This window comes from Podarcis pityusensis (assembly GCF_964106645.2).
Source record: "Podarcis pityusensis genome assembly, chromosome: 1".
Classification (NCBI taxonomy): domain Eukaryota; kingdom Metazoa; phylum Chordata; class Lepidosauria; order Squamata; family Lacertidae; genus Podarcis; species Podarcis pityusensis.
In genome coordinates this window covers 117,862,115-118,337,412 of record NC_138028.1, presented here as the reverse complement: position 1 = coordinate 118,337,412, position 475,298 = coordinate 117,862,115, and the positions used below count along the sequence as shown (strand labels likewise).

The 475,298-nt window shown below is 42.4% G+C and overlaps 4 protein-coding genes and 8 long non-coding RNA genes across 20 annotated transcripts; 7 read left to right on the top strand and 5 right to left on the bottom strand.

Annotated features, from left to right (window-relative positions):
• Positions 1–11,232: 11,232 nt before the first annotated feature.
• CDCA7 (cell division cycle associated 7) lies at positions 11,233–27,959 on the top strand. Of its 2 annotated transcripts, XM_080971746.1 has the most exons (10): positions 11,233–11,568; positions 15,717–15,827; positions 16,263–16,373; positions 17,703–17,954; positions 18,805–18,882; positions 21,473–21,664; positions 22,457–22,591; positions 23,720–23,869; positions 25,065–25,201; positions 26,212–27,959. In XM_080971746.1, the coding sequence occupies exons 1-10, from the start codon at positions 11,368–11,370 to the stop codon at positions 26,240–26,242; spliced, it is 1,398 nt and encodes a 465-aa protein (XP_080827872.1). In that variant the 5' UTR covers positions 11,233–11,367; the 3' UTR covers positions 26,243–27,959. The 2 variants fall into 2 exon arrangements, with proteins under 2 accessions (XP_080827872.1, XP_080827873.1); XM_080971747.1 differs by lacking the exon at positions 16,263–16,373.
• Positions 27,960–28,390: 431 nt separating this feature from the next.
• LOC308458304 (dynein axonemal heavy chain 11-like) lies at positions 28,391–257,386 on the bottom strand. Its single transcript, XM_080973289.1, has 73 exons — positions 256,954–257,386; positions 256,496–256,620; positions 256,190–256,382; positions 253,478–253,582; positions 250,757–251,149; positions 249,359–249,691; positions 246,837–247,091; positions 246,544–246,713; positions 244,687–244,906; positions 238,309–238,425; positions 237,677–237,763; positions 235,462–235,620; positions 230,973–231,056; positions 229,147–229,305; positions 228,925–229,047; positions 228,649–228,771; positions 224,106–224,330; positions 222,297–222,388; positions 221,636–221,762; positions 221,385–221,534; positions 219,542–219,775; positions 216,779–216,910; positions 212,932–213,092; positions 204,940–205,096; positions 200,487–200,632; positions 200,258–200,374; positions 199,246–199,384; positions 193,474–193,566; positions 190,875–191,069; positions 186,611–186,688; positions 185,885–186,017; positions 185,648–185,775; positions 181,901–182,049; positions 180,033–180,183; positions 176,823–176,954; positions 174,098–174,271; positions 159,512–159,716; positions 158,065–158,230; positions 156,886–156,988; positions 154,929–155,168; positions 151,441–151,602; positions 149,042–149,235; positions 144,948–145,110; positions 140,895–141,018; positions 134,866–135,008; positions 128,554–128,715; positions 115,947–116,180; positions 110,850–110,996; positions 109,657–109,770; positions 107,794–107,937; positions 106,056–106,238; positions 94,583–94,684; positions 77,931–78,065; positions 75,307–75,480; positions 73,196–73,431; positions 72,743–72,865; positions 70,753–70,957; positions 69,443–69,607; positions 67,162–67,302; positions 66,893–67,063; positions 61,190–61,312; positions 60,887–61,080; positions 60,561–60,709; positions 57,197–57,324; positions 56,353–56,580; positions 54,974–55,165; positions 54,477–54,596; positions 47,280–47,522; positions 42,374–42,556; positions 39,435–39,550; positions 32,824–32,936; positions 30,356–30,496; positions 28,391–29,034 (listed from the first exon to the last, which is right to left on the bottom strand). The coding sequence occupies exons 1-73, from the start codon at positions 256,984–256,986 to the stop codon at positions 28,787–28,789; spliced, it is 11,706 nt and encodes a 3,901-aa protein (XP_080829415.1). The 5' UTR covers positions 256,987–257,386; the 3' UTR covers positions 28,391–28,786.
• LOC308458880 lies at positions 46,372–50,753 on the top strand. The gene is made up of 3 exons (XR_013977748.1): positions 46,372–47,009; positions 47,717–47,751; positions 50,559–50,753. It is a non-coding gene; the product is annotated as an uncharacterized lncRNA (long non-coding RNA).
• LOC308458918 lies at positions 63,284–64,890 on the top strand. The gene is made up of 2 exons (XR_013977778.1): positions 63,284–63,546; positions 64,245–64,890. It is a non-coding gene; the product is annotated as an uncharacterized lncRNA (long non-coding RNA).
• On the top strand, positions 65,904–73,287 carry LOC308458729. 2 transcript variants are annotated; one of them, XR_013977632.1, is made up of 3 exons: positions 65,904–66,302; positions 69,485–69,621; positions 73,172–73,287. It is a non-coding gene; the product is annotated as an uncharacterized lncRNA (long non-coding RNA). The 2 variants fall into 2 exon arrangements; XR_013977633.1 differs by having other exon boundaries at positions 73,175–73,272.
• A 440-nt stretch (positions 257,387–257,826) lies between the features above and the next one.
• On the top strand, positions 257,827–259,448 carry LOC308458695. Its single transcript, XR_013977623.1, has 3 exons — positions 257,827–257,970; positions 258,925–259,060; positions 259,365–259,448. It is a non-coding gene; the product is annotated as an uncharacterized lncRNA (long non-coding RNA).
• A 46,581-nt stretch (positions 259,449–306,029) lies between these two features.
• On the bottom strand, positions 306,030–331,575 carry SP3 (Sp3 transcription factor; the record flags this gene model as incomplete). 2 transcript variants are annotated; one of them, XM_081023923.1, is made up of 7 exons in its annotated part: positions 306,030–307,760; positions 308,636–308,832; positions 309,161–309,353; positions 318,449–319,802; positions 330,112–330,216; positions 330,449–330,627; positions 331,138–331,575. In XM_081023923.1, 7 exons carry the CDS (start codon positions 331,142–331,144, stop codon positions 307,444–307,446), a joined length of 2,352 nt encoding a protein of 783 aa, XP_080880049.1. In that variant the 3' UTR covers positions 306,030–307,443. The 2 variants fall into 2 exon arrangements, with proteins under 2 accessions (XP_080880049.1, XP_080880048.1); XM_081023922.1 differs by lacking the exon at positions 331,138–331,575 and having other exon boundaries at positions 330,449–330,637.
• Positions 330,649–338,579, top strand: LOC308458474. Its single transcript, XR_013977455.1, has 2 exons — positions 330,649–331,129; positions 337,269–338,579. It is a non-coding gene; the product is annotated as an uncharacterized lncRNA (long non-coding RNA).
• Positions 338,580–338,728: 149 nt separating this feature from the next.
• On the top strand, positions 338,729–339,028 carry LOC308458868. The gene is made up of 2 exons (XR_013977740.1): positions 338,729–338,759; positions 338,831–339,028. It is a non-coding gene; the product is annotated as an uncharacterized lncRNA (long non-coding RNA).
• A 34,329-nt stretch (positions 339,029–373,357) lies between these two features.
• OLA1 (Obg like ATPase 1) lies at positions 373,358–462,893 on the bottom strand. 6 transcript variants are annotated; one of them, XM_080972070.1, is made up of 11 exons: positions 462,737–462,893; positions 461,542–461,642; positions 459,461–459,604; positions 454,692–454,819; positions 424,743–424,918; positions 415,283–415,363; positions 414,906–415,003; positions 381,873–382,013; positions 381,088–381,184; positions 379,056–379,178; positions 373,358–373,889 (listed from the first exon to the last, which is right to left on the bottom strand). In XM_080972070.1, the coding sequence occupies exons 2-11, from the start codon at positions 461,640–461,642 to the stop codon at positions 373,788–373,790; spliced, it is 1,191 nt and encodes a 396-aa protein (XP_080828196.1). In that variant the 5' UTR covers positions 462,737–462,893; the 3' UTR covers positions 373,358–373,787. The 6 variants fall into 6 exon arrangements, with proteins under 6 accessions (XP_080828196.1, XP_080828197.1, XP_080828195.1 ...); XM_080972071.1 differs by lacking the exon at positions 462,737–462,893 and adding an exon at positions 462,506–462,705; XM_080972069.1 differs by lacking the exon at positions 462,737–462,893 and adding an exon at positions 461,771–461,923.
• Positions 400,424–406,174, bottom strand: LOC308458848. Its single transcript, XR_013977732.1, has 2 exons — positions 403,305–406,174; positions 400,424–401,648 (listed from the first exon to the last, which is right to left on the bottom strand). It is a non-coding gene; the product is annotated as an uncharacterized lncRNA (long non-coding RNA).
• A 528-nt stretch (positions 462,894–463,421) lies between the features above and the next one.
• LOC308458619 lies at positions 463,422–468,886 on the bottom strand. Its single transcript, XR_013977597.1, has 3 exons — positions 467,605–468,886; positions 465,464–467,408; positions 463,422–464,710 (listed from the first exon to the last, which is right to left on the bottom strand). It is a non-coding gene; the product is annotated as an uncharacterized lncRNA (long non-coding RNA).
• Between the last annotated feature and the right edge of the window lie 6,412 nt (positions 468,887–475,298).

Sequence of the window (475,298 nt, the reverse complement as noted above, 5' to 3'; positions counted from 1 at the left end):
CTCCACAGCAGTTCTCTCAGATTGGCAATAAGGAACTAAAAACTTGCAGCCCTTTATAAGATAGAAAACGTCAGCAGAACAAGGAATTTGCAGCTCTGTGGAAATCCGTAAGTTGCTTTAAAACTTTAAGGGAAACCTCAGTCCTGACCTTGTCCTTAAGGGTTTAGGGCTTTACAAATAGGAGACAACAGGCATCATCCAAACTGTTCTGAGCTAATGAGCTAGGTGCCTGCAGTGGGCCTGCTCCCTGCTTCTCCCACTGAGCATGTACAGCCTTGTTAAGGCAATGTACGGCAGTGGGTTACACATACTCGGCAGGGGTTGCCAGAGATAGCTGCTTTCTGTAACAGATGGCTGCTACTTAGAGGGCAAGGAGAAAAGCAAAGGTTAAGCCAACACTTCAAGCCACTAACCTACCTTTTGGGATTGTTACAGGAGAGGGGAGGACTTTAGGATTCTGCATGGTCAGCTTCCCATGAAAGCAGCTTTATCATGCGGCTAAACTTTTATTTGAAACTTAGGGAAATGGAGGCCTAGGCTGCGTACACATGGCGTTTTGTTCTACCCTCAGTGGAGGCCAAGTACAGTGGTACCTCGGGTTACATACGCTTCAGGTTACATACGCTTCAGGTTACAGACTCCGCTAACCCAGAAATAGTACCTCGGGTTAAGAACTTTGCTTCAGGATGAGAACAGAAATCGTGCTCCGGCAGTGCGCCAGCAGCAGGAGGCCCCATTAGCTAAAGTCGTGCTTCAGGTTAAGAACAGTTTCAGGTTCTCCGGATCTCCGGAGCGAATTAAGTACTTAACCTGAGGTACCACTGTACAGTGGCACCTTGTTCTTGAACTTAATCCGTTCCGGGAGTCTGTTCAAATCCCGAAACGGCTCTAAAACCAAGGCGCGGTTTCTGGTCGGCTGCAGGAGCTTCTTGCACTCAGTTGGAAGCTGCGGGACGTTCGGATTCTGAAAAATGTTCGCAAACCAGAACGCTTCCGGGTTTGTGGTGTTCGGGAGCCAAGCCGTTTGAGTACCAAGGTAGCGCTGTACTTGTTTTTCCAGTGTAGCCCCCACGCTCTAGACTAGACATTGCTTCTTTTTTTGCCCCTGAAAAGTACTTCTTGAGGAAGTGGTTTTTCCAAAAATATAAGCTCGTTGCTGCTGGATTCTGTGTTAGCTCACAGTGTGTCAGTTTGAAAGCCAGTGGAGTGGCTGTACCTACATCTGCCCAATGACAATGCAGACGGGTTTATACCAGGATCATAATTCACCTGGGGCAGGTGAGGGGAGAAAAAGGTGTAGATTACCTAACCAAGGGGAGAGTTTTCAAATGTGTATCAAGTAACCATACCCACACTTGTGGGTGATGGGAACTAAAGCCAATCTAGATTGGAAACAATGTGTTTGGAATGAGAACGAATGCTTCTGGATTGAGGAAAGCTATATTTTTGCGTGCTACAAATCAGCTAGTGTGTACCCAGCCTTAGCCTATACGTGAAGCAAAATAAGAGAAGAATCCCAAATTGGTAGAGTGAACTATGCCATTTCAAATTATTTTTCCAAATTATTACAAATCAAACGAAATTAATTTAATTCAATTTCTTAAAATCAGGTTTCCTGCTCCAGTTCCAAGCATACGGTCATCCTCATTTCCTCACATAGCCGCATCATTTCTTATTTACAGTCCACTTGGCATCCTTCACTTGTCGTTAGACCATTCTTCCAGCTAGCCACTTTTATCCACCTTACAAACAGCTGAACTATGCCATTTCAAACTACCTAAGGGGATACAAGTTTTGAATGTTTCCCCCCACATTTAAAATAAAAAATTGTAAGGCCTAGTGCGGGGGACGTTGACCCAAAACGTTCTAGCTCAGCTCTTTCGCTTCAAATTTTTCAGATTATTTATGCCGTTTATGTATTCTGAAGCGCTACAGACAAATCTGCCTACTGTCGCGACTGGAAATGCATTTCCCACTGTTAAAACATTCTTGAAAGCAGGGTTGTCCTCTCTGGACTTGCTGGGGCAGGGCTGGTGGAAGGAACAGCTGTATATCAGAGGTGTCCATGTCCTTTGTCACCCCATTAGAAGAGGCCAGGCTAATACACTTAATTCTGCTGGGTTCGCTGCTGTTCCGCTCAGGCCTTTCTCACCTTGGAACCTGCCAAGCCAAGTTAACAGGTGCCATGAAAAATAGGTTCCTAGGGGTTCCATATAAATTTGCATCAAAACATGTATAATTATGAATGTTTTGCATATTTTGATATTGAATGTGTGAGGGTTGGGTTTGCTTGGTTTGGGTTTTTTTAGCAGCGGTCCTGAGGCTTCACCAGCTTGCTGCAGTTGGTTATTAAGAATGTCCAAATGGATTCCTTTGCTGTTTGTAAGCAATTTAATTCTGTGCCTAATTTTAATCTACACTCTACTGTGTGTCCACATCTGCTCTCTTAAAGCATTCATTAGCATTTAAAGGCGAAAGCTGATGGTATTGATCACACTTATTAAAACTGAACAATCGCACAGCAGTGATTGGCTGGAAATCACCATCCTCTGTTGGAATCACTGTTAAAACAAGAAGAAAACTGAGCAAAAGGGAGAAAAACAAATTGTGAGGGCTGAGGGGGAAAATGCTTTAAAACAACTCCAGCATAGTAAAAGGAGAGATAATAAAGTGGGAAGTGATCATATTTTCATGAGACAATACATTTTTTTGAAAAATATTTTGAATAAAACCCCGGTTAAGAACTTGTTTTAATTAGTGGATTCACATTAAGTAGCTTGAAAGCCCTTGAGGCCCTGAAAACATATGAAGGAAATATGTTATTACAGTACATTTATAATACATTTAGCAAGGTTTAAATGTGGGATGGCCAGAAACAAAGAAGGATGGGGTCTTGTGACTCTAATAATTATGCAGAAGAGGAAATTCAGAAGCTGCCATTTGCCATGATTACAAGATGAGAAATCTGTGACTCTCCAGACATTTTTGGACAACAACAACAATAATCTCCCACCATTCCCACTTAGCATGGCCAATGGTCAGTGTTGATAGGAGCTGTCATTCAATAACATCTGGAATACCAAAGGCTCCCCATTCGTTGTAAAAGTCAGAAATGTTGCATGCAGTAAATCCCCTTTACTGTATTTAAGGCACAGTAGCTCAGTTCTCCTTCGCTTTTGGTCACTCCCAGCTGTGTGTAGTTCCCATTAGTGTGGGAAACCTGTGTCACAGGTCACATCCATCCCATACATTTAAGTCATATTTAAAGCACATGACTCTACTCCAAGAATCATGGGAACTGTAGTTTGTTAAGGGTGCTAGAAAGTGTAGCTCTGTATGGTTAAACTACAGTTCCCATGATTTTTAGGGGGGGGAGCCATATTTTAAATGTTTGGTGTGGGTGTGCCAGTGCTTTCTTGCCATGTGAATCTTCCAATGTTACTGGGTGGGAGAATGTTTTGGGTTTTTGTTGGGTTGTTTTTATTTTGATTATATATTGTGTGGTTTTCGGTTTTGTTCTGTGGACCGCCCTGAGACCTCTGGGTATAGGGCGATATATAACTAATAATAGTAATAATAATAATAATAATAATAATAATAATGATGATGATGATGTTTTGTAGTGTTCCTATGAACCGCCCTGAGACCTCTGGATATAGGGCGGTATATATCAACTAATAATAGTAATAATAATAATAATAATAATAATGATGATGATGATGTTTTGTAGTGTTCCTATGAACCGCCCTGAGACCTCTGGATATAGGGCGGTATATATCAACTAATAATGTTTTGTAGTGTTCCTAGTTAGTGAACATACACATACATAGGTAATATTCTGTTGCTTTCACTCAGTCAACAATTGAAATTTGAAAGAGATACCAGAAAGATTAGTTACCTGGTTTTGTTGCTAATGTGATGCTCTTACAGCTGTACATTGGAACCTTGGTTTCAAATGTAATCCGTTCCGGAAGACCGTTCGACTTCCGAAATGTTCAAAAACTGAAAGCGGAAGCCTCAATTCAATAGGGAAACACAAAATGGAAGCCGCTTAGCATGTTTGGCTTTCAAAAATCGTTTGAAAACCTAAGCAGTTACTTCCGGGTTTTCGGCGTTCGGGTTCCGAAACGTTCGTCAACAGAGACGTTCGAGAACCAAGGTTCCACTGTACCACCATGCTGCCAAAATGGCTTGTTTTCAATAGGTCGGTGGCAATGGGAAGCAGAAGCAGAGCTTGATCCTAGAAGCTGGAATGCTGTTATAGGATTGGTGGGATAGTCTGGATCCCCTCCAAGTATATGGATTTATATCTTTAAGACAGAATTCTGAAGCAAGAGGAACTGCTGAAGTGATCCAGTCAGTCTCTTTATTAAGCTAATGGCCCTAGCCATCGTTTATCTGTCTAGATAGATGGCCAAGTACAGGTGCACAGAAACATACTAGTAGAAACTACTAGTGATGCTTCCAGAAGAAGGGAACAGGTCTTTCTCCTCACCTGCTTGAGCTGATGTCACCCTGAATGTAGGACAATAGGTCAGGGACCAGTCTTGTCTAGGTTCATGTGGTGTTGGCACCGGGACACACAGAAACTTGCATTTCTCTCTGTGCTGAATCTACAGCTATGGATCCCTTCACCCCAAAACCTAACGGGGGAGCAAGATCTGTTGGGGTGTTCGTGCTGTGAACACTTCCATCTTAAGTGTGGCCTGTGCACATATGTGGGTAAATAAAACTGCATGTCCCAAAGACCCCACTGTTTTCAGTCACCTAGATTCCAAGGAAACCAAACTCTGAAATCTCTTACTGCTCGGAGATTGGGGCGCACGCAATATAATAATATGACTGAACTCTGATGTGCTATTAAAAATAACAGCAGTCTGTATAAAAATGCTACGAACTACTGAATTTCAGTGCCAATGCATTGCTGCTGCTTGTTTTGGTGAAATAATATTAGAATAACTAACGCCTGTAAACCTGGGGTTACCAAGAAGCAATAAAAACACAATTAAAAGCCATACGTACAGCATGCAGCACAGCGCATTACAATTGCTGCAACAGGCAGGGGAAAAAAATCATTAAGTGGTCTGCCAAAGACCCTCAGCAATTTTCAAGTGGTCAGGGGGCAGAAATTTAGATACTACAGATATAAACCATTTTAGTTTCTAACAAACTAACCAGATATGCTGGCGCCCTTACATTTTCTAAAGAAAACCACCATGCCCTTAATTTTAATGCTTTCCCCTTAGTTGAATGATACTAACCTCAAATGTTCACTATTCTTTCTTTTTTTCTGTTTCCAAACTACTGCTTTTACTTATATACAACTGTGTGCAAATCAGGTCAATTAGTCTGCTACTATAATTAATGAACATGGATTTCTTCAGCTGAGCAACAGCCCTGGTCACCCTATAAAACCCAAACTATGACCTGAGTTTTTCTAACTATTCTCTCCCACTATTCTGTCTGTCTGTCTGTCTGTCTGTCTGTCTGTCTGTCTCTCTCTCTCTCTCTCTCTCTCTCTGTGATTCATAGTCGGCATATTATGTCCATCACTCCTTCCTGCCCACAGGAAAGTGAATTGCTTTAATTTTATCTCCTCGTGACCCATTCCTAGTGCCTCTCTCTAGTACAACCCACCATGTATGACAATCACTGGCAGCAGTGCTAGTAGGTACTCAATGTGGGCAGACATCAAAACCACCATCCACTGACCATTATCCAGCAACTTGCTGAGCTGATTTAATGAGGTGAAGTTGCTCAAACATACTTTGTTCTTCCCTTTCCTCCTGTGAGAAATCCCTCAAAACAATGACCTCTGTATGTTGCTCTGCTTAGAACAATTCCCCTTTCTAACTCCATTGATGCTTGGGAGAATGAAACCTCAGCCTTCGAACATCGTGCTTTCAAGAACATTGAGTTTGGGCTTCAAAAGACAGGCATTTTAATATCTTTTTAAAAGTCTACTTGTGATTATCTTTACCCTAATTGTTACACTTTTTCAGGTAAGCAAGCAACCTTTTCTTCTTTACCTGCGCCGGGGGGGCGGGGAGCAGTGGTTTAAAAACCTCTTAAGTCTTTAGATATTTTTCACAAGTAAAACACAGCATAATAAAGATGTCTCCAGAAATCTAAAATAGTTTTGTATGTTTAAGGTCTGCATCTTTCCATTTTCTGAGTGAACAGCTCAAAACAAATTGTCAAGCCACCCCAGAGTGGTGCAGGACTTATTTATGGCAGGAAAACAAATAAAGAACAGTAAAGTAAAAAATATTTCAAAACTGACATACAACCTCTCTAATTCAAGGGGACTGGAATGCATAACATATAGCTGGAGATTCTCATAACTGGATGGGTTATTTGGCGCAGCTTTTCAAGAAATTACTTGTGGGGATGGACTAGTATATAACTGCAGGGAAGTGTGTGGTGCTGTGGTCTAAACCACTGAGCCTCTTGGGATTGCTGATCAGAAGGTCAGCGGTTCAAATCCTCACGACAGAGTGAGCTCCCGTTGTTCTGTCCCAGCTTCTGCCAACTTAGCAGTTTGAAAGCATACCAGTGCAAGTAGATAAATAGGTACCACTGTGGTGTGAAGGTAAACGGTGTTTCCGTGCGCTCTGGCTTCTGTCCCGGTGTCCTGTTGCTCCAGAAGTGGTTTAGTCATGCTGCGCACATGACCCAGAAAGCTGTCTGTAGACAAACACTGGCTCCCTCGGCCAGAAAAGCGAGATGAATGCTGCACCCCATAGTCGCCTTTGACTGGACTTAACCGTTCAGAGGTCCTTTACCTTTACCTTAGTATATAACTTGTGTAACTAACCAGAATACCATATCCATAAAGGCACAGAATGGAATGGGTAAATGTCTTCTGCAGCCTAAGAGGTACTGAACTGTAATGTGTTCTTTTAATGCTCCAAAAATGTTAGCCCTCATCCTACTAAATTATATTTTGAATTGCTAATAATATATTTCACAACAATCATGTTCCACTAGTGCATCTTTAACGTCAATGCAGCTTCATGTAAGAAAGTACAAAGTGATGCACACGGCAGGGACGGACCCTAATTTCACATATAATTTCACCTGACTTGATGGTGACCGACCAGGAATGAGACATTGAATAGCTTTATCAAGATGCTGACTCAGTGCAAAAGGTAAACGCCATGCCTGGGATTATTAGGAAACAGATAGAAAGAAAAAGTGCCAATAACACAATGTTGTTTAGTCGTTTAGTCGTGTCCGACTCTTCGTGACCCCATGGACCAGAGCACGCCAGGCACTCCTGTCTTCCACTGGTCAAACTCATGTTCGTAGCTTCGAGAACACTGTCCAACCATCTCGTCCTCTGTCGTCCCCTTCTCCTTGTGCCCTCAATCTTTCCCAACATCAGGGTCTTTTCCAGGGAGTCTTCTCTTCTCATGAGGTGGCCAAAGTATTGGAGCCTCAGCTTCAGGATCTGTCCTTCCAGTGAGCACTCAGGACTGATTTCCTTAAGAATGGATCGGTTTGATCTTCTTGCAGTCCATGGGACTCTCAAGAGTCTCCTCCAGCACCAGAATTCAAAAGCATCAATTCTTTGGCGACCAGCCTTCTTTATGGTCCAGCTCTCACTTCCATACATCACTACTGGGAAAACCATAGCTTTAACTATACGGACCTTTGTTGGCAAGGTAATGTCTCTGCTTTTTAAGATGCTATCTAGGTTTGTCATTGCTTTTCTTCCAAGAAGCAGGCGTCTTTTAATTTCGTGACTGCTGTTACCATGCAATAACACAATGCAGTTATACAAATCTGTGGCAAAACTATACTGTGTATAGTTCTGATTGCCTCACCTTAAAAAGGATACTGTAGAGCTGGAAAAGCTTCACAAAAGGGCAACCAAAATGATCAAGGTGCTGGAACAACTTCCCAATTTTAGAAAGGTTACAATATTTGGGGGGGGGGGGGTTTAGTTTAGAAAATAGTGAGTAAAGGGATAACATGACAGAGGTGTACAAAATTAAGTTACGCATGGTGTGAAGAAAGTAGATCCTGGGATAGCTCAGTTGGTAAGAGCATGAGACTCTTGATCTTGAAGTCGTGGGTTCGAGCCCCACACTGGGCAAAAGTTTCCTGCACTGCAGGAGATTGGACTTAGATGACCCCTGTGGTCCCTTCCAACTCTACAATTCTATGGTTCCCTTTCTTACAGGTATGAGAGAACTGGCGTCATCCAATGAAGCTGAAGAATGGAGCATTTGGGGCAGACAAAAGAAAGCGCTCCCACAACGTATAGTGATGGCAGCCAACTTAGAACTGTAGAAGTGTTGAGATGGAAGGGACCATGAGGGCCGTTCAGTCCAACCCCCTGCAATGCAAGAATCTTGGATGGCATTAAGAGGATTAGAGAACTTCATGGGGAATAAGGCTATCAGTGACTACTAGCTATGAAGGCTATGTTCTACCTCCACGGTCAGAGGTTGCATTTCTCTGAATACTAGTTGTAAGAGAATACAGTGGTGCCTTGGTTCTCAGACGCCTTGGTACTAAACGCCTTGGTTCCCAAACACCGAAAACCTGGAAGTAAGTCTTCTGGTTTTTGAACGTTTTTTTGGAAGCTGAATGTCCGATGCAACTGTCGGCTATTGCTTCCGGGGCACCTGCACCAATCAGAAGCTGCGCCTTGGTTTTTGAACATTTTGGAAGTCAAACAGACTTCCGGAACAGATTAAGTTTGGCGCTTTTGTTTTTGCTATTTATTTTGCGTTTTTTGTTTTTGAGGCTTTTTCAGTTAATTTGTTTTTGTGATTGTGTGGAACCCAGTTTAGCTACTGATTGATTGTATGAGTGCCGAAATGGATAAAAGCCCCCATCCAAACAATTACTATCACCAGTAAGAACAAATTTTAATTTTTATCATCTACAATCCTTTCTTATTTATTTTATAGTACAGTACATTGATTATTGCTTTCATTTTATGGATCAATGGTCTCGTTAGATAGTAAAATTCATGTTAAATTGTTGTTTTAGGGGTTGTTTTTAAAAGTCTGGAACGGATTAATCTGTTTTGCATTACAGTGGTTAGATACACTTCAGGTTACATACGCTTCAGGTTACAGACTCCGCTAACCCAGAAATTGTGCTTCAGGTTAAGAACTTTGCTTCAGGATGAGAACAGAAACCGTGCTCTAGCGGCGCAGTGGCAGCAGGAGGCCCCATTAGCTAAAGTGGTGCTTCAGGTTAAGAACAGTTTCAGGTTAAGAACGGATCTCCGGAACGAATTAAGTACTTAACCTGAGGTATCACTGTACTTTCTATGGGAAAGTGTGCCTTGATTTTGGAGCGCTTTGGTTTTGGAACGTACTTTTGGAACGGATTAAGTTTGAGAACTAAGGTACCACTATAAAGGACCAAAATAGGTCTCTGCCAGATTCGATAGGGCTCATCCTATGGCCTTATAAAAAACAAACACCTTATTGGCTTTTATATCTGTACTTCGCAGGCTACCGCGGAGTAAATGCAATTAACTAGCCTTTGACGGTGTAGTTAGTTTAACAGTGGAGGAGACAGGGCTGTAAAGTGTAACTTTGGAAGGAGAAATGGAGTCTTACAAACAAAGCATGTCACTGTTTTCACTTGGAAAAAGCTGTAGGATATACACGTGTGTTTGGGTGCCTTACCTTGCAACTAGGATGTGAGGGGAACAGCTCTAAAGAACCTATTGCAGCTGATAAACATAAACACTGTACTAAAACAGGGCCTGAGCTGAAGATCTTCACAGGCACTGGAGTTTATGAACAAAATCCAGCCAGCACTTAAAATGTCAATCTTGCTTAACCTAAAATTTATTATCTTGGCTGCATGATTATCACAGTATTTCCAATAGCTGGTTGAAATACAATTCTTATCTGTCCCTTCCACTTTACAAACATTTTTTTTTTTTTTTAGCTTTCCAAAAAGCGGAAACAATCACTTTTCTTCAGTATCTGAAAAGCATTTGTGAGCTAAAGTGGATTTGTTAGAATGAAGTGCGGTCTAGTCTCTAGAGAGCTCTTTTCAGTTCATTTGCTTTTGCCTGCACTTTGAGAAGCCAATGGTGCAGGTAAGTATGTAATTAAGGGCTTATTTAAAATGTTGATTCTTTTACATGTCAGCTTGCTGCATCATGCCCACAAGGAATAATAACCCACAGAGAGTTTACATACTCCTGGTTTTCTATTGTGATTTGGGCTGTGTAAGATTTCTGTTTTCTGGATCACGCCTGGTTCGTGTTACAGATTATGTGGCTTGTGTGCGTGCCACACACATCGCCACACACGCGCAGCGAGGCCTGAGTTTGCTCAACTCCAAATGTGTGTGAGCCCTTAAGATCATGTTCTAGAAAAGCAAGGGTGAAAATGAAAGACAGAAAAGTGTACCTTTCTGCAGTTGTCCCTGAAGCCACTTACAGTATAATGAACTATTAGCTACACTTCTGAAGTGTGTAGACTTTCAGCATTACACTTTTACCATTGCAAATGAAATGCATAACTTTTTGCTGTAAGCTAGGGCAACCAGCATATTTCTTTGCACATCTACTCAGGAGTAAGCCTCACTTAAGTCAACAGGACTTAATAGGCTACAGAATTGCAGCCCAGAGGTATTCAAATGTTAATTGCATGCCTTTTTAAAAAATAAAATATAATCACATAGGTGGAGCAAGTCACACCACCACCGCTGGAGTCTGATATTATGTTTGTATAAAATTATGTGCAAAAGATAAGTTTGAAGGAACGCATATTGCGTATGCCTATGGAACAACATTTTAGCCCTACTTTCGTTATGTTTTTGCGCGGCTGTTTTTTCTTGTTTTTTAAAGTGGGACTCCATTTTAGCTAATTGTTTTAGACTGCATCACTATAAAATGAACTAGCGACGGTGCAGCAATCAGCTTTTCCTGGAACTAATTAACTACAGCATGGCGAATTAAGGTAAAGACCCCCCATAGTTTTGAGGGATTGCCCGCAATCCTGCGACGGTGCAAACAACTTTTATACACCAGAAGAGCTGCAGAACAGCTCACTACAGCAAGCACACCTCAAGTTCTGACTCTTGGCTTCCGCTTGCCAACAGAACCTCCTCTAAACTTGCAGAGAGCAATTTCCTCCCGGGGCGAGCATGCGGCTCGGCCTCCCCCTCCCCTCCCCTTTCCTTCTATGCAAATACTTCATGGCTTATTTCGCGCCACTGAGCTAGGTCCTTGCAGCACCACAAAAACGCCAGAGGGAAAAAAATTTAAAGTGGGGAAAGGTAGTTTCTGCAGTCAAGCGCAGTTTATCCGCGTTTGGGCTCCGGGCTTTGCAAGGGGAATGAAGACCTTGCTGGCGCCTGAGCTCCGTGGCAAAGAGCAGGATGCGGCAAGACCTCTTTCTGGACCTTCCAGGACTCCAGCAGTTGGCGGGGAAAACTGCGCGTAATCCCCGCCCTCGAGCAGCTTTGGCGCGAGTCGGCGGAGCGTTTGGTCTTTGCTCCTGCGTCCCGCGGAAAGAGGCCGCGCTGCGCCTTTCGAGTGGCAATTCCGCCGTCGGCAGCATGGACCCCTTCGGCCTGCAGGTAGGGGCGTCGGGGTGAGAATTAAGACTTGGGGGCCACGAAGTTCCGCTGGAATCACTGGAATTGGCTTGCGAGTAAAAATGCATAGGATGGGGGGCTGCGCGGATGAAGAGAACAGGCGCAGCTTCCCGAGACCCTTTTCAGCCACAGCAATTTTTTATTAATTTTTTTATATAGTTTGCTCTTCACCGGGCATTTTAAATCCCTAAGTTGGAAAAGGTCCCACAAGCTGCTTTAAAAGAAGCGATGAACTATGAAACGTGGGGTGTTCTGGATTTTTATAAAATGCAAACATAGCCGGGGTTGTTAGTTTTGTTGTTTATTTGCTCTTGTTTTTTAATGGCATGAAAGCGTGCTTTTGGATCGCGGCCATGCCAGCTGCGAGCGTTCCTCATGCATCAGGATCGCGCCTTTCACGCTGCAATCCTGCGTACGTTTAGTAGGAACTGAAGAGCGAATAATAATAATAAGTAAAAATAAATAAATCATGCGCTAGAAATATACCCAGAGAGTGTCTCTTTTGGTTCTAGCAACTAACAAGTTTGTGGAGCAGTCCTGAGATTTCTGGATCTGTCGAAATAGGTGGAGGAAGGCGGCTGGCTTTTAGGGCAAGCTGCGACTCGTTTTGGTTTAACCCCGGTGTCTTATTCTCCGGGCCCCTACCAAGGAGAAGGGAGCGTGTTTGATGGTCTTCCATAAGGTCTTCCATAATGTTTTTAAGCATTGCATCCCCCGGAATCCCCTGCAGTTTTGAATGGGGGGAGAGCGCGCGCAGCCCCGTGGAACTCATTGGGGTTCACTTTGGAGTAAGCCAAAAGCAACGCTGTGCATTTTTGGTGCGCTTTTTAAATAGGGAGCCGTGCTTCCGCCAGCCTGACCAAACCTTTTATAGCAAAACGTCTCTCCCCCCCCCCCCCCGGGTGTTACTTCCCCTCTTGTTCCGGGATATTTTTCCAACTGCAAGCTTTCTTGGGGAGAAAAATGGAACCAGGAAAACCACTGCCAATTCAGGGGGCAGTCTCGTTCGTATACTGTACTCCACTTCTCTCATGCAAAAGATGGAGGAGGGCCTCTTATCCCTCCCTTCCCCGCAAGGCAGCGGAGGGGGGCGAGCCCCTCTTTTCCCGCTCTTTAGCGCGCTCCCCCATAGCGCTTTTATCTTCTCTCCGCCCGCCCACCAGCCACGTGAGCCGCCTGGGACTTTAGGATTCACCCCTTTATGTCTCCTTATGGCCGCTGCCAGCCCGGGCTGTGGGGACCCAGGAGGCAGCTATGGGGCTGGCGAAGGGGGATACAATTCTGTAAAGTTCCATCTTTCCGCAAAAGTGTGTGTGTGGGGGGGGGGGTCTACGTAGCTGCTTTGAGGTAGAACCCGCAGCGCAAGCAGCTGAAACGGCCGTTGGAGCAAATGGGGAGTCGGGGAGAGATTCCTTGAGTCCTCATTTGTACTTACTCAACTTGTGAATAATCTTTGCCTTCTTGCAGCATTTAACTCATGAGCAGGCTCTGGCCTGCCTGGGAGGCTTGTTTTCAGGCCTAAAAGCGGCTCCCCCCCCCCCCCATAAATACCTTAATCCCAGATTTATGACTCTTGCATGTGTAATTATGGTTACAGTAACTCATTGGAAAGGAAAGTCACTAGTCTAGTCGTCCCAGGCAAGGTTTTGCTAATTTATTGGTTCTTTGTGCTTCATGATGGAGCTCAGGAATTGGAAGAACAGATTTCAAAGGAAATATGTGGCTCAGAACATGCCTTGTTTCCCAAACTTGGGTCTCCAGATGTTTTTTTGAACTACAATTCCCATCATCCCTAGATAGCAGGACTAGTGGTCAGGGATGATGGGAATTGTAGTCCAAAAACAGCTGGAAAGCCAAGTTTTGGGAAACATGGGTCTGGCTTGGAATTCCTTCAAGGCCTGACAGTGTTACTTGCATGTTTTTCAGAGCACCTAATACAGTGCAGATACTAGAATTAACTTCTTAATTACTGAGTGGTTCACTTATGCTGACCACTTGGATTTTTTTTTTAAACTGCCCTATCTCCAAGGACCTAAGGACCCTGTATATGGTGTTTCACTTCCACATGTTTAGCCTCACATTGACCCTGGGAGGTAGGTAGGTTGGACTGAGATATGTGAGTGGCTTATATGAAAAGTTCACTCGTGAGTTTCATAGCTGGTCTCCCAAGTCCTATCCCTGTACTCTAACCACTATACCACACTTGCTTTCTAATAGTCCAGTTATCCTAAAAGTTGACACCTTCACCCTGTACCACACCAGCTGTTTTCTTTATTTGCCTCCTGCCTCCTAATTTTAAACTTAGCTGCTGACAGTTAAGCTCCATTGAATTGAATGGGGAACACATCTGAGGAAGAGTCTTTAGAGTGATAAACGTTATACTAAAGTCTATGCTTTGGATGTGTTCCTCTCAAGTTTTAGAAATCCTATACATTTTTTTAAAAGGCCTGCATGAAGTGGGAATTACTTTTGCACTTTCCAAACTATATGATATTAGTAGGGATATGAGAAAACTATTACTAGGGCTGCTATCTTTTGCCCATTTGCCCGCAACTGTTGTCCACTCAGAAATAAGCTTCATTGAGTTCATCTGGTAGACTATATAAGGATCCTGTGCTTCATATTTACAATTAATTTTATTGTCACTTATCTGTGTGTTTTTGTTTTGTGCTGGTGTGCTTGGTTTGGACAGTTTTCTGACATAGTTGATGTTGAACATCCTGGATCATTTGCAGGAGCTTTGCAAAAAGTGTTTTGGCTCCATGCACTTTGAATACAAAATATCTGATGGTGTTTGTCTTAATTTTTAAAAAATGCAATTATTGTGAACAACCACATTTATGTAGGAGTAAGATGCACTGAATTTCCTGGGACTTGCGGTGTTAGCCAAGTGTGTAGCCCAAACCCTTTCTTCAGTTAGACCGCAGAATGTTATCATGTATGGCTACATAAAATAGTTAAGTAATTGTGAAGACAGTCTGATAAGGATGGAGTGATATTTGAGGAAATCTTGAAAGGCTTCGGTGCATAAGTGATAATGTACAGAGGTAAACTTAAATGGGCAAAAAAGGGTTTCATATAATAGTTCGTCTTCGTTTCCAAAAAATGTTCATGCCTTTAGAAAAATGTCGATATTTTTGAAGTTTGCATATCCAGCCATTATGTGTGGAACACACCTCTGAACTCCAAAGTTGGATTAGTAACTCACATAATGGCTCATTTACCTGGTGGACAGGTAAACTTGTAACCTGCAATAAGAGCCGCTTCACCTATAACTCTTCAGCTACACCAAGCTGCGCAGCCACAGACTGAATTTGCCACGCTACTGCCAAATCTGGGTTACTTAAAATTTGTGGCAGTGGAGTCACATGAATGGCTGGCCATAAGCTGAAGTGGTTGGGAGTGTTAAAGAGTAGGTTGGATGAGAAAGCACAGCTGCCATTGGCTGAAACAGTCAAATGAATAAGGTTGGCAAACTTAGCAAGGAAAAGGCGCATTTCCTATTTTTTGCCATGCTATTGCTTTAATAACTGGAACTGATAGATACGTTTTACATTTTAGAAATGTAAGACACAGCTGAAATCTTTGTTTTAGACTGGATGATTGAATTACCCCCCCAAAACACACACACACACACACACACACACACACCCCTACCTTACAATGACTGTTGACAAGACACTTGAAGATTATGGGAGGAATTCAATTTAGCACTATGGCAATCATTCAGCCTGTGGTAGTTTTTCATTTCGCCAGACTAAGCAATCCCCCCCTCTTCTGATGCACTTGTTTTTGGGGTTCTCCTGACCTCCCTTTTATGGTATGCACAGGGGGAAGGGGAGGGGGAGTCCTGATATGCAAGGCTTCTGATAGCAGGACTTGAATTCTGCCCCCAAATTTCCTATGAAAATATATATGGTGAAAATGCCCCCTCTGCCTAATAAATAAAATGCCCAATTTTGACTCCTGGATGTAGTGCAAAATATGGTGAAAATGTTAGCTTTGTGATGCAGTCTAATATGTAACAGCTCTTCGCTATCTAGTGTGATCAAGTTTAAGCATTGTGAGATTGCTCTAGAGAACTAATCTTATTATAGAAACCTAATTGAACTACCATCTTCATTTTGTAGGGAAGGAAGAAGCCCACAGCATTCCGCAATACAAAACTGATCCCCATGGAAACCTCTTCATCCTCTGATGACAGTTGTGACAGTTTTGGCTCTGATAATTTTGCAAACACGGTAAGTAAAAAGTGCGAGAATAAACAGAATCGAATGCGCGGTGCGGAAAAATGCCCCATCCGTGATTAAAATGCTTTGCTTACATTTCTATACAGCAGTTATGAATATACAGTATGTACTGTAATTTCATTTCGCTTTCCCCCTTGTGCTTCTAGGTAGTAATTGTTGGAGGTAGATTAGCCACTTATTCTATCCTTTTGAAATGTCGCCTAACCTAACATGCCTGATGATTTGCTGTAACAGCTCTGAAACCATTTGTAAACCCCCTGAAACATTTTTCTTTGTTACAAAAGCTATTCTCTTGTAGTGCACTTGTAAAATGTGATTTGCTCTCTGAACAGTTTATGGAAAATAGGTTCTCTTGAAAAAAAAGAGAGAGAGAGAGAGCAAGAAAGAAAAATAGAAACACCTAGTGTACTTTATTCTTTTTTAAAGAAACGGAGCTTCAAGCCAGAAGTTGCAGAGGAGATAGCAAAAATATTTTATGAGGATTCGGATGATGAATCATTCTGTGGTTTTTCAGAAAGTGAGATTCAGGATGTGCTGGTGAGTTGTACAGTTTAACTTGCTAATTGCATTCACACTGCATGTGCATGCTGATGCCAAAATAATACTCTGCAAGCTAATGCATGATGATTGACTAAAGCTACAATCCTGATCTCACTTACCTGGGAACAAACCCCATTGAATTCAGTAGGACTTAGTTCTGAGTAGACATGGTTAGGATTGTGCTGTAAGTCTGGGAATCGAGAGCCAGCAATTGATTGCACACGGAAGCAGTCTGCTCCCTTGTTCAGCTTAAATCAAATAATATTGGCATTTGTAGCAAACTGCTTTGGGCAGCCAATCCCAGTGAGACTAGCTGTCCTGCGCTGATCAGCTGATTGGTGCTCACAGAAAGCCTCCCTTGGCCAAAAAGTAATCAGATGTGCTCTTTATGGCTCTCACTTGTCCTTTTGCAGCCATGTCTTTTCCGGCCCACACCTGACTTCACATTTAATTATCGTTTATTGAATTTGTCAGTCGCTTTATCTTGCCCAGGGCAACCTAAAGCAGTTTACGACGAAATAGACAGACAGACAAAAACAACAATAACCACCCATATAGATAAGTTAAAACCTAGAGGGAAAGAAATATATTAGAACACCCCCAACCACTTTTCCAAGGCCACAGGCTTGGTTATAGAAGAAAGATTTTGCCTGGCGCTTAAATATATATATATATAATGATGGCATCCGGAGAGCCTCACTGGGGAGAGCATTCTACAAATGAAGCCACCGCAGAACAGGCTTGTTCTTCTGTTGCCCCACCCTCCAGGCTTCTCATGGAGGTGGTACACAAAGAAGGGCTTCAGGGTGAGTGTGAGGCTTGCCAACTGGTAGAAAGAAGCATTTCTCTGCCACATGCAGTCCTGTGTTGGACATGAGGCTGCTCCTTACTAAAGAAAAATGGTTTTAGAAATACTGATATCCCATGGGGGCTGGTAGTTGTTCTTGTGGAGACCTGCACTATTACTAATAATAATGATAATGATAATGATAATAATGTGATTTGATCGCTCTGTTGTGGTTATATGCTGCTTTGCAGTTCCCCTGTTTTTCTCTTTTGGGTCTTCCAAAATAGAAGTTTTGGCTTTGGACCTTTTAAAAAAAAATAGCAAAGTCAATCTGAAGGGAGAATGAGGCGGCTTCCTCAAAACCAGGTTTATGTACAGTGAGACAACTTGTGCTTTCTGCAAGCTAACCTTGGTTGTTGATGTAAATGCACTTGAATTTGGAATGGTTCTGAGAAGCCATAATTGAGATGGTGGATCCTGTTGCAACCGTAACTAACTCTTGATTTCACAACTCCCATTTTTTTTAAAACCCTGAATAGAAACTGGATACAGACTCGGAGGAAAATATGAGCGACGGAGATAAATTTTCATGTAAGAGGCCACGGAAGTGCTCTGTTCCTCTTAAAGTTGCTATGAAGTTTCCACTTCGAAGATCTAAGAGGGGGAAGAGCGAAATAATTTTAGCCCCAGAACCTCCCTCCGAACTGGAATTGGACTCTGATTCCGATGAAGAAAGAGGCCCAAAATTCTTAGAGAAAAGGGCTTTAAATATAAAGGAGAATAAGGCCATGGTAGGTACAAAGAAATGTCCTCATGCATGTTGAATTGTTGCTGTTTTTCTTGACCAAGTTGTAACATAATGAGCTAGAGTTCCATTGCATTAATAAAAACATGTGCCGCTTCTTAATATTCCATTTGCACATGGTATTCTACATGCCACTCCATTCAAAATATTTTTACCCAGTTTTATTTGTTACCATTCTTAGAACATTTCTGAAATTGCAGTCAAGTGACTTGATTTGAAATAGGATTTATCCAACCACATACCTAGTGCTGTCCATCTTCCTGGTTTAAAGAACCTCTTAAATAGCCCTTGTACACTTTCTGAATGATTAGTCTCAGGCTGGACTCCCATCAGGAACCAGTTCCAAAAGGCTTCAGTGAAGAAGGGCTGGCTCTGAGTCACACATACACACAACATAATTGAACACCTCTCACTCCCCACCCCATTCAGAAAAGCCCTTCCACTGGTGAACTTAGAGTCTGCCACTTGTAAATACAGTGGTACCTCGGGTTAAGAACTTAATTCATTCTGGAGGTCCGTTCTCAACCTGAAACTGTTCTTAACCTGAGGTACCACTTTAGCTAATGGGGCCTGCCGCCAGCACGCGATTTCTGTTCTCATCCTGAAGCAAAGTTCTTAATCCGAGGTACTATTTCTGGGTTAGCGGAGTCTGTAACCTGAAGCTTCTGTAACCTGAGGTACCACTGTAGATACAGGCGGGCCACCACCCTGGTGCCTGCTAGCACTGGCTTGGCCATCCTTGGTGAGATGTTTCTGAATTAACATCCCGTCAAAATCCCATAGTAGCATAAACTTCCTGACACGAAACCACTTACATTCTATGTTACCTTTTACAGCTTGCAAAACTAATGGCAGAATTAAAAAACGTGCCTGGAATTTTTACAAGGAAAGGTCCCCTGGCAACTCCAACTTTGGTAAGTCGCAATCATTTACTTCTTGTTGTTTTTAAAAAGTCATTTACAGTTTACAGTGGTACCTTTGGTTACAAACTTAATTTGTTCCGGAGGTCCATTCTTAACCTGAAAATGTTCTTAACCTGAGGTACCGCTTTAGCTAATGGGGCCTCACACTGCCGGCGCACAATTTCTGTTCTCATCCTGAGGTAAAGTTCTTAACCCGAGGTACTAATTCCAGGTTAGCGGAGTCTGTAACCCAAAGTGTTTGTAACCTGAGGTACCACTGTAACTTGATAAGCCAAATGCAGTGAATTCCAGTTCCTTAGAACTTAACTGTGTGATAAAAAAATGCCGCCACCTGCTATTACTAGTTGTTGTTTTTTTTATTGGTCACTCCCTAATATTTCAGTTCAGTTAAAAGCACCTGCAAGTCTTTATATCTAAAACAAACAAAGCAAAGTCCTGCTCAGTTGCATATTTTACCTACGCGCTTGCGTAGAAATAAAAATGAGTCTAAAGTTCAAATAATTGATCTCCTGACTTTCCCTGCATGCAAACAGTATTTGGATGATAGACAACGGTCACTGAGGTCTGCTTTGTATGCTTAAGCCCATTGATTTTGATGGTGTGGTGGTTGGGGTTTGCAGTACAGTGGTACCTCAGGTTAAGTACTTAATTCGTTCTGGAGGTCCATTCTTAACCTGAAACTGTTCTTAACCTGAAGCACCACTTTAGCTAATGGGACCTGCTGCTGCTGCGCTGCCAGAGCCCGATTTCTAATCTTATCCTGAAGCAAAGTTATTAACCTGAAGCACTATTTCTGGGTTAGCAGAGTGTGTAACCCTGAAGCGTATGTAACCTGAGGTACCACTGTACACCAGTAAAGCCAATGCAGTGTTACTACCTATGCCACTGCCCTGACCTTGCCACTGCCTTTCCCTTCACTGTTCTGGTAAGTGGCAGCGATGCTGCTGTTGGGAGACTATTGCCTTTGCCCTGCCCCACTGAGAAAGCCGCTGGGAAGCTGGAAGTCTGTATTCCATTCTGAGGCCTCATGGGAATACTTGTAGTGGACGGACTTCTCTTCTGTGCATGAGTTTGTGAGGCAGAGAAGGAAGACCTATATGGTTTTCTCACTTCTGCCAAAACTCAACCGTACACCATTGTTCCTTGGTTTCCCCTTGCTTCCTCCAGCTTGGTTTGTCTCATATTCCACTGATTGTGAATTGAGCCCATTTAGTACCGCATGGGATGCGGGTGGCGCTGTGGTCTAAACCACTGAGCCTTGGGCTTGCCGATCGGAAGGTCAACGGTTTGAATCCCCGTGACGGGATGAGCGCCGCAACCCCAGAGTCGTCCATGACTGGACCTAACGGTCAGGGGTTCCTTTACCTTTTAGTACAGCATAGTAATCCATGGTTAAAGAAGCCTAACCATGGTTCAGTGTGGTATCTAGTTAATGTCTTCAGAGGTTGCCCTGCTCCAGAGGGGAAGCTGCATCAGAGAAGCAAGAATGTTGAGTGGCTGGAAAGTGGAAGTGGATAAAGCACTCCAAACCATGGTTGCCACTATTTTTATTTGGAGGCAGGCATGGTTTGGGTTCTGAAGTACAGCCAGCACAAACCATAGTGTCTGGTTCCTTACACTTTTAACTTGATCACTGAGATCTTCCAATGAGGGCACTTAACCCATGCTCCTAAGGTTTGGTCGGCCTTTCCAAGGAGCCAGCCCTTAGTGTGGAATGCCCTGCCAGTAGGAGTTGGGAAGGAATCATCCCTTGTTTCTTTTAGATAGGGGTGGTCCAACTTTTCATACCAACTTGGCTGCAAGAGTACTTCAACATGGAAGCCGCGGGCCGCACACGGGCTTGTTGCCCAGGGGTGGAAGGAGCAGGGCCAAAATTTGACACCCCACCAAGCCCTTGTGCTGCCTTCCCAAAGCCGGCCAAGTGAGGTCTCGGGCTTTGAGAAGGGGGCACAGGGCTCTGGCAGGGTCCTAGAGCCCTCCCAGCTCCCTCCTAAAGTTGGAAAAGTGCTAACTCTCCTTTGGGAAGGTAGAGGGAGGATTCTAGGACCCTGTCAGAGCTCTCACACCTGAATCCTAAAGCTCAGTGCCTCACTTAAGTCTTTGGGAAGGCAGCACGAGGACTTGGGGGGGTGTCAAATATTGCTGAGGGCCGCCAAAAAAGGCACTGGGGGCCATGTGTTGGACCAATTGTTTTAGATGTCTTTTAAAACTGGTCCCGTTTAGACAGGCCTTCAAAATGTGTTTCTCCCCCCACCAACCAGTCATTATTATTATTTATTTTACTGTACTAGTATGTTTTTATGTTAACTGCCTTGTTATGTGTTTTTTTTCTTACGCCTTTTCTTACGTTTTTATCCCAAACATGCAATTTTTAGATATTTAAGTAAATGATGCCTGAATTGAGGTTTAGGCTGCAGTGTTGTGCACACTTACCTGGGAGTAAACTTCATTGAACATGGCGCATTAAAATTGTGCCTAGAAATGCACTGTTAGTTAGAGCTGTAGCTAAGAGATGGAAAAACAATGAAAATTTTATTTCTGTATGGTGTGCTTTGATGATTTTTTTGGTCCTTTATTACAGAAACCGCAGCGATCTCCAAGGAAATCATTTCCCAGGCGTTCTTTAAGGAGGAATCCAGAAAGAAATGCCAGGCCTCACACAAGATCCAGGTCCCTGATCGAAGGTCCTCCAAGCCCTGTTTCGGAGAAGGCGGATGAGGAGGAGGATCCGTACTACTTAGTGAGAAGGAAAATGTCTGATGAATACTCTGAGGTCTGAGTTGTTGATTTTATTCTAATTTAGAGCGCATGAAGTGGTAGAAACCTCTAAAATATAAACTTCACCTGGGTGGTTCAAACGCAAATTAAAGTTCAGTTTTAATTACGGTGGAACCTTTGTTCTCGAATGCCTTGGTACTCAAACATTTCGGCTCCCAAATGCTGAAAAACCAGAAGTAAGTGTTCCGGTTTTCGAATGTTTTTCGTAAGCTGAACGTCCAATTCTGCTGTCGGCTATTGTTTCCGGGGCGCCTGCGCCAATCGGAAGTCACACCTTGGTTTTTGAACATTTCGGAAGTCAAAGAGACATACGGAATGGATTACGTTCAAGAACCAAGGTACCACTGTATAAGCATTGAAGAATACATAACTAATTAAGCAATGAAGACCACAATGAGCCTAACAAGTGAGACAAAAGATTTCCTTCATCTGTTGAGAGGGGCATACATGCCCAGAGTTGGACGTGATTGGGTTGGTTCTCATACATAGCACTGTTGACAACATTTCGGGAAAACAAAAGTCCTTGGAGGAAGCGCATAGCAATGATTCCTTCTTTTGCGTCATCCTGCTGTCATTAATGTGGGCGCTCGACTTCTGTGGAGAGGGTGTGTTAGTGCAAGTTCCTCTGCTGCTTCTCCATGCAGACAAGAACAAGTTGAAGGATGGATGTATCGGAAACTCATTGAAACCACTCCATATGTGTTACTGGCGAGGGGTTTTTTTTGTGCGTGTGTGTGTGGCTTAACTTGAGAAATATTTAATTTGATATGTTTGGGCTTTTCTACAGGATGAATCGGATGGTCCCAGAAGAAAAAGTTCTATGACTCTCCCCCATGTTATCCGCCCAGTGGAAGAAATCAGTGAGGAAGAGTTGAATGGTATCTGTGAGAGCGCAAGAGATAAAGTGTATAATCGTGTGACGGTAAGAACGCCAGTGTTGTGCCAGCATATTCATTTGCTCTGCCCAGATAAAATGAAGTTTAAATGTTCTGTGTGAGTAGGCAGTAGCCCCTTACACTTAGAAGTTTCCCCGCTCCTTATTCCAAAACCAAGAAGCTCTTTCTGGCAGGACTGCGGAACTTGCTGCTAGGCTCCAAACCATCAGCTCCAGCTACAATGTGCAGTGGTCTGGACTGATGGGAGTTGAGGCCCAACAGTGTCCAGTGGGCCACAGGTTTCCCTGTCTTATGGGAGAGTCACTGACCCTTTGCAGATGATCAGTAAGATTAACGGGGCAACTTGGAGCTGTAGGAAGGGGAGAAGGAGACATATAGCTCTGCTTTCTTTGCTTTATGTTGGACAAAGGTGGGGAATGTCTGGCCCACCCAGGGGCCAGGTTTGGCCTGCCTAGCCACACCCCCTGCTCTACACCTGATGATATTACATTGGAGGGGGGCAGTACAGTGTTACCTCTGGTTAAGAACTTAAATTCGTTTCTGAGGTCCTTTCTTAACCTGAAACTGTTATTAACCTGAGGTACCACTTTAGCTAATGGGGCCTCCCACTGCCGCCGCTGTGCGATTTCTGTTCTCACCCTGAGGTAAATTTCTTAACCCGAGGTACTACTTCCGGGTTAGCGGAGTCTGTAACCTGAAGCATCTGTAACCCGAAGTGTTTGTAACCCGAGGTACCACTGTACAAGTTTGGCCAAAAAGGGTTTCTCAGGCATTGCCCATCATTAGTCCCTGTAACCACCCACAACACTGTTGTACAGCATTTGGGCAGCACCCCACCTTGAGAAGTATCAATCACCTGATGTTAGATAGTTGACCTAAGAGGATCTGTGAATATGTAGCACCTCTGGATTTGAGGCCAGTAGTGTCCTTAATGAATAGAACATGTTGCTCAGATATAATGCCATACCATGTTTTGGAAACTCTTATGAATCATGAATCATCCCTGTTCTTCAGTTCCCACCTGAATTTCCATTTTAGTAGCTGAATTGTATGTAACCTGTGACTTGCTACTGAGTCAGACAGTGAGGTAGGGAAATGGGGAAGAAGAAGAAGGAAGAGTCCAGTTTCATTTGCCCTTGTCGTTCTTTTCGCAGGGTTCCACTTGCCATCAGTGTCGGCAGAAGACTATAGACACCAAGACAAACTGTCGCAATCCAGAATGTTTGGGAGTGCGCGGACAGTTCTGTGGGCCTTGCCTACGCAACCGCTATGGAGAAGAAGTCAGGACTGCTTTGCTGGATCCGGTAAGATAAAACTTACCGTATTTTTCGCTCCATAAGACCCACTTTTTTCCTCCTAAAAAGTAAGGGGAAATATCTGCGTCTTATGGAGCGAATGTGTGGTCGATCACTGGCTCCCTTTCCGGCTCCGCCCCCTTGCCCAGGCCTCCATTGTTGAATGTTCTGCAGACAGAGGCTGTTTGTTTCCCCAGCGACATGTGATTGATCAGATTATCTGTCTGGAAACTGTAGAAACTGCTCCCTCCTTTTCCTAAAGAAGCTGCAGAACTGTGAGTTGAACCCCATAAAAATGGGATTTTTTCCCTTTGCAAAGTAAGCTCAACAACTTTGAGCAGATCCTCAAAAAACGGGGCTTTTCCCCTTTGCAAAAGAAGCTGCACAACTGTGAGCTGATCCCCCCCCCCCCCAAAACAGAACTTTCCTCCTCTAAAAGCTAGGTGCATCTTATGGTCAGGTGCGTCTTATGGAGCAGAAATACGGTAATTTTTTTACTCGTTTTGACGATGTGGCAGTGTCAGGGACTGGCTGAATGAGGAAGAGCGATGGGAGCTGCCCACCCAAGAACCCACCTCATGGATGGGTTCTTAGATGACGTCTTAGACCCCAGATCCTGGTGGTGGGACACTTGAGGAGCAGTCTGGGGAAGAGATGAGCTGGGAGGTGCTAGAAGCAAGGGTGGGCGGCCAGGAAAAGGAGGCCCTTCTAGGTCAGGCTTAGAGGCTGAGAGTCACAGTGTGAGGACAGAGAGGAGGCAGAGGTTGCCTTTGCTATCCAGCGGCAGGACCCTCCCAGTCCTGCTGACACACGGATCGAGCAACAGGCCAGACAGGTGTACAGGAGGAGCCCACCTGCTTGATGCAGCCTTCTTCCACTTGGGGGAGGGATCCCGAGTGAGAAGCTAGGGAAGGGCGTGTGGCCAGTGGCCAGTTTCAGCAGCGTCTCCAGTTGGATTAAGATGAGCCAGGGGACTGTACTGTGATGTTATTTTCCATTAATAAAAATTGCATTCCATGCCTCCTGTTCCCGCTGGTGAATGACCTTGGGCTTGCTTGACAGGGTAGGGTTCACAAAGAAATCATTTGAGCTCCTGTGTTTTGTTTAATAGATGGGTGCTTTAATGTTACAATCCAAAGCAGCGAGTCATTCCAGAATTACTATAAACACATTCCTTCTCCTCTCTCCCTTCTCCCTCTTTTAGGATTGGCATTGCCCACCTTGCCGTGGCATCTGCAACTGCAGCTTCTGCAGGCAGCGGGAAGGACGATGTGCTACAGGTGTGCTTGTTTACCTGGCCAAGTACCATGGCTATGACAACGTCCATGCTTACTTGAAAAGGTAACTTTGGGCTTCTCTCCTTTCCACCCAATTCTCCTGTCTTTTGTCGGAGTTTTCATTTATTTATTTATTGACTAAAAAAGGTTCTTTGAGCAATTTACGACTAAGAAGTTGAACCCACAGGTACCGTATTTTTCGCTCCGTAAGACACACTTTTTCCCTCCTGAAAAGTAAGGGGAAATGTGTGTGCATCTTATGGAGCGAATGCAGGAGGGAGGCTCTGCTCAGTACTCCCTTTAAAGAGCCGCGCGGAGTGTGTCAGTCCCTTCTTCCTCCTGGGGAAAAGCCCCCAAGAGCCGCAAACGTGCTCCATGCAGCTCTTTAAAGGGAGCGCCAAGCAGAGCCTATATGCGTCCCAGGCTCTGCTCAGCGCTCCCTTTAAATAATTTTTTTTTTCTGGCATTCCCCCTCTAAAAACTAGATGCATCTTATGGAGCGAAAAATACGGTTAAAAAATAAAACATAAGGAGTGGAATAAAGAAGCCAGAGAATATATAGAGAATAAAGCCCAGAGTAAAATGCACAGCAAAAAATAACATCAGTACAAAATACCTTGAAAGGTTTTTAGGATGGTGAAGATGGGGAAAGGTTTTCACCTTTGCCAGGCGTACCTGTCTGAGGAAGGCCATTTTATTACTTGTGCCACCACTGAAAAGGTCCCATCTTCCTCATAACCACCTTTTGCACTCGGGGCACCTAGAGAATGGCCTCGGAGGGTTATCGTTAGGGCTGCGTGCATGATCTGCTGGCTGTAAAATTTAGTCTATTAGTCTGGTTTCCTTTGCTTTCGTTATGCATATGTCAGTCTGTTCGGAGGGCGCAAACAGATTGGTGAATGGTGTGGATGATTTGCAGAAGGCCCCAGTTTCAGCCCACCATCTACGAATGAGAGCCATGAAAAACAAAGAGCTGGAAGGATGGGTTTTTCACTAAATGCTGGGTTAGATTATTGGTGATCTTTGTTTTTGTTTATAAATAATAATTCCGCCCTTTTTAAATCAAATTTACAGCCTGAAACAAGAACTTGAAATGCAAGAATGAAATTGGACGTGGTTCTATGGTCATCGGCAAAACTGGCGTTAAGGTTGTTTGTTTGTTTTGAAGGTGTTGGTTGCTGTTTTTTAACACAGCATTCATTTCCCCCCAAGTTTTAAGAACAAAACCCTTTGTGGCATTTGGCTGAAGTTCCACATTACGGGGTGTGAATTTCTAATTCCGTTAGGTAGCAGTTTTCCTTTCGTGCTGGATGCAATTAGTTGTTACGTGTGTTAAGCCACAGTGTGGCTTCACACAAGGGTTGAAACTTGCAGAAAGAGATACCTACAGTTGATTTTTCCTGAATCTCACTAAGCCAAGCAGCAGGTGGGGTGAATCTCCACACAACTTAAGGGATTTACATGGTTAAGTGTTTCTATATCTTGCAGTCTAGAGCTGCTGTCATCACAACATTGGTTCATCCTTTAGGGGTTTCTCATCCTGATATATCACCCTTTTTTAGATTTAGCAACAAACCAGAGAAATCGGGAATCTGACTGGAAATACTGTTAGTCTTAACGGATGTTGCAGGAGAAGATGACAGTGACAAAGGTGACATTTCCTAAACTGAAAGTTTTGGTGGGGGTTGAGCCGCTTTGAATCCAGAGCTATAAAGGTACAGTTTATCCTTCATGCTCAAGAAAGCAGTTAGTTGTTTTTATCCATCATAAAGTATTGAATAGATTAATAAATGTTATACAGTGCTCCAAATAGTAGATTTAAAAAAGGATGAACAAACTTAGCTGCTGATAACGTCTTAAAAGTTCTTAAAGCCGCTGTGTTGCTGCGGGCTTGATCTGAAATACTCGATGGAAAACCATGTACGTCTTAAATTTTGGGGTGATTCATGCAGGAGCAAGTCCTTTTAACCCATCACATGCATAGGGCATAATGTCTAACATGGAGCTATTGTGTGTGGGATCTTGCACGTTGCATGAACAGGGGGTATAGTTATATACGCTTAAGCCTTGCATTGTACTTTATGCTGGCTGGGTGATAAGCCAGCAGCTTGCTCTCATGCTCATGGTATGTATATATAGCTCATCCACGCAAGGGACCAGGTTGATGAGTGTAGACTGATCTAGAAGCTGATAGTCCTGTATGTTTCAAAGTGCATTTAGTTAATAGGCCACAGGACTTACACTTCAAACAGTTAATAATGGCTACAAAATTTCACACTGATACGGACTCTTGTACAACAGGCGGGAATTGTGTTCCAAAACCTTAAAAGTTGCTTGAGAACGTAAAAGGTGTCCTTTCGGTAGGACAAAAGCAATTTACCACTTAGTTGTTGCTTGTAATGCTGTCCGCAGTTCTCTACATGTGTGACACTGTATACTAAAAATGGTTGCTGAAAACCTTATTCCTTGTGTGGATGGGATATGGGGGAAGGGTTGCTATCCAATCATACATTTTTGGAAGGTAAAAATCTGCTATTTTGCATCTTTTTTTTTTTTGACATGGATATAAAATTCTCACATGCGTTCTGCTTTTTCAACCTTTTGTAGAAGTTCCCTTATCATACAAGAAAAACCTAGTTCAAAACCTGTTCAAAGATGCTGTTGTATATATGCTAGATCCTATGCAATGTCTGCTCTCTGGTTTTCTTCAAGCATAGCAAAAGACTACTGTTAGTTATGCATACTGTAAATGGATCCTGTGATCTACAGAGCTCTTATGTACAAAGTGTAGTTTTGATAATAAAAACCTTGCCTAGAAATAATTACCATTCTCTTTTTTTAAAACGTTTCTGCACATGGTGATTTGTGTCACTAGCATTGCGCTGTATTGTCTAATGCACATGTGCTTCTGTGTTGTGTGTGTGTCAAGGTCTCAGTTCATTTTAGCAAAAGACACTAAATGTTCTGTTTGTTCACAAAAGCAATTCTAGGTCCACAGATGTTTTGGGGCTATAACCCCCCAGGAGTCAAGAGATTATGTGAGCTGTAGTTGAGCAGCATCTGTGGACCAAAGCTCAGGAAGGCTGACAAAGGAATGTACAGCTTCCTTCCCCAAGAGAGAAGCCTTGCAAATAGAGGAGCTCTTGTCTACATCTGCATAATCAAGGCATTAAGGAGACTGTTAGCAGAAGCTAGTGGTTGGAATTGGAACAGTTGTGCATTTATTTGCTCTTCCAGTTCAGTTGTTTGAAAAACAGCGCAGGCGACACCATTTTAAATGTGTTGCACAAGCGGGGAGGATTATTGTTCTTTCACTAATTATGTATTTTTTCCCCTATTCTAATTTATGTTGTGAACCGCCTGAGATCTACGGGAAGAGGGCGGTAAACCAATTTTATAATAATAACAGCAGCAGCATTGGTGTTTAACTGATTCTTAACAGGCAAGAAGTGAAAGCCCCACATTCTTAACAATACTTGAGAATGTACAGATACAGCAACACAATGTTCGCAGCCTTAAAAAAAACAACACAAAAATACACCCCCAAATCATGCTGTTGTGCGTGCACACAGAGGCACTACAGGGAGGGAGCAAGCAGGGGATGGAACGAAAATGCCGAAGAGTTTTGGGAAATTAAACTCAAGCAACATCACACACTTAAAAGCAAAGCAACACCAGCAAGAATCCATTTAGCTGGCCTTTCCCTTGATTTCAAATGGAAAGTGCACACGTAAGTGGAGCCCCTTAGTTTTGTCTTATATACTGGGCATTCGTAAATATTCCTTGTCTCTTGCCTGTCGTTGGGGATGGCTCTTACAAACACAACAGGCATAGCCGCTGTCGGTGCTTTCAGGCAAGCTTCAGCTATGTGACCCCCCTGAACATCCCAGCAAGCACCTGTCAATAATTAAAATTGAGAGAGAGGGGATTTAGCCATCAATATTTTCCAAATGCAGTTTTATAAATAAAACCCCTTAATTCCTTTATTGGTCTCTTTCAGAGCATATTCATCTCTATTTAGTAATGTGTGCCCCTTTGCCACCCAACACCTGATAACGAATAGGGTTGTATAATGCATTCAGACAGGATTCATTTCCACTGGAAGGTAGCCAGCACTCCTAGAATCATGGGTAGGCAAACTAAGGCCCGGGGGCCGGATCCGGCCCAATTGCCTTCTCAGTCTGGCTCATGGACGGTCCAGGAATCTGTGTTTTTACATGAGTAGAATTGTGTCCTTTTATTCAAAATGCACCTCTGGGTTATTTGTGGGGCATAGAAATTGGTTCACCCCCCCCCCCCCAAGATATATATAGTCCGGCCCCCCACAAGGTCTGAGGGACAGTGGACTGGCCCCCTCTGAAAAAGTTTGCTGACCCCCTGCCTAGAATGAATGCCAGCCTTGTAGTGTGTCTTGTGGAAAATTCCTACTAGGAGCTGACCAAATAAAACAGCCCCATGGTGTAGGAATAAAAGCTAAAATAATCTCTGGATAAACCCTGTGTAGAAGCAGAACACAAGGGGGAGGAGTCACCAACCTGCTGGGGTAGTTTCTTCATCTCCCCATTCATTTTCCTGTTGGACCCTAGCTCTGGCCCCAGAAGAGGAGGGCTTTGTATTTCATGGACCCAAAGCTTCCCCACCCCACTGTGGGCAGCCACAGAAGTTTCCATCATATTTACATACCTCTTGCATGTGAAAAATGGCTTCTAAGCGGTTTACAAGGAAAGAATTATACCCACACCACTAAAATAAAAACGCATTAAAACAATTGAGTCGAAACATTTTTACTACTATTCTCCATGAGTAGATACATCTGCAAAAATCTGTGGCCCTAGAATACTCTCAAGGACAATAGGATTGCACCCTTAAAAAGCCTGGGAACGAGCCCATAAAAGTTACTACCGTACTAAAAAAAGCTTATGAGCCTGCTGGCAGAAGTGGGGCTGAAAGCTGTGTCCTGTGCTTTGATGCTAGAGGAGTCCCCTATGGCTAACAGGCTAGTGCTTCAACACAAAGTTGCATTATGAAAGGTGAGAAATGTGGCCATGAAAGGAAAAAGTGAAGGAGCAGCTGAGAACTCCTAATTCTTACTTGAAGGCAATAGGGAGGTGGCTCTATTTTTAAAAATAATGCCTTAACAGAAGCTTTTCAGATAAACATCCTGTAGCTTATAATGCCGCCATTTTTAAGCAGCTGCAAATCCTTGCAAGTCACTTACCTTCCAAGTACAAGCCGTGTATGTAAGCCCCTTCTCTAGCAGGCTGCGTAAACTCCTCTTTGTATTTTTTGGTGACGTCCACCGTTATGTGCATCTTATCCAAAGGCCATTCGTTTTTATGGGCGAGACTCTGCATGACAGCTGAAATAAAAGCGCGGAGACACCAGATGAGCTGAGCAAGTAAAATGAGGAAGAACGTGTGCTCCGCATGCAAGATGTTGCCTAGGTTCATTCCTGGCATGTCAAGGTAAAAGTAAATCATGTGGAGCAGGGGGAAGGACCGGAAAAGGTATTGCGGCCTGAGAACCAGGACTCCAGTCATAGACACCACTGCAGTAGGTTAGGGAGGGGAGACCTGCAGCCTTCTAGATGTTGGGCCTCCCTGCTCCCTTCAGCCCCAGTCATTGCAGCCCAGGGGTGATGGGGATTCTAGCATGTCAATATCTGGAGGCCTACAAGTTCCGCATTGTTGCCCTAGGTGGACCATTGACTTGATACATAAAGTAGCTTCATAAGATTAATGGAACCTGAAATCATTCCTTTTCGTCTGGCGTGGACAGGTTTAGACCAGCTTTCTTACAAAGTTCAGTGAAAAGAAAGGCACAGAGCTGGAAAGCGCTTCAGAAGCACCACAAAAAGGTTTCCTTGCCGCCATTTTCTTTTTAGCCTAACATCAAACATACCAAAACTGCAGAGAAATGGTATCAGGCAATGGTGGGGCAGTGACAGATTGGATGTTGCCCTTGGCATGGCGACAGCCAGTTGACAAAGATGGCAGAATTTGTGCCACACGGCATGTTTGAATTGTACATCCCCCACAAGAAACTGCCACACTGAAAGCTCTGCTCTGATATGGCTTTCCATAGGCTGGTTCAGGACTAAAGTCCAGGGGCCAACCACATGTCAATGGGACCAGAGTCAACCAGCACACTTGGGATTCCTTGCAACGGGTAGCCAGAGGCAAGCAATGGCTGCTGAACAGAGCCATTTCTAATGTAAGGGAGCATTTGACAATCTTACATGCAGTGATGGGACAAGTTGGGCAAGGATTACTGTATTTTTCCATGTGTAAGACAACCCCTATTTTTTTTTTAACCCATAATTAAGAAATCTGCATTTTAAACATCAAACAGAACTACTTTGATATTATCTTAAATATTCAACGCACTGGTATATTTATTACCATATATTTAAACATCAGTGGCAGTCAGGGAAAATGACCAAAGTTGTTGAGGTTTTTTGGGTGACTGCACACAAAGCTGTTGAGCTTTTTTTCACCGACCACAAGCTTGCCCACCCACCCACCACCACCGATCCTTGGCTGCCCATGCCAGAACCTGAACCCGAGCCCAGGCCACCCACACCAGAGTCCGAGCCCAAACCCCTGTGCATTCACCATCCGTGTATAAGACAACTTTTGACTAATTTTTTAAAGCAAAAAACCATTGTCTTACACACAGACAAATACGGTATTATCATGCCATGTTTCTGAACTTGATGCTTGGGTCTCAGTGCTAAAAGAAAAGCAGCTGACATTTCCATTACGAGGTAGGTCTTTTACCATGAAATCTGGGCTTACATTGCAATAATTTATGGATCAAACACTAAATACAGATTTGTGGGTGCCAGGGATTGCACCAGCCCACAGTGTGCTGAGAGCTGCTTGCACAGGAAATTAAGCTCCAGCCGCCACAACTATCAGAATTAATGCCTATGCTGATTTCAAAATAAAACATTGCTTTGTCCCACAGAGTCTTGAATTAAGCAGCTATGTCTCGATGCTGGAATACAGCAAAATGGATTATTTGTACCTAAATGACAAAAAAAGAGATTTTAAACTTGCTTTGGGTAGCGTCTCTTGAAAGTGGCACCCCCTCCCTTTAAAATACGAAAGCCCCCGAAACAGCTTATGCTATGTGACATGGAAGTGTGCTATTCAGAGGATGGCAAAAGGTTAAAATAATAAATTTTCTGGCCCAGCCTAAGACCTTGTGCAAAGTAGCTTTTCGGATGCCAACCTCTAAATACACACACACACATATCGACACACCATTTTTCTCACACCATATTTTACACACACACACACACACACACACACACACACACACACACCTCTATTATATTTACTAACAGTATTTTAGCTTCTTTGCCATTGCTATTTCCTTTATTTCTCTTTCAATGGCATGTCCTTTTGACAACTTCGCGTTCAGCCATTATTGAGTGCCCCCTGATACAAATACAGTAAACCCTTCGTGAAATAATAATAATAAAAAAATCAATATAGTCACCGACATACTGTGTATTGAGGGAAATAATTGTTTATGGCACACAGCTTAAGCTGTGCTGGTAATCACGTTGAAAATACAATATTTATTCATTAGATCAAATTTAATGAAGCCTCCTGGCAGTAATTATAAAAATTACTGTAGCAGTAAATTACTAATGAGTTGTGTGATGTGCTTTCCTACCTGTGAGGAAGGACTGGGGGTTGAAAAAGCCTGATATCCAGACGACACTGGGGAGGGTGAGATCCTGCGCCCAGGAATCAAGCTCACGGCAGCGCAGAAGGAGATCGTTGTACCTTAGCAGCATCGAAAAAGAAACAAAGATGGAGGCATAGGAATTGGTGGCTTGCAATGGCAATGATAGAATAAGCGGTGTACTGCCATAAACATGCTGGAGCCTACGGTAAATACATTTGTACCACACACTTGATACTCATAGCAGGGCTTCTTAGATGGAAGATCTGATGGTTCCTACTCCCAGTTCTAAAGTCAGTAAAGGGGGAGTGATTTGTATTAGCTCCATCTACCTGTGGAATGGCTTTGCGGGGAAAGGGAAGAGAGGGAGGGTCAACTCCACACCAAATGTTCCCTCCATGCCGTTGTAACATATATTGTTTCATAAGCTAGAGGCAGATCCAGAGAAATGGCCTGCCTTGTGACAACTGATGCTGCAGATGGTGAAGATCAAAGCATCAGCCACTTGCACCCCAGCTAACATACTCCCCCCCCCCCCAAAAAAATCTGGTCATAATGCTTGACAATTATGGCACGCGATGGAGGTGCTGTGCTGTGACAGGAACAGGCGTACCTTGGACTCCGCTTTTATTTGAAAGCACAGCATATAGGCAACTGGGAAACTAAGTCTAGTCCAACCCCCTACAATGCACAATAAAAAAAAACTACTACTCAATAAAAAAAAGTCAAAGGTGCTCAGAAAATACTCAACCACATTTTTTTAAAAAAAATAATTAGATTTTCCACAATTATAACAAAAACCACAGAGCAGAATGACACACAAAAACAGAAAAAAAAGAAAAATACATCAATGCACGAAAGAAGAAAAAAGGAACAATAAACAGATAAACAATAACAACAAACTAAATTCTTAACAAATCCAACCTTTTAAACATCTTGGTTGACTTTCTCTAGTCCCTTCTGAGTTTCCTTGTAGTTAAAAGTAACAGCTTTTAAATATAAATTACTTACAGATACCACATTTTTGCATAGCTCAAAATAACATCTGTAGCATTCTTGCAGCTGTTCAGCTCTATAACACATGCATACCCAAATATATTTTTTGGTGGCTAGAAACATATTTTAGCCATAATTTAAGTTGCAGGATTCCTAATTTATCCATACTTGAGCGCAAAGACTTTGATGCTGAGATTACTTGGGCATATTTTAAAAATTGACGGGCACATGTTTTCATTCTTAGAGGTATAATTTCCTAAAGGTGGTATTATAGCAAATAAACCAAATGTGCCCTTCATTTTATTCAAATTCAAAATATCATTTGTCCAGAGGTTCCTGTTTTCTGCAAAACGTGCCTAATAAGATTTGCCAATATATGTTTCTTCGGGGCGATGAGTAAAAAAATAATAAAAATCACCACCCATCTGCTGTATGTGTGAATTATAGAGCAGAACCACATCAAATACCAGAGAGTTTCCTCACTTATCCTGCCTCTGAGACACATACAAAGGTTTGCTGCATTCATTTGGCGTAGGTGGACCTGGTGTCTAATATATTCCTTGAACATATTTATAAAGGATTAACCTGTGCATGGTATTTCTGAAAACTGATTTACCTAAAACACACATTTTATGCCACTTTTCTCCACTTCAACTATCCTTCCTATTTAACTTCAATATTTGTCATTTTTTTACTGAGAGATAATGTGCCTTGCACATTATCAGTATTCCGTCTATGACCTGTGCTTTCCCCCCACAAGCCAATACTTTTCTGCAGATTACTTGCTCTGTCTGAGAATACCTGCCTACACTGAAAGCATTCGCAAATGGTTTGCGCGCCATTGCTAAGCAAATGCCTAGATAACCTATTTTACTCAGACAGAAGTGTCATTTTCAAAGTATAACGGAATGGTGTTTTGTGGGATCTTTCATGATGCACCGGAATCCTTGCGAGAAGGTTAGACAACATGTCATCAAGCAAATGTTACCCTACATTGTCCAGTGCATTGTCCCCATCACTTTCCTAACTGCAAGGAGTCCAATTTTGTAGATGGCTTTGGTGTGCAAGCTGAATTTGCTGGTATGTGATTGAACCCCACCTGAAAATAAGCCCTCTACTTCTCACCCAGTTTTCTGGTTTCTCTCTCTTCAACCATTGGACAATATTGCATGACCACGGAATATTCCTAGCTCGCATATTATTGTTGTTATTTGTTCTCTCTGTATTTATTTATATCTCGCCCTCTTTCCAGACCAGGACTCAAGGCCACTTACAGACAAAATAGAAAAAGCTACAGACTTCGAAAACATAGCCACTAAAAATTAAACACTAATAGAATTAAGATAATATAAAATATCTAAAAATACAGATAATAACAAGAACAAAACAAAACAGTAGCACTATTATCTATTTTTCATTCTCCCAGTTACGCTGTGTATTTTCACACACATCCTCGTTTTTGTCAACTGCTAAGTAATGAATTGTTAACATTTCTAAGATGTCCTCTCAAGGGATCCTCACTACATGCAGTTTTCTGGTATTCAAAATCTATTTACGTAAGTTCTGGGCTTGTTTTTCTCCACTGCCTCCAACCCATCACCATGGGCATGTATCAGCGGATTTTCACTGCAGCATCTTCAGCCTCCTTTTCTGTGTAGCACTACTGGGGAGGTGAGGTAATGGTTCTGCTATGGATGTCATCCTTCCACGTGGCTGAGATGGCACCCTAATAAAGACTCACATCTTAGGTTGGGCTTCTAAGGTTGAAGGAGGGTACTTGGTCTAAGTCTGGTTTAAAGACAATGAGCCATGAGAAGGGAGAGTGGCAGGCGCCTGGATCATGCCCATCGGGAGTCAAAACTTGGACTGCAACCCAAACAGGTGCACAGAGGTCACCTGGCTACAGCCTTACCCACTAATGGCGAAACAAATTGCAGCGATTATGTCTCAGTTTGCATCTACACATATAAATTAGCACATGCAATTCTCATGGTTAAAAAAAGTAGAGACATCACCTTGCCAACAAAGGTCCGTATAGTAAAAGCTATGGTTTTCCCAATAGTGATGTATGGAAGTGAAAGCTGGAACATAAAGAAGGCTGATTGCCAAAGAACTGATGATTTTGAATTATGGTGCTGGAGGAGACTCTTGAGAGTCCCATGGACTGCAAGAAGATCAAACCTCTCCATTCTGAAGGAAATCAGCCCCAAGTGCTCACTGGAAGGACAGATCCTGAAGCTGAGGCTCCAATACTTTGGCCACCTCATAAGAAGAGAAGACTCCCTGGAAAAGCCCCTGATGCTGGGAAAGATGGAGGGCACAAGGAGAAGGGGATGACAGAGGACGAGGTGGTTGGACAGTGTTCTCGAAGCTACCAACATGAGTTTGACCAAACTGCGGGAGGCAGTGGAAGACAGAAGTGCCTGGCGTGCTCTGGTCCATGGGGTCACGAAGAGTCAGACACGACTAAATGACTAAGCAACAACAATTCTCATGCAAAACCTCCTTTGGCCTCTTACTTGGTGATGCACAAGTGGCCACTCCATTTACAGGCAGAAGGTTCTTCTTGTAGCTAAGTATAATACAAATTAAAAAGTCAAGGAACCAGTCAACTGAGGAAGTTTTGTTGTGTTGTGCACAGCCCACTTGTTTGACTGGGGCTAGCTCAAGAGATGTTCTCAGTGGATTGTTTTCCCAGACCATCTTAGCATACTGAAATTCCATCCTAGTAGGCTAGTCTCATTCCATCTTCTATTTTAAAGAACATTTTTCTGGGTTCCTGCAGGTTCGCTGAATTCAGTCTCTGGTGCCTTCGCAGAATCAAGAATCAAATCCCTCCTGTATTTCTCCCCCTCGTGAAGCTTAATGCTACTTAAGTAAGTCACTATCTTTTCGACAGGATGCTTCCCCAAGGGGGAATCATCTAAGTGGATGACCATTCAGTATCATAAGACTTCCCGGGGGGAAACGAATGCCATCTCTCGGAACAGACCACAGCTGGGTTAGTTAAAACAGAGACCACTGAGCAATGCTATAATGAGCTTCAGAGGCAAATCAGGTGTGGAAATCTTCCCAGGATGCTCTTGTATTGCTTCCTGGGATCCTGTTTTCCAATAAACACATGATAGAAAGGCATGACTTGTGGCTATATTCGCATTCCCCAAGGCCTGCTAGTCCTTCCAGCCATCTGCAGAACATGCATTTTGTGCAGTCTCTCATTAAACCCGAAAACATTGCTTTATGTCAGGGGATTGAGAGAGAACACACCACAGTTGGTTGCTGCAAAACTTGCTCCAGCTAACAATTCATCGTGCCAGATCGGTAGGTCAGTTGCTACTCAACGACTGCAATAATTCTTACAGCCTATCGTAGTGATGCATTTGCTGTCCTTACGAAGCTCAACATAGGAATTTATCCAGATCCCCCTGCTTCTTGCTGGTCCAACCCTCTTTGAAATATTGATTAAATGCCAGAGATTTCCTCTGTAGTGGGAAATATAATAAAGCAGATTGGACGGGGTGGGTGGGGATGGGGAGATAACAGATTGCCAGTGAAGCATAATGCTTTATGGTTGCGCATTAAATAGGCACCAGCAAGTAGCTATATGGAAGACATGTCTGTCTGCAACGGAGAATTGGCAGCTTCAGCATTTCAGTCCCAAACTGAACTTCGGAAGACGTTTCCTTCAAAAGCAGGTAAAGTGTAGTACTGACTCTGGATCGTGTAGGCAGAGAACCCCCCCTTTTGAGTTGGCGGCATTCCTGTTCTGCCGTGCAATTGTCTATGAATCACCAAAGGCCCAAACCCAGGACAAGTGGTGGTAGGTTTAGTTTTTGTTGTTTTTTTTTTTGAGAAGCAAAGCAGCTGGTAAGCCTGATCTTTATTAAAGCTGTTGCAACAGGGTGCTCCCCCACACACACAGGAGGGGGGGAGGGACCCCAAACCATGTGCGCAAGCCCTTATATAGACATTTTAAATTGCCCGCCCTAGAGTCCAAGACCACCCCCAGAAACATCATACATACATCACAGAAGGGGTGTGGCCCAAGACCAGGGTGGTAGGTTTAGTTGCAATGAATGAGCACTCATGCTTGAAATACTGTGTGTGAGAGAGACAGGGAGGGGTGTTTGTGCGAGTCTGTTTTGAAGATTCCTGATGACAAAATTTGTGTCTCCTCTCATACTACTAGAACAATACAGTAGGAGAAGCGTGATTTGGCTAAAGTCTGAGGCGGTGTCCCCGACCTTTATTAATTTAATTAATTTAGTAAAAAAAAAATTATAGATCACTTAATGAGAAAACTATGATATTTGGTGCACACAGAATCATTGAGTGGTGTTCAATGCTATTCCTACTCAGCGTAGACCCATTGAAATCAACGGACATGACTAACTTAGGTTCATTAATTTCAGTGGGTTTACTCCTATTAGGACTTAGCTGAACGCAGCCCATTATTAATAAAACACAAAACATATTGAACTTAAAAAACCACCACCTATAATTAAATTATATGACTAGACAGGCTTGCTGAAATAAAAAAGTTTTCAAGGGTGTCTAAAACAATATACAGTGGTATCTCGGTTTTCGAGTGTCTCAGAAGCTGAACATTTCAGTTTTCGAATGCCGAAATAAGTAAGGAATATCTTTCCCTGCATAATTATTTGAGCCATGATGAGCGCACCTGAGGCCTAAGGAAAACCTCTCTTTGTATTATGTGGGCCCTAGTCTCACTGTATCACTGAATTATATCAAGGGCTTGGATAAGGATGGAGTGTGGTGTACATGTTTGGAGTTGTAACGATAATCAGCTGCAGACCAGGTATTTTCATGGATCAGTCGGCTCCCCAAGATTTTTTCATCATTCATTTCAACTACTTGTATGCCACTTAATGATAATAGTCTCTAAGCAGTGTACAAATAAGTTGATACTTTAGAACTCTCACTCACCACTCTTCTGACACCACCATACCTAGTGTACCTCTCGAGATAAACTTGTATATGGCGGCGCTGTGGTCTAAACCACTCTTGGGCTTGCCGATCAGAAAGTCGGCAGTTCGAATCCCAACGACAGGGTGAGCTTTCATTGCTCTGTCCAGCTCCTGCCAACCTAGCAGTTTGAAAGCACACCAGTGCAAGTAGATAAATAGGTACTGCTGCAGAGGGATGGTGTCTTATTGCACCAGAAGTGGTTTAGTCATGCTGGCTACATGGCCCGGAAAGCTGTCTGTGGACAAATGCCGGCTCCCTCGGCCTGAAAGCGAGATGAGCATGACTAAACCGCTGGTGTGCTTTCAAACTGCTAGGTTGGCAGGAGCTGGGACAGAGCAACGGGAGCTCACCCCGTCGTGCAGATTTAAACTGCCAACCTGATCACAAACCCAGGAGCCTCAGTGGTTTAGACCACAACACCACCGTGTCCATATATATAACTGATGATATATGTAAGGTAAGACTGTAGTCTTTTTTAAAGGATGGGTGCGACACTACTACGCAGCACTACAGTATTTATAAGCAAAAATATTGCCGAGTTTCTTCCTCCCGTCCCCCCACTTTTAGCTGCCCATGACAAAGAATCTACCCTGATCTGTTGGCATGAGACTCACCACTGAGCTAGGCTGTAGGTTGATGGATAAGCCAGTTTCATCCAAGTGTCAGGAAGATTATCAAAAAAGAGAGCTGTCTGTAGTTGCTCCATCTCAGCAGAGATTGCCAACTCACCCTAACAAAAGAAAACATTAGCGTGCTATTTGCGTCGCACAAAGAGACTGTGATAAGATGACATGATAAATGATAGAGGGCTTTCTTCCCCCCTACAGTAAAAACACATAAGGTAGCTGAATTGTCAAATGTAAAGAATATCTTGGCTCTTAAAATTGGGGTGAGTTATTTATTAAAAAGAGGTGAAACGATCATGCAAACACAAGCGGCGGTTCCTGTCTCCTCTTCGTTTCTTAAATATAATTGTGAATATCTGAAGAAAATTATGCACAACAAACTATGGGTTGGAATCCAGAGGGCTCTCTGCAAATGGAAGGACACCTTCTGTTCACAGAAGCAGACTGAGATCCCGTGGAAAACTCTCTTTTGAGGAAGGAGGGCATTTTCACTTACCTCCTTTTAAAAAGTATTAACATATCATATATATATATATATATATATATATATATATATATATATATGGCAGCATCGGTGGTGTATAGTAATAAAACGCCATTAGAAACAGTACAAAGCAATCATTAAAATGACTGGCCAGCTCTCCTCTGCAACCCCTGGCATGACCTCTACACTGCTCCAGAGTTCTCAACTCACCACAGCAGCTTTTTAGTAGACAGTGGGGGCTGTAGGAGGGAGGAGTCATCTTCTCTTGGTCCTACCACCCTCACAGACATGCTTGCTAGGGACACGGGAGAGGGCCTTTTCGGTGGCTGCTGCCAGATTTTGGAACTCTCTCCCCAGAAAAGCCAGACTGGCTCCCCTCCTCGCTGCCCTTCGACTTCCTTATTCCAACAGGCTTGGGGGAACTTACTGCTTTTAATTAAAGGGCTGGTGCTGTTTTACTGTGATTATTTGCATGGTTTTAATAGATTTTATACCTGTACGCAGTTTTAGTTCTATCAATGTTTAATTGTTTTGTAATGATTTTTCCTATGTTTTTAGCAGTTCTTGTTTTTATCAGCAAGCTGCCTTGAACCCTGTCACGGGAAAAGGTGGGTGGTAATAATAATACTATTAATTATAAGTGTAATAATAGACAATTGCCACTGCCATCCTTTCTCCAGCAGGAGCATCATGCAAGCAGAGTTTCGCTCACTGGATATTTGGATCCAACCGGTATAGAATAAAATACTCAAAAGGCCAGATCATGTAAAATGTAAGCCCTTAAATATAAATATTAATAACAATGAGCTTGAACTGTTGGCCATTTGAATGCTCCAAATTTAACAACCACCCAGGCAACAACAAAATGCATGGTACATAGGTTACCTGTCTCAGAAACCAAGCTTTTTACTTGTGGGAAGGCTTTTGAGGAGGAGGAGGAGGAAGGTTGGCAGCAGAAAACTCCTGCAAGCTTTGTTCCATGTACACGAGCAGGTAAGAAACTTGTGGAAGGGAACTGAATTATATCCACAGCATTTATATATTGCTTTAGCCACTCATACAAGGGGGAGAGAGAAGAGGGATAAAAAACACACACCCTGATTTTCCTTTTCCTCCTGCAACCCCTTGAACCCACAAAAATCGGGGCCCCTCAGCAGCCTGATGCCCTGATCCCTGTCTCCCCCCAGCTTGGTTTTTAGCTGCCATTAAGGCTTTTAATGTTTTGTGTCACTCTGCTTTTGAGTGCTGCTTGTTTAAGGCTGCCATGCTGCTAGCCAGTGTGGTGTAGTGGTTAAGAGCGGTGGACTCGTAAACTGGGGAACCGGGTTCGCTTCCCCACTCCTCCACATGCAGCTGCTGGGTGACCTTGGGCTAGTCACACTTCTCTGAAGTCTCTCAGCCCCACTCCCTCACAGAGTGTTTGTTGTGGAGGAGGAAGGGAAAGGAGAACGTTAGCTGCTTTGAGACTCCTTCGGGTAGTGATAAAGCGGGATATCAAATCCAATCCAAACTCTTCTAGCACTCTGTGGGGCTTAGGGTGAGAGAGTTGGTTTGTACCTCCAAGTTTCACAAGTCTTCCAGGGCCTTGTGCCTCAGTGACATTGCCTTTTCTGACAAAGGCTTGTCTGTGAAACGGCATAGATCAAAGATGGATCAGAGGGGTGCGGGTCGGGGGAAGGCCGTATAGTTAAATTACCACATTGTTACGTTGCTGAACTTTGCCTTGTTCAATCCTTGGCAGGTGGTGTTTGCTTCCTTGGAGTCATGGAATCATAAAAATGTAGAGTTGGAAGGGACCATAAGAGTCATCTAGTCTACCCCCTGAAATGCAGGAATCTTTTTACCCAATGTGGGACTCGAACCCACAACCTTGAGATTAAGAGGCTCATGTCTATTGACCGAGCTATCACCACTTCCTGGGTCATTATTGCAACATGAAGACCAGGCTCCGGGTTCAAAGAGATCAGTGTATTAAGTAGCTATACGACATATCCCCAATAGAACATGCAAATTCCTTCAGGTTTACCAGCTACCAAAAATACGGAACTTAATTCACTTTGCTGGGATTTTCTGTCTTCCAATGACTTTGAAAGAGACCTGCGGCCCCTACATCAGCCAAGCCTACGAGGAAATTGAATTTCAAATCCTCATTTGGATGGAAATCACCTTTGCTTTCTTTTGAAGGGAACCCAAAAATGATGGCAGCTGGTAACCTTTCTCTATAACGTTGGAATCTATCATAGCCATAATAATAAAATTGCTCCAATTGTCCTAGCCATAATAATAAAATTGCTCCAATTGTGTCATGACGGAGACAAACTAAATGATGGAACGGATGCCACTAATCCCAGGAAGAGACAATTTGTTTTCAGTGTTTTCATCCACACATCCATTTTATTTATATCTAGAGCTCTAACAAAACAATAAAGCAAAGTACACACACCTTAAGACCGAGATCAAGCTCTTTAAGGGAACGTCTTATCTCATGTAAGAGTATATTCATCCGTTCACATTCTTGAAAGCAAACCAGGATATATGGAGAACGTTCAGCTGTTTTTGAGGTAATGTCAGACATGTTATATCCTTCCGGAAGCTTCTCTTGTATGTCATCTAATATGGCCTTTACCTGCAAGCAGGGATAGATGAATCTGTCAGTTTCATTTTCTCTCAGTTTCTCAGTCTTAAATTCAGTTCTACACATTTCCACAGTAAACTGAAGTGCGATTTTTAAAAACCTTCATGAAAACTCATCAGTGTTTTAGTGTGAATTTCTCTTAATAAACATATTTTTATATGCAGTCAATATACACATTTGCAATATATACATTTTTCATTATAATATAATATAATATAATATAATATAATATAATAATATTATATTATAATATAATATATTTTTGTATTTTTTTCACTAATACATGCATCACTAATACAATGGTTGGGGAATTACAATGGCAGAATTCATAGAAATCTGAATTTTGAACGATAGCTGTGTTTTGCTTTTCATACTGATTTCTGTGGATTCTCATTAAAAATGCACATAAAAATTGAATCCCAGCCTGCAATGGATAATAACATTCCTAGCAGAAGTTTAACTGGGATCCAGCTCTGTGGATATCAGCTTTAGAGGTGCTATTTCCTTGCTTCCAATGACCCTAGCATACTTCAGCTGCTATTTGACAAAGATTACGCACAAGTCTGTCTGCTTCAATAAACTCAATAGAACCTGCAGTTTTAAGCAAGCTTACTAATGAGTAAACACAGAGGCCTAGTTTGTATGACATGATAAACTGAACTATGCCTTACTGGGATGGCGGCTTAGGGGATAGATGAATCTGTCAGTTTCATTTTCTGTAAGGTTTGATGAGGCCCTAAGCTACTGAAGGTAATGGGGCCCTTTCTATGTCCAGCTGTCCTTTGTCAACAACAAATTGTCGCTGTTTTTGTGTTGAATATATGCTATATGGTAATTTATGGACCTAATAGGTATCTAAAGCCATTTGCACATTACAAAGTATGTATTTTATCAAAGTAATTGTTGAACTGAAATACAATTAAGTATATTAATAGTGAAATAATTATTAAGCTCTAACTGTATGTAGGTTTTATTTTATTTGTTTTTTATCTTATATTTTGGAAATGTACATCCATTTCCCCCCCTTTAAATTTTTTTTGGGTCCCCAAGAGAGTGGGGCCCTAAGCTATAGCTTGTTTAGCTTATACATAAAGCCAGCAATGGCGGTGCTTGTAACCTCCTTTACTAGCCCTTTTAGCTCAGCTAAATATGGCAGCGAAACAAAGGTTTGGGCTTAGTGTGCCCCCCAAATCCAGGCTCAAGGTTGAGCTTTCTCATCAATAAACATCATCTGAAGCCAAAAGGCAAACTTTGGCTACAGCTTGCAGTTAAGGATATTGACCAGCTGGAATGTGTGAAGAGGACGACCAAGATGATCAAGGGTCTGGAAGAAGAAGAAGAGGAGGAGGAGGAGTTTGGATTTGATATCCCGCTTTATCACTCCCCTTAAGGAGTCTCAAAGCGGCTAACATTCTCCTTTCCCTTCCTCCCCCACAACAAACACTCTGTGAGGTGAGTGAGGCTGAGAGACTTCAGAGAAGTGTGACTAGCCCAAGGTCACCCAGCAGCTGCATGTGGAGGAGCGGAGACGCGAACCCGGTTCCCCAGATTACGAGTCCACCACTCTGAAGAAGAAGAAGAAGAAGAAGAGTTTGGATTGGATATCCCTCCTTTCACTCCCCTTCAGGAGTCTCAAAGCGGCTAACATTCTCCTTTCCCTTCCTCCCCCACAACAAACACTCTGTGAGGTGAGTGGGGCTGAGAGACTTCAGAGAAGTGTGACTGGCCCAAGGTCACCCAGCAGCTGCATGTGGAGGAGCGGAGATGCGAACCCGGTTCCCCAGATTACGAGTCCACCACTCTGAACCACTACACCACACTGGCTCTCAAATGATTGCTCTCCCCATCAACCGGAGGGCGCCCTTTGCATGGCCGCACGCAGCACCCCCGATCCTCCGATCCTCTTGGCAGAATGCTCCTGGTCCACCCCCCCCCACGTCACAGCCCTTGAGGTTTCCGCCAAACCTCAGTTCAGAATGAACCAATCGTGATGGGCGGAGGCAGAGCCAGGAGTGCGGACCAAAAAGGGCTAGTCTTCACTCCGGTCCACTCTTTGTGTATGTAAGGGGCGGAGCCTAATTGGGAGCCCACAGATGATCAAGGGTCTGGAAACCAAGCCTTACGAGGAATAGCTGAGGGAGCTGGGTATGTTTAGCATGAAAAGAGGAGACTGAGAGGAGATATGATAGCCATCTTCAAATATCTCAAGGCCTGTCACATGGAAGATGGAGCAAGCTTGATTTCTCTAGCTGTGGAAGGTAGGACCCAAACCAATGGCTTCAAGTTACAAGAAAGGAGATTCCGACTAAACACCAAGAAGAACTTTTTGAGAGCAAGAGCTGTTTGACAGTGGAACAGACTCCTTCAATAGAGGCTTTTAAGCAGAAGGCGCATGGCCGTCTATCATGGATGCTTTAGTTGAGATTCTTGCATTGCAGAGGGTTGGACTAGATGACTCTCGGGGTCCCTCCTAACTGTATTATTCCAAGGAAGTGAGAACTTAACCATGAGCTGCCACGCTGTGGACTGTGTGCCACCAAGCCGAGTTCTAGTTCAGCTGCTGCAAAGAGCTGAAGAAATTGGAGAGGAGCAAAAGGGCAAAACTAGGCTTTATTTCAGCCTGGTCAAAGGCCCAGTTTGGCACACACAAACCCATTTGCGCCCGCGCAAACACACACACACACACACACACACACACACAGGCTGCAAGGCGCCCAGGGCAAAACACCTGGCCAGCCTTTCTCCACCCCCACCCCCCATAGCTACAGCTCTGGAAAGCTGCTGTGATTTCCTCCCTGGAAGCCTGCACAATGGCAAATGTGGCCATTGCGTCTTATTTCTGAGCAAACATGTATAAGATTCTGCTATGTCATACGTTAAAAGCCCCAAGGCTCTAAAGTAGGGGTAGGCAACCTAAGGTCCGTGGGCTGGATCTGGCCCAATCGCCTTCTCAATCCGGCCCACGGACGGTCCAGTAATCAGTGTCTTTTTACATGAGTAGAATGTGTCCTTTTATTCAAAATGCACCTCTAGGTTATTGGTGGGGCCGGCCTGGTGTTTTTACATGAGTAGAATGTGTGCTTTTATTTAAAATGCATCTCTGGGTTATTTGTGAGGCATAGAAATTTGTTCATTTCCACACACACACCCAAAAATTATAGTCCGGCCCACCACATGGTCTGAGGGACAGTGGACCGGCCCAAGGCTGAAAAAGTTTGCTGACCCCTGCTCTAAAGGATGAATGAGCTAAAGACAAATGGGAGTAACTCTTTCTGTCTGGGAGAGTGCTTTGCCAGGATGTTGCCAGGGATGCATTGCTTACAATACACAAGAAGGTGACTGAAGCATAGTTGCAAAAATGTTCAGAAAGCATTTGGAGCTATGACCAGCTGGTTGTTATTCCACATTGCAGAACTCTGTCAATGGCTGTTGAGACCAAACTAATACTTGTGGGGGCTGGATCCAGACTACATTAATTGAATTAATTAAGTCCTATCAATTTCAATTGATGGGACTTAAGTCATGACTAACTTAATCCCACCAATTATTTTTTTTTAGGAAACTGGGTGGTTTTGGTTTTGTTTACAGATTAATACTATAATTATACAGAACAATAGCCTGTCCTCTATTTCAGGTAATCATACCAGGTGGGCCATAAACAGAAGCTGGTCTCTTCAGGAATTTTTCTAGGGCTTAAAATGCATACATTTGGAGGGGGGTGTAATTTATAGATCCCCATTCACTTCAGTGGCAGAATTCTGCTTTAGGCGTAGTCTCCAAAGCAGGCAGGGCAGAGGAGAGAGGGAAGCATAGCTGTCAACTTACAGATTTGAAAATAAGGGACCAGCAGCCTTGAAAATAAGGGACCAGCAGCCAAAATAAGGGACCTGCAGCCTCACCTGTTCCAGGCACTCCAGTCTTCCTGTCCTCCAACAGTCTAGTCAAACTCATGCTGGTAGCTCTGAGAACACTGTCCAACCAACTTTGTAACCAGAGGTTCAACTGAATAGAATCTGAATCACATGCACCACAAGGCCTATGCAGGCTCAACTTAAGATGGTTCCCCGGCCTGGCTTTGCACTGCAAAGTTTGCAGCAGCACGTGCAACAAAATGGCGTCCAGCATTCAAAAAACCCCTCAGCTTGCATTAACTAGCCACACACAAGGCATGCAAGCTCCACCCCCCAGTTGTTCTTAGACTTCTTATTGGGTGAGCAACACAGTCAAGCAACACAGTTGGAGCCTCCCTCCTCCCTGGCCGGCAGGGAGGGAGGGAGAGGAGCTGCTTCCTTTGAAATTTAAGGGACATCATTTAAGGGACATTTAAGGGACATCCATCAATAAGGGACAGCAGCGGGATATGGCGCTGGAATAAGGGACTGTCCCTTCAAATAAGGGACACTTGACAGCTATGGAGGGAAGAGCCTGCAATGAGCTTGTGGAGGTGCTCTGAGCTTTTGCACAACACTGGTTGTGCTGGGAAGTTCCATGCTTTTGCTGCAATGGCATCACGATGAATTATCACAAGGGCCGCTGCTGCAAAAATCTAACTTGCTCAAGGCCTGTTTTGTGATATGATTGTGAGCAGCAGCTCCAGCCCCCCCCCCCCACCTTCCCGGCCCTCATATCATTCCCTCTCCAGGCATTTTTATATATCTGTCCTGGTTTTTTACTTTTTCCAGGGGTGTGTGGGCGGTGTTGCTTAAAAACTCACCTTTTCTTCCACGGTCTGTGATGCTCCTTCCCCAGTGATGGAGTCTTGGGATTGTAGCTCAAGCAGAGAATGGAACAGGTTGTCCGAAGTCACTGTCAAGAACTCGATCTCTGTGTTGGGATGGAGGCCATAATGGACCGGGCTTTCGGGGGGAAGCATTTCATCAATATATTTGTGGTAACCTTGGTAATCCAGGTTCGAAGGCACTACAAAGCCAGGAGCAAGGGCCAGTTTCCGATCAAACTATCAAAAAAATCCCAAACACACATTAATCACGCCCTGCTATCAAGTATAAGGAGCTTGCCTAGGTATAAATCAAATTGTTCTGTTTATGGAGTCATTGCGGAGAATGACAAGACTTTTATAACATTTTAGAAGATTGCTGAATACTGATCTCATTTGCTCGATATTTTAATTAGCTCTTTTATATCTCACAGGTGCTGACATTCCAGTGCATTTTGCTGAAACACAGGTTAGTCTTCTGTGAGCAAATAAGAGAAAGGAAAATTTCATTTAGAACTAAAGAGATGAGGGTTTTTCCCCCCAAAAAAGCAAAGAAAAAAAGAAAAAGAAAAATGTTATTTCTTCCAAATTACAAAGTGCCGCTCTCTGTTGTAACATTATTATTCCACGTGGCAATTTTACTAAATGAAGCAATTTACAGGAGCATTTTAGAAAATGCCATCTTTTATTGAAATGAAAGCGTGTAATGGCATAAGGATTTTTAAAATAAAACAGGCAAGATTTCGTCTTTTAGACTATTACCAAAATACATGCATTGTCTATTTGACAAATCAATCTGCTCCCATAAAATAAAATAGAATTGCTGTTTCATAATAATGATTTCTGTTTCAAATGGCTTGCCGTGAGCCAAACAAGGTCTTTTATGGAACAGTATGACAATTGTTTAATGCACTGCCGAAGGTTCATGGGTTCTGCTTCAGCTGCATCTCAAAATCCACTAAGCAAATATTTAGCACAAGCTCAAGTTTAAAAACAACAGGCACGTGGGAGGATATTTATTTATTTGTGCCGGGTTGTATTGACTTGACATTCACAATGCTATTTGATGCTTTCGAAACGTTGCTGTGGGATGCTAAATTACGGCAGAGTCCCCCCAGTTGTAAAATAATTATCAACCTGCCAAAATAAGGCAGCAATGTGGGCAACAGCAGCAGCAGCAGCAATGATAACAAGAAGGATAATGATAACGGGAAATGCTGGAACCTCAAAATAATGTGGGGTTCGTTGCTCAAAGATAATTTTCTCTAACCTTCCTTTCTATGGTTCAGCATTTCAAATGGAAACAACCTGAAATCTTGAAAAATGAGACAGCATCAGGTTTGTGTGGGTTGAGAATAATTTTGGTGGCTTTCAGATGGAGGGTTAAATTCTAATGCCAGGCATGCTCATTAGGCATTCCTGACCTCTGCAAGATATGCTTGGTGCGAGTCGATACAAATACTGAAAGTTGCTTGCTTAAACAAGAGAGAGGGGTCTGTTGCAGGAGCAGCACAGATGACACAGTTCAAAGCAAGAACTGCAGTACCATCATGGAAGGTGACAACTGGTCCTCTTCCAGTTTGAATCCCAAATCAGCTGTAGAGCAACCTAGGGGCCGTCCACACTTACCATTTGCACCACACTTTCTAAGCATAGGTCCGCTGCTCTTCCCAGGAAAACCAGCTCTTTAACGCAGATTTGGAACAAATGGCAGTTCAGGTTTTGTGCCAGAGAAGTGCCAGAGGCAAACAAAAAAAGGGATTCAGACAAAGAACTTTAAAGTGTGGACCTGTGTCTTGAAACGTGGCACAAAAGGAAGTATGGATGAGCCCATAGATGCACAAATTACAGAGGGTGGGGTGGGGACAGAGCAGAGCCGTCTTTTCCATAGGGTTTAGTGGTGCGTTGCGCCAGGGCGCCAGCCTCTCAGGGGTGCCCCAGCAAGTGGGGGAGCTGCGTGGCTTTGCCGGTGGCCTCCCCTTTCCCTGCACGCCCACCAGTTGCACCCTGGCAACCATATGGCTGGCTGGCCCGCAGCTTCCCTCCCAAGCCTCTGCGGGGATCGCTCTCCTCCCGAGGAGGCTTGAGAGAGGCACAGCGGCATGGGGGAGAGTTGCGCCCCCCCGGATGGCTGGCAGTGCGCAGCTACGGCCACCCCAACACTATCCGTGGTAATTTGGGGGCGCTGGGCGGATATTTGCACCCCGGCGCCACATCTGCTAAAGACGGCCCTGGGACAGAGAGTATGTCAGAACTGGTTCAGCTGCAGGTCAGCAGGTGAGCAGTAAAGTTTACTCTTTATTCAAGGAACAAAAACAGAGAAACTGTAAAGCAGCTGCCAGAACTGACCATCTGCGCCTCTCACTTCCCCCTAAGTCTCCTCCCTGTCTGGCTGTTTCCCCAGCAATCTTAAACTCCGTTGGGGAGGGCCCCCCTGCGCTCTCTGCTTTGCTACATGCCCTTGAAGACAAGGGAGGAGGCAAGCTGGATACAGTAGGACCAGCAAGCTCCTTTGAACCCGTTGCATCCTTGGCCACCCACCACACCTCAGCTGCCTATCCTCCGTCTGCAGTGCTTTCTGCCTCTTCTTCCTCTCTCTCACTCAAGCCTGTTGCTTGTTCAGCCTCCAACTGTTCTCCTGCTGCCTCCATCCTCTGATGTGTCTTCTGTGTCCCACCACCACATTCCTGGCTCAGAGCCTTCCTCTTCTGAGATTTTCCTAGAGGAAACCTAGAAGAACCTGGCACCACTCCCCCACATCCAGACAGTCGCAGACAGGGTATGGGTTAGGGCGTTGTATACTTATTGTGACAGTCCCATTAACTATTGCTTTTAGAAGGCTATGGGAGGACCATGATTTGTGGGGAGCCGGGGGCGTGGCTTTTGGATTTTATTAAGTCCCCTCACTTAAGGCTGAACCACGCTTCCTCTTGTCCTGCTGCTTTCGCCCCTGGGGAAAACAGCTTATTGGTGGCTCAATTGGTGCAAACAGCATTCAGGTATTTTGCAGATAATTTAGAGTTAAAGAGTGGATTTTCCCTGGGGAAAAGGGGAAAGGGCAAGGGGGAAAGCCTAGAAAGTGTGGGTCATGTGGAAAATGCTGGGACCTGAGCTTCCTAGGTCGAGCTAGGACCTCCCTTTAGCTGCGACGAGAAAACATTATTATGTGGTGGACGTGCAAGATAACTAAAGCATTCTGGGAAATGATTTACAATGAGTTGAAAAAAAATGTTTAAAATTACATTTGTGGAAAAAACCAGAGGCCTTTTTTGTTAGGCATTTTAGGTACAGAGATTCTGAGGTTGCAGAAACGACTATTCATGTACGCGACGACAGCAGCGAGGATATTACTGGCCCAGAGATGGAAAGAAAGTTCCAACCAGAGAGGAATGGCTGATGAAGATGATGGACTATGCTGAAATGGGGAAACTGGCAGGGAAAATCAGAAACCAGGAAGAGAAAAATTTTAAGAAGGAATGGGGAAAAGTATAATGTACTTAAGAGAACACTGTAAACAACTAAAAACTTTGGCAGGATTCGAGTAATGCTTATAATGTACGAAAAACTATGGGGAAATGGATTACCGTTTTTTGTTTTTTTTTTAACAAATCAGAGAAAATAAGATAAGCAGATGGGGAAAAAAAGATTGATAATGGACACCATGGAAAGGTGGAGAGAAGTCAAGGGATTCAGAGAATCCTAAATGAGGAGGTGAACAATGTGTTTGAATTTAAATTTGTTATGTAAAGCTTAAAATTTTTTTTTTTAAAAGAGAAAACATTATTAACAAGCACCTGCCCAAATGTAGGACTTCTATTAAAGGGTTGTGCATTTTGGTTTTCATTCAAGTGTTTAAACTTCTCCGTTTCTTAAAAAAACACTTATTTTTTAAAAAGGATGAAATTAAAACAAAGTGTGTTAAAATCCCAAACCCATTGCTTCCAACTTTCATTCTGGCAGCTGATGCTTTTGGGAAAACTCTCAGGTTTATACTGTAACTTAGGCATATCTGCCACTGAAAGTGTTCTAACACATGAATGTCTTTCTTAAACAACCCGGCTTTAGGAAGGTGGCAGCATATGAATAATAAAGAACGTTCGGTAAATCTTAAGGATTATAATGGATATCGCATAAAGAAGCAGGTATATTGTGAAAGCAGGACTCCAATACACAAGGAAAGGTGATAGCTGATACAATGCCCTACTCGTTAGCCGCTTGTGGCCCATGGGCCTTAGGTTGCCGACCCCTGAATTAGTCTATACAGTGGTACCTCAGGTTAAGAACGTAATTCGCTCTGGAGGTCTGTTCTTAACCTGAAACTGCTCTTAACCTGAAGCACCACTTTAGCTAATGGGGCCTCCTGCTGCCGCTGCACCGCTGCTGCAAGATTTCTGTTCTCATCCTGAAGCAAAGTTCTTAACCTGAGGTAATATTTCTGCGTTAGTGGAGTCTGTAACCTGAAGCGTATGTAACCTGAGGTACTACTGTATATCACCAGCAACAGATTGGTTGCTCCCTTGGATGTTTAGAAGAATGTGGTTTCTTCTTTTTTACCCAGAGTTCTAGTGATTCTGGAGTGGAAAATGGCAGCACTGCTAAGCTTGCCTTGAGAACCCAAACAGACGTAGGGTGTCCAGGTGTCCTGCTTGCCCCATATTTGAAAGTGTTGTCTATTTGAAATAGAAATAGAAATTAGCATGTGCAAATTTCATGCAAATTTTGTCCCTTTCGGTGATGCAGTCCTTCATTTTTGGCAATGTGTAACTGGGCACTCTAATTAGGCACAGCATCCAAGATGAAGGCACACGTCCATCTCCCCCCACCTCCAGCCCCAACCAAGAGGAATGTGTGCTTATTTGAATCAGAGTCACAGAAAAGATAAAAAGGGGTTGCAATATTTTTCAAAAATCCACCATTTGGTGTTTTTAGAAAAAGTAACCATTTTATGAATAATTTTGAGGGGAAGCCAACATTGCATGAGTGGTCTTCCACGCAGTCAGTGGGATTCCTCCCCCCCCCCCCGGGGCAGCACATTTGAGGGGCACCTGGGGGGTTGCAAGTGGGAGGAGAGGAAGAGGAAATAAATTAATAATAATAATAATAATAATAATAATAATAATAATTTATACCCCACCATCTGGCTGGGTCCCCCCAGCCAACAAAACACTAAAATACAATAACCTATTAAACATTAAAAGCTTCCCTAAACAGGGCTGCCTTCAGATGTCTTCTAAAAGTTTGGTAGTTATTTTTCTCTTTGACATCTGGTGGGAGGGCGTTCCGCAGGGCGGGCGCCACTACCGAGAAGGCCCTCTGCCTGGTTCCCTGTAACTTGGCTGCTCGCAGCTAGGGAACCACCAGAAAGCCCTCGGCGCTGGACCTCAGTGTCCAGGCAGAACGATGGAGGTGGAGACGCTCCTTCAGGTATACTGGACCGAGGCCTACTACTATTGCATAAGCAGAATAGGCACTATTGGGCTCTCTCTCTCTCTCTCTCTCTCTCTCTCTCTCTCTCTCTCTTTCTCTCTCTGACACTTGCAGGGCATAATTCTCAGAGTGATTTAACAATCAATGCCTCTTTCCAGGGACCTCTGTGAGCTGTGGGGGTGGGGTGGGAATAGAGACATCTTAATAACTCCCAGCGACCTCCACATACTGCGGTTCCCAGGATTCTTTGGGAGAAACCATGACTATACGAAGTGATGTGAGACTGCACATATACTGTGGCTAGAACATGTTTTGCTTTCATCACAGGTATTCTTTCTTTTCTTTTCTTATGGCCAGAAACAAAAACAAGGGGCTAAGAATGATTTTTTTTCCACATCATTTTACAATAAGTAAATGATCCAAATTATACATTTTCTTCTTCCCAGCAATGCCATGTAGACAATACATTGGATCGGAACCTTAGGGCCACGAGGCCAAGAAATGCAATTAGAGCACAAATTGTTCTAGATTAAAATAACAAAACAGAAGATTTTGATGCAATATTATCGAATTAAATTAACTGCCCCCATCTTTGCAAGATTTGATCAAGAGATCGGGACTTTTTCTACCATGAAAAAAAATTACCTGTCACCTTATCTGAGGTTGTGAAGGGGGTGGCAATGTTTCTCCAAAATTTAAATCGAAGTCTGTTAATCCTCAGTGCTTGAAAGCAAAAGAAACTACAGTACAGAAATGAATCACCCCATCATAAGGTAGGTAAAAAAAGATAGAGTGCACCAATTTGAAGAGAAACCTGACTCCTAGACCTTGGTGCAAAAGCACAAAGTGATTCCATTTTTGAGGTTCAGAACTGTGATGCTTTGATTACTAGTCTCCAGCAAAGCTGAAACCTAAGAACTGGTCAGTTGAGATGATAATTAATAATGACAATATCCCTTTATATGCTTGCTTCCATATAATAATGTAATTATGTCTCTGTGATCACAACGGAGCAATCAGCTGATCCTTGCAGTTTGGAATTACGTGAACAGGGAAGAGCTAGGCATTCCTGTTTCATGTCCTGAGATATTATCTAGGTTGGGGGGGACGGGACACCAATGTTTAATTAATGGACAGCTCATAAAATGACCAGTCTAAAATACAGGGTTATTTCAGATGTTAGCATGAGTGCTACAATATATAGGTGAACGTTATGCTACAGTAGGAAAAGCTATTCTTTCACTACACAGTAAAATAAATGAATGGTAAACAAACATTACAAAATAAAAAAATCCTTCCAGTAGCACCTTTAAGACCAACTAAGTTAGTTCTTGGTATGAGCTTTCGTGTGCAAGCACACTTCTTCAGATACACAGATGTGTATTTTGCACACGAAAGCTCATACCAAGAACTAACTTAGTTGGTCTTAAAGGTGCTACTGGAAGGATTTTTTTATTTTGACTATGGCAGACCAACACGGCTACCTATCTGTAACTGAAACATTACAAAGTAACTTTGCTTTCAGCGCCGGTATAAAATTACAAAGCAGATTTGTGTCAGATACTGCGAGGAACCTAAATTTGCACATTATCACCCTTGTTTGTCTACCGTCAGAAATAAGGATGAGGAGGAAGATATTCTTTGATCAATGCAGTGATTAGCAAAGAGTATACATACTTTGGGGAGGGGGGAAAAAAAGCATCTGCTTCCAGTAGGGGGAGCTCTAACTCAGGAAACGCATTGTGCAATCGCTAAAGCTCTTATTACCTGATAGGGTTGCATATATTCTTCCAGGTAAGTACAGCACAGCCGCCTATCCCAATCGTCTGTAATATGACCGCCATACATAATCTCTCCAAACAAGTAACGTAGATCTTCCCAGGGTACCTGAGGACCAATAAGGTGGGGATTTTTTTCTTTTCTTTAAACATACTCAAGATGTTAAAGCGAGGAATCAAGAAGGCACACAAACCAAACTGCGAAGGCAGAAAGCAGACTTGAGTTAGTGTCACAACTGCCTTCCTCAGCGAAGACCAAATCCGTCTCAGTCACCAGATTCAGAGCAATATGTCACGAAACTGCCAGCATTCTGTTTGCCACGCTCATGGAAGGCATACGATGTGCTAATTGTCCTTAAAAACCACATTGCAACATAGACAATAACCACCTGAGCACTGCATATGTGCAGGGGGGACAAGAGTTCAAGCACAGTGCGTTAACCAAAGGGATGATTCTTAAGTGGGTTTGATTAAATGCTACCCTACCTGCGAGTTCCCTTCTAGGTAATTGTACAGAACGTGGACCGAAATTGTAAGGTCCCCGTTGTTGAAAGGGTATTTCCTGTTCCAACCCTGAGGTCCAAATTTCCGCCGCTCAGCCACGCAGGCATGGAAGTAGCAGAGTGGAAAGAGAATCGCCTTAAATTCCTGCTCACGGGTACACTGGTCAAGAATGTTCTGCACAAAAGAAAGGAGATAGATGAATGTTTCTTCTTCCCCGCCTCTTCTGAAAGAGACCCTGTGTCAAGGCATAGACAACACATTTCTGACAGCTGAAAGAACAGACCTGAATGACTTAACTGACGGAAGACAGGGACAAAATATTTGCTCTTTTAGTTTATAGATCATGGCATTTTCTCTCTCACACACACTCAGCAACTATTTCACTCTTTCTCAAAAAGCCTACTTAAATGTTAACATGGGAGCACAAAATATATCTAAGGAAATCTCTTCAACCCTGAAAACCCTTAAAAAGAAGAATAGCCATTTCAGAAAAATAAATTCAGCAATTGGTACAGTTATAACAAAATCTATAGGTCAACTATCCTGGTCTAACATCTCGAAGGAAATGCCAGTTAGCTGATGGTGGTGAATCAAGTGTGCATTGCGTTGTTTGGCTTGTCTATACGTTGATATTTTAATGCCAAAAGAAAATAATAATAACAATAATAATAAATTTTATTTATACCCCACCCTCCCCAGCAAAGACCGGGCTCAGGTGGCTAACACCAGATATAAAACAATTGATTGAAATACAACTTAAAAAACAAGATTAAAATACAACATTAAAATGCAGCCTCATTTCAGCAGAAACTCAAAAACTTTTCTGGGGATGAAAACGTCAAGTCTTCACCAAGGCTAACTATCTAGACTGGTCCTGCGTGGGCCAGAAAAAAGCCAGGGAAGTTCCCAAGAAGGAAAAAGAACCATATATATATACAGCCCAAGCTTTATTTCTTCATATAGTTTTCATGGTCGGATATTTTCTGTCAAGGTCTCTACTGTGAATTCAAATAAACTATGTCAAGCTGCTGCTACAGTCTCAGCAACAGAGTACCAGTAATTTACAAAACATTACACAAATAGTATAGCCCACCTTGCAAAGAATAATTTTTCAAAAGCAGCTTAGACCAATGGCAGTACTTAGCTGCACACAGTAGGTATATGCATGCATTTATGCCAGAGAACTATTTTTGTAAATAAATTTGTCAATCTAGGTTTTCCAGCACTATTGAGGAGAGTGAGGGTATACTCCATTTTATAATCTGCAGCAGCTCTCTTCAACAATCATGTGGTTTCAAAATAATATGTTTAATAATCTAATTTTTGTGTGGCTGATCCATTCAAGTGATATTTTTACTTGCCTGGTCAAAATTATCCAATGCAGCGTGAAGATTAGCCAGCATCCCGGTTGGTGGCTCATTGGTTATTTTAATAGAGTTTTCCAAGATTCCCTGTGGAATTACATGCTCTTTGGGGGTGGGGGCAGGTTCAACACTCATATAAACACGATAGGCTGAGTGACTTCCTTCACTGTGCTTCTCCAGTAATTCCTCTAATGTGTCAAGCCACTTTGCAACAAGATGAATATTCTACAGGGAAGAGGAAAAGAGGCTTCCCAGTGAGCTATTGATTTGAAATATGAAACATTTTATTGATAACGAGCCAAACAAAGCAGTTTGCCGAAGCACAATATTTTGAGGGTGCTAAAAAAATAATGAAAGAAACCCACCCCACCACAAGACCTCAAATCCGTCTATTTAGCACAATAATGACCGCAATCTTCTCTGTTTGTATCTATTCATCCGATTATAAAGAGTAACAATACATTCTTCTACACATATATTAACTAAGGGAGTGTATATATATATATATATATATATATATATATATATATATGAGAAGATAATAAATTAGTAAATCAGATAGGGAATGTTAGAGAAAGTACCGTATCTTGATAACTCTCCCTGCCACACAAAGCAGTTGCTGCAGTTGCTCGTATTTTAATACTGAAATTAATGCTACTATAGGCTATGCAAATATACACACCTAAAGGTTAAGTGATAAGTTCCCTCCCCACCCATGCGCCCTTGTTTGGAGAAGAGCCTTAAGAGGAAGCTGCTACAATCTGAGCTGTGCATACATTATTTTTAAACCAACGGACAGCACTATATTGCAAAATTGGTGCAATGAAGGGATTAGACTTACTTGGAGGATAACCCAGTGGCCTTCTTTCGATGCCTTTTCCAGAGCCATCTCAGCTATGGCTTCCTGCCCTTGACCCAGAGACACGTTCTGAAGCTTCCCCGAATCAATGGTAAAGCCAAGCTTGCTCCCTAAACAGAACAATGCAGCCCCAGGAAATGCGAGAGAGCATGTGCTTTTTGGAAAAAAATATTATGTTGCACAGAGAATGTAACTAACCCCCCACCCCTTATTCTAAGACGCTCTCTGTGTGCGCGTGCACACACAGGTCTGTGGCAATCCATGTTTCCCACAACCCACAGGAGTGTTTCTGATCGAGTTCAATTGGTGGCAGATTGCATCCTCTCTCGCTTCTTCTATGTTAGCGCCACAATTTTCTAATTTCTAAACGTCAGAAGGCTCAGCCTTTTGCTTGTTGCTGGACACAGTAACATGATGACAAGATTATACGGATGTATTATTATTATTATTATTATTATTATTATTATTATGCTGCCCATCTGACTGGGTGGCTCCCAACAAAATATTAAAAAACACAATAAAACATCAACCATTAAAAACTTCCCTGAACTGATGGCTGCCTTCAGATGTCTTCTAAAAGTCAAATAGTTGTTTATCGGCTGGACATCTGATGGGAGGGCGTTCCACAGGGCGGGCACCACTACCGTGAAGGCCCTCTGCCTGGTTCCCTGTAACCTCACTTCTCGCAGTGAGGGAACTGCCAGAAGGCCCTCGGAGCTGGACCTCAGTGTCCGGACTGAAAGATGGGGATGGAGACACTCCTTCAGATATCACTTTGAGCAAGAGCAGGGTCCATAGTTCAGTGATTTACATGCAAAAGGTCTGAGGTTCAGTCCCTGGTTCCTCTCAGGCTGGGAAAGGCCCTCTTGCCTGAGACTGTAGAGGGTTGTGGCCTGAGTAAACCTCATGATGCCCTTCAGAGACCATTGGAATACAACTCCCCATTATGCTTGATCACTGGCCATGGTGGCTGAAGCCCAGAAATCTCTGAAGTAGATAATACTTCAACAGACCAATGGCCTGCCTTAGTATAAGGCAACTCCTTAGGCTTCATAAGGATTTTAAAAAGTACATATGTGTTGCCTTCTCCAACACACTGAACTGAGGGCATGCGCCTATGGATAGAAGATCACTGTGTGCACAGTGCAAACCATGGAAATAAATGGTGTTAATGTACAAGACCACACTTATACCTTCTGCATGGCAAATTTAAATATCGACGTCTATCTAACATTGCAAATCTATACATGCCTCCTTAGAAGTAAGCCGCATTGTGGTCACTGGTACACTAAGGTAAGTGCCTAAATTATGCAAAAATCAAGGAAGGTATCCTGTCTGTACAAAACTGCATTATAGGTAAAGGAAAGCAAATTTAGTGCAAACATAAAATATTTTAATGTGCTTTTTTAAAAAAAAAACCAAAAACCAAATAAATGTTAAAATATAAACTATAAACACTACCCACAACAAATACAGCATTTGCATTCTGTAGGTGATTGGCATAAAGACATAACTTGTGCACCTTTGAAAGTGCAAACCGGCACTGACAAGACATCAGGTTTATGCGGGTACAAATCTCTGCTATGCTACTGCATCCTTCCAGAACGAGTCATGAGCAGATGGTGGCCTATTACCATCAGCACCAGCATTTCTAAAAGATATAAATGGAAACCATGTAGCTTCAAATGCAGCCAGTGTCAGGTGACAAAGGTAAGGCTGCCCGCTTTACAAAGACAGCTTTTAGGGTGCCTTCCAGCTGCAGGATATCTTCATGCTGGCTGCCAGTTCGGATTATCATCAATTTCTGCTGCAATACCTTGACATCCATATGGGTGGATAAGAAGGGTGTTTTTTTTCAGAACTATGCTTAAAAAAAAAAGATCAGGTCTCAAAATTTCATTACATAGGAGCAATGCTGTCACCCTTATTCAGGCACAGGCAAACTCAGCCCTCCAGATGTTTTGGGACTACAATTCCTATCATCCCTGACCACTGGTCCTGTTAGCTAGGGATGATGGGAGTTGTAGTCCCAAAACATCTGGAGGGCCGAGTTTGCCTATGCCTGCCCTTATTGATGCTGATAGCTCCTTGAAAGATGCTCCCCTCCATATCCCCCTCCAGTCTGAATCTGACACTTCACACCCAAATCAGCTTTCCATCGAGATGGGAGAATCTGACCATTTCGGTTTCTCTCATTTCTCCAATATTCAGTTCTTTACATTCCCAACCCAGGCTGGCAACATTTTTTTTTTAGTCCTCAAGTGCCGTTTAGCGCACATTTATCCTTACATACATGTCTGGATGCAATTTCGCCTAACAACACACAGGTTATTGCAAAGCAATTTCCCCCAAATATTATTATTTATTTTATTTATCAATTACATTGATATGCCACCTTAGCTTCCAAGAAGCTTAGGTTGGTGCACAGGGTGCCATGGGGGGGGATTTCAAGGTGTGGGCTGGGTGCCATCTGGGGGTCAAGGGTCCCCCAAATTTTCAAGGAGGGGGCCGGGCCTTCTCAATATTCTGTGGCAATGTGAGCACAGCATGTGCGCACACTGCAGAACCTGTTCACATAAATTGTGCGGCACCGGCTCCGTCAATGGCAGAGGCAAGGCGACATGCCTGGTGGAGCAACATGGTTCTCCTCACAATTTCGGATTTGATATCCTGCTTTATCACTACCCGAAGGAGTCTCAAAGCGGCTAACATTCTCCTTTCCCTTCCTCCCCCACAACAAACACTCTGTGAGGTGAGTGAGGCTGAGAGACTTCAGAGAAGTGTGACTAGCCCAAGGTCACCCAGCAGCTGCATGTGGAGGAGCGGGGAAGCGAACCCGGTTCACCAGATTACGAGTCTACCGCTCTTAACCACCACACCACACTGGCTAGGTGTGGCTAAGGTAGGTTAGGCTAAGAGATGGTGCCTGGGCCAAGGTCACCCAGTGAGCTTCATGGACAAGTGGGGATTCGAGATCCCAGAGAGCTGGGACTGGCCATAGCTCTGTCCTAGGAAATATATCCCCCACTCCATAAAGCCATTGCAGGAGTGGTGGAGGCAGCAGTAGTGGCGCATAGCTAGTGTTGGGGTAAATGCAGAAAGTCTCAGTTTGGTACCCGCCGTCTCTAGGTAAGGCTAGGAAACAGTTCCTGCTTGAAGCCCTGGAGTGCTAGCCAACGAGGACAATGCTGAGCTAGATGGACTCAGCGGTCGGACAACTTCCTATGTTCCTACACTGTTACGGAAGTTTGCTTTTCTGTGGTGGTGCTGTAACAGAGCCAGTAGTCCCAAGTTCTCATGCAGTAATAAAGATGTTTGCTTAACAAATGAAAATAAACAGCCTTACCTAAAGATTCCACATCTTTCAGTGGGTCAACTCCGGGAGATAAAATGAAAATTATTGGCAAAGCAGGCCCGCTCTCTTGAAACAATTTTGCAAAGTCAGTCTTACGTCCCTCTGCATATTTGCTTCCAAGTTTCTCCTCAACGAAGTTCCTGCAATGAGGAGTTGCAGCTAATCATGCCTCGGGGGAAAATAGCATTTCTAAGCTATAAAGAAAGACATTCTCTCAACAGCACAGCATTTCATCATGTCTTGCTTTTGCTCGAAATCAAGCCCAGCCCACAGATCTGCTCCTAATGCATTCTAACAGTTAGTATACATAATCTAACCTGACAGCGTAAGTCATCCGATCTGGCCTCAAGGCTCTCATCATAATCAGTTTCTGGAGGGAACTTTTGGTCTTCCATTCTTGTGGAAACTTCTCTTTCTCGGGACATTCTGACTCCACTACTTTTTTCCATCGTTTTGGAGATCCTTCTATGTCTTTATCCAAGCCACGAAATTCATCCATGAAGCTCATTGTCTAAATGAGAGCCAAAAGCACTGAGTGTTTTTGTAAAAACACTTCGGATGGCAAAGCTCCCCCACCCTTCAAAATATGTAAAATATTTTGAGTTGCATGCATACTGCACCTTTATTGCGCTCCAGGTGGAATTGGAGAGGAAATCCAGAGGGCTGTTATAACTGTGGTCAATATTAAATCTCAGAAGGAAATCTAGGTCGCGGGCATCAATCTCCTTGTTCATAAGCAAGAGCTAAAAACAAATAATGAGGTTTTTTTTTTAATGTCAGAGAAAAAGTCGGGGAAGGGGGGGAGGCCAGTTTAAAATGGCCGTGAAGCTTCTCAAGTATCTCCAAACATCTCAGAAGTGTGCTACGTACTATATTTTATCTATGTTGCTTAATTGTTTCCATGCTGGGAAAAGTACCATATAAAATTGGCCTCAGATACAACATTATTCACATCTTTAGCCCTTGTGTGGCTGATTTTTTTTTTTTAATGAATAGCTGATGTACAATGGTAAGGCTAGCATGGAGGAGGGTAAAGAGTATTAATCCTTTGTCCCTGCTGTGGTCCCAATGGGAATCTGCCCAAGCCTATGGGAACTTCCCTTCCACTACAAGTAACAGGAACTTGCCGCAGGGGGATTCCAATTCTGCCACAGTGGGAACAAAGGGTTAAAGGTACTACCCCACCCCACCCCATGGACTCAGTCTGTGAAATATACTTGGAGTCAAGAGTGGATTTCATGCTCTTTATTCAGCTCATAGTGGTGAGGAGGAATGGAAGTTCCCCCAGAATGTCTGCCTTATATACATTATTTACACAATGGGCCCCATGTGATTGGCTAATTCTGGGATTCTCCTGTAGGCCAATCAGGTTGCGGATTCCCTTCCACCTGGAGCTGGATTGGGTAGCTCCTGTGGACCAATCAGACTGCTGCATTCTGAATCCTATTGTTCTAGGACCAATCAGACTGCTGCATTCTGAATCCTATTGTTCTAGGACCAATCAGACTGCTGCCTTTTGGCTCCTATTCAACTCAGTACATAACACCTTGGTTTTTCCCCACCCTTGGTCATTTATTTTTAAAAATACCAGTCTTGCAAGAGCTAAAGACGTGACTGATTCCTAGCATGATCCTCAGAGGATGGAACAGAAAACAGAGGTAAAGCAGGATTGTATTATCGTTCGGGCAAAGGGTTATTTTAAAGATCAGGTGATGTAAGGAATTTATGAGAAGATAGGTGAGGGGATAGTGTTGACTCATAAGCCTGTGGGTTAAGAATTTAAAAAGAACTCTGCAGGATCAGGCCAAGGTTAATCTAGTCCAGCCTACTGTTTTCACAGTGGCTAGCCAGATGTCAATGGGAAGCCCATAAAAAGCAGGACATACCGTATTTTTCGCTCTATAAGACACACCAGACCACAAGACGCACCTAGTTTTTGGAGGAGGAAAACAGGAAAAAAATATTCTGAATCTCAGATGCCAGAACAGCAAGAGGAATCGCTGCGCAGTGAAAGCAGCAATCCCTCTTGCTGTTCTGGCTTCTGGGATAGCTGTGCAGCCTGCATTCGCTCCATACGACGCACACACATTTCCCCTTACTTTTTAGGAGGGAAAAAGTGAGTCTTATAGAGCAAAAAATACGGTAATTAGCACCCAGCACTCTCCCCACTTGTACTACCCATTATTACCACATCCCTACATCTTGTGGGAGTGAACACCATAGTCTAACTATGCATTGGGTGAAGAAACACCTCCTTTCATCCATCCGCAATCTCCCAACATTCAGATTCGTTGGATAATCCTGAGTTCTAGTATCACGAGAAAAAGCAGGAGAAAAACATCCTTTTGCCTACTTTCTCTACATAATGCATAATTTTACAAATCAACATCCTTTGGTTGTCTTTTTTTTTCTTTTCTAAATTGGAAAGTCCCACTTGTTCCGAGCCTTCCTCACAGGGGAGTTGTTCCAGACCCGTAATAATTTTGCTTGCATTTTCCCATTCGGCAATATCATCCTTGTGATACAGTGAGAGAAGCAGAACCCAGTCTTCCAAGTGTGGCCACATTATAGACCAGGCATAGGCAAACTCGGCCCTACAGATGTTTTGGGACTACAATTCCCATCATCCCTAGCTAACAGGACCAGTGGTCAGGGGTGATGGGAATTGTAGTCTCAAAACATCTGGAGGGACGAGTTTGCCTATGCCGGATGTCAGGGAGAGGCAAACGGGAAAAGATGAAAGGACAGAAACCAGCAGTTATAGAGAGCCTAAAGAGATTATCAGCAGCTTGTCGTCTGACAGTCAGTCTGACGTAGAGGGGGAGGAGGATGAGCCTGGGACAAGTCAGGCTGTACACAGAGGAAGTAAGGGGAGGAGTTTTCGCAGAATTGCATGCTGGGTGCGGAAAAGGAGGAAGTAAGATTAGAGGGAGCAACTGCGCACAAGGGGAAGGAGGCTAATGGAAACGCTGGAGATGTACGTTTGAACTTTGTCAAATAAATCAATTGTTTGGAACTGGCTGGGAGCCCAGAGTCTTATCTATGGCCAACTGGACAGCACTAAGCCTCTGACACCTGTTATAGACTGATGCATTGTATTGAGAGTATAGAAGAAGGGATGACGGAGCATCCTTGTAAATATGCTGGAATGTAGATAAGGCATCTGTCAAGAAAAGAGCCTTTCTTATTGGACCTCACTGGCTAAAGCCAATGTGACGCTTTGGGGTACTATAAAAAGGACAGAAAGACAGGTTGTACAATGACAATAAAGGTATTATTATAGCTCAGCAAAGCTCTAGGTGTGGAGAATATTATTCATTAGGCCCAATATATTTCAAATAAAATCTTCTTCAGTGTTACCACAAAATATATTTTGTGCCCTACACCATCTAAATCTTCTTTTGCAATGTGATTTGAGAGTATCTCGGGAGCTACAGAGCATGGAGTGTTTTGTCTTTACATTGCCAAGGATGATCCAATTTGAAAATAATAATAATAATAATAATAATAATAATAATAATAATAATGACATCATGCATCTAGAGGTCTCCAATGCTCTCTAATCATTTAGAGGTTTCTTCTAAGTTTGCATTGGTGCTTTCTCGCTTTATCTTCTGTATTTATAGCTCAGATCCAGTCATGTTCAAGAACTTTCTTTTCTTTTTCTGACTGCAGCATTTTGAAGAATTATTCAAAGCAAGCAAAAGTTTCTGGTGGCAACTCTCCATTATTACAAAGCAAGACCAACCTCCTAAATGCTCTTCGGTGGACTGTTCATTTTCAAAAAGTGCTCCAGGAAAGGGCAACATCATTTCTGCATCAACATTTGCAACGTACTTTTGGAACATGTTGAGGAGAGTCAAAGTAGCTGCACAAATGCCAGCAATCAAAATGGAAAATGAACGGAATGTGATGATTGGCTGCTGAGTGCAGCTGCCCTTTGAAACAAATGGAATGGGGACATGGAAGGGGCACAGGGGCATTTATGATGAATTTTATTGTTCCCGGGAAAAGCGAGCAAGACTTCCGCAGCTACTTCTGAATAGGAGATGCTTCGCTTTTGAAATGCACCAGATTACACACTGCTTCAAAAAGGAAAAAGAAGAGGAGGAAGAAAAACAGTCGCAGGGAGGAGGATCCTCTTGGGAATGACTTACAAGAGCTTTATTTTCTTCAAACAAATTAGACTATTCAGAGTCTAGATTAGATTTCATCTCCGTCTTCAAATCTATCATGACACAAGCCATTTGCAGGAAGGGCTGTGGTGGTTGGTACAGAAGGTGTATACTGAGCATGGGTGAGGGAAATGCTGTTTCTTTAATACAGCAACAACAGTTGTTTCCTTTAAAATGTTTTGAGGGGAGAGGGAAAGCTGGAGAGAAAGAATGAAACATAAACAGCAAATATTTTGTGAGCAGTAAACACTGATTATTTGAGTGGCCTTGAAGGAATTTCAGCAAAAGCTCCTTTCTAGCGTTAATCTCAGGGTTCTAAAGGGACTCTCTCGAGACAGCTTTATTATCCCAGGCACACAGATAAGCGTGTTTAAATTATTATTATTTTTAAAGGAAGGCACCCTTGTCATTATAGGACTGCAGTTAAATCTATCTGAGGAAGTGGGGAGCACTTCTTAGATTGTGATACCTTGCCGGCATTTTCTAATACTTCCTGCTGTTTTGTTGGGATGCAAAGAAACCCTGCTAAAACCCAGCAAAGGATTTTAAGGGCAGCATGTTTTTCTTCAGCTTGTAACATCTCTTCTATAACAATACAGAGTTGCAGCTAAGTGTAATAACAAGAGGGTGACACAATAGATCCTGGTAAGCTAAAAAGGGAAGTTTTTTTAAGATTCCCCACCAACTTTCCCGCTCTTTCACCCTCATTTCTTCTTCGTGTAACAGAAGTGCCATCTGTTCCTAACCTTAACACGGCATGTGTTTGATTTATATTCAGTATTAGATAATAGAAGGGGAAAAGATTATAGAACGATCTAAGGCATCTAGGAGCATTAGCTAGCTCTCTGGTCCAAAGATAAATAATATGCAATAAAAGGGTTGGGATCAGCTGCCTCCGTGAGACAGAAAAATATATATGGAAAGGAGGCCCAAATTTATTCAGTGCACAACAATAGCAGATGCAGCACGGCCAAAAAGAAGGAGGCATTATACTTGCTAACTTGCAAAAGTTCTCTGTGTTGCATAACTCTGATTCTTCGAGCCCCATGGCGGTGAGGTATAGCTGTGCTGATGTGGGCCTAAATCTCATAAATGTGTTTGTTTACTGTTAGTGAGCTCAGGGGGGGGGGGATGATGACTCTGCATGCATGGTGAAGGTGATCACCCCAAAAGCTGTGGAATAAAACTTTGGTCAAGACTCCAGGGCCCATGATAGAAATAAGCCTGAATAGCAGCCTTGAGCACAAAAAGATTTTACTGTCCAAAGTGTGTGAGAAACAGAAATGCTGACAGGTACCTTAGTTAAGGTAAGAATTGTTTGGATTTGATATCCCGCTTTATCACTACCCTGAGGAGTCTCAAAGCGGCTAACATTCTCCTTTCCCTTCCTCCCCCACAACAAACACTCTGTGAGGGGAGTGGGGCTGAGAGACTTCAGAGAAGTGTGACTGGCCCAAGGTCACCCAGCAGCTGATTGTGGAGGAGCGGAGACGCGAACCCGGTTCACCAGATTACGAGTCCACCGCTCTTAACCACTACACCACACTGGCTCAATGAGGTAAGTCATTGATAGAAGATTTGTCGCCCTGTATGGCTAGCAGTGCTGGGTAACCTTCACAAGACACCCTACACTATGGGTAGGCAACCTAAGGCCCAGGGGCTGGCCGATCGCCTTCTCAATCCGGCCCATGGACAGTCCGGGAATCAGCATGTTTTTACATGTGTAGAATGTGTGCTTTTATTTAAAATGTATCTCTGGGTTATTTGTGGGGCATAGGAATTTGTTCATCCGCCTCCCCCCCAAATAGTCCGGCCCACCACATGGTCTGAGGGACGGTGGACCGGCCCATGGCTGAAAAAGGCTGCTGACCCCTGCCCTTCACTCTTAAAAGGCTTGGGATCAGGTTGACACCTGAAACATTGAAATACATTCCAAAATAGCCATGTGCACCAGGGATGGGGAAATGGGGCCCTTCAGAAGCAGCTGGACTACAAATCCCATGACCACCATCCATGCTAGCTGGGTTGATGGGACTTGGAGGCCAACAACATTTAGAGGACCACAGATCCATCCCTTCATCTCAGCATGGACGACAGTGGCTCTAACTTCTTCTATTGTCTGCACGCTGCCTAAGAAAACCAGCCTACCTGGAAAGCTACTTGGGCCGTGACAGTAAGCTTGTCTCTCTCAAATAGCCCGCGACTGATATAAATAAAAGTAGAGTAGGTTACACAGTCGATCAGGTTGTTGACCCTCTCTTTCACATTGTTGGAAGGTTCTGCTCGTTGCACCGCTTTGTGAAATACGACATTAAATGCCTGTGAGGGGAGACAGACAAGCTTGTAAGCCAATAGTGATGCTAGATTAAAACAGCGGCACAAAAAAACAACATATTGATTTCTTCCTGAATAGTAACCTTGAGTGAGAACTGATACATTGGATTGATTTTTTTCAGCTCATCCATGAGGAAGTAGAGAAGCGAGGCTCTTGCTGCTACTGGGCGGTAATGCTCACGGGCCTCGTTGATCTTGACTTCATTGATGTTGGCTTCCATAACCTGGAACATACAACCAGTTGGTTGTAATTAAAAAAACACACCCACCCCAAAACCCTACAAATCATCAGATAGTTAATACGATGAATCTCAGAACTCGCCGGTACTGAGTAGGGGACAAGTATGAAGGCAAGGGGTGTAGCTGGCACCCCAGAATTCAGAACAATGAGTGATATTATTTTCTACTGCACTCCTTTGAATCTATAGGTTACAAACAACTGACTGGGTGGCGTTTAGAAGACAAGAGAAATAGAGTACCATTTTTCAGAGTACTGTCCAAGGTAGAAGAGAACATAGTGGAAGTAAAGGATTTTGGTATGAGCAAAGAATTAATGCAGTTATTTGAGAGAGCAACACATGTGGAGAAACGTGTCTAGAGAACCTCTGTATGAGAATCTGTTGGGAAGGAAGAAGACAGGGAAGGGGAAGGGAGGGGAATGGAGGGAGCTAGTAGTAAGTCTGACTAGGTTAGACTCTCCAAGTATCCCAATTTTCCAGCTACAGTCCCGGATTTAGAGAAGCCATCCCAGTTTCTGATTTTGTCTCGGAATAGCCCGCTTTTCCTTAAGACAGCCTTTCTCAACCTGTGGGTCCCCAGATGTTGTTGGACTACAACTCCCATCACCCCTAGCTAGCAAGGCCAGAGCTCAGGGATGATGGGAGTTGTAGTCCAACAACGTCTGGGGACCCACAGGATGAGAACCGCTGCTTTAGGACGTTCCTATTTTGATCAGATAAATGTTGGAAGATATGGTAGGACGTCCCTATTTTCATCAGAAAAATTATGGTGGGTATGAAGTTATGCGACTGCCCCAAGCCAAGGAGATAAGTAACTATACAAATTTTAGAAGACATCTAAAGGCAGCCTTGTATAGGGAAGTTTTTTAAAGTTTAATGTTTTATTAGGTTTCTGTATATGTTGGAAGCAACCCAATTTCCAATTTAGACCAGCTGATACTATGTCCTTAGAGGTGATAGGGAAGTACAAGGTTGGACTTATAATATTTATTTTGCTCACATAATTACATAAAAGCAAATTGCTTGGGCACGCAGGGGGCTGCAGAGGGGAGCAGCCATATCTTGTTACACAAGCACCCAACCCTAACAAAAGCCGTAAATAGGACATTCCATTTCTAGATATAACACACTGCCACTTTTATGTCAAATTTATTATTGATAATTGCTTGTAAACGGCAATTGCATGACATTGGTAGAAAGAGATGTGATTCAAAGTGGTTGCCAACTTTTTAAAAAATGCAGTGGTTTCTTAACCATGTTGCTATTCTTACGTTTTCTGACAGCACCAAATATTCACTGATGTGCATCAGAATGACTGAAATTAATTTCAAGTCATAGTACTAGAATCACACTTTTATTGCTTTCATGTTCACCTGCAGCCCCTCGTTTTGTAGTGTCTTCCCTGCCCTTGTTGGCACACGATCGCTGTTGGTGTTGACAGTTTTAATGAGAGCCAGAAACTGAAGACATTCTCTTCACCTGCATTTGGTTCCAATAATCTTTTATTCCCCCCCCCCACCTCTTGTGTTTTTACTTAGTATGCCAAGTTTATTGTCTAGCAACAGCAAACATTATTATTATTATTATTATTATTATTATTATTATTATTATTTGTAATGCATGGTCTCAGTTTAACTGTAGCTTGGAGAAAAAAAAACTCTTTTTTTAGCTCTTGAGAAATAGTGCTAACAGGTAATATTTCTGATAAACAAAGGAACCCAAAGTACATTTGATTTCCAACTGAAAGTTATAAATGCAGTGTAAAAAAAGAATGGAAAGAGTCGACACTTCGCCTAAATCCCCTTTGTTTTATAGCTTTTGTTTAGAATGCAGTAAAATATTTCCCTCTGACTAAAGCTTACTCATTTGTAAGTGATCACTGTATAATTTGCACAGGAATTTTACAACACAGTGGTATATACATTCTGTGCTATAGATTATATAAATGTAATTACGGCAGATTACAACTTTCATTAAATCCCAAAAGAAAGCATTAAGAGTTGCGTAAGTAGGTTGAGGGGGGAAATGTTATAATGACTTTACAGATATATTTTAAAGTTGCTTTTGCGTTGTTCCGTGACTATGGTTGTTGTAGGCTGTGATTACTTCATATTGATCATTTTACCTTAATTTCTATTTCTGCCGCTGTGTGTTTTGTTGTTTCTAGTCTCTCTACCAAAAGGGTATCCCCAAGGAAATTACTCTCGGCTGCTGAAAGGCGTGTCAGTAATTCATCTTCAAGCATTTTCAACTCAATTTTAAAATAATTCTGCTGCTTTGTGAGTTCAGACTGAAATGAAAATGGTAAGGTTGCAAACCTATAATTCAAGCACCATTAATATAGGAAGTATGCATCACTGAACTTCAAAACTTGCTGATTTCCCAAGACTTTATTATATCCCCCATTTAAAGGGTTTAATAATTGAGCAATGGGTTGATACAAAAAAGTGAAATGTGTAAAAGTGTAACCTTTATTCTGAATATTATTATGCAGACTTAAAACAAGACAAAAATTAGTAAAATAGCAGGTCTAAACTTTACCATATCCACCCCAATAAATATGAGCTGGGCATCCACATTTATGTCTTGCTGTTAAGAATAATTACTTCTACGACTGCTGTGGTGTCAGTGGTACAGCGGTACCTTGGTTTACGAACTTAATCCGTTCCGGAAGTCCGTTCTTAAACCAAAGCGTTCTTAAACCAAGGAGTGCTTTCTCATAGCAGCAGGGGACTCAATTTACAAATGGAACACACTCAACATGTTCTGATTGCAAGGCAAAGTTCACAAGCCAAAACACCTCCTTCCAGGTTTGCAGCGTTCTTAATCCAAGTTGTTCATAAACTAAGCTGTTCTTAAACCAAGGTACCACTGTATAAGAAAATTCTGCATGAATGGGAGAAGGAAGTTGATAAACCCTTTTTTAATTTCACAAAGAAAATTTCATTGCCTGGTAGGGGAAATGTTTCAAGTGTGATCCAAGCAAGCAATTGATGCAAATCAATACAGCAATCATTTTTTTAAAAAAATGCAATGAAAGCTGACTGAAAAGAAGCACTTTTTATATTGGAACACCTAGCTACCTGAACACTCATTGAAAAAACAATGCAACTGTGAGTATGGACAGGAAGATAGGCACACTGGCAAATAAACCAAGATATATTACATGACCTATCATCTGAGACAGTAGGAAGCTATGGCTAACATCTTCAGAACAAGCCAGGTTATTAAGCCAGCTTCAAATCATAGGTTTATATACTGGACTACTCCAGAACTGCTAACCATAGTTTCTTGGTTTCGATGAATCATAAACTATAGCTAACAGAAGACTTCTCTGTTTGTTTGTTTGCTCACTCAAATGAAAGGAGGATCATATCTTGGCTTGTTCGTATCTTGGTCCATTCAAACGACACACGATCATCTAAATATACAAACCTTAAAGTGTTCCAGATCAGGTCTTTCCACGTTGACAACATCTGCCAACAGTTGATCTTCTAAACCATCTCGTGTGACAGTAAAGTTGATTAATGTGGTCTGAGCCTGGATTTCTGGTTTGTAATGGGGATTGGCAAGTTTGGTGTGGAGGATGAGCCGGAATTTAGGGTGAAATTTACACTCCTTATCTCCTACTCTAATATACCTGCAAAAGGAAAAACATGCTAGAAAAATGCTCCGATTTTGCAAACAGTAATGAGGGGTAGGCCTTTCACACTGGCAACCTTGGGAAGCACCGCAAGTTATAGCTGTATTTCTGAGAAAATAAAAAAAACATGCAGGAGAAGAAATGGAAAAATTAAGGCAAGGAAAAACCTGTAGCATTTGCTCCAGTTGAAACCATAAAGATTTTAGCATTCATTCAAATTCAGAATTGCAACCACAATGCAGTAGGTCTCAACAGGCCACAGACTCCCACACTGAAATCAAATGCTCCCAGGGCAGCAAGAAATTAAAGATAGCTTTTTTCATTTCAAGTCTGACTTAACAGTAGATCAATAGTCAGCATAAAGAGGGTTCAGCTAGTGTGAAGATGCTATTCAGACAAGATAGACCCAGCAGGCAACCAAACCCACAAACAAGATTTGGACGTAGGTGGGAAATTAAGGCTACAAAGTGAAAAAGGTTGGAAGCATTATCGTCTGGGATTGTGGACAACCAGACTCGGATAAACCTTGTTTCTTGGTTTAGCCGCCCAGTAGAGATATTCACAGCTGCAGTAATTGGAGCTAACTTTTAGGGCTAGGAATATCAGTATTATTTATGGCTGCAAATTCTTTCCCAAAATTTAATTTGTGCAATTAAAGTGGATTAAAATGCTCTGTCACCCAAGTACAACAAATCCACTTTAAGAAAGAAAGAAAATTGTTGTGGACAGGAAAGTGAGGAGGAAATGTACTGAAAAGTGTGGAATCAATGAGTGATAAATGAGAAGGTGTATAAACATGCAAATCAGGATGAATGCTCAATAAACAAGGTTGATTGCAGTGGGAACTAAGTGCAACTAAGTTTGGATCCATTCTTTACAGGAACAGAAGGAAAATTTCTTTCAGTATATACATTTCTGTTTGCAGTTTTGTCTAATATACATATTTTTGCAAAGCAACTTCTCCCCTTAATGCATTTCTGCATGTTCATTCTGAGGAGATTTCACCCCTCCCATACACAAGAATCTCCTGATCATCTCCTGATGGTCTCTGCTGACTCTCCAGAGAGAATGAGGCGTGTCCTGCCTATCTACTTATTCTGCCCAGCAACATATCTGTGTGTGTGTGTGAGAGAGAGTCAGTCAGTCAGTGTATCGGAGAGAGTGAGAGTGTTGGAGATCCTAGAGATAAGATTGCTGTTAGAGCAGCTGCAGACTCTCAGTGTAGCATTGATTTATGCTTAGAATATTCAGCTCTGTATATAGTTTTGTATCATAGTTGTAGTTATAGAATAAAGGAAGATAGTTTACAGAGCTGCTCTCCGAGTGGTTTATACTCTGCAAGACTCTGCAAAACTCTGCTGCGCAACGACTGTATTATTGAGACAGTGAATCTGGTGCTCTCAGCTCTGAGCTGTGAGTCCACAGCACTGTGACCGTTTCCTGTGAGAAGGAGGTCTCTGGCGGTGCTACCCAGCTCGCCTAGCCCAGTCGGGGTTGAGGTGCAAGAGTCCAGTTGGTGCACTGGCTCTAGGGCGATGCTGACACATTCCACTAGGTACATGCACTTATATGCACACTTTAACAATTCATATGCATTTCCTTCCCACATTAGTTTGCTAGAGAACGAAGTCACAAAATCTGGAAGAGTGCGAATTTTAAAGTATGGCTGGGTTTCAATCTGTTCCAGAAAGTGCAGATTAGGAAATCTGCCTTTAAATGCAAACAATCAAATTTCCATTGCATCCCAAGTTAAATCGCATGCATAAACACACACATCTTCACCTTCCTTTTTTGAGCATGTGTCTCCCAAGCAGAGGGTCAAGCACAGGATCAATGGTCTCCTCCAGGTTTTCTATTAAAACAGGGTCTCCAGCAACAATAGCTTCTTCTATCAGATCGACATACCTGCAATAGAGAGAGAGAGAGAGAGAGAGAGAGAGAGAGAGAGATTTAGGGAGAGCAAAGGGACTATCTGCAGGAGAAGATACAAGGAAGAGCATTAAGAGAGTTAAGGGATTTTCACCAGTTATTTAGATCAAACTCTGGTTCTTTGAGTGTGTGTGTGTATGTATGTGTGTATTTGTAGTCAGTTGATATATTTATACCTCTGTATCTTTGCAGCAAGCATGGATTAAAACAAGCAAAACAAGCAAGTGCATTGCATCAACAGTCATACTATACCAAACCTAATGTTTTTGTTCCTCTTAATAGCAGCAGCTGCCAATGAGCGCTTACCCTTTCTGACTCAAATGGATGACTTTCAAATCCGAGCCATATCTGCTTTTTATCCATTTGATCCCCTGGTGCTGGGGGTCAATCAATAGAGGCCAGCGTTCGCAGTTTGTAAGAATAGTGGCGTTTTGCGTGGACATGGTATCACTAGGCAAGCCTTCATTGTTCCATTTAGCAATTGTTGCATCATCCGTCAGCATGGAGATCGGATCAAGACCTTCAGTCATTGGAATGGGAACCTAAAATAATAAAGGTTAACTTAAAAATGCCTAGTTTCAGTGACTTGTCCCTGTGACAATACATCACACTGCTCATGTCTGTAGCATGGAGAAAGTGAGGGAGGGAAGGGAGGAGCATAGCAGGGTCGCCAAGAGGGAAAAGAACGCTGCAGTTCTTAATTCCCATTGCAGATGTTACAAACATAGATGGGTGCTATTGCAATGTTACATATCAGGAAACAAAACAAAATAAAGGAGTTAATTTATATTATTGTTTTATCTTTATGTAAACTGCTTTGAGGGTCGTTGGGTTTTTTAAACCATCAAGCGGTGTATATATTTTATGAAAATATTTTATAAAACAAAAAGAATGAAATCAAAATGTATCATATATTGAACGCCAGTTCGTTCTTTGTATGATATTTATCAAGATCGCTCTGCTTATCTATCTATCTATCTATCTATCTATCTATCTATCTATCATCTATCTATCTATCTATCATTTTATACACTGCATTTCCTTCACAGGAAAACCTAAGGTGCGTTGCAGCAGTATGCATGCCTGAATAACCAGTGCTTTTTTCTGGGGGTACACAGGGGTACGCATACCCCTAAACATTTTGTTAATCTAACTCTAGCACAGTGAATCATCAGTTCTGTTGCTACCCCCGATGGCGGCCTCATTTCCTGTCACGATGTTTCCTGAGTCTCAGACGGAAGCGAGCGTTTAATGTGTGAAGTAGGAGTTGGAATCTAGCACGGTGATTGGTCAGTTTCTTTGTTCTTTGCATGCATGTTCTTTGTACTTTTGTCCATGTAGTGTATCTATTTCCCCCGATTTGAACTATAAAATGGTGATTCTCTTGAGTCAAAATGAGAGTACCCTGAAACAATTTTAAGAAAGAAAGCACTGTGTATGACAATGCCATTAAAAAGAAAAAAGAAAAACAAAACCCTCTCCCCTATGAACCAACCCTGATCCTGTGTTTGTCATCTGAGGCCCTTCTCTGTGTCTCCCATCCCAGAGAGGTTTGGAGGGCAGCAACAAGAGAAAAGGCCTTTTCTGTGGTGGCTCCCCAGTTGTGGAATGCTCTCCCCACAGAGGCTCACCTGGTGCCATCATTACATGTCTTTAGGCGCCAGGCAAAAATGTTCCTCTTTAACCAGGCCTAAATAATCTGTGGTCTGTGAAAGTGTGAGGGAGAGGACTGTTATTATGATGACTTTTTATTATTAGGCTGCCTCTGCCAGTATGTTTTTAATGTTGTACATCATCTTGGGATCTTTTGATAAAGGGCAGTTTATAAATTGAAATAATAATAATAATAATAATAATAATAATGTAGCAAAATGTCAGACTGTCCCTAAAGGTATCGTGGATTATGCCATTTTGATCTGTGTTAGCAACTGAATTACTACTGAACTACAGTGGTACCTCAGGTTACATACGCTTCAGGTTACAGACTCCACTAACCCAGAAATATTACCTCGGGTTAAGAACTTTACCTCAGGATGAGAACAGAAATCGTGCTCCGGCGTCGCAGCAGCAGCGGGAGGCCCCGTTAGCTAAAGTGGTGCTTCAGGTTAAGAACAGTTTCAGGTTAAGAACGGACCTCCGGAACAAATTAAGTACTTAACCTGAGGTACCACTGTATTTTGAATAGGGAGCAAAAATCCAATTCTATTACTACAATTAAGAACAGTGAAATATTTTGCTCATGTAAAATGTGTTTTCATGCACTTTTAATATGTACCCCCTCCTTATCTAATGAAGGATTGTAAGAATTTTTTTGATTTTTTTTTTTTTTTTGCTGGCAACACAGAAGCATAATGTATAGTTTTCAAAAATTATTCCCCCAAAACATTTCAACTAAAGACATCTTTATTGCATACTACCTTTTGGGTTCTCAAGAAGGGCAGCCACAGATTCTGAACTAGCTCATGCCGATACGGTTTGGCAAATGGCCCAGCGTACGAAATGAATGCCGCTGTTAGAAGCACATCTCCACACAGTGTCTTCTCTTGCTCATGATACTGAGCTACAGACTGAGCCCACCTCACATTCTCTGACTGAAATAAAAGGGCCATAGGTTAATTTATAGCAGCTTAAGGCAACTACAAAGTTGTCTATAACTATAAGGAAGGAACCTTGGGTTTAGGTCCTTGGATATTTTCATCATGAGGCAAACAGGCTGGTTAAAAGCTCAGTGGAATGGAGCAGGGAGTCTCCATCTGTTTCAAAAAGGAGACAGGAGGGCTTCCCAAGGGAGGGCCTTATTAAAATGGAGGCCTAACACAGATGACAATCTAGCATGGGGGTCCCTTGAGCTGGGCTTCATGGACTGATCTTAAGTTGAGGAATTTAGCTTTCCTCACAATATCCAGGACTTGGGCCACTTAGGACTTTAAAGGTCAGTGCCGCAACTTTAAACTGGGTATGGAAACAAAGTTGAACTGAACAAAGCGGGCTTAAAAAAAAAAGACATAATATGCTGGTGCTGCCTTAAATCTGTCAACAGTTGGGCAGCTGCATTCACAACCAGTTGAAGCTTCCAGATCATCTTTAGGGACTGTACTGTTGTACAGTCAAACCACTTCTTACGTCCCCCTCCGCTTGTGTCCATTTCACCCAACGTCCGTGGCAAACCCGGAAGTAACCGGCGGGTTTGCCGCCGGCCGCGCATGTGCAGGAGCGGTGATCGCTGTTTGCGCATGCGCGGAAGCGGCGATCGCCATCTGCACATGCGCAGAAGTGGCGATTGCTGCCCGCGCCCAACACCGCCTCTCCCAGCTACCTGTTTCGACCTCCGGACGGACCTCCGGAACGGATTACGGTTGCAGGTAGAGGTTCCACTGACATAGACTTCGCCCAGACATGAATGGTAGTAAACTCCTCTCCCAGAGCAAATCATATTGTACTCTAGAGTCTAAGATAATTGAGCTTACACCTTCCATCAGACCTTATCACCAGCCATGCTGGTCGGGGATGACGGCAGTTGGAGTCCAACAACATCTGGAGATTTTCTTCACAGATTCCTCACTCCTGGTTTAAGCTAAGCCATGTTGGATTGTGTGTTGCCATGTGTAAAGCCCTCAGGTAAATAGTCAGCATTATACAGGGCGCAAAAGCACTGAAATGTTAGCTTTGTTTGTTTATCATTGACCTGGGGAGGGGGAAGCCAGCTAAACATAAATGAAACATGCGGTATGTCACCTTTGGCTTGGACAACTGCATCAGCATCTGATGAATTCTAGGTATGTAGGTATTCCCAGTCCAGCAAAGGATATGCATATGAAAGCAAGCTTCTGTGCACAGATCAATCACTTCATGGATCAGAAACTGAGAGTGAAAATCAGGTGAACGTGCTAATTTTGCATCCAAATGCATATGTTGCATCGCTTTCTGTGGGATGCTCATTGGAAGGCACAGTTTACCTTTTACACTATGGTGCAACCAGATACACACAGATACTGTATTTTTTGCTCTATAAGACTCACTTTCCCCCTCCTAAACAGTAAGGGGAAATGTGTGTGCATCTTACGGAGCGAATGCAGGCTGCACAGCTATCGCAGAAGCCAGAACAGCAAGAGGGATTGCTGCTTTCACTGCGCAGCAATCCCTCTTGCTGTTCTGGCTTCTGAGATTCAGAATATTTTTTGTCTTGTTTTCCTCCTCCAAAAACTAGGTGCGTCTTGTGGTCTGGTGTGTCTTACAGAGCGAAAAATACAGTAGATAGTATTTTTAAGCGTGTCTAGGCCTAGGTGGGATGGAGGAGTTTTAGGGTGGGATTCAAAAAAAGTTTTACTCACAGTGAATTGAAATTGACGGACCTAACTCTGGCTATGTACATATTACCAGCTTAAAACACAGCTAGGTAGTTCTTTTTCTCAATCTGGCTCAAAGCTGTGGGGATGCATAAAAATGCAGTCTTTTATAGGAAACTACAGGACAGAAATGGATTTGTGGCTCATGTTGCATGTATGCCGCTTCCCCAATCAGTGGTGGCAGCACACTGGGTGCAGAGTAAACAGGAGTGCGCACACAGCCTTAGTTGTGTTCATTAATTTAGACTGGTCTACTCTGAGTAAAGCTCGAGTCTGAATAGCCAAGTATCATATTCCTTAAATAACTAGGACATATTGTATTGGGTATTTTGCTGTAATCCTAAGAAATATTCAGGTGTGATCTCAGAGCATCTCAGACTTGGAACATCTTTTTTTTAAAAAGTCTGTTAGCACTGCCAAAGAGTTGCCATTCCTGCCTTTTTCTAAACGTTCATCGACATGTTAGTTAGTAGGTAATCTTGCAGTTAATATATACGGCAGCGAGGCAAATTGTAAGAAAACGTAAAGGTCAAAAACATGTTTCCTTTATGGGGGAAAATGAATGATAATGACATAATTTTTTTTCAGCTCATCAGGTTCTTTGCTAAGTGCCTCTGTTATTGTCAGATCACTAGTGTATAACAAAGGCATGCTTTCTGTAGGCTGCTTCATTAGCCTGCCCTGTAGGACCTCACCTCGAGACCTTTCACTAATCTGTTGGCCAGCTCAATAGTCTTATTAGTTCTATTCACTTCTTCCTGGCAGCGGATTTTCTCAGCTGTCGCCCTCTCAAAGGCAGTGGTGAAGGCAGCCAGGTTTGTGTCTAGTTCCTTTAAATAATAATAATAAAAAAACCAGTAAGAAACAAGACTAGACATTGTAGGGACAAGCAACAAAAAAAATGTCACCGCACGGTCATATGTTTTTTTTCTACTGCGGAAGATAGAAACACAGGGAGCAGTCTCACACTGAGTCCTACCATTAAGCCCATCTCACTGAAGAATCCCTGGCAGAAACTCTCCAGAGTTTCAGACAGGGGACACCTCCAGCTCCACCTCGGTTAACCTGGGGCATTTTGCAAGCCAGACAGGTGTCTTGCTGCTGAGCTAAGGAGCTGCTATATCACACAGCCAGGAAAAATACAATTGCTCTTAGAAACATTTAGATGTTTGGTACACACAACCAGAAAACATTGCAAAAATGCTTCAGTAGGGGTAGCGTTTGCTTTCTTTGCCAACATGCCAGCAACTTTTCATGGACAAAGCTTAGTGCAACCCAATTTGCGCTTGTTTTCAAAGCAGGTCTATTCCCCTGCCTCCGTTTACCTTATTTGAATTGGGTGAAACAGTTGTCTAAGCTGGAGAAAAGTCAACTATCTTGCCAATGGCTCATCAGCAAATCAGTGCTCGTATGTGGCAAACTGCTTCAATGACTGGCTCCCTACCCAATAATTCCAACTGAACTGGTAGAAAAATGACCAACCTATTGTGAAATCAAAGTCCAGCAATGCTTTGTGCAGACTATCCTTTACGGTGACATGCTGTCAACAATTGTATTAAGCACAATAAGGCGGTTCAGGTTAGAATTCAGCAACCATTCTCCACTTCAAATTCTGTAGTTAAAACAAAAGGAGCTCAAAGAGAGGTTTTGCTCACTAGGACAAGCATATTGGGCTCCTCCTTGTCCACCTCTTTGTGGAACATCGGCAAACTCCTGACAAACATCCCCGGGTATTTAGCAATACAGGAAAAGCAAACAAACCAAGAGACTGCTTTGAGCATCCTTTGGGAGCAAGCAATATTGCACCGAAGTTCTTTTATAGATGGTAGAACGTTCCACTATTTTCACAAGTAGTTTGTTTCCCTTTTGATTCACCCATCCAGATAGAAAAACAAAGTAGCAACATACTTAGCAATAATTTTTTTTATATAAACCTTGAAAACGAGCAGAAGTGTTTGCCTGAAAGAATTTGACACGGTCAGTGTCTGTCACCAGTCCTTAGTAGAGATAAGAATAATTAGGAGTGGTGCTTCTATTTCTAGCAATGATATATTCCAGAACAGGTAATCTGGGTATAATTTTATACTTTCCACTCTGTAACTTTGGCCTCATGCAACTGTAAAGTGTAAAAAAAAAAAAAAAAAAAAGGAAAGAGGAAAAGTTGTAGAAAACCCTACCAGCTATTAATGAATGGAAGGCAGACTATGAGTTCATCTAAGTAATATATATATAAATATATGACCTATGGAATCCTGCCAGGATCTGCAGAAGCCTCTGGTGGATTGATGAGAAAGAGCTGTTTAGGGACCGGGAATTTGCCTGGGGGCTTACCTAAGCAATTTTCTAAAGATTTCATAGTATGAAATATGGACAAAGAAAATGTATGCAACTCTCGAAGGCTGCTTATCCTCTTCCTCCTTAAGGTTTCTTTGAAATACCTGCTCTACCTGACATCTCTACTGTTATGTACTGAAGTTCTCACCCTGGGCCAGCAGGGGGATACTGTAGATAGTTATGCAAATGAAGGATCGAAAGTGACGTTCAGTGATTGGATAGTTTGTATGCAAATGAAGGATCGAAACTGACGTTCAGTGATTGGCTAGTTACAGAAAATGGTTACTGTTGCATTCTAGTGGAATATAAGCAGGCTGACTGAGCTCCTCAGTTCAGTTCTGTTCCAGCTTACAAATAAAGAGCTGCTTTGGAAGAATCGCTGTGTCGTCTGATATGTTCGCCCACAACTTAACATCTACAAAATGGGTTAAGTTGGGCAGGGTGCACACTTGAGATGGAGGAGAGAATACACTGTGTGGTTGAAGTCAGAAAGCTGCACATGGCAGAGACTCTGTTTACTCCAAAAGAAGCCAGGGTTACAATCGGGGCGGAGGAAGGGGGTGCGAGGTCCGACCCGGGTGTCAACACTGAGGGGGGTGACAAAATGCCGGGTGGCACTCACCACGGGGCCTGCAGCGCGCCCGAGCCACGCCTCTCTCCTGGGAGTGACGTTGTGGCGTTTGCCCTCCTAGGTGGGTCATAAGGAAAGGGTTAAATGAGTGTGAAGTGATTGGCCAGTGGGAACCCAAGGGGAGGAGATAGAGTTAGAGTTGGAGTTGTTGGGAAGTCAATTGGGAGTTGGAGAAGGAAGGGGGAGGATAAGTCTGTGGGTTGGTCTAGTTTTGATGTGAGAGAGTGAGAGGAACTGTTAGGAGGAGCCAGATAGACAGTTGGGATAATCAGTCAGAAGTTATTAGGAAGCTATAGGCGAGTAAAGAAACTAAGATTAAGAAACTGACAAGAAAAATTATCTGAAACCATAAAGCTTATAAAATAAACTTGCTTATTTGATTTAATGTTAACAACTGTCTGGACTCTGTACCTGAGAGAAACGGGTTGGTGGCAGCAGGGAAGCAATCACAGTGGTGGCACAGGGATCAATAGACCGTCAAACGTCCGGGGACCCTGTGTGATCGCCACAGACGTGGTGGCTTGGGCGCTTGCAGGCTCCGCGCTGCCCCAAACAGTCTGCCCACCGCCTCCCCCTCAGCCGTAGGGCGGCTGAGTGAGAGGAGGCAGGCAGACTCCTCGGAGGCCCCACGGAGCGGCCTGCCCCGGCTGGCCCTGCCCCGTGGGTGGCTGGCTCTGCCCCCACGGGCAGCTGGCCCCACCCCTGGATGCAGGGCACGCACGCCGCCCCAGGCGCCCAATCAGCTTGCTCTGCCACTGGTTACAATACTACAAGGAGCACATGTGTGTCAATGTCACACAGTACCCTTTTCCTCCATACTGAACATGTGCATGCTGCTCCACTGACCCTTGTGTGACTCCGTTGTTGACTCATTTCGACAAATCCCTTTAATTCCTGGTAAACCCAAAGTCAAAGTTTCCAACCAACCCTGTTAAAAAGGTAAAGGGACCCCTGGCCATTAGGTCCAGTCGTGGCTGACTCTGGGGTTGCAGCGCTCATCTCGCTTTACTGGCCGAGGGAGCCGGCGTACAGCTTCCAGGCCATGTGGCCAGCATGACCAAGCTGCTTCTGGCGAACCAGAGCAGCGCACAGAAATGCCATTTACCTTCCCGCAGTACCTATTTATCTACTTGCACTTTGACGTGTTTTCGAACTTCTAGGTTGGCAAGAGCAGGGACCGAGCAACGGGAGCTCATCCCGTCACGGGGATTCAAACCACTGACCTTCTAATCGGCAAGTCCACAGCGCCACCAACCCTGTTACAATTCCCAAATTACACCTGCTACATCCATTCCTCTGCTGAGGGACTTGGGGTCATTTGTTCTCCCGGCTCGCCCAGTATGGAATATTCTGCAGGAAGTGAGACCACTAGAACAATCTATTGTTTTTCTACCTGGCGAAATCAAATTAGATTTACATAATTTTACATATGCAAATGAATTAAATGTTTGTGTTTTGAGAAATACACCACTTATTTGAGCTACCTACATTTTTGACACTACCTAAGTATTGTAGTAACAAACGGCTGCAGGCTTCTACCCCGCTTACCTGGGAGCAAGCCCTATTGAACTTAATAGGACTTATTTCCGAGTAGATGTGTAAAGGAGTGCACTGTTAGCTTATTGCACCATCTCCTCCCCTTCCCTTTTCTGGAATTACCAATAAGACATGCCCCTACCCTTACAGTTTGTGCATATCAATGTGATTATTTTTTTTTTAAGTGCCAAAATCTCTCTCTCTCTCTTTTAAAGCAGTGCCCTTTTCAAAACAAGGGGAAATTCAGTGTAGTTTCAGTGCCACAGTGATCAAACAGTGTCACATCACTATGGCAATTGGTGCCCAGGCCAGGAATACAGATCAGCTTTAATTGTGCAACGCCTTATTGCTGGTGCGTGTCAATCAGAACCTATGAATTGAGAAAAATTTGCTCTGTTCATTCTGTTAAATGATGTATCCAATTAAACCTGTTAGAATTCATGATCTTCAGTCAAGGTTAAATGAAAGTAGTTACTCCTGTCAGCTAGGTGATTAAATGCTGCCTACATCAGGCACATTTATGTGCAAAATTAAAATTTTGGTATAAAGCATGAATCTTTATGCATGCCAGTTAATTATCTTGCAGTTCCTTCCACTTATTAAATGCCCATTGCATTTCTTCTTAATCATTAGCTTCCTTTCAAAACTTGTTTCATACTCTACATTATACCAAATTTCAATGTTTAAATGAAATGCTGTATAAATGAAAACTTCCTCTTTTCAAGGATTTGGCTGTTGCTATGTTACTGAAAGATAACCGTTATTAACAGTTTCCCTCCCCACCCCCCAGTCATTATGCAAAAGATCTGTTTGTGTTGTGCTACAGGGTTCTGAGCCACTGTGATAGGAATCCCTTGTGTTCTTGCTGCCTGCTGGTCATTTCTGCTTTCTTTAAACCTACCTGGGACTTCTCCTGTTCACTAGCCAAGCACTGAGGTAGTGGCATGCAACGCTACAACATAACAATCAGCCTAGCAATAATAAGGGAAAACGCTCCAGACCAATCCCTCCCTGAAAACACAACAGTCGAAAGCCTTAAAATATACCGGCACGGTTTTAATTTGCCAGAGGAGGGAAAGGGGGAAAGCTCTGTTGCCGTTGCTGTTTTTTAAATGCCACAGTCCCTTATGTGGAATGAGGTGGTGTTGAGGATCAGAGATGGCTAACTTGTGAGGTGCTGCTGAACTCCAGCTCCCATCAGCCTCAAGCAGCATGGCCAATGGTCAAGTATGAGGGGAGTTGTAGTTCACCCATCGGGAGGGTACAGCTTTCTCATCTCTGATTTGTAGCAGCACTCCATTTCACGTAAAGGACAGTGTGTGTCGTTTGACAGCTAAGGGAGGCTTGTTCTCTACAGACTCCTATCTTACTCTGTCCATCAAGATTTGCAACCTTCCCCTGTCTTCACAGAGTTCTTTGGGGTTTGTTTCTCAATGAATCTAGTGTTTAGAAATGGGTTAAGGCAGCAGTTCTCAACCTGTGGGTCCCCAGAAGTTGTTGGACTACAACTCCCATCACCCCTGAGTTCTGGCCTTGCTAGCTAGGGGAGATGGGAGTTGTAGTTCAACAACATCTGGGGACCCACAGGTTGAGAAAGGCTGGGTTAAGGCATGGGTAGGCAAACTAAGGCCCGGGGGCAGGATCCGGCCCAATCGCCTTCTCAATCCAGCCCGCGGATGGTCTGGGAATCAGTGTGTTTTTACATGAGTAGAATGTGTCCTTTTATTTAAAATGCATCTCTGGGTTATTTGTGGGGCATAGGAATTCGTTCATTCCCCCCTCCCCCCAAATATATATATATTTTTATATAATATTTATTGGAGTTTACAATAAGAATACATGTAACAGACAATATAGCAAATATCTTAACATAGTTTCACATTTTTTTTTTGGACTTCCTCACATCTCCCGCTCCCACTTTCATTGTTATAACTTTTTAGCAGCAATTTGTTATCTTATTTGCATTCTTATATCCCTTCTATATTTCATAGTCTTCTAGTTCTCAAAAAAAAAAAAAAAGAGTTATATTTTCTCAATCTCTCTTATTTTCTTAAATCATCTAAGTTAGTGGTGCTCAATTATTTATGATCTAGCATCCTGCTTAGCATTCACTCAAGTTGCAATGTTTTTGTAAATAGTTCTTAAATTTCTTCCAATCCTCCTCCATCCTCTCTTCTCCCAGGTCACGGATTCTGCCAGTCATCTCAGCTAGTTCCATATAGTCTATCAGTTGCATCTGCCATTCTTCCAGTGTGGGTAGATCTTGAGTTTTCCAGTGCTTTGCGAGAAGTATCCTTGCTGCTGTTGTTGCATACATAAAAAATGTCCAATCCTTCTTTACCACCCCTTGGCCGACAATACCCAAAAGAAAGGCCTCTGGTTTCTTAGTGAAGGTATACTTAAATACCTTTTTCAGTTCATTATAAATCATTTCCCAGAACGCCTTCACTTTAGGGCAAGTCCACCAGAGGTGAAAGAATGTTCCTTCGCTCTCTTTACATTTCCAACACTTATTATCAGACAGGTGGTAAATTTTTGCAAGTTTGACTGGGGTCATGTACCATCTATATATCATTTTCATTACATTTTCTTTCAAAGCATTACATGCAGTAAATTTCAATCCAGTACTCCACAACCTTTCCCAGTCCTCAAACATAATATTATACCCAATGTCCTGTGCCCACCTTATCATAGCCGATTTGACCATTTCATCTTGTGTATTCCATTTTAACAGCAAGTTATACATCCTTGAAAGTACCTTAGCCTTTGGTTCTAACAATTCTGTTTCTAGTTTCGATTTCTCCACCTGGAACCCTAATTTCTTGTCGTGTTTAAAAACTTCTTTAATCTGAGCGTAATGTAACCAGTCTCGCACTTTATCCTTCATTTTCTCCAAACTCTGCAATTTCCAATTGTCTCCATCTTTTTCTAATATTTCCCAATATTTAGGCCATTTAGCCTCCATATTGGGTCTTTTTCGGGCCTTAGCTTCCAAAGGTGAAAGCCACCTTGGAGTTTTATTTTCCAGCAAGTCTTTATATTTTGTCCAGACATTAAACAGTGATTTTCTGACAATATGGTTCTTAAAGGCCTTATTTGCTTTAACCTTGTCATACCATAAGTATGCATGCCATCCAAAAGCATTGTTAAACCCTTCCAAATCCAACACGTCAGTGTCTTCAAGAAGTAGCCAGTCTTTTAGCCAGCAGAACGCTGCGGCCTCATAATACAGCTTTAGATCTGGCAGAGCAAAGCCCCCTCTTTCTTTCGCATCAGTTAATATCTTAAACTTAATTCTGGGCTTTTTGCCCTGCCAGACAAACTTAGAAATATCTCTCTGCCACTTCTGAAAGCACTCCGTCTTGTCCAAAACTTGAAGTGTTTGAAACAAAAACAACATCTTTGGCAATACATTCATCTTAATAGCAGCAATTCGGCCTAACAAAGAAAGTTTCAATTTTGACCAACTATCTAAGTCTCTCTTGATTTCTGCCCAGCATTTTTCGTAATTATCCTTAAATAGACTTAGATTTTTTGATGTTATGTTTACCCCTAGGTATTTTACTTTTTTAACCACATTAAGTTCTGTCTCTTTCTGAAACCGTTCTGACTCTGTATCTGTTAAGTTTTTCCCCAAAACTTTAGTTTTCTGTTTATTTAATTTAAATCCAGCCACCCGACCAAAGTCATTAATCAGACCTCCCCCCAAATATAGTCTGCCCCCCCACAAGGTCTGAGGGACAGTGGACTGGCCCCCCTGTTGAAAAAGTTTGCTGAACCCTGGGTTAAGGTTACTGAGCTTCCAAACAGGTGTAGCACATAATAATATCAAATTATACTGAGGATAGTATGCAAAAAATAAATAATTGTCAGCATTTGTAATGCCAGAAAGCAAGCTGGTTGTCTCAGATGATGTTTGTTTGTTTGGGTTATGGTCCAATAATGATTTACTGAGAAATCCCAGTGGTGTGCAGTATTATGTCATTTCAGGAACCATGAGAATTCCCTCTAAGTTGCTCCTTAGGTAATCGGATTCAGCCATTAAACTAGGGGCACTTCCAGGTTCCCTGTATGTTAAACATTCATCTGGATTTGTTTGTGGTAAGGCTAGATGATCGTGCACCAAGCAGTGTTATCCCACTGTAGGGATGGGAGATAAGTTCAATTTGCTTCCCATTTAAAGGCAAATTTGCCTAATTAACATTATTTGGAACCATGTGTGAACTGAAACATAGTTATTCCTTCGAAATTTGCACTTCCTCAAATTTTGCCTTGCAATTCTCCAGCCAAGTAATGTGTGCAGAATTGCATATACTAGGCTAAAGTGTGCATAGAAATACATGCATCAATGAAAATAATATAAAAATGCATTATACTGGGGAAAACGCTTTGTAAAAACGAGTATATTAAGCAAAAATGCCGGAGAAATTTGCACAAAAATGCTGGTGAATTTTCATGAGGACATTGGAAAAATAAAAATAAAACACAAATTGATGTGGAAATGTAGAGAACAGTACTTAAAACTGGTAAAATGAGAAATGGAGAGAAATCAAAAGTGACACATTTGCCCATCCCTATCCCACACCTTCTATTATATTTTCCCATCTCTTTTGTTATTGCAAAAGTCTGGTCTTTGGGGAAGCAGATTTCCTATGCAAATGTCACTGCCCAACCTGGATTTGGTGGCATGTGAGGAGGCTGTTGTACTTGAGGTTGGTTCCCTGTGGGATTCGAACTCTGATGTTCTAGGTTTATTCTAAATCACATAGGGAAGCTGCTCAATTAGAAACTGTTGCCTGCTACAGAAACGCAGTGGAAGGGTGGGCAATTAGGAATGGCGTTGTGGAAATGTGGGAGGGGTGGGCCTGGTGGCCCAGTGGGGTCATCCCTGTTCCCTCTCTTAAAGGTAAAGGTACCCCTGACCATTAGGACCAGTCGTGGCCGACTCTGGGGTTGCGGCGCTCATCTTGTTTTACTGGCCGAGGGAGCTGGCGTACAGCTTCTGGGTCATGTGGCCAGCATGACTAAGCCGCTTCTGGTGAACCAGAGCATCGCACGGAAATGCCATTTACCTTCCCGCTGGAGCGGTACCTATTTATCTACTTGCACTTTGACATGCTTTTGAACTGCTAGGTTGGCAGGAGCAGGGACCAAGCAACGGGAGCTCACCCTGTCGCAGGGATTCAAACCACCGACCTTCTGATCAGCAAGTCCTTTTTTTTTTTATAAAAAAAAGGTATTTATTGAAGTTTTCAAAATATTACAAAAAAAGAAAGTAATGACAAAAAAGAAAATACAATGAGTAAAAAAATAATTAACAGAGTAAGAAGAAAAAAAAAGAGAGAAAAAACAGACCCCTTCCCACCATGTAAAAAAGAAGAAAAAAGAGAATTCCAAATAAAAGACAAAAAAATGACAAAATTACAAAAATCCCAAGGTTTTTTAAAAAAAACATTTAAAAACAAGTTCATTATTTTCAGACCCTTAACTGTCATTGCCTTCTTTCTTAGACCTCCTCCCCCTCCCTCCCTTTGTATCCTAGTTATTAATTATCCCAGCAAATCCTTTCCTTTCCATGTTTCATAAAATTCTATCATTACATTACCCTAGACTATTTTAATCCTATCTTTCTGTAATAAAATAAACCTTAAAGTTTAAAACTTAAGTCTTAACCTTACCATCTTCTTATAATCATAATATTCTTTCATAATTCTTTAAGCATCTTTACTAAAGCCAGGTAATTTCTTCCAACATTTTTCTATCATTCATCAACTTTATAAAACATTCTAATAATAAAAAGAGAGAAAAAAAGATATAAACAAATCCAATCTTTATCCAACGTCCCTTCCTCCTGGTTCCGGGATTTGTCAGTCCTTATTCCCATCAGTCTAACCCGGTAACCTTATGTCCGAGGCCCTCAGATCACTTCCATGGCCCTTCCGCGGCTCTTCTTCATATTTATAACTGTAATTTCCCTTATCTCCTACTCGTGGTAACTCCAGCTTGACAATGTCTCTTGCTCGTGGTAGCTCCAACTTGATAATGTTTTTAACCCTTCTCGACAGATCAGACCCTTTTCCATATTCATCGCTGCATTCCATGTAGTACTTAAAAGCATGTTTCAAGGGCCCTCCAAAATTGAGAGCCCCCACAGTCCCAGACATTTCACAGCCCATTACCATGTTTAAAAAGTCCAGACATCCCAACATAGGGGGGTCAATCCAGCCCCCCATTTCCAAACCACACCAAACTTTTCCTTTCCAGATCTGGCTTTTTCCAAATTCATTTGTCCAGTCCGAAGGATCATACTCCTGTTGGGTCTGTTCTGTCAAAACACCCTCCTGATTTGATACCATAAACTTCTGTTCTATCAAAACACGCTCCTGGTTTAAATCCTGAGTGGGCTCCACATGTTTTCCCACAGTCTAGTCAAGTCATTCCACCGCCTGTTTAAGATTTCTAGTCGAAATGACCATCCAGTTCACCTTATCGTGTAATTCTTCCAGTAAAGCATTTGTTTTGTAAAAAACAGACACCAAGGCTTCTGAGTACATTGTCCTGCAAAGTCAAATACTTTCCCATGGTTATTTTGTAACAGCTGTCAATTCACTGGAGTTAGTTACAGTTTCACAAGCTCCCTCTAGGGGGAAGACTTATGTTTATTCTTGTTACAAAGTTTCCTTTTTTCCCAAAATACTTAAGATACTTTGTCCATATATATTCCTTTAAAATGCGAAAGGGAACAGTGGAATCACAAAGTTTCTCTTCTTTTAGCTGTCTGTCAAAAAGCGGTTATCTTGGTAAACTCACGTCAGTCCTGACACCCCGCTCCAGGATCAGGACGGAGGAAAATTACTTCCTTTTAAAGTTACTTCAAATAGTCCAAAAAAAAGATTCCCAATTTAAAAATGTTGAAATCCACTTTTTAAAGACAATTTTCTGAGCTCTAGTGTAAATTGCCTTTGCTTTATTCTGTTTACAAAAGAATGGGAGGGTGACTTCCTGTTTAGCCCTTCCCGCTCCGTACCAAATCAATAAACTTTTTTTTTTTATAGTCCGATTCTGTCCTTCTCACAAAACTTTGTTTGATATCCAATTGTTCAAATTCTAAGTACTCACGGGTGCTTGTTTTAGAGTCCAAATTGTCCCAGGAAAAAAGGCAGCGCTCTCCGGCAACAGCTATGCGGCTTCGCTCCACGGAAATAGCGATTGACTCACAGCACCGCGCCACTTCCCCCTCCTCACTTCGGAGCCCGTTAGTGGGTTCCTTAGCGGATTGGGGGGGCGCTAAAGGTGCCCGCCGAGTCCCACAGTCACAGGCTTCATCCGCCTGTGATTTTGAATGGGTCCCCGCTTCGCCGTAGCGGAGTAGACCCTGTTTACCGCGGAGCCAGTCCCTCCAGTTCAGAGGGAGTCCGCCATTGCCGGTGGCGCCACCCCGGAAGTCCTCGGATCGGCAAGTCCTAGGCTCTGTGGTTTAACCCACAGTGCCACCCACATCCTGTTCCCTCTCTTACATAATGATATTCGAATTTGTGTGGGGACAATGACTGAATATGGAATCTCATTAAGATCTATTATTAGGTCCTCCAAGAATTAGTCTAATCCCTTACAAAATTATCTCCACTAGTAGCAGCAATCACATAATGAATCCACAAGTTTACTACAAACTGTATGAAGAATATTTCCTTTGCTTCATCCTGAACCTACAGCCAATCAGTCTTATGACCCTGTGTTGTATTGTGTTGATTGAGGGATAATCGTTTCACCCTATTTTCTTGGCACTATGTGTATCATAATTTTATAAAACTTGTGACACATTTTCCTTCGCTGTTTTCCCCCAAACCAAAAGACCCTAATCCCTTCAGCTTTTCCTTGCGGAAAAGAAACTTCGTAACACATGATAATTTTGATTGCCCTTTTCTGTACCTCCTCTGGCTTTTTATTATCATTTTTTGAGAGCTACTGTGCAGCGTATTCTAAATGTGACTCCAACAATGACTGATATAACATCATCATCTTCAATGCCTTTCTTAGTAACTCCTAACGCTGGACACAAAAACAATGTTAAGTCCCACTGATTCCTACGAGAGAATTAAGGACTTGAGTAGGATGCTTAGAAAACAAGTAGACAGCAGTTTCTTCACTGCTGGTGTGTGTTCTCTCTGTAGTGTACCTTATAATTGCCTAATAGTAACAACAGGATTATTTTTTCTTTTCATCTTCAGTATTCGGCCCGGCCAAATTACACAGCGAAGAAATAAAAGGAGTTGCAAGGATAGGACCCAGAAAGGGGTATGACAACCGTGTTGAAACCAATTAGTTCTGGACCTGGCCTGCGTCTGGATGGGGGAAGAGACCCCCACTCCCAAAACCTTGTGTGCTTTCCTTAGCTATTTGGAAGGAAGGCAAGGCATATATTAATTAATAAGGCTAAACTACTGCAAAACTGAGAAAGTTTGTTCTACTATTTTGTTTGCAACAGGATCATTCCTTACATATTCACACACTTCTAAATAGTAGATAGATGGATGATAGATAGATAGATGATAGATAGATAGATGATAGATAGATAGATAGATAGATAGATAGATAGATGATAGATAGATAGATAGATGATAGATAGATAGATAGATAGATAGATAGTTGCGCGTCAAGCCCCCAAACCCCCGCCCATGAAAATGAAGACACCAAGGAGACAGAATTTAGTTTAAAGGTTAATGGGCAAATTTAGGCCACAGCTTTATTGAGTAAACAAGTGTGACTGGTATTGGCTTAGGCATTGGTATCTAATGACTATAACTGGCTCCTGCCCACCCAGCAGGGAGCCTGCAAAGGGTAAACTACCAGCAGAGGGAGCTCCAACAATGGCTATTGACTGGTGCTCACCCCTGGGGTTCCCGGGGGTCCTGGCATGGCCCTAGCCCCTCCCCGAGCTTTGGACAAGATCCAGACCCCCGGATTCCTTTAACGGAATGCCCTATCAAATGGAGGGGCAGGTGATGGCTGCACCTCCCCTCCCCACATTCCCCTAAACCAATGCCTAACCGCCAAACCTTACAAAGTTGTGACGATTGCTGAGAGGTAGGCAAAAACCAAGTGGCCACTGCCCATTTGCCACATTGGACAAAATTCCTGTCTGGCCCCTGGCCCAAAACAGGCTACCAACCGAAGTCCAAAGCAAGGCCAGACACCATCCTAACAGCAGGGAGGGCAGGTGGGTGTTTGGCAGTGTGAAGCAAGAGGGGTTCCCCACGTCATGCTGCCGCTTAAAAACAAAGCCCCAAATCACGCCACCAAGCCGATTGGCCAAGAAGCAGTGGCGCAATTATAATACCACCAGCCCGGGTCGGGGCAAAGCCCCGCCTCCAGGCCTGTGGGGGGAAGTCCCAGTAAGTCTGTGAGGAGGATCCAACATAGATAGACAGATAGATAGACAGAAGGTAGATAGATTGCACTTCCTTTGAAATACTATTTCTCAAAATTACAAAAGAATTCAGATCTGTATCATCTAATTTTGGATTTACTCTTAAAAGGTTGCATGCATCCAGTTTGGGCTTGACATCTAAGCACCGTGACAGTTTTGACATTAATACACTATCTTCAACATATTTTTTTAAAGCCTATGTAATGTTGAACACTTCTTCTTAAAATAGACTTATTACGGCCCCATTTGATGTCACAACATGACGGCACTTACAGATTTTTGAAACACTATAGAAGGGTCGAGAGCAGAAAGCCTAGAAGTTTATAAAATAAAGTGAAAAGTAAAATGTGAAAGAAATAAAAAGGGTTGTTTTCACAATGGATAGAAGGGTAGAGAGATTTGTGTCCAAGGATCTATATTGAGTTGCTGCTATTTAATTTGTTCATAAATGATCACGAGTTAGTGATATAAGAACTCTTGGTAAATAAAACAAACTATTCAATTTTCTAAAAATGGAACACTGTTTGATTTTGCCTATGTGCAACTGAGACTACTAAGTCATTGTTTGTTTGCTTGTTTTTGCTTGTCATTGTTTGTTTTGCTTGTCATTGATTGTTTGCAAACAATCAATTTGAGGCAGAAGAAATCAGAGAATTGCAACCTGGCGATTGCACTCTAGCAGGCAATGTGGCACCCACTCCTTAACTGCAGACCAGACATTATACCTCTCTCTCTTTTGCCAACTTCTATAAAAGCCCTGACACGGGTGGCACTGTGGGTTAAACCACAGAGCCTAGGACTTGCCTATCAGAAAGTCGGCGGTTCGAATCCCCAACGGGTGAGCTCCCGTTGCTTGGTCCCTGCTCCTGCCAACCTAGCAGTTCGAAAGCATGCTAAGTGCAAGTAGATAAATAGGTACCACTCTGGCAGGAAGGTAAACGGCTTTTCCGTGTGCTGCTCTGGTTCGCCAGAAGTGGTTTAGTCATGCTGGCCACATGACCCGGAAGCTGCATGCCGGCTCCCTTGGCCAATAAAGCGAGATGAGCGCCGCAACCCCAGAGTCGGTCACTACTGGACCTAATGGTCAGGGGTCCCTTTACCTTTACCTATAAAAGCCCTGCTCCTGTTCCTTTAACATCTAAAAAAATATTGCTTGCTATTTTTTGTGTGTATCCAGTGGTGCACCGGAAATTTTTTGAAATGTTGAGCGGAGAGTTAGCAATGGGGAGGCAATGCTCTGAACAGAGATATGGGAAGCAGGGGCTGTATCTGCGAGAGAATGTGTACCTGTTTGCACAGGTGTGCGTTGGTTTGTGTGAAGCTGCCATGAATCATGACTTATGAGATTGTATGTATGGAATGAGATCATGATACATTTGTAGGAGGCAACCCATGTTGCAAGTGAGCATTGGGCTCCAAAAAACACCCAGGTGTCTTTGCACACATGGTGGATCCCTTTCAGAAATGATCAAACTGAAAAACAGCAGCAAAAGTGAGTTAAAAGTCCTTGAATTAAATGTAGCTACTAAATGTAACTAGCATTCCAGTTGAATGACCAGACCCATTTTTGTTGGTTATTGGACAAATGCAAGAAAATCAATATCTCTGCTGAGAAACCAGAGTTTAGAATTAAGGGGAAAACCCCCTCCAGAACATTCTGAGTTCAAATGTTCATCATTCCCTAGTATTATTTGAAATTCTTGTTTGGAGTTAAATGGTCAAGTCATAAATAGAATAAATTCTTCACCTACTGGTGAATTTTACAACTTGTTTTTACAACTAGCTTTGAAACTTGGGAAAAGTCACAAAGGTTAACAACAGCTTTATACTTTGTTATTCCTTATCAGTTGAAATAGGCCTGAGAGTTTGTTGGTTTGCTCCATGCTCTACAGTTTCACATTTAATACTATGTCGTGATTTAGTAATTCACCAAACATAATATCAACTGAAGAGGAACTGCACACCTGTATAAAAACAAATGTAATTTTTAGAACTGCTGAGTTTAAAATCAGTATTACTGAAGTCACACATCAAACAAACTATGCACGTTGATTGCAAACACCATTTGTTTGCTGAATTACTGGGCACATTGACTTGAATTCCCTTTGAGTTTACTGGGATTCCTTTTCATGTAATAATGCTTAAATGTAAAGGTAAAGGACCCCTGACAGTTAAGTCCAGTCGTGAACGACTATGGGGTTGCGGCGGTCATATCGCTTTATTGGCCAAGGGAGCTGGCGTTTGTCCGCAGACAATTTTCTGGGTCATGTGGCCAGCATGACTAAGCCGCTTCTGGCGAATCCAGAGCAGCACACAGAAACGCCCTTTACCTTCCTGCTGGAACAGTACCTATTTATTTACTTGGACATTGACATGCTTTCAAACTGCTAGGTTGGCAGGAGCTGCGAGTGAGCAATGGGAGCTCACCCCATCGCGGCGATTCGAACCGCCGACCTTCCAATCGGCAAGCCCTAGGCTCAAGGCTACACTAATGATTCCTACTGTGTTAAAGCAAACTTTTTCCATTTTAATTCATCTTCTTTGTTCATTTAACAGCACAATCCTAAGCATATTTAGACACTGCATATGGTTTGCTGGCAACAGTTTTCAAATATTATTTATTGCATTTTTCTTGAAAAAAGATAAATCCAGCTGAAATCAGAATGTCGACAATACGGGGTGGCATTTTTATGTCAATGTCTTGTGGATGCTGCAAAATCAAACAAACTTGTGTACCTTAGAAGCACAATAAACACCCATCTGGAAACACCTTTACTCCTAGGTAAGTAGTGGAAGGAAACTAGAATACATTTATTTGCTGCTGCATAGCACCTCTATCAGGTGGATCAAGAAGGTGTAGTCTCCCCCAAATTAAGAGGAAGAAATTCTTTTTCCTTTTATGATGGATACTTCTTGCAACTGAAAGCTTAAGCCAGCCTAAATAGAGTGTTCCCTGACTTGCAACTGAAAGCTAAATGGAAACTTGGCCATTTATATCAAGGAACAGCATTTATCTGAGAAATAGGCTAGGCTATAGCCAAAAATGACTGCCACTTCAGTTGGTCGCCCCCCCCCCCCTTTATAGCCAGCAAAGGTAAACTAATATTGAATGCATGTCACTCAAATATCAAGAGAAAACCCACCTACAGATCCTTTTTTAAAAAGCTCCTAATCAGTGGGTAAATAGGCAATTGGGGTCATAGGAGACAATAACAATAATACTTTGTTCTATTATTTTGGACGAGTGCTTCAAGCCAAACAAAACACAACAAATGATTATCCAGGCTAGAAACCCTTTCATTGCCTCCAAGAACAATAATGGAATTTTAAAATTTGACATATAAAGAGGAATGGTGCCCAATGTTTGATATGTAGGAGATAGGAAGAGGCCTACATAAACTGAAGACAATAACACTTACATTGAGCTTCTTCCTTATTGACTCAAGTTTTTCCGCTGCAACGACCAAGTCTGCGTTGGCTTGTGCCAGGGCTTGCCGTTTTTGGTCTACTTCGCAGTAAACCTAAAAGGTTAGAGCAGGATACATGTTTAAACTGTGCACCGCACATCACAGAAATTTACCACAGAAAGTGGTAAGTTGATAGAGGCCTGAATTCAGATAGCAGTCCGGAAAGCTCCAAAAGGGTTAGAATCATAGAATCGTTTGAAAAACTTATAACAGTTTGAAAGTGGACACTGTCTAATGAGGACTCAGTTCAGTGATTCTAAGCTTGGAGCTTGAAGTTCATTGATCTTCAACTGGCCAGTTTCTCAATACAGTGGTACCTCAGTTTACGAACTTAATCTGTTCCTGAAGTCAGTTCTTAAACTGAATCCGTTCTTAAACTGAGGCGTGCTTTACCTAATGAGGCCTTCTGCTGCTGGTGCCCTTCCACTGTTCGGATTCCGTTCGTAGACCAAGGTAAAGTTCGCTAACCAGGACACTACTTTCAGTTTTGCGGAGTTCATAAACCAAATAGTTTTTATACAGGACTGTTTGTAAACCAAGGTACCACTGTACCCATTATTTCGTCACAGCCTGACCTGAGATGTGTCCCCAAACAGCAGCAATTTAGAAAAAGAGAGTGTTCACAGTTAATTACATCACAACAATGATACATTTACTTAGGGTTTTGGTGGGAACCGAGATATGTTAGGTGAGGAGTCAGGGTTAGTGGGTACATACATGCTTACTTTCCCCTCTGTTCCATTTTATGTAACTTTTTCCATTACCTTTTCTTGCAGGATCCCTGTGCTGATCATCATTTATGGACCTTAAGGTCCATAAATAGCAACACCCTAGAGGTCCCAGGCCCTAAGGAAGTCAGATTAGCTTCAACCAGAGCCAGGGCCTTTTCAACTCTGGCTCCGGCCTGGTGGAACGCTCTGCCTCATGAGACCAGGGCCCTGCAGGATCTGATTTCTTTCCGCAGGGCCTGTAAGTCAGAGTTGTTCCGCCTGGCCTTTGGCTTGGAATCAACTTGATCCCCTTCCCCTCTATCCTTTTTCCTTTCTCCTTCTGTGATGGAACTCCTATTTGGGGACTTCCTTGGCTTTTTTTCCTGGCCCACCTAGGACCAGTCTGGATAGTTGGCCTTGGTGAAGATTTGACGTTTTCATCCCCAAAAAGTTTTTGTTTTGAGTTTCTACTCAAATGAGGCTGCATTTTAATGTTGTATTTTAATCTTGTTTTTAAGTTGTATTTTAATCAATTGTTTTGTACTTGGTGTGAGCCGCCCTGAGCCCAGTCTTGGCTGGGGAGGGCGGGGTATAAATAAAAATTACTATTATTATTATTATTATTATTGAGGGTTCGACATTAAAATGCAACTTATTAGCAGGGAAAGTACATTATGTCATATGAACATCTGATATAAGATGGGATCAAACCACCAGCAGAATTGATCTTTCACACCTGTTTTATGGGTTCAACTGATCAATGTTAAACATATAATAATTAAGGGGGGAATGTTCATATAATCGGTATGAACACGCCTTAAGTTTGTACAAACGCTATGGGCTATAACATTCAGAAAAATAAATTGCCAACTTTTAAAACACACACACACACACACACACACACCTAAAAGTACCACACTTACATATATCTTTTGGACATGTCCACGCAAAAGGAAAGCAGATTGATAAAGGATAGAAGAAATGTTAAATATGCATCATGACAAACAGTGAAAAATTAAGTATTGCAACCTACATTAATTACATTCTAGTAAGATGAATAGGCTGTTCATCATTAATGAGAACATACACCTTTGTCTAAGTTTTATATCTACCTGTGATAAATGTGCTAATGGCGATAAAATACATCATAGTAGCATTTGAATTAACAGCTCACTAATAGATTGACATATGAGTACGAATAAAGTGTTTAATCATAAACATGGCGCCACACCTAACAGCAAGCCCTCCTCTGTGCATATATCAAAGAAACAGAACCCAATGTAAACATTACAACCTTGCTTTAGTTAGTACATACTAAAACAACGTTATGTCATTGTTTGTAACCATGTTGTGCTAAGAATTATAGTTAGAGCCATACAAATTGTAGTGTGGTTTATGGACCTTTTAATTAAAACACTGATGACAATTTTTGAATGGGAAGGGTGTATGTTGGCTCTGTGCAAAATACACATTGACTCCTACTCAAGTGACAGCAGTCAGATAGTCAAACGCTCCTTCTGTGGAGCTTGATCCACAGTGAGCATAAATTTTAACAGTTTGAAGGGGAGTTGATAGACAACTGCTGAGTGAAAGAGTGCAGAGTTCACATCCAGAAAGGTAAAGTTCCATTCATAAGACGTGGAGGGTAATATCATTTCTACAATACCACTAAGAAACGCCCGTACAAAATAAAATACAAATTTAACGTTACCAGGCATCTATACTATATTAGGGCCCTCCAAACGAAACTTTCCTTTTTTTTTTTAATAAGATATTTATTAAGATTTTCAATGTTTTACAAAACACACACAAAAAAAAGAAAAAAAAGCAAGAAAGCATACAAAGTAAAAATATTTAAAAACAATTCTTTCCTTCCATTACTTGACCTTCATTTGCTTATTTCCAGGACCTCCTCACACCTTCCTTTTTTGTATTCCAGTTCAGTTATTTTGTTCAGCAAATCCCTCCCCTCTTTTAGTATCCTAGTCATTAGTCATAAAAATATTGTAATTTTAGATTTTTACATGTTACATAATAAACTCTTTTTTCATTTTCCCTTGTAACCTTTCAGCTAAAGACCACTTAGTTTCTATCCAACATCATTCTAACATTCATTAATTTTACAATATTTCTGTAGATAATCTTTAAACTTTTTCCAATCTTCTTCCATCGACTCTTCTCCCTGGTCTCGGAACTTTCCATGTACATTCAGAGCAATTTGTGCTCTTGACAGTGGTTGTGTCTGTTCTCACATTCCAGTCAATTTGCACCTTCAAAATTTTCTGGATAGTCACACGGCACCTTTAGCAATCCATACACAGTCAGAAGCTTTTTGCTGGAAAACCATAGCTTTTCATGCCACAAATGTTTCAATTTTTTGGATACTGCTTTGGTCGCACTATAGCACTATGGTGCCCTGCCAGTGTGCCAAACTACGGTAACTTTGCTTCTTTGTGATATACTTCCTGGATACTGGCATTCTTGTAGTTGGAAACAGGCAAAGGTTTAGCACATAAAAACACTTTAAAAGCATCGCTACCAGAGAGGAACGGCAAACTAAACTGTTGGACTATGCCGAAATGGCAAAACTGACAGGAAGGCTCAGGAACCAAGAAGACCAAAACTTCAATAATGAATGGGAAAAAATTATAGTTTATCTTCTAGGAGACCACTGTAAGCAGATGAAAACGTTAGCAGGATTTTAACAACACTTGTAATGTACTGAGTATCATGGACAATATGGAAAGAGACACAAAATGGATTATGAAATAATATGCAGCTGAGAGGGTTTACAATGGAGGGGAAGGTGGGAAGTCCAGAGATTTGGAGAAATCTCAAAATATGGATATGTATTTTGGATTGTTATAAACTAATATTTGTAAAACCAAATAAAAAATATTTAAAAGTGTGACATTGGGGTCATGGTTTCATAGATTAAATATTAGATAAAATTAGTATACTCTGCTTTTTTAAGATTAGTTTTTATTTAATTTTTTTATTGTGTTACAAAACAAACAAACAAACAAACAAACAGGGGAAAGTACACCTATCATGTCCACTTTAAATCCGTAGTTTCTTTTTCACAGTTTGTTTACATTCACTGAGAGACACTTTTGTCACAGACATCTTGTGATTGGGGGGAAGAGAGGGGAAAGAGGGAGGGAGAGAGAGGGAGATGTGGTGTATTATTCTTTCATTCTGTTGCATAGTGTTAGTGTAGGGCAGGCATGGCCAAACTTGGCTCTCCAGCTGTTTTGGGACTACAATTCCCATCACCCCTGACCACTGGTCCTGTTAGCTAGGGATGATGGGAGTTGTAGTCCCAAAACAGCTGGAGGGCCAAGTTTGGCCATGCCTGGTATAGGGATTTGTGTCAGCATCACATGGGTAGGTCCTTTCTTTATTTATTAAAATAATACTTAAAGCAGCTTAAATGAAGGTGAAAAACCAATATGAAAATACCCAAACAGCACGTTCAGTATAATAATAACAAGGTCAACAATAATATATTGCAGATGTTCCTCCTCTTGCTGTCTTCAGAAGAACAGAATTCCTGGGGCTGTGATTCACATCCCCCAAAGGCTCACCCCAAAATATTCCTTTCCTTTTGACAGCCACCTGAAAGCAGCCACTCTCCTTCAAACTTGTTTTATGGGAGTGTGCTTTGGACACCAGTGACAGCAGTCTAGATCAGTGTTCCCCAACCTTGGGCCTCCAGCTGTTTTTGGACTACAACTCCCATCATCCCTTGCTAGCAAGACCAGTGGTCAAGGATGATGGGAATTGTAGTCCAAAAACAGCTGGAGGCCCAAGGTTGGGGAACACTGGTCTAGATGATAGCTCTAATTGCTGGCTGGCTAGCTGAAGCTTTCCATAAGTGATAAGCCTGAGAGACTTCCTGGCAACGAAATACTTTTATTTGTTTTGTTATTTCATTTGCCACAATAACGAGCAAAACATTTAGCCGGCCAAATTTCTAGTAGCTCTGGAACATTTAAAGATGAGCCAGCCTTTTCTGTCTTTAGGTCTTTTTAAAAAACATAATAATCATCTTTCTAATACCTAAAACCAGGGCTGTTTTCCAGCTGGAACTGACTGGAACCCCAGTTCCGGCACCTCTCAGGTGGGTGCCATTGCCATTCTAAGAGAAGAAGGTGTGCATCGGCACCTCTTTTCCTAGAAAAATAGCACTGCTTAAAATGTCATACATTTACTTCACGTCAAGATCCACATAACTGTCAAACACAAATAGTTTCAAAGGTAAAGGGACCCCTGACCATTAGGTCCAGTCATGGCCGACTCTGGGGTTGTGGCGCTCATCTCGCTTTACTGGCCGAGGAAGCCGGCATACAGCTTCTGGGTCATGTGGCCAGCTTGACTAAGCCGCTTCTGGCGAACCAGAGCAGCGCACGGAAACACTGTTTATCTTCCCGCCGGAGCGGTATCTATTTATCATCATCATCACCATTTTTATTCGACCGTCAGTCAGAAAAAAGTACATTTTGTCAATACACAGTTAAAAACATCCAGGAAGATTTTAAAACTTAGCCAACACTAAAATGGGCTAAACAGATAGCCCCATATCAATACAGTCAATTATAGTCTTGCGACGCTTAAAAGCTAAGAAGAGAAATTTGGCCACCAATTTGGCTCTAGTGGTGTTATTCAGCAAGTGTAAAACCTGGTTTTCTCCGGGTAGGAAGCTGAATTGACATAAGAGTGGGTCTATAAAATTTTGTCTAAGCTCTGCATAGGAAGGGCAAGTCAAGAGAATGTGTTCGGTGGACTCAACCACACCCATGGCACAATGACAGGTTCTCTGGGTGTATGGTACTCCCCTGTACCTTCCCCACAATATCGCAGAGTCAAGGACATTTAATCTAGCCGCTGTAAGAAGTCTACGGTATTCCACATAGTGGATTTCTGCAAGGTAGGGGGCTGGTATGGTCCGATAAATCTGGTACCCTAGGAACATCCCTGGTTTTTGTTTTTGTTTTTATAAATATTTTATTGAAATTTTTAAGTTGCAATATAATAATCAAACAAAATTATAACAAAACGTAACATACTTTCTTATCTTCTTGTGACCTCCTCACATCTCCTGCCCCTACCTTCCATGTTGAAAAAATTTAATCCAGCAAATTATCACCTTACTTCCATCCTCACTGTCTAATTATCAATTAAATTTATCCAACTGTTTGTCCAAAATAAAAATTGTTTTTTCTTACATTTTCTTATCTTCCTACTTCTCTTCATCTATTTTGATGGTGCCAAATTGTTTATGATCAAGCATCCTGCTTAGCATTCATACAGTTTACAATGTTTTTGCAAATAAATCTTAAATTTTTTCCAATCTTCTTCTACCGTCTCCTCTCCCAGATCTCGGATTCTGCCGGTCATTTCAGCCAATTGCATATAGTCCATCAGTTGCATCTGCCATTCTTCCAGTGTGGGTAGATCTTGTGTTTTCCAGTGCTTCGCGAGAAGTATCCTTGCTGCTGTTGTGGCATACATAAAGAATATTCGATCCTTCTTTACCACCCCTTGGCCCACCATACCCAGAAGAAAGGCCTCTGGTTTCTTAGAGAAGGTATACTTAAATACCTTTTTCAGTTCATTATATATCATTTCCCAGAAAGCCTTCACTTTAGGGCAGGTCCACCAGAGGTGAAAGAATGTTCCTTCCTTTTCTTTACATTTCCAACACTTATTATCAGACAAGTGGTATATTTTTGCAAGTTTGACTGGGGTCATATACCATCTATATATCATTTTCATTACATTTTCTTTCAAAGCGTTGCAAGCAGTGAAATTCAACCCAGTAGTCCACAACCTTTCCCAGTCCTCAAACATGATATTATACCCAATGTCCTGTGCCCACTTTATCATGGCTAATTTTACCGTTTCATCTTGTGTGTTCCATTTTAACAGCAAGTTATACATTCTTGAAAGTACCTTAGTCTTAGGCTCTAACAATTCCGTTTCCAACTTCGATTTCTCCACCTGGAACCCTAACTTTTTGTCAAGTTTAAAAACTTCCTTAATCTGAGCGTAATGTAACCAATCTCGCACTTTATCTCTCATTTTCTCCATACTCTGCAGTTTCCAATTATCTCCATCCTTTTCTAGTATTTCCCAATACTTTGGCCAATTGGCCTCCATGTTGGGTCTTTTTCGGGCCTTAGCTTCCAATGGTGAAAGCCACCTTGGTGTTTTATTTTCCAGTAAGTCTTTATATTTTGTCCAGACATTAAACACTGCTTTTCTGACAATATGATTCTTGAAAACCTTGTTAATCTTAACCTTGTCATACCATAAATATGCATGCCAACCAAAAGCATTGTTAAAACCTTCCAAATCCAGCACATCAGTGTCCTCGAGAAGTAGCCAGTCTTTTAACCAGCAGAAAGCTGCTGATTCATAATAGAGCCTTAGGTCTGGCAGGGCAAAGCCCCCTCTTTCTTTCGCATCTGTTAGTATCTTAAACTTAATTCTGGGCTTTTTGCCCTGCCAGACAAATTTAGAAATATCTCTCTGCCACTTCCGAAAGCACTCTGTCTTATCCACAATCTGTAATGTTTGGAACAGAAACAACATCCTTGGCAATACATTCATCTTGATAGCAGCAATTCGGCCTAACAAGGAAAGTTTCAGTCTTGACCAGCTGTCTAAATCTCTCTTAATTTCTGACCAACATTTCTCATAGTTATCCTTAAATAAACTCAGATTTTTTGCTGTTATGTTTACCCCTAGGTATTTAACTTTCTTAACCACATTTAACTCTGTCTCTCTCTGAAACCGTTCTGACTCTGCATCTGTCAGGTTTTTTCCCACTACCTTAGTTTTCTGCTTGTTTAATTTAAATCCCGCCACCCGACCAAAGTCTTGAATTATTTGCAATGCTCTTTTCGTACTAGATTCTGGCTCCTGCAGGGTCAAAACTAGGTCATCTGCAAAAGCTTTGAGTTTATATTGTTTCACTCCGACCTGTATTCCTTCCACCAACCGGTCTCCTCTAATCATATTCAAGAGCACCTCCAGAACTGAGATAAATAACAATGGGGAAATAGGGCAACCTTGTCGTGTTCCTTTTTCAATTTTAAACTCTTCTGTAACCACATTGTTAACTATCAATTTGGCCTTTTGTTCTGAATAAATTGCGTCAATCCCATTTTCAAAACCCCGTCCCACTCCCATCCCTTCTAAGTTCCCTTTCATAAATTTCCAAGAGATGTTGTCAAAGGCCTTCTCCGCATCTATAAAAATTAGCACTGCTTTTATGTTGACATCTGTTTGCAAGAGTTCCAAAATATCGATAATGTTCCTTGTGTTAGCAAACAAATGTCTACCTGGGAGAAAGCCTGCCTGATCTTTATGGATTACTTCATTTAGAACTTTTTTAAATCTACTTGCTAAAATGTCTGCAAATATTTTGTAATCCACATTTAAGAGGGAGATGGGACGGTAGTTCTTGAGTTGTGTCTTTTCAGCTTCCGATTTTGGTATCAATGTGATAAAGGCTTCTTTCCACGATTCCGGCGCCTTCTTCCCCTCCATAATTTCATTGCTGACCTCCATCAGTGGTTGTATCAGATAGTCCTTCAATATCTTGTAGTACTTGGAGGTCAGCCCATCTGGCCCTGGAGATTTGCCCAATTTCATGTTCTGAATGGCAAGCTCAATCTCTTGTGGTGTTATTTTACAATTCAGGATTGATCTATTTTCTTGTGACAATTTTGGTAGTCCATTCTTTTCCAAAAATTGTTTAATCTCAGCCTCATCTTGCGGCCCTTGTGTATATAGTTTTTTAAAGTATTTCTGGAAGCATTTTCTAATATCCACGGGGTTCTGAATGTTTCTTCCTTCAATCTCTAAATTAGTAACTGTGTTTAGTTTTTGTCTTTTCTTCAACTGCCAAGCTAGCAGTTTCCCACATTTATTTGCAGATTCAAATGTTTTTTGTTTCATTAGTTTAACTTTCCACTCTATTTCCTGGTTTATCAGTTTAGAATATTGTGCTTGGTATAGTTTAATTTCTCTCAGAATCGGCTGTGACTTCGGTTTAGATCTTAACTTCTTCTCTAGTTCTTTAATTTTCTCCAAGATCTTGTCTTTTTTCTCATTTTGTGTCCTTTTCTTTACAGCGTTCTGTTGTATCAAGAACCCCCTCATCACGGCCTTACTTGCGTCCCAGATAATTCTTTTTTCCACCGAAGTGTTCAAATTTATCTCAAAATAATCCTTCAAAGCTTTTTGGGCCTTCTTAATGATTCCCTGATCTCTAAACAAGTTGTCATTCATTTTCCATCTAAAGGAGCCGGTTGGTAATAGTGTCATATCCATCTTTACCGCATTATGGTCAGAGCAGGTCTTTGGGCAGATTTCCACCTTTCTGGTCTTAGGTGCCAGACCTCTAGATATCCATATTTGGTCGATTCTTGTCCATGTCAGTTGGGCTTCCGAGAAGAATGTTCCTTCTCTTCCCAAGGGGTTCTTTATCCTCCAAATGTCAATCAAGTCCATATTGTCAGTCAGTTCAAAAAAAGTCTTAGGTAGTTTGCCATCTTTTGTCACATTTTGATTTTGAGACTTATCCATATTGGTTGAAACCACGCCATTCATATCTCCCATCATAATGATGTTGTCATAGTCCAGATAGTCCAGGACACTCTCATGCAACTTCTTATAAAATTCTGATTTCCCCTCATTTGGTGCATAAATTCCTAATATCAAAAACTTCTCTCCTTGGTGTTGTATCTCAATTGCCAAAATTCTTCCATGTTCATCTTTAAAAAGGAATTTAGGTGACAGGCTCTCTTTTGCATAGATCACCACTCCTCTCTTCTTCACTCGGTCCGAGGATATAAATTCTTGGCCTAATCTTTTATTTATTAGCACTTTTCTGTGTAGCCTAGTCACATGTGTTTCTTGCAAACAAATAATGTCCAATTGTTCTTTTTTCAAAATATGGAATATTTTTTTCCTTTTCTCCGGAATGTTAGCGCCATTTATGTTCCAGCTCAGAAGTTGCAGAGACATCCTGAATAAATCTGTTATTTTTCAAGGGGTGGTTCCTTTTTCTCTGAATCTTCAGTGTCCAAGGGTGTAGGTACAGCAGATGCTCCAGGCCCAAATGGTGTTTCAATTCCTTTCTGTAGGTCCTCTCCGTAAGCAGTCAAAAATTTATCTCTGTCTTCCAATGTTTTGATTTTAACCTTCTTCCCTCTAAAGGTAAAAGATAATCCCTGAGGAAATTCCCACCTAAAGCTGATTGCGTTGCTCCTCAACAATCTAGCCAATTCGGAGTATTCAGATCTCAGGTCCAGCAGTTGTCTCGGGATATCTTTATAAATTTCAATTCTTCTGCCCAAAATGTCCAGTGACTTTCCGTAGTGCAAGCCCAAAATCTTATCCCTTTCCTCCTTCGATCGCAAGGTTATCAAACAGTCTCTGGGGGAACATCCCTGGTTTTACCTGGGCTATGTCCTCTTGTCTGGCAATGCCACTCAGTCTCCGGGAGATCACAGCTCTAGCTTGATTGTACGTCATGAACTCAAAGTAAAGGAGAGACAATCCGCAGGATTGAACCTCATTAATGACCTCCCTTTCCCACGATGATTGGAAATCGTCCCTCAATATCAAGGGGGCAATACCCACTGGTTTAAAACAAAGCTTGAGCCATAGCCAGAGCTTCGTCTTCAAGGCCACATACCGTAGAGCTTGCCAGCCGACCTCTAATCTCATAACCGCACCCGCTACCGAGGGGGGAATCCTAAGGATGGCTCTAAGGAATCGCGTTTGGATAGAATCCAGTTTCAAAAAATCCCTACGGGAGCCTAAAGAGATGCCCACCAAAAGAAGGGGGAGGACTTTCATTTGAATGAGTCTCAAAGCTATCTTGATTGATTGAGCCTGATTCTTAGCATATAGAGATCTAATCTGGATGGCTGCTTTAGATGCGTTAGTTGTTATATAGTCTCTATGGGCCAGAAAAGACCTATTTGACCGTATTACTTGTCCCAGATATTTAAAGCAGTTAACCCGCTCTAGGGGGATCCCATTCATCGACCATCGATGGAGTCTCGGTCGGGCAGAGAAGACCATGATCTTGGTCTTAGCATAGTTGGGTTGGAGCTCATGCTGATCACAGTATTCATGTAGAGCTTGCAACATTCTCCTCAGTCCAATAGGGGATCTGGCAAGAAGTGCGGGTATCTATTTATCTACTTGCACTTTGACATGCTTTCGAACTGCTAGGTTGTAAGGAGAGGGGACCGAACAATGGGAGCTCACCCCGTCGCGGGGATTCGAACCGCTGTCCTTCTGATCGGCAAGCCCTAGGCTCTGTGGTTTAGACCACAGCACCACCCATGTCTCTACAAATAGCTTAAGGCTGTCCAAAGCGTGTGTCCATTTTCCTGAAGGAATACTATGATGACACAATGACGAGAGTGACTGGTAGAGTAGAGCTGTGGAATCAAATTTCCACTCAGCCATGAAGTTTATGGGTTGTCCTTGGGCCAGCCAACATCTTCAACCTCACCTACCTCACACAGTTCTTGTGAGGACAAAACAGGTGGAGGTAGAGCCTTGTACACTACCTTGAACTCTTTGGAGGTAAAGCAGGGTTAGAACTGTAATAAATAAATATGATTACGATTTCTTAAGCAATTAGAAAATAAAGTAGAGCTAAGGTAAATATTATTAATTCCTACCTCGTGGAATTTAATGATATTAATAACCCATGCACAAAGACCAGCAGCTGCTGAAGATTTTGTCCGTACAAACTCTGGGCTGAACTCTGGATCACTCAGATAATCTTCTTTTACAGCTTTAACAGTGGCTTCAGGGATATGTTCTTTATCAAAATTGATGAGACTTTGGAGGAATTCATCTACCTAAAGAGCAAAGAGAAGGAGGCCACCCCAAATCATAGAATCTTGGAAGTTGGAAAGGGCCCTAAGGTTCATCTAGTCCAACCACATGCAATGCAGGAATCTCAACTGAAGCATCCATGACAGATGGCCATCCAACCTCTGCTTAAAAACCTCCAAGGAAGGAGAGTCCACAACCTCCTGAGGGAGTCTCTTCCACTGCTGAACAGCTCTTACTGTCAGAAAGTTTTTCTGACTGTTTAAGTCAGAATCTCCTTTCTTGTGAACTTGAAGCCATTGCCTCGAGTCCTACCCTCCAGAGCAGGAGAAAACACACAATTAACTACCGTATTTTTCGCTCTATAAGACGCACCAGACCACAAGACGCACCTAGTTTTTGGAGGAGGAAAACAAGAAAAAAAAATATTCTGAATCTCAGAAGCCAGAACAGGAAGAGGGATCGCTGCGCAGTGAAAGCAGCAATCCCTCTTGCTGTTCTGGCTTCTGGGATAGCTGCACAGTCTGCATTCGCTCCATAAGACACACACACATTTCCCCTTACTTTTTAGGAGGGAAAAAGTGAGTCTTATAGAGCAAAAAATACGGTAAATTGTGTGAAGCTAGTATGACCCCCTGACAAAATATCTGATCAGAGTTTATTCTTTAATGTTTTGAAAGTTTTAAAAGAGGCCTTTTGGCCATGTTTTGGGATAATCAGTACCTTCAAAATACAATGGTACCTTGGTTTAAGAACAGCTTAGTTTATGAACAACTTGGATTAAGATTGCTGCAAACCCGGAAGTAGCTGTTTTGGTTTGTGAACTTTGCCTTGGAAGCAGAACATGTTTCGCTTCCTGATGTGTGTGTTCCATTTGTAAATTGAGTCTCCCACTGCTATGGGAAAGCATGCCTTGGTTTAAGAGCGCTTTGGTTTAAGAATGGACTTCCGGAACGGATTAAGTTCGTAAACCAAGGTACCACTGTAAAGTCAAAGAAACTAATTGAAAAAGTTGCCCCCGCAATAGCTGTTAGCGCTTTTTAAAAATTCCTGTGATTTCCTTTTGTGACAGCTTCTAACCACTTCACAAGATGCACATATTTTTGGCACCTTAATAGTAGTAGTAGTAGCAGCAGCAATAATAATAATATTAATAATAATAATAATAATAGCTACTACTTCTACTAAAAATACTGTTGAGGAGTTATGAGCAGCATAAATTATACAGAAAATGTTGCCGCCTCTTTGGCAGTACACAGACTTTTCTTACATCCCATCCTTCACAGAAGAGGTTTTATATTTATAAGAAACTGTGCTGACATTTAATAAGTATGATTTGGGGAAATGTGTGGCGCAAAGTCATGACATTCCCCTCCCCCGCCCTTTGACAGAATGTCAAAGGTGTCTAATTACTTTCCTTCCTTTCCTGAAGTTCTTTGACAAACTCCTGCCATGCCCATTATCTTTGGCATTTCCCTCCTATGTGTAACTAGTAGATCAAGGCACGCCAGAGATTAAGAAATGTTTACGAAGACTTTTGCGTTAATCTCTGTGTCCCCTGACAGACCACCTCCTGCTTACCTTGCTCATATACATCTTGGCGGTTTTCCAGCTCCTGTCCTTTGGAATCTTGCCGCCTGGAGACGAGAGAACCAGGACTGCAGCCGTCACATTTGTTACGATAGCAGGTGGGTTTGGGAAAGTTCTTAGCTCAGTTAGGTTCAGCTGAAATAGAACAGGAAAAACATCCATATTAACAGACCAATTATATTTCCAAAGGAAAACCTTGGCATTATTTAAAAGAGGACTGTAACATCCAATTAAGGTGAGAACACGTCACACTTTACAGAGGGCAGTCTTTTATAGTGTGTGGCGCTGTGGTCTAAACCACTGAGCCTCTTGGGCTTGCTGATCAGAAGGTTGGTGGTTCAAATCCCCGCGATGGGGTGAGCTCCCATTGCTCTGTCCCAGCTCCTGCCAACCTCGCAGTTCAAAAGCACACCAGTGCAAATAAATAGGTACCGCTGCAGCGGGAAGGTAAACGGTGTTTCCGTGCGCTCAGGTTTCCATCATGGTGTTCCATTGTGCCAGAAGCGGTTTAGTCATGCTGGCCCCATGACCTGGAAAGTTGTCTGTGGACAAACACCAGCTTCCTCAGCCTGAAAGCTATATGAGTGCCTCAACCCCATAGTCTCCTTTGACCTCCCATCCAGGGGTCCTTTACCTTTACCTGGTTCAAAGTCCAGTTCAAATATAAGGAATTTTAAGAGGGGAGGGCAACAGGAGCCATGAAGACGCCCATCAGCTGTTAACACCTTGACAGCAGACTGAGCAGGCACACAGCTGACCTGGTCACAGTCTTTCGCATTATGGTGAGATGCATTGTAAAGGTAAAGGTAAAGGGACCCCTGACCATTAGGTCCAGTCATGGCCGACTCTGGGGTTGCGGTGCTCATCTTGCTTTATTGGCTGAGGGAGCCGGCGTACAGCTTCCGGGTCATGTGGCCAGCATGACTAAGCCGCTTCTGGCGAACCAGAACAGTGCACGGAAACGCCGTTTACCTTCCTGCCGGAGCGGTACCTATTTATCTACTTGCACTTTGACGTGCTTTCGAACTGCTAGGTTGGCAGGAGCAGGGACTGAGCAACGGGAGCTCACCCCGTCGCAGGGATTTGAACTGCCCACCTTCTGATCGGCAAGTCCTAGGCTCTGTGGTTTAACCCACAGCGCCACCCGCGTCCCTGAGATGCATTGTATTTCTCTCTAAATTATGGTAATTGTGAGGAATTCAACATGATGCTAAGTTGATCCATTTCCACTTCCCAGATGGAACAATCCTTCTTCTCCAGCCCACAAATGAGGTTCCGGGGTCTCTCTCAACACCCCCTAAGCCAATTGGGTGTGTGTATGGAAAACCCCATTGCACAAGTGGGAGTCCTTGCACAGGGCTTGTGCTGACAGGACGCATTAGCAGAACCCTGCCCATTACCTCTTAAATTTGCATATGTGCATATAAATCACCACATGCAATTTTTAAAATGTAAATCCACTCTCTCTTTTGTCCTTTTCAGTGATGCACTGTTTTTATTTTTTTACTCCAGAAGCAGCTGAAGGGCTTCGGATATGATCTAGCGATGACTGGCAAATTCCACTCAACAACATCCTATTCCATGCTGAACATCTAATACAGGGTTTCCCAAGCTTGGGTCTCCAGCAGCTTTTGGACTACAATCCCCATCATCCTTGACAACTGGGTCCTGCTAGCTGGGGATAATGGGAGTTGTAGTCCAAAACCAGCTGAAGACCAAAGTTTGGGAAACCCTGGTCTAGTAACTGATGACTAATGGCAGCAGTGATGTGATGAAGCTGTCTTGAAAAAGAACTAAATAACGAGGCAGCGTGGAACCCTTTCAGACAAATAAAAACAAAAGAAGTGGTGTTACCCTATTCAGTGTGTTCAGGGCAGCGTTTGCAGCATTTAGAGCTGGCTCGGCTTTGGCAAGGTCATTTTCAGATTCTTTCTGCTGCTTTGTTACTTCTGCTTGAATGGCCGCCACCTAGAAAGTATTGCACGATAACTGTCACGCCACTTACAACCCTCTTGGAAGGCACCCAATTTTTGGGTGTCATCATGATAGGGCAATATATATGCAAATACAGTGGTACCTTGGGTTACATACGCTTCAGGTTACATACGCTTCAGGTTACAGACTCCGCTAACCCAAAAATAGTGCTTCAGGTTAAGAACTTTGCTTCAGGATAAGAACAGAACTCGGGCTCTGGTGGCACAGCAGCAAGAGGAGGCCCCATTAACTAAAGTGGTGCTTCAGGTTAAGAACAGTTTCAGGTTAAGAACAGACCTCCGGAACGAATTAAGTACTTAACCTGAGGTACCACTGTACTGATGAACCACCTTTTAGGACAGATTCCACCCAATACAGTGCAGAACAATATAAACATAGAATTAGAATAATAACAGATCACTTTTAAAAAGTTGAAATACAATATTCATTTTATAAATAAATAAATAAATAAATAAATAAATAAATAAATAAAATTCAGGCCAATCTAAAAACAATTTCCAAAGCCACAGCAATAAAATGGCAATACAAACAAGTATGATAAAAACTCTCTTCTCTTTGGACAACAGAAGACTGTGCAGCTTCTCTCTATGTCAAAGAAAAACTGTGGCATGTTCTGACACAATCACAGAAAAAAAGCACTGGGAACGCCCTATTCATCATCATCATCATCATCATCATCACCCTGCCCATCTGACTGCGTTGCCCTAGCCACTCGGAGGCTTCCAACGTACATAAAAACATAATAAAACATTAAACATTAAACCACTTCCCTCTACAGTGTTGCCTTCAGGAATCTTCTAAAGGTTGTATAGTTATTTATCTCCTTGGCTCAGGGCTTGCACATAACTCCATATCCTCCAACAATTCTCTGATGGAAAGTGGGACATTCCGGGATCAAATCAGAAACCAGGATGGCTTCTGTAAATCCAGGACTGTCCCTGGAAAATAGGGACACTTGGAGCGCTCTTCCCTTCAGTAAGAGGGTTTAGGACCATGGTCTAAGTCTATATGCGTGTGTGACTCAGTTGTGTCTGTCATTCATATCTCTATACCTTCTGCTCCTCCTCATCTGCGGTGGCTTTTTCTTGACTTAGTTTTTCTGTCTGTTGGCCAATTTTGTCAATAAGAGCCTCAGTGTCTTTGTTTCTCTGATGAAGTTCTATCTCTTGAACGGCAAGCTTAGACTTCAGATCTTCCACCTAAAATGTAGCAAGCATAATTGGGTAATTAAGTTTTAACAAGATTTAAATGATATTCAAAACAACCGGTTAAAAGGAGTCATTGCCTTGGGCTTTGTTGTACACTTGTATAATTATTTCCAGCCCTCTAGAGGATGCATAATTACATTTCTGTATTTATAAAAAAAGATTGCCTTGCAGGCACCAGTATGATTTTACAGTCTATTGACCAGCATATTGATGTGGGGGGTCAAAATGTCCCCTAATAAAGAAATATTCCCAACAATTTTCAAACTATCCAGAGCAGGTTGTGTCAGTGCTTATTTGGATTTTGCTGTTTTTGAACAAATGTGAAGTCTTGCTGCTTAAGAAAAAGTAGGACGAGATCATTACACCTTATATAAACAGAAGGGGAAACATGAAAATAACGAGGAATAACAAGCTTCTTTAATGTCCAATGCAGCCATTTTTCATTGTTCCACAAGAATATCAGAATGGCTTTGCTGGACCAGACAAGTGGCCCATGTGGTCCAGCAACCTGTTCTCATTCTACAGCCAACCTGGTGCCCATGGGAAGCCTTTACACAAAATCCCCTAAAATAAATGAACTGACATTATGAGAATCAAGAACAACCCCAAATTTGGTCAAAGGCCAGCTAAGGCGCTATAGGATAACATCTCTCCATTGGCAGAGATGAGCCTTGCCTGCAATAGTAATAATAATAATAGCAATACTTTATTATTTATACCCCGCCCATCTGGCTGGGCCTCCCCAGCCACTCTGGGCGGCTTCCAACAAAATATTAAAATACTGTAATACATCAAACATTACAAGCTTCCCTAAACAGGGCTGCCTTCAGATGTCTTCTAAAAGTCTGGTAGTTGTTGTTCTCTTTGACATCTGGTGGGAGGGTGTTCCACAGGGAGGGCGCCACTACCAAGAAGGCCCTCTGTCTGGTTCCCTGTAACTTGGCTTCTCGCATTGAGGGAACCGCCAGAAGGCCCTCCACACTGGACCTCAGTGTCCGGGTAGAATGATGGGGGTGTAGACGCTCCTTCAGGTATACTGGACCGAGGCCATTTAGGGCTTTAAAGGTCAGCACCAACACTTTGAATTGTGCTCGGGAACGTACTGGGAGCCAATGTAGGTCTTTCAAGACCGGTGTTATATGGTCTCGGCGGCCGCTCCCAGTCACCAGTCTAGCTGCCGCATTCTGGATTAGTTGTAGTTTCCGGGTCACCTTCAAAGGCAGCCCCACGTAGAGTGCATTGCAGTAGTCCAAGTGAGGTGGCTATTACACCCACAGTGGAAACCTCATTATGTGGGCATAGATGTATTACTGATGGTGCATCACACCAGTGGTAGGTCTCAAAAGGGGGTAAAGCAAAATGATATTATAGCCCCCCTGAAAAAAGCCACATCCCCTCTGGTTGAAACAAGCCAGTTTGGCTTAGGAAGTGGTGGTTCCTCCACCACAGAATCTCACAACCACCACCAATTTAGGATTGTTCTGTTATTCTTCATTACTAGAACCACCAGGAAAAAGTTCCTGAGTTCCGTTTGCTCATCTGGAAGCGTGCGCAGGATTGAAACCTGTGTCTCAAGGCACTTGCAACAACAAGAAGCTGAGCACGTTTGAATGTAGCTCCATCACCGCTAGTTATTTGCAAATTGGCAGCTTCAACGTGTAGAAGAATTTTCTACCAAAAACATCTCTCTGACTTTTCTTGTGTCAAGTGGAAATAAATCATGTTCTTGACACCAGAGGGGGGAAAGCTCTGAACTGACACGCTATTTACTTAATTAAAGAGTATCGTACATATTCCTGGGTTTTGTCTCATTGTCATACTCTATTGTGACAAGAAATCCAGGACAAGCTAGTAGATGGGAGCAGTTGCCAATGTGTTCTGAGGGAGCAAGGTAACAAGTTGTGATATAGAACAAAGTTAAACGTGGCAAAATCTAGCCCCTGCTTAAAGCAGAAGGGGCAGATTAGGCAACCTTGATTGGTTATCTGATTACACCTCTCTTTCTTTCTCTCATATAAACCAAAAGCTCCCACTATCTTCTTCCTGTTTTAATTTCCAAGACGACTGAAGCAGGGAGTGAATTATAGTATATTTAATCCTCAACCCAACAGAGTTATTTGTGCATCCCTGTATATTTTTCCCATCTAAGTGAACATCTGCTTTTAACCCTTTTAGGAAAAATGCATATAATTCTACTAGGAGACACCAACAGTGCGCAAGTGTGTCGCCTTGACCCCGCAACTGAGGGGACCGGTGCTGTGCGACATGCACAAATGACATCAGTGTGTGAGTGGACTATTCTGGTTTAATTTGAATTGGAGGGGAGTAGATAAACAGCTGAGTAATGTTCAAATGTGGACACGCCCTTAAACTGTTTCCCAGCTCCCAGAAAGATGCAACGGCCCAGATGCGTACAAGTGGAACATTCTGAATTACTTTTGTTTAAAAATTTCAAGCAACAGCAATGAGAGAACTATAATAAGTGGATCCAAATCATGAGTGATGGAAGTTTAGAACCTGTCAGTCATGAAAAGCTAACCAGTTGCAAATCCCGCCCCCACAAGGAGATATTGCTAAAGTAAGATGATAAAATTATGTGCGTACAATATGCTATTAGTAGAGAAAGTCAATTTTATGCAAAATGATGAATGTCAGTTGAGACTGCCCCTAGGGCAATGCTTGTTAGTTCATAAATGAGCTGATTGTATGTTCACAGCTACAATTTTCATGAAGTCTCATTCAAAGAAATATTAATGGCCATTATTTAGCTACAGTATGGAGAGAACATATAACTGACAGTCTTCTTGCCAAAGCATTTCTTGAAATGTCATTTGAAAAGCAGAATTATCTTTTAAAGCAAACCCAACAGGACAGAGATTCACATGTTTGCTTTATATATATACCAATAAAGATACAACTAAATTTCTTACTACAGTCCCAAAGCATCTATCATTTGTACTTAAGATTTTTGACTACTCCAGAGTAACAAGTGCTGTGTGCCTTAAAGGAGGAAGGAGTTCAAGAAGGTTCAATATTATACCAAAAACTAAATTCAAAAGGGATTCCCAACTATACTGAAAAATACATAGCTTGTTAATACTATAGAATGGCAGAAGAACTATAAGCTCACAGTGTACGGTTTGGCCTCTTCACTCTCATCCTTAACTCTCTCTATCCTGCTAAACATTAGCTCTCCACTTAGCTCCTCTCTCGAAAGCAAAACTCTTATTCTGAACACAGTAAGTAGGACCAGCCCAATACAATTTGACACCTGAGGTAAACCACAAAATGGCACCCTCCCCTTCCTGCTAGGGAAGAAGGGGTGAGTGAGGAACTACATCAGGAATAAGGATGAAATAAATATCTACATCAGGATCTGCTGCCACTGTAGATCCTGCCGCCTGAGGCGGTTGCCCCACCTTGCCAGCCCTGGTACTATCAATGGTTATGCCCTAGAAAATAGGCCGGAACTCTCTTTCTTCTTAGAGTTGGTTTAAAACAAGTCTTCTTTTGCTTGATCATTGTTGAGGGGTGGAAAGTTCTGGAATAAATACCCTAGCATGACGTGAGAATGTCACTGTGCAGCCCATTGGAGGATGTGTAGTGCCATAGCACAATCCTGGATTTGCATGAAGTCAGGGGAGCAAAAGGGAAGGAAGGTTGCATAAGTCCGCTCACCCTCTTGGTGCGTTGGCGTTGCGGGTGGGCAGAGGCTTCACTGGGGCCCCTAGGAGGGAACTGGAACTTCAGTGCCCCTTCCTGGTAGAGAGACGACAATGGCACAATACGGACCCAGTGGGCATCAACCGGGCTCAGAAAAAGGCTAACGTGCAGTGAGGTGGTTGGGTGGTTAATAATAATAATAATAATAATAATTTATGATTTATACCCTGCCCATCTGGCTGAGTTTCCCCAGCCACTCTGGTGGTTTACCACTCCAAGATCACATTCTCAGGCGAGACACTGTTTCGGCCGGAAGGCGAGCATCTTTCCCTATCAGGAAATGATATTTGGTTGTTCGATATGATTGGAGGCATTAAGGGATAGATGCAGATGCGAGTGGTTTGGTGGCAAGCATTGCTCGATTGGCAGTTGGGCATTTGGGCAATCCTGTGTTTCGGATGGAGGCGAGGTTGTAGTCTCCGCCTGCCCCTCCAAATGCTGGCATATCCCTTTAAAGGGATCTGGGGGGAGTGGCCATGTCCACGGGACCAGGTGGGGCCAGGGCCAAAGGCACTCCCCCAGGTGGCGGTCCCTACGGGGGTCACCCCAAGCCAAACCCTCTTTCATTTGTATTCAATAAAGTTGTGTTCTGTTTTAACCCAAAATCAGTCTTATTTTTCTCTTATTTATATGGGTTGGGGTATGGGGAGCCCGATGCCTGGTCCTGCAAGAACGATGGCCGTAGCATGGAAGTAAGAAGGGAGAGACGCTGAAAGGGTGGAAAAGGTGATTTAAAGATAAAGAACCATAAAAAAGGAAAGCAAGGGCCTTGAAGTTGTCAATCAATGGCATATGGGCAGCAGATGGAACACAAGTCACCTGGCCACCGTCGTCTTTTCTTCGGTCAGATATACTGTATTTATGTTATAGTCTTTCCCCCCTAAATTTGCCTATATACAGATAAATTGGCATATATATGCAAGTTCCGTGCAAGTTTCTGCCCTTTTTTGGAAGTGCACATGCGGCCATTAGGGGTATCAAAGAATTTTGATCCGCCACAGTTTTTAAATCTGTTGCAGGGAGAAATAACTTCCAGGTCAGAGGTCATTCACCTGCTCCTGCTCAAGACTATGGTAGTGTGGTGCCTCTTCTTTAACTCTGCAGTGCACACTTCCTCTACCCAGAAGCAGAGAATGCTACAGCTGAGGCAATGTCTGTTGCTGCTGAGACTTTGGAGATTTCGGTATTTCTTTCCCAGAAAAACATTTCATAACCTACCTGTGAAGCTGTAGTCTGCAGCTTTTGTAGCCCATTTTCCAATCTTTCCATTTTTTGAACCAACTCTTTTCTCTTCTTCGCTAGCAGATTCTGGTAGAGTTTAATTAGTTCCAGGAAACTCTTTGGTGTCGTGTAGTTATAACGCTTCTCATTCTGCTGGTATTTGACGCTAACTTCATTAACGCTTGTGTGTGCAAAAGCTATGAAGTGGCTGATTGAAGGCTTCACGTGAGGCTGAAAAACAAATCCATAGCGATACTTCACAATATGTCAGGCTTCACTGTAGAACTGATAAAGTTGTACAGGAAATAACATTTAGCATTTATTTTTCAGCACAGTCCTATGTCTGTTTACTCAAAAGAAAGTACCATTATGTCCAATGCGTCTCACTTCTTAGTGTGTTTAAGATAGTTGTTCATTTCAAGACTGACAACGAAATCTTATACATGTCTTCCAACATCAATGTGACTTACTCCCAGGTAAGCATGTATGAGCCTGGTGTCCCAAAACTACTTCTAAATGTGTTTCATTGTATTTTAGCTATTGTTTCTAACTAGTTTGCCTTTATTACTTTGTATTTTATACTTGCATTTTTAAAATGTTGCATACCACCTTGAAGCCAACTTGGGAGAAAGGTAAGACATAAATAAATTGAATAATAATAATTGAATAATTGAGGTTGCACCTACTTGGGGTTGCACCTAGAAGAAGAAGAAGAATTCTTATTCTAGGTACAACCCCAAGTAGTTTGCTTAAAGAACCGCCCAAGGTTCAAGAGCATATGTTAAGCTCATGTCTGTACAGGCAATTATTACATTTATACCCTAATTTCCTTCCCTCTGATGTAGGTGTGAGACAGAGAGGGTCACTGGCTCAAGGTCGCCCATAGAATCATAGAGCCATTACATTTGGTAATGCCATAGAATTGTAGAGTTTGAAGGCACCGCCAGAGTTATCTAGTCCAACCCCTGCAATGCTCGAACCCACGGCAATGAGATTAAGAGCCTCATGCCCCACTAGCTGAACTATATCCAAGTGAGCTACATGAACCTGGTATCTCATGTTCCAGTCCAACACCCTAACCACTAAACCATGCTGATAATCAAATTGCTAACGAGAACAAACTTCATCTTGCCTCTCATTATATCAGTGTGGCGATGTATTTTTAAACTGAGCTAGTTGTTTTACGGCCTTCTCTTGCGGCTGATTTAATTATGGAATTGACATATAATATAATGTACTATTGTAGTTGCGTATTTTCTGTTGCAAACATTAAAGCAGCCTGGAAAGGGAGGGGGGGGCAAAAAGTGGGGTAAAAAGTTTCCAAAATAAAACGCAGTCGATGAATCTTAAAGAGTTCTCTCTCTTCTGACTTTTGTCGTTTGGTGTAACTGCATTGCAGGAATGCCTAAGGAAAAAAACAGCTGGTTCAGTCTCTCAATCCTTGGAGTCAAGCAACTGCTGACTATGGTGATGTATTGCATGAACACTTCAGTCTATCATTGTAATACATCAAAGCAAGGTACTTGTTTGAAGGTGGAATTACTCAAAAAGTGTTGTCATTTAGCAGACCTGTCCGGGAACAAGGGATCAGTTCAGTCATAGAGCAGAAGACACAGTATACTGCTAGGAGGAAGGAGGTTTTTCTCCCCCTTTAGCTTCAAAATATTAGTGCATTAATGAAATACAATTTGCATTCATACAGATTGCAGCACAGGGGAAGGTCACAATGTGACCGTAATTACTCAGAATCAAATGCTATTCCAACAGAAATAGGTTACTCTAGCTATGTTGCTGCGGTTGTTTCCACACTAGTAATTTCCCCTCGAATAGTCATCCTACATATTTGCAGAGAATCCAAAGGGCAGTATCAAACTGTTGCAAGTCCAGTGTTTCCGTATAGCCTTCCTGTCTATTTCCAAGCCTGATTTGTGATTTATTTTTTATTATTTGCACTATAATTGTACTGCAAAGCAGACAGGGAGAATGCTATTGAGCCTTTTCAGGGCTCCTGCACATCTAATAAAATAATTCCTGCTTGTAAGTTCTGCCTCTTTTGAGTGCCCCCTGTTGCTCATGGCTGGAGGATGGGTAACAAATAGACAATTGCCTCCCGATCAGCGCTATTTTGTATAAAAATGTATAGTAAATATAATGCAAGGATTCCATCAATGAAAGTCTTACCCCTGACCAGACAGCAATATTGGGCCAATTGAGAAAAAGTATTCAAGGTATAAGGGACGTGGGTGGCGCTGTGGGTTAAACCACAGAGCCTAGGACTTGCCGATCAGAAGGTCGGTGGTTCGAATCCCCGCAACGGGGTGAGTTCCCATTGCTCGGTCCCTGCGCCTGCCAACCTAGCAGTTCGAAAGCACGTCAAAGTGCAAGTAGATAAATACCTTCCAGCGGGAAGGTAAATGGTGTTTCTGTGTGCTGCTCTGGTTCGCCAGAAGTGGCTTAGTCATGCTGGCCACATGACCCGGAAGCTGTACGCTGGCTCCCTCGGCCAATAAAGCGAGATGAGCACCGCTACCCCAGAGTTGGCCACAACTGGACCTCATGGTCAGGGGTCCCTTTACCTTTTATTCAAGGTACACTCAAATAGCTACCTACCACCAATTCCCCAGCCACAACCCAACAGAAATCAATAAAAGGGAACAGAAATGCAAACAGGAAGCTTTGACATTCAAAAAAACTTTTGCTAACGGTACTTAAGTGAACGTCACATTTGATATAGCTCAGTCAGTAGAGCATAAGACTCTTAATCTCAGCGTTGTGGGTTCAAGCCTCACCACAGGGGTCTAGAACAGAAGCAATTTGAATTTTGTACAACCACTTCATAAAACAGGCCAAAGACCACTTTTATTCAGGATCTTCCAAAAGGGCGAAATTTTGTGAATATTATCCACGCAGTCTTATAGGAAAAGTAAATTAACTGAAAATATACATGAGGCTTCCTATGAAATGTCACTTATTGAAAATTGGCCACCCATTTTGTACGCCCGGGGAAGTGATTAGATAGGTACAAGGGAGGCATAAACATTTTCTTATTTTCCAGTAGAATTTAGTGCAGCAGTGTAGGTGGGGCACTTCTGTTGTCCCAGTTTTCAAACACAGTGGGTCACTGGCACTTACTGGGGTGGGATGGGGCAAAGCACAGGGAGCTTGCTGCTGTGAGGTGTAGTGGAGCCAATCTTGCCACTCTTCCCATCACATGCCAGAACTGCACTGAGCTCCCTATGCCTCCGCTCTAGTAAGTGGCAGCAACATGCTGCGTTTGGGAGCCTGTGCGGCAGAACCAGCCACTACTGTTGCTGTTACAGTGGTACCTCTGGTTATGTACTTAATTCATTCCGGAGGTCCATTCTTAACCTGAAACTGTTCTTAACCTGAAGCACCACTTTAGCTAATGGGGCCTCCTGCTGCTGCCACACCGCCGCCGCGCGATTTCTGTTCTCATCTTGAAGCAAAGTTCTTAACCCGAGGTACTATTTCTGGGTTAGCGGAGTCTGTAACCTAAAGTGTATGTAACCTGAAGCGTATGTAACCCGAGGTACCACTGTATTGGGCAATACATGATTCTAAATAATGTTAGCAAATGTAAATACAGAACTGGAACACACACACACACACACACACACACACACACAGAAAGAGAGATGTTATTTCGGAGGAATTAATCACAGTTAAAAGCACGGGATTTTGCAAACATGGTCCCCGTATCCTCAATACTGCTACAACATTCAGCATGGCTGGGGATGCTACGCGGATTCCATCTCAGTCCTAGTTGCAGTGGCCTAGACTGCACGGGCGATGTGTTTGCCCTGAAAGGGTTAAGTAATTTTCATGCAGCCCAAGCCAACATGTACAAATCCCAAGACTCAAGGGTCTTGGGAAGTACCTGTTTGGCTGACACGTCCATTGCCTCTGTGAAGGGCTATTGCAAAATATACGCGTTTGGCATGCATAAGGTCCAAAATTCATTGCCCAAGATAGGGCTGTGAAGGCTCCTATGTGAAACCCTGCGCAACCCCTTCCTCCCTGTTAGTGTAGAAGCTGCTGAGCTAGATGAACCAGCTTTCCATGTGCTTTACCAAAGCTGAAAAAAGTACCCTAGGGCAGGCAGAGAGGAAAATAAAGAGCTGGCATTGGCTGTAAATGTCCTCAGTCCCCAGCAGAGTTTCTTTTCCTGCTGTGAACTGGGATTGTCAGACCCTGAATTCCTGGGAGGAGTGGGAAGTGCGGTGGGAGAATCTACAGGCACAACTGTTTCTATTTACTCCTGCCAAGGAAAAGTTTCTTGACCTTCAGGCAGCAGAAGGGAGAGACAGAGGCAGTTGCCAGGAATATAGCCATGACATACCACCCAACATTTCTCCAATGAAAATAGGGATGTCCTATTCCATGATGGTGAGGATGATGATGACGATATACAGTCGTACCTCAGAAGTTGAACGGAATCTGTTCCGGAAGTCTTTTTGACTTTCAAAATGTTTCGAAACCAAGGCATGGCTTCCGATTGGCTGCAGGAAGCTCCTGCAGCCAATCAGAAGCCGCATCAGCCACATCGGACGTTTGGGTTCCAACATTCGCAAACCGGCTACAAAAAGGGAGGTGTGAGGAGGTCAATGAAACAAGCAAATGGAAGTTAAAGATATGTAATTTGGGATTTGTGGGTTTTTTCTCTCCTTTTTTATCTTTTTGCTGTATTGCTGTATTGGTTTTTGCATTTTTCCTTCTTTTTATGCATTGTAGTGTTGTTTTTTATTTTCTTCTCTTTCTTTCTTCTATAATTCTGAAACTACTAATAAATATTATTTTTTTAAAAAAAAACAACAACATTCGCAAACTGGAACACTCACTTCTGGGTCTGTGGCATTCGGGAGCCAAAATGTGGGAGTCACAAGGCATTCATCAACCAAGTTACGACTGTAATGGTAATAATTTTACAGTCATACCTTTTGTTGAAATAGCTTCAGGTTAAGCATTTTTAAAGACAGGAGTGCCTGGCGTGCTCTGGTCCATGGGGTCACGAAGAGTCGGACATGACTAAACGACTAAACAACAACAACAAGCATTTTTGGGTTGCGCTTTGCGGCGACCCGGAAGTAATGGAGTGCGTTACTTCTGGGTTTCACCGCTCGCGCATGCGCAGACGCTCAAAATGATGTCGTTCATGCACGAAAGTGGCAAAATGCGACCCGCGCACACGCAGTCGCGTGTTACGTTCTACTCAGGATGCGAACAGGGCTCCGGAACGGATCCTGTTCGCATCCAGACGTACCGCTGTACTATTTATACCCTGCCCATCTGACTGGCTTGCCCCAGCTACTCTGGACAGCTTTCCACATATACAAAACATAATAAAACATAAAACATTTAAAAAAAACCACCTTCCTATACAGGGCTGCCTCCAGAAGGCTCAGGGGTCGCATAACTCCATACCCTCCAACATTTCTCTAATGAAAATAGGGATGCCCTAAGGAAAAGCAGGACATTTCACGATCAAATCAGAAACTGGGAGACTTCTGTAAATCCGGGACTGTCCCTGGAAAATAGGGACACTTGGAGGGTCTGCCATGAGAATGGTTGCTTATGAGCATTTGATCATTGGTGTTCAGATGTGAGCACATCTCCTCGAATTCTCATCATGACATCTGTATACACGATTGCAAAAGCGAGATTCCTCCAGAGGTTGTCAGACGTGCTTATTCCAAATTGCTGTTTCTATTTGTATCAATTACTGAGCTGACTACACAAATCTCATCCACTTTATTTTAATCTTTGGGATGATGTGCTTTTAATGCACATCATCCAAAAGATTATTAGCAACTTATTGTTGTTACCTTTTAAAATCTACTTTTGAATAGCGAGATTTCTTAGTAGCAATTGTCAGCCTGTTAAGTGCTGTTCAGACCTCTGAATGTAATCTTCTACCCAGTATCTATGGCACCCGGTATATTTTCTACTATGTTAATTATTTCAAGGCGGGAAGATGAAATACCAAAAAAGGCTTTGTTGTCTACTCAAATTAGCATAACCAAAAGAGAAATAAATTTCCTACAACAAAGGCAGGCAATACAATAACTCAAAAGAGTGGAGTTTTTTTTCATTAGTGTATCAAACTGCAAGACAGAAACATGTAATTTTAAAAAAAAAAAAAAGCTCATAAGTAAAAATGGAAACACAGCTGATGCTGCAACATTAGAATGTAGGTTTCAGATATGAGGATTCTGGAGCTATCTTGAATTCAGTTTAAATGCCTTATATCAAAGGTTTTAAGGAATGGTGCAGCCTTCAGCCCTGGGAAATTACTCCCACTGGTTTCAGTGGGACTGGCTTGCACTAAAAAGAAATGTTCTTTTTTGCATTGAATTGTCTTTCCTTATGGTAGACTACCGTATTCTTTGCTCTATAAGACTCACTTTTTCCCTACTAAAAAGTAAGGGGAAATGTGTGTGCGTCTTATGGAGTGAATGCAGGCTGCGCAGCTATCCCAGAAGCCAGAACAGCAAGAGGGATTGCTGCTTTCACTGCACAGCGATCCCTCTTGCTGTTCTGGCTTCTGAGATTCAGAATATTTTTCTCCTTCTTTTCCTCCTCCAAAAACTAGGTGCGTCTTGTGGTCTGGTGCGTCTTATAGAGCGAAAAATACGGTACTTCTTTTTTAAAAAACAAAACCACCCACCCCTCTAACCTTAGTACAGTGGTACTTCAGGTTACAGATGCTTCAGGTTACATACGCTTCAGGTTACAGACTCCGCTAACCTAGAAATGGTACCTCTGGTTAAGAACGTTGCTTTAGGATGAGAACAGAAATCGTGCTCCGGCGGCAGCAGGAGGCCCCATTAGCTAAAGTGGTGCTTCAGGTTAAGAACAGTTTCAGGTTAAGAACGGACCTCCAGGATAATTAAGTACTTAACCCGAGGTATCACTGTAACTGGAAAAGTTTTAAATGTGCGTCGGCAACATGAGTGACCTTACAACTGCACTGCAACAACATTTCTATGAACAGAGTAGAGTTTCAAGTTGTAGGATCAGAGACTGGGAAATCACATGCCAAAAACCCAAGTAGTACACGCTATAGAGGGTTGTTGAGAGAAAAAAACACCATGTGCCCACATTCTAAAGGAAGGCAGGGATACTGTGTGCATATTAGAGGCAAGATAAACCCTTGCTAGCTGCATTTTCAAACCCTTAATCTCACGCAAATGTTATTTTGATGTGCTCACGTGCATTCCGCCTGTTGGTTGTTGAAACCCAGGGACACATTTCCCCTGACGCCTCCTGCGAGTTTACAAGCATTCCGTGCACATTCCCTGCTTTGCATGGAAAATGTATTTGCACAGTTGTCAGCATGATGGACAGGGGGAGAATGATACGAAAGTGCAGAGATCTTTTACTTGTTACTACATACAATAGCCCAGTAGGACTCACGGTGTGTTGGTGAGACAAACTGTGCCCTATTCTGGAACATATTAAGTTTGTCTCCAGGACACACATGACTTCACGAGGGTGTCTAACCTCATTCATAATAGATGCTAATCTTTTCAGGGCTGACTGATGACAGCATTTCCTGCCCTTCACGGAATTAGAGCTGGGTTTTATCAAAGGACTCAAACTGCCTGCTAATTAGACTAATTCCCTTCATCATGAATTATTTATTTCCATTGGTAACCGATCACTGTGACATTAATGGGTTCTGCTCAACTTAGTTTCCTACTAATATACACTATAAGTTAAACGCTTAAAAAACTCCCCATACTTTTAACTGCAAGTTAAATGTAACCTCTAAGTCAAATTCCTGACATCATTTGCAAAGAAAGGGGGGGGGGTCTGCTGATGTCAAGTGATCTAAAACCTGCTTAAATTCTGACGTTTTAAGTTAATATTTCCTGAGTTAAGTCAGAAATTTCGGCTTAAAATCCATGGGACTGGATCACCAATATGATTATTGAGTTTGAGAGGCGTTGACAAGAATGTTCCCCCTCAGTGTTGGGTCTTGCAGACAAGGGCAGCTTTTGAGAATGCAACATAATCATGAAAGGGAAGGAAACACTGAAATTGTAGGAAAGGTCTGTTCCAGTTAAATTATTGTAGTCATCTCATTTCAAAGCTTGTAGTTGTGTAACGTCATTGAAACACACACACACACACACACACACACACACACACACACACACAGAGTAATTTTTAATCTCACCCAAAATGAGGTCACAATACTAAGCCTTTATCTGGATGGGGCTACTTCAAATTGTGGTAGGGGTTCACAAGACTCCTATATATGCAAGAAACTTTCCTGCACCTAGAGAACATGGCAGAAGGAAATAATATCTACTGCTTCTAAGCTCAATTGTTAACCAGCTGGTCCCCTACTGGAGGATCACTGGCTTCCTAGAACAGAAGTGATCCTAGCAATTCCACTATTTCTCCTAAATGGTCACAAAAAAACCAAAATACCCCCAAAACCCTTCTTCTTTTTTTTGCTTTGGAATAAAACATTTTCCATTCATTTAACGTTTCAGCAGGGCAAATTATATATTAAAAAAAAATGCACGGAGAAATGGATTGCCTTGTGGCAGTACCCATAATGGGGAACTGTGGTTTAATGGAAGCCAGGATGTCTGACTCAAAACCAGTAAGCAATGGGAAAAGGAGAGACGTAAGCAGAGGAACACATAGCCATGGTGCTTCTCCACCACTTCATAAACCATGGCTTATGAAGTCATGAATTAACATTGAAATGTAGCCACCATATATCAGTTCCCAACCTTTTCAAACTTTCCCCCTCGTATTCACATTTTCTTATTAATTCACTGTTTCAAACATCTCTATCACACCTTTCTATGCAAAGGCTCCAAGCAAAATACTGTATTTTTCGCTCTAAAAGACGCACCAGACCATAAGACGCACCTAGTTTTTGGAGGAGGGAAACAAGAAAAAAAATATTATGAATCTCAGAAGCCAGAACAACAAGAGGGATCGCTGCGCAGCGAAAGCAGCGATCCCTCTTGCTGTTCTGGCTTCTGGGCTCCATAAGATGCACACACATTTCCCCTTACTTTTTAGGAGGGAAAAAGTGAGTCTTATAGAGCAAAAAATACGGTACTTACTCTTTGTGCACACAAAATTTCAGCACTTTCGCTGGCCTAGAAGTACCCTAAAGATCCTGGAATACATATGAAAGCTTTGTCTTCCAAGAGAGATGTATAAATGTCCAGTTTTCAGATGCTCCCAAAAACCATGGTGTTCTTGGCTAACTCACTTACAGAATATCCTGCAAGAAAGTCACTTTGATGTACCCTTCTGTTTTTTATATAAGAAAGTCAGTAAGTTTGCATATAACAACCACAGAATCATAGAATTGTACAGTCGGAAGGGAACACAAGGGTCATCTAGTCCAGCCCCCTGCAATGCAGGAAACTTGAACCCACGACCCTGAGATTAAGCTTCTCATACTCTACCGACTGAGCTATAAATAACAACAGCTCCTACTACAATAATAAAAAAAAAAATAGTATTAGCGGAATTGGAGGAATCACATGCAAAAGAAGAGGCTGACATAACTGCTAATTATATTATTGTTTGTCATGGTTTGCACTGGATTAATTTGCAGATAGGGAAGTCTGCTCTAAATAAGAAAAAAAAAATCTTTTGAAGGATTATGTGCTACTTGCGTACGATCTCTCTGCACAAAATACAGCATGAAGACTATTACTTAATTTAGCTGAAATGGTAGCTTGTTGACAAAAGAAACCTTGCTGAGGTTGAAACGCTTTTACGAAGCAAAAAAAATAAATAAATTATTGCAGTAGCATGCAACAATACCATTTTCTTTATAACGGTGACACAATATTTAGCTCTGTAATTTAAAGGTAATTGCTCTACTTTCACGATGTTAATGCTACTGAAAAATATGGTACGAGAAATAAGTAAACTTTTCCCTTAGGATAGGAAATTGCTTTTAATGGAGGAAACTGCCATTCATTTTTGCTTTTATGTTAGCAGCAAATTCATCAGGTTAGACCTAGATAGAATGAAAGATTTTTGTAGCTTAATACTGTCATTAAGCAGCAGTCTGGCTTAGACTTACTTACAAAGTAAGAACAATTTGATTCAGCTTGAGATCACGCTGTGCCTGGGAATGCTCACAGGCCCTAGAGGACTGGGTTATTGTTTTCTGTGTAATTGGTCCAAATGGTGATATTCTACTACCGTATCCCAGAGAATCCTATTACTTCTTCTTCTTTTTTTAATGGTTTATTTTCTTTTTCAGATAATACCCTATTACTCCTCATTATTGCTGACAGCCCCAGAACTCCATTCTGGTTCCATTTTATTTGGCCGGCACATAACTGAATAGCCGAAAGCAGCCGCAACCCAACCATTAGATAGAGGGAGGCAAACACCTCAGAGGACCACAGCATTCCCCAGTCATTCCTCTCTGTTGCCACATGAGTCTTCTAATCTGGCCTGCTGCCTCCGGAGTGATGGAGGATGCTAGGGTGTAAACAAAATAAATGTCCCAATCACCAATGTTGAAGTAAGATTCAGCAGCCAGTTGAGTTGGTTTCTGTATGTGGAACTAGCCGGGGTGCCATCTTGCCCCTTCACCTCAGGCAGCCTGATAATAATAATAATAATAATAATAATAATTTATTTATACCCCGCCCATCTGCCTGGGCCTCCCCAGCCACTCTGGGCGGCTTCCAACAAAATATTAAAATACCAATTGAGTGTTAAAAACAATAAAGTGGTACCTCGGGTTACATACGCTTCAGGTTACATACGCTTCAGGTTACACACTCCGCTAACCCAGAAATAGTGCTTAAGAACAGAAATCGGGCTCTGGCGGCGTGGCAGCAGCAGGAGGCTCCATTAGCTAAACTGGTGCTTCAGGTTAAGAACAGTTTCAGGTTAAGAACGGACCTCCGGAACGAATTAAGTACTTAACCTGAGATACCACTGTACAGCATTAAATATTAAAAACTTCCCTAAACAGGGCTGCCTTCAGATGTCTTTTAAAGATAAGATAGCTGCTTATTTCCTTCACATCTGAAGGGAGGGTGTTCCACAGGGTGGGCGCCACTACCGAGAAGGCCCCCTGTCTGGTTCCCTGTAACCTCACTTCACGCAATGAGGGAACCGCCAGAAGGCCCTCGGCGCTGGATCTCAGTCTTGGGCCTGCCCTAGCTGAAAGGAAAATTAGATTGACCTCTCTTGCATCCCACAAGGTTATTCCCGCTACATCATACTATGCCTTTGGCATACATGGTGCTTTGCAGAGGACCCTAAATAATAATGAAAAAGACTGCTTATTGTCCCAAGGTGTTTGCAGTCAACACTTTGACTGTGTGGAAGCAACGAATGAAAGTGAGGAGGAAGACAGAGAAAGAGAGAGAAAGGTAAAAGGTAAAGGACCCCTGGACGGTTAAGTCCAGTCAGGCGACTATGGGGTGCGGCGCTCATCTCGCTTTCAGTCCGAGGGAGCCGGCGTTTGTCCATAGATAGCTTTCTGGGTCATGTGGCCAGCGGGACTAAACCGCTTCTGGTGCAACGCAACACAGTGATGGAAGCCAGAGCGCACGGAAACGCCGTTTACCTTCCCGCCACAGTGGTACCTATTTATCTACTTGCGCTGGTGTGTTTTCGAACTGCTAGGTTGGCAGGAGCTGGGACAGAGCAATGGGAGCTCACCCCGTCGTGGGGATTCAAACCGCCATCCTTTTCATTGGCAAGCCCAAGAAGCTCAGTGGTTTAGACCACAGTGCCACCCACATCCCCCATAGAGAGAAAGAGAGGCAAGGGGAACAATGGATGAAGGTGAGCAGATGCACTCCACCAGGTGATTGCAGTTATCAGGCTACAATAGAAGAGCTCAGCTGGTTGGTCCTGAAGTTTCCTGGACCCAAGTCAATCAGAACTTTGCATATTAGCACAAGACCTTGCACCTGGTCAGGTAGGATGTGGGTAGCCAGTGTACTTGTTTTAGCAGAGTTGTCAGCCATGTTCCCCCAGCAGCAGTCCAGCCATTGCATTCTGCGTGGACTAGATGGCCCTTTGCAACGCTACAATTATATGATTCTACCTGGACCAGGCACAACAGCAACCCCACCTAAAACACATTGCAGTAATCCAGTTACCAATGCATGGACTACAATGGCCAGGTTATCCCAATCCAGTTACAGCTGTAGCTATGCAATGAAGTACTTCTTTTTGTTGTCCTGAATCTCCTGCTATTTCTCCTGGCAATTCTATTTGTTATGCTACTTTTATCATTTTATCTTGATTTTTAATACATTTTTAAAAATTGATTATCTGGAGATCCTGTGGAGATATAGTTCATTAGACAAATATGTATTTGTCTATTGAACTATACTGTATCTCATGCTTTCTGTTCCAGTCACAGGATCTCCAGATAACTACAGTAATATCCAAACCAATAACTAATATCCGATTCCCCCAGTGAAGCGCGATTTTGAAGAGGCAATAGTAAACAGTTGTGGGAGAGAACCTGACCAGTAGTGCTTCCGTGGCTAGATTTGCAAAATGGAGCATGTCAGAAGTCATGCACAAAACCCACGGCAGCAAAATAAGCTGTACTTACATCAAGTAAATCCATCCTGTCAATGAAGCTGGTGCTAACGGACTGGAGAGCGACCAGGGGCCAAGCATGGAACCAGTCAATGGCAGTGCAATTGACGAGGGCTGGAAATTTCCTTGCTCTTGCTCTCAGGGTGAAACCCACCGGGGAGAAGCATAACACAACCTGGGAAGCAAAGAACGTTCCCATGAGAGAGTCTTCAGTAATTAACCAGGCTTTAAATTAATGTCGGAAGACTAATGGTACCATTCAGATAATTAATTAGTTGGACACACCAAGTAAAACCTCAAAATGTGCTTCCCTAAATCAGTCAGCTCAACACATTCCCATTCCCAGCTGTGCACTTACAATCCATTCAGGATTCTCGGTCTATGGTAGCCAGCAGAACTCTCTGTGACCTTATAGACAGAGCTGCTCAATAATACTAAGGACACAATCCAGCCAAAGTTAAGCCCTTTTAAGTTCCACTGGGTTCAGCAGCTGCATCTAGAGAGCTGGAGTGCCACAGTGGCTAAAAAGACTAAGCTACAAAGCAGACTGCGCCATGGACTCACGAGATCAGTGGTGTCCAAACTTTTTTCAAAGAGGGCCAGATTTGATGAAGTGAAGGGCCGACCAAAGGGCCGACCAGAGTTGTTGACCTTTACCTTTTTTTAGGATTGAAGTTGCTGAGGGTTTTTTAGGATTTTACCCCAGGAAATAAAACTGCCACAGGAGCTGGATGAAACAGACCGGTGGACCGGATTAGGCCCCTGAAATGGACTTTGGACATGGCTGCGCTAATAGTCTTAGGCAAGTCACTCTCAGCCCCCCAACTCGTAACACACATGCACACCTGGAATATGGGGATAATAATGTCGATTTATATAGCATCCCTATAAAGTACAGCTAGATAATGCATTTTATACAGTGATTTGAAACCATGAAATTATATAAATGTTAAGGTGATGGGGATGGTTTTCTTAAATCTATGAGAACTGAAGTGCTTGACTTTGGCTAGACCATGCCCTAGTCACTTTGAAGCTAGCAATGGTGAGTGGTTTAAATATGCATGTATCGAATAATGAAATATCAATGTACCCACACAGTTTTAAACTGGTGATGCCTTCTCAGGTGGGGCAGAAGGTTAGCACCATGTTCCTCCTGCCTTAGCTTTGTCTATACACCCAAGTGTTTTATCACAATGGATGAAAGATAAGAGGCCTTTCATGAAATCCACAGGCCTCATTTCTAATTTCCTTTAAGTATATTATCCACCACCCACCCCAAGTCTTATGTTGGGTCAAATTAGACATGATGTTAAATGCATTTAACACACATGTGTTTTTTAAAAACAAAAACAAAATAGCAGCTGCTGTGTGGTGTGTGTGTGTGTGTGTGTGTGTGTGTGGTGATTATTGGGATCACACCAGAAAGAGAGAGGGGGCATTTAACCCTTTCCTACCTCCTGCTGAAGTGCTGAAGCAAATTGCTGCTCTGAAGCCATTTAGATTTAACATCACATAGGGGCTGCTTCCCTATAATATCACCTTTGTCACCCCACACTTCCCAATGCTACAAAAGTGACAGTACAGAACTCCGCTTTTGGTTGTGAAAAATAATTACTTGGTACTTGGTAACTTGGTTTACGAACTTAATCTGTTCCGGAAGTCCGTTCTTAAACCAAAGCGTTCTTAAATCAAGGCATGCTTTCCCATAGCAGCGGGGAACTCAATTTACGAATGGAACACACTCAACAGGAAGCAGAACATGTTCTTATTCCAAGGCAAAGTTCACAAACCAAAACATCGACTTCCGGGTTTGCAGCATTCTTAATAGAAGTTGTTCATAAACTAAGCTGTTCTTAAACCAAGGTACCACTGTATTACATTCTCCTTGCTTTTCGGATAGTAGATATCACTGACAATAGTAACTTAACACGCATTAATTAAAACAGTGGTAATCCGGCAAGAGCAATAGAAATATTTCATAAGAAAAAGTGGTGCATACTATTTCCTTGTGCACACAAACTTTCCTAAGGGCTTATGAGAATCAGTATAACCCACCTGATGGAATCATGGATATTGACTGGAACGGAATATTCTTACTAAACATCAAGAAGAACATTCTGACAGTAAGAGCTGCTCCCCAGTGGAACAGACTCCCATGAGATGTAGTGGGCTCTCATTCCTTGGAGGTCTTTAAGCAGAGGTTGGATGGCCATCTGTCATGTATGATCTAATTGAGATTCCTGCATTGCAGGGGGTTGGACTAGATGACCCTCGGGGCCCCTTCCAACTCTACAATTCTGATTCTATGAAAGAAGATTATTTTTTTCTAAAAAAAAAAAACTTGTCAAGCATGGTTTGAGAACCAGAGGCTATAAAACCTGCTGATTCTATGTACAGTGGTACCTCAGGTTAAGTACTTAATTTGTTCTGGAGGTCCGTTCTTAACCTGAAACTGTTCTTAACCTGAAGCACCACTTTAGCTAATGGGGCCTCCTGCTGCCACCGCGCTGCCTGAGCACAATTTCTGTTCTTATCCTGAAGCAAAGTTCTTAACCTGAAGCACTATTTCTGGGTTAGCGGAGTCTGTAACCTGAAGCATATGTAACCTGAAGCGTATGTAACCTGAGGTACCACTGTACAGTGTATGCTTTGCAATTTTGAAATACTGAAGATAGGTTAAACAAGCAAGCATTTGCTTTAGGCGGTCCTTATTTCTTTTTTTAAAAAGGAAGTTTCCCAGAATTGCCAATGAGGAATCCAAACCTGAAGGTCACCATGAAGGATTTGATAGAAGGCCAATAAAGATTAAAGAGTTACCAAAGCTATCCATCATCTGAAGAATGGAAGGAGCAAGCAGGTATTGATCAGACCTCTAGTAGGAAGTGGCAAGGTCACACGTGGGGAACGCAAGAACTGTGCAAGAGAGTGAGCTGGATGGAGCTCAACAGGCAAGAAATTAATGCTCTTAGTTATAAACAGCACACCCAAAGATGTTGTGACGCACAGACCTTAGGTGCTGAAATATCTGCTTATTTGGAAGATGTATACCGCTCCCTTCTGTTGCAGTCACAACACTCAGGGGAGCTTACAACAGCTTAGAAAAATCCACCAGAAAACTGCATTAAATTTCCATACTGCCCTTCATCCAAGGATCACAGGGCAGTTTCCAGTATCAACTGCATTTTACTCAAAAGTAGCCCCATTGAAATCAATGACGCTTAGGGCTCCATCCACACTTCTGGAGAGTGGGGGGGGGGGGAGAGACAACTCTTTAGTACTCAGTCGTCTTAAGTGGCAATTCGGGTATTCACTGGCTGGATATTTCCTCCAATTTAACGCTAAAGAGAGGATATTCCCTGGGAAAGGAGTGGGGAAAGGGTGGAACCGCTTGGACCTCTGTTTTCTAGGACTAGCTGAAGTGTGCATGAGTCCTTAGTCACCAGGGAATTTTTTAAAAAAAGCCCTCAGACACAGACCTGGAAAACCTATGCCTCTGCCTAGAAATGCAAAGCAAAGCTACATGTGTAGGAGCCATTATCTGAATACTGTCAGAAGCTCGGCCTACACTCAAGTAGGACCCTGGTAGAGACACATGCCCGACTGGCATGTTCCCTCCCTCCTGGTCGATTGTTCGGGAGCTTCATAAGCTTTCTTCAGCCCAAACATCACAGTGACCAATGCCAACTGACACCGGCACACTTAGGGATCCGCAGAGTTTGCGCAGTTGCATAACAGACCTCAGCAACTCAGCATTTTGGCTAATCTACTTTATTTACATATAAACACACACGGAGCACTGCAACATGGCTCCCTCTCTCTCTAGCATTAGACAGCAAAGAGAAAAAGAACAAAGGACAATAGTCCCACTTCACGGAACACAATAACACAAACATCCTGTCTCTGTCATTTCCCACGCTGTGGAGTCAAAACATATACCGTCATGTGAAAGACAATAATCCCATGACTGCAATCATGGAGCAGGAATTCTAACAGAGATGGGGGCATGTCAGGGACTGGACTTATGAGGGTGAGACAGATGAGGAGGGGTGGAGATCACACATCCCCTTCTCCTGATACTGTAGGAGAAGAAGAATGCAGCACTGATTTACAGCAGGGGTTTGAGGGGGTTGAGGAAGATCACAGCTCAGAGAGATACAAACAAAATAGTTGGGAAATGTTAGAAGAAATAGGGGGCGGGGATTTGTGAGAGGGCAGTCAGCTGGCACGTTGTCACTGGAGAGCATTTCTGATCCCCCTTCTCCCAGAACTCAGCGTTCATTAAGGGTGCAGGAACAATGGAATCAAGAGACATTTGGCCACAAGCAGCCACCGTAAAGGGAGATGCTGTAGCTAGGGAGGAGGGAGGAGGAGCCCACTTTGGAGCAACGCCGTTGTTGAGGCTTGTTGTGTTCTTTGGTCTCTCACTATTAGGACTGAATGAAACTCATTAAAAAGGACCCTCCTTATTTTCTCGGCTCTTGCTGCAACCGGGGGAGGAATAGCTTTCTGGAAGCCTTGGCAGAGCCTTGACAGAGCAGTAGTCTCATGCTCTACTTTTTGTATTGCATTGGTAGTTGACTCCCCCTCATTTCAGAACATTATATACAACTCCCAGTTGGGAATAATCCTTCAGACATCCAATGGAATGGACTCTAGTCCATGAACGTTTATGCCATGCAGTAGCATTGGGTAGGGGGAGGCTGGGTGGGGGGGTCATGGCCCTGGGTTCATTTTTTGAGACGGTGCGACCGGGCGCCTCCACGACAGACCGCCTCATTGAAGTCGGAGCCGTGGGGAGGGAAACTGCGCCCAGGTTGGACCTTCAGGGCCTGGCACAGGTGTGCGAGGGAGTCATGGGGGCAGCTTTCTCACGCAACAACCCAATGTTGCCAGCCAGCTGGCCGCAACTCCACTCCCAGACAGTCAGCATGGTGTAGTGGTTAAGAGCGGTAGATTCGTAATTTGGGGAACCGGGTTTGCGTCTCCGTTCCTCCACATGCAGCTGCTGGGTGACCTTGGGCTAGTTACACTTCTCTGAAGTCTCTCAGCCCCACTCACCTCACAGAGTGTTTGTTGTGGGGGAGGAAGGGGAAGGAGAATGTTAGCCGCTTTGAGACTCCTTAGGGTAGTGATAAAGCGGGATATCAAATCCAAACTCCTCCTCCTCCCCCTCCTCCTCCTCTTCTTCTTCTCCTTCTTCCAAATCAAGCCTGACCTGGAAGCAGAGAGGCAACGGCAGCATTGCCACCCCTCTCCTCTGCTGGGCTCCAGAATAAGCGGTCAGGACGGGGGGGGCAGACCGCCCCAGGTGCCCTCACTGAGGGGGGTGACATTTGGCATGCCACTTGCCTGTGACTCCCAAGCCTACCCTGAGTCGTTGGGGTAAGGGGGGAGCTGCACCCCTTTGCCAGTGGTATTCCCCCCTTCATTTTGACAGCTTGGGGGAGGCTTGTGAGTCGCAGGTGGGCAGTGTGCCGAATGTCCACCATGGGCAGCTCGCTCCGACCCCGTGAGTGGCTCATTCCGCCCCCGGCTGCAGGGCACGCACACACGGCGCTCTGGGCATCTGAGAGACTACCCCGTGCCTGGGAGGGCACCCTCCGCACCACGCCCCCCCCGGAGCACGCCCGCCCTGGGCAGCACGGGCATATACTCCACCGCTGCATGCGGTGACGCCTAATGCAGCCACAGCGGGCTCCCTCCATGTCCCCCCCCACCCCAGGAAGGTATGCTCTGCTACTGATGCCATGATAAATAGTAGACTTTAAGGTGCTACAAGATCCTTTGATGGTTTTCCTGCAACTGACTAACACAGTTACCCCTCTGGAAGTTTTTTGTCCTGTAAGTGATCTAGAATAATAATTCAGTGAATTATTTGTATATGAAAAATTACTGATACACGTTTGATTCTACTTGCCTAGTTATTGCCTCTGCATCTATCCTACAATATTTATAACTGTAGAAGATACTAAATTTTCCTTTTTAAAAAAATCAATGGTAATTATCATTTTGCCTTCTCAGTGATGCTCCTCTTCTTTTTCAGTGGGGAAAAAAGGATGCAACACTACGATCCCAATTGAGCTTCCATAATTCACTCTGGTTTTGCACTTAATGTGTACAGATTAAAAGGTTAGGATATTCTTTAGGCATCCAATAACTTGATTTGGTACATTAAAACAAAATCCATCTATCGATTTCTCCCCTCACTAACAAAGATAATCTGCCACAAATACGGTGTTTATTATGAGGATTCATTCTGCATGCATCGCCTTGCAGCAGTTACATGTTGAACGTTTCCCCCCTCATATTCATTTTCCTTGTTTACCTTGAGTTGCCGACGAATTCGGTCAATAAAAAATTGCCAGCAGTTCTCTTTTGAATCAGCCTGGCCTAGCCCCCGCAGTTCCAGCCTTGTAGAAGATACTATGCTATCCACTTCATCTTCGTTAAATAAATCAGGGATATCACCTTCAAAAAAGAAAAATCTATATGTAGAATTTCGTATCTGAAGTTGAGATTACATTTTTTTTTATTCTTGATACACGTTTTTTTCATCATGATTATTATGTTTCCAAACTGAAGAGCTGCAAGTAGACTATATAGGGGTCCACCTCCCGCCCCACACATCCCCATTTTATCTCTATAACAACCCCATGAGGTAGGTCATGCTGAGAGAGACTGACTGGCCCAAGGTCACCCAGTGAAGGCCAAACCACACATTACATTAAGTGTGTTATTGAATTTTACGTGATTTGGTTTTTAAAAACAAAAGTAGCTGCTACTGTGATAGCCTCCCTCAACCAGCATTTTGCACAGATAACTGAACCAAATGTTGCAGGACTGAATGTTGCCTCAACTTTAAAAAAAATAAAATAAACTCAGTATCGGTTGTTCATAGACAATGAGGCTCTGTTATCTTGATGCTAAACTTAAACCATTCTCATAATTAAAGAGCTATATGCATGCAAAAGCACGTGCAGCTATTTCTCCCTCTCTCTTTTGTCTAAAAAACCACAATTCTCTGTTTAGTTCTTTTTCAATTCCCTGTTTTTCTGGAGCGATTCCAAGATTGGGTTAGTTATTATTTAAACCTTTTCACTATATGTTGGTGTGTTGCTTTTTTGTGTGCTGTGCTTCACATGACTTATGCGTTATTGCACTCTCAATAAAATATTTCCTATATCCATTCTCAGCAATTATTCATTTCTACATGCCACAAATATAATAATCAATCTAATCAATCACTGCAGCTACGCCTTAAAATCAAACCCTCCTTTCTCTATTTTGTCACGCAAATTAGCCAAATGAATGTTTTCTAAAAGTTGGTGATACTGTGAGGTCCTTTGGCTCCCAGCCTGCCTTTTTCCTCAATCTAACACCCCTACTATTTATTCTTTTTATTTGCAAACTGTTCCCAATTAGGGGTGCCAATTAGTTAGGGTTTTCCCCAACAGCCTACATGTTTCTCTCCACTCTGCTTGGGTTAGCAGCATTTTTGTTGATGAAGCCAGAGTTTCAAATAGAGGTCTCCCCATTTTTGGGGGTGGTGGGGAATATAAATCTCCCAGCCTTTATCTATGCTTTTTCAATTTCTGGGACTGGACTATATGATGCACACTGCATGCTGCCCTGTGGGGAAAAACTCCTGCTCACCTTGATGGATAAGGGAGAGAGCAGCACATTCAGCCAGTTCTGCTAAAATGTGCTCCTGAGCCAAATTCAAGGTTCTCATCAATGAGTTCTGTAAAGCCCTTAACAGTGTGGGATCTAAGGGCATAAGCCAATGGCAGAAATTTGCATATGCATATGTCTAGATGGAAATTTATACTGACTTCTGTGGGACGTTACTGAGACAGATGGGCACACGAAGAAGCTGAGGCTCACAGACTTTCCTGTAAAATTGGCTAGAGAGAACTCTGTGAGATCACTTCCTTTCTCCGGCCCTGGCAGGAAGCTGTAGCATTACATCCTTCCTTCCTTCATGGGCATCTCTCCTCTTTTCTTCATCGTGCTTCCAAGCTGACTACACATGACCTCAGACATCATTTTTGAACTTACATTTTGTACTTTTGTATCTTAGATAGTAGTTATAAACCTGCTTTCATTTTGCTACTGTAATTGTGGCTTCAAGACCTATGTAAGTAAATGATACTTTTACTTCTTCACAAAACAATATGTGTGATTATCGTTTTAAAGGGAGAGAAAAGGGGTAATACCAGGAAAATCCAGTTTGCCTTAAAGCATCTTGGATTATTATTTATAGAAGGTTAAATCAACCTTGTCTTACCTTCCTAGTTTAAACGGCAAAAGATGGAACTCTGCTGATCTCACTAGAGTGAGCAAGGAAAGGTAATAACTAAACAATATATCTTCTCCTTGTGCCCAAACCCATTCCTACAACTTTCAGAGGGAAATTTGTCCTCTAAGCAAAGTAAAAACACACACACACACACGCACACACAAACTCAACTTATTTTTTTAAAGGCTGAAAGAGCAAGAGATTCGGGGTCTGGTGCAAAAGACCTGGAGCTTGAGGCTAATCCAAAACAAAATTCCTTCTGGGATTCAATTACATTAAAAACTGCCTCTGCCTTTAAGAGCTCCTGAAGGAATTGCATTCTGCAGAAAATCCTTTTTCTTTCAGGAGGCATCAACAGAGCCTTTACTGGAGTTGCCCCAGGACTCTGAGTTACTGCCACCAACCGCCACCTGAGGTGCTGTGAAGAGTTGCTCTTTCCTCCTTTCTTGACATATTGAGAATGTAAAACATTATTGATTATGCAGGTCTTTGGCTGCTAATCATTTCTTGCCACTGTCATTCTTGTGGGTTGCTTCCGTTTCTGCTGAGCTGCACTATCTGAACGATACTCTTTTTATGTCACTATACTTTAACCTGATGAATGCAGGACAGCAATATTTTTAGCAGCCAAGTTACAGTAAACGGAGGTAGATTTTCATTTAATAAAGCCAGTTGCACAAACCTGGCCTCAAGAAAGACTCTCCTCCCTGGAAGAGAGGGGAGTGGTTGTGGGCGGGAGCCCGAGCACCGCCCCTAGCAGGGGGCGGTTGCCCCCTGCCTCCACCTCACCTGGCTGGCGCCCACGCCCCCTCTGCAGGCATCCAACCAGGTGCCTCGGAGGGGGCGTGTTCAGCAGCCTTATGCTGCGGTGCCAGCCTCTCTGATCCAGGGCATTTTTATGTCCAAGACATGCACAACTTCTCAGACGGACCGCATCATAAATCACAGGTATCACCAGCATTCTTACTCTAAACTTATTGAAAGCAACACAGGATTTTGGACAATTTGAATGCTTTTTTCAGCAGGTTTCACACAGGCCATCCCTTCTTCTAAATGTGTGCAAATAACTCTCTCTTTCCAATGATAATGATAGAATGTTTATTTTATGTACACTTCGCCACAGACGGCAGAACCTCATCTATTATCCTGGGGAAATCTCCTTTTTCTGACAAGATCACACTATTGTCCTAAAATAGTAAATGGTTGAAAAGACTCTAGATCTTTCTTCTGTGCTACTGTGTTGCAATTAGTGAAGAAACACAGTCAGCAGAGATTATTTTAATGGGTGTACAGTACTACTTTAAATGAAGTCTTCGCCATCTGTTCATCTCAATTATAAGCACAAAACCAACATATCTTACAATAGATTCAGAGAATACAAAGATAGTCTACTGCTATACTTGGACTGTCCCCCCCCCCCCCATATCTCTTCCCCTCTTCCAGATCTAACTGGATAAATAATAAAGAGAATGATACTCAATATAGTATCCTTTGCTTTGTGACAACACTACTTAGTGGAAAGAATAATAAAATAAAATGCTAACAACACATTAATGCTGATATGCAATTTCTATACGTGTTCTGTTTCCACTTTGACTGCTTATTCCTATACTGCAAGTTGAACGTTGTGCAATCACTTTGTTCATATAGTGCTCTCTAGAGTGAGGAGTAAACAGAATTCCTTATTATGCAGAACATGCCTTCCTTCTGCATGTGTCCCGTCGCCTCTGCATTTTGAAACTCTGGCTGCTAAAAGCCAAGATCAGGGGTCAGCAAACTTATTCAGCAGGGGGCCGGTCCACTGTCCCTCAGACCTTGTGGGGGGCCGGACTATATTTTTTTTTGGGTGGTGGGGAATGAACGAATCCCTGTGCCCCACAAATAACCCAGAGATGCATTTTAAATAAAAGCACACATTCTACCGTATGTTCTGGCGCACAAGACGACTTTTTATCCCTGGAAAATCACCCCAAAAGTCAGGGGTCGTCTTATATGCCAGGTATACACGTTGGGAAGGAGGAGAGGGAGCCGGTGAGCAGAGACACCCCTTCTGCCATCGCTCCTCCTCCCTCCCCACAGAAGGGGACGCGAAAAGTCCTTTCCGAGCGCGGCGCTCACCCGTTCACCCACCCGCCAAACACCTTGCCTCGGGCTGCTGCTGCTGCGACAGCAGAGGCAGCGGAAGGGTGCGTGCTCTGCCCTTGGCGGCGCTCAAACTCTATAACTCTAAAACTCTAAAATTGAACAGCAAAAGTTGGGGGTCGTCTTATACGCCCAGTCGCCTAAGACGCCGGAACCTACGGTACTCATGTAAAAACACCAGGCAGGCCCCACAAATAACCCAGAGATGCCTTTTAAATAAAAGGACACAATCTACTCATGTAAAAACACACTGATTCCTGGACTGTCCGGATTTAGAAGGCGATTGGGCTGGATTCGGGCCCCGGGGCCTTAGTTTGCCTACCCATGGCCAAGAATGGATAGCTTACCAAACCCCAAATTAATCTGAACAATCAAAAAACCCCGCAAAAAAACAACTTAATGGAGATCTTCAAGCAGAGGTTGGTGATCCATCTTATCTGAGACACTCTAGTTCTGGCTTGTCTGCCTCAGGAAGGGGGTTGACCTAGATAGCCTACAAAACCCTGTTTTTTAAAAAAATTGTTTCTTCTGCAGTTAGATTCACAAAACCTTTAGGGGTATGTGTACCCCTGCCTACCCCCAGGAAAAAAGCACTGGTTTTACGATGATTTTTATCTTATTCTTTGTACAGTTTTTTTTTAAAAAATAAATAATAAATCTGCAATTTTATTTGCACTGCTTCGAACTATTAATGATTAAGTTGTATAGCAATGCCATAAACAAAATGAACAAATAAATCAAAATATTTGACAAACTCATTCTTTGCCAATTCTGTTATGAACTCACTTGATCTGCATCTCCTGGCCTAATGTACGTACCAGAATGCAGTTACCCTTTCCATTTCATATTTCTCCTTATTTGTGATGTTGTTCTTGGCGTCAACAAGTGTACCAAAAAAAGCAAAGTTTGTTTTAGGGAAAATTATATTCAGATGTGCTTGCTCGGTGAGGAAATATATTGAGAAATGCATATTTTGCAGGGCAATGTGTATTTAAATATTAATTTTCATGCAGACTTTTCTTTCAAAAAAGAATCACCATGCAGAAATGGGATGGGAGGGAATTAAGGCTGAACAAATGCGAAACTAACATGGACTGGAAATAGACTACTTTGTCCACCCCTATTTCTCTCTCTCTCTCTCTCTCTCTCTCTCTCTCTCTCTCACACACACACACACACACACACATATTTAGAGATAAATATACTTAATCAGAAAATGCAGCTGCAGGATTAATTTCACGGACCTGACATTGCTAAAAAGGCACACATATATCAGTATAGGTGATATAAAAGGGGGAAAGAGTGAAGGGCTCTCGTAAGAAATTTTGGACACCTTTGCACCAGCAGTGTCTGCAACTGCAATTTCAGGAGCAGGAATCACCCCGCTCCTATTCCCAACCATTTGGAACGTAATCCCTCTTCAATTTTTTTGTTATTCTAAAACGTGCACCACAAATCAATTAATGCAGTCGGCTTATACTGGTGAAATGTGTGTGGACTTACGCTGTGCCATTTTCTATAACAATATCAAATATTAAAATAGTTGAAGCATTTTATAATAAACAGCGTTTCCCCCCCCCCCTTGATTGCAGTTGATTATGTTATGCAGCTTATTCTGCTCGTGTCACAAAGGTGACTTAATAGCTCCTATAACTCATCTCAACAGCTGACCTTTTTCCCTCGCTGATGAAGCCTATTCAAAACCTAGTGGCCTTTTGCTCATTTCAGGATCTTCTATTTTTCAACTGTTTTGATCATGAATATATTTACCGAAGGGTTTTTCTGTTTCTTAAAAAAAAAAACCACCAACCCCTCCACGAATACTTCAATGGTCTCTTTAAAAGATGTTATTTAAATAAAGTACAAAAGAAACAGTCTCTCTCTTTTTTTCGCATTTATGAGTTTTTGCTTACCTGATGCCAGCATGTCGTTAATTAATACGAGAAAACGCTCATCAGGGATCTGAGCATCTGCGTGAAGAAACACGGTGCCGATGTTCTTCACGCCAACTTTAAAGTAAAGTGTCGCAATATCACTCTGTAGAAGAAAGGGAGGTTTAGATCATTACGGAAATATGCATACTGAACAATATTGTCAAGCAAAGCAACCTCATGAAAGGGGAAGCTTAAAGACCCAACTTTTAAAATTCAAATTACCTGAAGGGGAAATTACATATTTTTACAATATAGCAACCAAAGTGCTTCCCCTGGTCTGTTAAGGATCATGTTCTTATGTGCTGTCTTTACCTGAAGAAGCGTCTCCACCCGCATCGTTCAAGCGGACACTGAGGTCCAGCTCCGAGGGCCTTCTGGCGGTTCCCTCACTGCGAGAAGCCAAGTTACAGGGAACCAGGCAGAGGGCCTTCTCGGTAGTGGCACCCGCCCTGTGGAACGCCCTCCCACCAGATGTCAAGGAAATAAACAATTATCTGACTTTTAGAAGACATCTGAAGGCAGCCCTATTTAGGGAGGTTTTTAATGTTTGATGTTTTATTGTGTTTTAAGTATTCTGTTGGGAGCCTCCCAGAGTGGCTGTGGAGGCCTGGCCAGATGGGCGGCGTATAAGTAATAAGTAATAATAATAATAATAATAATATTCCTGGGCAGCAGTGAGAAACTTCGCCTTCTATGCGTTGCTGCCCAGCCAGCCAGCCAGCCAGCAAGAAACTCCCCCAATCTGGGCCTCTGATTGGCCAATTTGGACCTGGTTTTGTTGGGTGGGACGTTATGCCCATGGCTATGATGGCTGGGGGGTATTCCCCATCAGCTGGCGACCATGTGCGTCTGGGTGTCAGGGAAGGAGATGCGGAGCGAAGGTCCACAACCAACGCCCACCAGGGAAAGCAGCGAGTGTCCATTCTTGGACAGTAGTCAGAAGCTTCGAGGGCAGTGTGTTTACCTGGGTTAAGTTCCCTTCAGAAGGAGAGATTACTGAAAACTTGAGGTGTTTTTAAACGTTAAAAAGGTAAAGGGACCCCTGACCATTAGGTCCAGTCATGGCCGACTCTGGGGTTGCGGCGCTCATCTCGCTTTACTGGCCGAGGGAGCCAGCATACAGCTTCCGGTTCATGTGGCCAGCATGACTAAGCCACTTCTGGCGAACCAGAGCAGCACACGGAAACACCGTTTACCTTCCCGCCGGAGCGGTACCTATTTATCTATTTGCACTTTGATGTGCTTTTGAACTGCTAGGTTGGCAGGAGCAGGGACTGAGCAACAGGAGCTCACCCCGTTGCGGGGATTTGAACCACCGACCTTCTGATCGGCAAGTCCTAGGCTCTGATGTTTAACCCACAGCGCCACCCACATCCCTTTTAAACGTTACAAATAAACAAATTGAGCAGAGATGAATTAAAACGGCACAGCACTCCTGAAAGCAGCAAATCCTCTGTTGGTCATCAGATTCCCAGACAAGAGATCAAAATGTGTCTTCCAGAGCTCAGGCTTGCTCACTTTTTCTCCACCCATCTCCAACTGCAGTTTCGGTCTCTTGCAGTCTCCAAACCTGCTTTTGTTTCTTGCACTGACAGATGTAGATTACATCAATGCAGTTGGGTGAGAAGGTGGAGGTATGCCACCTATATGTACTCCCTAGGAAGATAAATCAATTGCCAGCTGTTTCAAAAACACTGTGGTCCATTGTTAGCACTATTTCCCTGCTCCCCCGACAAAGGCAAGCCCTGGTAGCAAACATTTCCAGGTAGGGCTCCCCCTGTTTATTCAGCATTAATCCTGATTTGCTTGCACAAATGTTACACAGTAGTTAGATTATATCCTGCTTTTATAGGACATTCATTCCGATTTGTCTACGGATGGCTTTACAATGCACATTAATCCTGATTTGCTTGCAGTGTGTTTACACGGCTTCCTGTTAAATCATTTGTCAATCCCACTTTTCAATCTGACTTGTTCCTTTTGAAAGTGGATTTGTTGCGCCAGAGAATTTTAATCCACTTCAGTTGTGCAGGCTTGAAGCAGTTTAGTTTAGATTTCTCTGAATAGACGCATTTTTATATACAGTTTTGACTAACAAACACTCGTTTTACAAAACAATTCCCCTAATGTTATGCATTATGTGTGTAAATATATACTTACTAATATATGCATTTATATGCACACTTTGATCTTGTATATGCAGTTTTGTGCACCATATTTGGCTGGGAAATTGCACTGCAAAATTTGGAGAAGTGCAACTTTTGAAGGATAGCTGTGCTTTGGTTCACATTTTGTTTTGGATAGTGTAAATTAAGTAAGTTCACCCTTAAATGCAAACTGAATTGAATGTCTCCCCTAGCTCTAACTTATGTTAGAATTCCTGATCTATGATTGCAGTCCCAGGATTGTTGTCTTTCACATGATGGTATATGTTTTGACTCCACAGAGTGGGATGTGACAGAGACAGGATGTTTGTGCTACTGTGTTCCATGAAGTGGGACTATTGTCCTTTGTTCTTTTTCTCTTTGCTGTCTGATGCTAGAGAGGGAGCCATGTTGCAGTGCTCCGTGTGTGTTTATATGTAAATAAAGTAGATTAGCCAACATCCTGAGTTGCTCAAGCTCTGCGGATCCTTAAGTGTGCCGGTGTCGGTTGGCACCCGATGTTCGTCAGAAGAAAGCTTATGAAGCCCCTGAACAATCGACCAGGAGGGAGAGAACATGCCAGTCGGGCATGTGTCTCTGCCAGGGTCCTATTTGAGTGTAGGCTGAACTCCTGACAACTTAGTGATAGGACGCATGCATTGTATGTAGAAGGTCTCAGGTTCAACTCATGGCATCTCCATGGAGAGGTGAGACCATGGGAGAGCCAATAAAATTTAAGGTAAAGGACCCCTGACAGTTACGTCCAGTCGCAAACGACTCTGGGGTTGCAGTGCTCATCTCGCTCTATAGGCCGAGAGAGCCGGCATTTGTCCGCAGACAGTTTTTCCGAGTCATGTGGGCAGCATGACTAAGCCGCTTCTGGCGAAACCAGAGCAGCACATGGAAACACCGTTTACCTTCCTGCCAGAGCGGTACCTATTTATCTACTTGTGCTTTGAAGTGCTTTCTGAACTTCCGTTGCCTATCAGTGTAGACCATATCACGGTAGGTGGATCCAATGGTCTGTCTCGGTGCAAGGCATGTCCCTATGTTCCATTTTATAAACCCGTAGCGAAAGTTAACAAGCCGCAGACCTGCGTAACGTGAGTTGCTTATCTCCACCCAGCATCAATGGCATGCAGAAATCAAAAAGTAAGATCTAGACTCTGGTTTATTAGATTTCTGTTATGCCACTGTGCAGTTTTTGGAGTCACAAGACTCTGTTTACATTCCAGACTGTTGGAAGTCTCACAGCAGATGGGAGACGGATGTTGATGTTACTGGTTTCCTGTTTCTTTGTCCCTGTTGTTCACTGACTCTCACAGAGAGCAGATGCATATTATTTTCTGTCCTGCGTAGTTAGAAATAAACGTAGCAATGTAGCACACATTGCTCGGCTCCTTCTGCTACTGTTTGGGTACTCTGCGGAATGGGAGTGTACCTGAAGCCTCATTAAAGGCTTAGGTTGTTAATCACCGTCGAAGGAGAAGAGCCTTCTGCCACCGCGCCGCTGCCACGTGATTTCTGTTCTCATCCTGAAGCAAAGTTCTTAACCCGAGGTACTATTTCTGGGTTAATGGAGTCTGTAACCTGAAGTGTATGTAACCTGAAGCGTATGTAACCCGAGGTACCACTGTATTGCAGCGGGGTCCCTTCCAACTCTATGATTCTTTGATACAGTCGTACCTCGGTAGTCGAACAGAATCTGTTCCGGAAGTTCGTTCGACTTCCAAAATGTTTGGAAACCAAGGCGCGGTTCGCAAACCAGAACACTCACTTTCGGGTTTGCCGGGTTTAGGAGCCAAAACGTTCGACTCGCAAGGCGCTCAACTTCCGAGGTGCGACTGTATCTGAATGCAGAATCTTACAAGTGCACTATGAGACCTACCCTGAGATCATGGATCCCGTAGCTTTTGCGTAGGGTGATTTGGAAGACTTCCAGTGAGCTGAGAAAAGCAGCCAAGCGGCACAGACTTTGCTTTCCACTTCCTCCGACTCCAATCAAAAGTGCATTTCCATAGGGAGCTTCAAGAATGCGGTTGATGCGGCAGCTACAGGGCAGGAACAGATTTGCAAAGATTGATCTTTTAAAGACAATCAGCTTTCTATCCAATATATTTATGGTTGTAAACTAACAGTGCAATGCTAACCATTTCTACCCACAAGTAAGTCCTGCTGAACTCGATGGGAGTTCTCTCCCAGGTAAACACGATTAGGATTACAGCCTAGAGTGTGATTAAGATTACAGCCTAAATTAGGATTATACACCAGGCTTTACTTCCAATTAAGCATGCATAATTATGCCACAATCCTATCAACCTCCCAAAGTTATTTAGTCCGTAATGACTGAGGTTATATTTCTAAAATATATTTAGAAATCAATAAAGGTGTTTTCTCAAAGGTACTGAAGGAAGGGCATTTCTCTTATTTCCAATATTGCAGAGCTTTTATTTCAAATTGTAGGATAGAAAGATCACTATATGTGGCATAAGGAGAAGAAAACCTAAGCATCTGTGCAGTCTGCAAATAAATTTGCCCTTCAACGACCCTCCATCAATTAATAGGGGGAAATAACTAAGCTGCTATTAATGTGTTCACTAATTAATCTCCCTATTAAATTATTTAAAAGTTGATAGCCCTACGATCAACCTTTTTAATAACCATGTACTTGGGAGGGGGACTTGAACTTAAGAACTTATTCAAGTTTGAATTTCCTGCAACTTTGAACTTAACAGTTAAAGCTTGCGTAATACTCCTCTCCTTCAAAGGTAAATTGTAAACGCAGTTTACAACCGAATGGCGGTACATTTGAGATAGTGCTATGTAAGAAAACATAACAGTAACTCTGAATCAAAGGTCTTGCTACCATCTAATATACAGTCACTGTTTCCGTTGTTACTGCTGTAGTCAGAGTGTGGGACAGTTTGCTCAACTATTTAAGAAATAGTTAAATAGACCAGTGATCACACATTTATGTCCCAGGGCACTGTAAACTGATCTTGGAAACTTCTGCTACATTTGCCTCTTGGAAGCGTCTTCATTGTTCAAATGTTTTCTAGACTATATGATGAGCTGTGACCCTGGTACACATTCACATGGGTCATAATGAGAAAATCTTGTGGCAACACCATTAAGGCCATAGGATGCTTGAGAATTTCACTTGGTCTGAATTTTTAAGCACCTGACGTTCACTTCCTTGACATACACGCAGATCAGAAAGCAGTTCTTTTTGGTTTTTCAAACTTTCCCAAATCTGCAGTACAGTTCTCTGCTCATTAAAAAAATGTGTATTTTAGGGTAAAATGCATTTAAAAATGTGTAGCAAACATGTATTCCCCTCCCCCATCCCAGAAGCACAGCAGATCCTTGTGGGGAAAAATGGCCCCAATCCATTGCATCCAGGTTACCTGCCCCCCAGCCAAAAGGGGACCGAGGGAAGGGTGTGTGGCTGCTGCCACCAATAGCAAATGTAAATAAAAAACCCCACTCACATCAATAACAATCAAGGTGTTTTGTTTTGTTTTTTTAAGGGCAAAGTGGAAGAAGATCAGCGTAGATGGGGGTGGATTCCTTAAGAAGGCATCTTGTTCATCAAGAAAAACATTCTGACAGTAACAGTTGTTCAACATTGGAGCAATCTCCCTCAGGTGGTTGTGGACTCTGCTTCCATGGAAGTTTTTAAGCTGAGGTCGGATGGCCACCTGTCATGGATGCTTTAGCCAAGATTCCTGCATTGCAGGGGGTTGGAATAGATGACCCCAGGGGTCTCTTCCAACTCCAAGATTCTATGATCATGAGAATTGGAAACTTGCTTTTTCTTTTAAATGAAAGTTGATAACTAAAGGCGGCTGAGCAACAAAGGCCCATATAGTTAAAGTTATGGTTTTCCCAGTAGTGACGTATGGAAGTGAGAGCTAGACCATAAAGAAGTCTGATTGCCGAAGAATTGATGCTTTTGAATTATGGTGCTGGAGGAGACTCTTGAGAGTCCCATGGACTGCATGCAAGAAGATCAAACCTCTCCATTCTAAAGGAAATCAGCCCTGAGTGTTCACTGGAAGGACAGATCCAATACTTTGGCCACCTCATGAAAAGAGAAGACTCCCTGGAAAAGACCCTGATGTTGCAAAAGATTGAGGGCACAAGGAGAAGGGGACAACAGAGGACGAGATGGTTGGACAGTGTTCTCGAAGCTACCAACATGAGTCTGACCAAACTGCGGGAGGCAGTGGAAGACAGGAGTGCCTGGCGTGCTCTGGTCCATGGGGTCACAAAGAGTCGGACACGATTAAACGACTAAACAACAACAAAGGAGGCTGAAGAATGAACCCGATTCTGAATTGGAAGCTATATTACAGACAAGCTTATTGAAACAGCTATGATTCTATGATTTAGGCTCCCTCAAGACAGGCAGCACCACTGCCTTTCTTCTCTCTAACACACAAAAGATGCTGGCCACTACAGTCGTACCTTGGATCCCAAACGCCTTCGTACTCGGACGCTTTGGCTCCCAAACGCCGCAAACATGGAAGTGAGTGTTCCGGTTTGCGAACATTCTTTGGAACCCGAATGTCTGACGTGGCTTCTGGAGCTTCCTACAGCCAATAAGAAGCTGCGCTTTGGTTTCCGAACGTTTTGGAAGTTGAACGGACTTCCGGAACGGATTCTGTTAAACTTCCAAGGTTTGACTGTATTGCCATTTGCTTGGTGTTGTTGGAAGTGTTGGTTGAGCAGTTGTAGATCAATTATTTTAGCTAGCCATACACATTACACAACTGCTCAAGTAGACCAGGTTCTCTGGATCGAAGCCTTTATCAAACAAACTCTTTCTTACCACTTCACCATCAGCATGCAGGATGGCGAGATGATGACAAATCTTTGTTAGTGCTGGGTTTAATAGGTTTCTTAAACAAGGACTGTGAGTAGAATAAGTTTTTTTATTTTATTGATTAGATCAATCTCTGCTGGGACTGAAGCTTTCTCAAGAACTCATCCTACCTCAGACTCGCTGACATCTGGCCTCAGGCTGAGCTCAGCCTCTACATGCATGACTTCCTGCCAGAGTAATTAAGTGTGTTTTTCTTGATTAACCAAAAAACAAAACAAGAGGGAAAAATTAATTTGCTTTCTGTTGCAGATCCTGGTGGAAGAGCCTTTCAGAAACTCTTTGGGAAACGATTCCATCATTGCCGCGCTGATGAGGCATCCTCAAATTGGGCCACAATATAGATGAATGTAGTGCCAGTCTTCAAAACTGATACAATACAGTGTAGACACACATACATATATATGAATGATACCTTCTATGGATTCCACTGTTTAAAAACCCCACCATTCAAAGCTACCATACGAACAGCATATGGAGTAGGATGAGAGTGTGACAGAATGAAGATGTAAGTTGGGAAATTTAGAACATTGAAATGCACCTCATAATTATTTCCTCCCAGTCCTTATTATACATTGATATCTTCACTGAAATGAGCAAGCTGCTAGAAAGAAATGCCATAGGACCCGAGAAAGGGGAACTGATGTTTTTCATTTCACCCAGGGATCTCTAGAATAATTTTAAAGCATCAGGGGTTTCTTTCATGACACACACCTGGAATTGTAAAATATTTGAAAGCAATGTAATATTCTATCAACCGAATCTTAAAATATCCTTGCAGGTCATGTCTCTATCTGCCCCTGAGCTTTACTGTGGATTTGACTTCAGCAGCAGAGTACCTGTTGGTCACACACTGAGCAACAGCCAATGGGTTACAATAGATCCTGGCTCCTTGAGACCTTTTAAAAAAATTGCAGATGCATTTCTATAGTCAGCCTGTGCTAAAAGTCTCGCTTAGATCCGGCCACTTTACAAGCACCCCTTACCCTTTTCTAAAACTTTCCAGGAGGGCATTTTCAAATACTTTGTAAATACGCCAGTGTATTGTTTGCATCGAAGCGGCACCTCTCACACACGCCGAGACTCAAATAACTTACACGTGTTGTATGGCATCCTCAAAGAGAACAAGGTTCATTGCTGCATGCAGTTCGTTGTAGTGCTCTAACGCCTCTGTTAAAATTCTGGTCAGCTTCTTCCAATCAGATACTGGAAAGTAACGAGGTTCTCCAACACCATGGGCAAAGTGGCAGTAAATTAGTGGCTTATAGATAAATACGTGCTCATCAACACCCTGGTGGCAACAACACAGAGATACAAACAAGTGTTCATCCTGCACGTTAACCCTTTCACTATATTGATTCTCCTAATTTTAACTTGGTATCAAATAGAGGATGCTGAAATTATAGCCACAGAAGCTGAATTAAAATTTAGGAACATAGGAAGCTGCCATATACCAGTGGTTCTCCTAAGCTCAGTATTGTCTACCCAGCCTAGAAGTGGCTCTCCAGGGTTCCAAGACTTGGGGACACTCCCAGTTTCTCCAGGAGATGCTGGCGGTCCAACATAGGCAAAGCAAAAGCTCTGCTATAGAGATACGGCCACTCTCAAATCCCTCTGGCAAGACAAGGCGAAATACTTGACTCGTAGCCAGAGCCTTTGCACATTTACTCAGAAACATCCCCATGTGCTCAGTAGGACTTGCTTCAAAGTAAATGCACACAGGACTGTAGTCTGAGTCACCAGATACAACTGCCCGAGAGCAGATAAATTTCCATTCCAGAGAACTAAAAGGTCACAATCCAGCTCAGACTGAGAACATGAAAACTAAAGCTGGCGTTCTTTTCCTTTTCCTGTTTTGTATGAAAATGTGAAACCAGACTCGTATTGACCTGAAAGTGAGCACCAGAGCACAGTTATTGAAGGAAAAAAGGTAAAGGTAAAGGACCCCTGGACAGTTAAGTCCAGTCAAAGGCGACTATGGGGTTGCGGCGCTCATCTCACTTTCAGGTCAAGGGAGCTGGCGTTCGTCCGCAGACAGCTTTCCAGGTCGTGTGGCCAGCATGACTAAACTGCTTCTGGTGCAAGAGAACACTGTGACAGAAAAAAGGAGCACACAGAAACGTCGTTTACCTTCCCATCACAGTGGTACCTATTTATCTACTTGCACTGGTGTGCTTTCTAACTGCTAGGTTGGCAGGAGCTGGGACAGAGCAATGGGAGCTCACCTCGTTGTGGGGATTTGAACGGCTGTCCTTTTGATTGGCAAGCCCAAGAGGCTCAGTGGTTTAGACCACAGCACCACCTGCGTCCCTTAAGTTATTGAAGTACCACATGGCAGTACAGAGTGTCCAACAAAGATGTGCTCTCCCAAGCCCACATTCCCAACATGTTCACAATCCTGTCTCAGTGACATCTACGTTGACTTGTTCATGCCCGCAGAATGGCTAGATGACCAGGTTCAAGCTGCATGACCACTGGCAGAACAACTCTGCATCATAAAGATGTCTGCAAATGTGACAAGATCAACCCTGCTCCGTGGGAATCACTTGCAGATGACCACAGTGCCTGGAGACAGGCAGACAGGTCATGTATCCATAGCAGTGAGCAGAGGAGGAATGACCTCTGGGAGGAGCACAGGGAGAAGAAACGCCAGCAGCACAACCCGACGCCTTCATCTGCCCCGGCTGCAACAAAACATGTCGCTCCCATATCGGTCTCTACAGCAACAGCAAAGCGCTGCAAACTTCCAACAGTTTGACTTCACCCCCGAAGGTGCACTCCTTCATTGTCTCTCGAGACAGACGGATGCCAGCAATTTACTTGAAACGCTTGCTTCTATTGCACCTCCCTAGAAGTTCAAGGCAGCTTGACAGCAAACATGGTACCTTAGCCTCAAGCAGTTCTCATATATTTTATAGAATAATAACAATAATAATAATAATAATAATAATTTATTTGTACCCCGCCCATCTGGCTAGGTCTCCCCAGCCACTCTGGGCAGCTTCCAACAAAGATTAAAAATACATTAAAACGTCACACATTAAAAACTTCCCTGAACAGGGCTGTTTTAGAAATGTTTCAGCAACTTATTGACAGGGATATAGTGAAAGGGGTGGCTATAAACTTACGTTGTGGGCATGTGACAAGGCACCTGTGTTCTGGGATCAAGTTTTTAGTCCCAGACTTGGGATCCACTTTTAACACAAACATGCATGTGTATGCTGGTTATGCCTATGGTGAGCCCCAGTTGTGGATCCCAAATCTTCAACTAAAAACCAATGGTGAGTTGATGCTTTACATTTTTAATCTGTCATGACAGAGTCCTTCATGTGTCACACAATCAAGCCTGTGTCACGCAATCACAATCTTCAGCAGAATCAATTAGACCTGTCCAACCTGCTTTTCTAGCTTCAATCAATGCATTTCATTAACGATTAGATGAAAAACACGCCTCAGATAGGAATGTTTCATGGTCAAAGTCACACTCAAGACATACCTCAAAATGCCTTTTGGCTGTATCAATAAGCACTTTGTTATAATGTTCAATATCATTTTCCTCCATAAGTTTATCTGAGTAGACTCGGGAAGATTCATGAAACCATAAATGGACCAAGTCAATAGGAGACCGCACACAGTCCGGGGTTGCGAAGAGCATACCCTACAAAACAGTTTGAAGTGTTTATTTGCACATTATCTTTCTTGAGCATCAGTTTATGACTAGTACCTAAATATGCCATTCAATAAACTATACTCCTCCGGCACACACAAAAACATGTGGCTTTGCTATTCACAATATGTGCATATATTTGATAGGCAATTAATGGCTTGCAGCTAAAAGCAATGTGTTGTTTATAATGAGGCACTATGGTTGCCTTGTGAACATCAATTCCTTTTCCTCCCACCCTTACTATCTATAATTTACATTTGAGTGAAAATCATGCTATTATTATTTGCCTCGAGAACGGCCTCACTCTATTTACAGCATTCCGTTCTCAGACTATGGCTGTGTGTACATTACCTATTTCCTCTGGCTCCAATGTGCTCCCACCACTGGCTTTTAAATCTGGGCAAACACATTATCCATGATGCAGAGCTATCCCGTCGATTCTTGAGAAGTAATACTGTTTCATGTATTTCCCCTCAAACTGGCTTCAATCCGAAATGAAAACTCAAACCACATCCACTTCGAAGTTAAGCTGAGGTATATACATGTGAGACAGTCACTGCACTGTAAATGACAGCTTCATGAGGACTTGGGGGTTTCAGGGGAGCAGTTGAAGATGCACAGCTGGTTGAGACATCCCTGCTCCCCTTTGGTGTGTACAACAGCATGCAAATGTGACTTGAAACCCAGCGAGGGAGAAATTACCTCACTGTTTTTTTAAGCTGTTAAAGTGTACCAGTGGTGTATCGTGGGTTGCCAGTGCCAGGGGCCGCATGGAGGGGTGAATGGGAGGGAGACAGACGGATGGAGTGCACATGCGCATTTAACTGCCTAATGGCACACACATCACCTAGGAGATTGCAGCCACAGAGATAAGAAGAGTCATTCTGTTGTTTGGAGGGTTCACTTCCTGTTACACACGGAGAAGCCGTTTTCAACAGAGCCCAGAGTCAGAAGTGTGCAGTTGTATTGAGGCAGCACTGGGTGCTGAAATTTTGTGCCCCCTACCAATTTTGTGCCCGCTCCAACTGCCCCTGTGCCCCCCCATGCTGTGCCACAGATATGTCCATAGCTGTCACCCTTCCCTTTTTTGCAGGAAGGGTTTCCCGTTTCCCGCTGCTTCCTGCTGCTATCCTGGATTGTTAGATATCCCGTAGACTATCCCCGGGACAGGTGAGGCTGCTGATTCCCTTATTTTCAAATCTGAAAGTTGACAGCTATGGATATGTCCATAGAATTATTTTCCAACCCCCAACCCCACCCCAGACTAAAACTTTTCTAAGGCTAGAATTCCATGCAAATAAATATTATTTATGAACATAGATCCATCACTGATCCTGCTTTTTACTGTGCAGACCAGCCATTTCCTCCTGTAAGACTACTGCAGGGCTGCCTCGCTCACCAGGCAGATCTGGGTCCAAGGAGTGTGCTGCTCACTGCCTCTGCCTCCTATGTGATCATGGTATCTCCCCTGCCAGGTAAGTATGCCTCTGCCTCCTATGTGGCTGTGCCTCCTCCACCTTATGTGCGCCATGTCACTTCTGTGTCCCACTGCTGCCTACTCCTTTGTGGGTGTGACCTGCTGCGGTGGCCAATGTGGCAGCCAGACTGGTGACTGGGATCGGCCGCCGAGACCATATAACACCGGTCTTGAAAGACCTACATTGGCTCCCAGTACGTTTCCGAGCACAATTCAAAGTGTTGGTGCTGACCTTTAAAGCCCTTAATGGCCTTGGTCCTGTATACCTGAAGGAGCGTCTCCACCCCCATCATTCTACCTGGACACTGAGGTCCAGCGCCGAGGGCCTTCTGACGGTTCCCTCACTGCGAGAAGCCAAGTTACTGGGAACCAGGCAGAGGGCCTTCTCAGTAGTGGCACCCGCCCTGTGGAACGCCCTCCCATCAGATGTCAAAGAGAACAACAACTACCAGACTTTTAGAAGACATCTGAAGGCAGCCCTGTTTAGGGAAGCTTTTAATGTTTGATGTATTACAGTATTTTTAATCTTTGTTGGAAGCTGACCAAAGTGGCTGAGGAGACCCAGCCAGATGGGCAGGGTATAAATAATAAATAAATAAATAAATAATAATAATAATAATAATAATTAATAATAATAATAATAATAATAATAATAATAATTGCAGCAGGGCAGACCATGCACACAGCAGAGCAAGGGGCAAGGGGCATTTATAGAGGCAGCAGTAGCTGGGGGGGGGCAGAGCAGCAGAGGGGCACTTCCAAGGAGGCAGAGGCAGGGAACAGCAGTGGGTTTTTGCCCCAAGTGGCAAAACGTCCTAGGCTGGCTGTGGTCCACTGTATGCGGGTTATATAACAACTCCGACCATGGTTATGAAGCAATGGGAGTTCTTAAATGATTATTTACAAAACCAGGGCTAGACTATAAAAATCTGGTTGTGTTTAGAATAATCTTGTGCATAATATAAAAAACACAAAGTGAGACATTAAGGAAATCCAAAGGGAAAATATGAAGAACAGACGATTTGACGAACGGATTATTAAAAACGCGTGAGGCAAACAGTGGAAGTCTTTTTAAAAACAACAACACTTTTTAAGGTGGATAAGGACAAGATGAAATTATACAATTGAATATAAATACAGATGGGAAGCGGCTATGTATAGTGAATACTTAAAGGTAAAGGTAAAGGTACCCCTGCCCGTGCGGGCCAGTCTTGCCAGACTTTAGGGTTGTGCGCTCATCTCACTCTATAGGCCGGGAGCCAGCGCTGTCCGCAGACACTTCCGGGTCACGTGGCCAGCGTGACAAGCTGCATCTGGCGAGCCAGCGCAGCACACGGAACGCCGTTTACCTTCCCGCTGGTAAGCGGTCCCTATTTATTTACTTGCACCCGGGGGTGCTTTTGAACTGCTAGGTTGGCAGGCACTGGGACCGAGCGACGGGAGCGCACCCCGCTGCGGGGATTCGAACCGCCAACCTTTCGATCGGCAAGTCCTAGGCACTGAGGCTTTTACCCACAGCGCCACCCGCGTCTACTTTTAAACATTTTCACCTATGATCCTTTTCTTTTACTTCTTTATTTTTTATTTCTTCTGATATCTTATCTTTCATTTCACTCCTTTATTGTGAATAGCATTTTATAGAGGTATAAATAACTGTAAATATGAAAAGAGGCAAAGTATTCTCTAATTTTTTTCCTTGGTTATATGTATTTTCTTTTTCCTTTGTATTTTCTTTTATTGTAAATTTGTATGTTTTCTAATTTGTACTTAATAAAAATTATTTTTTAAAAAAACAAAACTCCGACCAACTGGAAACAAAGAAAGGAGTGAACTGCATTACCTGGAATATGCGTGTCAAATCTCTTAGATTAAAAATATAATGAAATCGGATGGCCGTGGGTAGAAAATTCTGCGTCATCTTCTGGTGTAGTGAAATGGCAGCTTGAACAAGTGTGCTGACAGACTTCACTATACTGTAACAGAATCCCCCTTGCTGGAAATGCATGTTCATTATCTTCCCGTAGATAGCTGCTAAAGCATCTGCTCCCGGGAAGTGGACAGCAAACACAGAGAAATGTCTCTGAAAGAGAAGGGGGGAAAGGGAGACGGGGAAGAAGCAAACCAGAGAGTATATTATGGCTACTATTTGATTTGCATATTTGAAATCTTGAAGGCAACTTTCATAGGGAGCTGAAAAGTTTTTTGGGTGTGGAGAAACATACTTTGATCTATCATCTATCTATCTATCTATCTATCTATCTATCTATCTATCTATCTATCTCTATCTATCTATCATCTATCATCCATCTATCTATCTATGTATCGTCCTACACATCAGAAGAGTCCTCCTGGACCAGACCCAAAGTTCAGCATCCTGCTTCCAAAAAGTGTTCAACAAGATGCTTCCAAGAAGCCAATGGAAAGGGATGAAGCCCAACCCAGTATTCCCATCCTAAACTGCCTAGTGTCAGGCTTCAGGGAACTGGCTTCCTCCCCACTTTGGCAGTAGACAAGCAAAACAAAGGAAAAGGAGTCTTCTAACCAGTTAGAAACTTTAATGATCACAGCGAGAGAATCCATTTCCTAGGAATGAAGGTGCTCCCACAATTAAGGGTTCCACCCACTTACTCCCTAGTCACACACGTCATTACTGCGCCTTGTAACCCGAGCTTGTAACCACTGTGCTTTCTTTGCTGCCACCTTATCTGCTCTTCTTGACCTTGGGCTGAGCAAAGGAATGCTTTCCAGAGACAGTGAATCTGTTAACCCTCTCCCTCCCAGTGATTCTTCTCCTAACTGTTCCCCATCCAGATTTCCCAGCTTCTGCCTTCTGAACTATGTCCCTCTGCAAACCACTGTTTCAAATCTATACTGTCCTCCTGCTCCTGGGAAGATTCAGGATCCTGATCAGGAGCAGGGGGAAGGGGTGGCTCCCACCATTCCTCCTCAGTGCAGCCCTCCTCATCACGGTCCCTGACACCTAGTGTTATGTACTGAGTTGAATAGGATCCAAATGCAGCAGTCTGATTGGTCCTAGAACAATAGGATCCAAAATGCAGCAGTCTGATTGGTCCTAGAACAATAGGATTCAGAATGCAGCAGTCTGATTAGTCCTAGAACAATGCAGCAGTATGATTGGTCCGCAGGAGCCAGCCGATCCAGCTCCAGGTGGAAGTGAATCCGCAACCTGATTGGCCTACAGGAGAATCCAGGAATTAGCCAATCACGTGCGGCCCATTGTGTAAATAATGTATATAAAGCAGATATTTTGGGGGAACTTTCATTCCTCACTACCATGAGCTGAATAAAGAGCATGAAATCCACTCTCGACTCCAAGTATATTTCACCTAGTGATCCTCCTGTGCTTTTAATTTTGTTTCATTCATGCTGGTTTTCACTTCATCACAAAATACTTCACCTGGATTATTCAAGTCAGGCATCCATTCACATTCAGAGGATACTTTTGCAGATTAGGAAGCTATTTCCAATGAGTGCTTATGTGTGAATGTACCTAGTTGTGCTCATCCCTGATCATGTTATTTAGCTCTGTATCTAGTCCAACGATTCACGTATCATTATTTATTAGTATTATTACGAGAAAGCAGAGAAAAAGCCGTGCTTGAGTATTTTTAACACACATAAACCCCCAAAAACTCTATCTCCAGAGGTGTAAACACCAGTGCACACAATAAAGTTAATGATTTTCTCTATTGCTGAAATTAAAATCACTTTAATATTATTCTGGGGAAGAAGAGGGAGGAATAGGTAGCTAACATTTGGCACTTATGGCAACCTACCTGAAGACGCTGATTTACTGAAAAACTTCCAGCCGTGGGATTCATGCACGTGACATACTGACAATTGTGAATTTCTTTCAAAATCAGTTTCTGTCTGTCATACCTATGTAGTTACAAAATAACAAAGAGATAATAAAACTCAATTGTATATTCACAGTTTGAGATCCCTATTGACAGATCTTCACACTGAAGGCTGCTAGAAGAAAGTCTGATTATGTAGCCCTCTGTTAAAAGATCTGAAAACCTTTCTTTTGTCCCTGCTCTCTTAACACAAGATTCCTATAATTCGCAGTCTCTTAAGCAACTCTGAAGACTGACAGGACCTAAATTTGGCCTTCTCTCATCAAATTATGACAGTAGTGTTCAAGTATCTCCTGTATAGAGGCGAGAATTTCCAATGTTGGCATCCCTTTAACAAGGCTATTGAGATGCCGTAACCAATTTCGACAAGTGCAGCAGATGCAGTTCTGCGCTTGGAAAGGGGCTGAAGCAGGCATGGATGTGGTTCAGGGTTACTGTGAACTCATTCACCCAGTCAAAACCAGGTAACAGGTAATGGGAAAGAAAAGTGTCTGCCTGAGACCTTGCAGATCCCACGTTAATACAGTGGTACGTCTGGTTACGCACTTAATTCGTTCCGGAGGTTCACTTCTGGCGAACCAGAGCAGCGCACGGAAACGCCGTTTACCTTCTCGCTGGAGCGGTACCTATTTATTTACTTGCACTTTGACGTGCTTTTGAACTGCCAGGTGGGCAGGAGCATGGACTGAGCAACGAAAGCTCACCCCGTTGCGGGGATTCGAACCGCCGACCTTCTGATCGACAAGCCCTAGGCTCTGTGGTTTAGACCACAGCACCCCCCACGTTCCTTTTCTAGCTGTACTTCTTGGCAATACCTACTAAGGTAAGCAGCAACTGCATCCCCAAAATTTTGCAGTCATTTTGTCATGCTCTTCCATTGATGGTTGGCTGCCCATATATAGAGCATCTACCAGTGCAAATATTGAAGATTTCCCCAGCAACAGATAAGCAAAATAAAGGTTCCTACTCATGAATATGTGCCACGCTATTTTCTTTACTCATCAGTTCATAGTCATACTAGTCAAGCTAGAAATCATTTAATATTTCCAAATATGCATATATGTATAACTTTAAACTTTTTTTAAAAAAAAAGTTTACCAATGACTATAGTCGAGGTGTTGTCTAATTAAAGTATGAGGCTGGACAGTCCCATAGGCATCCACCTCAGGCATATTAAGATCATCAATGAAGTAAATTAATTTTCTCATGCCTGGAGGAGCATAATTTCTGCCAGCTTTCTTTTCCAAGGACCTTTCAAGAACACCTGTGAAGAGAACAGAAGTTGCATGAGAACAATAGTTGAAGCGCAGCTGTAGGAAAAGGAAAAGAGTTCAAATACCTAGCGTGCTCAAACAGATCATTATCGTCATATATAGAGCTTATTCATGTACGCTTTCACATGTCGAAGGCTCAGAGGGTCTAAAAAGCCTTAAGTACGTGAATGAAATTTATTCTGAGCTGCCAGTCAGAAACGACAGACTTTGTGGCTGAGGGCCTATATTAGGAGTAGCCAGTGTGGTGCCTTCCAGCAGTGGTAGACTTGGTGCGGCTCAAATTTCAGTGGCTCCCCCTGCCTCTTGAGCTCACGATTGTTGTGGCACCGCCTGTGGCGCTGATGCCCAGTGCAGCCGAACCAGTCATGCTACCCTAAAACAGTCTCTCCTTTCAGAGAGTGGTGTTTTCCCAACTCCCATCAGCCTCAACCAGCATAGCCAAAGACAAGAGGTGATGGGGGTTGTAGTAAAACAACAGAAGGCAGACACTACACACACAAAATAGACCGTGTTGATGCATCTAGGTCAAAATAAATAAATACATAAGACCTGGAACTGGAAGCACTAAACCACACAGGGGATCCATGACTGATCCTCCAGGATTTGTTTATTTTTTTGCTTTTTCTGACAAATTGTGTGCTGTAATCTTAGTACCGTCAAGACCACATAACACCAGTCCTGAAAGACCTACATTGGCTCCCAGTACGATTCTGAGCACAGTTTGAAGTGTTGGTGCTGACCTTTAAAGCCCTAAATGGCCTTGGCCCAGTATACCTCAAGGAGCGTCCCCATGATTCAGCCCGGACACTAAGGTCCAGCCCTGAGGGCCTTCTGGTGATTCCCTCATTGCGAGATGTGAGGTTACAGGGAACCAGGCAGAGGGCCTTCTCGGTAGTGGTGCCCGCCCTGTGGAATGCCCTCCCTTCAGAAGTCAAGGAAATAAACAACTATCTGACTTTTAGAAGACATCTGAAGGCAACCCTGTTTAGGGAAGTTTTTAATGTGTGATGTTTTATCACATTTTTATATTCTCTTGGGAGCCGCCCAGAGTTGCTGGGGAAACCCAGCCAGATGGGCAGGGTATAAATAATAAATTATTATTATTATTATTATTATTATTATTATTATTATTATTACTACTACTACTACTACTACTACTACTACTTAATTCCCAGGCCTGCGGTGAAATGGCATGGTTTTTCAATTTCGAAGTTGTGCTGCTGTAAAGACAGAATATTAAAGGAGGAGGTAAAATGATGGTAGTTACATACGCTGAAGCATAGCAGATGTTGTATAATAATTGAAGGGGACTTTAGCCACCATATAATCTTCTGAGAGCTTGCTAAACTTGTCCGACATGAGAATGGTTTTTCCAACTCCAGCATTTCCCACAAGCATAATTGGCTGACCCTTCTCCAAAAGCAAATCCACAAAATATCTCAAGCGAATGGTCTCGGATGTATGAATCAAGACTGTCTGTTCCCTCAGACAAGGCAAAGAGGTATATGCATTTTAGAGACAAGGGGGAAAGATATATGTTATGCAGTTAAGAGTGCTCTTTCGCAATGTAAATCAATGTAATTGTTTTTATACTTCAATTTAGGTGACAGAAAAGTGAATTTATACATTAAGATTAAACAAGTGGAAATATATAACAGTTACTCAGACTTTATACTTGTCATAATCTTAATTTTGTAATAACAATGAATGATTTTTGACACTGCAAAGATCAGAAGCTAAATAGCTGTTTTAGCAAGATTACATTATATAGCATTTGTAACTCAATGTGGTGGAATACTGCATTTTGCTGTCACTTAAAATACAGTGAAATGTAATATGAGAATTATTGCAATGTCTATATTCACATTTTCAAATATAAATGACATGCTATAAACATAAGTCATAGCGCTACCATATGATTATGCTGAAATAATATAACATGGACATAAATGAAGAGAAATGATGTTGAATTGCTTTTGCCAATAAGTTGGACCGAAAATTCTACCCAAGGATATCAGAATTAAAATTGGGAAACTGAGTAAATATGGCAGCAATAATTTTATTCACAAAAAAAGGCCCAATTTCTTTTGAAAATGTAATTGCAGATATACTTTAATATTTATCACCCCAGGCAGTTCATTCACACTGCAGAAAATAGGCATATCAATGGCAGAAATGAAGTATGAAGTCAGCTTGTATAGGAGATAATGTGAGAATCTGGTGAGGTGGTGAGAGGGTGGGAGGAAGATGGCTCTCTCTACAAGGTTCCAAATGAAAAATAAAGTATAGGTCCATAATGGATTGTCATTTTTACAAGCCCACAAAGAACCCGAGGAGGCAGATAGAAAAATGTGGATTCTTGAAGTGAAATATGCCTACTGCATATTGAATCAGTCACTAAGCTTCAAGAGTTTTTCAGCGGCTGTCTTTGGTGTGCATGACGTGTGAATACACTCGTTCTGGTGTTGCGAAGAGAAACGCTTGCACTATAGTGAAGAAAGTCTAATAACAATCAGAGCAAGGCTATAATTAATTGTGATTCTGGATGCAGTTTCTACTTTAGTGATTAATTGATATTGTGTAGTCTCTTGGGTAAGTTAATTAACTTATCTGTGCTTAGTTTAGCCAACTGGAAAATGGACATATTATTACTTAATTGTATCACAGAAATGTTGTGCGGTTTGATTAAGGTTAGAGCTTGGAAACACTTGGGCACAAGCTCTACTTAGGAGCGAACTATTTTGTTGTGACACGAGTGTGGTCTTCGGATAGGGATGCAACTCTTTTCAATTACTTATTCTTCGTTTATTTCTAGTTATTTCTATGCCGCTTTTAGGGCAAAAGAGTTACGAGGTGGTTTACATATATAAATGAAAACAGAGGGCAGGGGACTTAGAACCCATCTCACTACAGTAACAAACAAAATGGCAGTTAAAAAATGTTGTGGATTATAGCGCAGAATCAATGTTAAACCAATTAAAAGGAAATAAGCAGCAGTTTAAGCAATTAAATAATATTTATAAAACAGTCCAATATCTCGGCTAAAAGCAGATCTAAACAAATTGGTTCTCAAGGCCTATTTAAAAGCATTGAACCAAAAAAGATGGAACCAAATGTTCCTACTGGCTGAGAGTAGGGATGAAAGGATTTCTCCATTTATGTTGGTTCTCTCAGTTGCTCTTTGTGTGTGTGTACCTATGGGTTTTCAGAAGTGTATAATAGAAAGTCAACAATAACAAATAAGAAACACAGATTTCTCATTTTTCTAGCTGAATTAAGTACATAAAGGAGGTTACAGAGACAGTGGGTAGGTTAACAAATACTAAGCATGCTATTCCAAGGAGTCTCTTCAAAAACCAGCATATGGAGCAGATAGCTTTAAAACACTGGAAGAGGAGCTGCTGTAGGGTTGCCATATTTCAAGTGAAAATTCGGACACAAAAGTTGTTGAAAAAATAGTAATAATTCGCGTATTATTTGGGAATTTCTGGATGTATGTCCCCCCTAAATTAAGCAAAGGAAACCAAACCATTGCAAATGTATCAGATCTGAGTTTGACTTTGACTTCAATTATGAGTCAGTTCTCCACCAGAGCTAGGACCTTGAGTGGGCAGCCAATGCAGCTTCCATTAACAGGGGAGTTGTATGAGACTGAAGGGATGTGGGTGGTTCAAATCCCCACGATGGGGTGAGCTCCCGTTGCTCGGTCCCTGCTCCTGCCAACCTAGCAGTTCGAAAGCACGTCAAAGTGCAAGTAGATAAATAGGTACCACTCCAGCAGGAAGGTAAACGGCGTTTCTGTGCGCTGCTCTGGTTCGCCATAAGCAGCTTAGTCATGCTGGCCACATGACCTGGAAACTGTACACCAGCTCCCTCGGCCAGTAAAGCGAGATGAGCGCCGCAACCCCAGAGTCGGCCATGACTGGACCTAATGGTCAGGGGTCCCTTTACCTTTACCTATGAGATTGAAACAGAACCCAGGCCAGTAATCTGGCTGCTGCATTTTGGCCTGAGTCATCTTCAAGGGCAGTCCCACATAGAGTGCATTGCAGTAATCCAATCAGGAATGTACCAGAGCATGGAGTACAGTGGCCAAGTCATCTCTGTCAAAAAGGGTCTGTGGCTGAACCGAAAAGCCAGAACTGAAAAAAAAAGGCATTCCTAGCCACAGACCCACCTGACCTTCCAGTGACAGAGCACCCTCCAAACTGTCAGACTTTTCTGCTAAGGGAGTGCAACCCCATCCAGGGCAGGCCACCTCCCCAGCTCCCAAATATGAGAACTTAGGACACAAAACACTCCTGTCTTTTCGGGATTCAGTATCAGCTTATCGGCTCTCATGTTATTAGCGAAAACAACATGAAAATGCAAGCTATCAGGCAGAAATTGCATACAAAAATTGGTATATTAGGAAAAATTCACACTGAAATGCTGGTACGTTTTCAGGAGGGCATTTTTTAAGGAACTGCAAACTGAGGTGGAAATGCGAAGAACTGAAGACTGGAAAAGTGAGCAATGGAGAGAAATGAAAACAGAGAGTTTGTGTGTTTGTGTACAGGCTGTGTAGATCTGGGAGAAGACAAGAGACATCATGAAAGCCCATCTTATTTCTCCCTTATTTTCCCCAGCCTCAAAATGCCTTCCATCCATTTGTCCACACTACAACTGTGGGGCCAAAGTGAGTCTTTTACACACTTCCTGTCTTCTCTCCTTAGACTAAGATGGTCTCTCTTTCATCTAATGCTCCCTGGCTCTTTTCCTTCCTCCACTAAACGCTCCATAGGAGGAGAAGACACGACGTAGCACCAAGTTGACTGATGTTGCTCTAAGTAAGCCCCACAGCACTGCCTTTTCCCCCAACTGAGCAGTAAAATTCTAGCAATCAAAATTCGAAAGGTAGCTAACTCCAAGGGGGGAAGGCTAAGAAAAAGCAAGTGGAGCAGTGAATTTAAAAAATCTATTGATATCGCTGCACCTCCATTGTTCGAACGGAAACTTCCCTGGCAGCAGTCCACAAGGTCTTTCCCTTCCTTGTGTCTCTTCATCGGCCTTTTGCTCAGCAAAAACTAGGCACTAAGTGCACCATGCAGGCTGCAACTGCCGCTGGGTTCTTCAAAGCTCTTGCCACCCATAAATCCAAGACTAGAAACTCAGATTGCAATACCCTTGACGTGGTAGAATAGAGATTTCAGAACCTAAGCTTGAGGGAGTCAGCAACAACTGGTCACAATCTTAAACCCCACACCACCCCAAATGCAATGATCGGTGTGATGTTGACGTCATATTGGCCAGTGCATTCTGAGGATCTAAGATGGCACCATCCACTGCCAATGGTTCTTGAACTGAGGCGGAACGTGACTATTATTTTAAATTACGACCTGCCATGTGTGTGACTGGGGCTAACAGTGGCAGAGCTAGATGGAGGCCCTGCTTCACGTCTCTTTGGTTTGGCACTACAACAGCCAACACCCTCAACTCAGTTGCGCACACTCTATCTATGCCTGAGCAATCCTGAGACCCCTGGTAGTGGGTGGGGCTTTAAAATATGAGGTGAGCTCCTTTCGGCTCCAGGCCATTGATAGCATGTGAACAACATCTTAAATCCTCCCAAATACAATGCCCAAGACCACATCAGATTGGGCATTGACTTTTGAGGGCCTAAAATGGCAGTTGCCTCCCACAGGGGTACCAACTTGAATAAAATATTGGAGGGGGGGAGGCAGGTATTCCCAACCCCGCCTAATCAATCACATAACGTGGTCCACTGGAATGGCAATTCCCATCCACTTTGGGGGGCCCAGCCTTGGCCCCTAGGAGTTGGCAAAGCTGAGATTTTACCCATTCCCTCTTAAGAAGGCATCTTGTTCTTGTTGCTTTAAATACGAAGATGTAAAAATGTAAACAATCTACCTTTGCTCTATACAGTGAAGCAGATTATTAATCAATGGAAATAAAGAAACAAGCCTGTGACACCATACCCACTTTCCCAGGAGCAAGCCCCACTGAAAATGGGATTTAGCTCTTAGCAACGATCTATAGGATTGTGCCGTAAATAAATAAATATTTGTGTCTGCCTTTGTAAGAAAAGGAAGGGCATTAATATTCATAACATCTAGAATCCAGTTCCCAATTTGCCATAAAATTCTAATGACTCCTAGAAAAGCAACCGAAAGCAGGAGTGAAATGGCCAACCCACCGCCAGCAAGATAATGATAATCAGACATTTGCAAGTCAGCCACCAAACAACGCACTCCAAGTTCCCCAGAATGTTCAATATTGCAATGAAAAGCTCCAATTGTAGTTCAAATAAGTCTTCACTATGAGTGCATTGGATCATTTACCTTAACAATGTGAACGTGCTCTCATTATCATGTTCAACTTGATTAGTGTATAGTCTAACATTTAAAAGTGCACTTCAGATGGAAGAATGTATGAATGCATGATTGGTTTCTAATAAATTGAGCAACCTCCTAATGAACTGCGAGGGATCTAGAAGGAACCCGTGGATAGACACAGAGAATAGGATGCTTCCCCCTCACCCCCCAACACGCAGAGCCCACCATGTGCTATATCCTTTATTTTTCAACATATCACTAAGCTGATCACTAAGTTGAGAATTTGGAAAACTATATGCCTAAGAAAGATGAGTATCACAGGGCTGGCTGATTTGCTGAAAGTAATTATGAGGCTGCACAGGTAACACTTATCACTGAAGAAAAACTATCTAGGTCTCCTTTGCCTATATTGCTTTACATTGAATAGAATCACTTCACTGGGGGGATAATAGTAGTAAAAAATATTCAAATGCAGAGAAAAGGGAATGAATTTGTGAGTTCAAATTCCAAGTGGGTAGACCAGGGTTTCCCAAATTTGGTCTCCAGCTGTCTCTGAATTACAACTCCCATCATCCCGAGCTAGCAGGACCAATGGTCAGGGAAGATGGGAATTGTAGTCCAAAAACAGCTGGAGACCCGTTTGGGAAACCCAGTGGTAGACTGTTGACAGTCAAAAGGCAATACAGATTTTTGTGGCAAACAGCTTTATATGGGCATAATATTTTGGTTGAGCATTAGAAGACACTTTTTGATAGTGCCTATAGTTCAGAGACATCACCTTGCCAACAAAGGTCCGGATAGTTAAAGCCATGGTTTTCCCAGTAGTGATGTATGGAAGTGAGAGCTGGACCATAAAGAAGGCTGATCGCCAAAGAATTGATGCTTTTGAATTATGGTGCTGGAGGAGACCCTTGAGAGTCCCATGGACTACAAGAAGATCAAACCTATCCATTCTGAAGGAAATCAGCCCTGAGTGCTCACTGGAAGGACAGATCGTGAAGCTGAGGCTCCAATACTTTGGCCACCTCATGAGAAGAGAAGACTCCCTGGAAAAGACCCTGATGTTGGGAAAGATGGAGGGCACAAGGAGAAGGGGACGACAGAGGACGAGATGGTTGGACAGTGTTCTCGAAGCTACAAACATGAGTCTGACCAAACTGCGGGAGGCAGTGGAAGACAGGAGTGCCTGGCGTGCTCTGGTCCATGGGGTCACGAAGAGTCGGACACGACTAAACGACTAAACAACAACAATAGTTCAACAACAGAACCAATTATTACCTTGAATTGGTGGAGGTTTTCCAGTAGACTGGACAACCATCTATTGAGGATTGTTTTAGCTTTACATTTCATGCACCAAGTAGGAGTTTGGAATGTGGCGTATAAGCTCCTCTCCAACTCTATGACTCCTGCTTTTCTATATAATTAGTGGCTTGTATATATGGTCAGAATGGATGTTTACCGTACCTCCTCGGTGAGCAGTGGTTTCAGTCTATGCTGGGGTAGTTGCTGTAGCCTACCTTGACCAGGGCTGGCATTCATTTAATTACCAATGTAATATCCTAACCGCAAAGGCAATGGCTGGTGAAGCAACGCCATAGAATATGATGAGGCATTTAGGGAAAAGGCTGCGGAAATATCCACCTCCAGGTGGGATGTGAAAGAGCCTGATGCCTGGATGTTATGGGTCACCCCCCAGGTGGAGAAGAAGGATGACCCCACAAAAACGCAAAAGCCCACCCAAAAGGTGACCCGCGGGGTTAGCTGGGAGCCTGGAACAATGGAGCCTTTAATGCCGCTAATCTCGCGAATGCGAGCGTTGTTCCGGCTTTCACTCCTATGTGAGGTGCTTTTGGGCCAAACCTTTCTTTCAGAACTCCAGAAATTACAAGTCTGGCAGCTCCAGGAAGGATGCCGGAACCAACAGTGGTTCTGTTGGTGAGCAAGCCGCAAAAAGTACAGCTGGAAAATAATCCATTGTATTCCCTAGCCCCTATGCCTGTCTCCCTACCAGCCACGCTCCCCCTTCTTCGCTTGTATCCTGATAGAGAGGCCGCAGAATATCTGGTAAAAAGGGTGTAGCGAGGGCTTCCGTATACCAGTTGCAGGTGTCCTCACACCCACTAACCCACCTAATAAAAAATCTGTCAGGGAAATCCCGGAGGTGGCATGGTGTAAGATCCTAACAGATTTTTTTTTTTTTTTAAGGCAGAATAGCGGGCCTGTTCTCTCATGCTCCATTCGATAACTGCCAACCTTCCGATCAGCAAGACCACAGCACCACTTTTACCTATTTCAATGTAGAGCAGCACCCATGCATACTCTCTCTGCATAGCTGTCAACCGTCCCTTATTTGGTGGGAAAGTCCCTTATCCCAGCGTCGTGTCCCGCTTCTGTCCCGGATTGATGATGTCCCTTAAATTTCCTGGGTTTCAAAGGAAGAAGCTCCTCTCCCTCCCTCCCTGCCAGCCAGGGAGGAGGGAGGCTCCAACTGTGTTGCTTGGCTGCGTTGCTCACCCAATAAGGAGTCTAAGAACAACTGGGGGTGGAGCTTGCATGCCTTGTGCTGATCAAATTGGCCACGTTGCCTGGGGACTCGCCTTTGCTCAGCGCTTCCCAGCGGAGAGGTGACGGTGGTTTTCCTTGCTGCATCCCCTTTGCCAGGTTGCTGCACTGTGGGAACCACCGCTTGAGGCTTCGTTTGGCTGCTGGCTGGGCTTTCTGTCTTTGGCTTGGAGGGGCTCAGAAGTCGAACATACCTGTGTTCGGAAAATCCCTTATTTTGGCTGCTGATCCCTTATTTTCGAGGCTGCTGGTCCCTTATTTTCAAATCTGTAAGTTGACAGCTATGTCTCTCTGTTCCCACTTGCGTTTTGAGGTGGTGCAGTCAAAGAATAGATATGCTACAGGTTATTTCTGAACGTACAGACAAGCTCTTAACAAAGGCAGAGCATCTAGAAAGCTGGCAACGGTAAAACTATCGCAATTTTGCGAACTTTACACAACGCTTTCACTTTTATGTTGCCACACAAGGGTTTCTCATCGTTGTATTGTGAGGGCTGGACCAAGGAAGGGCAGTGGTCAGGAGATGGGAATGGAGAAATGGGATTGAAAGGCAATCAGGAGCCAAGCAACCAGGAAGAGCAATACATTTGCTTACTGCTTCTTCCCGTTGGGAGTTGGTGGTGCCTCATTCCTGAGGGCATTCACTAACTGGATAGGAGAATTCACTAACTGACCTATTTACCCTGGCTTTTGACACCTGAGATGTATATTTTTAAGACCCACCCTATCTTTGTGACTGCAGATTGTTTTAGACTGCTTTTTAACATGGTTTTAATTGCAGCAATCCACCATGGGACTTGGGAAGGCTGGGTAATAAATTAAAATGTAACAAGAACAACACTGCAGAAAATGAGGGGTGCGTGTGTGTGCTTCATGGCTTCACCTCATTTATCGATGAGCCAACCATTCTTGGAAAACTCCCCTGAAACCTTCCTCTGCACCTTTCTTGAAGATAAAAAAATTTAGAACTAGAATTCTTGCATAGGTGACAGGTTTTACTGAAGAGAGGGTATGAGGTTAACACTGTTTACTTTCTTCCTGTTGCTCAGACATATTTTTATATATGCACTTCTGAAGAAGTTATGAAGAATATTAAAGTTTGTAACTACACAATGGACTTAAAATGGTTTTATACTAAGTTAAGGTGCTTAGCTTTCCCCATAGAGTTCTGGGAAATGTAGTTCAATTAGGAGACTCCTCTATTAGAGGTTCCTTCACCACCACCCCAGCTATAATTCCCAAGTAGAGGTGGGAAACATTTTCTGGCTGGCAGGCCAGATCCTTATCTCCCCCACCGCTGGAGGGCCAAACGACAGGCACATAGGCTGCCCACTTGTCATTCACCTGACACGGGATCTATATTATAAATATGCCTCTCTCACCACTCCTTGGCCCCAATACAGTGGAAGAAAGTTACGCTTAGGTCCCACTGAAATCAATAGGATAAATATGTTGCAGCTAACTAGAGCTTATAAATGTCAAAGGGTACTAAGTGGAACCAACTTTCTTTTGATTGGTGGCCTTGTCTATATTTACTGGATCCATAAAAAAGCAACTCTAAACCAAGACAAGCCTCTACTCTTTTCCAAGTTCTCAATTTTTAAAAATAGTTCCCCTTTCTTAAGGGGCTAAAATAAAGCATCACCATATTTTGCAAAATAATGAAATGCTATTTTAATGTTTCATATATTTCCACTGCCTCCTTTTTGGAGCCAATTACAAAACCACTCCGTTTAGGAACAACGGAAACTATTATTTTGTCTTCTTTTTTTTCCGGAATCATCCGTACGATAGGACGTTTCCTGCCGCAGTTATTCACAGCTTTCAAATGTTTGGAGAACAGAACACACCTTGGGAAGATGGCAAAACATAGCTACCACAATTTCCTAGACTCCAGTCAGTTCCATCCTACCCTTCCTTTTCTTTTTTTTTCCTCTTCAGTGAGCTTTGCATAAAGCTAACCCAAACCCACACGGATTTCTATAATATCCAAGAGGGGAAGGTGGGGGGGAGAAGAATGACAATGAATAATGTGTTGTAAGTGGAAAATGCCTTGAAGAAACCTAAATTGTAACAGGGAAAAAAATGACATTTTAGATTTTAAATGTTACACAGTTTTTATAAAGCTTCAGTCAATTTATTTTATTTATTCTAATGAAGAGCATTACAACTGCTTTACTGCACTGAAGCAAGCATCGATCACACCATTAATCACACCTTGTGAATAGTCACAAATCAAGTCCTAACAGCAAGCACTGAATCAGGAGCAATGAAGCATAAACTCCTTCACAATTTATGATCTCTCCAATTGCATCTTTTCAACCATTAAATTGCAAGATACCATAAATTTTTATCTTCTTCACTTCAGTCACATTATTGATTCTGCCTTGTGAAATATAGAATAGCTGTAAATCTAGGCGATTGAATTAAATTTAAAGTCCTGACTTCAGAAAAGAAACCCAACACACTGCCATGGCCGTTAATTTGCACAGAGGAACAAATGATAGAAACATTAAAATTTAAATGGACAACAGGGATTCCCAAGAACCATCGTTCTGTCAATCCCAGGCCACGTCAACCTTGAGCGTTTTTCTTTGAGCCAAATTATAAAAATGCACGGCAACTAATTCAGATAAGAAGATACTCTGGGTAGGAGGGAGGGTTGACCACTGGCTGTCTTCACTAGGAGTAAAACCCCACCACAACCACCAGGAAGCAAATTCTGTCCTTGCCTAATACCCCTAGTTTCAATCAGTTGGCAGCTGTTTAGGAGAAAGAGGTTTTCTGTAATGTGTAGGGAGGCTGTGACCTTTCAGCTGTTGCCAGAGTACTTCCATCATCCATGTCCATTAGCTACACTGACTGTGGTTGATGGGAGTTGGAGTCCAACCACAACTGGAGGACCACAGTTTCACCACCCTGATCTAAATAGTTCATTTGGCAAGATGGCATTCACTAAGGAACAGAGAGGAGGAAAGGGGACAAGAGGGTTTCATTTTGTCCCCCCCTTTTTCGCTTGCCAATTGAAAAAGATCAGAAAACCATTCACCATGGTGGTTTCCAATTTTGGTATACATAATCCTCCAAAGTCTTGGCCAATCTGTTGTTTTAAATATAGAGTGGTACCTCAGGTTAAGAACTTAATTAGTTCTGGAGGTCTGTTCTTAACCTGAAACTGTTCTTAACCTGAGGTACTACTTTAGCTAATGAGGCCTCCTGCTGCCACTGTGCTGCCGCTGCACAATATCTGTTATCATCCTGAAGCAAAGTTCTTAACCTGAGGTACTATTTCTGGGTTAGTGGAGTCTGTAACCTGAAGCATCTGTAACCTGAAGTGTCTGTAACCCAAGGTACCACTGTATGTCTGTCATAGGAGTCAACGCCTAGGGGCCAATGTCCCTTCATGCACTCCCCCAATAAAATATTTGAGGGGGCTTGGGCTCCCAAAAGTTGATAGGCATTGCCATTCAAATGGTGTCTTGTGATCGATTATGTGGAGCAGGGCTTACCTGGCCCCCTCTGCAATATTTTATTCAAGTTGGCGCCACTAGTCTACATTGTGGGTTTCTTGTGTTTATGTTCTGAAATGTGAAATCAAAATAGAGAACCCAAAGGCATCGGCATCTGCCACACAGAGCTTAGAGGTCAAGAAGACCGGGATTATCAGATGAACCTTGGGGTTCTCCTGACCTTCCTGAGCAGATTTGGGAAGGGCATGGGAGCATGTCCTCTTTTGTCTGTTCTATTTTCTCCCCTCTGGTGTGTGTGTGTGTGTGTGTGTGTGTGTGAGAGAGAGAGAGAGAGAGAGAGAGAGAGAGAGGCAGGCAGGCAGGGGGAGAGCTGTTTACTCTCCTCTTTTACGCTGCTATTCCTGCTTATATTGTGTTTATATTGCTGCTTTTGATGCAGCTACAAATTTAATGTTGTAATATGATTTGATTTTGTTGTTGTAAGCTGTTCTGCTTTCTTTTCAAGAAGACAGCGGTGTAAAAGAAATGGATTTTTTTTTTTTTACAACAAACAATAAAAAGAGAAATGCAGATAGACTGCTCTGTGAATGAACAGGTGAGGGAGAGCAATGGTTTCTTCAAAGTCATCCATCTGCTCCTCACTGTTTACAATCCTAACCATGTCTACTCAAGTAATAAATCCTACTCAGGCTGCATTACTGTCCTGATCCACTGGCCCAAAGGTAGGCTCATGGGAGTGGTTTGGTGCAGGGATACCCAAGAATAATGTCAAATACACCAGGGTGCTTTATTATAAGAAAAACTGTACTTGCAGCACAAGCTAAGGAGCCCCACTGCCTTTGCAGATGCAGAACGAACAGTGAGATGTCATCATGACCTGTCCACACCCAAGCGAACATTTATACATTTTTAATACACAAAGCAGCATACGTCAGTTTGGCCAGACCTTCCCATCAATTCACCTGACCGGTGAGATAATAGGTGACAGCTATCCAAAGTTTGCAGATAGCTCCCCTTTCTGTGCCAAAAACCCAGCATCCCAGGGTTCACAGATAAGCACATCATCAAAGTGAGCCAATTAGCATATATCAAAGCAAGTGAATATAAACATATATGAGTTCATTCTTGCAACAACTACCAATTAATTTTGGGGATATCTTGACTTCCAGGCAGATGGCCTTCTCGGCAGTGGCGTCCCACCCCCTTTGGAACTCCTTCCCTTCTGATGTCAAGGAGATAAAGAACTATACAACTTTTAGAAGACATCTGAAGACAGCCCTGTATCTGGAAGTTTTTAATGTTTGATGCTTTATTATGATTTATATATTCTGCAAGCCGCCCAGAGTGGCTGGGGAAACGCAGCCAGATGGGTGGGGAATAATAATAATAATAATAATAATAATAATAATAATTATTACAATGGTGTTTGCAGGCCTTCAGGAACATTTCTACACAATTTAAAGCTTTTGGCTTCTCCTAAGAAAATTTTGGGCAGTGCAGTTTGCCCCTCACAGAACTACAATTCCCAGCACCCTCAACAAACTACGATTCCCAGGATTCTGGGGGCGGGGGGAGTCATGAGCTTTAAATGCATGGTGTGTATGCCGCCTGCATTCATTTGGGCTTACTCCCAGGCAACTGAGGTTAGCATTCTGAGCTATCTCCAGCGGGTGCAGAATGCTGCAGCGAGGCTCCTCATGGGGTCTCTGCCATGGGAGCATATTCACCCAGTGCTTTTCCAGCTGCACTGGCTCCCGGTAGGAGTACAGGGTCAGATTTAAGGTGTTGGTTTTGACCTTTAAAGCCCTTCACGGCCTAGGACCCTCGTACCTACGGGACCGCTTCTCCCAGTATGCCCCACGGAGAGCCTCAAGGTCCATAAATAGCAACACCCTAGTGGTGCCGGGCCCTAAGGAAGTTAGATTAGCTTCAACCAGAGCCAGGGCCTTTTCAACACTGGCTCTGGCCTGGTGGAACGCTCTGCCTCATGAGACCAGGGCCCTGCAGGATCTGATTTCTTTCCGCAGGGCCTGTAAGACAGAGTCGTTCCGCCTGGCCTTTGGCTTGGAGCCAATTTGATTCCCTCCCTCTCTTTCTTTTTTCCTTTCCTTCTCCTCCTGCGATGAGGCTACATTTTAATATTTTAATGTTTCAATATTTTAATGTTGTATTTTAATTTTGTTTTTAAGTTGTAATTCATTCAACTTGGCTTTTTATTGCTTGTAAGCCGCTCTGAGCCCGGCCTTGGCTGGGGAGGGCGGGGTATAAATAATAATAATAATAATAATAATAATAATAATAATAATTGTTATTATTATTTGTAATGACAAAAGTATGTTTTTCCTGTTCTCTTGCACATGGAGAAAGTTGAAGGGCAGCAGAAATGTGTCACCAGAATTCATAGGGATGAGCAGGAGCTAGAACTTCAGCACAGGGGGCAAGGAACTGCCTCTGCTCACACCAAAGCAACACTGCAGCTAGCACCGTTCAAACAAAACACCTCTGTGGAATTACCAGCCTCACTGGCTTCTTGAGGTCATTGACTGCTAAGCTGTACCCTGGCTTTAGGAAAGTTGAATTGACCTCTTGCAGTCCTCTGTCTCCCCCCTAAATATTGAAGAGAGGTTCACTCAGGCGTCCACTCCCTACTGGTTGCTTTCCCCCTCTTCTGCCTGAGTTTCTCACTCCTTCTTGATGGAAGGGATAGGGGTACTGTCTCTGGGAATTTGCTTTGCCACTCTGAGCACACAGAGATTGCCTCACTCTCACATGCCTCCTCCTTCCTGGAAGGAGCTGGCATGGGCAGTGGGACGAGCCCACTGTGGAAATAACTTGGGAGGGAAATCAAGGGGTTACTAGTGGCCAATTCTCTCTCCCCTCCCCACTAAGCTGGGAAGAATGCAGAGAGAAGAAGTGCCATGGTGCACCTGTAGCAGCAAGACTAGATGCCTTCATCTGCCCCAGCTGCAACAAAACATGTCTCTCCCATATCATCCTCTACAGCCATAGTAGGCACTGTAACTCTCCAACGGCTGAACTGTATATCTGAAGGTGCATTCTCCCGCTGTCTCCTGAGACAGACAGGTGCCAGCAATATAGTGGAGGCCCCAGAGCCCGATGGCCCCCTCCCTGGGGTCGTCCTCTCCCCAGTCTGCGCTCCCCGTGAGCTCATCCTCCTCCTGGGTCTGCCAGGCCCTGACACAGGTCTGCATGGATAAAATATTACTATACTAATAGGAATCTTCGGGACTTCTTCCCAGCTATAGCGTCAAGACAAAACCCAATGAACAGAATCTGCTTTAACAAAACCCTTTTCATAATAACAATGCGCTTTCCACTGGCGCAGTATTCCTTGTGTTGTGACACTGCTTTGATAATTAGCAACACTTGAACTCCAACTTGTTATGCACTTTGTGTTCCCCCTAATTCAGCCGTAATTATCCAGATATGTGCTGCTTCTCTTATGACTAATTGCAGTGGATTGTCCTACCTGGAGAGGGACATCTGCTTCTATTTCGGTGCCTGGAATTTTCTCACTCCACAAAGTAAATTTTTTCGTATCCGGGTCAATGAAGTAATCGAAAACCGTCCCTTGGGAAGGAAATTTTATTGTTCGCATTTCTTTGATCCACCATCTACTAAACTCCATGCGATAATCAATTAGCTGAAAAACAGAACAAAGGGGAGACAGACATGAAACACGGGAAGAGGTGTGCTAGCCCGACTATGAGCATTTTATTTGTTTGTTGGTTTGTTTGTTTGTTTGCTTGCTTGCTTGTTCTGTTTTGAAGGCACCCAAAATAGCTGCCATCCTCTGGGTGATGTTCAAGAAATATTTTAAACAATTAAAGCAGCACTAGAACAACCAAGAACAACAGCAGAACACATGCATTGCATGTACTGTAGAAGATCGTTGGATCAGTCCCTGGCCTTTCCAGGCAGGGCTGGGAAAGACTGCTATCTGGAAAGTCAGTGCCTATCATCGTAGACGAGAGTGAGCCAGATGAACCAATGGTCTGTTTAAATAAAAGACAGCTTATTATGTTCCTTACTGTTATAAAACAGAGAGGAAAGCTTAAAGAAAAGAAAAAACCAAGTGGGAATGTTAAGTTCATAGCTTAGAAACTGCAAGAGCTGAAGGACTTTCTCCCAAACTATGTTCACTGATCTAAGTTATGGGAAATAACTCAAGGAACTATTCGATAGTAACCTTTCAACCCTGAGGTTTCCTAGACTGTCTATTTTCTTACAATGAAAATACCAAGGCACTTTATTCTTTTATAATCATATGTTGCTGCATGCTTTCGGGTGACACCAGAAAGCACAGAGTTACACGAGAAACAAAAGGTAGTGGCCACAGAGTTTTTCTGGAAGCAAAAATGCCATTTGGTTCATGCTAAGTCCCTCACTCGCAGAATACGGAATGCCCACCCTAACATACTGTCACATTCAAAGCCCTCTTCTAAGCCATACATAGCACATCAGAAAGATGCAATAAAGGTGAACCAGGTTCTGGCACTTAGCAATACATGCATCCGTGGTGTGATAGGGTTCAGCTTGCATCTTAAAGAAATCAAGCCAAGCAGCTTGAGATGTCTTGAGATATTAAAGAAAGGAAGGGGTACAAGGATCTGGAGACACATTTGCCTTATTTCACTGTTCTGACAAATATAGACTTGGTAGCCAATCAGTGGCCTAAATCCACTCAAAAGGGGTAGTGATCTGCCAGCTACTTCATCAGTTGTTAGGGTGAAAAGTCTTCTATCACAGCCAATATTAACTAGATGTTGGTAGGAGACCCTGGCAAGTGGTAAAAGGAAACAGGAGGCTCAGAGTATTTCGAGGGTCTGTATATCCCTGTAGAGAGAACAGTCATGAATCATTAGGCTGAGAAAAGTTCCTTCCTGTTGGATCAGTTGGATCAGGGATATGTGATCTTGCTGGCAGAAAATTACTGTGATTGTCTGACACTTTCCCTTCAGAACTTGTAAGAAGCAGGAGTTAGTGGGATAGTTGGCTTGTGGGATGGTAGGTGCTAGAGATTAGAAAAGCCCTATGGTGTATATTATGTTTCCCAGGGCCAAAAATGTTTATCAAGTGTCAAATGTAAGAAATGGAAACTGTAGAACATATCGCCACAAGAACGAACCCAAAGAAAAGGGCATGAATAACTAGCAACAAGGCAGAACAGCTGTGCTATATAAAAATATGTCCAGGCCTTATCTGTTGGCATGGACAGTGTATTCTGATTTCTGACCCCTATAGTACACAAAGGAGTGGTGTGTCCAGAATCATGTGTGAATGCATATTAATTTTCTAGAATAATTGCTAAAATGCACATTTGAAGGTGGGCATCTTGGATGTATCACTTTGGGGTGACAGACGGTAGAAGTGGAGAACATCACTGTTGTTCAGCAACTAGGCCAAGGTGAGATCTTCTGGATCTTTATGTAAATACAGTCATACCTCGGAAGTCGAACGGAATCTGTTCCGGAGGTCCGTTCGACTTCCAAAACATTTGGAAACCAAGGTGCGACTTCTAATTGGCTGCAGGAAGCTCCTGCAGCCAATCGGAAGCCGCGTCAGACATTCGGGTTCTGAAGAATGTCCACAAACCGGAACACTCACTTCCGGGTTTGCGGCGTTCGCGAGCCAAAACTTTTGACTCGCAAGGCGTTCTACTTCTGAGGTACGACTGTATAAAAAACACACACACTCACGGCCATAATTTTGCAGTTAATGATACAAATATTACTGGCTTATTTTTCCTGTCTCATTTCTTATTGAAAATATATTGGAAGCAGTGGGGTGCAGTCAGTGGACTACAGGGACTAGGCTAGTCTCCTAAACGTTCCTGGTAAATTAGAGTATTAAAGTATTAAAGCCTGGCGCCTGCTTCCCAAAGCCCAGGAAACTTCTGCCTGGTTTAGGGAGGGAGAAACAGTGCTCATGCACGTGATGTTGGGATGCTGTGAGGTCACACATGTGATGTCGCCTTCCCCATCACTCTTGCAAGCTGGTGCCTCTGGCCCTGTTCCCCTACAAAAAAAAATTCACCGCACGCCATTGATTGGAAGATAGAATCATAGAATTGTTGAGTTGTACAAGACCTCATGGGTCATGTAGCCCAACCCCGTGTGATGCAGGAATGGTTGCTGTCAAACTTGAAGAGAATACCAAAATACTGTTATCTTCCCTCAAAACCAGCCACTCACCTGATCTTGGAACAAAGCACCACCAAAGGCCCATATACTTGCAAAGGCAAAATATACTTCATAGAGTTCACGAGGAGAGTCTGGGGGAGCATTCTCCGGGGTCAGGAGACAATCCAGTAATGAACACAAAGTCTTCAGTGAAAATAAATAAAAAGGAAGGAGAGAATAAAGATATCTGAATACAGTCCCTACATCCTTTATATTCTTATTTCTACTTCTTTAGCTGCTACTGTCCCAATATAATAAATATTTTAAAACACATCACATAACCATTGTGATGTATTTATAATTACAGAGGACGGCATCTGACTAGGTTCTCCTCAGCATAGGCTCATTGAAATTAATAGACCATGCCCATTAATTTCAGTGGGTCTACTCTGAGTAGGACTGGTATCAGATTTGGCATAGAAGAAAAAAAGTCACACACAGGAGACCAAAGCAATGAGTCGAGGGCAAGTTCCCTTTATTATAGGCGGGAAAGCTTGCTGGGTAGCTGCTCCTGCGATATGTTAGGCACACCTAAGCAACATACACAAATTGTTAAACTGAAGAGGGAGGGGGAAGATTAATCCGCAGTGTGGATCTATGTTCAGTCCCCACTTCTTCTCTGGCCCATGGGCAATTGAATCAAACACTTCAGACGGAAGAGCTGTTTGAGAGCTGAGATGAAGGACTGGAAACTGTATTCAGCCACTGAAAAGTGGTAACTGATGCAAGAAGAAGGAATTTGTCATATACTATTCCTGGAGGGTGTCACATGGCAGTGGTAGAGGCAGAGGGGTTCACACTAAGATATGGTCCTTTAGCTGTTGAACTACAACTCCCATTATCTCTGACCACTGGCCATGTTGGCTAGGTTTGATGGGAATTGTAGTCCAGCAACACCTGGAGGATCAAAGATAAGCCACCCCTGGTCTACGGGAATGTGTTCTGCATGCAAAGCCTGCATAGCTGTCAACTTACAGATTTGAAAATAAGGGACCAGCAGCCTTGAAAATAAGGGACCAGCAGCCAAAATAAGGGACCTGCAGCCTCACCTGTTCCAGGCACTCCAGTCTTCCTGTCCTCCTGGAGTCTAGTCAAACTCATGCTGATAGCTCTGAGAACACTGTCCAACCAACTTTGTAACCAGAGGTTCAACTGAATAGAATCTGAATCACATGCACCACAAGGCCTATGCAGCCTCAACTTAAGATGGCTCCCCGGCCTGGCTTTGCACTGCAAAGTTTGCAGCAGCACGTGCAACAAAATGGCGTCCAGCATTCAAAAACCCCCTCAGCTTGCATTAACTAGCCACACACAAGGCATGCAAGCTCCACCCCCCAGTCGTTCTTAGACTTCTTATTGGGTGAGCAACACAGCCAAGCAACACAGTTGGAGCCTCCCTCCTCCCTGGCCGGCAGGGAGGGAGGGAGAGGAGCTGCTTCCTTTGAAATTTAAGGGACATCATTTAAGGGACATTTAAGAGACATCCATCAATAAGGGACAGCAGCGGGACATGGCGCTGGAATAAGGGACTGTCCCTTCAAATAAGGGACACTTGACAGCTATGAGCCTGTTTTCAGAAAGCATAATATTGGTAGGGCTGGCATATGTCCCAGACATTACCAGGATTTCAAAGGCAGAATTGACGTCCTGGAGGAATTTCCAAGTCAAACAAAAAAATATGTTTTTTTGGCATTCTTGCAAGAAAATCTCAACAACTTTGGGTTTTGTCTAAAAAAAATCTCAACAACTTTGGGGGTTTCCTAAACAAAGCTCAACAATCTCAGTGTTTACCTAAAAGAAAGTTCAGCAACAAAAAACAGGATGTCCTGTTTTTTACTTTTTGAAATATGGCAACCCAAAATATTGGTAACTGATATTACCCTCTTAAGCACACATACCTAGGCTGAAAGAGCAGAACACTCTATCAGACTGTGTTCAGATTATGGGACTGGGCTTACAAAGTGGAAGAGTGTTCTCTGCAATATATAGGTTGGGAACATATAGAGTTACTGAGCTTTGTGACAGCTGCAGATATTGGCTCAATTCCAGTATAAGAGGGAAACATGAACTGCACTGGGAGAATGGTGTCACATAGTCCTCTTTGCTTCCCAGTTCAGCTCCTACAGATGAGCACAAAATTCACTCCTTTTCTTCCCCCTACTCCCAGGATTTCCAGAATCTTGCCCTGTTCCACCTTTGCATGTGTGCAGAGGCAGATGCACACACACACACACACACAGAGAGAGAGAGAGAGAGAGAGAGAGAGAGAGAGGTTTTTGCAACGAGCACTGCTGTAGTAGTCCTCCTTCTGGTGCAGAATCTATGCAAGCAAACTTTATTAAATAAGTATGTTTTTAAAAGTCATTGTGGGAGCAACCCCAACCACACACTCTTTACCACTTTTGGAGTGCAGATGTGTGCGAATGACTCAAAAAATAATACCCAAATGCAATGTAACTGTGCTGTTCAAAAGACCCACATCTAAGTTCTCTAGTTTGAGTTTTTCTGCCTTGTGTGTTAGGCACAAAAAAACTGTTTTCATTTCTGGCTTTTGTTTTTTCCTCATAGAAAAATAATGTGATCCAGAAAGCTTTTTTTAAAAAACACACACACACTCAAAAGCTTCATATAAAAGCATTATTCAAGTGCATAACTTCTGCATTCATTCAGAAATGCATATGGCATTTTAAAAATAACATAACTTAAGGAAAGTAAGGGCTTGTCCCATATAATGTCTGTTGGAATTTCATTTGCTTGCTAAAGTAACTTCAGATCAAGCAACGGTATGTCCAGAATTCTGTATAGCAGTTAACACTCCTAAATTGTTGAGCTCAATTTTATCAACAGCCAAATAACTTCATTGTAATTATGGAGTCCGTTTTAGAAAATGAAGGAACACCGACCTCACCTCCAAAGCGTTCCCATATTTCTTTTTTATATATACTACTTGTATGAACAATAACTTGACTCTATAAGAGTCTTAAGAGTAGTCTTTTTGACTTTAAATGAGATTACTGTAGAGGATGGCATCAGCCCTAATTCAGGAGGAAACAGTTACACAATCTGTGTCTGCTTTGTCACTTGAATCACAAAACACAAAATGTTAAACCATGCTGTGATTATAATGAAGTTCCTTCACACTAGGTCTGCATACTTGAACACTCTCACAATCACATCTCAGGAAGAGTGGCAGTCTGAAGATCCTGCTGCAGTTGTTGTTACCTGAACCATGCTGTTCTCTGGAACGGGGGTGATGGTTTTTAAGTTGCAGCGGACTTGCTCCAAGCAGTAAGGAACATATTTGTCAAAAAGGATGGTTAGATTTGCCCTTTCTGTCTGTGCTTTGCGAGTTTCAATCCAGCTAGTCACATATCTGTGAAAACAAACGTATTTTAAGGTGCTTCTCCTCCCCTTAATCAATTGCTTTTGTTTACTATGTTTGAAAGCGGGTTTATGAGAAGAGTAGAGGATTGTTTGCGGAGCTGCCTAGTGCTTTTACTGTATGTCCTTAGCTTGGTTCAGCCTTATTTTACTTGCTGAAATGCCTCTCCAAATTACCTTGTTGTTGGTGATCCGTTTCCAACCGATTTGGCCTTGTAGTACAACTGTGACTAAGTTACTGCTTCTTTTGCCTTCCCAAACCAGTGCCCTCCACATATTTTGGACTACATCTCCCAGTAGCTCCAACCACTATGACCAGTGACCAGGGGTGATGAGAGTCAAAGTCCAAACCATTTGGAGGGCTCCTGATTAGAGAAGGCTGCTTGATTCTGTTCCAGGGGTGTGTTCTTCTGTCAGTTAAAATTTAGGACTTTAAATGCCTTTTTTTTTTTTACCCCTAAGACACACTCTCCCTCAACCTGTCATCTTTCAGATGTTTTGGATTGCAACACCCCTCATCCTTGGCCATTGGCCATAGTGTCTGAAAGGAATGAGACTAGGAAATGCTGTTTTAGAAGCATATGACATTTCCATGGATGTTGAGGGAAATAACAAATGTAATTTAGAGAAGAAGAAAAATTGCCACTCGCATGCCGTCACCTCCACACCAATAAAGCTTTTCTGTCTGAGCTTTCTTCAATTCTCCCAACACCTGGCATTATTATTTCATCCCTCTTCCCCACTGTTTACCTATAGGATCTGGGGTTACCCCTTGACTACCCCAGACACATTTCCTCTCAGTGCGGGTCATCAAACTTTGTGGACCAGTGGGCACATTTCCACCTGCAGGCACTGAGTCAGCAACCCCTGTTCTGGACATTTTCCCTATGTTCTCATACCCTGTGTCTCCCTAGAAAGTTGCCTTCTTCACACTAAAGGTCTGGCACCAGTCCTCCAGATTTTCAGATAGAATTCTTCCCCAGTCCTGTCTAGATACACTAGGGCAGTGTTTCCCAAACTTGGGTTTCCAGCTGTTTTTGGACCACAACTCCCATCATCCCTGGCTAGCAGGACCAGTGGTCAAAAACAATGGGAACTGTAGTCCAAAAAGAGCTGGAGACACAAGTTTGCGGAACACTGGGCTAGGGACTGAACCTGGGACCTTTTGCCTTCAACGCAGGTGCTCTACCACTGAAATATTCCCTTTCCCATATTGGAGGATGTCCCCATGGCTCACATGGGCTATACTACAGCTCTAGTAGCAACACCAGTGCATTGTGGCTCCAATGACAAGTTCCCTTGTACAGCACTGATCAGCTTAATCTCTGAGGAAACAGCTGTCCACTCAATACCATAGAGTATACAGCTGAGCAGATGGCAGCTACATGAACAGAGCATTCAGCAAGCTGTTTGCTGAGTTAAGAATACAGTATAGTGCAGCAGCAAATGAGATCATCACTACCATAGGAACAAGCATGGCCATAGGCATTTTGGACAGCATAGGTCTGTTGTCCGATCCAGCAGGGATCTTCATATATTCTTACTGGCCCCAGAGTTGCTGGCTGAAGGTGCACTGAACTGCCATTCCTTATCTGCTTGCTTGTTAAATGTGTATCCTGCCTTTCTTCAAGTTGGCTAATGAAAGAGCACAAAATGGGTAATATTGCAAAGGGCACATTAAAAGTACAAAAAGCAAGGGAGGTACTCACGGACTCCAGCCTAGGTCCTGCGTATTCACATAGAGGATGCCAGCTCTCGACACAGTGGCTGGAGTTGCTGCCCGGAGGTGGCTTATTTCAAACACCAGCCGCATGGAAGGTGTTAATGAAATTCGTTCATTACTGGCTAAAGTCAGAACCTAAGCACAGAATCATTACAAATTCATTTCAAATTAAGTAATTAAGGTTCTCTGTGTTTTTTTTTTTAAAGTAAGAATCACAGAGCACATGTTCAGCTATAGCTAATACACAGGAATATGATTTTATTTTCCAATGAGTGTTATTTGTCAGTTTAAATAGTATCCCTTATATCTTTATGGATATCTGCTGTGGCATTCAGGAAAACAGCAGAAGAATGAACTCAAACACTATCCAATGAGAAGATCTCTTGCATACGACACATTGAAATTAATGAAAGTGATACTGTGCTGCTTCAATTAAACATGTGCAGGAGACTTTCCCATTGGACTGTCCTTAATTTCTTCGATGTTTTTATAAAGCCATGTTAATCGTCATTTCATTGAAAAGCCAACTGGTACCCTATCCACTTACCCAGCAATAATAATAATGGATAAAAAAGTGACTCTTCTCTGCAATTTTGTTTTGCTGGCCTTACACAAAGAGATTCTTTATTGTCAATGGGAATAAAATCAATATAATATCTTGATTTATGGAAAAAAAATTATGTTAGGGGTGAGTTGAAAAACAGCAAAACAAAAGGGATAACAATAGTAAATCATCATGAAATCAAACCTACAATTTATGAAGAAAATATGAATTAAATCTCTTAAAATTGAATAGACCAGCAATGGTGTGGTTTCAATGCACATTAAACAAAAGTTCATGCAATAACGGAAAAAATGGCTATTTTTTTCTTCAAGATGTTGTTCTTTGGTCCCTTGAATTAAGTAAAGTAAAGTAAATATTAAATAAAGTAAATTAAATAAAGTAAAGATGAAAATGGTATATTTCACTAAATCAATGTACTGCTGCAAATGCATAAGTAAACTGAGCTTTTGTATTTCACACAATTATTTTAAGGCTAAAGTGGTGGAAAAGAAATAAATTAAAAGGTGTTGTTGCCAGTTGCTAGCAGAAAGGCTCTAAGAGATAGCTGTTCAGATATAATGCTAAACCACAGTGTGGTATTGCTTGAATCAGTGCATGAGGCTTCTGTTCTCTCATCTCTCCACATGTGCTCTGTTATCATCCTACCCTTCCTTTTACAAGGGAAACCACAGTTTCCCATGTCTGCAATGGGGAAACCATGGTTTGTCTGCAAAGCATAACTGGATGCCATGTTTGCTTGTGATTTCCAATTCCATCTTAAAGGAAAACTGGTTTATGCAAAACATAATTTGCCTCCTTTAGAAGAAAAAAAGTGGCAAAATATGTTTGCTGTGAAATAGGAAGTATCAGGGGAGGAAGGAAGGAGAGAATGCACGGGGAAGGGTTTTTTTTTTGGTCTTACTGTAACACCAATATCATGCCTTGGCAATATATCGGAATTGAGCTAAAGAGAAATCAAGTTTCATCTACTACATCTTTTAACTATAATCAAAGAGAGAAATCAAACTGCTTTTTTCCAATCCTTCGCAAGGAAAGAAATCCAAACACATGATTCCAAACACAAAGTTATCAGAAAAAAAATCAAGTATTTCAAGAGTAACGATAAAATCGCGAGAACTGGAAAGATTTTGGCTGCGAGAATGAGGAATGTTTTATGGCAAACTGGAGAACTTGGGGGAAATAGGCCATAGAAGATATGTTGTAGATCCCGTGTGCTACAATAGAGCAATGGCCCACAGTGGGCCTAGATAACCTGTTTCAGTGTGATCCATTTTTATCTTCTATGATTGTACTTGCCATCAGGTGCTATTCTTCTGGTGTTCCTAAGGGGCGGTGCAACGCTACACATCCCCTACTGAGTACTTTAGCTTAAAAGCTACAATAGAGTCCTTAGAATCTAACAACAAGAGCTATTCTAGGAGCTGGTTAGGAAAATGTGATTTAAAGGAGGTTTCCAGCATTGTGTGAAATTAGGGCAAAAAAAAAAAAATATATCTCTTTTCAATTTGCACAAAGTATCTCAATTCCAACAGTTTGCTCTCCTGCTGTTGTATCCATCATAAAGAAAGGCCAGGACGCCGTGGTGAATAAAGGTGACATTTTAATCAATGGAGATTAATACATACTAAAAAAAAAAAAAAATACAAAATGATTCAGCTTTCTGCTCCTCCCACTTCCAAGGTTGAACCATGAACTTTCCACTTTTACTCATTTTAGTTAAGGAGACATTCTCTCTCTCTCTCTCTCTCTCTCTCTCTCTCTCTCTCTCTCTCTTTTTTACACTAAATGGGTGTTGGGGGTAAGTCTAGGTCATGTGGGTTTAGATCTACTCTTTATTCCAAAATACATAATTCTATTTTGGATGCTATTGGTATCTTTAAACCTCGAATTATAGCACAGCACATCCGTACTGGGTCTATCAATGAAAAAGTTATTTCTCTGGTGTTCTATTAGCACTGTCTACTATAAGCAGGAGCCTTGGTCAATGTCGTCTATAGGAAACGGTTGTAAGTGTTGGTATAATAAGGCCAGAAACAGATTTTAGGTTTTTCTCCACCGAGTTTTGATACAATAGAGGCATCATTGCCCGTAGTGTGCTTATTCTTCACACTTTTGTCTCCTTTAAGAAACAGTCTTTGCAGGTCTTATGTCAATTCAAAAACTAGCAAAACCTTGTTGAGTAGAGATAGTAAATGTGCATGATTACAGTCTATCTTTCCACTTGCAGTGTCTGAAGTGGCTTGCAAATATAATAAAATTAACAATTCTCACCTACAGATGCAAAAAAACCCCAAACGATAAGCTCTAGATTAAGAGGCATTGACAGGAGAACAGTGACATGGCCAGCTAGGACTGGTAAAATAACACAGATTTGACACCTAAATCAGGTGAATGTTTCCTGTGAGGGTGTCCCATAAATGGGGTTCCATAGCAAAACCAGGCCCTTTATCCTTTAACACTACTGTACAACCTATCTTCAGGGGCTTGGGGTGAGAGGCACTCAAAGATTACCTCCAGGGTCACACAGGCAAAAGCAGTCCTTCAACAGTCTTCTAAGGTAGTCTCATGTCTGATGCTTTTCACTCTTTATCCTCCATCCAGACAAGGAAGAAGCATCATGAGAGTTCAAGGACACATTCTAGCCAGGCAAAAACACTTGAGGTGTGTAGAAGGCCAGTGAAGGATTTCAAAGGCCAGATAAAAATGTTTGGAGGACTGTATCTGTGTCACCCCCCCCCCATCCAACCAAGCCTGAGGTTCCCCACTCCTGCTTTACAGGAATCTAAGATGGATGCTTAAAAAGTAGAGACATCACCTTGCCAACAAAGGTCCGTATAGTAAAATCTATGGTTTTCCCAGTAGTGATGTATGGAAGTGAGAGCTGGACCATAAAGAAGGCTGATCGCTGAAGAATTGATGCTTTTGAATTATGGTGCTGGAGGAGACTCTTGAGAGTCCCATGGACTGCAAGAAGATCAAACCTCTCCATTCCGAAGGAAATCAACCCTGAGTGCTCACTGGAAGGACAGATCCTGAAGCTGAGGCTCCAATACTTTGGCCACCTCACGTAAATCCGGCACTGCAGGAAACACTGTACATATTTAGCAAATGGACCAGAAGAGTATCTCACCTGCTCATCACAGCCATGTTAAAGAATGTGATACACACCTTATTGTCATCCATGACAGTGTTGAGTGACTCAATCCACATAGGATCAATGTCACCATCCAGGACAATCCATTTGGGGCCATCATGCGTGATGCTAGACAGTTCTCTCATCATGGAAGAAAACAAGCCTTCAAAACGATGAAAACAAAAATTAGTTTTTTAAACAACAACAAACTTGTATGTGTTTGTATATGTTAAGATGTGCAATTTTATTAAGCGTATAATGATTGGAAATACCATCTTTCCACTCCCTTGTTGAAGGGTGAAGAAACCCAAAAAGTTCATCCGTTGTGACAGCTTTGGGGTTGATATCATTCCATGCTGGCCTCAGCTTCATATTTGAGTAAGTCGCGTGTAGTGTCTTTAATATCTAAAGTAAGAACATTTTATCATGCCAGTTTCACAATCAAGCAGTAGCATCAGTTAAAAGGCATCCTTCAGAATTATTTGCTGTTCCACGTGCAACAGAGAAGTTAACCTGAATATATATCTAACAGGTAACTGCAGTCAGTCATTACCACACACACACACACACACCCCGCCGCTAGTTGTATGTGTGCAATATATGTGTTTCGCACATTCACACTTTACATCTTAGGCCCACTTCCTTAAGTGTGCATGTCCTCAGTATACCTATCCATAGGTTTCCTTCCTTGCAGCACTAGTGGTAGTTCTTCAGCTTTCCTCAACCCTGACATAGGACTTCAGTTTTATGTGCTCTGCTCCTACATATGCGAGGAAATGCATATATACATCCGGGATATAAATATGTAACCAGATCTGGGGGGAACGAAAACTGATGAAGTTGACATGCCCCACCGACACCAGAATATCAATTTCACCGAGACTATTGAACACAGAAGTTTCATCAAAGCGGCAAACATCTTGTAACCTGCATTACCGATTCATGCTCTCCTTATTGCTATTTGTTTGTTGGAGAAATGGGTGTATTCTTCATTTTACCTGGCTTTTCCCTGTTCCAGCATTTCCAACCACAAAGACCGAATGCCTGACAGCCAGTAGTTCTTCTAACTGCATAACCTAAAAAGCCGTTCAAGAAAATTAGGGGTGGGGTTTGGAATTGATATAATGGCGAACATATTTTACAGGCATAGCTATGTATTAAGAAAACTATAAGAATGAAGGAGAAGAATCGGAGAACATTTTTCTTTCCCATTTCAATAAACATCAGTCCTATTTTATTCTCTCATTCCTTAAAAAATTGCCCCTCTTTTACTCTGTTCTGCCGCAGTTGTGGAACGTATTCAGAAAGACACAAGTCAGATTTTCACTGGGTGTGTTGGACATGCTCTGTGTGATTTTACTACTAAGGGCTGAAAGAATGGAGTCAATAGCAGCATCAACACTACATTGTCCAGAACTACATTGTCTCTGGTTTTAGATGAACAATGAACAATAGGACCATTCCATTAGGTTTTGATACTTCTGCAGCAGGGAAGGCATATGGATTATGCTGTGTTGCAAAATATTACATTGAGATTAGACACAAGTGGTATAAGGGGTTATGTTGGGTGGTTAACCTGTGACCTTCTACATCAGGGTCTTCTACAAACTTGGGTCTCCAGCAGTTTTTGGACTACAGTTCCCATCATCCCTGACCACTGGTCCTGCTAGCTAGGGATGATGGGAGTTGTAGTCCAAAAACATCTGGAGAGCCACAGGTTCCTCACCAAGCCAGCCCAACTTTGATCTACAAGCCCAAACCATCTGACATATTAGTTAAATTATTATTATAATTATTAATTAAATTTCTATACCACCAAAGATCACAGGGCGGTTCACAACATAAAAATTAAATGTGCAACATAGGTTTCACTATATTGTCTCAGCATGTAAAGGTAAAGGTAAAGGGACCCCTGACCACTAGGTCCAGTTGTGACCGACTCTGGGGCTGCAGCGCTCATCTCGCTTTATTGGCCGAGGGAACCGGCGTACAGCTTCCGGGTCATGTGGCCAGCATGACTGAGCCGCTTCTGGCGAACCAGAAGAGCACACGGAAATGCCATTTACCTTCCCGCCGGAGTGGTACCTATTTATCTACTTGCACTTTGACGTGCTTTCAAACTGCTAGGTTGGCAGGAGCAGGGACCAAGCAACGGGAGCTCACCCCGTCGCGGGGATTCGAACCGCCGACCTTCCGATCGGCAAGCCCTAGGCTCTGTGGTTTAACCCACAGCGCCACCCACATGTCTACTCAAAATATAAGTCCTACTGAGTTCTGTGGAGTACATGGATACAGGGCTGCAGCCTCGCTGAGAGTATTGAAGGTCGTTTGGTAGTTTGAGTTCACTTGCAGCGTAATAAATAAAAGATTGTTAGAAGGAAAGGAATGTCATTAATATCATAGAATCACAGATTTGGAAGGGACCCTGAGGATCTTCTAGTCCAACCCCCTGCAATGCAGGAATATGCAGCTGTCCCTTACGGGGATCAAACCTGCAACCTTGGGGTGATCAGCACCATGCTCTAACCAACTGTTATTTTTCATTCCCTATTACAGTAAAACAAAACTAAATTTAAACACAGCTCTTCAGAGGTCACTTGCTCATGCTTTCCTCCCACCAAGCACCTGCAGAAGACACAAGGGACTAAAAGGGTAAACTCTGAAAATCTATTTTAGGGAACTTGGGAGTCATAAAGGGTCGTGATTTATTGCTAATTTTGCTGCTACTGCATCTGGGCTGCAGATACTAATTGGTGGCGTCTTGCTTATGGAATGCCCTCTCCCCCAGGAGATTAATCTGGAGGTGGCATAGCTTTTAAATGCCAGACCACGATGCCTCAAATTTACCCAGATATTTTGTTTTATTTCAATTCGGTGTCCAGAACACTTTTATGTAGGCTGAGTTTGTTTTGATGTCTTAGGGAGTAACCTTAACACTCTGTTTTGTGCTGCTGGAGGCTGTTAGAATACAGAGGCAGGGCCCATCCACCAGCAGTGGGGGGGCGGGGAGAGGACCTCTGCCACCATAGAGGTCCTCAGTGTGGCCATGGAAAGGACAACAATGCCACCAATTTGGGAAATGGGTCTGTGGGGAGGGGGGAATTAGTGTGTTGCTGTTTCGTTTTACTTATTTGCTTGTTTTTATCCTGTATTTAATTATGTGTACTGTCCTGAGAGGGTACGCGGGTGGCGCTGTGGGTTAAACCACAGAGCCTAGGACTTGCCAATCAGAAGGTCAGCGGTTTGAATCCCCGCAACGGGGTGAGCTCCCGTTGCTCGGTCCCTGCTCCTGCCAACCTAGCAGTTCGAAAGCACGTCAAAGTGCAAGTAGATAAATAGGAACCGCTCCGGCGGGAAGGTAAACGGCGTTTCTGTGAGCTGCTCTGGTTCGCCAGAAGCGGCTTAGTCATGCTGGTCACTGGCTCCCTCAGCCAATAAAGCGAGATGAACACCTCAACCCCAGAGTTGGTTATGACTGGACCTAATGGTCAGGGGTCCCTTTACCTTTACCGCCCTGAGATCTTTTGAACAAACAAATAATAAAATAAAATTTATTTTAAACTGAAAAGCAGGTAAGAGTGCACACAGATATGTCATTAACCTTCCTCAGTAGCACGCAGCACTATCCTAACTATGCCTACTCAAAACCGCATCCTACTGAATTCAATGGGGCATGCTCCCAGGTATGAGTGATGCGGGTGGCGCTGTGGTCTAAACCACTGAACCTCTTGGACTTGCTGATTGGCAAGTCAGCGGTTCGATTCCCCGCGACAAGGTGAGCTCCCATTGCTCTGTCCCAACTCCTGCCACTCAAGCCGTTCGAAAGCACACCAGTGCAAGTGGATAAATAGGTACCGCTACAGCGGGAAGGTAAACGGCGTTGACGTGTGCACTGGGACCCATCACAGCGTCTCATTGTGTCAGAAGCAGTTTAGTCCTGCTGGCCACATGACCTGGAAAGCTGTCCGTGGACAAACGCTGGCTCCCTCGGCCTGAAAAGTGAGATGAGCGCCACAACCACATAGTCGCCTTTGACTGGACTTAAGCGTCCAGGGGTCCTTTACCTTTTTACTTTTTACTCCCAGGTAAGTGAGCTCCCGTTGCTCGGTCCCTGCTCCTGCCTACCTAGCAGTTCAAAAGCATGCAGTGCATGTAGATAAATAGGTACCGCTCCGGCGGGAAGGTAAACAGCGTTTCTGTGCGCTGCTCTGGCTTCACTAGAAGCGGCTTAGTCATGCTGGCCACATGACCTGGAAAAACTGTCTGCAGAAGCGGGCAAACACCGGCTCCCTCAGCCTGTAAAGCAAGATGAGCGCCGAAACCCCAGAGTTGTTCGCGACTGGATTTAACTGTCAGGGGTCCCTTTACCTTTACCTTTAAGTGCAGTTAGGATTGCAGCCATATGTGGAAAGTTGTAACCACAGTCTATAATACTTAGCGTGAACGATTATCTGATATAAGCAAACAGAAGAAAGGGTGACCCCCAAAAAATCTCACGCTAGGTGTCTATCGATATTTCTAAGCTATTAAAAAGGACAAAAAGGACAATATTTGCTTTGCTTCAGTGAGGTTTAAGTAAAACAGGCTTTCTTAAAATCAAATTATAGCACGGTGATAAGGGGATGGAATAGGGCACTCACTCTGGTGACTCAAGTGTATCATTTGCTCAAAGGGCAGGTAATGATGAGAGCAGGAGTAATGAATGCGTACTTGTTCCTCCCTCCTCTGTAACCCCGGGAACCTGACCAGTTCTTCCTCACCTCCCAAGGGTAGAAAAGCCAGTCTCCTTAGTCATTCCATCTTGAACTTTACTTAGGACAAAAGCCGATTTAGAGCTAATGTTAACTTGTGTGTATATTGATGATCGGGATTCATGTCTAGCAGAGGCTAAAGAGAGAATAAAATGTCTTTTGTTTTTTATTTTAAAAAACCGTTTAAGCTAAGTTTTAATAAAATCCAGGGCATCGAAAGCTAGACATGGGTGCTAAGATGGGCAGAGCATTACGCACCGTGGGATTATTAGTGTGGTTTAATTCCCACAAACTGGAATTATTTCCTGATATTGAAATGGAGACATTAAAAACATTGTGGCCGCTTCTAACAAGGAAACAGGAAGCCCAGTGCTTTCGCTTACTGCTGAACCTCGTAATAGTCGCAGCCAGATGTTGGAACCTACAGGCATCAAACAACAGTGATCATTATAGCATTCAATCACCCCATTTAGAATGTTCAACAAACTAAGCAGAAAGCCATTATTTCCACCTTCAGGATAAAGTTTTCCTCGGGCTGCAAATGGAGTTCTGCAATGGACTGGCGCACCAGCTGTTCCAACTTCAGATCTCTTTTCCGTGGAACTTCCAGCAATGGAAACAAGTCGTTGATCAGGCCCAGGAATATAGGGGCATCATTAGTGACTACCTTCGGAAGATTAAAATCCCTGAGGGCTCTCATCAAAACCTTCAGAAAAACCAACATGACACTATAATTAAATGAAATAATAACAAACCATAATATAAGGCATAAAATTAACAAACATTATGAATTAATCATACTTAAACAATTACAACCCATATGGCTTGTTAAACTCAATCTGCTACCTGCGGTGACATAAGACTGGATCCTGTAAATTCAGTGCTACAACGTTTCCCCCTCCCCACCATCAATCACGAAGCAATTATTTAGTGTTGTGATTGAGAAAATGGTGTGCTAAAGCCGGCATTCTTGTGACATGGGTTAGGTACATCGTGGGGATGTCTGCCAAATTCTCTGCCTTGTTTAATAACCACAACATTGCATTAACATACACAGGTATATTTCATCCATTTAGACACCAGTTAAGCAACAGCCCAAGGGACGCAGGTGGCGCTGTGGGTTAAACCACAGAGTCTAGGATTTGCCAATCAGAAGGTCAGCAGTTCAAATCCCCACAACGGGGTGAGCTCCCGTTGCTCGGTCCCTGCTCCTGCCAACCTAGCAGTTCGAAAGCACGTCCAAGTGCAAGTGGATAAATAGGGAAGTTAAACGGAGTTTCCATGCACTGCTCTGGTTCGCCAGAAGTGGCTTAGTCATGCTGGCTGGAAGCTGTACACCGACTCCCTCGGCCAATAAAGCGAGATGAGCGCCGCAACCCCAGAGTCGGTCACGCTTTATTGGCCGGGGGAGCTGGCGTACAGCTTCCGGGTCATGTGGCCAGCATGACTAAGCTGCTTCTAGCGAACCAGAGCAGCACACGGAAATGCCATTTACCTTCCCACCAGAGCAGTACCTATTTATCTACTTGCACTTTGACGTGCTTTCAAACTGCTAGATTGGCAGGAGCAGGGACCAAGCAACGGGAGCTCACCCCGTTGTGGGGATTTGAACCGCTGACCTTCTGATCAGCAAGTCCTAGGCTCTGTGGTTTAACCCACAGCGCCACCCGCGTCCCTTGGAGAGATTAGAGAAGTCTAAAAAGTGAACAAGGATGACGACAGAGAAGGTTGCAGTAGTAAAAGTGGATATGATCTGACACTTAGCTGAGGAGGCATAGGGGAATGGGCAGATTTCTGCAATATTGTACAGGGAGAACTGACCCAATCTGACAACAGATTGGATGTGAGGAGCAAAGGGATGAATTATAAAGCCAGCATAGCAGCTGTATCTCAACCTAGCCTACCACACAGGGTTGCTATAAGCCCCGTTCCGTGCCCAATAAGCATGGGACGCCTTTGCCCAGCGGTGCTGTGGCTCATAGATTGCAGCAAAATACTGGGCAAGCTTTTGCCCAGTATCTTTTCTGTGTGATGGGCTCATGGGGAAAAGCTGTCCCATGAGCCCTTGCTGCAGAGGGGAAGAAGAAAGCCTATATAAGCCTGCTTCGCCTGGAGCTCACAGCCATTTTGCTTTGAGAGCTTTCTGCCCACCCGCCCTTCGGTTAGAGTCTTCACTGAGCAATTTTGGGCAGCTGGTTGACAGGGTCAGCAAGGAATTTTTCTCTCTCAACCTGATTGGCACTTAGTTGGGTTATTTTTCCGCCTTTCCCTTAGTGAAATTATGGCTTTATTTTGTTAGGTGGAAGTACATTGTTTGGATGAGGGTGGAAATGGCATTGGTCAGGATCAACATAATATAGGGCGGCCCCCATAAGGGGCATGAGGGGAGGATTAACCATGGCAAACTCAAGTGTGGGTTCGGAATCTGCCTGGTTGTAATCTGCACCCTGGTCTCCCAGTGAGACCTTGCTTGCTTGGCTTGCTTGCTTGTTGGCAAAGTTAAACACCGGCCGACTCTCGTCATACAGGTTTGGAGCGATTCAAACCCAGCGGATCCATTCCACCAACACGGGGCTTATGGAATGATGAACTGTTCCTGGGACCCAATGCCATGCCAACCCTTGCCCTGCCTGTTGCTGTCAATAAAGATTTGGCCTTATTTTATCCCATCACCATTGTACAGTCTGGTTATTTTGCTGCTCTAATGGATCACATAACAATAACAACAACAACAACAACAACAACAACAACAACAATAATTTATTTGTTCCCCAGCCACTCTGGGTGGCTTCCTACAAAATATTAAAATACAGTAATTCATCAAACATTAAAAGCTTCCCTAAACAGAGCTACCTTCAGATGTCTTCTAAAAGTCAGGTAGTTTTTTATTTCTTTGATATCTGATGGTAGGGCGTTCCACAGGGTGGGTGCCACTGGGCAAAATGTGGGGGAGGGGGAGACAACCCCCCATGAGATTATACTAAAATATGAGGTTATATTAAATTTGATTAAAATGAATCAGTTAACTGATGAAATCAACAGTTCTTTGAGAATCAATCTTTCTTATTCCATATCAAGTGAATCAAGATGAAAATAAGACAAAGGGTAACCTGGTCTTCAGGTTTGCTTTGGTCTTCTCGTTTCAGTGATCCAGCCACAACTAGAACGGATTTTATAGCTCTAAGACCCCAGTCATAATGATCCTACAGACGAGAAAAAAACCATCAGTAAATGCCTCTTTTTCCTACAGTTTGCATAGCTTCTTTGACCTCATACACCAGACCTTTAAAGCATATGCAAAGCGCACACACACACAAAGAATCCTGGGATTTGATCAGTAAACTACAGTTCACCAGGGAACAATTTTTAAGATTCCAAGAGGGCATAAACAAGTCAATTAAGTGCATTCTATTTAAGGGAACAGTCCACAGCGCTGTCTTCAATGGGTGTTTAAACGCTCATCTTCTCTTCCCAGGGTACTCATCAGAGAGTAGGGGTCTTTAAAGCAGAATTCTCAGCATCCTCACACAACTGAAATTATATAACATAACTGTTAAAGTGAGACGAGATCAATGTAAGTTTGTAGCATACTGTAGGTAGGCCCAAGACTTTTCATTTGGGTAACATAATCAGTACCCATCATCTATGAAACCATCTTTGAATGTTTCACAGCACAAGTCTACGCAGAAATAGGTCCCATTCCATTCAGTGAGATCTACTACCAGGCAAGTGTATGCAGGATTGCAGCCTTAGGATAAAGGCTTCCTCATGCTCACTGATAACCCTTATTCTACGGATACCATAAGCTTAGTTTACAGGAATATATATGCGGGCCAACCATTCTATAAATGCACTTTAATTTAATAGTTACTATCACTCAGACTGGGGATGTGGGTGGTGCTGTGGGTTAAACCACAGAGCCTAGGACTTGCTGATCAGAAGGTTGGCGGTTCGAATCCCCACGACGGGGTGAGCTCCCGTTGCTCGGTCCCTGCTCCTGCCAACCTTGCAGTTCGAAAGCACGTCAAAGTGCAAGTAGATAAATAGGTACCGCTCCGGCAGGAAGGTAAACGGAGTTTCCGTGCGCTGCTCTGGTTCACCAGAAGTGGCTTAGTCATGCTGGCCACATGACCCAGAAGCTGTACACCAGCTCTCTCGGCCAATAAAGCGACATGAGCGCCACAACCCCAGAGTCGGCCACGACTAGACCTAATGGTCAGGGGTCCCTTTACCTTTACCTATCTTTTTTTTTTTTTTTTTTGTGTTTCTGTGGAAGGGAATATATTTTGGTCCATGAGAACAGCAGGTCTTGGAGGATGAGCAAGAGAGGTAATGCTGGGGTCAGAGCCCCAGATATCTTGGGTGGTGTTTTATTCTGCTCCCCTGTTGCCCTAACCGGCCCCTCTTCTTTTTTTTTTTTTAAATAATCTTTATTAAAGTTTCAAAAGGTTACAAAAAAACAAAACAAAAACACACACAAAAATAACACAAAACACGACATAAAAAAAAAATTCCACCTTTTAGGTCTCATTTTCAATAACTTCTTTTCATGACTTCCCCACGCCTCCCCTTATTGTATTCCAACTCCGATTGTTTATTCAAGCAAGTTTTTATCCTTAATGTCCTAATCATAATTTATTAATTTACTTAACCATAAATTATTAATGTGATTCTTTATAATAATTTTAAACCTTAATTCATTATTATCCATTAATTTAGATTATTTAGCAATTTTTAGAATATATACCTTAATCATACATAAAAAAAGATAAAAAAAAGAGATATAAAAACAAATAATAAAATACCTTCCCTAAGATTGTCCCTAATTCCCATCCACAGATTCCCCATTCTTATAATAATAAAGAGCATATAGTCTTACACTGCAAAATAAAAATCAGGCCCCCTTTGGACTTCTAAACCCCACCCTTCTCTTCCCGGTTTCAATCCCAAACCAAAGTCCAATTAGTCCATCTTTTTAGCCTGGTGACCTTACGTCCGAGGCTCTCGGATCTCTCTCAGTCCCTTTCCGCCGGCTTCTTCGAAAATCTTTCATATTGAACGCCCCAGGTCGGGGAAGTACCTTCTCCATGTTAACCATATTTCTTCCAGCAAGGCCTACTTGTTTAGAGGTGGAGCTCCAACTCTGTTTCTTAAGTCTATATGTCCCAAATAATCCAGTTTTCATCTTAGTCGAATTGGAATTCTTCTTGGCAGGTCTCCGGCTCTCTTTTATCTTCTGTAACTTTTCAGCCACCCCTTCTTTCTGCTCCTCCTGTTCAGCTGATGTCTTAGTCTTTGGTTTCTTTTCTTGTCCAGCTGCCTGTGTTTTGAGCATCAAGTCCCTTTCCAACTCAGTAGGTATATTTTCTGTTGACTTCGGTTTCGTAGGACTTGTAGACAAAACATGGCCTTGCTCTATCCTCTCTTGCAGCTTTCCCATGAGAAAAATAAGCTCTTGCAAGTCAGCTCGTATTTCCCGACCTAGTTCCATTCTTGTAATATCCAAGAATCCCCTCTAGAGGGATTCTAGTTACTTAGTATTTCTTTTCCCTTCCGATCCAAAAATCAAGTTTATTTGTGTCAGTCTTTCTTTACTTTCAATATTTTGTAGCAGTATAGCCGGTTAGAATTTAAGCTTTGATTTTTCCGGCTTTGACAGCTAATTTGACAGCTGTCAAAAGTTTTCTATAAATCCTCTGCAGGCTCTTTTCACGGGTTACTCCCGGGCTTGAGAAAGGTGGTACTTAGTCCAAATAATTAAACTTTTGTCCTCCGGCACATTAGCTTAGTCCTTTAAATCTGTGGAATTTATATCTTTTATCGAATTACCCCAATTCTTCACGCAACCTTAGTTGACAGCTCCTTGCTTCAAACTGTTTACAATAAGGGGGGGGCGGACTTCCCTTTTTTTCACCTCCCCCGCTCGTGCCAAATTCATAATCAAATTATTTGTAATCCAATTTCCCAATTACTCACGGGTTGTTGTTCTTGATTTTAAGTCCAAATTTTAATAGGAAGAAGTCAGCGCTCTCCGACAAATGGCATGCGGCTTCGCTCGGCAGGGGAAGCAGAAGACTCGCAGCACCACGCCGCTCCCCGGCACCCGTTCCGTAGCCTTTAAAAAGGCTCCTTCGCGAGTCGGGAGGGCGCTTAACGATGCCCGCCGAGTCACCATGTCCACGGGCTCCTATGCCCGTGGTTTTTGAGGGTCCCCGTGTCGCCGGCACGGCAAGACCCAGCCCCTGTCAAGCCGATTCCCTCCGGAGCTCGGAGGGAATCCGCCATTAGCCGATCGCGCTAACCCGGAAGTACCTTTTACCTTTACCTATCACTCAGACCTAGTCTTCATGCTTCCTAGCAGGGGTGCCAACTTGAATAAAATTGGGTGGCCTAGGTAAGCCCTGCCCCATATAACCAATCACATGATGTGGTGCACGCATACCATTTGAATGCTAATGCCCATCAACTTGGGGGGGCAGCCCCCTCAAATATTTTATGGGTCATCCCCTAGGAGTTGGCTCCTATGCTTCCTAGAATGATCCAGTAAGAGACTTAATTAGCCAGTCAGCATCGTGTCCTATTGCTTAATTAAATAATGAAAGCAAAGTTCTTGGTACAACTATACTGAGGATTACGATGATCTTTTATGCATTGCCACATAATCATTTTAGAGTGCTAAGACAACTAATGTGTAAAAAAGTAAAATTGAAAACCCTGCCCGTTCCCCAGATGCTATTGTTAGCTTAACATTTCCACAGATTCACCATGGAGGCGTGTTGCACGAGCAAAGTGTAAAAATACAAAAGAGGCATGATTAAGCGTGTCTGATGCAGTTCTCAATGGTTAGTCAAAAATTAGACAACTCAACGTGTGTGGGCAGAAACTGTAATTTATAAATAATCACATTCTGATGTAGAAGATATTTTTGGCATTGGACTACAATCCCCTGGTTTAAAAATACTTACAAACCCTTTTCTTCCATTGTCCTGATTTTCCCTCCTGAAATGTTGGAGAGAATGTTTTCCCTGGCCCACTGATGCCCTGTTTTTGGAGCTGCCCATGTAGTCATGTTAAGTCTGAAGTAGGCCAGTGAAATCCTGCCCATCTTTCACAGAAATGAATTAATTTTTAGTTACACTGAGAAGTGTGGAATGTGTAATTAATGGACTTAATTAAATTAGGAACCACCTAATGTATTTTAAGAGCTGTTGTTTTTCTTAATGGATATTCAAAGAATGATCCTTAAATGCACAGTCAAGGGTTGCTATTATGCTTTAATGTTTTATTGTGTAAGAAACCTTGAGGTTCCCTTCAAGGGTGAAAAAGTGCAACACAAATGTAAAAATAAAGAAATAACTTGCTGTCCTTCAATTTTATTTTATTTTGGTGTGGCCCCCAGTTCCTAGGCAAAGCATAATCAAATTTTAGGTAATGCTAAACTGAATTACTTGAGACTGACTTTCACAAATGTGTGAGAATTATGGGTCTGTCTTTTAATACATTGCCAATAATAACAACTAATAATCTAAATTAATAAATGATATTCATTGCTTTTCCAGCTACCTAAAGAACTGTAGAATTAGCATTTCCCATTTCACAGTTCTGATTAAGACCCCTAGATCCTTTTTCAAATGGACTACTGGCAAGCCAGGTGTCTCCCATCTTAGATTTGTGCAGCTGGTTCTTAAGTGCTTAAGTGCAGAACCTTACATTTACTGAAATCAATTTTGTTAGTTTTGGCCTAGTTAAGGTTAAGGTCATCTTGAACCCCAGTTCTGTAGTCTGTGGCATTACCTACCCCTCCCAGTTTGGTGTCATCTGCAAAATCCTCCTGTTTGTACATAGACATCCATCTTTGCCGTAGAATTTCCCCTCCCTCACCTTACCCCCAAATCTGCTCCAGAGGTTTGGGTGGAAAACCAGAACAAATGTTGGTGGGCCTGAAAGGAGCAGCTGAAGTTCCATTTCACTAGTGGAAGTCCTTGTTGAAGCTATGTAACTTTGTTGGATGTAAGCCTTTGTCTACCATGTATTCTTAGTATAATTTGAGGGTTGTATTCAACTGACTTTTACTTAGAGTGGACCCATTGAAATTAATAAACCTAAATTGTTGTTGTTGTTGTTTAGTCGTGTCCGACTCTTCATGACCCCATGAACCAGAGCACGCCAGGCACTCCTGTCTTCCACTGCCTCCCGCAGTTTGGTCAAACTCATGTTAGTAGCTTCGAGAACACTGTCCAACCATCTCATCCTAAATTAAAGGTAAAGATAAAGGCAAAGGTAAAGGTAAAGGGACCCCTGACCATTAGGTCCAGTCCTGACCGACTCTGGGGTTATGGTGCTCATCTTGCTTTATTGGCCAAGGGGGCCGGCGTACAGCTTCCGGGTCATGTGGCCAGCATGACTAAGACACTTCTGGCGAACCAGAGCAGCGCACAGAAACGCTGCTTACCTTCCCGTTGGAGAGGTACCTATTTAGCTACTTTCACTTGGACGTGCTTTCGAACTGCTATGTTGGCAGGAGCAGGGACCGAGCAACGGGAGCTTACCCCGTTGCGAGGATTCAAACTGCTGACCTTCTGATCGGCAAGTCCTAGGCTCTGTGGTTTGACCCACAGGGCCACCCGCGTCCCAACACTGTCCAACCATCTCGTCCATCTCATCCTAAATTAGCTATGGCCATTAATTTCATGTGTCTACTCTTGAGTAAAATTTAGCTGGATACAACTCTAACGTATTACTTTTTCAGACATTGTTGTTTTAAACTGTGTTGTAGTTTAATGGTTTAGATAAATCTAAATGATTTAAATAAATACATAAGGTATTTATTTTATATATAAAGGTATTCAGTTACTAGCAAATTCAGACTTAACTTCAGCTACCTGTTTTGAAAGAAGTTCATGGCAAAGTTTGTAGAGGCAAATGAACTTTCTAGAAAGCAATCGGGCATCCACAAATCCTTCCGCCACCAGCATTATTTCACAAATAAGTTCGAAGTCTGGAATCACCATTGCACAGGGTCTGTGAAAATTAATATAATGCATTAAACTGTGGAAAATTTACAATACAGGTCACAAATTACTGCACAGTCCAAACCTTGGATCTTCCAGGATGGGATCCAGTGGGGGAATCCATTCTTTTGCTTCTCTACCTCAGCCAGTCTCCTGCTGACACAAACCTATTCCTTACATCTACTGAACATGCATTTTTATATGGATTTTTAAGATAAAAGTTTATGGAATGAAATGGAAATAAAATTGAATGGATCTTCTTCTTTGGCAATTATTCGTAACCAAGTAAGATTGTTTTCCATGAACACGGTCCTAACAGTGAGTCCATAAATGACTGTGGAGGCCAATTCTGGATCCGCATGTCCTTCCACAGTGGGGACATAGGTTTCCGGGTGGGAGTTGATCATGGTGAGGGTTTGCCAAACGTTCCTTCCTCTTAGCATATAGAAGAACACATGTAAAACATGGACCAGAAACAGACTGATTCATTTAAAAACAAATTTTAAACATCAGAAATAAAAGGTGTAAAATAAATGAGTTGGATTCAGCATTCGTTTTCTGCACAAAGCAAGTAACCTGTGCTGATAGAACGGCTTTGTCATGACCCCATAGTCTAGCCCTGACCAGAACAGCCAGTCAGAGGCCGTAGAGTCACCAGCTGAGGATCCAGACCGGGGTCATGACCCTGATCCTGGTGGCCAGGAGCCACTAAACCAGAAGCTGGTTTGTCCACTGGACCAGATTCCAAAACATCACAGCCTAGATTGTGTAAAGAGGTTGTGGAATGTCTTGTCCAAGAACAGACCTTATTGCACAATGGTTATGCAAGCGCATATTCCTAGGTCATTATATAATGCATATTCCTAGGTCATTATATACTTACCGGAAAAGAGCTTTAAGGTTTTCTGGAAGTTCTGTTCTTCCTGCATAACCTGGATTAAGAGTTATGAAGATCCCCACGGTTGCTTTCAATTCAATATTCTCACCTAAAAAATTGAATCTGCGGAAGTGTGTGAGTGACACTGTTACAAGCCTCATACCTTAATAATGGGTGGAAAATAAATAATTAAATATTGGGAGTGGGGAAAGGGGGAGTCTTATTCTCAGCCTACCTTTTCTTCTTGTGACGGATGGCATCCTGAATAGTCTTAACCTGAACAGCAACGACAGACAGCACCTCCACAGAAATGCGGTTGAACTCATCAAAACACCCCCACACGCCAGTTTGGCACAAACCTTTGTAGATATTTCCAATTGACTAATAATGAAGAGATGGCAGACAGGAGGGGGAAAATAAAAATAAAAATCAGTGGCTGAAAGCTAAGCCAAAATTACTGAAGAGAGTTTTTGATGCCGAAGCAAGCTTAAAAACAACTGCCTTTGTTCATTATTTTAAAAATCTTTCGTGAAGGGCAAGCTATAAATGCCACAAACAAAAGGCTAAAGGTGAGGTTCGTTCTTTCACTGGAAATCCCAAGGCAGCATTTTACATTTTCCTAAGGATGTAGCCTTGTAAAAGAATGATATAAAAGGAACACCATCACTTGATATACATAATCTAATCAACAATGCTGACTAAAAAGAAATAAATTAAAAATTAGCCATCTCTCTTTACCTTCTTTCCTTTCTGTAATGAAAATGCCCAGATGCAGGAACTGTGTGTTGTGAATAGCTCCTCACCACATAACTACAGTCACACTAGCTTTGAATTAATGAATTTGGTAAAGAAAAACAATACAGATATATAGGTCCCTTCCCACATTCTTCCTGCACCCAAAAGTTTTTAACTGTAAGCTGCCCTGGAACTTTGTGCTGAGGTGTGTCTTATAAACAAACGGGTGTTTCTGGATTCTGTTGGAAGCAGCTTTCATGCCACTGCCAGTAATCGATGAGTTCACCAGCAGATGCATTCTGAATTAAGGAATTTGGAAAAGAAAAAGACAGGGCTGCATCTAACAACATACTTTCCTTTCATAACAAATGTTCCTGGCCTAATTCAGTGTTGTATCATATGATTTTATATATATATATATATATATATATATATATATATAGCAAGTCCACTTGAGCCACTGATCTGCAAGGCCAGCTTTTCTAATACAGCGGTACATTGATTTTAGAACAGCTTAGTTTATGAACAACTTGGAAACAGAATGTTGCAAACCCGGAAGTAGGTGTTCCGGTTTGTGAACTTTGCCTTGAAAGCGGAACATGTTCCACTTCCTGTTGAGTGTGTTCCGTTTGTAAACTGAGTCCCCCACTGCTATCAGAGGCTTCCTGTCAGCTGTTGAGTCCTGAGCACCCACACAGCGCTTTTGTTTTCGCTTTTTTTGTGTGTTTTTGTTTGTGTGGCTTTTTCATTTTTTTGACTGTGACTTGTTCTTCATTTTATGCGACTGACTTGTGACTGTGGCTTGTGACCTTGTTTTTGTGACTTGCTTTTGTGACTGTGTGGAACCCAGTTCAGCTACTGATAGATTGATTGTGTGACTGCAGAAATTGATAAAAGCCCCCCATCCAAACAATGACTATCGTCAATGCAAGCAAGAAAAAAAATTATTTTAATTTTTGTCATCTACAATACTGTCTTATTTTATAGTACAGCACTTTGCTTATTGCTTTCATTTTATGGATCAATGGTCTCTTTAGATAGTAAAATTCATGTTAAATTGCTGTTTTAGGGGTTGTTTTTAAAAGTCTGGAATGGATTGATCCATTTTGGATTACTTTCTATGGGAAAGCACACCTTGGTTTTGGAACGGACTTCCGGAATGGATTAAGTTTGGGAACCAAGGTACCACTGTATGTTCTCTTCACTGAATAAACACCACACCCAAGCCTATACAAACGTGCTGTGCGGTGAAGGGGATAAGCTAGCCACTGAGGGAGAGGGCGCAGGCACTTAACTGAAGAAAGGCACAACACAGAGCAGGATACTCTCTAGTGTGAAAGCCTGCACAAGTGCTTTGTTCTTTATTGTCTGTGCAAGTCCAAGATGAGCTGGAATGAACTCTAATGGAAGACTTGTCTTCTTCACACTAACAGTGAGCTTACTTTGGGTGAGGCCTCTAGCTAGTGCAGATTCCAGCGTGTTGGTTCAGATCCAAATGTAGGCATCTGTGAATGGAAGGGCTAATTCTACCTACAGAAGGCTTTTGATCAAGTGGAAGGATACAAGCTTTGTCGGACTGGTCATGTTGTGCGGATGCCTGATAATCATCTTCCAAAGCAACTACTCTATTCCAAACTTAAAAATGGAAAGCGTAATGCTGGTGGTCAACAAAAGAGGTTTAAAGACCGTCTCAAGGCAAATCTTTAAAAAATGTAGTATAAACACCAACAATTGGGAAACACTTGCCTGCAAGTGCACTAATTGGAGAACAGCCTTTACCAAAAGTGTCGAGGACTTTGAAGATACTCAGGACGCAAGGGAGAAACGTGCTAAGAGGAAGGCATGCTTGGCAAATCCACATCATGATCAACTCCCACCTGCAAACCAATGTCCCCACTGTGGAAGGACGTGTGGATCCAGAATTGGCCTCCACAGTCACTTATGGACTCACTGTTAAAACCATGTTTATAGAAGACAATCTTACTGGGCTACAAGTGATCACCAAAGAAGAAGACAAACTTGCAAAAGGGAGGGAGGGAGGAAGTGATTTCCATCACCAGCCACGCATTAACCCAGCAGCCCTCCACTGCTTCCAGGTGTCTCCCTCAAACCACCACAGCAGATTTTCAGATGCTGAAGGGTGATGGAGAAATACGATGAAATTGCTTCTCCCTGCCGCTGGCCCCTTCTGCTTTCTGAAGGTTTTCTGACCAGAACTCTGCTCAATGGAGGCTACCATTGGTGGTGGATTCACAAAACTACTCCAAAAGTTTCCCAACCCTGTTTTCAAGTCCAGTTTGGACTGGACTCCAAAGATGACAATTTGCAGTAACATCTATTAGGCTCTTGGTTATCTGTGGGCTGATCTACAGGCCAGAATATCTCTCCAAGCACAGGTACCGCTGCCCATCTCAGTTTCTCAAGGCTCATGGAAGGAAAATGATTTCCCTCAATTCTCCATTACTATTTACCACTCTATTAACAAAGCTAGATGCAAATGTTTTCATGCTTTGTAAATTTTTGGAATTAATTAACAGAATTCAATTAACAAGACCAGGGGTCTACCTATTTAATTTTCATACTCATATGATCTCTATTATCATCACATTCAAATCACTTTAATGTATGTATCTGCACATCAGTCCTATGTGCTGGGTTGCTTCACTGAGTTATTTCGCCCATGTATGATGCTGCACCAATTTACTTTTTTCAAAGCACTATTTCAATGAATGCTACTTGAGCTATCAGAATACTTATAACACCATTACTCCACAAATTTGAATATGGTTCATGATATTATTCTGGTTAATGTTATTCCAGCAAAAGTTATTATGGCATCATTTCACACAGCTATAGCAGAGAGCATGTTTCATTTATTAGAACGGTGCACTAGCAGTTAAAATCCGGACCTCACAAATGTTGTAATATTAGAATAGCGTGTATTTTATTATTAATGCCTCGTTCTGGGATGGCAGGCTACTGGACAGCCCCCATGGCAGCCAAATATGCACACCTTAAAAAAAACCCTGGCACATAAACCCAAGGCTGAACTTCTTGCATGTCCTATATGCAGTGCTGCCCTTTGGAACACAAGATAGGATAGCACACATGTGCAGTTGAATCTTATCTTCTGATGTAGTTAACCTCAGTAAAAAATAGTAATAATGGAAGAATTAGCCAGTTATGTGAAATGTCAACTGTGTCAACTATACATGTGACAGTCCCTTCCATGCCTGCAAGCAAATTGTATTGATAAGAGGTGCTCATCCATCATATCACCATGTAAACGGGTGACCATTTGGTCTGAGTGTCTTTTTAATCCTTAATTAAAGGTTCATAACAGTAGCCCTTGACTTGAAGAATTCATAATTATATTTTTGCTTTTTTTTCTTCTTAGCACTCTCTGGGTTGCATCCATTGATAGTCCAACTCAAAGTAGACCAATTGAAATTACAGTGGTACCTCGAATTACAAATGCCTCAGGTTACAAACGCTTCAGGTTACACACTCCGCTAACCTGGAAGAGTTACCTCAAGCTGAGAACTTTGCCCCAGGATGAGAATGGAAATCGTGTGCCGGCGGCGCAGCAGCAGCAAGAGGCTCCATTAGCAAAAGCACGCCTCTAGTTAAGAACAGTTTCAGGTTAAGAACGGACCTCCGGAATGAATTAAGTTCGTAACTAGAGGTACCACTGTAAAACACACAACTAACTTAGGTCAGTTAGTTTCAATGGGTCTACTCTAACTAGAACTAGCATTAGATACAACTCATTGAAACCTTCCCTCACACACACAAAATAAATGCATTAATAAATATTAACACTTTTTATTTACACATGTCATATTTCGTCATTCCAAGACTATTTACAGATGCTAGTCATCATCCAGTTTGTTAATCTGCTCTTGACAAGAATAATTTTTTAGGCAGTAAATATTTTAAACAAAAACCAGTACCTTATAATCCATTTGTTCAGAGCAGTTGAAAACATAGACCATCATTCCAAGAGAACGGCCTAAGTCCTTGGTGGTTTCTGTTTTTCCTGTTCCTGCAGGGCCTGACAGTGCACCACTCATGTTCAAGTGAAGAGACTGTGTCAGTGTAATATAGCATCTGCAGAAACAGAAGCATAAGTTGCATTCTGACATGGGGTTTCTTGCATTTGTTTTACTGGCTATAATGCTAGCACTTCTAACCTAATTTTTAATGTTCCTTTTTATAACAACAACAACAACAACAACAACAACAACAACAACAACAATTTATTATTTGTACCCCGCCCATCTGGCTGAGTTTCCCCAGCCACTCTGGGCAGCTTCCAACAAAGATTAAAAATACATTAAAATGTCACACATTAAAAACTTCCCTGAACAGGGCTGCCTTCAGATGTCTTCTAAATGTCAGGTAGTTGTTTATCTCTTTGACATCTGATGGGAGGGCGTTCCACAGGGCGGGTGCCACTACTGAGAAGGCCCTCTGCCTGGTTCCCTGTAGCTTCGCTTCTCTCAGTGAGGAAACCGCCAGAAGGCCCTCGGTGCTGGACCTCAGAGTCCGGGCAGAACGATGGGGATGGAGACGCTCCTTCAGGTATACTGCACCGCTGTGGGCCTTTTAATCAATATACCGGTATACTGCCATGTCACAATACATTTTAAATTGCAGGAAAGAACTATATGCTGGTATATTGCCACCAATTTCTTCAATGAAAAACTCCCAGGATTTACTGAGTTGGGGAAATTGCAAACAAAGTTTCTTTTCCCCCCACTGGAAACAATTAACATGGAAAGGAGCACTAATCTCTTTCTAGATTCCAATAGATTTCTAGAAGTGGTTTTTATGCTGTGTGAAAGATCACATAAAATGCAATGAACAACTAAGCGAATGTCGTGGAGATCAAATAAAGTGCCGTCTGAGCCCAGTCATATTTCTGTTCATCAGAAAAGGCTGCAGAAGAATCACATTAAAATCTAGCCAACAATGCAGATGAGCAGGAATAAAGAGTACCTGAATATTATTAGGCCGTAGTAAAGTAATTACCATATTGTATCATTCTTGCCAACCCTGGCTACAGGGAGCTCTCCAGGGTTCTGTTCAGTGATGACTCACTTTGGATTGGACTGGACTTCTGAACTGACATTACTCTTCAAAACCTAACAGTTTAGCTCAACCTATGAGGACCCTGAGGACCTTACTACCACCACTCCTCCAGGAAGCCAATGCAAGGGAAGGCAGGAGTCTACTAGACTCCACATGTTTAGTACGTTAAACTTCTCTGTTCCTCTTTCTCTACAACTTGCAGCGCTTAGCATGTAGTATAAGTCACCTGGTAAACATGGAATAAATGAAGTCTGTCAATTCATTTGTACAATCAGCACTTATTTGTATGTTATGCGAATTTTGAAATCCAGTAGCCCATTTAGTCACATCTTGAGAAACTGCGGCTCTTCCAACCCACTCTCATTAGCATCCGCTAACCTAGATCCCAGTACAGTGGTACCTCAGTTTAAGAACTTAATCCATTCTGCGGGTATGTTCTTAAACTGAAACCATTCTTAAACCGAGGCATGCTTTCCCTAATGAGGCCTCCTGCCGCCGGTGCCCTTCCACCATTCGGCTTCTGTTCTTAGACCGATGTAAAGTTCGCAAACCGGGACACTACTTCCAGTTTTGCAGAGTTCGTAAACCAAATAGTTCGTAAACAGGGCTGTTCTTAAACTGAGGTACCACTGTATTATCTCCTCACATTACCCTATGCCAACTTTACCTGGTCCTCCTCACAAGCTTAGAGTTGTTGTGTTATCACTAAGGCCCTTGTTGGTAAGGTCTCAGGTGGAAAAGAATCACAATACTGGGTATTTTAAATTGACATCTTCATAGTTATTATGGACAGTAATATAAGAGTGCATTCTAATCAGAGGTAACACCAAGAAGCAAATGGAGAGGTCACTGTGTAGCAGCGGCTGCAAATGATAAAAGCCCAGATCCAGAAACAACAGTAGCACCTTGAAAGGATGGGACAATCAGGGAACAACTAGTAGACTGTTTTATCGCTAGCAAATTACTATATGTGCACCTCCCAATTTATTATTACTATTCCTTGTTTTACTAATATTCACTGTGCTTCTAGAGGGAGGGATTTTTCAGTGTCAGATAAGCCAACTCAGAGTGCCTCACACACATAATCCAAAAGGTGATTGTGGTGAACTCCATGTTTATCATAGCTAGCCCAAACAGCTGGCCAGGGGCCCAGAAGGAGCAACATATTGCCAGGGTTTTCTATGAAACTCTCCCACCAAGTATGTTCAGTTCCACCAGACAGAGTTGATCACCAAAGGGACTTCTATTAATTGTGTAGAAACTCATACAAGGTATAAAGCAATAGAACAATTTTATTATATTTTCCCCCAAGGTGATTTATGTACAGAGGTACCTCGGGTTACATACGCTTCAGGTTACATACGCTTCTGGTTACAGACTCTGCTAACCCAGAAATAGTACCTCGGGTTAAGAACTTTGCTTCAGGATGAGAACAGAAATTGAGCGGTGGAGGCGCGGTGGCAGCAGGAGGCCCCATTAGCTAAAGTGGTCTTCAGGTTAAGAACAGTTTCAGGTTAAGAATGGACCTCCGGAACAAATTAAGTACTTAACCCGAGGTACCACTGTATTTATTTATTTTAAAAGAGATTTGCATACTGCCATGTGATTTAAAAAAATCAAAGCGGTTTACAGCAATAAAACCATAAAACCATAAATAAAAACGATAAAATAAACGATAAAAGCAGACATCAATTAACAACTGTGGAAGGGTATATTCTTAATTGCCTGCATAGACTTCGTGGAATAGAAAAGTTTTAAAACTGGCACAGAAATCATCTGTTGACTCACTAATCCACAACAGCAAAACTAACCATATAAAAAATAACTTTATCTGTGCAGATTTCCATGTTGATTAGTGCTAGCCTCAACCTCTAGTTGGAATCCAGCAGGATGGGTGGAAGGGCACAAAACAATATCATTTGTAGAAAACAAAAATTGCACTTGGTTTACAACAATTTCTCCTCAAACTCTTCATCCGTAGGAGGAAGCCATTGGCCTAAGCAAGTCCCAGTAGCATTAATTCTACTCACTGTGCAGTACTACACTGCTAAACATTTTCCGATAAGTTTGACAAGCTTTCCCCCCCTAATGTTTCCGCCTTGATTCCTCTTTCCAAACTAAAAGTGTCGTGTATGAACTTTTGGTGACATTTACTCTTCCCAAGGCCCCGTCTTGGCCTTTCCCCTTCCACCATTTATTCAGCCTCGGTTGAGACAGCTTTCTAGGATTCCTGCCACTGACATTGTTCTCTAGCTTGAAGAAATATCTTCTCCTATTTACCGCCCTGTGGTCTTTCATCTCTCATTCTAGAAGACCCCACCAGGTCCTCCAGCTTTCTCTGAATCCTCTTCTTCCTCATTAGTCTTCTTCTCCGCCCTTGATCTTCATCTCCTTCACCTTTGTGATTGTCTTTTGTGTGCTCTCTGATATCTTTGACTTCCATAAAACCTTTCCCCGTAGCGCTACCATACTTTTGCTTTTTTCTGTGACCATCTCCACATGATCCTCTAACCCTACAGTACTTCTTATTATTACTGTATACCTGTTCTCCTTGTACTTTGCAAGTAGGTCTGCCTCCATTGGCTTCTGAAGGAGTGGGCTATTTCCTTTGTCCTTTCCTGATCACAATGCTCTACTTTTTTTCCTTAAACTCCACAAGGTGCCCTCCTTTGTTTGTTCTTGCATGCCCTCCTCCAGCACATTGATCCTATGCCTTTACTAAGATCTAATTGATCATGTCATTCTCTGCCCATCTGGTGAAATCTAAGTGGCCGGCCTTTCCTATCTTTTTTTTAACCAGCTGTTTCTGTCATGTACAAGAATGTTATTGTTCTTTTCAAAACTTTTAAAGTTTCACACACACACACACACACACACAGACGGGGAAGGATAGGTGAGGGATTCAGTTACAGCTAGGTGGATAACTTCACTGTTTAAAACCCACACACCCTGATACCTTTCTCTTAGAGGCCATAGGAAATGCCTTAACATATTATAAAGAATGGGAAAAAGTTTCTCCCAATGCACAACTTTGAAAGAAGCATGGGACATTATCTATTTTATGCATTTTTATTGCAGAGAACAAGAGAGTTTTTCTAGCAATTATGGAAATGTAACTTTTCTGCCTATAGTCAGGAGTAGTATGAGAAGGGCCATGGAGTAGGTAGAAAATTCACCACACTAAATGCTGGTAGTTAAGAGAGTACTTTCCTGTTGCTTTGTCTCCTGTTACCTGTCAAAATAAGAGCTCTGTGAAACTTGTACAAAGCATAGAAATCAGAAACATCTAGCTTAGCAGGGAGATAATATTCCCCAGCATATGTGAACAACACAGATGTTGTTCTTAACATTATCTCCAACTAATTCCTTTGTGTCCGAGAGCATTTGGTGAACTGGGTTAGCCTAAATAATCAGCCTATGAAAATTAAAAGCTTGCTGATGAATGAATTTCTACTAAGACAGTCCAGTTAAAACAGTTATAATCTGAAGGAGAAAAGCTTGGCCCTTGGATGTGGCCACTGATTGCACTGAGGTCAGCATAGCAACTTTATCTACTTCTATGTCAACACCATGGCAAATTCCTTTAGGTGACTGAAAGAGGTGCTTCTGTTAAATGGACGCTTGGCCACAATAATCCAAGGCCACAGTTCAATTTGAAATTTCTGTAGTTGTGTGGTTTTTTTAAGCATCTACCTGTAGAGAGTATAGTTAAAGCTATGGTTTTCCCAGTAGTGATGTATGGAAGTGAGAGCTGGACCATAAAGAAGGCTGACTGCTGAAGAATTGATGCTTTTGAATTACGGTGTTGGAGGAGATTCTTGAGAGTCCCATGGACTGCAAGAAGATCAAACCTATCCATTCTTAAGGAAATCAGCCCTGAGTGCTGACTGGAAGGACAGATCGAGAAGTCTCCCTGGAAATGACACTGATGTTGGGAAAGATTGAGGGCACAAGGAGAAGGGGACGACAGAGGACGAGATGGTTGGACAGTGTTCTCGAAGCTACCAGCATGCGGTTGACCAAACTGTGGGAGGCAGTGGAAGACAGAAGTGCCTGGCGTGCTCTGGTCCATGGGGTCATGATGAGTCAGACACGACTAAACGACTAAACAACAACAAACAACACCTGTAGAGATCCATTTAAGACTCGGTGAATCATGCCACATGTTCTTGCGTTTGGTATTTCAAAGCCTATAATGGCCATTGAGATGCTTATTTATTAGGAGCTCAGTCCTGTATATTCACTGAGCCAAGTCTGAAGGGAAGAGTAATCTGAAAATGATTATGGAACAATACATTCAAACTTGAGCACTAATGGGGATCGTTTCCTGACATGGAAAATGGGTTTGCTTGGAGACAGAGCAAATGAAGGGAAAACATTTAATCAGTGATTATCTTTGTGGTAGCTTGATCTTCACTTCATCAACACAACCTGCCCTTTATTATATTTTTCAGAAATCCTACCTTCTTTTAAATGAAGGCAGAAAAAAAGAATTAGGAAGGTCTGGACAGCAAAAAAATAAAATAAAAAATGCCTCACAGTCCTCTTGATCTTATTCTCAGTTCCAGCAGTTTACTTGTCTTTAGAAACCACACACAAGATTCTCATTTTCATATACGCAGGCCTGAAATCTAGCCATCTATGGTTGTGTCTGGTTTAGATAATTATGACAGGATCTGAGTCTCCTAATAAATCAACACCTAGAAAACAGGTGTGGACATCATCTTCACTAAGCTTCAGCACCATCCAACTGTTATCAAAACAGGTACCCAAAGTACCCACAAAATCTTGTTCCCATATGCAACCCTATCAAAGATTGGTCTATTCTGTGGCTTAGACCCTATGTTGCCCTTCCACAAAGGAAACACACATTCCATTTACTGCTGGCTCAATTTTTCTCTAATTTTCTCACCACCTCCCACATTCTTCCAGTGGAGCAGATTTTCAGGAGACAAGAGAGGGCTGCTGGAGAAACTGGCAGAAATTACCTGCCTGCCTCCCACCCCTTCCTTCCTTCTGGAGCATCTCATGAGCAGAGCTCCACTCATGGCAACTTAGCATCCAAAGCCATTATCTTTATCTGTATCGTCTCCCTTTCACACACCACCACAATGGCTCAATATGCCATTCTTCCTGGAACATTTCCAGATCAGTAAAATGTAGGTAGCAAAATGGCATGGAAATTCTCAATGCCAGGCAGAAAAACAAGTGCCACATACTACATGGTATGTCGGAGGCATGCATCACGATGAGGCTTTTACAAGCCTGGTAAAGACAAAGTTTGACCAAACTGCGGGAGGCAGTGGAAGACAGGAGTGCCTGGCGTGCTCTGGTCCATGGGGTCACGAAGAGTCGGACACGACTAAACGACTAAACAACAACAAAGTGTAAGCTATCCCCCATGTAAAATGATCCTTATGAAGGTTGTGAGAATCAGCTTTTTCTTACTGGTGTCATGCATCAGATAACACAGCTTTGGAAAATATCCTGTCTCTTGGAGATGTTGTCAAAACTTTCTCCTGTCTTGACTTTTTTATTTTTTAAAAAATCTTTCCTGGAGCTAATCTTTATGCCCTGATCTCACTATTCCCGGCCTCCCTTCATCTTCTGCAGAAAAGACGCCAGAAAAGAAATATGATTTTTGACGCTAGGCGGGCCAACCGTGCCTGTTTAGAGCACCTAGGCTGTGCTCTGCTTTGTGTTTCTGTGCATATGTGTATCCCGAGTACAAAAGATGCTGATGCCTGTGGCAAACAAATCTCATTCACTTCTTAGAAGCTTATTTCCTTGCCTGATCCTTACACAAAATGGTAAATTAATAGGAATTTTCCATATTTTCATGCCACTTGGCAGCTTGATTATTTAAGTGCTTACTCGGTGCATTGAAAAAGAAACCCTAATCACCCCTTCAAAGTACATGGCTCCACACAAGGCTTCCCATGTCTCAAAATACAGAAGGATCATCATCACCATCATAATAGCATGGCAGCTGTGCTTTCTGCTAGCCAGGAAAGTTAGTCCTGTATATAGCAGACACACCTCAGCTACTGTCTGCCATCTGCCTAGTTAGCAGGCAGACAGCCACAGGAGGAGACAGAGACAGCTGCTCCCAACAATGCAGAAAACATCAGTACTTCCTTAAAGGCTCTGGCAATGTGGATAAACAATTTTGGCGGAAAGAATATTCAAAATTGCTGCAGATTTTCTCCCTGCAACTGTTATTATGCATTGCGCCACAACAAGATGATTATGTTCAGTGGAAAGCGATTTTTATTCAGCAACTGTTAAAAGAGTTCTGCACAGGCGCTTTCTTTCTTTTTAAACAGAGTGCCAGATAACAAGTCTAAAGGACCATTGTCCTGGACAAAAAGCATTCATTCCATGCTAAAATAATAAAGGGATGTTCTTTTTCCTTTTTTAAATGAAATACACAGCTATTATGGACCAATTCAGCACTGCTTCTTCAGACCCAATGATCAACATTAAGAAAAGACAAGGAAACCTCCTGAGTTCAGAGACGGGGAAGCTCTCTAGATGTCATTGGACTCCCAACTCACCTTTGGCCATGCAGGCTGGGAAGGAGTCTGGGGGGAATTGGAGTCCAACACCATCTGAAGTGCCACAGGCTCTCCATCCCTGGTCTGTTTTAAGAAGGGAATTGCAAACATTGCCCTCCTCTCTGAATATCCACACTGTTCATCACAGTCCTGGACCTTTCGATATTTTATTCTTATATGTTCACTGGCAAATCATGAGATTGAGAAGAACCTGTAAGAGGATGGAACATGAAGGCCTACCACCGACCTCTCTTACAACTGCCTCCCTTCAACCAGTTCCAATACTGTCCTCACCTGTCGGTCAGTGGCGTAATTACAAGCCTGGGGCTGTTTCCAAGGTATTCGTAAAAGTACTGAAACTGAGCGTCACAAATGTTGACGAAGCACTTGCTCTGCTCTTCATCCCACCTGTGGCGCAACTGCGATAGCCAAGTAAACGCCTGTCCGTTGGAAACCTGAAATGTAAAGAGGAAGAGAGCAACAGGTTAATAGATGTTTCGGAAACAGCCCAAAGAGTAAGGAGAGAAAAGGGTGGTCTGGACTGCAGCCTTTCTGGCCGCAGTTGCTTCTTGCGCTGGCTGAACATAATCCGCTTTTGAAACTCCCCTGAATTTCAAAAGCAGCTTATCAAGTGCAGGGCTGCTATATAAGAGCAAGGGGCAAAGGGATCCTACTGCCCCCACAGAGTTCCCTGCGTGGAGCCCAGTGGCCTATAGTTTAATGTAGAGATAAAGGGGCCTCTAAGCTCCTTGGCCTCACACTTAAAGCTTAAGTAGGACCCAGCCACCAAGCAGAATAAAACAAAACACTCTTTGCATACGTTTATTGGGCACAATTTACCTCTTGAAACCATCAGTTGGTTCTGCAAAGGGCAAGCCATTGACAAAGCTCAGCTACTTTCCTCCATTTCTTATATTCCTTCCTTAAAGACAAGCTACACAGAATATATATTGCCCTCAACAAGAGCTCAAATGCTTAGCACCTCGCATTGCAGTAGCCTAAACCACTAGAGCCGTGTTTCTCAACCTGTGGGTCCCCAGATGTTGTTGGACTACAACTCCCATCATTCCTAGCCAGCATGACCAGTGGTCAGGGATGATGGGAGTTGTAGTCCAACAACATCTGGGCACCCACAGGTTGAGAAACACTGCACTAGAGCCCTGTTCAAGCCCTGTGAAAATGGAGAAGAGTGTGGGGACCCAGTTTGTACTAACAAACTCTATGGCAGGTTTAACATTCCACGCAAATACACCCTCCATGGAGAACTGGGTTAGGAGCATAGGGTGCTGCCATATCCCAAGTCAGAAACATTGGTCCATCTAGCTCAGTCCTGACTGGCAATGGCACTCCAGGATCTTCCTCAGTCCTCTTGGGAGATGCCATGGATTGAATTTGGGACCAAAGCAGATGCTCGCCTCCACCACTGGGCTATGGCCCTTTCTGCTATCTGATTCTCCCTTTGCAGTTTTGACATAGACCAGCTGATGAATCGATACGCCGCTTATGAAGTCGCACCATAGGTTGGGAAGCCTTCCAAACATTCAACCCCTCCATCTCTATGCCAATGTATTAAACTGAGACATCGTGTTGGGCAACTAACAATGCAGGTTCTTGAGTAGGATGGTCATGTGTCCTACTTCATAGAGGACGTTATTTGAAGGTACCTTCTACTTGAAGGCTACCTGGTTTAAAGATAAACAAAATGATGGGAGAGCAGCAGATTTGAAGTTGCCCACCAACAGACTGAGCAGGAACATAGCTCACCTGGTCTCAGGCATCCCCATTAGAGTGAGATCTACTGTATTTATATTTAAATTATTGGTTGTTGTTTTTTTGAAATTTGCATGTATAAATTATCATACGCAGCTTTTATGCAAACCTATCTGGTCTTTTGCTCTCTTTTACAGTGTATCATTTCCTCTTTTTTGGTGATGTGTAATTAGCCACCACGTTCCTTGATTCTCCCATGTCTTTCAAAGATACAGTGGTACCTTGGTTCTTGAACGGCTTGGCTCCTGAACAAATCGGCTCCCAAACGCTACAAACCCAGAAGTGAATGCTCCAGTTTGCGAATATTTTTCGGAAGCCGGACATCCGACGTGGCTTCCATGGCTTCCAATTGGGTGCAGGAAGCTCCTGCAGCCAATTGGGAGCTGTGCCTTGGTTTTCGAATGGTTCTGGGAGTCGAACAGACTCCTAGAACGGATTAAGTCCGACAACCAAGGTACCACTTAGCTTCACAGTATTGAAAATCAGGAACCAAACCTGGCCATATGAATCGGCTTTATGCTGAGCCAAATGACTGGACTGTCAAATCTAGTACTAACTACTTTGACTAGCAGAAAATATCTTTGAAACTGGAGATTCAAGGGATTCAGCTGGAAGGGGTGGGGTTTGGTTCTGACAGGTCTATCATGAAGATTTGGCACTGCCAAGTCACACACCACAGAAGGGGTTCCTTTGCTGACCTCCAGAGCCTGAGTCCTGCTTCCCCTCTGCTATTGTTGCCTCTTCACCTACCTAAGCAGTGAAAAGAGCATGGAAGAGGAAGGGAAGCTGCTACTTCCCTTGCTTTCTCCCTCTGGGAAGTGTTGCAGATTGGGTCAGAGGGATAGTGGAAAGTAGTTACAGAAGGGAACCAAGGGAGATGGGGAAGGGCGCTGGCAAGACGTTTGTTCCCTGGGGAGAAGGGCAATATGATTCCACCTCCATTCCATATACAATAGCTGACTAGACTGACAGTAGAATCTTACTTCAACACTGGCAATAGGGCAGAGTCCTCCATCACACTTGAGGATGGCAAGCTAGCTTAGGAGGCCCACAGAAGGCTGCATGGAAGGTAATAAAGGTAAAGGACCCCTGGATGGTTAAACCAGTCAAAGGCAACTATGGGGTGCGGCGCTCTTCTCGCTTCAGGCTGAGGGAGCCAGTGTTTGTCCACAGACAGCTTTCTGGGTCATGTGGCCAGCATGACTAAACTGCTTCTGGCACAACAGAACACCATGACAAGTGCCAGAGTGCATGGAAATGCTGTTTACCTTCCCACCGCAGCGCTACCTATTTATCTACAGTGGTACCTCGGGTTAAGGACTTAATTCGTTCCAGAGGTCCGTTCTTAACCTGAAACTGTTCTTAACCTGAAGCACCACTTTAGCTAATGGGGCCTCCCGCTGCTGCCGCGCGATTTCTGTTCTCATCCTGAAGCAAAGTTCTTAACCCAAGGTATTATTTCAGGGCTAGCGGAGTCTGTAACCTGAAGCGTATGTAACCCAAGGTACCACTGTACTTGCACTGGCGTGCTTTCGAACTGCTAGGTTGGCAGAAGCTGGTACAGAGCAATGGGAGCTCACTCCATCAAACTGTCGACCTTCCGATCAGCAAGCTCAAGAGGCTCAGTGGTTTAGACCACAGTGCCACCCAATCCTTATAAGAAGCTGCATGGTACATGCCCCTCCGTCCGGTCTCTACATCTGCTGCCTGAAGAAGCTGCATCACTCTGCCTAGTAAGAGAGCCATTCCTAAGTGCAGCCTATTGAGAGCATCTTGCTCACCCACCTCCCTAAAAAAGAAAACCCAAAGCTGTGATTGCCTTCTGCGTGCAAGACATGAGCTTTACCACTAAGCTGTTGGTACACAGAGCATACACACATTTTGAGTGAGGCCTAGAAGGAGCTTTTAAGTTATCATTGACGTCTTGCCGGGTGGGGGGTGAGCAGCCAACAATGCACTAAAAGAAGAGAAGAGAAAGTACTCTGCCAAATTAATATCCAATCATAGTATTTTATACAATTTAAATCGCAAAGCCAGCTGGAATAAATGCACATTTTCATGGTAACATTTAACAGGTCTGGGACAGATCACTGAGAACCTGCTGTCACTTTATAGCATACATTTTTAATAAGACACTTTAAACATTTGGACAAACACACACATATCTATATATATTTAAATAGCATTTTTTCAACTGGTAAATGCAATTATCTTCAGTCCTGAATCGAAAGAAAAAGGACAGAAATTGACTGGATCAAAATATTCTGTCATCATTATACATAAGCAACCCGAAATCTTTTCAACAAATGAAATTATTCTTTATCTTATGCTTTTAAAAATGCATTAGGGTAATTGCTCTGCAACAAATTACCTTCTGTGCTATAAGCTTGGCTACAACATCTCTAGCATGTACATCAATTGTGCATATTGTCATGATCTTCTGACGATCTCCAGGGGTGAGTTCCCCTAACAGCATGTTTATAAGGGCGTTCAGTTGAGCAATCTGCAAAATAATTATATTTCAATGGAGATATTACACTGTGAAGGGAAAAAAACCTATTATATGTCAAGTGCTAAATGGAGCAGTTCTGGTAGCAAGGCATACTTATTGGTGCTTTTAATCAACGCAAATAACTTTTGCAAACTAATAGTGGTATTGTTTTCTCGTAATTGTAATTTGCTTCCTTAATAACAAAGATACACTTTTCAGCTAGTAGCCATTACTTTTATTCCAATATGAATTAAATACTGGTGGGCAGACTCATTTGTACTGCATTTGCTTTCGTGTTCAGTGTGATGGAATTATTAAGAGGTTGAAATGTAGCACGTATCATACGGCATTTTAGAAAAACAATCCGTATTAGCCAAACTGTGCTTTGTTATTTAAACTCCTTTATCAAAATTAAGAGAGGGGGAGAGGATTGTGTTTCTTTATTCTGCTGCATTAGGAGTACAATCATATGCTTAAGATCTGAAGGTTGAGGTGCTGTAGAATTGGGCAGAAGCCTATCATGTCAGTGGAATGCCACTACTGTCTAGGAAAAAGGGAGAAATTAGATTCAGTTTGCATTTAAAGGTGAACGAATGTGTCTGATGACTGTCTGCTACTACGAGCAGCTCTGGTGGTGGTGGTTAGGGAACTGTTCTGTATCGTCTGCACTGTGGCTTCGAGTCCAGGAAGTCCCTCTCCTTTGCAGGCATGGGAAAGGTGAGTGGAACCATCTCTCTTATCCCTCTGGTAAGGCTTAAACTCTCCTCTCCTGCTTCCTAGTCCCATGCCCATTGCAGAGCACTAGACAATGGCTACTATCAGGGTGTATCTGCCGTTGTTGCATATCCTTGGCGACTAGGCAAAAGGCTCCCTCTCGCTCCCCGGGTGACTCTGGAACCCTTGTTGTAAGAAGGGCTGTGTATCCTCTATGCCAGGGGTCAGCAAACTATGGTCCACAGGCTGAATGAGGCCCGCAAGGGTCGTTAACCCGGCCTGGCCACTGTCTGAGCTCCCTGGGGGAAAAGACAAGAAAGAGAGAATCTGCTGCTCGTTCTCACGCAAAGTCCTCCTTCAGGAGGTGTAGAAGGAGGAAAAGGAGGAGATGGAGATGCCGCTGGTGGGAAAAGAGGCACCATCCGGGGCGGGGGAGGAGGTGAGAGATTTATGGGGGGACAGAAAAGAGAGAGGGCGGGGAGAACAGGCAGGAGCTCTCCCCGCTGGCTGCGTGGCGGCGATCTGGCCTCTGGAGACCCTCCTGCAGTCCGGAGCTCACCTCGCCGCCAGCGCGGTGGTGATTCAGCCTCCGCGGCCGGCGAGAGGGCCCCCATCACACCCCCAAAGCGTGGAAGAGGTCTGGCAGCAGGAGGCCCAGGAGGTCACAACGAAGCACCAAACCCAGGAAAGGACCCCCCATCCAAACAATGACTATCATCAGTGCAGGTAAGAATTTTTTCAAATTTTTATCATCCACAATACTGTCTGGCCTGCCTGGTGCTCTTGCATGGAACGTGTCCTTTTAAAATGCACCTGTGCGTTATTTGTGGGGCCCTCCTGGTGTGCATAGGAATTCATTCATTTCCCCCCCAAAATATAGTCCAGCCCCCCACATGGTCTGAGGGACAGTGGACCGGCCCCCTGCTGAAAAATTTGCCGACCCTGCTCTATGCAGCCCCACAGAGCAGGGAGGTTGTGTTTTATGCCTTCTTCTTCCCCTTCTGTGTTTGTGTGGTTTATCAGATAGTGAGGAGGAGAAGCCATCAGTGGATGTGAACTCCCACTTGGAAAGGACACCTGGGATCTGCTCCACCTCCAGCCACTGAGATCTTTTGATGGAGCCCACTTTTATTCATGTATTTGTTGAAAGGAACTTGAATACTGCTGAATATTTCGCAAATTCAGCGGTCCCTCATGACTAGTGTGGCAGGCCATCCCCTGTGGAGCTTGCTGCCAACAGAATACTGACATGCTTTCTTTTAGAGTTTTTTACAAACTGTACTGAGTTCAGACAAGCCTTTGGGACACGAAATTTTTACCAACCAGTTTTTTCTAATGTTTGTATTGATGCCCTTGTAGTATTGTTTTTATGCGTGCACTACCATATTCATTTTTGTGCCGGTGTGCCATAAATATTTTTAATAATAATAATAATAATAATAATAATAATAATAAGTGCTGGAGGAAACTCTTGAGAGTCCCATGGACTGCAAGAAGATTAAACCTATTCATTCTGAAGGAAATCAGCCCTGAGTGCTCACTGGAAGGACAGATCCTAAAGCTGAGGCTCCAATACTTTGGCCACCTCATGAGAAGAGAAGATTCCCTGGAAAAGCCCCTGATGTTGGGAAAGATGGAGGGCACAAGGAGAAGGGGACGACAGAGGACGAGATGGTTGGACAGTGTTCTTGAAGCTACCAGCATGAGTTTGACCAAACTGCGGGAGGCAGTGGAAGACAGGAGTGCCTGGCGTGCTCTGGTCCATGGGGTCACGAAGAGTCGGACACGACTAAACAACTAAACAACAACAACAATAAACTGTCAGCAGCAAAGGTTATTTCTGGGGCTGATGCTGGGACATTTGTGTTGCAAGCTGTGGGTTTTGTGGCACGTTACACATGCTCCCCTTTCGAGGGCTATTGCACTTGCCTGTTTGCGATTGTAATCTTTCAAGGCCGTTTCAAAGCCTTCCTCGAGCCGGTCAAAAGCCATTCTGACATCAGCTGCCCACCAGATTTGACTGCTGGTTAACGCCACTTGGGCCGGGAAGTCAAACAGCCACTGGTCTCGGGACTTATCCTCGTAAGCTGCCACAGCTTCCATTATCTTCTGCTTGACTGTCCTGTGCATGGCCTCCTCTAAGGAGCTTAACCAGCATTCTGCCTGAAGCATGTAGACAGGTACACTGATATTATGGAGTCAAGCAGTAGAAAAGCCCACTTCTTTTTAACGTGCTTTCGTGCCATAGCTGTCAACTTACAGATTTGAAAATAAGGGTCCAGCAGCCTCGAAAATAAGGGATCAGCAGCCAAAATAAGGGATTTTAGTCAACCAGCAGCCAAACGAAGCCTCAAGCGGTGGTTCCCACAGCGCAGCAACTCGGCAAAGGGGATGCAGCAGGGAAAACCACTGTCACCTCTCTGCTGGGAAGCGCTGAGCAAAGGCGAGTCCCCAGGCAATGCAGCCGATTTAATTGGCACAAGGCATGCAAGCTCCACCCCCCAGTCATTCTTAGACTCCTTATTGGATGAGCAACGCAGCCAAGCAACACAGTTGGAGCCTCCCTCCTCCCTGGCCGGCAGGGAGGGAGGGAGGGAGAGGAGCTGCTTCCTTTGAAACCCGGGAAATTTATGGGACATCATCAATCAGGGACAGAAGTGGGAAACGACGCTGGGATAAGGGAGTTTCCCGCCAAATAAGGGACGGTTGACAGCTATGTTTTGTGCCTTTTTCATACAACGTACACAGCCAAAGGAATAGAAGGGAAATCATTCATTCAGATACGTCCTTAGCCTCAGTAATTCCTGCATGCCCCCCATTCACTCCCCCTGTGCTTGACAATAGGGGGAGCTCCTCTCCAATTCTGAGGTTCTAGGACTCTGTGCTTTTAGGTGGTGCCTATCAATGACCTTTCACACAAGGTCCTGTTTTTTGGAATGCCAAAGGCTGAGTGAGATTGCAAGTTCCCCTGCTTTCCTTGGACCTAGACTTCCAAAAGCCCTTAAAGAGATGCAGGAAGAGGCTGCTGGCAGACTGATCAACACAGTACAGCGGTACCTTGGGTTAAGTACTTAATTCATTCCGGAGGTCCGTTCTTAACCTGAAACTGTTCTTAACCTGAAGCACCACTTTAGCTAATGGGGCCTCCCACTGCCGCCGTGCGATTTCTGTTCTCATCCTGAAGCAAAGTTCTTAACCCAAGGTACTATTTCTGCGTTAGCGGAGTCTGTAACCTGAAGCATCTGTAACCTGAAGCATATGTAACCCGAGGTACCACTGTATTAAAAACATATATATATATTTTAATTGGTTTTCACATATTACTTTACAATACCGATGTACCAAAGCCAACACCATTTCCTCCCCATCCCCCCATACATTTACATTTCTATTTCCTCAATCTATCATATTATTATTTTCTCCTTCCTCCCTCTTCCCTCTGCCCCCACTCGATTTCCTCCACATTATACAATTTACAATAATCTTTGCATTCTACAACCTTCTCAAATCATCTATATATTATTATCTTTCCTTACTAATTTTTCTTCCAACCATGTATTAAAAACATATTGGCTACGCTTCCCAACTGCTTCTAACCTTCCCTTTATTTTATTTTATTTTATTTTAAAAATAAAATAAAATACATAAATAAAACAAAACAAAATACTTGATTTGCACTGACTTGCTGTGGACTTTGCTAAGCTAATTGTTCTCAGCTCCAGATCCAGATATGATACCCTTCTCCTGGCTTGCTCTCTGCCTCTGGATTTACCTGCCCCTTGCAGAAACAGGGCTCCGAGAAGACCACAAACTCTCCTTCTCTGCTGTACATCCCTATGGCCATGTGTATTTCAGTGTTTGTGTCCTCTTCAAATTTAAGGTCGGCCACATTGTCAAAGAGCTTCACCAAGTGCCTTGTAATCTGTTGACCAGGGTTACAAAGTTAATAATGTTATGGCTTCAGTTTGCTGCCATCAAGAATTAGCAAAGCAAACAATGTCAGTGGGAGAAAAAGAAAAATACCTGCTTGGGATGCGTTCCTTTAGAGATGATTTCTAACAAATCCACTGCAGAGACAAAATAGAATCTTGGAAAGGTGAGTCTCTTGGCATCTAAGTAATCTGCTAAGGATTTCTCACAAAGTGTGAGCCTGAAAAACAAAGTCCACAAATGTAAAAGAAAGAAAGAAAATGATTTCTAACATAAATTAGAATTGCCAGTGAGGTAGTCACTGGAGTCAAATACAGTGGTACCTCTGGATGCGAACGGGATCTGTTCCAGAGCCCCATTCGCATCCTGAAGTAAACATAAGATGCGACTGCAGGTCTGCGGGTCTCGTTTCGCTGCTTCTGTGCATGTGCGTGACGTCATTTTGAGCATCTGTTCATGCGCGAGCGGCGAAACCCGAAAGTAACACGCTCCATTACTTCCCGGTTGCAGCGGTGCGCAACTCAAAATACTTAACTTGAAGCTACTTCAACCCGAGGTATGACTGTACCCATAATCTATCTTGCAGAAGATAAATTGCTGGCAGATCACTGAGTGGTTTGCAGTAGATCAGCAAGGGTTTTGATTTTCAATTATAGCAACAAATATTCTCCCCTCCTTCCCAGAAAAAGGGCTTTTAGAACCCTGTTCAGATGTATACTTCCATAAGTAAGCCTTAGATCCATTTAAGTCAAACCTTTGTTGAAGAACTTCCAGTTTTCCAAGTAATCCCATTTGGTTTGTTACTTCTATGACTTTTTTTGCCTTCACCACCTCAGCCATAAGTTCCTGAACAACCAAGAGGGAGGAAAAGCAGAAGGAAATGAACATAATATTTCAAAGTGGGATGGAGCTTCTTTTTGAGAGTCAACAGGGCATTTCAAGCGGAATGTTGCATTTGCATAGGGGAGAGGGTAAAAATCTCTGCTCAGCCATGAATGTGAATTTAAGACAATCTGGCTAAGTCATATTTAGTCTGAAAAAATATGTCTGTTAGAATTACCCGCTTTATGTGGTTAATTGTGAGAAAGGATCTGGGCAAAGAGGTTGAATAATAGTAGTAGTAAGTGATGCCAATAAAGGTATTTGATTTGATTTAGTAATAGTAGTAGTAGTAATTGGTTCCAAGGTGGGATACAAAAAAAATAATAATAATTCAGAATTTTAAAGTAATTAAAACAAATTACCATCATGGGACTAGAGTGGGTACAAAACACACACATCTCAAGTGTGAGAGGCCAGGGTAAAGGTAAAGGTAAAGGGACCCCTGACCATTAGGTCCAGTCGTGACCGACTCTGGGGTTGCGGCGCTCATCTCGCTTTAATGGCCGAGGGAGCCGGCGTACAGCTTCCAGGTCATGTGGCCAGTATGACTAAGCTGCTTCTGGCGAACCAGAGCAGCGCACGGAAATGCCGTTTACCTTCCCGCCGGAGCGGTGCCTATTTATCTACTTGAACTTTGACGTGCTTTTGAACTGCTAGGTTGGCAAGAGCAGGGACCGAGCAATGGGAGCTCACCCCGTTGCGGGGATTCAAACCGCCAATCTTCTGATCGGCAAGTCCTAGGCTCTGTGGTTTAACCCACAGCGCCACCCGCGTCCCAGAGAGGCCAGGGTAAAGAGATGCATATTCAGCATTCAACTTCATATACAGTAGTTTATTATTATAATAGTAACACAGCTTTGAAGACGGTCTTTAAGCTGTCACCAGATCAACATGACTACCCCTTGGAATTTGTATTTATGTAAGAAACGTGTCACATTAAAAACTTGAAACAAAAGCTAGTTCTGTCCATTATACAAAAGTATTTCTGCACAACTGCTTGAAAGTGACTCTTGATGACCAAATGTGACCAGATGAGTGACAATTCAATAGCCTCTAAAAATTCAGCAGCTATAGAGTTTAAGGGAGATAAAAATTGCAGGCTTCTGGTTCCGGTCTGCCTTAATGGCGGCAGCCCCCATGGCAGCGGGAGAGTGTAGGCGATGGAAAAACAAGGATGATAGAGGGTAAATCATTATTGCAAATTCCCCCGGGGGGGGGGGCGGAACAGGCTTCACTCGCAGTCTGTCTCATTACCTGGTTCTCGCTATGGCATGGAATGCGGGGGCCAGGGAGGCGCTGAGTGCAAAAGAACTTTGCCTGGGGAATACCCTCCTACACCACCATTAAGAAGCAGAGGTTCCCCTGTTCATTAGAGCTTAATTGGACTAAAGCAGTGTTCCCCAACCTTGGGCCTCCAGCTGTTTTTGGACTACAACTCCCATCATCCCTCGCTAGCAAGGCCAGTGGTCAAGGATGATGGGAATTGTAGTCCAAAAACAGCTGGAGGCCCAAGGTTGGGGAACACTGGACTAAAGTATATGTGCATGCCAGAAGAGATGAATTACAAACTGCAGAACAAACCAACTGCGAGGACTTTAAGGTTTGAATTTGAGATAAGTCTTCATTCTTTTCTCTCTCACATAGTTTATGGAGAAGGAAAGATTGAGATGCTTGTTCATACCTTGAAATCCTTATCAATCCCCTCAAATCTTTTAGCATCTTCTGAAAGCTGCTTCCGTATATCCTCAGAATTGGTGAAAATACTCTGGAGATGAGCCCAGGTTTGCTGCACTTCCAGCCACAGTGCAATTACCATGTCTGCTACCATTAAGATCTTTTGCCAGCTACTGACCTCCACCAGGAAATATTCCACATATTTACTCATCAGGATGTTCTGAAGCAGCACCTGCAACAATATTTGAATACAGCCATGTACGGTATTTATTAATTTGCAATTTATATTTATTAGTTGCCTCTTAAAATGATGTAACTAGGTTCTATAATATATATCAAATATAAACAAGGGCAGGATCTACATTGATCTGTAAAAATATTATTAAATGTAACATTATATAACTCTCAATGCAATTTTCCTCTGTTGAGGGCTCGCTGCTCTACAGCGCCCTCTGGTGTCACATTTTAATAACACATTTCTAATGTTATAAATGACCAATGTACATCCAAGGTTAAGACTAGGAGTGAATGAGTCTGTCAGTTTTGTTTTCTCTCTGCTTCTCATTTTTCAAAGTTTACTATTTGCCCCATTTCCACATTTAAGAAGTCCACATGAAAATTCATATAGATTTTAATGCGCATTTCTCCCAATGTATGTATTTTGTGCGCAATTTTGTCTAATAATACACACGCCCACAAATATTTTTTGCTAATAAGCTGTAGTTTTGTAGATAATATTCACTTTCTGGTGGGAGAACTACAGGACAAAATTCAGAAAGGTGAACCTTTGGAATGTTAGCTGTGATTCAGTTCACTTACCGATTCAGGAAATTTTGCATTGAAACATTATTTCCTCCCATCCCTAATTTAAACAATGAGCATCATTTGGGTTACATTCCTCTTGCCACTCTTCCCAGAGGACAACCAAGATGGTTTTAGTGACAAAACCAGGCCTGAACTCCAACTGAAATGGATTTAGAAAATCAGTGTCCTCCATGGGTAACTAGGCCCAGTTCCCTAAGTCTGCAAGTCATCCTCTTCCTGCTAGAATGACAAGCAAAAACATTGTCACACGATCATGACCGAACCCCAAGTCTATCTGCCAGAGTCCAAATTGCTGAAATTCATCCAACAATATGGGACCAGACAGCATAATGGCCATCTCCACAGATGAACTGCAACAACTGTGGAATCTAAGTTGTGGTGGATGCAAACAATTGTACCCTCAAAATGACTCTTACATGTGTCATAACATGCCACTGAGGGCTCTGCTACACCATCCAAAGGGCCAGAGCTTAAGAGGCCTCAAACCACTTAGGAAAGGTCCACTGGGAAATACTGAGAGGATGCAATGGTGGCTAGTGGAAAAGAATTGATTCTTCAGCACCATAACTGCTGTGGAACAAGGCTTGAAAATGAGTTTTCCTCCACTTGTATTCTAGTTGCCTCTCAACTCCTTTCGTTGTCCTCAACTTGCCCTGCACCAAAGAATTGTATTGGCTCTGCCTAGCAGGGGAAAACGCCAAGGAACAATTGACAATTGCCCAGATCACCCTACATTTCACAACCATGCCAGCACAGGAATCTCACAAAGCTCTTTAGAATCCACCAGCCTCTGTAGGGATGGCCTGTCTTAACAGATCCCTCGCCCTGCAGAAGGAACAAACTGACACAAGTCAAAAACTCAGCAGGAAGTCATCTGACTATGACAAAGGAGGAGTTGCAAAAACCCCACTTTAGACCTGCTACTTGTCTTGGGCTGGTGATATATTGGGGTAGTCCTATGCTAGTCATGGCAGCCAAACACCCCATATCCAAGTGGTCTCAGCATAAACACTGAGATTCCCCCAAGACCATCGCCCTGGGACTCCTCAGCAACGATACCACTTCAATCAGCTCAGACTGGGAGACTGATGAGCAGTTGAGTGAGAAGAATCCCCAGCACATTCTGCTAACACAAACAGTCCAGATCAGCACATAAACAGACCAGGAGCCTGGAGACACAGAGAGAGAATTTTTATACACCAAACCCTCCACCCTGGACCCTCCAGCCTGTTCTGGTGCTGAACTGAGTGCCAGGAGGGCATAATAGGAAAGACGGACTCCTCTGAGCTCTTCAGTACTTACATGCTTATTCTAACTACTATGATTATGAAGAAAAGTGGGACCTGCAACCATTACTGTAGTGCGAAGTATTCCCGTTCAGTGTCCTGGTCAGCCATACCCATCTCCACAATATTCTACAGTGGTACCTTGATTGTCGAATGGCTTGGTTCACGAACGCCACAAACCCAGAAGTGAGAGTTCCAGTTTGTGAACATTTTTTGGAAGTCGAACGTCCAGCACAGATTCCACAGCTTCTGATTGAGTGCAGGAGGCTCCTGCAGCCAATCAGAAGCCGCCCCTTGGTTTTCAAACCATTTCGGGAGTCGAACGGACTCCCAGAATGGATTAAGTTCGACAGCTAAGGTACCACTGTATTCTATTTCCACTCCCACATGGTTTATCATTCCTTTTCCCCAAGTCAGCCAGAATTTTATGGTCACTCATTAGGTTATTTTTTTTTGGGGGGGGGGGAGAAGTGTCTCCCCTTATATTTTTTTCTAAGGATTCTTTTTTGTAAGCATCAGCAGTCATGCCTGAACATCAGAATTTCTTTTTTCCTGAAGCATTTGCAAGCACTCCACTTAACTAGTGTGTTCTTAGTTTACTGAAGTCAACCTGTCAATAACTTGACACAGTAAAGTAGTGACTCAGCATTTAATTACTGCCAGTTTTCTCAATCCATGGCATCATTTTTTTGCAGCTACCTCAGTGACAGCCTCATAAAAGTCATTCTTGTGAATGGGTCCAGAATGCAATTTGCATCAATCAGTTCAATGAGAACACACTGTGGTTGGGCTTTTTTTAATAGCCCTAAGAACTGCAGTACCTATAAACTGCCATTGATTCTAATCAGTGCATTATTTTCTGGGGGGACGCAGGGGTACGCATACCCCTAAACATTTTGTGAATCGTTGAGGGGCAGTATTTCAATATGAATAGGACAATGAGAGTACCTCTAAACATTTTTTAAGGGGGAAAGCACTGATTCTAATGATTCAAAAGAAATGGAAAGCTTGAGCAAATTGGTTTTTTTCACAGCCAGTGGAAAATCACCACAGTATGTGCCTGCCATATCTGAACGGAGAGTTTATTTCAGAGATCAGGGGACATCACAGAGAAAGCCCTCCTCTAAGTTGCCGCAGGACGAACACCTGAAGCATAAGTAATAGTTCTGGGTACAGACCAACCAAACTGGAATGTGTACAAATTATTGCCAGTTTCTGTTTACCTATAAATGTTGTCATCACAGATTGTCTAAGTGTACCAATTAGACTAGAATATTTTGTTTGTTTGTTTGTTTTAAAAGCTTTCCCTACCCCCTTTCTCCCTCTGAATAGCACTTTTGATTGCGTTTCATTGCGTTTTTTAATTTTTAAATTTGACTCAAGATTTTGAAAAGGCAGGATATATAAACAGATTTTAAACTCCTGAGATCAATTTCATGTTTAGTACCTCCCAAAAGAAATGCTATCCAAAAGATGTTGAAAAGTGTGGTGGACCTGATAGAACCAGAGAACAAGAACCAATCATTCATGTAGGACATGGGTAGGCAAACTAAGGCCCGGGGGCCGGATCCGGCCCAATCGCCTTCTAAATCTGGCCTGCGGACGGTCCGGGAATCAGTGTGTTTTTACATGAGTAGAATGTGCCCTTTTATTTAAAATGCATCTCTGGGTTATTTGTGGGGCCTGCCTGGTGTTTTTACATGAGTAGAATGTGTGTTTTTATTTAAAATGCAATTCTGGGTTATTTGTGGGGCATAGGAATTCGTTCATTCCCCCCCCCCCAAATATAGTCCGGCCCCCCACAAGGTCTGAGGGACAGTGAACCGGCCCCCTGCTGAAAAAGTTTGCTGACCCCTGCTGTAGGATGTGTGGTGCCAAGTGTAGCACTGTGATCTCTTGCAGGTAATATGCATTCATAAAGATCCGCTGCATTTTTAAAATTTGTTTTGACTTGACAAAAATCAAAAACTCTGGAAAATCAGGAGGGTTGTGATGTGGGTTAAAACAATTTAATATCTAATATAAAAAAACTATTTGCGTTGTTTTGCATGTATTCTTAAAAAGTGCATGGAAATATTAGAAGGCATTGTTTCTCTTTAAATGAACTCTCACGGGATCCCATCCAACGACTTACAATCACGCTAATGTGGTTCACCCACAGAACTTCGAAGTCTTCCCTGAGATGCTGGAGGGAGCAGCTCACTGCAACACTGATCTCTTGCTCATGCCTATTGTTTGGAACAATAACGGGTTATGTACTTTGCGTTCGACACAATACATCGACTGCTTCTGGGAAATAAGGGCTAGAATTGAAAAGGCCACACACACAAAGTTCTGCATGGGCCTCCAAAATGCTCAGAGAGTTGGATTAATGACTCTAAATAGTTGGCAGGCGTGCTACATACATGTTTGGAGAAAACATTCAGAGCAAGCCATCACCTGGTTGTCTTCTAGTGTTTCTATAAGGTTTTCATCGGATTTCAACAATGGCGTGCCTGTGCTGTGATGTTCTTCATAGGAGAAATCCATAACACCCCATGTCTGATTGATTTCCATGAGTGCCTATGGAAAAAGAAAACAAATCGGTTCCACGAGTGCAGCCCTGGTTCTGTTAACACTATATGCACATCACGCCCCTGACTTCAGTGTCATTAGGACGGTTGACTATTTCCTACGAAAGCAGCTGTTACTTATAATACATTAACTGTGGCCTACTTTTTCTATTGCCATTTCTTTCACAGCTTTATCCACAATATGTTTCACTTCATCTTCTACCCTGTGGAGCTGGAGAGCTAAAAGGTCCCCTAGTGTAGTGTCTTCGTTCATGACAAAGCAGACCTGGGAAACGAAATTGAAAAGAAAAGTCATTTGCAGCTCAGGAAAAGACATGGCATTTGTGTGCACACAGCTCCAGTGTACGAAGCCAAAAAACTATACCCCTGTCGCAGCCATAAGTTGTTGCCAGTGTCTTTTCCGAACGGCAGGGTTCTGAAGTTCATTCACTGCTCTCAAGGAGGTTAACAAATTCTTAACTGTTGACTCTAATCCCACGTATACATGCCAAGCACGTATTCCTTTATCCAAAGTCTTCATGTCCTGTGTGGTACAGAAACCGTGAAAAGCAAGCAAGCAATGGGAGACAGATGTAAAACACAAAGTTGCTTTCAGAAACTAAATGCTTAATCCAGGCATAGGCAAACTCAGCCCTCCAGATGTTTTGAGACTACAATTCCCATCATCACTTTACCACTGGTCCTGTTAGCTAGGGATGATGGGAGTTGTAGTTCGAAAACATCTGGCGAACCGAGTTTGCCTATGCCTGGATTAAGCTTTCAGTAGGCCAGATATCGTCCAAATGTAACACTTTGGGGGGAGGCATGTATTGCACAATGAAGTTCCTTTGCAACTGCAGTGCTTCCTACTAGAGATTTGTTCAATTGACCAAACAGGGGATGCTCAGGGCATTGGGGGCTGAGATCAGAGGTGCCATCACTTCACATCCAGTTCTGCATTTGGCCTCAAACAATGAGGGGCCCTGGCTCCCTAAAAATAAACACTGAGAGGGCCCAAAGAGCCTTGGCCCCCAGACAGGCATCTATGGCTGAGATTGTGTCCATTGCTCCTGTCCCCTCATCATTCACAGATTGTCCAGCTTTTCCACAGAGAGCCTGCATGCAGACAAAATGAACGCACATAGCCGTTGGTCCTGCAATCTCTACCCAGCAAAAATGCAGAGACAGTTCTGTGCAGGGGCAAAGCTTGCACACACATAACTTGTATCTTCATAGGCTGTATGTAAAAGAGCTGTATCAGTGTGTGAGGCCATATGCATTAATTTACAAAGCCATAGATAGATAGATGATAGATGATAGATAGATAGATAGATAGATAGATAGATAGATAGATAGATAGATGATAGATAGAGATAGATGATAGATAGATAGATAGATAGATAGATAGATAGATAGATAGAGATATAGATGACAGACAGACAGATAGATAGATGATAACATTTTGTCAGATAGATAGATAATCAGACAAAATAAAATATGATCAATTCATTTAACAGGCAAATTTTATAAGTGCATACCATTTAAATACTTCTCAGTGTTTAATGCAGTGATCCCAAAGAAGGGTCTTCCAATCAAGGCTTAATTTGAGGTTGTTGTTGTTGATAATAATAATAATAATAATAATACCAGATTTTCCCTAGAAAGGATAAATTGGGATTCAAAGAGAGTGGAGAATGGTGGCTAGCATTTTGATGCCAATGGCATGATGCACACATAGCAAATGAGTGTGGGCTCATTGCATGCATGAGGAGCACTGATCCCACAATCAGCGCCTGTCTGGAAGCACCCCATAGCTCAAGACAAAAGGAAAAGAAAGCTATTATCTACTCTGCAAACCTATAAAGCAACTCTACAAACCACTTTCAACTTTCTTGGCTTCCGCCAAAGAAATGTTGAAATCGTAGCATGGTAGGGGTGCTTGTGAATTCTCTGTTACAGCTTGCTAGCCTTGACAGAAGTCAGCCCCTGGGGTTCTCTGAGGGGGAAGGAATTACTGTTAAACCAGTGTAAGTAAGTCTAGCTGAGAGTTCTCGTGCCTTTTCTCTGCAGTGCTTCTCAGGCACTGGGCACCACTTCAGTTCGAGAACCAAAAGTTACTGTATACTCTACTGTATGGAAAAGGATTGGTTTGCCAGTTCAGTTAAGTACAGTGCATGTAAATACAATATAGTAATTTGGAGTATTTATCACCTTTGAAAATCTTCTAAGGTCCACATCCATTTGTTCAACATTTATTTGTTTCCATGGAGTTTTCATCCAGTCTTTAATGCTCATCTGTAGACAGGAGGAAAGAAGAATCCCATAACTTTTATTTTTTGCAGCATCTTAGGATGCAAAGAGAGCTTTCAAACTCACCTGTAGGTTCTGTGTATAAATATGTATAATGTACAATGCATACAAAATGATTTTCAAAATCTGAAACCTACTGAGGCTGAAATCTAATCTAAGGAGACATGTATTCTTGATTCTGTGCACTAGAAAATCTTGCTAGCTTTTTAAGGGAGAGAAAACATTGTCCAGAAGATTCATATTCCAAAGGCATTACTTCCCCACAGAAATTCTCTTGCGTTCAACAGAAAGCCCTCTCATCAAAACCTGGAGAGAGGAGGTTGATGTTTTAATCATTTGCTAGAAAGCCTCTCTTCCCCTACTCCAAATTCATTTGTCCAACTTGTGTCATCAGTCATACTTGGTTAAGAAAAGGAAAATGTATAATCAAAAAGAATTGTTGAAATTCTGTCTGTTCGTTTCCTTGATGTTCATTAAATGTTAAGATCAATGTGCCATTTCGGGTTTCAGTAGCGAGGCAACATTCAAAGGTTTGCCTTAAGATATACCTGAGATTAACAGTGCAGTGTTTTCTCACCAGTCAAGATGGCTTAAATGGGGCTTAGATGGGCTTAAGGTAAAGGTAAAGGGACTCCTGACCATTAGGTCCAGTCGTGACCGACTCTGGGGTTACGGCGCTCATCTCGCTTTTTGGCTGAGGGAGCGGGCGTACAGCTTCCGGGTCATGTGGCCAGCATGACTAAGCCGCTTCTGGCGAACCAGAGCAGCACACGGAAACGCCGTTTACCTTCCCGCCGGAGTGGTACCTATTTATCTACTTGCACTTTGACATGATTTCAAACTGCTAGGTTGGCAGGAGCAGGGACCGAGCAACAGGAGCTCACCCCGTCGTGGGAATGCGAGCCACCAACCTTCTGATCGGCAAGTCCTAGGCTCTGTGGTTTATCCCACAGCGCCACCCGCGTCCCATCTATGGGCTTAGATGGGACTTGAGTGGGTTCCGGAGTGCAGCCTCAGTTGCAAAACAAAACCAAACAAAAAACATAACCAGTATATTTTAAGTTTTGTTATGATTACATTTCATATTTAACCAGAGCTCTGAAAACTCACATGTATGTGGTTTGAAACTACCTGCCCCCTCCCTAAATGACTCCCTTACGTTATCCTAGAAGAGAGATCTTAAGATCCAACCCAAACTTTCTTTCTATAAATGGAACAGAGTTAATCTTCACCAAAGTGAGCTTTCACATCTCCCTTTCCTTCTGCAGATCACAGCACCCTGTGAAAGTCTACTCATTGGCAATGGTAGAGATTGATTGAGGTGAAGGGGCTACAAATGAAGGTGAAAATTGGTGGACATTTCTGCATTTTTGTGAACAGAGGAACACATTAGTGCCAGCACCAAATTATATCTTTCATACAAACTGTTTTTTAGTTCGTTTTTCATCATGGACTACACAGATGGCATGTAGAGTTGATACGCTGGCTCAAGCCTTCCTTGACTCAGTTGTCAACTTAGCAACCCCCTATAAACTGATTCTATAGAAATAGTAGCAGCAACAGATGCACAGGAACATATGGGCCCTTGTAGTGGTGGACTGCTCAAGCAACAGCTTCATCATTTTCACTTTTACATTGACTGACAGGAATGACAAATTGCCAAAAAATAAAAAATGTAATCATGCTCATTGAAATGTCTGGGTTTCCAAGTTTTCATTCAGATCATTATCTGTACGCTGGTTCCCTCTGCCAGTAAAGCGAGATGAGCGCTGCAACCCCAGAGTCGTCCATGACTGGACCTAAGGGTCAGGGGTCCCTTTACCTTTAAGAAACTGTCAGACTCAGCATCTTATAGTCTTATGTGCTCATAAAATAAAAATTACCAAAGATGGAAGGACAAATGATGAAACAATACACATTTTTTAATGCTTCTTTTCTCTCCCCCCCCCCCCTTTTAAAGCAAAAATGGACTCCATCAGCAGACTAAGCAAACACATTGTACCGAATTAAATGGTTCCTTTCCTCTGATGGAAGGACTCTTCTATTGTAGAAAGGAACCATTTACTTCCATCTCAGGTTATGCATTTATATGGAATGCTGTATAGGGAAAGGAAAGGAACATTTTCTCTGAGTTTCTTTTTTCCAGGTTTAGCACTGACAGCCGTTATTTCCATTCGTGGTTGTTTTTTATGTAAACAGACTTGGAAATGACACAAAATGGAAATCCTGGAAATCCTAGGATCATTAGAGACAGAAGATCATCAAATAGAATATTGATGTGCATCTCTAGCATCTGGTTTTTCTTAGCATTGTTCCTGTGTGTTTTATTCATTCTAGGCACATGTTCATAAATAATTTAGCATTGTCATACATGCACTTGCCACATGGCACAAAGCAGAAATAGAATGGAATTAATTTTCAAGGACATATTTTTCTCCCATCAGAGGAGCCTATTTCAAGCTCATTCAAACCACAACAATCCCCATCAGGAAATTCTCTTTTATTTTGTCAGATGAGGGATACAACAAGTAATTTCAATGCTTTCAGCTTTGTCATCATTTTCTGGGATCTATGGTAGCAAACTTCCACACCTCCCTAGTTTTGTTTTGTTTTTTGTAGTGATGGGGAATAGCAGAAGGTTCCATATTCAATCCTCAAAACTCTTGATTAAAGCAAACTCAATAGTGCTGATGAAGCCCGCTACCTGAGACTGTTTAAGAACTGCTGTATGTCAGAAGAGACAAAAGTGGGCTAGATGAAGCAGTCACATGATTCAGTAAAAAATAGTTTTGTGTGCCCACAGAAAACAAACACAAATATGAATCTGTTTTGATCTATGGATGGGTCAGTAAGTGTGCCAACATCACCCCCACTGTACATCGGGGTGGGCTGTGTGGAGAGAGTCTCTTCCTTTAAATTCCTAGGAGTTTATCTCAGTGAAGACCTTACTTGGAAAATCAATACAACCCAGGTGGTTAAGAAAGCCCAACAGAGACTCCATCTCCTCAGAGTATTGTGAAAGAACAATGTCAATCAACATTTGATGATCTCCTTCTACCGGTCCACAACAGAAAGTGTCCTTTCATACTGCATCACGGTGTGGTACGCTGGTTTGACATCAACTGATAGGAAGTGCCTACAGAGGGTGGTGAATACAGCACAAGATATTATGGGCTGTCCCGTGAATCCGCTGGATGAAATAGTGGAAGAATGTTGTCTCAGGAGAGTGAGGAAAATTCTCAGGGATGATTCACACCCTGGCTGGCACTTTCTTGATCTCCTGCCCTCAGGCAGAAGATATAGAAGCATGATTAGTTGCACCAACAGGGTAAAGAACAGCTTCTATCCGTGGGCTGTTAGGCTGCTGAATGAAAAGATAACAACAGGGCAACTGACTTTCGGGTTTGGCGGGTGTGCGTCAGTAAACAAGGGGAATTAAGACTAAGAGAGCTGAGTGGGGGGTGCTCATGTAATCTCACTGTATACAAGTTGTACAAGTGACAATAAAGTATTTCAATTCTAAATTCTCTTGAGAATGAGCAATTTGTTTATTTATTTAATAAATTTGATATGCCACCTGATGGGGGAACCATTATCAAGCCTGATTGGCTCTATCCCTGTTCTTATTTTTGAAGTGTGATATCTAAGGAAAGTCTTTGTTCTTTAGACACGGGAAGAACTTTTACAAACTCCAACAAACAGGCTCACAACAGGTTCAGAAGCAATGGCTAAACCATAGATTGTGAGTGGACTTCTGACATGTGCTCATCTCTCCCTCCTTCTAGTGTTCTCCGCTTCCTGGTTTGAGCAAGCCATAGTTAGAAACCACAGTATGAAATGGCTTTCGGTTTCTGTTTTGGACACCAACTTTGGTTTGTTTGAGCAAAGCAAGGGGACAGGAAGGAGAGCATCAGGGCACCAGAGAGAAGGAGGGAGGCAGATCAGCCCAAAGCCACAGTAAGCCTGAACAGGTGAAGTGTTCAAATTGCTTATTGACTGTCTGGAAACAAACTTGCCTCATCAACAGACTCGAAAAACACCAACAATTATAAAGGGATAAATGGTCATTGATGGGGTAGGTGAATTTGGATTGTGATCTGGTGTGCCTGTGAAGGAGCTGACAAGAGGCTGATTTAGTTTCTCAACTGCTGGCTGGACGAATGAGCTTGAATGCACAATATCATCTTGAGTTTTGGGTTCTTAGTAATCTCCTTTTACTATTTTGCTTCATTCCTTATCTCCATAAACTTGTTACTGTTTCCACGACCTAGCAGGTCACAGACACAATCAACACAGGACCCACCACATCACAAAGTAATCTTGTACCACTTCATTCTGTCCTCTCTGAAATAACATCCCTTTAATGCAAATGGTGAAAGCAAGTCCTTACCTGGACAAACACCACCATATCCCAGACTGATTTAAGCAAGATGGCGTCAGTACGACACTGCTTCAGCTGCTTGTATTCTGGCACACTCACTTCAAAAAGCTTTGCAGTTTCCTGCAGCAGTTTCATTTCTGTCTCTAGTTTTGCAATGTCTTTATGAGTCTGCAAGGACACCATTTTGAAACATATTATCAAGAAAAAGCACCAGGGTTTTGCTTTCATGTTCACAAGAACCTGGATATATGGATGTCTCTAATGAAGACTTTGCTTCTGATGTTCTTTGATTTTGATAAGTATTGGGGAAACACATTGCTAATTTTATAGGGGTAAATACTAGAGAAGTAAAAGATTACACTAGATCTGAAGAAGAGCGATTCTTCCACAGGAATTCTATCCAGGGAAATAATCTGAGCGTTTGCACAATGTGAAATTCCCTCTTCTTACAAGAGGCACTGACATTGCTACTGTTTCGGTGCCAAGTCAACTTAAAAGTTATTAATTTGTTCAGAAATCTTAAATGGTTTTAGACTTGCTTTTTGTGTGGGTGACTGTTTAGCCTGTCCTGTTGTTTTCTTACAAATACTCTTGCTGTGAGTATTTGTGTTCATCTTGATGAGCTGGGTCTAGTGTCCTTTGCATAGAAGTTTGGTTGTACGCCACCCTGATTATCAGGACTCACGCAGAGTAAGCTATAAATGCTTTAATACATAAATAAATGGAGTCAGTTTTGTTTGCCATCAATCGAAGTATGCAAGATGCCCATATTTTTCGCTGTATAAGATGCACCAGACCACAAGACGCACCTAGTTTTTGGAGGAGGAGAACAAGGAAAAAAATATTCTGAATCTCAGAAGCCAGAACAGCAAGAGGGATCGCTGCGCAGTGAAAGCAGCAATCCCTCTTGTTGTTCTGGCTTCTGGGATAGCTGCGCAGCCTGCATTCGCTCCATAAGACGCACAGACATTTCCCCTTACTTTTTAGGAGGGAAAAAGTGAGTCTTATAGAGCAAAAAAATACGGTAATTGATGGGTGTGCTAAACTGTTGCATCCAAGGTTACACAACAAGGTCAAGGCCCAATTCAGAAAATATTGAAGCTCCTCCCAGTTATGTTTGGAGAGAGAGGCTAACACTGTTACTTTTTTAAACAAGGATGGGAAACCTGGGGCCCTGAAGATGTTGTTGGACTACAGTTCCCATCATCCTTGACTATTGGCCATGTTGGCTTTAGCTGATGGGAATTGGAGTCCAATGACACCTGCTGGACCACAGGCTCTCCATCCTTGCTCTTGAACCATGCCCTCCCTTTTGACCTTGAAGCCCCCCTCTATAATCTGGAACATTTTAAAAACTGCTTGAGATTAAATTGTAGTGAAAGAAATTAGTCAAAACATGTTGCACAAGTAACATACTACAATAAATGTCTGCTTTCTGAACACCTATTTGGGGTTTTGCCTTTAAAAAAGGAAAAAAGAAACATTTTGATACTGCCTTCTTTCCTCTTGATTGAGGTAAGGTCTCCTAAGCTGGGTTCTAGTAAGTCCTGAGTAAAATGGGACTATGGAAAACCCCAAGTTACATCTGGGAAAATATCATAATTCCTTGCACTGAGGCTAGTCTTAAACGGATCATACAAATTTTATGTGGCAGGCACCAAGATAGTTGTGGAAAAGTTCGAGATATTTAGCTTCAGGTTGTTGGAACTCTCTTAGACATACATACGTACAGTGGTACCTCAGGTTACTTACACTTCAGGTTACATATGCTTCAGGTTACACACTCCGCTAACCCAGAAATAGTCCTTCAGGTTAAGAACTTTGCTTCAGGATAAGAACAGAAATCGGGCTCTGGCAGCGCGGCAGCAGCAGAAGGCCCCATTAGCTAAAGTGGTGCTTCAGGTTAAGAACAGTTTCAGGTTAAGAACAGACCTCCGGAACGAATTAAGTACTTAACCTGCGGTACCACTGTATATATCTTAGATATATAGAGAGTTGCCACTTAGAACTTGGTCCTGCTGCCTTTGACAGCAGCCTAATGCAGAGAATCAGATAAGATACGCATCACTCACTACTTTTCTCCATGCCAGGAAAACATTTGTCTGTCAAATATTTGTGCGTTAATGACACAGGAACAGGGCCTATAAAAATGCCAGAAAAATGTAACAGTTTCTAGCTTCTTTTAAGTGTGACTGAAGTGTCTAATCCAGAAAAAAAACATTACCTTGTCCATGCATGCATATGGATTCCCAGCATCAAATCTAAAGATGGCTTCATTTTTAAATCTGTTTCTGAACTCTTGCTGTTTAACCTGAAAGACATAGTACGCACACAAACACAAAAGTTGAGTTCTTGAAAGGTTAAGCAGGTGATCCATTGAGATGATACCGTAACTTTTCCTTGGCTGCTATCCATTAAGTACGTTCCATCCCATGAACCCTGAATCATTTCATTTAAGTCCCCTTGAATTTGCTTAAAACTTTATTTAATACAGCCTGCACAACCCCGACACAAATCACAGCGCACATACATTTAAAACATTCCCGGTGGATAAGCATAAAACATTTAAAATCTACATTTGATCTGACAACAGTGGCAGGCACCATGTTTGAAGTAGAAACAGATTAGACATAATTGAAGATAAAGAGGACGCAAGCATCATTCCCACTTTTAGGTGAAGTGGGCTTTAAATTATCAGATTCATCCGGAATATATTACCAGAAACATTGAATTGTTATCTTTAGACAGCCTTTTCTAAGAGTTTACAATTTCTCAGTTCAGTGAAGCTTGCCGCCAGCTTGTTATCGGAACAAAAAACGAAAAATCATCCGGTTCACAGCACAGAACTGATCTCACCTCAAAAAGTACACATTTTCTTCTGATAACAGACACTTCATTGGACTGTAGAGGAGCCACTTCATGCTTCACAGTGAAGGCAATCTTTTTAAGATTCTTCCACTTTTCAGGTAATTCCTAACAACGCACAAACCGATATTGTTTGTTCGTTGGCACATCAAGTCAGCAAACCTTCCTTTCACAAAGGGTTGTACACATGTCTTATTTTCACTTTCTTTTCCCCCCTACCCTGGTACATTTACACCTTTCACTCTCCACCTCATTATCCTCTGCAATTGTAGACTCATTGCTCATAGTAATTCATAAAATATATTTTTCGCATTTTAAAAAAAATGTTTAGGTTCAACAGTCTGCATCTCAGTAAGCTTAATTTACCGTATTTTTTGCTCTATAAGACTCACTTTTTCCCTCCTAAAAAGTAAGGGGAAATGTGTGTGCGTCTTATGGAGCGAATGCAGGCTGCGCAGCTATCCCAGAAGCCAGAACAGCAAGAGGGATTGCTGCTTTCACTGCGCAGTGATCCCTCTTGCTGTTCTGGCTTCTGAGATTCAGAATATTTTTTTTTCTTGTTTTCCTCCTCCAAAAACTAGGTGCGTCTTGTGGTCTGGTGCGTCTTACAGACCGAAAAATACGGTATATTCAGTCTGAAAATGAACTCAGCATCTCCATTGCCTGCCCCATAGTATATGGCAGGTATTGCTTTCTGTTTAAAGAACAGCAGAACCTACACTTTCTTACCCGTGAATATTTGAATATACAATAAGTCGCCCACATAGTCAATATCCAAGTGGCATTACAGTTCACTTCAGGTATTTGATGTTTCTGTTAAGTTATGGCCTTCTCGGTAGTGGCACCCATTCTGTGGAATGCCCTCCCATTACTCAAGGAGATGAGTAATTACCATATTTTTTGCTCTATAAGACTCACTTTTTCCCTCCTAAAAAGTAAGGGGAAATGTGTGTGCGTCTTATGGAGCGAATGCAGGCTGCGCAGCTATCCCAGAAGCCAGAACAGCAAGAGGGATTGCTGCTTTCACTGCGCAGTGATCCCTCTTGCTGTTCTGGCTTCTGAGATTCAGAATATTTTTTTTCTTGTTTTCCTCCTCCAAAAACTTTGTGCGTCTTGTGGTCTGGTGCGTCTTATAGAGCGAAAAATACGGTATACATCTTGCTTTTATAAGGTTTAAGGTTTTACTATGTTTTTATATATGCTGGAAGCCGCCCAGAGTGGCTGGGCCAACCCAGTCAGATGGGTGGGGTATAAACAAACAAGCAAACAGGTGGACAACGCACTGGTTCCACCGTCACCCACACTGGTATTCCAGTCACCATCCATATATATGGTAACCGCCTGAAGTGGGACTTTTCTGTACTAGCTCTCCATTTCAGAAGATTTCCCTCCAACTTAGGAGACCTTCAGGAAGGCCAACGAAGAAGCTATACTACTGAACTTTGACTCTTTCCCAGCCTGGAAGTTTAGATACCGTATTTAGAACAAACCATATACAACAACACTGAACCAGTTCTGAAACCCAGGCCATCAGAAAAGGAGAATCGTTTCCCTTACCTATGTAGCAGTGCTTCCCTTGTATGAAAAAATGGAGCTGGGTGTTATTCACAGATTTGTGGCACCAGGCTCCAAATATCCATATAATATCTCTCAATAGCTTCATATAAATGTGTGGGGAAAGATGGAAGGAACCAATAACGCAAATGCCATGGGGTTGAGGAGACATCTCCACAAAATGGTACACCTGCTAATGGTTCTTAGAGGCAAGAGTAGAACCAAAGTACCCCAAATTCCTAATAGCCACACCAAGAGGATACCATGGTCAGTGGTATCAAGAGCAACCAACTGATCAAAGAGGACCAGCAAGAGCCAGACTCCCATTTGTCCCATCATTTCTAGGCATAGGTCTGAGAGGTTTTTCTATTGTCCTGCCTCTTTCCCCAGGAAAACCTGTGCTTTACTGCTAAATTGGAGCAAACATCTACTGGGTTTTCTGCAGATTGACGTTTATTCTAATTCAGCAGTAAACAGTGGGTTTTCCTGGGGAAAGTGGCAGGACAAAAGAAAAGCCTCTCAGAAATGCCTAGAAATCACAGTACAAATGGAAATAAACTAAAAATTAAAAAATTGTCCAGTAGCCCCTTAGACACCAACTAAGTTTGTTCTAGGTATAAGCTTTCGTGTGCATGCACACTTCTTCAGATACACTGAAAAAGAAGTCACCTTCTGCGGCGGAAGCAATTGATGTAAAGATCTAGTGTGGTATTGTGGATTCTTTTTTTTTGGTACCTTTTTTTTTATGGCAGTTGGTGGTCAATGTTCTGTTCATTGGTGGGTTGGGTGGGTGGTAGCTGTTCCCCAGTAGGTGGAGAGATGTTGTGTTGTGAAGATGCTGTTTGTTCTTCTTTGTCTTGTTCTTGTGTGTGTTGAAAGTACTCCCACAGGCATAGATGGCGGAAAAATGCTTCCAAGTCCCCGCAGAACTGAATACAGTGTATCTGAAGAATTGTGCATGCACACAAAAGCTTATACCCAGACCATGAGATTTACAGGATGTATGGCTTTGAAGGAGAATGTACTAAAAATGATGTATAGATGGCATTTGACGCCAATAAAATTGGCTAAACTGTATAGAAAGAGAGACAGAAAATGCTGGAAATCTAAGGAAGTAGATGGGGATTACTTTCATATGTGGTGGTCCTGTGACAAGGTTAAGAGATTCTGGGAATTAATTTACAATGAACTTAAAAAGATATTCAAGTACACTTTCCCCAAAAGACCAGAGACATTTTTGCTAGGTCTAGTGGGAATAGAGATTAAAATAAAAGATCAGAATTTGTTTATGTATGCCACAGCCACATCAAGAACTCTACTGGCCCAAAAATGGAAAACACAAGATTTGCCAACCATCCAGGAGTGGCAGGTGAAGATGACAGATTTTGCAGAACTTGCCAAATTGACAGGAAGGATCCGGGACCAAGAGGACCAGAGATACAACAACAATTGGAGTAAATTCATTGAATGTTTAAAGGAGAAGCACAAAAGTTTAAAGACACTAGCAGAACTGGAATAACACCTTCAATGTAAAATAGTAGAGTTATGATAGTAATATATGCAATAAATATGTGATGTATATACCAGCTGCAGGGAGGGAGGGAAGTCAAGACTCGGTAGAGTCAAAGGGATTATATTGTGATAATAAGGAATGTTGGGGAAAGGATTATATGAAGAAAATAATAAAAATTCATTTGAAAATAAAAGCTTATACCCAGACCAAACTTAGTTGGTCTCTGAGGTGCTACTGGACAATTTTTTAATTTTTTATTTGTTTCGACTGCGTCAGACCAACACGGCTACCTACCTGAATCTAGTACAAATGGAAGTCATCATGGGATAAAGGGGAGTGGGGATGAGTGCAAAGTCACACTTCTTACAGGTTTAGAACCAGAGGTAAAATGCTGAAATACTGGGAATGTTATACCAAGGATGAATTGGAGTGTTAGGTACTAGAAGTCTGAGAAACGAAATCTGTAAACAGATAAAACCCCTAGGAGAGATTTTTTAAAAGGGAGGTAAATAGATAGATGAAGTTAAGGAGAAGCAATAAAAAATAAAATACAGTGGTACCTCGGGTTACAGATGCTTCAGGTTACAAACTCGGCTCACCCGGAAGTAGTACCTCGGATTAAGAACTTTGCTTCAGGATGAGAACAGAAATCGTGCCGTGGCGGCAACGGGAGGCCCCATTAACTAAAGTAGTACCTCAGGTTAAGAACAGTTTCAGGTTAAGAACGGACCTCCAGAACGAATTAAGTTCTTAACCCGAGGTACCACTGTATCAAATAAGATATTGGCATCAACTTTGTTCTAAAACTTTAATTCCAAAGGAAAGGTTAGTAAAAAAACCAAAACTGTTGCAGTATTACTGAGCCCACCTTTTCATAAATATCTAGTTCTATGCATAAATCTGCTGGACTTCTTTTTTTGCGTTGTGTCATTTCCCAAGAAATGAAAATATTTCATGCTTGGTATGAAACTTGGAAGCGTGTCAGCTTGATTGGCTTATTTTTTCTGTTCTAAATTCTCATTTATTTTAAGTACTTCATTGAAAACATGTTGTTGCTTTTTTACTATGGAAATATTGTCTTTAAGGTGCAATTTATAGGCAGAAATGTCTTTGTGCCCTCATTTATGGATGCATTGTCAGTAGATTGCTTATGTATATTAAATTCTCAGGCCTAGTGAATGGATGACAGTTTTTGCATCCTATAAGAACCTGTGTTTTCAGCAATGACTCACCTTCTGAGATGGCCCTGGTTTCAGAACCGACTCAGGGCTGCTTTCCAGGGTTGGTTCTAAACATAGGGCAGTAGCCAATGTTATATATAACAGTAGATAGTATTAGATGTAAGCGAAAGGCTGGGCTGGATGACTCCCTAGCCGGAATTAAGATTGCCGGAAGAAATATCAACAACCTCAGATATGCAGATGACACAACCTTGATGGCAGAAAGTGAGGAGGAATTAAAGAACCTTTTAATGAGGGTGACAGAGGAGAGCGCAAAATATGGTCTGAAGCTCAACATCAAAAAAACGAAGATCATGGCCACTGGTCCCATCACCTCCTGGCAAATAGAAGGGGAATAAATGGAGGCAGTGAGAGATTTTACTTTCTTGGGCTCCATGATCACTGCAGATGCTGACAGCAGCCACAAAATTAAGAGACGCCTGCCTCTTGGGAGAAAAGCAATGACAAACCTAGACAGCATCTTAAAAAGCAGAGACATCACCTTGCCAACAAAGGTCCATATAGTTAAAGCTATGGTTTTCCCAATCGTGATGTATGGAAGTGAGAGCTGGACCATAAAGAAGGCTGATCACCTAAGAATTGATGCTTTTGAATTATGGTGCTGGAGGAGACTCTTGAGAGTCCCATGGACTGCAAGAAGATCAAACCTATCCATTCTGAAGGAAATCAGCCCTGAGTGCTCACTGGAAGGACACTCATGAGAAGAGAAGACTCCCTGGAAAAGACCCTGATGTTGGGAAAGATGGAGGGCACAAGGAGAAGGGGACGACAGAGGACGGGATGGTTGGATAGTGTTCTCGAAGCTACCAGCATGTGTTTGGCCAAACTGTGGGAGGCAGTGGAAGACAGGAGGGCCTGGTGTGCTCTGGTCCATGGGTTCACGAAGAGTTGGACACGACTAAACAACTAAACAACAACAACAACAACAACAACAAGTATTAGATGTTAGTGGTTGGCAGGGCTGCACAGGCAGGGTAGCATTGCATACCTGGCTTCTGAATGCTACACATTGCTGTTGGTTACCAAGGGCAGGCAAGCAACGTGGAGATCAGCACAGCAAAGACAAATGCGCCTTTCCCCACATCCACACTGCGCCAAGCTCCTCACTGCCTCTCCCTTCTTCCTCTGCTGATGTGTTTGCAGATTCAGGGAGAATAAAAGGAAGCACTTATTCACGCAATGAAAGATGCAGTGAAGGTCTTCCAACTTGGATGGCCTTACATGGGGATTAGACAAATTCATGGAAGATGTGACTATTAGAGCCCATTAGTCATGAGCATGGCTTTGTGACGCCTCCAAGTATCAGAGGGGGAATGCCTCAGAATACCAGGTCCTGGGTATCGTGAAAAAGAGGGGGCCTATTTTTGTTCATTCTCTGCTTGTAGGCATCTAGTTGGTCACTGGGAGAACAGATTGCTGGGACCAGGTGAGCATTTGGTCCAATCCAGCAGGGCTCTCCTTAAGTTCACTTCTTGCCTCTGATCTCACTGGGACCTAACATGCTGAGAAGACCTCTGTAAGCAGCAAACGTTATGAAACTTATTTTTATTATCAGTTTCTAAATATTATGTATTTTGTGGTTTTATATTGTGGTTTTATCTTGTAAATGCCCTGAGACCTGTGGGTATAGGGTGGTATACAAATTTAATTTATTATTATTATTATTATTATTATTATTATTATTATTATTATTATTCTCCACCCCCATCGTTCAGCCCAGACACTGAGATCCAGCGCCAAGGGCCTTCTGGCGGTTCCCTCATTGTGAGAAGTCAGGTTACAGGGAACCAGACAGAGGGCCTTCTCGGTAGTGTCGCCCGCCCTGTGGAACGCCCTCCCTTCAGATGTGAAGGAAATAAGCAGCTATCTTATCTTTAAAAGACATCTGAAAGCAGCCCTGTTTAGGGAAGTTTTTAATATTTAATGCTGTATTGTTTTTAACACTCGATTGGAAGCCGCCCAGAGTGGCTGGGGAAACTCAGCCAGATGGGCGGAGTATAAATTATTATTATTATTATTATTATTGAAACTCAGCAGAAACAATAGCAGTTGAATTTTTACCTCAAGTTCTGTGTAAATCTGCTCTGGTAGCTGTTGCCCACAGCTTCGCAGCAATTCAGCCGTCGATTTTAGAGGCTTGAAAATATCTTCAATGGATTGTCGGTCACGGATAGCCATGAGGTGTCCCATTATTTCAACCAGAAGCGCATAATCTCCTTCATTCACTTTCTTAGCTAACCCTTTTTCCGTTTCATGGATGAACTTGGCTAATTCTGTAATGCTAGAACAAGGTTATGATGTCAGCAACTAACGTGTACTGAGTTTGCTGCTTTCACAGAACTTCATTATACTTTAAGGACCTTTCCAGACACATGTGCACACGTCCATTCAGCCGTTCTACACCCCTCCACACGCGTTCCCCATCCTCCAGGCCAATAAGAAGCATTATCACAACTCTAGAGTACATGCAAGCCAAGCAAAAATACTCAAATAAGGAACAGAGCGGGGCTGGCAAGAGGTGTTGCCTGGGCAAGGACATTGTGGCATGGGGTATGTGTGGAGTATAGGCCTGGAAAGAGTCTCTAGAGGTGCCACCTTTGGCTCCTGGTCTTGAGGTTCCCCAGTGAGAAGCTTCCATCTGCATGTTCATTGGCTTAGTGCACTGGGCTGTCCACTGACATGCAGCCTTCCACAAAGCGTGTTCTCCTTCATAGAGAGCACGTGTTGCGGTGGGGGCCACCAGGACACTCCAAAGTTGTGGGGCGGGCTAATTGATCGTTAGCCACTGATGCGATTGGGCTTCCCTTGTTGGGAAGAAGTTAATGTTGCAATTTGTTGATTGACAGCCAGAAATGCTGAAACTCCTTGCACGAGGCTAGGGCTTCTTCTTTTCGCCCGTGCATCCGATTGCCCGTCGTCCCCCCCCCCCCATATTTAGGGTTGTTCGCTTTGACCTTGCTATGCCTGTCATGGGGTCGTCTGCTCTTGGGGCAGGGGCCCGGTAGGAATTTTGTCCATCTGGCTGATTGGCTGGGGCCATTTGGTTTTTGCCTACTGCGTAGCAAATCGTCACAACTTGTAAGGTTGTGGTTAGGCATTGGTTTATGGTTTGGTTGGTTGAGGGGCATGGATTGGCTGTGCCTGCCCCTCTAATGCTGCTGCTGCAAGGGATTCCGTTAAAGGAATCGGGGGCTAACTATTGCTTGTCCACCCTGTCAAGGGGGCTCGGGCCACTGCAAGAGCTCCTGGCTGCATTTGGGGAGGGCTGAGGGCAGGTTCCCTGCTCCGTCGCTACCCCCAAGTGTATTCCCCTTTTCTGACTTTCACAGGCGTGCGGAATGTCAGTCTGGCCCCCACCGTGGGGGCAGATAGTCGCAACCAATGCCTAAGCAACCACTCACATGTTTGTATTTTAATAAAGTTGTGGCCAAAATTATGCCAAAAACCTTAAACAAAAAATTTGGTGTGATGTGTGAGTTATTGGGGTGGCCCTGGGGACCTCTGCACACAACAGTTGTAACCCTACATAATTGTGGTTCTGGCTCATACAGAAGTCTGTGTGTATATAGCCTTGCCTCCTGCAGACATCCACACTCCACATCAGAGGTGTGGCCAGGGAAGCTGCACAACGTCAAGGCTGGTGCCAGCAGCAGACCCCTGCTTCTTCTTCAATGCAATTAACCCACAAAAGGACGTATTTAAGGACCATTCGGCAGAGCAAGTCCTTTGTACAAGATCATCTGCGATTCTGCTTTGCTGGGATCAAACTCTTTATGGTGGTTTTTGTTTGGCTTTGGTGATGCTCCATGGCCTTGTTTCTCCCCTACTCAATATTTCACGAAACGAGCACCGTTCCACCCCCGTTTCAAAAGATGTAGAATTCAAAAGCCTTTTTAAAAGACATCAAAGATGGCTTACCTTTGGGCTACGTAGTTGAGCAGATGCTCCTGAAACATCCAGCTCCATTTTTTAATAACATTCATCACAGTTATCTTAAAAGGCTTAATATCCACCTGAAACCAGCCATTAAAAATCTTCTGGTTTTCAAACTTGCTTACTTCTTCATGCAGGGCTTCATAAATGCTGATCTTAAAGAACAAGATGTGATTAAAATTCTGGTGTTTTAATTAGAAGAGCAAAATCGTGTAAATAGCTTAATGGAACACAACTAACAGAGGCAGATGAAAAGACCTTTAAAAATGACAAAGTACCTGTTGTTTAAAGTGATTTAACTGTGGGGAGCATTTCTGAAGTTCATAGTCTGCATATAATTCCAGCTCTTCAGTACGGAGAAATCGTCCATAGACAAGGAACTGCTTCATAAATTTGGCTTTATCATCCATCCATAAGTGGCTGTATTTCCTAAAGTAGCTTTGATATTCCTGAACATTAACAATGACCGAGTGCACCCTGGCCATGATTTCCCGGTGCATTTTATCCAGTGTATCCATCTGGTCCACATCATCCTAAATGTGAAAATAAAACCAGAGAGAGTTGGTTCAATGCTTTTTGAGAGAGAGAGAGAGAGAGAGAGAGAGAGGGAGACTGCAGCAAGGCCCCAGGACAACTGCAAGTATATACAGTGGTACCTCGGGTTAAGTACTTAATTCGTTCCGGAGGTCCGTTCTTAACCTGAAACTGTTCTTAACCTGAAGCACCACTTTAGCTAATGGGGCCTCCTGCTGCCACCGCGCTGCTGGAGCACGATTTCTGTTCTTATCCTGAAGCAAAGTTCTTAACCTGAAGCACTATTTCTGGGTTAGCGGAGTGTGTAACCTGAAGCATATGTAACCTGAAGTGTATGTAACCCGAGGTACCACTGTAAACTAATCTCATGGTTTACAAACACATACTCTGGCTTCCATCACAGTGTCCTGTTGTGCCAGAAGTGCTTTAGTCATGCTGGCCACATGACCCAGAAAGCTGTCTATGGACAAACACTGGCTCCCTCAGCCTGAAAGCAAGATGAGTGCCGCACCCCACTCGACTTTGACTGGACTTAACCGTCCAGGGGTCATTTACCTTTGCCTTTTACTTTACACTAAGCTGAAATATGCCTTAGGCTGCATTCCTATACTCACCCAGAAATAAGTCCCACTTAACTCAATGGGGCTTACTTCTGAGGGGACACACATAGGATTGCGCACAAATAATTACACTACGAAACAAGTGTCAGAGGCCACACTGCAATTCTCTTTTAAGATTCCAGTCTAGGCTCTCAGCCCCAAGAATCCTTTGGCGTGCAATTTCAGATGTGACTACTCACATAATCCAAAATGCTGTTGCCATGGCAAGCTGTTTCTAAGTGGCAAAAAAAAGAGAGCTAAAATCCGATGGAGAGAAAATGATGCCCTGCCCCTAAGGTATATACCAATGAGATGTGAGTGGAAGGCTTTCAATAAATGCAAGACTAATTCGTGTGTCTGGATGTGTTCACAATTACACACACACACACGCTTTTTAAGTCTGAAAAATATTCCAAACTTCTTCAGCTATTATGAGCATGCATAGGTAAGGAAATGGAATTGTTCCCATTTGACTTTGGCCTTACCTCCTACATGTGTTCAGCATAACCAGCAAAAGAGCCTACATGCCTCCAAACTATAGGCCCTTTAGCTGTTGTTGGATAACTTGTCTAAATCATCATTTAGACCAGGGGTAGCCAACACGGTGTCCTCCACATCTGAGTTGTTGCTGAACTGCTACCCTCAGCCGTTTGGGCCCTGTTATCAGAGGCCACTGAGAGCCTTTAATAATAATAATAATAATAATAATAATAATAATAATAATATATTTATTGTCATTGCCCCCTTCGGGGACAACGAAATTACTTGACTGCTCCATAAAAACACTAATTAATCAATACAGTATAATACAGCAAGGGAGATTAGATGACTTTCAAAGTCCGGGCTTCCCATTCAGGGCCGAGATCACTCTGGAGAAGAAGCTGTTCTTAAGATGGCTCGTTCTTGTCTTCATCGTCCTGTATCTCCGTCCCGACGGCAAGAGCTCGAAGAGACAGTGACCAGGATGCAATGGATCTTTTACTATGTCCAGTGCCTTCCTATGGCACCTTGTGGCATAAATCTGCTCTAAGGTGGAGAGTGGGCAGCCACTCTCAGTGGTATTGTTGTCTAGGTTCCCACCCCTACCCCAAATAATAAAACTAGACAATTTTAGGCATGGTTTTGAATCGCATATTTGTGCATGCCCATGCCTCTTTGTTTACAAAAAGAAGCTGTGGGGGATCCCCAATTCAGACTGGAACCATATAGCAGGGGGACTTTAACTTTTTCCCCACCTGAAGCTACTTCAAGGGGAGGAGCAATTTTCAGCGAGAAAAGGGTGGTAGAAAAGGGTTAAAACCCATTGCCCTGAGATGTGGTCCCAGCTGCTTTTTGTGAGCAAAGAGATGAGGTTGGCTGCAAGCACATTTTTTTCAAAATCTTGCTTATAGTCACATCATGTTCGATTCAAACACACATTACCATTAGTACAACCCACTTTGCTGGGTGTCTCCCAAAACAGAGTTTACCATTTTGTTTTATTTGTAATGGATGCCAGCGGTGTCATATTGGCCAAACCATAGCATCATAGGTAGAACATCAAAGGTAGAACAAAGCCAAAGACTATCATTCAGTCAATTGGATGGACAATATAACCTTAGTTGAAATGGCTGTTTAAAATATTCAGTGGTTAAAGAAAAAGATAGTAGACACATTGGTGATTATACCTGATAAGTGTTATGTCCAAGATGTTTGGCAACTCTGTTTATATTTGATGCAATCAGGTAAATGTTCTGGATTAGGCCCTCCACGATGTCAGAAAAATTGCCGTCGACAGTGTGCTCCAAAGAAGGCTTAAAAGTCATTTCGTTGTCGTTAAGGATGAGCTGCGCTTCAAATAAGGGAGCAGGTTTTGAGGTTGTCTCGGTGTTTTCAACCAGATACTGAAGAGAACACTTGATAGCTTGAAACAGTCCATCTGAAATCATGTGGTCTATGTATTCAATGTAGGCTTTCCATTCATCAGAAAGAGGATCTGCCTGAAGCAAGTTCTGATTCTCCTGGAGAAAGCAATTTGCCCGAAAATGAGCAGCAGAATTTAAAACTGAACTCCCCAACACAGAATTTCCCCTATTCCAATTAATTTACTTCTTCAAAAGTGAAAGACAACTCTTTTTGCCATTTCCTTTTTTTCTTTCTTTCAAGGAGGAAAAGGTCCCCGCTATTTACAACATAATTGCCCGCCTGATCACTCAAGTGTCCATTGAACAATGCTCTAAAATAAAGGACAACACCAACGCAGGAAGTCTGAGAGCTACAGAGGCTATGCAAGCTGTACATCTCTCATTTTCCTTGTTTCCAGCAGCACCTCTGTCTCTGTGATTTGGTGAGCACATCTCATCCTAACATCAGTGATGACCAAACCTGGCCCTCCAGCTGTTTTGGGACAACAACTCCCATCATCCCTAGCTAACAGGACCAGTGGTCAGGGATGATGGGAATTGTAGTTCCAAAACAGCTGGAGGGCCAAGTTTGGCCATCGCTGCTAACATGAAAGCCCTAATATGTGATCACAGGAGGGTAAACCAGATGAGAAAGAGGGGAAAGGAATGGGAATCTGATATACTTATTTTATTTTATATATAATTTATTTATTAATTAAAATTCTATACCACCATTTATCTGAGGATCACAGAGATGTTTACAACTATATGTCCACTCAGACTGTTGTAATACCTTCATTTAAACTCATTTAAGCAGGCCTGCAAGCTAGGCTAGGCTGAGAAACTGTGACTTCTCCAAAGACACACAACGAACTTCCTGGCAGGATTTTAACACCCTTCACACCATGCTAAGTAAACCAACTTTCTGATCTGCATACTTCAGTCTAGGGCAGGAATGGGAAACCTGTGGCCCTCCAGAGAGTTCATTTATTTATGTTTAACAGAATTTGTATATCACTTAATCATAAAAAACCTCTAAGCAGTTTAAATAAAATAGACATTAAAATTATCAATCAAAGTCAAAAGTTAAAAACAAGGTGGTCTAATTGTTTTCCACAATATAAATAAAATTTTCTGGGAATTTTCTGGAGGGTGTGGGGGGGGCAATAAATTACATATTACCTGAACCAATTGGTGGATCCTGGTGCTCATCTCTTGCACTGATCCATATAGCTGGCACATTCTTTCATTGTTATCAAGGCACAGCAGTGGACAAGTGACACCAGTTTTCCGCACAAGGAACGAAGTTTCACTCAGTCTATGCAGCAGGTTCTGGATCAACCCCACATTCTCCTTGGCTTTCTGGAGCCTGCTGCCTACGTTTTCAACGAGTTCCCTGGTTTCTTTGATATAGTCCCACAGTCTCTCATTTCGCCAGGTCAGTGTGTCGAAAGCAGGCTTTAACTGTTGGTCGATTCTCCCAATCTCGTGTGCTATGAGCTCTGCTTCCTCAGGCAGAATTGTCCTCTGCAACTGGTTATATTGCCTGGTGATTAAATTTAAATTTCCAATGTACTGAGGGGGAAATAATAATAATAGTAATAGTGTCTATTATTCAATGGTGATTTAATGGAGACGTAGAGTGAATCATTCATCATAATCTAGAGATCTCTCTACCATCAGAAGTATACTCAGATCCCTTGCATGAGACAAGGGGCTTATCCACACTTGTCCAGCTACTTTCCCCCGGGGAATCCCATGATTAACAGCTGAATTGGAGAAAAAGTTAATCAGGTTTTTCTGTCGATGGATGTTTGCTGCAATTTATTGGTAAAGAATGGATTTCACCGGGGGAAAGCATTGAAGAAAGCAAAAAACAAAACAAAACCCAAACATTGGACAAATGCTTTCTAAGAGGGAAATCTTTAATATGATTTTTTAAACACACACACACACACACACACACACACACACAGAGGTATGGTCTCCATGCTGACTTGCATGTTTAAAGTTAGTTTGGCCCCAAGCATGGAGTTATAGATTATAGAATCATTATGACCGTAGAGTTGGAAGGGACCACGAGAGTCATCTAGTCCAGGCTTCCTCAACCTCAGACCTCCAGATATTTTGAGACTACAATTCCCATCATCCCTGACCACTGGTCCTGCTAGCTAGGGATCATAGGAGTTGTAGGCCAAAAACATCTGGAGGGCCAAGGTTGAGGAAGCCTGATCTAGTCCAATCTTCTGCAATGCAGACATCTTTTGCCCAACTTGGGGCTTGAGCTCATGACCTTGAGATTAAGAGTCTCATGCTCTACTGACTGAGCCGTCTCAGACAGCCCTCCCGAAAAGGCCACCATTATTTTAACTCTTCCCCTGATTTCATGTGACCTTGATGTATTTATTTATTTTTGTAAGTACTGGGTAGCAAAGAAGATACGATCTCTCAACTGGACTGTTTATTTCCATTGTTGTGTGAGTACATGGTGCTTAGAAACAGGTCAACCTACACCCATTTCAAGTGGCCAATCAAATAGCTAGCCCATCATTACAACACCATGTCCCAGGCTCTTCTAGAAGCAGGAGGCAGGAGGAGAAATGTACCAATTTAGTGTAACCACATTGGGATGTACTGAGCCCAGTCACCTGAGCTCTACAGGGGATGCCAAGAATTTTCACACCAATCCCCCACTTAACGCTGTCAGTCCCTACTCCATGTTCTGGTAGGCCCCTCAGCAAGTTCTCCCTCCTTGAGTGGGCTCTTCTCTTCATCCTTGCTGCTGTCACTGTTGCCCATTCTACTGCCCTGTCTCCTTAGGCCCAATCCACACAGGTGCCCTGGGAATGGGCTCAAAGCAAGTGGAAGATACTGCTTGGCCTCCTTCAGGCCAGTGCTCACTTGCTTAGAGAGGACAAGTAAGCAGGTTGCGACTGTGCAGAAGAGGAGAAGATGCCGCAGCAGTGATAGGTGTTCCGAGGATTGGTTGTGCCTCCGTTTCCTCCTCCTGCTGGGATGTGGACCTTTACCTCTCTCATGTTCTACATCAGTGTTTCCCAAACTTGGGTCTCCAGCTGTTTTTGGACTACAATTCCCATCATCCCTGACAATTGGTCTTGCTAGCTAGGGATGATGGGAGCTGTAGTCCAAAAACAGCTGGAGACCCAAGTTTGGAAAACACTGTTCTACATGAATCACTGAGCCAATCCTGTACATGGTTTTGGTCCTTTTTGTCCACACAAGCACAAGGAGCAAGTTCTCATTGGTGTCTTTACTTCCAGTTCAGCGCCAGATTGCATTCTCAGCACTGGAGGAAGCTGCTATTCAGAACACAACCCTACTGGATAAAATTTGAGTTTGTGATGGGCATTGGCTTCACAAAGAATCCCACAGTCCATTAAGACATCTGCAAGCTCTCCCGCCTTCTGTGAATTCTTGGTCTGAGATGCCCATTTTCCTACCAGTGCTTTTATAGGAGGAATGAGAGGGGAATAAAGGGGCCTCCCCCCACCCCCACGTTCTTTTCTCCAGTACCTTTAGAGAAAAGGAAAATGTGGAGACCCTAAATGTAGTTGAAGTGTTCGGTCCTCCCGCCCCCTTTGTAATTTGAACACTGCTATTTTGCTGTCAATAGGATCGCCAACTAATTCAACAGAGAAGAGAAGAGGGCCCTTTGTATTCAAAGGAACACATATGCGTGCAGTAAGACTGAAATACAAGATTAACTACAAACTACAATATAACAACCATCCAGCTGACAAAATAATTAGGAAAAAATAGTTGTGCACTCTTTGCTTTTGGTTTAGATAGTTGAAGACTCAAACAGATTACTGCAGTTATGTCAATTTTCTTCCATTTCTTTATATTCGCACACATCTTTCATACGGAATCGCTTCTATTTACCTTGTAAAGGGTTTCTCTCTTGGAATACAATTGCATGGCAACCTCAGGTATATCAGGGTGTTTTAAAACCTCAAGGTATTTCACTTCCCTGAGGACGGCAGAGAGCTGCAGGAGAAGATGTAAATGGTTTTGTCATGTTGCAAGAAGCTTCTTCAAAACTACCTCGCTTCAAGGACACTCATGCAACTTCCTTCCAGGTGTACCATTGGACATTTTAGTTCAGATGCCAGACAGATCCTCCAGGTGCTCTACAGTGGTACCTCAGGTTACAGACACTTCAGGTTACATACACTTCAGGTTACATACTCCACTAACCCAGAAATATTACCTCGGGTTAAGAACTTTGCTTCAGGATGAGATCAGAAATCGTGCAGCGGCGGCGCAGCGGCAGCAGGAGGCCCCATTAGCTAAAGTGGTGCTTCAGGTTAAGAACAGTTTCAGGTTAAGAACAGACCTCGAGAACGAATTAAGTTCGCTGTTTACCTTCCCACCAGAGTGGTACCTATTTATCTACTTGCACTTTGACGTGCTTTCGAACTGCTAGGTTGGCAGGAGAAGGGGTCGAGCAACGGGAGCTCACCCCGTCACGGGGATTCGAACCACTGACTTTCTGATCAGCAAGTTCTAGGCTCTGTGGTTTAACCCACAGCGCCACCCTCGACCCTTGAAATACCTTTTCAGTTAAGATACACTGCTTTAAAAACATTCAAAACACCTATCAGGAGTGAACATAGACCAATGACACCAAAAGGTATGGGAAACTGCCCTACTAGAAAAGTTAAACGAATTTAAATGAGCATGGGGACAAGCAAAGGAGGATACAGTGGTACCTCAGGTTACAGGCGCTTCAGGTTACAGACTCTGCTAACCCAAAAATAGTACCTCGGGTTAAGAACTTTGCTTCAGGATGAGATCAGAAATCGTGCAGCGGCGGCGCAGCGGATGCAGGAGGCCCCATTAGCTAAAGTGGTGCTTCAGGTTAAGAACAGTTTCAGGTTAAGAACAGACCTCCAGAACGGATTAAGTTCTTAACCCGAGGTACCACTGTATAAGCATAACTGTATTACTAGCGATGTTGGATTGTTGTTGTTTTCTTTTTGGTTTTTGGTGTTTTTTTTAAGTCTAACTTGTGTAAAGGCAAGACTCCAGGCATTGCTGATGGTTGCAGGAACCTCGTACCCCTTGCTGGAGAATATAAGCAGCAGGAAGTAGGGGAGTAATGGCCAACAAACATGCACCAATATTTCCTATGGGCCCAGGAAAGGGCTCCAAATCATGAGTGCAAATAATTCTGAGGCTCCTCACCAGACTGAAGGTTGTTATAATCATCAATGCTATTTTTCTAGAAAAAGAGGTGCCAGAATTCACTGTGAATTGGTGCCCACCTGAGAGATGCCGGAACTGAGTTCTGGCTGAAAAAAAGCCCTGATCATCATTCCCTGATGTCCCCAGTCTTCCTGCCTGTCCTCTGAAGCCCATAATGAAAGTTCATAATGACTGAAAAATGATTCACCCTAGTGTGGTAAAGGTAAAGGCACCCCTGACCATTAGGTCCAGTCGTGACCGACTCTGGGGTTGCGGCGCTCATCTCGCTGTATTGGCCGAGGGAGCCGGCGTACAGCTTCCGGGTCATGTGGCCAGCATGACTAAGCCGCTGCTGGCGAACCAGAGCAGCGCACAGAATCGCCGTTTACCTTCCCGCCGGAGCAGTACCTATTTATCTACTTGTACTTTGACGTGCTTTCGAACTGCTAGGTTGGCAGGAGCAGGGACCGAGCAACGGGAGCTCACCCCATTGCGGGGATTCGAACAGCCAACCTTCCGATAGGCAAGTCCTAGGCTCTGTGGTTTAACCCACAGCGCCACCCGTGTCCCAACACCCTGGTGTGAGTTGATGCCAAATGCAGTCTTCCATGCCTCTCCATCTGGCTTTTGTAATGCCCCTCATTAGCCCTGGATTTGCGCTTCTTTAAGTGCTTTTGATGGTTGGGATGTGTTATTGAACTGCGACGATGTATTTTGCTTTCTAGGGTATAGGATGGAGAGGGGTACATGGGTAGAAACATCTGGCTTTTGCGTGGTTTGGATGCATCCTGCTGTACAAAGGTAAAATCTGTTGCTCCACCCATTTTTGCCTCTGGCCCAGCCCACAACATGCATGCAGCTCCTCAAAATGGAATTGCAACCCTCCACCTCAGAAAGGTTCCCCACCACTGGTTTAATCGACAAAGGTCCGTATAGTTAAAGCTATGGTTTTCCCAGTAGTGATGTATGGAAGTGAGAGCTGGACCATAAAGAAGGCTGATCGCCGAAGAATTGATGCTTCTGAATTATGGTGCTGGAAGAGACTCTTGAGAGTCCCATGGACTGAAAGAAGATCAAACCTATCCATTCTGAAGGAAATCAGCTCTGAGTGCTCACTGGAAGGACAGATCATGAAGCTGAGGCTCCAATACTTTGGCCACCTCATGAGAAGAGAAGACTCCCTGGAAAAGACCCTGGTGTTGGGAAAGATGGAGGGCACAAGGAGAAGGGGACGACAGAGGACGAGATGGTTGGACAGTGTTCTCAAAGCTACTAACATGAGTTTGACCAAACTGCGGGAGGCAATGGAAGACAGGAGTGCCTGGCGTGCTCTGGTCCATGGGTTCACGAAGAGCTGGACACGACTAAATGACTAAACAACAGTAAAGAACAAGTTGTCTACTTTACCTTTTCATTAAAGTTTACTTCAAACAATCCACAGTCGTTGTATCTGAGAATTGGTTGACCAAGATGTGTTTCACAAAGGTGGCTTAAATCTTGTGCCCATGTGGTATGAATTTCCTCATCGTGTTTATCCAATAATTCCAACATTTCCTCACATTTTTGGAAGACAAAATTGGTTTCCTCTGTCTGCAGAATCCTAGAGAGAGAAAAAGGATTTCCTCCTCCTCAATGTCATTTCTAAGTACACAGTGGAAGGTGCTTTGGGAAGTGGTTTAAGCCCTATTGTACAATTTTTATAGCAATACTTACAGATGATTGATGCGCCTAAAATGTGTTCTGTGCTTCAGCAGTCTCTCTCGTAACTCCTGAGACCATTTTAAATTGCCTGCAGTCACTGGCATGTTTTTATGAAGTGTATTGCCTCCATCCCTTAACTTAAATAAACAGAAACTGTTATGATGATGGACTGTCAATACACCATAAGTAAAACTTGCAATAAAACTCAAGAATGACCCCATTGGAGCTGAATCCAAAAATCTCCCACTGAAACAGGTTCTAGTTTGCAAATTCTAAGCAGACTGACGCAGAATTAAAATTCCCAATGGGAATAAGCGAGCCTTACTTCTGAATACATGCTATTGCTGTACTTTTCCGTGTATAAGACACCCCCATGTATACAATGCCCCCTCTTTTTGGGGACTCCAAATACAGAAAATGGGGGGAGATTGCCCAATTGTTAAGCGTTTTTGTGGCCAAAAATCACTCACCTGCAGGAACGCAGCAGCCAATCGCACGCACATCAGCGAAGCCACCGATCGCCTGCAAGCTCGCTGAAAGCAACCACCAATCACTCGCCCAATTGCCACAGCACCCAATAGGCAGTGGACCTTGCAGCACCCACCAATCACCCGCCAAAACGTCACGGACAATATCCTGCTCACAGCAGCCACCAATCACACGCTCCACCTCTCCACTATCTGTGTATAAGACAACCCCAAGTTTTTAGCAAAACATTTTGATAAAATAACCTAGTCTTATACTCGGAGAAATACGGTAAATGTTGAAGAACTACTCTTTTAAGAATCCTGTGCTATGATAAAGAATACCATACATGCTTGTTGAAATGTATGGTAATGGTCAGGCATAATATGAGCTGCAGCCCAAGAACACCAGAGGGCTGCAACTTCTCCACCCCTTCCATAAATGCTGTAAGACTGGTGAATCGATGAAGTCACTTAAGCATCACAGACGGCTGTGTGAGTTCACAAGCCTATACAGTGGTACCTCGGGTTACATACGCTTCAGGTTACAGACTCCGCTAACCCAGAAATAGTACCCCGGGTTAAGAACTTTGCTTCAGGATGAGAACTGAAATTGTGCTATGGCGGCGCAGTGGCAGCAGCGGGAGGCCCCATTAGCTAAAGTGGTGCTTCAGGTTAAGAACAGTTTCAGGTTAAGAACGGACCTCCAGAACGAATTAAGTACTTAACCTGAGGTACCACTGTATTACATCACAGACTTAATAAAGAAACTGATGCTCCAGGGCTAGAGTTGCTCTGTCAATGAGAATCGAGTCCTGTAGACTTTTGATAAAGCAGGCATGTCCAAAGTCCGCTTTGGGGGCCTAATCCAGTCAGTTCAATCTGGCCCCTGTGGCAGTTTATCTCCTAGGGTAAAACTTCAATCCTAAAAAAAAACTCAACAACTTTGATCAGCCCTCACGAATGCTCACTTCATCAAATCTGGCCCTCTTTGAAAAAAGTTTGGGCACCCCTGGGATAAAGGTTTGTTTACATTTATATCACTTATTCCTAGGTGGTATACACAAGGCTCCCAAGCCAAGCTCTGAGCCAGCCGCTTGCTTTTGAAAATTCTCAATTACAATTGGAAAGAAAAAGAAAAAGGGAACATTCTCTGTTTCTCTTTTAACATTTCTTTTACTTCTACTCAGGTTTTTTAAAAAATAAATAAATAAATATTATTTTTTAAATCCCTGAGCTCTGGGCTGTTGGCATATCTCTCCCCCTGAGATGTCCCTGGAATGACTTTGTAGATCTTCAGAAGAGTTCTTCTGCTGCCATGGCCACCATGGGGGATGCAATGATTGAGGTTGACCCAAGATATTGGGGCCCCAAAATGCTGCTCCCCTCCCCACCAAGGAAGAAGGGGAAGATCTACATCAGGAACAAGGAGGGAAAGAAAGATCTACATCAGGATCGGCTGCCCCTGTGGATTCTACTGCCTTAGGCAGTAGACTCACCTAAACATATGGGTGGGCCAGTCCTGGCAACACAAATACAATGGTAAAAACAAAATAAGGCGGGAAGGTTAGGAAAGGGGGGAGGAATCTGTTCACCAGCATTTCTCACTATCCTGAAACCTATTGAAACTTACCCCAATGGAAAGAGGGATACCCAATTCATCACAACCTAAAAGCACATTATTGGAAAGAATCTTATGGGCATTCTAATTGCCTCCAGACACTGTGCCTACCATACACATGCCAGACAAGAGTTGTATAAGTTGGAAATCTATTCATAGAAACAAACTTTTTCAGTGTGTCCCCTCCCCCTTCAGTTTGTACTAAAACACAAAGTAATGAGGTTATTCTTGACAACACAATAGCTAGTCACCAAGGAGAAAATAAAATTAATGTCTCTGTAAATAAGTAAATAACATGAAATAATAAATTAGAATGCCAAAGACTGTTACCCACTTTTTCTATTTGATTGTCAAAGATTTGCTTGCAGCAGGTAATTTCCTCATCAAACATTGAAAGAAGAACAGCAACGTTTGGATAAAAATGAGAATAGATGACAGGCCTTTCCAGAAGTTTTCCAAATATCTGCAAAATCTTGAATTTTAAAAAAGAAGGTAACTGAAGCACGTGTGTCAATTTTCATCTCTGTTTTAAAAGATGCTATTTTAGGTGGTTTTATAAAAAATTATAAAGGGCAGAATAATTTCTTTATCTGTATTGTATATTCTGTTTTAACAGATTGGCATTTATGTGTTAGCCTTCAAAGATTATTTCAGGTAAAATTATTGTATGGGTTTAAAGTGAAATCACTTTGATGACTAAATTCTTGTCTTTACATTCCTCCACAATCTGTTTAGTAGTGTGTTTCACAAGAAACCAGCTATTAAAAGAACAAGATTCTCCTCTCATTTTTTTTAGGGCCTCACCTGGGACTGAAAGAAATGCATCTCTAAAAAAGGAAAACCTAGAAAGAAAAAGCAGATCAGAAAGAGACCTCTGGACTATAATTAAATGTTTCAGTTCTGATCCCTGAATTCATTGATATCCCAATTTGCTTGGTATTTTGTTTATTTATTTATTTATTCTATCATTCATTAAATTTCTATACTGCCCTTCATCTGAAGATCACAGAGTGGTTAACAATATAAAAACACAAAAATGCATCCCATAACAACAAACAAACAAAATTAACCAACACCCCCACATAGTATTTTTATTTATTTGTTAAATTTGTAAGTGATAAACAGAAGAAGAGTTGTTTAATACACATAAAAGAAGAAATCCATTACAATCCTAAGGGTCTATTACCTTGCTTCCTGGCCGCAGTTCCCTATCCTCCTTGGCTTATGCAAATAACTAACAAGATCAAACAAATTGGCCTAAACCCTGAAAATCTTTTTATTGGAACTCTGAACAAGGCAAAAGCTACTATCACTCGGAGACTTTATGATATCGAATTACAACAAGAAGGCGCCCTACTCCCAGAGACGTATAGATGTTTAAAAGCTTGGCCTAATTTTGCAGCTGCCCCTTACTTAACTAACATCACTAACGAAGCCTATAGATGGGCTTTCTCTAGAGCCCGCTTTGAGACAATGCCCTCAGCAGTGCTGTACGGCAAATTCACGCGGGTTCCAATGCATGCGCGTCTCTGCCCTTGTATGTCTAATAAGGTAGAATCTGTCACACACATTCTTCTATCTTGCGAATTCTATAGTGAAGAACGAGTTCAACTTATTTTACCGCTTCTATCAAAATTTATACCCCTTCAATATTATTTGGAATCCTCCCCTGAAATTCTTCGAAAATACCTCCTGGAAGATTCCTCAAGCTCAATATCATATGAGGTGGCTAAATTTTGCACTTTAGTAATTAAGAAGCGTAAATCTCTTCTGTTGAATGGCACACTGCGAAGTTCCCTTGTGTAACCTTTTTTCTTTTCTGAAGTTGTTGCTGATTTCTTGTTGTCTGATCTTGTGGTGTTTAGTGTCACTGGCTTTGGCCGCAATAAACTTGAAAGCTGAAGCACATAAAAGAAGTTATATGATGGCCATTGAACCCTGATTACTGTTTCAGGTACAAATAGGTTTGCTTACAGTAGAAATGAGGAATCTGTGGCCCCCCAGATGTTCTTGGACCACAGCTGCTATCATCCCTGACTTTTGGCCATGCTGGCTGGGGCTGATGTGACTTAGAATCCAACAACACTTGGAGAGCCAAAGTTCTCCCATCCACGAATTACAGATTCTATATAGCTTCCTACAGCAGTGTTTCTCCGAAGTCAAGAGTCACAGTAAACATGATGATGGAGTTGTGTGAACTATGAACAACTATCTGGCCTCTTTTAAGTTTTAGCAAATAGACTGGGACCATACCTGAAGGAGCGTCTCCATCCCCATTGTTCAGCCTGGACACTGAGGTCCAGTATCAAGGGCCTTCTGATGGTTCCCTCACCGCGAGAAGCCAAGTTACAGGGAACCAGACAAAGGGCCTTCTCGGTGGTGGTGCCCGCCCTGTGAAATGCCCTCCCATCAGATGTCAAGGAAATAAACATCCACCTGACTTTTAGAAGACATCTAGGGAAGTTTTTAATGTCTGCAGTTTTATTCTGTTTTTAGTGTTCTGTTGGGAGCCACCCAGAGTGGTTGGGGAAACCCAGCAAGATAGGAGGGGTATAAGTTATTATTATTATTATTATTATTATTATTATTATTATTATTATTACATATACCCTCCAACATTTCTCTAATGAAAATAGGGACATCCTAATGAAAAGTGGGACATTCTGGGATCAAATCAGAAACCTGGACAGCTTCTGTAAATCCGGGACTATCCCTGGAAAATAGGGACACTTCGGTGGTCTGATGGCATGGGGAGGGTAGGTGGGGGGGGCTCTTTTGTTCTGTACCATTTCCCCACAAAAAAACCCCTCTACCAGCTGCTATTTGTTCACTTAGGGGAAATGTGCTCATGTATAGGTTTTCCTCACAGTGAAAATAGCAGCTTGGGTGGATGTGTTTTTTTCTGGTAAAATGGCATGAGGGGGTGTTGTTGTTTAGTCGTTTAGGCGTGTCCAGCTCTTCGTGACCCCATGGACCAAAGCACGCCAGGCACTCCTGTCTTCCACTGCCTCCCGCAGTTTGGTCAAACTCATGTTAGTAGCTTCGAGAACTTTGTCCAACCATCTTGTCCTCTTTCATTCCCTTCTCCTTGTGCCCTCCATCTTTCCCAACATCAGGGTCTTTTCCAGGGAGTCTTCTCTTCTCATGAGGTGGCCAAAGTATTGGAGCCTCAGCTTCAGGATCTGTCCTTCCAGTCAGCACTCAGGGTTGATTTCCTTCAGAATGGATAGGTTTGATCTTCTTGCCGTCCATGGGACTCTCAAGAGTCTCCTCCAGCACCATAATTCAAAAGCATGAATTCTTCGGCGATCAGCCTTCTTTATGGTCCGGCTCTCACTTCCATACATCACTAGGCATGTGGGGATGCCAAACAGCTATTTGCAAATTTGGATAGGAGCCAGAGAGTTATTCAAGCATCTCCATCCTCACACAGGCCTAGCTAGGCCCTGAGCAGAGGCCAGTACAGTCATGGTGGGCGCAGAGACTCGGGGCGCCATAAGGGACACCTCAAATATGCTTACAGTGGAGTGAGACAGGCAGGGGGAGCTGAATTTTCGCACCACACAGGGCACCACTGAAATTTCAGGTGCCAAGGTCTGCTGCTACCCTAAGGCAGGAATGGCGAAGCGCAGAGAGGGAGGGGAATCTGGGTACTGCATTGTACTTAGGAGGTCACTGTACAGATTGAGAACACACAGCAAGCAATTGCACTGTCGTTTTGAATTCTTTGAAGAGCCTTCTGTGTGCAAGGTCAAGAAACACAGCCATCAAAAAGTAAAATGCAGATCTCTCGTGGGCAAACTCAACAAATGGAACCAAAAAGTTTACAGAAGTGATTTTATATCATTTTCCTCAATAGCACGGTTGCTTTATTTGAATACGAACAGCAGCAGCTTCTCCTGGCAGTTGTGGTTAAATATCCCATAAAAGCTAACTCACTCCCTACTATTGTGAACTGTCTACTCTCTCATGCTGGCAGCCCAAATTACAGCATTTTATTATATTGCATCTTTGCTGTGTGTTTTATTTATCTCTGTTGTGCCTTCCCATTTTTGGCATCAATTCAAGCGCCTTTACCTGCATCCCCCTGCTGTTTGTCCTTCTGGCAAACTGTTGTGTGCCTTTTACAGTTTGTTTTGTTGGGTGTGTTTTTTTTATTAGTCGTTCCTATTTTGTTTTTCCCCCCCTTTTGCTACAAAATTTGTCAATCTGGATTCATAGACAATTATGCTCTATAACGTGCCCATTATGCGAATATCTCACCCAAACAATCAAGGAACATGCCTCCCACGTAGTCCTATAAAAACAGTACTTTTATTCAACTGAAATCCCTGCCCTTTCAAAGCTCTCAGCATCCATTGAGCTGATATTTCAGATAAACACATTTTTGCCTCCTGTAAGAGGGGTCTATATAGCAAAACTGTTGGATAAAGTGTTGAAGCTGACACAGAGAGGTCTTGACTCAAACTCCTTTTCAGCCTGAAGTCTTATTGCAATAATTGTGTTCCTATACTAGATTCTGATATTTAAATCCTCATTCCCCACAAACATCATTTAACAGGACTCATTGGGCTGCTGGGCAGTGTGGGGAATAATAATTCCTGGAGGGCTACTAGGACTAGGGACTCAGGGACATGGACCCCATCTGCACTATGCATTTAAAGCAGTATCATACCACTTTAAACAGTCATGATACCCCCCCATCCCAATATTTTGGGAACTGTAGTTTGTTATGGGTGCTGAGAGTTGTTAGGAAACCCTCTATTGCCCTTACAGAGCTAAAATTCCCAGAGTGGTTTAACAATCAATGCTTCTTCCCTTGGGAACTTGGCGATTTGTAGCTCTGTGAAGGGAATAATGAAATGACCATGGAGAATCAGAAATTGCCTGAGGTAAAACATTTTTGAAATGATTTGTAAATATAAAAATAAAGAATGGTTATGAGTGTAACATTGCTGTGTTCGTATATAACTGAGAGGTGATCTAATGAAATCTGCTATTTTGAATACAGCTTCTTGCTTACTTATCACAGTTACAAAGCCTTACTGGTTCTCAGACCTCTCGGTTTTTATATTAGAAAAGTGAGATTCAAGATGTCAGGTTTTGATAGGCCAGTTTAGGAACATTCTGCGGGCTCTCATTGGTCCAGCATTACAGGCCAATGAACTGTCAGAAATCAAGGCACACCACTGGTCAGGATGTCCTGACGGAAATGGTATATAAGGGCAGTGAGGCAAGTCAGTAAGGCCAGAATATGACCTGGTGGTCAGTGGTGGTAACAGCAACAGAAGAAGAGTCCAGGAAGAAGCTGAAGAGCTGAGGTCACCAAGCAAGAAGCTGTGAAAGCCAGCAAGGAGAGGAATGCTCCAGAGATAGTTCTCCAGGGTAGCATCTGGCCAGAGCAACCTCAATTGGCAGTTGGCCTTGGGAAGTGCAAAGAATTACAAAGAGGAAATTGTGCCTCTTCCTCTTGGCTGTCCTAATATCCAAGTCCCTGGCCAGAAGGAGGACTTCATGGGAAACTGAAGCAATCCTGCTAATTAAAGACGGTCCGCCCCAAGAGACAGAGAACTGTCAGCTGAGTGACAGCTGAGGGACTTCTCCTGAATCCTGACCATCTTTCTAGGAGAGCTAACTTGGAATGGAGTTAGGAAAAGGGTCGTTGACATATGGGACGTAATTTAGGAAAATTTTAAAAAAGAAACTGTTTCATTCCCTAAATTACGTCCCGTATGTCAATGGCCTATGCGAATTCATTTAGGAAAAGAAACTTAAAGATATTGAGAATAAAATATCGCAATGTGCTGTGCTTCTGGAACGTGCCTTCTGGCAGTGCAGGCAGTGATTTACGAGGGAGTAAGTGGCCTTGAATAATCAGTGTACAGGCTCATAAGGGAATCCAGGCTTAACGTCTTTGGCTTCTTTTCCTTTGGGATTGTAAAGAATGCTATAAAAGCATGAATTGGTTTGACATTGTACTGAGACACTGCCTGCCTCCTACCCTTTTCTGACTACTGTAACAGGTCAAGGGATTGGACTGGAAGAAACAGCCTTCTAAATTCCATTGGATTTTCACTTGGTTTGGGATCCATAAATTCATTATTAGGTTTTCGGACGAAAATCACTTGGCAGCTTCTTATATCTTAGTTTCTGTCACAGAAACATTTCTGAAGGCGACTCCCGCAATCAAGATTGTTGCAGTAATTCCCCTCATGAGGTTAACACACAGGTGCCTGCTCCTGAATTTCTGTCAAGCAATCATATTTATAAAACTTCTCCAGATTACAGTATCTATTGGAAGAATTATAGCAGGCTACAGCCTTCCTGTGATTGTAAATCATAATACAGTGGTACCTCTGGTTACAAACACCTTGGGTTACAAACACCTTGGGTTACAGACTCCGCTAACCCGGAAGTAGTACCTCGGGTTAAGAACTTTACCTCAGGATGAGAACAGAAATCATGCGCTGGCGGCGGCAGGAGGCCCCATTAGCTAAAGTGGTACCTCAGGTTAAGAACAGTTCCAGGTTAAGAATGGACCTCCGGAACGAATTAAGTTCATAACCAGAGATACCACTGTATGAGAAACAAGCCTCAACCAAGTTCCTTAGCGTTACAATCTGCCATCTAGAAACATCACTCTCAAACTTTGATTTTGTAGTTGCATTCTCCTACGTTTGGTGAAAACTGAACTTCGGGGAACATTTTTCTGTCCTCCAACAACACATTTCTCATGTAGTTTGTTCTGTGTTCCGCAGTCTGTTCATAAATATACTCTTCCTGTTCCATTATAAGTATCCTTATCCTCTCGCTTGTCCTCTTCCCCTGTTCCTGTGGGGCACCATGGAGATGTAATTTTCTCACTTCTCTTTTCCTACTGTCATCCTATTCACCCTTTGCTCTGCCTCTTCTCCAGTGCATATGTCAAGTCTTTTTGTCCTACCTTCTTGATTTCATGATACATTTATTTCTATGTTTATTGTATTTGCTTGGATGTTTTCTTACAGAGCTGATGGTAAAACTCTCCTGTCTCAGCAGGAAACTGTTCCTCACAGCAATTACACCTGCTGTCTTCCTTTTCATTTTCCTTCAGCTTTTGATGAAATTGTATTTTCTGAAACCCTATGAATTCTCTTTCAGATTCTTACCTAACTCAGCAATTCAACCACCCCAACCCCACACCCCTCTTTTTCATCAGCTTTTCCATTTTGTAAGATATTTTCCTAATTTTCTCATGTGTAATACTTCTCTCCGATACTTTATATTTGGTTTCCTCCACTGTACAGATTGTCACTTTCCTTTAGGTTTTTGAAGGTTTTGCAAAAGATACAGGCACACAATTTCTACTGACTTAAATAACCCCCATTGACTATAATGGGATTTGTGTGGCTAAATCCCATACAACTCTTGAAAAGCACAGGGCCTCATGGTTTAAGATTTCACCGCCCTCCTTTCTTTGTAATGCCCCCAAATCTCTTCTTCATAGCTTAAAAAAAAATGATGGTTCTGCTTGCTTTTGTCTTTGACTATTTGAAAAACTTAAAAGAATATGGGCACAATCTCTCACAGTGGGCAGAAGGTTGAATTCGGATATAGGGAACCTGACTTTAAATCCAGGGCAGCCATGAACTCACTGGCTGGACTTTGGAAAATCTTACTCCTTCTGCCTCAGCTTTTCTATTTGTAAATGGTCATTTTATTATAGCAGTTCAATTTCATACTGATCAAAATGGATGTCTATGTAACACAAAGAGTCTATGGATACACAGAACAGACTTTTTGTACCTAACATTACAAAAGAACAGGAAACAGAAGGTGGTTCTCACATTTAATGAAAAGACTAATTCTCACATTTGTTGTGGGGTGGGGGAGAACAGCAAAGAAGACCTGGGAAAATAAAGCTGAACTAAAAACAAACAAACAAATAAACAAAGAGTGTTGAATGTTCGGCTTTAGGATTTTCTGTTTAAAAAGTCAGGGGCTGAATCTGTCTCCATAATGCAGTTCTTACTGCTCTTACGAAGAGCCTCTGAAATCATTTGTGCTTGGAAAAAACGGAATTAACCATACCGTACACTCAAGTATCTGATGCTTGCCAATGTAAGATACAAAATGTGGGCCTTAGTGGAAAACAAATATAACAAATATGTTTACCTTGAAAACTGATTCTAGTCCCTTTGGCTCTTGAAAGGCAAAATTTAGTATTGTTCCCAATCGGTTATCAAAGTCATTAATCTGCTGAATGTATCTTTTGTAGTCAGACAGAAATTCCTGCATAGGAAACATGAGCATTAACACGAGCTGCAAATATTTGTGTAGATGGTATGAGTGACTCATTTCTTTCAACTGAAGCCCCACCATGCCAAAATAATCATGTAAGCCCAGGCATCAGTTCAGACATGTTTTTACAGACACCAGGGTCATCCTGTGCCTGTATATGAGAATAGGCAGTTGTCTAAGCAGTGGTCAGTTGTTGCAGAAGGTGGACTGTCCCAGCTCTAGTGGCAGGAGCAAAAGGGGCTATACATTTATTGGGGAGCAACTGAAATCCAGTGCTCTGTTTTAGGGATGAGAGAGAAAATCATGTGGCTCACGTTTTAATACACACTTCTTAAACCAATATGTTAATTTCAACAGACAGCTGCATTTCAGATGACATTATTTTGAATTTTGCAATGTAGTTAAAAAGTGTATGTTGGGGGAAAGCACACTGCTTCCATATACATGTGTGTTCCCTAGGAGGAGCAGGGAGCCCTTTTTCACAATATATTTACCAGGTTGTTGTAGTCCAGTGGGTCATATTTACTTTCTTGAAGGACCTTCCAGCTTTCATGAAATTCTTCATTCATGCAGTGAATCTCCTCGCTGAGAATCTTTCCTCTCAGGCCCCCAATCTCAATTTTTTCTAACTTGAGAAAGTCAGTAGCTGATGTAAAAATCTCCTTTAAATTAAAAGACAAGTTAGGGATCTGATAGGACTTATAGAACATTTGTAAACCTTATAAGGTTTACAAGCCTATGCTAACATTTAATCCTTTGTTAAGCCAGCCTTACAATGGATTTTGAAAATTCAAAAACACACTATCTTATGATCAATTATGTACATTAACATTTATGTTCTTTATTATTGAAAGGTTTCACATCTCCTTTCTGTAAAAATGTACCCAGAGCATCTTAAAGCCCTCTGTTCTGTAGCATGAAAGTTATTGTTTTAAAATCTTAAAAGAACGAAAAAACGAAGCAGAAACAAAAATACACACTTCAGTATTTGTGTGCCAAGTGATGGCAAAATATTGTGGATGGGGTACGGAAATATAATATGTGTAGAGAAGATCCACCACTGGAGGCTGTTAAGAGCAAGTATTTGTCTAGGTAAATCCAATGCCTGAGAACAGAGGATTAACTAGCAGTGACACCAAGTAAAATCTTTCCTGTAAATGAAATTTAAAATATGCTTTGAAGACCAATTGTAAGTCTAAATGGACATTGACCATAAACATTAAAAATTCTACCTCAATATGCAGCAACCTCTGAAGGATCTTATCCAACCTAGAAAACACCAGGTGAGAGGGAAAGTCCCACTGCTTCACACTGTGATCATTTCTATGATCGCAAGCAAGCTTTTCTTGACACGTAGAAAATGTATTCTTGAACATTCTGAAGGTCTGTATTGTTTGCTTTATTTTTTCCAATCCCTCTTCCAGGTCCATCGTGAAGATCTCCTCAGGGATTAGAAATGAGAAAGCCTGTTTCGGCAGAAAAGATCCAGCAAATGAAAATTATTTTTAAAGCTGTATTTTGAAATCTTCATCTAACATGGGATTTCAGCCATTCGCAATATTATACTGCTGGGACAATTCCCCAGCCTCCTTTTAACCCCAAGACACAAGGGCAGATTCTGGTGGACCGGAATTATTTATCATTCTATTTCAGTAATGATTATGGCAATGCTTTTTTGTGACTAAAAGTCACCAAAGGAAATGTGCAAGGATGCAATTAAATGCTCCCCCTCCCAAATTAGTCACTTCACTTGTTTCATTTTCTTCACTGTTCACTTGTTTGCTCTGCAGTTATTGTCATAAATAATTTGGAAGTAACCCATTCATTTTCATTATTCACATCCATTTTCATTTTCTGTTTATTTCAATGGGAGATGCAGAGTATTCTGCTGCCTGTAATCTTGGTGTTTTCCATCCAAATGGCATGACATCTGCAGATATTATAGTACCTCTCCAAAACATCTGACCTGCCAAATTTCACCTTGATAGGGTAAAGGTTTCCCATTTCCAAGGTTACACTTTTTAATGAGCTTCCTGTTGCTTTCAGTGGGAAATCCAGCTGCTCTTCCACTTCTGTATTTCATATCCTATTTGTATGAGAATCTTAGGCATTCTGCTACCTTCTAGACCAGTCATGGGAAACATGTTGCTAGACTACAACTCATCAGTTTTGGCTGGTGGCCCAGCTGCGCCAATGTCTGGACAGGGGTAGCCTAACTTATGTGGTGTATGTTCTGCAGACCTCTAGGTTACATTGCTACAACACCTTATACATGGGGCTGCCTCTCAAGATGGTTCAGAAACTTCAGCTGGTGAAGAATTTGGTGGCCTGGTTGCTCACTGGGGCAAGACAGTTTAAGCATACAACACCAATCCTAGTCTGACTGGACTGGCTGCCGACGGTTTCTGGGCCCAATTCAAAGTGCTGGTTTCGACCTGTAAAGTCTTAAACTGCTCAGGACCACAATACCTCAAGGACAGCCTCTCCCCCCCAAAAACCGCCCCAAATTCTGCAATCATCATCTGAGAAGCTTCTTCATGTGCCTCCTCCACGAAAGGTTTGGAGGCAGGCAAGCCAAGTGCAGGCCTTTTCTGTGGTGGCTCCCCACTTGTGGAATGCTCTCCCCAAGGAAACTCGCCTGACACCTTCATTACGTATCTTTAGGCACCAAGGAAAAACATTCCTCTTCTTCCAGGCCTTTGGTTAATTAAACAGTCTATGGCCTTTCAAACTGCGGGGAGGGGGGACTTATTGGCTTTTGTTTGTTTTATGGTATGTATTTTTGCATTTTTATATTGTAAGCCACTCTGTGGTCTTTGGATGAAGAACAGTATAGAATTTTAATGACTAATAATAACAATAGCTGTCAATTTTATAATTTTATAATATTTTAATGATTTTATTACCTACTGCCTTGACTTTTCTTGTGAGTTGTTGTTTACAGATAGTTTCATAAGTAAAAAGTAAGCTAAATCACACTGCGTTCCTCCCTCCCAGTAACCTTTTGGTGAACTGTACAGCCTTTTCCAGGATATTTTCAGGGTGTGTGTGTGTTTTTTAAAATTATTATTCCACTGGAAAAGTATGTGAAAATAACAAAACAAGTAAGAAACAAATTAATTTTTCATTTGAATTCTTATTCATTTTCACTGCTAAAACAAACAAATGGGGTCATTTGTTTCATTTTTCATTTATTTAAGAAGTGAGTGCGTATGTCTAATTATTGTGCAATAATCAACTAGTCTGGCCAGAATTTCATTATCCCAGTTGATTGCCTTGTATTTGCATATGATAGGACCCCTTTTAACTAGAGCTGTCAGCTGATCAAATAAATCTTAGTTGACTCATTGTATGAGTTTCAGTCAATCAATCAATCAATCAATCAAATTTGCATGAGTAAAAACAATAGTTCTGAAGCAAAGAGAGTCAATTGGCTTGGATCCAAAGGAGGATGAGCAGAATTCCATTTGCACAGTCCTCCCCTCTCTCCCACCCACCCACCTTCTCATTTATTTAAATGACAACTCTTGCCGAATCTGTACTGCGGGTGAAAAACAGGACATGCAACCCTGAGGCATAGCCCTTGTATGCTACTCCAAGCGATGGAGGTCATGCAGCAACAGCACCTGCTAAATCACAGCTGGGACCAGTTCGCAATGAATCATAGCAGGACCCACACAAGCAAGTGCCTTGGGAGCACACAGGGCTATTGATAGGCTTGCAACCTCCAGATGCGGGCTCAAGACAGAGCCAAAATTCATCCGGAGAGATGCTGCCAATGATGACAAGTTAAGAGTCAGTATATTTGTGGCTTCTTCCATTTACATGATCCTGGGGGCGCTTCTCCAGGCTGCTCCAGTTTATACAAATTACGGTGACGCCATGTGAAGGCACTAGTTGAAACGAATGGGGATTTTTGCAGGAGTACAGGAATGTGAACCAGACCCAGGTCTCTTTGATCTAATGGTGTGCTACAGGCAGAATGGCTCCGGTGCATGCTCTGAGCTCCCCTGCCTTTAAAGCAGTTTCCAGTCATTTCAATACAGAATCTGCTAATTCAGCGCTCCCATTCATTGGAACAGGAGCTCCATCTGGGTGTTGGCACATTGATGTCAGATGATGGCCTTCAAAGATGAACGCAAGATTTCTAGCCATTTCTATTTTTGCAATAGAATAGAATTTTTTGCCTCCAGTCTTCCCAATAACTGTTGTTGTCTTAAGTGACAATGGAGTGCGCCTCCAGGGGTGAGCTGTATAAGCAGCACCAAAGGGACTTCTCCAAGACACAAGCTTGGGCAGTGTGTATGGAGGTCCTGGGAAGCCCAGACTGTGGTGCCCCTCTGGGGGGGGGGGGAGGAATTGAACACAATGCAGAGTTCCCACAAAATAGACCAGAGGCAATTGTACTTCATCCAGCAGAGCTTTACTGCTACTGAAGGCAAATGAGCATAATAGTCACAAATCCAATACATTCAGGATTGGCACAATCGATAAAAATCCAGTTGCAGCACTTACAATAAAACTTACAATGACTTATAATAAAACTAAACCTTAACACTATAGCATAGAGAAAAGTAAGTTCAGGCTCCTTCTGGCCTTACTATTATAATCAGCATGATCTTGACAGAAAGATAACAGAACCAGTTTAAACCAGCTATACTCAGCTTCTCAGAAGAAATAACCCAAACAAGAACCTTCTGCCTGTTTCTTTCACATAGAAAGAAAACTTTCCAGAACACTCTTGAATTCAGCAATAGGAAAGATCAGATCAATACTTTCTGTATACACATCAGATCAGTACTTTCTGTACTAAGAAATGCAAACTGACACGGACAACTCCCCCATGTCAGCCTTGCTCATATGGTCCAAAGGACAGCAGACCAATATGTTTGGCATCAGCTTGGCTGCAGGAGTTGCCAGAAGGAGGAGTACAAGGCAGCGAAGGTTTAGGGTTGGAGGTTTCCCTTCTCCTTAGATGGGTTACCATCCCAGGCTGATGAGCCCCATCTGCCCTTCACTCCCCTCTGCAGCATATGCAGAAACTGCCTTCTTGACGATAGGACTGACCCACTGCTGGTCTTGTCTGCTCAACCCACCTGTCTTGGCATGCAGCTCGCTGTGGGTTTGAGACCCATCAGCTACCCTCACCTGGTTTATTCAGCCAGTTGAAGCAGTTTCCAGGGGTGTGGTGGCTGTTGCATGCTGACAGCTTCCAGGAGCCACAGGTGAGAGCTGAGAGCAGGGTGAGCACCAAAGGTGGACAGACTACCCCAGAAGGAGAACACTATGTCCCCCAAGAGAGGCGCTACCCCTCCCCTAACACCCCATAGTAGTTAACTCTATACAGCAGAAGTGAGCGGCACCAGGGCCCACCCTCCCTCCAGATACTGCTGGTCGCCAGTTCCCATCATCCCTGGCCATTGGCCATAGTGGCTGAGGATGATGGAATTGGAGTCCAATGACTGCTTGAGGGCAAATTAAAGGTAAAAGATAAAGGACCCCTGGACGGTTAAGTCCAGTCAAAGGCAACTATGGGGGTTGCGGCGCTCATCTTGCCTTTCAAGCCGAGGGAGCCAGTGTTTGTCCACAGACAGCTTTCCGGGTCATGTGACCAGCATGACTAAACCATTTCTGGCACAACAGAACACTGTGAAGGAAACCAGAGCACACAGAGATGCCATTTACCTTCCCGCCGCAGCGGTATCTATTTATCTACTTGCACTGGCGTGCTGTCAAACTGCTAGGTTGGCAGGAGCTAGGACAGAGCAACGGGAGCTCTGACAGAATCGGGGGACGAAAAGCCAGCTGGCTCAGCCCCAGCTGGAGAGTCTCCCTCTCAGCCTTGCCGCTGTGGAGATCCATCAACCTCTGCTCCTCTGATGTGCGTCTGTGACTCAAGCTGAGCAGGCTTGAGCACACATTACTCAGCAGTGTAAACTGTGCAACAGATGAAGCTTGAGGCATGGACACATACTAAACTACGCATTTATTAAACATAAATTAGGACAAAGAAAACATGGCATCTCTCCTTGCCATCTCCTCGGAAAGAGACTAAAAACAAAAGCAACACAGAGCAGAAGTTCTGCTCATGAACTCCAGCAATCTGTGCTGGAATGTAAACAGACAGGTGACATGCAATAATCCCACACATCTGCAGCTCGGGAGGAGTGTAATCCCAACAAGCTCACCCCGTCGCAGGGATTCAAACCACTGGACCTTCTGATCGGCAAGCCCAAGAGGCTCAGTGGTTTAGACCACAGCACCACCCGTGTCCCCTTTATTGAGGGTGAAAGTGCACAGAGCTAATATTGCCTTAGCTACATACGGACGTCCACCCATGACACCATTCGTCAGTTTGTTGCAAACCGATTGCCATACCTGTCATCTTCTTAGCATAGATGTTCACACACACACACACACACACACACACACACACTTCATAACATCAATTGTCTCTGAAACAGGATGGCTGCAAAATGTTATCAGTTTCCTCCGGGAATACCCCTGCTTAAAGTTTTATTATTGTACATGATGTTCACAACACACCCTCTTTATCTACTTATTTCTCCTCTGTCAAGAACTTTCATGGCATTGATCTGCTACCAAGAATAGCAAAGGAGCTAAATTGTTTCCCTAAAAAGAGGGGAGAAACACAGCAATCAGCAACAATTCTAATGCTGAATGCCATTTGATGCAAGTCTCAGCTGCTTGGCATCGACAACACTATGCAGGCTGTCGAGGGTTAAATTTGAAAGGCTCTTCTTCTCTGGCTCTGCAATGCCAAGATACAGCAGGGATTCTGAACACTGGATAATTTTGCATTCCATATGTGCTGCGTTTCCTGTGCACGCAGGGACTTAAGAGCAGTTTCAGACTCGCAGCTAGCTTGGCTTCCCTGCTTTCTGTCAGTTTAAGCCTGCCCTCTCCTGTTGTTCATTAGTTTTAAGAAGTTTGCAGTTTCGTATGCAATCACACAGAAGACAAAGCCAACCCAAAAGGCAATGGAGGGAAGAAATGAGGATAGTTTTACAAGTTCCCTTCCCCACTCCCTATTTTATTTTCCCCTCTGCATAGTGCCTCCAATTGCAAAGAGAGGTTCCTATGAGACCGTATCTATTTTTAAAAAAATAACACCTGGCTTTTACCTGGCTTTTATAGAAGCTCTCTCTGTTGCTCATTTTTATTGCATGTGTATATATGTGTATTTGTGTGTGTATGTATAGAATTCAAAGTATTGGTGCTAACTTCTAAAGCCCTAAATGGCCTTGGCCCTGTATACCCGAAGGACCCTCATTGTTCAGCCCGGACACTGAGGTCCACCTCTGAGCCTTCTGGCGGTTCCCTCAATGCGAGAAGTGAAGCTAAAGGGAACTACATAGAGAGCCTTCTCAGTAGTGGCACCCACCCTGTGGAATGTCCTCCCATTGGATCTCAAGGAGATGAGTTAACTATTTACCGTATTTTTTGCTCTATAAGACTCACTTTTTCCCTCCTAAAAAGTAAGGGGAAATGTGTGTGCGTCTTATGGAGGGAATGCAGGCTGCGCAGCTATCCCAGAAGCCAGAACAGCAAGAGGGATTGCTGCTTCACTGCGCAGTGATCCCTCTTGCTGTTCTGGCTTCTGAGATTCAGATTTTTTTTTTCTTGTTTTCCTCCTCCAAAAACTAGGTGCGTCTTGTGGTCTGGTGCGTCTTATAGAGCGAAAAATACGGTAACCATTAGAAGACATCTGAAGGCATTCCTGTACAGTCATACCTCGGGTTGAAGTTGCCTCAGGTTGAGCATTTTCGGGTTGCGCTCCACGGCGACCCGGAAGTAACGGAACGTGTTACTTCCGGGTTTTGCCGCTCACACAGATGCTCAAAATGACATCACATCCATGCACAGAAGCGGCAAATCGTGACCCACGCACGCGCAGACGCGGGTTGCATTCACTTCATGATGCGAACGGGGCTCCGGAACGGATCCTGTTCATATCCAGAGGCACCACTATATAGGGAAGCCTTTCAAAGTCTTTTTTTTTTTAAATTACGTTTTCATATGCATTGGAAACCACCCAGAGTGGCTGGGGCAACCCAGTCAAATGGGTGGGGTAAAAATAATAAAATTATTTTTATTATTTTAATTAATTAATTAATTAATTAATTACCACTGCAAACTGCTTGTATTTGTATTTTAATATTTTGTTGGAAGGTGCCCAGAGTGGCTGGGGAAACCCAGCCAGATGGGCGGGGTATAAATAAATTATTATTATTATTATTACTTTGAGTGGTTGCCTACGCCTTACAAATGGTATATAAATGTAATATTACATATCAGGTTGATGGGGAAATGGGTTGCTTGCCATTGATTGGAAGGCAAACTTCTACCATTGCTGTTGGCTTTTTCGCACCTGCTCACCTCACTTGTGGGTCTTGAACACCTCTGATATAATATCATAACAATGTTAACTATATGAAATTCTGAGCCAGAGATATCTATGCAATTGAAGAGGCCAGTGTTGCTCTGTGCATTTATTAAGTGATGGAGCACATGAAACGGATGGTTCAGAACAGCCTGGAAACAAGTGTGTAAGTGTGTGTGTGTGTCTGTGTGTGTGTGTGTGTGTGTTTAAGAACGAGAAAGATGGGAGCGCACATGGAGGCATACACATAAACTTCTCCATTTTTTAAAAAAAGGATCAGTATTGGACTCCACATAAAACACAATGAATTTATAAATGACCCTCCAAATCATATACCATTTATCACTGCTTTATTTGTGGATCTCATAATAATGTGTGTCCCCACCCCCACCCCAATGCTATGTAGTTTGCATTTACATTATTTACTGTGGATCACATAATGAACTCAATGAAGGCACTAGGCATAAATCAATATATTGGATAACCATCTCTTTAAAACTCTCTGGTTATTGTGGTTCCGTATACTTGAATCTGTGCATTTCTTACAAGAGCTTGATGCAGCCAGGTGCATGGCAAGATATACCCATATTATCCGCAACTGTACAATTATTTATGGGACGCGGGTGGCGCTGTGGGTTAAACCACAGAGCCTAGGACTTGCCAATCAGAAGGTCAGCAGTTCGAATCCCCGCAACGGGGTGAGTTCCCGTTGCTCGGTCCCTGCTCCTGCCAACCTAGCCGTTCGAAAGCATGTCAGAGTGCAAGTAGATAAATAGGTACCGCTCCAGCGGGAAGGTAAACGGCGTTTCCGTGCGCTGCTCTGGTTTGCCAGAAGCGGCTTAGTCATGCTGGCCACATGACCCGGAAGCTGTACACCGGCTCCCTCAGCCAATAAAGCGAGATGAGCGCCGCAACCCCAGAGTCGGCCATGACTGGACCTAATGGTCAGGGGTCCCTTTACCTTTACCTTACAATTATTTATAACTTCAGAAATTTGTTTTCTTTGCTCTATGCTACATTCTTCTGAGATTCTTGACTTTTTAGACGATAGCTAGAGATATAAACACTCAGAGATATAAATATATATCAGGGTAGTCATAGATCAGGTGAGGGAAACCTTTGGCTCTCCAGATGTTGCCTCCTCTACAATTCTATGGTTCCATAACTACAACTCCCAGCTGCCCCAGAAAGCATGAGCAGCTGTGAGGGATGATGGGAGATGCAGTCCAACAGCATCTTTAGAGTATCATTTGGTCAATCTCTAGTCTGCACATACTCACTACCAACTTCAGTTGGTTTGCCAACCATGACTGCTCCTGAACAAAAATAGCCTTGCCAAAACGGTCCATACACTGGTAACTTCACAGTGATAGCACCCATCCTCTGGAATGCATCCATCCCACAGGTAATTTGTGAGGCGGAGACAGTAATGGCCTTTCCAGAACCCTTAATTTTTATTTTGCTGTTTTGATCACTGCTGAGTTTTATTTGAAATATATCATTTTTGCTTTGTTCTCCCCACCCCTTATATTTGATTTGTCCCCTATGTTATTTTATGTAAGGGACATAGGTGGTGTTGCGGTCTAAACCACTGAACCTCTTGGGCTTGCTGATCGAAAGGTAAGCAGTTTGAATCTGCATGACAAGGTGAGCTCCCGTTGCTCTTTTTTTTTTTTTTTAAATAATATTTATTACTTTTATAGATTACAAAAAGAGAGGGAAAAAAGCAAAAGAGAAAAAACAAAAGAAAAAGCAAAGGGAAAAAAAACAGAGAGAAAGAAAAAGAAACACAATAGAATACAATATATAAACAATACAAAACACAACCTAAACTCAAAACTAAACATATTAAGCTAAACTAGACAAACCCCACTCCCCAAAACAAAAACAATTTAAAAACATACATCCTCTCTTTTCCATACTCTATCTTTCGTTCCCTTGTTTCCTCGACCTCCTCACACCTCCCTTTTTGTGTTCCGCTTCTATTAATTGTTTCAGCAAATCCTTTCCATCTTTCTCCATTTTCTGTGGTATTGTAAATAACGTATTATTTTAACCTTATTTTCCATTAAAACTAAATTACTTATATGTGCTTAACTCCTTATAACATTTCTGTTAAGCCCATAAAAAATAAAAAAACCATTCCACCATTTTTCTATCACTCATTAGTTTTGCCATAAGTCTATATAAAAAACTTTAAATTTTCCAATCTTCTTCCACCATCTCCTCTCCCAGGTTTCGGATTCTGCCAATCCTTTCCGTCAATTCCATAAAGTCCATCAACCTGGTGATCTTATGTCCGAGGCTCTTAACTCTTTTCCAAGTCCCTTCTGCAGGTCTTCCTCATTTTCTTTAATGCTAAAGAGCCAATCTCAGGGAAATTCCAACCTGTCAATCCTTTTCTTCCTCCTTAACAGATCAGCTGAATTTCCATAGTTAAAACTACAGTCCATAAGGTGTTTCCAGGTATATTTCAAAATTCCTCCAATTCCAAAGGCCCCCAAAACTTCAATCTCCTCCAGGCCCGAGTCCATGTCCCAAAAGTCAGTTAATCCCTGCATAGAGGGCTCTTTCCAACTTTCCTTCTTTAATCCAAACCGGGATCCATTCCTCGGAGTCTGGCTTTTCCTGGATTCAATCATAGAAGGCCTCAATTTATAATCTCCAATTTGCTTCTGTAAATCCACAGATCTCACTTGTATTATTTTATGTTGAACAACAGCTGCATTCTCCTTCTCCTCCTTCTCCTCCACCATTTGTCCTGCCAAAATGGGTTCCTGTACCAAGTCCTGAATTATTTCTGTGTTAGTGTTCACTTTTTGACTCAAGTTGGTCACTTTCTGTTCCAAATTATCAACTTTGAGAGTCATATCATCCATCTTCTTGTGAAGCTGTCCCAGCGAACAGCTTATCTTACATAAAACAGTCACAATGGCCTCTCCTGTCAACATTTTTAAATAGTCCAAGGTCACTCTCTGGTTCCCAAACTCCTTTTCTGCAGCTGGAAATTCCCCAGTTACAGTCCTGTTACAGTTTCAAAAGCTCCCTCTAGAGGAAAACAGTCTCCACTTGTATCAGTTCTTTCAAGCACAATTTCAAACATTAAAGATAAAATTTCAGTTACTTTTCCTCTTTTTTTTTAAACGCAGAAAGGGAAAATGGAAACAGTATCTTACTCTTGTTTAGCTAGCTGTCAAATCCGTTCTGTCAAAAGCACTCTCTCCAAACGTCATCTGGCAGCCCGTTCCCAGGTTCAGAGCAGTGGTAATTTGGTTTTTTCACTCTCTCCTGCAGGCTCACTAGATCCAAAATTTCCCCCTCTTCTCCTGCTTCCAAAGGGGGGGTTGTAACTTTAAACCGGTGGAAATTTGATCCTTTGCCAAAAGCTTTCAAAGGCTTTACTTGTAACGTCTTTGCTTCAGTCTATTTACAAAAACGGGAGGCGGACTTCCTGTTTATAACCTTCCCATTTCAGTGCCAAATTGAAGTATTTAAAAATCCAATTTTCCGTTTTACTCACGAGTAGTTGTTAAAAGTCCAATTGTCCACAGGAAAAAGTCAGCACTCTCCGGCAACAGCAATACGGCTTCACTCCGTGAAAGAAGCAGTCGATTCAAAGCACCGCGCCACTCACCCCACATCGCTCCGGATCCCCCCAGGTAGGGGAGGCGCAAAGGTGCCAGCCGAATCCCACGTCCACAGGCTTCTCCCGCCTGTGGTTTTTAATGGGTCTCCGCCTCGCCGTGGCGGTTCAGACCCTGTTTTTCACGGAGCGGGTTCCTCCCGATCGGAGGAAATCCGCCATTGCCAGAGGCGCCAACCTGGAAGTCCGAGCTCCCATTGCTCTTTTCCAGCTCCTGCCAACCTAGAAGTTCGAAAGCACATCAGTGCAAGTAGGTAAATAGGTACCGCTGAGGTGGGAAGGTAAACGGCGTTTCCGTGTGCTCTGGCACTTGTCACGGTGTCCCATTGCGCCAGAAGCAGTTTAGTCATTCTGGCCACATGACCCGGAAAGCTGTCTGTGGACAAACGTTGGCTGCCTCGGCCTGAAAGCGAGATGAGTGCCACACCCCATAGTCACCACAGCTGTCCAGGGGTCCTTTACCTTTACATTTTTAACACCCCCCCCCCATTTTATGTCATTTTAAGGAAATTTTACTCAATGTTATTGTTGCATTCTTAATGTTATTATGTAAGCCTAGAGGTTTGTTTCTATTAAGTGGTATAAACCCAGTCAGTTGGGCAGCATATAAATTAATAAACTGATAATAAAATTGTGTGCAGGTATATATACACAGAAGGGACGCGGGTGGCGCTGTGGGTAAAACCTCAGCGCCTAGGACTTGCCGATCGTATGGTCGGCGGTTCGAATCCCCGCGGCGGGGTTCACTCCCGTCGTTCGGTCCCAGCGCCTGCCAACCTAGCAGTTTGAAAGCACCCCCGGGTGCAAGTAGATAAATAGGGACCGCTTACCAGCGGGAAGGTAAACGGCGTTCCGTGTGCTGCGCTGGCTCACCAGATGCAGCTTGTCACGCTGGCCACGTGACCCGGGAGTGTCTGCAGACAGCGCTGGCTCCCGGCCTATAGAGTGAGATGAGTGCACAACCCTAGAGTCTGGCAAGACTGGCCCGTACGGGCAGGGGTACCTTTACCTTTTTTATATATATACACAGAGGGGAGTGAGAAAAGGATGTCATACGAGATGCACCTTTGTCTTGATCCCTTCTTATTTTTCAGTAAAAAATATACGATACACACAGATACACACACCCCAAACTGTGTATATGGATGCATACTCTGAAGTCTCTCTGCATTAAGCAAAGTGAAAAGATCTACCATATTTTTTGCTCTATAAGACTCACTTTTTCCCTCCTAAAAAGTAAGGGGAAATGTGTGTGCGTCTTATGGAGCGAATGCAGGCTGCACAGCTATCACAGAAGCCAGAACAGCAAGAGGGATTGCTGCTTTCACTGTGCACAGCAGGAGAAGAGATCTAATAATAGAAAACCCAAAAGACTACTTATAACCTAGAGTGAGAGAATGGCACTCAACTTTCAAACTCCAATTTTGTAATGTAAAATTGGTATTCCAAAAAGAGCAGAGGTTAAATCTATTGGCTTTTGCTCATTGCAGGCAGTTGGCTAGTTGACTTGCTAGGACCCTATTGGATTTTATCCATCAAAGTTACCCAAAATCATTTGTCACACTTGAAAATCTTGATCGTAAATCTCTCTATGGAGTTTAACATTTTTACACCTGTGCATTTATCTTGTTATTTATCTTTTATTATCATGAACTTCTTTTTTTAAAAAAATCAAGTCAGATTACTAGATTCCCAACCACCTGTGCCGCAAGAATAGACAAGCTACTTTAATGAAAGCATTCCAATACTAAACGCACAAAAGTGATATATTGGCAGGCGATACAAGCATTCTTTTAAAAAAGCAATGTTGGCTTTTCAGCGAGGCAAAGCACAACTTGGACCAGCAAAGAGAATATGATTAAATAGTTTGTGCACACTAACTGGGACCCATAAAGTGCAACTTAATATGGCAGATGTCAGTCTTTAAATCCTTTATCAAAGAAACATATAACTTGCTAACTGAAACGTGTAAAGTACATTTTCCTTACCCTGTCAATTAGAAGATTGCAAAACTCCTGTAGCAGGACAACAATTCTGTTGGCGAAGCAGTAGTATTTGGAATGGGTCCAGATCAGACAGATGGTATGGAAAAGGGGAGCAATGAGACGTTCAATATTGGAGAAGCTGGATTCTTCCAAGTAGGCAATATAGCATTTCAAAGGGCCCAGATACAGGCAAATATCTTGAGCTTCAGAAACCGCTGAAAATAGTTTAAAATACTTTCAACATCATCATCGTCATTTTATAGCCACTTATCATCAACAGTTTACATTTTAAGACATCATCCAGGTACATAAATATAGAATAAACACAATTTTAACCATTTTTAAAGAGAAAAGAAAACTCAAGAACATAGATGCACAATACTACACAGTATCAACAGATGTAACAATAATAATCGCAATATACAATTCTAAGGCAGGCATAGGCAAACTCGGCCCTCCAGATGTTTTGGGACTACAAATACCATCATCCCTAGCTAACAGGACCAGTGGTCAGGGATGATGGGAATTGTAGTCTCAAAACATCTGGAGGGCCGAGTTTGCCTATGCCTATTCTAAAGTATAGAGCATGGGTAGGCAAACTAAGGCCTGGGGGCAGGATTCGGCCCAATCGCCTTCTAAATCCGGCCCGCGGACGGTCCGGGAATCAGCGTGTTTTTACAAGAGTAGAATGTGCCATTTTATTTAAAATGCATCTCCGCGTTATTTGTGGGGCATAGGAATTCATTCATTTTTTTTCTTCAAAATATAGTCCGGCCCCCCACAAGGTCTGAGGGACAGTGGACCGGCCCCCTACTGAAAAAGTTTGCTGACCCCTGGGTTAGAGAGATTTGGATGGGGGAGATACAGAAACCCAGAGGTACACACACCTTAATAGACATAAATCAAGTTCTCAAAAACTTACACCCTCCAGGCAACTATTTTAACAGTCTTTCACTTTCATCAACCACCCACACAACCGTTACAGCTTCAGCAGGGTTTACTTGTGCTCCTTACACACAACAGCCAGTGATCATCGAACACACCAATTGCAAGAACAGCAGTCATCAACCAATAATAATCAAACTCACCGCACTCCAATACACCCAGTCCACCCCTCCTGAACAGGTCTCTCCTGCCACTTCTCCCCTGCTCTCTTCTCTCTCCTCAGGATCACAGGTGAAGCAAGTTCCTATCATCTACTTCCAGCAGTAAGTTTGTCCAGGGAATGGGGGGGAATCACTTCCACCTGTGTGAACCTTCGCTAGATCTTAAGCTCTTCTACAAAGCGAAGCTTGCCAGATCCAACCCAAGTCTGTGTGCACTATGCTTGTCATCACCCTGTTACTGTTTGAGGCAGTGTGTTAAACTAAACATATTTATTGCCTGATTAATCAAAGCAAAATTAATAGTAATATTCCCATCAGATGTCAAGGAGATAAGTAACTTAAGAAGACATCTGAAGGCAGTTTCTACTGTTTTATTATGTTTTTCTAAATGCTGGAAGCCACCCAGAGTGGCTGGGGCAACCCATTCAGATGGGCAGGGTACAAATGATGGTGATGTAGTGGCTCAGAGTACTTTTGACCAGCTTTGACTGGTAAGATGGCTATGGCCATTTCTGGACTGGGATAACCGGACAACTGTTGTCCACGAGCCAGCAGCAATGGAGTACAGTGGTACCTCGGGTTACATATGCTTCAGGTTACATACAGACTCCGCTAACCCAGAAATAGTGCTTCAGGTTGAGAACTTTGCTTCATGATGAGAACAGAAATTGTGCTCCTGTGGTGCAGCAGCAGCAGGAGGCCCCATTAGCTAAAGTGGTGCTTCAGGTTAAGAACAGTTTCAGGTTAAGAACGGACCTCCGGAACGAATTACGGTAAGTACTTAACCCGAGATACCACTGTAAGCTGATTGGGCACCTGGGGCAGTGCGCGTGCCCGGCACCAGCCACCCGTGGGGCAGGGCCAGCTGGGGCAGGCCGCTCCGTGGGGCCTCCGAGAAGTCAGCCTGCCTCCTCCCTCTCAGCCGCCCTACAGCTGAGGGGGAGGCAGTGGGCAGACTGTTTGGGCAACGCGGAGCCTGCGCGCGCCCAAGCCACTACGTCTCTCCCAGGAGAGACGTGTGGCTCGGGCATGCTGCAGGCCCCACGGTGAGTGCTGCTCGCCATTTTGTCACCCCCCCCCCCAGAGGTGACACCCGGGGCTGCCCGCACCACCGCGCCCCCCTTCCTCTGTCCCTGCAAGCTAGTAAACCTCCAGATGGGATAACTGCACTGCATTCTTTGTCCTTGAGAGGCTGTCCTTGAGGAGACTGTCCTTGAGAAGATGCAGCTGGTATAAATGTTGGCGGCTCAACTGCTCTCTGGAGCAGCGTACCACCAATATGTTAGTCCACTCACTGTTGAAAGAATTGCACTTGCTGCCAATTTGCTAACAAGCTAAGTTCAAAGTGCTGGTTTTCATGTTCAGCACTGTACAACGTTTGACTAGGTTACCTGGAAGATTGCCTCATGGCTTAGGTAAGGTAAGGGTAAAGGACCCCTGGACTGTTAAGTCCAGTCAAAGGCGACTCATCTTGCTTTCAGGCTGAGGGAGCCGGCGTTTGTCCACAGACAGCTTTCCAGGTCATGTGGCCAGCAGGACTAAACCACTTCTCGCACAACAGAACAGCATGGCGGAAGCCAGAGCGCATGGAAACGCCATTTACCTTCCTGCCACAGCAGTACCTATTTATCTGCTTGCATTGGCATGCTTTCTGGATGAAACATCGGCTCTGGATCCATTCCAGTCTGGCTTCCGCGCTGGTCATGGGACCGAGACGGCTCTGGTCGCCCTAACAGATGATCTCCGCAGGCAGCTGGATCGAGGCGGGTCGGGGCTGCTGATTCTTCTAGACCTGTCAGCAGCCTTCGACATGGTTGATCACGAACTCCTGGACCACCGCCTTGCCGACGTGGGGATCCAGGGCACAGTCCTTCAATGGCTGCGCTCGTTTCTCTCAGGTCGGAGACAGAGGGTGGCGCTTGGGGGGGAATTGTCATCCCGCCACTCCTTGGTGTGTGGAGTGCCTCAGGGTGCGATACTCTCCCCGATGCTTTTTAACATCTTTATGCGCCCCCTCGCCCAGCTTGTCCGGAGTTTTGGGCTGGGTTGCCATCAGTATGCCGATGACACCCAACTCTATCTGTTGATGGATGGCCATCCTGACTCGGCCCCAGACACACTGACCAGATGTTTGGAAGCTGTGGCTGGATGGTTACGTGGAAGCCGGTTGAAGTTAAATCCTTCGAAGACAGAGGTCCTCTGGCTGGGACGGGACGATATGGGATTGGGGGGGCAACTCCCATCTCTTGCGGGGGTGCAATTAGTGCCAGCACCGTCCGTTAAGAGTTTGGGTGTAATCTTCGATACCTCCCTCTCTATGGAGGCGCAGATTACAGCTATAACAAAGGTGGCATTTTTTCATCTCCGCCAAGCTAAGCAGTTGGCCCCTTATCTCTCTCGCCCTGACCTAGCCACTGTGATCCACGCGACGGTCACCTCCAGACTGGATTATTGTAACTCGCTCTACGTGGGGCTGCCCTTGAGACTGACCCAGAAACTCCAGCGGGTGCAGAATGCCGCGGCGAGACTCCTTATGGGGTCTTCGCTGCGAGATCACATTCATCCGGTACTATACCAGCTGCACTGGCTCCCGGTGGAGTACAGGATCAGGTTTAAGGTGCTGGTTTTAACCTTTAAAGCCCTATACGGCCTAGGACCCTCGTACCTACGGGACCGCCTCTCCTGGTATGCCCCACAGAGGAACCTACGGTCTGCAAATAAAAACATCCTGAAGGTCCCAGGCCTCAGAGAGGTTAGGCTGGCCTCAACTAGAGCCAGGGCTTTCTCGGCTGCGGCTCCAATCTGGTGGAACGCTCTGTCACAAGAGACTAGGGCCCTGCGGGACCTGACATCTTTCCGCAAGGCCTGCAAGACAGAGTTGTTCCACCAGGCCTTTGGTCAGGGCCCAGCCTGGCTCCCTCCTCTGGCAACCCGCACAGAACTTTGCTTAACGGTTGCCATTAATTTGATTTTAATTAATTTTTATAATGAAATGTTTTAGAATGTTGGATTATTTGATTGTTTGATTATTTGTTTGTTGTTAGCTGCCCTGAGCCTGGCTTTGGCTGGGGAGGGCGGGATATAAATAAAATTTATTATTATTATTATTATTCAAACTGCTAGGTTCGCAGGAGCTGGGACAGAGCAATGGGAGCTCATCCCATCACAGGGATTTGAACCGCCAACCTCCTGATCAGCAAGCCCAAGAGGCTCAGTGGTTTGGACTACAGCACCACCTGCATCCCAGGTGGTCTGCAGGCAGATACCATCTTATTAGGGATCCAGTACTTATGCACATTCAGCTGCCTAACAGCGCCCAGATCACCAAGGACATCACAGCTGCAGAGATAGGAAAAGAAGAGTGTCCAGCTGATACTCCTATAGTGTGTGGGATGGGTGCCCTAATAAGATGGTATCTGCATTCTTTGTCCTTGAGAGGCTGTCCTTGAGGAGACTGTCCTTGAGAAGATGCAGCTGGTATAAATGTGGCGGCTCAACTGCTCTCTGGAGCAGCAACTGCTCCAGAGAGCAGTTGAGCCGCCACATTTGACATTTGGGCATGGATATTTGTTGTAACTACAGTTTATTTGTTCTTATTCTCCAAGTACCGTAGGTTAGAAATATTTAAGAGATTTACATGCATATAAAGCCTCATACCTTCTGCAACTTTTAAGGTGAGCTGCTTAAAGCCAGGATAATAGCTGCTTCTTTTCCTGTTTAGAATCTCCGTTACTTTGTGAACCTTTGGGTTTTGCAGCTGCAAAGAGAGAGCAGATAACACTCAATATAGATCCTGACTGCTCTGCTTAATTCTTTTCATAAGGAACATCTGGATATTTCAGAACCATAGAATGCAGCTGCTTCAAGTTCCTCTCTGAAGATTCCCTGGCTCAACACTGTGTTGAAGTTACTTTAATTCTCAGAGCAAGTACTGGCTGAAGTGATGGCTGTCCAGTTTCAGATCACTTTTTTTATGAAGGGTTGCTGGGAAGCTGGACCCATAGCAGCTGGGATCTTCCTTTTTATAAGAGGAAGGTCCAAGCAGGGTGAGATCCAGTTTTGATGTAATGAACCACTTGGGATGGGTGAAATTAAAGAGTCCTCCTGATAACCATTTGTCTCTTTATACCAGGGTTTCCCAAACTTGGGTCTCCTGCTGCTTTTGGACTACAGCTCCCATCATCCCTGACCATTGGTCCTGCTAGCTAGGGATGATGGGAGTTGTAGTCCAAAAACAGCTGGAGACTCTTCTTTTCCTATCTCTGCGGCTGTGATGTCCTTGGTGATCTGGGCGCTGTTAGGCAGCTGAATGTGCATAAGTACTGGATCCATTTCCCTCTCTTGCACCAACCCCCTCCATGTGGCCCCGGGCACTGGCAACCTACACTATGTCACTGAGAGGAGACAACACCTGAGCAGTCTGACTTGGTCAACGGCAGCTTCCTACTTACCATACCATGCACACATGCCTGAAGTTACCGATTGGTTTCAGTGTTTTAACATCTCCTGCTACATCTGTCTTACCTGCTCATAAATTCCCAGCAGATTTTCCTTTTGCTGCTGCCAAAATTGAATTTCTGCAGAAGGCCCGGGGTTTTCTCCCTGTAAAAGCAGCTGAGCTGAATCCAATCTTAGCACATCAGATATGAGATGGGTCCACTGAACTACCATGGTTTCAACTGTATACAGCAAAGCTGTTTCTGTGTAATGTGTCCTATGGTTTTAAAAAAAAGAAAGAAAGGGAAAGAAGAAATAGAAATTCAGCACTGATCTTGGAAACGTGTAGCCGTTTAATTTTATCTTCTATTATTTATACTTGGTGACAGTTCAGATTTCACTCCTCCGGTTACATGGGCATGAAAGTGAGACTTTGTATTAACCATTAACAGGGTAAATGCACACAATAGCAAATAATAAATTAGATAGATAGAGCCTCAATCTTATATCCACTAACCAAATGAACTTAATAGGACTTATGAGTGGGCATGTATAGCCAGCAAGCAAGACATGTATAGGATTGCTCTATAAACTGCACTTCTCACTTATTGCATCTTGAAAGCGTGCTATTATAGTTTGAATTGCTCAAAGCAAGCCAAAGCCTAGGGCTAGGTGTAGCATTGGAATGCAACTGTCATCCACCCACGCTGCAATAATTTCAAAGGCTTGAGCATAAAGGCATGCATGCATTTGAATGCAGTTGTTCATTTACATTTGGCCCAACCAGTCATGCCTAAGTACAAACTGAATTGGGACCAATGTTGTGCCATTCTGAGGCTCCTATTTTTAATGGCTCACTGCTGAAGGACACGAATTGGACTAATAAAACCCAGTAACAGCCCATCAATAGAATCTGGAAGTAATCTGGGTAAGTAATCTGGCCTTGGCTGCAAGACAGAGAGCTGATAGCTATGTACAGGAATAGTACAGTGTTCACATGAAAGCAACAACAATGCATTGAAAGCATGTGTGGGGAGATTGTGGGGCTATACCTCAGCCCAGTATACCTGAAGGAGCATCTCCACCTCCCTCGTTCAGCCCGGACACTGAGGTCCAGCTCTGAGGGCCTTCTGGCGGTTCCCTCACTGTGAGAAGTGAGGTTACAGGGAACCAGGCAGAGGGCCTTCTCAGTATTGGCACCTGCCCTGTGGCACACCCTCCCATCAGGTGTCAAGGAAATAAACAACCATCTGGCTTTTAGAAGACATCTGAAGGCAGCCCTGTTTAGGAAAGTTTTTTAATGTTTAATGTTTTATCACTTTATTGATGATGATGATGATATGTTGGGAGCCACCCAGAGCGGTTGGGGTATAAATAGTAAGTTGTTGTTCTTGTTGCTGTTGTTGTTGTTGTTGTTGTTGTTGTTATATCCCAGCAACAACCCAGATGCTGACCATTCTCATAGGTAGCAACCACGTAAAGATTCTCCCTCACTAGGGGAACATGGGTACATAGGTACCTCTATAGATCACTTCACACAGCTGCCCAAGGTCCAGCTGTTGGGGAGACATGACTAAAATGTGTATTACTGATATGGTTGCAGAGCTAGCCACCATGACCCCACAACCCCCTCAACATGTGCTTTCAATATATGAAGACTATGGCAGTGTACATGAGTTTGACCAAACTGTGGGAGGCAGTGGAAGACAAGAGTGCCTGGCGTGTTCTGGTCCATGGGGTCACAAAGAGTCAGTCACGACTAAACAACAACAACAACATGGCAGTGGACACACTATACCTTTTAAAGCACATTTAAAGCACATTCTTTCCCTCAAAGAATTCTGGGCACTTGTAGTTTATCCCTCACAGAGTTACAATGCCCAGCGACCCTTAACACAACTACAGCACCCAGAATTCTTTGAGGGATGCGCTTTGAAAGTATGTTAAGGATACATACGCTTCCTAAATGTGAACCCAACGCGAATACTTACATTGCCACGTCATCAAAATTTTCTGTCAGTGTGGGGAGGGGTAGGTATGTCCTCCTTGCCACATGCCCTTGCAGAACGTACACCGTGTTTTTGAGCATCTCAACATGCTTCCTTGCATCCTCCAGCACTACTCTGGGCCAGCCGCAGAAATTTTCCGGGTTGGAAAGAATGACCAACAGAACCTGTCATCAAGTATAGAAGTAAATATGTCTGAGGTGTGGTCAGGGCCAGATTTTGGTTTGATGAGGCCCTAAGCTACGGAAGGTAATGGGGCCCTTTATATGTCCAGCTGTCCTTTGTCAACAACAAATTGTCACTGTTTTTTTGCATTGAATATATGCTATATGGTAATTTATGGACCTAATAGGTATCCAAAGCCATTTGCACATAACAAAATATGTAGGCTAGCAGGCCTCCATTACTTACATCAGGGGTAGGCAACCTAAGGCCCAGGGATCAGATGCAGCCCAATCGCTTTCTCAATCCAGCCCGAGGACGGTCCGGGAATCAGCGTGTTTTTACATGAGTAGAATGTGTGCTTTTATTTAAAATGCATCTCTGGGTTATTTGTGGGGCATAGGGATTCGTTCAATTCCCCCCCCCCCAAAAAAAATATATAGTCCGGTCCACTACATGGTCTGAGGGACGGTGGACCGGCCCACGGCTGAAAAAGGTTGCTGACCCCTGACTTACATCATAGGAGCCTACACAACACAAAACACTGTTGCTGTATATGGGCTTTATTTTATTTGTTTTTTATATTTTATTTTGGAAATGTACATCCTGGGAGTTTTTTCCCCTTTTATTTTTTGGGGGGGCCCAAGAGAGTGGGGCCCTAAGCTATAGCTTGTTTAGCTTATAAATCTGGCACTGGGTGTGGTCAGAAACCTGAAACCTGAGAGAGATGTTTTCATTGATGCGAAGTCCTACCAAATAATGTGCTGCTGCGGTTTTTGTTTTTCTGTAAGAGAAAGATAACTGCAAACCATTTCCCCCTTCAGCTTTCTTTCTTTTTGCAAATAAGCATTAAATTTGCTGAGCCACTTAATCAAACAAATCTCATTTTAACTATTCAGCAAAATATTTGCTAGCTGATGACCTATATTTGCAGGTATAGCTAATTTTGGCAAGGTAGCCGGAAAGATGAGATGGCCCTCTCAGCATTCTTTATAATGAGCTCCTCTTATTTCACCAAAGACACCTCGAAAGAATTTAAGGAGCATTAAGTAGATAATGTAAGTTCCAGTGGACCCAATAGTTAGCCACTCACCTTCCAAGCCTGCTACCCAATTAAATGCAGGTATGTGGAATATGGAAACACAGGGAAACAAAAGCCATGTTGAAATTTTTGAATATAATCAGTGGCATGCAGTCACATCTTTTAGATTACCTGGCTGATGAGAATGGGAACTTGGTCAAGAAGTCGAGATGCGACCTCTCCCAATTCTATCTCCTGCTTGTAGCCAAACTGGGATACTTTGGTTACTGTCCTTTTCCGCAAAACATAGAGAAGCTTTGTTTTCCAAGAAATCGGTGTCTGGGGGACAAATAAAACAAGAAATACCAGCCCTTAAAAAAATTTAAAACATTCTGTACACATTTAAGAAAGCTGCACTGTTAAGTCTGCCCTTGTTGTCATAATCATGAGAAAGTGGAGCAATCTATCCAAAGCTGGGAAAACCCAGATTATTGTTGTTGTTGTTGTTATTTCAGATTTCCCAGAGTTGTGCAGAGTATCAGACGAATTGTGGGGATCTTACTGCAGCAGGATAACAACACAAACACAAACACTAACTTGACTTAATAACCCTCCAACAAACAGCAGAAATAATGTGTATGCATTGTTCATGCACAACAATTTGGTATAAGAAAGTAGGAATACACAAATGGACATTTCCCAGTCCCCAGTTTTGCTGTATTTAGTTGGTGGATTAATACATACATTTGTCAAAAGCTGCTGTATATATCAGCTTTTTTATGTCAGTGTATTTTCTTGACACCCGAATCCTATAGGACCTATATGACCACCATAGTCTTTCAGATCAATGGAACAGAAATGTGTTTGCTCGCTCAGACATGTGCATAGGCAGAGGGCCTTCTCGGTAGTGGCGCCCACCCTGTGGAACACCCTCCCATCAGATGTCAAGGAGATAACTAACTACAGTGGTGCCTCGCAAGACGAAATTAATCCGTTCCGCGAGAGTCTTCGTCTAGCGGTTTTTTCGTCTTGCGAAGCAACCCTATTAGCGGCTTAACGGATTAGCGCTATTAGCGGTTTAGCGGCTATTAAAGGCTTATCGGCTTATCGGATTAGCTGCTAAAAGGCTATTAAAGGCTTAGCGGCTTAGATAAAGGGGGGGAAAGCGGAAAAAAAATCTCAAGACTCGCAAGACATTTTCGTCATGCGAAGCAAGCCCATAGGGAAATTCGTCCTGCGAAGCAACTCAAAAACGGAAAACCCTTTCGTCTAGCGGGTTTTCCGTCTTGCGAGGCATTCGTCTTGCGGGGCACCACTGTATACAACTTTCAGAAGATATCTGAAGGCAGCCCTGTAAAGGGAAGTTTTTAATGTTTGCTGTCTTACTATGCCTATATATTTGTTGGAAGCTGCCCAGAGTGGCTGGGGTAACCAAGTAAGATGGTCGGGGGGTATTATTATTATTATTATTATTATTATTATTATTATTAGATACACACCCTTTGTGTATAGCAGCATAGTGAAGGAAACTATTTACCTTCCTGCTGAGATATGAAAAATGTTTTAAAATAGCAGAACAATCCTAACCATGTCTACTCAGAAGTAATTCAATGGGACTTACTCCTCAGTAAATGGAGTTAGGATTCCAGCATGATTTTATAGGGCCCAAATTCATTTTTTCAGTATTTGGCACCATGCCATTCACCTTTTTGTAGTTCAGTTAGGGCATCAGAATCACACACACACACACAAATAAAGGTTTGGAAAGGAATCGTCATAATATTTCTTCTCTATATCCTGGCCAACATTTCAGCAAAAAGCTCACTTTATTCTTGAGAGCTGCCTCCTCATAACCACCACATACAACAAAGTGGTAGGAATTATTCCTATCCTCCTCTCTGAGCTTCGCACATCTGGAAACAACAGCACCACCACGTCCTTTAATAATTGACTCCTAAAGTGAATGACCTGTCCTTAGCTCCCCAAACCCACAGGTCTTTCCACTTCTGAACACGCCAACACTTTATGTATTTTGCTCCTACCTGCCCATCACCTGCATACAGATTGCCCCCAGGGCCGGTGAAAAGGACCAGCGAAGGATGTTGACCTTCATCCAAGAAATCCAATAAAAGTCTTTGGTTCTCCTCTGTCGAGACGAAGCGATTCCACTTTTCAGCCTTCAGCTTAAAGGACTTGAAAGCCTGCTCCTTGATGAGATCGATGCGCTCATCTTTGGTCAAAGTAGAATTCAAGTTGAGGGGAAGGTTTAGGGCAGTGTTGGGGAAGGAATCAGAGCTGCTGTGGGCTGCCGATCCCAACATGCTGGACCTTTCTAGCCGACGGCTGTGGCTCAGGGGAGAAGGAAACATTGTACAATGGAGGCGCAGCGAGGAGTCGTTCTCTCTCTGCAGGACAAATCCCAAAAGCCGGCACGTCAGTAGCTTCCATGACAAGGTCTACTGGTAGGGGTTATAAATGCCATGCTGTTCTCAGAGGCTTCCAGACAGCAAAAGCAAGCAAATGGGTACAATAGGTTTCAAACTCCTAAAAAACCAAGTACGATCCTCCTTTGCCCACCTATGCAGTGTCACCTACTCCAAGAAAGGCACAGCAGTAAATGGATCTTCCTTGTGCGTGAGAGAGAGTGACAGCTGAAATGCGAAAGGCCTTTTGGTAACTGCAACCTGAGCAAAACAGCTGCCTTGGGTTGCACTGTTTCTTTTATAAGTATGGGGTCATTTGTTCATGAAAACAATGGAGAGGCCTTCTGCTCGACGGTGGGTAATTATTGCAGGATCCTCCTGCAAACAGAAAGCCAGGACCACGCTGAACCCATCGCTCAGAGAGCTCGATAAAAGTTTGAAAAACCGTCCTGTAATTAGGTGAATCGGATGCACAATGCGGCAGCTAGACTGGTGACTGGGAGCGGCTGCCGAGACCACATAACAGCGGTCCTGAAAGACCTACATTGGCTCCCAGTACATTTGCGAGCACATTTGAAAGTGTTGGTGCTGACCTTTAAAGACCTAAACGGCCTCAGCCCAGTATACCTGAAGGAGCGTCTCCACCCCCATTGTTCAGCCCAGACACTGAGGTCCAGTAGCAAGGGGCTTCTGGCAGTTCCCTCACTGAGAGAAATGAGGTTACAGTGAACTAGGCAGAGGGCCTTCTTGGTAGTGGCGCCCGTCCTGTGGGACACCCTCTCTTGAGATGTCAAAGAGATAAACAACTATCTGATTTTTAGAAGACATCTGAAGACAGCCCTGTTTCGGGATGCTTTTTATGTTTGATGTTTTATCGCACTTTCAATATTCTGTTGGGAGCTGCCCAGAGTGGCTAGGGAAACCCAACCCAGCAGGGTATAAGTAATAAATTATTATTATTATTATTATTACACATTTAAAATGGGGTGGAGAAAGGTTGGGGGGGCAAACAGGGCTCTGCTAATGAGGGATGCATGCAGCTCAGGTCAAAATGTACGCTCTTAATCTTGGCTATTAAGCCATCAAGCATAACTGCTGGAAACCAACACAGACATGAATATTTGCACAGGGGGCAGAAATTCCAGGACCCATTTCAAAACCATTATTTGTCACATGCGTATCAGTCTTTGCATTTTCATGAGCAAAAATGCCTTTCATCAGCAAGAACTCACACATGTCCAACAGAAAAATATGCATCCCCATTCAATAGACAAGTTACAGATCCCAGAACAAATTTAGGCTGCGATCCTATATCACTTCCCTGAGAGTAAGCCCCACTGAACTCAACAATACTGCCTTTTGAACTGACTTGCACCATAAACCAGGCATTGTTCTCTTTTCAGTATATTGTTCTCTTCTCCCCAGCCCTGGCCTGAATGCTTTTCCTGAACCTACAACCTGAGTGCTTTCTCTTTTGAAATTTCACACAAAATTCCAGAATTAGGTGTTTTGTGTCAAATTATAGGTTCCTCAGCAAACACCTTACCTCTTTTTTAAAAAAAAGCCAATTAATTTTTATTAGTTTTCCAAATTTTAAACAAATTAACAATTTGAGTTGAACACCAATTTAAAAATTGACTTTCCGCCCCGCCTCAAAAAATGCTTTTCCCCCCTCCCTCCTTTGCTGCTCACAGTAAAATACCTTTTCTTAATTTCTAATACTTTTCCATCCATTCCTGTTTCCATCAACTGTGCATGTTCAATTCCTGTTGAAACATTTACCTGACCATTTCCTCAATTAATCAAATAGAATTAATCTTCCTTCATTGATCCATCTAAATCATTATTCATAATTTTAAATCATATATCCTCTAGTACAGCTTAAGTAACTTGATTAAGCAAGTGTCTTATCTCAATGGTTGCAATCATGTGAATACAATTGTCACAGAACAGGTGTACATGATTGTATAAAGGTAAAAGTGCTCCCTGCACTTAAACGCTTATTCCTACTTAGTAAGGCACAGACCTTTTGGAAAGATACTTACATGGGGTAACATCTTTGGGATCCTTCAAACTAGTATTTTGTGTGAGGGGGTATATTCTGTAACATGTCCTTAAAAAAAAGAAATTAATTGATTTTTCAAATATTATCATATATTAAATGTATGTCACATTTATGTCACATTTATGCCACAGCAACTCAAAACTTAATATTTTAAGCAAAAACCAACCATTTAACAATAACAAATAACCTTTGTTGATTTTCAGATTTTAGAAAAGAAAATGAAAAAACTTGTAAAATACAAAACATAATGTAATGAAACAAGAGGAGGTCATAAGCATATTGTACACCTTTCATATTTTTCAAGGGCACCAGTAAACGCCAAATAAATAATATTGTTCCCAAATGTTATTTGTTTGTTGTTGTTGTTTTACATCAGAACCATATATGCCAAATGTCCAACAAAGATTGTTGTAATTGTTCCAAAGTGGTCTATGAAATAAAGTCTCACCATGTTGCTTGAAATTAAACTGCTTTTGCTGTATCACATAAGAGTTTGAAGAAGAAGAGGAGTTTGGATTTGATATCCCACTTTATCACTACCCGAAGGAGTCTCAAAGCGGCTAACATTCTCCTTTCCCTTCCTCCCCCACAACAAACACTCTGTGAGGTGAGTGGGGCTGAGAGACTTCAAAGAAGTGTGACTAGCCCAAGGTCACCCAGCAGCTGCATGTGGAGGAGCAGAGATGCGAACCCGGTTCACCAGATTACGAGTCTACCGATCTTAACCACTACACCACACTGGCTCCACATAAGGCTCTCGCATGCGGTGTTACTTTTTCTAGTGTCCTGAACTGCTGGCCTACCTGGCAAATAGTCAGTATGTCAGTCCAGTATGTCAGTTCAGTCAGTCCAGGGTCAATCCATGTTTCCAAAGCCCAAGCCGAACCACAGTCCCACAGAGATGCTGGAAAATCCAAGCTGAGGCCTATCAACGTGAGCAGTTGAGGAGACACAGCCCTCAGCTCTGCTTCCCTGTTGGACTTTGCAGGCTGATTGCAGCACCTGGGCCTGATGAGGCAGGTGACCCTCACCTGCTCCAAGGGAGGAAACACACCCCTCCTGCCAGAGCTAGCGAGCCCCACCTGGCCAGCTAGGGGGCTGGGCTGTGGGCCCTTGCCTACCTCAGCCTCTTGGAGCACCCCTCCCACTGCTCCCTACGCCCCTCTGGCTCTGGTGATGGGTCCTGATGCTCTGATTCCTGTGCACTGACCCCCAACCCCTCACCATCCTCCATCACCCTATGAGTACTTCCTACTCCAACTTCTCCTTCCCCGTCCCCAGCTTGCCCTGCTATGTCCCAGTCACTACACCCTTCACTGCAGTCCTTTCCCTCCTCCCCATTGTCCTGCCAGTTCATGACATGGAGCCATATTCCAAACAGTATGCAACCAAGAAGAAACAAAGTTTTTCATTTTTGTACAACTGAGAGGCATGCAGCCGCGAACCAAAACAAGCCTGTTTTGGGGATTTTATGTCATTATGATCCCAATTGTGCAACATGCCACTGTTGCAAAAGATAGTGCATTCGTGATGGATTTCTACTGGACTGCCCATGTTATTGTTGTTGTTGTTTAGTCGTGTCCAACTCTTCGTGACCCCATGGACCAGAGCACGCCAGGCACTTCTGTCTTCCACTGCCTCCCGCAGTTTGGTCAAACTCATGCTGGTAGCTTCGAGAACACTGTCCAAGCATCTCGTCCTCTGTCGTCCCCTTCTCCTTGTGCCCTCCATCTTTCCCAACATCAGGGTCTTTTCCAGGGAGTCTTCTCTTCTCATGAGGTAGCCAAAGTATTGGAGCCTCAGCTTCAGGATCTGTCCTTCCAGTGAGCACTCAGGGCTGATTTCCTTCAGAATGGATCGGTTTGATCTTCTTGCAGTCCATGGGACTCTCAAGAGTCTCCTCCAGCACCATAATTCAAAAGCATAAATTCTTCGACAATCAGCCCTCTTTATGGTCCAGCTCTCACTTCCATACATCACTACTGGGAAAACCATAGCTTTAACTATATGGACCTTTGTTGGCGAGGTGATGTCTCTGCTTTTTAAGATGCTGTCTAGGTTTGTCATTGCTTTTCTCCCAAGAAGCAGGCGTTATGGATCCCCTTTATTATTATTCTGCTTTATTAGTGGCTCTTTGATACATCCCAAGAGTTATTGCATTCTTGCCTTCTGTAGAGACTACAGTGCAATAAAAGCAGAACTGAGACCAACAACGACCCAGAACATTTATGGTATAAAGTTACAAGGTTTCAGCAAGAAGCTACAGGATTGGCACTGACTGGAAAGGAAGCAGCTGTCCCTCTAAAAATATTGGGGTGCACATAACAGTATTGAAAGCAGGATCATGTCTTAGTGTGCCAACAGCATCATTAGCACATCTCCTCATTTGTTCACAATAAACACGATATATGGAGAACCCCTTATACTGTTTCAGGGCCGGATTTAGGTTTGATGAGGCCCTAAGCTACTGAAGGTCATGGGGCCCTTTACATGTCCAGCTGTCCTTTGTCAACAACAAATTGTCGCTGTTTTTTGTGTTGAATATATGCTATATGGTAAGTTATGAACCTAATAGGTATCCAAAGCCATTTGCACATAACAAAGTATGTATTTTATCAAAGTAATTGTTGAACTGAAGTACAATTAAAAAGTATATTAATAGTGAAATAATTACCAGTGATAGGAGCTTATACAACACAAAACACTGTTGCTGTATGTAGGTTTTTTTGTTTTTGTTTTTTATCTTATACAGTGGTACCTCAGGTTAAGTACTTAATTCATTCTGGAGGTCCGTACTTAACCTGAAACTGTTCTTAACCTGAAGCACCACTTTAGCTAATGGGGCCTCCCACTGTCGCCGCGCCGCTGCAGCACGATTTCTGTTCTCATCCTGATGCAAAGTTCTTAACCTGAAGCACTATTTCTGGGTTACCGGAGTCTGTAACCTGAAGCGTATGTAACTTGAGGTACCACTGTATTTTGGAACTGTACTTCCAGTTTTTTCCCCCTTTAATTTTTTTTGGGGCCCCCAAGAGAGTGGGGTCTTAAGCTACAGCTTGTTTAGCTTATATGTAAATCCGGCACTGTACTGTTTAACTGAAATGGATCCCGAATTGGTTTTGTTGCATGGGATAGAATCCAGTCATCCCCTAACCCTGCACAAAGCCCTGTTGCGCTGTTTATTTCTGAGAGCTTGGCAAGCAGCTGGAAGCAACAGGAAACTCTGAGTCACAAAGAAAGGATGTCTGAAGTATGAGATGCTATGATCATGCACAAAGTGACTTGCCATGTCTGTGACGCTAAAATTCAGAGAGGAACTACTCTTTTCTAGAATCCTTGTACTGATTATTGGGGATGATTCCCTAAGGTTGTTTGATTGCAAATCCATGTAATATTTTGCCTTTTCTTTCTCCATATTTCTGTCAATTATATTTTTTTTTTGCCTTCTGGGATCTTTATTAAGCTGAATATTTTGTGAGTTGATCTAATTACCAGCCTGATTACCAAACTGCTGAATTTCAGTGTGTATATTTATTGTCCCTATTTATCTGAGTCACTAACTTGCTGCAGAAAATTGGAACAAAGATAATTTTAACAGTTTGCCTTATAACAATACAGTATCTGTCCAACAAGTTTTTCCACTTCAGCTCAGCATTTTGAACTATGTACGTTTGTGGGTCAGTCTGCATGTTCCCCACTCAAAAACAAACCTAATAGAAAAAGAGTTAAATTTGCTGCAAAACAATGCTCAGAACTGGAAAACTTAGTTGGAAGAAAATGTCTAACATATTCCATTCTGAAGCCATCTTCAGGGCAAGTAGATCTTACTTATCGTGGTGGCTTTCAATCAAAGCATGTTGTTTGTTTGGTTTAAAAAAAACCAGAATGGGGGACTGGCATTGCAAAATGTTCAAAACAGATACGGGGTTTTACATTATTATACATAGTTCAATCCAACAACAATAACAAAAACTAAAGAAAGGAAAAGAAAAATTATGCATATTAATCTTCAGAGTTCTTTTTCAGCTGTTTCATCTTTCTCACAAGGTTCAGAAACTGTTTCAAGGGGAGATGGACCAACATAGTGACTGTAAGCCTGTGTTCTCTGGAAATCACTCGTTCACAGGCCTAGCAGTCTGCCAGAGCATTCATTTTGCACAACCGATCAACTTCCTGTCCAAAGTGTTGCATAATAATATGAAAAAGCAGCGCATGTTGATCTGTTCCCTTTGCACAGCTGCCACTATGTCTTCACCCTGCTGATGACACAATATGTTTGGTGAATTCCCCAGAGACACAGGCAATTTTATCCTAGCTTTTAAAAAAACAAAACAATCAGGCGCTTTTTTCTTCTTCTGTTTTCCATTATTCTGTGTCCCAAAAGCATTTTCTGAAAATGGCCGTATAATAAGTAATACTGTATGTAATATGTTGTATGAGATCTCCTACAAATATCACATTCCCACAGTAATACAGAAGCAGCACTCCGGTGTGCAAATCCGTCTTAAATCGCCATATTGATGTTTGCAAGTGTAAACATCAGCTGTTCTGCCACTTAGGAAACTCACAACTTGCAGAGTGCATAGCTATTTGGCTGGGTATTGCAGACTCCATGAATAGCCAATGTTTACACAGTACTTACAGTGCATAAAAAACAGCCATGCACCAAGACCCGTGACCTACCCTCTTCAAATAATTTCTCCTTTTATAAACATATGGCTCAGCCCAATGCCACATCAGAATGTGTATTGCAAGCTACCTCTGTGACTTCTACATTGCATTTGCTCGGCATCTTCTAAACTTGGCTCAGAACTTATTTCAAAAGGTTAGCTTAATTCTCAAGGGTGATGTTGCAAAATGGCAGCCCAACCTCCTTTCAAAGCTTCTCACAGTTATCAGCAACTCTTTATAAGGAATTAGCACAGTATGGTGTTGTAGACTAAAAACTAGCCCAAATAAACCAAACTGAGAGCTGCATAGGGAATTAGCCTTCTGATCAGTAGATCTGATAGGCTGTTGAAATTGCACTATGTTTGTTTGTTTTTTTAAAATAATATTTATTACTTTTCCAACAATTTAAACACTACAAAAAAATAAACAATACAATACAATACAATACAAAAACAGTACATAACACTAACACATTAAACTAACAAAACAATACAAAAACAGTTTAAAACATATCAAACAGTTTCAATATCTTATCTTTCATTCACTTATTTCAATGACCTCCTCACACCTCCCTTTTTGTATTCCACTTCTGTTAATTGTTTCAGCAATTCCTTTCCATCTTCCTCTGCTTTCTATTCTTTAATTATCTTAACACATTCTAACCTTATTTTTCCCTTTAATACTCTATTAATCTATTTATACTTAATTCCTTATAACATTTCTACTAAAGCCATATAACTTCATTCCAACATTTTTCTAACATTCATTAATTTTACAGTATTTCTGTAAATAGTCTTTAAACTTTTTCCAATCTTCTTCCACCGACTCTTCTCCCTGGTCTCGGATTCTGCCAGTCATTTCCGCCAATTCCATATAGTCCATCAACTTCATCTGCCATTCTTCCCGGGTGGATAAATCTTGTGTCTTCCAATACTTCGCGATGAGTATTCTTGCTGCTGTTGTTGCATACATAAAAAAAGTTCTATCCTTCTTTGACACCAATTGGCCAACCATGCCCAGGAGAAAGGCCTCTGGTTTCTTCTGCACTATGTTTGTTTGAGGCATCAGATCAAGGTCTGCATTTTAAAATGAGCTTAAAAAATATATTTGTAAATGTTTGTATCTCTCATGCCAGGCAGAAACCAGCTGGCTAAGTACTTTGGCAGATGTTTATCTTCCTAAACAGGGCCCCTCTGATTTATAGCAGTACTTCAGGGTTGTAAAAGGAAATTACAGGCTGGGAGCAAAAGGTCACACTGACCATACAAATTACAGAATACAATCAAGCTGCAAAAAACACTAATTAAGAGTTGGTAAATAGTAAGTTTTATTGTTTAACAGAAGATAATACCATGTGCCTCCCATTAGACTTGAGCCACATCTTCCTAAGGTTAAAGGGCAAGAGCTAATAGAAACAGCAGCTGGCTTGAAAGGGGGGTGTAAATGTAAGGGGTTGCTTTTGGAAACTGTTTTTATTAAGTTCTTTTTTACTTTGAAAAGACCTTTTCTTCTAAAAATCTATACAGTGGTGCCTCGCAAGACGAAATTAATCCGTTCCGCGAGTATCTTCGTCTAGCGGTTTTTTCGTCTTGCGAAGCAACCCTATTAGCGGATTAGCGCTATTAGCGGTTTAGCGGCTTTTAAAGGCTTAGCGATTTAGCGGCTTAGCTGCTAAAAGGCTATTAAAGGCTTAGCAGCTTAGAAAAAGGGGGGGGGAGCGAAAAAAAATCTCAAGACTCGCAAGACATTTTCGTCTTGCGAAGCAAGCCCATAGGGAAATTCGTCCTGTGAAGCGCATTGAAAAACGGAAAACCCTTTCGTCTAGCGGGTTTTCCGTCTTGCGAGGCATTCGTCTTGCGGGGCACCACTGTATATGTTATGTATGAAATATATTGGCTTAAATGTAATTATGCAAAGGATTTAGAAAGTAAGAAATGTTAGATTCTTATGTTAGATTCTTATTTCATTGATGGTGTGTGAGAAGGTTAAAGGGCAAGAGCTAATAGAAACAGCAGCTGGCTTGAAAGGGGGGTGTAAATTTAAGGGGTTGCTTTTGGAAACTGTTTTTATTAAGTTCTTTTTTACTTTGAAAAGACCTTTTCTTCTAAAAATCTATATATGTTATGTATGAAATATATTGGCTTAAATGTAATTATGCAAAGGATTTAGAAAGTAAGAAATGTTAGATTCTTATGTTAGATTCTTATTTCATTGATGGTGTGTGAGAAGGTGAACCCAAGATCTCTGTTTAAGATAAAAATTAAAACCATTAGCCATCTGTTTTGGAGTGAATAGGGCAATAGGGCAATAGGGCAAAGATGATCTGATAATTAAGGTGCCTGGTCGAGGCAAATGTAAGATATATGGCTACTTGTCTGCCATTTATGGATAGAAGGAAATATAGCTCTTTGTCTCCCATAAAAGGTAATAGGAAATGGGTGTATCTTTTATGATTGGTTCTAGCAAACAGCCAATAGGAATTTCAACCAGGCTGATTGGACAGAGGCAGCCAAAGGAGGAGCAAGGGGGCTGGGCTGAGGAAATATAAGTGCTGGCCATCAGGGCTGGAGTGGGCAGAGCTTTGGTATCCATATACCACTGTGTCTCTCATTTATTTGTCTGACAAATAAATTATTATTTTAATTTCTCTATTGCTGCATTGAATATTTCATTCCAGCTAAGCGTTAACCACAAGCAGGGTGCTACATGTTTTTAAATCAGAGAATGTTACAATCAAAAGAGGCCTTAAAGGGCATCTCGTCAAACCCTCTTGTCAATGCAGGATGATGAAATGCATCAGCGGATGATGAAAATACAGCATCCCTCATGGGTGGCTGCCCAGTTCCTGCTGAATTGCTCCCAGCGAAAGAGAGTGCACTGCTGAACAGCTCTTATCATTTGGATGTTTCTCCTAAGGCAGAGATGAGGAAACTGTGGTCCTTCAGGTGCTATGGGACTTTCTATCAGCCTCAGGCAGCATCAGTGATGGCCGGGGTAATAGAAACTCTGGAGGGCCACAGATTCATCAGGTTTTGCGTCTGCATCCGGGTGTCCACTGCTAACCATTCTTACTGTACCATTTCCAGGAGTTCAAAACTGAGTGCAAAATAAAATAATAAAAAAAGGAAAAGCCAGCTCCCCTAGTGCAAGTTATTGATTGAATGGCTCTGAGATTTTAACATTTTAAATTAAACCTATATAATAATGTCATGGACTCAGTCTGAGTAAGTACATAATAACGTGGCTAATTAAAAAATTAGAATTAATTAACCTTTTCAAAACAAGTAGCCCATTTCAGTGCCCCAGGTAAATATTCAACTAATTAAAGTAAAAATAGGGCAAGAAACAAAGCTATTATTTGCAAATGCATGTTTTGTGCAACGGGGCCATTCCAAGCTGTTAAATAATTATATATTTAGGACACACTGCCTACATCAAAATTAGTATGAAAACATATGGAAAATCTGGCAACGTACCACAGTGCAGTTAATTATTAATCACAGCACCTCAGCTATTTCACTCCTTTACCTTTTTTCAAAAAAGGAGGGAGGGAAAGAACAATCGTATTAAGGACTAATCATCAGCCCTGTTTTTCTTCGTTTTTTGTGGAAACCAGGATCACATTAACACATTTTAAAATTGTTAGCACCATTCAGCGACACAAATTCCGCACCCCTGGGGCTGTCACAAGTCCCCAGTTCCTCTCTCGAGATCACAGGCTGCTCAGCAGTCTAAGTACTATAGAATCCTAATGCACAACATGACAGAGAGGGATTGTACACCGAAGGGACAAAATGTACCTTCCCTTTGCACTGTGTGTTTTGTGCTTCCGCCTGACTCACAAAGTTCTGCTTGCCACCAGCACCGCCATTTTGTCTTCCTGTAGAGCACTCTTATTTATTTCCCCATTGATAGCAACTCACGCACTTTAGTGGCCTTCTGATTTTGGGAGGTGAGAGTCCATTTTGCCTCCTCTCCCCTTGCTGCCTAAAGCTCATTTAAAAAGGTAAAGGGACCTCTGACCATTAGGTCCAGTCATGGCCGACTCTGGGGTTGCAGTGCTCATCTCGCTTTATTGGCCAAGGGAGCCGTACAGCTTCTAGGTCATGTGGCCAGCAGCACACAGAAACGCCGTTTACCTTCCCACCAGAGTGGTACCTATTTATCTACTTGCACTTTGACGTGCTTTCGAACTGCTAGGTTGGCAGGAGAAGGGGCCGAGCAATGGGAGCTCACCCCGTCACAGGGATTCGAACCACTGACTTTCTGATCAGCAAGTCCTAGGCTCTGTGCTTTAACCCACAGCGCCACCCGAATCCAAAGCTCATTTACTTCATCTTATAAAACTTGATGGGAGATATTAACAACTGTATCTGCTCCCAATTGCACAGTCGGCTTTGATTTCTTTATCCCATTAGAATACAAGGCAGGAGTGTGACCTACGTGGAGCTAAAGAACAAATCTTATTATGGCGGATGGTTGGGTGTATGGAAGTAGGACAGACATTATCTGCTCACATGCATACTTCCCAACCTTCTGGGATGCCTGTTGGCCGACACTATTCCATCTATGGTTGGGAGTGTTGTCTGTTGCCCCTGTGAGCACTTTTAACAGCAATACACCGGTTCATGTTCTTACACAGAGCCTAATTTTTTTACTGTAAGCACCTCAGGACTGGTAGTGATTTCTGCTTAAATATAACAACCTCCTGAGCATTTCAGCTTCCAATCAGGCATGGAATCTGGACAAACGATGCAGATACCTTGATGAAATTGAAGGTTCAGATCTGGCCAGTGCATCAATATGAGGCCACCTGAGAGAAGGTGGCATAATAATAATAAGCAGAGACATCACCTTGCCAACAAAGGTCTGTATAGTTAAAGCTACAGTTTTCCCAGTGGTGATGTATGGAAATGAGAGCTGGAACATAAAGAAGGCTGATCACCTAAGAATTGATGCTTTTGAATTATGGTGCTGGAGGAGACTCTTGAGAGTCCCATGGACTGCAAGAAGATCAAACCTATCAATTCTGAAGGAAATCAGCCCTGAGTGCTTTCTGGAAGGACAGATCCTGAAGCTGAGGCTCCAATACTTTGGCCACCTCATGAGAAGAGAAGACTCCCTGGAAAAGACCCTGATGTTGGGAAAGATGGAGGGCACAAGGAGAAGGGGACGACAGAGGACAAGATGGTTGGACAGTGTTCTCTAAGCGACCAACGGGAGGCAGTGGATGACAGGAGTGCCTGGCATGCTCTGGTCCATGGGGTCACGAAGAGTTGGACACGACTAAACGACTAAACAACAACAACAATAATCTCAAATTATTTTAACTTCCTAGAGATTTATTGCTCAACAACCAACTTGGCTTGGGAAATTGTGGAGTCATCCTGTGACTGGACAAGCCTAAGTGGGAAAGGTTCTAGATCAGAATGTAGACACAATCAATGGAGATAATGTGCAACACCCTGGAGAAAGCAGCCAACTAGAAAACCTACCTTAAGTGTATCTCAAAAGGTTTTCAACCTTTTTGTGTCCACAGCTCCCTTGACCAACTACATTCTTTCTGTGGCACCCGTGGGGCTCTGGAGCCCAGTTATGCCACCCCTTGCCTGCAGAGCTGGCAACTTCTCACCCTTTTCCAAACACCCACCCTTGTGGAGTGTTCCCTCAGCCTCCTCTCCTCTCTCATTGGGAGTCCTCAGGGCAGCCGCAGCTGTCACCTCTGGTCTCTGAGCTGTCCCACAGGGTTTTGGGAAGCACCCCATCGTCAGCCCACGGGTACCATTCGCCTCGGGGAGTTTGAAGCCAGGGCTGTTGCAACAGACAGCTGTGCCATTGGGAGGCAGAGGGCATCAGAGAAGCGAGGGAAAGAAAGAGGGAAAGAGGCCAGTGTTGCCCGCGGCAACCCTGACCATCATTCAAGGCACCCCAGGGTGCCACACGGCACACTGGTTGAAAACCACTGGTGTATCTCATTAGTGTTTTTGGCTTGCGTAAAAAGGTAAAAGGAACCACTAGGTTCAAAAGGAACCACTAGGTTCAGTCATGGCCGACTCTGGGGTTGTGGCGCTCATCTCGCTTTATTGGCCAAGGGAGCCGGCGTACAGCTTCTGGGTCCTGTGGCCAGCATGACTAAGCCACATCTGGCGAACCACAGCAGCGCACGGAAACGCTGTTTACCTTCCCGCCGGAGCGGTACCTATTTATCTACTTGCACTTTGACGTGCTTTTGAACTGCTAGGTTGGCAGGAGCAGAGACTGAACAAAGGGAGCTCACCCCGTCGCGGGGATTCGAACCGCCGACTTTCTGATCAGCAAGTTCTAGGCTCTGTGGTTTAACCCACAGCGCCACCCGCGTCCCTTGAAATACCTTTTCAGTTAAGATACGCTGCTTTAAAAACATTCAAAACACCTATCAGGAGTGAACATAGACCAATGACACCAAAAGGTATGGGAAACTGCCCTACTAGAAAAGTTAAACAAATTTAAATGAGCATGGGGACAAGCAAAGGAGGATACAGTGGTACCTCGGGTTACAGGCGCTTCAGGTTACAGACTCTGCTAACCCAAAAATAGTACCTCGGGTTAAGAACTTTGCTTCAGGATGAGAACAGAAATCGTGCTCCGGTGGAGCAGGGGCAGCAGGAGGCCCCATTAGCTAAAGTGGTACCTCAGGTTAAGAACAGTTTCAGGTTAAGAACGGACCTCCAGAACGAATTAAGTTCTTAACCCGAGATACCACTGTATAAGCAAAGGTTATATCCAGACCTACTCCCTCCCTTTGCAGATAGGTCACAGATTCTGGTAAATATCATTACTGGCTCAAAGTCAAGCTATTTCACCAAGCATTTTTTATTTTTATTTTGCCCAGAATGTATGTATCATGGCATGTCAGAGACCGTGTGGCGGTGCCAGTTGTATGTACTGGTGCCCCCAAAGTGATCCCTAAAGAGAAGCTAAAGAGGTGATCACCTTAGGGCCACCAAATTTCTGAAAGGGTTTCAATATTTTGTGGTGAAAGGCCCATTGAAAACATGAGTAAAGAGTTCATTCCAAAGCAAAGTATATAACAAGAGTCCATATGGCTACATTTGGCAACACTGCTTAATTCTCCAAGTGAATAAGGTGTGAGGGAAGAATTGTGTGGGTCTGTTGTCATTTCAGAGATTAGTTCCGTTGGAAAACTGCAAACACACATAACGCAACAGGTCATTTTTCATTCTTACGGAAAAGGCCAAGAAAAACCAGAGATCCCAAGTCAAAAGGAAAAAAAAATAGTGTTTTATTAACTACCACACTGTTATAATACATTTTAAACGTACAATAAGGTAGCCTTTAAATTTGAGGTGGTTTGAACAAATAAACAGATTCCCAAATGTTTGTAAATAGTGAACAGGTGTTAATTATTGTTCTTTTCCTTTTCCTTGTAAAATGGGTAGCGCACTTACAGACTGGCTATGCAAATTATGTGTGTACATTTTTTTTTCTATTATTGAAAATATAAACAGTAATTAAAAAATAAAAAAGAATTCAGCGTAATAAAAAACATATATGTTTATCACTTAAATGTACTGGATACATACAATTTAAGGAAGAAGCATAAAGGAAAGATGTGGACATTTAAATGTAGAGCTAACCAAAAGCTTGGCAGAAGAAAGCGTTGTAAAAACCCTTATTTCACTATTGACTAATATTAATATAGTTTGGAGTACTGTCCCTGTAGGACTGATTTCTATTATTTGCATATGTTTGTGTTTTAACTGGAAATTTACATGATGGCTTTTAAGGCCCTGGCAGACAGATTTTTTAGAGACAAGATTAGATAAAAACCAATGTTGAAACGGACACCCCTTAGTTTTTGGTCCTCCAATATTCAAGAAAAGGGCACCTTTAATTTTTGCTTCACCACCCAAAATGCTGCAACCTATTTTCTTTTAAGCCTTTGAATAATTTTAAATATTGGTTATATTGTCCAAATTAGTTACTGAAAGAATATTAACAATACATTATTTTGGCAAAATTAAACCTTTAAACATGGCTTTTCAACAGGATTTAAAAGGTAACTATCCCTAGAGTTCCATGTTAAAATGTACTTCTCAAAATCTTACGAGAGTTATGCTTAAAATATTGTACATAGTTAACCTAATTAAAATAATTAGCTTCAAAATGACAACTTGATGAGCTAAGTAAAGCCTATACAATGAAACATTTGCTTGGAAACTTGATTTGTCAGTTATGCATAATAAAAATTCCAGTCATCAAGAAAATTACAAAATTTCTTTCTTTATCATAACATGATTTCTTTCACCAATCAACTTTTATCTTACAATAGATAAATACCAACATGTTCTCATTTTTACACTAAACCACAAAGGATTGATGCATTTGATTAGACTACCATTTCCATCGTTAAATTTTTTTTTTTATACAAGTTGGTAAAATTTAATCTCTTCTAGATTCCAAAAGTACCTACAAAACCCATGCAATTTTACCATTTTAATATACTATGGAATATCATACAAAGTAAGGCATTTCAGTGTCATGTATAACCAAGTTACTGTCAATCCAAAAATTTTTGCACATCAATAAAAAGATATCTAAGAACTTAGGAACAATATTCTTCTCACTACTGTATAAAAATAACCACAATTAATAGGTATCTTGTGTAATATTTATTCCATTGTCTCGTTTCCAGAAACAGTAACAAGCTGTAAAGGTATTTCAGCGTTGGTAAGAATATCTTGATTGCTGGTGCCAGAAGTGTTAACAGTCCCTATCCCTGAAACAGAACCTTGTTGAATATTAGCAAGGATAAGCGTTGTTCCGCCCGCAGTAATCAAAGTATCCTCCGGCGTTGCTTCTACCGAGGCCAGCACTGTACTGCTAGCGTGAATAGCCTTTTTATTTTGATGCGTTTTAATATGTTTGGCAAGATGGTCACTTCTCATGAAGCGCTTTGAACATTCTGGGCAGACGAACTTCTTTTCACCTGTTGAAAACATAAAAGTCAGAAGCATTCACACAAAACACACAAAATACCGTCGGGCACATTGTAGCCAAAAGCTTCAGCTTATCTCAGATTTGCTTCTTGGGTTGAAAACTGTGCACTGATTTAAATGCACCGTTGCGAAAAGGAAGCGACAGTAGGCTAAATTTTGACAGGCAGTCAGATGTTAGCAGCAGTGCTTACAAGCCATATTTTAATCTGGATTGGTGTTTTGCTCTCCCTCCCCATCCCTGCTGACAGGTGTGAGTCACACAGAGTAAGTGAAGCAAACTCTTTATTAGAAAAACAGGATCTGCACAGGGCTGCCAGGTCTTGCCCCATGAGGCAGTTGCGTAGACTGAAGGTCCCTGCCTTCTCACAGCTGCCTAAATTCCCTCTTCTCCAGGGTTTTCCCTAAGCAATCTGAGATGGTGCTTGCATGACGCTAATTTATCCTCCGCCCTCTTCATGCCTCTCCTGGTTCCGGGGCACTAGCAGGGACGGGAGCTTGTCACAGCTGCAGGAGGAGGCACCTGTGCCTCTTCACCAGCCAGACTCATGTCTCTTGGCCTTCCTCATCCCACTTTCCTGTTTCAGCTCCTGCCTCTGATTCCGGACTGCTCTCTGCCACAGACTCCCCCTGCTCACTAAGCCCTGTTACCACTCCAGCTTCTGACACCTCCTCCTCCCAGACTTCTCCATCTGACCACTCATGGTCATCCCACCACCAATTCCCTGGGGCTCTGAGCCGTCTTGCCATGGGGGTTCCCCAAAGGGTTCCTCCACACCATTCCTCTGCATCCAACCAGTCCACGATATCCGCGCCCTCAAAAGGAGCGCGCAAACAAACAATTGTAAAGACGCCAAACGTTGGTAACCTGTATGTGTCCTCCTGTGCCGCTGTAGCTCATCACTGCGGGTGAACCTTTTCCCACAGAACATCCAAGTACAAATGAACGGACGCTCTCCAGAATGCCAGCGAAGGTGAGCTCTCAGGTGCGATGTCTTCCCGTACACTTTCCCGCAACCAGGTATGTGACAGATGTGCTGTTTCTTCTTCCCCAGATTGGTGCCTCTGTTAAAATACGAACCGACACAAAGGTTCCTCAGCACAGGCAGACACATAGGGACAGTTTGCTGAACTGTAAAGAGGCGCATTCCAAACATCTTGGTACACACATTTACAGGGATCAATGGCTCAGAAGCCGCAGGGGCTGTCGCCGCTGAAACTGAGAATCGTAACACAAGCCACACCCCTCAGTCAGTCATTTGTCTGCTCGCACTGAAAAGTACCAGAAGCATGCATTCCCCACAGCTACAGGTGCTGAAATTAATGAGCTCCCTCACTTTTGTCTCATTTATTTTAAAGACATTTACCACGCGGGAAGTCAAGAAGTGCGTACCTTCCACCCCCTTCTTTACAATTAGGACAGGTGCAAGCGACTCTTCGCAATCTTTTCCCTTCTTGATGTGGCTGGTCCCCTTCCTCGTCCACCACCTGCACTCGCAAATGTGTCAGATCATTGGTATTCAGTGTAGAATCACCACCAAGCTGCCATTCTTCTGGATCAGGCTCCTCTTCTTTAATCCTGATATCTAAGGAGAAGAAACACAGGGATTAGTTATCTGGCCTATTGAAAACCAAAGGAAGCAACACATAATGATCTCCTCCTTTAACGTACTTAGCACTATGTGCATGCCAGTTAAAAAGTCAGGTGCTTTTACTACCTGCCATTGTTATGGCTATCTACGCCCCTGTTGCCCATTCTGCATTTAAGAGTCACGGTGATGAGCCACAGGTTTCAGATCACCAACACGGAGAAGCTTCACAACACCATTAAAAGTTCTTTCTGACGGGGGGAGGAAATACATGCTATATATGCACACCGTATTTGACTTGCTATAAAGGTTATTAAGCCACCCAATATGAAATTATCAGAAAAAAACTGTTAATTATTTGCACGTAAATGCCTTTTGTTGAAAGCAGAATGGAAATTCAAAAAGGCCGAAAGAAAGTTTCAAGAATGCTTGTTTAAAACAACCCTGCAAATTGGGCTTTGCAACATCTATGGGATGTGAACACAACTGAAGTGGGACTGTCTCTGCCCAAACAGCTGTTTTATACAACACGGCATTTCAAAAGTACACAATTTCAAATTGACTGACGTATGCAAGCAAAATCACATACTGCAGATATCCTGAAATTAGATCGAAGAAGTCGTCTTGAACCAGTACTTGCAGCAGCAAGGATTTCTGGGTTCCAGGGAGCAGGGTTAGAAACTCAGATATATAAGCTAGGTGCTAAATGGCTCCTTAAACCAAGGTTGCAGTCACCAAAACAGTATGTCTAGTTAACATTTTTGGGCAAGACGGCAAATACTTTTCAATGACTGTGATTGGTTATCAGTTAAACATCTGGCTAGTTCAGATGACAACCTTAAGAATTTTGAGAACTTAAAGAAGAAAAGTCACTTGATCCAGGGACAGTCCACATATATATTGGCCTATTCCCATCTCTTTTTCTTAATGGTGACATGGACCATACATAATGTAAGAATATTCACAACTGTGAGCAGGGCAGGGGGGAGAAGTGAAGACAAGCTACAACAATCAACTACAACGCTTACTGCTCCTGCTCAGGCTGCACAGAAAAAGCATTTTGGTTTCTGAAATTCATTCCAATTGTGCAGATAAAATACAACTGATAGAATTCTACAGGATGGGGTATTAGTGTGTGAAAACAAGCCAAGATCCAATGAACCCCCCAGGCATGCACCTCCAGTTGGTGGTGCCCAGGAATCTTCACTTGGTTGCAAGTGGCAGACAGATGCAAAATGCTCCTGGTGCCTGGCTAATTTCTAACACTGCTAGGGAGAGCAGGGAAATGCCAGAAGCCAAGCTAGCTAAATATGAAATCGCTACTTCCTGGGAAGATACGGCCAAAGCAAAGCTGCCTCTATGGTTGTGGCACTCGCACTTGTAAAAGAAAGGGCAACTTGCATACATGCAAAGTTTGCTCCTTGCTTCCTATATACTTCTTGTACCTGGTATTTTCTGTTTAGCACCTGTTCAATTCTACTTCTTTCATGACTCTGCACCGTGGAGTTGGGGAAGAAGTGAAGATTGAACCAATGCCCATCCAATCCACGACAAAGCCAAACATGGGAAAGTTATGCTGTTGTTACTCCTAACGAAGAACAATAATGTAGATGCCAGTAGCAGGTTTTCGGTTGTGACAATGCCTAGATTTTTCAACCCAAAAGGCTTTTTAAAATCTCACTGACAAACCCAGGCTGTTCCCCTTACTTGCATTTATAAGCAGTAAGATAGCCATGAGACTATTTTTTGTCTATTACCAATCATATTTACCACTAGCCTCAGATGCAGCTTCCTTGATAATGCACTCTCTGCCATTAAATGTCAGTTGCTTAGTAAGTTACTTTCTGCAACTCAAAGCTGCTAAAAGTTTGAAAAGCACTCAGAAATAAAAATCATCCTAAGAGTACTGCTAATTTATGGTACCATTTGCTAGCAAATGGCCCGCAAATGGAATTCCAAGAACAAAAATTACAAACTGATAAGAAACCAAGTCCAAGAAATATAGCAGCAATAATTTTGGGGAGGGGCGAGAGATAATATAATTGTTACAGGCATTTGTATGGTTAACATATGGCAAACGGGTTCACCTCAATCTCTTACCTAGAGAGGCAACCAGTGCTAATAATCTTCCTGCTTGTATGTTTGGTTTTGAAATGAAAACGTCCAGAGATGGTTCAAAAATCAGATACTCGGGCTGTTTCTTCTGCAGTGCAATTCTATATACTGAGAAGGAAGTTCCATTTTATTCAATGGGGTTTAACTACCAGAGAAGGGTGCACTAAATTGCAGTCTTAGATGTGCCAACAGAAGTCCTCATGTAGGCACCTAAAGTGTGCTAGTTTCTGATCTTCTCTTCGTGGGACAGTTCCTCACATTTCGAACATGGCCAAAGAAAGCAAAGAACTGTTGCTCTATCTCCTGAATTTGCCTTAACGCCAGGTACAAACTACTGATATATGGCCACCCCCTCATAACCCCGTAAATAAAGGGAAAGACGTAATGTGTCTTGTTTCATTTATCGTTTGAAATATAAGAGTGGTTCAGATAAGCCGCAGCCCAATAAAAGTTAAAAGTATTGATCAGGGGAATAGATAAAGCAGGTTTCAAACTAGAGCAATTAGGTAAAATTGCCATTTGCTCCTATGCAAGTGGGTGCAGAAATACTATTCTAGAGGCAAAAATTCACTTTCCTTCCTCAATTTGTTAAATATTATTAAGAAAATTCTGGAGATGCACTATTGGTGCGGGCAAACAGCTGGGACCCAAAATATAGAAATCCTAGGCACACACCAGGCTTCTGAAGCTTATCTTCTGACTGCAGCTGTTTGTTTGTGCTGATTCAAATAACGAGAAGGAAGACCTGAAGTTTCAGGGGTGGTTTTTCAGATGCCACGGAAGTGTAAAGAGAGGCTCATCCTGTGTGGCTCGAAATCCGCTTGCACAACAAACATCTGTACATTTATCACATACTACGGCCACGCTCAGTTATTTCGCAGTTTATACCTTGGGGGTCAAGGCAAATCCAGGAGATAAGAGCAGCCATTCTTTAAAACTTCATTGCTTTATTTGGCCAGGGTCCCAAAGTATTGCATGCACTGAAGTTTCCCATGGGACCAGAACAGAATGTAGCATGTTGGGAGGGGCTATAGAGGCAAGGGGAAAACCAGCAACTACTGTGGAAGCATCTTGGAGGCATATATGAACCTTGCCATTTATTTCACCTTCTGGGCTGTCTATTTGTCTGTCTATTTGTTTGTTTATAAAAAGGCTAGATCTTTCAATCACTAGTAAAAGCTGTGCTTCTTAGAAAGTACACCTTGCAAGTGACGTAGACGGAAACAGGCAACGCGAAGTCTAGTGCCGCTCCTCATGCCTATGAAGCTGTTTTCTTGCTCGGCCAGCCTGCGCAGACTTCTGAGTCGCCCCTCTGCTTTACAGGCAATTCTTCTGGTAAAATTTAGCCTTACTGCTGTTATCTCGTGGCCTTATGATGCCCAGGCTCAGATTTTTCAAAAGATTAAACTGAAAGGAGAATTTCACTAGGTGTTGCTTATTTTCATAGTGCTGCAGAGATCCTGTCAAACGATTCCCTCCATACCTTATTCTTAAAGGTACTGGTACTCTCTTTAGATTTGGACCCGGCAATGCAACACATCTTGGGCTCCCTGTTCATGTTGCTCTCTTGCCTATGCACTACCTAGAAATAGCTCAAAGCCACAGCAGTACCTAGGCCCCGTATAAGCCCAACTTTGAATATAGCCTTTTTTTCTAGCCTTATGTCTCTACTAATTATTGTAGCCCTTTAGCACTATTTTTTTTATAATTAAAACAGGCCCCCAAATAATAATCACTTCCTACCATGCCAAATGGGCTCTTCACATTTTGCTTTCTGCATTTGAGGGCAACTCCTAAGAAATTTAGGGCTGTATTCACTTACAAATCCTAAGTAGATGTAAGACAGAGGAGTTTAGTGAATAGGTGGGTGCAGCAGGTTCAGACCTATAGGTACATCAATAGCAATAACCGATAGAATTGTGTTTGTCTTGAGAAAATAAAGACAATTTGAAATTAAACAAAACACTGTATATTTTTAAACAGTCCCTATTCCGTGGAAGTAGGATCCATACTTGTGAGGTTCTAAATCACAGAAATTTCCAAATCCAGAACTGGGAAACAGATAGCAAATCAGGGAAAGGTCCATGCAAGTGACTACTGCTTTGAATTAAGCATTCTAAGCATTGAACTGAACATTTATACCTTTCCAGGGTTAGTTTGGTCAACTGAGCAAGTACTTTAGATAATTAACTATGATTGTATGACCCTTAACTGGGCAGGATGGGAAGGAAGGAAGCTACGGTTGGTGACAATGTTTACCCTCGTCAATGGAAGTTATGTAAAGCTGAACCAAGACTTGACAATCATGGCTGATTTAAGCTAGGCTGACCACAAGACCACCAACAATTAAGTACATTAATGCTTCCTTTGATTGGCTAAAGGCAGCCAAGAACTCTTTCCTATCAATAATATAGTGTCTCCTGATAGCCCGTTACCTCAGCTCATTTCTGGAAAAAGACTTCACACCAATAGCTTATGGTGTTTGATCCAAGACTGGCACAGAAGCACCCATAGTTGCTACTGGAGGAGCTGTTAGCATAAGGGGAGAAAAGTGCCCCACTTATGCTAGTGTTAGGGGCTGCACAGTATTACAGTCTTGATCAAAGGACTGATTTCAATGAGTCTGATCTGCTACAGAGGATTTTTGACTATCCCCCCACCCGTGCAACCTAGAGGGTTGGAGGACTCTCCAGAGCAACATGGGAGGTGATGCTCAGGGCTGCAGGAGAAATCAATGAAAATTATTTCCTCCAACTTCCTCAAGTGTGAGCCTACTCTCGATGGAGATCCTTCTGTGACTGGAATAAGGCCTTCGATTTTTTTTCGAAAGGGCACATCTGGATCCAACCCAATGTGCACATTTCATTCTTAAGATATATCAAAGAATGAGACAGTTTGCAATTCTTTCCACTTGTTGTTTTTACCCTGATTAGAGTTCTTGTTAGAGGGACGCGGGTGGCGCTGTGGGTTAAACCACAGAGCCTAGGACTTGCCGATCAGAAGATCGGCGGTTCAAATCCCCGCAACGGGGTGAGCTCCTGTTGCTCGGTCCCTGCTCCTGCCAACCTAGCAGTTCAAAAGCACGTCAAAGTGCAAGTAGATAAATAGGTACCGCTCCGGCGGGAAGGTAAACGGCGTTTCCGTGTGCTGCTCTGGTTTGCCAGAAGTGGCTTAGTCATGCTGGCCACATGACCCAGAAGCTGTACGCCGGCTCCCCTGGCCAGTAAAGCGAGATGAGCGCTGCATCCCCAGAGTCGGCCACGACTGGACCTAATGGTCAGGGGTCCCTTTACCTTTACCTAGAGTTCTCGTTTCAATTTTCCACCCAGAAACAGCTCTATTATTGCCTGTTATTGCTCCAGGAATGCATACGTACACAGGACGATAATCAAGCAAACAGCAACATGCAAAGGGTAGGGAAGAGATTAACATTTCATTTGTAGAAAAATTATTTACACCACTAATAAGTTTGGGTTTGCTTAGTTTTTGTCTCTATACTAGTGCTGGGGGACACCAACATGGCACGGGGGGGGCACACTAACCAAGGCCTTTCCTTGTGCCCACAGCATCCCTTTCTTGTGCCCCTTCAAATCTGCTGGCTTAGTCACAGGTAAGCTTTTGCTCCTCACCTGTGATGTCCCCTCCCCTCCAAAACATCCCTTATGCCACAATACAATTAGGCTTGAAAAGAGCCTTCTTTCCCTAGCTTTCTCTTGCACACACCTCTGTCCAAAAAGCCCCCCCCCCCATGCCAAAAATTTCACTTGAAGTAAGCATTTTTATTGGTTGCAGTGGGCTTTATAAAAACCTAATTGTTGCAGTGGGGCATCTTCCTGGAGTTTGCAAAGTCCTGCAAGTTGCACTCTGCAGGACATTCACTTCCCATTAGGCCTGAAAAAAGCCAAAATACTTTGTTCAAATCTAACTGCCAGGAGTTGGGGGGGAGAGAGAAAGAGCATGTGGCGTGCAAGCAAGCATTGTTGCAGGGTGAGCATGTCTGTGCCGCTGCAGTGTGTATGCATGTTTGGTGCCCACGGCATTTTCTTAGGTTTCCTGCTACATCGCACCAGGGAGATCATCCTTATTCTTTATTTCGAACTTCGTTTTCAAAGCAGTTAATGCAATAAGGAAAGAAATGACCACATTTCCCAACTACCACTTAATGAGGCTCTTTGTTTTCACTATCCAAAATAAGAGGTGGCTCTGACATAAAACACTACTAAATCTAGTACAGTTGTTAAAGAAAACACTATGGACTATCCTCGGAACTGCAGCTGGTTTATATGGCAAAGGGATATCTAACATTAACTCAGCACTGAACTTCCATCCGTAAATGATCTAAGTGTTTTACCGATATATGTTTGCTAGGCACCTGCAGAGAATTCCAAATTCTACCTATCTGTGCATATCCAGGCCAATAGCTATACTGTTAGGTGGCATTCAGAAGAAACGGCTTTAACTGAAGTGCATGCAAGGGCTGGAATATGCCCAGTGGTTAGCTTGTTTTAACTTTCTTTATATAAATGAATGGCTTTGTAACATTCTGCAGAGTTTCTAAAGTGGTTTGCCATTTGGCATTGGGGGTGGGCAGGGGCTGCTAATCTAGCCTGGGTTCCACTGGACATGTCTTTCTCTTTGGATCCTGGCTACTATTTACATATGCGAAGTAAAACAAGAGCCACAAATCAACCAGGGGTTCATTTCTTCGTATTTAACCATCTTCAGCCTCTAACTGAATTCTCAAGGGGGTGTGGGTTATGTAAGCCGTGCAACTCAGTTCATAAGGTTACTGAGAATTTGTACAGTATTAATTTCTCCGGGTTGTATCTAATTGTGTCGTGGAAGGAGTAAGCGTCTTTGACCCAGCAGAGACCCCAGTGAACAGAAGGGGGTGGCAAACTACAGTGGTACCTCAGGTTACATACGGCTCAGGTTACATACGCTTCAGGTTACAGACTCCGCTAACCCAGAAATAGTGCTTCAGGTTAAGAACTTTCGTGCTCCGAGGGCAGCAGGAAGCCCCATTAGCTAAAGTGGTGCTTCAGGTTAAGAACAGTTTCAGGTTAAGTACGGACCTCTGGAACGAATTAAGTACTTAACCTGAGGTACCACTGTATACCAATTTCTCCTTCAGTCTTCCAAATCGCCTTCCTCTAATCCCCCCCAAAGCAAATTTGGGGGAGGGCAGAGAAGCTGAAGGGAAGAGGAAAAGAGAACTGGTAAATGATTCCCCTCCTTCTATTAGCACAGGGCTTCTCAAACTTGGGTCTGCAGCTGCTTTTGGACTACAACTCCCAGCATCCCTAGCTAGCGGAACCAGCGGTCAGGGATGACGGGAGTTGTAGTCCAACAACAGCTTCAGACCCAAGTCTGAGAAACACGGCAATTAGCAAAAACATTCACTGGATGGAGAGGAACGAATAGATTCCACTCTTCAACTGCAAGAGAATTGTCTCTCTGCTTATCAAATTGGAATGTCAGTGGCACTGGCAAGAGTAATTGATTTGCTCCCACTCTTAACCCAAATTATTTTGCCGCTGTACTGAAAACCAAGAAACTGAATTGTACTTTTGCCAAAACTCAAGCCTTTGATCAGTAAATGAACCCATTAACCACCAGTGTTTCCTTCTGGATTTAACACCTTCTTCCTTGTGCAATATTGCACATTCTTTGGATTCAAAATTTACACTACAATTTGCACTGCACTTGCTTAATGTAGTACTGCCGACGGAAAAAACTGCAGTCTGAACCCATGCTTCAAAATTTGCATATAGGCTCTGGTACAAGTTTTGGCCTAAGTGTTCTGTAAAAGCCAGCAACAAGTATTGCAAAGTTTGAGTCTCAGCAACTCTTCTGATATCAGGCTCATTTTCAAAACACGCTGAAGCTGCTTCGTAAATCAGTAGAGCAGCTAAGTTATATGGCAGATCCTAAACTGGATACAAAATAGCATCATTTGTATTGTTTAGCCCTATTGATCTTTATCCGTCAAAACTTGTCCAAGGTTTTTTGAAACATGGCCTCTGTACTACAAGCCAATGAACAACTAACCTTATCCCATGTTGTCTTGCCATTGTTATAGATCTATTAAAAAAGTACTTCATACAATTAGATTTATAAAGTAAGTTACTAAACCATGGGAGGCATTCAATTATATTCACTGGTGGGGAAAATGGTACTTGCAGTCAGCGGCGTAGCGTGGGTTGTCAGCACCCGGGGCAAGGCAAGTAATTTGCGCCCCCTAACCTGCCGCCGCTGCCAGCTTCTTCTTGCTGCTGCCTGGTCTGGTCTGGTGTGGTTCTCTCCCGCGCTCAGCGCTGCGCTGCGCGGCCGCTGCACTGTCCCTCCCCCAGATAGTCCCTCGCTCTCTCTCCGCACCGCACGCCTGGCACCCACCCCCTCCACAGTGGGCGGCGACCCAGCGGCTCGGATCAGATTCGCACAGCCAGCACTGCAGTGATAGAGAGTGAGTGAGCCAGGTAGGGGCAGAGAGCTGCGAGTGCGAGCGCGCCCCCCCAGATGTTGCGCCCGGTGCGGCCGGCCCCCCCTGCACCCCCCACGCTACGCCACTGCTTGCAGTTTCTCTTAGTCCCCCTCCAGCCCCCATTGGTCCCCCATAACATCTTATAGAGGGTCCCTCCACTCCTCTGGAGAAACCTTGGTGCATCAGCAGAAGCACACTCACGCTTATGTTGCATCTCATCTCTGACATTTATAATCATTTGAAACATAAAGTTCAGAAAAATGAATTTCAGACATCGCGGACAGTGATATAACCAGTTTAAGGAGGACAAACTAGAACTTGACATTTCAGAAAGTGAACTATTCCCAGCTGTTGCAAAAGTATTTCTTGGGAAAATAGCAGCACAAAGTCCTGTATACTTCCATGAACCCCCAAAAATATTGTGAATGTTTATCAATGTTAAAAGCATTAAAGGGACTAGTTTCACAAAGACGCGTTATAATGATATAAATACCTGCAGGACTGTCGGCATTTTCTCCTGAGTGCAGCTGAATGCCACCAGAATCTATGGAATTTATGGTAACTGTCTGTAGATTTGGCAACTGAGCAGTACTTAGGCTAACAGGAGTCGAAGTCAAGCCCCCGCTTGCTGCAACTTGACCCAGAGTGAGCGTCTGCACAGGGGTCAATGTTATTTGTTGGCCAGGGGCATTTTGCAGCTGCAAGTTCTGCAAGTTCTGCACTCCTTGCACTTGAAACGTCTGCCAGGTTATCTGCCCGGATGGGGTCACTGTCTGCGCCTGGATTAAAAACGTCCCAGGATTCAACTGAAGCTGAAGATTCTGCAAAGCCTGTTGCGATATACCTTGGCCAGCTTGCACCCCGTGGATTGTCTGCTGCGCAATACCTTGTACAATTTGGGCTTGACTGGTTGTTTGCTGAGACTCCTGAAGCTGTATGTGCTGCACAATAGGCTGTGCTGTGGAGACCTGAATATTCTGAGCCTGTGTCTCTTCCGAGACAGATGTTTGGATATAATTTCCCTGAAGATCAGAACTGTGTACTTGCCCAGTATTAGTAGACAGGCTGTTTGCATTCTGCTCCAATATACTGGTACTGTCTATAGTTACAGGCAGTTGTGATGAAGAAGATGTTGGCACAAATAAGTCTGTATCGGTGGTGGTTTCCGTCATTTCAGGAGAAACCTGTTCAGCAGTCCTATCAGAAGTGTCCGAACTATCCATCGCCTGTGAAGTACTTATCAAATGCCCATCGGCGTTAATGCCTGCAGTCATGGTTTGAGAACCACTTAGTCCCAGAGAATCTAGATCAACACTATTGATGGGAACAAAAGCAATATTTCCCGGCAGTCCAAGAGGAACGTTAGCAACTACCTGTGCTTGCCCAGGGAAAGACGAACTGCCAATGGTAACCCCTTGGACTTGGCCAGTCTGTGATAATATATTCTGAATATTACTAGAAGATGTTCCAGAGGCAATGATGGTTTGATTGGAGCCAGGAATGATTTGAATTTGACCAGTTTCTTGATTTACACTACCGTTGTCAGAAGAGGCTGCAAAACCAAGCTGAACCTGCTGGCCATCAGCTGTCTGAATCTGGGGTATTACTTGATACTGGACATTGGGCACTGTGCCGTTTGACGAATCCGATCCAGATGCAACAGAAAATATCTGTTGATTCTGCAAACTCTGTAGGGGAAGAACATATTGCCCACTTGAAGTTACTGTGGCGGTCCCCGGGATCTGTACTATATTGCCAGCTTCATCTTTGATAGTTGTTGGCGTAGCAGACAGCACCTCCCATCTATTTGGAGTTCCTGCTAACTGTACAGATGACAAATCCCCTGCCTGAACAGAAGCAAAAAGAACAGAAAATCAAGACATGTAGATTTTACATGTTAGATTACATACAAACTGTACATTGCAAACATACATGTGATTTACAACTTCTATGCAACCTGGACTCAAATGCACTTAGAACTAATTTACCTCAGTAGGCCTGAACACACGCAGCTCTGTGGCCTTTAACTACCATTTCAACACACTGTTACACTAGTCTAGTACAGTGGTGCCTCGCAAGACGAAATTAATTCGTTCTGCGAGTTTTTTCGTCTTGCGAAGCACGGTTTCCCATAGGAATGCATTGAAAATCCAAAAGGAAACAAACTTGCAAGACGTTTTCGTCTTGCGAAGCAAGCCCATAGGGAAATTCGTCTTGCGAAGCAACTCAAAAAACAAAAAACTCTTTCGTCTTGCGAGGCATTCGTCTTGCGAGGTAACACTGTACACTGAAGGTTAATCACCGGACAATCAACGGTTGAAGAACATCAAGAAACTCGCGTCAAGTATTTTATCTTTTCGACACCGGATCTTCCAATGCTAATCCATTATGCTGATCTTTGATAAAACCATTCTAACAATTTAAGTCCCCGCCGTACTCCAGTAAATTTCAGGTTGGCTGCTATGAGTTACATGAATATACATACATACACACACAGAGAGAATTCAGTTCTCATGGTCAAAAGCATATTTTGCATGTATACAATATTTCCCCTTTTCTGTCCTCCAGCCCCACCTCTTTGAACTGAGCTGGATGCCCCTCTACGCAGCCTTTAGAGTCAAGGGCTACACAAAAAAGAACTAATATATATATAATTGACCCAAATATACTCGAATAAGAAACAATAAGTGTTGAAATTTTGATATATAACCTTATTTTCACATTGTTAACGCCTGCTAATTCCTAGATGCTTTACGGGAGCAATTCTATCCGCTGTGGCAGAGTGGTTGAGGGGCCGTTGCATCCCATGGACTTCCCTCTCCACGAGGGCCTCCTTGTCGCAGTGGCAGAAAGCTCAGCTGCCATTGTTCCTCTGCCAGCTGTACTGTGACTGCAGTTAGGGAGCTGGGGAAGATTCATGTCAGGGACACTATAGATTCACAGGCCTGCCCATTTCCAAGAGGTTGATTAGAGAAGAAAACCTATATACCATTTACTATACAGTCGGAAGTCGAATGGAATCCGTTCGACTTCCAAATGTTCGGAAACCAAGGAAGCTCCTGCAGCCAATCAGAACCCGCGTCGGACATTCAGGTTCCAAAGAAAGTTCGCAAACCGGAACACTCACTTCCGGGTTTGGGCATTCGGGAGCCAAGGCGTTTGACTTCCGAGGTACGACTGTATACGTTTACAATTTACTATATACATTTCTGGATGAAATGTAGTTCTATTTTTAGAAAGCAAAATGCGGCGCCTTCTGTGCCCTGGCTGGCCCAAGCCCAGCAAGGCTTAGGAAGTGGCAGTTTTTCTGCCAGACACCCAACCACACCACTCACCAGGACTGCTCTGCCCAATGTTTCATGGAGAACATGTGCTGATCAGCACTAGAAGGTGGTAATAATTCATTTTGGAGATTATGGAAAAGGAGTACTAAATTAATTCGTGACAGACAGAAAGCATTTACCACGTGCTATCATTTCGGCTTGAAAGATACTTAACCTTCTCTACTTAAACAGCAGCAGTGAGACTACAACATAACACTTTTCCAAGTATCCCCGTGGCATTGTGGAATGTTGTCCTGACTTGGATCCTAGCTGATCAGATGTCTTAAATCATCTTAGCCGCTTTTCTTGTCTTCCCAATGCGCGCTTTAGAAGTTAAGGAGGTTTGAGATAATACAATCAAACTGTTTGATTGCAAAATCAAAAAAAGCTTAGGCAAAGTAATAGCGAAGGAAAAAACAAACAAGTTTAGCACAATAGATCTAAAGCTTAGTTACATTGCTACAGCATCCTAATAAATAGCTGCTGTATTCATTAGAATGCTAAGTACTCCAAGAACAGATTCAGAAGCAGCAGCAGCTGTAGCTAAACCACTGAAGTGCTTCGAAGGACAGGGTGTTTTTTTCGTTTGCGGCACCTACCCTAAACCCTTGCAGAGTGAGGTCCATCACGCCCTATTGTGGCACTGCTCCAAAAGGAGAATGAAGACCTGACATTTTTTAAAGGCCTCTGGTTAATTGTGAACTTTTTGATGGCTCAGTTATTTTTGTGCTGCTAAGATTCCTTAAATTAGTTTGCACATTGTTCATATTAATTTCAGGGAATAAGGAAGGGAGGTTGGGTTTCATTCTGTTTTTACTGGAGAAGTAGGTGAGATAGAATTGTTTAAAAGGATGACGTAGAAAACAGACGACGCTAAATTTTCAAAGGCCCAAGTCTCCACTGTAATGAACTATTAAAGTTCACATTACAAACGATCCATTTCAGATCATTTTCCGAAAAGGATTGGCAATGGACAAGACTGGAAATAATAACAAACCATTTCTGGTCTTAGCCATCTGCCACATACTTATTTCTTTAAATTCAGTATGCTTCTCTTTCTCAGCCCCCAGTCAGAAGGCGGGCCTCTCCTTTATAAGGGCCCCTTCCTGCACATTGTTAGGTTGTCCTTTTTTTATACTTCATGCACCGACAACAAAAGTCAAGAAAAGGACATGTGCTTGAACAGGGAATCTGCGCTCTCTCTCTCTCGTGCTCCTTACAAGATTTCAAACATCCCAGGGACACCCTGCGCTCCAAGGAGCAGAATGGCACTTCCTTGCGCTGAGCAGCAGCCATAACGCAATGGTTTCATCATAGCTAAGCAGAATAAAGCAAAGCTGGAGAGTGCTGTGATATCAGAACACTCCAGCTAGTCACACATCTTCCAAGACTCCTTGGATCTTCTCAAGTGTCTTTAATGCTACATCAAACATCGGATATGGCTGCCAACCCACTGTATCTTAAAAGTATGAAATGTCTCAATATTTTTCAGCAGATGAATAAACAACGAATCAGTTCTCACACAGGTGAGATACAAGTCCCAAGGACTTCCTGTCACGAAGGATCTGGTCGCATGCCTCTTACCCAGGCATAGGCAAACTCGGCCCTCCAGATGTTTCGGGGCTACAACTCCCATCATCCCTAGCTAACAGGACCAGTGGTCAGGGATGATGGGAATTGTAGTCTCAAAACATCTGGAGGGCCGAGTTTGCCTATGCCTGCTCTTACCAATCTCAACATTCTAATGAATTATTTTCCAAAAGTCAAAGTATAAAATAACGGAAAAGAACCAGTCAGTCAGGGACAGGTATCTTACAGCAAAGCATTTTGCTGCCACTTCTGAACACAAGGAATTGTCCTTCGTTCCAACTACAGTTAAACAAACTAGGATGAATCCTTGGAAATAATCCTGGCTTTCTTTCAACTAACTAGTCCTCAAAGATCGGACCCTGCTGTGGTCAAAGGTGAATCTGAAAGCTTTCATTCTTCGCCTCTTCTCATGTGAAGGAAGACAGAGGCGTGTGTGAACCTGGGAGTCACCATAGCATGTTCAAGCAAACATCTGAACCAGGCCAATAAAAGTAATTTATGTTAAGCTCAGTTAATTTGGAGTGCAACTGGACTTTGTTCGTGCATCTTTTTAAGCGGTGGAGCGCTAAGAAAAAATAACTTCAAAAAGAAAAGTGAGAAGCCATTCTTTTTGGAAATTAAGTTTTGAAAACTTATTTCCAGATATTTTATAGTTTAAACAGCTTCTAAACAAATTGTTTCTACGGTGTTGAACAACTTTTATCTATTTCAGACTAACCACCAAGGCATGAATAACTATTTTCAAACCAAATTCAAGAATTTCAGCTGTATTAAGAATATTTAAAAACTCCTAAGAGTCCCCCCCCCCCCATTTTTTTCAAGGATTAATTCAACCATTGGTCTTACATGAGATGAAAAGCACTCACTACATTTACACAGTACCTACTTGGGGTTATGTTTACACTACAAGCAACCCTCATTTTGCACAGGGGTTACGTTCCGGACCCCAGCAAGCATCAGTAGGGCCTGCATAAAGTGTTCCTTTCTGTCCCTTTAGGGACGTTTTAGTGCTATTTTCAGGTCAATTCCGGGTTCAGTGCTGTATGCGCATGATCACGTGTAAATAGGTTGTTGCCTGTACTCAGATTTCTGATTCTTAAGTCTACCAGAGATATCAGCAGTCAGATTTAAGTTACCTACAGCTCCTTATGACAATACGTAATTAAAATGCCTACAAAATGCCTACATATTGCCACTATATAATTGGGATGTGTACAAAGTATTGCATTATTACACTGCGCTGTAAACATCATTAGATTTAACCTCAATACTGAATATATTTAATTAGAAGTACGGTAAATCCCACCAAGTTAAACAGAACTTAACTTCCCGGTTAAGTGTTCTTCAAATCACAAGCACAGGGAGCTATTTATATAAACACATTAGTTACTCTTATAGTTATGGTATACAAATGCTACACCAGTACACTTATAATATTTCCAGTTCATAAAAATATTGTCTTTCCCCCTAACATCAACAAGTCCTACTTCTGAAGATTATTCAGTTTCAGAAACATAATATTGATTTCTAAACTTCGCTGATGTTATTATTGCTACCATCGCTCAAGCTTTTGCTTACATTTTCAGTGGAACATTATCTATTCAAACAAACAGGAGGGCAGCCTACGCCATTACAGCAAAAAGCTTATCGCGGGTTTCAAGAAAGGCTATGCACCTATGTAAAAGTTGGCATTTATTACACAGTGAAGCAGTTCTGTATCAATATAAGATCCGTATTAAATCTTCTATAATTTGGGATCCTGCAAGGCATTTCGAGAATCAATTATTGGGAAATCCCCTGCTCCCGATTGTACAATAACACAAGACAGCTAGGCTCCAGGGCAGCAGGAATACTCTCGTGCAAAACCTCATACAGCGTTATTACTGACGCTCAGGGCCAAGTGAGCAGGAGGCACAATGTTCATCAAGTCTTGAAACACGAGCAAAAAGTGCCCTCCCTTCGCCACATGAGCTTTTTTCTCCCTCATTCCAGATACTTCAAGCCGCAGAGCTTTCCCCCTTGTCTTAGTTAACCCACCCACCCCGACACAAGATAATCCTTTTAGCTTATTGCATCCTAGGAGACGGGGGAAGTGAAGCTGCAAGATTCACACCTCACCATTTTTCTTTTGGGAAGTCCCCCCAGAGCATGTAGAAACTCTTACCTTGTCTCTTTATGGATCCTTCTTCTGTACCCTACTTGGTGCCCTGGGGCACCCAGTCTTCTCTTAGAAGGAATAAGGTGGGGCCGAGATGATGAATTTGGAAATCCCCTTTCAGCTTTCATCTAGCCCTGCAGTTTACCACCACAGTACAATGCAATTTTTCTATTGAACTGACTGCTGAAGCTCAGGGTTAGGTGAGCGGGAAACTACGCTGCATGGCAAATACACGCCATGAGGAACATGTTCCCTGTCCCCAACTGCCTCCTCCAGTTAATTTTTTTTTTATGTTTGATGTCTTACTGTGTTTTAATTTGTTGAAAGCTGCCAAGAGTGGCTTGGGTAACCCAGTCAGATGCGCGGCCCATACATTTATTATTATTAATTTGTTCTAGATACAGGTAGGCAGCCTGTTGGTCTGACGCAGTCGAAATATATTTTTTAAAAATTAAAAAATTGTCCAATAGCACCTTAGAGACCAAATAAGTTTGTTCTCAGTATAAGCTTTCATGTGCATGCACTATTCTTCAGATACTGAGAACAAACTTAGTTGGTCTCTAAGGTGCTACTGGACATATATATATATATATATATATATATTTGTTGTTGTTGTTGTTGTTGTTGTTACACTATTATATGTTAGTAGCTCAAACAGGCCAGTTCTGTCCCCTCCTTCCTATCACCCCCACCCCAATTCAGCTGACACCCACAGCACAATTTTAGCCCTGGTTATCTGGCTGTTTTGTTTCCATCCCTCCTTTAAATGTACAAAATCATTTGGTTCAGCAGATCTGGAAAGTCCTGCAAATATGCACAAGCCAGAACACTGTTTGTGGATGTTGCCATTTCACTGCCAATCTGATAGGAATGGGACCACTAAGTTCACCATTAATTTTTTTTTTTTAAAGTAGAACTACAGTCAGGAACACCTAACAGTGCTGTTTGGTGATCAGTTCTGTTATTTATGCACCTTCTGAAAGCTCCTCTTGCTGTGTTATGTACTACTCAGGAACAAGGATGGCTGTCAGCCCCAGCCTCTTAACACGGGAGGTGAGTTGGTTTCTGGAGAAAGACTCATTTCTTCCTTACTCAATGCTATGTCTCCACGTAGCACAGAAGGAACATTGACGACATAGGGCACATACTCCCCAGCCGTTATCTCTACGCATTTCTGAGATGCTATATGTTGTTCCAGACTCATATAGCTTCTGTTCTCCCAGTTACCACCCTCAGCATGGCCAACCATGTTTTGGGGGGTTTATTTACAAGCTTGTATTGTTGTGAATAGCCAAGGGAACCCCTAAGCATGCAGAAACCCCCACTATGCATGTGAATTGCTGCCAAATATTTAGATGCAGGCCACAAAGTTCAGTATATGGAAGGATGGTAATGATGCAATTCCAGGGGAATCAGTAGAGATCCTGGAAGTTCAAAAAGGTTGTACTGTTTTGCAGAACTGGCAGAGAGACATACGTGGAGATAATGTTTAGAATGGGGCAATAATTTGGGCTTGCTATATTCAGCACAAACTTCCAATTTGCTATTGTTTGACCAATTCAGATACAGCAACTGGCCTTGTTTGCATGCCACATTAAACCACCACTTAAAACAAAGTGCAGTTAATAGCAATACTCTCTCATTCCTGATGCCATGCCAGAGATAAGCCAGTCTTAGGCTGACATGTCATCTAAACCACTAGAAACAAACAAGGTTTGTCCTTGGTTCTAGGAAAACAAACCATAAAAGAAATTTCAGATGACGCAACAGATCAGACTTGGCTTGTTTTGTCTGTGGTGCATATTCAGCACTGGGAAAGAAATACCATGGGAACTTTTGAGTAGCAGGCACCAACACATTTCCCTTTCACATCAAATCATAACTTGTTTTCAACTATTGTGATGTGTTAACTAGGAATCAGAAGTGATCACATGAGGAGGGAGCACCATTTCAAATCCTGTTCACAATGGCCGAACTGCTGTGATACCTGAACTAGACTTTACTGTAAAGCACACTCTACAAAATTAGTCCTAATTAAATGGCCCAGTAAGTCAGGGAAGGAAATATTAGCATTATATCTGTGGCAAAATTCTAAATTCCGGAAGACAATTCTCATAATTTAACTTCCTGTTAAATATCTGAAGTATGGCTAGACTATAGTAGTCTAATCCAGAAATCAACTTTGCAAGTTACTAGGCTGAAGTCTAAAGTAAACTGAATTTGGGGGTGCAAATATTGTGACTTGATCCTCGCTGCATTGGAAAGTTTGATAAGAAGTTGGACATGCATAATTTAAATCTTAAAAAGCTTGGGGGGAACCCAGTTCCTTTTTCCAATTATTATAAATGCTGACAATTACTTTTAGCGACATCTCATTGTGGATGAGAAATTTGTGGTAGGTGGCTTGCTTTCTTATCTGAGTGTGTAAGAATGTGTTTGCAATTTCCCTTCCCATTCACAGGAGAATTCATTGATACCAGAGATGAGACACAAAGATGAGATCGTTTTGTTGCTATTTAGTTAGCACTTTCACTTGCAATGATTCATTTCGTTAAGGAACATTCCATTAAATACCATTAAGGAAGTATCTACTCTTTCCTTTCAGGAAAATTCATGCCAATGCTTCTCTTCTACAACTATTTTCATCTACTGCCATTATTTATATATTTGATATGTAGAAATACCATCAGAGGTCTCTGAATTACTAGTATTATGAAAAGCACAAGAGAAAGCCATGTGTGATCAGCTACATCCTGGATTAGCTATAGTTGGAGAAAGGCACACTGAGAGAAATGGTTAGAAAAAGGGGTGGGAACCATAATTCTAGTCTGGATCCGAGGCCTCTCCTCTTTGGCCCTGCCTACCCCCAGATGGAAATTAGGCTAAGAAAAAAGCTCCTATTGGTGCCAAACTACCATTCAGAGAGAAGCTATTGAGTAAAAAGAGGTATTCCTTACCCATTTTTGGCTTTGGCCATGACATACAGTCAATAAAAGGTACCAAACCAATTACCACCAAGGGAATGTGGCTGTCAACATAAAAAGGACGCCCACCACTGATTTAAACCATTTATCCAAACCTATAAATATTTGCAGGGAACCATAACATTTTGTGGAAAGGTCTTTTTCATTTGTACTCTTTTTCACTCTCCTTTTTTTCTGTCTCTGTCTCACATGCCTGCTTCTTGCCTGCCCACATTTCCTGTAGCCAATTCCCAATTACCTTTTAAAAGCTCATCCCATTTATAAGGCTAAACCATTATCAAAATAAGTGTTTTAACGTTACCTGAGTGCCATTTAGATCCTGTTTTAATAAATTTATTGTAGGATGGAGAATGTGAAAACCTTGCTTCAGGCTCTCTGAGAACCAGAGACTACATTGCTGCATTATTTTTCCTTTGCGTCACACATTTGGAAGGACACAGATGAGCAAGTTAAAATTTGGCTCTATTCCAGGCTCTGACACTAACTCACTGAGGCTGTGGACAAGTGATTAGCTTCAACTACATCTTAGCTTCCTGGTGTGCAATGAAGATAATAAATACTTTTCGTTCTGCTGTGTGAGGCTACATTACTTAATCCACTCACATGGCTTTTAAATGCCACTGAAATTGACAGGGCCCATAAGCACTCAAAGGGGCCACAGAAGCATACATTAAAATTAAGAAGGGACCATCAGATGCCAAATAACCTGGTTCAAGTTATCTAAGATGACACTGGAACGGTGTATGACTGTGAGTGTTTACTCAATAGTCCCGCTGAATTCAAAGGGACTTGTATGCAAAGGACTGAATTCAAGCAGTCACTGAAGCTAATGAAGGTTCTCCCATGCTATCCACATACAGCTACCTAATCACTCTATTCCCCTCCGCCGCAATACTCATTTCCTATTCACACCATAAACACTATCTAGAGAACAACCAGGAAGCCACAGAAAAGATGAAGATTTTCATTCGGCATCGAACATACAATTCCCTATATCACCCACGTACAGACGCGCTCGAAAATTAAAGAGAGTATCCATTTCTGGCAAACCCATGGAATCAAATCTGAAAGGTTAACGTAAAATGCCAAATCATCCCACCGCTTAAAACTTGCATTTCAATTAACCCCCCCCCACACACACACTTCAAACCTGCTCCTTTTTAACAGCAAAGCACTGACATGTTGTTTTCCGTCACATCCTATTCCTAGCAGGCACCTCTAAAAACTAGTCAGGGTATTTACCTGGCAGATAACACACAAGGAAAGAAAGCAAAGTGGTGGTGGTGGTTTGAGTGTCAAAACTTTCCTTTTTCACACACACACACACACACACACACACACACAAAAACCACTGATCTGCAGTGTACTGTTAACTGCGCCCAGAAACAGCGTTCAAAATAGCTCGCTTCCGCTAGGGAGTACAGGCTGCCTTTTCTTTTCTCCTTTCCCCCCCTTCCCTCCAACCAGCCATTTTGCCCTTAAAGTGTCTTCTCGCTTCCTCCTCTCCTTCAACCCAGCCTACATTTTGTGCTGCTGCGGGGTTCCGGGGTGACAGCTGACATTCAGGAGCAGGAAGGGGGGTGGGGTGGATGATGGTTCACTTTTTTGAAAGGTGGGGTGGGGGTGGAAAGCCCAGATAGACCTCCCTTTGCCTTGGGGTGGGGAGGAGGAGGGGTGAGCGGGAGAAACCAAAGCTTCCCGCCTCTCTGCCTGCCTTCCCCCCCCCCACCTCCCCAAACCTGCGCCGCCGCCCCGTCAAGCCCCGTTTGAAGATGCAACGAGAGGCGCCGCGGCATTCAGAGGCTCGAGGGGATGTCCCGGTGCCGCCTCCTCCTCCTCCTCCTCTCTCCCCCCACCCACCCCAGGGAGCCCGCCCGCCCGCCCGCCCGGCTCCTCCCGGAGAGGCAGGGGAGCTCGGGGACCCCCTCTCCCCGGCAGGTCGGCCTTGCGATCGTCCCTCCCCCGGGCGGGCGGGCAGTGCTCTGCGGTGTCTCTCCGCGTCCCTCCCCCCGGGCGGGCGGTCGGTCTGCGGCGTCTCTGCCTCTCTCTCCCCCCCCCCTTCTCCGGCAGGCCGTGCGAGCGCGGCGGGGCGGGCACTTACCGCTCCGGCAGGCGGAGAAGCGTCGTCGTCGTCGTCCTCCGGCGACGGCGGCCCGATCTTGCTGCAGGTAGCCGCCAAGAGCGCCAGCGGCGACGGCTGGGTGTCCTGGGGTGGGGTGAGGGGGGGGAGCGGGAGACAGGCGGCGGGAGAGGTGGGTTAGCGCGGGGCGCGTCTCCGTCGGTCCCCTTCCCTCCGCCCGCGCAGCAGCAGCAGCGGCGCCGCCGCAGCCACCGAAACCCCGCGCTCGCGACGTGTCACCGCCGGGGGGTGGGGAGGAGGGGGAAAGAAGGGCTCCGGGCCCGAAGCCTGCTGCTTCACCCGCCCTCCCGCCTCTCACCTGCGGGGTGCCCGACTCGTCCGAGGCGTCGGCCGAAGCCGCTGCAGAGCCGCCGTTCCCGTGCTGCAGATATTCGCCGTGGGGGCCGCCGCCGCTGTTGCTGCCGCCGCCGCCGCCGCCGCCGCTGCTGTCCACGTCCAAGGCAGCCATTTCCTCTTGTTTCACGGGCTTCTCCGGAGCTGCGCGCATAACGGGGGGGGGGGAGTAGTTGGAGAAGGGGGGGGTTAGGAAAAAAATATAGGCCGGGTTGTTTGGTGGTGCGGGGGGTGTTGGAAGGAGAAGTTGGGCGGTGGGGGGGGAGGCGGAAAGGATCGGTCGGAGGGGGGAGGGGAGGAGAGTCACTGGCGGGCGCGCTCGCCCCCTCCCTTCCCCATCACCCCGGCGCTTGCTCGCTCGCTGGCTCGCTCCCTCCCGCGCAAGGCGAGCCCGCCCTGCTTTCCCTCCGCTCCCCTCCCTCTGTTCCCTCCTCCTCCTCCTCCTCCTCCTCCTCCCTCCCTCCCTCCGCGCCGCTGCCGCCGTCCCTGCTGCCCCTGCCCCTCTTTTCTCCCTCCTCCCCCTGGCTCTGCTCCTCCTGCTCAGCCAGTGCCGCTCCAGCCACACTCGCAGGCAGACACGCGCGGCGGCGGCGGAGGACGAGCAGCAACCGAGGCGGCGGCGGCGGTTCCCCAACAACAAGGCCCCGTACGTACCGGTCATGGCGGGAGGACGAGCGAGCGACTTGGCAGGCGAGGAGGGAAGGGAGGAAGGAAGGAAGGAAAAGCGCTGGCTTGAACCCCGCTGGTCTCTGGCGCGCAGGCCCCGCTGGCGGCCGCTGCCGCTGCTACGGCTAGGCAGCCGCCGCCGCTGCTGCTGCTGCTGTCGCCACCGCCGGGGACATGCTTATTGTGCGCGCGGGGTTGAAGCGGCGGCGGCGGCGGAGGTGGTTCTGCTGGTGGTGGTGGAGGAGGAGGAGGCGGCGGCGGCCTGGCTCCCACTCCGGGGTCCCCCCCCCCCACTTGTTTTGATTGACGGTGCGAGGAAGCCGAAAGGTGGAGCTTGGAGCAAAAGGGAAGAGGGGGCCCGGCCGACACCGCCAGCACCACCACTACTACCGCCGCCTTGCGCGCGCGCGCCCGCCCGCCCTGAGAGCTGGCCCGGAACTCCCGCCTCCCCCCCTCCACTTTGCTCTCGCGGCGTTCCAGGCAGCTCATTGGCTGCGGCGCCGCGCGGCCCGCGCTCTCACTGGCCCTCGCCTCCTGTCGCTCAGCCCGCTTGCGGGAGCGGCCCCCGCTCCCCTCCTCCCCCCTCCCTTGCCGAGGTGGCTTCCTGTTTGCCAGGGTTTGTGTGAGAGACAATGAGCGAGGCCTTGCTCGGGTGGGCTCGGGCTGAGGTGGGGGGGGGGGGGGAGAGCCAGGCCGCGGCGGCCGCCTAAACCGGCAATTGGAAGGAAGAGAGGCGCCGAGGCAGCCGCGTCAGGGCTGTTGGCCTTTTCCCTCATGAGAGAGCTTCGCTTTATAAAGCGCTTGAGGCCTGCTCCCCTCAGAACGGTTCTCTCCTCGGGCCCTGCTCGATTTCCGTGGGACACTCGGCAGGGTTTGAATTCTCCCTCGTTCCGGCTGCCACTCAGCGTTTTGTGACAGCGGCTCTAGGGAGGAGGAGGGAAAGTTGGAGGCTGCGCTTATGGACCGAAAACAAAACCACCCCCTCCCAAAAAAAAAATAAAAAAAATTCTCCAGTTAAAATGTCGGCGCGCTGCGGGCCAATCAGGCCTCGCTTGCGAATGTTTTGAAGGCCCTGAAGTGCCAGACCCGGGCCTTGTGCCTACGTGTTAATGTCATCTGTTAACTTTTTTCCAGAAGCGTGCGTTTCTTTTTAAAAAATATTTCAGGCCTTAGTTCCCACGAGCTAAAAGGACATTGATTTCCAGTATTTAGTCTCTGGTTTTGAATATGAATGGGGCTTCGTCTTGGCGAATGATGAGCTTAGTAAAACACTTGAGTTTTAAAATTATAAACAGTTGAGCATCTCTAATTTCTCTCTCCATGGTTTTAAATAATCAGATTTTATATTGCTTACTGTGAGTTCATAGAGCAACATAAAAAAAATACTGCTTAAAGCACAAAAGCAGTAAATCCACATTTCTCAGTGGCAAAACTGCCGTGATTATAGTGAAATTCCTTCCAGTAGCACCTTAGAGACCAACTAAGTTAGTTATTGGTATGAGCTTTTGTGTGCATGCACACTTCTTTAGATACCTTTGTTTTTATTTTGACTACGGCAGACCAACACAGCTACCTACCTGCAACTGTGATTATAATGGTTCTGAATTGTTCCTGAAGAAAGCAATTCCATCTCCCACTGAGATCAATGGCGAAATATCCATTGATTTAATTCTAATGGATCGGGCGCTAATCCTCAAGCATTTCTTGAATTAGGATCTGTATAAATTTGTCAAAATTACATGGATGGTTTTTTTAGATGTGTTTTGGATTTTTGTTATTGATATGTGTCACACCAAAATGCACTTCAACTATAAATAGCATAGGGATTGTTTTATATATTTTTGCGTAGATCCCTTGTTGAGTTTGAGGTTGGCTTGAAGGCAGTGTTGAACTCTTGAAGACATGCGTTCTGATACTGTCCATGTTTGCTAAGAATTAACTGATACTGTTAAGTGGTGCTTACTTTCTAGTAAGTGTACTCACAGGATTCCAGCAGCTATTTTACTTTGGGGTGGGGGACTTCAACATACAATCTGTGGTTAGTTCAGGACTTTTTGACATCTTAGTGAAAAGCATTTAGTGAGCATAATAACTGACACAGCACATGATGGGAATAAGTTGAATTCTATATGTTATGAAATACAGTCTGTTCATCAGACGTAGAAATTGCCAGGATTTGGTCATTATGTAGGTACAATAGACCAATATACATGAGACTTCCTCCTTTTCTATGTCTATTTGTGGCTGGCCAAGAATGGATGGTGTTCATGTTATCAGATGGTGTGCAGCTATAAAACTGATCAAAGCAAAATAATTTTTCTGTTTCAGTTTTGGATTACTTTCAGTTAAGGCAAGGGAATAGTCATGAATTCATCCATATTTAAAATATTGCATATTTTCATTTTAAAGCACAAGCGAGTTTCCCCCTTATTTTGGTTGTGGGCGCAAGAAAGCTGAAAGGAGACTTGCAGCAGAAGAGGGAGATCTGGCTTGACAGCACCATCACCACAACTACCTCCACCTTGCCTATCAGCTCAGACTCCGCCCCCCCCCCTTAGTGCTCCTAGCGACTCATTGGCTGCAGTGCTCTGTGGCCTAGACACTTTCTGCCTCAAGCCAACAGCAAACCATGTAAATGAATAATAATGTAATCATGAAAATTAATACTGATTTATGAGACATTTGGGGCAGCTAATGTGAAAGTAGCTGTTGGGCACTGTTCACTGAACCCCAGTTCATCAGTGAAAGGGAACTGTGGGCACACACAGCTTCAGAGGTTAGATGTAGTAACTACTCTCAGCAGAGGGAATACAGAAATCAAAAGCTTGCAACCAATTCAAAACACTGAAAATCTTTCCTTAAAAGGGTTGTCTTGGTAATATGGCAAACTGCCATTAGGGAAGAAGCAAGGCCGGCCTTGGGAGGGATCAGTTCAGGCCGCAGTAGCGAGAAAGGCCTTTTCTCTTATCCCAACCAGATGTATTTTCAGGAGACGGAAGAGGGCTTCCATTGATAGTTCTTAATATGTGGGAAAGGTTGTGTGGGAGAAGATGGTCCTTCAGATAGCATGTTCACAAACAGTAACGGTTAATGGATGTTTTTACAATCTTTGAAACTGCCAAGAAAAATATTGTCCCTGGAATATATAAATAACTGTAAGCAAACAGTGTCATGTTTGCCCCAGTTTGTTCTTTTAGATAGATAAAAGGTCATGGATTCAGTTTTAATGAAGAGTGAGAGTAGATTTGAATGTGTCTCTTTGTATTATGTTTTCTAGGGGACACAATATATATATATATATACAGTGGACCCTCTGGATACGAATTAAATTTGTTCCGGGGGTCCGTACTTAACCTGAAAAGTCTGTAACTGGAGGCGCCGCTTCTGCGCACACACACAGCATTATGAGCGCTTCTGCGCATGCGCGCGCGGTGAAACCCAGAAGTATACACTTCCAGGTTTGCCACGTTCGCAACCCAAAAGTTACATATCCAGAGCAGTATGTAACTCTCTCTCTCTCTCTGTGTGTGTGGTGTTGTTTAGTCATGTCCAACTCTTCGTGACCCCATGGACCAGAGCACGCCAGGCACTTCTGTCTTCCACTGCCTCCCACAGTTTGGTCAAACTCATGTTAGTAGCTTCGAGAACACTGTCCAACCATCTCGTCCTCTGTCATCCCCTTCTTGTGCCCTCAATCTTTCCCAACATCAGGGTCTTTTCCAGGGAGTCTTCTCTTCTCATGAGGTGGCCAAAATATTGGAGCCTCAGCTTCAGGATCTGTCTTTCCAGTGAGCACTCAGGGCTGATTTCCTTAAGAAATATTATATTATTATATTATATATTATTACATTATATTATGTGTCCTCCAGAAAACATAATACATACAAAGAGACATATTCAAATATATATACACACACATGCTCAAAATATCTGATTAAATGGAAAATGGCTTTAATTTTTTTTTATTGCCTTTCATCTATCCTGTTAAAGTTTTTAGTATAGTGCCTGTCTGACTGCAAATCTGTCTACGCTACTGTGCAATGGTATTGTGTTACACACCACATAGATAAAGCTGTCAAACTTGTGTTTTGAATACATTTTCAGGATTTGATGAGTAGGGCTTTTCAAATGGGGTTGAGACTCTGCATGTCTGGTGCATGCATACTCTTTCAACACAGGAGCAACAGTTTTCAAAGGTTGCTTATAGTGATACACACTCTATACATGTATAATGTTGAGAACCACAGTCATTTGCAGATATCAAACAAACACCAAAGAACAAATTAAACTCCAGATCAGAGAAAAGGTCCAACAATGACATGAAAGCGGAGTTCAATTTTTATTTAACCAACTGAACCCTAGGCCTAGCCTGTGCTGTGGTATAGAATAATATGGAGCCATTAAAACACTTGAGCTTTGAGAGCAGCTTTCAGTACAGTGATAGATGTCACTGGCAATTCATGGTATCTGTTTCATATGTATTTTTACAGCCATCCCTATAGTAAAGTTTCGTTGTGGTTTACATGAAAAGAGCCTGCTACATCAGGCCCGTGGCTCACTTAGTCCAGCATCCTGTTTTCACAGTGGCAAACCAGATGCATGTGGAAAGCATGCAAGCAGGGCATGAACACAGCAGCACTCTGCCCACTTGTGACTACAGGCAATGAGTATTCAGAAGTGGAACACAGCTATTGTGACTACTAGCCAATGATGAGCTTTATCCTCCATGAATTTGTCTAATCCTCTTTTAAAGCCATCCAAGTTGGTGGCTCCCCATTTATAGAAGGTTCTCCCCAGGGAAATTTTGCTAGTGCCTTTATTATACACATTTAGGTGCCAGGCTATAACATTCCTCTTCAGCCTGGCTGATTAATACCCAATGCCCTTCTAAATGTGTTTGGGGAGGGGAGGGGCGTTCATTGGTTTGTGTCTTTAATGTTCTTGCTTTTCTTATGTATTTCGTATTTTTATGTTGTGAACCGTCCTGAGATGAAGGCGGGTATACAGATTTAATAAATGAAATAAAAATAACTGCTTTGGTAGTATTTGTAAATCTATATAAAGATTGTATGTTTATGTCAATTGTGGCAGAATAACAAAAGAATTTGATTTTTTAAAGATAGGAATGGTTTGGTAGTATGTTATGTGACAATGAAAGCTGAATAGTAAAGCCATGCCACCAGTTAAATGGGACAAAGGTCTGAAAAATACCGTATTTTTTGCCCCATAGGACGCACTGGCCCATAGGACGCATCACGTTTTTGGGGGGGGGAAATAAAGGGGAAAAAAATTTATTTCCCCCCCAGGCGCTTGTGGGGCCAGCAGCAGGGAGAAGCGCTCTTCTCCCCGCAGTCCGCCTTCAGACCAGGTCCGGGGACAGCGGGAAGACGCGCTGCGTCTCCCAGCTGTCCCCGGAGCTTGCGGGGCAAGCAGCGGGGAGAAGCGCTCTTCTCCCCGCCGCCCGCCTTTAGATCAGGTCCGGGGACAGCAGGAAGACGCGCTGCGTCTCCCAGCTGTCCCCGGAGCTTGCGGGGCTGGCGGCGGGGTCTCCCCGCCGTCAGCCTCCAAACCACTTCGGGAGACAGCGGGATGGCGGCGTTCCGCCTCCCTCTGTCCCCCGACCTTGTGGGGCTGGCGCTGGGGCTCTCCTGAAGCCTGGAGAGCGAGAGGGGTCGGTGCGCACTGATCCCTCTCACTCTCCAGGCTTCAGTGAAAGCCTGCATTCGCCCCATAGGACACACACACATTTCCCCTTCATTTTTGGAGGGGAAAAAGTGTGTCTTATAGGGCGAAAAATACGGTAGTCCTTAGAGTGGAAAATTCATCAGCCATGCTGAAACTCCCTTTGCCCCGAAAAAAATAATAAGGAAAATTAGCTAGGTGGAAAATGTAAGATAGCAGACATTACCACATTTTCCCTTATCAAAGGCCCAGTAAGGTGTTTTTGATACCTTAAGTAGAAGTAATTGTGATAAAGGAACCCATATTGTTTGACATTAAACATAAGTTGGCACTGTTAGATCCCCCAACATATTTTTAAAAAAAGCTTTTATGGGTTATTGTGAATATATTTTATTTGAAACATTTGTAATTTTTTACTTTTTTACTTTTTTTTACAGCGGCATGTGTAATGTACGCAGATCTCCCAGCAGCCAAACAATGCCAACCCCTGTACTGAAAGTAGTTCCAGGGGCTCAGCCAGAAAGAGGAGACGGGAAGACTTGATGCATGGCCTGTGTATATTGATGAAGAGTATAAAGATACCAGAAGTGCCTTTCACATAGACTTGTGGAATAAAATGAATGAAGAGTCAAGCACTGGAGCGCACTGTATAAATACGGAATTTGTATGAGAACGTCGATTGGGATAGTAGTCCGGGAGGTAATGTATTTTCACAAAATACGCAAGGCTACCTTTGCATCTAGAAGGAAGCTGCGGCAAGCTGTACGTAGGAACAAAAAAGAAGACAAAATAGTAGTGCCGTGTGCTGAGCGATGCAACAAAATTGTCGTAGTCCATCACCACTGACTCTGTATCAAGAACCAGATGTGATGCCCTTCATAATAAAAATGTATGTGTATTTAAGGTGCAAGGAACCCCAAGTCATGGCAGTATTGTCTATATATCACCAAGTGATTAACTCCAGATGACAGCAATTCCAGAGGTTCCACAAATGTTTTTCAAGCATATTCATTATGGTGCATTTGGTTGAAAGACCCAATAATATTAGAGGGCTTTCTAAAATACTCTCAGGTTTCTTACAGGCTTTATTCATGGAACAAAATTATCCACAATAAGGGAGGTGTTTCCAAACAAGCAACAAGTGGACAGTGATAAACAGTTATTCAACAGGGTTGCCATGTGTTTGCATGCTATTCCATTTACTGAAGCTGGGTTGATGTGACAAACACACATTGAAGCACAAAATAATTCAAAAGAACCCAAGGGCCTATGCAAACATATAACATAGCTCAGAAATACTGCTGTTAAAGGCTTTTGAAATGACTGTGATGATCCAAACAGATTATAACATGGACATCACTGGTGTTTTCCATCATTACTGGGAAGCAAATATCATTTCAGGCTCAAGTTTAAAACACTATTTTAGAGGTCTGGTAAGAATGTTATTATCTTGACAGAAACGGATGAGTTGACTCAGATACCCCTATATTGAGAGATCAGAAATAGCAAAGGAAAACATATTTTTCACCTAGCAAAATTTCCCTCAAGTTTTGGGGTGAGTCATCTTGGCCCAATATACTCTCCACCCATTTAAGGTACTAAAACAACCTTCAAAAACTCCTTTTCCTTTTGCTCAAAACAAGTACAAGCTGAAAGCTGTTTCAATGCACATGTTGGAGATCCTTACCACTTTGTATTGATACTACTGATGATACATTCTACTCAATAAAATTATATTTTTATACTTACACATTGTTTTCGCTGTAATATGCTTACCTGTTTCCATTCCTCCGCTTATTAGTTCATGGCCTAGATCAGTGTTTCCCAACCTTTTTCTGATTGTGGCCCCCTTCCAACCTTGGTTCCTTCCTGTGGTCGTCCCCCCCCATGGGCGTAGCCAAATAAGTAAAAATCAATACAAATCTGAGGTTCTGTCCCCAGCCCTAACAAGAATCCTGGCTATGCTCATGGCCCCTCCCCCCGTCTTACTGGTAGAAAGGTAGCTATTTAAAAGTTTTGTTTGTAAATGGCACATGTTTTCTTTGTAATTCATACAAAATACAGTCACATAAAATGATAGGAACATAATGAAACATTGAAGCAGAAAACCATAGAATCATGGAAGGGACCCCATGGGTCATCTTTCCTAGTGCATGAGGGCGATCCATCTTCCATGTATTAAAAAAAGTAAACAACACTTGCTTGACCCCACTTATTTGACACACATGGGAAAATCTACAGATACATTCCAAAAGGTGCACAGGGAGTTCTGTATATATGGGAGAATTTTAAAAAGCAAGTGGTCCTCACTGATCGACTGCAAAAATATCTTGTCATCCGGAGGAGCCCTGGCTGCCTAGATATAGCCCCACACACCCTTACTTGGGAGTAAGTCCCACTGGAAGTGTGGCTTCTGAGTAGACAGCTATTTACTAGATGCACGTCAGCAGCACCAGACTTGGCTAGGCGCTGGGGTGAATTTCGCCCCACGCCTTGCAGAGCCAGGCTGACACTGCTGATGGGCCCTTTGCCCCTCTGCAACATCCAAAGGCCCTGATCCACTAAGCACGGGTGGATGGCGCCCTGTGCCTTGCAGTCAGGCCCAGGCTGCCACTGGGCCCAGCACTAGTGGGAGCAACAAGCAGCTCTGGCTTGCCCAACCCTACCCATACCCCACCCCCGAACTTACCTGACCTGGGGGCTCTGGATTGTGGGATGCACTGGTCATAATGGGAGCCTCAGTGATGGCCCTCTCCCACCGGAAACAAACCAGGACTGCTCCAAGAAAATGCACGTGGCAAAAAGGAGCACCACACCCTGGTGCCCCCCTCCCTTACCCACTTATGATTGACCAAGCGGAGAGCCAGCCAATCAGGACTTTAAAAAAAAAAAATATTTTTTTGCGTATTTTTCACCTGTGGCCCTGACTTCCTCTTCTAGAAGGAGGTAGGGCGATTCCAAGATGGCGATGGCTTAGCAAGCGGGCTTCGGATCTCTGCTGATAACAGGACTGTAATTAGTGCTATTTGCTACCCAGGGAGGTAAGTTTCCTCTTTTTTTACTTCTCTACTTTTGAACTTGCGGGACGCAGGTGGCGCTGTGGGTTAAACCACAGAGCCTAGGACTTGCCGATCAGGTCGGCGGTTTGAATCCCTGCAACGGGGTGAGCTCCCGTTGCTCGGTCCCTGCTCCTGCCAACCTAGCAGTTTGAAAGCATGTCAAAGTGCAAGTAGATAAATAGGTACCGCTCCAGCGGGAAGGTAAAGGGCGTTTCCATGCGCTGCTCTGGTTCGCCAGAAGCGGCTTAGTCATGCTGGCCACAGGACCCGGAAGCTGTACGCCAGCTCCCTCGGCCAATAAAGCGAGATGAGCGCCGCAACCCCAGAGTCGGCCATGACTGGACCTAACGGTCAGGGGTCCCTTTAGCTTTGCCTTTACTTTTAAACCTACCAACCTACTGAGATTCTATCAGCACCTTCTTATCTATGCTATGAGGAACACCTTGGGCAAGTTCTGTGAAGCATCCTGGGCAGGCTGCCAGCTATTAACCGCCAGCTCCCTTTTATACTTTGTTCCTGGAACTCCTGGCAGTCACCTGTGGCCCTCTTGGAATATCCTGGGGACCGCAAGGAGGCCACATGGCCTCCGGTTGGGAAACGAGTGCTCTAATCCTTTGTCATAGAGTATTCCTTGGATGGCCATTTCGTCACTTGAAATAGCCTTCTGGCAAACCAAACTGCCACTCCCCTTCATCTGGAATGAGAAGGTGGGACGCAGCAATTAAGGAGAAATACGAGTATTGCAGCCCAGTCTTCCTTCTGGCATGACTTCCCTGAAAGAAGGTGACAGGGAGAATAATTGGAGCGCACCAGTTAAAACGAGAAGTCCTCCTCTTGCTCACAGACTCAGATCTATGTCTTCCTCCTTTTGAGCTGTTTCACGGCTCAGATAGGAAGGAGAAAAGAGATAGGGGCTGGACAATGCTGCTTTGAAGACTGGATCCAATCTGAGGGCTACCAGTTGCCAATCTCTTCTTTACATTCACGTTTTTTCATCAGGGAGGGCGACGATATGCTATGGGAGACGAAAGGCAATGAAAACCTAGAGTTGAAATAGGCGTCAACGTGAGCTAAGAAGCTATAATTGGTGTAGGGTTGTAAGGATGCCGCAATGGGCAAGGAGGAAATCGGTTATTTGAACTTCATTTCTTAGTTTCAAAAACAACCAACTTCAATTTTAAAAAAAAGATCCCCTATAAGCGGAATAGGACTGTTGCTGTTTCCTCTGGCCTGACCAATTTAGAAATCGGGGCGATACAAAGAGATGTCTAATTTCCAATGAATGCAATGGACTGATTTCAAGTTTGGTTCTCATTATACTCTTACCTTGGGAAAGAAATATAGAAAAAGAAATCTGTTTCTAAAACATCTCATGTGCTTATCTGCTGCTTCAACAGCACCAAAAAACAAACAAAGCATAATATGGAGGGGTGCCACATAAAACTTGCCCCAAATTTACTGCCTTTAAAAAGAAAAAGTTTTGCTTTAATCTTTCACTGGTTGGATTATAATAATGATCAGCTCTGTAAGAGGAATCGCCAAATCTCACAGCAGTGAAATGAAACTACAACCTTTCCCAAGCAGTTACATTTTGCAATTTTATGAGCGAATAAATACCCTCTTTCGGCACATTATGATTGTCATTCCTTGTTTGTCTTTCCTTTTTTTAAAAACTGAAATAAATCGGAAAAGTATATATTCTACTCCCCAATACTATAGTTGCAGCTTCAGTAAATGATTGCATTTGATCTCAACATCAGTGATTTAATTAAACAAGTACATTTCTATATTTTCCCCAGTTTAAAGGAGCAAGTACAGTAGCTTAAAGCCTTTACAGGTGTAGCACTGAGAATTTTCTTTTTAAGAGAACAATGATATTTTAAAGTAAAAAAAAAAAAAAAAAGTATTATAACTTTTCAGGGCATCTCTGCCCTGAATTATGTTGTTAACACCACACCATAAAGTATCGATTTATAGGGCAATTAATCAATAAAGAATGTTCTATCCAGAAGGGAACATGTATTTTGCTAAGTACTGTACTTCGGCCTTTCAAATGGCTATGGACAAATGTTATTTCTGTTTTAAGTACTTCATTTTAAGTTCTGAGTTAAAGAGTTTTATTTAATCATGATTGGGCAACTTGGTGTTATTGATGGCCCACTACAGCAGCTTGTACAGGATATAATAATAATAATAATAATAATAATAATAATAATAATAATATTTGCACCCCACCCATCCGCCTGGGTTGTCCCAGCCACTCTGGGTGGCTTCCAGCAAATACAAAAGCAGAATAAAACATCAAGCATTTTTTAAAAAATCCCTATACAGGGCTGCCTTCAGAAGTCTAAAAGTTGTATAGTCACCAAGTGCATGCAACAGACTCGCTATATTTGCTTTGTGTAGTGGCTCATATTGGTCCATGAAATAGGGAAACCTTTTGGCTCACTAAGGAAAAAAAATGTATATTCTAAATAATGATGTTACAGCACTCTACGCAGTGTTCACTAGTTGCTGAAAAGAAAGGTGTAAGGAAAGGAAAACAAGGGATAACATACCCTCCAACATTTGTCTGATGAACATTGGAGGAAGGCAGAGAGCCTTCCCGGTAGTGGCACCCGCCCTGTGGAACGCCCTCCCATCAGATGTCAAGGAAATAAACAACTATCTGACTATTAGAAGACATCCAAAGGCAGCCCTGTTTAGGGAAGTTTTAAATGTTTGATGTTTTGTTGCTTTTTAATTATTATTATTATTATTCTGTTGGGAGCCTCCCAGTGTGACTGGAGAAACCAAGCCAGATGGGCGGGGTATAATTATTTGTTGTTGTTGTTGTTGTTGTTGTTGTTATACGTCCTAAGAAAAAGCAGGGCATTTCAGGATCACATCAGAAACCAAGACGGCTTCTGTATATCTGGGACTGTCCTTGTAAAATAGGGGTACTTGGTGGTCCTGGGATAAGATAGGGTAATTGTTTCTCAAGAGACTTTACTATTCACATTTAGTAGGCACAAGTTATCAGGCTTCTCAAGACTGTCCGGCAGTTTATCCTTTTGAGCCTTGCAGCTCTTTAAGTAACAATCAGGAATTTCAAGGTCCCCTTCACGGAATTTGTAACTCTTTCTTTCTGAGGTAGCGCTTTGCTCTCAAATCGCCTTCCTGCAGTTTCAATGCTAGCCGCCCATCTAAGTTCTTTCTCTCCCCTTTTCCTTCCTTCCTCTTAAAGAGACAGAAGAGGGCATGGGGAAGGGTTTGCATTGTGCAGAATCCCAAGCAGTACTCAAATTGATCCATCACAGCAAAAGGGCAGCACATCTCAGGGGCAGAACACAACTGTGTTTGTTAAGGTGCCTTGTAAGCCAGGGGCATGCTGTTGGAAACATTTCCCTTGCGCGTGCACACACACACAACCAGACATATTCTTGACTCATAATTACTAAATATAGAACTGGCACTTTCAAAAGCATTTCATGTCCCCCATCTGAAACTGTCAGGAAGAATGGTGACGAAACAGTCTTCTTCCTTGGCGATCACTCGTAGCCGAGTAAGATCGTCTTCCTCGAACATGGTTTTAACAGTGAGACCGTAAGTGACTGTGGAGGCCAATTCTGGATCCCCACGTCCTTCCCAGTGGGGACATAGGTTTCCGGGTGGGAGTTGATCAAGGTGAGGGTTTGCCAAACGTGCCTTCCTCTTAGCTCATTTCTCCCTTTCGTCCTGAGTTCAAACGTCTTCAAAGCCCATGGGTAAAGGCTGTTCTCCAACTGGAGCGCTCGCAGGCCAGTGTTTCCTGGTTGTTGGTGTTTATACTACAACAGTACATCAGCCTTCGCCAACCAGTGTCCTCCAGGTGTTTTGGACTATAGTGGTACCTCGGGTTAAGTACTTAATTCATTCCGGAGGTCCGTTTTTAACCTGAAACTGTTCTTAACCTGAAGCACCACTTTAGCTAATGGGGCCTCCCGCTGCCGCCGCGCCACTGAAGCACGATTTCTGTTCCCATCCTGAAGCAAAGTTCTTAACCCAAGGTACTATTTCTGGGTTAGCGGAGTCTGTAACCTGAAGCGTATGTAAACCGAGGTACCACTGTACAGTTCCCATCAGCCCCAGCCATAGTGGCTGGGGCTAATGGGAGTTGTGGTTAAAAACACAGCTGGAGGATGCCAACTTTGTTACAATATGAGAACATCGCAGCTGCAGACAGTCAGCTTGTTGACATCATGTGATATGGCTAGCTGTGGGAAAGAACTTTCCCGGAAGTTCACAGGCTGGAAAAGACTTTGTGAAGTGTGTAATTTGAGACCTTCCTCTTGCGTATGTACAGGAAGTCTTTGCCTCTTGCTGGATGGAGTCTGAAGTGATCGGACATGTGTTCTGTAGGGCTGCAAAGTCAGAAATAAAGCGATGTAAATATATTTCTGGCTATCTCCTGTGTGGAGCACCTCGGGGTGCGATACTCTCCCCGATGCTTTTCAACATCTTTATGCGCCCCCTCGCCCAGCTTGTCCGGAGTTTTGGGCTGGGTTGCCATCAGTATGCCGACGACACCCAACTCTATCTGTTGATGGATGGCCATCCTGACTCGGCCCCAGACACACTGACCAGATGTTTGGAAGCTGTGGCTGGATGGTTATGTGGGAGCCGGTTGAAGCTAAATCCTTCGAAGACAGAGGTCCTGTGGCTGGGACGGGACAATATGGGATTGGGGGGGCAACTCCCATCTCTTGCGGGGGCGCAATTAGTGCCAGCGCCGTCCGTTAAGAGTTTGGACGTAACGTAATCTTCGACACCTCCCTTTCCATGGAGGCGCAGATTGCAGCTATAACAAAGGCAGCATTTTTCCATCTCCGCCAAGCTAAGCAGTTGGCTCCTTACCTCTCTCACCCTGACCTAGCCACTGTGATCCAAGTGACGGTCACCTCCAGACTGGATTATTGTAACTCGCTCTACGTGGGGCTGCCCTTGAGACTGACCCAGAAGCTCCAGCGGGTGCAGAATGCGGCAGCGAGACTCCTTATGGGGTCTTCGCTGCGAGATCACGTTCACCCGGTGCTATACCAGCTGCACTGGCTCCCGGTGGAGTACAGGATCAGGTTTAAGGTGCTGGTTTTAAGCTTTAAAGCCCTATACGGCCTAGGACCCTCATACCTACGGGACCGCCTCTCCTGGTATGCCCCACAGAGAAACTTCCGGTCTTCAAATAAAAACATCTTGAAGGTCCCAGGCCACAGAAAAGTTAGGCTGGCCTCAACTAGAGCTAGGGCTTTTTCGGCTGTGGCTCCGATCTGGTGGAACACTCTGCCACAAGAGACTAGGGCCCTGCGGGACTTGACATCTTTCTGCAGGGCCTGCAAGACAGAGCTGTTCCACCAGGCCTTTGGCCAGGGCACAGCCTGACTCCCTCCCTCGGCAATTTTCGCGGAGCTCTGGCCCAATGGTTGCCAGTGGCTTGATTTGAATTAATTTTATAATGAATGGTTTTAGAGTGTTGTTTGTGCTGTACTTTTGTACTGTTTTATTGTTGTTAGCCGCCCTGAGCCCGGCTTCGGCTGGGGAGGGCGGGATATAAATAAAATTTATTATTATTATTATTCCTCCCACACAAAAAAGCCCATGGATCTATTTGTCTGCAACATGGCAGGCAGAATCCACTGTAGAGTGCCTTGTAAATTTCATCCATTTTGGTCCAAAGGGGGGAATATTATTGCTATATTCTTCATAATGGTGAATGGGGATCTTGTGCCGATTGCCTCAGAACCCAAAACACACACTCTCTCAAAGCAGAGAAAGTATATAAGTTTGGTGAATTTTCAACGCGGGTGGCACTGTGGTCTAAACCATAGAGCCTAGGGCTTGTTGATCAGAAGGTCGGCGGTTCGAATCCCAGCGACGTGGTGAGCTCCCGTTGCTCGGTCCCTGCTCCTGCCAACCTAGCAGTTTGAAAGCACGTCAAAGTGCAAGTAGATAAATAGGTACCGCTCTGGAGGGAATGTAAACGGCGTTTCCGTGTGCTGCTCTGGTTTGCCAGAAGCGGCTTAGTCATGCTGGCCACATGACCCGGAAGCTGTATGCTGGCTGAGTGGGAGGAGGCAGGCAGACTCTGTAGGGCGGCTGAGTGGGAGGAGGCAGGCAGACTCTGGAGGCCCTACGGGTGACTTGCCCCACCCCTGGGCGCCTCACCCCAGGCGCCTGAGCAGCTTCCTCCGCTGCTGGATGACCCCAGCTGACATGCAGGTTTTCCCTTTCTGAATTTAAAGGTAAAGGTAAAGGGACCCCTGACCATTAGGTCCAGTCGTGACCAACTCTGGGGTTGCTCATCTCGCTTTATTGGCCGAGGGAGCTGGCGTACAGCTTCCAGGTCATTTGGCCAGCATGACTAAGCCACTTCTGGCGAACCAGAGCAGCGCACGGAAATGCCGTTTGCCTTCCCGCTGGAGCAGTACCTATTTATCTACTTGCACTTTGACGTGCTTTTGAACTGCTAGGTTGGCAAGAGCAGGGACCGAGCAACGGGAGCTCACCCCATCGTGGGGATTCGAACCGCCGACCTTCTGATCGGCAAGTCCTAGGCTCTGTGGTTTAACCCACAGCGCCACCCGCGTCCCTTAATATATCACTTAACCTATGACAAATCATAAAGACAGTTGCCCCATTAAGAAATTCATCTGTGGTTGAAACTGAGAGAACTCTCACCTTTCTTGGTCTACTTGTTACACTCTGATAGCATTTATGCTACTATAAACTGTTTACACCTATGCTGCTTGAAACGTCTTTCTCATTTTATGCTGCTGACTCACATGCAGCACATGCAGAACATCAAGCTACATTCTGTTGCTCTCTCCTCCTAGTCCAGGCATAAGCAAACTCAGCCCTCCAGATGTTTTGGGACTACAACTCCCATCATCCCTCGCTAACAGGACTAGTGGTCAGGGATGATGGGAACTGTAGTCCCAAAACAGCTGGAGGGCCGAGTTTGCCTATGCCTGTCCTAGTCTATAGGTGTCACTGAGGTTCTGAAATACTGGGTGCAGTTTCGGTTGGCTGCCCTTCCAATGGGAAGGGCCATAAGTGGTACAGCCTCTGGTTCTCAAAGAGAAGGTCTTCAGACTCTGTAGCATCTCTGGGTAGGGCTAGGAGAGACCCCTGCCTGAAACCCAGGACATCCTCTGCCGGTCAGTGTAGACTATATTGAGCTAGATAGACCAATGCTCTGACTCAGTATGTCCGTTTTCCATATTCCTAACTTTAACAGCAACACGCACCCTGCGCAGAGGAGATTCAGGGTCCGCTGTTTTTATCAAAAAGAAACATTCATCATCCAAATCTCAGAATGGAGAGCTAAAATCACAGCTAGAGCATTCCTTCTGTGCAGCAAAGCCCTGCTAGTTAGAAATTTCATGGAAGCATGTTTTTTCCCCAGCTCTCCCCCAGGAACCGTTCATTCAACACACACAATAACGATTGTTCCCTTTACTAAGGCTGAACACAATAACCAGATCTTTATAGAGGATAATTAACAGCCAGCAGTAAGTCTTAGCATTAATTCAGTTGAGTATGAATGACTTATGAAAATTCTCTTTGCTGTCGAAATAATAGGCTATCATACCATTCACATATGTTTGGCTCTTGTGCAATATTGTATTTAATGGATTTCATAATTCAATATGAGGAATTAAATGGGCAATGATATGATTTTATGTACATTCGTATTTATAGAACTATTGATGAATATGTTTCTCCTGCTGTCTGTTCTTAATTAAATCTATCATTCATTTGTGCTTGTCAGATAACTCTTTCCTATCTTGCAATCTTTTACCAAGGTTTTTGCACAAGGAGAATTGAGTTACAGTGAACCAAGAGATGCTCAGGGAATGTTCTGGATATTGTGGAGGTGCTGGAGCTAGGCAGGTGTAGACCTGGGGGCATGGTCTGGAAGAAAGACTTCCTTGGTCCCCTCCCTTGTAGGGCCAGATCATCAACAAGTATTTTGTTGTCCTCATTTTTAAGCAAACAGACATATATTCGCACCTCCTGGGCTACAACACGAACCAGAAAGTAATCATCAGATATTGCACTTCTCTGCATTTTGCAATTTTTATTATGTTTTTGTATGTTTTGGAAGCCACACAGATGGGTGGGATAATAATAATAATAATATTTTTTATTTATACCCCGCCCTCCCCAGCCAAGACCGGGCTCAGGACGGCTAACAACTAATAATAAAAACAAGTTGATTAAAATACAATTTAAAAGATTAAGATACAACATTAAAACATTAGTGTGCAATCTCTTCATAGGAGGAGAAAGGAAAAAGAAAGGGGGGGGGAATCAAACTGATTCCAAGCCAAAGGCCAGGTGGAACAACTCTGTCTTACAGGCCCTGCGGAAAGAAATCAGATCCTGCAGGGCCCTGGTCTCATGAGACAAGAGTGTTCCACCAGGCTGGAGCCAGAGTTGAAAAGGCCGTGACTCTGGTTGAAGCTAATCTCACTTCCTTAGGGCCCGGGACCACTAGGGTGTTGCTATTTATGGACCTTGAGGCTCTCCGTGGGGCATACCGGGAGAGGCGGTCCCGTAGGTACGAGGGCCCTAGGCCGTGAAGGGCTTTAAAGGTCAAAAGCAGCACCTTAAATCTGACCCCGTACTCCACCGGGAGCCAGTGCAGCTGGAAAAGCTAAAAGATAAAACATATGCAGTAAATTTTGTGATAAACTTAAGTGCATATTTCAATACACATTGTTGGAGTTTTCCTTTCTTTAAAAACATGCAAACACATACTTACTATTAATATTATTTATTGCATTTATATACCACCCTATACCTGGAGGTCTCAGGGCAGTTCACAAAAAGGTCACACTATATGAAATAAAAATGAAAACAGTAATCCAATAACACGCCACCCCCCCCAAAAAAGAGCCACATTTTAAAGGGTATAGGATGTTGATCAGGTCAGCCAAAGGCCTGGTTAAAGAAGAACGTTTTTGTCTGGCGCTTAAAGGTGTATAATGAAGGAGCCAGGCGAACTTCCCTGGGGAGAGCATTCCACAGACGGGGAGCCACTGCAGAGAAGGCCCCGTTCTCGTGTTGCCACCGTCCGGACCTCTCAAGGAGGAGCCTCTCAAGGGCTTATGAATGAGCATGTGTGAAATTGCAATGGACCAGAAACAGACAGATCTGTCTACTCCTCCTGTCCTGTGTTTGACATGGCCCGCATGCATAGTTTCTACACAGGCTTATCCCAAGCCTTATCCTGCCTCCCACTGCTACTGCTTTGTTGCAGCAGACGTACGGGAAGTGGAGGTATCTCGCTGAAAAGGAACAAAGTGCAGGTCAGTGCTGCATGCTATTGTGCCCCCTTCCTTCATCAGGCAGTTGGCAAACCTCACAATCCTCTGACAGATTGCAGCTGCGACCTGACCACGCTGTGAAGCATATTTGCAGCGAGAACGGACGCCGTTGGAGGAGCTAGGTGGCATCTGCCTGCGAAAGCACTGCCATTTGAAGGGAAAGGGAAAGGGACTCCTGGCCATTAGGTCCAGTCGTGGCCGACTCTGGGGTTGCGGCGCTCATCTCGCTTTATTGGCCGAGGGAGCCGGCATACAGCTTCCGGGTCATGTGGCCAGCATGACTAAGCCGCCTCCGGCGAACCAGAGCAGCACACAGAAATGCCATTTACCTTCCCGCCGGAGCGGTACCTATTTATCTACTTGCACTTTGACGTGCTTTTGAACTGCTAGGTTGGCAGGAGCAGGGGCTGAGCAACGGGAGCTCACCCTGTCGCGGGGATTCGAACCGCCGACCTTCTGATCAGCAAGCCCACAGCGCCACCCGCGGCCATTTGAAAGTAGTCACTAAAAACTGGCCTGTTTTTAACATTAAAAAAACCTTTCCTATACAGTGGTACCTCGGGTTACAGACACTTCAGGTTACATACGCTTCAGGTTACAGACTCTGCTAGCCCAGAAATAGTACCTTGGGTTAAGAACTTTGCTTCAGGATGAGAACAGAAATCGTGCTCCGACGGCGCGGCAGCAGCAGGAGGCCCCATTAGCTAAAGTGGTACCTCAGGTTAAGAACAGTTTCAGGTTAGGAACGGACCTCCAGAATGAATTAAGTTCTTAACCCGAGGTACCGCTGTACAGGGATGCCTTCAGATGTCTTCTAGAAGCTTGCATAACTTACTTATCCCCTTGATTCCATAACTCCATACCCTCCTATGAAAACAGGGACATCCTACCATACTTTCCAACATATCTCCAAAGAAAATAAGGACGTCCTAAGGAAAAGTGGGACATTCTGGGATCAAATCGGAAATTGGGACAGCATCTGTAAATCCAGGACCGTCCCTGGAAAATTGGGACACTGTTTAAATTGGGGGGGGGGGGGAAGGTTCCTCTGAATTCTCTAGCGGGGGGACGACGACACAGGTGCTACCAGGAAAAATCGGGGAGGGTACAGAAGGAGAAAAGTACATTTCTAGGTGGGTGAACTGTATCATACATATTAAGATCTCTGAAGAGTATATGTTAATGATAGGAGTCTAACACTGACTTTTTCTGTCCCCCCTGCCCCACTCAGATCAGATCTAGGAATAGATCCTGTGACATTTTCCAGGCCACGAAGACAAGGCAGCTCCAGTCATATAGTTCTTCCCTCAGACAGCTGACTATAGTTATAATTATAGTTAATAATGATAATAGTTAACATTATATAATTATAATAGCAGCTATTACAACTATTTCCCCATAGCAATTAAAATGTTTGTGAACATGCTGTGACATCACAGCAGTTGAGCGAATGCTTCTCCTAGTATTTGATAGGCCGCCCAAAGCATTTTCGGGTGTATAAACAATGCATTCTCTTCCTAAAGGATTTGCAATCTAAACACTTATTACATTGACTGCTGTCCCAGTTTGAAACATATGCTCTGTACTTACAACCATGTGTAGCTGAATAAAATTGATTTACAGTCTATCTTAACAGTTCATGCAGTATACTCTATCTCCCTAACCATTTAGAAAAACACAAGGAAGGGGAGACATAAAACAGATAAAGGCAAATGGAATAGCTCTCACAAAGTTAATAAACAGGAAGCAGTGCTTTTTTCTAACTATTCAAAGTAGTCACTTCACAAAGCAGAGCACAGCTCCGCCAAACTCAATAAATGAGTGCTTTAGGCTGCGTTCTTGTGCACCTGAGAGCAAGTCCCTTTGAACTCAACAGAGGTTAATTCTGAGAAGAACTGTGTAAGGTTGCTTGTTGAAGGCTCATCATAACCCGCACACATTTAAAAATAACTCTTAGTCCTTAAATGGATATGTTTCTATGCTATAATAAGAAAATAAATCGTGATCCAAACATGCCACCATAAACAGCAAACACCATGCACCATAATATTAAGGAAGTAGCATCAGGACTTTATTTCAGCTGCCCATTTAAGACCAGTCTCTTTACACAGGCCTTTTATGTTGTTTTATGGGTGTGTGATGTCCACCGCCTAAACACTTTGTTTATTGTGCGGTGTATAAGCCTATAAAATGAATGAGTGAAAAAAAGAAGCAGCTATTTTTTGTTACTGCCCTCCTTTCAGCTGATGGATTTGATGTTCAAACTGTGTTTTATTTCTGGGCTGGTGAAGTACTTATTATGGGTTGTTTTATTAATGTTGCGGTTATACTGGAATGTTTGTATTGTATTTCATCTCATCACTGTGGAAATTTGTGTTTTGTGTACAAGCCGGCTTGGGAGACTTCTGTTCGTAAAGATGCCCTATAAATGTGAAATATGCCCAAACCAATAACAATACAATATATTGTCATATTCTGGTTTTTAAAAACAGGTCAGGACTACTGAAAAATCTGCATCTCTTGACTACATGCAGATTGCCACAGAATAGAAAGACTTATAGCACAATCTTATGCATGTTTTCCCCCACCCTGAAGCTCCATTGACTTCAACAGGGCTGACTTCCAAATACAGTGGTACCTCGGGTTAAGTACTTAATTCGTTCTGGAGGTCCGTACTTAACCTGAAACTGTTCTTAACCTGAAGCACCACTTTAGCTAATGGGGCCTCCGGCTGCTGCTGCTGCGCTGCCGGAGCCCGATTTCTGTTCTCATCCTGAAGCAAATTTCTTAACCTGAAGCACTATTTCTGGGTTAGCGGAGTCTGTAACCTGAAGCGTATGTAACCTGAGGTACCACTGTACAGTGGTACCTCGTTTTTCAAACGTAATCCATTCTAGAAGACCGTTCGAGTTCTGAAACGTTCGAAAACCCAAAACTCAATACAGTGGTACTTCGGGTTAAGAACTTCATTTGTTCTGGAGGTCTGTTCTTAACCTGAAACTGTTCTTAACCTGAGGTACCACTTTAGCTAATGGGGCCTCCTGCTGCTGCCACGCCGCCAGCGCACATTTTCTGTTCTCATCCTGAAGCAAAGTTCTTAACCCGAGGTAATATTTCTGGGTTAGCGGAGTCTGTAACCTGAAGCATCTGTAACCTGAAGTGTCTGTAACCCGAGGTACCACTGTACCCGACAGCGAGGCCTCAGGATCTTACACTCAGTGGAAGCCACGTTTCATGTTCGACTTCCAAGGCGTGTTTGAAAACAGAAGCATTTACTTCTGGGTTTACGGCGTTCGAAAACCGAAATGTTTGTCAACAGAAATGTTCGGAAACCGAGGTACCACTCTATGTGTGTTTAGCTGTAGGTTCCATTTATAAAAGACTCCATTTTGGACCTAGAAACTGCACACATTATCTAGAAACAAAGCCAGGTGGTTAGGTTGTGTAGATTTATTTTATTTTTTCCAGAAGGAAGGAGACATTGTTTTGCTCAGTGCGTTAGAAGGATCACCTCAACTGTGCGAATAATTGCTACACAGAAAGCGATACTCACAGATGGTGCTTACAGAAGCTGAAAGAATCCACTTTTTGAGGGGGGAAACTGTGGGAGCCTACTGAGCATCAGTCCTCCTGACAAGAGATGAGGGTAACATGAGAAACTCTTGCTGTGACAATGACCAATATCACCTAGAACCAAGCACCTATAGCATATAGCAATCTGCGAAGTACTTATAAGACCAGGTAAGATTACCTGGAGCATTACAGGAACCTGCTATCATCAAAAGATGTGTTAAATTACAGGAAACCCCCCCCCCCAAAAAAAAGCAGTGTGATTGTCTGGTAAGCACAGAAATGCTGAAAATATGCTACCGTTGTTGTGAGGGAGGAAGTCGCCAAATCAAAGTAATCACAGCCTGGTTCATGAGAACATTTGGATGGATTTGTATTCCAATCAGATTTGAGAGTCAGATTTCTGGAGTGTTCTGTAATGTTCTTTATAGCGTTCAAGTGTTGCCGCTGAATTTTTATACTGTTAAGTAACAGACCAAAAGGAATGGGGAAAACATCTTTAATATAAGTGTTTTGATTTTGCTCAGCTCAGACTGCAGTAAAACTATTGATTTATCTACACTTTGAGAACGCTGTTGGCTGCTGTTTGTAAATTCTGTTTGCCATGCGAGAGATGGCACAAGCCAATTCACTTGGAAACACCGCAAATAGGTGCACGTCAGTCTGAACTTTCTCTGTGGCTTATCAGTGCTATTTTTCTAGAAAAAGAGGCAGCAGAACTCACCATGAACGCCTCCCTTGTTCTCTTATAATGGCAACGGCACCCACCTGAGAGGTACTGGAAGTGAGTTCTGGTGAGTTCCAGCTGAAGAAAAAGTCCTGCTGCAGATCATTGCATAAGTGAAAAGGTTGGCATAACTTAATATGACAGGAGACCCTCCATTTTGAATTTTCCTGACCCTGGTACCAGTCTGATCTCAAAAATTTATCCTGGAAGACATTTAGAAAAATCCTGAGCTCCTCACACCTTATACAGTATAAGGATCGGCACATGTAATTCAAGCTACCATTAAAATCTGCTTAACACCTGAATGGATGCCATCATGATAATGGTGGGATAACTTTGAGACAACAGCCTGACAAACATGGCCAGTTTGGTCATTTTCACTAAAACCATGTTCTTTCCACTGTTAATTAAGCAAGATGAGCAAAGTGGGAAGGAAGCCAGAGACTCTGGGATACAACAGCACAAGGAAACTGTGGAAATTATAGGAACTGCTCATCTCAAAGCCCCCTCCCTTCTCCATTGGAGTGCACTGACTAAAAATAGTACGAAAACTCTAGTTTTTGAATGCTTAGTTACCTCTCAAAGGTCCAACGAGAATTCAAGGAACCCACACCTGGTTCACGTTAAGGAAAGGTATACCCTCCCTCTCTCCCACCCACCATTTTAAAACTTTCTATTAGTGTGAGTTCTGTGGCAAAATTGTCCCGCTCACTTCTGTCAGCTTACGAGAATAGTTATAGATGCTCTCACTCTTTAGCTCAAGGCTTGTATGTATTGCAGGATTTTGCTGCATGCTTGAACTGTAATGTTGCTGTCTGAAGCAGCATTTATCTATTCTGTCACTTTCATGTCCTATAATAAGCCAAACTTTCTTAATGCCTTTTGTGTGGGAACTTCTTTTGGGCATAGGATAATGTCGGCAGAGAAACCAACCCCCACGGCAGGTTGCCAGGAACAGACAAGACAAGGAAAAGTCCTTACCATCTGCTTTTATTCAATATTCAACAGCACTACCCCCTCTTACGGTTGCCACTTAGGACCATCTGTCTCCGAGCTCTTTGCTCTCCTACTTTCAAGGCCCGCCAGGTTCTGGGAGATGGTGGGTCTGGAATGCTTTCTAGTGATAATGTGTCAGCCAGTTGCTCCGTCTCTGCCTCCTCCTCCTCTCCTATTATTTCCCAGCTCTCCCCCTCATCTGCCTCTGAGCTGTCGCCTCCCTCAAACCCGTTGTAATTCTGAACTGTCTTCTTCTCTGGAAGGGTCAGGCTGGGAAGGCAGTCTCCACCATTCCTCCTCTGCCCAGTACCTGACAGATATGGGTAAACACATATTCATAAAAGAACTCACGTTGTAACTCTATCAAAAGATCCTGAACCTTTTTTGTAGTGTGTGTATGAACACACAAGTGCTAGACACGCATGTGGGTTCAGGCACATACTTGTAACAACACCAGCTTTGTCATGAACGGTTGGGAGTGCAACATGGCTCAGTTCAAGTGTAACAGGAAACCATGGTTTTCTGCTATGTGAGCAAGCTTGGGTTTGCATGATTCTTGCTCTCCTCTCATCCAAATTCATAATCACACGGAGTTGAGCAAGAGCTCACACTTTAATGTTTATTTACAGGGGCATATACTCTGCCCTACAAATAATCCCCAGAGCATCTCACAAGGAATCAAAATGACCACAAAGCAAATATAAAACTAAACTATTGAAAACAGCAAAAAGTTAAAAAGTGCAATCTTTGAAAGCGATCAGCGGAACAAATATAAAAACAGCGTAAAAGTGATCAGCAAAGGTAAATAATTTGTGTTTAGAACCCTGGGAAAAGAAACAAGGTCTTAAACTAACACTGAAATTACATCAAAGTGGGTCCTGAGGAGAGTATTCCATGACTGGGGTGCCACCACCAAGAAAGCCCTTTCCCCAGTAGCCACCCACCATAGATAGAGAGAGCACCCCCAAATAACCTCTGTTGATTATCTTAACCATATAAAAGCAGACAAATTGGGAGACAATAGGTCTTTTAAAAAGTTCCTCATTATATCCAAACTCAGGAAAGTGTGGTTTGTTTATATGTGAGTTATTTCTAACTAGGATCAAATCACAAGTTTCTGATTCACCAGCTACAGTTTAAACTAACTACGTTTCCCTCAGTTTGGATGCAAAGTTTGGAGCTTAAAACTTCCACTCTCCTCCCTATAGCCACAAAAAGAAATAACGACTCACTGTGGCTTCTTCACACAGTAAGGAAGGAAATCTTGTATGTCAATATGTTTGGGGATTGTGAGGTTAACTTGATAAACCTGACCTGTCCAGGGTTCAAATTGTGAGGTAGGAAACTCATTTAAGAGATGATGGGTGCTTGCTTAGGAATGGGCTGCCCAGTTAAAATTTTGTTTAATTTTTATCATATCACGTATATATTTTCACTTTGTTTTATTATGTTTTTGATTTTTGCCAAAAATTGTTTAATCTCAACCTCGTCTTGCGGCCCTTGGGTGTATAGTTTTTTGAAGTATCTCTGGAAACACTTTCTAATGTCCACAGGATTCTGAATGTTTTTTCCTTCAATCTCTAAATTTGTAACCGTATTTAATCTTTGTCTTCTCTTCAACTGCCAAGCTAGCAGTTTTCCACATTTATTCGCCGACTCAAACGTTTTTTGTTTCATTAATTTAACCTTCCATTCTATTTCCTGATTTATCAATTTAGAATATTGTGTTTGATAAAGTTTAATTTCTCTCAGAGTTGGCTGTGACTTCGGATTTAATCTTAACTTCTTCTCTAATTCTTTTATTTTATCCAGGATCTTGTCTTTTTTCTCATTTTGTGTCCTTTTCTTTACGGCATTCTGTTGTATCAAGAATCCCCTCATTACAGCTTTACTTGCGTCCCAGACAATTCTTTTTTCCACCGTAGTATTCATATTTATCTCAAAATAGTCCTTCAAAACTTTTTGGGCCTTCTTGGTAATTTCCTGATCTCTGAACAAATTGTCATTCATCTTCCATCTAAAAGAGCCGGTTGGTAGTAGTGTCATATCCATCTTTACTGCATTATGGTCGGAACAGGTCTTTGAGCAGATTTCCACTTTTCTGGCCCTAGGTGCCAGGCCTCTAGATATCCATATTTGGTCGATTCTTGTCCAGGTCAGTTGGGCTTCAGAAAAGAATGTTCCCTCTCTTCCTAGTGGGTTCTTTGTCCTCCAGATGTCAATCAAGTCTATATTGTCTGTCATTTCAAAAAAAGTTTTAGGTAGTCTGCCGTCTTTTGAACGTTTTATTATGTTTTTGATTTTTGTAAACTCAGATAAATTGATAGAAATGTCCATCTTTAAGCCTAAAACTAGCCGTTTCTACATACAACCACCACATATGGGAAAATAAAAATATGTTTAAAAAACAACCACCACTCAAGGACATTAAAAAGGTGGTTGGGGGCAGGGGAGTTCCTGCTACCCAGGTACAGGGAATTACAAACTTCCATAGCAATTACTTTGGGTTGTGCTTGAAAGAATAGAACGGTGATACAACGGCGGTTGGTTTAATCACGGCTGGAGAGGGGGAGGCGGCTTATAGGAAGGAAGTTGAGCAGTTGGGGGAGTGGTGCAGGAAAAACAACTTACTCCTTAACTTAAAGAAAACAAAAGAGAAGGTACAGGGTTATAAAGACTAGGACTAGCTGCCTGAGAAACAGTTTCTATTCAAATGCGAATTTGGTTTTAAACGCAGTATAAGGTAGTCTCTATGGGAGTATATTGTATTTAATTATGGGGTATCAGGGTATCAGTGTTTTCAGGGGGCTAAGCAGGCTGGGATAGCTGGGATAGCAGGCGTGTTGGTTTCTGAATGTCTGATGTAGATTTTCAATTTTGTTGTTCTGCATGGGACAATGACAATAAAGATTATCGTATCGTATCGTACCGTATCGTATCGTAAGACATTGTTGCAATAGATTGCATTTTGCCATTTCCCTTCTCTTACTTTACAGCAAGCTGGGACATTTGATACCTTGATCACTTTGAGAAACTGTCAGCGATTTTACACGGCCACCTAACTGGAGCTGCAAAATAAGTAGTCATTTACTCCTCTTATTATTATTATTATTATTTAAAAAAACAGGCAGCCAAGGTATATTCTTCTTATTTTTAATAGACACATCATACAACATCATTCAAGAAGTGCCCCCCCCCAGATCACCAGGCCATTACAAAACTGAGTTTTCTTTGGAGCCTAATATTTAATTGAGTTTTTGCTATTAACATTTGCCGACACTTGAACATAGGAAATGTCAACACGAAGCGGTAATGCCATATAACGTAATGGATGCCTTTTGTCTATATTCTGCTGTAATGGATAGAAGACAGATGACAGCCTTACTTTTCAAATCCCTGCCATGTAATAGTATGATTTCCCCCCCTTCCTCCCCGGTCTTGCTTCTTGACAGCCTCTCTTTTAGTTGCTGTAAAGCAGACTCCGTATTTGAGAGACTGTGCGCATCTTTGTAAGTTAAAAATGGTTTCTCTTAAATGGCCTTCAATGGAGCGGAAAGCCAGTAGTCTCCAGCCTCATGTCAAGAATTACTGTCAAGAAAGTGGACCCTGGCGCCAATTACCTTGTCCTACAAATGTTCTATATTCAAATACGAAGGCAGCTTCCGCCGGCAATTCTGCTTTATGATAAATCAAAAGTTCAATAAACTGGTTGAAACAAACTGTTCTCGTCACAACAAATGGCACTGCTAGTCATGTAGCTGTACAGTCGTACCTTGGATCCCGAACGCCTTGGTACTCGGGCGTTTTGGCTCCCGAACCCAGCAAACCCGGAAGTGACTGTTCCGGTTTGCGAACATTCTTTGGAACCCAAACGTCCAATGGGGCTTCCGATTGGAAGCTCCTGCAGCCAATCGGAAGCCGCACTTTGTTTTCCAAATGTTTTGGAAGTTGAACGGACTTCCATTTGACTTCCAAGGTATGCCTGTACTTGTTAAGGGGCACTGATGAAGCTGCATTAGGGATTCCTGGTGTGGTTAGTGTTTATGAACGTACAAAGCCACCTTATAGTATGGCCAGATCATTGGCCCATCTCAGTGGCTGAGAGTGGATCTCCAGAGTCTCTGGCAGAGGTCTTCTCTATCACTTGCTATCAGTGGCGTGCGGTCAGTTGACTATGGGGACTAGGCTAGTCCCCTAAATGTTCCCATGGCGCCTCCCTCCCAAAGGAAGCTTCTGCCCAGCTCAGGGAGGGAGGCACGGTGCTCCAAAGGCTCCAAAAGTCCTCCCACCACCTTCCCAAAGCCTGCCTGACTTTGGGAAGGAGGCAGCAGGTCTCCAGCATCTTTTCAGAGGCCTGGTGCCTCCTGCCCAAAGCCCAGGAAGCTTCTGCCCAGCTTAGAGAGGGAGGTGCGATGCTCACATGCATGAGGTCAAACCCCCCATCACCCTCGCAAGCTGGCACCTCTGGCCCTAACTGCTCCCTATGAAAAAATTCACCACACATCACTGCTTGCTTCCCGATCTTGTTACGAGACGATACGATAATCTTTATTGTCATTGGCCCATACAGAACAACGAAATTGAAAAAGTCTACATCAGACATTCAAAAACCAACAAGCCTGCTATCCCAGCTATCCCAGCCTGGTTAGCTCCCTAAAAACTCTGATACCCCATAATTAAATACAATATACTCCCATAGAGACTACCTTAAAGGTAAAGGCATTAGGTCCAGTCGTGACCGACTCTGGGGTTGCGGCGCTCATCTCAATTTATTGGCCGAGGGAGCCAGCGTACAGCTTCCGGGTCATGTGGCCAGCATGACTAAGCCGCTTCTGGCGAACCAGAGCAGCGCATGGAAACGCCGTTTACCTTCCCGCCGGAGCGGTACCTATTTATCTACTTGCACTTTGACGTGCTTTTGAACTGCTAGGTTGGCAGGAGCAGGGACCGAGCAACGGGAGCTCACCCTGTCACGGGGATTCAAACAGCCGACCTTCTGATCGGCAAGTCCTAGGCTCTGTGGTTTAACTACAGCGCCACCCACGTCCCATAGAGACTACCTTAAACTGCATTTAAAACCAAAATCACATTTGAATAGAAACTTTCTCAGGCGGCTAGTCCTAGTCTTTATAACCCTGTACCTTCTCCCAGAAGGCAGAAGCTGAAAGAGATCATTTCCAGGCTGCGAACTCTCCTGCATTAGCTCTGCAGCTTTCTTATGGCACCTGGAAGCGTAGATTTGATCCAAGGTGTGAAGAGTGCACCCAATTATTCTCTCCGCAGTCTTTACAACCCTGGACAGCATTGTTTTTTCCCTGACCGTGCAGCTCCCAAACCACACAAACAGACCTTAAGTTAATACACTCTCAACAGTACAATGGTAAAATGCCATCAACAGGTCCTTTGAGAGATTTTTTTCTGGAGGATTCTCAGAAAATATAACCTCTGCTGTGCTCTTTTCATCAGGTCTTTACTGTTTTCTCCCCAGGTTAGGTCATCTCTCAACTCCATTCCTAGAAATTGAAACACCGAGACCTGTTCCACACACTTCCCCTCAATAGTGAGTGGCTGAATATTCAATTTACCGTATTTTTTGCTCTAGAAGACTCACTTTTTCCCTCCTAAAAAGTAAGGGGAAATGTGTGTGCGTTTTATGGAGCGAATGCAGGCTGCACAGCTATCCCAGAAACCAGAACAGCAAGAGGGATTGCTGCTTTCACTGCGCAGCGATCCCTCTTGCTGTTCTGGCTTCTGAGATTCAGAATATTTTTTTTCATGTTTTCCTCCTCCAAAAACTAGGTGCGTCTTGTGGTCTGGTGCATCTTATAGAGCGAAAAATACGGTACATTTCCTAAAGTCCCATCCCTTCCTCGCCAGAGGTTTAGTGAGGATAGGTTGCCAATTTGCAAGCACTGCGGCCTCAGAGAAGCAACTGCAGAACCCAGAAAAGACAGCAATGGCATGCAGGCTGTGTGCCGGACGCCGCAGCAGAGAGTGCGATAGGAACTGGTGTTTGCTGTGTGTTGCATGTGAATGCCTTTTTGTGTATTAGGCATTCCTTCCCAGCAGCTGGGTGCCCCCTAATTCAGCAATTCTGTCATGCTCTTTATAAGGATGTTCTGACCAAAATGCAATGAACAGACACCTTTAAAAAGTGTGAGTTGTGATTTATGCAGAAGAGATATACTTTAGGCAGCTGCTTTTAATAAGCAATGCCTAGTAACCATTCCTGTGACAGCAGCGTTGATGGCTATGCAAACTGTAGGGCTGGGCAATATACTGATATATCATCCAAAACCAGTTTGAAGTTGGTTTCATAATTTTTGACCTGGCAGTATATTGTGAATCATGATGTGTGCAAGCGTGCTATGCCAAAAATCACAATGCAGGAAATACCGTGAAGCCAGCCAATGCTTCTCTTGATTCCTGTAGGCCCTGCTAACTCTGCCAGATCTGCTCTCCTCTGCCTCCTGTAAGGTAAAGGTAAAGGTAAAGGGACCCCTGACCATTAGGTCCAGTCGTGGCCGACTCTGGGGTTGCGGCGCTCATCTCGCTTTATTGGCTGAGGGAGCCAGTGTACAGCTTCTGGGTCATGTGGCCAGCATGGCTAAGCCACTTCTGGCGAACCAGAGCAGCACACGGAAGCGCCGTTTACCTTCCCGCCGGAGCAGTACTTATTTATCTACTTGCACTTTGACGTGCTTTCGAACTGCTAGGTTGGCAGGAGCAGGGACCGAGCAACGGGAGGTCACGGGGATTCGAACCGCCGACCTTCTGATCGGCAGGTTATAGGCTCAGTGGTTTTACCCACAGCGCCACCTGCGTCCCCTGCCTTCTGTAGGAAGCAGAAAATCACAAGAGCAGGCACTGGTTTTTCTGTTGCTGGAAAACCTGTGAAGCCAGCCAATGCCTCTACATAGCTCCACCCTGATTTCAGACATTGTGATATATTGATATATCACAATGTTTAGCTGGTGATATATCACGATGTTGAAAACCGGATATCGCCCAGCCCTAGCCCCAATCTCTCTAGAAGTAAATAAAGTAGTAAGGAAGAAAACCTAACAGGCCAATCCACACACCTACAATAGCCTAACAAAGACTGAGTATGCTCAGTGGATACAGAATACTGACCATCTTGTGGCAGGAAAACTGGCAGGGGGGGTACAATGGAGGGCTTAGCTGGCTGGCAGGAACCTTGAGCAATAAGACATCACCTGCCAACGTTTTGTTGCAAGCCCTACTTCATAAATATTCAGGTCTGGTCCAACTTTATCGCTTATGAACCAAAGGCCTTTGCAAAAATCCATAGAGGCACAAAGGTATGCAATAAACCACATTTGCAAATACAAATGCTATTTATATACTGTACTATGTATATAAAAACATAGTGGATAGGTGCCAGAAGGGTTTTAAAAAAGAGTAAGCAATTAAAAAAAGCACAACAGGATGAGAAAAACAAGCAACGCAAAGCAATAAAAATAATGATAAAGTTATAATCAAATCGGGGGATCACCATGACAATTCTGTATAAGCTATCTCTGAAAGCACTTTTGCACAGATCTTTGCAATCTCTGAAAGCACTTTTGCACAGATCCTTGCAACATTCAATACAAATAGACACCTTATAAATCACCAAAGAGTCAGCTATCTGTCGGAAGGTAATCTATCTTTTCAGGGATCATTTTTGAGTATAATCCCATTAGAATAGTACCTGGAAACTTAAAACAGGGGCCCGAGCAAGCATTCCAGTACAGACAGCAGAGCCTGCCATAGATTATGGCGAAAGTACAGTAGATGCTGGGGAAGTAAAACCTCCATGCACTAGAAATCCGAGGGAGGGAGAAAGAACTAACTTGACAATCTCCCTCTTTGAAAAAAAGAGAGAAAGGACCAAGGAAAGGGGGTGGAAGGTCTGATCTGGAACTGATGGAATAAGTGTATTTATACACTCTCCCTTTCAGAAATAACCCAGATGCAAGCAAAGCCTGTAACCAGTTTTAAATCCAGATTCTCTGGGAAAACTTGCTTTCCAAAAAGATCAGAAGATGCAAAAAGCATTGCAGTCAAGGGTTATTGAAAATTATCTCCTAATACCCAGTTGAAGACAGAACTAGTCCGTGGTCTCCCTCTAGCTTGAACCTCTTAGTGGGATTTAATGCTGACAAATCAAAAAGGGGCATATCTAGAATTTGTTCACTTCTGATAAGGGGGGGGGGGAAACAAACCGGGAAATCTTTATCATCTTAATCAAAGGATCTGCCACCCCGAGCTGGGTCTTGTCCCTTGGACCCGGGCGACTCCTGTGTGCGAGAGGTTAAGGGTTTGTTAAAGCATATCGGTTTTGATTAAGTGTCACACATGGTGTAAAACAGCCTCTTTATCGTCGTAAGGGGAGGTTGGGAGGCCAGACAGTGCCTTTTTGTGAGCTTCTAATATAAATTAGATGTCTTAGGTAATGGGTGGTTTTCAAACAGGATTGATCTTCTTGTGGTCCAGGGAATGTAGGTGTGTTTGGTGGAATGTCACAAAAGCAAGATTCTTGGCACCTATACTAATAGGCTGGTTACCCCCCTCCTTTTGGAGAAAGGGCTTGAAATGTATCACATCGGAATCTCTCTTTCTCCCCTCCCCTTTCTAACTTTTTCATTTTCTTGATGTAATGGGCAAAGGTCTATGTCTCCTTCACTCCTTTATTATTTCACTTCTTGTATCACTCAGTGTATCGTAGAGCCACTCCATCGACACTTACAACTCCTCCAAACTTGCATGAACTTAAAGATGAAGCTATTATGAAGTAGGTTGTGTTATCTGCTTTTTAAAAATATCAATCTATATATTTCTATGTATTAAAAAAACACACACACAACAAGACAGACCACACCCCCCCGCTGTTCACCAAAACCAAATGATTCCCATCCAGTGAGAATCAGAAGCACAGAAAGCGTAGAGATGGTAAGCGGTTAGAGATGCCTTGGAAATAATAACTCAATGACATCTCTAAAGGCATGAAATGCAAGCGTAATCTTTATGGAGGAGGTATTCCACCTTGCTTTGTGCAGACAGTGGCCGTGGCTATAAGCATAAACTCAGCGGGAATCCACAGTTCAGAAACTTGACCCTAGGACCTGAGAAAAGGAGGTATGTGTTGAATAAATGTCTCTTTTATAACTTACCAATATGATACAGAGCATTGGGGGGGGGGATGCTTTTCTATTTATGAGGGAGGAGGGGGAAGAACAAACAAAGGACATCTGCTCAAGAGTTGCAAACATGCCTGTGAATGAGAAATGTAAACATGCTCATTTGGAGCATGTGAATAGCTAACTTAATGGTGCAATCCTATGCATGTCTACTCAGAAGCAAGTCCCATTTAGTTCATGGGCCTTGCTTCACCTCCCTGGGTGTTTTGGCCTTGAATTCCGATAGGTCTCTCGCTTGCCTGGATAGTGTCTATCTAGAAACAACATAAAGGTAAAGGATAAAGGGACCCTGACCATTAGGTTCAGTTGTGATTCGAGGACCCGATCCCCACTTAGAATCATAGAATAGAATCATAGAATCATAGAGTTGGAAGAGACCACAAGGGCCATCGAGTCCAACCCCCTGCCAAGCAGGAAACACCATCAGAGCACTCCTGACATATGGTTGTCAAGCCTCTGCTTAAAGACCTCCAAAGAAGGAGACTCCACCACACTCCTTGGCAGCAAATTCCACTGTCGAACAGCTCTTACCGTCAGGAAGTTCTTCCTAATGTTTAGGTGGAATCTTCTTTCTTGTAGTTTGGATCCATTGCTCCGTGTCCGCTTCTCTGGAGCAGCAGAAAACAACCTTTCTCCCTCCTCTATGTGACATCCTTTTACTTGGGGAATAAAGACACATGGACACAGTATGTAAGGTTAATGAGTAAGGAAAAGGCCACAACTTTATTGATTACAGCATGTGAGAAGGTATTGGCTTAGGCATTGGACCATGGAACATTAGACTCCACCCACTCGGAGAGGGGTTAGTCTGAGGAGGGGTCAACCACCAATAGGGGGAGCCTGTTGATGCTAATACAACTATAGGCTCTCTCCTGATGTCACTGAGGGTCGTGCCATGGCCCCCCACCACACGGGCATCGGACAGGATCCACAACCGCCAGATTCCTTTAGCGGAATATCCAAAATTGTCGGGGAAGGCGATGGCCACACCTTGCCCCCCGAAACACCAACAACACATTCCAATGCCTAACTGCCACGTGGTCGCTTCCTCGCCACTGAGCTCACGGAAGAGATGCTAGATAACTCGAAGAAAATGTGTGTGCAATGGCGGGGATGGCTGGCACGGCCGCATTTGAGCGGCAAGCCACGCCCCCGCTGAGCTTCCCTATTGGGTGTCTAACCGGGGAGGGGTGTGGCGCACCAGCCCTGGAGTTGAACCAGGGGGCGGAGCGCCCCCTGCATGACGCGGGAATCGTCTCACGCTCACAACCCCTCCCCTCCATGGCCGACTCTGGGGTTGTGGCACTCATCTCGCTTTATTGGCCGAGGGAGCTGGTGTACAGCTTCCGGGTCATGTGGCCAGCATGACTAAGCCACTTCTGGCGAACCAGAGCAGCGCACGGAAACGGTGTTTACCTTCCCGCCGGAGTGGTACCTATTTATCTACTTGCACTTTGACGTGCTTTTGAACTGCTAGGTTGGCAAGAGCAGGGACCGAGCAACGGGAGCTCACCCCGTCGCGGGGACTTGAACCGCCAACCATCTGATCGGCAAGTCCTAGGCTCTGTGGTTTAACCCACAGTGCCACCCGCATCCCTAGAAACAACGTAAATGTAATCTAATGTAAAATATACATCAGGGGCTCCACCTACTTTTGCCTTTGGAACCACCCACCACTAAATATTGCCCAGAAGACAATGTAGCTCTTGGGCGATGAAAAATGCTTCCCATTCCTTGTGCATGGGATTAAAGTCTCCTATAATTTGTCGTTTTGGATTTTCACCTGGTGCCCCTCTGCTTATTTTTTATTATTACACCAGGGAGGGATGTCAGTTATTTCTGTCTGCCTTCTCTGTGTGTTAAAAGCCTAGCCCCCAAGTCCTCCTTCTTCAAACACAGTTGTGCTTTGAGAAAAATACATGTCAGATAATAGCTGAAAATATAAGATGGTATTGGGTGTATGTGCAGGTTCCACCATCTGCTCACTCGTGCAAAAAATCAAGTTATCCGAACATAAAGAATTATGTCCAAACCTCACTTTACACACTGCAGATTCAGATATCCAAACAGCCAGAGTTTGCCCACTTCCTTGTTTGTGCTTTTGATGGTCTGCGGCAGCCATTTTCAGGCAGGAAACCATGGACAGAGGGAGGGGGGAGAGACTGGGCAAATCGGGGAACAGGAGAGATCAGACAAATCAATTGTTCCTTTGTTTCTCTTTTGCCGATTGGCTGAAGGTATTTCAGGAAGAAACCATGGAGGGAGTGGCGGGGGGGGGGGAGAGATCACAAGATTAGGAATGCTGCCATAGGACATAATGGAAATTGCTAGCTTGTTATAATGCTCAGCTAGTAAGATAACCTGAGGATTTATTATTTTTAAGGATGGGGGAAGGTGTTTGTTGTTGTTTTTAAATGAATTGCAGCACATCAGAAATGAATAGATCTGTGTATTTTAAAAACAAATTGCATATCCTCCAACATTTCTCCGATGAAAATAGGGAATCCCATTCCATAATGATACTTTTACTATTTATATCCCACACATATTACTGGGTTGCCCCAGCCGCTCTGGGCAGCTTCCAACATATATAAAAACAAAATAAAACATTAAACAAAAACCCTTCTCTATTCAGGATTGCCTTCAGACAGCTCAGGGCGGGGGTTAGAGAACTCCATCCCCTCCAACATTTCTCCAGTGAAAATAGGGACATCCAAAGGAAAAGTGGGACATTCCGGAATCAAATCAGAAATTGGGACAGCTTCTTTAATTCAGGGACGTCCCTGGAAAATAGGGACACTTGGAATATCTGAAATTGAACTGTTCATTTTTCCACCGTCGCATTGCAAAACAAAAGGATTTGGAATCGTCTCCCATTTTTCTTGCACGGGGTTCACCACTATATGGCAAAAAAGGTATTATTTTACAAAATATGTTTCTCTTACTACATCACAAGAGGGTAAAAGTTGGGTAGAGCTGTGGGAATCAGGCTGTAATCCAGATCCCGCAAGTAATCTAAACATAACAAAGGCATGATGTTGCACCTGCAAAAGAGGTGATCTAAGTAAAAATATTTTTTCCCTGTAGTTGTAAAATGCAATGCCTTGAGTGGCAGGCGCTAAAGAATTATCAGGGAAATGGCAAGCGTGACTGTCCACACTGGAAGGATAGCACCTCTTTTTACAGTTACAATTTGGCCTTTGGGTTTATGGTGGCACTGCTTTTAGAAGTAACATGGGATTTATAACTCCGGCTTCACATTTCTTTTATAACTACATTTCTTTTTAAAGCTTAACACTGTCGCAGAAACTACTTCCGCACACACAGGAAAACCAGAGGTGGCAAATACCTTGGCAGAGATTTTCCAGCTGTAACAGAAAGGAGCGCCGTGGAATTCTCCAAAGTAGACGCTAGCTGCATTTACAGCTGTTTCACTTCTGTCGCTGTATGAATTCTAAGAGTTTGAAAAGGCTAGGAATCGCTCTCAGCCATGGTTGCTATGTGATTTGAAAACTACACCTGTGATTGTGCGATCTCCAGCCAGTCGGTGCTGTGGATTCCTTAGGAAGACATCTCTGGGGCATAATTATTTCATATTCTCCAATCCTATACATCTAGTTTTTCCACTCATGGCAGCTGAAGTGCCATTGCCCACATGTTCAATTCAGCTTTGAGAGAGCTGATGTCTTTATAATTTATTGATCAGCCAACCATGTATTACTTACAGTTTTCAGGCACTGCCTTTGTTCTTGAGAGAGATTATAGTAGCAGTCACGTGGTCATCCTTAGCTTGACCCGAAAAGATTCTTTACCTCAGTGTGCTTTCTGATTTATCTCCTGCTGTGATAATATTACGATTCACTCATTTGGAGTCACTTTCGTACCTTAAACGGTCCTGTAAAACTCAACAGTACTGGAGATTAAAAACAAAACACAAACTAAACTAAACCATGGGAGTTTTTCTACGCTTTCCTGCTGGTTTGAGAAAGGGGGCAGGGGAAAAGAGACAAGAATGTATAATGTGTCTACATACTTGGGTCCGCTGAGCAAAAAGGAAGGTCGCCTCCAATTCAGTTTACGCTTCTTCATTCACACCTTCCAGATCCTTTGTTCAAAAGAGCATGAGACAGCTTTGTTAAGAACAGCCCCGACTTAGAATAGCTGTTATTTTTGCTCTGAGCACCTATAGCTGATGAAGAAAATGGGCCTTAAAACTCTTCAATCAATATTTTGTTTCAAAAAAATATATTATTCCACTGCGTGTTTCTCATGCAACTTTTCAAGTGTGCAATGCTTGGGGATTTTGTGTTGTTCTTCAGTGAAAGGTGCAGTGATCTCTACTGCTAGAAATTGATGGGGGGCAAAGGAATGGGAGAGTCAGGATGGGAGTATTTCCAGGGGACCAATGAAGCACTAGAATACTCCCAAATCCTGCTTCCCAAGCTTGTTGAAGGATGTCAAACTCAGCATATACAGTGGTACCTCGGTTTACGAATTTAATCCGTTCCGGAAGTCCGTTCTTCAACCAAAACTGTTCTTAAACCGAGGTACGCTTTCCCTAATGAGGCCTCCCGCCCCCGGTGCCCTTCCACCATTGAGATTCCGTTCTTAGACCGAGGTAAAGTTCTCAAACCAAGACACTATTTCCGGTTTTGCAGAGTTTGTAAACTAAATCATTCTTAAACCGGACTGTTCTTAAACAGAGGTGTCATGGTAACGCAAATTTATGAAAGCTTTCATGTCACATCCTCTCAGACGCTATATAAAAATAAAAGCTCTCTTTTGTTGGTCTTACAATTGTGATAAATCACATAGAGTAACTAGATCTTCTCTGGTTTACGTGCCGTCCAGTTAAGTTTGGGGGTTTAAGTTGTTATCGTAGATGACTGGTGCTGGACTGGAAGAAGAAGAAGAAGAGGAGTTTGGATTTGATATCCCGCCTTTCACTCCCTTTAAGGAGTCTCAAAGCGGCTAACATTCTCCTTTCCCTTCCTCCCCCACAACAAGCACTCTGTGAGGTGAGTGGGGCTGAGAGACTTCAAAGAAGTGTGACTAGCCCAAGGTCACCCAGCAGCTGCATGTGGAGGAGCGGGGAATCGAACCCGGTTTCCCAGATTACGAGACTACCGCTCTTAACCACTACACTACACTGGCTCTGGATATGCAAGTATTCCATTAAAGCAGGGGTAGAGAACCCTTTTCAGCCTTCAAGTGCAATCTTCTGGGGCCCACATGCCAGGGACATGGAACAAGTGGCGCAGCGACAGATGCAACTCTCAGCTCTGTAGACTACAGAGTCACAGATTTCTGCAGACACTTGCACACATCTTTCCAGCCAGGCAAGCTGAAGACACGACCAGAGTTCAAGGATGCATTTCACCAGGGCAAAAGCACACAAAGGTCAGGGGGCATGGCCGAGAAGAATACTGAGGATCAAGCAGAGGTCTGGAGGGTCCTATTTTCCCACATTTAAAAATATAGCATGAGAACGGGGCCTTCTCTGCAGTGGCTCCCTGTCTGTGGAATGCTCTCCCCAGGGAAGTTCACCTGGCGCCTTCATTATACACCTTTAGGCGCCGGGCAAAAAACGTTCCTTTTTAACCAGGCCTGTGTTTGATCTTATTGACATCCAACACCCTTTTAGAATGTGGTTCGTTTTGGGGGAGGGGGCGTTATTGGGTTATTGTTTTTGGTTTGATTTTATATGATGTGGTCTTGTTTGTGAACTGCCCTGAGACCTCCAGGTATAGGACGGTGTATAAATTGAATTAATAATAATAATAATAATAATAATAATAATAATAATAATACATAGTCTATATCAATATGCTAAAATGTAGGAAAGAGGAAAACCACATGTGGTTTCTGAGGAATCTTGTCATCTTTCATCTCATAGTCATCTTTCATCTCAGTACGTTTCCGAGCACAATTCAAAGTGTTGGTGCTGACCTTTAAAGCCCTAAACGGCCTCGGTCCAGTATACCTGAAGGAGCATCTCCACCCCCATTGTTCAGCGCCGAGGGCCTTCTGGCGGTTCCCTCATTGCGAGAAGTGAGGTCACAGGGAACCAGACAGAGGGCCTTCTCGGTAGTGGCGCCTGCCCTGTGGAACGCCCTCCCTTCAGATGTGAAGGATATAAGCAGCTATCTTCTTTTTAAAAGACATCTGAAGGCAGCCCTGTTTAGGGAAGTTTTTAATATTTAATGCTGTATTGTTTTTAACACTTGATGGAAGCCGCCCAGAGTGGCTGGGGAAACTCAGCCAGATGGGCAGGGTATAAATAATAATAAATAATAATAATAATAACAATAATAGTCCTCATATCAGAAAGGGTACAAAGGCCTGCAGGTTTTCAGCTTAGAATCATAGCCTTGTAAAGTTGGAAGGAACCCTGAGGATTGTCTAGTCACACCCCCTGAAATGCAGGAATCTCAATTAAAGAATCCATCATGACAGAATAGAATATAGGGGGGATCTGTGATTTCAGCTTTAGCCGCTGCTTAACTAAACTACAGCTGGTACTAGTCATTCAGCACCATCAGACTCAAAGTGTATGGAATAGTTCTCTTTTAATCACTAATGTTGACTGTTTCCCACTGACTTTGGCCGCTCACCCTCCCAGCCTCTGAACAAATCTGTGCCCGGTAACCTGCTTTTGTAAGCTGAATATTCACCACGAATGCAAACGGCAGTTTGGCTGGAGACAAGTTAATTCCGTAAGGTCAAAAGACTTCGGTGCGAGTTGCGTTGAAACTGTGGCAATACGAGTGCCTTGTTTTGCATCCTTGCAAAATGTTTCTTTTCATATTATGTTGGATTCTTGTATCAATGAGGATGCTCAAGCTGTGATGCCTTAAATGAGCTCCCTTCAAAGCTATAATAATACGGTCATGATTGCCCGGCAATTTCTGCTATGGGCAAAAGCCTTACCTGCTGAGAGCTGAGTGCCTTCTGCACTTTGCCTTAGCCCTGGCAGCTCAGGCAGAAAGAGCCGTGAGACGGTAACCTGCTGGATAGCTTTTGCCACAGACTCTAGGCCACAGCCTGGACATTAAAAGCTATCTTAGCTACGCTATATTTCTTCTTTTCTTCTGGAAGTTTTATTACAGGAAACCACAGCACAACTTATATAAAACTTGTATCACAAAGCCTTCTGTATTTGTCAGCAGTATTAACAACTACCAGGTCATTGGGGCTGTTAAAATTACTTTCATGGGAGAAATACTCTTTTTCTTTAGAGGTACTACTTACCCACAGCTATTATTGCTATTAGTGACTGCTTAGAACATACCTTTGTGCATTTTAAATTTTGGAAATACTGGTTCTATGATCCTATGTTTTTGTTCGTAAGCCTGCTTGGTATTTGGAAGAATAAATTTAACTAGGAGGGCACCCATCTCTATACTAAATGAGGATGAAATGGAATTGCTACTTTGGGTTTTAAAACTAGGGTTTATCTCAAGCCGCCCAGAGTGGCTGAGGAAACCCAACCAGATGGGGGGGGGTATAAATAATAAATTATTATTATTTCTTAAGAAGACTAACTGTTTGGCTCCTGCACCAGGTAGGTCTCATTTCCAGTTCTTGAGTTACAAAAGATCAGGGGCAGGGAGAAAGAAATGGTTAGGGGTGAAAGCATCCCATCCCAAGAGGCAGATCTTGGGAATGGATAACACATCTTGCCTGTGATGGCAGAAAGCTACATTCTTGGGAAATGGACCTGGGGGCTGGTTACATTCCTCCAAGGCAACAAAGAACAGAGTATCTGGTCTGGGTAATAATAATAAGTCTTTGTCCATCTGGGTTGTCCCAGCCATTCTGGGCAGCTCCCAACAAAAACACAATAGAGCATCAAACGCTAAAAACTTTCCTAAACAGTGCTGCCTTCAGATGTCTTTTAAAAATCACATACAGTGGTACCTGGGGTTACTGACGCTTCAGGTTACAGGCGCTTCAGGTTACAGACTCCACTAACCCAGAAATAGTACCTCGGGTTAAGAACTTTGCTTCAGGAAGAGAAGAGAAATCGCACGGTGGTGGCACAGCGGCAGCGGGAGGCCCCATTAGCTAAAGTGGTGCTTCGGGTTAAGAACAGTTTCAGGTTAAGAACGGACCTCCGGAAGGAATTAAGTTCTTAACCTGAGGTACCACTGTAGTTGTTTATCTGTCTGACAAATGCCGGGAGGGCATTCCACAGTGTGGGCACAACTACTGGAAAGGCCTTCTGCCTGGTTCCCTGTAACCTCACTTCTCACAATGAGGGAACCACCAGAAGGCCCTTGGAGCTGGATCTGAGTGTCTGGGCTGGATGATGGGGGTGGAGATGCACCTTCGGGTATACAGGGCCAAAGCCGTTTAGGGCTTTAAAGCTTAGTACCAACACTTTGAATTGTGCTCGGAAACGTATTGATGTTCTTACCTGAACCAAGAGAGTAGACAATGTGGCAATAGCACCACAGAGTCCATTTCAGCTCATAATGTTCACTGCAGTATATACACTTTTATATTTATTTTTTAAGAAGAGGGGGAAAAAATCAGACCTGTAACATGCTTTGTAAGAGAGCATGTTAGTTAAAAATAAATAAATCTGAAAATACTGTTCTTTGGAAATCTATTAGGATTTCTAACTCTTAAGTGTGATCTTTCCCCTTTTTCATATAAACTGCTATTTCTTCACAAAAGACAAAAAAGACACCATCTGTATGACACACGCAGATTTCCTGTATCAAATGCCACTCAGGCACAGTTGCCAATATTTTACAATAGGTAGCTTTATGGCATCATGGACTTTGATCTAGAGTCTGGTCTGCTGCAAAGAATGAACACTTTTAGAATAACAAGAGCAGGCTGGGTGCTTGTGACATCACTAGTGTTTCCTATACACAAATATGTGGGTCTTTATGGAAACATTTATTCCAGGCTGAATACCTGCAGACGTATGACTTGAGAAATTTCTGTATGTCTTGAGAGTTTTTTCTTTATATCCCCTTGGGGCCTGATTAAAATTTTCACTCCAATGTCCCCCCCCCCCCAAGTTATCTAAATGAACTGCAGTACTTCCAGAGGCTGAAAGGAACACATAGTTAAAACTTTTGCAGCCCATTCATCAATTCATTCTTCTACAACTCATAGATGACGACTTGACTACAGTTTCAGCATGGCACCAGAAATACAAAACCAGGAAAGCAATGTAGCCTCTTCCTTTTCAGTCCTGCTTCTCAAAGGGCAACACTTCGCATTAAAGCGCTACAATCTGACTATTTTCAAAGAAAGCCATGCTCAAAATATTGTTGCTCAAGTGCTGAAAGTATATGATTTCAGCACACAATCTTTGCCCTCTCTCAAAATCACTTAAACTGTGTATCTTTTTATCGTATTAGCCACCCACTTGAAGGTAGTCGCAATCTACAAATGCATTAACTTTTCTGAGACAAATCATTGGCATCCTAATCATCTGATTCCAATGAAAGGCTCCCTCTTAAGACACAATTGCAGCTGCCCCACACTGACAGTTACTGTTTCATACACATCCCTTAAAATTCTGTAATCAGCATTCGCCAGGCGCCATATCACATTCAGCACACCACATTCAGTCAATACAGACATCCCCAAACACACAGAGGCTGGTTTTGTCAAATGTTTTATTGAGTGTAGACATCTGGAGTACTGTAAAACATGCATTATCTGTAGATTCAAAAAGGAGCAAGCCATATTGTCCTCACTGTCAAACATGTCAGGCTTGGCATATATGATGGAGATTAATGAAGTATCATGAGAGTAATATGGTTCCTGAAAAGCTCCTGCAATTTGGAGTAGTCTTAATCATTTGAAATGCAGAGCTGTTCACATTTAAGTGAACTTGTACATTCACTGGAGGTGTCATAATTCAACTCAAAACAAACACAAGGGGTTTCATTTGTGGGGGTTATTTGTCCTTATGTATACAGATTTTATTTATTTTTTTGTCTTCAAGATATCCCTATCTAAATAAAAAAAACCAATATGATTTTTAAAGTAACAGAGTTTAATTTTGAGTAATGAACAGATCTGATATTTATTTCTTCTTAGGTTGTTGAGGTGTGTTAAATTTAAAGAAGATAACATCTCCATCTTCAACTATGTAATTTCTGCCTTGCTGTCTGTATTTCCCAGCAGCCTAGAAGAGACAGAAGAATAGATTACTGCATTAAAATGATGCAAGTATTTAAAAAACCACTATTTTGAAATGCAGTGCGTATTTTGAATAAAAAACTATCCGCTCAGAAAAACATTTGGTAGCTGCAAACTTCTTGACTTGGGCAGAATTTGATTGACAAATATATAATCACAATTTATTCCTCACTGCTGATAGTGAAAACAACATTGCTTTGAGATTTTCTCATGTAATGTCAATTGTGTATTTGATTTGGGTCCCTCAAAACAACAGCAAGGTGTTATTTTATTTTATATTAAAATAAACAAAGCTAACAGAAGGTATTTTTAAATCCTCCATACCACCTCCTTAAAAAAAAAAGAATTCTACAGTTTTCTTGATAAACAGAAGAGCCAGCACTTTAAGAGCTATTTTCAATCAACAAGAGTAAATATGTCTTGACTTAAATTGGTTAGGGAAATTTGTTTCTCTTCCCCTCTGTCAATGAAGCAGCGTGCAATTTGAAAACAGCCAATCCCCTTCTTTCCCCAAGGAAAAGGAGGGATGCGGAAACATCATTGGATCCAAAGAACTATGAGTGGAAGAACTCTTCTGTGTTCTCTTGTGCTAAAATGAATGGGAGACATATTGCAAATACTATTTCCCAAATATTGGGGATGCATTATTGAATAAGAAACAGTGTATAATGGAAAAAAAAGGTTCTTGTGAAGACACTCAAACCATAAATAGGTTTTGAGAATGAACATACACTGTTTTACATAGTTGAAAGGTACATTGGGAGCCAATACAATATCACTTTCAGTTCTCATACTCTACGACAGAGAGGAAAGAACTTACTGGGCCCTGTGATTCCTACAGCATGCTGAGAGGGGAGCATCAAATGAGGAACAGGCAAGGTGAGGACTCAACAAAGGAAGAAGCTTGGTTGGTGCAGAGAATAAATTGGCATTTATTATATCTCCTGGAAACAACCCAACTTAAAAAATGGAAGAGCAGAATAAGCATCTTAATGTGATGTTGTTAAATACGTGTTGGGGGAAGTGTACCTGGGATCCAGTCTGTGTGCAAGTAATGGATTTTAAGGAAGCAAGTGGGCCACGATCTACCTCGTGAGTTAGCATGGATAGGTTGTAATGCAACCAGAAGCAGATGAAAAGATTTGCATTGATAAATCCACACGGAGCCTGTCCACAAAACTAAATCACACACCTGCAATCAGTATTTCAGCGAATGAATTTATTATGCAGGACTGATTATTTTTTCCTCTATGACCTAAATCATTTTTGCAAACGATTCTAAGTACTGAAGGGAAAGCATGGACCACTGCAAATAAGGTAAAGAGGCAAAGGAAGTGAATATAATTTTTTTAAAAAACTTTACAATTTAAAGGCAAAACTAGAAACAAGGCATTCTTATCCAACAGTTTCCAGAGGCAACTTTTATAACAATCTATTGGCAGGAATGTAAGTAATACAAGTTACAGGCAGACAATAATAACTTTAAGACAAGTGTTTTGTGAAGCTAATGGCTTTTCAAAACAAGCTACTTCTTGTACTTCAGTGACAGGAATTATAGAGATCTATAAACTTGCTGCTATTGTTCTCAATCCGACATTATGCCATATTATACGTCCAACATGCTACATACAGGTTCTTGATTCGATACCCACTTACGTGGGAGAAAGTCCCAGTGAACTCAGTGGAGCTTACTTTTTGAGTAGACTTGTACAGAACTGCACTGAGAAGCATCTCAGAAACAACACACGACACCAGGCTTTCCCAACCTGGTGCCCTCGGGATACTGTTGGGACTACAAATTCCAAGATTCCTCACCACTGGCCATGCTGACTGGGACTGATGTGAGCTGCAGTCAACAACATTTGGAGAGCACCATATTGAGGAAGGACGTACTATTCTTTGACCACTGGGTGCTGCAGTAGCTGCCTTTAACCCACGACAGCACATTTATTACTACAGAATTAGTCCAAGTTCTAACTGTTTTAAGTTAATAGTCTTCTACACCCGAAGACTACACCCACGCCAAAAGTCAGGAGTAATTATCGTATTTTTTGCTCTATAAGACTCACTTTTCCCCTCCTAAAAAGTAAGGGGAAATGTGTGTGCGTCTTATGAAGCGAATGCAGGCTGTGCAGCTATCCCAGAAGCCAGAACAGCAAGAGGGATTGCTGCTTTCACTGCGCAGCGATCCCTCTTACTGTTCTGGCTTCTGAGATTCAGAATATATTTTTTCTTGTTTTCCTCCTCCAAAAACTAGGTGCGTCTTGTGGTCTGGTGCGTCTTATAGAGCGAAAAGTACGGTAGTTTAATTAGTGACATGTAGAAAATGCTCTCTACAAATATAAGCTGTGGTCATGGATAAAATTTAAGATTATACAATTCAACGCTTGCATCTGGTGGCCCGAGAGTTCTAATACGTGGGCTTGCATGTGCGTGTCACAGCCTCATTTCACAAGCCGCCTTTTCCTATCCCTGAAACCATGTCAGGCAAGGCAGAAGGGAAGCCCCGATCTCTCGTAGGGGTTGGCGACTGAGAGGCATATGAAAGTGTAAGGCTGGATCACTTGGCTTTCTTGATCTCATGTGTGTAACCTTCTCATTCAGGTATAGATCCCAAGGTTCCTCACTGTCTTGCTTCTGGGTTTGGCAACCCAGGAGAGCAGGAAGCACCCAGTTGGATGAGGCAACAAGATTTTGTGCACTTCTATAAGGTCTGGACTATCTGGCCAGGATGAGACATATCAGGCCATCGCTAGGCAAGGCTGTTTTGTTAATCCTTCCTCTCTTTCCTACGGGGTGAGAAGGAGGAGGATCTGAGAGAATTGGGGGTGGGGATGTTGAAACAGTAAACCACAACAGGACCTGCCGGCAGCCAACTTTAGGTCCCACCAGTAAAACTAGCCGATGGCCAGGAAATTATTAGCTTTTCTGTTGTAGAGTGGCTTAATGTACAAGCATTCTTGGGATAAGCCTGTTTCGTTCAAAGTGTCTGTGTTCATTGCTTTCGCAAAGTGGGCATAGTCACTTTTAATGAAATACATTCTGACATACTAATACAAGTATTATGTATTTTAGCTACCAGTTCACAATTAATTAAAAGTGGCTGTGTTCCTTTAAATTCCCCAGAGGCCATTTAATCCATTTTCATTGCTATCAGAAACACTGACTGGGGGGAAAAAATCAATACCCATTTGTGAGTCTTGAGTATGTATTAAACAAGACACGTCTAACCAGTTCATTTGCACTTGAAAGCAGCCATCTGTAGAAGCCAGCTTTGCCTAAGCAGATATGATTGCTAATAATGTGATATCCCTGTAGACTACAAAGCCCACACAGAGCTATTCAGTGTATAGTTCACAGCACTGGCATTAAATTAGTTATGCTGTACTGGTGTTAGACACACACAAAATAAACTTGAAAATTGATCAGCTTCATAACATACAAAGCAACCAACAGCCATGACCACTGTTGTTTCAGCCAAATCTGGGAACTCCCAAAATCAGCTTTGATATATAAACAGAAATAAATAGTGGCCTGTATTGTCTACAATCACAATCTGTTCCAATGTAAAGTCTATGAAAAGTGTAGCTTTCCCAAGCATACACTCCTAGAGCTCTGCATTTTTGAAGTGTACCTTGTTAAAAATTGCAGAGGTACCTTGCACGCTTATTTATTTAACTATTCGGATTTCCAGCTTGCAAATATTTCGAGATGTGCAATTTTTACAAGATTCCTTTAAGCAAGGCAAATTTATTTAATATTCAGATCAAAACACAGAAAAGTCTTCAGCGAATTTTAGGTGATCACAAGACACCTTTTATGAAATATTTTTCACATTTGTAACTAACAGTAATGTGTGTGCTTTGTATAATTTATGATTTGATATTTGAATAAGCTTCCTGGCTTCAAAATAATGTGGGATTTATTTATGGCTGCATTTTACTTGTTTGGCTAGGGCTCGATTTCACTTTTATAAGGTGGTTCGCGTGCCACAACAAACCAATTATAATGGGATTCCCCTCCCCCGCATCACATACACTTCCCGGGTTCAAACAGACCTATTAAAGCCCTGCTGCTCAGCACAATCTTCTTTAGTGACACTACTGAGAATAACCTACATTTCAAATTACGTTACTGCATACCTTAAAAGCTATCAAACAGAAGACAAAGGGATACAATCTTCTAAACCTTTTAATGCATTCTGAAAGAATGCTTTGAATATTGCCAAATTTGAACTCTTCTCCTTTTTTTACCGTGCTAGCAAACATGATAGGAAAGCCCAAACGAGACCACCTTAAAAGACTGAAAATCTGAACCATATTGCAACAACAAAAATGTGGTTATTTAACTCCAGATTTAGTAAGATCTAAATCTGATTGTATCTGTTATTATCTGATAACACCACAGTTATGGGCTGTTAGCAGGGCACAACTTTGGGCACCTAATCAGTTTCTGCCCTCTAGTGTTGGGAAAGAAGATGAAACTCCTCATCTTCATAAAGGTAAAGCAACATACAAACCATCTGTTAGAATAAGTGTTCCCTTCTCATTAATTTATGTGGCTACAATAAAGGAAATAATAATAAAGGAAACAATCAGGAAGTAACGTTCTCAGATGCTACAGTTAGAAGAAAATCTTACAGCTTACTATACTTCAGAAATTACCTGCTTAATTATGTGTTCAGGTGTTTTATTCAATCCACAAATAGGTTAACCATTTTAACAGAATAGATCATATCCCATTCATGCTGTATATAAAACACATCCCTAAATGTTTGCCAAAGAACCGTAGTTTTGTTACACCAAACAGATGTAACAGAACCAACAGATACATATTATCTTTCTTTAACTGTTTGAAAATGATCTAACAACTGCTATATATGCTAGCATTAACAAGTGGTGCAGTTTGCAATAATTAAGTTAAAATGGTTAGTATTACTGCCCAATCTGAAACATCAAGTGTTATTGCTTGCTCTTTAATGTTTACATTTGTCCTAGTAACTGTCATACCATATTATGCCATATCTTTAACTGTATCTTAATTCTTGGCCAAAATGTAAACAGTATGTCTGTGCTCTATTTTTAGCATTGACTTCTCTCCAATAAAGTCTTAAAATAAGAAAATTGTGTTAAGGGAAGGATAGGAAGCTCACCTTGACAGCTGATTCTGAACCTCCTTCTTTAAAATCTTCAAATTTCATTACTTCAGCCATAATGAATCCCTTTTCAAAATCAGTGTGAATCTTTCCTGCAGCCTGAGGAGCCTTCGTCCCTTTCTGTCAAAGAGAAAAACCAGGAGAAAATTAATTGCATTTAGGAAGATTGATTGTGCAAGAGAGATTTCTCTATTGTAATGTGCTTTCAAGATCTGCTGAAACTTAGTTACGTATCAGTTAAAACGTCAGGAATCCAAATAGCTAATTTTCAGCACTGGGCCACAGACAGACACTTTTAGCAGAGATAAACAAACTGGTATTAAAAAAGGCAGGCTTTGTTTCTTCCTAATGCATATCAACTGCTATATTGATTTTGGATACTGTGTAGGTTTTGCAGGAATTCGATCTTTACAGTGAAAGAGAAATAAACACGTTAAATAACTTTAAAAACTATACGGTCCCAGGTGTTAGTTCAAAATAAATGATTCTGATTATCTTAAAATTCTATAAAAACAATTTATTTACAGCATTGATCCAAAACATGGACATTGTCTAAGCATGAGAACACTGAAATAAAGTATATTAAAAATTAACATTTTAAAGTCATTAAATGGTATATTTAAAATGCGATGTAACAACTGAAACAATCCATAACCACCTATTTACATGCAAATAGCCCTGATATATTTAAATTATGAAGAATGCATTATAATTGCTTCATGTGTTAAACTACAAGGGCATCTATTCTATGCACACACAAGCATGCAAAGAAATTTGAGAAATAATGGTGACCTAAAGGCTGCTTAATAAACCATGTTAAAGTGCTAAGGAGTCTGACACTGTAAAGCATAGTTTTTACAATAAAAGATGTATTGGGTTAATATGGCTACTCACTGATGCTTACCTGACTAAATCTCTCAGCACATTAAATCAAAGATACTTACAATCAGTCTTAAGATAAACCAGCTTTCAGATTTCTAGCAAAGGAAAGGCATTTCTGCTACTCTGTGAGCAAGTGTCTCTGAACACATTATCCTGAGCTATGTCAAAGTGCACCATCAAACTAAATACGCTTTTATATTTTTCAAAATGATTTAGTGTGCTTGTTGTGAAGTATCTAAATATCTGCAGCATTATTTTAATTTAAAATTTACTGAAGTTGGACAGGCCAAACCAAATTATTATAAAAAGATATAAAAACAGTACTAATAATATCCATCACATAGCAAACGCAAACTGAAGCAGAAGCATGTTAATGGACAAAAGATTGCATTTACTATCTTGAAGAACTTATGTTTTCATTAGATCAAAAACAGAGTTTGTAGTGACATGCATCTGAAAAGAGAGCTACCCTCTATATTAAAATATATTTACATTAAAAAAGCAAACCATTATACAGCTCAGCTTTTACTGTCCTCAGGGAATAAATTAGCCACCCTGACAGTAATCAGTTTACATCAATATACATTTTTAAGGCATATGTAAAGACTTGATATGAACACATAAAACCATCAAAATAAACTACTCCTAACTATTCAAATCTGTATTCCCCCCCCCCAGCAGAACTGTGTACCCGCACAGAGTATAATCATGTTATATTGCTTTTATTGCTGAAAATGTAATCCGAGCAAAGCAAAAGGAGGAAAGAACCACCCGCAACCCAAACAAACTTAGCGAATACAAAATGAAAAGCAACATCAATTTCACTGCAGACAAACCCAGTCACACAGATTAAGCAAGCACAATACTGGTATGTCTTATCTCTGACCACAGGAGGAGGGTAGACAGATTCTACAGGATGAAGAAATTCAGACTATGTAATAGGCAGAATCAATTGTTACCTGCCTCAATCAATGCAGTTCCACTTTCACTGTTCAGCAGCTCACAAATAATTAAAGTTATCCTGGACAAAAACCTCATCTGTAATGACTAGCTAACCGCCACCATGACAAACTTCAAAGTCAGTGATATCAATCTGAATTCAATAGTGTGGAACTGGATATAGCTGATGAATAAGTATGAATCTTACCCTGATGGTCCATGCACGCACTTCATCGGGGCCTGCAGTGAAAAAGTATTCTAGCTGGAGTGCTGCATACCCAGCCTTAATGATCTTTGGTAAAGCACTAAAATAAAATGGAAACAAGGCCATTCAACTTATACACAAGAAAAAAACCTAAATGCCTCAACCATTCCATTTTGGGAGGGGGAGCGGGGGAAGAGACTATCCATTCGAAAGATTCTGAATCTTTCTTCTCATCTCTACTTTTAAGCATACTGATAATTGTAATAAGTGCATAATAAAAGCTCTCAGATGCTATTCTGAAATGGCAGCCATAGAAATCATACTTGATTTCTTCATAAATTTGGCAAAATGCAGAAAGGCAGCGTTTGGGTCTCCCGTTATTGGAGGACCCCAAGTCGCGAGAGCATTGTTATTTGACTAAAATTAAAACACTGAAATAATTTATTGCTGTTATTCAGAGAAACTAACAGCGACATATTCTCTCTCTCCCCCCCAACCCAGCCTCCTCCCTGTGGATGACCAGAGAGTTTTGGTGATCATTCCTTTTAAAAAATATACATAACTAATACCTATGGTATAATTAAAACACTGTACAGAGATGACAGATGACAGTTAAAAACTTAATTTAAAATAAATCTTTTCACTCTGTCTCATGGTAAAGAAAGGAGAAGATTCCCTCTTTATAATGGTAATTACTCTGTCATTTATTATTCTATCAGCGCAAGCAATTAAATTACTGCAAGGAAATAGTTGATAATAAAGTGTAGGGAAAATGAATGCTAATTAACCTTTGTGTCATGTTCTCTTCCAGATACTTCTGTTTCTCCTCAGCACTCATTTCTTGCAACTTGAGTTCCAAGGCCCCACTAAAAGGAATGACCAAGGCGCCTGGGTCATGCTTGTCCACCCACTCTTTAATTTTTATCAACCTGTAGACAAAAAAGGGCACAACATTATCTTGTAGTGCATGCATGACTGTACCACATTCATTATTATCAAGTAGCACATACATATTCATAAGAATTGCACGGTTTTATGATGCCATCTTTTTGTGTATTGCTTTCCAAGGTCAAGGCATTAACAGGCAGCAATTGCTTCAGGTGTACTCCATTAATATTTTACTGTTATCTGCTTTTATTCTCGCACATTATAATCTACATGGAACACGAACGGATTTTTAAATGGGCTCAAAATCTGGCTAGGCTTTGATAGGGATCTCAAACTAAAGCTGCATATTCAAAATACACTTTAGGTGTGCTCCAAGCGTTGTGTCTTGCGCTCAAAGAAGTAGGACTATCATAAGTAATATCATTTGGTTACAATAAAAAATAAAAAATCACACCAAAAAGAGCCTTAATTCCTTGCAGGCCTTCTTTTTATTACTGCTTCCAACTGCCTAGAGCAGCTACAATTTGGAACTGTAAAAATATCTGTGGACAACAGACCAAGCAATACCTATCTGGATTCTGCCACGTGTATCGTATGGCTACAAATGCATTCAGGATCTTTCTCCCAGTACTACCTACATCTCCATTAACTCTACAAGGCACGTCCTCTTCACTGTACTACCCCTAAACCTCTCCCACCCCACCCCCAAATATGCATACAAATGTCGTTTAGTAATAGATGAAACCAAAGGCCTGTCTAGGCCAACATCCTGTTCTCACAGTGGCCAACCAGATACCTACAGAAAACCCCACAAGGACTTGGAGGGCAACAGCGCTCTCCCCACTTGTGCTTCCCAGCAACTCCTATACAATGGCATAGTGCTGGCTTTGACCTACAAAACCTTAAAACGGCTCAGGACCGCAAGACCTCAAGAATCGCCTCTCTCCATATGACCTACCAGGACCTTGAGCAAATTCTCTTAAGGTCCTTCTTCATGTGCCTCCTCGGCAAGAGGTCCAGAGGTCTGGCAACACAAGAACGGGCCTTCTCTGCAGTGGCTCCCCATTTGTGGAACGCTCTCCCCAGGGAGGTTCAGCTGACGCCTTCATTATACACCTTTAGGCGTCAGGCAAAAACGTTCCTCTTTAACCAAGCCTATGGCTGATTGACATCCGGTGCCCTTTTTAAAATGTGTTGGGGAGGAAGGGGATTATTGGTTTTTGTTTTTGTTTCCATTATGTATTTTGTGTCTTTATATTGCGATTTTATGTTGTGAACACACTAATAATGCAAGCAGCCTTCGATAATGTCATCCTCCATAAATCACCTGTTAAAATCATCCAAGTTGGTGGTCATCGCTATTATCTTGTGGCAGGTTTCGTAGGAAGAAATACATCCTTTCGCCTGTCCTGAATCCTCAGCTTCATTGCATGACCTCAGGTTCTAACATTTTGAGGGAGAAAAAATTGTCCACTTTCTCCACTCATGAACAATTTTATACATTTCTATCATGTCCGCCCTTCTTCTCCTCTTCTTCTAAACTAAAAAGCCCCCAAAGCATTTCCTCACCAGAGAGCTGCTCCAGCCCCTCAACCATTTCAGCTGCCCTTTCCTGCATCTTTTCCAACTCTGCAATATAATTTATGAGTTGCAAAAAGTAGAACTGTACACAATATTTGAAGTGTGGTTGCACCATGAGATCTTCGTAACAGCATTAGGATACTGGCAGTTTAATTTTCATTTTATTTTCCCTACTGAACTCCCAACACGGAATTTGTCTTTTTCAAAGCTGCCATACACCTGGTCAACATTCTGAATAAACCATCCACCATCTTTTTTCTACTTAGTCACTGCGGTACCAGCAGCGAATGTGCCAGTTTTTGTAACAACCAACAATGACAACGTTAGACTGCTTGAGCTCCCCACTACCGCTATTACCAACAAAACTGCAACAAAACATTGCAGTGTAAAATGTTCCTGTTCAGAGTTCTTACCAGTTATAGTCATGCCTTCTTCAACCATAATCCCCTCCTCAACCATTACTATTATTATTATTATTATTAGTAGTAGTAGTAGTAGTAATTATTGAATTTATATGCCGCCCTATACCCGGGCATCTTAGGGCAGTTCAGAGAATAATTAGTATTCTGTGCCAAGTGAACATTCTGTTCTCAATGGGCTGCTTTTGGGAGTGTTCCCCTCTTAGGCTTTATGTGCTAAACTAGCCCATTATTATTATTATTATTATTATTATTATTATTATTATCATCCACCCTATACCTGCAGGTCTCAGGGCGGTTCACAGGATAAAATCAGAATATAAAACCACAAAATACATAAATCAAAATAAAAACAACCCAGTAACCCCCCCCCCCGCACTTCAATATACAAAATACTTCATTATCTATGGTTACTGTCTTGCCAGATTAAACAGCAATAACCAGTATTAGTACAATAATGAATATATGGCAAAAGAAACAAATGGCAGTAATATTTGAGTGTAACACTGATGCTAAGTTGGTTCCGTGGAATAGATTAAAACCTTGGTGATGGGGGTAAGAAACACAACATTCCTCCACAAGCAAAAATGTCAGTGTGAAAATGGCGCTTGGTTATAAACACAGACAAGATATTAGGATATCAAACAGATGGCACTCCAGTCCAACAGGAGGAAGCTGTGAGCAAACACATTTCCACTTGAAAACCTCCCTACCGCTTACGTATAAGGCTGCTAATGGAGCACGTTATGATCACCAGAGGTACAACCCGGTGCAGAACTCTATACACGCCCATCCTTAACAGTAAACTAGGTTCAGGCACAGCCTATCCCCTGACCTACTTGCCTATTCAGTGGTGAACACAATTTCTGCATGCCATCTTCTAGGCTACCACTGGCCAATCTGGTGCTCTCTATAGGTTTTAGATGTTAACTCCATTTAGCCCCATGTGTCCAAAAAAACCCACAACCCTTTAGGGCACTAGGTTGGGAAGGCTGATCTAGGCTGTGGAGTGAGTAATGGGCATAACAGCCTCTTGTACCACTTGTGGTTTGCCTTGGACAATGTCCAAATCCTGCCAGAAAACAAGCAATCATCAGCGGCCAGCTTAGTAAAAATTAATAGCCAGTTGACTATGGAGGAAAACAGAAGGCTTGTTGGCCGTCGGAGACAGCAGCAGAGACAACCGAGTCAGCACCCTGTAAATTAATAGCTGCTAGTGGCCAAGCAGGACCCAGCGCAGGTACAGGGACATCAGAGGCCTGGAACGATGTTTCCAGCTGGTAAAAAGATTCACACTAGTAGGCTGCAGGCCCAGGCACATTATACATTACTCCATTTTCCTGGTTGGCAGTTAGCTGTGGGGAAACAAGACTTTGTTCATCTCATGTTTCTGCTGAACTCCACAGAATTCACATTAGTGGACACAGGATGCTTGTAGCATAGTACACAATCAATTCGGATGTAATTTAAATGTAGTTGTCTGAGGATTAAGACTAGATATGTGAGGGTTGTAATATTGTGGATGTTACACACACTTTGAAATATAAGGAAGCAAGCCACATACAGGCCTGAAGCGAGTTTTATTTAGATTTTTAGACCTATTCATTTTCCAGCTCTGGACTATGGGTTTTATGCTATTTTGGTAACCTAGTTTGAAACTGTGGGCATACAAACCTTTAAATAATTCATGCAAATGTCAAAATTAAACGAAACCAAAAGTTCATCAGTTCTCATTTGTCAAAGAAAACAGCAGATCAGAGCTATTATAAGATTACGTGTACGGTGGACAAAGAATACAGAAGTTCCTTCAACAGTTTGCACACGTGTGTTACATAACGCTGTCCTTTCGTTACTTGTGCAAATGCCCAGTCCATAGTTTTCAATGCTCTTTATATTGCATTGCTGCTTCCTCTCCAGAATATTGGAAGGACACAGTTTAGCACCAAAGACAGTTACTGAGTCATTGTTGGCATTTTAAGAATTTAACAGCAGCTTTATTTTATAGGTATGACAGCTTTGGTCTATAAAATAATTGGATAGCAAAAGTTCCCACACCTGCAATTTAATAACACCCCCTCACACGGCAATAGCCAGCCCATTCCAAGTCGAGGGTCTCACGATTCCTTTCCAGAAAGTTTGCTGTTCCCCCAGGACACTGTTTGCAGCTCTGCACAGTCTTCTTTGAGCAGCTGCCTGCACACTGTGGCGCTGCGGTGGGGAGAACTCACTGCTGAACGTGCACACGGGGAATGTGAAGAAAGCTTTGCATGGGCTAATGGCGATACTGCAGGCCCCAACAAGGGGGTTAAGGGTGCGGGACAGCATGGTAAGAGGTCTATACTAACTTCTATGGAGCAGCTTTCATTTTAGTTCAACATGTGTGGGGCAGCAGAATTTCATCCCAAGCTACCAGATTGCCATTCTACTAAAAACATTCCCTAATAATGTGCAGAGGTGTGCAAGCATTTGTTTTGGGTTTGTATCAATGTGCTGTGTTTTTGGACTAATTGAGATAATGTACCATGTGACCACATCTAAAAGAAAGCACAAAACATAAAAGCAAAAAGCAGTTTTAATATATTTCTAAAATTCAATACGGGTTTTTGTTTTCTAAAAATGGTCATCATAACTAAAACTAAGAATGCTGTGGAACAAGATAAGAAATAATTACTTTGGCTAAAACACCAATTCCGAATAATAATAGTGCTACACTCATTTTAAGGGCTTTTCTGTCGAGTCCTTAGAGAGATTATTTGCATTCCTCAGGTATTCTATTGTACAATTCAGATGAATAAAGACTTACAAATCATTCCTCCACTGCCAGTGAGAGACTTTGATCCAGTGAATACACTATTGTACCTTAACTATAATTGGCAAAAAACCTGACAGTGTGTAGAGCATCACAAGCTTAATAACAAAGGAGAATATCTCAGAGTGTTGACAGATGATCTTCATAATGCAGAAGCAGAGCTGGTACATTTTAGCAATAAATGAGCATGGAGGTCTAAAGGTCTCTGAAGTGACTGACATCAGACCTGCCACTAGCTCAGTACACAAATAGGGTACTGCATCATCCTGTAAAGACAGGTTCTTTGCTTGCACATCTCACTTTTGTGACTTTCAGTGTAAAATAAAAAATAGTTTAAAAGATGCATTACAGAATACTCAAAACATTAATATAAACTAATGAAACTAAAATGGAAGGTGGCTGTCTCTAAGCAGCAATCTCTTATGTTTAGGTCAACAAAACCACCATTGTAAAGGATACTTATCCAAAGCTATGTTGATATCAAACAACACCAACATATCACCACTCTTAAGTGTAGTGTAGTCAATTGGATAGTCAAACAAGCAAAAAACTGGATAGTCAAACAGGTATTCCGTTCCATCGTATCTACTCCAGAAACCAGTTCTGGGTTTATCTAATAAGAATGACTAAATAATTAATTATTATCTAATAATAATAACTAAAAGGATTCATTGCCCAACATCATTCTTTGCACTATGAAAGAGAGCATAGCAATCGGTCAGAGAGAAGGCAAAAGGCATTTAGTTTTCCATGTATGCTACACAGTGAAGCATCACTTGCCCTGGATTGCAAGACTTGAGCCTATCCATTTGCCAGAGGGAACTTCTAGCTCTTTGGCTCCACATATCAACCCAAAAAATCTGTCTACCAAACTTCATCTAAAAATGCTAACATCAACTCCATAATCAACTCACTTCTGCAGACACAGCTATATTATTTTCTTTTCCAGATAAATACAGCAGTTTGAATAAAAAAGGTTCTGGAAAATGCAGATACTGTAGACTTAAGAGGTCTCTTCTCACACCTAAAGAATGTCAACTATTCTCTCTCTCTCTCTCTCTCTCTCTCTCTCTCTCTCTCTTTTGCAATGTTCTTCTTTGTAGTGCTTCAGTCTTTGCCTCCCTGCACAGCTGCTTTGAAGTACAGGACAAGGCAGTGCAAAATGGGGCTCTTTGAGGTTTTATGGCTTGGCACTTGAATGCTTTCAGCCACACCCAGTTCCAGACTCCTACTTCCACAATCATAAATAAACATGTCAGAAGTAAATGAAAATAGGAAACTATGATTCCTGATGTGCTCCTGAAGTGTTTAGAAATGAAAGGTGGCACTGGGATTTGATTGTAAAAGATTAGTTAAAACCTAGAATAAACTGGTTCTGAACCACTCAAAACTCTGTACACTTACAGAGGTATCTGGTTTGTTGAAGAGTCAGTGATACTATCATCCCCTCAAAGCCTTGAGTGTGCAGGGAAGCCGTGCATGTTTAGTGACATCATCAGACAGTGCCTTTTCTCACCTGCTTTTTCTGGAGTTGAGCCAGAACATATTTGCATGTCCACCCCCATCAGAAACCAGAAATCTGGCCAAAAATTCCATTAAGGTAGAATTTCGCAACATTTCTAGAAGTGCTTAGAATTAATTTCTTAGTTTTTGTCCCCTTGTCTAAGCGGCATGAGACACCCAAGAGGCAATTTTGCTCATTTACATTCATTTAATGAGTGGAAGAGATATAGGACAGAAGGTAAGAGTACGATCCTTAAAAGGAGGAAAGATATATCTAATACTGTATTTGCTCAAAGGCAATCCCATAAACTAAAGCTTAATTCCTGAACAGAGTCAGTTAATGATTTTGACACATTTTCACCTATACAAATCAAATCATCCTCAAAACCACGCCAGAGAAACTATTGGTTTTGGAACAAGGCACAATGAAGTAAAATACATTGTGACTACTAGATATCTGTCAGAAACTGAAAATGGGTTTTCTTGCTGCACTTCTGCAGATCTCATGAAAACACACACAAAACAGTAAAAAGCAAAGATTGGAAAGCTCTAGTCTTTGCTGCTTTTCTGCTTTATAAGGATCAAGGACAGTAAGCAGATAATTATACCATTTAGGAATCTTCTGTACTTGTGCGAGTTTCAAAGTTATGAAGTAAACATTGAAAACCTGTCTCTTCAGAGCGAAGCCTTAAATGTAGAATTTCAAAACATTTAATTTTTAAATTTAATTATGCTGCTTCAATATTTCAACAGAAATCTGGAAATAGTTTGCATTGGGGATAATGGCATGAGAAAATGAGAAGCAAAGGGTTTCAACATGGCTGCCTAATACTTATTTACATATGCAAACACTGGTGTTTGGACAGATTCAGAAGGTATCTTAAAAGTTGTACTGATTATGCATTTTTATTTATTGTAAACCATTTTGAGAACTCCAGAAGGTAAGCAGTGTGTAAATGGAAATCATCATCATAGTATTTCTGCGTGTTCTTCAAAGGCTGCCCCATGTGAAGTACTTCACAGTAGTCCAGCTTGGATGTAAGAAGTGCATGCATGGCTGAAGCTAGGTCTACTTTCCATAGACAGGCTGTTTTGATAGCATAAATAATAATTAATTTTCATCATAGACCTTTCTGATTCAGGATTTCCCCCATTCCCTGATGCAGTGAGCCTCCATATTGTCTTTTTGAAAAGGGGTGTAAGATTTGACAATTCCACAAAATATGGAGCTGTTTTCGGGATAGAATATATATAAGCTGCTAGGATTCTATCTAGCGTGTGGATCTTTTAAAGCCCTATGGGCCGCACCCCGACATAAGTCTATCCTCAGTCTCAGACGCAATGGCTTGAACATTAGCCCACTTGCCAAATCCAGCTTCTAGTTGATACACAAGTTTAGTAGTATACACCCAGCAAATCTCCCAAGAATAAAAGCAGGTGGCCACTGAACAACCCAATGGATTCCTTCACTGTATTTCTTTGAAGGTCAACAATTAAGCTCATGTAGAAGAAACATAAACAGGCTACCCTTGAAGCAAGGCAAAGACTGCATTATTATAGACATGTTCTTTAGTGATAATGGATTGTATCCAAAGCAACGCTAAGTAACTTGTTCTGTTAGCAGAAGGATTTACGCTCTCCTCCCCCAGTGGCCCTTAAATCTGTTCCCACATCCCTCCAAAGCAGATTGGGGGAGGGTTTGGTGAGTTCCATTGTGCAAGCGTAAATCTTTGTGCTAAAAAAACAAGTGCACTGGATGCCACTCACTGTCCATCCTTATGACTTGTTAGTTCCATATAAGCCTGCTCCATATAGTCATAGTCTTTGATATAAATATTTCTAAACAATCAAATGAATATGCTGGTTCATACATTCACCAGATTCTAGAGCTTAATTCAACATGGTGGAGCAGAATGATCTCCTTCCTTCCACCATTCAAATAACTTCCTGTGTCAACTGCAGCCTCCATATGGATAGCCAATTCCATAAATATGTCTACCTCTCTTCCGCACCTTCTTGAGGTAGATAAACTTTGGGAATGGCATTTCCATGAAGCCTAGGAAGCGGTCACGGGAAATCATCCACGCGGTGGATTATCATGATGTACACTCCACTACCCTATTTCAGTGCTCCTGAGGAATGCATGATCGCTGGCTCAATGGAATCTTAAACAGGAAGTCATGAATGTTGTTGGCATTATAGCAATTACAAGAATATTAATCAGCGAAAGGGTTGTATCATTGCAGACGAAGAGTCAGCTACAGCTATTACATTTGGGACACCTACTCCTCCCAAGATCCATCTTTAGTATAAGCAAATAGTGCACCCAATTTGTTGATTTCTTTTGGTTGGATCATCCGTCCTTATTTTGCCCCCCACCTCCGGTACTTCTGGGTTTAAAGTACATAAATTCCAGGAGGAAGCATATTTAGAATTCTTCATTCATGCTTCCCTCCTCAATGCAACAAAGCAGACATGGTGGCGGTACCAATACTGGAGATATACTAATCCCCAGTTCACTAAAAACAAACAAATAAAAAGCTTAAGAACACTGAAAGTGTACCAGAGCAGCTCATCAGGTAATGAACTAAAGTTATGCTCACACATTCTACATCTTTTTGAATTGCAAAGGAAGAAAACAAAGATGACCTGTTCCTATACCTTTGCAGTTTGCACATTATAAACTTTGTTTGCTAATTTACCAGCAAAGGCACACGCCTGAAAGTCTTGAAGTTGATGATACACTTACTGTACAAGCAAGCAGTATAATTACATAATAGGCTGAAATAGCTTTGCAACAATATACCATTTTTAAAAAACAAAACAACAACAACCTGCTGTATAATTACTAAAATACGAGAATGGCTCTAGATGAAATTCAAGCTTATGAAGAAGAGTATACAGCAAAAAATGTTTTTAAAATCTCAACATAATGCAAGTGTTGACAGTGTCTGCCTAAACACAAATTGCTAAGTACATCCACGTTTCAAATGTTTCCCCCCCTTGTTGCACTTAATTTTCCCCTTGCATATAGATAATTGGAAGGAAAATTTATAAATGTAATGACATTTGTAAGTACAGTGGAACCTCAGGTTACGTACTGCCCTCCTTACAAATGCTTCAGGTTACAAACTCCACTAACCCGGAAGTAGTTGCTCCGGCTTGCGAACTTTGCCCCAGGATGAGAACAGAAATCGTGAGGTGGCAGCAGCAGCAGGAGGCCCCATTAGCGAAAGCGCTCCTCATGTTAAGAACAGTTTCGACTTAAGAACGGACCTCCGGAATGAATTAAGTTCATAACCGGAGGTACCACTGTATACACAAAGTTTAATATATAGAGAGTAAAAAGATTTCCCTTCAAGTTTTTTTAAAAAAAATAGTTTGTTTACAGCTACAAACATTAACAAACCATGGTTACAAACATGAAGAGTAAAAATAAGTGCTCAGACATCTTTTTATGCATTCTTATGTGTACACATTCTTATGCATAAAAAGTGATGGGCACAAGATGGAACTCTAGAGAATCTCCATGCAAGCTGCAATGGGCCTAAGCAGCACACTCCAGAAGTGGAAGGAGAGGAACCAGTGTGTCATTGCACCTCCAATTCCCAAACCACAGAGCTGGTCCAGGAGGATGCCACAGTCAATGGGATCAAAATCCATTGAGAGTTCAAGGAAAACAGTGTGTCTAAACTGATTTCAGGCCTGAAGCCAGGCTGAAATGGATCTAGGTAATCAGTTTCATCCAAGTACATCTGAAACTGCATAGCCACCACCCTCTTGAGCAACTTTCCCCAAAAGAGCATATGTGATTCAGTGAAAAATGACATACATTGAAAGGTCCGGATTCCAATACTCGCTACGAGCAGCTTTAATCATTTTACCTAGGCTTCACAGCAGCTGCATTCTGATGTCATGATGGCTCATTTTGTTGGGAACAAATCTAGGGCAAACCTTGTGTTTGTGAGCATCTCCCTCCCTTCTCCAGCATCATTATGAAGAATTCAGAAACTTTAGCTTAAGTGATAATCCACAGCTTGTCATATTGCAGTGGTACCTCTGGATGTGAACGGAGCCCCATTTGCATCCTGAAGCGAACGCAACCCGCATCTGTGCGTGCGCGTATCCCCGCTTCCATGCACGACGTCATTTTGAGCATCTGCGCATGCGGCAAAACCTGGAAGTAACGTGCTCCATTACTTCCGGGTCACTGTGGAGCGCAACCCAAAAATGCTCAACCCGAAGCTACTTCAACTCGAGGTATGACTGTATTCTACAATTAGCTGCGATTAATCTTAACTGTGGGCTACTTGGAACAAGCCAACTTCAGACCATGAGTTATCAACAAAACATACTTAAGAATAACCACAGTTTAGGTTTCAGAGATAACACTACATTATAGTTAACTGAAAATGGAAAGAAAAGTTTCTGAGCAACCACACTAGAGAAGCAGCACTAAGGTTTGTTGCTGTCATGATAAACCACATAACAGCAGACTGCAACCAATGGTCAAATGTGCATGTAAGCCAATAATTGTGGCATAATAAAAGCATACTGAACATGAGCTATAGGCTGGTGTGTGCAGCTCATCACTTCCATTTCAGTCGTCCACTGGTGTGTAAACTAACTGGACAGAGGAAAGTGTAGCCTTAAAGCATGGTTTATTGTTGGATGCACAGAAAACAGCTCCTGCATAACTATGTCTTAAAGGAAAAGGTTCTTGGCCATTACATAAATTATAAACACTCATAATTATCAATTATTAGGACAATAAAAGTGTAAACTATGAAAGATAACTTAAAACTAAATTTTCTGAACACAATACTTTAAAACACTGAATGACCTTTTGTTTCTATCATGTATAGAATTAGTCAAATTTCTGTTGTCCCTTAATAAAAGCACAGTATAAATGCTTTCTATCCTTCCAAACCTAACAGTCAGAATTACAGAAACTGAAGGTGCAATTCAATGTAGTGATTCATAGGTTCTCTAATAGAAAGATTCAGCAGTTTTCAATCAAGACCTTTATTCCTTCTCTGAATAAATGATGCCTGAAATTTTTATTCTTGTTCTAATGGAATTTCAATGGCCTTCACTGCAAATCTACTGGAAATTTTCGCATATTAAGTAGAAAAAATTAAATGATGTTAACCACATTTTAATGTGATTAAGTCTGACAGGGTCATTATTTCTGCTAATCATTCAGTTTAAAGAGCTCAAACAAAAGTTTATAACAGACAATCTTTTTAATTGTGTATTGACTGTATAAGAGAATTTAAGGCCACTAAAAATATAGATTCATTGCATTTCACATGTATAGACCCAATAATCTCTTACTCTCTTGAGGGGGGGAATAAAAAAAGACTTAATGGAGTATTTACTTCTATAGTTCCTTTCCATATAATGGGGGGGGGGTGTTTTCAGAAAGGGTATGCTTTTCAATATTGTGTTATATTCAAGTCCTGGCTTTTTCTTTTAAACTACTACCACTTTTCTATGTTAGCTACTGTAAGAATCGCCTTGCTGAATCAAATGAAAGGTCTACTATTTGAGCACACACAACAGATAGTAAGATGTACTGAGGTAGCCAGTATGTCCTCAGCATTTTGATAACCAGGATGCCTTGCCTCTGACATAGACCTTTCATTTTTAAGCAATCATACCTAATGGCCCTGGATAGCCTTTTCCTCTATAAATTTATTTAATCCTAAAAAAAAAAACCTGCTTATGATAGTGCCCATTCCCACATTCTGTGCCACTGAAACTCCTATTTTAGGTATGCATTGCATATTAGCCCTGAATCCACTTGCCAACTGATTTAATCACACCATCCTTGTTCTCGATTCAGGTAGGTAGCCGTGTTGGTCTGACGCAGTCGAAATAAAAATAAAAATAATAAAAAATTGTCTAGTAGCACCTTATAGACCAACTAAGCTTGTTCTGGTGTAAGCTTTCATATGCATGCACATTTCTTCAGACACACCATTGTATTTTTCTCGTCACAGAATCCACAGTATAATGCCCCAACATCTTAAAACTTTTCTTCATAGCAAGTGAGCTCTGGCTATTTCAGTTGCTCTATTCTGTCCCTTCTCTGGTTTTAATTACCTATTTCTGAGACCAGCTTGCAAAATGGACATAACTCCTGAACACATCCTTAGGTAGATGAGAAAAGCCAAAACCAATACAAGCAAACAGGACAGGATTGTGCTCCGATAACTTAAGCTTGCTGTATTTAAAATATCAAATTTTCAGCAATGTCAAAGTTTTATGACGACCCAAGTATAGCATCAACTGTATTACTCCTCTTTTATAAAGACTTGTCATCTACAAGTCCTCTTGTAAGGGGGCTGACCTAGTGAGAAGTAACAAATTTAATATTTGCTATTAAATAATAAATTTAGTTAATAGTTCTATAAGGCCACATTTGCAGTAGGAATTATTAGGTAAATGCAGTAAATTCCATTCACATGTTTCTCTTCCATCAGAAGGTGAAGAAACAGTCTCGTGCATGTGACTACATTGTCCACACACATGCAGCAGGAGAGTGAGACCGCACCATCTCCCATGCCCCCTAGGTCTAGGTATGAAGGGAAGCTTTTAAATATGTCAATGAGTCATAAAGCTTCACAGCTGCCATCTTTTTGGGGGGAGAAGTAATGATTCAAATGTCAATATGCTATTATAGAGGTGTAGGGTTGGAAGGGACCCCAACGGTCATGTAGTCCAATCCCCTGCAAGGCAGGAATCTCAACTAAATCATGCATGACAGCTGACCACCCAACCTCGGCTTAAAAATCTCCAAGGAAGGAGGGTCTGTTCCACTGTTAAACAGCCCTTACTGCCAGAAAGTTCTTCCTAATGTTTAGTTGACCTCTCCTTTCTTATAACTTGGAATACACTGGTTCAGGCCCTATCCTCCAAAGCAGGAGAAAGAAAGTTTGCTCCATCCTCCATGTGACACCCTTTCATATATTTGAAGATAGCTATCACATCTCCTCTCAGTCTCCTTTTCACCAGGCTAAACATACCCAATTCCCTTAACCGTTCCTCATAAGGCTTGGTTTCCAGACCCTTGGATCATCTGTCTTTCTTGGTTGCTCTCCTCTGCACATCTTCTGTAATAGAAGGTGAAGCAATGAACTAAGTCAGCTTCTTTACTACAGTGGAAACTCGTGTTACGGACAGGATCGGTTCCGGAGGCCCGTCAGTAACATGGAACTGACGCAAGCCGAAGTGCCACATCTGCGCACAGCGCAATTTAACGCTTCTGTGCATGCGTGAGCGGCGAACCCAAAAGCAACCTGTTCTGGTACTTCTGAGTTGCCATGGGACGCAACACAAAAACATATAACCTGAAGCGGATGCAACATGAGGTATGACTATACAGTGGTACCTCAGGTTACAGACGCTTCAGGTTACAGACTCGGCTAACCCAGAAATAGTGTTTCAGGTTAAGAACTTTGCTTCAGGATGAGAACAGAAATTGTGCCCTGGCGGCGTGGCGGCAGCAGGAGGCCCCATTAGCTAAAGTGGTGCTTCAAGGTTAAGAACAGTTTCAGGTTAAGAACGGACCTCTGGAACGAATTAAGTACTTAACCCGAGGTACCACTGTATTTGCTGTTTAATAGACTTAACTGCCACTAGCCATTACTTGTGTCTGGTACAAATGATAAGTAATGACTAGCAAGCAAATCTTACAACAAAAAGTTACTCCCCCCCTCCCCGATGCTCACCTGGGTGGGAGCTTCTCCTTGCCAATACCAATTGTTTTTAATCACATCTGTTGCCCTGTGTAGTTTCCACTGAAGACTGCTGCTGAATTGCAGCCCACGTGCTTCAATTTAGAAAAGGCTACCTCCGGCACGCAGTTATATGTGGCTACCACCTAAGTAGCAGGTAGAGAGAGACAAGCACGCAGAACACAAAAACATATCATCTGGCTATGAAAAGATTGCCAGGGGGTGAGATGGGGGGGGGGGATGGAATTCCACAGATGGCTAATATCACATATTTTTATTCCTGGTTTCAGGTGATGGTCTCTTGCATTATACAGCCATATAAAACAGTTGCTATGAAAGACTTAATGATGCAATACAGCAACTTATTACACCTACACTTTCATAAATATGCTTAGAAACGTAATAAAACGTGAAAATTTGTAGCTCAGACAACATTATTCATCCTTATCCATCCATAGCATTCCAACAGATTCAAAACAGGATTACACATGGCTGCCTGACTACAAGCACATGCCAGTTCTCATCTTTTGCCTTCCTAGGGGAAAAAAGTGGTGATAAAATGAATGAACGTACTCATTCAGGCACTGAATACACATTTAATGTATTATGCAAATTATCAAGCAATATTTCAGATTCTATCAGTGCAATACCCAAGAATGGATTCCTATAGTAGTAGTCTAGGGCTCTGGTATTGTTACTGATTTGCTATTGTGCTGAATACAGCACGACTCATTGCAGAAGTGCTGAAACCATCGTGGTCATCTTGATAGAACGTTAATATTAAAGCTACATCTACATGTTCCTACCAGCCTGATCTCCTTCCCAATCATTCTTTACATAGCTACCTGTATAATATGGATCAAGGTCCATCAATAAGACTTCATATAGTCTGGAAAGCTGAAGGAAAATAACTACACCATTCAATACTTCCAGCCCTGAAGCATATTACTGAAGATTCACCAAGGCAAGGATTTGACCCCCCCCCCCCAAAAAAAGCAAAGAGAAGCATGGGGAGCCAATGGCAAGCCACTGGTCAGTAATGGCTATTGTATCACAATTCCCATGGGTAAGAGCCAATCTTTGTGTACTAGCAAACATAGTTGTTGCTAGGAAATAGCATCACTACATCCCCACAGAGCCAACAGAATGATGTCACCTGCTTTGAGGTCATGTCTTCATCAGAGTCCCCTTCACCAAAGGGGACGCGGGTGGCGCTGTGGGTTAAACCATAGAGCCTAGGACCTGCCGATCAGAAGGTCGGCGGTTCGAATCCCTGTGACGGGGTGAGCTCCCGTTGCTCGGTCCCTGCTCCTGCCAACCTAGCAGTTTGAAAGCACATCAAAGTGCAAGTAGATAGATAGGGACCACTCTGGCGGGAAGGTAAACGGGGTTTCCGTGAGCTCCTCTGGTTCGCCAGAAGCGGCTTAGTCATGCTGGCCACGTGACCCGGAAGCTGTACGCCGGCTCCCTCGGCCAATAAAGCGAGATAAGCGCCACAACCCCAGAGTCGGTCACGACTGGACCTAGTGGTCAGGGGTCCCTTTACCTTTACTTCATCAAAGACAGAAGAAAACAGTGATAGCTGACTTTATGAAACTGCTCTCTTCTAAAGGTTCTTTCTCTTGTGACAACTGCATCATAGGAACTGCTACAGAGCAGCTCCAACCACTACCAATATTGTTTCCCATTTCTGTCAGGAGCAACTGTAAAGTGTGAGAAGCCACAATCTGCACTCCTCCCATATAGCTTCCCGTGTTACTTGAGCAGCACAGGAAGAAGGTGCATGGCAGTGATCCCATACCCCAAATGTAAAATGAGAAGGGACTTTAAGCGACACTTGCTGATATCGCAACACTCACAATCTGGTAGGATTTCAATTAACAGAAGAGTGGACTTCTTTGCACGTAGGAGGCAACGGACTGCGTAATGTTATGCCTCTGATGCTAATAATCCTCTTCAACCAGGAAATGTATTTTAATGCAAACACACATATTCAGGAAGGCTGCAAAATATGATCAATGTTTGCATTCTAGTTAAACGTAGCCAGAATGAAACTGATATTTTCTTTTATCTATTATAAGATCAAGACATGTGCATAACAAGGACCACTAAAACTAATCATATACCAATGGTTTTTGTATGGAAATTTATGGTTGATTTTTATTTATTTTATTTGTCTGTTAAAACACCTTTCTGATGAACTGTACAAGAACCTTCCTCAATTCAGTAATGTATTTAAAGTTACGGCAGAGATACAAGTTGCATTCATTCTCATTGTGCTCAACAGAACCTATTCCCTAGTGTATAGCATAAGGCTAACACCTTGTGCACTTTCCACATAACACTAAACTATGGTTTAACGTAACATGACAGTGTCTCAAGGTTACAAAGATTGGAAACTTTTGCTTGGTTACTTGTTCTATGCAAACCCAGACCAAATGTGCTTAGTGTTAACTATGCTTTAGGAAACAAGCTAAGTTAAAGCATGGTTTAGGATTTCAGCTAGCTTTCATAAACCATGACAGCACTTTAAAAAATGTTATTTATTTTCAGAATATAAATACATCAACAACAAAAACCAAAAGTATAACAAGAGTTGGGCCTTCGATTCAATACAATGATCAATTACAAAGAGACCACTTAATACAGAGCAAGTATCCAATTGTTTCATTATGTCTTTCTATAAAGTACTACGTGTTATAAGGGACTGATAATTATGTTGTTCTAATTATGTATATAATAAAACTATACCACATTGTGTTGAATGTATCTACTCACATGCTCTTTACTCTAAATTAATGTTGAGCTGACCAGGGTCCAAATTTCTTGGAAACAAGTCTCAAGCACGTGAGGCAATACAGACTTCCAAAATATTTCTACATTAAGCCTGGCTGCTGTAAATAAAATTCTTAGTGGATCCAATGTATATACAATGATGAATCTTCTTCTCTTTTTTTTTTCTTTCTTTCTTTTTTTTTTTTTAAAGAATGGCAAACTGCCACATGCAGCGCCTTACTTGGATGTGTCTGGAGTCTTGGAAGCTTGACTACCCTACGTTCTCCTACAAATGGACCTTGAGCTTGTTTGGAGGTTCTAGCAGGGGAGCACAGCTATCGTATACCCTTGACCGAAGAACGGTACACTCCTTCTATCTGGGATGGCCGTCTCTTCCACTGAGCGCGCAGCTTCGGGAGGGACGCACATGGAGCGGTGAGGGAGGAAGGGGACACCCACCTAGCCAGCCAGATCAGCTGAATCAACCCTGGCGATCAATGGGGTGACAGATGTCGCAGCCAGATCGCCCTCACATCCGATGAATCTTCTTCATCAAATATTGAAAGGGGTGCTATTCCAGGATTCTGAGCAATTTGGTGAATTGTAGTAAGACTAACTTCCTAAAATATCTTCTTCCAAAATGTCTCAACAAGTGGATGACGCCACCCCCATGTGAATATATGTACCTAATCCGCCACATTCCCTCTAGCATGTGGGAGAGCTGGAAGAAGATATTTGGCTAAGGGTAATCAGGTACAATCTATATACAGTCTTTAAGGATTGTTCATTCACCCCGGTAGGAACAGATTTAAAAAGAACGGAAGATCCCAACATGTGCAGGATGTATGTTGGTGCCCAAGTTGTTTTCTCACTGGTGTCTCAGCTGAGTCTAAGTCACCTATTCATTTTTGAAATAAAAGTATATATAGTAGAAGTCAAGTCTTTCATCTGTATAGCTGAATCACAAAACTTTATCAATTATTTTGCTTGTTTTAAGCCTCTCTGAGTTACTTTTTGTTTACAACGTGAATGATATGTTTAATAAATAATAACTATTTATGCTTAAGTAAACAGAAAAACAGAATCAATACTCACTACTATTATAAATATCAGGAAGAAGTTTCTGAAAGCAAGAGCTGTTCAACAGGGGAAAGGACTCCCTCGGGAGGTTGTGGACTCTCCTTTGTTGGAGGTTTTTAAACAGAGGTTGGGCGGTCATCTGCCATGGATGCTTTAGTTGAGATTCCTGCCTCGCAGGGGGTTGGACTAGATGACCCCCGGGATCACATCCAACTCTACAATTCTATTATTCTATTGACAAGAGCAAAGATGTGCATCTGCTCTTACTTCCAGGATAGAAAAACTGTGCTCCTCCAGATCTTGCTGGACTACAATTCTCATCAACCTTCATGCTGACTGAGTCTGATGGGTGTTGGGAATCCAACAAAGTCTGAAAGTTCTCAAGTTTCCTGTGCCTACAAACTTAAAGTAAGATTGTGACAATTGTGGCGATCACAAAGGGTCCCTGGACGTTTCACCATCTATTGATCCCTGTGCCACCACTTTATTTCTCGCTGCCACCACCCAGGCCCTACCTGGTACAATACTGAGTCCAGTCAGGGTTAAACTGGAACATAAACTTCTGTTTATTTATTGCAATTTAACAAGCATGTGGTTTCATAAACGGTATCGGTCAATTACAATCATGGGGTGCCTATCCAGACCTATAACTTCCGCTACCTGCTCTCACTCACTAAACCACCTCTCAGATATTTACTTGTCTTCCTAGCCCCTAGCTGTTCCTGACTCAGCTTATTTCGCTACACTAACTCAACCTACCCACAGACTCTATCCCAATCCACTCAACTCCAACCAACCAACCACCCAACTCCCAACTCCTCCCTTCGCCCCTCCCAGAGCTGGTTTTATAGTCCCTCTGACTCCACCCCCCTGGGTTCTGATTGGGTAACCTGTTTAACTATTTCACCTCCGGCACTCTCATATGTTAACGTCAGAACAATATAAATAATTTTTAAAATATTATGTATGCTTCCTCATGATGCAAATGTAGCTGCTAACAAGAACTGAGGTGAACATCGTCCTTTAGAGTAGGAGTAGCATTCTATGTTTTGGACTACAACTCCCATAAACTTCAGCCAGCATGTCCAATGGGCACAAATAAGAATCCATAATATGTGGAGGGCATCATGTTGACTACTCCTGATTTAGACTAAAGACCCTCTTTCTTGCAACTAGCAGTTTAACATATTTAGCATTGTGTTTAGCATTGTGATCAGTCAAAAGCAGAAAAAAACAGTTGTCTGCCCATAAACAATTCCTTTCAAATACCATTCATTGAAAAACTTCAGAAAACTTCTCTCCAACATACAAAAAATGCTTCTTAGCACAAATGCTTCAATATTATAACAAAGGAATGCCAGAACTACATTAGATTCTATAGAAAATGAATGTGCTATTTCAATATTAATACTCCTTTACTTGTTTCTACTCCTTGAAGTCTTTTCAAAAAAGAAAAGCTTATTGGCATTGTCGGAACTATTATGTCTGATACTATGCACTAGTACATCAACTAAAAGTGCATCAACCTCACAAAAATTTTGAGCTCATCTAAAAAGAGTCCCTGCTGAATGTCCTAATGCATCTTATTGTGAGTCTTCAACAAATAAAACTTCATGTATGAGCTCATGATGTGCTTTGCTGCTGGAAAGTCACAAACTCTGTGGGAAGCTTTTTATCTTCTCAGCAGTCAGTTTTCCGAGAACATCAGTGCAGCTACTGTAGTTACCTGTAGATTACTTGTATTTTCTCACATCTGTGTCCAGCAATCTAAACCATGATGATAAAGGGTCATTAGGTTTTGAGTGAGGAAGGGGATGGACTAGACAATTTGCTCTGATAAGCTCCTTGTTGTGAGCTCCAGTTTAGAATGTGAAATGCTAGGTATGTACACTATAAACTGGAACAAAAATAGAGCTATCTCTTAACGCCAATTAAAATGGTGCTGCTTAATCATTTTTAAATCACTAGAACACATGGTGTATTTTTCATTTTGCAATTAAAATACTAACGATAAAATAATTCTGCCACTGGAAAAGGGCATCAGTGGTCTATTAGCTACAAAAGAATTCAGCTACAATTACTAAGATAACTGCTGTTTGGAGCACAGCAAAGCAATTTCCCACAGTGGGACTTACAGTTCAATTTACCAGTTGGGCAAATATTTTGTGCTCTGTAGTGGTCTAGAGAGTTAACAGTTACAGCTAACATTTGAGCAGTGTTATACTTGGAGAAAAGTTTCTTCAAGCCAAATAGGTTATTTACATCCCAATCCCTGGCACTTTACTTACAATAAAACTCATTCATATCAATCAATATTATTTCTAGGGAAATATGTTTAAATTGCAGATACGCTAATTCAAATTTTATGTTTTATAAGTTTTGCAGATGTCAAAGTCAATACTGTATCTGTGGGAGGGGAAACTGCAGAAATGTAGTATTTGAACTTGTCCTTTTTTTACCTGGAAAAGATCACTTTGCCAGAAACTATATAAAATTGAACATGGAGTTTTTATTTATTAACTTAAAATACTTCTAATCTGCTTTTTCGGGCAATGCCCATCCAAAGCATCTTAGAATAATAAAAATACGGTGCAAGTAAATTCTGATCCAGAGTGTACTATATTTCTTCAGGTCACGATAAGAGCACTGATATAATGCAACAAAAATGACTTGGTAGTCATAGGAAACATAGTATTTTAGAACTAAATTATTGAAAACACGCCATAAAAAGAAAAACCTGGAACATTTACATGTAATCTAGAAAGCTGGTAAATACGAAAGATAGTTAGAATATACATTACAGCTGCAATATAATGCCTCAAGTCAACAATGCTGCTTTGCATTCTTGTACAAAACTTGTAACTTTACGGATTTCCTTCTTCTACAGAACAAACTACCCAGAGACCCAAGTTCTTTTACTAATTCCTTCTTTAAAGGTGACATTCACTTAATTCAGTAGATAAATATTAGATCATTCAAAGGGCCAATCTGATGGTAGAAATGCAGGACACCAGCAAGGTTTGTTCAGAACAGTCATATTTCAAAGTAAAGGTAGAATCCACTATAGAGAGGGGTGGGCTTTCAAATGTCATTGGGCACCATTAAGGACCATTGCTTCTTTTCTGGAAACTGTTACAATATTTGATCTGGCCATTCATTCTTAAGTACATAAATGCCAGGTCTTGTTTAGTCTATTGTGTTTATAATCATGTTACGCCAATGAAAGGTATCTATACTATGTATTTTAGTTTGTCAGAAAAGAATGGTAATTGCTCTACTAAAGCAAAATGCACCCCCCCCCCCAAAAAAAAACCCTAACACCATTCTAGAGAGGTTCTGCTATCATTTTATAAAGAATTCCAATCTTGGTTGCTTTTGCTCTACAAGATTCAACTAGTAGCCTGTACATAGATATCGACTTACATATTAGATGGGCTGCATTAAAGTATTCTATTTTCTTCATAGGCTTTCAAGGTTCCATCTAATGCATTTCCAGGTCTTTTACTACTATTTCTTTGCCTTGCTCCATTAAAGTAAATACCCAGCAGCTAACAGATTAAATTAAGATAAACCAATGTTAATAGTCAACAATATTTGAAAATAAAAATCCATGAAAATATTCACACACTAAGCCATGGTAAACTGGAGGCATTTAGAAGACCTGAATGTGTCAAGAAGTTTGACAATTATGACTGGAGCCAGGAAACTGTAGCACCACAGAATTTCTTATGAATTTCTCCAGTTACTTTTTATAAATGCTGTCTTAGATGACAGCTTAATGTGTACCACATGCAATATTTATTCTTCTTTAGTGTCAGACTGTCTAGCCATCCAAGGGAATACAAAGAATGTCACTTATTAGGATAAAAGCACAGGGAAGGTAATCAAGGACATATGTAACATCAGCCAATCATGTCTTATTTCAACATCCTATTCCATTCATAACAGTTCAACAATTATTTGCTTACTAATAACTTGCTTTCAGCCTGTTTGTGTTCCCCATAATGGTGGTTTGCATTTATTTTTGCTCTTTAGAATTGGACACTTGCTGTGCCATGCATGTTTGTCAAAACTTTGTATCTTCTGTCAGAAAAAGCTTAGCATATCAAATCATTTTGATCTGCTGCAAACCATGAATAGAACAATCCAGTTACCCACAATGTCAGCAGGGCAATGAAATAGCTGGATATTAAAACTCCTCAAAATGTATATAATGCACTGCCATTAAAGGAAAAAAACACACTTAAAAAACAAGGAAGACTTTCATATATAACATATTGATACCCTAGAATATGGCAGACTTCTTGCCAGAAGAAATGTTTAAGAAGGCCTCACACTGACATGTGGCAATTATTTTTTAGGGGCAGCTAGATACATACCACCCCTTGCAATCTGAATTATTTATTATATTTTTATTTAACCAAACAGAACACACAGGGAGGGGTGTACCTGCTGATACATTTATACCTACTCAATCTGTTAGACAGGCATGCGCTGTGGAAAATCAGTAATTCCCAAAGTCAAATAAGAGAGACTGATAGAGGGAGCCAAAGACAAACATTTATCACACTGAAAGGTTTTTTAATGTTTTTTAAAAAAAATTAAGATCCCCAAATTATAGGTGACCCAGGTAATAATGCCCGAATTTCATATTAACTGCTAGTACCACTGAATAGAGTTTTGATTTTTGTTCACAAGACAAAGGCTATTCAGTCATTTGCAGTAGGTTAAAAATGTACAATCTGCTTATAAAGTTTCTATGAGAGGCATGCAGTAATCTAGAGACTGAAAAATCTATGTATTTAATGCCCCTACTGGTTATGTTATCATGTGTGGTTCAAAGAAAGTTATTATTTTTATTTATTAGCACTATTTTGCTGCTGCTGCTGTTAAACTGCTAGCTTTTCAAAAAATTCAGAGTAGGTAACAAAAAGTAACAAAGGAAATAACACAAAATAATATACCCAGCTAAATTCAAGTGCAACACCCTACGCGCATTTAATCCTAGGTGCTGAATGGCAGTTCAGCAAGCAGATCCTTATATTCAAGGGAAAACATAAGAAAAGACTGCTGGATCAGGCCAAAGGTCCATCTAGTTCATCATTCTGAGTGGGATTAATCTACCGAGTCCCATTAGCAGAAGCCCTGCACAAGGACTTTGGCTTGCACAATAGTGATCTTGCCAAAGTTATTCATGTCCTGGTAGGCTTGTGAAACATCTGCAGCGAGGTGATTTACCCTGTGATTGTCAATCTAAACTGATCGGGGAGTTGTATTTTCTGTTGCATAAGGCTGGCACTTCTCCTGAAGGACTCTGGAACAGCCTTGAGGGAAGCCAAGGGTGGCAAGTAGCCAGTGGCCAGTGAAGTCTTGGTCTGGCAGGAGCTACTTTCCCCCCTCGGCTTCCCTGCTCTCGATCACCTTAGACAGCTCAATTAGCACATTGGAAGCACACGTTTCACGATTGCTAAAATGCAGGCTGCTGAGTGCTAGCCAGTCAGTAATGATGCACTTGCAGCAAGTGGTTCCCACTAGAGAACCACTTAAGAGGCGGATGCTACTGGAGGTGCTTCTGGACCAACCATTGCTCCAGGTGGCAAGGGGGGGGAAATGGCCAGGGCTTCTTTTTCCTAAGTTCAGGCTGTGATTCCAGTTGTAGCCACTCCTGGCCATTATGACAGAAGTCCTGGTAACTATGAGGCTCGTTTACTATAAGAAAGAGAAAGACCCTGAAGACTGTTTGGAAACTTCAATTAGTTCAAAATACTTAGCTACATCTAAAGAGTGAGCCTGTGGGAATGTCTAAAACTGATACTGAGATTAATTTCTGGGCACAATTTAGCGAGTTGTCGTTTAGCAGCAAGTGAGCATGGTCTAGAGTGCCTTACTCCATGTATTATTCCAACGGGGCCACCATAACCACTTCCACCCTTATTACTTTTAAAATGAAATGTAAATATTTTGGTTCTCTATAAAGAAGACCAAGCCTACAATACAGCTGCCTACCCTTTGGCAGGAAGAAGTAAAATTGGTGTTCTCTTAGCTGCAGTGGTTGACAGTCTGTTTCTAGACTGAAGATGATTGATAATGAAAATAATATAAGCTTGGAACAAACAAGTATGCACCCAGATATAAATGCATTGTAGGCGAAGTCTTTTCAAAGGCCCACAGAATGAAAAGTTACAGAAGTTTCTTGCAGTGCAGTAGTTTCTAGAGTCACTATTACTAGAGAAAAGCAGGAAAAACATAGTTACTTGGTAACGTTGATGACATTTATGGCTGCTATAGGTACACATATTATGTTGCACAAGCAGAGATGTACAGTGGTGCCTCGCAAGACGAAATTAATTCGTTCCGCGAGTTTTGTCATCTTGCGGTTTTTTTCGTCTTGCGAAGCACGGTGTCGGGAAAGTTTTGGAAAAGCTTCAAAAATCACCAAAGTCTTTAAAAACCTCAAAAAAGGCTACCACACCACGTTCTATGAGTTGCTCCTCGAAGTCAAGTCGCAACTGTATTAACGGTGTTAAGAAAAAGGAAACAAACTTGCAAGCCGTTTCCGTCTTGCGAAGCAAGCCCATAGGGAAAATCGTCTTGCGAAGCAGCTCAAAAAACAAAAAACCCTTTCGTCTAGTGAGTTTTTTGTCTTGCGAGGCATTAGTCTTGCGAGGTACCACTGTAGTTAATTGATTTGGGAGTCACAGGAGATGAGACACTAAATGCCAGAAACAGTTCAAAACTTGTCAACTTAACTATTTTGCTGGTCTAGGTTTCTCCACAGCAACAGTAGGGCTCATCTTATGCTCTTATCTACCTTACCGTCTACCCTCAAAAACCATTTACTCAGAAGTAAGTAACAATGAATTAAGACAAGACTTGATCCCAAGTAAGTGTGCGTAGGACTGCAGATTACAGTGCAGGTGGCTTAATATACTTATTTGATTTAGTATATTCGACATCCTATGGTTTTTGTACCAAAGTAGTTTTAGAAAATGACAAAATATACATCAAAATCAGATTATATAAAACAAGATCAGCATCTAAATAAAACAACAATCAGCAATAGCCTTTTTTTCTAAAGAGTTCAGTTTGCCAAGCAGCTATCAAGCAGATCTCTATTGGAAAAATATTCTGAAGTGTATTGACAGCCAATGTAGCATAGTGGTTAGACTTTCAGACTAGAACTGGGGAGATCCAAATTCTAAAACACACTCAGTCCTAAAGCTCACTTGGGAACCCTCATTATTTCTCCATTATACCCCTCACAACAACAAACCTAGACAGCATCTTAAAAAGCAGAGACATCACCTTGCCAACAAAGGTCTGTATAGTTAAAGCCATGGTTTTCCCAGTAGTGATGTATGGAAGTGAGAGCTGGACCATCAAGAAGGCTGATCGCCGAAGAATTTATACTTTTGAATTATGGTGCTGGAGGAGACTCTTGAGAGTCCCATGCACTGCAAGAAGATCAAACCGATCCATTCTGAAGGAAATCAGCCCTGAGTGCTCACTGGAAGGACAGATCCTGAAGCTGAGACTCCAATACTTTGGCCACCTCATGAGAAGAGAAGACTCCCTGGAAAAGACCCTGATGTTGGGAAAGATGGAGGGCACAAGGAGAAGGGGACGACAGAGGACGAGATGGTTGGACAGTGTTCTCAAAGCTACCAACATGAGTTTGACCAAACTGCAGGAGGCAGTGGAAGACCGGAGTGCCTGGCGTGCTCTGGTCCATGGGGTCACGAAGAGTCAGACACGACTAAATGACTAAACAACAACAACATTGTGAGGATAAAGTGGAGTGGGGAGCCTATGGATACTGCTTTGACTTCCTCGGAAGAAAGTTGGGATACAAATGAACTAAATATATTCAATTAAAATGCAGCACCAAAACTGAAAAGGTCCCAACTCTTCTGCCTACCGCACAATCTACAAGGGAAACAGCCTCAGGTGTGGATCTGAGCGCACAGGATGGTACATACAGGACAAAGCAGTCTTTCGGATATCTTGGCCCCAAACGGGTTGGGGCTTTAAAAGCACCAGCACCTTGAATTGGACTTGGCTACAAACTGAAATAAATTGGGATAAAATCATAATTATATGACATGAGCCCTTGCTAGAAGTCTGGCTGCTGTATTTTGGGCCAGTTGTTTCCAAGCACTCTCCAAAAGCAGCCTCGTGTAGAGCATATTGGTGTAATTCAATATGGATGTTACTGTATTATAGCTTGAATAATTGTGGCCAGGTCATTTTTTAAATGATATGGTCACGGTTGGCATATCAGTTAAAAAGCATTCCTGGCCACCCCTGCCAGGTGATCACAGAGGAGCAGCCATACATCTGTGTGGATTAAAGTCTTACTTCATCCACCTCTATCCAGACCACTACCAAAAGCGATCACACAGATGCTGGCTGGATGGCACAGAGAAGCAGTATTCCAGCAACACCTTCTGAGGCTTCCCCCTCTAGGAAGGACTGTAGACATTAAACTACAGTATTCTATCCTGACAAGGTGCCCCAGAAGGATATTCACAGCTGATTATATAAAAAGCCACTGAGAGGTTCAAAATAATAAACAGGGCCACACTCCCCCTACTCATCTCCAGGTCAACCCATGATGACCAAGGCAATTTCAGTTCTAAGCCAGACTGAAAAAGATCCAATTAATCATTTTTTTCCAGGAAAATTTGGGAAGGCCTATGAGACCATGGATAATTCTTCGTCTGGTTCTTCTGCTTCTGAGGTTGATGTCTTCCAGTCTTTAGCACTTGCCATTACTATCTTCTGAGGCAATGCAGACTGAGTTGTTTTGATGACCACACTGATTTTTTATATTTCTTGGTTCTAGGCTGAGCTTAAAAGTCTTCAGGGACTTCTTGGTACATGCTATGGCTAATGGCCTCTACTCTGATTTGTTTTGGGGTGAACTGCCCTCATCCCAAACCAAAGTGCTTTTCCCTGGGCCTGCCTTTAGCCACAACATTCAGTCAAATTTTGCCATATGGGATAAATGCTGGGTATTTTCACACTTATTAACCTTTTGTTCATTAACAACTGATGTAATGCAAAGTCCAGTTGTCTGAACGGGCTACTTAGCTCCAATCTTAGGCATACTTTTTTAAACAGTGCCCTCTGTGCACCATAAGAAGAAATGTTAGAGAAATATAGGTACAAATTAGTAAGGATGTTGAGGGGAAAGTGTGCCCCCGAGGACTATAATCATTTCATGTTCATTCACTTACTGAAAGCCTAAAACATGAAAGAAGGTAAAATAATAGCTAACTGGTCCTGAAGTGAAAAATTTTGGATAACTTTGGAAGCTTCTCATTTTTGGAGGGATATTCTCTACCTCTCCATGGTGAAGCTGAAGAAATGTTATTTGGTTAGACTGCGCACATGCTGTTCAAATAATCTGGACTCCAGTATGGATTATTTCCAGTATCTTCTACAGTGAAGGCTGATGAAGGAATTCTTCCTTCAATATTCTTTTTACATCCTTACATTTGTATCAGCTGTACTGGTTTGTCTGTGCCATGACCTCAGAGTTCAACTTCTCCCCTTTAAGCGACAAGGCCATGGACTTTATGGAAGAACCAGATGGTAAAAGAGAACTGCTCACAGAGCAGGGCACAATGGCCCCAAATACACTGGAAGCTCCAGCACAGGAGGCGGCCATTTTGTCAATCCCTTTCTGGCTTTGGGTCACTGCACTGCTGCCCATCCAGCTCGGAGAACTCCAGTCCAGAAGCTCCAACAGAATTATCATGTCTCCCACACTTTAGGAGTCTATGGCTGCTGGGACAGGAAAAGTCCCTTTAACCAGAAGCTCCTTCTGCTAGGGGTGGAGCTAACCACCCAGACTGAGCTGCCTTATTTAAGTCCATGCGGGGTTATGTATTGCTGAAGCAATATTCTAAACTTGCTTTAGCTTGAATCCCACACTAAGCTGTCTGTCCCAAATGCCTTGCCTCCTCTTGTCTACTACACCCACCTGGAGCAGATGAGTCTGATTTTACTGGTTGTATGTGCTTCAATATGTTTTTATTATTACTTTTTTGCAGACACAGTATATGACCACACAAGGCTCAACAAGGAGCGTTCCATCATTTCCATCATTATGACAGGTGCATGGTAAGAAATGCATGTCTCATGTGTCAGTATCGAGCCCCCCGGTGCATATTATCTTCCTTCCTTGATGCAAATTTCTTCATCTCCAAGCCCTCCATTTCTAGTAATGGCATGGTGAATACATGCATCATGTACTCACCAGGAAACACTGGCCTGTGAGTGCTCCAACAGGAGAACAGCCTTTACCAAAGGTGTTGCGGACTTTGAAGAAGCACAAACTCAGGGCAAAAACTGAAACGAGCTAAGAGGAAGGCACTCTTGGCAAACCCTCACTGTGATCAACTCCCGCCTGGAAACCTATGTCCTTACTGTGGAAGGACGTGGGGATCCAGAAGCAGCCTCCACAGTCACTTACAGACTCACTGTTAAGACCGTGTTCATGGAAGACAAACATGCATCACAAGGGGACAAGGGCATTAAATGTTTAAAGCCCTAAACAACTTAGGCTACAAATATATGAAAGACTGCCTCCTTGCCTACAGACCTTCTCAGAAGTTATGGCTAGCCAAGGGACCCTCTTGGTAGATCCACCGCCCTTAGAAACTTGGGGAGCAGCACCTCAGGAGAGGGAATTCTCTGCTGCAGCCTCCCTACAGGTCTGCATCTGGCACCTTAATTGCATAGCTTTCATAGGGTTGTCATATGTCTGGGAATTCCCGAACATGTCCTCTTTGGGGGAGTCCTACATGCCCATCCAGGGGGAGTTTTACATTTTAAAGCAAATGTCCTGGATTTTTTGTTTTTAAGTTTTTAAAATTTTGATTGTGTGGCTCTGGTTCAAGCTTTAGCAACCTGGACTCTGATTCAGGCACTGGTTCTGGCATGGGAGGCCCGGGTTCTGGTTCAGGCTTGGGCTGTATCAACTTGGGCTCTGATTCAGGCTCTGGCATGGACGACCCAGGTTCAGGCTTGGGCAGCTTGGGCAATGGCAGGGTTATCAGGCAATTGCCCTAAAAAAGCTCGACAACTTTTTGTGTCTGGATTTTCCCCTCTTGAAATATGGCAACCCTAGCTTTCATCATATGCTGGCAATGCAGCTCTTTACCCTCATTTTTGTAACCCTATATATGACCCAATCTATTCTTCTTGTATGTTTAATATTGTTGTAAACCGACCTGGAACTTTGTGGTGAACAGTGAGGAAGAAAAAGTAACAGCAATAACTCTACAGTGTTCAGCAACACTACAACAGCATAGGAAGTAGTTTCATGGATTTTTGTTCTCATCCTTATACTATGAAAATGGTATTGTTTGCATCATTTTATCATGAAATTGGGAAACCTGTTGAGAAGCAAATAAACCTTAAAGTTAAATACTTTAAAATATCTTCACCTTAGAATTAAAAATACAACTAAAGATAACCACAAATTTATCCTGTTGATTGGTACACAACAAATATTCCTGAAACGTCAGGGTCAGCAGGTGTGTTGGGATTTCCAAGAGTTAATAGCCTAAAGCCCAGACTAAAAAGCACTCACCTCCCCAAATATTCTTTCGTTGCTTGATTTGGATGTGCAAACTTATTAACTTACTTAACTTACTGAGGTTCAAAAATAATATTAAAGTAGAATACAAAATTATCTTTCCATCTGCAAATGTTAGCTCAAATAAATGCAAGCATTAACAAAGAAGATGTGTTTCCAAAATCTGCATTGTGATGTGTACATAATATACAATTCACTTTATTGTTCTAAAGGGAGAATGTGTCAACATACTGAACACATGGGTGACATATGTACTCTTGTATAAGATGATCAGTCAGCATGCACTGCAATGGCCCCCTGGTATACAAAGCTACAATAAATTTAATCCCCAATTGATTCCACAAGAATGTTTGTGCCCCATCCAGTTTCATAGCTCAGGTTTTACAAGGCAGCATTTCACTACCAGAAATCACACTTTATTTCCAGTATATAGTATAGAAATAGTACTAGATAAAGAGTTACATTTCTACATTCTCTAAAGAAAGCTTTAATTACTGTAAAGGCTTTTGATTATTTAACTATTTGTTTAAAGAATAGTAAGTTGTATTTTAAAATGCTGAAGTAGATTCCTATATACATCATGATTAGTGTCATCTGATCATAATAAAAGTGCAACTAACACAGCTGCCATGTCAGCTTCACCTCAGGAACAAGGTCTTAATCATAAATCAACTGAATGACTAATTTAACATTGTTAATGCCAGTAAGTAGTTCCTTGGAGTCATTCCAGTTTTTATACCTTTCAAAAGGTCAATACGCTACCTTCTCTAGTACACAAAAGTCCTATCATTCACACTGTTTTCTCCCCTAAGATTGAAAAATGACATGTTATTTAAATGTTAGTGTGTTTTACTAGCAATTAAAAATATTCATTTGTTGAAAAAAGGTGATATACAGGAAACAAAAAATGATCACTTTAGCTTTCCATATCCCCCTTCTGCCACAACCTTAAAACAACTCTTTGATGTTGATGTTAATACTACTCCATTGTAAAAAAAAGAGAAAAAACCCTATGAAAATATTTACTGCTGCATCCTTCCTGAATTAACATTAACCTCCTTATAGCATTACCACAAATTAAATCAAGAAATATGTCGTGCTAGCTGAGCAACTAATCCAACTGTAGTTCAGATTAAGAACATGAACCAAAAAGCAAATTAAAATACATCTGCCAATAAAATATATTCTAATTGTTTGCATCTGCTTACACTGCCAAAAACAATGAAAGGCTCATCATTACACAATTCATAATAAAAAAAATTATTCTGCACTTTAATGCAAAATATATATACAACATAAAAAGAGTGGATTTAAAGATCAGCAACTCTGCCAGAAGGAAGGAAAAACTGGTCATCATTCCGACTTCAGTAGATGCCATTCCATATCAGACGATGTTTCCCACTCATAAATACATGACAAATACTTCCTCAATCATTTTTTACGAGCAGGGATGCACAGGGGGTTGTCAATGGCTAGCCTGAGGGAAAATAGGAACAGCAGGCGGCAGAAACTGTACTGAAAATGGCTATGTGGTAAATTTTCTTCTGGAACATCACTCAGCTATCCCAGGCTTTGATCTTTCAGCTACAATTACACTAACATCCGTAAAACCAGGATATTTTTTTTAAACCAAACCTCAACCATCAGTTCTGCATGAACACAGTAAGATTTTTTTTTACTATGATTTCACAATATAAATAAAATAGTTATAAATTTAAAAATTGTAATATATATGCTAAGTTTTCCATTCCATCATCACAACTTGGTCTCACCAAGAAAGGCGGGGTGGTTGTGGTTCTGGAGACGGCTAAATCACAGACTGGCGTCTCCTAACAGACTGTCTACCATTAAGGTCTGAGAAAAGGTATTTACTATACAATTAAAGGCAGTGAGCTCTACCTGTGATCACCCTAATGTAGGTGTGATGATCCATCTTGTGTAGGGAAACTAACCTGCCCATTTTCAAATAAATTCTGATGCTTATTATCTTTACTGTGGCACTTGAGAAACCTCTACAAGAGCCCTTAATAAAGAATGCTAAGATTTACTACATTACATTTGTGTGAAACTTGAAAATGCCTTCCAGACCACAACACTGAAGGCACGGTTGCTTGATTGCACAAAGTTTCTTGAAGGCTAGATGCAGTTTCAAAAACAGTAACTCATTATGGGGAAAGATTCTGAACCAGAAGTTTTAAAATGCCCTTAAAGTGACCATTTTTAAAGTTGCATTATGCTCCTTAGAATAAGTATAAATGCACAACAACACTAGGAGCAGGGCAGTTTTCAGCTGAAATTATTTTACAGAATTTATTCTAATAACTTATTGGAGTTAACCATCTGACATTAATTATTGCTTGGGCTTCCAGTCTATGAATGTTTATTTTTCAGTTTAAAGCCTTCTCACTCTTTGATATCATATGGAAATGAGAAATTTTAATGGAAAATTGAAACCATGTGCATCTAAGTACTTAATGAAGTACAGGGAGAGCGAAAGGGTATGTTCTAAGAGAATTCTGATACACTGGTCTGGATACTTTGACAAAGCAATAAGCAAATCTTAAATGTGTTTCAGAGTGATATCTTTGTAATTTTGTATGCTATGAAAATGTGTAACAAAACTAAAAGAAGAGTGATTTAATGTTTCCTTCCAATGCAACAGTTTAAGTGCCTCTTCCCTAAAACTACTGTTTTATCTCATCTGAAACTTTTGCACAAAAAGCAAATGCAGCATGATTTTCAATCTCTCCATTTCTAATGTATCCTCACACTCTGGGGTTGGATCTTCATCCCGGTCACTGCCTGTTTGACAGACATCTTATTCTTCAGCCATTATATATGCATTCATACTGACAACATTAATAAAAGTTTCTGAACAGCATTTGGCAAACCATATGCATGACATCTGCTGCATTTTAAGAAGTGGCCCAGCAAGCAGAATGTTGTAAACACCTTGAATTTACCCTGAACTATATGGGACACATGATTCTATGCATATATATATGGAGCACTCCATCTCCTTTTTATCATATTACCAACCATATTATGGCATCATTTTTACCCTTCAACATCCAATAAATAGAAGGTTGGCATGAAAAATGACTTCTTTCTAAAGTTAAATATTATAGACAACTTACAAGACTATTTATGGTTAATTTTCCTTCAATATTGCAAAATAAACTAAAAGGTAGGCGAGAAAATTGCTACTTTAGTTTTATAGATCTTCAAGGGAGCTTTTTTTATTTTATTACTTTTACTGCATTCCAAAGACAAGGTAATAGGTACATTGCCAGTATTAGCTTTAAGACATTTAGATTTACTCCAAGTACAAAAATCACGACTAACCATTATTTTGACAAAGGTGCCTTTCAGAAGCATCGTGAATTTTCTACAAAATATAAAGGCAACAAACTCACCATTTGTTTTTCTTTCTAATATAGTCTTTTTCAGAGAGGTTAACCAAGTAGATCATTGGTTTTGAAGTTAAAAACAAGTGTTTGTTCAGCACATCAATCTAAAAGTAAGAAAATAAAAGCTACGTTAACACAGACAACAAGAAACAGAGTGTTGTGTTGTGAATTAGATTATAAATAAATAAATAAATAAAACTGTTTAACATCTGAAGTATAAAGTAAATTGTTAAAAAGAATGCACATTATTTCCAAATGTTGGCATTAATTTACTGGTGGTAAATCAAAAGGTTTACACAAAGATCTGATATACTTTTGTGCTGTTGTTGGTTTTTTAAAGGAAAGGCATTAGACAGTGGATGAGGTAACAGTCATAAGCCTACCTCTTTGTCATTCCAATCATGATAGAAACGGACAGGCTTTTTTTCTTCTATTACCCAGCTTTTGATTTTGCACATTATGTCCTGCACAGAATTAGGAAGAAACAAAAGACATTAAAGTAGAATATACTCAGTTATATGCCAGACTGTTATCAGTTATTTCTCATGAGGGAGTCGTTTTAGGTAACAAAATATTATGTGCCTTCTAACTGAAATTTCATATATAATGAATGAGAAAGGGACACAGGAGTCACGTTAGGGCTAGGAGCAGATGAACAGGAAATAAACCTTTTAGTGACTTCATTGAGAAATACGAATGATATTTTCTGCTCCCCAAGCTGGATGAAATATTACATGTATAAATAAATCTGTTTCCTGAAACTGTGTATTGGTGTAGTAATTAAGCATCCCTTATAAGAAACCATGTATGAGAGAAACATGCTGCTGTGACAAAGGAATAGGTGCAAAAAGTGATGTGTTGTTTTTTTAAAAAAAACAAACCACTGACAGCCAAAGAAACTGAGCTGATTATTGATGATCTACCATTCAAGATATTAATTCAAATGGCCAAAGGCCTCAATATTCGACATTAATTTTTTTTGTCAACACCTTCTCCTTTCCTCCAAAAATGAAACCTGCCAAAGCTTCCATTACACAATGGCAAGAGCCTTGCACTAGTGACCTCCAACCAGCTGCATTCACTTTCAGAACATCTCTCCCTGCAGGAAATCTAAAGGCCTTTTAGTTAGCAAGCTAGTGTGCATTCAGAAGGAGTAACTGCAGGAAGAGCCCAATGTGCTTTGTTTCTCTGGCCTTTCTTCACAGAAAGATTAATCATCTGTGAAATGGAAACGGCAAACAGCAAGTGACACAAACTGAACCCTTCAAGCCTTTCCTCATCAGTTTTGTGGCTCTGAATCTGAAAGCTGCGTGTGGCAAGGTTTGCCTTACAGGCAGGTGTTAATAAAAGGCTCTTAGGTCTGAAAGGTCAAACCAAGCTCTTCTAGAAGTAGTGCGTTTTAGTGTCAATTTTTGCCAGAGATAATTTATGGTCATGCTTTAAATTTTGCATTTCACGAAATTTACCACGGGTATGATATTCAATTAGATAATTTTAAATGGATTTCTAGTCATCAGAATTTTCTCAAAAGCACATGTTTACCTTCTCAATAAATAGGTTAAACATTTACAAACACACAGCTTCAGTATTTAGTGTACTAATGTTTCCCATCTCGCAACTGCTTCAGGGGAAAAACAAGAGGAAAGCTCTTCTAAATCCTTAGATCCTGATTTGTAACCCTCCAGGAACAGGGCTCCCCACAGATTTTAACAAGAAAGGGGCTAGCTGAAAACTTTTAATGAAATATAACATGTTCTGCCTAAGAATAATCACTTTTACTCTCCTATAACTGATTTTCACTCATAAATGTTTTAAAAGTGGCTAATGTAACACCATTTCCTACAAGGAGAAGATCAAAGTGCTATATTACAAATGCATTATGATTAAAAAAGCACTGTGCAGCCTTGCTATTAAATGTTCTTTAAACCCTAAAAGGCTTCCCATAGATCTCACTTGGCACTGCATATACAACCTTTGACAAGTAATGTAGACCATTTTTATTCATTGCCTAAAATTGTAGGCAATTATGTGCGTCACACTGGCCACCTGCAAGTTCTGAATGCCTGCTCCAGTTGTCATAGCTAAAAACTAATGTCGGAGGGGATTAATCTAGGGGGAGAGAGTCCTCTTTAATGGCTCCAGCAGGTGAAATGGCCCAGCTGGTTACTATGATGAGTGGCCAGAATAGCTTATGTAGAGACATGCAACAAGATTACACATTTCAAAAAAAACAACATAGTAGAACTATCTTATCTTGGGGACCTATCTATGTTCTGTGCTTTATTCAATAAATAAATACTTCACTTAAGTTTAAAATATGCATTTCTAAAGCCAAACTTCTCTTCGTTATTAGAAGAATTCCTCAAGTAATCCTTCTTTACTAGTGGTGGAATTTTATGCAGTTTTACAATTTAGAACAAAAACTTAGTTACAAATTTCATCTTTAAAAAGCCATTAGTATTATAGTTTCCCCAAAACATTGATATATTCCATTTTGTAAAGTAGATGGTAAAATCTTTGGGACTGAACAGTTCAGGTTCTAGACTCTACATGATAATGACTAGAAAGCTGTCTTTTATATTTGGTATATCCCTCAATTATCTCTGCACAAGCAAACAGCAGTTAAAGTGTCAATGTAGATTTTCCATTCCTGCCCCAATTGTTCAACTGACTGTCTTCACTGTTAATATGCACACAATATATTACTCTAGTTTAAACTTAGGTACCTCAACTCATATTTGGCAAACTAGCTCTAGTTTAAAGGTAATTCTAACAATATTTCAGATCAGTGAAAATATACCCTTTTACTCCCAAAACTAAAAATAAAGAATGGGCAGAGAGCCACTCCGTAGATGCTTTTCAACCGTCAAACTCAATTCCCCTGGAAATATGTCACAAACCTGAGCCTAAATATCTGCTAAAAACTGTTTGTAAGACTTCTCTGGGCTGGTTTTCAATGACCAGGCTGAAGCAGACATGAACATGGATATTTAAGTACACACACTACAATGTTTTATATTTCATTTTATATTTCACGTACTGCATTTATGTGCTACTCAAATCAAGCTTTCCAATGAAAGCAACACTGAACATGAAATAAACAGAGAGAATTATGAAGTCCTATCCTTAAGTGGTTAATATACTAGCACAGTCCCAAATCTAAATCTAAACAGATGTAATAATGATGCATCTGAGATTTTTTTTAATTCACAAATCTCAGAAAATAAGGTTTAAAAGATAATCCTGAGCAACGTGAATTATAGTTGGTCTTCCTCTTGTTCCATCTGGTGGTTTTAAGAGTTTTCAAATATTTTGCTTTATAGGAATAAGAGCACACAACTACCAAATTAAACCAAAATAATGGAAAGGTTGGGAAAGTTACCAGCAAACCTTACAACATGCTGTCTATGATCCAGCAAGTTATGATGTGAGAGCTGCTGGGATTTCTCCTCTTCTTTCCATTCTAGCAGGCTCTCCCCCCCCCCCACACATCCTCCACCCCCACCCCCCAACAGAAAAGCCGTACTTCAAAACCTTTGGAGGAAAAAAACAATAAAGTCACCAGCATGTGCTCTGGAGACTTGCTGGACCATGGCCATTATGAATGATTATGGTATTCTACTGAAGTAAAGTACTGCATGACATTCCTTCTGCTTTTGAGACCAGATAAATGACTCAAACAAAGAAACAGAAATGGTATTTTTGAAGCAATGTTCAGACTTTTGGAAATGTAAATAAAATAAATATAATGTAATGTGAATAGTTTGAAGGTACAGAGGGAGCACTTCTGAACTATTAACCATATGTGAATAGTGGTTGAAAAGGGAAATTTGGAGTTAGTATTCCATTCTCCTAAGTGTATGGAACGCAGTCTCTACCAACCTAGTTTTCAGAGAGGTGGTTAAACCTGTGTGTGTAACACTTCACATACCTGAATGGTACTACATGGTTGTTGTTTTTTTTAAAAAAAACAAATCTTGTAGGTATAGAGCTGAGTTTCAAGAAGGAGGTTTCCAACCCCTGCCTTTCCCGTCACATGCCCCTTTTCTTATATGCCAGGGGAGGGTTTTGTATGGAGAATGCCATTATATTAGCAGTTCAAAACACACCTCTTTGTAGGCCTTTGGTAGGGATTGAGTTAATATGCTGGTGACTATTCATTTTATCACTTATCCATGTTTTGTGAATTGGTGTGTTGTATTTTGAATTTAATTACTTTACTGTTTTATTTATAACCTGCCTTGGGGTAATTTCATTCTTTTCAGCTGCTTTGGATGCCAAGCAGAAAGGTGGGATATAAATATTTCAAAACAAAACTGGGATAACATCTTCTTCTGTTAGGAAGAGACGAACAAAATTTGATCTTATCAGCAGGATGGTTTCCCTACTTGACCCTAACTAGCGGAGCAGGAAGCAAACTACTTGGCGTTGGAGTGCAGGGGAGGATCACAGTAACTAGAAAATGAAGTATAACCATACCCAGATACCAAAATAGTAACATTTAAGAAGAGAAAAGAACCAAAGCAGTAAAAACAAGAAACTGTGTGTGGTGCCTATGAGTGTGGATCATGCAAAACACAAAATTATGGGGAGACCAGCAACCTTTGGTACACCTAGAAGAACAAAAAAATATGCTAAGTAATAGTCTCACTCTCCTCCCTTCCACCATGTACAGAGGGCTCTCTCTCTATCTGGAATATTTTCTTATTAAACCCAGTATTCTCCCTCAAGTAAGTTTGTGCTTTATGCAAGGTCACAACTCTGGAAACAGAAGCCTCCATCCATGGGATGTCCACCTATGTGAGGAGATGCTAACACTGCATATCTATAGAACTCCTCCAAGAGAAACCTGCCCTCAAATGCTATGTATGTGCAGTAATACCAGCAGCTGATATCCACTGCTTCCCAAGCAGAAATGGTGGCCTCCTTAAGCCTTCATGACGTTTTCTGGCCTGCAACATGAAACCCTAGAAAATACATTTCATTTCTCTGGTGTCAGCTGTTCTCACAGGCTAGAATGTAAGAGCACTTCTCACATCAGCCTGGATAGCTCAGTTGGTTAAGAGCATAGTGCTGATAATGCCAAGGTTGAAGGTTTGATCCCCGTATGGGACAGCTGCGTATTCCTACAGTGCAGGGGTTGGACGAAATGATCCTCAGGGTATCTTCCAACTCTATTATTCTATGATCAAGCTAATGCCATTGCTGCCTCCTTTGAATGAGTGCAGACTTTTGGTAAATCTAATTTCCAAGACCTGTGAAAAACATGACTTTTAGCACATGCAAAGGCTAAAACCTGAGCAATACTTCATTTTGACGAAGATACACAATTCCTTATTGGCTGACAGTGCACCCACCTATGAGAACCTCCGAACTGCAGTGTCAATTCAAAAGGAGAACAGATCAGATTCTGATTACCCAATTCAGAGCCTACTCAGGAAGTCCATGGAAAAATGAAGAATTCTTTAACACAACACACTGCCCATCTCAGACCTTCAGAACCTCCCTTAGCTCTGTAGCTCTGCCTTGTCAAGATGAAGACTTTCTTCCTACTTTGACCAGGCAAAAGGCAACTCCCCAAGGACCTTAATGCCTGCCAAAAGAAAACTGGGCAAATGTGACTGAAAGCCTCAATACCTCATGGTATTGGGGCACATCTGGTTCTGCTCTCCAAACTAAGGTACACTCCAGTCAACCTTGGTGAACAGAGAATTGTTAAATGTGCAAAACTGCCACAGCGGAAACTTCAAAGCCCTTCTTGAGAACTGCCAAGATTCACTCAATGCAGGAGAGCCTGTGAAATCCTTCACCATCAAGCTAGCATGATTGCTTGGGGAGCAAGGCTATTATATGAGCTCCTGACTGTAGGATCCTAAATTGCTCCATAATGGCATCTGCAAAAACAAAGTGCTTGTTAGCTAGTTTGGGTGTAATCTCTCTCCTGGATTTCAACATTCTAACAACTATTTTTAAGTTTGGCAAAGTGATGACAGTAGCTTTTGGGGAAACCAGAGGAAAACTAGATCTGTCTCTCAGGGGTCCTCCATTTGTAAAAGCTTATGGTAGCTAGGGCCTGTTGTGCTACACTGCAAATACAGGAGAATTCTTTCACCAGTGACTTATTTCCAAAAATCCAAACAGTATTAAAAAGAGAACAAGCAGCCAAAACAGATCAGAAACTTGAACAAAGCTTGTAAATCAACTCTGTCACCTAGAACTGAGACCTAGTTCAGAGCAAGGAGGTAGTATGCAGAAAGGCCTGTCACACAAACGAGAAATGCGGACATCTCACATGACATATTTAATAGCTTAACAGTAACATTTTAACAGTACAATGAGAGGGTAAGATTTTTTAAATCATTAATCACAGCCTAATCAAACAATAACATTGATAAGCAAGTTAAGGTACCCATTTCTAGTACATATATTCATGGAATAAAGGTGTGAGTTGGGAGCCAACAACAACATTTCAGATAATTTTACATTTCTGGCTTTAGGGGGCGAGAGACAGGGACTAAACTTCATTTCTTTTTAAAAACAAATTCTAACTTACTGCCTTTGTTAACTAACAGTGTTTTCTATAAATACTTAATTATTCTGGTTAGCTTAACATTGCTTTAAACTAAAAGACAAATAACTTGATACTATGTTTTCACCCCCATCTTTAGACTTCAAAGTAATTATGTGCAGGAAGAAAGGTCTGTTCCTCAATGCTTAACAATGTGCATGTACTCTTTTTCGGGGGGGGGGCAGACTACAGGAGCATCATGAAAATAAAATCACATGCCACAGCAAAAATAATAAGAAAATTGGATGGCCAACTCTCTTTACGCCCTTTTTCAAAAAGAAGATGAACTGTCAACAATAGTGTAACCAAGCTTTCACATTCCAAACACACACCTTGAATGTTTTCCTGTTTACCCATGACTTTAAATATTTGTTTAAGGAAAGTATTGCCATTTCTGAACTTAAGATTTTGAAGCCACTGGCCTCATCCAACAGGTTCTTCACAACTCACCCAGTTTGGTATCATCTGCAGATCTGATGAGCATTCCCTCTCCTTCTCCATCCTATTCACTTATAAGGATGTTAAACAATGGGCCCAGGACAAAATTGTGCTATCACATCTCTCCGGGGTGACAGGGAGTCATTGATATTGGCTCGTACAGTCCATCAACCAGCCACCAACAGCAGTAGCAGCATCTAGCCCATATTCTACCAGCTTGTCAAAAATTTATCATGGGGGCCTTTTCAAAGTCTTGCCGAAATCAAAATAAACTACACCCCCATAATTTCCTTAATCTACCAGGCTATAAAAAGGAAATTGTGTGTATATATGTCTGTTAGTATGGAGACATCAACAATTGTGTGCTATACACCGACAATTCCCTTGCAGTTTTTCCCTATATGTCTGCGGGAACTTTCATCATGGTCCCACTTTCACTCACTCTCCTGGTAGTACATGGAGTCATGCTGTCTAGCACCTCATTGCCACCCCACCCCCCTTGGCAGGAATCATTTAAATACCTTCTGAAGAAGCTTGGGAGACTCCTGCAAAACACATACTGTACTTCCAAACCTTTGTCATGTGCCTCTGCCAAAAGTCCAAATCCAACTTCTGCCAAATGTCCTTGCCCTTGAAAGTAAAGACCAGGCAGAAGGTATATCAGGATCCACTGGTAGATGTCCAGGTGATTTTGCAGTTCATCGGCAAGTTTTGAATCCCAATCGTCTAACAGCAGCAATAACTAAAAGGCTTCCCAGACGTGTGCTAAATTAGGCTGCTGGAACTTACAAATGTTGAAGAGAATGGAGTTTTGTTCTGGAGTAAGCAGGTGCTCAGAGCGATCCTGCCCTTAATTCTTAGAGTTGGGTAGAATTCAACGTAGTACCAAGGAAATCATTCCATAAGTGCAAGCATTTCTGCCTTCCCAGTGGAACAATCTTCCCTCTTCTATGGGCTGTTCTGGGGGTTCTCCCCTCCCTCCAGTACAGATTTGGGAGATGGGACAGCAGCTACACAAGGAAGGAAGAGAACGGGGAAAGCTTGCACCAGCAGGACTCCTTGAGCTGGCTTCCACTAACAAAATGAGTTAGTTGAATCTGGACCACAGTCTGCCCATCCTGGCATAAACCATGTTCTAAGAATTCAAACCTTTCCTAATGATACCAAATTCATAGCCAGTATTCTCTCTCTTCCTTAGACATAACCTTCAACAGGAAAAGTGACAAAAACACCACCCATGCACCAATATTCTTCCTCTTCCTACCCAGAGCCAGGGGCTTGTAACACTTTCAACTCTGTGCCTAGCAGGAGTATTTGTTCCCACATGGATCCACAGGAAGGGATAGCGGTCAGTAGACTGTAGACATTTTGAATGCACACACCTGGGAGACCACAAACATCCCACAACTTGTCAGGAGGACAAGCTATTGTCTCGGTCCCTCTCAGTAGTGGGGTCACCAACTACCACCACAAATCTCCTCTTCGGAGCAGAAACAAGAGTCCTTCTATCTCCAGAGGTCTTCAAATCCTCCTTCAGGTTTTCCAAATGGTCTGGAAACAATGTCCATGGGAAGGCCCTGGAATCAATTCACCGCTTCAAAGACACAATTGTCTTGTTCCTGTTTGTAGCATTTTATCATGTTCTGCCACCTGCACTGGTTTTCTTCCTCTTTTTAGAAACTACCCTGTCCCTTTGTCCTTTCAGAAGCACTAAAAGTATAGAGTTTTCTTGATTTTTAACTGTGGTGAGCAAAATTTTAAATATACAGAGAGGATATTATGTTATTTATAGCAATTTATTTGAATTTAGATGGTGACTACATCTAGATTTCTAACATCAAACAGCCAGGCTGACAGTCTTACTTACCTGGATATATACAATCACTTATATTATTCCAATTAACAATGTGATTAATATAGGAATTCTGAAACAAGGTACCCTTTCACCTTCATGGAAATCAATCTATAGCTCAATAGTGTTCATGTTACTATACCACTTTCAATACTTAAACTACTGTGAATACAACTTGCTGTTCTAAAATATTTAATGAGAAGCTTATATGTGAAATCAGATGCAATACCCATATTAGATTGTATTATTGGAAATGTGAGCATGAAGATGTTCACACAAATGAATTTCTTCTTCCTACTGCACTCCCCAAAAATCCATTCTTAAAGCTTGGGGGAGCCTCTAAAATGTGTGGGATGAGTATGAGAGCTGCACAAAATTTCAGTCGCCCCCCCCCTTCATTCCAGTGGGTCTCCTGAGGATCAGGAGGGGCTTTCTGGGAGTCAGAAGAAGGGGTGCTTGCAATTCTATTAATACAACCTATTGTGTACTTTGGAATTGGTATACAGATACATATCATACAAAGACCAAATTTTAGATACAGAAATAACTAAAGAAATATGAATAGAAGAGCAGAACATATGAGGAGTATTTTTGCAAAATACAGTGTGGAAAGTATAGAGACCAGAACAATTATGATTTCTCCTAAAATACATTAAGTAGTAGAATCGGAAACTGAGGATGAAAACACTGGTACAGCATTTCCAAGCAATTTTTAAAAATAGGCATAGCAAATGGTCTTCACTACTGAACTGTTTTACTCAGTCACCATTTACATATGCAACTAGAATTGAGGTAACTAACACATTGCAACACGTTACGTACTAGATGGAATAATTTTGAGGTAGAAAGTTGAGGTGTCTTAAAACTGAGACTAGCACCTTTTTCCCAGTACAATAAAGTCTGCAGCTGATAAGCGCCATGCCTGTGCAAAATCCTTCCTACACAAGAAAAAAATCTTTTAAAAATTGAAGAAATTCTTACTTACATATTCAGGTTTTAATTTCTTGTCACCTCCTCGTACAGCCACTTTTTCTAGTTTGTCTATAATGGGCATGATCATTTCCTCATCTTTTAGCCTAAGTTCTTCATGTATTATTTCAATGTCACGAACAGGTGCAACACTTCCTTCAATGTGTGTGATATCATCATCATCAAATGATCCTTTGAGGGGAAGCAAAATTCAGATGTTAAGCAGTATTCTGAGTGGAGGGGGGACGACGACGAAAGAAAGATACACAAAGTAGAAACAATCTACCAGTCATAGGCACCAGGGCAGAGCAAAACTTAATGACAAGCATTTTAAGTGTTTTTCAAACAAGAAATCTGTCAGTAATTTTCAGTATTTTCAGTCACTGCATCTTACAATGTATTAGAGGTGGCCAAATAAAAGTATTTTTTATATAGCACTTAATAAATAAATGGTTCAAAATAATATAGGAACATTTTAAGTCACTCATTAGACACAGTAAACATTAGAATTGCTATGAAGTTTATGTCAAAGAATTCTGAAGTTCTACACAGTACTAATGGGTTTCCAAGGGAAACAGGATTTACAAAAAAGGGGGGAGGCCTGAAATCATCTGGCAGACCTCTTCTCTGCTTCAAACTACTTTATCACTATGGTTCTGACGGTGATTAGATAATGAACCACTCAGACACACAATTTACACAGCAGCTAATTTCATCGGTCTGATTTGAGGGTACGGTTTTTAGGGGGCCATCAAAGAAGCAGATGAAGGTGCATTTGTCATATATGAGTGACAACCATTCACACTATCTCAACAAAATGGTGCTGGCCCTTATTAGAAACACATGCTATTATCACATATTTAAAGTGCAGTTGAAGCCATAATTTCAAATTGCCAATGGAAACATAAGGGTAAAACAACCAGATATTACTGAAGCATGTGTACTGACTTTATGCCCCTCTAAAGACATAATGTGGCAATGTAATTCAACTGAGATACTCTTGAGTTATCAATAAATAATAGCATGAAAACAAAAATTAAAAATATGTCTTAGTAGCAAACTATAATTTAAAAATTTAGACCTAGTCATGAATTAATGCGCAACATAAATTTTAGGCACTATTTAGTAACAATCCCACTGACTCTAGAAATGAGACTTTAAAACATTTTAAAGAATGAATGCTAGCTACTGTATTTTCATATGAGGTCATAAAAAATAAAGGAACATCTACTACATATTTTTAGAGAGATGCAAGTCTACCATATTTTGAGACAATTCACACATCACTTTCCCCTCACATGGGGAATGTCACAATACTTACACCTCAGGACCCATGGAACAGTAGAGCTAAAAAAAATTTGTCCTAATTACACAACCGGAATCATTAACAGCAACTTCTCAATTAGCATACTGAGGGCAAATCAGATGCATTTTGCCATGTGGACATTGAAAGGTACAACATTGTTCAAAGGCAAAAATCCCAGTAAGTGTTTCTTCTTTTGGAATATCTCTATTTTTTACCTTCTCTCTCTCTCTCTGTTGATGTTAACCTGGACCATAGCCTTAGAAGTATCATCTCCCATTTTAACTTTTGTAATATTCTATGCCGCTTTCTCACACACATTAATTTCAGTGAATTCCATGGTCCTTATTAAATTTTTGCTCATCATATCTAGCGAATTTTCATTCTTTATCATCTGCTCCATCGCCTACCAATTTTTTTCCACACTAAATTTAAAATATTCCTCCTGATCTTCAAACATGTTTATTCTTCTTATTTATTACTGTTAATAATAATAATATCGCCCTTCATCCAAGGACCACAGGACAGTTCAAAGTGCAAAAAGAGAAAATCACATAGCATAGCAACTTTCACAAATGAATCGAAAAATCTCGTTTTGTTTTGTTTAAAAACAACTCAACAGCTTTTGGAGTGTCCTGGTTTTTACTTTTAAAAATATGGCAACCCTAACACACAGAGAGAGAGAGAGAGAGAGAGAGAGAGGCTTAAAAGGCCATTGATTATTTAATTTAGGGAATTCCCCGTTTAGGGAAGTTTTTAATGTTGATGTTTTACCGCATTTTTAATATTCTGTTGGAAGCCACCCAGAGTGACTGGGGAAATCCAGTCAGATGGGCGGGGTATAAATTATTATTATTATTATTATTATTATTATTATTATTATTATGCCAAAGACCTGGAAGAAGAGGAATGTTTCTGCCTAGCACCTAAATATATGTAATGAAAGTGCCAGGCAAGCTTCACTCTGGAGAACATTCAGGAAGCCACCACAGAAAAGGCCCATTCTCATGTTGCCACTCTCCGGATTTCTCATGGAGGCAGCACATTTTGAAGGGCCTCAGATGATGATCACAGGGCCATGGTTGGTTCATATGGGGAGAGGTGGTCGTTGATGTATTGTGGTCCTGAGCCATTTAAGGCTTCATAGGTCAAAACCAGCCCTTTGAATTTGACCCGGAAACTAACAGGCAGCCAGTGCAATCAAGTCAGGATTGGCGTTATATGCTTAAACTGTCTTACCCCAGTGTTAGCTGCTAGTTTTCTGTATTTACTCTTTTCATTCTTGTAATTGTGCATAAACCACCCTGGGATGATTTGGTGAAGGGTGAAATTATAAATAATAATAATAATAATAATAATAGTTATTATTATTACATATTTTGTTATCAATGTATTCTAATAATTGCAGGTTATTATATATTACTGAAAAAATAATAACAACATTCTTAAACATTTATTTATAATAATGAACGACTGTAATAATAATTTTCTTTAACATTTTATTTATACAAATGAACTGATAGGGTCTAGCTTAAATATGTATAGTAATCACAATGTACAATTTTAGGAGAGCCTACACTAACAAATTGCTGAAACTATTTTCTCATTTGTAAAAACAAAACAAAAACAACAAAAACAACCTACAGCAAGTGAAATCTTATCAGCTAACCACAGAAGAGATAATAGGCTGCAAATCCTCAGAACTTGCAACTTCTCTCTCAGATTCCATGAGTAGATGCATTCTTACCCCCTCCCCTTGCCTTTTCCATTCAACTAACACAGTCTAGCAGATTTGGTAAGACTCTTAAAGGTCCAACTCTCTGCCAGTTCAGGAAATGTACTAGCACTTCATCCTTGATCGATGGCCATCAAACCTTTCCTACATTTTGTAGCATTTCCCCACATATCCTGGAAATGTATTTTACAAACAAAAACAACTTCAGATTAGCAACTACTCAAACTAATGTCACCTGGCCAACAAAAGGAGTTGCCTTGCCAGACTCCTTATGCACACAGCATATAGTGGTGGGAAAGCATCAATAGTTTGTGTCCCTTTCCCATTTGGGGACAATGTGAATGTCCAGTGAAGAGGAGAGTGTATGCATTTAGCCCTGAATTCTTGAGATCACCCACCAAGCAAAAGCAGTCACAAGCCACCAGTTCAACTATCTTCCCAGAATTACCGTATTTTTCCATGTATAACATGCCCCCATGTATAAGACTACCCATATTTTTGGGGACTCCAAAGTCAGAAAATGAGGGAGATTGCCCAGAGTTGTTAAGCTTTTTTTGAAGCTTTTTTTGGGGGGGGGGGATTGCCCAAAGTTGTTGAGATTTGGAGGGGGGTGCCGAAAATCACTCACCCGCCAGAACGCCACTGCCAATCTCACGCATTGCCGAAGACAACAATCGTCTGCCTGCTCGCCACCAGCAGCCACCAATCACCCGCACAATTGCCGCAGTGGCAGCCAATCAACAACAGCCCTTGCTGCAGCCGCCAGTCACCTGCTCAATCGCCGCTGAAAATCTGCTCGTGGCTCCAACCAATCTCCTGTGCCCCCTCTGCATTATCCGTGTATAAGACAACCCCCAATTTTGAACATTCTTTTCTATTGAAAAAAACCTAGTCTTATACTCGGAAAACTACGGTATCTGCTGTTTATGAATCATATGCAAAATGCTTTACATCAAGCTTGTGTTTCTCTGTAGCCTGAGGAAGGAGGACAAGGAGGTGGTGTTATGCAGAAGGCTTGTGGCTTCATGACAAAGCAGCTGCTTCACATGCAGAAGATCCCCAAAATCTCCAGGTAGGGCTGGAAAGGACTCCTGCCTGAAATCCTAGAGAGCTGCTGCCAGTCAGCACAGACAACAATGAACTAGATGGATCAACAGGCTGACTAAGTATCAGGCAGCTTATTTAAGTGTTATTTCTAGACAAAAAAAAATGGCTTTTTAAAAACATAGTTAAACAAGGCTGAATGACTGTTAACAAGCCAGCAGTAATGAGAAGTAAACTCTTTATTAGGAGGAGGGAACAGGATTTTCACAGCAGTGCCAGGCCTAATGAGCACAGCAAGTAATCTCCAGAAGGTCCCAGGCCCTCCCCTCCCAACTGCCTAAAGTCACCTCCTCTCCAGGGTTTTCCCTAAGCAATCTGGGACTGTGCCTATGTGACACGAATTTCTCCTCTGCCCTCTTCATGCCTCTCCTGGTTCTGGTAGACTAGTGGGGACAGGAGCTTGTCGCAGCAGGAGGGGGAGGCACCCATGCCGCTTCACTAGTCAAACTCATCTTGGCCTCCCTCATCCCACTTTCCTACATCAGCTTCTGATTCTGGACTTCTCTCTGCCACAGGCTCTCACTGATCATTAAGCCCTGTAACCTCTTCAGCTTCCAACACCTCCTCCTCCCTGTTTTTGCCCTCTGACCACTCATTGTCGTCCCACCACCAATCCCCGGGCTCTGAGCCTTCTTCCCTTGAGGGTTCCGCAACTGGTTCCTTCCACCATTCCTTCAACCAGTCCCTGACATCAAATAAAACTTGCACTGATGAGTACTGACCAATATACCATCTACAATGAGAACTGAGAGACTCCCCATCCTAGCCAGAGCTCCCTTCAGTACTCTAAAATCCAGGAATGCACTCCCAGCTACTGGATTAGATAGGGGAAATACATGTGCCGCATCTGGTTATACATATGGTCCTCCATCCAATACACAGTGTGCCACACTGGAACAGGGCAATAAGATAGTACTACAATGATATTATTACTTTATTCGTTACATTTGTAGCTCACATTCTACCAAATGCTGCTCAAGGTGGCTTGATGAAGGGAACTCCACGAGTAACTGCGGCACTTGCAACTTTTAGAAACAGAGCTCCAGAATATGGCCTTCAGGGTTCTGAAATCAAGAGTTTGTAAGAGGAACCATATTATAGTTCAGCACAACATCCAATGAACAGATGTACACATAATTAGAATACACATCATTCTCTGGAATATGTGTCCTGTGTAGATTGACAAAGCTGCCTTCTTTTTCTTTTTTACATTTGCAGAGAAGATCTGGAAAATATTGTCTGATATGCAGAAAGCACTGCAAGAGAATGCAGAACTAATCAATCAAATGAGTGGTGCTGTTGCTTCAAAGAGTACAAACTGCATTAGGTAGGACACTGAATACTGTATCATTCATACAAGCACACAGTGAGTTCCATTTCTGGAAGCAAATGCTTGTCAAAACCTCTGAAGAGTAAGTTTTGTATGATAACAGAGGAAGTCACAAACAAATTCACTGAACATTGCAACATTATAGTACATTATTACCCTTCACACGTTTTGCATCTGTTGACATATAAAGCAGAAGTGGTGAACTGGATCTGTCCAGTAGGTCAGACTGTTATCTATCCCACCCCTTGCAGGCTAAATGTGACATAATAATGACATCAGTCAACACTTATTAACCCACATGATTTTAAATCCAACTATGCAAACAAATACACAGTCCACAGCACTGATCAGGTCTTGTGGGGCACTTCATAAGGGCTTCACAAGACCCAACGATCAGCTGATTGTCAGGTGTTATGGTGGCCATGTAAAGCACCCCACCAATGTTTCCAGGGTTCACACCTGGGACTTTCTGCATGTAAAGCAGTTGCTCTTTTACTGAATTACAGCCCCACCCATATCTCAGTGGTAGACTGTTGGGTACAATTACAGTAAACCAAAATAGGTAGCTATCAGAGCACAGGCTATCTCTGTCCAGGAATGACTGTAGAATGGCAAACCAAATGAAGCTGAAAAAAGGCACTCTGCATCACTGAAGCCACTTGAGCCTCCAGTGAGAAAACTGTTCCTTAAATATTCCCATATAAAACAGGTCATCTACCCAATTCTTTAAATAAATAAATAAAAAATCAAAATTATATTATGAAGTTGAAATAGCAGTTCTGTAAAAAATACAAAAGAAAACCTATACAAAACAAGAAACTGGTTTCACAGCCGTTACCACCTAAAAGAAAGTACAATTTCTAGAGACAATGCAACAAATTGTATGTTACTATAAAACTGATGTGATACAAAGAGAATACAGTGGTACCTCTGGTTACGAACTTAATCTGTTCCAGAGATGCAATCGTAACCGGAAACCGTTCTCAACCAGAGGCACGCTTTTGCCAATGGCGCCTCCGGCACGCAATTTCCGCTCACATCCTGGGGCAAAGGTAGCAACCAGGAGCAACTACTTCCGGGTTAGCAGAGCTCGTAACCCGACGCATACGTAACCAGAGGTACCACTGCACAAAAAAAGGGTTATGAATATCAAATAAAGCCATATTTCACCAAGGTTTGCCATTCCCAGAATTGGCATAATATGATATAAATAACAAATGGCTGCCAAATGGAGGCAAACCCCATAGGTTTCGCTGCAACCTGAGATATCTGTAATTTATTAGTCTTTTTTTTTCAGAAATGTGGATAAAAATAACTTTATTAAACCAAATATTTAAAGAAAAATCTGAGGATTCTTTCCAGTCCTGTAATATGGTAGAACAAAATCTACTAACAGAAAACTTGCATGTTGTTTACACATTAAGTGCATATTGATAAAAGACATAATTTTGGGGTTTAAAGGCACTGGTAAAACTATTACTTCAGAGATTTCCTTCATCATCTTTTCCCAAAATGTGTATACATGTTTACAACACCGTCACATGTGCTAATAGCTTCCATTCTCATTACATCCCCTCACAACACATAGGGGAAACAAGTCTATTTATATGTGCAAGGTGGACTGGAGTGAAGAACCATCAACGGGCTATTTTTAAGAAGTTTTCTTGGATATTTGCAGAGACAGATCTAAAAGCGGGGTAAGCCACATCCCTCCATGCAAGGCTTTGTACAGTAACAGGCAATTATAATTCCTGTACACTTTGTACAAGCAAGTCCTGAGTTTGTACACTGAAAGTACAACTCTCAAATGCAAGAGCAATATTCTGCCTCTTGGAGGACACAGTCACAAGAGAAGGAAGAAGGATTCAATGACTGATGTTCCTGTGACACAGACATAGAAAGCACAAGTTTTCTTCCTGTTTAGGCTCAAAATTCCTAAGCAAGCCCCTATTGAAACCATGGAACCATGCCTAATGTATGAAACGAAGAAATTATGTGAACATTTATAAAGGCCATCTTTATCTAAATAGGTGCAAGAACACCTTCCAACAACTATTCAAGGAAACCATTACAGATTTTAATAAACCAAATAAGCAACTCAATTCCATTTGATCTGAAATCCCAGCTTTGCATGGGCCACACAGTAAGTCTGCCTCAAAAGAGTACTCTTGTAGTTCGTTTGACCCCTATCAGATAGCAAATTCCCTTTCTTGCATCATTGCCAGGAGCAAACATTTCCAGCATCCCACCTCACACCATCTCCAGTTTGTCTTCATCGCTTTACTCCTTTGATCTTGATAAAATGTTGAGGAGCAGTCTCAATGACTGTGCATTCCTCCTCCTTTCCTTGCCCAATTCATGATTCACCTAAGCAGAACTTTTAAATAACCACAAATATTCAGCAGCAACACTTTCTTTACACGGAGTTCTTTCCTTACTCTATGCAGCTTTATTCAGGGCCTTTTCCCCATCCTTAAGGACCACACCTCACCAACAGCACTTTTTTTCTCAATCACAGGCTGAATTTTCTCTTTCTGCACTATAGTAAAAGCACCATGATCTTCTAAGACATTCTTAGCAGTCTACCTTGCTTCTCCCCACCCCCATATTTTAGTATGGCAAAATCTATCTACATTTTGTATGCACACTTTAAATTATAAGTTGCCTTCAGATATATTCTACAATATGCACACTCTTCTGCCATTTCTTACACCGTCCATATGACAATTATTTCAAAACATCCAGAGATTTTGCCAGTGCTTATGTTATACCTGTCAAGATCTGATGACTCTATGTTATGTATTCCTCTGAACAGAACCACTACACTTAGTTACAGGCTATCATCAACCAATTCATTCTCTTGCTAAAATCAAGTCATCCAATTACTCCTTGACTAATCAAGGCTGTTTTGGCTTTTTCTTTTTTCAAAAGGTACTCAACAGCATAAACAGTTCACTTACAAGAAATGGAAAGGGGCTAATCAGCAGAATTATTGTTTTGCTGCTACAATTTGCAGTATTTAAATGCAGTTGCTGATTGGACTGAAAGTTTTATGATACAGCACAGGAAACTAGTTTGACTTAAATATGAAGGAGCCTGTGCTTTGTCTACTGTGGAAAGTAATGCAGAAAACTAAAATAATATGTGCACCAATTCACTTTTGATATTTATGTCTCTAAGCAAACATGGAATAAATAACTGTTATGGTCCAATAGGCAGATCTGCTCTTTCACATTTTTCTAAACATGTCCCTTTTACCTACCAATTTGCTTATTTCACTTTTATACTTTCATTAGAAAGAAACTGGTCTCTTTCTTTTGATACATTCTGTAGATGAAAAAATACCAATTCAGCTACAAAACATTAGCCTGCAATGTAAGTATACTGTAGCTTCTATATATACCTTGGGAAAGCTCAGCAACATAGGAGCCAACACCTAGGGGCCATGGGGGCTTGATCCCCCAATAAAATGTTTGAGGGGGCTGGGCCCCCACAAAGTTGATGGGCATTCCCATTCAAATTGTGTGTGGGCATTGCCTCATGTGATGCAGGGGTGAGGCTTACCTGGGCCACCACAATATTTTTCTCAAGTTGGCCCCCCTGCTTAGCGAGCATGAGGGATGAATTGCTCTCTAACAAACAAATGACCTGTAACCTGTGGCTATTGATGCAGAGACATAAGAGTTGCCTGGCTGGATATTTGGACTCTCACAGAAGGAGAAATGTGAAAATGAAACCACAAGGTGGGATCCAGAGGCAATCAAGCAGACCTCTGTTTGCACAGGAAGGATTTCCTGGCTTCTATTCTATTCTATTCCTCGTCCCCCAAAAAACACCCCACTTGATGCTCCACCTAAAATGGTGTAGGATGGGCTACAGGGGGCTGTAGAAGAATGGGAAAACTGGAGGAATTTGGCAAGCCTGTACTGTACAAGTGCTTTTCTGATCATGCAAAAGACATCTAGATCCAAGCAACATTCGAATTTGCCAGACTCCAGTAGCATTTTGCAACTGGCAACCGGCCTTTTGTGACTCGTTGGAGATGTCAGGTGTCACCCTTGAAGCCTAGCATCTCCACCTGCCTGGCTGCAGTCAGTTGGTCTGCCGGGCACAATGGCAGCAGAAGACACACATCTTTTGCTGCAGAACTATCCCCACCAAACAGCTCTTCACTGCTCTGCCAGGTGAATCAGGTGTTTGGCAGGGTACAGAGGTAGCAAAAGCCTCTTTTTCCTACCGTGCTACCCTGCTGACCACCTGATGCACCACCAGCAGCAACAACAATAGGTCCCTAGACCTTTTGTTTTGGTGCCCACAACCTAGGTCCCAGGAGCCACATGGTTCCTAGCATTCCTACCCCAGTTTCTAATATTGGATTCAAGGCCTGGAAAGTATTTATGCAAGTTCTTTGCTCTTGCTTCAACTCTGCCAAAAAAGAGAAAAGCTCATTCTTGGTTTAATCAGGTAATAGGCAGAAAACACTGGCTAAGTGACCTGAACTACTTTCCCAGCATTTCTGTCCATTTTTGCTTTGGCTTCCTCTTGATGAAGCCAAAGTTATTCCCCCTAACTCATCAGTAATTAAAGGAAAAGGGACCCCTGACCGTTAAGTCCAGTCGGGGACGACTCTGGGGTTGTGGCGCTCATACTGGCCGAGAGAGTCAGCGTTTGTCCGCAGACAGCTTCCAGTAATTGGGAAAGATAAAACACTGGCTGCTCAGTCCAATTGCTAGTATTATGATGCACCTGTTCAATAAACTTTTTAAAACCTGCTCAAAACTTTCAATTGAAAGGAGGGAATGCCTTCTCTCAGCCTAACACACTATCTTCCCAGAATTGTTCGATAAAAGTATAGAATCTGAGACCAGAATAAACTTCGTGGGAGATAATATTGTGAAGTCAGAGTAGAAGTCTAGCTTTGATTCCATGACAATAAATTTCTATGTAAAGAGGATAACACATAAACATATGCTGAAAGAATTAAAAGTCAATTTATGCAATCTCTACTTCAGCATTTTGTAAGAATGAACATTTTTTTTCAGCTAGAGGCATGCATGTCAACAAGTTAAATATATAGCTGAAAAAGAAAATTCTCTTGACAAATGCCTTCGGGAGAATAATTTTTCAAATACTTTATAACTTTGGTTCTACAGTGCTTCATAAAACACTAACTAGTTGTAATCATTTGCAGTGTAATTGTGGACATTTATATGCTTTTCTTATGCACAGAACATAGCTATTAAGAGCTGAATGGTGACGGTGTGAAGTATAGGTTAGATTGGGTGAAATTAAAGCAAATTACTCAGGGATGTGGAATTCTGAAAATAGAAACAGTCAATGATTTGCAACCCTCTTGATGATCAGCTTCATAGAACCCTAAATGGCAAGAACTTACATATTTTAAAGTTAACTAGATATTTTTTTCAATATTATGTATAAATATAGTTTAAATGGAAGTACTCAGTGACTTTGGAAATAATCATTTTGTTTGATTTACAAGTCCTGTTTAGAGTTTGTGCCACTAAAGCATATTTTAATTCTCAATTTTTCACTTATATATCTATATCTATATCTATACACACACACACACACATACAAACACACACATTTTATACGTAATGTACATACATTATACACAGAGACAGACACACACACACACACAGAGAGAGAGAGAGAGAGAGAGAGAGAGAGAGAGAGAGAGAGATTATTCTAATGTTAACTGAAATTCTATTAGATTGTAATAACCTTTAGAGAGGATCAAGGGACCCAGCCAGTGACAAATAAGAAACACACAAGAACTAGGACAAAGGCTCTGAAGTGCTTCCAAGTAAATATGTACTGTATAGGTTTGAGTGATAGCAATGCTAGCTTACTCACCCACCCACCCCATCTACCATCATCTTGCAAGGATCAGAGAGGATCTCTTTGTCCCAATTTCCCCTACTTTTATGAACGGTAAGACTAATAATATGCAAGTACTAAATTTATGTCAGAAATGCACTGCTGGTGAATGGGAAGAGCTTAGTCATCATGATAACTAACCCAGTTGTTCTCAAACCAGGGCAGGGCTAAAAGATAAAAATGCCTTCCTAATATGACGTGGGGCACTAGCACAGGAGAACAATTTAGACCATGTGTGTATAAGTCAGAAGGAGATCCAAGATTTGCCAAAGTGTGTTCTCCAACCTCATTGGGATCATGGGCCTCTAATGGTCATTAGTTCAATTATCTCATATTGGAGATGAAGCAATGAGGTAGGGCACAGGAGCTATGCAGGGGATAAAGTAGAGAGAGTAGAGTAACTGGATAATAATACCTGATTATGGGGAAGGGTTATCTAGCCATTTTGAAAGAGGGCACAAATTGAGTAAATTCTGCAATCATTGCAGGTGCATAGATGTTGCATAGTGATCTGCTAAGGAAGAGCAGCACTCAACTGTTCAGATGCTAATAGTGGCATTTTCTTTTTCAGAAAGGGTGATGAGAACTAAGAAATATGCTTTTCTAGCTGCTGAAACATCTGAAAAGGTTGATCCAGTCAATAGTGAATGGCCTAGCAAATTCAAGCAGTCTCAACCAGAACTACAGTTTTTGCATGTTGCAATTAACTAGTTATCAACTTTGCAGCCTAAATGGGACTGTTGAGAGCATGATTGGAATCTGCCAATTAATCTGTAAAAGGAGATTTTGAAGTCTGGAAGATGCTTGCTTGGATCTTAAAATGTGAACAGCAAAAAGCTAACGGAAGAAAACTTCTCTATCTTTTCCTCACCCCTGTGGTTCCCAAGTCTCCTAAAAAGCCTTGGTGGGGAGGCAGGATCTGCTACAGCCCCAAACCAGTAGGTGTCTCAATTTGGGCAACTACCCACTCTCCCCAGCAGCAATCCATCCATGACTGATCAAACACATTGTTCACAGTGGGCTTTCCTCAGATTAGGGAAATTAAGTACAAGCTGTAATATTATGATAAAATATACAGAAAATTGCCAAGATGCCAAAGAATCTTACATACATCATCACCTTCTGTTAGTAACAGCATTATGTAACCATTTTGTTCTTTGTGTTTGTATTTTGGAAACAAAATTTTTAAAATAAAATAAAAGGTTGCTTGAAGCAGAGAAGAAGGGAAACTTTCTTTCCATAAATTTATTTCCTTCCTGTATTGTAGGATCCGTCACTACCTTTAATATCATTGTGAATTGGCATCCTTTATATATAGATTTGTTTTTGTTTCAGATTTCAAGTCCTGTTTTTATACCTCATTGTCTGAATTTACACTTGTAAACTACCCAGAGAACATGTGTTACTGGACAATATACAAATTAAATAAATAAGTGAACGTTGGCAAGTCAGCTGTGTAAGGAACACAGGTCCATCCTTCCTGATAACAGCAAACTGGGGGCTTTGCTAGCTGAGGTTCTTAGCTTCTCCATCTTGAACAACAAGATGCCAAATAACCAAAAACGTTTAAATCCTTGCTCAACACCCCAACTCAATTGTAGTCTACTTCTTCATAAGCAGAATGTAACCAGCGTATTTCCTTGAAGGACCAAGAACAATTGGGATTTGCTTGGTAATAGGGCTCATTCTAAATATTGTGTAGATCCTGAGTTACAATAAAATCACATTTTAGTAGTATTACAAATATTTTTTTAAAAAAAAATGTGATTATGAATACCCCACCCAATGCACACACCATATTCCCTTCATTCATTTAAAAAGGATTTTTGCCCAGATGGATGCTAGAAGACCGTATTTCCACTTCTATCCACTTTACATGCCACATCCATCACGGAGCAAATTTCTGTCTTTAAAAAGGCTTCCAGATAAAGCAGTTCTGTTCTCCCGCATTTAGTTGACTATATTTTTACAAGCACCAGACTAACAAACTAAGATTGAGAAGCCATCTCATGCATATTGCTGTTGTCCCACATCATTCAGAACAAACCTTTTTAGATCGTTAACTACCACAGGAGTGCTGATTACACAGGCACCAGCAATTTCCTAACCAATGACCACCTGAACAATGATGTGTTCAGCTTCTCAGACCCTGAAGCCTTTCAAAGGTGAATCATTTCACAGTTTGGAACTAGATCGCCATAGCAACTTCCCTTTGAGGGTTTTAGAATCACCATCCAGTAATTCTATGATCATCAAGCTCGACCATTCCCAATGGTTCTTTTCACAGCAGATGGAAAAGGAAGCCTTGAAATTTTACAGTCTATTTCAAGCAATTCATCTGGCAGCCTATTAGAATTCAAAATATTTCGACCTTCAATCACAAAGCATGTTATCTGAAGCTGTGGTGATCTCAAGTCAAGACAAGCAGACATTTTAGTCTAATCATCCATGATGAGAAGAGACTGACAAAAAAAACTCTTAATTCAACCACCATCAAAATGCTTATTTTAACTGCATGCAAGTCTTTCAACAGGCAATGAAAACACACCATGCACCATTTTTATCACAATCATCTGTTCAAGGGAAATATGAATTCTGAATACTGACATGCATCTCTGCACTCTAAGCCTGCTTCTGTAAATGTTTCTTACAAACAGTAAAAAGGCTGTATTCATACTTTTCTTTAAAAACAAATGCATGGAAGCAAATAAATGAAAATTTCTATATACTAGATTTGGCTTAAAGCACTTAAAAAGAATTGAAATGATCAGTAAAATTCTGAAGGAGTTTGAATATGTGCCAGTAAAGTTTGTAAACTAAAGCATTAATAATGTTCCTAAGGCATTCCTCATATTGGTTTGCTCCTGAAAAGCAACATTTTTTTCTCTTAAGTACTGCAGCCATTAATTACTAAAGCATTAAATGTGGTAGGTGGCACATTCTTAACATTTTAGTCCAACATTAATAAAATCTACACAACAAACTTCACCAGATTTTGCTTAATTGTTGAGAAATCTGCATTTACTGCTTAATAAAAAAATAGTTTTAAATTTTTAAATGTTTAAATCTTAGTAAAATATACCAAGGACAAATTTAGAGAGATTCAAGTCCTAATATTTTTTAAAAACAAATACAACAATAAACTATAAAATTTAATTACCCAGACTGAATAAGACCAAAAAGAGGTTTAACCAGTAACTGCCAATAAAATGAAATTGGTTTGTTTCTAATTATTAGCTTATGTTTGGACTAATATGAATTTGATCTGCATCTGTGTCTAAAACCCATATTAATCTGCACTGCAAACAGACTTAGGCTGGTTCAAACAACCATTCAAGGCTTCATAAGCCACAGTTTGTTTATCTTACTCAGATTTAATAAGTCTAAAGGAAAGCTAAAGTAGTTTAACCACATGGGTCATGCCATGGTTTGTGAAGTTGGGTGTGACCACCTAGAAGAAGAAGAAGAAGAGTTTGGATTTGATATCCCGCCTTTCACTCCCCTTCAGGAGTCTCAAAGCGGCTAACATTCTCCTTTCCCTTCCTCCCCCACAACAAACACTCTGTGAGGTGAGCGGGGCTGAGAGACTTCAAAGAAGTGTGACTGGCCCAAGGTCACCCAGCAGCTGCATGTGGAGGAGCGGAGACGCGAACCCGGTTTCCCAGATTAGGAGACTACCGCTCTTAACCACTACACCACACTGGCTCTAGGCCAAGCATGGCTCTCTTGCAACTCCCCATCTCTCTTCTCACTGTGCCCCAGCTTCTGAACTAAGATCTAAGATGGCACTAAGCCCGCGTTCACAATTATTTCCATAATGAGCAACTCTGGCTTAATGCTTGTCAGTTAATGAACCAGGCAAATAAGCCATATTTATGAAGCCTGGAATGACAGTCTGAACTAGGCCCTAGACTCACTTTGATGCTATATTTTCTATGTGAGCCAGGCTGTGTTATATATGGCAAAAATGATCTGATTTTTCATATAGAATTTTCATATGAAGTTCCAGAGGTAGCCTATTATAGATCCTTGATGTGGAAATTCCCTGTAAAACCACATGTAGTTACTGTGACATACAAATACTTTTGTATCATGGGCACAATTGTGGGAATTATAAGCAGTGTTCATTCTTTGCTTACTGCTCTTGATTTGTTTTGGAGTTTCAAACCATAAGCCCAGGCTCAGATGACATATGTGATGTGGTTTGTTGCTCCTGGCATGGCTAGGAGCAGAGAAGAAATGAAGCAATGACTTTTGAGAAGCATGCACCAATACACTTCCCATTCATATTAACAATAGTTAAACATTAGGCTCAGAAATGGAAACAACAGGAAATACCAACAGTAGAAGAATGGCGAATGAAGCTGTTAGACTATGCTGAGTTGGATAAATTGACTGGGAAAATTAGATATTTAAGAGACCAAAAGTTCATCGAGGACTGGGGGAAATTTGTGGAATATCTGGAAAGTATAAGTGAGGGACAGATAACGCTAGAGGGGTTTTAAAAAGCACTGTGAAAAACTAAGAAGTATTGTTTAAAGAGAAAGGATACTAAGGGTATAAATAATGACAATATAAATTATGAAATGCGCATTTAAAATAATGACTATGGATGATTTACGGAGAAGCTGAAGGAAGTCCAGAAAAGAAGCAATTTGTGAAAATTGGATGTGAAAAATTTTATGTATGTTTTGTTTTGTTGTAAATTAATAAAAAAAATTATGGAAAAAAACAACAATAGTTAAACATTAACTATGGTTTAACATGATGTATGAACACAGTCAGCACACCTTATTCCCTTTTGTTTTATGCTGTATATAGAAATCCATTTTTGCTTAAAATATGAAGCAGAATAAATGTAAAGGTAAAGGGACCCCTGACCATTAGGTCCAGTCATGACCGACTCTGGGGTTGCAGCACTCATCTTGTTTTATTGGCCAAGGGAGCCGGCGTACAGCTTCCGGGTCATGTGGTCAGCATGACTAAGCCACTTCTGGCAAACCAGAGAAGTGCATGGAAATGCCATTTACCTTCCCGCCAGAGCGGTACCTATTTATCTACTTGCACTTTGATGTGTTTTTGAACTGCTAGGTTGGCAGAAGCAGGGACCCAGCAACGGGAGCTCACCCCGTTGCGGGGATTCGAACCACCAACCTTCTGATCGGCAAGTCCTAGGCTCTGTGGTTTAACCCACAGCACCACCCGCATCCCATCAAGCAGAATAGGATGAACCAAAAGGTCAAGAGCACAAACAGAACTGTGTTCAATAGGCCACAACTTTACAGGGGCACTCCCAATATTGCAGACAGTCTGCAACTCTTACGTATTAGTCACCTGTAACTATTACCTAATAGTCACCTATTAGGAAACCCAGGAGAAGGTACCATTTTTTTGTTTACCTCTTCTGCAACCACCTAAATCTCACTGATGTGCTTAGACACCATCAACCATCCAGAAAGCTATTACAATTATTTCAAAACATACAGTAGTGGAAGAATAATGAAAACAATGTTCACTAGTTAATTAATAGTATAAAAAACTTCACTTAGCAGAGGGCCAATGATGTTATAAAATATATGGATATTTTCAATTTACAAATGGACAGAATTTCGCTTATGGAAAAATCTACCTGTTAGGGAATTGAGACTTGGGCTGCAACCCTAAATCCTCTTACCTGGGAGTAAGCTCCAATTAATTCAGTAGGACTTACTTCTGAGTAGACATAGTTAGGAATGTACTGTTGATCTCTGAACTGCCTATTGTGTAATAAACTATGGAAGAACCAGACAATGTGCTGCTAGGGTATAATTTCTGGGGTAAAACATCACCAGCCCCTTTGCTACCAGCAGCAACACTCACAGTGCCTTACTCTTATATACATGCTCCATTTCATTCCATGTAAAGTAGCAGAAAAGTTAATACATGGAAATATCAAAATAATTTCTCTAAAAATATTGATGACTGCACGTGTTTTTTTAATAGGAAAATCAGATTCTCCTTATTTGGCAGTGGTGAAGAATATTTGAACAAACAAAACAAAACAAGGAGGCCAATACAATGTATGTAACAAGGTTGTTTACGTTTTCCATTCTTGCTTACTTTTTGGAAGCTACTTTCTTAAATAAAATATTTTAAGGTCTTAGTTTTAAAAAATCTCAAAGCCACTCTCTGCAGATGTATCTTCAATCTCAATTGCAAAATTAAAGAACTTGCAATTGTTCGCATAATTCATTGTTCTCATAATTCTGAGACATACATTGCTGCCCCACACAAATAGCACACAAATGTACACTGAAGCTAGCAGTTCTATATATTTATACAAACTTTTTCTTCTTCCACCACATTTGCCAGCATCCGCCGGTTTTACTTCTACAAGTACCGTAGATGACACTTTTACCACTGTAACATCACACTAAGCACACCGCAAAAATAGGGAGAAACTATAGGAAATTGTACTCACATATGCTTAAAGCTTCCAACTAGTTTCAGGTTGTCATTTAGAAAACAATCAAAACAGGTAGTAACCTTGTTTGCATGCTCCTTTTAGGGTCTAATCACTGAAATCCTGTAGCGCTTTAGTGAACAAAATCACTGTGGGGGTTGTCAGGTCAATTCAGTTTGAAGGTGTACCTTTACCTTACTAAATGTACTTACACTGTACTTTCAGTTTGTAACAATAGCCTTAAAGAAGCCTAACAGCAATACTTTAAAAGGTTTCTTTAAAAATCAACAATAATTTGCTTGAAGATAGCAATTCTGTTCCATTAACACTCAAAGCTATTGTAGTTTTAAAATACAAAGGTAAAATGTAGTCTTCCACTCCCACCGCCTTTCTGGCAGCCAGTGCCACCCTAGTAGCTCCTGGGCGGCTTAATGGGTTAATTTACTAAACAGCAGTTTTAGAACCAGATTTAGTGTGCAATGCCTTCCACTTTCCAGCTTCAACTATTGCCTTTGATTATGTGGGACTAATGGCACTGCCCTACACTGCTCCTGACCATCGTCACCAGTTATGCTAACCATCACTGGAAGATTCAATTTCTGCTGTTTGGAGTTTTGTAGCATCTTGGCAATTCTCTTCCTACACACTGTTGCTGACCATTATTACTGATCATCTCCAGCAAATTATGGGGCAGATGAAAAACATCAATGCAAGAGGGCACTGGTTTCCCTTTCCGACTTCCACGACCAAGAAAGCCAGAATACCTACTTCCTACTTCCACTACCAAGAAACCTGCTGGATATGCCAATGCTATAAAGCAAATCCAGAAACAATTCAATAAGTTGGTAACTTCCAAGCATGCTACATAATCCCCCACACAGAAGATTGGCCTGCAATAGGGACATATGTTAGCAACTGAATTGATACATGTCATATTCCGCACACTGGGGGAGGACAGAACCAACCTTGTTTTGTAGAGCTTTGGATTCCGAAATACACAAATGCTTACTCACACAAGCACCTTCTGCAACCTGCAATGATTCTCAGGACTCACATATAAAGCCTCGAAATCTTATGCTAGTATAGGGCAACTGTTTAGGCCTGCTGGAGGCTTGCTTTTAGCCAAGGTCAGCCTTCCTCAACTTGGTGTCATCCAAATGCTGTGGACTTCAACTATCATCAGCTCCAGTCAGCACTGCCAATGATCAGGGATGATGGGAGCTGTACTCCAAAACTTCTGGAGGGCATCAAATCGGGGAAAACTGGCCTAGATTCTCCACTTCCCCTACAAAAAAAATGTTCTTAGCTTCTTATTTGACTGTATCTCATTAAAAAGATACCAGAACAAACTTGTAGAAGATCCTGATCATTCAATTTCATGCTTGGGGACATAAGAATGTAGGAATCCACCTTATGTTGAGTCAGACCATTGTTCCATTGAGCTCAGTACGGTCTACACTAACTGGTAGCAGATCTCCAAGGTTTCAGATAGGGGTGTCTCCTAGCTATACTTGGAGATGGTGAGGATGAAGCCTCAGACCTTGATATGCAAGGCAGATGTCTACCACTGAGCTACATTCCTTCTCCATTGTTGAATGCTTTCACTTGAGACACTCTTGGGCAGTGTTAGAAACTGAGATATGAAAGCTAGGAGCTAAATGGCACCTTAAACCTAGGTTATGGGCCCAACAACGGAATGTCTAGGTGCACTTTTTTATAACAAGAATTCAAAGCTAAAAATGAATGAACTGCAGCTAAAATATTGTGTTCATTTTTCACATGGTCTAGTCCGTCCCCTCCCCACACCCCTAATATTCTTAAGAGGATATCTTCTCCAGTTTTCAGAGAGTAGCTGGAAGTCGGGAAGCAGAAAAAGGTCCTCCTTTCCTTCCACTCTGCAGTTTTAATCTGATATCTTAGGTGCAGTACTGTGCCCAGAGCTCAGAAACTGCTCACGCTAAGGAAATTCCCTGTCACAAAATGTACCTAGAACAATGGGGATTTTTGAATGCTGATCTTGGGTTTTCCTCTATATTTCTGCTTTCTAAAGAAATGTTCTCTGGAGAAACCAGTTCAATTTCAGATTATTGTGGCAAGTCAGAAAAGATTCTTCCAAGCTGTATGTATTTTTAAAAATTATGTGGCAAAACATTTTGGCTTCCACCTTCATCAGCTGCTGTGATGAAGATGGAATGCTCAAACGGGCTTCACTTGCTGATGCTAAGTGATACTAGTATTATCTTCCTGCATGTACACACTGGACACATTGGCACCACATGGCCCCAGTCTGACGTTCTCCCTCTTAACCAAAATTGTTGGATCTGTTAGCACCTTTATAGCAGTTATTGATATGCCTGACAGTCTGTGTTTCTCAGAACTGAAATGTTTTAACAACTGATTGCTCGACTTTCTGTCAAAATTGCAGATTTGTGGTTTCTAACACGTGTGCATAGGTCAGTTGTAGTTTACCTATGTACTGGATATAACATCCTTTTTTTTTGCACTCAATAGAGATTATACTGCAGGACCTGCAAGTGATATTCTGCTTGATGTAGTATGTCCTACCTGTCCTGGTGCTTTTGAAAGTAGCTGTTTCCATGAGATGCAAACAGGTGATACAGTATTTAGCGTTACAAAGATGAGATCCAGGAATGTTGTTGAGTGGATTCAATAAAGCTCTCACTGATAGTCTGCATGTATTTAGTTGGAGGCTGGCAAAATGCTGTTACCAGGAGGCTTGTTGACAGCTTTAGCATGACATTCAGAATTTGCTAACCAGGGGTATCTTTCTCTGATTGCCAGACAATGGAAGATATATGGAAAGCTACCACAAATGGGAAACATTCTTTGTTTACTGACACCTCATTTTGATGGAGGAGGTTTTCTCTAGACACAATGGAAGCCCAGTGGATCAATTACATGTGTTGCAATCAATTACACGTGGATATGTAGAAGGTGCTCTTTAAGTCCAACGATCCTTTTTTTATATTTATCTTTGTTGTTGCAAATGCATTTGATTCCAAGAGCCAAGCTGTAGACAATTTTTTCTTTACATGTTTTGGATGGGAGGATTTTCAATATAGATAGGTGTATACCCCCCCATATATATATATATATGTGTATATATGTATATATATATATATATATATATATATATATATATAATTGCAAAGTTTGGAGGGACAGCAGACAGAGTCACTTAGCCTAGAGCTGCACCTGGTACATGAGCCCAATTGCCCTTAAGGGACTAGCACAGTTCTAATGTTATACACTATAACTGCTAACCATGTTGTGAAACATTATACAATCCCCCTTGAAGTATAAATTACTTCATTTTATTATAGATCTCAAAATCACTTAAAAATGCTCTTAGTTTGCTATTTTAAAAAAATATAGGGAATAAAAGACTAATCATAAATAAATGAACTTTTTAATGAGCATGAAAAGCTTTCCGTACTAGCAGGGGGAAAAGCACTTCTCCAAGGGACCTGTCATGTTAAAGCAGTAGTCAATAGCTGCATACAATCAGTAAACAAATTCAGCTCTATGAAAAAAAAGAACTACATCACCGTTTAGTGGCTGCAATTTAGATTATTCTAGCGTGTAATACTTTAATTGTATAAAACAAAGCTGGTGTCACAAACACAAAAGAACTTCTTGCAAAGCAAGCACCACAAGTAATTTTTATGCTGCCACTGATGGCTGACAAGTGATGAGCACTTTGTTCAAATTTATACACTTATGCATCGAAGGCAACAGGTGGCTTGTAAAAAGAAACACTGAAAAGAACTGTTTTAACCCATTCAGAGCAGCATTTTTACAAAATGATTTATTAGATCACCTACAAAGTCTCCAACAGCCAAACACTCAACCTGTTAGTTTGATAGACTTACAAAGTAAAGCAAAATTATTTAAATGAAACCAGTACAATAGCACTGACATTTAAAATCAAGCTTAGAGCTGGAATATGCAAGTATTAGCTACCTAATGCTGAAATATAAAATGTATGAAGCTAAAATCTAGTGCAATAAAGTAAATAAATCATATGGTATCATGACTATTCAATGTGAGTGAGCACTTTAGTAGAAGGTATTCTCCTAGGCATTATAATAAAACCAGGAGACAATCAGTGGGGCACAATTATCTCTGGGTACAAAGTCTATAGGAAGGGCAGGGAATGGCATGCTGGAGACAATGCTACTCTGCACCATCAAAGAGGACATAGTGTTCAAGGAGCTGAAAATCCCAAAAGGGGTAGATTTCACCACAGAATAGATGCGAGTGGCACACCAAGTCCCAAGAGTAGCTTAGGAAAGAGGGTGTATTACCATCCCCATGACCAAGATGCCTAGAGTGGTCTTGAGATAATGAATTCAAAAAAGCATCAAAGGAGGAAACGTTGTAGTAATGGATGACTTCAACTGCCCAAACAAAAAAAGGATAAATGCTTGCTCCAGTCACAACTAAGATAAAATTTCTAGATACCCTATATGACTGTGCTCAAGAACAGTTGGTCATGGAGCTGATCCAAAGGGGAGGCAACCCTAGACTTAAGTGGTGCCCAGGGCCTGGTGCAATATAAAAGCGCTGTGGGCAGTTTAGAAACAGTGACCATAGTGCTTTCAAATTTAACATATAAGTGAGTACAGTACAGGTGGGGTGACCTTTTTGTGCATGTCCAATTGACACGCGGCCGCTGACATGCAGGTCCTTTTGGACCCAGAAGATGGAACCGTGAGGTTGGCTTCCTCCACCAATGTGTGTGGAGGCCAGGAACGGAACCCTCGAGCAAAATGGTTGCCCCCTGTACTTTCAATTATAACAGGGTAGGATGCACACTACCCTGACAGAGCAGGGCATTTTTAATGTTTTGTTTTTATTAAATTTATATGCTACCCTTTATCCAAAAAAATTGGATCCTTGGTGGATAAGAAACAGAATGATGAGCTTCCCCCTGGTCTTTCTTGGGTCTGTTTCACCAGATTGTTGTTTTAATTACACACTTATCGTTTCAGTTTCAAGGAGCTTGGATTAAAAAGTTAAAACTCACTCCAAAAGAAGCCATAAAAAGTATAGTAAGCTTTGTAAGGCAACACATTACTCTTCAACCTTCTTGGTACAGTATATTATCTTGATATACTGTTTGGAATAGTAAGAAAAACTGTCATTGTTGCTTAGCAGGCAGCTCTCTTGTTTCTGGACTACAATGTCAGATATATAAGTCCCTGCTGGGAAACTTAGCAAATGCTGTCTATAAATAGTATGCCACTTGTCACTACTATATTGCCAGAGATGGTTGTCCTTCAGACATACGGGCTTTTTATGATTTATCTGCTGTGTAAAAAGATCAGAGGTGCTTAGAACAATCTTGGTCCAAAAGCTAGGCTAAGCTAGGCTAGAACAGAGTGATATCATCAAATTCACACAAAGAATATAGTGCCGTACACTCAATTTGACAAGATTTATGACTAAAGTGCAAACGGTATGCATATTTTATTGTTAAATGCCACTTCCAAGTTTTTTTTTGAAAAGTAGCAGAATATAAGCTTCTAAAATAAATCTCACTTGCATTTTAAAGTAAAACAAGAGTGTAGCTGCATGAAGTCTTCTCTTCACCAAGAACTGCAATATTTTAAGTTAACTTTCAAGAATGTACAGCAGAAAACTTTCCCGTGCCTTCTTTTTCCACTAACAACATTCAATTCCCTAAGTTCATTGGTAACAATTAATAGATGCCAGCTGTAACTACAGTACTGGGCAAGCACAACAGTTTCAAAGCTGTATTAATGTTTTTCAAGGGATTATGCCTAGCAAATATGTAAGTCAGCATATCATGAACAGTTCTTTGGGTTGTTGAAATGTATTAGTGTGTACCTTTGGATTCCAACTCTCACTTTTAAACAATGTAAGTTAAGAACATGCTATTGTCTTTGTTTTCTTACAAATATTCAAATTAAAAATTATACATAAAGGCACATCAGATGTGCTTTAATTCCTCCCCCCTCCCCTCCTTTCAAATACTTCAGATCATATACTTGTGGTGTATGGGTGGGTACAATGTTTGTCAGAATTTTTTTCCAATGCAAACTGAAAATATTCTGGTGCAAACTACTGATCTGCATAAGGTTATACGGGGAAGGGGAAGGATAAATTCAATTTCTTCCCGAAAACTCACATCGCTACCACATCTAAATGCAAAAGTGCTGATGAAAGGAGAAACCATCATATAGGAACAACATTTTAATCTCATGTTGCTGAAAACCAAACACAAAATGAGACATAAACTCCTATTTTGAATTGTGAGAAATTACATGCTCAGGATACCACTCCCACCCCAAAACACTTCCCTCCAAGTTGTTTGGTCCTCTTTATGCCTTCTTCTGTCTTTTAGCCAAAATCCACAGGGTGCCCACTAGGCTGTTTGCACGAACTGTTAGAATAGCAACTGTGATGAAAATTCAGACAGAAAGCGGAAGGGAAAGGTAAGGAATTCTGTAACACTAAACTAATCAACACAGACTATGTTAGGCTTCCTCAAACTCAGTCCTCCAGATGTTTCTGGTCTACAACTCCCATGATCCCTAGCTAGAAGGACCAGTGATCAGGGATGATGGGAATTGTAGTCTCAAAATATCTGGAGGGCCGAGTTTGAGGAAGCCTGGACTATGTAGATATCTGTCCTCAGAATCTCTAGAATCTGCAACTCTGAAAAAATGAAGCACGAACGTCGGCCATGAGCTGTAGGTCACACATTCTAGCAGTTTTAACCACTTTAAAAACAGAGTACACAATTTAAAATCACACAGCAGTATACAAGTTCACATTTTGTGAAGTTACTCAAGACTGCGACAAGCTAGAAAATACTAAAACAGGCCACCCTTAGCCTTCACCTATGACTCGCCAAAAACAAGCCTGTTGCAATGGTAGATTCAAAATACTCATAGTGACACAATCTTTCAAGTCAAGCATCCCCGCCCCCCAAACAAACAGAACCATGTAAGATGCAAAACTAAATCGCGTGTTACACTGTAATATAAAAGTTGCAACATTCCTTGGCCACAAATATTTAAGACACATGGGCCATGCAGAAACATCATGCTAAACTTAAAAGTGATGTGAACAACCAGAAACAACCGCAACAAACCCTCTCCCTCTCTGCTGCTAGTTACCAAGAGCGAGAAAAGGAGGGGCGCAGCAAGGAGTACTTTAATGCAGTGTGGAAGCAAAAGCAGAGCCAATATGACACTCCTGCCAGCAATGGGAAGCCAGGTGAGCAATGCTTGCCCTGCCCATGCTGCCGAACCAGCCACTACTATTTACACACACACAGAGGAGGGGAGGAGTTGCTCATTTTCATTTCCAGAAATCCCATTATACCACATTAAATCTCATTCTAGAAGCTCCGCAACCTTCAGGAGAAGCTTTATGGATAGCATAAGGCGAAACTGAAAGGTTCCAGTGCTTGTACAGCATACCCCCCTGCATCCATTTCAGTCCCTGCCATTGTTATCTGTGTAATCGACTGAATAGGTATTGGTCTGTATCAATCAAAAGCTGTTTGAAGGCAAGGTATTGGCCAAGTCTAAGCCTTCAGAAGCTAAAAAGGAGATAGAAGATTTTAACTAATAATGACAGTTTCAGAACAGTGTCTAGGCATGTATAATGGAAGATTTACAGTCCTTAAATCAAGAGTCGTTAAGATAGCGCTCACTCTTTGCCAGCCTTCTAGGGGTAAGTATGGCTAAACGTAGATGTGGGCACCCCACACTCCTGCACATGCACCACACAGAACCCAAATTTACCTCTCTTCATGCCCAATACTGTGCCTTCTTTTTATTGGGGTGGAGGGAAGATAAATATGTTTCAGAGGCCTCAGGCCAGAGATTAGACACCCCTGCATTAATGAATAAAAATAGATCCTACCTGAACGAAGCATTATACGTTGACACTTCTGTGATTTTAAATTCATCTCAAAATGCATGTGACACCTAAAGTTACAAGTTTTCAGAGATGTGCTAAAGTGTCACAGCATAAATAGAGCTGCACAAACAGTACTACTATAATTGGCAAAGGAAAGCCACACATGCTGAGGGGATGAGATGTGGCTCTTGCTTTGTTCACTAAAATGGTGGTGCAATGGAGTGTGGCTAAGTGATATCATCATACATCTCTCCTCTGCTGCAAGCAGCTTCCAGCAATATCTATCAGCAGGGAAGATTTCTACTTTGAGAACATAAAAATACAATGTGCCTGGGGAATACAGAGTTTAAAAAAAAGGAAGATGTTGCAGATGCTACATCCAAGTCCCTTTCGACAGAACTGGATGAAATTTTCATGCAAAGTTGCCCCACTTGACTAAATAAAGTCTGCAAAATTACAGACAAATAGGTCCAGAGGGTTGGTGGCTGGTCACCTTTAGAATTTATTTTTTAAAGGAACTGTCTATGATTTGGGGGAGCGGGGGGAGCAGAATTGGATTAAATTTGCAGGATTGTTTGTCCCTTCTGAGAGGTTGAGTCCTGCCAAATTTCAGAAGGAAAATTGCAGTGGCTTTCCTGAAAGGCTAGCCTTTACAGTTGGGGAGTGATTTTTAAAAGGATTCACTTACGCTCCCCTATTCTTCTATGAGCAACTTGTATAAAATAGCATACATGACAGAGATGTCCCTAAGTAAGAAATCTGCCAAATTACAAATTGGTATATGGCAGTTTTTGTGCTAGGCACCTTTAAAGTTGACTTTGTTGGCATGGGTGAACTTAAAGGGATTTGCTGCCCTCCCTCTAGTTTTGCGGGCAACAACTTTCTTATGAATATGTGCTCCTGGGAAAATAACCTGCAAATTTTAAGAAGGCTGGGTGTAAGGGCTAAGGAGTTCTGATGCATAAAATGAACAGCTTCGGGCTTGCGTTCTGATGAACTGCCATCCAAAGTCACAAAAACTAAATGCCAAGCTGGCTTAACATGAGAGGATTTGTGGACATGCTACACAAAGGCAGGACTTGAATATTTTGGCATTTTCCAACCAAGCACCACTAGGCAGAACTAGCAAAAGACCACAGAACAGACAAGAAAAATGCTACATTATTTCAACTTCCCTACCCTAAAGCAATGTTACTGGAGAGACCTGGTTAAATCCTGGTTTTCTCTGGTAAGAAGCAAGATGTGTCGGACACAAAAGAGCTTCCTGACAGTGTTTTCCTCGCATGACAAGCTTGGGAGAGAAAAGTTTCAGGTTTTGCAGACACTGTGTCTGCAGAGTTTAACACAGAAATCTCAAAAACGCTTTGGAGATCCCCTCTTCAGTTTAAAGAGCTTAAGAAAGATTCCTCTTCGGCTTGGATAAGCCCCAAATCCATCTGAAGTGGCCCACTTTAGTTTCAGGATTACTGAAAATCCAATGCACACCCCAAACTTTTAGTCATTGTAGAAGCTTTTTCCTGAAGTGACTGTCAAACCAACCAATCTCTCTCACAACACTTTGCATTTTCAAATCACCTTTAATGCAGAGCACATTGCTTATTTTTGCTGTGACACATTCATGAAAGCATAATTTCTGAGTTCCAACAGCATGTATTGGCAAATTGCACTACTGATATACATTTTAAGTAAGAAAACTTGCCAAAAGTTCAAGCAAAAATGTATACGTAGCGTTCAACTAATTGTGATTTGTTACAACAGTGTGTTAACCACAAAGAAGACATCTAGGTAAGCTGTCACCATCTAGCAACCACATTATACAAAAACTCAGCTTGCAGGAGGTAAAACAAACAAGTCTTACAAAACATATTTTTTTAAGTTGGAAGTGCAAACATATTCCTGGATGTATCTTGAAACTGAGCAGAGTTTATATAAAAAATAAAAAACCTTTACAAACTAAACAAGTTGCCCTCAGTTGTGTTTAAAGAAATACACACACACACACACACACACACACACACACCCCTACTTCATTCTGACTTGGAAGAATCAGAATGCAATACAGTGGTACCTCTGGTTACGAACTTAATTTGTTCCGGAGGTCCGTTCGTAAGCTGAAACCGTTCTTATCCTGAGGCGCGCTTTTGCTAAAGGAGCCTCCAGTGCACAATTTCCATTCACATCCTGGGGCAAAGTTCGCAACCAGGAGCAGCTACTTCCAGGTTAGCGGAGCTTGTAACCTGAAGCGTTTGTAACCAGAGGTACCACAGTAAAGGATAAGAGACCAATATTGTCTCATTGGCTCCCATGGAGAAAATAAGATATAAAGTAACCACCATTTCATATCTGAAGTTACACCTCAGCATTGCTTGTAACAGCAGATAACTGTTTAAAAATAGGTCTGAAGTAGGACTACAAGAGCTGAGTAGACTTGACAGTAATTTTATCTTTCCATTGCTTTACAGTGTATTGATCTTGAAGAAAATTATTTTTCGCTAAGTATGTTGTTAAGTTTACTTTGTGTAGCTGAACAGTATCAACTTTTATTCCCATGGGAAATATCATTTGCTGAATACTCAATCTAGCACTATTCAGTAATTTAAGATTAACTGCCTCAGCAGACCAAATTCCAATAATCAATATCAATAGATTGATTGATTTACAGATTTACCTTACAGTAGAACTAACCTCTGATCCTCAATGAATTCAAACCACAATTATCCTAATGAAATTTGATTCACCAATATGTTTTTGCCACTCTTGGGGAATGGCAACTTCCTCTAACCAAAACCAAATTTAATCTGCATATATTTACACTAGAAATGTTCTGGCAGTCAGTGCTTTTCCAAAATGAAGAAGAAGAAAAAACTACTACAAATCCATAGCAGTGGGAAATTATCCTAAATATAACTTAAGTCCAATACTTATCAGTGGCAGCATCTCTAGGGGGCCCTGGCGGCCCGAGCACCCACAAGTCACGTCCGAAGCCTTGTGAGACCTCGGGTCTGACTTCCAGTGATAGGTCCTGAGGCCACAGGGCACATGATGTCATGACGTCATGTCACGAACGCTGGGCACCAAGAATCTGGGGCCCAAGTCGGTGCCCCTGCTACTTATTCTAAATGGATTTGACTTTTGAACATCAAATGGATATTTTCACTGGGACATAAGAAACGTTTTGCCTCAAAGTATTTAGACTGGATGAAAAATTTATTCTTTATGGTTAAATAATAATTCCCTGGTCCTATACCTTAATTAATAATAATAATAATAATAATTATAATAATAATTTATTTATACCCCGCCCATCTGGCTGAGTTTCCCCAGCCACTCTGGGCGGCTTCCAATCGAGTGTTAAAAACAATACAGCATTAAATATTAAAAACTTCCCTAAACAGGGCTGCCTTCAGATGTCTTTTAAAGATAAGATAGCTGCTTATTTCCTTCACATCTTAAATAAATACTGTTACCTTGCTCAGCATTTTGAAATGTTATGAAAAATACAATTCAGTATCTCTGAAATAAATTATTCTTCATGATGTACTAAATGCAAAGTATATTTGGGCAAAGCCACGCATTACAACGGAAACACAAGATTGGGTCCATATTTTTCAGCACTGAAACTCCACTAACAAGCCATTTCAGCTGCTAGAGGGTGGGTTATTTTTGCTGATACTCTCTTCTACCTATATCCTCCTGAGCCCCTAAAATCTGCTTGGGTGGACTGGGGACCCTATAGAATAGTGTAGGAAATGGCTGGGGAGAGGGTGGCTTCAAGGGGAAAACAGCCAAAAAATGAGTTCACCCACCCCTTTCTTCAGCAGAAGCCTCTACAGTGGTACCTCAGGTTAAGTACTTAATTCGTTCCGGAGGTCCGTTTTTAACCTGAAACTGTTCTTAACCTGAAGCACCACTTTAGCTAGTGGGGCCTCCTGCTGCTGCCGTGCCGCCGGAGCACGATTTCTGTTCTCATCCTGAAGCAAAGTTCTTAACCCAAGGTACTATTTCTGGGTTAGCCAAGTCTGTAACCTGAAGCGTATGTAACCTGAGGTACCACTGTACTGTGTTCTCCTCAGAATACCACGGTGGAGTAAGGTTATCATATTGTTATGACTTAATCGTAGCAGATGCACATTTAATATGGCTTGAGTAGCTTGTCTTTAGAGGCCCCAGTTCTTAGGCAAGCCACATCCTTAAATACTATAAAAAAAATTCAAAAGTAAGTTTACATACGCAGTAGATGAAAGATTCCATCACAGGCGCTAATGTGTGACAAAAAGGCATTTCCTAGTCCCTGTCCAGCATGGGCTCCTTTCACAAGGCCAGCAATATCCACTACATTCAGAAAGGCTGGAATTTTGCTGAAAGATAATTTAAGATTTTTGTAATTAGAAACATAGTTCAATATTACCACATATGTGCAAGTATCTTCAGAGCACACACACCCAGAAAAATCTATGCTGGGCTGGGGAACATGTGACCCTCCCGTTGTTGATGGACTAATAATAATAATTTTATTATTTATACCCCACCCAACTGGCTGGGTTTCCCGAGCCACTCTGGGCTGCAAAACCACAGAAAAACACCAACCATTAAAAACTTCCCTATACATCATATAGTCCTATATATCCTCCATCTATATCCTCCATCATCCCTGGTTACTGATCATGCCAGCTAGGGCTGATCCAAGCTGGAGTCCAGAAATACCCGGAGGGCCACAAATTAGCCACCCACCCTGTACTCTGAACACCTACATGCAGTTTTAAGTGAACAGCTCAAACTAGTAATAAAGAAAACATACACCCCTTGTAACTTCAATATTTGCTGTTGTAGACTTTTCAATTTGCAGATCCTGAAGTTGTGGAAAGGACTCTTTAAGAATTGAGGCCTACCACATGCATACTTGTGGCCAAAATTGTGGAAACCTTTAGAAAAAGTTGCATTTCTAAGGTCTGATGGCTCATAACATCCATCTTTTTTATAATAATACTATAAAATTTTTGTATCATTAGAAAGAAATTTTAATGCAGAATATAATGCAACAAACTCTGTCAAATTATCTTTATTCTATTAAAAGTTATAGTCCAATAATCAGAAAAAGAAAGCACAACTGCCTTATGTAACATGAAGGGGATTTCTTTAACTAAAAATTGACCAATGACAAACAGAGTGAAAAGAGTTGACTAGTCACCTAGAAAGCGATGTAGTAGCCCTGACCTGAATCCAAAAGAAAATCTGTAGAGCCGATTAAAGAAACCTGTCAGTCAGAAGCAAGCAAGGAATAGAGCACAACTGATAGAAGCAATCATACAATCTTGGTTACACGTTATAACACCTGATGAACTAAAATCTTTGGTTCACTCAATGGGATGCCGTTGTAGGGCTGTAACTGCAGCAAAAGGTTTCCACACTAAGTACTAACAGAAATGGTGAGAAGTTATGAGATACCCTTTATCATGGTTTTCTGTGTATAACTTATTTCATTTGGCTATAACTTTCACTAGAATAAAGATAATTCAACAGTTTATTGCATTATATTATGCATTAAATTATATTTCTAATGATAGATAATTTTATGGCACTATTCTAAAAATGACTGCTGTCAAAGCTCAGAAATATATATTTTCAAAAAGGTTTCCACAATTCTGGCCACTAGTGGACGTTCAACCCTTGTCCTTCCTGGCAAATAAGATATAAGAAATAAATAATAATAATAACTATTATTATTATTTGCAGCAGCTACTAAAATAATGGAAGTGGCCAATGCCTCTCAAGAAGAGGGAAATTTTCCACTGGGTCTAAAGAGGTGGTGGTAAGGCCTTTATTTTTAAAAAGCCACTTATAGGGAGTATATGACTCCTAGATTACAAATCCTAGATTACAACTCCCTCCCAAGGTACATATGTTTAACCCCTTTGAGGCTGGCTATTGAACAAGCTTTTAAAACCTATTTATTCTGAGCTACTTTGTGCTAATCATTTTAGGGTTTTATATTATTGCTAGTTTCAAACTAATAGTTTGAATGTTTTAATCATTTAACTTTGATTGTATTATATTGGAATTATCCTTTCTATGTAAGCCACCCTAAAAAGGCCTTCCCAGTCTTTGAAACTTCCTACTGCCTTCCACCAGCAAGGATAAATCTTATTCTAATGGAACTTAAATAGCCGCTCCCTAACATAGGTTGCCTGGCCAACTTACAAAACAAATACAAAACTTACAAAACAAAAACTTATAATACATTAAAAATGATTTTAAACTAAAAGCACAATTAAGATTTTAAATATAAGATAATCAGATAATAATATGTTAAGTTGTTGTGTGTGGTTTTTAAACTCTTCCTCCAGTTCCAAAAAGACTACAAAGGTGCCATCAAGCAAACCTGTATGAGAAAACTTTCCATAATTGGGCTACTACCAAAGAGGTCTCTCCCTGGTGATTACCTGCCTCATCTTGGATGGCACTTAGACAAGGGTTTCTGAGGAAGATGTTAAGCTTCAAATAGGTATATATAGGAAAAACCAATTATTTCAGGTAACCTTGCTCCACGCCATTTAAAGCTTTAAAACAAGAGTGCATAACCTGTGGTCCTCCAGATGTAACTGGACTACAGCTCCCACTCAGCATGGCAACAAGATCTGGATGGTCTCAGGTTAGCAACCCTTGCTTTAAAGCTTAAAACCAGCACTTTATATATAGAATTGATTTTAATCATTCTATTTGGCAAACATTCATTTCCTAAAGAAAAGTACAAGATAAGTAGTTCATATAAATATTTAATATTGCTGTCATATAGCTAAACTATGCACTATATCTAACATGTTTTGCAACACAATAGCAATAACCCAAGTACTTACAGGTTAATAAAAATCTGAATTATATTTCTAATGCCATTTTGCTAAGTATTAACTTAAATCATAAATAGTTATGATTTAGTTTGCCTTTAGGGTGGGACAACTTAAAAAAAGGATAGAAAAATCCTCCTGAAGAAAGGGGCATTTTGAGTATGTTAAGCTCCTGGGCTTAATAGCATGATCATGAAATCTTCAAGGTAATACCTAAATGGTTATTTAAAGTCAGAAATTTTAGCTCATGACTTAAGTATTAGGGTGGGGAATGTTTTTCAGGCAGGAGCCACAGTGCCTCACAGAATCATAGAACTGTAGAACTGAAAGGGACCACCAGGGTCATGTAGTTCAACCCTGCAAAGCAGGAAACTTTTGCCTAATATGGGGCTCGAATCCACAACCCGGAGATTTAAGAGTCTCATACTCTACCAACTGAGCTATCATGCCTTAACAGTGGGCAGGACCAGAGACACAAAAAAAAGGGGGGTGAACTCTTGTCTTTGTACAGTAGATCAGATTTGGGTTTTTTATTGTTTGTTTAATATTTTAGGGCCATACACCTAAAACAAATAATTTCCAAACACATGTACTTTTCTTTATCTTTTTGTAGTTGGTTACTTATATATTTTTTCTTTTATTTTTTATTAAATAAATTTTATTTTTATTTTATTTTTTATTAAATAAAATTTAATAATAAAATTTTTAAAAAAAAATAATTTCCAAACACATCATACCATGCAGACAATTTCCAAACACATCACACCATGCAGACAAGCAAGACACATTATCACAATTCAAATACACAGCACAGCAGAAGCACTCAAGGAAGACACACAGCAGAGCCAGTGAGGCATCCCAAGAGCCAGATAGAGAGTATTGAAGAGCCAAATTTGACTCCCAGGCCTGACATTCCCCACACTTATGTTAAAGAGTCTTAGTTCACAAAGGAGACATCAGACAATACTTCACACACTTTATATTCTTGTATAAACTTTGGAATGCATTCTTACCCACAACCAAAACAAAAACGGAAAACACACCAAAATGTTTAGACACCAAAAAAAGTTATCTATGTATGATTATAAAAACTGGAATTTCTTGTTCTTTACTAATGATCTTCAACTAAAAGAACGTCCTTTGGAAAAATTGGATATTTACTAAATCTTTACAGACATTATATTCACGTTAGCATGCCTTAACTCCATTAAAGCTTGGGATATACAACAAACTAACTTCTTACTAACAAAAACGATTTAACAGACTATCAGATTAAAAGAGCCAGGAGCTCAACATAGCTTTTTTAAACAATACAATTGTGAAGCCTGTTTACTCAGAAGCAAGTCCCACCAACTGCAGAAGAACTTCCCCCTGCAAAGCATCCTAAGAATAATGGCTTAAGTTCTCTACAGTCAACACCAAAGAGAGCCCAGAAAATAATGCTACACTATACAGAATGGTGATAGAAGGAGATAGGTCACAAGCCGAGGACTCTACAAGAATTAGTTCCATGGGAGAGAAGTTTGTTTGATCCCAGAAGGCCCATCAGCTCATATAACAGCAGTGGGAAAGTAGTGGGAATTGATGCTCCAAATATCAGGGGCAAATGCAATTAGAAGTTGGAAAGAATTTAGTTTTAGTGTTTAAAACTAAAGGAATAATTTGTGGTTTTAATTTCTTGGTTCACTGTTCACTCTGCCTTAGATATAGGGGTATGAAGAAAATAGGCAATAGTGAAGCTTTTTATGTGATCTACTTTAAAGGCAGACATCTAAGCAGCCACTTGTATGTGGTAAATACGAATAATATCCAGGTAAGGAGAATTTTGTAGATGGAAACACAATCTCCCCCCCCCCCCTTTCAGATGTTCATGTGCCACAATGGCTTTCACATGTATGAACAAGCAGGCTAATAAGAAAGTTCAGGCATGTTGACTTGCTTGCAAGATTATTTCAAGTTGCCTGAAGAATTCCTATTTTCAAACTATGAGGTCCTCTCACTAGATTATTGTTCAAAAGCAATCCTTTTTTAAAAAACCAAACAACACAACTTCAAAACACTTAAATACTTAAAAATGGATTTTGCGAAAATATTGCTTATTGAGAAGCTTATTTCTTTACATAGAAACAACCAACTGATAACATGTGTGGTACTAACCTTGGAGGCTTGTGGTACTGGCAAAGGAAATCAAATCTTTCATCTGGTACAGGTACTCTGCTCTCATTTGGATCAATAGTGCAGAAAGGAAAGTTCTCTGCTGCAGCTTGACTCTTGGTTAATACATTGAAAAAGGTAGATTTCCTTTAAGAAAAGAAAATGTTGCAATATTTGAGATCAGCTTCCCAATAATACCATATGTGCAACATTATATAGTGTACATTTGTGTTGGACGCTGGGCACCGCCGTGTTCTTTTATACTTTTAATGCCGCCTATACCTTTGCATTATTTTTGCACAGACAGCAAGGGAAACATCTAAGTCTTTCCAGGTTTCCACTGGAATCCCTCCAAAGTTGTTTTATCTGTAGCTCAGCAATTCTTTAAAGTAACATTTCAACTTCTTACCCACTGTAATGACTTTCTAGATTTGGACAGCTCATGTTCAGGCTTTGGTTATCACATTAAGCGCCCTATTCAATCATATAGAAGCTCCATTTAGTCCAGCATCCTGCTTCCCTCAGAAATCCACCACATGCTTCTGAGAAGCCCACAAGCATGAAAACAATGCCCATCTGCCACTGTAACTTCCCAGTTATAGAGCCTCTTCCAAGTTTTCTTTCTTTCTGGGAAACAGTTATTCATGCTGAAACTTTTTAAAAAAAAATAGAAGTTGCTTTTGCTAAAACAATTCCAACATTTTGGTCTAATGTACCATTGTGGCATCTATGGCATAATCTGACAGAAGCTTAGGTAAAAGCAAAGTCAGCCTATTTACTCTGAACAAAACTGGCAGATCAGCAAAAACTTTTTCTACCAATGATGAGTGTGTTTTAGGTTACATTGGTTTCTAACTCAAAGCACTTATTTGAAGACCTGAAGTGCAATAATGTATCCGCAATACAATTTGTGACCACTATTTCATCAATATCTCATGACAGCATCTCTTATCACAGAAATCAGTGGCAAAATTCTTATGTATCTCCGTGTCTCTTGCATCTTAACCCATCATAATTCTATTTACAAACAACTTTAAACGCTGTCTCCACCTTCCAGTACTATTCCCAGTTTCAGCTATACTGCTCCATTTCCAAAACAGGCCTCCTTTCTGTTTGTGAACCACACCAACATATATTCCTATATTCCTATTGCTACACCTCTCTCCACTACTATTCCCCAATATTTATCTGTCAGTTCTCGACTCAGACTTCACAAGCTCTAGAGAGAGGCCATAGCACCAATTCTTCAGAACATCTAGTACACTGTTGGAACTAAATACTGAAAGAGACAGACCCCCCAAAAGAAAGATTGTTTCTATATAAACTGTGCCCCTTCTTTCTGCATAGTATAATTACCTTTATAGAGTTTAAATACCTAACTAAACAGAAAAAAGTTGACAGTCTGACAAGGTTCTTTACCTTCATCTCTCCACCCGCTGTATCAATACAGTCAAATGGGGGGTATAAATAATAAATTATTATTATTATTATTATTATTATTATTCTGCATGTATCAGCCATAAATAGGTTAGAAGCTATCAGCTAATGTGCTTTCAGTGCAGCATTGCTTTTAATAGTAAATGTTTAAACTTCCTCACATCTTTAAACAATCCAAGGAAGCTGGTCTAACGAAAAGTGCCTATATGAAACAAAGACTTGTGTTCTTTTACACATATTTCCAATAAATAATAACTATTCCTTTCCAGATAATTTACAGACAAAATAACATCACAATAAAAATCAACTGTTGGATAATTAAGGTTAAAATGTTTGTAGAGAAAATTCAATTATTTATAAAGGTATTTCCATTCATTAAAATAATTTCATTTCTTATCAGTTATCTATCAATCTATTTATTAAGCCCAGTTCAGTAAAATATATCTTTTTTCAAACAGCAACTCAAAACACCTTTTGTTCAAAAATGATCTAATTTAAGTAAAACATAAGCATGAACTTATAAGCATAAATGCTAATCTCAACCAATATTTCACAGTGTTTATACTGCAGCATAACACTAATTTATTCAGGAGGGCCTACTATCTTTAGGATGACTAAGCAAAGTTTATCCCCCTTGAATCACCTACCCAACATTTGGCAAGCCAACAATGCCAATTTTCAGGGTTGTCCCGAATCTTCCAACGATTGGATGTGGCTTGAGTCCATCACCTCCCTTTTTGGGGGGCATCTGAAATGAAAAACAGAAGCCACTTAAATCCCAAACTCCCTTGCTTACCTCCAGGACTCCCAAGGCAACATGCGTTCTGATACATAAACCGAGGTGAACATGTCAGCTTTCTAAAACATGCCCAATACCTTTTTGGGAGCCATGGCGAGAATGTCCTCTGGGATGCCCAAGGGCCAGCCACCAGCCAGGCACAACAGGGCTGCGCATGGCACCCTTCGTGCAACCACAAATCCCAAGCCAGCTGGGCTGGGCTGCTGCTGCTGCTGCTGCAGCTTCTGCAAAGTCCCTAAGAAATGCCGTGCTAAAAATAACCGGCTCGGATCCCAAAGGACGGATTGAAATTCAGCACCCGCTACGGCTCCACCTGACGTGCTCGGCTCTGAGTGGCAGCCGCAGAGGCTTCCCCGGGCAGTCAAACGAGCTGGCGGGAGGGCTGAGCGGAGGGAGCAGCACACCGGCCGGGCGAGCAGCACAACTTGGCGGCTCGCGAGGAGAGCAGGATCCTACAGCAAAAACCCCGGAGCCGAGCGAGCCAACACCGCCCGCTTCCCTGCCAGCACCGCGCCTGCGCGCACGCGGAGAAAGGGCTCGGCTTACCGGCTGCCCTACCTCACGGCCTCGGGCGGCCGAAAACAGCGAGCGGCCCATTTACCTTAAGCCACCCCGCCGCCTCACGAACTGGGCATGGGGAGCACCTTCGCTTTCCTCCCCACGCCGTCACAACCAGTAAGGCATGCGGCCCAGCCCACCCCACCTCAGGCGGCTCGGCCACGGCCCCCAAACCACAGCGGGCTGGCAGGTGGCGGTGGGCAAGTGAAGCCCGACGCAGCCTCAGAGGGTCGCTTCCCAGCCACGCAACGCACCGACGGGCAGCAGCAGGCCTCTCTCTCTCTCTTTCCAGCCGGCCCGGCCCGCGTGGCAGCCGCCGCCGCCGCCGCCACAACTGAGGCGGGAAAAGCCGAGCTGGGCCTCCTCCTCCTCCTCCTCGCCGCCGCCTCGTCCGCCGCCTGAGAGGCACGCGGCGAAGAATGAAACGCGGACACCCCACCCCCCACCCTCACGAAAGCCGCGCGGGCCCAGCTGAGCGTCTTCACCGTTGCCTCTGAGGGGGGAGGGAGGGACGGTTGGGACTCTCGCTCGCGCTCTCCCCCACCGCGAGAAGACCCCTCGCGCGTGCCGACACGCTGCCTGTCGCCCGACTCAGCCAGCCGGCGGAACAGGCGGGACTGCCAGCTTCCCTATTGGGCGGGGACTCGGCCCGAGGGCAAAGGTCACGCAGGGGAAGCGGAGGGACGCAGGAGGGGTGGGGTGTGCGTGCGTGTGTGTGTGTGTGTTGAAGGACTGGGTTGCCTGAGTATACCTGCGCGAGGAGGAAGGAAGGCAGGAAGGAATGGCGGGTCTCGCGAGGGGTGGGGGCGGGAGGGGGCAGGGAAAGGTGGCGACGCCGATGCCGCCTCTTACTTCCGGGTTCCGGGATGCCAGACCTGGAAAGACGCAAAAGGAGATGGAGATTCCCGTCTCTGGACGTGGCTCAAAGACTCTCATCGCTTATCTGCCGCTGCTTCCTGATGTGCCACCTCCTCCCGACTCTGGCGCGTGGTTCCTCAGGGGTTTTGCCTGCCTGCCTGCCTGGAATGGAAACTGCATCAGCCGGTGTTCCCAAACTTGGGTCTCTCCAGCAGCTGCTGCTGCTGCTGCTGCTGCTGCTGCTGCTGCTGCTGCTTCTTCTTCTTCTTCTTCTTCTTCTTCTTCTTCTTCTTCTTCTTCTTCTTCTTCTTCACTGCAGTTCACATCATCCCTGACCACTGGTCCTGCTAGCTAGGGATGGTGGGAGTTGTAGTCCCACAACAGCTGGAGACCCAAGTTTGGGGAAACCCATCTGTACAGCAAGAGGACCTCAGAGGTCACAAAGGCTTCAGTCCTAAACCCTGGGGAAATGAGCCCTATTGAAATCAATAGGACTTGCTTCTGAGTAAATGTGCTAAGCCTTGTACAACTCTCGATTTCATTGGGAAGCGGAATAATTCAGTGGGGCTTGCTCCTAGAAAAGTGTGCATGAGACCGCTGCTGAAGTTTCCCAAGTATGGGAAACATAAAGTTATCTTTTTTGAAATCCTTAGAAGTTACGTATTGTCAGAGATTTATAGGTGCTATAATTTAATTAAGGTTAGGGGTTGTCAGGGCTAATTTCCTCAGTGGAAAAAGCCAGGCTCGTGTGTATTAGGGCGTAGTACTAAGGGGTGTGGTGAACCCACTGATAAGTAAGCATACTTCCTGGGTTGTGAATTAGACATTGTAATCCGAGCCAAATCAACAAGTGTTAAGAGGTCAGGCAAACCTTTGTGAGGTGACCACCTGGGGGACCAGGATTGTCGTCAGTTGCCAATCCTGGTGGAGCCAAGGCTATGAAGTCCTGTGCATGTTTACATGGAAGTTAGACCTGCTGAATTCAATTGAGTTTAGTCCTGAGTGAATGTGTACAGTACAGGATTGCACCTTGCCAAACAGAGCTTCTATAACGATGAATCTCCATAACTAAGGATGCTTGTGGCCCTGGTTTCTTCCTGACTGAGTAAACACCAGTTCCATCCCAGTATGGGTTTCTTTTTGTCACTTTTTTTTTTACGACTGCCATTTCAACTACACCAGGAGCAGAAGACGAAGACTGTTTTCCCCATATGTGCTTTGTACAATAATCTGTTCTGAAAATAACAAGCCCAAGTGCTGGTCATTTGACATGTAGAAATGACAGCCGAAGCACCGAATACCTCACTTCATTGTCACTCTCTAGCCAACATCAGCAATTTAAAACATTCTGCACAAATGGAAAGAAAACAAGTTACTGTGTCATTTGGAATGACAGGAAGTTCCCTAGGTTACATCTCGTTTATTTTCTTTGAGAACTAATTAGATTTAAGCCATGGGTGTTGAACATAAGGCCCTGTTGCTTTATCCAGCCCCGTTTCTGATGTGTGGCCTCTGCCTCCTCTACTGCACTCCACACAACTGCTATCACTTTCAGGGCAAAGGAGCCAATGCTCTTAGTAGGACAAAGTGCTTACCAATAACTACAGTGGTGCCCCGCAAGACGAATGCCTTGTAAGACGAAAAAGTCGCTAGACGAAAGTGTTTTGCGTTTTTTGAGCTGCTTCGCAAGACGAATTTCCCTATGGGCTTGCTTCGCAAGACGAAAACATCTTGCAAGTTTGTTTCCTTTTTCGTAAAACCGTTAATACCCGGGGTGCATTGCTTGAAGAGGCGCAGTTGCGACTTGACTTCGAGGAGCAACTCATAGCATGCGGTGTGGTAGCCTTTTTTGAGGTTTTTGAAGACTTTGCTGATTTTTGAAGCTTTACCAAAACTTCTTTTGCAGCCATTTGGTAAGTTAAACTTTAAAAACTTTTTGGGGGGGTTTTGGATTTTGGGTTGGGGTGTTTGGAATTCAAGGACTTGGTGTTGGGGAGGGGTTTGCAAGAATCTGGGAGCTTGTGGTTTTTGTTTTTGTTTTGAATTTTTATGATTTTCTGTGACCATTGGGCCATGTTTTTTTTAAAAAAAAAAATGTTTTTCTGTCATGTTTAGAAACTTAATTTATTGTTCCTTCAATTTTTGAAATGCTCTTTACAGTATGTGTGACTTTAAAGAGCACTTAATAAACTCTTGTTGTACCAAATTTGGCTTTGTTTGGACTTTTTTTGACCATAGGAACGCATTAATTGAATTTCAATGCATTCCTATGGGATTTCGTGCTTCGCAAGACGAAAAATTCGCTAGACGAAAAAGCTCGCGGAACGAATTAATTTCGTCTTGCGAGGCACCACTGTACTAATACATCAGCCTTGGCCTGTTCCTCTAAAATTTGCTGTATGGAGTGACAGGGGCAGAAATAAGTGTATAGTATACTGTGAATTTGTTCTAATCTGTAGCCAAATTAAGACAGTCCACACCTGAGTTCTTCCTTTATCTCCCCCCACCCCCCAGTTTTTCATTGCCATCTGCCCTTCCTTTCCACACAAGTTGCCACGTCAAACTGTTGCATTTAAGTCCTTTCCCCATTTCAAGCAGCAAATGCCAAGCAGGTCAACATTATTTTCACAGGATGTGGGCAGATATTACCAAGTAGATTCTACCTATACATCATTTTTTTGAAAGCATTTCTTCCTCCTTGCCCTCACTATTGAGTGCCTCTGCCTCTCTGCAGTGCTGGACATCAGCTGGTGCGACTCATATTTTTGTTGTTTTTAATTCAAATTTAAACTGAATCAGTGTTTTGCTGAAGAACCATATAGTCCCACTGCTGCATACTCACAATAGCCTTACCATGTCACGTACAGGCCTAGTTTGCACAGCAGCGTAAGCCAAACTTACTTACTGGAAACACACAAACATGCAGGCCCCTGGAGAGAAGCACATAGTTGCTCTGGTTTCCCCTGGAGTTTTTTTTACTGCTGCGCTGCACTGCACTGTGCTAAGCCAAGGTTTGTTCTTGGCTACAAGCTCATGATTAGTGAGCAGAAAGTTTAACCATGAGTTCTGGTTTGGATGACATCCTAAGCCAAACCTTGGTTTAGCTCAGCTTGCACAGAGTAGCATCTGTGAGCTGCTTTCCAGGATCATTGGTCCATCCATCTCAGCACTACAGTGGTACCTCGGGTTAAGTACTTAATTCGTTCCGGAGGGCCGTTCTTAACCTGAAACTGTTCTTAACCTAAAGCACCACTTTAGCTAATGGGGCCTCCAGCTACTGCCGTGCCGCCGGAGCATGATTTCTGTTCTCATCCTGAAGCAAAGTTCTTAACCCGAGGTACTATTTCTGGGTTAGCGGAGTCTGTAACCTGAAGCGTATGTATCCTGAAGCATATGTAGCCCCAGGTAACACTGTATCTTCTTACTGATTGGTAACAGCTCTTCAAGATCACCAGCTTTTTCCTGGTCTGCTACTAGAGATAATTTTAACTGAAGATGCTTACAACCATGCAAGACATGTACAGTGGTACCTCTGGTTACAGACGGTTCAGGTTACAGACCCCGCTGACCCAGAAATAGTACCTCGGATTAAGAACTTTGCTTCAGGATGAGAACAGAAATTGCACGGCGGCAGCGGGAGGCCCCATTAGCTAAAGTGGTACCTCAGGTTAAGAACAGTTTCAGGTTAAGAACGGACCTCCAGCACGAATTAAGTTCTTAACCTGAGGTACCACTGTACTCTACCTCTGAGCTTTAATCCATCCCCAATTACATGTTTCCAGACCTAACTGACCTATTAACAGGTGGCAACCATTCTAGGCGCATCAAATTGATGCAAAATCACTGATGTGTGGGTCCTTTTTGACCAGGAATAGGATAGAATAGGAGTGTAATGGACAGGGCGCACTTATGCACGCTCTGCCTACACAAACAGGGGGGCAGGAATAACACTTGCAATGGCCATTGCCTGTATACACCAGTGCTTTTTTCTGAGGGGATGCAGGGGTACGCATACCCCTAAACATTTTGTGAACCTAATGGGAGAAGAAACTAATTTAAAAAAAAATTAATTAATAGTTTTTACTCTAGCACAGTGAATCGTCAGTTCCGTTGCTACCTCCAATGGCGGCCTCATTTCCTGTCACGGTGTTTCCTGAGTCTCAGACGGAAGCGAGCGTTTAATGTGTGAAGTAGGAGTTGGAATCTAGCACGGTGATTGGTCAGTTTCGTTGCCACCACCTCCGATGGCGGCTTCATTTCCTTTCCCGGCGATTTTCTTGAGTCAAAATGAGAGTACCCCTAAACATTTTTTAAGAAAAAAAGCACATGTTAACCAAAACTAACATTGTTCCATGTACAGCCTGAGCCTCTGCATATTTACTCAGAAGTAAATTGCCCTGAGTTCAACAGAGCTTCCTCTCAAATCACCATGCAGATGATTACAGAGCTAGGCTAATGAAAATTACGAAATGATTAGCACAAATGAAAACAATACCTCTTAAGAGTCACTTCAAAGTCACCACCACAGTCACTTCTTCGCATGTCCTTAGTAATTGCCAAATTATCTGCCAGCAGTTCACAAGTAATCCCAAGAAAGCAGTTGTCCCCGGAAACAAATCTGAAGAAATACCAGCTAGATCGAGGCAACAGGATCTTGCCATGTTGCTCAAAGGCGCAATTTGCTGTCTAGCCCACTTCCAATACTAGCCAAGTGAAACTTCTCCAAGTTGTGAGGAATTAGTACGTTTTCTTCCAAAATGCCCTCTTTTTCTTGACAGATTTGACCAGACAGCCCCTCGCAGCCAACTGCTAGTGCAACTTGTTCTTCCCCCAACCGCTAGTCAGCTGAAAGCATGGGCATAGCCAAGGCGGGGCAGGTAGGGGCAGCTCCTCCCCTTCAAGTAAAACAATAGGACTACTTAGCTAACTGACCAATCGCTTCTGTTCTGCCCCCCCTAACAAAAGACCTGCCCCCTGCTAACAAAAATCCTGGCTACGATCGTGGTTGAAATCCCAACTGTCAAAACTTCCACAGAATAGAATCTATGCAAATAAGCCTGTTGGAGAACAATTGGTGGAAATCTACTTCCATTGGCTTATTCAATAAGCACAAGCTATGATCTGAGTGCATATGTCCATCCATCTTGCATGGCCTCTGCCATGAATGGTGATGCCAGGTGCTTGGGATCTAGATTTTGGCGAATTTCCTTAAAAATAGCTCCAAAACTACTACTACTACTACTACTACTACTACTACTACTTCTTCTTCTTCTTCTTCTTCTTCTTCTAGAAAAGCTCAACAACTTTTGTGTCTGGATTTTCACTTTCTGAAATATGGCATCCCTATTACATACAGTCTTCCGCCCGGAGGCTGGAAAAGCTTTACTCAATTTCAGGAAGCTGTTTTCCCTGTCTCCCCATGGAACAGAATGCTGACTTGTATGTAGAAACTTGTTTTGTGCAAGATATTGGACTATGCAGAACTGGCAAAACTTAACAGCAAGATTAAGAGAATCTAACAATGAGTGTTTTATGGAAGAATGGATGCCTTTTTCGAATTACTTAAAGAAACACTATCGTATGATGAACACGTGAGCAGGATTTGAGCTATGAGCAACAGAAGTAATTAGATTATAATATTGTGGTTATGTCTTAATTGATAGAAGATAGGGTGCAGCAGAAAGGGAGAAACAGCAGCTCCATGGAAAACGGGGTTGGGAAGTCAAAAAGAAAGAAAGAAAAAAGGCGTAATTGTGTTTTGATTGTATGTGCTCAAAATGTTGAAACTTAATAAAATATGATTGTGCGATGCCTGCTCTTAAACCTGCTTTATTTATGCAGAGTAACAGGACTAATTCATATACAGTGGTACCTCGGGTTAAGTATTTAATTTGTTCCGGAGGTCCGTTCTTAACCTGAAACCGTTCTTAACCGGAGGTACCACTTTAGCTAATGGGGCCTCCCGCTGCCGCCACGCGATTTCTGTTCTCATCCTGAAGCAAAGTTCTTAACCTGAGGTACTATTTCTGGGTTAGCGGAGTCTGTAACCTGAAGCGTCTGTAACCTGAGGTACCACTGTATTTTGCTGTGTTGGTCCAAAGTAACTCAGACCTGATAAGCTGATAAAAGGGTGAAATTGTTATGTTTCCAAGTCTTTTCGGTAGCAGACTGAGTGGCACTCTGTGCTACACTAAAACTTGGTGTTCCCCCATCTCTCTCGCTCCGTTCTTTGGCATTGTTTTGGTGCCCCCCTACTGTGTGGCGCCCAGTGCGATCTCACCAGTTGTGCTACCCTAAAACCACCTCTCATCTTTTCTCTTACTCTATCAAGTTAAGTGACAGGTAGAATCATAAAACCATCGAGCTGGAAGGGACCCTGAGGATCATCTAGTCCAACCCCCTGCAATGCAAAAATATGCAGCTGTCCCTCACGGGGATCGAACCTGCGACCTTTGTGTTATCAGCACCATGCTCTAAGCAGACACAGCTGCCACTCATCAGAGAAGCTGCAGACAAAATAAACATTTTGGGTCTTCATAATCTTCAGAATAAAGGGATAGTGCATATTTTCCCCACCCAGTGCTTGTTAATTTTCTCTGTCACAGGGCCCAGTTACAACGTGCTAACGTGCCAAAAGATCCTTGTCTGTTCGGAACAGCAATAGGTCAGAGAAACAAATCCTCGAAGGCATTTTTTAAAAAAAGAGATAATAGCAAAATGCATTTCTGCATCTCGGGGAAGATTCAAGCCGGGAACGAATGGCAGAGGAAAGTTAATACGAAGCACTAAGCATGTGGAAATGTCTAACAACCCCGAAGGGTGAAATGAAGCGTAGAAATGGGATGGGGGGGGGGACAACATTCAAGGACAAAGTGGTTGACAGAAAGAAAAGGCTGGTGGGAAACCGATCTGAACAGATAATAAATTCCCACAGTTGCGTAACGCTTGCTTCAACACATAGGGTGACAAGCTCAGCCGCCAGTTTCTCGCCATTATGAAACTTCTTTTCTGGAAAAGCTGATCTTTTCTCAGTTGTTCCAAGTGTTCAGATGTCCTGACCTGGCTGGGGAAACATTCTTCTCAACTTTAAAGTGTTGTATAATTGGGTGTTTAAGAAAATTGGGTGCTAAGATAACAAATGAGCTTGCAGGAATCTGCCTGTATAAGAGACTCTTCTGAGCCCCCCCCCCCCTTTGGATCCTTACCCCCACTTTAGAGGCTCAATGGTAGTGACCAAATAGGTTCAATTTGTGGGTGCAAACCATGAAACTCCCTAGCCATGGAGGCTTCCTCTGTGCCTACTTTTTTATTGGCCCCAGGTGAAGATTAAAAAAAACCACTTTAGGCCTTTTAATAATCTGAATATGGTTTTAACCTTTGCTGGCATTTGTTCTGTTTTAATGCTTTGCTGTTTTAATATAGTTTGACTGTTTCGACCTTCTTATTGTGATTTATTTGTCGATGTCGTAAGCTGTTCTGAAAATGGAAAAACGGAGGGGGCAGAAAATAGTGAGTAAATAAGTAAACAAACAAATGGTTCAAAAGAGGAACGAATAAATTCAGACAAAGTTATTTAGAAAAATTATAACCACGCCAGGCAATATCCCAAGTATGTATATAATAAGCTGGCCTTAGTAACCACCCTTGTATTTTGTTATGAATACTGCTTAGTAGCAATTATCACTGTATGAAGTTTTGCCTTGGAAACAATGCTAATGTCTTAATGGATGTAATCTTAAAACACCTTGGAAATCACATAACTGGGATTTCAAAACCTCTAAGTTTGGACAAAGATAAGGAATTCTTAGGAGAACTGGAAGTGATCTAACATGGCAGACACAAGTTTTTATTTTGTCTCATGGGACTCAGCTACATTAGTCAAAAGTCAGTGTTTTGAATGCGTTATAAGCATGCAACACCAGATGGTGCTGGAGAGCAAAAAAAAAAATCTAACCAATTTTCCATAGAGTTTTTTTTTAAAAAAATGTGATAATGATTTAATTTCTGATTTATTTATAGTGGGGGGTTTTCCTGTGTGTAGATCCACCCCTGGTTACATCTAGTCATACAGATTTTGTTGGTGTCGTTGGGTGCAATTAGATGTGCGGGTGACACACACCAACCTTGGTCTTGCTTACTGGAAGGACCTATCAGGAGTGAACACAGACCGCTGGTACCAAAATTTATGTGAAGCTGTCCTACTAGAGAAGTTAACCAACAAACTGAAACTAGCACGGGGACAAGCAAAGGAGGATGCCTTCACCCTGGTATGGCTCCCTTTCATCACATACACAGCACAACAGAACAATGACCTATTCCCCTGCAATAGCATGCAAATCAATATGACTAACCTGACCCAACAACCTACCCCACCACACACAAACAAGCCACACTGCAGTCCACTGAACACAGCCAGCCAAGCTCGGGACCCCTAACTTCTTGCACTATCAACAAAAAGAAATATAAAAATATAAAAAAATATATAAATATAAAAACAAAGGACCTACTCCCACGTGATGCTGACACAAACCCCCTACACTGTGGCAACAGAACGAAAGAACAATACCCCATCTCTCTCTGCTCCCCCTCCCAATGCATGACAAAAGTGTCTCTACTAAATGTAAACGGACTGCAAAAAAGACTACAAATCAAAAGTGGAGGCAATAGACGTTACCTTTCCCTCTTTATTTGTTTTGTAACAAACAAAAAAACTTTAATAGAAACTTTGTCGTTTAGTCGTGTCCGACTCTTCGTGACCCAATGGACCAGAGCACGCCAGGCACTCCTGTCTTCCACTGCCTCCCGCAGCTTGGTCAAACTCATGCTGGTAGCTTCAAGAACACTGTCCAACCATCTTGTCCTCTGTCGTCCCCTTCTCCTTGTGCCCTCCATCTTTCCCAACATCAGGGTCTTTTCCAGGGAGTCTTCTCTTCTCATGAGGTGGCCAAAGTATTGGAGCCTCAGCTTCAGGATCTGTCTTCCAGTGAGCACTCAGGGCTGATTTCCTTCATAATGGATCGGTTTGATCTTCTTGCAGTGCATGGGACTCTCAAGAGTCTCTTCCAGCACCATAATTCAAAAGCATCAATTCTTCGGTGATCAGCCTTCTTTATGGTCCAGCTCTCATTTCCATACATCACTACTGGGAATAACTATACGGGCCTTTGTTGGCAATAGAAACTAGTTTTTTTTTTTAAAAAAAAAAAACCTAGGTCTTGCTGAATTCCTATAAAGAAGGGAGTGGGTGGGAGATTTAAATTCCAGTGCTGCTAGGGGCAGCAGGAGGAAGAAGCTAGATTTTCCCCCAGCACACATTGGCCTTTCAAGCTGGTTTTTGCCTGGGGGTTACTTCCAGTCACAGAAGCCTCCCACCAGGAGACAATTGGCCAGAAGAAGAAGAAGAAGAAGAATTTTAAGGGGGAAGCATAGGTGAAGCTGGGCCAGCCCTATCATTAGATAGCAGTTGCTTCAGACCCCAACTGAATTTAATTATTATTGTATCTTTACTTTATACCCTCCAACATTTCTCTGATGAAAATAGAGATGTCCTATTCCATTATTATTATTATTATTATTATTATTATTATTATTATTATTATCTTATTTATACCCGGGCAATCTGACTTCCAACACATATAAAAACATAATAAAACTATACAGGGCTACCTTCAGAGACGTCTTCTAAAGGCTGTATAGTTATTTATCTCCTTAGCTCAGGGCCACATAATTTCATACCCTCCAACATCTCTCCCATAAAAATAGGGACATCCTAAAGAAAAGTGGAACATTCTGGGATCAAATCAGAAACCAGGATGGCTTCTGTAAATCCAGGATTGTCCCTGGAAAATAGAGACACTTGGAGGATCTGGAAATATTGGAGGGTATTGCTCATGTTGCAGTTGCATGACTTCATCAATTCAATTTTGTTGTGATTCAACCACAGCCTAATCCTTACACAAATGGTTGCTGGCATTGCAGCTAGTTGCCTCTAAAATACAGAGGTGACTATAAACACCACAATCAGGGATTTCGCTTTTGGACTATATTCAGTTCTACGGGGTGAGTGTAGACTGTTTTCAATCCCAATCGTTTAAGGAAGCTGTCTCCTTTTTGACTTGGCTGTGTTTCTTTGCTGACCAGATATATATGACTATTCTCAATGTATCCTCAGAAATATATGCATATTTCAGCATTGTTAGAATATTTCTTTTTTTTTTTAAGTGTTTGGTTTAACAAGAAAATGGCTCTAGTTTTGAGTCTCAGTTCATATGCCATGTCCTTCAGCGAATATGCCAAGTAAAATAAGCGTTCAGCAAGTAAACAACAATTCTTTCCACCTAAATAGGCCCTGTCAAAATACATGATGCTGTTATTTAGGACATCCGTCTATCTAGGCTTTTTCAGGGATTGTGATCTCCAAAAGCTTTTTGAGATGATTACTGCCTGTAAAGAAACTGTGAACAACAGCCTAGACACTTCTGGAAACAATAACTTAAATGAAAAGGAAATGTCAGGGCCAGTTTACCTAGAGAGAAAATATTGTGTGCCACCTTTTGAGAAATATACTTCCATGTTCCTTTGTTTTCTTTTTGGTTTGCGGCATCCCAGAAGCACAGCAGAAGAGTAAGTCACAAATCCTCAGAAGTTGGGCTAAACAGCAATGCTTTTCACCCGATTCAAAGAAAGGTTTATAACCCAAATGGCATTTGTAAAGTGGATGTGTCATGTACATATACGCAGGATATCAACATGATTTGATTTTGTATTTCATTTGATTTTGTATTTCTATGCCACTTTTCATTCAATCGAACCCCATAGTGGCTTATAAACTACAAGCAATGGCAGCATGATAAGGAGTCAGCAAACTTTTTGAGCAGGGGGCCGGTCCACTGTCCCTCAGACCTTGTAGGGGGCCAGACTATTTTTGGGGGTGGGGAGAATGAATGACTTCCTATGCCCCACAAATAACCCAGAGATGCATTTTAAATAAAAGCACACATTCTACTCATGTAAAAACACCAGGCAGGCCCCACAAATAACCCAGAGATGCGTTTTAAATAAAAGGACACATTCTACTCATAGAAAAACACTCTGATTCCCGGACAGTCTGCAGGCCGGATTTAGAAGGCGATTGGGCCGGATCTGGCCCCCGGGCCTTAGTTTGCCTACCCATGTGATAAAACATCACAGTTACCAGCACAAGTTATATACAGTGGACGCTCGGGTTGCGAACGTGATCCGTGCGGAAGCATATTCGCAACCCGCAGCGTCCGCAACCCACAGCGCCGCATCTGAGCACACTCGGGTTGCGATTCGGCGCTTCTGCGCATGCACAAGCACTGAAACCCGGAAGTACCCATTCTGGTATTTCCGGGTTCAGCGCGGTGCACAACCCAAAATTGCACAACCCAAAGCGTCTGTAACCCGAGGTATGATATAATTAGCAAACACTAAAGCAATTTTAAGTAATATTTTTTTAAAAAGCAGCTAAAAATTAAGATAAACATTACATTCAAACGCACAAACACACACACACACACACACACACACACACACACACACAATAGCTTAAAAAACATGTACTCTGCTCATTTCATTAAAATACACAGCCAGCGAACATGGAGACCCTGATCCCATAAAAATAACTACAAAAAGAATCATACTATAATAAGCATCTAGTTTCTCACACACCAGTCATATAGATGTGTGTTCATAGAATCGGAAGGGACCCTGCGGATCATCTAGTTCCAGTCTGACCCCCTGCAATGCAGGAATATGCAGCTGTCACATGTGGGGATCAAACTTGCAACCTTGGCATTAGCAGTACAATGCTCTAACCAACTGAGCTGTCCAGGCCTTAATGCTTGCAGGCTTCTCACAGACAACTGGTCAGCCACTGTGAGACCAGGCTGCCGGACTAGATGAGCCACTAGCTGGAGCCAGCAGCCTCTTCTTATGGTTTTCTGCAGCCGCTCTTCTCCCACCCAGGTTGCTGTCCCCCAAACTCAAACTCTCACTCAGAGATTCGGATAAACTCCACACCCATTCGCTTGGGACTTTCACCCAGTGAGAGCACCACCGCTCAGCAAAGCCGGCAGACAGATGAGGCGCAGGGAACTCGCTGCCTCAGGCGGAAGAAACACGAGAGGCGGCACCCCGCCTGCCCCACAGCTTCTGCAACCACCAGAA

Excerpts from the sequence above, each read along its gene's own strand:
- CDCA7 (XM_080971746.1), top strand. The coding sequence starts at position 11,368 with ATGCGGCAAGACCTCTTTCTGGACCTTCCAGGACTCCAGCAGTTGGCG. Across the intron at positions 17,955-18,804 it reads TAAAGGAGAATAAGGCCATG|CTTGCAAAACTAATGGCAGA; the intron begins GTAGGTACAAAG and ends TACCTTTTACAG. Across the intron at positions 23,870-25,064 it reads GGACTGCTTTGCTGGATCCG|GATTGGCATTGCCCACCTTG; the intron begins GTAAGATAAAAC and ends TCCCTCTTTTAG.
- LOC308458304 (XM_080973289.1), bottom strand. The coding sequence starts at position 256,986 with ATGTGCGTGCGATTGGCTGCTGCGTTCCTGCAG. Across the intron at positions 67,064-67,161 it reads TGTATCAGTTCTCACTCAAG|GCATTTAATGTCGTATTTCA; the intron begins GTTACTATTCAG and ends CTCCCCTCACAG. Across the intron at positions 56,581-57,196 it reads GCCACTGGGTTATCCTCCAA|AATATTCATCTTGTTGCAAA; the intron begins GTAAGTCTAATC and ends TCTTCCCTGTAG.
- OLA1 (XM_080972069.1), bottom strand. Across the intron at positions 459,605-461,541 it reads GTTGGCTTGCCAAATGTTGG|GAAATCTACCTTTTTCAATG; the intron begins GTAGGTGATTCA and ends CTTTTCTTAAAG. Across the intron at positions 382,014-414,905 it reads ATTAGAAAGAAAAACAAATG|GTTGATAAAAATTAAAGAGT; the intron begins GTGAGTTTGTTG and ends TTTTGTCTACAG.